General features: G+C 38.8%; 4 protein-coding genes across 9 annotated transcripts; 2 read left to right on the forward strand and 2 right to left on the reverse strand.

The window, feature by feature from the left end:
* Positions 1 to 216817: 216817 nt before the first annotated feature.
* Positions 216818 to 253915, reverse strand: LOC124510127 (torsin-1A-interacting protein 2-like). Of its 2 annotated transcripts, none has more exons than XM_047076850.1 (5): positions 253813 to 253915; positions 225723 to 225899; positions 222635 to 223156; positions 219575 to 219679; positions 216818 to 218807 (listed from the first exon to the last, which is right to left on the reverse strand). In XM_047076850.1, the coding sequence occupies exons 2-5, from the start codon at positions 225754 to 225756 to the stop codon at positions 218017 to 218019; spliced, it is 1452 nt and encodes a 483-aa protein (XP_046932806.1). In that variant the 5' UTR covers positions 225757 to 225899; positions 253813 to 253915; the 3' UTR covers positions 216818 to 218016. The 2 variants fall into 2 exon arrangements, with proteins under 2 accessions (XP_046932806.1, XP_046932807.1); XM_047076851.1 differs by lacking the exon at positions 253813 to 253915 and adding an exon at positions 248941 to 249017 and having other exon boundaries at positions 219575 to 219676.
* On the reverse strand, positions 233158 to 253899 carry LOC124510128 (torsin-1A-interacting protein 2). Of its 3 annotated transcripts, none has more exons than XM_047076854.1 (2): positions 253813 to 253899; positions 233158 to 235616 (listed from the first exon to the last, which is right to left on the reverse strand). In XM_047076854.1, the coding sequence occupies exon 2, from the start codon at positions 234955 to 234957 to the stop codon at positions 234562 to 234564; it is 396 nt and encodes a 131-aa protein (XP_046932810.1). In that variant the 5' UTR covers positions 234958 to 235616; positions 253813 to 253899; the 3' UTR covers positions 233158 to 234561. The 3 variants fall into 3 exon arrangements, with proteins under 3 accessions (XP_046932810.1, XP_046932809.1, XP_046932808.1); XM_047076853.1 differs by lacking the exon at positions 253813 to 253899 and adding an exon at positions 248945 to 249027; XM_047076852.1 differs by lacking the exon at positions 253813 to 253899 and adding an exon at positions 248941 to 249022.
* TOR1AIP1 (torsin 1A interacting protein 1) lies at positions 253484 to 297628 on the forward strand. 2 transcript variants are annotated; one of them, XM_047076848.1, is made up of 12 exons: positions 253484 to 253972; positions 255627 to 255704; positions 261527 to 261586; positions 262532 to 262576; positions 273126 to 273167; positions 273959 to 274045; positions 276844 to 276897; positions 280132 to 280173; positions 280714 to 280782; positions 292166 to 292210; positions 292577 to 292633; positions 295249 to 297628. In XM_047076848.1, exons 1-12 carry the CDS (start codon positions 253495 to 253497, stop codon positions 296034 to 296036), a joined length of 1845 nt encoding a protein of 614 aa, XP_046932804.1. In that variant the 5' UTR covers positions 253484 to 253494; the 3' UTR covers positions 296037 to 297628. The 2 variants fall into 2 exon arrangements, with proteins under 2 accessions (XP_046932804.1, XP_046932805.1); XM_047076849.1 differs by lacking the exon at positions 262532 to 262576.
* Positions 297629 to 317674: 20046 nt separating this feature from the next.
* Positions 317675 to 473651, forward strand: CEP350 (centrosomal protein 350). Of its 2 annotated transcripts, none has more exons than XM_047076855.1 (38): positions 317675 to 318001; positions 343417 to 343502; positions 344795 to 344841; positions 347317 to 347431; positions 348511 to 348670; positions 352040 to 352653; positions 358107 to 358220; positions 361920 to 362033; positions 365565 to 365711; positions 367190 to 367848; positions 368631 to 368752; positions 372564 to 373624; positions 375211 to 375361; positions 376933 to 377096; positions 381504 to 381690; positions 385224 to 385444; positions 386022 to 386185; positions 390422 to 390532; positions 390991 to 391131; positions 393396 to 393532; positions 394344 to 394466; positions 398821 to 398990; positions 406148 to 406344; positions 406943 to 407127; positions 407597 to 407684; positions 414944 to 415090; positions 419024 to 419181; positions 427984 to 428183; positions 434007 to 434218; positions 438217 to 438361; positions 444122 to 444282; positions 447330 to 447466; positions 450032 to 450114; positions 451113 to 453106; positions 453965 to 454372; positions 454475 to 454621; positions 457618 to 457740; positions 469781 to 473651. In XM_047076855.1, exons 2-38 carry the CDS (start codon positions 343430 to 343432, stop codon positions 469943 to 469945), a joined length of 9345 nt encoding a protein of 3114 aa, XP_046932811.1. In that variant the 5' UTR covers positions 317675 to 318001; positions 343417 to 343429; the 3' UTR covers positions 469946 to 473651. The 2 variants fall into 2 exon arrangements, with proteins under 2 accessions (XP_046932811.1, XP_046932812.1); XM_047076856.1 differs by having other exon boundaries at positions 344798 to 344841.
* Positions 473652 to 500411: the final 26760 nt, after the last annotated feature.

The raw sequence follows: 500411 nt of genomic DNA on the forward strand, positions 1-500411 counted from the left end.
AGCCATCTGTTTTATTTACATGCTAGCAGACTACCAAAGTAAGGTTTTCACTTTTTAGTCTTATTATTTCATGTAAAACTCTGCTCTAGTTGACAAGACTGGAATGGGGGAAGGGGACGAGACTCACACTTGTTTCACCACCAAATGTTCTGTGTCTTATTTCATCTTAAGATGAGGAAGAAGAGCACAAGTACCAACAAAACAGTGTTCCAATGACTTCTTCTCAGAAACAAAAGACTAAGGGGTGCCTGGGTGGCTCAGCTGGTTAAGCATCCAACTTCGGCTCAGGTCATGATCTCACAGCTCTTGAGTTCAAGCCCCACGTCAGGGCTCTGTGCTGACAGCTCAGAGCCTGGAGCCTTTTTCAGATTCTGTGTCTCCCTCTCTCTCTCCCCTCCCTCGCATGTGCTCTTTCTCTCTCTCTCAAAAATAAACATTAAAAAAAATTTTTTAAGGAAAGAAAAAGAAGACTGAAAAACATACCAGTTATATTTAGTGTTAGATGTTGAGTATATTTTGATTTGAAATGCACCATAAATCAAGGGTAGCTCTGTACTAGTTTATCAGGTTTCTAAGAATTACTAATCCTGTCCCCTTGAGTAAGAGATAATTCTTTAGACAATAATAATTAGACCCTCACTCTTCTGACTGGAGCCTGAGGAAAATAAAAAAATGATGAAAAAACCATTGGATGCTTCTTAGGAACAAAAAGGAGTGGGGGAACAAGCAGTGGTGCTAAGGAAGCAAGAAGAATGATCTTCATGCAGGCAGGCAATGAGTATTTTGCTTACTAAAATGTTTTAGCAACTTACTAGACATGTCTCTGGAGGCAAAGGAAACAAAAGCAAAAATGAACTATTGGGACCTCATCAAGACAAAAAAAAAAAAAAGCTTCTTCATAGCAAAGGAAACAATCAACAAAAAGGCAACTGACAGAATGGGATAAGATATTTGCAAATGACCTATCAGATAAAGGGTTAGTATCCAAAATCTATAAAGAACTTATGAAACTCAACACCCCCACAAAAAAATAATCCAGTGAATAAATGGTCAAAAGACATGAACAGAGATTTCTCCAAAGAAGACATCCAGATGGCTAACAGATACATGAAAAGATGCACAACATCACTCATCATCAGGGAAATACAAATCAAAACCACAATAAGATACCACCTCACACTTGTCAGAAAGGCTAAAATTAACAACTCAGGAAACAACAGGTGTTGGGGAGGATGCATAAAAAAGAGAACACTTTTTCACTGCTGGTGAGAATGCAGTCACTTTGGAAAACAGTATGGAGATTCCTCAAAAAACTATAATTAGATCTCTCCTACAACTCAGCACCTGCACTACTAGGTATTTATCCAAAGGATATAAAAATGCTGATTCAAAGGGATATATACACCCCAATGTTTATACCAGCTCTATCAATAATAGCCAAATTATAGAAAGAGCCCAAATGTCCATCGACTGACAAATGGATAAAGATGTGGTGTGTGCGTGTGTGTACACAACAACAGGAAGGAACAACGTAGATGGAACTAGACAATATTATGCTAAGCAAAATAAGTCAGTCAGAGAAAGATAACGATCATATGATTTTACTCATGTGGAATTTAAGAAACAAAACAGATGAACATAGGGGAAGGGAAACAAAAATAAGATAAAAACAGAGAGGGAAGCAAACCATAAGAGACTCTTAAATACAGAGAACAAACTGAGGGTTGCTGGAGGGATGCTGGATGGGGTGATGGGCTAAATAGGTGATGGGCATTAAGGAGGGCACTTGTTGGGATGAGCACTGGGTGTTATATGTAAGTGATGAGTCACTAAATCCTACTGCCGTAACCATTATCACACTATATATTAACGAACTTTGATTTAAATAAAATTTAAAAGATAATAATAATAAACAAGGAGAAATAAAGGGATATGGACATGGTAAATATGTGGATAATCTTAACAGATGATATTTTACACTTTCTATTAATTTCTTGAAAAACACAACTGACTGTATATATTTAACATCACTGAACTATAAATTTAAAAGTAATTAAGATTTTAAAAATGTTTTAAAAACCTAACTTCAGCTTCATAACTTCCCAAATAAGAGTAAGCCAAGAAAGCATAATATAGAAAGCTGGCAATGGTCAAGGGTTAGTCCTAGATGGGTCATGAAGATCATATCCATCATCAGCCATACCCACCCTAAGGGAAAGTACCTACACAATAAGGTTATCCAAAATTAGCAGCTGGAAACCAGGGGGGTGGATGCACCAAGACATTGGTAATTGGTATAATTATATTTTCTCTACTTTGTCCATAACATCCAGATTTTCCCTTTTTTTCTCTCCCACCTCTGTCTTTTCTTTTTCTTCCTTCTTTCTCTCTCTCTCTCCCTACCTCCCTTCCTCGCTTTCTTGCTTCCTTTTGTCCTCCTTCTCCTCCTCCTCTTCCTCCCTTCCTTCCTTTTCTTTCTCTCTCCTTTTCTTTCTTTCTTTCCTTTTTTTCTTTCTTCCTCTCTGCTTCCTTTCTTCTTTCCTTCCTTCTTTCATCCCTTCCTTCCTTCACCTCCTCCTCCTCTTTTCCTTTTTCTTCTTAGTATGACACTGGAAACATAATGTAGGCAGACTAGAGACAATTTGATGAGCTGGTCCTTATTTTTTTAATTGGCCCATAAGCTACTCCTCAATACCTCCATTAAAAAACTTATCTACATAGTTTCCACAACTTTGTATAAGATTATCATTTTTATCTTGTGGAAAATTCTTAAATATTATAATTTTGACAACAATGCAACCGTTTGTTCCCACTTTACCAATGCTGACAACTCCACAGACAGGGCTTATTTTAAGTAAAATAGATTATTATAATAGACCCAAATTATTCAGGTGACTCCATGTTTTATTTCCTGTTTAATTATTAAAGAAACTATTAAAATTAAGTCAGTACATTCGCTAAGAAAGCCTAACAGAAATACAAAGTGGTAAGATCAAATGAGCCAAAATAAAAGTCAACAATAGGAAAAATAAAGATAATGTGACAAAATAAAATAAAATTTAGAATGGCAAAGAGCAATGAAGTAAGAAAAATATTAAATAATATAAACTATTATTATACAAGATAAAAAAGCCAGAAAACTGCATTGTCGATAAAAAAGTCACCAGAACAATACAGATAGACTGAAAAACAATCTTATTAAAAATGACCAATAAAATTTAAGAATAAGTAAAACAAGGCAAAACTCCACTAATAAAAGATTTCATTTCTTTTTGTGGAGTAAAGTGATATTCCAAGGTGAGTAAACAAGGATGGGGCATTCAAATCCAACAAGTGGATTCCCTTGGCCTAACAGAAGCAGGTAAGAGGGTAAGTTTCTCATTTAATTTTAAAAGTATCTTTAGGATCTCTCTCAAGTGATTCCTGAGAATGAAACCCCCCAGTGGGAAGCTCCATCAAAGACAATAAACCTACTCCTATAGCCCATGCATTTCAACTTGAAGACATATTTTTATCTAAAGACAAGACAATCTCCAGTTGGTATGGATTCTCCAGATCTGTGCAAGAGGCACATCTAGAGAGACAGTTTGTGGACTATTTTTCTCACCAAAGTGATAGATGTCCTGTTGCTTGTTTCAAAATAAATGCATGAAAAACAATTTTTACAGAACCTTAAATCACCCACATTGTAAATGTACTGCAACACACTAGGCTCCTAAAAAACCTTGATTAGCACAAATCTTTTGGACTTCTGGTTCTTAAAAAAAAAAAAAAAAAAAAAGACACAGTCCTATTCCTTATCCAGAAATTCCTTATCATCAATTTCTCATATGCATTTTGAAATGTATACAATAGAAATGTCTATAGCTGTTCTTATTTAGGGGTCTCATATTGTACAGTTTTCCCGATGGCTAAAGTTGACTTCAATATATGCTTCCAATTGTAATTGATTATTAAACATTATAATAACATAACAGACATACACAGAATCAGTTATAGTGATTGACTTTACCGCCCATATTTAGTAATTTCCTATTATCCTGGTAAGCCAGTTACTTCTGTGTGATCACACTGACATGACAATATTTTCATGAAGATCTGTTCTCTATTGATATTTCTTTATTTTCAATAGGACAAGATCTTTTCTACTTCTGCTGTACTTTTTTCTCTCCTACATCATCAGAAAGCAATATCTTGATGAAATACATTAGAAAAAGGGAGTTGTCTAAGCACACAATCCAGTTTTTCTGAATTTAGCTAAAAACTGGTCAAGCTTCAGGAGTTACCTGGGGACAAGGAGGAGCTAGGACGGGGCAGATGGGGAAGCAGGGCTTCACTCTCCACTGTTTATATTTCTGGCCTTGAAATAAATATACATTAACTATTTATTTGTTAAATTAATTAAATATTTCAAGTGACTTAAATATAATCAAATAGCTCATTTTTAAAAACCTAAGATTTTCCTGATGGCTCAGAGCCTGGAGCCTGTTTCCCATTCTGTGTCTCCCTCTCTCTCTGCCCCTCCCCCGTTCATGCTCTGTCTCTCTCTGTCCCAAAAATAAATAAAAAACGTTGAAAAAAAATTAAAAAAAAAAAAAAAACCTAAGATTTTCTTTGAATTTTCTGAATTGTAGTAACAAAGAGCCGAAGTGACAACAGCCAGGACACATGGGCCATCTCTTAAGAGATCTTGGGTTTAATGTCCCACTGGAAAAGCCACCCAAGTGGCTCTACCTGTGAATGCTTGATGTAACTAGTTATTTGGCTTAGCTCAAATAAACGTTAAGAAATTTATTGCTGGATTAAACTCAACCTGTTTGGGAATTAGTTTTTGTTCTTGTTTGCAAATGATTTTGTCAGCATTTCTTTTCATTAATTGTCACCAGCTCAGTTTGTAATTGTCTTCTTGTATCAACCACATGAAGTGTATCAGTTCTATGTTCCCATTTTATAAAGAAAGATGGTACTGAAAGCTAAGAATATTTCGCTATACTTATAGGGTAAGTTGAGACTAATTTTAGGGATGTAATGGAGACGTTAGTATTTTTGTTCCCTGACAGTTCATTAGAGATGGCTCAAAGCCCATTAAAAGCAAGTATTTTTAAATAGAAACTTTTCGGGCCATGCCTGGCTGGCTCAGTCAGTTGGGTGTCCAACTTCAGCTCAGGTCACCATCTCGAGGTTTGTGTATTCAAGCCCCAAGTCGGGCTCTGTGCTGACAGCTCAGAGCCTGAAGCCTGCTTCGGATTCTGTGTCTCCCTCTCTCCTTACCTCCTTCCCCCTCATGCTCTGTCTCTCTCTCCCTTTATCTCAAAAACAAATAAACATTAAAAAAATTTTTAATTAAATAAATAAAATAAAAAGAAACTTTTACTGGGGCACCTGGGTGGCTCAGTCGGTTAAGCATCAGACTCTTGATTTCTACTCAGGTTGTGATCTCACGGTGTGTGAGATCAAGCCTCATGTGTGGCTCTGCACTGAACAGCGTGAAGCCTGCTTGGGATTCTCTTTCTCCCTCTCTCTCTCTGCCCCTCCCTCACTTGCTCTCTCTCTTTCTCTCTCGAAATAAACAAACTTAAAAAAAAAAAAGAAAGAAAACTTTACTAACATAGGGGTTTTTTCCAATCCCATTTCTACAACAGGAAGGCCTCAGGAAATGCAGAGCTACATCATTTTTTTTCCTTTCTCACTAGCGGTTTGTTTTGGTTCCCTATGCTACATTTTCCATACCAGTTGATCCACAATTACCACTGAGCTAAAAATAATGTTTCCTAAATTGCCATAATCAGTAATACCATTTTATGATGAATTCAGTTGCTTGAGAAAAACACTGTTTTACTTAAATATGTGTCTCAGAATACGAAAAAAAAACTGCAATTTTTCTTGATAACTATATGTCAGTTTTCAGGTAAGGCATATGATTCCAGCATGGAAGTTTATTTTTTAAATTGTGCTCGACTGTTTGAGCCTCTTCTTTATTATAACTATGACTCTATAAAGAGACATGTTAAATTTTCTCTAAATGAGAAAATTTGATGTGAGGCTAAATTTTCTCATTTAGAGAAAATTTCAAGGCCTTTCTGGGAACGTAGGTCCTGTCTTTCCAGATCTTCTGCTCCATCATGCACCCATAGGACACTATGGAAAATTGCAAATAATCTCTTCAAAACAAATAGGTTTCCTGCAAGTTTGTTTTCTGGGGGCTTTCTTGTTATCTAGAAAGATATAAAGTCATTGCCTTTTGTTTTTAATTTTTTAAGATTTATTTATTTTCAGAGAGACAGACAGCATGAGTAGGGGAGGGGCAGAGGGAGAGGGAAAGAAAGACAGAGAATCTCAAGCAAGCTCCACACCATCAGTGCACAGCCCAATGTGGGGCCTGAACCCACGAAATTGAGAGATCATGACCCGACCTGAAACAGAGTTGGACGCTTAACCGACTGAGACACCCAGGCGCCCCAGTCGTTGCCTTTTTAGATCTGGAACATCCCTTTAACATCATTAGTCCAAGTTTCCCATTTTACAACCCATGAGATCCCGAGACGTGAATGGACTTGCGTGGAGGCCATCAGCAGCACCACAAGAAAAGGCAGCAAGTGCCGAGTGCAGCTCAGGTTTCCCTCGGTGCTTTCTGTCCGCTGCTCCCTTCCGCCCCCAGGAAAAGGTTCTGTAATGAGGTCGGATACTGCCACTCGGAATCTGCTGGAGAAGAGACTGGCCCTAATTCGCAACAGTACCAGAGAGGGCATAGTCCAGGGCACCAAGTAAGCAACCTAAGAGGGCTGGAACCACTGCGTCGCAGAAGCCTCACATCAAAGCCACAATGACTTGCTCATTCATATTGAAAGCAGACAGGATGAGACCAGTAACCTTTCCAATTATAAGGGGTGCATTTTTGGTAGAGTAGCAAATGAGATCACTGGCGAGGAAGGAAAAGAAAGGAAAGGCTAGTTCTGGGGACAGACAGCCTCTAAACAATATTCAGAATAATTTCCTCCTAAATAAGAACATGCTCCACAGAAGCAGGTGAAAATGTAATTTTGGAGCAGTTGATAATGGTTCTGTCTCTGACATGTGTTCATTCCAAAAAGAACCGGGGCATCTGTTTGCTGATTTTGCAGGCAGTGTGTGATTGCAGTGAGGAGGACGCAGGGCTGCCGGAGCCCTGATGCTGGGGAGTGCAGTCTCTCCCCAAGGCAGCTAGAAGGGAAAACCATTACGGTGCTTGGAAAAGGGCAAGAAAATGAAAACTGATTGGGCTGTGAAATGAAGTCACCGTAACTGTGGCGTAAAAGTCAAGAATGATAGAAGAGTGTCATGCACAAGAAATGAGAGAGCCCTTTCTGCCTTAGAAACTTTCTTCTGTTTTTTCCAAATGACTAAGCAATGCCTGAAATATACCTCCAAGTTTGTATCTATCATTAATCTAATTCAGGAGAAATGTCTTCCCAGTCACAATGTCTATTTGATCTGATTTCTTATTGTTCCCCAACGTGTTCCATTCCACTGACACCTCATCTGCTGTGCAATGTGCCTCTATGCCTTCGTGCTTGAAATACCTCTACTTAGCCAAATAATGCCCCTCTTCTTCCCTAATTCATGCCCCTGACCTCTTCAAAGTAAGATCCACAGGCTGTCTCTACCAGCAAGTCTTTTTCTTACTAAATCTTTCTGATTCCAAGTAGGTATTTACTAGGAAGCCTCTTCATGTGCACCTACTTGGATTATACTGCATTGTTTTGATGTGTGAATATTTTGTTTTATAAAGTGCATAAGTTTTTGTTATGGATTCTAGATCTATTGCCTCAAGAAATCCAAAATTCCTTGAAGATTTTCCTTATTCGCTTTCTACTTTTACTGAAGAATTGAGCATATTGCCTGTGTGCCCTGGATACCATACTAATTTTCATGGACTGTTTCCAAAGGGAAATCAGTCCCATTCTCTAACTCCATTTTTTTTTTTTTTTGCGTCATTTCACCACCAGGAATGTCAATGAACCATATTGAGAAAGAAGGCACACTAGGGACAAAAACCGCTAATGCACTTTATCTGATTTACCTAATTTGTCAAACTCATAACTCTTCATAAACATACTCACCATGAGAGAAGAAGAAGTATCACCTGACTCCACTTAACTTAGAGAAAAACTGATACCATACCACACTATACCATACCATACCCTATCCTACCATTCCATACCATACATGAGAAAGAGTTACCTCCAGAGGGCATTTGACTGGCGGTCTCTGAATTGGCCTATTGTTTCCCAGGCTGGAAACATGGAAGACAGAAATGGAGATTGAGTTCTTGCTCTATCCTAGGTCTTCTGCAAAGGATACTCTGTCTTTTCATTCCTGTAGAAGCTCCAGTTTGTATAAAGCATGTAACCTGTAGGTAATGGGCAGGCAGAGCCAATATAGGCCCTTTTTAAATAGTCTCCTGTTCTTCAGATGCCATTAAGTTGAGGCTTTCGTGTAGCTGTTCCTCAGGGCTTTCTTTCTCAGACTAATGATAGCAAGCCAGCATTTTGACTAAATGCTTACATTTAGTCTTTCTGGATTTAAATTTTTTTTAACGTTTATTTATTTTTGACACAGAGAGAGACAGAGCATGAACAGGGGAGGGGCAGAGAGAGAGGGAGACACAGAATCTGAAACAGGCTCCAGGCTCTGAGCTGTCAGCACAGAGCCCGACGCGGGGCTCGAACTCACGGACCGTGAGATCATGACCTGAGAGGTCTTTCTGGATTTAGATCATTAATTCCTCTATAATAATATACCATAGGGACTATATATTTGAAATCTTAGTAATCTGTTTAGGAAAATCAGTCATACCACAGGTGAATTAAACATGAAAATGTACTTAAAAAAAAAAGCTCATTACGGTCATCATTTTGGTTTTAGTCAATCATTCATCATTTACTAATTCATGTAACAAACATACCTTACTTAAGTACTAGTTATGTGCCCAACACTGCTCTGAACATCTGGCAGAGGAGAAGAATAAATAAAATATGGCCCCCAACTCAAAGGACCTATAATATTTTTTTGAAACACAGACAAATAAATAAATGATGTATTCAGGGTTCTCTGGGAGCTCAGAGAAGATAACCTTTTGGTAGGAGAATTCTAATCACAGATTAAGTCAGTGTCATACCTCTGAATTGTAGGCAAGCTGCATCATAAACAGGGGTTTAGGTTGGGAAGACAGAAAGTGATGTATTTAAAATTACCCTCCAAGGTCATTAGGACGTTGCCATATTGAAAACCATCCTACCATTCTCTTGACAGGTCCAAAACATTTTGTCTCCTTAAGTTTTGAGTACCAGATGAAGTAGAACCATGTTGTATGGAAAAAAATGTATTTTAAAATTGTACAAACACTCCAAGCTTGGCAAAATGCTCACACTAAATAACCGACATCGAAAAACAGATCTGAAGAGATCATGCTTCCCTCTCAGGCTCACTTCAGGGCTTTTGCTCTTTGAGCTGAATGTAGGACTGAAATTTCCACACGATTCTTTTCTTCTTTTTTACACGAATGCATGTAGTTGAATTCTCATCAATTAAATATAAGATGATGCAATTTTGTCTTCTGGCTGTATCCACATGTCAGTCCTCCCCCCCTTCTTCTTCCTCTCTCTCTCTCCCTTCCCCTCCCCCATATATTGCATGGGCTTGCCATTCACTCTAATGTCCAAATACCAAGCTGTAAAAGTGCTTTGCCATCTTAAGAGTCCAGCTCATTTCAGCTCTTGCTCCTTTGCTGTAACTGTTGCTTGTCATTTTGCCTTTAATTCTGCAAATACGAGCTAAGCATTTTTGTTCTGTGCACTGCACAAGGACACAAAGATAAATAAGACTCCTGAGTTCACAGCATTTATAGTGGCACTATTTTCACTATTTTTTCTTGCTCTCTTTTATCTCTTCAAACTTTTCACAATTTGTATCTCACTATATTATTCTGAGCTCAACTCCCCCTCGTTCCATAAAGCTGCCATACTGGTTGCACTGAATTTATGCTTTCTCTCCCAAACAGTTCCCTCATCTCCTAGGCTCCTAGCATCTTTACCCTCCCCCATCATGAGAAGCCAACCACATGGCGGCAGCAGCAGTGACAACTTCGGTTTCTTCCTTTATAGTCACGTCATCATCACAACTTCTGACTGCTGTGTCAATGTTGGGTACATCATCAAAAAGACATGACTGCCAATTGCCCCATGATCTGGACCCAGGCACTTGGAGGCTCTTCACTGGAAGAGGCTCTCTCCTGTCCCAGGGATATGGATTCCCCTTGCCTTTCCCACTCCAGAAGCTGTTCCAGTGACATAGCCTTGAGTCAGTGATGTGGTGTTGAAAACAATTGCATAGTACCTGTGACTGAGTCCAGTTAGGGCCTCTTGATAAACTTTTAAGATTTGGCTGATGCGTGCATGAATCCATTAGTGTTGCTGCCTCCCCAAACAAGCCTTATAGGTAAGTTGCCTTTGCTTATTAAAACTGCCAACTCACCAAGCTGGGGTGTCCTGCCTCTCTCTCTTCTGTCTCTTCCTGCCTTCCAAGTACAAGGAGCAGTTTCAGATTATACCTGGGAAGTTCCCAAGAGGGTTTTGAACCAACAATCGAGTTGCTAGGTTCACCTTGCTTTTATAATGAGGTCATCCTGCTGCATGGTTTGCCTTCCTCGTAATAGACATGACTGTGTATTTCCATGGATATGATGAGTGAGGCAGGACTGGCTTTCTCACTGAGAGCCAGTAAGAAGACTAACCTCAAAAGAGGTTTTAAAACCCTGATTCTCAGATGCTTAATTTTCCCCATTTCTGTTTCAAAGCTTTGCCCTGCTCTAGCTAAGACACACCATGACTCTTCTTCAAAAGATGCCTGTTCGCATTTCACTGCAATGGTTCCAGAATTTTTTTTTTAAGTCTGCTAGCTATTTAACATTTTCTTGCCTCCTGCATATAAGTATAATTTAAAGTGATGCCACTTCTTGGAAAATTCCTTTGTGGAAATGAAATTTATTCCCCCCGAAAGACCTGACTGAATATTTGAAATTACACAAGTCAGCCTGAGTACATCTACTTTGATCCTTGGGCCTGTGGACTTACTGCCTCTGGATGGATGGAAGGCAACCTGACAGTGGCTCCTGTCCAGGCCTCACAAGGGAACACTGTTGCTTTTGTTTTTGTTTTTGTTTTTCTGATCAAGGAACAAAACTAAGTTTTCTGATTTCAAAAAGGGAAAAATAAAACATAAAATATTTAGGAGCAACTACTGAGGGATTTTTCTCAAGGCAGCTACAAAACATACAAACCCACTTAAAAACACTGCATATGTCAATCAAAGCATTAAATGAATAAGCAGAATGTAAGTGCTGCAAAGGATAATATTTTTTGTGTATTTTCTCCAGTGTTATATCCTCATCATCTAGAACAATACCTAGCACACAGTCAGCAATCATTAGATACTGGATGAATGAATGAAAACCTTTTTTTTTTTCAGCAAAGCGAAAAGCCATGCATGCCCAAACAAGGCAAAAACTATCTCTGAATGAGGTTCTAGGCTGAAGTGCAATGGTTGCCCCTGCACCTGTGCTAAGGATGTTAAAGGGGAAGAGCACCTGGCTGGCTCAGTTGGTGGAGCATGTGCCTCTTGATGTCAGGGTTGTGAGTGCAAGCTCTACATTGGATGTAGAGATTATTTAAAACCTTTAAAAAGGGGCGGGAGCAGGGAAATGCCTGGAAGGTGGAAAAGAATCATGTTACTGTGACTGGAAGAGGAGGTGGCTCTGGGGTGGACTTCTCCCAAAGTGGTAGAGAAGTAACTGTCCCCCGCAGCCCCGTAGGGCCTATTCAGATGCTGGAAATCTTCTAGTTTTGCTGTTTGGCAGAGAAGCATATTAGATCCTGTAAAATCAAGACAGGAACTCAGCTCTTCTCACGAGATTAAGACAAGCCCATTTTTATCCTTCCGTTTAAGGAATGAGTTGCTTATTCTTTCATTCCAAACCCTCACATTTTTGTGTTTCTTTTATTATCCTACCCTGGTGGCTCTCAGCCCTGGCAGCACATCAGAGTCACCTGCAAAACTTTAAAAAATGCCAGTGTCCAGATGCCAGACCCACCCCACCCCACTGTGACTCACCTAGGGGTAGGGCCGGGCCCAGGCATTGGTATTTTTTTAAAAGCTCTCAAGATCACTCTGATGTGTGCCTAGGGCTGGGAAATTTTGCCCCACCCCATGTTTTGACTGAGATCTATTTTGCTGCCTTATCATAAAGCACATATAATTTTTCTTACTTCAACAATTTGATGTATCTATTCCTTTCTCTTCACCCCATGTTGATTTCTGCACTCTTTACTGGTCTCCATGAATACACCATCTGATTACCAACTTGCCTTCATGACCATTCTGACTTCTTGCAAAACACTTAAAAACAGCCTTTTCAGAAAGACTCCAAAATGTTACTTACACACATAAGTGTATGCAATGTAGATCTCCAATTTTATTCTATTTTGGTTCAGAAAATGACTATCTCAACAAAGCAAAAATGTCAACAACAAGGGGTCTTTTAAACAATAAACAGTGCTGAGATCACTCTGTTGGAATGTTAGCAAATCTGGAAGAGGAGAGAAATCGCAGCTTTCAACCATCTTTTTTTTTTAATTCCTTTTTTAGAAATTACCTCCATAGACTCAAAACAGCTCTAAAGCCAAAGCAAGGTAGGAGCCTAATCCACTGATTATTAGGACACAGAGTTCTACTTTTCTTTTATTTTTAAGTTTATTTGAGACGGAGAGAGAGAGAGCAAGTGGGGGAGTGCCAAAGACAGAGGGAGAGGGAAAATCCCAAGCAGGCTCCACGCTATCAGAGCAGACCGCAAAATGGGGCTTGATCCCACAAACCATGAGATCATGACCTGAGATGAAATCAAGAGTCGAATGCTTAACTGACTGAGCCATCCAGGCGCCCCTAGAAAATTCTTTTAAAAAGTGTCCTCTTTAATACAAATCATTTAACTTGCTGCAGCTTACCTTTCCTATCTATGAAATGAAGAATATAGAATATTTTAGCCCTAATATTCCATGAAAATGTGACTGATCATCAAGACCCTGACAAAATACTTTTTTTTCCCAAAGAAGATGAAGAATGAAATAGAAATTTTCAAAGCCAAAAGTTGTTTCTAAACCAGCTACTCTGACTAAAATAAATCCACCTCCTACATTCTTTTGGGAATTCTACGGCTGGCTTCAGGGTGACATTTGTCTTTGGAAGGAAACTTTTGATCTTGAGCTCCTTAGTCTTCAGCTGTCACTCAAAGTATCAATTTAATAGGTGCACATTTATGAGCCATGAACTACTTCTTCCTTCATATTCTGAGGCAATGTGTGCTTTGAAAGAGTTATGGCAAATTTTCAGATCTATCAGCACACAGATTTTTTTTTAAGAAAATAATTTTCTGTCAATCTTCTATTAAAGTACAACTAAAATTAAAGTCTATGGAACAAAAGAAGCAGTTGGCAAAATTTCTGGGACTTGACTCGAGATGGAATTATTAATAGGTATGATGGGGAGAGAGCGCCATCCAAAAACCCACTGTAAGTTGAACTATATAAAATCCCAAAGTCTGGCAGCAGGATTTCTACCATTTTCAAGAGACAATAAATGTTTTGATGGCATGAGTTAGCTCCACGGTCCAGGACCAAGGAATAAAATTGTTCCTTATTTGGTTTTTTTGTTTGTTTGCTTGTTTGTTGTAAGCATTATCCATATCCATAAGAAGAAAATGTAAACAAGAGAAACCTGAAGAATGGCATCCTCCGAATGAGAAATGTAGTGGGGTTGTTGATGAATACCACGTGAGGACTAATTTGGTAAACTGAGTGCAGTGAACACTGACTACTTTCCACGAAGACACCTGACTATCTGGTAGCCATGGGAGGGAACCAGGATGAGCTCATACACCTACAACTGCAAACTACCTATCTTCTCCCTTTCATTCACTGAATATATTCACTAAGAATAACTCACTGTGGGGAATGGGAACTACAGAGATTAATTAAGAAGAATTTCTGTTCTCCAAGAACTTCTATCTACCAGAAAGTATAACATGAGTGTATGTCCCACAGGTAGAATGGCTTTCTTAGACAGTAAAATAAAAGGAGGGAAAAGCGAACTCTCTCCTTGGAGGTTTCGCTGTAGAACACTCGTTTTATTGTAATTAACGTGGTTCAAATGAAGCTTTAAGTTCTGCAGGTTTAGGAAGTTGAGAGCATTCTAAGGAGGGCTACATCTCTCAGGCCAGAGGAGGATGAATATAAAGCTGGTTTTTAAGACTGTGGTAAAAGGAGAATCTAAATTGACTCATTTATCATCTTTATTATATTACATATTATGTTTGTATATTATTATAATTTCAACTTATAAATTTGTAATTGTGTATGGGCTAGGTATTGCTTGTGTCCATTTAACCATAGAGGACATCTGGGGGAACTATGTATTTGCCAACAAGTTTCTTGGTAAACAAGGAGTACAATCAAGCAAAGTTAGAATATCTGATGCTTAATCAGGTCAAGCTAAGATAATAATATATTCATCACCATAGTATAAACTGCCTGCCAGTGAGACCAGACAACTCACGAGCCACGTCTTCTTCTACCTCAAGACCTAGCTTCTACTGACACTGCCAGTGTTTAACTTCTGAGCATCCATTCTGTAATGTGGATAAACTCACCTTCTGATCAAATCTTTATCTGTATGTATTCATTAGGCTATAACTGAATCTTATAGTTATTGGAGCTCTTTTATCTTTTTAATGTGACTTTGCACATCTCTGCCATGATCAGTATGAAGTAACCTTACTATTTAAATGTCAGTATGCAATTTTATATCACTTATATTGGAGGGAAATATGCCAAATGGATAATTTATATTCCTTAATTATCTGGCTAAGCCAGCAACTCTAGATAGTGGACCTACTAAAGTAGATGGGTGAAATAAATAATCATAAGCCATGAATAGATCAGAAATTCATTTATTTTTCTAGGATTTTTTATTTATTTTTAGAGAGAGAGCACAAGTGGTAGAGAGGGAAAGAAGGAGAGAGAGAGACAGAGAATCTTAAGCAGGCTCTACACTCAGTGCAGATCCCGACACAGGGCTCAATCCCACAACCTGGGATCATGACCTGAGCAGAAATCAAGAGTCAGACGCTCAGGGCGCCTGGGTGGCTCAGTCAGTTTAGTGTCCAAACCTTGGCTCAGGTCACGATCTCACGGTTTGTGAGTTTGAGCCCCATATTGGGCTGTATGCTGACAGCTCAGAACCTGGAGCCTATTTCATATTCTGTGTCTCCCTCTTTCTGTCCCTCCCCCATCTGTGCTCTCTCTCTCAAAAATAAATAAACATTAAAAAAAAAAAGTTACACAAACAAACAAACAAAAAAGTCAGACACTCACCTGACTAAGCCACCTAGGCACCCCAATCAGAAATTTACTTTATTACTCATGAAGTATATCTTAAATATTACATTTAAATTTGTATTTCTCGGGGCGCCTGGGTGGCTCAGTCGGTTAAGCGTCCGACTTTGGCTCAGGTCATGATCTCACGGTGTGTGAGTTCGAGCCCCGTGTCGGGCTCTGTGCTGACAGCTCAGAGCCTGGAGCCCATTTCAGATTCTGTGTCTCCCTCTCTCTCTGCCCCTCCCCTGTTCATGCTCTGTCTCTCTCTGTCTCAAAAATAAATAAACATTAAAAAAATTAAAAAAAAAATAAATTTGTATTTCTCTAATGTTTTAGAGTTGCACAAAATTCAAGTGAATCAAGATAATTTAACCAAACTCAATAGGCAGTTTAAAATGTTAGAAGCAAAGGTTCCTATGCCCAAACTTACAACATTTAAGTAAAGAAAAAGAGAATGAAATCACAAAGTAGTTGAAATTATCACATGGGTACAAAGATTTAGAGTAACAGTCCTATAAAACTGTCAGTCCTCCAACCCAAAAGACAGTTTGTGGCCTAAAGGCTCGTAGCACGCCACTGTAAGGCATTCTCTCAAATCTGATCAGAAGGTCCATTTCCCACTGGCCCTAATAACCGGCAATAATCTGACTACCAGTAATTTGGAGACAACACAGTATAAACTATTTTGACTTTATTCCTACATGAGAGCCTCTGCTTCTCAAGGGAATCAACCATCAGCTAGAGTCTGGCCTAGAACCAGAGAGGAATCTAGGTAACAATACAGACTTACATTTTTCTCCTTGTCTCCACTTTTTCCTCCACCCCTTAATTCTTCCTTTGACACCCCTCTGTCTTGTCCAATCTCAGTTTACTGTTTACCTTAGTATGCTTCATTAATATCTAAGCATAAGGCGCAAGGTCACCTAGAACCACCACCTCAGAATACAGATGCACATTTAGATTCCTTCTTGAAATTTCTGGATGGTCAATCATCGGACACTACAATTTTTCATCTGGCTATTGAGTGTGACCACCGATGCAGATCAATTTTCCCCTCTCGTGATACAGGTCCAAAACATCTGACTCACTTAGAAGTCCCCATATCAACTATTCCCTACTAAATATAGTGGGAAATTTGTATTTGTAATTTAGAGATATATTTAGTAGAAGAAACAGGATGCCCATGTAAGATGACTCAAAACTGAATGCCAACATCACAGTATGACTCCATCTACACTTAAGATTAATTTAAAAGAGGGGCGCCTGGGTGGCGCAGTCGGTTAAGCGTCCGACTTCAGCCAGGTCACGATCTCGCAGTCCGTGAGTTCAAGCCCCGCGTCGGGCTCTGGGCTGATGGCTCAGAGCCTGGAGCCTGTTTCCAGTTCTGTGTCTCCCTCTCTCTCTGCCCCTCCCCCGTTCATGCTCTGTCTCTCTCTGTCCCAAAAATAAATAAACGTTGAAAAAAAAAAAAATTAAAAAAAAAAAAATAAATAAAAAAAAAAGATTAATTTAAAAGACTCAATTGTTCATTCTAGAAAAAATTAATTCAATTTAATTAATCATATACTATGCTAAATTAAATCTTAATTCCACCAAGTTTTGATGTAGCAACAACACTACTTATTTATAAGTCCTTCTTTTCTTGACAGTCTGCTCAATGTCACAAAACTGTCAAAGTTTCTATCATTTCGGTCCAAATATTTAATAAATAATTTAAGATAATCTATCAAATAGGCTGTATTCTGTGATAGGTATAATCAAAATGTATTAAATATTGGCTTTCTTTTTCTTTTAGGAGTTACATTCCTTCCTTTTTTTTTCGTCTTTAATGCCTGCTTTGAAATGTTGGGATCCTGTAAGTTTCCCCCCATCATCCTCCCATAGTCTCATTTTTTTAAAAAAAAAATGTATTTTCACACTGCTTACTTCCTAACAAACATAGTCTGGTTTAATTACATTACTTTCTATTTTTATATCTTTTTTTTGTCCACCAGACCACGGGCCCTTTGGAGGCAAGAAGGGTATCTTCTTCACGGCTATCTCTCCAGTGTCTATCACAATATCTCAAATTTATCGGGGGCTCATAATTCTCCCAGGTATCAATTTTGTTGCAGTTGATATACATATATAAGTGTTGCAGTTGATATTACAAGTGTGAGTACGGTTTCAATTTCATGACTATATTTTCTTGTCTGACCCGGTGTATCGAACACACAATGCCTGAAGAAGAGTTCCTCTGAATTCTCATATTTTGATTTACATTAAACTACAAAAGTCCGAGATCTCTGAGTTTTTTAAACATTACCAGTAAAATATGTCTCTTATAACAAAAGCCTCTATCTTTCTAATGTTAACATTGCTATGCATGTTGAATAAAAGACTGAAAGGAAAGAGTTAAAAAAAGAAAGCTCTGATCTTTAGCCCAAGAGATCTGCAGAGATGGCCCTGAACAGTAATTAGCAAACCATAACAATGCTGTTCTACTAAAAACCTTAGCCAGTGAAAATCCCTTATGGAGAAGTGTCTAATGTTATTAGTTTCAAATCTAGTGCTGGCCTTTTGATATATATATATAGAATGTAATTTTCCTCTCTCTTATTTTAATAACATTGCTCTGGCTGTCTTCTATAAATTGCATTAAAAGTGAGTGTACTATTGATAAACATAATAAACCCCAATCACATTTCAGCATGTTAATATTAAGCCTATCATACTGCACTACAGACATGACAAGTTAATTTTTAAGTCTCTTTCTCACTCATGTTTATAATCAAAATAAGCTTCCACTTATTTGAAGTCACAAATTCTCGTTTATAATTTCACATATCCTCAATTATCTGGTTTTTATTGATTTTCCATTAGATTAATAAATTAACATACAGTGCAATTTTTAACAGAGTAATTAAGAAAAGTAATTTTATTGATTAGAAGAACTCAATATTCAAGGTAAAGCATACACCATTTTTCATTTATTCCATAGTATATGTCAAAAATGACATTAAAGTTTTAAATCACACTACCAAGTCGATTTAATTTTCAAAGAATATTAAATCAGACATACTTTTTAAACACCTCACGTTTAGACTATTTTAATGATGATATACATATTGCTTTAATGGATATAAAATTTATGCTTGGAGCTATCCTGTTGCAGAATGCTGGAAGTTTACAGGGTTGCTTGCTGACTAGGGGTAGGTGAGCTCTCTCACTGTGGGATATTTCTCCTTGGACATCCTGCAAAGTACTGGACCTCTGTCTGGAGGCGGTGCCTTTCCAACAGGCAGCTTAGTTTTCACCTTGTGGCTTAGTGGGTTCCAGGCACCCCCCTTTTTAAAACCTGCTCAAGCTGCCTGGAAGAATCAGAATAGAGCCCCAGCTCTTGGGTCTCAGAAGCCTCAATCTCAGTGATCTTCTTGCCTTCTGGGACTGGTCTTTAAAAAGGCCAATTTTAAACATTTCTATTTCTTTCTTCCATTAGCTACTTCTGGGTGTCTAATAAAATGCTTTCATTGCTATCTCTTGTTTATTTAATTTTAGATTATTCCTCAACTCTCTACTTTAAAAGATTTAGACCACTTAAAATAATATATCTTGTTCCATTCATTAAATAGTCACATCCCTTAAAGATTCATATAATCTTCCATAAGAAACTATTTCGGCTATTATACAAGACTTTCATTCAGGAGACTGAGACTCAGAGTGATTCAAATTAATCAGAATTATAATAGGGCAGAAGTTCAAAACGTAGGGTTCAGGTAGGGTCCATGTAATTATGAACAGCAAGTCCAACCTCTTTCGTCACTTGAGTGAGAGGAATTTAGCACATAAATACGTGTGTTTTCTTCTTCCCATACCCTCTGCTAACGTCAGCATCTGGCACACTGACACCTTTTATTTAGACGATTGCATACAGCTGTTAGTTACCCCAGCTAGTGACCCCAAAACACACTTCTGATTATGTCATTTTCCTACTTAAACCTTTCATTAAGGCTTAGCATGGCTTACAAGCTATTGTGCTTTTCCTTTTACAGATAAGGAAACTAGGAAGAACAGGTTAGGGGCACCTGGGTGACTCAGTCAGTTAAGCGTCTGACTCTTGGTGTCGGCTCCAGTCAAGATCTCATGACAGTGTGGAGCCCGCTTGGGATTCTCTCCCTCTCTCTTTGCCCCTCCCCTGCTCATGCTCTCTCTCTCTCTCTCAAAATAAATAAATAAACTTTAAAAAAAAAAAAAAAAGGAAGAAGAGGTTAAATAACTTTCTAAGAACAAATGATTAAGGAAAGACTACAGCCAGGACTCAGACTCAGCTCTGTCAGAGTTTACATGTTGAGGGCTGGCAGAGTGACCTGAGGCAGCTGAAGAAAAGGACCTGGAACTTTCACATTTTTATTTAGTACCTGCCACATCACAGGTGCTTTGTTAATTTCTGCTGCTACAAAAGTAAGAAAAATATCGGTCCCAGTGCAATGTAAGGAAGGTATAAAGAAAAGTATTAGTCTTATGTCATTTAATTTTCTTTCCTATTAATCGAGGAGACTATACCATGAATAATTTACGAAGTTTCCTATAAACTGATGGTGGTTCCTCTTAACTCCGTCAGCATAGCCACAGAGGAACACAGCAGTGAAGTATGTGGGCTCCCGATTCCAAAGACCCGCACTCTAGCTCCACTCCCTATAGTGTGGTTGTGAAGATTAGGTGATAATTCATGCCGAGTGCTTAGTCCAGTCCTGGTAAATAATATGTTCTCAGTCCACAATTGTTATCATTAAATGATTTTTTAAGTATCTGTCTTCCTACAGGGCAGCAGCATTCAGATGGGAAAGGGATTATATATCTTTAATATCAGAACCCTTAGTGTCTATCAATGCTGACATTACAGATTAATTAATAAGTACTACTTGGACAAATGGCATGAATTATGGTATATAATTCTTTGCATGTACAAAGACAAAGACTCAAAGAGGGGACAAGACTGTTTTGAGTCACATAGTATGGATGGGGGCAGCGGAAGAAGCCTAGGCTATAAAGGTGGGCAGATAGATCTTGAACAGCTTTATAAACCATGTAAACAAGATTGAACTTCATCCTGAACGGGGGAAATCATGAAGCATCTTATGCTTAAATAGCACAATCAGATTTGCAAATTTTGAGCATACACACTCCAAACAATATGGAGGCAATATTGGAGAGGAACCTGGTGGGAAGTGCATGGAAGAGTTGAGGAAACTTCTATGATCCAGGTAAGAAAGTAAGGAGAGTCTTATGCAAGGCAGTGACAATGCAGACATACTTGAGCGCCATCTGAAGGAAAAATACACTGAACTCTTTTGTGAATTCATGGGGTGCTCCCACACAGGACGAGGTCTACATAGTAATTGCTGAATACCAGTGTTCAGACTTGTAAAATCAAAAATCACCTTGGAGAGCTCTGTAAAAATATAGGGTCCTACGCTCATCCTCAGAAGTTCTAATTTAGTAGTTCAAAGGGAGGGCCCAGAATGCTGTATTACTCTAGTTCCCAACTGCAGCTTCCATGCATTGTTTAAGTTTGAATTGCACAATGTTCTACTTTCTTTTTTTTTTTTTTTTTTTTTTTGCCATAATCAATGAATGGCCAAATCATCTTCTTCTTGCAACCACTGGCTAGCATTGTTCTAGGGGAAGTGGTGCATACAAGAGAAACGCCAACACATTCAAGTCCCTAGTTCAAGTACCTTACAATTTGATTAAGATAAAGATAACACACATTAAACAACTAGAGAACAACTAACTGCTAACCCATAAGCTACTGGCGATAGATAGCATAAATGCTCCAGAGATGAGGTTCTCGTGGAAACTGGAGCAAATGTAATTTGGACCCATGATAGGGAGAGTCTTAGAAAATTAAAGGAGGGAACATAATAGCCCAACTATGATATGATGAGCACAGAATGAGCCATTCATGTGGAGAAGAGTGAGAAGAACATTATGAATGGAATAAAGAGTCAGAAAGTAAGTGGAAATCAGTGTAGTCTGATAGGCTCGATAACATAATGGAGAACTTCAGGGAAAAAATTGTTCTAGGAATATGACAATAGGATAAGAAAGGTAAACTGAAGAATGGAGAAACTTGGAAGCCTAGCTTAGGGTCAATGTGGGTCCGCTTCAATCATTTCAGGCATGAGGTTATAAGAGCATAGGTTTAAGGCAGATACATAAACAGGAACATGCGATGGTTAATTTTATGTGTTAACTTGGCAAGGCTACGATACCCAAAAATTTGGTCAAATATCAGTCTAGATGTTGCCATTAAGGTGTTTTCAGATGTGCTCAGTAGGCTTTGAGGAAAGCAGATCGCCCTCCAGAATGTGGGTGAGCCTCATCCAGTCAGTTGAAGGCCTTTAGAGCAAAAGCTGAGATTTCCAAAGAAGAAGGAATTCTCCTCAACAATGCTCCAAAGAAGACCTGCCTGAATTTCCAGCCTGGTGACCTGTGGAATTCAGACTCAGGACTGCAACCTGACCCAAATTTTCAGTCCGTTGGCCTGCCCTACAGATTTTGGATTACCAATCCCCACCATCATGTGAACCAATTTCTTAAAATCTCCCCCTCTCTCTCTCTCTGTATATATATCTTATTAATTCTGTTTCTCTGGAGAACCTGGACCAAACAAAGAGGATGAATACCAGAGATTTTATGAACAAAAAAAAAAAAAAAAAAAACAGAATAAAAGGAAGATTTAAAAAAAAAATCAAAGGTAACTTCAAAGCTTCTAGAAGACTGAAAGCAGCTGCAGTTTCAGGACTGGCTGTGATCTACTGTCTTCATGTGCTTCCCTCAAAGGAGTTTTGCTCCCCTGAGTATTTAATGGTGCTGGTAGACAGGCCGCATTATATCATTGTGCTGTCAGCAACCCCATTGACCTTTTAATGATCTGGTTTCTTTTACAGTCAGTACTACACAATTTAGACTTTTCTTTTAATTATTTGATGTTTTCTAATTTTAGCATGTTTCAAATAGCCCATTCAACTTAAATAGAGGCTTAATTGCCTTAGAATTGAAAACTTTGGTATGCCTTTTTGAATATCTAAAATAACTAGTGGGCACTCACCCTCTTGGATTATGGAACAGGGCAATGGACCAAAAGACAATCTAATTTCTCTGCTTTGATGTCAATGAGAGGATGAACACAATGTAACCCTGGAGTAGCCAATTATTCTTCTTACGGGAAATTGTGATTCCATTCTTCTCTAACACCCTTCTGCCTCAGATCTATCAAGTACGTTTTTTTAATTCTCTCCTGTTCACACTGACCTCTGATGAATAAGTTTCCCATGGTGGAAAGTGAGGGGGAGAAAAAAGTCTCAGAAGGTTTGCACGGTGCTGTAATTTTCCTTCCGTATGGCACTCTATGCCAACAAAGTATTCTGAATGCTTATTTCATCCAACTCACCACTCCTGATAATTTCAGTGAATTTCAGCTAACTACAGAGACACTCTATCCACCTTATTATTCCCAGTTTTGTTGAGAGAAGTCAACAAAATGTCTTTAATCACCTCAACTAAATCTTTGCAATTGACAACAAAATTATAACTTAGGCACCTGCAATAGATGTAGGAACCGTGATCTTTCACAGCTTAAGAGATGAGCCCAGCAGAGTGCTCTCTTTGTTAATCTACATGCAAACACTTATATTTTGTACTTTGCTGGCCGTATAAGTAAGCACGTGTAGCAGACACTATTTTCCTTGAAAGTCAAGCATGTATTCACTCCTATTTTCAGAACCCCAGTTTTACTCAGGAATCCAGTCCTAACTAAATCTCAGGGAAGGCAGATTGGTCTAAACCACTTCTGCCAAACAGAACATTCTATGATTATGAAAATGTTCTATGTCTGTGATATCTAAGATAGTAGCTTCATGCCACATGTGACTACTGAGCATTTGAAATGTGGCTAATGCACAGGCCTCGACAAGTACAAAAAGATCGCAATCATACCATGCGTATTTTCAGATTACAATGCTATAAAACTTGAAGTCAACCGCAAGAAAAAATCTGGAAAGCCCTCAAACACATGGAGATTAAAGAATATTCTATTAGTGCTCGCTTTGGCAGCACATATACTAAAAAAAAAAAAAAAAAAAAAAAAAAAAGAAGAATATCCTATTAAAGAATGAATGGGATAACCGGAAAATTCAAGAAGAAATTTAAAAAAATACATACAAGCAAATGAAAATGAAACACAACAATCCAAAACCTTTAGGATGCAGCAAAGACAATCCTAAGACAGTATATTGCAATTCAGGCCTATCTCAAGAAGCAAGAAAGGTTCCAAATATACAGCCTAACCTTACACCTAAAGGAGCTACAAAAGGAACAGCAAGTAAAGCCTAAAGCCAACAGAAGAGAAATAATAAAGATTAGAGCAGAAATAAATAATATAGAAACAAACAAAAACAGTGGAACAGATCAATGAAACTAAGGAGCTGGTTCACTGAAAGAATTAACAAAATAGACAGGGGCACCTGGGTGGCTCAGCTGGTTAAGGGTCTGACTTTGGCTCAGGTCATGATCTCACCGTTCAGGAGTTTGAGCCATGCATCGGGCTCTGTGCTGACAGCTCAGAGCCCAGATCCTGCTTCAATTCTCTGTCTCCCTCTCTCTCTCTCTGCCCCTCCTGTGCTTCCTCTCTCTCCTTCTCTTTCTCTCCCTCTCTCTCTCTCAAAAACAAACATTAAAAAAAAAAGGAAAAGAAATAAACCCCTAGCTAGATTTATCAAAAAGAAAAGAAAAAGGGCCCAAAAGATAAAATCATGAATAAAAGAGGAGAAATCACCACCAACATCACAGAAATACAAACAATTAGAAGAGAGGGGCACCTAGGTGGCTCAGTCAGTTAAATGTCTGACTTTGGCTCAGGTCATGATCTCACAGTTTGAGTTTGAGCTCCGTGTCGGGTTCTGGGCTGACAGTTCAGAGCCTGGAGCCTGCTTCAGATTCTGTGTCTCCCTCTTCCTCTACCCCTCCCTCACTTGCACTCTGTCTCTCTCTCTTTCTCTCTCTCTCTATCAAAAATAAATAAACATTAAAAAAACAATTATATTATAAAATATATATATATATATATATATATATATATATATATATATATACCCACAAACTGGGCAATCTGGAAGAAATGGACAAATTCCTCGAAACTCACAAACTACCAAAGCTGAAGCAGAAAGAAACAGAAAATTTGAACAGACCCATAACCAGTAAAGACACTGAATCGGTAATCAAAAATCTCCCAACAAATAAGAGTCCTGAGCCAAATGGCTCGCCAGGGGAATTCTACCAGACATTTAAAGAAGAGTTAATATCCATTCTTCTCAAACTGTTCCAGAAAATAGAAATGGAAGGAAAACTTCCAAACTCATTCTATGTAGCCAGCCTCACCTTGCTTCCAAAACCAGACAAACACTGCATTAAAAAGGAGAATTACAGGGGCGCCTGGGTGGCGCAGTCGGTTAAGCATCCGACTTCAGCCAGGTCACGATCTCGTGGTCGTGAGTTCAAGCCCCACGTCGGGCTCTGGGCTGATGGCTCAGAGCCTGGAGCCTGTTTCCGATTCTGTGTCTCCCTCTCTCTCTGCCCCTCGCCCGTTCATGCTCTGTCTCTCTCTGTCCCAAAAATAAATAAACATTGAAAAAAAATAAAAAAAAAAAAAGGAGAATTACAGGCCAATATTCCTGATGAATCTGGATGCAAAAATTCTCAACAAAATACTAGCAAATTTAATTCAACAGTACATTAAAGGAATTATTCACCATGATCAAGTGAAATTTAATCCTAGGCTGTCAGGCTGGTTCAGTATTTGCAAATCAATCAATGTGATATACCACATTAATAAAAGAAAAGAACCATATGATCCTCTCAATAGATGCAGAAAAAGCACTTGACAAAATACAGCATCCTTTCTTGACAAAAACCTTCAACAAAGTAGGGATAGATGGAACATACCTCAACATCATAAAGGCCATATATGAAAGACCCACAGCTAATATCATCCTCTGGAGAAAAACAGAGAGGCTTTCCCCTACGTCAGGAACAAGCTGAGGATGTCCACTCTTATCATTACTATTTAACAAAGTACTAGATGTCTTAGCCTCAGCAATCAGACAATCAGGCATCCAAACAGGCAAGGAGGAAGTCAAAGTTTCACTATTTGCTGATGACATGATACTCTATGTAGAAAACCCAAAAGCCTCCACCATAACACTGTTAGAACTAATACATGAATTCAGCAAAGTCACAGGATATAAAATTAATGTGCAGACATCAGCTGCATTTCCATACACCAAAATGAAGCAGCAGAAAAAGAAATCAAGGAATTTATCCCATTTGCAACTGCACCAAAAACAGTAAGATACTGTAGGAATAAACGTAACCAAAGAGGTAAAAAGATCTGTACTCTAAAAACTATAGAACACTTAATGAAAGTGACCGAAGAGGACATAAAGAAACGGAAAAACATTCCATGCTCATGGATTGGAAGAACAAACACTGTTAAAATGTCTATACTACCCAAAGCAATCTATACATTTAATGTAATCCCTATCAAAATACTACTAGCATATGTCATAGAGCTAGAACAAATGATTTTAAAATTTGTATGGAACCACAAAAGACCCCGAATAGCCAAAGCAATCCTGAAGAAGAAAAACAAAACTGGAGGCATCACAATTCTGGATTTCAAGCTATACCACAAAGCTGTAGTCATCAAGATAGTATGGTACTGGCACAAAAACAGACACAAAGATCAATGGAACAGAATAGAAAACCCAGAAATGAAGCCACAACTATATGGTCAACTAATCTTTGACAAAGCAGGAAAGAATATCCAATGGAAAAAAGACAGTCTCTTCAACAAATAGTTCTGGGAAAACTGGACGACAACACGCAGAAGAATAAAACTGGACCACTTTCTTACACCATACACCATATATTTTGAAAGAAATTCAAAATGGATGAAAGACCTAAATACGGGACAAGAAAACATCAGAATCCTAGAGGAGAACACATGCAGCAACCTCTTTGCTGAGCAACTTCTTAAAGACATGTCACTGAAGGCAAGGGAAACAAAAGCAAACATGAACTTTGGGGACTTCATCAAGAAGTTGGGTTGATGGAGGGAAGTGGGTGGGAGATGGGCTAAATGGGTGATGGGTATCAAGCAGGGCACTTGTGATGAGCACTAGGTGTTGTATATAAGTGATGAATCACTGAATTCTACTTCTTTTTTTTAATGTTTATTTATGAGACAGAGAAAGATAGAGCATGAACGGGGGAGGGTTAGAGAAAGGGAGACACGGAAACCGAAGCAGGCTCAAGGCTCCGAGCTGTCAGCACAGAGCCCGACGCGGGGCTCAAACTCAAGGACTGTGAGATCATGACCTGAGCTGAAGTCAGATGCTTAACCGACTGAGCCACCCAGGCGCCCCTGAATTCTACTTCTGAAACCAATATTGCACTGTACATTAACGAATTAATTTTTTTTTTAAATGAAATGTGGTTAGTGCAACTGAGAAAGTAAATAGTCACATGTGGATGGTAGTTACCATGCTAGACAACATAGAAAAATACAGATGCTGTTCTTACATTATCCTTGCAAGTGAGGGGTGTAAATGCATAAGGTTATAAGACAGTAATGACCAATGATATGAAACGGAAAGTCTGAAGGAAAATGTCCAAGAGCTTTAGCATGCCTACTAGAAATACAAACCAAAAATATCAAGTATGAATATGAATATGAAATATGAATTCTCATGTACTGAGGCTAGGAGATTAAACAAGTACAACCACTTTGGGGGGGGTGGTTTATCTTATAAAGCAGCACTTGTCCCTACCTAATGATCAAGCAAAAGTTTAGGTTTATAAAGAAATATTTGCACATGTGTATAATGAGACACACACACACACACACACACACACACACAGAAAAGAATATTCAAAGAAGCATTGTTCACAACTGCAAACATTTTTAAACAGTCATGTCAATCAAAAGAGAATCAAAGAGGAGGGTTGTGGAACACTACCTAACAGTGATATAAGTACAGAACAACCAAATATATTAACAGAGATAAACATTAGAATGACAATTTTGCCTGAGAAAAAAGACAGCTGCAGGTGACAATAAACATCATGACACCATTTTTATAAGGCAAAAAACTAAATAAAAGGTATATATTTTACAAATGCGTATGTATATGGCAAAACTAAAGAAAATCAAGAAAATTTTGTATATGATTGAAGCTACATGAAGGGTTAGGAATACACTGGGGTATCATCTGGGAGAAGTACACATGTAGGTTCAGCAGGATTAGAAACATCCTATTTAAGTTGTTACTATGCTCCACAAACTCCATATGTATTACATACATTATCTTGAATGTACGAAATCTTCATACCTAGAAGAAAAAGGATAATAAGCAAGAGACAATCATTTTACTGAATCAAAAATCAACACAGATAAAAACCCCAGAATCCAGATGATACGATATATTGCCTAAGATTTCCAGGTTTTAACAAAAATTATGAGTGAAGCAAAGAAACAGGAGAGGGTTACTGATACTGAGGGGGGAAAGCACTGAATAGAAATTAACTCCAAGTGGTTCCAGATCTTCCATGTAACAAAGATATCAAAGCAGATATTACAAATATATTTAAATTTTTTTTTCAACGTTTATTTATTTTTGGGACAGAGAGAGACAGAGCATGAACGGGGGAGGGGCAGAGAGAGAGGGAGACACAGAATCGGAAACAGGCTCCAGGCTCTGAGCCATCAGCGCAAGAGCCTGACGCGGGGCTCGAACTCACGGACCGCGAGATCGTGACCTGGCTGAAGTCGGACGCTTAACCGACTGCGCCACCCAGACGCCCCAAATATATTTAAAAGTTAAAGAAAATTATGTTTAAATAAAACATGATGACAATAATTCATCTCATCGTGGTAATCTTAAAAAAGAAACACAAACTATGCAAAAAGAACCAAATGAAAATTCAAAAGTCAAAAATTACAATAACTGAGCTCAACAGTAAATCTGAAATGGAAAATCAATCAGTAGGCTTGAAGCTGGATCACAGAAATAGTTGACCAGAGGAACAGAGAGAAAGACTGAAAAAAAAAAATGAAGTCAGTGGTCAGATGTATGGGACAATAACAAGCGTATCAACATACATTTAATGGGAGTTCCAGAGTAGAGGACATAGGACACAAAAAAAGTTTTTGAAGAAATAATGGCAGAAAACTTTCCAAATATTATGAAAAAAAAAAACATTACATCTTGAATACATACGTCCAAGAAAGTCCATGAAACCCAAGTAGGAGAAACACCAAGAAATTCACTCCTAGACACATCATAGTCAAACTTTGTAAAGTCAAAAACAAAGAAAAAGTCTTGGAAACATAAAGAAAAAACCAACTGAAAACTGACTTCTTATCAGAAATAATGGAGGTCAAAGACAGTGGAATGATATATTCAAAGTGCTGAGAGAGAGGCACACTTCCGGAATGTAGTCTGTAGTTCCTCAAAAAGCTAAGCATACAGTTTCCGTTAGACACAGCAATTCCAGTCCCAGGTAGATACCCGGGAAAAATGAAAACATACGTCCACACAAAAACTTTTACATGAATATTCAGAGCAGCATTGTCCATACTATTCAAAATCGAGAAACAACAAAATTTCCCTCAACAGATAAATGGATAAACAAAATGTCTTCTACTCAAACAGACTATTATTCAGCTATAAAAAGGAATAAAATTCTTATATATGCCATGAAATGGATAAAACTTGAAAACATAGCAAGGGAAAGAATGCAGTCACAAAAGGCCATACATTGTATTGTTGTATTTACATGAACTATCCAGAATAGGCAAATCTACAAATATAGAAAGTAGATTAATGGTTGCCAGAGAGGAGGGAAGGGGATAAGGGGCAGTGACTGCTGATGAGTATGGAGCTTCTTTTCAGGTGTTTAAAACTTTCTTTAATTAGATAGTGGTGATTAAGTCACAAATTTATGAATATACTAAAAACCACTGAATTGAAGATGATGCACTTTATGGTATGTGTATATCAATAAAATGATTATTTTTTTAAATGCTAAACAGGGAAAAACTGTCAAACAAGAATTCTATATAGCAAAACTACTCTCAAAAGTGAACGCAAAATAAAGATACTCCCAAATAAGCACACTAAGATAATTTGTTGCTAGCAAACCTGGTTTACGAGAAATACTAAAGTAAATCCTTACAGATGATGTAAGTGACATGAGATGGTAACTTACACAGGAAGAAATGAAGATACTAGAATCTTAAATATGTTGGTTGTAATGAAGGCCTCTACAAATAGATTTTTCTTATTTCTCTTAACTTCTTTAAAACATAAGAGATGTAATAAATGTGGAGCTATATTATTGGGTTTTTAATACATATTGATGATATTCTACATTTCACAACAATAGCTGAAAGGTGGGGGGAGGCATATATCTTGGAACTAAGTGTCCATTTTTTATCTGAATTAACTTAGTATTATTCTGTATTAGATTTTGATAAGTAATGATGCACACCACAGTCCCTAGAGCAATCAGTAAGCAGGTGAGTCAAAATAATATAGTAAAAAAATCAAGAGTAATTAGTAAAAACATTAAAAAAATATTTGCCTAACACGAAGAATACATAAAAGAAAGACTAGAACAACAACAGATCAATACAAAACAAATAACAAAATGGCAGACAGAAATCCAATCAAATCAATAATAACATTAAGTTTGAATAGATTAAACACCCTACTCAAAAGGCAGAGACTGTAAAACTGGATTAAGAGTAAGATCCAACATATGTTGTCTGTAAGTGACACACACTCAATTCAAAGATACAAACAGGTGGAGAGTAAAAGGTTGAAAAAAATGACATCATGCAAGCAGCAACCATAAGAGAGCTGGAGTAGCTACATGATTATCAGATAAAACATATTTCAAAATGAAACACTGAGGGGTACTTCATGATGAGAAAAGGGTCAATACGACAGCAAGATACATACATATAAATGAATGTATGCCTAACAACAGAAATTCTATCTAAATAAAGCAGATACTGACAGAACTGAAACAGAAATGGACATTTCAGGGGCACCTGAATAGTTCACTCAGTTAAAGCTTCTGACTCTTGATTTCAGCTCAGGTCATGATCTTATGGTTCATGGGATTGAGCCCCACATTGGGCTCTGTGCTGACAGTACAGAGCCTGTTTGGGATTCTCTCTCTCCCTCTCCCTCCCTCTGTCTCTCTCTCTCTCTCTCTCTCTCTCTGCCTCTCCCCAGCTCATGCACGTGCCCTCTCTCTCACTCTAAAAATAAATAAATAAACATGAAAATTTTTGAAGAAGAAAAGAAATAGACATTTCAAAAGTTAGAGGGGCACCTGAGTGGCTCAGTCAGTTAAGCGGACAACTCTTGGTTTTGGTTCAGGTCATGATTTCACAGTACGTTGAGTTTGAGCCCCACATTGGGCTCTGCACTGACAGCTTGCTTGGGATTCTGTCTCCCTCAGTCGCTGCCCCTCCCCTGCTTGCTTTCTCTCTCTTTCTCTCTCTCAAAAATAAATAAATAAATAAACATTTTTTTAAAAAAGTAGTAGAGATTCCAATATCTCAGTATCAATAACTAATAGAACAACTCAAAAAAATGCAGCAAGTATATATAAGACTCAAACAATTCTTTCAACCAATTAAATCTCATTGTAACATATAGGACACTGCAAATAAGGACTGCAGAATCTTTTTCAGTGCACAAGAAAAATTCTCCAGGAGAAACCACACACTGGACTACAAAACGAGGTTCAATATAATTTTTTTTAAAGATAATCATGTAAGTATACTAAGTATGTTTTCTGACCACAATTAAATGTAACTGGAAATCAATAACAGATACCTGGAAAACACTCCAAATACATGGAAACTTAAAAAAAAAAAAAAAAGCTTCTAAAGGAGCCAAAAAAGAAATTGAAAAAAAATTAGAAAGTATTTTAAACTAAGTTGAAATGAAAATATAACATATCACAATTTGTGGTTTGCAGCTATGTATTTTGTAGTTCTCAGTGCGCAAATCTTGCACATTTTTGTTAGAGATTTCACTAAAATGACTATAATCAATAAGACAAAAACTACTAAGTGTTGCTGTGGATATGGAGTAACTGGAATCTTCCTCTTACATTACTGGTGGGAATGTAAAATGATACAGCCACCTTGGAGAAGTTTGTTAGTTTCTGAAAATGTTAACTTATGAAACATCACAATTCTACTCTCTAGCAATCTACCCAAGTAAAATTAAAACATATGTCCATATAAACACTGTATTTTCATTGCAATATTATCCATATCAGCTAAAACTAATGCTTAATGCAAATATCTGTCAACTGCCGAATGGATAAATTGTGGTAGATCCATTCAATAGAATACTACCCAGCAATAAAAGGGAACAAAAAATTGATACATGCTGTAAATAGATGAATCACCAAAACATTACACTATGTGTAAGAAGCCAGATGCAAATAGCCACATATTGTATGATTTTATGAACATTTATTTTAAATGTTCAGAATCGACAAATTTAGAAATACAGAAAACAGATCAATGGTTGCCTGGGGTTGGGAATAGGGACTGATGAAAAACAAACTCAAAGACATTTTTTTGTATGGTAGAAATGCCATATAATTGGATTGTTGTGATGATTGTATACTTTTGTAAATTTACTAAATGTCATTGCATTGTAAACTTACAATGCTAATGGTTTGTAAAAATTATACTCCAATAAAGCCGTTAAAACACATGGAAAAGCATTCACCCAAATTCAGTATTTCTTTCATTTTAGTTTTAACTGTATATAGCCAACTGAAAAATTACCTACCTTTCAGCAAACTGCTAAGGGAGTTCAATCATACAAAATAAACAGGCTGCCTAAAAAATGTAAGGTTAATTAACTAATTATTCATTTTTAAATTAGGTTTTGTATTGACAAAAGCATTCTATGAAAGATCCGTCAGCACTGACAAATCGATTTAACATGAAATTGCCCGCATTGTACATATACAATGTATAGTTATCCTAGTATGTTTTCAAAATCAATGCAAGGATCATAACATGAAACCGTGTTTTAATTTACAAAATATAGTTTAAAAAACTAGTTATTACCTAGCTATCTTTCTGAATGGTTTCAATTAATTCCCTATTTTGGTGCAACCTGTCTCTGCCATCCACAGAGAATTTAATCTTAATTTCTTTATAAAATGACCTTTTCATATTAATCAACTACAATTGTTAATTGCTCCAACATCAGATCAGTATTACTGACTTCAAAGGATAATAAAATTTAAATATAATCAGAAATGTACTACTAGAGTTCCTTAATCCTACCTAGAATTTGGAGCTGGAAAGAGAGTATTAGGATACTCTGTGTGCAGTGGTTTGCTGGTAAATATTTAACAACAGGATTTTCAGAGGAAAAAATATTCTGATTTATAGTATTTCCCAATTTTCATAAATACTGTCACCAATGCCAAGCTCAGGTTGGTGATGTCAACCAGCATGCAAAATTCCTAAACATTTAATGATTAGTTCTTATAAACACTGGTACAAATGAAATCCAGCACACCACTTCCACAATGTCTTTTTTGGCTTCACTCAAATGTGAAATGTTTTGATCTGTACTTGTTTCCAGAATCCTTGATTTATGATGCTATACTATGCTTCTCCATTAGAGGGGTAAGTTCATTGAGGGCAGGAATTCACCGAGGATTCCTCACAGAGAGTACATTTTTCCTCTGACCACTTGCATTCCTGAAGGATATGTTTAAAAATGTAGATGGTTGGGTGCCGGGGTGGCTCAGTCGGTTGAGTGTCTGACTTCGGCTTAGGTCATGATCTCATGGTTCATGAGTTTGAGCCCTGCGTCGGGCTCTGTGCTGACAGCTCAGGGCCTGGAACCTGCTTCGGATTCTGTGTCTCCCTCTCTCTCTGCTCCTCCCCTGCTCACTCTGTCTCTCACTCAAAATAAATAAAGATTAAAAAAAATTTTTTTTTTTAATGTAGATGGTTGATAGAATCATCAAAGCCCTGGTCGAGTTCTCACTGTCAGGGTTTTTGTCCCAGCTCCCAGTAAGATTGGATTCTGAATTTGGAAGGCCTCTACAAAGAGAGGTCTAAAGACCTTGATACATCTCCAAAAGAAAAAATGAACTTCTTGGCAAGGTCATATAAGGGACTGTGAAGAGTGGCTCTCCACTTTTAGCTAAGTCTTATACTTAGGCTTCCTAGAATCACCTTGTTTGAATAGTTCCAGTTTAAAGTTTGATGACTTGGGGTGCCTGGGTGGCGCAGTCGGTTAAACGTCCGACTTCAGCCAGGTCACGATCTCGCGGTCCGTGAGTTCGAGCCCCGCGTCGGGCTCTGGGCTGATGGCTCAGAGGCTGGAGCCTGTTTCCGATTCTGTGTCTCCCTCTCTCTCTGCCCCTCCCCCGTTCATGCTCTGTCTCTCTCTGTCCCAAAAATAAATAAACGTTGAAAGAAAAAAAAAATTTAAAGTTTGATGACTTACCAGTGAGAGAAATTGGTAGAAGATTAAAACGAAGAAGGACAGTGAAAGCCATTATTCTTAGAAGACTATGGTGGTCTCTCATGTTGGCATCAGACATCATCACTGAGTGATGTGGCAGCTTTACAGATCTTCCTGCTACCTACCTAACTCCTACTAAATGGTCCCACTTTGGTGACCAAATACTCATGACTTCTCGGACATTCCCACCTCCTCTAGTACTTCAGGATGCAGTAACTGATGACTTTCTCTCATCCTCTGACTGCCTGTGCCAAATCACCAATTCCACAATCCCACCATATTTGCATAAACCCTACTCTCAATTAAACCCCTCATTCTTGTAATACTTGTATTATTGCTATTAATTACTGCTAGTTTACTGTTTCCTGGCTGAATCTAGACTGACATTGTCTTTAGTACCGCTAGCAGTTCTAGGAGAACAAAATCTGAAAGATGGGAATCTAGAATAGTTCTCTGCTATGATCAGATTTAAAGGCACTAGAAACAGAAGAGTGTCTATTCATTCCAGTGGCAAATCCAAACACTTGGGGTTATGTGTGTTGGTGGTATTAGGGTTAAATGACCAAGTTCTTGGTACAGTAGAACATTATAGTCGAAAAAAAGAATATAAGGCTGTGGGGTGTGGTAGCTACTCTTAACTGCAATGCAGAGTTTTGATGGGGGAAAAAAAACTCATGTCTTTCAGGACTTCCATATATGCCCAGAACTATCCCTTACATTTTGCATCTGCAGGATGAGATGGCTGAAAAACCCAAAATCTACTCCTGCAATTGGTTGAATTATAATACAAATTAAATTCAAATTCTTGAAGAGTCTCTTATGTAACATTTTTGGTATTGAATGAGAATGAGTGCAACACTGAAAATTACAACAGAGACATCTGGGTAGATTCCACTTGTGCTGAAGATTTTTAACCCCAAATTTTACTGAGCCTACCTTACTAGTAGAAATTTCTCCTCTTGTTCTAAAGAGTATCCACCTTCCTGGGGCGCCTGGGTGGCTCAGTTGGTTAAGTGTCTGATTTTGGCTCAGGTCGTGATCTCACAGTTCATGAGTTCGAGCCCCACATCAGGCTCTGTGCTGACAGCTCAGAGCCTGGAACCTGCTTCAGATTCTGTGTCTCCCTCTCTCTCTGCCCCTCCCCTGCTCATGCTCTGTCTCTCTCTGTCTCAAAAATAAATAAGACATTTTAAAAAAATTTTTTTAAGAAATAAATAAATAAAATAAAGAGTATCCATTTTCCTGGAAGGAAAAAAAAAAAAAAAAGCCTATAATGACCTGTCCTGAGAAACAAGCCTTGCTCTCCCAGAGGCAAACATTCTACTTTTAAACTCCTACTTTAAAACTCCAGCTATAAGCCCTGGTCACAAGAGCTCATGAAATCCAGCCCCTCTCACTTTCCAAGCCAATGGCTATTGGTATTAATTTTCCCTGAGCACTCCCCTGTGTGCTAGTCTGTATCTTGTCCTTCTCCACAACCACAGCTCCCTCCCCACCACAGTGGCCATGATGTTCCTCTCAAACTGCATCTCCACACTTCCTGCCTTCTTTGATGTGGCCTCTTCTCTGTCTTTAGGTGTAGACTTTGTTCTGCCAGTCTTCAGGCCAATTTCTGGGGTATTTAGGATAATTTGATAGTTATCTAGTTGTATTGGTGGGACAAGGTGAGCCTAGGGTCCTCCTACCCTGCTGCCATCTTCCTTCCTCCTCAAGATCTTTCTTTTTTCTTACTGTAGGCATTTATTGCCATAAACTTCCCTCTTAGAACTGCTTTTGCTGATTCCCATGTTTTGGTATGGTATGCTTCCATTTTCATTTGTGTCATGATAATTTTTTATTTCTTGATTTCTTCTTTGACCCATGGGTTTTTCAGAAATGTGTTTAAATTTCCACACACTTGTGAATTTTCCAGTTTTACTCCTGTTACTGATTTCTAGTTTCATACCATTGCAGTTGGAGAAAATACTTGATATGATTTCAATATTCTTATATTTATTAAGACTTATTTTGTGACTAAACATATGATCTATCCTACAGAATGTGCTATGTGGACTTGAGAAGAATATGTAACCTGTTGTTGTTGGATGGAATGTTCTACATATGTCTGTTAGGTCCATTTGGTCTAAAGTATGGGGCTCAAGTTGGTTTTCTGTTGATTCCTTGTTTATTTTCTGTCTGGATGGCATATCCATTGTTAAAAGTATTGAAGTTCTTTACTATTACTGTTTCACTGTGTATTTTTGCCTTCAGATCTATGAGTACTTTAAATAAGTACTATAACTCCTAAGGGCTCCAATGTTGGGTAAAATTATTACACCTTCTTGATGAATTGACTCCTTTAACATTATACAATGACTTTGTCTCTTGTTACAATTTTTGTCTGATATAAATGTAGCTACCCATGTTCTCTTTTGGTTTCTACTTGCATGAAATATCTTTTTCCATCCCTTCATTTTCAACCTGTGAGTGTCCTTTAAGCTGAAGTGAGTCTCTTATAGGCAATATACAGTTGGGTCTTGTTTTTTAACCCATTCAGCCACTCTATGTCTTTTAATTGGAGAATTTAAGCTATTTACATTTAAAGTTATGTGTAATGATACTGATAAGAACTTATTATTACCATTGTGTTCATTGTTTTCTGACTGTAGTTCCTTTATTGCTTTCTTCCTCTCTTTCCGTTTCTGAGTTGATGATCTTTTTGTAGTGGTGTGTTTTGATTCTTTTCTCTTTTTTATTTACGTATCTTTATAGATTTTTGCTTTGTGGTTACTGTGAGACTTTCATAATACATCTTATACTTATAACTCTCTATTTGAAGCTAACAACTTCACTTCAATGACACAAAAATGTTCTACAGATTTATTTGCCCCCCCATGCACAATTAATATTGATGCCCCAATTTATATGTTTTAATTATATGCCCATTAACAAAATATAGCTATACTTGCTAACACTTTTATCTTTTAACCTATGTGCTAGATTCAAAGCAATTTACACACTATTGTGGTATTAGAATATTTTGAATTTGACTATATATCTACCTTCATCAGTGAATTTTATACTTTCATAAATGTTGTCTCTCCATTTCTGAAGAACAGCTTTGCTGGGTAAACTATTCTTAGTTGAAGTTTTCTTCTTTGAGTATTTTGAATAAACCATCCCACTCTCCCCTGGCCTGTAAGCTTTCCACTGAGAAATCTATTGATTACCTTATTGGGATTCAATAATGCCTTTGAATGCCTTCTCTTGCTGCTTTGAAATTTTTCCTTTTGTTCTTGATTTTTGAGAGCTTGATTTAAAGTGTTTCAATGAAGATTCCTTCGGGTTGTATCTGGAGATCTCCGACCTTTGTATACCCAGATGGCCATCTCTCTCCCAGGATCTAGGAAGTTTTCAGTCATTATTTCTTTAGATAAGTTTTCTGCTTCTCTCTTTTACTTCTGGGAGTCCCATAATGTAAATATTGTTTCTCCTAAGGTTGTCCTATAATTCTCATAGGCTTTCTTCACTCTTTATCACTCCAACTTCTTTTTTCTCCTCTGCCTGCATAATATGTCTTCAAGTTCACAGATTCTTCTGCCTGACTGAGCCTGCCATTGAAGTTTTTTATCACATTTTTTATTTACTGTATTCTTCAGCTCCAGAATTTTTGTTTCTTTTCTATTATTTCTCTTAGTTGAACTTCACATTTTGTTCATGTGTTGTTTCCTAAGTTCACTGAGTTGTCTACCAGTGTTATCTTGAAACTCGTTAAGCTTCCTTAAAGTAATTATTTTGAATTATTTTTTCAAGTAATTAACAGATCTCCATTTCTTTAGGGTCAGTTACTAGGATATTATTTGGTAGTGTTACCTTCCCTTGCTTTTTCATTTTTCTGGTGAATTTGTACTGATGTCTGCATATTGAGGGTGCAGTCACCTCTTCCTGGGAAGACACAGCAGCACAGTCTCTGTGCAGCTCTCTAAAGTGAGGTCAGTATCAGCACAGGCTAAGGGGTCCTCAGTAGCCAAAAATGTGCTGGTCCTGTGGTGGCAAGTTTCACCACATTGGCAGATTTCACCAGCTCCAGAAAGTAGATGCAGTGGGGGGATCCCAAGCAGCTCCATCAGTTGGGATCAGCGTTGATGTAGATTCTGGGAAACTTCAGTAGCAAGTCTGCAAATGGCCACCATGGTGAGTCTTGCTGGGGTTCTCCTGCTCTCCTTTTTTCTATGGGGTGAAATCCTCCAAGAGGATCCCTCATGGAGTCAAGCTGCTCTGAACTGTGAGATGGGATAACTCAGATAAAGCGTTTCCTGCACTTTTTACGTGCCCATCTTCAGTTTTTGAGCTCTACAGGATTTTTGCTGTTGTAGTTATAGCCTAGGACTGTTGTAGTCTAGGACTTCCGCTGAGCTTTTTTATTGGGTTTTATTGTTTTTGTAATAGAAATCAATGTTAGGATTTTCTAGCCCTCCATCTTGCTGATGCCACTTCTTAATCACATTTTTAGTCTTTTCTGTGACTTGTATGATCATTAATTTTACACATTTTTTGATGATTTGAGTAACTTTTCATTGATTTAGAAGAAATCTAAGTATTGAAGATATTAACAATTATATTTGTTGCAAGTATATTTTTTCTCACCACCCTGAATACTAGCTATTGGTAACATTGCCCCAAACTTACATTTTTTATGTAAATTTCTGCCGGCATAGAATAAATACTTACCTGGGTTAACAACCACTTCTCTAAGTCCTGGCACAGTTTTCACCATTTACTTGCTAAGTATGACATTAAGCAAGTAAATTAACCTCTAATCTCTTTTCTCAATCATAAAATTAAATGTTTAACAGATAACCTAAAATACTTTCCAACTCTAAACTCCTAAGGCCTTCTGTGAACATTTACCATGTGTTCAATTTCCCAAGCACCTTGGAACACCCTCCCCATAATGTTCATATAATTAACAAAGCATTTTCTTCTCTCTAAAGATACTCAGATATATTCGTGGTATTCTAATAATAATAATCACATTATATAAGTTTCTACACTTTTCTAAAACACTTTAAAGTATCACAACTTATCAAAGCTGTAAGAATCTTAAAGGTCATATCCCCCAACCATCTCACTTGACAAACAAGAGAATGCTGGCTCAGAAAGAGTTAAGTGGATTGCTCCGTGTCACCTAGCATGGATATCAGATTCAAACCTGCATCCTGTAATTCTTATTCTAGTGTTTTCACTATACCGCACATGCCTCTGTTTTGGAGCTTCACCATTCTCTTGATTATTATAGTTGTCTTTAATATTTTAATCTTTATATTATCATATACCAAAAGTTACTATTAAAAACTGTTTCATGGGGCGCCTGGGTGGCGCAGTCGGTTAAGCGTCCGACTTCAGCCAGGTCACGATCTCGCGGTCCGTGAGTTCGAGCCCCGCGTCGGGCTCTGGGCTGATGGCTCAGAGCCTGGAGCCTGTTTCCGATTCTGTGTCTCCCTCTCTCTCTGCCCCTCCCCCGTTCATGCTCTGTCTCTCTCTGTCCCAAAAATAAATAAACGTTGAAAAAAAAAAAAACTGTTTCATATCTATTTCTGTGTAAGAATTTCCAAATACTGGGCAGTGTCAGTTTTAGAGATCTGACATACCTTTAAGCAGCTTATACTTTGAAATATACTGGCCCATTCTCTGCTTATTTATTGACCTTTAAGCCTCTTTCATAATTCTAACTTGATTCTGTGAGCAACCCCAAGTCAAACTTGTTCCTTCTGTTTAAACAGACATCTAGACACCTGACCATGTAATAGCTGAATCTAAGAGCTCTAGAACAGTTGTGGCCAGCTACAGATATGGATGTTCCCAGTTAGCCTAAGGGCCCCTATACGGCTATATCCGGTTCTATTTAAATTCTAATCACTAAGCAGCTTGTCAGAGTGAAGTCAGAGTGAAACCAAAGAAAGAAATAATTAGATAGATAGATAGATAGATAGATAGGCGACCCAAGGACAAATAGTACAAGGGGGCAATTGTGATAGGACTGTCTACTATCAATAGGACTATTGTGCGTGGAGTTAGGGATACAGAGATGAAGGATACATATCCTGTTCACAAAGAGATCAGTCTGATGGAAAGAACCCCCAAATAAAACTACAATCAAGTAACAATGTGATTACTCTAGGACAGAATAATAATAACACCATGTGCTAATCTGTTTAAATGTTTGGATAAAACATGAAGAAGATGAGTATTAAATTACAAATATTATTAAAGCATGAGAAAGCAAAAGCATGCTACAGTTAGGTGGAGTTCATCTATTAAGAGCTTCCCAGACGAAGCAAGCCTTTTTGAAGAAGGAAACAGACACGGATTGGTGAAGAAGACTGGATAAGGAAGACAGCATGTTCAAGACAGGATAACTTGACTGATTAGAGCCCATTTTGGCAAGGAACCATTAAGAAGGGAAGGATATGGTGGAGATCTAAAAGCATGGGAAAGGAGGGGCGCCTGGGCGGCTCAGTCGGTTGAGCGTCCGGCTTCGGCTCAGGTCATGATCTCACGGTTTTTGAGTTCGAGCCCCGTGTCGGGCCCTGTGCTGACAGCTCAGAGCCTGGAGCCTGTTTCGGATTCTGTGTCTCCCTCTCTCTCTGTTCCTCCCCAGCTCTGTCTCTCTCTGTCTCTCTCTCTCAAAAATAAATAAACATTAAAAAAAAAATTTTTAAATAAATAAAAATAAATAAAAGCATGGGAAAGGAGAGAAAAAACTTCCCTTTTCCCTGCAGTTTTATCTCAGAAAATGAAAGCATCTACCTAGATGAATTTAAATTCATCCAAAATCATTACTAAGATATTCAAATATTACTAAGGAGCATTTACTTAATTGGTGTACAGGTGTTGGAACTGATTCTGTCATCTGTGGCTTTCATTTATTTTGGAAGAAACATTTGCCCTAAGACTTGATTTTTTTTTTTTTAAACCTGTGAAGTAAAGCCAAGAGGCACTGTTTGGACTTCACTAAATATTTAGACTAGAAAATATTTCCTTTGGGAGATCTCTTGATCACAGACACAATTAACCTAGCATAGTAAACAGGAGAGTAAAAATCCTCCAGATTATTTAAAATAATAAATATTGTAAAAATCAAAATTTTGAAGCCTTACTATCTAATTTGAAACAATTTTTTTCAAAATTGTTAACTTCTACCTTCTTCCCAGTACTATGGTGACAACATGGACTTATTTATGACCATAGGAAATTGCAATGGCTAATAGGGAAGCTAGGAAACCAGAAACACTGAACTTCCAAGAATCATGAGAGAACATGTATTTTGGCATTCTATCACTGATAGAGGGTAGTCCATTTATAAAAATAAAATAATTATCCTCAACACAAATACACAGATCTATGTGTAAATCAACATAAATGAATAGGTGTATAAATTAAGAGGAAAACAGAATATAGTGAAATAATTTCATGTGCATTGTCAATGAAATAGCTTGTTATCATGAAATCCTAAGAAGCTTTTTCATATATACCCATATGTATCCATGTTTTTCTCATTCTCTATTGCCCTTTTCAGAACATTATTCTTCCATCTGAATGCTTCCTTGAAGTTCATGCCACTTATCTACCTAATCCTCTACCTCTGACTTTTTGTGTTATCTATCAGGTCTTTTTTCTCTACCAAGGCTCCAAGACCTGGATCAATATTGTCTTCTCCATCCCCAAGTCCGCCTGATTTCTACTTCCTCTTGACTACCCTACACCGTGGCCTCCCAGCCCATTCATGTTCACATTTCCAAGGACCTCCATCTGTTCTCTACTTTAAACACCCACAGAAATCTGCTGGCTGTGCCCTAGACTTGGTCATTAACTGGAATGCTCCACTTCTACAACTGTCATTAGAGATGCCACATTTTCTAGTCACACTTGTGTGTTTCATCCTCTCAGTGACATATTTTTGGCTCTTTGCACAGGGATCTGTAGTGATTTGGCCCCTCTAATTTCTCCTCTTGTCTTCATTTCTACTTAGTTTATACTTATTGGCTCATCATTATACCAGTCTCTTGTTAGTATTTCAAATCTGGATGAAGTATCCTTCTGTAAAGCAAACTCTGGAGTCTAAATGAATCAAATTAACTGCCTTTTCACATCTATGTGAAAAGGTGGCTGAAGGCTACTGTTTTTCTTAACAAACATAACTAGAAGACAAACAAACTAGTGTTACCATAGTTGATGACATACAGCCTAAACTGGGCTCTCAAGTGCTCCTGGAAATTCTTTTGTATCTTTTCAGCTCTCAATAATCTCATCCTCCACTATTTTCAATTTTCTCTATATAACTCAAGACTTAGATCCAACAAATTGTCTCCTCATTCATAGCCAACTGCTTTACCCACCACCCTTTCCAGAATAATAGAGGCCTACAGATGGGAACTCACCCAACTTCCAGATACCTTCAAACTTACTTCAATCCGTGTTCGTTCTGTTACATTACAAAAACTGTCCATGATCCTATCTAAAGTTTACCTTCCTGTTCTGTGGATCTTAGTCTTACCTATTCAGGCACAAAGAACCATTAGTCATTTCTTTGCATTCCTTGAATTTCCTCATATTTCAACCCCTGGATCTCCCTCTTGATCAAAAAAAATCTCTCAAATTCACATTCCCCTTTTGATTTCCAGACCATATATTGTCCCTCTAACAATTAAACTTCTGAAAAATTTTTTACACTTCATATCTTCACTTCCTTATTTTCAACTCAGCCATTACAATTCAACTTATCTTTATACCATTCCACAGAAACCGGCCTCAAAAATTCTCTTAGGAAGTCATCCTTATTGCTAAATTCAATGGACACATTTTATTAATTATTTAATATTTCAGCATTTCTTGTTGCTGGTCCCTTCTTTAAAACACTTCCTCCCCCTTCAAGATGTCCTATCTGTAGGATTTTCTTTCTATTTTCTCAAAGCTTCCTATCAGTTCCTTATTTGGATCTCTCCATCTTTGCCTGCCTTTAACAGCTCTTACCTCAATCCATATCTCTTTCATTCTGACTCTTTTTGAGTGGCTCAGCTACTCCCATAATTTCTGATAACTTATATATGATGTTATCCAAAATCTGCGATCTCCCCCTTCAGCTAAAAACCACATATCCAATTTTCCATTGGGTATCTCTACTCAACTCAGCAGTTTCATAGATGCTTCAAATTTCAACATATTACACATGAACACACCATCATTTGACCAAAAACTTCTGTTTCTCTGGTATCTCCTATCCCCATAAATTATTAGTTCTACTAGTTGCCGACACACGAAGTCTGAACATCTTAGTGGATTTTATGCCTCACTGACTACACCCATCCTATTATCAAATCCAGTTGATTCTACATCCTAAATATTTCTCAAATCTATTCACTGCCTCCATAACCACTGACACTACCCTAACTCAAGTCATATTCTTGTCTCTCCTGTACTACTCCATCAGACGCATATGAGAACTTCTCATTCTAGTCTTGGATCTCATCCAGCTATTTTCCATATAGCAACAAAAGTGAACTTTCTAAAATTCAAAACTGATCATACCATTTATCTTCTTAGAATTATTCAATGGTCCTGACTACTCTTGAACTAAAATTTCAACTCCTTAATACAGTGTTTAAGATTCTTCATAATGTTTAACTACTGATTATCTTTATATGATCACTGAAGTCTCTGTGCCTTATGATCTATACTCCAGCCAATAATAACCATTTTTATTTCCTCAAATCTGTCAATCTCCCATCTCCAAGTCATTATACATGTTATTTTCTCTACTAGGAAAACTCTCTCTCTTGCCTCTTCATCTAAGTGCAAATCATTCTTTAAGTATAAACTTAATGACACTTTTATAGAAAGCCCTTACTGATCCTACCAAATTTGACTTACATACTACGCCTTTGGGTTTCAGAACCTCTCAAGTACAGTTATCACATTTTTCTCACAAATGCATTTGTCACATTATAATTGTTTAGCTACATATCTATCTTACACCACTAGTTTCCAAGCTTCTTGAAACCAAGGAGTTTGTGAATCTCATTCACCAATAGCTAGCATTTGTGTAATTTTTGTACTTAATGGGTGAGTGAATGCATAAATATATAAATAAAATTTTTTAAAACTCTACTATTCTATTCTAGAATTGCTTGAGGCCCATTACCTATGCCAGCACCATTAGATTTCCTTATAGGTTGTAAATGATACTGTCAAAGAGAAGTTATGAACACAAATGTCAGCAAGAAGCAGGTAGAAAGCATAAACGAATGTAAGCAGATGGGTGGGAATATAGTAAGCAAAACAGTTTTTTTCACACGAAAAACAACCTAACTATGGGTAGTGATGGATGTCAACTACAACTTATGGTGGTATTCATTTCACAATATGTACATATATCAAATCATTATGTTATAAACCTAAAACTAATACTAACATGTCAATTATATCTCAGTTATAAAAAAAGAAAGAAGGATATTTTGAAAAAAATTTTTCTAGGTCTCTTTCATATAGAGATGGATTTTGAAGATGGTTAGATAGAAACATAATTTAACATTTTACTCTGTCTCAATTCCCTCACAATGGAATAAGGAATATATTTTCATCCATGTGCATGGGTATACTCATTTTTATGAGTATACATTTAATATGTGATAGGGAAAATAATGATGAAGGTGCTGCTTTTGAATACATAATGCTTTTGAAAACTTTCTCCTACGGTCTTTGCCTAGTCTGTTCCCCTCTTATCTTCTCTCTACTGTAGGCTCTTGCTAATTCCTAACGATTTTACTATTATCCCCCCATCTTTGTGTTGCTTTCTAGCCTCCTTGCCAGTTCTTTTTGTATAACGTGATTGCAAGCAATTAAGGATCTTGGTAGAATTGGGGCACCTGGCTGGCTCAGTCAGTGGAGCACACAACTCTTGATCTTGGGATTGTGAGTTCAAGCCCCACATTGGGTGTAGAGATTACTTAAAAAATAAAATCTTTAAAAAATAAAGAATTTCAGGGGCGCTGGGTGGCTCAGTCAGTTAAGCGTCTGACTTCGGCTCAGGTCATGATCTCACAGTTCATGAGTTCGAGCCCCACGTCAGGCTCTGTGCTGACAACTCAGAGCCCGGAGCCTGCTTTGGATTCTGTGTCTCCCTCTCTCTCTGCCCTCCCCCACTTGTGCTCTGTCTCTCTGTCTCTCTGTCTCTGTCTCTCAAAAATAAATAAACATCAAAAACATTTTAAAAAATAATAAGAAAGAAAGAAAAAATTTCAGGGGCACCTGGGTGGCTCAGTTGGTTAAGCATCCAACTCTTGATTTTGGCTCAGGTCAGGATCTCGTGGATTGTGAGATGGAGCCCTGCAGCGGGTTCCGTGCTGACAGTATGAAGCCTGGTTGGGACTCTCTCTCCCCCGCTCTCTCTGCCGCTCCCCTGCTTGTGCTTGTGCTCGCTCGCTCTCTCCCTCTCTCTCTCTCTCTCTCAAAATAAATAAGCAATTTTTTTTTAAACAATTTGGTAGTATGTATGTGTATGTATGGATGTAGATGTGCATACATGAGCATGTAAACATGAATACACAGAAAAGCCAGACAGCCTGTAACAGCGATCACAAGGGCTGCTGGGATATTCTAATACTGAGAAATACTCCACTACAGCAGTACTTTTCTTCCACTTAACCACTCCAATCTCATTATGCTAGGATACAATTCTAAATGAAAAACTCATGTTGGATGTCAAACCTGATCTCATTTTCTTTCTCTGACTTCTTTTTAGCTGAAGTATAGCAGGGCTTCCAGAGTAACATTTGGGCCAATTCTGCTATGTCCAGACTTGCTCTACTATAAGGCATAAAATAACAGGTAATTTAAGCAAGGCATTTTACGTCATTTTTAAAGTATTTTGGGGCGCCTGGGTGGCGCAGTCGGTTGAGCGTCCGACTTCAGCCAGGTCACGATCTCGCGGTCCGTGAGTTCGAGCCCCGCGTCGGGCTCTGGGCTGATGGCTCAGAGCCTGGAGCCTGTTTCCGATTCTGTGTCTCCCTCTCTCTCTGCCCCCTCCCCCGTTCATGCTCTGTCTCTCTCTGTCCCAAAAATAAATAAACGTTGAAAAAAAAAATTAAAAAAAAAAAAGTATTTTAAAGTATACTCTTGAAAAGTAAAAAGAAAAGCAGTCTCAGATTCATAAAGAATTAACACCAAATAAAATTTTGGCACACTCAAGCAAAAAATACTCAGTGCTAAATTGTTACATTTCATTAGCATTCATTCCAGAAATCACTGAAATTGGTTACTTGAACAAATCATTATATAGATAATAGATACATTAATCAATGAGTAGATGGATTCATTGCTTTATTATTATATCTCTGAACTGACGTTATTTAAGTGGAATTCGTACCATTCACTTAGTATGTAATATTACCCTGATCTTATGCCTTTGGCCTTGTAATTAGCAGAATCTACCACAGGCACATTTTTACATAAAATTTACCTTTAATGTTTTTCTCTGTTCAAGTTAATGTTAGTTAAAACTCATTCAATGCTTACTATTTGCCAGGCATGATGCTAAGTTTTTTATATATATTATTTGCATTCTTACACTAGCCCTCTTTTTGCTTTTCTTTTTTATAATTAAGGAAATTTAAAGAAACTAAAATATTTACCCAAGATTACAGAATAGTAAGTGGCAAAGCCCAAGATACAAATTTGTGTGGTTGTACTCATTTCTTATGCCTGCCATAACAAAACACCACAAAGTAAGTGGCTTAAAACAAGAAAGATACATTCTCACAGTCCCAGAGGCTAGAAGTCTGAAATCAAGGTGCCAGCAGGACCATGCCCTCTTTGAAGGCTCTAAGGAAGAATCTTCCCTTGCCTGGTCCTGGTTTCTGCTGGTGGATGCAGTCCTTAGTGTCTCTTGGCTGGGAGATTTATCATTCCAATCACTTGGCCATCTTCTGTGTGTGTCTTCTGTATTTCTCATAAGGACATCAGTCATATTGGATTAAGGGTCCACCCTACTCCAGTACTGACCTCATCTTAAGTCATTATATCTCCAAATACCCTATTTCTAAATAAGATCATATTTACAGGTAGCAGGGGCTAGGATTTCAACAGACCTCTTCAGGGGATATAATTCAACCCAAGACAGCAGTCGTGCTACAGAATCTTCTCTCTGGATCTCCCCTCCGCTGTTTCAAAGTCTTTCCCTCTCTGCCGTCTGTCCATCCTCCTGCTTCACAACCTCTGTCTGCTATGTTCTATTTGCTCAGAGTAAGATACGGTATGATCAAACTCTTCTGAACAAACTACTTGGGAATTCATGCTACAGAATACTCTACCCCAAACTCCAATTAACATGAAGTTTCAGTACTTTCTTCAGTGCTTTGTTAACTACAAAGGAGTAATAAAAATTTACCAAAGGTAAACTTGCCTGAGCTGCTGTTTTACACTCATGTTCTATAGGGATGTCCTTCACAGGTTACAAATAAATAAATAAAAATAGAAAATAAAGCACTGCCAGACATCAAATGTCTTTCCACACACACACAAAAAAATTGTTATAATGATGGGAATCCAAAAAGCTACATAGGCTGGCTGGAGGGTCTCATTCCATGCTATGCTAGTTGCCTTTCATTCAGCCAGTGTGAAAAGTGACCCCATAACTTGAGTCTATACCAGGCAACTAGCTCCTCATGATAATGGCGTAAATTTCTAAGAAAGTGGTGACTTCTTTTTCAGGTTTGAGAAATACTCCACACTCCTTGATATTGCAGGTAGAAAAATAATTTCTTTTTTTTTCTTTTTCCTTTTTTAGAGAGAGAGAGAGCACACATGTGAGTAGGGCAGGGGCAGAAGGAGAGAGAGAATCCCAAGCAGGCTCCGTGCCCAACACAGAGCCCGAGGCAGGGCTCAATCTCACAACTATGAGTTCATGACCTACGCAGAAATCAAGAGTGGGACACTTAACTGACTGAGCCACCCAGGTGTCCCAAAACTCCAGTTTCTTAATCCATTTTCAAAGTTTTAATCCATTTTTATAGACCAATGAATAGGTCAGTACTTCTAACAACATTGCACTGGTAAGGTCCCATGTCAAATTATAGTATTCTTACCCAAAATGTTAGAAAAATGGCAAATATGCATAAGCACATTAAGTCTCCAAGCTACTGCTATAATTCTACCTTGAAATTGAACCAAACCGACTTCTCCTTTTGGCCATCTGGATTTACCCTCCCTTCATGAACTAGATAACTAAGCAAAATATATAAACAACAATTTCACACATTAGACAACAGGCAGGAGAGGGCATGATCTCTGAGGAAAGTGAAATGGATGAGGCTGGCTTTATGACTGGCCTGACTTACTACCTGGAGGCACTTTTCAGGCAGTAACCCCCCAGGAGAAAGAACCCAAACAGAGCCTGAAGGTACTGTTGAGTTAAAGATACAGAGATTAGAATCCAGGGAGCCTGGACTACCAATCCAGGATGGCAGACTGCCAAAGACTATCTGCAGAGAGAGAAGACTATCTCCTTCAGAGATCTGGAGGATTCTTTCAAGTCTTAGCTGAGTACTGATCTGAGCACACATGAGAAGAAATTTCCCAAGGCAAGAGATAGAGCCAATGAAAAAACAACACAAGCTAATAAATTCCTGCAGCTCACAGAGGGCTGAAAATGGTTCATGTTCCCACCAGCCAAAGAGGAAAATCCATTGTTATACATGGGTCCTCAGTACAGTCCTCAGACAGTTATCTCTTTAGGAGTAGAAATTAAATCAACCCTGAATTAAACGAGAATCTGGAACAAACTAACCAAGTTTTTAAGAGTCTCAGCAAACTACAATTACAGATGAATTGTCTCAATCTCATACATGGAATCTACAAAAAACCTAGTTACCATCATTCGTCATTGTGAAAGAAAGACTAAATGTTGTCTCATTAAGGTTGGAAACAAATTAAGGATGTTCTCTGTCACCACTCCTATTAGAGTTGTACTAACCAGTGCTATAACACAAGAAAAAAATATGCATAAAGACTGTGAAAGAAAATAAAATTGCTTTTATACACAGATAATATGATAATATACGTAAAAAACAATACGAAATCTATTTAAAAAAGAGGCTAGAATAAATGAAAGTAGAAAATCCAAAGGATGCATGATCAATACCCAAAAATTTATTCTATTCTTTTTTTTTTTTTAATTTTTTTTTTCAATGTTTATTTATTTTTGGGACAGAGAGAGACAGAGCATGAATGGGCGAGGGGCAGAGAGAGAGGGAGACACAGAATCGGAAACAGGCTCCAGGCTCTGAGCCATCAGCCCAGAGCCTGACGCGGGGCTCGAACTCCCGGACCGCGAGATCGTGACCTGGCTGAAGTCGGACGCCTAACCGACTGCGCCACCCAGGCGCCCCATATTCTATTCTTATATGTAAACAATGAGCAGGAGGAAATTGTTATAAAAAACACCATTTAAAATAGCATCAAAAATAAGAAATAGTTATAAATTTAACAAAATATAAATAAGATCAATGCACTGAATATTTTAAAACTTTACTATAATAAATTAGAATGAACTAAAAGGAGAGATATACTATGTTTATAGATGAGAAAACTCAATATTGTTGGAAGTCAATCTTAAACTGATCTAAAGATTTAGTGCAATCTCCATCAAAATCCAAGCAGGCATTTTTTGTAGAAATTGACAAAGCTGATTGCTTAAAATGTTAAAATATATATACACACAACTGAACCTATTGACTTTTATTTCAAATGAAATTTAAAGACTTTTAGACTCTTGGTTTCAGCTCAGGTTGTGATCTCTTATTCATGAGATGGAGCCCTGGGTGGGGCTCCATGCGCAGCATGAAGCCTACTTAGGATTCTCAATCTCCCTCTTTCTCTGCCCCTCCCCCACTTGCACATGTGCTCTCTCTCAAAAAAAAAAAAAATGAGCACTTCTTGCACAAAACAAATGATTAGTAACATTTTTGGCTACAGCCTCCTCTTGAAGGAAAAAAAGAGAGAGAGAAAAAGGAAGAGGAAGAGAGGGAGAGAGTCAAGTTTCCTCAGTTTCCAAAAAACGGAAAACAATGTCTGTTTAGTAGAGTTGTATTTTATAGCAAGCAAGGGGAAGATTTGAGATTACAACATAACCTAGCAGACAAATTCAAAATGGAAGCTAAAATCTTTTCAGGTGTTTATTAGACTTACTGCCTCATTAAAATGAAAATTGAATCATTCAAAGAAGATCCTTGCACAACATGGGAAACAGGAGCTTTCTCAGTTCTCCTACCCACTGCAGGGAGGAGCCCTAGATGAAATCCAAATAGCTTCAAGGAATGAATTTCAACTCAAGAGTAGGAAATAATCAGCTAGCTACTGTTTTCTTACAAGAGGAAAACCTGCAAGAGATCCTTTTCACTGTAAAGTATGAAGTGCTAAATCCCACCCATCAAGGAGCATGGTACTGGCACTATTTCCAATCTAGCCCAGGAGACTGGATTGTGAATCCAGAGTAACAAGGAGAGAGATTAGATTACTTGGAATTCCTACACATGGCATTTCCACAAGCTTCCCATTTTGGATAGATACTCAGGAGGCACCCTTCATCCTTGCTGTGTTCCCTTCTACCCTTTATTTTATGAAGGCCAAACTAGGGAGAATACAAATCAAAGGAACAAAGCAGAAGATGCTAAGAATTTGTGCTATCAAAGTTCAAATGAAAAATCTTCAGGGGCACCTGGGTGGCTCAGTCGGTTAAACGTCTGACTTCGGCTCAGGTCATGATCTCACAGTTCATGAGTTCAAGTCCCACATTGGATGAGCTCATGCCCCGCTGTGGTGAACACGAGCCCCACTTCGGGTGAACATGAGTCCCCACTTCAGATAAAAAAAATAACAAGCCCCACTTCAGGTGAGCCCTGCTTCTCTCTCTTTCTCTCTCTCTGCCCCTCGCTCACTTGCGCCCTCTCTCTTCCTCTCTCAGAAGAAAGAAAGAAAGAAAGAAAGAAAGAAAGAAAGAAAGAAAGATGGAAAGAAAGAAAGAAAGATCTTCATGTATCAGAAGACTGAAAACTGAGAAGCAAGAGGAAGAGACTGGAAAAAAACAAAACAAAACAGAGAGCCCTCCTCTGGACATTTGATACTAAGTCAATAAAGAGAGAAGATACATAAAGTCTTTGTTGATTATAGGATCTAATGCCATGGGAAAAGGGTGTTATCTCTCATATCCTTCAAAATATTTATACAACAGTGCAGACACAAGATAAGGAAATGTAGTTGGTCTGGAAATGTTAACCTTTGGGAAGAATCTGAACGATTCTTCAAACTAGCCAACTTATCTAAGCTCTTCATTTTTCAGGTGAGAAAACCGAGACTCCCTGAAGTAAAATAAACTGTCCCAGGTAACACAGGCAATTATCAGATGAGCCAGGACTAGAAGCCTCATCTTCTGACGCCTAGGCTTCTACTCTGCTCTAATGCCACCGTAATGGCAATGATTAGTGTGTAGTAGCTGTGAGATGATGATACCAAAAAAATTTTCAAGTCACGTAAAATAAAAATTAATTTGAAGATGAGAATGATAACAGAGAAATTAAAAATGCACTAATATTTTTGCTTGTTTAAAAATATTGTACTTCAGGGGCGCCTGGGTGGCTCAGTCAGTTAAGTGTCCAACTTCAGTTCGGGTCATGATCTCACAGCCCATGAGTTCGAGCCCCGCGTCAGGCTCTGTACTAACAGCTCAGAGCCTGGAGCCTGCTTCTGATTCTGGGTCTCCCTCTCTCTCTGTGTCTCCCTCTCTCTCTGCCCCTCCCCTGCTCATGCTCTGTCTCTCCTGTCTCAAAAATAAACATTAAAAAAATATTTTTTTAATATTCACTTCAAATTCCAATGGAATCATACATTTAGAAAAATGTGGCCACAATTCAGAATTAATGATAGGGCTTCCTAACATTATTCCGCTTTCAGAGAAACACATTTTCCTCTTTGCTTCTCACAATGCAAAAGCTGCCTAGTCATCGTTTATGTTTCTGGAGATAGAAAAGGAATCCAACTGGCTGTAGTTCCATCCTTTGCTCTGCCTCTTTTTTTTTTTCTTAATTAACATTTCCTCACACTGATCAATGACCCTTGAGTAATAAACAACCAAAAGTTTATCTTCTGCAAATGAGTTACTCAGGAAATGAGGGTTTTGATCAAATGGTTTTACACACAATACTTTATGAGGACATGGCTCCAACTAGTCTTTATTGAGCACCTAAGAGATGCCAAGGACTGTGTTAGATGCTTTGTCTATTAGCCCATTTTACTTTCTGAGCTTCTGAACACATTCTGCACATTGAACAACAAGGTTAGGACTTCTACCTCTTAATATACTTTGTTGGTCTCTTTAGATTCTTTCAATCTCAAGTTCACAAATATAACAGACCTGTAGCTGCCTCAATTCGTCATTTTGTTTGGCAGATAGTCTGTTTGAAAAGGTTTAAAAAGCAAAGAAGCCCAGGTAGGCAAATGGTATAAGCAGAAAACAATGCATGTTTGAGACTCCGCCCTGTCTTACCAGCTATAGGACCTCAGGGAAATCACTTCCAGTCTGTCAGATTTAGTTTTCTCATCTCTGAAACTGACCTAGGAACTTTTCCTCCTGCATTACAGGCAGCACAAATGTGATCATGATAATAACTCACTATTCAATGGCAAGGCATAAAATATTCTCATTAGGAAGAATAAATAAATTTAATTATCATCAAGAGGTTTTATAAATCCGGAAAATTCTTTGTCTATTTATAACAACATTATAATTTGATCAAACTTTGGTCCTTACTGTTGAACTCAGATCTTATCACTAAACTTCATTTCTTTACCATTAATGATCTTTAAAGTTGATTCTATTATGCAAAAGACTTTTCAAATGACTTAATTTTTTTTTTTATTTTAGAGAGAGAGAGAAAAAAGAAAGAGCACAAGCAGGGGAGAGGGACAGAGGCAGGGTGGGGAAGAGGGAAAGAGGAAGGGGGGGATTGAGAGAGAGACAGAGAGAGAGAGAGAGAGAGAGAGAGAATATCCCAAGCAGGCTCCATGCTCAGCACAGAGCCCGATTCAGGGCTCAGTCCCATGACCCTGGATCACGATCTGAGCCAAAACCAAGAGTCAGGCACTCAACCAACTGAGCCACCCAGGCATCCCCAAAAGACCTAATTTTTAAAATTAAATACTGTCAAAGTGACCAGGAAAGCATGGCTGCCTAAAAAAATACCTCATGGGTCAAGGAGGCATGCTGACACCTAGACTATCTCCACTTTTTTCCATGACCTTAAAATAATACTCTTGAGAATTAATAAACACATTCCTCTTGTTCATAGAACATGTCCAGCTAAATACAAGCTCAGGCATGTTGAATTCTTTAAGAACAATTCTTTGAAAACACGTTATACCATTCTCATACTTAAATGTACATTCTATATTTTATGTATATAGAATATTTAAACATCATTCTATCATTGTTGACCTAAAATGTAACAGAAGCCCCAAAAGAGTCTGATAAAACCTGAGGGAAAACATCAAAATAAGGAATCAGTAAAGATGAATTATTTTTCCTAGTTACAATGATTTTCCTCTCATAGACTTACTCATGGATCTTACCTAGTTTGCTTATCCAGAATATTCATTTTCAGAATGTATTAATTAGGATAGCCTATTTGCTATAATGAGTAGGCCCAAAACACATAATGGCTCAAACACCATGTAAGTTACGTTTTGTTTCGTTCTTCATGTATGTCCACATAAAAGTACTCTACTGGTAAATACCTTGGTGGGGTTGTCCTTTTTCACATGGCTATTCACTGAACTAGATTGACAAAGTTCTGCTATTATCAAAACATGCCTTTCAAGGTCATGCTGGGATCATTTCCATTTAAGCTACCCGGAAAGAGGAAAGATTGTAAGTGAATACACGTGGAAGATTCTTAGGGGCCAGTTCCAGGAGTTGAAGACACCACCTCTACTTGCATTTCATTGACTAGAACTCAGTCATACAGCCACATATCACTGCAAGAGAGGCTAGGAAATACATTCTAGCTGTGTTACCAGAAAACAAAAAAAAAGGAAAACAGATTTATTGAGCAGCCAGTGCACAGTGACATTTCCTGATTATCTACATGCAGGTTTTACAGATTTTTGGCAAACAGGATAAGCCGCTTTTTTTCCTCCAGTGCTACATGTACAATAAATATTTACCAAGAATACACTAAATATGTTTTCTCTGCAAGCAATGACTTTGTGTATAGAAGTGTACTCCAGATTGGATGGAAAATCAAGCCCAACAAGTCAAATTCTTACTTACACCTCGAGTGACAAAATTGATGTTTCCACACTGACTTCATGTTTTCTGACCAAAAGAACTTCTCAGAACTTCAGTCTGTGAAAAATTAAAAAGATCCTTAACAGGATTCTTTTTCTATCAAAAATTGTATGACCTCTTGTAATGATCATATTCTTTGTCACAGGCTCAGCCAGGACATTTTGAAGGAGTACAGTGCTTTTGTTTGAGGGAGAGGGGACAGAAGATGAGGCCATCCTACATCATGGTTGATGCAGAAATACTTTATTCAGCTTGGAATAAAGCAATATATTTCAAATGCACAAAAGGGCTATATGTGTATCAATGAAGTACAAGTTTCAAGAAATATCATTTGTGAATCACTGAAACTTTCCATTTATTAACTTAAAAAACAGACCTTGAAAGGAAGATGGCAGAGTAGGAGGATCCTAAGCTCATCTCATCTCACAGATACAATCAGATAACATCCACGTCAGTGTAAATAACCCAGAAAATGACCCAAAGCCTGGCAGAACAGACTCTCAACAGCTAAATGTAGAGAAGAGGCCACATTATAGAGGGTAGGAAGGGCAGAGATGGGATTGGGAGTTAAATGGACCTATGAGACTGTCCACAGGAGAAAAAAACACTGGCAGAATAGAGAGGGGGTGAAAAACAGATCCTCACACCATGTATCCCAGATATGGTGAACCCGCACAGGGAAGATGAATCCCCATAACATTTGCCTTTGAAAACCAGAAAGGCCAAATTTCACAAGTTCTTACAATCCATGGGGGTTTAACATCTTTAACTTTAAAAATCTCAGAGGGAACAGTATAGCAATGTAGGCCTACCTCAAGAAGCCAGAAAAATCTCAAATAAAACAACCTAACCTTTGACCTAAGAAGCTAGAAAAAAGAACAACAAACAAAACCCAAAATCAGTAGGAGGAAGGAGATAATAAAGATTAGAGCAGAAATAAATGAAATAGAAATTTGAAGAAAAAAAATAGTACGTATCAATAAAACCAGGAGTTGTTTCTTTGAAAAGATCAACTAAATTGATAAACATTTAGCCAGATGCATAAAAAGGGGAGGGGGTGGCTCAAATAAACAAAATCACAAATAAAAGAGGAGAAATAACAACTGACACCACAAAAATACAAAAGATTATAAAAGAATATTAAGAAAAATTATATGCCAACAAATGGGACAACATAGAAAAAAATGGATAAATTCCTAGAAACATATAACCTATCAACACATAAGCAGGAAGAAATACAAAATTTGAATGGACAGATTACAAGCAATGAAATTGAATCAGATATCAAAAAACTTCCAGGGCGCCTGGGTGGCTCAGTTGGTTAAGCATCCAACTCGATTTCAGCTCAGGTCATAATCTCACAATCACGAGATCAAGCTCCACCTTGGGTTCAGCACTGGGCATGAAGCCTGCTAAAATTTCTCTCTCTCTTCCTCTGCCCTTCCCTCCAGGAAAAAACAAAAAACAAAACAATAACAACAACAAAAACCTCCCAAGAAACAAAGTCCAGGACCACATGGCTTCACAAGTGAATTCAACCAAACATTTAAAGAACAATTAATATCTATTCTTCTCAAACCATTCAATAAATAAAACAGGAAGGAAAACTCCCAAATTCATTCTATGAGGCCAGCATTTCCCTGATGCCAAAAACAGCTAAAGACACTATAAGAAAAGAGACCTACATGGCAATATCTCTTATAAACATTGATGCAAATATCCTCAACAAAATATTAGAAACTTATTCCAATAATACATTAAAAAAATCATTCACCATAATCAAGTGGGCTTTATACCTGGGATGTAAGACTGGTTCAATATTTGCAAATCAATCAATGTGATATATCACATCAATAATTGAAAGGATAAAAACCATATGATCATCTTAATTATTGCAGGAAAACATTTCACAAAGTACAACATCCATTCATGATAAAAAACCCTCAACAAAGTAAGTTTAGAGGAAACATACCTTAACATAATAAAGGCATAGATGACCCACAGCTAACATCATACTCATTGGTGAAAAAGTAAGAGCTTTTCCCCTAAGGTCAGGAACAAAACAAGGATGTCCGTTCTCAGAACTTTCACTCAACATAGTACTGAACTCCTGGCCACGGCAATTACACAACATAAAGAAATAAACAACACCCAGATTGGTAAGGAAGAAGTAAAACTTTTACTGTTTGCAGCTCACATGATACCATATATAGAAAACCCTAAAGACTCCACCAAAAAACAACTAGAACTAATAAATGAATTCAGTAAAGTCTTCAGATGCAAAATCAATATACAGAAATCCACTGCATTTCTATACACTGAAAATGAAGTAGCAGAAAGAGAAATTTTAAAAAACAGTCGCATTTACAACTGCATCTAAAATAATAAAATACCTAGGAATAAACATAACCAAGGAGAGGAAAGACCTGTGTTCTAAAAACTACAAAATATTGATTTAAAAAAACTGAAGAGAACACAAACAAATTGAAAGATATTCCATGCTCATGGATTAGAAAAACAAATATTGTTAAAATGTCCATGCTACCCAAAGCAACCTACAAATTTAATGCAATCCCTATCAAAATACCAACAGCGTTTTTCACAGAACTAGAACAAATAATCCTAAAATTTATATGGAACCACAAAAAACCCTGAGTAGACAAAGCAGTCCTGAAAAAGAAAAATACAACTGGAGGTATCGTAATCCCAGATTTCAAGAAACACTACACAAAACAGCAGTAATCAAAACAATACAGTACTGGCCCAAAAACAGACATAAATCGATGGAACAGGATAGAAAACCCAGAAATAAACCCATGATCATATTATGTGGGAAAACTGCATAGCTCTATGCAAATGAATGAAATTGGACCGCTTTCTTACACAACAATAGACTCAAAATGAATTAAGGACCGAAGTGTGACACCATGACAATCCTAGAAAAGAGCACAAGCAGTAATTTCTCTGACATTGGCTGTAACAATATTTTTCTAGAGATGCCTCCTGAGGCAAGGGAAACAAAAGCAAAAATAAACTATTGGGACTATATCAAAATAAAAAACTTCTGCACAGTGCAGAAGACAATCTTCAAAACTAAAAGGCAGCCTGTGGAATGGGAGAAAATATTTGCAAATGACATATCCAATAAAGGATTAGCATCCAAAACAGAGAAAGAACTTAGAGAACTCAACACACACACACATACACACACAAATCCAATTTAAAAATGGGAGAAGACATGAACAGACATTTCTCCAAAGACATATAGATGGCCAACAAACACATGGAGAGATGTTCAACATCACTCATCATCAGGGAAACGTGAATCAAAATCACAATGAGATACTACCTCACACCTCTCAGAACGGCTAAAATCAACAACACATATTAGCAAGGATATGGAGAAAAAAGAACCCTTGTGCACTGTTGATGGGAGTGCAAACTAGTGTAGCCAATGTGGAAAAAACACTACGAAGGCTCCTTCAAAAATTAAAAATAAAATTGCCATATGATCCTATAATTCCGATCCTACTGGGCATTTACCCAAAGAATGCACAAACACTAGTTTGAAAAGATATAGGCACCCCTATGTTTATTGCAGCATTATTTGCAACAGCCAAATTATGGAAGCAGCCCAAATGTCCATGGACAGATGTATGGATAAAGATGTGGTATACATATACAATGGAATATTACTCAGCCATTAAAAAAGAATGAAATCTTTGCAACAACATGAATGGATCTAGAGAGTATAATGCTAAGTAATAGAAATCAGTCAGAGAAAGACAAACAGCATATTATCTCACTCATATGCAGAACTTAAGAAACAAAACATATCGTAAAAAGAGACAAACCAAAAAACACATTCTTAACTATAAAGAATAAGCTGATGATTACCAGAGGGGAGGTGGGGGGTGGGTGATGCATGAAGTAGGTGAAGGGGATTAAGAGTACACTTATCAGGGCATCTGGGTGGCTCAGTCAGTTAAGCATCCAACTCTTGATTTTGGCTCAGGTCATGATCTCACCATTCACGGATCGAGCACCGCAGCAAACTCTGCATTGACAGCGCAGAACCTCCTTGGGACTCTCTCTCAACTCTCTCAATAAATAAATAAACAATAAAAACTTTTTTTAAAAAAAAGAGAGAATACACTTATAATGAGCACGAAGTAACATATAAAATTGTTGAATCACTATATTGTACACCGAAACTAATGTAACACTGTGTGTTTACTATACTTGAATTTAAAAAAACAGGGGCCACAATTTTATAACCCACTAATGGGTCACAAATGAAGATTTAAAAACCCATAGCATATTGGGGCACCTGGGTGGCTCAGACGGTTAAGCGTCTGACTTCAGCTCAGGTCATGATCTCGTGGTTCGTGGGTTCGAGCCCCGCATCAGGCTCTGTGATGACAGCTCAGAGCCTGGAGCCTGTTTCAGATTCTGTGTCTCCCTCTCTCTCTCTCTCTGACCCTCCCCTGTTCATGCTCTGCCTCTCTCTGTCTCAAAAATCAATAAACGTTAAAAAAAATTTTTTTTTAACCCATAGTATAAATAATGGAGCAAGGGCTTTGTACTGTATAGAGTTATACTCTCATCCTTGAGGCAAGTTGATATATTTTTAGTTTTTGGATTTTTTATTTTAAAATTATCTTATTATTTGGTGACATTATGAATTAAGAACTAATTTGTAATGCAACTGTTACACGTAAGCTATTCAGTAAGTGCTGGTCTCCCAATAAATATTAGACTTTTCTTATTCTCCCCTATTTTTACCATTTTCCCTTTGTTTTTACACTCTCTCACTGTGCTAGGGATATGATAAACTAGGATCGGAAACAAGGATTATCACCTTGATCTAAAAACTAGATACTATGGTTGGGCTTGTTGTCTGGATAATCATGGCAATTCCTAGCTCAACTTGTCCTGGTAGTTTTTCCCATGAACTTGTTCAAGTGTTTTGTTATTGTTTTCTGTGAAACACAGAATATGTTAAGTATCATAGTCATGATTGGTGTCATTCACTGATATTTCAGGTGGTCTTCCATCCAGGCACACAATAGGGTTTACAATCCCTTCTCACCCTCTTGGAAGTGAATTTGAGTAGAGGTGACATGAGCTACTTCCCAGTGGAAGCCTTTAAGACCTACCAACAATTTTCCCTTTCCTTCACATTATCACAATGACCAGCGACATTTCACGTATGGAGGCTCCATCAGCTCCCCTCTGAGTGAAAACAGCTAGGACCAGAGCCCCTGAAATGGGCATATAGCAAGTCCTTCAAAATAATTTTTTTCTAAGACACTGAGAGTTGGGCATTATTACCACAGTGTAGCCTAGTGTATTTACTGATTAAAAATCTAATGTTCCCTTACTGATATAAGTAATTGTATTCGTTTACTATGGTTGCTATAACAAAGTACCACAAACTGGGTGACTTTAAACAACAGAAATTCATTTTCTCATAAATCTGGTGGCTAGAAGTTGAAGATCAATGTGTTGCAGGATTGGTTTCTTCTGAGGTCTCTCTCCTTGGCTTACAGAGAGGCCATGTTTTCCCTGTGTCTTCATATGGTCTTCTTTCTGTACCTGTGTCCTAATCTCTTCTTAGAAGGACACCAGTTATGTTGGACTCAGGCTCACTCTAATGACCTCATTTTAATTCAATGACCTATTCGAAGACCCTGTCTGCCAATACAGTCACATAATGAGATACTGGAGATTAGGATCCCACCATGTGAATCTGGGGGGGACACAACTCAGCACATAACAGTAATGGTTCACTTGGCCTAAGGTGAATTATTTTGTATCACTTACCTTAAGGCCAAGCAAAAATGTAAACCTTCAGTGTCACCTCAAGTTTGACCAGGGTCTGATAGTTAATTTGACATGATACCCCATGAGTATCTCAACCAATTTACTTTATCAGTTTGGGTCATAAACACATGGGCATTTGTTACTCTTCTTCATGGACCATCAATAAATATCCAACACTTGCATACATCTAGATCCAAAACAACCATAGAAATATGAATAATTGGTCAAATAAAGAACTTTTTTCATTTCATTTAAAAGAATGTAACTTCTAGGAAAGCAAGGACCTCATTTTTTTTCTCATTAAACAAAGACTGTCTCATGGCAGGTACTCAAATGAATAAATAGATGAATTTATGAATGAGAATTAAAAACCCAAAAAGCTGCCACTGAATTGCTTTGCAGAGCCTAGTTATATTAAATATAACTTCCCCCAAATGAGACTTTTATCTGAGGATTTGGTATAAACACTAGAGATAGTATGTCTCAGAAGGAAACATCCTTGTAGAATGTTATACAAACACTTTCACAAATTCTTATCTAGTCTTCTTTATCACTCCTCTTCTATTGATAATGGATGGGTAGGGGAGCCTGGGTGGCTCAGTCAGTTAAGCATCCAACTCTAGCTCAGGTCATGATCTTGCAGTCTGTGGGTTCAAGCCCTGCATCAGTCTCTATGTTGACAGCCTAGAGCCTGGAGCCTGCTTCTGATTCTGTCTCTCTCTCTCTCTCTCTCTCTCTCTGCCCCTCCCCCGCTCGGCCTCACCCTCTCTCTCTCTCAAAAATAAAATAAACATTAAAAATTTTTTAAAGAAAGGATTGAAAGTGAAAAAGGTTTCTGGTGTTCTGAAAGGCAGCCAAATTTGAAATATAGAAAGAATGTCAAACAAAACAAAGCAACGGTCACTAGTAGAATGACACTATGTGGTAAGAATAGCAACAATACATGATGCAACATCTTTGGCCGCTCGCACCATCTCTGCAAGAGCAATGAATCATGGGCATTTCTCTGACCTAGTGGGTGGATGGAGGGAGGAAGGGCAGCTCTCTCTCCCGATGCTACCATGAGAATGTGTTTGATTTTTTTTTCATTTCAGGTCTTTTTTTTCCTTCATTTTAAAACTCCTGTTGTTTTATAAGTTTTAACTTGTCAATATGACTAGAATATGGAAGAGGCAGTACAGTCCAATTTAAGGAAGAACTGAACTGGAAGTCAGGAGCCTGGTTTTCTGGTTCATCTCTATGATAAATTAGCTAAATGCTCTTGAGTGAGCCACATAACTTCTCCGGGCCCAGTTTCTTCAGTTATAAAACCAGAAGCCCAACACAAGAGCTACCGATGCTCTTCTCTGGTTGAAGTAATGGGTGGGGGGAAGGCACAGTCTGGCTCCTTTGGCCCATTTGCCCCCAGATCTTCACTCAGCATCATCAGGGTTCCATGGGCCCTTTCTAGGAACCCAGTGCCCCTCACACCACTGAAAACAACTTAACTAGAAGCTCTAAATGGTCTTGGGCACCTGGCTGGCTCAGTAAGCTGAGTGTCCGACTCTTGGTTTCAGCTCAGGCCATGATCTCACGGTTCATGAATTCAAGCCCCACATAAGACTCTGTGCCGCCAGCACAGAGCCTGTTTGGGATTCTCTCTACCCCTCCCCCACTCATGCTGTGTCTTTCTCAAAATAAATAAACTTAAAAAAAAAAGTTCTATAGGGTCGTCTCACCAACTAAAATGCTGCCACTTATATGAGTTTTTCTCTTGTCATTAAGTTCTTGAGTATAAGCTGAAGTCCCTTTTATAAAGTTTACCTGGAAAATCAAATATGCCTAATTTTGGCACTACTGTATGCTTTTCCAAACATTGGGGCATCTACTCCTCCCTCTTCCTAAAATGTATTCTGTTCCCTTTTATTCTCCCTTTCTATAACACATTCACTACTGCTGCCAGGAAAACTCCTTTTCAACTTTAAAAATCCTGTTCAGGGTTTCCCACCTCCGGAGTAAGCCTTCCCTGAGGACTATTCAACTCTCTGGTTCTCGAACCAATTCCTCCATTTTACTACCCCTCTTCCATGTTCACCTCTAGTAATACATGGACTTCAGTGCCTTATGATTATTGATGTAACCACTGCCTTCCTCTGGCATGAGGAAGAAACTGTGTCCTGTTCATCTTTATACCTCTATTCCCCACACCTAACACTGCCCTTAGTGGTTATCAATATGCACTCGAAAGAGATTTATTGGACTAAAGAGATATTCTAGACATAAAGCAACTCTGTAACAGGAATACACTGAGGCTTGTTAAAGGTGACACTGAGTTCACGGAAGCCCCCATATGGAGTTGAGTTCCCTGATCTAACAACAACCAGATCTGACATTTTTTCCCTAACAGATTGAACATTAGGAGAGTGGGATGGGACTAAAGGTGGGTTAAAGAGAGATTTTTAGCATTGCTACATCACAAGTTAGAAAAACTTCCTTGTAAAAGTTTTGCTTTATTTATTCCCCTTTAGTTGTTTTATTTCCGGGAAATTGAGAATTCTTATTTGAAGGTCAATTTTTTCTTTCTGGAGGACCCACCATGGCCTTGAGCATGATGTCCTAGAACAAACTATTCCCTGGAGAGATGTGAATGAGGAGACAGAAACAAGGTCATTTTCAAAACAGCTTCAAAATTTAGCCTGCCTCCAAGTCTCTTCCCAGAAGCAAGACCCAAAGGCTAAAAAGAAGTGCTCTAGGTTAAACCACTAATTCCCTAAATGTAGTTGCACATCCTACCTAATCATTGCTCATTATTAAACTGTGGAATACGTTGACTTTTATCTGGGGGTGAGGTGGAATGGAACCAAAAAAGCATGCTATTAGTGCTAATTACACTTTGCCTTTCACCTCGTCAGCAGAGCAAAGCTAAAATTTAAAGTCCTTGACAGAAAGGCAGTTTGACTGCCCACGCTTTATTTTAGTAGCCTATGTTTTTTTCAGTTTTACTAGCAGAGAAAAGACTCAAGTGGTTGAGGATAGAATGTCAAAACGAAAATACTGCCATCGTTATAGTCTGCGGCAGCTGACTTAGCCATCATCTGAGAAGCGGCAACATCCTGGCGGGAGAATTTAGATCACTTAGTGAGAAAGTCCTGACTTGTCCTGGAAATTAGTGGTGATCTAACAACAACCAGATCTGTGATGAATGTGGTGACTTCACTTAAACAGGAAGCTCTGTGAAGAGCGGAGGGTGAAGCGGGCCCGGTGGACACTGTGAATTTTATTATTTTTTTAAATTTTTATTTAAATTCCAGTTAGTTAACATACAGTATTATTAGCTTCAGGTATACAATACAACGATTTAATGCTTCCAAACAATACCCGGTGCTCATCACAACAAGTGTACTCCTTAATGCCCATCACCTATTTTACCCATCCCCCATCCACCTCCCCTCTGGTAACCATCAGTTTGTTTCATAGTTAAGAGTCTGTCTCTTGGTTTACCTCTGTCTCTTTTTTATTCCCCTTTTTTCATTTGTTTTGTTTCTTAAATTCCACTTAGGAGTGAAATCACATGGTATTTGTCTTTCTCTGCTGTATTTCGCTTAGTATAATACTCTCTAGCTCCACCTATGTTTTGCTAATGGCAAGATTTCATTCTTTTGATGGCTCAGTAATATTCCAGTGTGTGTGTGTGTGTGTGTGTGTGTGTGTGTGTGTGTACACACACCATATTTTCTTTATTCATCAGTTGATGGACACGTGGGCTCTTTCCATAATTTGGCCATTGTAGATAATGCTGCTATATACATCATGGTGCATGTATCACTTTGAAAAAGTATTTTTGTATTTTTTCTGTAAATGCCTAGTAATACAATTGCTGGATCATAGGATAGTTCTATTTTCAACTTTTTGAGGAAACTCCACATTGTTTGCCAGAGTGGCTACACCAGTTCACATTCCCACCAACAGTGTAAGAGGGTTCCCCTTTCTCCACATCCTTGCCAACACCTGTTGTTTCTTGATTTTAGCCATTCTGACACGTGTGAGGTGACATCTCATGGTAGTTTTAATTTGTACTTCCCTGATGATGAGTGATCTTGAACACCTTTTCATGTGTCTGTTAGCCATGTGGATGTCTTCTTTGGAAAAATGTCTGTTTGTGTCTTCTGCCCATTTTTTATTGGTTAATTCATTTTTTGAGTGTTGAGTTTTATAAGCTCTTTATAGATTTTGGATACCAACCCTTTATGTGATATGTCATTTGTAGATATCTTCTCCCATTCCATAGATTAGCTTTTAGTTTTGTTGATTATTTCCTTTGCTGTGTATAACCTTTTATATTTTGATGAAATTCCAATCGTTTATTTTTTCTTTTATATCCCCTGCCTCAGGAGACATATCTAGAAAGAAGTTATGGCTAATGTCAAAGAAGTTACTGCCTGTGTTCTCTAGGATTTTGATGGTTTCCTATCCCACATTTAGATCTTTAATCCATTTTGGATTAATTATTGTGTACGGTATAAGCAAGTGGTCCAGTTTCATTCTTTTCCATGCTGCTGCCCAGTTTTCCCAACACCATTTGTTGAAGAAACTTTTTCCCATTAGATATTCTTTCCTACTTTGTCAACGATTAATTGAACATGGAGTTGCGGGTTTATTTCTGGGTTTTCTATTCTGTTCTATTGATCTATGTGTCTATTTTTGTGCTAGCACCATACTCTTTTTTTTTTAATTTTTTTTTAACGTTTATTTATTTTTTTTTAATTTTTTTTTCAACGCTTTTTATTTATTTTTGGGACAGAGAGAGACAGAGCATGAACGGGGGAGGGGCAGAGAGAGAGGGAGACACAGAATCGGAAACAGGCTCCAGGCTCCGAGCCATCAGCTCAGAGCCTGACGCGGGGCTCGAACCCATGGACCGCGAGATCGTGACCTGGCTGAAGTCGGACGCTTAACCGACTGCGCCACCCAGGCGCCCCCGTTTATTTATTTTTGAGACAGAGGGAGACAGAGCATGAATGGGGGAGGGTCAGAGAGAGGGAGACACAGAATCTGAAACAGGCTCCAGGCTCTGAGCTGTCAGCACAGAGCCTGACGCGGGGCTCGAACTCACGGACCGTGAGATCATGACCTGAGCCGAAGTCGGCCCCTTAACCGACTGAGCCACCCAGGCGCCCCTAGCACCATACTCTTTTGATTACTACCACTTTACAATATGACCTGAAGTCCAAAATTGTGATGTTTCCAGCTTTTCTTTGCGTTTTCAAGGATCCTTTGGCTATTCAGGGACTTTTGTGGTTCCATACAAATATTAGGATTGTTTGTTCTAGTTCTGAAAAAAAAAAAAAAATGCTGCTGGTATTTTGATAGGAATTGCATTAAATCTGTGGATTTCTTTGGGTGGTATAGACATTTTAACAATATTTGTCCTTCCAATCTATGAGCATGGAATGTCTTTCCTTTTCTTTGTGACACCTTCCATTTCATCAATGTTTTATAGTTTTCAGAGTACAAGTCTTTGACCTCTCTGATGAGGTTTATTCCTAGGTATCTTATTATTTTTTGGCACAATTGTACATGGGATTGATTCCTTGATTTCTCTTTCTGCTGCTTCATTATTGGTGTATAGATATGCAACAGATTTCTGTACATTGACTTTGTAATCCTACAACTTTACTGAATTAGTGTATCAGTTATAGCAGTTTATTCAGAGTCTTTTGGGTTTTCTACACAGAGTATCATGTCATCTGCAAATAGTGAAAGTCTGACTTCTTCCTTGCCTATTTGGATGCCTTTTATTCCTTTTTGTTATCTGACTGCTGAGGGTAGGACTTCCAATTCTATGTTAAATAACAGTGGTGAGAGTGGACATCTCTGTCTTGTTCCTGATCGTAGGGGAAAAGCTCTGTTTTTCCCCAGTGAGGATATCACCTGTAGGTTTTTCATATATGGACTTTATTGTTTTATGTTTCCTCTAAACCTACTTTCTTCAGGGTTTTATCATGTCGAACGCCTCCTCTGCACCCACTGAAAGGATCAAACGGTTTTTTTTTTACATTTATTTATTTTTGAGAGATAGAGTGAGACAGAACACAGTGGGGGAGGGGCAGAGAGAGAAGGAAAGAATCTGAAGCAGGCTCCAGGCTCTGAGCAAGCATTCGGCACAGAGCCCAATGCGGGCCTCGAACCCACAAACCGTGAGATCAGGACCTGAGCCAAAGTCAGTCACCCAACCAACTGAGCCACCCAGGCTCCCCAAGGATCAAATGGTTCTTATCCTTTCTGTTATTAAGTAGTATATAACATTGATTTGCAAATATTGAACCACCCTTGCAACCCAGGAATAAATCCCACTTCACTATGTGAGTTATTTCTTTTAATGTATTGTTGGATTCAGTTTACGAGTATTTTATTGAGAATTTTTGCATCCATGTTTGTGAGGGATACTGGCCTGTTAAATTGTAGAGTCACAAATAAACTGACAACAATATCTTGACCTCCTTATTCCTTGACCAGTGCAGACAAAGTTGCAGGTAAGAGGTCAAAGCAAGGTGACTTAGGAAAAAATATAGATCTTCCTATTGGAAATTGGAAATCCCCATGGATTGGGTAGGAGGAAAGCAGCTGATTAAGATGAAATGCAATAATACAGCATCAGGATATCAATTTGTCAATCTGGTTTCACTAAGTCTTATACCAATTTTTTTTAAACTTTCTTACTTAAAAAAAAGAGCATTTTAATCCATGCAAATGGTTTTGATTATGTCCTATATCTGTGTCCTTTATATTAGTGGTAAAGAGTGCCAGGCCCTTACTAAGCTTTGAACATCAATTACCTCATTGAATCATCACAAGATTAGCTCTGCTGTGCCAATAAGGCACAGAACTGTTAAGGAATTAATCCAATTTTCCTTGGATAAGTTGTTTTGGAGTAAATGAGTTTGGTAAATAAAATTTATTTGGAGTAAATAAATTAGACTCCAAACTCAATACTTTGCTGCTTTCATAGGAAAAACGGGAAAGATACAGACTTTGTATGAATCTCTGAGGACCATGTGAAATGAACATTAGGAAAAATACATTTTATTAGCGTGTGCCGAGCATCTTCAAAGAGGAAATAACATAATTGGTCATAGCCACCAAAAAAGGGGTTTTTTTTATTAACTCTCCCAGTGTCTTTTAAATATCCTAAGGAGACCCAAACCCTGAAAATGATGGCATTTGTCTCAGAACATCATAAAATAGGAATGTAGACATGGATGCCATTTAAAGTAGAAAAAAACTTTCCTCTCAGAAAATATACTTGCACTCTGTGTGTACATCCAAAGCTTTAGCAGGACAGACAGTAGATACATGTGAGGGGCTGAATGTTTTTGTCCCTTCAAAATCCACATATCGAAGCTCCAATGCCCAGCAGGCCTATATTTGCTTTTTTTAATATATATTTTATATTATACATTGCTACTTTACATACATTAAATATAATACTTATTCTAGGGAATTATCTTACATGATTATGGAATTGGCAGATCCAAAATCTGCAGGGCTGATTTCGAACATGGCTATATTTGGAGATGGAGCCACTGAGGAAGTAATTAAAGTTAAATGAGTTCATAAGGGTGGAGTCCTGATCCGGTAGAATTAGATTTCTCATAAGAAGAGGCACCTAAGAGGAGCGCCTGAGTGGCTCAGTCAGTGAAGCCTCCAGCTTTGGCTCAGGTCGTGATCTCAAGGTTTGAGAGTTCAAGTCCTGTGTTGGGCTCTGTGCTGACAGTGCAGAGCCTGGAGCCTGCTTAGGGTTCTGTGTCTCCCACTCTCTCTGCTCCCCCATTCAAAATTAAACATTAAAAGAAATTTCTTTTCTTTTTTTTTTTTTAAAGAAGAAGAGGCACCGGAGAGGTCAAGGAAAGGCCATGTGAGGACACGGCCAGGAAGCCAGCTGCCACCAGAAAACGAACCCGCTGGGCACTCGATCTTGGATTTTCCAGCTCCCAGAATTGTGAGAAGACGAATTTTTATTGTTTAAGCCACCCAGTTTGTGGCATTTCATTACGATGGCCTGAGCAGACAAACACAATGTAATATTTGGAGAAATCACATGTTCAAGTTTTTACTTTAATATTTTTGATTGTTAGTCATTCCTTTTGTTTGTTGCAAACAGAGGGAGACCTTGGTATTAAGTCTCGAAAATCTAAGAAAAACATCAAAGACCAAATAAATAATACTCAGCACTAATTCATTCCTTTCTATAATTTTAGAAAAGTACATCATATTTTATTTCATGTCAATAGCTTTATTCGGTTCCTGGAATACCACGATCTCCTAGGGGATGAGCAGGACCCACTGGACCGAGAAGAAAAGTCCTAAGCTTTGTTAGTTTGAGAACACCTTCTGCTATGAAAGCTTTCATGTTTTTAAGTTGTTGTTCATTTTGAAAATAATTTTATAAATAACCAATATTTACTGGAAACTTCTAGGGAATAAATTTACCCTTGATACCACTACCCACACATGTTGTGAACACTCTGGAAGAATTATAGTCAACAGATATGTATCCTGTTTATATTATCCTTCTTTACAGAGGATACAGACACTTCAGAGCATGGATATAGAGTCTGAGTCCGTGCTGGACTCTGTCACAAACTCTTTGTCAATTCAAGAAAAGACTGCTCTTCCTGGTGTCAAAAGAGAAATGATACGAATCCATACTGCCTACCAACTCTAGGATTTGTGATATGAAATGTATTTTTACATGATATTAGAGCGTGAGCTTTCTCAAAGACAGAGTAACATGAATGTCAGTACCAAGCAGCCCCTAGTGTAGGTGGAACAGTATGATCTGTGTGGAACTCAATTTATTTGTAGGTCTAAACTAAATTTTTTAAAAAGGGGGGTACCTGGGTGGCTCAGTTCGTTAAGCTCTGACTGTTGATTTCAGCTTAGGTCATAGTCTAACTGTTCATGGGTTCAAGCCCTGCATCGGGCTTTGCAATGTCAGTGCAGAGCCTGCTTGGATTCTCTGTCTCCCTCTCTCTCTCCCTTTCACCCCTTCAAAAATAAAATAAACATTTTTAATTAAATAAATAAATAAGTAAATAAATAAATAAATAAATAAGCAAGCAAACAAACTCAACAGGAATACTGGAAAATTTTCCAGAGCTGAACTCCTAACCCACAAATCAACAAGTTAGTCAACATGGATCTGGCACCAATTGTGCAATCAGAGCAACCATGATTTTACTCGGTACTATTTCTAGGAATGGAAGAAAAGGAAAAACTGAGAACCAGGTTTACTATGTGACCTACTGTTCTTGTATATTTTCTTCTGTTTACTCCCAGATCTTTGGAGTGAAAGATTAGCTTGAATCCTCCCCATTCCTTGGAGTCTTGGAACACACAAACAGAAAGAAAACAAAGTGTGAGATGGAAAACAGCTGCTCTTTACTATAAACCCAAATCTAGGAGTCTAGGGCTAATGCTGTAACACAGAGCAAACTTAAGAGCATAATTCTTCAGGTTTACTCACTGGCATTACAAAATAATAAAACCTGGTTGCTTCTCTGTAAGGTTACTTTTTAAGGTATTTTAAAAAGAGGTGGTAACAGGGGTGCTTGGGTGGCTCAGTCAGTTAAGTGTCTGACTTTGGCTCAGGTCATGATCTTGTGGTTCTTGGGTTCGAGTCCCACTTTGGGCTCTGTGCTAACAGCTCAGAGCCTGGAGCCTACTTTGGATTCTCTGTCTCCCTCTCTCTCTGTCCCTCTCCTGCTTGTAGTCTGTCCTCTCTCTCAAAAATAAATAAACATTAAAAAATTGTTAATAAGATAAACTAAATTAAATTAAATTAAATTAAATTAAATTAAATTAAAAGAAGTAGTAACAAATGCTTCTGGAGTACATCGTTTTTAGCTAGGTAACACGCTATGACAGAAAAACGATTGCAACCCCACCAGCAGCTCCTATTCCCCAAGTACTACAGGCCACAAAGAACATGTCACACTGTGGTTTCAAACTCTATATAAAACTGTAAATGAGGGGCGCCTGGGTGGCTCAAACAGTTAAGCATCCGACTTCGACTCGGGTCACGATCTCATGGCTTGTGAGTTTGAGCCCCGCGTCGGGCTCTGGGCTGATAGCTCAGAGCCTGGAGCCTGTTTCGCATTCTGTGTCTCCCTCTCTCTGCCCCTTCCCTGTTCACACTCAGTCTCTGTCTCTCTCAAAAATAAGTAAGCATTAAAAAAAATTTTTTTTAATAAAAAAAAAGCTGTAAATGAGACAGCTTCATACTAGAGTTTCATCATGGATTCTCTCATTGGGTTCCATACTTTGGGACAAATTACTTGACACCTGAGAGTCTTTGTTTCCTTGTTCTAAAATGGGAATAATAATGTCTTTCTCAGTACTGCTATAAGAATAACAGAAAGAACATTTGTAGGTATACAAAGTGAATGTTGAGGAAACAGAAACTACTGTACAGATTTCAAACAGAGAGGGCATGACTGCAGGGAGTTGGCTACAATGACATAAGTAAGGATGTAGGGCACAAGAGAGGTGTCGACAGTGCCACCATAAGCAAGCTGCTACCACCACTGCTGTCACCTCCTACTACTACCTCTTTCCCTAGTAGTAGGGAAAGAATCCAGGAGACCACACCCCCACTGAGGAGTCCACACACACTGTCACAGATGCTGCGAAAGGCACTGCTGCTTCTGCCATTGGAACTGATCTGCCACCACTTAGCGAGAACCCAGGCACTGACATCACCACTGAGGAGCCGGCTCTCCCACCGCAGCTCCTCTCCCAGGTGCTTCCAAAAGCATGGGGGTCAATGGCTTCCTTCTTCCTCCTCCCTACCAATCTCCTACCAAGACGCCATGCAGAACCATCCATAAACCGGGTCTCTATTTTTCTTCTTCTACCAATTGATCAGAGGAAGCAAGTCAGAAGCTATTTCTCAAAGGGACAGCGCTTGCTTGCAGCGAAGGCCATGACTTTGCTCCAAACTACCCATGACACGTTAGGTGTGGATTGAGAGAAGATGATAGCAATAAAGCAGAAGTAGGAGTTCTAGAAGTCTGAGCCACTGGTCATACAACTTACTCTGTATTTTTAGGATCTGATCAAGTCTAATCTCATACACCCTGCTTCCACTTAATAATAGAATACTACTGAAATGTCTGGGTGACTCCTTTAGTTAAGCATCCAACTCCTGATTTCAGCTCAGGTCATGATCTCATGGTTCATGAGATGGAGCCTCGCATCGGGCTCTGTGCTGACAGTGCAGAACCTGCTTGGGATTCTCTCTCTCCCTCTCCCTCTCTCCCCCTCCCAAAATAAATAAATAAACCTTAAAAAATGATAAGAATTCTGTTGCCATGCCCTTGTTTAATGCTTGGTGGATCAGATAATACCCAGTTTACAATGGGCGTTTGGGATACCCAATGATCTGATCAAGCATTGGCTTTTACCAGGGCCCAAAAAGCATACCAGGAACTCTTTCTAGAGGGACAGTGTAGTTTGTAGGCGAGGGCACAGCTTTTCCCCATGACCCTCAGGATCTGCCATTGAAGTTCATTTTAAAGCATAGAGCATCCTATGAGCTCTTCCTAATCAGTGACAAGCCACTTGGACCCAACCACTGAATCTACTGGTCATAAAATCCAAACGGCAGAGCCTTGATTTTCAAAAGCAGTAATTCTCAAACTTTAATGTTCATCAGAACTACCCTGAGGGATTGTTAAAACACAGATTAATCCACCCCTAATTTCTGATACAGTAGGCCTCGGATGGGGCTGAGGCTGGAGAACTTTCACACGTTCCCATGTGGCACTGATGTTGCCAGTCCAGGAAAAACGCCTTGTGAATCACGGTCTAGGTCACGGAAAGTAGCTGTTACTTAGCAAACACCAGGATCAGTCAGCATGGTATAATCTATGTAATGGATCATCATGTTATATAGAAAGTTGAGATAATCAAGGTCCTCACAGACTAGATGAGGATCAAGAGAACAGGAGAATTAACAAAGCCTTGAGTGAAGGTGTACTTCTGTCCTTACCAGATGGAAGCAAACTATTCCTTGCAAGTTGGTATAGAAAGGGGAAAAAAAAATTTTTGCCAGGTCAATAGCTATATAACTTCTTCCAAAGGCTATACTGGTTTCTCTAAATCTTGTATTTATAATTTGTAATCAGCATTTATAATTGGATTTATCACATGATCACATTTATAGAATTCTACATTCTCCAAGATCCATCTGCCTTTTTCTCAAAAGGCAGTATTAATTAGGTTGGTGATAAGAATTAATACTTTTACATTTTTCAAAAATTCGATGGTGAAATTAATTAATCTCTATGTCTCCCCGGATGGATGAGATAATGCTTTTAGTTTATATCTTGGTCAGGATGGGAAGTTTCAAGGGCTTCTGCTTGGTCCTTTCTATAATAATAGCCCTCAATCCACAGTTCGCAAATCCATAGTGAGGATTCTACCTATTCTATTACCAAAAATGTCATTTCAACATGCATTTGAGAATTGTGAAAATCACAATAACATGGTTTCATGGACCTTCTGGACCCACTGTGAGATCTAATCAGCTCCAAACTCCATATACTTTTATCAGACTACAATGGTATCTGACATCACCAGGGATTAGCAATTCGGAGCCACTGATTTATAATGCTCTAAAATCTGGGCATTTCCCTTTGCTCAGTACACAGTCATCCTGGAAGATGGAGTCATATCCCTTTGAGAAGGATTTGAAGAAGATTTACAGTATTTATTTACTAAAGTGTCCCAGGAAGCATCTTCAAGGATACTCAATTTCCCCTTCATTTAGGTGGGCCTGAGTCTTTGAACTGCCCCCTGTCTGAAAACTGAGTGAGAGAATGAGACTTCCTTTTGTGCAGACTCAAACCAGTATTTTCTCCTCAGTCCTAGAATTTTACCAATTATAAGGTAGGTTGCCAATATATTTTATACTATAAGGACTTTTTTTAAAAATTAGCAATTGCTAAAAATCCCTGCAAGCTAAAATTGATTGTCACTGTAGCCCCACACACAAATATACCCAGCAATTAGGCACTGCCGTATGGCCTCTGCCTCAGGCATTTGGGGCCATCATCCCCACTGAACAAGAGGGTCCATTAAATTCGGTCTTTTTTGAGCTACCCACTGAAGAGCCATTACCACAATATACTCTAGGTGTTTCCAATATAAACTGGCAAAATGTTGTCATTTTTAATGTTAATCCCTTGGAACGTTTTGAGATCTATTTCTAATTATGGGTAATAGAAACAAAGGTAAGTGTTAAGGACCATGAGGAGAAAAAGCAACTGTGTCGTGTAGGGTAATTGCTGGCTGTTCAAGAAAGGAAAAGGTAGGGGAGGAGGAACTGTTTCTGAAAGTAAAGGATACTCAGGTGGTTTTAGGCATTCCAGTTTCTTAGACTCATCTGAATACTCTCAGATGGCCCATTCCCATTCCAGTTCTCAAGGTCCCTTTCCTTACCAGCCAACACCTCAACTGTAAAACACCTAGTGATGTCGTGAATTTTAATTACATTGCAGATCTGCAGCCCACAGGACAAGTTCTGGGTCTGATTCCCAGATGTATCAGTCCTGAGTTTATAGGCTACAGAAGGGAAGAGATCTTTTCTGAGTTATCACTAACGATCTCTGGTTCTCTAAACATAGAGCTGAGAGTTTTAAATACTGAGCTTTTCATTTTCTTCCTCTAACTCTCCAGCGAAGTCAGAAGCAGCCAACAAACCCAGGAATCCTTGTCATCATCACTTCTAAACTAGTCACAATAGACAGTCATTCTCCTGAAGTCCTGCCTTTAGGAAACAATTTATCCCAGGCCACTACGAACTATAGATTCTGAGTATTTCATTTCCCCTCATGATTTCAGGATATTGCAATGTCTGAGCACACGCCAGTCAATAACAGATCCCAGATTCCATCATTGAGGTTTTGTCTTCTAGGATCACAGTTTTATACCATGTATTATATCCAGACTTGTCAGAAGATAAAACTCATGTTAGATGTACCAAATAGAAAAAAGATTTCGCGAAGGGTGCTGGTTACAAAAACATTTGAGGGGATGGAAGACCAAAAAGGAGAAAGAGGTAACCTCTCAAAGACCAGGATGCCGGGGCGCCTGGGTGGCTCGGTCGGTTAAGGTCCGACTTCGGCTCAGGTCATGATCTCACGGTCCGTGAGTTCGAGCCCCGCGTCGGGCTCTGTGCTGACAGCTCAGAGCCTGGAGCCTGTTTCAGATTCTGTGTCTCCCTCTCTCTCTGCCCCTCCCCTGTTCATGCTCTGTCTCTCTCTGTCTCAAAAATAAATAAATGTTTAAAAAAAAAAAAAAAGACCAGGATGCCACTATCACTCGTGGTACGACTTTCAGAGGAACCCACGTACTGGTGTCACAATTGTCAGTGCACGACCACAGCTGAGTAGGAAGCTAGGAGCCTACACTACTGCCCAGAAGCCACACTCTCCAGGCTGCTGCAGCTATTGCCTGAGCACCACCCAAAGCAGGGAATTTACAAAAAAAAAAAAAAAAAAGAAAAAGTGTTTGCTCTTCTTCCCATCTTCCAGCTTCTCATTCTACCTCCCATTGCAGAACCCACCTAAAAGCCAGCTTGCAAAGTAGTCTTGGGAGTAGAGGTATGCTGTTTTCAGGCTTCTGCATCATACCCCATGCCCATCGTAGGGAAAAGAGAGTTGGAAATGGAGCAGTTCAACAAGAAAATGACCGACAGCACAGGAATTCTACTCATATATGTTACTCATTTCCTTCCCCTACCCATATCTGTGACAGACACGCTCTATCTTCAACTTTCTGACAGTCCTCTTTGCCTGGAACACGGCAGGATGGAAGTTAAGAGAAGAGATGAGCAAGTTGTACGTAAGTATAAGATTCTTTGGTATTTTTCAGGTCATGAAATTTCTTTTTAAACGTATGCCTGTAAATAGCCAGGATACACTTTATCAATATCACTACAATGCCTTAAATACGGCGATAACGGAGTATTTCTTGAATATCCACTGAGGTATATTCTTCTATTACGTGGTGCTTTGTGACAGAAATAAAGCAAAATGGGTGGGTTACATTAACTTTCATAAAGCATAAGTCTCTGGTTCAAATTCTGGTCATTAAGGATGTCAGTCCTTAAGGATGGATGACATTCCATATCCTGACTGATTTGGCTAAACACAACAGCTGACGAAAATCGTGTCACTTTTTTTAATGCCCAAAGATGAATAATACCTTAATCAATCACATTATATAAATTCTTCCTTTCTTTATAGACATGAAAATATAATTTCTGTGCTGTGATTCAGTGAGCAAGTAACTTTATAGTTTAACAGGAAATCGTAGGTCTCTGACTCAGAGTTGCCAGAATTTGCAATCAGTTAGACTTCAGAGACATAAAAAGAGTCTGGTTCACCATATTAAAAGTGTATTCTGTTCTCATCAGATGAGATCAAATGGGCACAAAATCTTTATTCAAACATTATATGCAGGTTAATTTGTCAAAAATCCATTTAGAATCTGAAAAGCAAAAAATTTTTTTACTAAAAAATTCCAGCATCCAAAGCTAAAAACCCTGGTTCAAAGGCACTATTTCTTTCCCTCTCCCATTCTATTTGTCAGGTTTTTTATAAAACCCCTCTTACTTCAATCAAAAATATGTATTAAGTGCCTACTGTATATTTGGCTCAGATCTAGATACTTCAACTACATCATTAAATAAAACCAACATGGTGAAAAAAAAATTAAAAAAAAAAAAAAAGGAGGGCACCTGAGAGGCTTAGTCAGTTAAGTGTCTGACTTCCGCTCAAGTCATGATCTCATGGTTCAGTGGTTCAAGCCCCACATCGGGCTCTGTGCTGACAGCTCAGAGCCTGGAGCCTGCTTCAGATTCTGTGTCTCCCCCTCTCTCTGCCCCTCCCTCATTCATGCTCTGTCTCTCAAAAATTAATAAAACAGTAAAAAAAAAAATTTTTAAAACAACAACAACAACAAAGTTCCCTGAACTCTGCCCTTGTGGAATCTATATTCTAAAAGAAAGAGTAACAACAAAAATGCATAATAAATATATGGTTTATCAGAAGAGTATGAGTGGTGGGCCTGTGGCTCAGTCAGTTGACCATCTGACTTTGGTTCAGGTCATGATCTTGCAGTTCTAGAGTTTGAGCCCCACATAGGGGTTTCTGCTGTCAGCTCGGAGCTGGCTTCTGATCCTCTATCCTCCTATCTCTCTGCATCTCCCCCGCTTGTTCTCTCTCTCTCTCTCTCTCTCTCTGTCTCAAAAATAAATAAAACCTTTAAAAAAAGAAGAAGAAGATTACAACTAATGGGAGAAAGGAAAGGAAAGCAAGATAAGAGAGATTAGGAATATCAAATTTTAAAATTTACAATTTTAACTAGAATAGGTCAAAGAGGACTCAAGAAAAATTTTTAAATATTTTAACCAAATGAAAATGAAAATACAGCTTCCCCAGATTTGTGGGATGCAGTGAAAACAGTGCTTTCTGCAGTTTCTATTTGAAAACATATACAGGAAAGAAAGATCTAAAATCAATCATCTAAGTTTCCCCCTTAGGAAATTAGATAAAAAGAATACTTTAATCTTAAAGTAGCAGTAGAAAAGAAATAACAAAAATTAGAGCAGAAATCAATTAAATTAAAAACAGGAGAACAACAGAAAAGATCAGCAAAACCAAGAGCTGGTTCTTTAGGAAAAAAAATCAATGAAAATAATATGCCTATTGGCAGACTAACCAAGAAAAAAAAAGATGCAAATTGCCAATTTCAGAAATTGAAGAGGGGTCATCACTACTGATTCCAGGACATTAAAAGGATAACATGCACTTTAAATGTATACAATTATGTTTGTCAATTATTCCATAATAAAGCTTTTTAAAAAACAATATATAATTTTATAGAGGAATACTATGAAGAACTCTTATGCCACAAATTTGATAACTTAGATGAAGCGAACCAATTCCTTGAAAGACACAAATTACCAGAACTCAAACAAGGAGAAATGGACTATCTGAAGAGGCCTATATTTGTTAAAGAAATTGAACCAATAATTAATAACCTTCCAAAAAAAGAAAACATCAGGCTCAGATGATTTCAATGATAACTTCTGCCAAACATTTAAGGAGCAAATGATACTAATCCTTCACAGTCTCTTCCAGAAAATGGAAGCAAAGAGAATATTCCTTAATCCATTCTATGAGGCTAGCATTATCCTAACAGCAAACTAAACTATTAGGACTTGGTTTGCTACTCCTCCAAGAAGATTTTTAATTTGTAAATAAAGATTGGATCTCTACAAATGTGACTATCGTTGTCTGTGGTACCTGGATGCCTTTGGGCATTCTTAAACATGTCACAGAGGAGACCCTGGGCTAAAGGCTGATCTTTGAACTAAGGCTCAGGAAAACATGAAGAATCTTCAGTAACACAGGACAAAGTTGACGAAACTAGTTTCTAGACTTTCCCTTTGTTTAAAAGGTGTGAAAATCCTTTGTGCGTTTTTGATACATTAGAGGTATTGAGCCTGCATTTCGGCAAAGCAGAAACCGGATAGCAGCCTGACTAAACTGGCCTTACTCTGACCTTCAGCCCTACATATGCCCCACCTCTCATCTTTGACCTCCATATCCTGGGAACTTCCTGTGTATAGTCTGGTCTGCTCCCTCTCTCCTATTCCACCTTCTGTGGTTTCTCTTCAGTTCTCTTAGTCCTGGTTCTTCTCTTTCTCCTTACCTCTGCTGCCACCCACGGTCCTGGCACAAAGAGCACTACCCGGATGTGCTGTCTTCCCCATATCAAACATCCAGATATCTGGATATCATACAACGGACTGATTTTTTAATTTTCCTTCCAAGAGTTGGCCTATGATTGAGACAAATTCTCTGTATTGTCTGGTTCAGCTCTGGGTATTGTCAAATTATTTATAAAGGCAGACAGAGGGTGAGGGAATCCAGTGGGTTTGAAGAGATCAACCTAAACTTGGCCTTTGAAGTGAGTTTTACTGAGATAAGAAACATGTGCAAAATCTGTATCTCCCTACGTAAATGCTTTTTGTTCAGAAACCCAGCCTTTGAGGGGGTGAGGTCAGGGAACAGTCGGGAAATTGCTTCTTCCTTGTAATATGCTAAGAACTTCATCTCAGAGAGTGGTAGGAGGATAAACTTCCTCTTTAAAAGCCATTAAGCATATCCCTGGAAAAAGTAAAAACTTAGATAAATGAGACTATGCAATAGAATTCCATATTCTTTAATGGCCCAGGAAAACAATGATTCTGAATATAAGCAATGGATCATGTCATTTCCATTTGACTTTTCTAAAGATGTGGACACCATATTTGAAAATTGGACTTGAGACTTTAGAAAAATCTGATCTGGAAGTTATATATAAGAAGTCAGTCAAAAATTGAAAACAATCATAAAAATTTATATAAGTTTTGCAAACATCAGATAAATTCAGTTCCTTGAGATTTGTTAAAAATGTTTATCCCTATTCTCCCTCCAAAAATAAATTATACCACAAGCCTACAAACAACAACTCCACAAAACACTGAAATGACATGACATGTAAGATATGAATCTTAGGAGCACCTGGGTGGCTCAGTCGGTTAAGTGTCTGTCTTTGGTCATGATCTCACAGATCTGTGCTGCCAGCTCAGAGCCTGGAGCCTGCTTTGGATTCTGTGTCTCCCTCTCTCTCTGCCCCTTCCCTGCTTGCACTGTCTCTCTCAAAAATAAATAAACATTAAAAAAATAAATTTACAAAAAGATATGAATCGTAGAGGGATTTTGGGGTTAACTGGAGCTGGCTACAGATTGTAAGAATTACAGCCATTTTGCAATCTCCAGAAACTTTTTAATTTTATGTTTTAGGTACTTGGCAATTTTATACATAAAATAAGTATATAAATCCAAAAATCAAATATGCCCTTCTGATACATCCAGCCACTATGTTTTCTAAATCAATGCTATATCCAGTCATTGATTTTTTTAAATCAATGAAACTAAAAATGTAATATGTTTTAAATAGAACCCTAACTTCAGAAGGGAAACAGACATCCAAGTGCAAGAAACACAGAGAGTTCCAAACAAAATGAACCCAAGGAGATCCACACTGTAACACATAATAATTAAATGTCAAAGTTTAAAGATAACAAGAGAATCCTAAAAGCAGCAAGAGAGAAACAATAAGATACCTATAAGGGAAAACCTATAGAATGATCAGCTGATTTTTCAGCAGAAATTCTACAGAAGCAAATGGCATGGTATATTTAAAGTACTGAAAGGAAAAAACCTACAACAAAGAATACCCAGCAAGATTATCATTCAGATTTAAAGGAAGGATAGAGTTTCCCAGACAAACAAAAGATAAAGGAGTTTATCACCATTAAACCAGTGCTACAAGAAATGTTAAAGGGACTTCTTTAAGTGGAAAAGAAATGGCCATAATTAGACATAAGGAAAGTATAAACAAAAAGATGTAAAGTATGACAACATATACATAAAAGGTAGAAAAAGAGTCAAAAGGGGAGGGGGGCAAAGAAAAAAAAGTTATTTCCTTTTTCTGATTTTTTTTTTCATTTTTTTTGGAATGTGTTTCAACTTAAATGACTATGCAATCAATGCAGACTGCTATTCACTTAGGATGTTACTTACAAACCTCATGGTAACCACAAACCCAAAACCTATGATAGATACACAAAAAATAAAGAGAAAGAAAGCCAAGCAAAACACTATAGATACTCATCAATCACAAAGAGAGCAAGAGAAGAAGAAACAAAGAACTACAAAACAACCAGAAAACAAATTTTTTAAATGGCAATAAGTACATACCTATTAATAATTACTTTGAATGTAAGTGGCCTAAATGCTCCAATCAAAACACACAGAGTGGCAGAATGAATAACAAAAAAAAATGCAAGACCCATCTATATGCTGGAGGCAAAAGACTCACGTCAAACCAAGAGGCCTGCAAACTTCAAGCCTACAAAAAAGTAAAGGGATGGAACACATTTACCATGCAAATAGAAGTGAAAAAAATAGCAATACTTAACATCAGATAAAAATAGACTTTAAAACAAGAACTAACAAGAGACAAAGAAGGGCATTATATGATGATGAAGGGATCAATCCAACAAGAGAATGTAACAATCGTAAACATCTATGCACCCAACGTTGCACTTGATCTTAGCCAAAAGGCCAAGAAGTGATTTTGTACCCAACATTGGAGCACCTAAATGCATAAAGCAAGTATTAACAGACAAAAAGAGAGAAACTGATGGTAATACAATAATAGTAGGGGACTTTAACACTCCACTTACATCAATAGATAGATCATCCAGACAGAAAATCAATAAGGAAACAATGTCTGTGAATGACATATTGGACCAAATGGATATAACAGACATATACAGAACATTCCATCCAAAAATAAGAGAATACACATTCTTTTCAAGTGCACATGGAAACATTCTCCAGAATAGATCACACACTAAGCCATAACACAAACCTAAATAAATTTAGGAAGATTAAAATCATACCATGCATCTTTCCCAACCACAAGGGTATGAAACTAGAAATCACAAGAAAAAAAAAATGGAAAAAAACACTAATACATAGAGACTAAACAACATTATTAGAAATTATAAAGAGCAGAGCAGAAATAAATGGTATAGAGGATAAAAGAATAATATTTAAAAAATCAATGAAACCAAAAGCTGGTTATTTGAAAAGATAAACAAAATTGACAAGCCCTTAGCCAGACTCATCAGGAAAAAAAGGGAAAGGACCCCAATAAATAAAATAAAAAATGAGAGAGAAATAACAACTAATACCACAGAAATACAAAGGATTATAAGAGAATACTATGAAAAATTATATGCCAACAAACTGGACAACCTAGAAGAAATGTAAAAATTCCTAGAAATACTCAGTATTACAAAACTGAACCAGGAAGAATTAGAAAATCTGAATAGACCAATTACAAGTAACCAAATCGAATCAGTAATAATAAAAAAAAAAAAAAACACTAAAAAATAAAAGTCCAGGACCAGATGAATTCACAAGTGAATGCTACCAGGCATTTAAAGAAGATTTAATACCTATTCTCCTCAAACTATTCAAAAATAAATAAATAAATAAATAAAAATAGAAGAGGAAGGAAAGTTTTCAAATACATTCTATGAAGCCAGCATTACTCTGATACCAACACCAGACAAAGATACCACAAAAAAAGAAAACTACAGGACAATATCTCTGATGCACACAGATACAAAAATCCTCAACAAAATATTAGCAAACCACATATAGTAATACATTAAAAAGATCATTCACCACAATTAGATGGGATTTATTCCTGGGATGTCAGGATGATTCAATATTCACAAATCAATCATGTCATACACCACATCAACAAAACAAAGGATAAAAATCATACGGTCATCTCAATAGATGCAGAAAAAGCATATGACAAGATTCAGTAGCCATTCATGATGAAACCTCAAAACAACAGAATTAGAGAGACCATACCTCAACATAATTAAGGCCATATTATAAAAACCCATAGCTAACATCAGCCTCAATGGTGAAAAACAGAGTTTTCCCTCTAAGGTCAGGAACAAAACAAGGATGTCCACTCTTACCATTTTTATTCAACACAGTACTGGAAGTCCTAGCCACGGCTATTGAATAAGAAAAAAAAGAAGAGGCATCCATATTGGTAAAGAAGAAGTTAAACTGTCACCATTCACAGATGACATAATCTTATTCATAAAAAATCATAAAGATTCCACCAAAAAACTATCAGAATAAACAAATTCAATAAAGTGACAATATACAAAATTAATATCCGGTAGCATTTTTATACATAAAACAATGAAGAATCAGAAAGAGAAATTTGAAAAACAACGCCATTTACAACTGCACCAAAAAGAATAAAATACCTAGGAATAAACTTAACCGAAGAGGTGAAAGACCTGTACTCTGAAAACTATAAAATGCTGATGAAAAAATTAAGAATGACACAAACAAATGGGAAGATATTCCATGCTCATGAACTGGAAGAATTAATACCAACAAAATGTCCATATTACCTACAGATTCAATGCAATCCCTATCAAGATCCCAATAGCATTTTTCTCAAAACTAGAACAAATAATACCAAAATTTGTATGGAACTACAAAAGACCCTGAATAGCCAAATAAATCCTGAGAAACAACAAAGCTGGAGGTATCACAATTCCGTATTTCAAGATATACCTCAAAGATACAGTAATCAAAACAGTAGGAGACTGACATAAAAATAAACATAGAGCAGTGGAAGAGAATAGAGACCCCAGAAATAAACCGACATATATACGGTCAATTACCATATGACACAGGAGGCAAGAATACACAGCGGGGAAAAAACAGTCTTTTCAATAACTGGTGCAGAGAAAATCGGACAGTTACATGTAAAAGAATGAAACTGGACCACTTTTTAACACCATACACAAAAATAAACTCAAAATGGATTAAAAACCTAAATGTGAGACCCAAAACCATAAAAATCCTAGAAGAGAACACAGACAGTAATTTTTCTGACATTAGCCATAGCAACAATTTTCTTTTTTTTTTTTTTTTTTAATTTTTTTTTTTCAACGTTTATTTATTTTTGGGACAGAGAGAGACAGAGCATGAACGGGGGAGGGGCAGAGAGAGAGGGAGACACAGAATCGGAAACAGGCTCCAGGCTCTGAGCCATCAGCCCAGAGCCTGACGCGGGGCTCGAACTCACAGACCGCGAGATCGTGACCTGGCTGAAGTCGGACGCTTAACCGACTGCGCCACCCAGGCGCCCCCATAGCAACAATTTTCTAGATACATCTCCCAAGGCAAGGGGAAAAAAACAAAAATAAACTAGTGGGACTACATCAAAATTAAAAGCTCCTGCACAGCAAAGGAAACAATCAAAAAAACTAAAAGGCAACCTACTGAAGATATTTGCAAATGATATATGTATATGATAGGGGTTAATATCCGAAATATATTTCAAAAGTTCATACAACGCAACACCAAAAGTCAAACAATCCAATTTAAAAATGAGCAGACGAGGGGCACCTGGGTGGCGCAGTCGGTTAAGCGTCCGGCTTCAGCCAGGTCACGATCTCGCAGTCCGTGAGTTCGAGCCCCGCGTCGGGCTCTGGGCTGATGGCTCGGAGCCTGGAGCCTGTTTCCGATTCTGTGTCTCCCTCTCTCTCTGCCCCTCCCCTGTTCATGCTCTGTCTCTCTCTCTGTCCCAAAAATAAATAAACGTTGAAAAAATTAAAAAAAAAAAAAATGAGCAGACGAGGGACACCTGGGTGGCTCATTCAGTTAAGCATCCAACTTCGGCTCAGATCGTGATTTCATGATGAGTTCTCTCATGAGTTTGAGCCCCAAATCAGGCTCTCTGCTTTTAGTACAGACCCCCTTTGGATCTTCTCTCCCCTCTCTCTCTGCCCCTCCCCCATTCTCTCTCTCTCTCTCTCTCTCTCTCTCTCTCTCTCTCTCTCTCTCTCTCTCAAAAATAACATATATTTTTAAAAATGGGCACAAGACCTGAACAGGCATTTTTCCAAAGAAGACATACAGATGGCCAACAAACACATGAAAAGATGTTCAACATCACTCATCATCAGAGAAAGGCAAATCAAAACCACAGTGAGGTATCACCTCACACTGTCACAATAGCTAAAATCAAAAACACAAGCAACAAGTGTTGACGTGGATATGGAGAAAAAGGAACCCTTGTGTACTGTTGGCCGGCATGCAAACTGGTGCAGCCACTATGGAGGATAGTATGGAGTTTCCTCAAAAAATTCAAAATAGAAATACCATATGACCCAATAATTCCACTATTGGGTATTTACCAAAGGAAAATGCAAACACCAATTTGAAAAGCTACATGCAGCCCTGTATTTATCTCAGCATTATTTACAATAGCCAAGACATGGAAACAACCTAAGTGTCCACAACAGACAAATGAATAAGGAAATATATGTGTATGTATATGTGTGGACTATTACACAGCCATAAAAAAGGGTGAGATCATGCCATTTGAGACAACATGAATGGACCTAGAGGGCATTATGTTTATTGAAGAAAACCAGACTGAGAAAGACAAATACCATATGATTCTACTCATGTAGAAACTAAAAACAAAAAACAAAACAAACAAACAAAAAAACGGAGGGGAGGGAGGAGGGGGACAGACAACAAAGAGCAGAATCAGAACTATAAATACAGAGAACAAACTGATAGTTGCCAAAGGGGAAAGAGGTGGGAGACTGGGGAAAATGGGTGAAGGGAAGAGGAAGATACAGGATTTCAGTTATGAAATGAGTAAATCAGGAATAAAAAGCAAATGTAAGCAACATAGTCAATGGTATTATAATAGTGATGTAATGGGACAAGTGGTAGCTATACTTGTGGTGAACATAGCATGAGGTATAAACTTGTTAAGTCACCTAAGTTGTACACCTCAAACTAATGTAACACTGTACATCAACCATACTCAAATAAAAAGGGAAAAAAATCCAGTGATAACTTACAACCAAGGAAATTTTAATTTGAGAAAAAAACCATGCTTTGTCATTGTAAGTATTCCAAGAGATAAAATATCCTCACTAAAGAAAAATAAATCATTTGAAAGTAACAAAAATATAAATGCCTATGTAAATATGAAACACACTCTAATTCTGATGGACCTATTAAATGATTCAACTAATATAAAAAAGGATTATTGAAAAATAGCAAGTAGGGCACCTGGATGGTTCAGTTCAGCTGCCCGACTGCAGCTCAGGTCATGATCTCAGTTTGTGAGTTCAAGTCCTCTGTCAGGCTCTGTGCTGACAGCTCAGAGCCTGGAGCCTACTTCAGATTCTGTGTCTCCCTCTCTCTCTGCCCCTCCTCTGTTCACCCTCTGTCTCTCTCTCTCTCTCTCTCAAAAAAAATAAATAAACATTTTTTTTTTAAGTAGCAAGCTAAATACTAACATAAGCTAATGTAATAAATACTAAAAATCTTAAAATGAAACATTATTTCAGCTGTTTTTTTAAACAATGCACCCCTTAGGGGCTCCTAGGTGGCTCAGTCAGTTGAGCACCTGACTTCGGCTCAGGTCATGATCTCAAGGTTCATGGGTTCAAGCCCCAAGTCAGGCTCTGGGCTGATGGCTCAGAGCCTGGAGCCTGCTTCAGATTCTGTGTCTCCCTCTCTCTCTGCCCCTCCTCTGTTCACCCTCTGTCTCTCTCTCTCTCTCTCTCTCAAAAAAAATAAACATTTTTTTTTTAAGTAGCAAGCTAAATACTAACATAAGCTAATGTAATAAATACTAAAAATCTTAAAATGAAACATTATTTCAGCTGTTTTTTTAAACAATGCACCCCTTAGGGGCTCCTAGGTGGCTCAGTCAGTTGAGCACCTGACTTCGGCTCAGGTCATGATCTCAAGGTTCATGGGTTCAAGCCCCAAGTCAGGCTCTGGGCTGATGGCTCAGAGCCTGGAGCCTGCTTCAGATTCTGTGTCTCCCTCTCTCTCTGCCCCTCCTCTGTTCACCCTCTGTCTCTCTCTCTCTCTCTCTCTCTCTCAAAAAAAATAAATAAATAAACATTTTTTTTAAGTAGCAAGCTAAATACTAACATAAGCTAATGTAATAAATGTAATAAAAATAATGTAATAAAAATCTTAAAATGAAACATTATTTCAGCTGTTTTTTTAAACAATGCACCCCTTAGGGGCTCCTGGGTGGCTCAGTCAGTTGAGCACCTGACTTCAGCTCAGGTCATGATCTCAAGGTTCATGGGTTCAAGCCCCAAGTCAGGCTCTGTGCTGACAGCTTAGAGCCTGGAGCCTGCTTCAGATTCTGTGTCTCTGTCTCTCTCTGCCCCTCCCCTCCTTGCGCTCTCTCTCTCTCTCTCTCTCTCAAAAATAAACACTAAGAAAATTAATTAATTAAAATTAAAAACCTAACCTTAAAAGACAAAGTGCAACAAGTATGCAATTTCTGCTATTTTGTGCAAAATATTTTAGCTTCAGTTAAAAATTCTGATTCTTTGCCCTGTAAGTAAAATGCTGGGGAGACAGAGTTATGTCAATTCAAACATTTACCTCTCTTTCATCTTCAAATAATCCTATATCTTGTCATAGTTTTAAAGAAATCCTTTTGAAGACTTTTACCTGGCGGGGAAGGGAAATAGACTGAAATCTTTATACTGAGAGTCAAATGTTCTTGTTTAAAGAAAGCATTTCTAGGGGCGTCTGGGTGGCTCAGCTGGTTGAGTGTCTGACTCTTGATGTCAGATCAGGTCGTGATCTCATGGTTGGTGAGATCCAGCCCTGCATGGAGCTCTGTGCTGACAGCCAGAGATTGTCTCTTCCTCCCCCCCCACCCCCCCTTCCTTGCATTCTCTCAAAATAAATAAACATTTTTTTTAAAAAAGGATTTCCAGTTGGTCTTCCTCTTCTTTAGCAGCATTACATATAGATGGAGATTCTCACTTACAATTACCTGTATCAACTTTGATACTATGATATTTCATTTGTTTGAAAGGTTTTCTAAAATAAAACTTATCCTTCCTTTTTTCTTTTTTGTTTTTTTTTTTTTTTTTGGAGAAAGAGAGCACAACAGAGGGGCAGAGGAAGAGAGAGAAAATCTCAAGCAGACTCCACGCCCAGCAGAGCCCGGCGAGTGGCTCAATCTCACCAACTGTGACATCATGACCTGAGCCAAAATCAAAAGTTGGACACTCAACTAATGGAGCCACCCAGGCGCCCCCACTGCAACCACTTTTGTCTTCACACATGTCTCTTTTCATTCTTCTTTTTTTCCCCCTCTTGTTCCTGGGGGAAAAGCGCTTTTGCTTCTCACCTGCTTCCAACTCCTTTTCTTCTGCCTCCTGGAAGCATCATCCCATTAATGCTCCATCCCCCTTCCCAATTTCCCGTCATCTCTAATTTGTATTTCCAAATACGTTAGTTCTCATATTTTAAAAATTACCCCTGACTCTGTCGTTTCCTCTCCATCTTCTTTTTCTCTTCCAGAAGCAGTCCTGGTGGTCCTGAGTACATAGCCTGCTGCCCATCTCCCCAGGCTCGCAGCCCAGCTCCACTACCTACTAGCTGTGTGACCTCCGGCAGGTTCCTTAATCTGAGTGTAAAATGCTGTGACCCTGCTGTTTTTATTAGCTGTTTACATTATTCTTATGTTTAGAAAGATTAACCGTATTTCCTTTTCTTCTGTGGTCTCTCTTCCTTACCAAGTATAGAAAGTTTGAAATGTGAAGCCACAACACAGGCAAAAATGCGACTTGATTTTCTTGTAAGTGAATGTAACTTGCTCATGAGCCCCATCTTTACGCCACAGTAGATAACACTAAAATTATCCCGGGAGGAAAACCAGGCGCAGCTAATTTTAAAGGTTGTCTGATGCATCAAAGCTCAATTTAAGCCTCCTCCATTTTGTGTCTAATTATAGAACCTTCTTGGTGAAAAAGCGTGAAGCGGGCTTAGCCTTAGAATCAGAGACTGAAATCTTTATCCTACTGCTCAATTTCAATTTCACTGACAAAGGCAATGAGGTATAGGATGTGAGGGGATGGTTTTTTGACCATAGCATTATATCTGAGAAAATAATTTCCCTGTGCAACTACTGTGTCTATCTTCCCGAAGGGTGGAGAACAGGAAGAGTATTGGGAACAGTATTTCATTGTTTTAATTTTTTTAGCTGAATGACCATTCTGTAATATTCTCTACTATACATTACTGTAACATTCATCTAGAAAAAACACACACACACATATTGACTAAAACAAAAAGCTTAGAATTTTTCAATAAAAATTCTTCAGGGCATTGTGGTATTAAGGAAGCTTTAGTTATTAAATGCACTCTACACAGTAGATGCTAACTAAATTGACCCACACCAAAAGAACAGAAAAACAATCTTGGAGAGTTACTTCCCGATTGCCTGGCCTTTTCGAACAATGAGGTGTGAAGGGACCAAAGATTGCATTCCTCTGACCCTGCTTTTTCTGATGCATCAAGTCTTTCTCTTGCAACACTGGTGCAATGCCTATTTGAGCCTGAATTGCAGGAGGAAAAGTCACTTAAATTAGAGAGATCAGTCTGATTAGGTGAGACTTCTCACCAAATCCATCAAGTCTAAATTAGACTGAGGTTCTAGAGTGAACGGGGGAGGTAAGTAAGCAGACTGTGGATGGAAGATTATTTCTACTCCAAGGAAAAATGTACTTCAGAAATTTCTTCCCTCCTAAGGTTAGCCAAAACTCAACTCCCTTCCTCTTCACTTTTTCCTATTACTTTCTACAGAAAACAGTATTCACAACTACCAATTACATAATTATTTAATTATACGGATGGCCAACTTCCCTGAACAGAATAACAGTAGCAGGTGCTGAGTCAGAGTGCAGATTATGCATGATTATCGTGCATATCCAGATTATCCTCTGGGTCACTGTGACACAGAACTCAGATTCGGGAACTGTGCATACCTCGACACCAAGGCAAACTGATGCGTCAGCCAATAAACCACAACTGAGAAAAGACATCATTTTAGAATTGAGTTGTGATTATTGCATTTTCCTGTGGGCATCTGAAAAGAAACAAATGTGAAGTAACCTATTCCTGACAAAAGAATAGAAAATAAATGAACAATACACGTACTAAAAAAAAATTGCTCCCTTTATTATTGGAAAAAATATGTCCATTGCACTAAATAATTCACTACATTATCTCTCTGATGAATATTCTAATGAGATAAGATTTATTAGTATCTTAAAGTATGACACAAATTCTCAAATGCATTACCAATTCTCAATACATTAACAAAGTCCACTTGTTTATTTATACAAATGCTGAACATTTTTCATTACAAATAGAAATTAATAGGGCGGGGCACCTGGGTGACTCAGTCCGTTAAGTGTCCGAGTTCAGCTCAGGTCATGATCTCACTGCTTGTGAGTTCAAACCCCATGTCTGGGCTCTGTGCTGAGAGCTCAGAGCCTGAAGCCTGCTTCAGGTCTGTGTCTCCCTCTCCCTCTGCCACTCCCCCTCTCGCGCTCAGTCTCTCTCTCTCGAAAATAAACAAACATTTAAAAAAAATTTTAATAAAAAGAAAAGAAATTAATAGGGTAAGACTATCCTATGAGCATGGCTAACACGAGATGTTAGAAAGTATACCCTACTTATCTTTTTAAGTTTTTTTTTTTTTAAGTGTAACATAAATGCAGGGAAATGCACAGAGTACACAGCTCAAAAAGATTTTGCAGAAGGAAACACACCCAGCCAACTACTACACGGGTTAAGATATGGAATATTACCAGCATCCCAGGACTCTCCTTTGTGCTACATCCCAGTAACTATCACTCCAAAGGGATCTGCTTATCTGATTATAACTGTCATCGACTCGATTTCACTGTTTTAGAACTTGAAATAAGTAGGATCATACAAAGTGCACACACATGTGCTCCTAGGTGTTTTGAGTTCTTTCACTCAATAGTCTGTAAGATTTATCCACGGAATCACAGTTTTCATTGTTGAATAGCTCCCTTGTGGAAATAGATCCAAATTTATTCATCCATCCCATTTTTGGGCATGTGAGTTGCGTGGGGCTATTATGAACAGTGGTGCTCTGTACATTCTAGTACATGTCTTCTGGATCACATATTGGGATAAACACATACTGTGTTTATATTGGGAACAAACATAGGAGTAGAACTGAGTCATTGGTTAGGTGCACTGTCAGTTTTCCAAAGTGGATTTGTAAATTTAAATTCCCTCCAACAGTATACAAAAGTTCCAGGTGTTCTAACATCCCCACCAATCTTGGTATTGTCAGATTTTTAATTTTTGCCATTCTGGTAGATGTGTAGTAACATTTCATTATAGTTTCACTTACATTTCCCCGATGACTCTGAGCTTTCTCTCTGTCTTTTATTGTTTTTTTAACTGCTTTGGTCATTTAAATACACTCCTTTCAGAAGTTTTGGTCTAAGACTTTTCCTATCTATTAATTCAATTGTTCTTACTCTTATTGGTGTGTTAGACATGTTAAGTAATTTGTAGAAGCAATTTATTGTGTATACTATATACTGCAAAAATCTCCTATGGTTTTCTTTCATTCTCTTCATGGTAATTTTTATAAAGAGGAGTTCCTAATTTTAATTAAGTTTATTAAACTTATGGTTATTGTTACTTGTTTTCTGCTTATCAAACCTTTAACAAAACTTTGTCGTAAAAATATTCCCCCTCCTATACTACCTTCTAGAAACTTTATTGTTTTTAATTTTCTCAGTTTCACCTGAATTTGATTTTTGTGGCTGGTCTGAGGTAAGGATCAAGTTCTTTTTTTTTTTTTTTTTTCCACATGGACATCCAGTTGATCAAGCACCATCTGTATGAGACCATCTGCTGCAGTAATATTTTCCAATTATGTGTGGATTTGTTTCTGAATTACTCTGTTTTATTCACGTAGTTGTCTATCCTTGGGCCAGTATCATACCCTTGATCATTATAATTCTTAATAAGACTTAATATGTAGTAATCTAAGTCTTCCAGCTTTGTTCACATAGATTACCTTATCTATTCTCAATTCCTTGTTCTTTGATATAAATTTTAGGATCAGCTTTATATCTCCTCTAAAAAAAAAAAACTACTACTTGGCACAAAAACAGACACATAGACCAATGGAATAAAATGGAAACCCCAGAACTAGACCCACAAACGTATGGCCAACTAATCTTTGACAAAGCAGGAAAGAACATCCAATGGAAAAAAGACAGTCTCTTTAATAAATGGTGCTGGGAGAACTGGACAGCAACATGCAGAAGGTTGAAACTAGACCACTTTCTCACACCATTCACAAAAATAAACTCAAAATGGATAAAGGACCTGAATGTGAGACAGGAAACCATCAAAACCCTAGAGGAGAAAGCAGGAAAAGACCTCTCTGACCTCAACCGTAGCAATCTCTTACTCGACACATCCCCAAAGGCAAGGGAATTAAAAGCAAAAATGAATTACTGGGACCTTATGAAGATAAAAAGCTTCTGCACAGCAAAGGAAACAACCAACAAAACTAAAAGGCAACCAACGCAATGGGAAAAGATATTTGCAAATGACATATCGGACAAAGGGCTAGTATACAAAATCTATAAAGAGCTCACCAAACTCCACACCCGAAAAACAAATAACCCAGTGAAGAAATGGGCAGAAAACATGAATAGACACTTCTCTAAAGAAGACATCCGGATGGCCAACAGACACATGAAAAGATGCTCAACGTCGCTCATCAGGGAAATGTAAATCAAAACCACACTCAGCTATCACCTCACGCCAGTCAGAGTGGCCAAAATGAACAAATCAGGAGACTATAGATGCTGGAGAGGATGTGGAGAAACGGGAACCCTCTTGCACTGTTGGTGGGAATGCAAACTGGTGCAGCCACTCTGGAAAACAGTGTGGAGGTTCCTCAGAAAATTAAAAATAGACCTACCCTATGACCCAGCAATAGCACTGTTAGGAATTTACCCAAGGGATACAGGAGTACTGATGCATAGGGGCACTTGTACCCCAATGTTGATAGCAGCAGTCTCAACAATAGCCAAATTATGGAAAGAGCCTAAATGTCCGTCAACTGATGAATGGATAAAGAAATTGTGGTTTATATACACAATGGAGTACTACATGGCAATGAGAAAGAACGAAATATGGCCCTTTGTAGCAACGTGGATGGAACTGGAGAGTGTGATGCTAAGTGAAATAAGCCATACAGAGAAAGACAGATACCGTATGGTTTCACTCTTATGTGGATCCTGAGAAACTTAACAGAAACCCGTGGGGGAGGGGAAGGAAAAAAAAAAAAAAAAAAGAGGTTAGAGTGGGAGAGAGCCAAAGCATAAGAGACTCTTAAAAACTGAGAACAAACTGAGGGTTGATGGGGGGTGGGAGGGAGGGGAGGGTGGGTGATGGGTATTGAGGAGGGCACCTTTTGGGATGAGCTCTGGGTGTTGTATGGAAACCAATTTGACAATAAATTTCATATACTGAAAAAAATAAAAAATAAAATAAAATAAAATGCATATGTTCTCAGGCTCTAAAAAAAAAAACTACTACTTTAACTGGAATTTACAGAATACAGAGACAATATATTATTATATTTAATAATTTACAATGTTTAATAATTTTATCCATGAAGACAACATATTATTCCATATACTTAGGTCTTTAATTTCTCTAATATTTCAAGTCTTCCGTGTTCTTTTCAATATGAAATTCTTGTCAAACTGGTTTCTATACAACACCCAGTGCTCATCCCAACAGGTGCCCTCCTCAATGCCCATCACCCACTTTCCCCTCCCCCTACCCCCCCATCAACCCTCAGTTTGTTCTCAGTTTTTAAGAGTCTCTTATGGTTTGCCTCCCTCCCTAACTTTTTTTTCAAGTCTTCTGAGTTCTTGTTCTTTCATTAAATTTATTCCTCAGTCTTTAGTATTTAAATTTTTCATTTAAAAAATCAAATTTGTAATTTAAAAAATTTTTAACTTCATTACTAATATATAGACATATCACTGATTCTGAATATCAATTTTGTATCACTGACCTTTCTAAGTTCACTTAATAATTCCAATAACTCACTTATAAATTATTTTGAATTGTCTACATATATAATCCTAACAAAAAATGATAATGTATTTTATTTCTTTTTTTTACTTTACCTTTGATTTCCTTTTCTTACTTTATTCAACTATCCAGGACTTCCATTAAAATGTTGAATAGGAGGTATAGTAGCAAATATCCTTGTATTATAGATCTCATAGGAAAATCTTTTAATAAATGAATGTGAAGTTGCTGCATGTATTTGCAGATATCTTTTACCAGGTTGAAGAAGATATTTTCTATTCTTAATTTTCCAAGAATCTTATTTGTAATGAGTAACTGTTATGGGTAAATGTTATCAACTGTCTATATATATATGGTTGGATGACCATATGGTTTCCTTCTTTAGTCTCAATATAGCAAATGGCATTGATTGATTTTCATATGTTAAACCAACTTTGCATTCGTGGAATAAACCACCTGGATAATGATGTATTATCTTTATAATATGTCAGCAGATACTACTTGCTAATATTTGATTCAATATATTTTCATCCGTGTTCCTGAGATTTTCTTGTAATTTGATTTTCTTATCATTTTCTTATCAGATACTGGTATCAAGATTATGATAGCCTTGTTAAAACAAGCTGGGCATTGTTTCATATTTCTTTATTCTATTGTCTGGAGGAATTCGTACAAGATCAGTGCTATTTCTGTCTTAAGTGTTTGGGGTTATTTACCAGTAAAGCTTTCTGGGTTGAATGGTTTTTTTGTGGGAGGTTCTTACTCATGGGCTCGGATTCATTAATAGATATTAAATTATTCAGGCTTTAAATTTTTTCTTATGTAAACGTTTGTATATTATGTTTGCAAAGAATTTTGTCTACTTTAAGTAAATTGTCAAGTTTATTGGCAAGGTGTTGTTTAAAATAACTTTTATTTTAAAATTTTCTGTAGAATCCATAGTGATCTCCCCTTTACCACACCTGATATTGGTAATTTATACCTTTTCTCTTTTATTTCTGAATAATTGTCTAGGATTTATTATTTAAATTTTTTGAACTTTGTTGAAACGTATTTTGTGGGCACTTGAAAAATGTATATTCTGCAGTGGTTTTGGTTTTGGTTTTTGTTTAACTAGGCTCTATGCCCAATGTGGGGCTTGAACTCACAACGCTGAGATCGAGAGTCTCATGCTCCACCAACTGAGCCAGCCAGGTGCAGTTTTAGTACAACATTCCATATATGTCACTTACCATTAAGTTTTAACGGTTAGTTGTTTAAATCTTCAATCTCCTATGTTCATCTGACACTGTGGTGGGGGGAGGTTTATATATTTGTTACTGAGAAAAGTGTGTTAGCTCTCCAACTCTAATAAGTGGATTTGTATATTTCTATTTTTCTTCTTACCTCGATGTCATATACATATTCTTAGCTCTATATCTACACAGACAGAGAGAGAGAGACAGACAGGGAGAGAAGGGAGAGGAAAGCAATAAGCAACATGTTCTGGATACAAAGGTGAAGTTTGTTGTATCTTCTTGATAACTGACACTTTATCACTATCAAATGTTTTTCTTTGTCCTGAGTTAACACTTTCTGTCAATATTTACTTCATCTACATTTAGCATGCCTAAACCAAATTCATTTTTGCTAATGTTTGTATGATATATATTTTCCACCTGCTTTTCTTTCAACATTTCTGTGTCCTTATTTTAAAATGTGTCTCATAAGCAGTAAATACTTAAATTTTGTTCTTTAATCCAATCTGAACAGCTTTGCCGTTTTATTGCATTATTGACTCAATTTACATTTAATGGTGCAAGTGCTCTACTTGAGTTTGTATCTTACATTTTATTATTTGTTTTCTACTTGACCTACATGTTTTATGCTTCCTATTTGAAAAATGTCTTACATCTCTTAATGAAGTATTTCTTTTTTAATTGCTATTAACTTCGTAATGACCTATGTTTATGTTATTCTTTAGTGTTTACCTTAGAGATCATAAGAGGCATCCTCTACTTAATCTTCTTAAATTTTACTTTCACCCATTTTTCCCACTCTCAAACTGATGTTATAGTTTTCATATATTTAAATTTTACATATATTTGAAACCACATGAGACCAAGTTTAATCGTCTTAGAAAGTCAATATTCATATAGATTTACTAACATATTTACATTTCCCAGCGTTCTTCACTCCTTCCTGCACTGCCATGACTCCCTTGGGGGATCACTTTCCTTTAGTATTTCTTTTACTATGTTTCCTTTAGTATTTCTTTTACTATGTTTCTTTTACTATGTTTCTACTATTCCTTCAGGGTTATTTGTTTATTTCACCTTCATTTTTGAAAAATGTGTGTATGGGTCAACACTTTTTAAGGACTTTTAAAAGTTATTTCTGTTGACTTCAAGCTTTGATAATTTGTGCTGAGAAGACTTCTCTCAGTCTTATTATGTTCCTGTGACAATGTATCTTTGTTTTCTTTGGAATGGATGCTTTAAAATTTTTCTTTTCTTTTTTAGTGATGTGCTCTGGTGTGCTTCTCTTTGATTTCGTTCCCTGTGGAATCTGTACAGAGTTTTTTCAGTCTGTCTTGACATTTATATCAGGTTTAGAATCCTAAACCATTACCTATTCAAATTTGGGTATGTCTCATTTTTCTTTTGTGGGACTCTTGATATGTTAGATCTTTTCACCATATCCCATTTGTCCTTCATTTTTCCTGATGCTTCAATATGGATATTTTCTATAAACCTATTCTCCAATTCACTAATCATTTCTTTTGCTATGTCTACTAAATCCATCTACTAAATTTTTAATTTCAGTTATTATAAGTTCTAAAATTTTTATTGATTCTTTTTTTATAGTTTCCAGCTTTCTGGCTATAGTTTCAATATTTCCCCTATCTCTATGAACATACTGATTACCATTATTTAAAGACCATCAGGTAATTCCAATATCTGGATCACTTATGAGTCTATTTCTACTATATTTTTTCACTTGGCTTTCATTCATTTTGTCCTGTTTTCTGACGCACCTATCAATTTTGGATGGGGACACTTTATGTAAAACTTTCAGGCATTACTACCCCCAGCGAGGGTTTAATTTTCTTCTGGAAATCAAACAGATCATGGGTAGGTTACTTTGATCCAATCAGGAGTGAGATGATTCAAAGTGGTAGTTCAGATTTTGTGAGGGCTCTTCTATTTACGTTTTCCCTTACATTCCAGGGTCCAGCGCTTCAGACATCTCAACTGAATACCTGGGGTGCTTGTCAGGCTCTTCCTTCTCCAGCAGCCCTGAGGTCAGATGTCTCCTCAGCAACATGAGACTTCAACAATAACAACAAAACTCTGCTTAGAGGTTTTAGCCCCTTAGCAGTAACTGTGCTTGTTTCTTGACCTCTCACCTCACATGCACAACCTAAGAATTGGTACATTCCTTGAAGGGAGACTTTATGTAGAATATTGAGCTTACTGATCTACAGGTCCCTTACTTCAAGGCTTAGTTGCCTTGATAGCCTTAAACTCCAGTGATTGCCTTTCCAAACCAACTAGTTCATCACAAGCTCTAGGCCACCATTTCCTACTCTGCTTCTATATTCCTCAATATCAACTGGCAAATAATTTGATGACAGAAGCCCCTAGGGCTTAAAGGCTTATTTCAGTATCTTTTCCTTCTCTCCAAAATCTTCACTGCACAAGTTCTCTCTGTTCACTTGTTCTATAAGACATTTAAAGAGTTGGGATGTTGCTTATGATTTTGTATTCCTTTTATGAATTTTATCTATCTGTTGTAGTTATTCTAGGTGGGAGGCTTGGTCTTATCCAACCTATTCTCCGTAGTCAAAATCTATAATTAACTCAATATGCCCTCTTTCCCACAATATCTTTAATAGTAATAGATACTTACTGAGAAATAAATTCCATATTTATTTTTAGAGAATATTTTAGTACTGCACATGAAAACCCCTATGTTGTTCAAATCAAATAATCAAATATTTGGTTTTTCTATTGGATCACATAGCAGAGATAGAATATCAGTGGATCTGGAATGAGAGTCTATCTCATTTTTTTTTTTTTCCAACGTTTATTTATTTTTGGGACAGAGAGAGACAGAGCATGAACGGGGGAGGGGCAGAGAGAGAGGGAGACACAGAATCAGAAACAGGCTCCAGGCTCTGAGCCATCAGCCCAGAGCCTGATGCGGGGCTCGAACTCCCGGACCGCGAGATCGTGACCTGGCTGAAGCCGGACGCTTAACCGACTGCGCCACCCAGGCGCCCCGAGAGTCTATCTCATTTTGATATCAATGCAAGTAATAATTTTCTATTCATTTATAATATTAACTATTAAACAGAAATATTCTTAGGATGAAAATACAGTTAGGTTGAATATCTGCTGATGTGGAAATCATAAAAGGAAACCAATTAAATGATCACAAAAATCTCTGCCTTAAATTTTCTGTAACTTTCTTGGGGTGACAGGCACTAAAGAAAAACAAATGAATGAAATCTTCTATTGCTTATAATTTTCGTGGAGAAGAAGAAAAGTTGCACATGAAAAAAATCTCAAGCAAGTCTTAAAAGCAACATAAAATGTAGTAGAAATTAACATATTGCAAAAGGAATCTGAACACCATTAAGAAGAGTGAGTAATATGTAACATCTTTATGAAATGCAAACAATTTCACCTATACTATCTTCTCAGATTCTGGCAACAACCCTCAGAGCAAGGTATCCTCAACACTATTATAGATGAGGAAACTATCATTGACACAGTCAATGAGCAGAGAGACCTGGGTTCAAATACAGGTCGTTTTCTACATTCACTCAATCTCCCAATATTTAATGACTATTTACCAATGGTAGGTATTAGCTGTGACAGGAGGCATAATGAAGAAAATAAAACTGACGTAGGTGCTGCTTTCATGGAGCTTATGAATCATGACGGAGGCAGAAAACAAATCAAACAGTCACAATACACAGTGATAAAGTCTATAATGGGGGCAGCATGGGGCCAGATGAAAAATTAGGGAAACAAAAATCAGATCTGAAACACAGAGAGAAGGTCAGGGAAGTCTTTTCAGAGAAAGAAATTTCTAAGATGAATGAAATAAAACTTACAGATGGGAAAGGATAGCCTGTCTGAGCAGCTGAAAGGAGATCACCGTGGCTGCAATATAGAATGTAAGGGCCTGGTGGCCATGGATAAAGTCAGACATTTCCAAGTCTGTATTGTTCCTCTATACTACAGAGTTAGTAAAAATAAAAAATAAAAATAAAAAAACTACCAATCATTACAAGTGTTTAAAAGATCTGTAAGAATGCTAGTAAGTATATTAGATTGTATTAATCAGTTGTAGTTCTAAAGGAAGATCTACTTAATTTCTAAATACAAGCTTGTTGATAAAAATTCTAAAAAGGCTGCTTAACTCAGATGTGTTGGATGTCCTGCAGAGATTAGCAGAGATGTGGTGGGTTCTTGATATGTATTTGTGATGTTGAATTATCAGAGGTTTCAAATGAGCACAAGAGTAGGAGATGGAACATATGACACACCCTTGGACGATCGGGTGAGGCTCAGAATTGGCACAGTTGGAGCATGTAGCAAGCACATTTCTAGAACACTATCTCAATCCGTCAGTGGGAAGCTAACCATGCAAGCATCAAAACTCAAATTCCAGGAAGCAAGACTGAAGTTGAAAAAATTAAGACTCGGACAACAAAGAGAGGCAGATGTTGAAACAAGGACAGCTCTCTGCCTCTTTATAACAAAGCTGCACAATGCCCAAAATACCTGCAACCCCTTTAAGAGATTGCTTCGGATTCAAAGACAGTTTGCCCTCGGTATGTAGACCCTGTTTCTAAGGCACAAAATATCCAAAGCTTTTTTGCCCATTTTCAGTCATGTTGCCAGCCCAGAGAACTCTTCCGGTCAAAGCGTGCTCCTGGGAGCAGAAATGGTCCCTTTAAGTGGGCAGCTGTGGAAGTGCATAATGCTGGCCTACCTGGGCCACTTTAACCTGAATTTCATTAATAACCCCGAGTGAGCAAGCAGGGCCTTGTGGGAGGAAGACAGACTGTTCCCAAGGCAGAGAAAGAAAACCATCAGCCAAGCCCGTGTTTTAAATCCTGTTCATTTACTTTAAATTCATAATCTATTATCAGTTTCCATTGCTGAATAGAGCTCATTGTGATTTTTCAATTATCTTCCAGGAAATCTATACTGAACTTCTTCCATCATCATCCTTCCAGCTTCCCAGAATGGGTGCAAATGTCACTGGCAATATTCATTTTATTCCATTCCAAAGTCTTACTTTAAATGTTACTTCTGAAATTTACTATGAAATAATGCATGGCTTGGGTTTAGAAAATATAACCTATTAGAACAAATATAACTTTGGATCTACAATTTCAGACCCTGAAGGTGATCTTAATAAATCAAGATAATAAATGTTTTCCAAAACTTTAATTCAGCCTCAAATCCATGACTTGGTAAATCTCTCACTGTCATGCAATATATGCTTACATCCTCAAAGGAATCAGGATAGTTCCAAAAATGATAATTTAAGCAATGCAACTGCTCACACAGTGAAAGTTTCATATCACTTAATTCCCTCATCACTGGTTTTCACATCAGGGAGGCTGTACCTGAATGATACCTAAACAAACAACCATTCAAATCGCTTAATATCATGAACCCAGATTGTTAAAAACTGGTGAGTTGACTTCTCCATAACAGTTAGTTCACTGGCTCACTTGCTCCATTTTTAAACCTTGTTAAAACTCTTTTGGTGTCTATGTGAAGGTACTGAGTGCACATGCATTGACAGATTGCTATCACTGGACATAGGTAGTGTGACGTGAAGGGCACTGACAGGCAAGCTGATTTAAAGTCTCCAAGACAGCTGACGTGATTAAGTGCCTTAGGTCTCTCCCATCACATTACTCTAGTGTAGATCAGCATGGAGTCCAACAGATCAGATCTGAACCTGGTTCTGCCCCTTACTAGCTGTTCAACCTTGATAAATTACTTCACCTCTAGGAGTCTGCTACTTTATCTATGAAATAACAGTGATTTCAGTAAGTACTTGATAGAATACTGAGTGGATTAAATGAGACACTTGTGAGTGCTCCAACAAAGTATTTGGTTACAAGACAGACAATATATACTACTATTTTCTGTCAATGCCTAGAATCTCTATCCTAATCTCTCCTCTTGATGCTTTTTCCACCTCCCTTGCCTTAAATACAACAAGCATTCTCGCTTGAATGCTTATTCCTACTTATTCCCATATAATCAAATAAAGAGAAGAAACTATTTTCCCACCTTTTTTTAAGTTTATTTTGAGAGGGACAGAGAGAGAGCATGCAAGCCAGGGAGGGGCAGAGAGACAGGGGATAGAGAACTCCAGCACAAAGAGCACAAAGCGGGCTCGAACTCACAAACAGCAAAGCCAGGGAGCCAGCACAGAGAAGAAACCCTATAATATTTAGTTTTGAAAATGAGAGAGGCCTAATTTCATGAGTTCTTACAACCCACAGGTCTTAAAACCTGGAATTTTAAAAATCAGTGGGCTCAGCTCTAAGAGAGTTGGGAAGATAAGAGGAAACAGATTCCTTGCCCTTGAGGGAACAGCACACAGAGATACGACATAGAAGGAGCAGTTTGAAAATTGCCTGGGGCATATGGGAAGGAGTGTTGTGAGAGATCATTGGACAATTCCTCTAGAAACAAAGGATCTGACAGGCACTGTTTCCCTCCCCCCACCCACAGACCACCTGAGGGAACCAGCACAGCTCTGACACTCCTACATAACTGGTTAACACTGCGTCCTGCCACCCCAACCCCCTACTTGTTGGGAGATGTGCCGTCTCCAGCCAGACCTGCCTCAGTCCTGGCACTGCAGGTCTCCTCCGGCAAAAGACCAGAGCAAACCTTGCTAATACCTGGCCTCCCTCCACCCCACACCTTGTGGATCCACCACCTCCAACCCAACCAGCCTGAGTCATAGCAGCAGCAGGTCCCCTCTACAGGGAACAGATGCACAAAACTTGCTAACATTGCATGTTATGGGTCCATCCCATCCAATATGCTCTGAGCCAGAGCCCATCCAAAGCAATGCCATAAGACTAGCAGTGTGCGGGCAGACCTAACAGAAGCCAGGACCATTCCAAAGTGATTCCTGCTCCAGGGAGAGGGAAAGATAACGATAAACCCAGTCAGACTGTGGCCCCAGCAGTGGGCTCAGAGTAGACAGTATGACCAACTGCCGGCCTATAGTCTGGTGCTACTGCATCTCTGGCAAACACCTGGTCTGACTCAACTCAAGCCCAAGTTGGCCCCAGACTGGCCCACAACAACGCAGGGACCAAATACTGCCCACAAGAAGCAAAGAAAGCCACTGCAGATGACTTGAATGAAGGAAAAGTGACGCAGCCACAACAGTAGGACACACACAACCCATACAGGAGAAGCCTCTTAAGTACCAGGTTCCAATGAACAGTGACATTGCACTACAAGGCACTATAGGACCTCTTCTTCATAAGGCCACTACTTTCAAGAGCAGGATAAGTAGCTGACATTCTTAACACACAGAAACAGACACAGAGAGTTAGACAAAATGATAAGACAAAGGAATATGTCTCAAAGGAAGTAACAGGACAAAATCACAGAAAGAGACCTAAATGAAATGAAGATAAGTAATATGGCTGATAGAGAATTTAAAGTAATGGTCATAAAAATACTCACTGGACTTGAGAAAAGAGTGGAGGACATCAATGAGACCCTTAGCAAAGAAATAAAAAAGAACAAATCAGAGATGGAGAAAACAAAAAATGAAAATGAAAATACATGAAAAGAATAAACAGCAAACTAGAGGAAGCAGAATAAATCAGTGACCTAGAGGACAGAGTACTGGAAAGTAATCAAGCAGAGCAGGTAAGAGAAAAAAAAAAAAGTTACACAAAATGATAATAGACCTAGGGAACTCAGCAACATTATCAAGCTTAAGAACATTCATATTATAGGCATCCCAGAAGGAGAAGAGACAAAAGAGGGCAAAAAAATTATTTGAAGAAATAATAGCTGAAAACTTCCCAAATCTAAGGAAGAAAAAAGATATCCAGATCTAGAGGGCACAGAAATCTCCCAACAAAATCAACCCAATAAGGGACACACCAAGACACATACTAATTAAAATGGCAAAAATAGAGATAAAGAGAATTTTAAAAGCAGCAAAAAGGAAAAAAAATTACAACAAGGGAAACCCCATAAGGCTATCATCTGATTTATTAATAGAAACTTTACAGGCCTGAAGGGAATGGCACGATATATTCAAAGCTCTGAAAGGAAAAAAAAAAAAAAAAAAGATAAGAATACTCTACCCAGCATGGCTATCATTCAGAATAGAAGGAAAGATAGTTCCCCAAACAAAAGTTAAAGGAATTCATGACCACCAACCTAGCCCTCTAAGAAATGTTAAAGGGGAGTATTTGAGTGGAAAGGAAAGACCATAAGTAAGAGTAATAAAAGTAGGAAGCAGAAAAGCAGTAAATATATCTGCAAAAAATAGGCAAAGGGCTCACAAAATAAAAGGAAGTAAAGTATGACACCATGTATCTAAAACATAGGAAGGAAAAGGAAAGAAAAAGGAAGGGAAACAATGGGTTCAAACTTAAGTGACCATCAACTTAAGATAGACTGCTATATGCAGATATATAGCAGTGTATATGGTTATATACAAACCCAATGTAGCAACAAATCAAAACCAGTAATATATATACAAAAAAAGAGAAAGGAATCCAAGTACATAACTAAAGAAAGCCAACTAATCCTAAGAAAAGAAAGCAAGAGAAGAAAGGAACAGAGAAGAACTACAAAACAACTATAAACAAGTAACAAATGGCAATAAATACATAGCTATCAACAATTACTTTGAATGTAAATGGACTAAATGTTCCAAACAAAAGACAAAAGGTGGAAAAAAAAAAAAGACATAGGGTGACGGAATGGATGAAAAAGCAAGACCTATTTCTATGCTGCCTACAAGGGATTCATTTCAGACCTAAAGACACACCCAGATTGAAACTGAAGGGATGAAGAAGGATTTGTCATGAAAATTGAAGTGAAAAGAAATCCAGGATAGTAATACTTATATAAGACAAAATAGGCTTTTTTAAATTTTTATTTTTAATCAAGTTATCTCTACACCCAACATGGGGCTTGATCTTACAAACCTAAGATCAAGAGTCACATGCTCTACTGACTGAGACAGCCAAGTGTCCCTCAAACAAAATAGACTTTAAAACAAAGACTACAAAAAGAGACAAGGACATTATATGATCATAAACTAAACAATCTAACAAAAAGATATAACAATTATTTTTTTTATGTATTTATTTTGAGATAAAGAGAGAGTGCACATAAGCAGGGGAGGGACAGGGAGAGGGAGAGAGAGGATCCCAAGCAGGCTCCATGCTATCAGCACAGAGCCCAACACGGGGCTTGAAATTCACAATCCATGAGATCATGACCTGAGCTGAAACCAAGAGTCAGACACTTAACCAACTGAGCCCCTCAGGCACCCCAAAAATATATATAACAATTGTAACAAACAAAAAATATATATAACAATTATAACAAACAATTGTAACAAACACATCTAACATGGGAGTACCCAAATACATAAAGCATTTAATAACAAACATAAAGGAAGTAATCAATAGTAATACAATAATCATAGGGGATTTTTTAACAACCCACTTACATCAGTGGGTAGATTATACAGAAAATCAACCAGCCAACAGTGGCTTTGAATGACACACTGGACCAGATGGATCTAACAGATATATTCAGAACATTCCACCCAAAAACAGCAGATTACACATTCTTTCCAAGTGCACATTGAACGTTCTCCAGAACAGATTACATATTAGGCCACAAAACAAGTCTCAACAAATTCAAAAAGATCAAAGTCACACTATGAATTGTTTCTGACCACAACACTAGGAAACTAGAAATAAATGAAAAAATCTGGAAACAGCACAAAAAATATGGAGGTTAAATAACTTGCTACTAAACAATGAATGGGTCAATCAAGAAATCAAAGAGGAAATCAAAAAATACATGGAGACATATGAAAATGAAAACACAACTTTCCCAAACCTTTAGGATGCAGCAAATGCTCTGAGACCAGAGGTTACAGTAATACAGGCTTATCTCAAGAAGTAAGAAAAATCTCAGATAAATGACCTAACCATATACCTACAAGAGCTAGAAAAAGAACAACAAACAAAACCCAAAATCAGTAGAAGGAAAAACATAATAAACATTAGAGCAGAAATAAGCAAAATAGAAACTAAAAATAATTTTATATTTTTAGAGAACAGATCAATGAAACCAGGAGCTTGTTCTTTGAAAACATCAACAAAATTAACAAATATTAAGCCAGATTCATCAAAAAAAAGGGGGGAGGGGGCCTCAAATAAAATCAGAAATGAAAGAGGAGAAAAAAAACAACAAACAGTACAGAAACGCAAACAATTGCAAGAAAATATTATGAAAAATTAAATGCCAACAAACTGGACAATCACCTATAAGAAATGCATAAATTCCTAGAAACATATAAGTTCCCACAACTGAATCAGAAAGAAATAGGAAAAAAATTTATGTCTTACTTATTTTTTGAGAAACAGAGCATAAGCGGGCAAGGGGCAGAGCGAGGGGGGACAGAGGATCCAAAGCAGGCTCTGCACTGACAGGCTGACAAGCCCCGATGTGGGGCTTGAACTCACAAACTCATGATCTGAGCTAAAGTCGGACGCTCAACCGACTGAGTCACCCAGGTGCCCCAAGAAATAGAAAATCTAAATACACCAGTTACCAGCAACAATATTGAATCAGTAATCAAATCACTCCCAACAACAAAAGTCCAAGAGAAGACAGCTTCACAGGTGAATTCCACCAAACATTAAAGGGGACTTAATACCTATTTCTCTCAAACTATTCTAAATTATAAACAGAGGAAGGAAAACTGCTAAATTCATTCTATGAGACCAGCATTACCCAGATACCATAACCAGGTAAGACACTAAAAAATAGGGTACTATAAGCCAACATTTCTGATGAAAACATACGCAAAAATCCTCAAAAAAAAAATAAGCAAACCAAATCCAACAATACATTAAAAAATCATTCACCACAATCAAGTGGGATTTATTCCAGGGATGCAAGACTGGTTCAATATTTGCAAATCAATTGACGTGATACGTCTCGTCAACAAGAGAAAGGATAAAAAACATACGATCACTTCAATTATTGCAGAAAAGGCATTTCACAAAGTACATCCATTCACAATAAAAACCCTCAACAAAGTAGAGATAGAGTGAACATACCTTAACATTATAAAGGTTATATCTGATAAACCCACAGCTAACATCATACTCAATGGTGATAAACTGAGAGCTTTTCCCCTAAGGTCAAGAACAAGACAAGGATGTCCACTCTCGCCACTTTTATTTAACATAGTCCTGTAAGTCTTAGCCACAACAATGAGACAAGGAAAAGGAATAAAAGGCATCGAAATTGGTAAGGAAGAAGTTAAACTTTCACTATTTGCAGATCACACAGAAAACCCTGAGGACTCCACCAAAAAACTACTAGAAGTAATAAATGGAATCTGTAAGTTAACAGATATAAAATCAATGTACAGAGAAATCCACTGCATGTCTATACATTAATAATGAAGCAGTAGAAAGAGAAATTAAGAAAACAATCCCATTTACAATTGCATCAAAAATAATAAAGTACCTCAGGATAAACTTAACCAAGGAAGTGAAAGATCTGTGCCCTGAAAACTGTAAAATATGGATGAAAAAAGTGAAGATGACATAAACAAATGGGAAGATATTCCATGCTCATGGATTGGAAGGACAAATATTGTTAAGATGTCCATACCACCCAAAGCAATCTACACATCTAATGCAATCTCTATCAAAATGCCAATAGCATTTTTCACAGAATTGAAACAAAAAATCCTAAAACTTGTATAGAATCACAAAAGACCCCACATAGCCAAAGCAATCTTGAAAAAGAAAAACAAAGCTGGAGGTATCACAATTATGATTTCAAGTTATACTACATAGCTGAAGTAATCAAAACAGTATAGTACTGGCACAAAAAGAGACATATAAATCAGTGGGACAGAATAAAAAACCCAGAATTAAACCCATGATTAAAATGAAAACCCACAAGGAGCGCCTGAGTGGTTTAGTCAGTTAAGCGTCCAACTTTGGCTCAGGTCATGATATCACAGTTTGTATGTTTGAGCCCCGCACCCAGCTCTGTGCTGACAGCTCAGAGCCTGGAGCCTGCTTTAGATTCTGTGTCTCCCTCGTTCTCTCTGCCCCTCCCCTGCTCACACTCTGTCTGCCTGTCTCTCTCTCAAAAATAAACATTAATAAATTTTCTTAATATATATATGAGAAAACTGGACAGCTCTATGCAAAAGAATTAAACTGGACTTCCTAAATATGAGATCTGAAACCATAAAAATCCTAGGAGAGAGCACAGACAGTAATGGGTCTGGCATCAGCTGTAACAACTATCTAGATGTCTTCTGAGGCAAGGGAAACAAAAGCAAAAATGAACTATTGGGACTACATCAAAATAAAAAGCTTATGCACACTTAAGAAAACAATCAACAAAACTATAGGCAACCTACTGCATGGGAGAAGATATTTGCAAATGACATAGCTGATAAAGGGTTAGTATCCAAAATAGAGGAAGAATTATACAACTCAACATGCAAAAAAAAAAAAAAAAAAATTCCATTTTGAAATGGGCAGAAGACATAAACAGACATTTCTCCAAGGAAGACACAGATGGCCAACAGACACACGAAAAGATGTTCAACATCACTCAACATAAGAGAAATGCAAATCAAAACCACAATGGCTAAAATTTTAAAAAGAAACGAAAAGTGCTGGTGAGGATGTGGATAAAAAGGAAAACTCATGTACTGTTGGTGGCAAGCTGATGCAGCCACTGTGATTAACACTGTGGAGGTTCCTCCAAAAATTAAAAATAGAATTACCATATGATCTAGTAATTCCACTATTTGGTATTTACCCAAAGAATATGAAAACACTATATCAAAAGGATATATATTTACTGCAGCACCATTTACAATTGCCAAATTATGGAAGCAGTCCAACTGCCTGTCAATAGACAAATAAGCAAAGAAGAACTGGTATAAATATATATGATGGGATATTATTCAGCCATGAAAAAGAATGAAACCTTGCCATTTGCAACAATATGCATAGATCTAGAAGGTATGATGCTAAGCAAAATAAGTCAGTCAGAGAAACAGAAATACTATATGATTTCACTCACATGTGGTATTTAAGAAACAAACAAACAAACAAACAAACAACAAACCACAGGGAGGAAAAAAAAAGAGACAAACCAAAAACAGACTCTTAACTATAGAGAACTGATGGTTACCAGAGGGGAGGTGCCTAAGAGTATGGGTGAAATAGTTGAAGGGGATTAAGAGTACATTTATTGTGATGTAAGCACTGGATGTTGAAGAGAATTGTTGAATCACTATATTGTAACTCTGAAACTAATATACCTCTTGTTAACTATAGTGGAATTAAAATTGCTTAAAAGTGATGAGTGGACATCCTTGTCTTGTTTCTGCTCTTAGAAAAAAAGCTTTCACCTTTTCACTGTTGAGTATAATATTGGCTGTGGGTTTGTCATATATCCCCCTTATTATGTAGAGGTATGTTTTCTATATACTCACTTTTACTCACTTTGTTGAAAGTTTTTACCATAAATGCATGTTGAATTTTGTCAAAAGTTTTTTCTGCAACTATTTTTATCCTTCATGTGGTATATCACATTAATTGATTTGTAGATATTGAACCATCCTTGCATCCCTGGAATATATCCCACTTGCTATGGTCAGTGACTCATTTAATGTATTGTTCAATTTGGTTTCGTAATATTTTGTTGAGGATTTTTCCATCTATGTTATTGGCTTATAATTTGTGTGCACATGTGTGTGGTGTCCTTGTTTGGGTTTGCTATCAGGGTAAGGATACCCTCATAAAATGAGTCTGGGAGTATTTCCTGGTCTTCAGATTTTTAGAAGAATTTAAGAAAGATAGGTATTAAATCTTCTTTGAATGGTAGAATTCACCAGTGAAGCCATCTGGCCCTAGACTTTTGTTTGTTGGGAAGTTTTTTACTACTGATTCAATTTCCTTACTAGTAATCTGTTTATTCAGATTTTCTATTTTTTCATGATTCAGTCTTGGAAGATTAAAAGTTTCTAGGACTTGATCCATTTTCTAGATTGTCCAATTTTGTCATTGTATAATTGTTCGTGGTAGTCTCTTACAATCTTTTCTATATCTATGGTATCAGTTGTGACTTCTCTTTCCTATCTGAATTTTTAAATTTGAGCCCTCTTTTTTTCTTGAGTATAGCTGAAGCTTTGTCAATTTTTTTAATCTCTTCAAAAAAATTAGCTCTTCGTTGTATTGATCTTTTCCATTGTTTTTAAATCTTTATTCCTTTTCTAAGCTTTATTATTTCCTTTATTCCTCTTTTTCTAGTTCCTTTAGATGTAAACTTAAATTGTTTGAGATTTCTCATTTCTTGTTTCTTGAAGTAGGCCTACATTGCTATGAACCCTCTTAGAACTGCTTTTAATGCATCCTGTAATTTTGGGGATAAAATTTTTTGTTTTCTGTATGTATCTATTAAATCCATTTGGTCTAGGGGTACCTGGATGGCTCAGTCAGTTAGGCCTCTGAGTTTGGCTCAAGTCACGCTCTCGCAGTCCAGGAGATCAAGCCTCACGTTGGGCTCTGTGACAACAGCTTGGAGCCTGGAGCCTGCTTCAGATTCTGTATCACCCTCTCTGCCCCTCCCCCACTCATGCTCTCTCTCTCTCTCTCTCTCTCTCTCTCTCTCTCTATCTCTCTCTCTCTCAAAAATAAATAAACATTAAAAGAATAAAATTTAAATCCACTTGGTTTAATGTGTCATTTAAGACCTATGTTTCCTTACTGATTTGGATGATCTAGCCTTGATATAAGTAGGGTCTTAAAGTCCCTGTTATTATTTTGCTGTCAATTTTCCCTTTAGGTCTGTTAATATTTGCTTGGTACATGTTGGTGCTCCTATGTTTGGTGCCTATATATTTATAAATATTTTCTTGATTGTACCCTGTGCCCCTCTGTCTTTTATTATAGTCTTGTTTTAAACTCTTTTGTCTGATATGAGGATAGCTATACTAGCTTTCTTCTCATTTACATTTGCATGAACATCTTTTTCCATCCCTTCATTTTCAGTCTATATGTATCCTTTTGAAGTGAGTCTCTTATAGGCAGTATATAGATATGTTGTGTGTATTTTTAGCAGTTCAGCCACTCTTTAAATTTTTTTTTACATTTTATTTATTTTTGATAGACAGAGAGAGACACAGCACAAGTGGGGGAGGGGCAGAGAGAGACAGAGACACAGAATCCAAAGCAGACTCCAGGCTCCGAGCTGTCAGCACAGAGCCCGACTCGGGGCTCGAACTCACAAACCGTGAGATCATGACCTGAGCCCAAGTTGGACGCTTAACAGACTGAGGCACCCACGTGCCCCCAGCCATTCTTTTGATGAGAGAATTTAGTCCATTTATATTTAAAGTGAATATTGATAGGTATATATTGATTCTCATTTTGTTAATTGTTTTCTGGTTGTTTTTACTTTTTTTTTTTTTTTTCAACGTTTATTTATTTTTGGGACAGAGAGAGACAGAGCATGAACGGGCGAGGGCAGAGAGAGAGGGAGACACAGAATCGGAAACAGGCTCCAGGCTCTGAGCCATCAGCCCAGAGCCCGACGCGGGGCTCGAACTCACGGACCGCGAGATCGTGACCTGGCTGAAGTCGGACGCTTAACCGACTGCGCCACCCAGGCGCCCCTCTGGTTGTTTTTATAGTTGCTTTCTGTTCCTTTCTTCTACCCTTTCTCTCTCCCCTTATAGTTTGATGATTTTCTTTAACCTTATGGTTAGATACCTTTCTCACTCTCTTTGTGTATTTACCAGAAGTGTCTGTTTTGTGGTTACTGTGAGGTTTACATATATCATCCTGTGTAAATAACAGTCTTATTTTTAAGTTGGTAGTAACTTCAACTTGAACACATTCCAAAACTCTACATTTTTATTCCCCTCCCCCATATTTTTTGTTTTTGTTTTCACACTTTATATTTTATGTATCCTTTAATAATTATCTTAATTTTAGTTAATTTACTACTATTGCCTTTTAACTTTCATAGTAGCTTTATAGTGATTAATCTACCACTTTTACTTTAAATTTGCCTTTTCCAGTGAGATTTTTACTTTTGTATATTTTTGTGCTGTTAATTAGGGATTTATTTTCAGCTTAAAGATGTCCCTTTGGGGTGCCTGCCTGGCTCAGTCAGTTAAGCATCTGACTTTTGATTTCGGCTCAGGTCATGGTGTCATAGTTTGTGAAATTGAAACCCACATGGGGCTCTGTGCTGACAGCACAGAGCCTGCTTGGGATTCTCTCTCTCTCCCTCTCTCTCTGCCCCTCCTCTGCTCATGCTTGCTCTATCTCTCTCAAAATAAATAAATACTAAAAAAAAGTTTTTAAAGATGTCCCCTTAACACTTCCTTTAAGGCCAGTTTAGTGGTGATAAACTCCTTTAGCTTCTGCTTATCTGAAAAATTCTTTATCTCTCCTTCCATTCTGAATGATAATCTTGCTAGATAGAATATTTTTGTTTTTTGTTTTTATTTTTTTATTTGAGTATAGTTGGCACACAATGTTACATTAGTTTCAAGTATACAACATAATGATGCAACTTCTCTACATGTCATGCTATGGTCACAGCAAGTGTAGCTGCATCTGTCCCCATACAATGCTATCACAGTAACACTGTCCATATTCACTATGTTGTACCTTTTATTCCAATGCCTTATTCATTTCATAATTGGAAACTTATATGTCCCACTCCCCTTTACCCATTTTGCCCATCCCCACACCCCACCTTCCCTCTGGCAGCCATCAGTTTTTCCTCTGTATTTATAGGGAAATAAATTTTGTTTATTTATTCATTTGTTTTTTGAACTCCATATATGAGTGAAATCATATGTATTTGTTTTTTCAATCTGACTCATTTCACTTACCACACACACACACACACACACACACACACTCACAGTATCACATCAGGTAGAGTATTTGGGGTTGGAAGCTTTTTCCTTTACGCACTTTGTATTTATCATGTCATTCTCTTCTGCCATGCAAAGTTTCTGCTGAGAAATCTGCCGGTAGCCTTATGGAGTTTCCCCTGTATGTAACAATTTGTTGTATGTAACAATTTGTTTTTCTCTTGCTGCTTTTAAGAATTTTTCTTTAGGGGCACCTGGGTAGTTCAGTTGGTTAAGTGACTTCAGCTCAGGTCATGATCTCATGGCTCATGAGTTTAAGCCCCACATGAGGCTCTTTGCTGTCAGCACAAAGCTCACTCAGATCCTCTGTCTCCTCCTCTTCCCTCTCTCCCTCTCTCTCTCTCTCAAAAATAAATATTAAAAAAGGGATCTTTCTTTATATTTAACTTTTGACATCTTATTTATAATGTGTCTTGGGGTGGATTGCTTTGGGCTCATCTTATTTGGAACTCTGTACCCAATTGTCTATCTCCTTCCCTAGGTTAGAGAAGTTTTCAGCCATTATTTCTTCAAATACGCTTTCTGCCCTTTTCTCTCTCTTTGCTCCTGGGACCCCCTGTAACACAAATGATATTCCACTTGATGTTGTCCTACAGATCCTTTAAGTTATCTTTATTTTTTTAATTCATTTTTCTTTTTCCTGTTCTGTATAGGTGAGTTCCATTGCTTTGTCTTCCAGCTCACTGATCTATTTTTCTGTTTCATCTAGTGTGCTGTTGAAAACCACCCCCAACCTCAGCATTTTTTTCAGTTCAGTGAATTCATTCTTCAGTTCTGTGACTTCAGTTTGGTACTTTCTTATATTTCCTATTTCTTTGTTGAAGATTTCACAGTGCTTATCCATTCTTCTCCCAAGTTCAGTGAACATCTTTATGACTATTATTTTGAATTCGTTGTAAGATAGATTACTTATCTCCATATCATTAAGGTCTATTTCTGAGGTTTTATCCTTTTGTTTGTTTGGAATGAATTTCTCCGTTTCCTTATTTTGCTTTGCTCTGTGTTTGCTTCTATGTATTAGGTGAAACAGTTACCTCTCTCAGTCTTGAATGAGTGGTATTGAATAGATGATGAAACTTCTTTAAACCTCACCCTAGCTCTTGGTTGTCTCTCCAAACTTTGTATCATACAAACAGCCTGATTTATTCTATCAAGGATTCTTTTTTTTTTTCATTTTATTCAATGTTTATTTATTTTTGATAGACAGAACACAAGGAGGGGAGGAGAAGAGTGAGAGGGAGACACAGGATCCAAAGCAGGCTCCAGGCTCGGAGCTGTCAACACAGAGCCTGACGCAGGGCTAAAACCCACAGACCATCAGATCATGACCCTGAGCTAAAGTCAGTCGCCCAACCGACTGAGCCACCCAGGCACCCCAAGAGTTCTATTATCGATAGAATAAATCACTGTTGAGGATGTGCCAGGTTATGTCAGTGTTCCGATGTGAGGAATCTTATTTAGCACCCAGTTTCAGACTAACTGGAAAACTTACCCTCAGGCAGAAGCTTTTAAAATATGCAAATACAGTAAAACCCTGGATTGTAAGTAACTTATTCTGCAAGTGTTCCAAAATAGAAGCAAGCATTTCTAAAAATTTTAACTTGATAAACGAGCAATGTCTGTCTTACAATACGAGTAGTACATGATGCCAACTGTTATATATTCACAACTGAGCCAATGGTTCCTCTCTCTCTCTCTGTCTCTCTCTCTCTCACTTGCTGTGGCGTTGTGGGTGATCTTCTCTCAAGCCGTGGTGTTTGGCAGAAATCAGTGATTTTTCAGAATGTTGGAAGGTGCCCACAACTGGCGTGAGTGTATTTTTTGTCACTTCAAAGCACCTATGGACAGTCCTCTGCTTTTCCATACAAGGCTTAGGAATGCTTTGCTTCATCCTAGGTCAGGCTGCCTACAGATAGAGACCCTTTCCTCTGCTGCCTTATTGCCCGTTACATTCAATACAGTAAATGACAAGTTTATTAATACCGTACTGTAGTCAACATCTGTGCAAGCATATACAATGGCCCCCAAACAGAAAAAGGTTGAAAAGAAAGGCAGTAAGGAGGAGATGATTACAGAGGAAGTTAAGAAGGAAATCACTGAGAAGTATGAATGAGGTATGCAAGTGGCTGAAATTGCAAGATTTTATAAGAAGTCTATATCTGCATCTCATCTACAAAGGAGGAGGAGAAAAAGGCAGAGGAACCCCTCACTTCAAATGAGATTAGGGAGATGTGTAAGATGCGGGAAACAGTGCAGAATTTTGTAGAAAAACACCACCCAAATAAGGCTGTAGCAGTGTAAGTGATGAATCTGCTTAACGACCATGCAACGTCACATTTCCCCAAAATCCTCAAAAGGAGGCAGGAGCAAGTGTCATTGGATTGGTTCCTTGTTAAAGTTGCACAAAAAGAAAAAAATTCCATTGAGTCAATAGGTATCAGTGATTCCATTAGTGATAATGAAAGTTATCCTACCCAATAACTCTTCTTTCTCTTCTCTCCCTCACACCAGCCACAAAGGTTTTCAAAGGTAAGTGCAAGTTAATTTATTTTTCTTTATATTTTGTATTTTCTTTATTATTTTGTATTATATTACAGTATTGTAATCATTTTTACATGAATATTTTTGAGTTGTGGAATGAATCATCTGAGTTTCCATTATCTCTTATAGGGAAATTTGCTTTAATATACAAGTGCTTTGGATTACAAGCATGTTTCTGGAACGAATTATGCTTGCAAACCAAGGTTTTAGTGTATATTCAGGCCTGTGAGACCACAATTATGATCCCTACTAGCCTCCAGACGAGATCTGAGAGCATCCCCTTGCGTGGCAGTTTCAAAAATCAGGGCTCCTGACAAGTACATAAGCTCATTTCTGAGAGGTTTTGCTGAGCTGTGGCCAAGACGGTATCATGAATAGCGTTTTCCTGCTAACATTCCCTGGGGGTGCCTCTGTAGCCTCTAGTTGTGTGGAAAACCTGAAGCCTATCCCTCAAGCCAAAGTGCCAGGCTTAGTAAACAGGCCTTTTCCACAAGAAGACTGGGATGTGTTTCAGTCCACTTCTGTGCAGGGCCATATCGTGGCCTGTCAAGAACTGTCTTTCCAATTGTTACATTCCCATGGAACTCAGAAAGGCCTGCCCTAGTCTCTCTTGTTCCCATCCCTCTCGATGTGGTCTTTTTATCCTTTGTTTTGCAAAAGCAGTTCACCTAGTTCTCAGATATTTTTCAGAGGGAAATGACCATATGTAGCTGTAGATCTAGTGTGTCCAGGGACAGAGGTGAGTTCAGGATCTTCCTACACTACCATCTTGCCAAAATCCACCCCACTCCCCATCTTCCACATTTCTATACACCTTACAAGTGACTTGCTGTCTGCCCTTTATTCTAGACTATTATTTCAAGATCTTTGTCTAGCAAACAACCTTGGAAGGTAGAGATAATGTCTTCCTCCAGAGCTAAGCAAAGTTTTGCTCACAGCCTAATAAGATAGAGATAACGCTCTGAAGCAAAGGGCAGGCATGACTAATATTCAGCATTAATAAAGGTAGTATCTGGGGCGCCTGGGTAGACTGAGTCCGTTAAGCAACCAACATCGACCCAGGTCATGATCTCACAGTTTGTGGGTTCAAGCCCGGCGTTGGGCTCTGTGCTGACAGCTCAGAATCTGGAACCTGCTTCAAATTCTGTGTGTGTGTGTGTGTGTGTGTGTGTGTGTGTCTCTCTCTGCCCCTTCCCTGCTTGTGCTCTGTCTCTCTCTGTCTCTCAAAAATAAATAAAAGCATTTAAAAAAAATTTTAAAGGTAATATCTAACTTGAGATCAAAAGTGAAGCATCCTTACTGCCTTTTCTAAAAGATTCAAGGGCCTAAAGTTTAGGATTCCTCTCCTATAATGCAACCGACTGGATGTGTACGTGTCATTTGGCTCTCTTCACATTACTCTATGGGAATAGGGCCTCAGGAAATCAGCACAAAAATGCAGATACCTTGGCTACTGCTACTGCTATGAGTAATAAAGGGGATTTCATCTCTGACCCAGGAGTCTCATGTCTTCTGCCAGCATCCATGGAGCTGTACCAGGTCAATTTGTGAGCTTATAAGTAGAGTAAAATCTCAGACCCTTCACAGTTCTTGACAACTCTCTCCAGTAAAAATGTGCATTTTTGTTCTGTGTGCATTTTGCTGTTAGCTGCTTTGTTTTGCATGACCTTTGTACATAAAGCTAAAAATCCAGCTCCAAAAACAAAATGGTTTGCAAATCTCTGCTGTTCTTGATTCTTGTTTTGCAGATAACTATAAAAGCAGTTTCCTGTATTTATTTACCAAAAAATACCCATCTTGTTATTGATATAAAAAAATTGTCATGCTGCTGACAATTATATATTTTTGAGGTCTAGTAAAAGCTGTTGATGTCATTATTACCCTCTTGCTAAAGTTACAAAGGTTCCTGTTCACAAAAGGCATTAGCAGACATTCTGATTAGAATGATCTAACACACAAGAAGGTCTGTTATACATGGCATGGTCCAAGCAGTTTGGAATGTTTCAGAATGTCTTTCCGCCTCCCCTTTGTTCCGGTGAACAAAATCTTTGCTAGAGTGCAGGTGTGTTCCTGAGATGGTCGTCCTTGAAGTGAACAAGAACTGTGCCAGAAGCCAGTGGAAGCATTTTTCCAATTTCCCAAAGGAAAAATCAAATGGAATGGTAAATCGTTTCTAAAGCCAGATAAAAGTAATGCATTAATGCATGGACTTGTACCATTCCTTGTTCTCTTAGACGCCCACTAGTTTGTCTTTTACCACAAACTGCCCGCTGGAGCACTAGAGTCAAGACAATAAATACATATTTCTAAAGAATCAAATGAGTTTCCATTGGCTGACAATGATGAATAGTCAGTCTCTAAGGAGTTCTTCAAAACGAATTCTTCCACATTGATTCTCCCAGAACCTTATAGAGTAAAGTCTTTCTCTGCAGTCCTGGTAAAAATGGAAAGTTTCAAGCTGTTACCTGAGAAAGCAGAAGAGGGATGATGTTGTTCCCTCTGAGCCACTAGTGAGGAAGACTAAACAGTGATTTATGTTATAGTTATTTGTGTGTAATAGAAAAACAATTTCCTTCCGCTTAATGGAAGATTTTTAATGGATTCATCTACTTGTTAATTTCCAGCAATAGCAATGTTGTTTTCCTAAAGGAAATTGGATCGAAGTAGCCATAAAACCTAGGATTTGGAGGTTATAAAAAGCTTTTTTTCTTTTAATTTAAAATAGGAACATACATCTGTAATGTCCTAAAAGAGTCTCAGAAACAAACAAGTAGCTTAATTTTTCACAGGTTAAGTTTCTTAAGATGGTGTAAGAACTCATGTTTTTATCAACTGCTTTTGATGGTTCAAGGCACCAAAAAGTTTATAATACACAAATAATACAGACAAGCTATAGTGTTTGATCTCTGAGTTTACTCTTTGAAAACTAATCAAGATTAATCCATATGCATACGCATAAGCATACTGATCTTTCACAGCAAGAATCTTTTACAAGCTGAATACTATCTCCGTCATGTTCTTGCTCTGTGGTTTGGACCAGGATGCCAGCACGCCTGCCTGGTTCCTCACTTAACTACTGAAAGACAATCACATTGTTATATTACTCAAGGATGCTACTTAGTAAATAATTATAAAATTGTGTTAAGATGTCTAAGCAAAACGCTTGCTGCTTCCTGCATAGCGCTTCTTCTCTTCCAGGATGACCATCTGAGGAATACATGTGCATTCTAGCAAAGATTTTGTTCACTGGAACAAAGGGGAGGCAGAAAGACATTCTCAAACATTCCTTCCCACTCTCCTGTTTGCACAAGTGCACTCTCTGAGACCTGACTGGGAACAGCGTGTTGATATGTGACGGGGGATGGAGGGCAGGAAATAGGTCTTCACACATATTCTCCTAAGGCCCAGAAGATACAGAAAACCACTCACTGGTTCTTTGTGCTCTTTATAGCTACCACTCAGTACAAATTATTTTGGGGGTCATTTATTTACTTATATAACAAATACATACTTATTATACGACGTAAAAACACACAGAAGTAAAACTATCTGGCACCCTCCTCAGATCATTTGATTATTGTGTTGGCATAATAAGAGTAGTTATGGGGCGCCTGCATGACTCAGTCAGTTAAGCGTCCCAATTCAGCCCGGGTCATGAACTCACGGTTCGTGAGTTCGAGTCCCACATCAGGCTCTGAGCTGTCAGCCTGCTTCGGATTCTGCGTCTTTTTGTCTCTGCCCCTCTCCCACTCATGCTGTCTCTCAAAAATAAATAAATAAATAAATTACTAAATAAGTAAGAGCTCTATAGTTAGTTTGGGCTGCAGAACACCAAAGACTGGCTGGCTTATAAACAATAGAAACTGATTTCTCACCATTCTGGAGGCTAAAAGTCTGAGATTGGGATGCCAGCATAGTTGGGTTCTGGTAAGGGTCCTCTACTAAGGTTGCAAAAAGCCATTTCCTCACTGTATCCTCACATGACAGAAGGAGCAAGGGAGCTCTCTGGAATGTGTTTTATAAGGGCACTAATCCCATTCCTGAGGGCTCCACCCTCAACCTAATCACCTCCCAAAGGCCTTGCTTCTTAATACTCACACACTGCAGAGTAGGCTTCAGTTATGAATTCTGGAGGAACCCATTCGGTCCCTAGCAACGAGTAATCAAATCTTATGTGGTTACAGAGTGGCAACAGCCGCATACTCCAGAAAATTCCAGGCCCCACTGAAAACACACTTCTCTACTTACACATTCTTCCGATTTTCCTTTTTATTTCCACAACCCCTCAGGAACAAAGGGGGAAAATGTCAGGGAAATATCATCCTGCTGACCATGTTTAGGGAGAGCTGCATGGAGCAAAAGTCTGTCCTTTAATATGGATCCCACCTGGAGATGAGAGAACCAGGCTCCTCCTCTGTGGTTAAGTGAATGGACACTCCCCTGCCATTTTTATAAGTTCAAGATTTCCCTCTGTTCAGAGATTTGATAGAACAGAAGCCAGACTTAAATGCGTGACTGAAATTCAAGAATTTGCTTCCTGCCTCAAATTCCCTCCTGTTAGCTATGGACAGGTGAATACCAAATGATATACCAACCACTGTGCCCTACAGCATGTTTGGCTCAGAGCAGATGGTGGTGCCAGACAGGGGAGATGACTAGGTTGAACTAATCCCCTCTGGCTTCTGGGTTAGAGTCCAGTGAAGCTTCTCTTCCCATCATGACTCTCATTCTATGCCAGGTATATGTGCCTGATTCTAAAATACCTCTTTTATGAGCCCCTTCTTGCTACCCTTTCGATACACCCTCATTTCTCACCCCCTACTCCTTCCGGGGACATTGTTTCAGCTCATAGAACTAAACCAGGAGTTTCTCGCCAGCACACAGAGCCAGAAAATCAATTTGGTTTAGGACAAGCTGAGCTGGACTCAGCACCACCCTCCGCCACTCTGTGGCTCTGCATTTTCCATCAAAGCACAAATGACGATGGCCTTGCCTGTTTAAACAATGCTTCCTGGCCAGGCTGCCCAGCTTTCAACATCACTGACCTCTGACCAAAGACATGCACCCTCTCCATCTTTGCTTCTGTCTCTTTGGTTCCGTCTTCAGGTCCCAGAATCTCTTCCCCGGTGATGACATGTGTTGATTTTTCCTTACAAATTAGCAGCAGCAAAGGTAACACATCGCCCTGCTCCACCTCATCACAAGCTTTGTTTGGAGCAGCTCCCGTTACAGTGGCAAAGTTACTGTGCCAGGAAGGCAGGAGACGATGTCAGGGAGTCGGAGTCCTGGACTGAGCCATCTGCCACTTTGAGGCCAAAGTCACTGCGGGGGCAACATGCGGTTCTCTCCTGCTAGTATTCAACACAAGGTGTTCACACTCTAGGCCCGGTCGGGTATTATTCAAAGAAAAATGCATTCCAACATAAAAATTCTACCTATGGAACGTGGTCTTGTCTTTAGAAAACGTTACCTGTTCTTGTTGATGTCTCTAACAATGCCTCTAACAATGCATGCATCACCAACACGTCTGTCTACTATAATAATTGGTCTGAGTGAGGCATGTTTGTGCAACTCCACCTTAAATACAATCATCAAGACTGGTAGAATGCTCTGGCAGTTTAAACAGACCCCAAAATGTAGCTCTTTCACGTGAATACTAGAACAGATTTCGAAACAGACAAGCCCAGATTTGGATATCAGCTCTGCCACTTCGTTCCTGGACCTTGGGCGAGTTTCAGATTCAATGCGACATCTCTAAAATGGGGATGAGGAAAATAACCACAACTAATAAGCACAAAGTCCTACTGCATCCCAAATACAATGGTAAGTGTCTTAGACCCGTCATGCCATTTAATCCCCCTAGTAAGCCCGTTAGTTGGACAGCTATCCCACCCATTTTACAAAGGAGGACACAGAGGCTCAGAAACATTAAGTGTCCTCCCATAGTGAACGCGAGGATTAGGTGAAGTGAGCCATGTGATGTGCTTCACACACACTCTAATCCTTACTCCCTCACAGCTCAGCTCACTGAGTTTTTCATCTCTCTTTCTCTGCGAAACTTCCCTGAGTTGCTTGGGGGCAAGACAATCGATGTCTATAAAACAAAAATATAACATATATTCTTCAGCTTCACATTCTTCAAATAAAAGGCATCTTCTCTCTTAATTGAATATATGGTAGGTATGGAAACACTTAAGCGATTATGGAGACAATCACTGTTAATATAATGTAACATATTATATCCCTTCATCTTTTCTCTCTATATATACTAATCTATTATTGCTATTATTTATTTATACACAAACACACAAGTGTAAATGTACTTCATTCTTTTTAACAACTGTTTAGTGTTCTACGGTGTGACTACACCTAATAATACATGTAATTATCATGAGTTGCCTCTAAGGAGGCCAAGTATCTCTGGAACTCATGTGTACATGAGCGCACACGTGCACACACACACACACTCACTCACTCACTCACAGATGAAACCTGTCACCCCAGAAACCTGTGACTGCTGCTGGAGAACTCTACTGTCATTTCTTTGTTATGAAAATGCCTTATTTCTGGATGTATTCTATTCAAATGCTGGTACCCTACTTAGGTGCTCTGAATCAATAACTCAATAAATGACACCCTTAGAGCTTGATGCCTGGGTAAACTGAGAAAAAAGAAGCAGAAAATGGAAGTGGAATGTGCAAAAGAGAAAGCTTTGCCATTACAGTTTGTTTTCTGAGTGGTTGCCGTCACTGGTGTTATACTATCTCTTTTGTGTCATCAGCCCTAAAACACATCATATGGCACCTTCTACAACCATCTTAGTGCGTCACTCAGCAGTTGCTGCCACTCACTTACATGCTGTCTTGAGGAAAGTTTCCTTGGGTGTCACAGGGACCTCGCAACCCTGGTGAATATGTACTGCCTTTTGTAAATGAATGGATGCTACTTATATACCTAAAACACAGCCTGAGTATCCATCGTTCAGAAAGAAGCTCTAAAAGGTACTAGGGAATAAAGGCATTGCCTTGATCTCTGGAGCACTACTGTCTATGCAAATGTCTATGCTTGGCCCGAGCTCTTTAAAAGAAGTCCAGAGAACAAACTGAGGGTTGATGGGGGGTGGGAGGGACGGGAGGGTGGGTGATGGGTATTGAGGAGGGCACCTGTTGGGATGAGCACTGGGTGTTGTATGGAAACCAATTTGACAATAAACTTCATAAAAATAAAAATAAAAAAAAAATAATAATAAAAAAATAAAAGAAGTCCAGGTCTATTATTCTACACCCCTTGTCTCAGCAAGATAGGTTAATAGGAGAAATGTCTCTATTGCAGAAGATAAAAGGACAGACCAAAGCCAGGATGCTCACAATTTTCCAGACCTAAGAACCATGTAGGATGCTTTTAAAATTGGATTTCTAGATCCAATTTGGGAGTAGACCCCAAAAAGCTGCATTTAATAGGTTATTACTCAAGAGATAAAGATGTAGGTAATTTGTGGACCATACTTGGAGAATCACTACAGGGTATGTGCTCAAGAAAAAATAATTTTAATACCCTACATTACAAACCTGTGTTGCTCTCTGATTCTGCCAATGTGAAGTGACTATAATTATATTTAATCTTCCCCATGTAAACACTTGAAAAACTAGACAAAATATGTTAAACAACCTTTTTCTTTTTCATACAATGAACAATGTAGTACAGACAGCACAAGAACAAAGAAACCAGTGAGGCGAGCCCTATGATCATCCCAGCTTTCTTCCCGGAAGCTATTCCTGGATCACAATACCAGAAGAGGTACCCCATACAAAAAATAATTGTCTCGGGGCACCTAGGTGCCTCAGTCGGTTAAGCTTCCAACTTCAGCTCAGTTCATGATCTCGCGGTTTGTGAGTTCGAGCCCTGCATCGGGCTCTGTGCTGACAGCTCAGAGCCTGGAGCCTGCTTCAGATTCTGTGTCTCCCTCCCTCTTTGCCCCTTCTCTGCTCATATTCTGTCTCTCTCTCTCAAAAAAAATAAACATTAAAAAAATTTTAATAATAATAATTGTCTTAATGGGTTGAAAAGAAGAGATTGAAGTGACTGAATCTGCAGGGAGGAAGGCATCCTCAACAAAATGCTCCCTAAATCTGCACAGCATTCCCCTTGGGCCTGCTGCTAGAGCCCAAGTCATGGATGAGTAGAATAAAATTCAAGAAGGATGGGCAAAGCTCATCCCAGCTCAGGGCTGGGAGGAATTTGAGCAGAGGGGTTTTCAGTGAACCCTGAAACATTCAGTACAAACTCCAGAAGAGTTATGTCTTAGTAGGAAGACTAAACTAGCCCTAGAGGAAAAACCTATCCAAACAAAACATGAAAGTATCAAGCTGATCCACAATTAACTAAACTGCCTGAATAGTAAAGTCCAATATACTTTTAAGAAAGACAATGTATTATGCGGAGGGAAATAAGTCAGTCAGGGAAAGACAAACACCATATGATTTCACTCCTATGTGGAATTTAAGAAACAAAACAAACAAGCAAAGGGGAAAAAAGAGAGAAAGAGGCAAACCAAGAAACAGACTCTTAATTATAGAGAACTGATGGTTACCAGAGTGTAGGTGGGTCGGGGGCTGGGTGAGTGCACTTGTGATGAGAACCGGTTGTTGTATCAAAGTGTTGAGTCACTAAATTGTACACCTAAAACCAATGTTACACTATATGTCAACTGGAATTTAAATAAAAACTTATAAATAAAAAAAGACAACAAATTTCAGCTCTCAATAATGTAACATTTGCAGTGTCCAATATGCAATTTGAAAAAATGACTAGATAAGCTAAGAAATAAGAAATAGAAAATGTATCATCCACACCCAGGAGAAAAATCAATCAAGACAGACAGATCCAAGAATGATGGCAATGATAGAAATCGCAGACAAAAATATTAAATTAGCTATTATAAATACACTTAACTAGTAAAAGAAAACATGAACATAATACAGAGAGGTGTGAAAGATAAAAAAATAAAGCAGATGAAAATTCCAGGGATGAAAAAATACAATAAACAAGTTGGATGGGGAAAACAGATTAGACACTATGAAAAAAAAATTGGAGAACCTGAAGATACAGCAATAGAAAATACCCAAAATAAAGCACAAAGGAAAAATGACTGAATAAAAAGAACAGAGACTCATATGACACACTATCAAGCAGTCACAGAGATAGGTATCTGAAGTCCTAGAAAAGGGAGGGGATAAAAATCACTTTCAAAATGGATTCTCAAATTTATTTTTTTTTAATTTTTTTTAACGTTTTTTATTTATTTTTGAGACAGAGAGAGACAGAGCATGAACGGGGGAGGGGCAGAGAGAGAGGGAGACACAGAATTGGAAGCAGGCTCCAGGCTCTGAGCCATCAGCCCAGAGCCTGATGTGGGGCTCGAACTCACGGACCGCGAGATCATGACCTGAGCTGAAGTCGGACGCTCAACCGACTGAGCCACCCAGGCGCCCCTAAAATGGATTCTAAAACTTATATGAATATTCAAAAGACCTAGAATAGACAAAACAACTTTGAAAGAGGGAAAAAAGACTTAACCTACCTTATTCCAACACTTATTATAAAGCTATGTTAATCAGGACAGTATCATAGTAGTATAAGGGGACACATAAAGATCATTGAGTCCAGGAATTGACCGACACTTATGTTTTCAATTCATTTTCAACAAAGGTGCCAAAGTAATTCAATGAGGAATGAGGAGTAAAGAGGAGAATGCAAAACTGAACAAAATAGGGGAGGCTATCAAACTGCAACATACACCTGGAAGTCTCTGTCAACCCAGCACAGAAATCTGAGCAAAGGTTTTCATTGGTGGAGTCTTATGTTGAGTGGAAATACCTACATCACTTTGGTGAGTCATTGGCTAAGAGATCGTCTTAAGAGCATGGCCCTGACTCTCACTGCCTAACTCAATTATTGGCCAATAAATAGTTGGAGAATAAGATATTCTTGGAGGAAAAAAAATGAACTTCAATCCTTACCTCACACCATACACAAACATTAAAACAAATGACTCACAACTCTTAATATATAAACTGTAACTATAAAGTCTCTAGAAGAAAACATAAAAGAAAATCAAAACCTTGGAGAAAGGTTTCTTAGACCACAGAAACTACAAACCATAAAGGACAAGTAGAACTGACTTCATCAAAGTTAAACCTTTTACTCTCTGAGTGACACTGTTTTGTTTTTTGTTTTTTTTTAATTTTTTTTTTCAACGTTTATTTATTTTTGGGACAGAGAGAGACAGAGCATGAACGGGGGAGGGGCAGAGAGAGAGGGAGACACAGAATCGGAAACAGGCTCCAGGCTCTGAGCCATCAGCCCAGAGCCCGACGCGGGGCTCGAACTCCCGGACCGCGAGATCGTGACCTGGCTGAAGTCGGACGCTTAACCGACTGCGCCACCCAGGCGCCCCAGAGTGACACTGTTAAGACAATGAAAATATTGCATATGTGGCAAAAGACTTGATGCAGATTACATGAAAAACTATACCACTCAGTAATAAGAAAACAAATCAATTTTAAAATGGGCAAATGATTTGAACACTTCAGTAAAGAGACAAATGGCCAATAAAGCACATAAATAGCTGATTAATACCATCAGCCATTAGAGACATTCACATTAAAACCACAGTAAGATACCACTATACTCCCATTAGAATGGCTAAAAATAGAAAGACTGAAATATGATGTACTGTCAAAGATGTAGAATGTAAACTAGTAGAACCACTTTGAAAAACAGATGGCAGTTTCCTTTAAACTCAAACAAGTACTTACTAAGATCCAAGAATCCTACTCCTATGTATTTAACCAAGAGAAATGAAAGCATATGTCCACCCAAATACTTCTATGCAAATGTTCATAGCAGCCTTTTAAATAATATCCAAAATTTTTTAACAAACTAAATCAACAAGTGGGTGGATATAAATAGTGGCATATTGATATAGAATATTATTCAGCAATAAGTAGGAAAGAACAAATATTGCAAAAAATATGGATAACTCTCAAAATCATTATGCTATGGAAAGACATGAGATAAAAGGAATATATATTTTCATTAATCCATTTACATGAAATTCTGGAAAAGTAAAAACTAGTCTATAATTATACAAAGCATATCAATGGTTACCTCGGGTCAGGGTGCAAGAGAATGACTTCAAAGGGGTGTGAGGGAACTTTTTGGAGTGAGGAAAGTGCTATATACCTTGACTGGTGTAGTGGTTATAGGAGCAGTTATACATTTGTCAAAATTTATCTACTAGTATACTTAAAATGGATCTATTTAATTGCATGTAAATAATACTTTGATAAAAAAATTTTTTTGAGTGATGTGTTCTCTGTAATTTTCTCATCCATCCTGGGCTCATCTTGTCTTTGTCGTCTATAACTATGTAAGTCAGGGGCTGCTTTATAAACCTTTTTAAAAAGATATTTTTATAACTTCAAATGTTTGTCAATAATGACTTTTCTCCTCTGTGGGCCCACTCACCATTTCCATATACTTCTCTACGAACAAATTCACACACAGCATTTCTCTCTGTAATCAATCACCTAATGACCAGTAGTTCTTTACCTTAGAATGTGGTCTTAGGATTGATCTCTCCCCACGTCAGTCATGAGCATTAACATACTTGTCCTTGGCAATTAGGCAACATATCCTGTTTACAAGAAGTGAACATTTCTTTGTTTGACAGAGAAGCTGAATGTGCTTTCCCCTAGGCTTTCTGAATATTTGGAAACTGCTCTTTGTATATTAGTCCCCATGTGACTTTAATTGAGATTGCCTTAAATTTATCATTTTATTCAGGAAGGATTGCCAGCTTTTCAGTTTTAACATATTTAGGCTTCCCATCTGGGAATCTGGTTTGTCTTTCTCCTCAAGCTTTCTTTTATGTGACTTGGAAATTTTTCATTAGCTTTCTTAAGTACTTTCAGAAGTATTTCTAAGTACTGTATATTTCTTACTGCTATTGTACTTGAGGATTTTTTCTATTATACTTTTGAATTGAATGTTGCTAATATGGAAGAAACTATTGTTTTATGACAATATATTTCTTGTAATTATTGATGTTTTTGTTAGGATTAGTTTTCATATTATCTGCAAATAATATAATAATAATAATAAAATAATAAAATTTCCATTTACCCCTCCAGCATTTTTGCCTCTTATTTAATCTGCTTATAACATTAGCTAGAATTTCCAAAACAGTATTAAATAAAAGTGGTGATGTCATTGCCTTGCCTCTGACTATAATGGTAATCAATACCTAGAGTGTTTACCATTAAATAAATGTTAGCCATTGATTTGGAGTTATTTTCCTTACCAAAACAACTTAATGCCTTACAAAGCCATTTTATCATAACTGAGGTTTTAGAAATACTGTCAGCACTGAAGCAGATAACAGTTTCACCCGCGTGCCAAAACAGCTCTAGTACCTTCCCAGGATACTGAGAAGAAAATCCCAAATTATTTACCAGGGTCTATCCAACCTGAAGCATTCTAGTCCCTGATAAGCCCTCCAAACTTACCAATCCCTCTGACTCTGACTCATTACCTCTATCTTATTGACTTATTTCTGTTCATAGAACATGCCAAATTTGTTCTTACCTCAAGGCCTTTACACCTACTACTCTCTCTGCCTAAAGCAAATCACCTCCAGATTATTTCATCCCTGAATCTCCCTCTTCATTTAGATCTTGCCTCTAACACCCTCTCCTTGGAAACAACCAAATACAGCAACAAACCCTGGTCTCTTTAACACATTATCTAGTTTTATTTAAGTCACCTGACACAATCTGATATTATCTTATTTATCCACATTTTTTCTGCCCCAACAACTTCCCAACTCATCCCAACTAAAATATAAGTTCCGTGGTCTGGTCCAGGGTTTGGCAAATATTTTTTAGAAAAGGCCAGATAGATTTTGTAGTAGTGTGGGCCATGCGGTCTCTGTTGCAACTAGTTAACCCTGCCCTTGTAGAATGAAAGAAACCAACAAACAATACATAAATGAACAGTCATGGTAGTGTTCCAATAAAACTTTATTCAAAAAAACAGACGGTAGAACAGATATATCCCATGCACCACACACAGTTTGCCAACTCCTGTCCTGTCAGTCTTGTTCTCTGCTTCATTCCCAAAGCCTAGAAAAGTACCTGGCTTACAGCAGGTAATCAATAGCAGGTAACCATGAGAAGCATGAATGCTTCCCATAAATTTCTAATTTTATACAGTTACTTCATCTTGCAAAATCTGGTATGTTTACCATTTTTATTTTTAATTAATTTTTTTTATTTTGGAGAGAAAAAGCACGAGTGGGGGAGAGGCAAAGAGGGAGAGACAGAGAGAGACAGAATCTCAAGCAAGCTCTATACTCAGCACAGAGCCTGACACAAGGCTCAATTCCACAACCCTAAGTCAAAATCAAGAGTCAGAAGCTCAACCAACTGAGCCACCCAGGTTCCCCTAATTAATTTTATTTTTTAAAGTATAATTTTAACATTTTTTTACTTGAAAATTCTATTATTGTGAAAAAAATGTATTTTACATTTAATTTCAATAAAAATTTTTATTTATTCATTTAGTTTTTAATTTAAATTCAAGTCAGTTAAGATATGGTATAGTCTTGACTTCAGGAGTAGAACCTGTGACTCATCTCTTACATATGACACCCAGTGCTCATCCCAAAAAGTGCCCACCTTAATGCCCATTACCCATTTAACCCATCCCTCCACCCATCTCCCTTCCAGCCACCCTCAGTTTGTTCTCTGTATTTAAGAGTATCTTATGGTTTGGGGCTCCTGGGTGACTCAGTCGGTTAAGCGTCCAACTTCATGTCAGGTCATGATCTCGCAGTTAGTGAGTTCGAGCTCCGCGTTGGGCTCTTGCTGACTGCTCAGAGCCTGGAAACTGCTTCAGATTCCGTGTCTCCCTCTCTCTCTGCCCCTCCCCTGCTGGCACTCTCTCTCCCTCTCTCTCTCAAAAATAAGTAATAAACATTAAAAAAAATTTTAAGAGTCTCTTATGGTTTGCCTCCCTGTTTTAATCTTATTTTTCCTTCTCTTCCCCTATGTTCATCTGCTGAGTTTCTCCAACTCCACACAAGTTAAATCATATGATATCATCTTTCTCTGACTGCCTCACTTCGCTTAGCATAATACCCTCTAGTTCCATCTACATTGTTGCAAAAGGCAAAATTTCATTCTTTTTCATCACTGACTAGTATTCCATTGTGTGTATGTATGTATATATATATCACATCTTCTTTAATAAAAGTTTTTAAAAAACAATGCCACTGTGCTAAGAAAATTTGATAAAAGCAAAAGCATTTAAGCAGTGTTTAGTTGTTTACAGATTTAGCTGCTTACAGCTTATTTTGTACAGAATTGTGCAAAATCACTGATGGAATATTTTTGAATGAAGACAACAATAACTGTTATTAATATTAATTATAATAATTACAGCTCAAAATAGTTTATTGTGCTCATTGTGTTACACCCCGTACTAACCAATTACAAGTCTATCATTTTACTATAATTTGTTAAAAGCTCTTAAGAAATAAAAAATCAAATTTGATGAATATATCCCAGTGTGGATTTTATCTGTTAGGCTATCTTCTTTCAAGTATACCTGTTACAAATGTAGTTGAAATTGCCTCTACTCTAATAATTCTTGGAGGATAGAAAAAATAAAATATAAATCAATATAAATTTAGCTATCCTACTGTTACCATTTCATAAAAATTAAATACTAAAATAAGTTAAGTGGCCATTCTACTTAAGACAAACACTGAGTGTGCAGTTTGTGGATTATCCAGGTCCATTATCCCCTCCCTCCCTTCCTTTCTTCTTTCTACCTTCCTTCCCTCTTCCTTCTCTCTTTCTTTCTCTCTCTCTCCCTTTGCCCCAACCCTTCCCTTTTATTTCGCTGCTGGAATTGATCAGAAGATGTAAAACATGTGAAGAGAATACGAGATACTTGTCAATATGCAGGTAGTCCTGACAAGACAGTAGGTAGGCAGAGGCCTCAATAAGGCCTTAAATGAAATTTTATTTGCATGTATTCCCACTATCTAATGTGCATTTCCATTATCTCATCTGACTCTCCATTATGAGTTGATATGTGAGGCCACAAGGCAAGAAAACTATGTAATACCATATATATCAAAATAAATTTTTAAAATTAAGCATATTTTTTTCACATTTTAATCTTGAAATTTATCAAGAGAAAAAAATACTGTTAGAAAGTAAAACTAACCTGAGTAACCTTCATAATGTGACAAAGGAACAATGGGCATGAGTCAGATTAGCTACATTTGTTACTAATAAAAATTTTTTTTAATTTTTTTTTAGCATTTATTCATCTTTGAGAGAGAGAGAGAGACAGAGCACAAGCAGGGGAGGGGCAGAGAGAGAGGGAGACACAGAATCCGAAGCAGGCTCCAGGCTCTGAGCCGCCAGCACAGAGCCCAACACGGGGCTCGAATTCACAGACTGCGAGATCATGACCTGAGCCGAAGTCGGAAGCTTAACCGACTGAGCCACCCAGGTGCCCCACTAATGAAATACTTTTATTTTTATTTTTTTTTACTAATGAAATATTTTTAATTATATATTTAAAGTAACTAACTTAAGAGTATATAATATAGCCTCTTTTATAATGTATGTATATTTTGCAAAATTTTCTCCCTGAAATAATTTTTATATACTTGTATATGAACAGCAATCCTACTCCTAAATATTTACATAGGAAAAATAAAAACTTGCTTCCATTCAAAAACCTGTGTATGAATGTTTAGAGTGGCTTTATTCATAATCACCAAAAACTAAAAACAACGAAAATGTCTTTCAATGGGTGAATGAATGGCAAATAAACAACTGAGTTACATGCACATAATATTGCTTAGCAATTAAAATAAACAAATTGCTAATATACTTAACAACATAGATGAATCATTAATGTGTTTTGCTAAGTAAAAAAAAGCCAGATTCAAAAGGCTAAGTATTGCATGGTTCCACTTACATGACAAAAATATTTGGACATAGATTCAATGTCATCCTAACCAAAATCCTAGCATGTTTTTCCGTGGATATCAACAAATTGATTCTAAAGTTTCTATGGGGAGGCAAAAGACTCAGAATAGCCAACACAATACTGAAAAAGAAAAACAAAGTTGAAGAACAGACACTATCCAAGTTCGAGATTTATTATAATGCTACAGTAGTCAAGACAATATGGTACTGGTGACAAAGAGACAACTAAATCAATGGAACACAACAGACAGCTCAGAAATAGAGTCAATTGACCTTTGACAAAGGAGCAAAAGCAATATAATGAAGCAAAGACAGTCTTTTCAACGTATGATTCTGGAACATGTGGACAGCCACAGCACACACACATGCATGCAAAATCGATCAACCAATCTAAGCACAGACCTTACTCAAAGTGAATTACAGACCTAAATGCAAACATAAAACTGTAAAACTCCTACATGATAACATATGAGAAAGCCTAGATGACCTTGGATGGTGATGACTTTTAGATAAGACACCAAAGACTCAATCTATGAAAGAAATAATTGGTAAACAAGACTTCATTAAAATTCAAAACCTCCGTTCTGCAAAAGACAATGACAAGAGAATGAGAAGACAAGCCACAACCAGGAGAAAATATCTGCAAAAGCCACATCTGATAGAAGACTATTACCAAAAATATATGAAGAACTCTTAAAACTCAACAATCAGAAAACAAACAACGAGATTGAAAAATGGGCTACAGATCTTAATGGACACTTCACCAAAGAAGATACACAGATGGCAAATAAGCATATGAAAAGATGCTTCACATCATATGTCACCAATCAAATGCAAATTGAAACAGCAACAAAATACCACTATTAGAATGGCCAAAATCCAAAACACTGACAACACCATATGCTGGCAAAGACGCGGAGCAACAGTTACTCTCATTCACTGCTGGTGGGAATGCAAAATGGAACAGCCACTTTGCAAGACAGTTGGGCAGTTTCTCACAAAACGAAACCATTTGATCCAGCAATCGCACCCTTTGGTATTTACACAAAGGACCTGAAAACTTATGTCTGTGCAAAAACCTGCACATGGATATTTATAGCAGCTTTATTCATACTCACCCCAACTTGGAAGCAGCCAAGATGTCTTTCAGCAGATGAATACATCAATAAATGGCACATTCAGACAACAGAATATTATTCAGCACTAAAGAGAAAATAAGCTTTCAAGCCATGAAAAGACGTGGAAGAACCTTAAATGCATAGTACTAAGTTAAAGAAGCTAATCTGGAAAGGCTACAAAGTCTCTAATTCCCATTATATGACATTCTAGAAAAGGCCAAACTGTGGAGACAGTCAACAGATCAGGTGTTGAGGGGGAAGGGAGAGGGGTGAATTGGCAGAGCATAGAGGGTTATTTAGGGCAGTGAAAATATTCTGTACAATATCATAATGATGGATACAAATCATTATACATTTGTCTAAAACCACAGATACACCACACCAGCAGTGAACCATAATGTAAACTACGGACTTGGGTGGCTATGGCGGGTCAATGTAGGTTTGTCATGTGGTGCTCTGGTGAGGGATGTTGACAATGGAAGGCCATGCCTGTGTAGCAGCAGAAGGTAGATGGTAAATCTGTACCTTCCTTCAATTTTGCTGTGAAGCTAAAACTGCTCTAAGAAATTAATGTCTTAATTTAATACATACATATATACATATGTATACATATACATATACATATACATATATGTATACATGGACAGAAAACAAATCAGTGGTTGCCATGGGTTAGGAGTGGGGAGATGATGATTACAAAGAAGCAGAAGGGAATTTGGGGGTGTGATGGGATTGTTTGATACCTTGATTATGGTGGTAAATGTCTGTATGCTTTTGTCAGACTCAGAACCATCACTAAAAGAGCAAATTATACTGCATGTAAATTATACATAAAGCTAAGTAAAAAAGTCATCAGAAATTATTAATTAAATAATAGGAAAAAAAGAAATAAAAGTAAGGCTTAGTTTTCCTTCACATATTAGTTGTTTATAACTTTGAGAGTTATGTTTTGATTATAAAACATATTCATTTGCTTAATTTCTGGTTTTCATGAATATATTTCTGTAATTTCTAGACTGTTTAGAAAGCAACATCAAATATCTCTTCTCTACAAATATTAAACAAGCATAAAACCCAGAATAAGTCTATTTATCTGAGTAGTAAGTAGTGAAATGAGAAATTATTTCCACTACCAATTATAATACATAGGTGTTATTGGTTTGAGTCTTCAACCAAAGACGAATGGAGATTCTTCCCTTTGTGGACTGACATACCCCTACACTCAGCTGTGTATGAGTTCCTCAGTGCTTCTGGACCCACAAACAACTGATAGCAATTCTCCACTATTAAAAATTCCCTGAGGCGCCTGGGTGGCTCAGTCAGTTGAGCATATGACTCTCAATTTCAGCTCAGGTCATGATCCCGGGCTTGTGGAACCAAGCCCAGCACTGAGCTCTGCGCCAAGCGTAAAGTCTGCTTAAGATTCTCTTTCTCTCTCTCTCTCTGTCTCTCTCTCTCTCCTTCTGCCCCTCTCCCCTGCTCACACTCTCTGTCTACGATAAAATTAAAAAAAAAAAAAAATTCCCCAAAGACAGAGTTTAGTGGAAAGGAAAGCAAACTATTTCCAGCAGCACAAGTTACTCGCACTTTCCCAATGCCGTGCGTTTTTTTGCACCAATAATTCTAACTACAACTGTATGTTTTGGCCAAAAAAAAAAGTATTATTATTATCACAGCCACTGATATAATCAACTTTTACACTTTTATCACCCAATCTCAGTTGCTAAGAAAGATTGATTTCAATGGTTAAATTTGCTAATATTATAGGATTCATCTTTTAAGTCATAGAGACAACGTAAGACCAATTTAAGACTGACAATTTCACACTATCAAATAACTCTGGTGCCTAAATATTGTGGAGCCATGGTGCCCCCATGATATTTCTTTCCAGTCTTCTTTTTACTACTACTGTATTAGCCCTGTTCCTGTTTCACTGAGAAAAACTAAAGTGCCCTGACATTCTATTTGGAATGTTTGAATTAAACATATATCAAATGCATTATAAATTTCTTCAAACAGCACTAAAGAATTTCTGAATAATGTGTCCTCACCAAAATACATAAAGCTGTGATTTCGAGATAATGTTCTTAATTCTGTAGATATGTTTGCCTTTATTAGCACATTTAGATTATAATGTATGACAAACCGTCTGTTGTTTGGGGGGGGGGGTTGTTTTTAAGGAACACCAAAGCCAACTACGTCTTTAAGTCTTTAACACATGACACCAAAGCCAGCTTCATAAATGAACTGAACTAATTATCACTCGGATATGGAGCCATGCTTACAGGTTGATGGTGCATGTACAGCAGGAAAATGCCACCTGGCTCAAAGGAAGCACCCAGAGGACAAATAGGTATTATTCATCTACCAGGCAAGAACTAGGGCTCCAGCCAATGATAATTAATAGCAGCACAGGCATGGCTTAGACTAAAAATATGCACAATGCTGTGGCACACCAGTGCCTAAATGGATGTCTAAAAACATAAAACATGGACCCCAAGTCACGTTCAACAAGAGACTTATTTCTAAGTAGTTAACTTGAGATTCTTTTTGCTCTCAGTTTTGTGGCCATATTGTTCATGGCTTTGCAAGGTGATTTGCAGCAGCTCCTAGAAACCCAGAGATTCGCCGTCCTAAACTGCTCTCACGAAATGATGAGATGTTGAAACCAACTTGCAAAGAAACTCATATATTTATAAACTTAGCCCTGTTATGCTCCCAGTCTCATGCTGTGTGAGATAATAACTGAGGCCAATTTTTGCTCCCTGTTTCTAGTTGTTCAATGAGAGTTTCTTTATGATGACAATGAATAAATGAGAACAAATAGGAAACTTTCACATCTTACAGACATTTCACATACCCCAGGTGTTATAGTCAACAAAAAAAATTCTAGATTCAGGATGCATGTTATAATGCCAAAATTTTTGTTAACTTACTTTTGTAACTTTTTTCTAGTTACAAAAATAACTAGAAATAACGATCAGATTGGCTGAAAGGGCAGTCAAGATTTTAAAAAATATGTTAGTAACATATCAGTTTATAACTATCAGTATTTAAGAATATTCTGATGGAGGGGCACCTGCGTGGCTCAGTCGGTTAAGCTTCTGACTTCAGCTCAGGTCATGATCTCATGGCTCATGAGTTTGAGCCCCGTGTCAGGCTCCATGTTGACAGCTCAGAGCCTGGAGCCTACTTCAAATTCTGTCTTCCTCTCTTTCTGCCCCTCCCCATTTGTGCTCTTTCTCTCTCTCTTTTAAAATTAAATAAACATTAAAAATTTTTACAAAGAAGAATATACTGATGGAGACTTATTTTTCCTTCAGCTACTCCATAAACGTAGCCGATGATGTACATCTTCTACTAACATAAAGAAAGCCAGCAAAGATCATGGTGGGGCTACCTTGGAGGACAATAAAGCATTCACTTGGTGATCTGTTTAAGAGCTGGCATAATTTACATTCTGGCAAAGTTAAAATCAAACAGCTTTTCCAAACTCCATCTAAGGTCAGGTTTTCAGAGTTAGAATCCTCTTGTATTCTAGGACTTCCTACTATGTTACTAAAATATTTTTTTTTTAATTTTGGCTGCCTTTTCAGTTAATACAATGGTTATTTCTAGTTATTTTGCCATTTTTGTTTTTTGACATTATAACATGCATCCTGAATCACCTATAGAATTTTTTTACTGAGTGACTATTTTTAAGAATAGTGTAGTAAAAGGTCTAGCAAGGTCTAGCAGTTTATTCAAAACATAACACAGAAGGCGTGAAGAAGGACTAGAAACCTGTCCACTAGGGAAAGACTCAAATGGAGCCATGCCCACACCATGGTGGGTGAGGCTTATTTCCATATGGTCTTGGCAACCTCCTATCACAATTTGGGCAAAGAGTGACCTCCTAGGAGTCCATCTGGCTTCTGACGGGGGACAGCAATGAAGAACCTAAAATGGAGGCCAACAGAGAAACTTATCCTTGTGAACTTGGTTTAGGACAAGGCTCCAACTTCGGTCTTAGATGTAGGAGCATTGAAAATAAAATAGAAATATTGCATAGGTCTGGGGATTTGGGCAGTTGGAAGGGAGACTGGCAGTTATGTGCAGGGTGGGGAATGACAAAGGATGGCAATGATGAGCTCTGGGTCAGTCTCTCCGTGACAATTACCTCACTGGTAAGATTCAGTAAACAGCATTTATTCTGTACCAAAACTCATTTCTGATTTTTTTGGTCGGTAATAAAGGGCACGATGGTATAATGAAAGGAGCACAGACTTTGTAGGCAGAAAACTTGGGTTCAAATTCTGAGTCTTCTATTTACTCACTATGACAAAAAATGCTGGCAATTCACCAAAATCCTCTTTTACCTGGACACTCAGCTAGGTTGCATTTCCCAGCTTCTCTTATAGTCATACTACATACAACTGAGTTCTAGCTAACAGAACGACAACGGAAGCAATGTAAGGGGTGCCTGGGTGGCTCATTCGGTTGTGCGTCTGACTCTCGATTTCAGCTCAGGTCATGATCTCACAGTCATTGGGTCAAGCCCCATATCAGGCTCCAGGCTGAGCATGGAGCCTGCTTGAGATTCTCTCTCTCCCTTCCCCTTTGCCCTTCTCCTACGCATGCACACTCACTCTCTCTCTTTTTCAAAAAAAAAAAAAAGGCAATGCTGATGTGATTTTTGACCAAACAAAGATGCTTAAGAGTTGTCTCAGAGGACAACTAGGCATTTGTCACCCCCATTGTATTATAGGGCATGCACTGTGCCCCTAGTCAAAAAAATAAAAAAGGAGCAACCCTCACAGCTCTCCTGAATTCTAGGTTCTCAGCCAAAAACAAACTGAGCACATGCTGCTAATCTCTCCTCCCACCATTAACTACCTAGAAAGAGAGATTTTCTTTTTAATGTACAAATCCACAACAGGAAACAATAGGAGGGGGGTTTGCCCATTTTTAACTCACTGAAGGCACTCCTTGTCTGACGTATGGAACAGAATTAAAGAAAACCAGAATTTCAAGCCCTCATAGAAGATGATGACTACTAAGAAAGAGACAGGTTCAAGGGCTTTCTGGTGATTAAGGTGGGTACTTCAGTAGAAATAGCCAAGCAGTTCAACTTGCCATCATCATGTCTACTCGTGGGCAAAAGAGAGCCGCACAGGTGTCTTCCCCAAGGAGGAACCAAGAATATGCACGGAAGGCTCGGAGAGGCACGACAGTCTCCTAAGTGTCTGGAGTATCCACCACGTTCAAAAGATCACAGAGCCCAATGCTTAAAGTTTCTCCCTGAGGCCACAGCAATCAAAAGCCAATGATACAGCTATAAAACACCAACCTGGGGGCACCTGGGTGACTCAGTCGGTTAAGCCTCCGGCTTTACTCAGGTCATGATCTCACGGTTCGGGAGTTCAAGCTGCTTTGGATTCTGTGTCTGCCTCTCTCTCTGCTCTTCCCCCACTCACGCTTTCTCTCTCTCCCAAAAACATTAAAAAATGTAAAAAAAAAAAAAATTAAAACACCAACCTGAACAGATTATTATGAACCAAGTCAACAACAATTTCCAAGTTTTATTTTAGGAAAAGCTAAACATGAACTTCATTAACTAATTAAAGGTATCCACAAAATGCCAAAAGTAAACAGGACATAATATTTGATAAAAATAATAAATAAGGCAACAATGGTTTCTTTGCTATCACTTCTTAATTAAAACAGTGCAATGAAGTGTTTTGCCAGAGCAATGAGACAATGAATGAAAAGTAGTTTTAAAACTCTCTAAAATAGAAATGAACTGAAAATATGGAAAACTTTTTTAAGGAAGCCATAAAATTATCCCAAATGACAGAAATAATAATCTGAATAAAGAAATTCATTATAATTCTCTAGAAGTCAGTCTTAAATTTAATATAATCCAAATCCAAATTCCAGTAGGATTTTTTTAATTTTTTTTACGTTTTTTTTATTCATTTCAAGAGAGACAGAGAGACAGCAGGGGAGGGGCAGAGAGCAAGGGAGACAGAGAATCCCAAGCAGACTCCCCACCATCAGCGCAGAGGCCAATGTGGGGCCCGAACCCACAAAACATGAGATCATGATCTGAGTCAAGATCAAGAATCAGACACTTAACTCACTGAGCTCCTCCAGTGGGATCTTTGAAGGAATGTGACAGGCTGATTCAAAAATTAATCATAAGGATATCAAAAATATTTTTGAAAAAGAAGAACAAAGAGGATTATCAAAACATACTAACAACGTAAGGAAAATTAAACCTGACTATTAAAATAATGGGGCACCCAGGTGGCTCAGTCGGTTAAGTATCCAACTTCAGCTTAGGTCATGATCTCACAGTTCATGGGGCTAAGCCCCACATCAGGCTCTGTGCTGACAGCTCAGAGCCTGGAACCTGCTTCAGATCCTATGTCTCCCTCTCTCTCTGTCCCTTCCCCACTTGCGCTCTCTCTCTCTCTCTCTCTCTCTCTCAAAAATAAATAAACATACAATTTTTTTTAAATACCTCTCATGTATCATATTTGTATTCCTGCCGGGGAAATTTGCAGTGATATTATCTTGTTTCTGGTCATATTGTGGAAATTTCTTTTTTTAGTACTGTCTAGAATAAGCTCTCCTCAGTTCCAGCAGACATATATCTTACTTGCCAATTTGTTCATCTCTTTATCAGATATTGGTCTCACTGAGATTTACAGCGAACATTGTACAACCCCTCCACAGGACAGTATTTCAACCTTCTAGACAGGCTACTGACATACAAGGTTACAGTGCTTCCACATGGCAAGAGGGAAATGGTCCTCAGCAAACTTTCAGCCAACTGAAATCGTTCTCAGTTATTCCATCTTCTTCAATAACAAGAAAAAGAAAAGTATCGGGGCGCCTGGGTGGCGCAGTCGGTTAAGCGTCCGACTTCAGCCAGGTCACGATCTCATGGTCCGGGAGTTTGAGCCCCGCGTCGGGCTCTGGGCTGATGGCTCAGAGCCTGGAGCCTGTTTCCGATTCTGTGTCTCCATCTCTCTCTGCCCCTCACCCGTTCATGCTCTGTCTCTCTCTGTCCCAAAAATAAATAAATGTTGAAAAAAAAAATTTTTTTTTAAAAAAAGAAAAAGAAAAGTATAATTTTTAAATACTTTTTTAGAGCAATTTTACATTCACAGCAACATAAAGAGGAAGGTACAAAGGGGCGCCTGGGTGGCTCAGTCGGTTAAGCATCCAACTTTTGATTTCAGCTTAGGTCATGATCTCACAGTTCGTGAGTTTGAGCCCCGCATCTGGCTCTGCGCTGACTGTGTGGAGCCTGCTTGGGATTCTCTCTCCCTCTCTCTGAGACCCTCCTTGCTTGTGTTCTCTCTCACTCTCAAACAAATATAAATAAATGTAAAAAAAAAAGAGGAAGGTACAGAGAGTTCCCATAATATCCCCCCCCACACACACACACACATAGCCTCCCTCGTTATCAGCATCCCCCACCAGTGTATTTGTTATAACCTGTGAACCTACACAGACACATCATTATCCTCCTAAGTCCACTCTTAACGTTATACATTCTGTGGGTTTGGGCAAATGTATAATGACACGTACCCATCATTACAGCATCATACATCCAGTATTCTGCCCTAAAAATCTCTGCTCTGCCCAACGATTCCTCCCTCCCCTCCCGCCCCTGGCAACCACTGCTCTTTCTGCTGCCTCCACAGTTTTGCCAAGTATATCAGGAGAAAAAAAATTTAATGAAGAATGCCTTGAAAATCATGATTGATTTTAGCCTCTGTTAAAGTCAGACTGATCAACCAAATTCACCAGTTGTATTTTTTTCCACTGACAGTATTTTTCCATATCGTTATCTCATTTATTTTCCGTCATCAAAAAGCACTTAAAATACCAATGACCCCCTCCAGAACAAGTTCATGGATGAAAGCCCCTGACTGGCTACTAATGCATCAGGTTTATAACCTTTTTTTTTTTTTTTAAGCACCATTTTCAAGTCCAAGAGTTTCAAAAAGACTACTTTTTACAGAATAGTTTGGGAAGTCTGTAGGTGAGGGAAGCTATTTTTGAGAGAAGACTGAAGATAAGACGGTAGAAGTTTAAGATAAAACTTTTCCATCAAGGGTTTTAGTCTATTATCATGAAATTGAAACAGAAGATGAATCGTCCTCCTTTCCACTTATGCTATGAATGTCATCTTTTCAATTTATAGCGTCTTATGGTTCTTGAGAAAACTGCTCTGCTCATTGTCTCTCAGGCAGAAGTTGCCCCGAGCATGGAGAGAGCAGGGAGGTTATGAGGATACTAGAACAGAACAGCGGTCTGGAGAAACCAAGCCTTGAGGAAAGAATATTATTTTTTAAAAAATTTAAACGGTCCATATTATTTTCTATTCTCAAGATAATTAAATTTAATCATTGTGTTGAGCTCCCTAAATAGACAAGGTTTTTATTCACTCAGCCTCAGCATAAGCAGAAACGGAGAGCACACAGAGGCCAGGAAGACATAATTTGGAGTCAAGAGCATCAGATTTTGAATTCCATCTCTTCCAGGTCCTAGCTGATAACCTTGTACAGGTTTCATACCATTCTTTGTGACTACATTTCCACATCTGTTAAATGGGATTGCAAATACGTCCTTCATTGGCTGTCATGAGTCTTACGTGAGATAATGTCTTCTTTGCACTGTCAGGCACATACTAATAAGAACTCAACAGATGACAACTGTTGCTATGCACTTTGTATTTTTTAGATCACAATGAAGATTCGGAAAATGTATCCCTGGGACTAATAAAATCCACTCACTCAGTTTAGGCCAATTTCTTCTTGCTTCAATCTCTGCAGTCCTGGATGGAATACACACCATGACACCTATAAATTACCCCAATTAGGCAAGAAGTAATTTAACCCAGAAGGCCAGGTCAGTCCATTTATTGACAGAATTTACTGAAACAGTTATTTTGGATTAGATGATGAATCTGAAAAAGGTACCCTTTATATATCACATTTCTCCAATAATGAAACACCCAAACTGAATTTCTATCAAGACTATAGACTGAGAAGCTAACATTAAATTCTGTTACTTAAGCTACCCTCTGTTCACTGAGGCACTTATCCTCAAAGGAAGGCATGAATCAAAAGAGACAGTAGAGTAGCACACTCCAGGCTAAAGTATGGGTGTATGAATAATTAGCTCCTTTTATCATTCATTCATTTAATCAGTAAGTATTTTTTGAGCACCTACTACCTGTCAGGCATAGTTTTAGGAGCTAGAAACAGAGCAGAGACTGAAACAAAGCCCCTTCCATTAAACACACTAGAGATGGGCCATAAACAAATAAGCAAATATATGTATAGGTCATATAGGTCATAGGCCTCTAATATGTACTATTGTCCAAAATAACCCAAGATGGGGTTGATTAGGAATGCCAGCTTCAGAGTGGGGGTGGGAAGCCAGAGGCCTTTCTGAAACGATTACTGAGCAGAGATCTACAGTGGGTCATGCAGGCACCTAGAGACAGACAGCTCCTGGCTGAAATCCTTGGATGAACCACAACATCACAGCTAGTAGCTCAGTGATAATGACCCAGCTTCAACTAAAAATTTCCAGAGAAAGTAAAACAACATTCCGAATGTATACAATTCACGATTTTAAAAACACACTTCCAACGTCACAATTCAATGACAAAACCAAATCACCAAGAATGGAATCTCAGAACGTATATAATTCTCAGTACATTGCTGTAAAACCAATCTGCACTGAAGAGGGCAAAAAATCAGCTGCAGAGCAAGGCCCAATGAGCTGTTTTATTGTGGACCGAAGAGAAGTGATTCCAAGCTGGAGAACAGGGAATGCTTCACCATGGCGTGTGAAGAGATGACAAACTACAATGGGGACAGGACACTTGGTGGCAGCCTTGAGGAACCATATCGTCCCACTGGAGAAAAATCTTCAGGGCCAACCAAAAGGCAAAAAATCTTTTTCTTTTTTTAAGTTTATTTATTTCTTTTGAGAGAAAGAGAGAGAGTGCACGTGCACAAGTGGAATAAGGGCAGAGAGAAAGGGAGAAAGAGAATCCCAAGCAGGCTCCGCTCTCTGTCAGCACAGAGCCCGATGCAAGGCTCAAACTCACAAACCATGAGATCATGACCTGAGCTGAAATCAAGAGCTGGATGCTTAACCAACTGAGACACCCAGGTGCCCCAGTGCAAAAATCTTAGTCACAGCAGCTTTAGACAGGAGCCACAACTGGTCATCAAAAATGGACCTAACACGGATTCAATGAGAAAAGCCACAGCTGCACAATAATATACAAATACCCTTTCAAAATGCCCAAACACACAAATTTATTCCATCACATAGGTCCTGGTCATGCACATGACAGGCATTCAAATATTGATGATGTAAGACGCTGCATAATACGAAACATTATGTTTAAGTTAGAAAAACGTGGTCTTAATCGCCATGCAGTTTTGTGACGGTCAGGCTCATCTTGAATCAGAAACATCCTATCTTAATATTCTCCGCCATCATGTGGCTTGAGAAGACCTCCGTGTCAGGTCCACCTTGGGCTTAGATTTGTATTTTTATGGGCTGTATTTTCAAAGGAATGCACATGGTTGCCAACCTATCAGACACATGCTGATCAGATAACAACACCTTAAGCAATCTGCCAGTGCAAAATTTAATGATATGACTGTGAAACTCTCACATGTTCATATTAGAGAAGTTTTAGTTTTCTGGCTCTGTATTTTCTTTCCAGGACTAATAAAACATGTTGCCTCTTTATCCTGAGTTTCTTCCTATTTGTTTCCACAGAATTGTGGGCTTCCTGGGAAGGTTCTCTGGGCTCATTTTAACCACAGGAGCAATGCCAATTGTGTTGTGTTGGCTGTAGAGTGCCAGTTGTAGAAAGTGGTGCCGTATTTCTTAAGGTAGAAGTTACAAGGCAATCTATACATGACCAATCATACGTTAACTTGTAAAAGTCGCACCAACAAAGAGTCAGCCCTGGTGCTAGGTAAAGAACAGACAGAGAGGAAAAAAATTCCTAATCTTAGGTTGACTGTGTTGACTTAAACAGTTTAATAGATTCTAGCTTGTCAGTAACATCCTAGATGTAAGTTTAAATGTTCATATTTTAAAAAGCTAGGCCGTATTACAGGTTAGAATCTAATAAGGATACCAAATTGAAGACGAAGGGGAAAATCAACAGAATAAGGATCTTAGCTAACATACTGTGAGAATATAAGACAATCACCGACTTCAGATTATATTCCTCTATCAAGCTTCACAGCCATATTAAACAATGAAGAAAGGTTATCACTGAGGTCATCTTCCATCAAAAGCAATTTACTACAGATCTAAGCATTGTGTTTGAAATGACTGAGTTCCTACAAGTTGTTCTAGCATCACAGCCCTGAAATGGATAGTGAAATGATAGAAAGATGGGGCATAGGACATGTCATCAACTTTTAAAAGAGACAAACAAATTAGTGTTCTTAAAATACTAAGATTTCTCTTCAAACTTAAAGAACCTGAACCTGTGGACCAAACAGGATGAGGCATGTCTGAGTGATCAATTATGGAACACCTCAGACTGTCAGAGTCAAGATATCATTGCACCTGAGGAATTAATTGACCATTAAGACATGTCTGGCCAACCAATTTCAAAATGGATTTTTTTTTAATTCACTGAGGATCTTGGTATTGTAAAAGTCTTCAAGTAAAATCCAGTGTCTGTAAGTCCTACAGGATGGGATGATAATTAAATGTGGAACTTGAGAAAACATACTTCCAAACTAGCCTTTTTTCTGTCTGGCAAAAAAAGGAAAGTGAATTTTAAAACTACAAACACATACATACACCAACACCAGTCTTTATTTTTACTTACTCAACCCATTAGCTTGAATTATATTTTTTAATTTCAAAAATACGCTAGCCCATATTTAAAGAGACTTCACAACCCGGAAAGATTAGGATCATACCAGATTAGTAGTGTTGGGAACTTAATCCAAGGCATCTCATTAATCCTCACAATAAACTGTAAGACATTACCATACCAGTCCTGTCAGATGGGTCATTCAGTGAAAACATGCTTGACTTGAACAGCATGAGTACTAGTAAGTGTGGCAACGTGTGTCCAACTAGCAGATGGCCTCTTGTATCTAACAAGGAGCCCCTGCTAGATCGTAACCCAGATCGTATTTTTACAGTTCACAACTTGGTGAGGATGGTGTGTTCCAGCTGTCAATTACTTTCTAGGTTTCCTCTGGACATGTTTAATTTAAGCTCTAATATTCAAAACATTAGATTTAGACCAGGGAAGATCCAGCAATGTGAACAATAGACTGTAAGTCCGATGAAGACAGGGATTCACTCCTGTCTCCCAAATATCTAGGACAGTACCTGGTACAATGGAGTACGTACACTACAAATATTTGTCCCATGGATGAATAAATAACAATATACATTTAAAAGTAATGTTTGAATGGAAAGTGTTACAGTGCACATGTTTGGGACAAGAGTTCGTACTTTTCATCAGATTCTTGAAAGGGTCTTTGAGTTATGATCTGCTACTGGAAGAAATGAGGGAATCCCACGTTAAGTGGCAAGTGAAACCTCTTAGGACTGTCAAACTTTAATATTTGATCTCAGAAAACTTCTATTTTTATAATGCCACTACGTTTACACTTCAAAGTGCATCAGGCCTAAAAGCCCGACCTCTAACCATGAGACTGAAGGTTCTCTTCCTTATAAAGGAATTCTAAATTGTATTGAACCAGAAGGGAGTCAGATGCAATCCCCAAAACCTCTCATAGAGGGTAACTCCAGCTCTGCTAATAGAGGAACCCCACCCCACCCACCACCCCCGTCTGTTTTCTGTCAAGGTCAGGCCACCAAAACAGCCTCAGCAGCAATCCACCTGGTGTGAATTTCCAGGAGGGCAAGCGGATTTAATGTGTGGCAACCCCATTTTCTAGACTATTGTTTCCTGAGACCAGTTACATTATCATGTATGCTTTCTAAAAAACTAATTAATGCCTAGAGTCTATACTTTTCTGACTTATATTTATATCAAAAGTCATATATTTAACAAAACCTCCTTATTGTAAAAGGAGGATAGATTTGTGGTGACTGTAAATTCTAAATCCAAAATTTGGGATGCAAAACCTAAAAACAAATTTTGTTTTGTGAATTTACTATACTAGAAGTCATACTAAAGGGGCACATAGATGGCTCAGTCAATTAAGCATCTGGCTCTTGGTTTCAACTCAGGTCATGATCTCACAGTTTGTGAGTTCGAGCCCTGCCTCAGGCTCCTACTACTTCATCCTTCCCCCTTAGTTCTTAAGGAAATTCTCCTAGCCTAGCATAAAGGTCTGTATTCACAGTGCAAGCTCAGTACATGCTGTTCAACTAAACAAAGTGGACACCATTTTAATCCTATTATGCAGTCCTAGGCTCAGGTTGTTACAAAGCATGTATCATTCCCACAGTGTGAGAGGACTGTTATCCTTGAACTTGGAGCTGCATAAAAGAAAATCAGGTGAAACTATTATGTCTCTCTGAGTGCCTCATTATCTCAGCCAAGGAAATGAATGTTTTCTGATTATTCTCTACTGTTCTCCAGCATGAAGTCTGGGTTTCATATTTATTGACACTTTTATAGTTGACCTTCAAGCTGGTTGACAGATTTCAACAGTGATGTTTAACAATGAGAAATAAATCACCCTCCCTACCAACACTGTGCTGTTGATGGTTCCCACTCCTCACTTTCTTAGCTCCATTATTTATTCTCAGTCTCCCAATATAAATAAACTGAAAGTGGATTAATATAATGTTGGCCCACGAACTGTATTAGAAAAAGTGTAACTTACTCAACGTGACTGAAAAAAAAAAATAGGCCAAAACACTAAAGATAAGAAACTGCTTTTCTTAAAATAATAAAGTTTAAATCAGATGCTTCTGATTCTATATTTTGTGTTTACAGATCCGGGCATATATGGATCAACCTTACCAATAGAGGCTTTTCTAGGGCAATAGATTTTGTCATTTTTTTAAGAAAGCACATATACAGACAACAGGGTAAACTTCACTTTTCTTTTTTTAATATCCAGGTTCTCCCAATCTTGTATCTTCTGCATGTATATACTAAATATACATATATGTATATGTATCATTCTTAATTGCATGTGTATATCTAGTGTATATATAAATTTTACACGTGATTTTAGCATATTTGTTGTTAGAACATTTACAGAAATGTGGGTGCTTAAAAAGCTTAAAACTATATTGAAAACTACCAGATGTTACTTAAATATTTGAAGGAAGTGGTCTTTGAGAACAGAAAAAAGCTGGGGTATTTCAACTGCACATAATTTTGTGGAAATACTCATGAATTTGAGTCCTTTCCTATGGTCAGGATATCCTTATTGATAAATGTATTTGTGTGGAAGATAAAATCCACTAACCTGCCTTTATATGCCTATTATAAGGGGCAATTCTATTAAATTAAAATAATAATTAAAACATTTAATGAAAGCATAGTCTGTGGTTTCTGCGCATTTTGCCAGAAGAAGCAGAGAGTCGAGGAAAGTATCTGATTTGAAAATTCACCCAAAATAGTCTAAATGTTAAAAAGGAGGAATGTGAGAGACTTGAATGTCATGAAAGAGATTTAAAATTAACTAGAGCTATTATAGGTTTTAACTACACAGTTTCAATTTTAAAAATTCAAACCGTTGTTTGTTTTGTCTACCCAACTCCAGAGATGACATATATGAAAGCATTTTCAAAAACGTATTTGTGTGTCTATACAGAACTTTTCTGATCGTAAAAATTTTTAGACCTTGGGACAGGTTGCCAAGACAAAAACAGTGGAATTTCCTTCCCTGGATACTGTTTAAAGCAGAATAAAGAGCTGTCTGGACCCCTTCCTGAACAGAGGGTACTATTCTGCACAACTTTTGAGGTTCCTTTTCATTTCACCATTGTATAGAATTTTCTAAGGCTACAGGATTAATACTGACATTCTGCAAGCTCTCGTGACTTTGGACATTTATTTCCATTTTCTTCAGCCAGACAGGATTCAATCTAGGTAGTAAGTGATGACTTCAGGGCTTTAGTACTTAAAGATTTTTTCCTATTTCTTTACTGTCTATTGTAAGATGTGTAGCAATGCCTTATAATAGGAAGCTCTGAGCTTCCCTGGAACAAATGGATCTTGCATGCTGTCTTTAGTATTCCCTTGATTATCGCCCACTTCTCCAATTATGCTTCATTAAAGCACAACATCACAGTGCATGCCCGACCCTTCTAAATTCAGTATGACTGTGATAGACAACCATGTAACCCAAATGTTCATGGGTTCCCTGACCATGATGTAGCAAAGTCTAGCCATTGTGCCCTCCACAGAGACATAATCTGCAGATGTGGTCTCACTAGGTTAATCAACACAAGGCAATTTTCACACATCAACCATCATTTTAATTCGGGTGAGAAATACTTAGAGAATAATGACCTTATGTGGCTGTCTGTTCGGTCAGTTCCCATAGACCACAATGACCATATAATTTACTGTCCAATTTAGGACCCTTTTGAGAGTAAAATGGAGGATGGAAGTGTTGGTAGTACTAACCCTGGGACCACAGATATAGACAAATATAGACAGGGATACAGACAGGGGCTGTCCCAGGAAAATGGGAATGCATGGTTGCCCTACTTTGAACCCAAGCCCAGGTGCAGTAGCAGACAAGAAGGATTGCTGATGGAAGTACAATGTTAGAGATGTTTTATCACTCCTAGTTATTTACTGAAAAGGAAAACTACTAAGTAGGAAGACAAAGTTCAAGTACATCCATCGTTTTTCTTATGCTCTGTGACCCCTTCTCTATTTTCATTAGATATAATATATAGCATTCTTAAATGTTAATTTCAATAATGCATTCATTTTCTACAATTAAGGCACCTCCATTTATTTTAATGCTTTTGATTTGAGTGGATCCAAGTCTATCATCCTGCACAACAAACTACCCCAAACATAGTAGTATCAAAGAGTAACCATTACTTCTTATGTCTTCCAGTCCTGGGAGGTGACTGGACAACTAAGTTGACTAAGCTATCGAAGTCTTGCTCCATGGACTTCCCTCAAGTTGCGGTCAGACAGTGTCTGGTACCAATGCCATCTCAAAGGAGTCCCACTTCACGAGTGGTAGTCTTTGCCGACTGTCAGCCAAGACCGCAGCTAAGCGTGTGAGCCAGAACCACCTACGCAAGACTTGTGCGTGTGACCCAGGTGTCCTCATGACATGCAGTCTCATAGCATAGCTCTGGATTCCAAGGGCAGGTGTCCCAAGAGAAAGAGCCAGGAGGAAGCTATCTCTCCTTTTATGGCCTAGTCTTGGAAGTCCCACAGCATCACATTGACCCCCAGATTATAGGAACAAAGATCCACCCAGTCTCAAGGGGAAGGGACAGTGACACCACCTCCTGATGGGGAGTAACGAGGACATACTGTAGCAATAGCATGTGAACTGGGAGATATTTTCACAGCCACCATAGTGGAAAATACGCTATACCCAGAGGATATCCAAGGGATGCAGGAAGAAAACTTGAAAAGGCAAACATTTCTGAATAGACTAAACAATGAAGTGCATATTTTTCTTGACTCAAATTCATATCTTGTAACTTTCTCATTCTTTCTAAATGAGTTATTTGAGGTGAGACTGTTAATGGATTTTTTTCTGAAAACGAGAGAGAGGGAGAGCATGCATAAGTGGGGAAGGGGGAGAGACAGAACCTTAAGCAGGCTCCACACCCAGTGCCAAGTTCGATACAGGGCTCAATCTCACGACCATGAGATCATGACGTGAGTCGAAGTCAAGAGTCAAACACTTAATTGGCTGAGCCACTCAGGCCTCCCGGATTTTTGTTTGTTTGTTTGTTTAAGCAATGTAGTTCTCAGAAAAGGTGTACAACATCACACTAGCTCAAACTGCTATCCAAAAACCACAATACTGGCTACTCCACACCCTGTGTCCTTGATCGAATTCCTGCCGTTATCTCTTATAGGTTACCCTCACTTCAGTCTCTCTCTATAACCCATCTTTGACATTGAATGAGTTTTTTTCAAAACACAGAAAATTCAGGTCAGGAAATACAATAAATATTCCACCTAATGAAAGTTACTATTTAGCTTTTTGTATAACCAAAACAATAAATTAGAGACTGTTTCACTTCCCTTTAAGAGACATAAAACCCAAACAGAAGTTAAACTTGATTCCGCAGGCTTTTGCCATAACCTGTAATAACTTTATCTTCACACCTAAGGAGTTACCAACATAAGATCCAGTCTTTTTTTTTTTTTTTAATGTTTTATTTATCTTTGAGAAAGAGACACAGTACTAGCAGGGGAAGGGCAGAGAGAGAGAGAGAGGGAGACACAATCCGAAGCAGGCTCCAGGTTCTGAGCTGTCAGCACAAGAGCCCGATGCAGGGCTGAACCCACAAACTGTGAGGTCATGACCTGAGCCAAAGTCAGATGCTTAACCGACTGAGCCACCCAGGTGCCCTAACAAAGGATCCATTCTTAAGTTTTCTCATGCACCCAACCCATCAGATTTAATGATGCATTTGAAAAGAAGAGCTAAGGAGAATACCTAGAGAGATTATATGAATTGTAACATCACTGTGCTTTGAAGAAGATGCAGTTATAAGAGAGAGATTGCTGCAGGTGGTATATTTCATCTTGCTCAAGAAAGATCACAGAAACAATACAATAATGTATTGGAGTCAGAATTCATATTAATTGCTTTAGGGAAAACTTTGATTCTGGCAACTAGTTATAGATCTTGAAAAGCTCTATAATCTACACAAGTTTGTGTGTAACCATTAAGTTAGGAGTGCAAAATAACATCTTTAAATTTCTTAGAATTCATTTTTCAGTAATTGCTGTTAAACTGTACCCGAAATCATCAGAGTTTAATTTTTGAACAATAATTACCCAAAATTGTGGTACTTTAAAAGCATTTGTGCAAGCTTCCCAATACAGATCACACTACAAGTTAGGTTTAAAGCTCAGAGTGACAGGTGTCTGGGAGAAGGGCACAGTTGATGGGGGTGGTGATAATGGTGACCAAACTCTGGGGAAATGGCTTGCGCATTACACTGAAGGAGGTGCCCGAAGTCAGAGAAGGCTCTGGGGCAGCAAGGGTAGACTGGAAATCATAGACTCCTAACCCCAACAGGCTGAGTGAGAAAACATGGTCTGTAAACCTATGCTAATTCTGTCTAATCCTTGAGGATATATGAAAACAGTTTGAAAAATTTTGTCTTTAAACCAATTGTGCTGCTTCCTAAATTCTAATTTGATTTAAATTGTTCACTGATGTTATGAATTTCCCAATGCATCCTTCTCATTTGATGTCAGCTTGGAAAGAAACTATTTGGAAATTAAGTCATAGTGCACTTTTCCCTAATTATTTCATAATAATGGGAAGATCATCATTTAAATGTAACCAACCACCTTGTCAAAAATCTTTCCAGTCTACCAACATTAATATAGATAAATATCTGTTAAAACTTGTTTATTTTTTCCATTACTATTTTTAATGTAATATACAATTTTGTAATTGCAATTTTGTTAGAATTCTGAATTGACAACTCACTATATGTGTTACCTTAGATAAGTTACTTAAACCTTCAGAGTTTCAATGTTCTCATCTACAAAATCAGGATAGTGTAGTATGTAATCGTACTCAAAACTGTAACTATTAAAACTAGCTATTAGTGTGGTATCCTACCCTCGATCACGTAAGAATCAAAAGCTTAGAAAATCAAAAAGATTCAAAAGCATAGAACCATTTTCTACCCATAAGCGCTCAAGAGGTTTGTTCTCACAGTGATAAGCAAGAGCCACTTAAAGTCTGTTGTTGTTGTTGTTGTTGTTGTTGTTGTTGTTGTTGTTAGCCTACAAATACATAAACCTAAAGCTCGTGTTAACTAGGGCACCTGGTGGCTCAGTAAGTTAAGCCAGACTCTTGATTTCAGCTCAGGTCATCATCTCACTGCTCATGAGTTCGAGCCCTGCATCCGGCTCTGCACTGACAGCATGGAGCCTGCTTGGTATTCACTCTCTTCTCTCTACCCCTCCCCCCTTTCCTTTCTGTATCTTTCTCAAAAACAAATAAAAATAAACTTAAAAAACACTATCGTCTAATCAGTGAATACATCCACATTTAGATATTTTTGATACCACATGTATAACTTCTGAACTCCAATAACTAAAAGTGGAAAATGATTAGTTCTTCAAGTTGGCAGTTGCCAGAGGAGAAGGGTAAGGGGAGACGGGCAAAATAGGTGAAGGGGATTAAGAGGTACAAACTTTTGGTTATAAAATAAATAAGTCACAGAAAAGTACAGCATAGGGAATATAGTCAATAGCATTGTAATAACATATGGTGACTATGCTCACTGTGGTGAGCACTGAGTAACGTACAAAATTGTCAATTCACTACGCCTACATCTGAAACCAATGTAACACTGTACATCAACTACACTTCAATAATAAAAAAATATAAAGAAAATGACTAGTTCTTTGTTCTAAAGATAATCCTCCTTTTGAATGAAAGAGGAAGATCTAAATGTGAGAAGAAAGGCTTTCGTTTGCAGAAGTCTGTTTACTACGTGACAACAATGATTTGTAGGCCTTCCGTAAAGGAAAAGAGTAGACGCTTTCAATAATTCTTTGCTAGGATAATATTCAAGACCAGCAGGGGAGGATGAGCAAGTTGCCTGATTCTACTTTCCAGAGTGGCTTTCAGTTTTTCTGAGGCTGTTGAAGCTAATTGATTTCTGCTCTGGTACAATGACTTTTCCTTCAACATAATAGCTGCGAGTCATGAATCAATGCAGAATTACCTGAGGAAATGCTCATCAGGAATTTAGTGGATCAACTTTTCCAAGTTCTTCAAGACTAGATTTCTGAAACATATTTAGCCTGTGGCAAAGAATGATCAGATCAGAATTTGTTGGGACAAGGCAGGCTCAAGGTCTGAGAAAGGATACACAAGATAACAGAACGATTCTCATTCTTTTTCCAGAAAAATCCATCTGGAGTAATATAAAGGTAAGGGAGGAGTCAGGATGAGTGAGGAAAAAAGGAAATGGAGACAGAAAATAATCACTAGACAATTATTTTAAAAGGCTGGAAATTATGCATTTGTCATGAAATGTACCTGATTATCACCTCTTTAAAGGACATCCCTCCATTTCCTTTCCTTAACTGAAACTGGATTGAATCCTTTAAGGGTTTTGCTTTTCCCACAACCTTCATGTGAAGTTCTTCAATCTTAGGTCCTAGGAACGGTGTCCGAATGCATGGAAAGCACTCTGCCAGCTGCCCCACAACCTCATTCAACATCCTCCCCCTTCCTTTGATGGTCACAACACCTCACTACACCAGAGACTAGTTGGATTTGTGCTAATTATGCTCTACCTGACCTTGGGCCCTGAAGAAAGGCCCACATTCTCCTGGCTCCGCACTGTAGCTCCCAGGCCTCTGGCAATTTATCTTCTTTCAACAAGAGCTACTTCTTTTTGTCTCTTATGTTCTCCTATTTTCTTTTTTAAGTAATCTTATACACCCAACGTGGGGCTCGAACTCACAACCCCACAATTAAGAGTCACAGGCTCCACTGACTGAGCCAGCCAGACACCCAAGAGCTACTTCTTTGAACCTCATGCCTCCAGCTGATACCAATTTAGCTTCACTGTCCATTATTATTATGGGTTATTCCTCTAATTTTTGGAGAATTTTAGCACCTAGCTTATTGTCTTCCTAGGCCAACTTCTGTCATCCAGGGCATTCTGACTCGCTGTAGGTCTCTGGTCTCATAGCTCTTCAATCTGCTCTACCATAATGACAGTAATAATAAGTCAGTTTTTACCTAATCATAGTCCAATACAAAGCTTTTCAAGAACCCTGTAGGTAGATACTATCCTCCATGTATAGATGAGGAAACTGAGATGAAGAGGTGTTTTTTTTTTTTAATTTTTGAGTTTGCACAGGTGCTAGGGAGCTGAAATACACACCCAACTCTGGTCTTGAAAACAGAGTTTTTAACAACTAAGCTATGCTGCCTCCTAATTATCTTTGCCTCAGATGAAATTTGTGTCCCTGTTCCTAGGTCCCTGTAGCATCAATTCTGTCACTGTTCAATCCAGTTCACTGTGGAAATACTGAACTGTGAAATCTGTAATCCACCAACTTCTTCCCTTCCATCTGTCACTCATCCTGACTAAACCTCGCTTTCAAGCTCACAACTTTTAGTTTCTTGACAACCACCTGTTTTCTCAATTTTCTTTTCATTCCTGTCTTTCTCCTCCTGAACGTCACCAATAAAACAATCCAACTCTATGTTCAGTTGTTCCTCCCCCCTTACCTCGCCACAACCAGTTTGCCAATCTCAACTCGATTGTTCTTTTTCTCCACACCAGGCCCCAGGTGACAAGTATTATTGAAAGGGGTATCTACTAATTTAGCACATATTTGACAGGCATTTAATTAGTAGCTGCTATATAGCCGTTAATATGTTGGGATGAAGATACACAATCCCAACCTCAAGGGAGAACACGCGGTCTGGCAGAAAAAGGCTCACAGGTAGTTAAGTACAATAAGTGTTATGTAAACACTTCACATTCAGTGGAGGCAGATAAAGGTTCTGGACTTAAGTCCAGCAAATAAAAAACCATACTATCAAGTGGTCCTATATATGAAATGTCCTGGAATACCGGCAGAAGTTTGCACAGAAGTAATAAAAACAATAAATCCTTTGTCTAAGTCCTACATTGTCATGTTGTGAAAGAAAATGGGGCAGTTAGGAGGTGCAAGTTTAGGATGAGCAAACCTAAGAGTTACAGTGGAAATATTGGTGAAAATTATAAAAACCATCATTTTTCTTTTTCTGGCAACAATCTTGATTTTCCTTGGGGAATTCACCCTTCCACCATTCTTCTGTCCAAAGGTGGTCCAAATGCAGTGAATGAAAGAACTTTGACAAGAGCTGCTTTTCTTTTTCTTTTTTTTTTTTTTTTTAGGGAAAATGTGTTTTCTTTATTGTTCCAGTATGTCACCCCTGTGTTCAAGCCTCCTCTTTTGATTTTTTTTAATTTACATCCAAATTAGCACATAGTGCAACAATGATTTCAGGAGTAGATGCCTTAGTGCCCCTTACCCATTTAGCCCATCCCCCCTCCCACAACCCCTCCAGTAACCCTCTGTTTGTTCTCCATTTTTATGAGTCTCTTATGTTTTGTCCCCCTCCCTGTTTTTTTTTTATTAAGTTTTTTTTTTTATATATGAAGTTTATTGACAAATTGGTTTCCATACAACACCCAGTGCTCATCCCAAAAGGTGCCCTCCTCAATACCCATCACCCACCCGCCCCTCCCTCCCACCCCCCATCAACCCTCAGTTTGTTCTCAGTTTTTCACAGTCTTTTATGCTTTGGCTCTCTCCCACTCTAACGTCCTTTTTTTTTTTTTTTTTTTTTCTTCCCCTCCCCCATGGGTTCCTGTTAAGTTTCTCAGGATCCACATAAGAGTGAAACCATATGGTATCTGTCTTTCTCTGTATGGCTTATTTCACTTAGCATCACACTCTCCAGTTCCATCCACGTTGCTACAAAAGGCCATATTTCATTTTTTCTCATTGCCACGTAGTATTCCATTGTGTATATAAACCACAATTTCTTTATCCATTCATCAGTTGATGGACATTTAGGCTCTTTCCATAATTTGGCTATTGTTGACAGTGCTGCTATGAACATTGGGGTACAAGTGCCCCTATGCATCAGTACTCCTGTATCCCTTGGGTAAATTCCTAGCAGTGCTATTGCTGGGTCATAGGGTAGGTCTATTTTTAATTTTCTGAGGAACCTCCACACTGCTTTCCAGAGCGGCTGCACCAATTTGCATTCCCACCAACAGTGCAAGAGGGTTCCCGTTTCTCCACATCCTCTCCAGCATCTATAGTCTCCTGATTTGTTCATTTTGGCCACTCTGACTGGCGTGAGGTGATACCTGAGTGTGGTTTTGATTTGTATTTCCCTGATAAGGAGCGACGCTGAACATCTTTTCATGTGCCTGTTGGCCATCTGGATGTCTTCTTTAGAGAAGTGTCTATTCATGTTTTCTGCCCATTTCTTCACTGGGTTATTTGTTTTTCGGGTGTGGAGTTTGGTGAGCTCTTTATAGATTTTAGATACTAGCCCTTTGTCCGATATGTCATTTGCAAATATCTTTTCCCATTGCGTTGGTTGCCTTTTAGTTTTGTTGGTTGTTTCCTTTGCTGTGCAGAAGCTTTTTATCTTCATAAGGTCCCAGTAATTCACTTTTGCTTTTAATTCCCTTGCCTTTGGGGATGTGTCGAGTAAGAGATTGCTACGGCTGAGGTCAGAGAGGTCTTTTCCTGCTTTCTCCTCTAAGGTTTTGATGGTTTCCTGTCTCACATTTAGGTCCTTTATCCATTTTGAGTTTATTTTTGTAAATGGTGTGAGAAAGTGGTCTAGTTTCAACCTTCTGCATGTTGCTGTCCAGTTCTCCCAGCACCATTTGTTAAAGAGGCTGTCTTTTTTCCATTGGATGTTCTTTCCTGCTTTGTCAAAGATGAGTTGGCCATACGTTTGTGGGTCTAGTTCTGGGGTTTCTATTCTATTCCATTGGTCTGTGTGTCTGTTTTTGTGCCAATACCATGCTGTCTTGATGATTACAGCTTTGTAGTAGAGGCTAAAGTCTGGGATTGTGATGCCTCCTGCTTTGGTCTTCTTCTTCAAAATTCCTTTGGCTATTCGGGGCCTTTTGTGGTTCCAGATGAATTTTAGGATTGCTTGTTCTAGTTTCGAGAAGAATGCTGGTGCAATTTTGATTGGGATTGCATTGAATGTGTAGATAGCTTTGGGTAGTATTGACATTTTGACAATATTTATTTTTCCAATCCATGAGCAGGGAATGTCTTTCCATTTCTTTAAATCTTCTTCAATTACCTTCATAAGCTTTCTATAGTTTTCAGCATACAGATCCTTTACATCTTTGGTTAGATTTATTCCTAGGTATTTTATGCTTCTTGGTGCAATTGTGAATGGGATCAGTTTCTTTATTTGTCTTTCTGTGGCTTCATTGTTAGTGTATAAGAATGCAACTGATTTCTGTACATTGATTTTGTATCCTGCAACTTTGCTGAATTCATGTATCAGTTCTAGCAGACTTTTGGTGGAGTCTATCGGATTTTCCATGTATAATATCATGTCATCTGCAAAAAGCGAAAGCTTGACTTCATCTTTGCCAATTTTGATGCCTTTGATTTCCTTTTGTTGTCTGCCCCTCCCTGTTTTTATATTATTTTTGTTTCCCTTCCCTTATGTTCATGTTTTGTCTTTTAAAGTCCTTTAATTCTTTTTGATTTCCAAGTAATACTCCATTGTATGTGTGTATATGTGTGTGTGTGTGTGTATATATATATATACACAAACACTTTATTATATATTTATATATATACTTTATTATTTATATTTATATATATATACACACACACACACACACACACACACACACACACACACATCTTTAATATATATACACACACACACCACATCTTCTTTATCCATTCATCCATCGATGGACATTTAGGCTCTTTCCATACTTTGGCTATTGTTGACAGTGCTGCTATAAACATAAGAGCTGCCTCTCTTTCAAACTGAATTTGACCCTGAGCTACTGCAGTCGTCTGACCAGCACGTGAAGGCTTAGGATAAAGCCAGCATGCCAAAGACAAGCATAAGGTCGCAGAGACAGGGAGTCAGAGCTCTGATGAAACTGAGCCTAGAAATTAAACTGTACCTGAAACCTGGCCCACTTTTCAGGTTCACAAGCCATTAAATTTGTCTTCATCTTCATATAGTAGGAGTTATACTTTTCTATTACCTACAACTGAAAGAGAACTAATGTGACCAAGTCTAATAAGAAGGGTAGATGAAGCCAGATCTAAATGAATGGTGTGATTTTCTTGCATATACAAAAACTCAGAAAAGAGGTTAATAGCTTATACTCTTACAAGCAGACTGCCTGGATTCAAATTCCAGATATTTCACTTGTTACAAGTACAGCTTAGGGCGAGTTACTTCTAACTTTACTGGCAAAACATGAATCATAATCATTTCCACCTCATACATTTGCTATGAGGATTAAGCAAGTTAAGCTCTTACAACAATCTGGGTCTTATTTGCCTGATCAGGATAATCTAAGAAGCATTGAGGGTATAGGGGGCAGGAGAAATGGAGGTAGGGATTTGCACCAGAAAAAGTGAAGACATATTCTTAGAAAAAAGCAGCAGTGGCATACGGAAAGCAAAGCAAGAGAAAAAATAAGATCCCAGGCTGGCAGGTGTCAAGGAGGAGGAATGTGGAATGAAGCTTCAAGGTATGAGAGTTGAGTGAGAGGGATGGGGAAAGGCTTGAAGAAGTGTTGTTGTGTTTTCACAAATTGGTCAAAGAGTTAAAGCCAAAAAAGTTGGTCTATTCCTGTGATCCTGCTCTAAACGTAGGCCATGCAAAACTCCTGCTTATAGCTAGGTTATGTGTTTTTGGACACCACTGGTGTGCAGGCAAGGTAACGCAAGGACACAGGGATGAATGCAAAGTCAAGAAAAGAGAAGCAGGTAGCATGTTCAAGGGCTTTCTCATCTCTAGTGTGGGAGCAGATGACCAATTTTCATGATGAGAGAATTCTATTTCTTTAAAAGGAAGACTGAACTGCTTCCCTTGTTGGCTGCAGTGAAGTCTTCCACTTAGTTGACAGTGGGGAAGAGGAGATACTTATGCACATGTGCATGTGTGCGTCTGTGCGTGTTTGTGTGTGTGTGTGTGTGTGTGTATCAGCCGCTGAAACACTCTTCTCTGAATAATATTTGTACCAGCTCATTACTGATTTCAAACCTCATCTCCCTGTCATGACCAGGTACAAAAACAAGGGAGAAAAAAATATAGTCACTTTACCTGATACCAATGCATTGACAACATCAGGATTTATAATGTGATTAAAACACTTGAGGGAAGGGGTGCCTGGGTGGCTCAGTCAGTTAAGTGGCCAACTTCGGCTCAGGTCATGATTTCGCGGTCCGCGAGTTCTAGCCCCGCGTCGGGCTCTGTGCTGACAGTTCAGAAGCCTGGAGCCTGTTTCAGATTCTGTGTCTCCCTCTCTCTGACCCTCCCCCGTTCATGTTCTGTCTCTCTCTGTCTCAAAAATAAATAAACGTTAAAAGAAATTTTTTTTAATAAAAATAAAAAAATAAAAAAAACATTTGAGGGAAGATTATGCATAAGATAGTCAAGGTATGATCTGACTATATTTGAATATTAACATGAATTACTCATGATTTTCAAACTAATGAACTATTTACACAAGTATAACAACGCATATCAACAAAGATGTTCTCCATGGATACATTTTGTGACAGTAAAGACTGGGAGCACCTTAACTGTCCACCAATAGAGGAATGGTTAAATTGATTATGGCATAACAAGTACATTTTTAGCGTTGTTTAAGTGTGTTACAAGTATGAATTAATTTCAGAATTTAAAATTTTTAATGTAAAATTTTGTAAACACTATAACATACTGTGTAGACACTGGAAAGAGTGAAGTTGGTATGTACGCACTTACATGAAAAGACATTTCTGATGTAACATTTTAAAATTGTAAAAAGCTACAAATCATATAGAATTTAATTTTTTTTTTATTTTTTTAATGTTTATTTATTTTCAAGAGAGACAGAGCATGAGTGAGGGAGGAGCAGAGAGAGAGGGAGATACAGAGCCCAAAGCAGGCTCCAGGCTCTGAGCCATCAGCACAGAGCCCGACGCGGGGCTCAAACCCACGAACTGTGAGATCATGACCTGAGCCAAAGTCGGACACTCAACTGACGAGCCACCCAGTCACCCCAAGAATCTAATTTTTTAAATAAATGTTTAAAATTCTATTATATGTGTTATTTCTGTATCCTTAAAGAGAATTTTACAAAGTTACACACCAAACTGTTGTCAGGAGTTCTCTCTCAGGATTGGTAGTGGGTGTCAGCGGAGGACTGTTACTTTTTTAATACACACGTTTTACATTGTATGGGTTTTATTATGTATTTATTTCATTTAATGTAAAACAAAACAATAAACTGGTAGTAATCAAAAACTTAAAAGGATATTTATATAATTTCTTTTTTAATTTTTTTTTTCAACGTTTATTTATTTTTGGGACAGAGAGAGACAGAGCATGAACGGGGGAGGGGCAGAGAGAGAGGGAGACACAGAATCGGAAACAGGCTCCAGGCTCTGAGCCATCAGCCCAGAGCCCGACGCGGGGCTCGAACTCACAGACTGCGAGATCGTGACCTGGCTGAAGTCGGACGCTTAACCGACTGCGCCACCCAGGCGCCCCTATAATTTCTTTTTTAAAATACTGTATTTTAGAGGTACCTGGTTGGTTCAGGTGGTTCAATGTCTCAACTCTTGACTTCGGCTCAGGTCATGATCTCACAATGGTGGATCAAACCCCGCATCGGGCTCTACACTAGGCATGGGGCCTCCTTGGGATTCTCTCTTTCCTTCTCTCTCTGCTCCTCCCCTGTACACACATGTGCTCTCACTCTTTCTCTCTCTCTCAAAATGAAAAAATATTAAAAAATAATAAAATAAATTACTGTATTTTAAATCATGTGAAGAGCCAGTTTTCAAGCTAATGTGACTTGAAATGTCATTAGCTTGATGCTTTTTCCATGAATAAAATAAAATGAAATAGTTCATGTGTATGTCATAAGGTTATATGTTAAGATTCAGAGGAATATAATAGTATAAACCATGTAACTAAGAATCAGAATTCATGCATATTTACTGTCAAGAGCATTTTTTGATCTTTGATACAATTTAGAGACCCTTAAGAATGAACTAGGATGATTATATACCACTCTTCTTTTTAGGTGTCCACCACTTTCCTCTTCCCGTGCAACTGCTGTTTACAAAAACTAATCTGTTTTTCTTTGGGAAATCATAAGGCCAAAAATTAAAAATGGTGTCCATAACCAAAAAATCACAATAATAAAGTTTACAGACACGAATTCTCTAATAAGTTATTATTTTTAGGTTTACAAAAACAAACATTTTTATCTAAGTTTTTTTTGTTTTTTTTTTTTTTTTTTTTTGAGAAAGAGAGAGAACACGAGGGGTAGAGGGAAGGATCTCATGCCTCTGAGATCATGACCTGAGCCAAAATCAAGAGTCAGATGCTCAACTGACTAAGCCATCCAGGCGCCCCTATTTAAGCTTTTGTTTAAATTCCAGTTAACATCAGTGTAATATTAACTTCATATGTACAATACAGGATTCAACACCAGGGCGCTCATCACAGCAAGTGTACTCCTTAAATCCCATCACCTGTTTAACCCATTTCCCCCTCACGTCCCCCCAACTCCCCACCCAACCTCCCCCTCCCCGGCCCAGGTAACCTTCAGTTTGTTCTCTATAGTGAGGAGTCTCTTTCTTTGTTTGCCTCTCTCTTTCTTTATACTTCAATAATAAAAATTTAAGTTGACAATGTTACTTTCAAGCGTACAACATAGTGATTTGACACTTCTATATATTACACAACGCTCACCATAAGTATAGTTACCATCAGTCACCCTAATTCATTACCATATAGTGACTACATTCCCAATGCTGTACTTTTCATCAATAACTTTTAAAAGACTTTTCTTCTAAATGTACAAATGACTTGCCTTTGTACTATCTATCAAATATGGTAGCAGTGGTAAGTATTCTTCCAGCAATGATTAAGAAATGCATCAGTACCGATAAAATCTCTATCTTCTTATCAAATCAGTATAGATCAAATCAGTATAGAAAGTCTAAATGACTATGATCATATTATAATTAAAAAATAAATTTCTCTTTCTGATTGCAGATTTAGCTGGATATCTGTTTCATTATTAGAATACTGCCTTTTTTCCAACTCTCCTTCTACAGGGCTTAACCCTGAATACATAAGATATATAAATTAAAAATATAAGAATTTTATAAACAAAATAAAATAATTTTGCCAACTACATACTTTATTCTCTTTGACTCTAGTGGGAATTTGTTGGAAACATTTTAAGGAGAATTATAAGGAAACTTATTTTGTTCTAAGCTACTAATAGTTTGCACATCCAAAATTACCTCTTTCTATAGACATATCAGAAGAGCTTTATAAATATTCTTAATCAGAGACACTAAAATACAGAGCAGTGGATGATACATAGTGAACTTTTTTTTTAAGTTTATTTATTAATTTTGAGAGAGACAGAGCATGAGCGGGGAAGGGACAGAGAGAGAGAGAGATAGAATCCCAAACAGGCTCTGCATTGTCAGTGCAGAGTCCCACGCGGGGCTCAAATTCATGAACCTTGAGATCATGACATGAGCCTAACCCATGAGTCAGTCACTTAACTGACTGAGACACCCAGGCGCCCCTATAGTAAACTTTTTATGACACAGATTTCTTGACCTACATCTCAGCTTGCAAAACGTTACATATTTGTACATAGGTGGAGTGGTCTACCACAATGAAATTTCCTCCTCAGAATTGGGAATGAGAGTTCCATTTATTATTGAAAAAGAAGATTTATGTTTAAATAAAAGCTGAATCCAAGGTAGAAAAAAAAGCATGCAATCCAGGGGCACCTGGCTGGCTAAGTCAGTAGAGCATGCAACTCTTGACCTTGGGGTTGCAAGTTCAAGCCCCACATTGGGTGTGGAGATTGCTTAAAAATAAAATATTAAAAAAAAAAAGAAATAAAAGCATGCTATCCAAAACCTCACTCAAATTAGTAGGAAAATTAAATTAGTTGCTATAAAACACAGGCCAGGAGGACTGGGAAAAAAGAAATCTGGTTATAGGTGGAGTTTTGGTTTAATGCCAAAAAGTACTTTCTCCCCCAATGCAAAATTATTGTGCTGTGACTACATGGAAAAATGTTAGAAGGGACCACAGTGGATATTATTCCTGTTTCTTCTCAACAGAGAACCTTATCCTATGTTTTGAAAATTGTCCATCATATGAATCTTTGTTTGCTCCTGAATATAGAAACTAAGAAGGTGATAGGGTTGCCAGCAAATAAAAATACAAAGTACCAGCTAAATTTAAATTTCACATAGAGAATAAAATTTTAGTAGAAGTACATCCCCCAAGTTTTGCGAATGTTGAGACTCTTGTATTCTGTTCAGCAACCCTGGAAGGCAGAACACTTGATACTTGATTTCCCAGCTAGGATGTAACACAGGATACACTTGTGACCTAAGGTTGACCAATTCTTTCTTCTACTGACCCAGACCTTGAATCAGAAAAAGCAGAAACAGGGGCGCCTGGGTGGCTCAGTCGGTTAAGTGGCCGACTTTGGCTCAGGTCATGATCTCACAGTTTGTGAGTTCAAGCCCCGCATGGGGCTCTGTGCTGACAGTTCAGAGCCTGGAGCCTGCTCCAGATTCTGTGTCTCCCTCTCTCTCTGACTCTCCCCCGCTCGCTCTCCCTCTCTCTCTCTCTCTCCAAAAAAAAAAAAAGAAAAGAAAAGAAATAAAACCATTAAAGAAAAGAAGAAAGAGAAAGCAGGAAAAGGAGAGAATCCATTTAGTTAGTGGCAGCCATAGCCGCAGCAACAGCATCGCGTTTCCATGGCAACAGTGATGCTCACGTCTTCGTGGTGCCCAGTAGTGCAGCTTTGATTTCCTGTATCCAATAGCAGCATCTCCACAGACTGATTCTGGGGTGTGATTCTGCTGCTGTGTCTCTTCTTCCTGCTTCATTTCCAAGTTCAGTTCTTTAGAATTTTTGATGATTATTTGAGCTACCCAACAACCTCTCAGCAATTTCCTTTTTTCTGTTGAAATGGCCCAGAATCACTTTTTATTCTTATTCAAGCATTCCGCAGATATACTGAGGGTTCTGTCCCTGACTACAAGAAGGTAAATATCACAACAAAGTGAAATGCATTAAAAACTTACATTTACACAGTATTGTAGTCTATCAAGGGCACAAAAGCATTATGTCTTAAAAAAAAACATAAACCTTAATTTAAAAACTTTATTGCCAAAGATGTTATCACCTGAGCTTGAAGAGAGTCACAATCTTTTTGCTGGTGGAGGGTCTTGCCTCAACGCTGACAGCTGCTGACTGGTCAGGGTGGTGGTTGCTGAAGGTGGGATGGCTGCAGCCATTTCTTAAAATAGGACAACAGTGAAGTTTGCTACACCCACTGACTCCTCCTTTCATGAATGATTTCTCTGTAGCATGTGATGCTGTTTGGCAGCATTTTAGCCACAGCAGAACCTCTTTCAAAACTGGAGTCAATCCTCTCAAACCCTGCCACTGCTTACTCGGTTACGTTTATGTAGTATTCTAGATCCTTGGTTGTCATGTCAACAATCTTCACAGCATCCTCACCAGGAGGAGATTCCATCTCAAGAAGCCACTCTCTTTGCTCATCCACAAGAAGCAACTCGTCACCCATTCAGGTTTTATCAAAAGATTGTAGCAATTCACTCACATCTTCAGGCTCTCTGCTTCCAATTCTAGTACTCTTGCTGTTTCCACCATATCTGCAGTGACTTCCTCCCCTGGAGTCTTGAACTCTTCAAAGTCATCCATGAGAGTCGAAATCAACTTCTTCCACTCACCCTCAGCGCATGAATCACAAATGTTCTCCGTGGCATCTAGAATGTTGAAAACTTTCCAAAAGGTTTTAAATTTACTCTGCCCAGATCCATCAGAGGCAGCACTATCTATGGCAGTGACAGCCTTATGAAACGTTATTTCTTAAATAATAAGACTTGTGAATGCCTGGATGGCTCAGTTGGTTAAGCATCCCACTTCAGCTCAGGTCAAGATCTTGAGGTTCATGAGTTTGAGCCCTGTGTCAGGGCTGTGCTGACAGCTCAGAGCCTGGAGCCTGCTTTGGATTCTGTGTCTCCCTCTCTCTCCATCCCTCCCCCACTCTCTCTTTCTCTCTCTGCCCCTCCCCCTATATCTCTCTCTCCCTCTCTCTCTCAGAAATAAATAAAACATTTAAACATTTAAAAAAATAATAATAAGCCTTGAAAGCTGAAATTACTCCTTAATCCACGGGCTGCAGAACGGATGTTGTGTTAGCAGGCATGAAAACAACATTAATCTCATTGTACATCCCCATCAGAGCTCTGAGTGACCCCGTGCATTGTCAATGAGCAGTAATATTTTGAAAGGAATCTTTTAATCTGAGCAGTAGGTCTCAACATTGGGTTTAAAATATTCAATAAATCATGTTTACTGAAACAGATGTGCTGCCATCCAGGCTTTGTTGTTCCATTTCCAGAGCACAAGCAGAGTACATTTAGCATAATTTTTAAGGCCCTGGAATTTTCACAATAGTAAATGAGCATTGGCTTCAACCTAAAGTCACCAGCTGCATTAGCCCCTAACAAGACAGTCGGCCTGTCCTTTGAAGCTTTGAAGCCAGGCATGGACCTCTCCTCTCTAGCTGTGAAAGTCCTAGATGGCATGTTCTTCCAATAGAAGTCTATTTGGTTGGGGTGCCTGGATGGCACAGTGAGTTAAGCATCAGCTTGATTTCAGCTCAGGTCATGATCTGACCTTGATTTCAGCTCAGGTCATGATCTGACAGTCATGAGATGGAGCCCCACATGAGGCTCCACACTAGGCATGGAGTCTGCTTAAGATTCTCTCTCCCTCTCCCTCTGTCCCTCCCCCACGTTAAAAAAAAAAGGCTATTTGGTCTACATTGAAAATCTACTGTTTAATTTTTTGGATAACTTGCCGTCTCCCTATGTACTTTAAGGTTATGAAAACAGCTTCTTTCCTCCAACCTCATGAGCTAACCTTTGTTAGCATTAAACGTTTTTTTCTGCAGCTTCTTCACCTCTCTCAGCCTTCACAGAAATGAAGAGGGAGAAAGATGGGAGAATGGCCTCTCAGTGGGACAGTCAGAACACACACATTTATCAATTAAGTTCACAGTCTTACATGGGCACACAGCACGCTGAAACAATTATAATAGTAACCTCAAAGATCACTGATCACAGATCACCATGACAAATGATAGTGACAACGTTTGAAATGTGAGCACTGCCAAAATGTGACACGGAGACACAAACTGAGCAAACGCTGTTGGAAAATGGTGCCCACAGACTTGCTCAATGCAAGGTTGCCACAAACCCTTCAGTTTGTAGAAAATGCGGTATCTGCAAAGAGCAATTAAAGCGAAGTGCAATAAAATAAGGTGTGCCTGTATAATATCAGGAGAGAATGATTTGGAGAGGGAGAAAAAAGAATGGGAGCTTTCAAACAATAAATTTACAGGCATCCTCTCGAGAACAATAAAATGTTCGCTTCCTCTTAAGAGCAGCGGAGACCCATGGACTCTGGAGTCATGGCCCCTGGGTCCAGAGCCCAACTCCACCACTCACTACCTAAGTGACCTTGAGCAAGTTATTTAATTTTTCTGCAGACCAGAAAAGTTTCTATTTCCATATCTGTAAAATGAGAATAATAAGGTTTATCTCATAGAAGTATTTTGAATTTCAAATGAGCTAATATTTATAACAGGGACCGGCGCATAGAAAGTACTATATACATGTTTAAAAAACAAAAATCAATCCTCATGCACAATCCCAGGTTGTATTCAGAGGCAAAAACAGTCAGGGTAATTACCATATTGATTCTCTCCTCCAGGGGCTGGAAAAGGGCTTCAAAGGAGACTTTTGTGTGTAATAAACCATTCCATGAGTAGGACATGTTAGAACCAGCCAAACATTCTTAATATTAGCACTCAGACCTCCAGCACTATATTATCAAGCTAGTGAACTTGGAGGGTCTTATTTGAAAGTGAAGCAGATGAGATTTGGGAGCCTATGTACCATAAAGCATCACTCACCAAGCTTGTTATGGTCTTAAAGAGTGATTTCTTAACGGACTAGGCAGCAAAGGTGCCTATGGAGTCATCACCTAGCTAAAACACCATTAGCAGGGGCACCTGGGTGGCTCAGTTGGTTAAGCTGCCAACTTTGGCTCAGGTCATGATCTCACGGTTCATGGGTTCAAGCACCACATGGGGCTCTGTGCTGACAGCTCAGAGCCTGGAGCCTGCTTTGAATTCTGTGTCTGCCTCTCTCTCTGCCCCTCCCCCTGCTCATGCTCTGTCTCTCTCTGTCTCTCAAATATGAATAAGAACATTAAAAAAAAAAAAGTTTAAACACCATTAGCAGAATATAAAGGAGACTTCATTTGATCAATTAATTGGTATTACAGGTCCTATAGCAACACCAAACAGGATTTGGTATTTTTAGTAGACTCCATGATGGGAAACAAGAGAGAGAATTTCACCATCTCTTGATGAAAAGAGAGGAAAGTATGAAGTTGAGGTCAAGAGCAAGATAGGAGAACAGACCAAATGTCAGGAGCTAGAATGAGAATAAAGAAGAGCATAGGGAGGGGGCGCCTGGGTGGCTCAGTTGGTTAAACATCCGACTTCAGCTCAGGTCACGATCTCATGGTTTGTGAGTTTGAGCCCCAGGTCAGGCTCTGTGCTGACAGCTCGGAGCCTGGAGCCTGTCTCAGATTCTGTGCCTCCCTCCCTCTCTGCCCCAACCCACTCGCATTCTGTCTCTGTCTCTCTCAAAAATAAATAAACATTGGGGCGCCTGGGTGGCTCAGTCGGTTAAACATCTGACTTCGGCTCAGGTCATGATACCACAGTACGTGAGTTCAAGCCCCGCGTCGGGCTCTGTGCTGACAGCTCAGAGCTTGGAGCCTGCTTCAGATTCTGTGTCTCCCTCTCTCTGACCCTCCCCCGTTCATGCCCTGTCTCTCTCTGTCTCAAAAATAAATAATAAAACATTAAGAAAAATTTTTTTAAATAAATAAATAAACATTAAAAATTTTAAAAAAGATTCAATAAATCCTTTTATTCTAATGTGCATTTGGACACCCTTTTTAAAATCCAATGTTAATGAGAAAGTGCTGTGTAAAATACTGTGTAAGTCCAGCAGGAAAATGTTACCCATGCCTCTGTTTACCCCTCCATCTGCCAGCATGATTCATAGTTCACCTCTTCTCTATTCCTCACTCTGCTAAAATCTATACAAAGACATACTTGTGTGGATTATGTAAACACTTCTACTCAGTCATTACAGAGTTAGAACCACATACACTAGTAAAAGAAATCCTCTATTAGCTTATCCACAAAAACTAGTCTGTACTGACTATACCTCTAACCCAAGGGTCCTCAACCAAGTGTGATCCTGACCCCTAATGGGCACTTGGCAATGTCTTGAAACGTTTCAGTCGCCACAACTAGGGGGCACTTCTGGCATCTAGTGGGTAGAGGCCAAGCATGCTGCTAAACCTCCTACAAGACACCGAAGAGCCCCTCACAGCAAGAATAATTCAACCTGGAAGGTCAGCAGCACCAAAGTTGAGAAAGCCTCCATCTAGTGCCCACACCACTCACAGAAGGTCGCTTCCCCCAGGAAAGAATTAACGCAAATCTAGAGACAGAGTAGGAGTCGGGAGCAAAGGTAGTACTCTAGGGGCACCTGGGTGGCTCAGTCAGTTAAGCAACACACTCTTGGTTTCGGCTCACGTCATGATCTCATGGTTGTGAGATCAAACCCTACATCGGGCTCTGTGCTCATGGCACAGAGCCTGCTTGAGATTCCTTCTCGCTCTCTCTCTCTCTGCCCCTCCCCTGCATGCGCTCTCTCTCTCACTTTCTCAAAATAAATAAATAAATACACATTAAAAAAAAAAAAAGCAGCACTCTAAAAACTAGACTTAGAACTGAAAGCCACATCAGATGTTGTGGAATAGTCATATCCTACTTAAAAACAGATTTGTGAATGCTATTGTTTTTGTACTTACAGCACATTTATACAAGAAAATGCAGACTCAAGAACCAGACTCCCTTGGTTTGAATTCAAATTCTGCCACTTACTAGATTTGTAATACTGAGCAACTTGTTTTCTATTCATCTGTTCCTACACCTGTAAAATAAAAATAATAATAATAATATATCTACCTCTCCCGGTGGCCATGAGGAGGATATCTGTTCATATTTGCAAAGTACTTAAAAATAGCATCAAGTATATACCAAGTGCTAGGACATGTGAACAGATATCACTTATACAACTCATCTTTCTGGAACCTGGAATATGAAAGTCTACAATGCGGGACACCTTCCTGGTATCAAAGTCCACAAGAAAAAGACTAGATTCTTCAGCAAGCAAAGTAAATTATACACATGCAAGAAATGCTCAGTCTGCAATAGCCTGATACACTATCTTTTCACTTTCTGCATTTCACCATTGGGAAGGTATGCTTTTTTCAGATGTTACCATCTCTAAAACTGGCTTCTATCATCACTGGGGTCCCACTATCCCTGTCGGCTGTGTTACAATCGTGCTGGAGTGATCGCTGATCGTGCATCCACACATGTGGTTGTCACTCCTGGCAAGAGGACTGAGGAACTGCTACTCCCTTAATGTTTCAGTCATTAAACCAATTAAGAGCCTTTTGAGGACACTGTAAACTCCAACTGGCATCTAAAAACTTTCCTTTGACACCTTCTGGTAAGATCAAAAAGCTTCAGTACCAATATTTGTGGCAGTAGCTTGGAAGAAAATCCTAGTGACAACAGTGAAACACTCTTTTAAGAAGTGTGTGTTCTGGGGTGCTTGGGTGGCTCAGTCGGTTAAGCATCTAACTTTGTCTCAGGTCATAATCTCACAGCTGGGGAGTTTGAGCCCTACATTGGGATCTCTGCTGTCAGCACAGAGCTTGCTTCAGACCCTCTGCCCCCCCCAAAAATAAACAAATATTTTTTTTAAAAAAAAGTGTGTGTATCACCAAAGTCTTCATGGAATTATATACTGCATGAGAAATACAGATCTCAGGGGCGCCTGGGTGGCGCAGTCGGTTAAGCGTCCGACTTCAGCCAGGTCACGATCTCACGGTCCGTGAGTTCGAGCCCCGCGTCGGGCTCTGGGCTGATGGCTCAGAGCCTGGAGCCTGTTTCCGATTCTGTGTCTCCCTCTCTCTCTGCCCCTCCCCCGTTCATGCTCTGTCTCTCTCTGTCCCAAAAATAAAATAAAATAAATAAACGTTGAAAAAAAAAATTTTAAAAAGAAATACAGATCTCAGTGACTGAGACCAAAAACATTGGTAAAAATGGACTCCAATGTGAAGATGTTTCAGGAATGCCCTAATTCACATAAACCTTTCTCCTTAAACAAGTACAACAATGATACATAATAAAAATCTACATTAATTAAATTAAAAGACTTCTTTCATCAATGTGAAATAATTTTAAGTAGGCTCCACACCCAGTGCAAAGCCCAACTGTGGGGCTCAAACTCATGACCCTCAGATCAAGACCCGAGTCAAGATTGAGAGTCGGAGGCTTACCTGACGGAGCCACTCAGGCACCCCATAAAATTCTGTTTTTTAAAAGCATTTATTTGCACTGCTCTTCTTTTCTAATGCAACAGAAATACTAGCACATCTTACAGATGATGGCATATTAGAGTTGAGTTACTGTAATTAGCGTGACAATCTTTCTCAGCACCTGGAATAATTATGCCTAACAAATCCAACGGCCTTCTCAATGGTCAGTGTCAGATAATCAAAGAGAAAATGTGTTCCTAACACCTATGAAAAGTGAGTTACCAGAAATATCAATTACATATTTAGTAGAATTGACACTATAATTAAGAATATTAATTCTTGGGGCGCCTGGGTGGCGCAGTCGGTTGAGCGTCCGACTTCAGCCAGGTCACGATCTCGCGGTCCGTGAGTTCGAGCCCCGCGTCAGGCTCTGGGCTGATGGCTCAGAGCCTGGAGCCTGTTTCTGATTCTGTGTCTCCCTCTCTCTCTGCCCCTCCCCCGTTCATGCTCTGTCTCTCTCTGCCCCAAAAATAAATAAACGTTGAAAAAAAAAATTAAAAAAAAAAAAAGAATATTAATTCTTAAGAATATTATGAGGATCTAATGTGCAGTGCGGTCACTATAGTTAAAAATACTGCATTAAGGTGCACCTGGGTGGCTCAGTCAGTTAAGTATCTGAATCTTGACTTCAACTCCAGTCATGATCTCACAGTTCATGAGATCAAACCCTACGTGGGGCTCTGTGCTGACAGCACGAAGAAAGCCTGCTTGGGATTCTTTCTCTCCCCTCTCTCTCTCTCTGCCCCTTCCCCGCTCTCTCTCAAAATAAATAATCTTTTTAAAAAAATAAATAATAGGGGTGCCTGGGTGGCTCAGCTGGTTATGCGTCTGACTTCGGCTCACATCATGATCTCGAGGTTTGTGAGTTTGAGCCCCGTGTCAGGCTCTGTGCTGACGGCTCGGAGCCTAGAGCCTGCTTCGGATTCTGTGTCTCCTTCTCTCTCTGCCCCTCACCTGCTCATGCTCTGTCTCTCTCTGTCTCTCAATAATAAATAAACATTAAAAAAAAATTTTTAATAAATAATATGAACATAATCTTAACACTAAAAAAATACTGCATTAAGTATTTAAAATTTTCTAAAAGAATAGATCCTGGGGCACCTGGGTGGCTCAGTCGGTTGAGCGCCTGACTTCGGCTCAGGTCATGATCTCACAGTTCGTGAGTTCGAGCCCCGCATCGGGCTCTGTGCTGACAGCTCAGAGCCTGGAGCCTACTTCGGATTCTGTGTCTCCCTCTCTCTGCCCCTTCCCCACTCATGCTCTGTCTCTGTCTCTCAAAAATGAATAAACATTAAAAAAAATTTATAAAAAAAATAAAAGAATAGATCCTAAATACACTCACCAAAAAAAGGGGGGAAAAAAGGTAATTGTGAGGTGATAGGTAACATTTCAATGTTTACATTTATTAAATCATAGTATTGCACATTTTAAATACACTTACATTTTATTTGTCAATTACACCTCAATAAATTGGGTGAGAGGGTCCTCATTTAACCTGCATCTGTCTTCATGGTCTGGTATCTGATCCTAGAATCTGAGTTGCATCCTGCGTCCATCTGCTCCAGCTAATATACACCTTATATTCTGGGCCTCAAACATGCTGAACTCATGTCAGCTCCAGGCCTTGATAGCAGTTATTCGCCCTGCATAGAATTTTATCCCCCACAAATTCCCACAACTGGCTTCTTTTTTTAATTTTTTTAATGTTTGTTTATTTTTGAGAATGAGAAAGAGACAGCACGCAAGCAGGGGAGAGGCAGAGAGAGAGGGAGACAAGAAGCATAAGCAGGCTCCAGGCTCTGAGCAGCACAGACCCGACATGGGTCTCGAACTCACGAACTGCGAGATCATGACCTGAGCTGAAATCAAACCAAATGAGCCACCCAGGCACCCCATAACTGGCTCCTTCTACTCCTCAGGTGCCTGGTTGAAATTCTATTTCCTCTGAGAAAATACACATTATCCAAAATAATCCTCATCCCACTTCTCTATCTCATGCTTGTCTTCATGCTACTGTGTCACTTGCTTTTGTTTGAATTTATTTGTAATATGTCTGCTTCCCCCACCCCACGTATGTACTCAAATTGAGTAGAATTCCGAGTGGGCAGGGTTCTTACCCATCTCTGCAGCTGGAACTTAGTTCTAAAATTGTTCCTGGCATCCAATGGGACCTTTAATTTGAATAAATGAATGCTCACAGCCACTTAATGAGGTGGGTGATGGCATACTTGTTTTACAATTGGAAATTCAGACTTCGAACTCTTGGCTCAAACACTCAACTGTTAAGTAAACAGGATTTCAAATCCCAGTCTGTTGTCCGTAAAATTTTACTCTCTTCCTAGGTCAGGAAATGACTCCTTAAGCAATGGAAAATTGAGAAGACATACCACTCAAATACATCAAATGTATCTGTTAAGACATTTTTCAATTCAAGATCCTTGGTTAGTAGTAAAAACAAAAAATAATTTTTAGAAGAATACGATATTTAGAAGAATGTGATTTCAGTTTGGAACGACTTGCCTTTATACAGGTTTGCAGTACTTTTCCCTCTCCTCTTTGCTTGGCTAACTTCTACTTGTCCTTCATAGCTCAGCTTTGACGCCATTCTTCTTGGCTACATATTCTGATTTCTTGGACCTGGGCTAGGTGCCCATCTTATGCTCACCTAGAGCACCTTGGAAACGAATCCTCTTATTACTCTGTACTGTGGTACCTGTTTATGTGCCTCAAGTCCTTGAAGGGACATAATCGTGATCACTGCTGTTGTGCCATCACCTACTACTGTGTCTAGTATGTATGAATATATATATTCGTAATACATAACATATATATTATGAATAAAATAGATATATTAAGTGCTCAAAACTTGCGTGTTTAGCCTAATACACCATGGTCCTCTAACGGAAATGTTAAAAAAAAAAAAAAAACCTGTCCACACTATTAGCAAAATAATCACAGTATCATTCCATCAACAAGTATTTATTATTCTGAGCACTGAAGTTACAAAAGTGAACAAGGCAAGGAAATTCTCTGGCATCTCTGGACATCGCAACAATCACACAAATACACAGATATGTAGTGCATTATGTTAGATGGCGGTAAGTTTTCTGGAGAAAAATATAGTAGCCTAAGGGGGCAGGTAGTGTATGGTTGTTACTTTACACGGGGTGGTCACCCTCACTAATGAATGTCACCTGAAGAGAGTGGAGACCCTGGCCAAACAGGTGTCTGAATAAGAAATATACTAGACAGACAGAAAGGCATGACGTGGAGGAGAAAACTTAATAGACTTCCAGATTATGTGGCTGGAGCAGAGCATTCAAGGGGCAAAATGCTAGGAAATGAGGTTTAAAAAGTAGCCTGGTCATGTGAAGGCTTTAAGCCATTAAGTGTTATTTAGAATATGACAGAAACTATTGGAGAAGCAACTTTTGGGGTGAGTCACTTCTGTTGACGTTGTGTCACCTGTCATATATTGGCTTCTTGCCTCACTAAAGCTCTACTGGCTTTGTTGTCATGTTGTGTAGACTCCACTGCTCTCACCAAGTACAGAGTCATTAACAATATATTACAACAAATAAAATCCTCAGGGAATGAATGAATTGTTGGGGGTAGCCCAAAATAGGAGACCTGGGTCAGTGTTAGTGTTTCTTTAATTAATTAATACTAATGATTAGAGGGGCACCTGGATGGCTCAGTCGGTTGAGCATCCAACTTGATTTTGGCTCAGGTCATGATCTCAGGGTTGTGGGATCAAGCCCAGCATCGGGCTCCACAATGAGCGTGGAGCCTACTTGGGATTTCTCTCTCTCTCTGCCTCTGCCCTTCTCCCCCACTCACACTATCTCTCTAATATGATAGATAGATAGATAGATAGATAGATAGATAGATAGATAGATAAATGTAATGGTTAGAAGAAAGTCTCACGAACTGTATTGTTCATCGTGCCATTGCCCGGACCACTCCTTTCATCCTAATGTGCCTGCGCTAGCTGTGTCCCTTTCTCCCGCCACTGGAAGCAAAGTAATCTATTTTATTCAGTGATCCTTTCGCCCTTTGGGTACTGAAAATATCCCTGAAGTTGGAGTCACAATGCTGGAACTGTAGTTCCAAAGCAGGAATTCTAGAATCAGACCTCTGTTGGTGACAAATCAATCAATCTTACTTTTTAACTTGTAAAATAGGGATAAAAATATCTACGCTTGAGAAGTTCTGTCAGAATTAGGATTATTTGTATAAAGAATTTATCATGACCCCTAGCATGTAGCAAAGGATAATAATATGATTTTTTAAATTCATAACATAAGCTAGAACATCTGATAAAATAACTTCACAATCATCAGGTATTTATTACGGTCTATCAAGAAACTTTCCTCAGATGGGTTTACATTCTGTTCATCTGTGCCCATGTCTATTCTTACACTAGTGTGTGTGTTCCTGGAAATTAAACTGCAAGCAAGTGGTTTTGATGCCCCATGCTCGACCGCCTGTGTTTGAAAAGCTAGATGCTCAATAAAAATGTGTGTTGAGAGTGTGAGTCTTCCAGATTTCAGCAGAAAAATGCAGGTGGTCTTCCCCCATCCTTTCCTTACGCACAAAGTGGGACACAGTGAGCTGTTTCACCTCCTCTACCTCCCTCGGGTGTCTCCAGGCTGGACTTCCTAAGAAAGTCAGTCTTCTAGATGCTTCACCCTCTAGCAAGCCCATGTGTCATCCTGTGCAGTGCCTATTCCTCTTTCAAGAAATTCATTCAGAGTCTCTCATGGGAAAAAAAAAATTTGAACTACTTCTAAGCAAGATCTCATTGATGGCAACTTGTGGGTCCCATCCAGATTTCACGGATTCCATTCACTTGACTATAATAAGGCCTTCGGTTAGTATTATTGGTTGCTTGGGTTCATCTCTTCTCAGTGAAGGCTAGCATTTTGTTTCTGTTCCTGGTAAATCATACAGTCAATGGCTCAAGTTATAGCTATGAGGGCAATGCACCTCTGGGAACAAAGGTAGCTGGTTGATGAGCACATGCCTTGTAACAAGTATTATTTAAGTGGTTTGCTGAACTCTGCTATTTTGCACTTTCATCCCTAAGTCGCCTTGTGCACATACCCACGCACGCAAACACACACACACACTATCACACCATCAAAAGCAAGAAGCTACAGTGTTTTCTGAATTTGAGATTTCAATGTTTTTTTTTTTTTACTTTTAATTATTTGGGATTACTACATTGCTATTTATGAAACTCTGCAGTAAGTTACTAATATGCTGAAGAACATGTAAGAAAACAATGAATTCCCTACAAATAGTACGGTATTGCATTTCATAAAGCACAATTTGCTGAGAAAATTTGAATGAAAAGTCTTACGTAAGTAAGGAGTGCCACAGTGTGGCTATCGTAGCAAATTTCATACAAACTTCTGTCCAGAGATTTTTTTTTTTAAGTTAAGATAAAATTCAGTTACGGCTCTTAATGTTTCTCCTCTACACTGCAAATTTAAGTAAATTGTTAAAATCTGTTCATTGTCTAAAGATTCCCCTAAAATAGACATATATAATAACTAATGTTATCATTAATATCTGGCCAAATGTCACACTACTGGTAAATGGCTGAGCAGTATTAAAATTTATTTTTATCTGACTTCAGGTCCCATGTTTTAACAATCTGTAATCTGAGCTGAGCCCTGTATAACCTAAAAGACATCCCCTCTCCCAACAATTAATGATCCTGGCTTCACAGGTCTATAGGATCAATTCTATTACACACATACATTTCCAAGAGATCACAGTAATACCTCATACAAGACTTAACAGCTTTGATGTACTTCACAGTGACCTTCTCACATAGAAGAGACAGATATTAACATTCATGCTCCAAACAAGGAAAATGAAACTCAAAATATTTAGGTGCTAACGTTTATACAGCACTTCAGGGACAGAAACGGGACTAAACCCCTCAGCTTCTGGATGATTATGAAAACACGTGGGGTGGGGCGCCTGGGTGGCGCAGTCGGTTAAGCGTCCGACTTCAGCCAGGTCACGATCTCGCGGTCTGTGAGTTCGAGCCCCGCGTCAGGCTCTGGGCTGATGGCTCGGAGCCTGGAGCCTGTTTCCGATTCTGTGTCTGCCTCTCTCTCTGCCCCTCCCCCGTTCATGCTCTGTCTCTCTCTGTCCCAAAAATAAAATAAAATAAAAAAAAAAAAACACGTGGGGTTAGAGGTCAAGAGGTCAGGAGACCAGGGCTGCAGGCGAAAGGCTGTCACGCTATTAGCTGTATAACATCAATCAAATTACTTAAATCCATGAGTTTCTAGTTCCTTTTTTCTAAATAAATTATATTCACCTTGCCTGTCTTTGCAGACTGTTGTCTCAGTCAAACGAAATACAGTACGTAAAAGCGCTTTCTACAGACAGTGAAATACTATAAATGTTAGTTGGTTTGTTTCTGAGTTTTCTTGTTACCGTTGCAACAAAAAGTCTAACTTTATAATTTAACTTAAGCTAAAATGTCTACTTAAATTATTCATTCAAACTTAGGGTTTGGGGGCACTGGCTGGCTCAGTCAGTTAAGCGTCCAACTTCAGCTCAGGTCATGGTCTCATGGTTTGTGGGTTTGAGCCCCGCGTCGGGCTCTGTGCTGACAGCTCAGAACCTGGAGCCTGCTTCAGATTCTGTGTCTCCTTCTCTTTCTGCCCCTCTCCCGCTCGCACTCAGTCTCTCACTCTCAAAAACAAACACTAAAAAAAAAAATTAGGATTTTTAGGTCTGAAAATACTTAATCATCAAATCCTTACTGATATCCTCTCACTTAGGGCCCTAGGGAAGACTCTCCACTACATTCTCTGTATTATAAACAGTAAAACAGAATCCGTAGTTATAAGAGCTTTAAATACAATTTTATAGTCATTCTGATCTTAGATAAACCTCCAAAAAATCCAAGTGCAATACACAAATGCGATCAGGGGCGCCTGGGTGGCTCCGTCGGTTGAGCGCCTGACTTCGGCTCAGGTCATGATCTCACAGTCCGTGAGTTCAAGCCCCGCATCGGGCTCTGTGCTGACAGCTCAGAGCCTGGAGCCTGCTTCCAATTCTGTGTCTCCCTCTCTCTCTGACCCTCCCCCGTTCATCCTCTATCTCTGTCTCAAAAATAAATAAACGTTAAAAAAAATTATAAAAAAAAATGCGATCAACATAGCTCTCTTCTCGCAGGACCTAACATAATAGTTTGGATTAGTTTCCTTTTTTGAGTGGCTAAAAGAAGCCTGTATCCTCGGGAATGGGTAACAACATTAATTTCCTAAAAGGTTCCTAGTAGTATTGCAAGGGGTATATTTTCTATACATTGTACAGACCCCCTTCAAATTCTTTAACAACCAGTATTTGGTTTTATTCATAACATTAGTTATTTATTATAAAATAGGTTCAACAAAGTCCACAATAAGATACATATTTTTGTATTACATCATGGCCATAAAATTAATACAGTGACTTTAAACTAAAGAGGTTTTCCACATTCACAAAAAAAATGTAAGAAACTCTGGGAGTTTCAAACTCTGTCACTAAATTCTGCTTCAGCTCTCCAATCCGTATGTATAGGCATGGCTACTATTGGAAATGTATGGAGGAGAAGGTAAGAAGACCATTTGACTTGCTGGATTTTTGGCCAAATAATGTCTCGTACGATGGATAGCAAAGTTTACACACGGCTAGGTAAGGCCGGCATTCGTTCAGCAAACAATCATTGGATTCCAGCACATAACAGGTACCTCAGCCAGACTCACACCCTAGTTCCAGTGCTCAGAAGTTCACAGTGAGAGGCACATGGGAGGCTCAGTTCGTTGAGCAACCAACTCTTGATTTCGGCTCAGTTCATGATCTCCCGGTTCTTGAGTTCAAACCCCGCAATGGTCTCCATGCTGACAACAAGGAGTCTGCTTGGGATTCTCTCTCTCCCTCTCTCTCTGACCCTCCCCCAATCCCTCTCTCTCTCTCAAAATAATAAACATTAAAAACATTAAAAAAAAAAAGCTCACGGTGAAAGGAGAGACAGATAAATAGATGAATAAATAAACCACTGGACAAGGGGAGGGTGTTACACTGGAAATACAGGGAAGTATTTCTGTAGGAAGGAAGTATTCTGTCCTCAGGATGAAGGGAAGAGTGAAGTATGACAGCAGGTAACACCTGAAAAAGTTAGGATTTTGAAGACGTTCCAGGCCCAGGACAACATGTATAAAGGCATGGTTGAGAAAATATTAGAAATTAAAAGGTGACTCTAGTGTGGTAGGTAGACCATTCACTTCTAGGTTTTCCTTATATCTTTCTCATGACTCCAGTTTATTCCCGTGTATATTTAAATTGTTTTGTGCCAAAAAACAAAAGAATGCCTAAATCGCTTTTTCAAAAATATGTGTTACATTACTATAATACAATTACATATTACACATGTGTTCCTAAGTGCAAAACATGTCCTGAAGCTATCTCATTAGAAAAATAGAACTATAGGGGCGCCTGGGTGGCGCAGTCGGTTAAGCGTCCGACTTCAGCCAGGTCACGATCTCGCGGTCCGTGAGTTCGAGCCCCGCGTCAGGCTCTGGGCTGATGGCTCAGAGCCTGGAGCCTGTTTCCGATTCTGTGTCTCCCTCTCTCTCTGCCCCTCCCCTGTTCATGCTCTGTCTCTCTCTGTCCCAAAAATAAATAAACGTTGAAAAAAAAAATTTAAAAAAAAAAAAAAAAGAAAAATAGAACTATATTTGGGGCGCCTGGGTGGCTCTGTCAGTTAAGCACCGACTTTGGCTCAGGTCATGATCTCGCGGTCCGTGAGTTCAAGCCCCACATCTGGCTCTGTGCTGACATCTCAGAGCCTGGAGCCTGCTTCAGATTCTGTGTCTCCCTCTCTCTCTGCTCCTTCCCCATTTGTGCTCTGTCTCTCAAAAATAAATAAACATTTTAAAAAATGTTTTTGAAGAAAAGTAAAATAGAACTATATTTGCATTAAAAGACCCACTGGGGGGGCACCTGGGAGGCCCAGTTAGTTAAGCATCCGACTTTGGCTCAGGTCATACCACGGTTCACGAGTTCAAGCCCCGAGTCAGGCTCTGTGCTGACAGCCTGGAGCCTGCTTCAGATTCTGTGTCTCCCTCTCTTTCTGTCTTGCCTCACTCACGCTCTGTCTCTCAAAAATAAATAAACATTTAAAAAAAAATTTGTTTAATTAAATTTAAAAAAACCCACTGAGAAGTGCTGAACAATTTTTGAGAGAATGCTTCCATCTAGTGGTCAAATTGAGAAATTCACTAACATATGAATACATATATTCATCAGTATAGTATATAATATTGGGGAAATTACAGCACCTGCCACTGATACACCTATTGGGTGGGTGAAGGAAACATCATATTATATCAAATTAAATAAAATAATTTGATTCCTCTATAAAAATTTCAGACATGAAGAACAACACCATCAACATGCCTCATCTTTAACCTAGCCTAGCTTGGTGCAGAGTGGTCATGCTTAGGGGAATACTGGCAGTAACGGCCACAGTAACAACAGATTTTCTTGAGTACCAAGAACAACAAGAAAGAATTAAACATTTATAGGACATTGGGGTGCCCGGGTGGCTCAGTCGGTTACACATCTGACTTTAGCCTGGAGTTATGATCTCATGGTTCGTGAGTTCAAGCCCCACATCAGCTCTCTGCTGTCAGTGCAGAGACCGCGTTGGATCCTCTGTCTCCCCGCGCTCTCTCTCTCAAAAGTAAATAAACATTTAAATAAAGAATGTAAGCTAAGTAGATTAATTATTTTAAAAATCTCAGACATTATCTTTATTTTGCAGGCAAAAATCTGCTGTGTATCTTTAACCCCATCGAGACCCACAAAGCGGGTCAGTGCCGTGTACTGCCTGCTGGCCATAGTGCTGCCTACTGCTCACTATTGGTTACCACACTTATCGCTGCTATGGATATTCTGCCGCCAGCAATAGCACTGCACCACTGTTCCAAAGTGCAACGCCACCTTCTGGTCCAGATAATAAGTGCACTGTCTGTGACATCCTCTACTTCCTTCACAGATCACCATCCTGGTCACCTTACCGCAAAACGAGGACTCACCAGCATCACCCACATCCCAGGCATCACCAAGCCCCACCTCTCCATACCACCCTTCATTATCAGCACCATCTACTCACGGGAAACCTTCAGCCAAATACTTTGGGACGCTGATGAAGCGGTAGAAACCTCCATTTCAATCTCCACAAGAATCAACAAGGATCATGAAAAACACTCCCTTCGAGAGACTGACTTGGAGGATGAAGATTGGCCTGAACTGCTAACTGGATTTTGGTATTACAACCCAGCACATACACCAAGACTAGGTACTGACTTCTGTACTTTTCCTTTATCTTACTGAATTGAGTGCAGCATTGGACACATGGCAGGGTCTCTGTGAAAATAACCTCAGTTAAATTCCTGATTCACTTTGTGTGCTAGCATTTTATGACAAAAGGGCATCTGATGAATATGCAAAATGGGCAATTATTTCTTTAAATAGAAATCAGCAAAAAAAAAAAAACCTGTTCATTACTATACTCCCAACTTACTGTTTAATCCATATTCACCTATAAGAAAAATAACAGATCCACAGACACTATGTCCAGACTTTAAAAACAGGGACACCTTGTCATGTGTATAGAAGACACACAGGAAACTTAGCATAGTACATATTACCTATCATGGTATATACATCAGGCTTCTATCTCACACCACAGATTTCTACCCCAAGAATATGGGCAACTATGTTAATAACCTCTCCCAGTCATTGTAACCCACAATAGTAGCCTATGTCTTGAAATTTGACACACAGGACTTTCAAGCCAGATACACATCCCCAAATTCTGCTCAATTTACAACCTATGCCAAAAACAGATTCACTAAAAGTAAGGAAATCCTTACAGTTCCTTGTTGGACTGGTAAGAGGTTTCCTTGGTAGAACAATGGCAGTCACTTTTTCTCAATTCTAAATCAATCGAATCACATTAAATTTTAGAAGTTTTGGAACAAAACAATCTTAATTTAACACACAAGCAATGGCAGCTCTAGCATTATGGTATACACAGATGGATAAAATTAGTAATTTATTACTAAACATATTTCACACGGAAGTAAATAGAGCAATGGAAATTTGACAGAAGTAAGTTGGATAAAACACTAAACACAATGACATCTAAAAATGCCATAGGAGACGTTCCTGAAGGCACCTGGGTGGCTCAGGTGGTTAAGCTGCCAACCTCGGCTCAGGTCATGATCTCACGGTTTGTGAGTTCGAGCCCCGCGCCGGGCTCTTTGCTGACAGCTCAGAGCCTGGAACCTGCTTTGGATTCTGTGTCTTCCTCTGCCCCTCCCTCGCTCATACTCTGTCTCCCTCTCTCAAAAATAAAGATTAAAAATTTTTGTAAAAATAGAGATGTTTCTCCAACTGTGCACTGTCAATCGTTGCAGTTAAGACTGGTTGATATATGGAATTATCTCAGAACAGCTACCATCTCAGGGCAATACTGGTCATCTGAGATAACAGACGATCCAAGCAGAAGTAAGAGTAGATGGCCACACTAGCAGACCCTAATGGCTGTGATTCCTGCAGCAACTGTGAAACTAGAATGCTGGCACTTAAAGAAGAAAACAGGACATTAGGTGCCGCACTTTTGCGGTTCCCAATGTCAAAAGAGAGGATGGAGCCTACAGGCCACAGAAAGCCCCCTTCTGACAGATGGAAAACACGTTCCTAAGGATATGTTGTTGGAATGGAACCAATCTTTATTACCGCTAGACCTCTGGCTATACCTAGTACACATACCTATGATGATAGCCTTGATGCCTCTTCAACCAGTTATGTATAATATGGAAAACTGGACCAGGATAGCATGCTCTAAGGCAAACCTCACCCTAACCTACCGGAGTCGAGAGAAAAATACAGTAAAAATACAGTAGGATGGAATGTGTAAAACCACAACAGGGAATTAATCCGACAATACAAGGAAAAAGATGTTATTCAAGGTCAATAGAAAAAAAGATTGAAGTAAACAGAGACATAGTTCACGTTGAAAATATTCAAATTAATCTAATAAATGTAAATCGTACATTACAAAACTTAAAACACATAAAGGCACATTTGGAAGACGAGGCTACTGAAGTGAAAATAACTTTGCAAAAATTGAAAAGAGAACAAAAACTTGCATCCCTAAAATTTTGACAGCCTCGAATTCTGATGTTACAGTACGAGGTTATGCAGGCTCACAGCCCCGGGAGCTTCATAAAACCTATCTTTTTGGAAACCTAATTGTCAAAGAAGTTAAACTAGGTGGTTCAAGAAGCTTAACTTTTGGTCATCTGGCAACTGGCCATGGTACCATATTAAAGAGTTCTTGGTCATCCTCATATTTGGACTATGGTTACTTGAACTGGTCATTAAACTATGGTGTAAAAGAATGGGTGTCCAAGGAAAAATACAAAATATGATTGTGATTAACATTGCAAGTGATATTGGGGCGCCTGGGTGGCTCAGTCAGTTAAGCCTCCAACTTCAGCTCAGGTCATGATCTCATGGCTGACATCACAGTTCGAGCCTGACATTAGGCTCTGTGCTGACAGGTCATTAAACATTTAAACATTCAAACATTAAAAGAAAAACATTTTTAATTTTAAAAAAAAAGATTGCAGGGGCACCTGGGTGGCTCAGTTGGTTGAGCGTCCGACTTCAGCTCAGGTCATGATCTCACAGTTTGTGTGTTCAAGCCCCATGTCGGGCTCTGTGATGACAGCTCGGAGCCTGGAGCCTGCTTCTGATTCTGTGTCTCCCTCTCTCAATCTGCCCCTCCCCTGCTCACGCTGTCTCTCTGTCTCTCAAAAACAAATAAATGTAAAAAAAATTTTTTTTAAATAAAAAAAGATTACAAGTGATACACAATCATGGGTGGATAGATATTTTTGTGAGCTTAAAGAAATTTTTTTAACTTTTTTAATACTCATTTATTTTTAAGAGAGACAGAGACAGCGTGATCAGGGGAGGGGCAGAGAGAGGGGGAGACACAGAAGCTAAAGCAGCCTCCAGGCTCTGAGCTGTCAGCACAGAACAACGCGGGGTATGAACTCACGAACCGTGAATCATGACCTGAACTGAGGTCGGACGCTTAACCGACTGAGCCCCCCAGGCGCCCCATTTTTTGTGAGCTTAGATTTGTGCAGGACATCAGACCCTTAGTATGAACTAGTGTGTGAGTGGCTGGAATCACAGGGTGGATGGATTGTTGTGTATTTGGTATGATTTCAAATCCACTCGTTTATGACAAAGGCTTAAAAAAGTTTATTTTAGGAATATAACTGTTTCAATACCAGAATAAAGTAAGTTGTGTCAGGGTGTCACCATCTGCTCAACCAGTCACTCAGCTGCTGAGGGACCTCAGTTAGGGCTTATCAGTAAGAACATACCAAGAAGCAACTACAGGGGCTCCTGACTGGCTCAGTCCAACTAACAGGCCATTCTTGATCTTAGGGCTATGAGTTTGAGCCCCACCTTGAGTGTAGAAATTACTTACAAATAAAATCCTAAAAAAAAAAAAAAAAAGAAACTATGGCAAGGGACATTTGGACTATAAACACTGAGCATTTGTAAGGACTGACAGTGTTCCTTCTGGGCAAAGCTACAACTTGCTGATCTGAAAGAGCCCTTGAAGACCGTGGGGCTATTCCGTCCTGGGAGTAAAGCCAACTTTTTCACTGGTGACCATGTCTCCCAACAATGTGCTCTAGCAACACAGGACTTTTATTTTTCAGCTGGCACCTGGACTTCAGCTCCCAGTCAGCTGGGCCACCTCTCCCAAGTACCAACTCTTATGAAGGTACAACTTCAACTATATTTGGACTTTAGTCCTTTCATCTCCCCTTGCCCAGAACAATACTATGATTAATCTAACACTGGTTTGGAATATGTTACTCCTTTATTGGCTAATTAGAAGACATTATCCTATATGCAACTTGCATGTGAAATTCACAGACTGAACCAGTGTTACAATACGTTGTTGCAAAGCCAAAATCTCTGCCTTTACTTGCCTTCCTAAACAAAATAGCCATCAGAAATGATCAGCACTTTTGTGTAAATTAAGCCTTGGAATTAGGCAGATACTAGGTACGACCAACAGCAGGCTCCTATGTCCTGGCCTTACCCAAACCACCCTGTTCCAGGTCCCTGGCTACCCTGACCTGCACCACCTGGCATTAACAGTCTGCACCCTGTCAGGCACCCTTGGCCAGTACCGACTTTCCAGGCCTGTGGAGCTAAGTAAAGTTCATCCCCAACCACCTGTATTGCCTGGAGGGTTGGAGGAACCCCACCAACCCCATGATGGCTGAGAAGGCCACTGAAATGGGTGACAGTCAGTCCCCATGAGTACTTACCGTTTGCTGGTGTCCCAGGCTTCTGCAGCAATCAAGGCTCCCAAGTGTCTCTTCCTGGAAGATCTATCAGCCAGCTCGTGAAATCCAGCCCTAGCGAATAGGGAAAGGGTTAACATTAGAGAGGGAGAGAGATAAGGGACCTTCAGGGAGGCAGACTGCAGCTGCAAGTGGGAGGCTGACCAAGCTACAATGGCAGCGGAGTTGACGGGAAAAAAGAGGATGAGACGAACCTGCTCCCGATCTGCCTGAGCTGGGTGCCGTGCATGAAATCTCACAAACCTTCTTCTGATAAGGCCCCAGTAAAAAGTCAGGGACAAAAATCCTTGGCAGGAACCCAGTCGGGACCCCCTCTCACTCTTGAGAGCTTTATACTTTCTCTCAAGAAACTCTATCGCTTTCCTCACTCTCTGTGGTCCCCGAGATTTTCGACTCCGTGGGACAAGGACCAATGTCTCTCCCACCCTCCTGTAACACAAGCAAGGCACCACAGCCTCCTCCAGCTCTGCCTGCGAGGGGAGACGGTCTACGCGCAGGTTAGGGGTTCGAATTAGGCAGACCCCAGGGACCTCCAACACCCTCACCCTGTGATCTGGCCTCACGGGCATGACCCTGTTCCAGGTCCCCGGCTACGCTGACCCCGGTCTCTCGAGCATGCGCAGTTACACCTCCGCAGCTGGCTTTTGGCTGCGCGGGTCCTGCAAGCCCGCGGAGCTCAGGCTGTTCCCAGCCACCTGCTTAGCCTCCAGGGTGGGGGCAGCCCATCACCTGAAAATCTTTCTGAGGTGGTAATCAGCCCCCACTCACCCAGGCTGCCTGCCTGATAGGGGTCTGGGCTTCTCTGGCCATCAAGGTTCCCACGTGTCCGTCAGCCAAGGCTACCCCAGCCAATCCCCAGCCCTGCCGGGCATGGTAGTCCAGATTCTTCTAGCATTACTTTCCACAAAAGTATGTGCAGTAATGTAGGTTAGAATTGGAATTAGTTTGATGCCATGGACATCAAGAGTCCACTATCGAGACCTGGATTCTCGCGACTTCGCCCATTTCCAGGTCTCTGGCGTCCCTGAAGTGTGCGGCCTGCGCATGTGCATTAAGCACCCGTCAGCTGCCCTTGAGCTACCTGGATCGTCCATGCCCGTGGAGCTCACACAGGTCCCCTACTGCACAGCCTCCGGGGCGGAGGGAGCCCAACCGCGAAAATCATTCTGAGGCGGCAGCTTTTACCAGAAACACAGTCCAAATTTAGACTGGCTGCTTGACGGGGTCTCAGCTTACCAGTTCAAGGCTCCCGGGCGTCTTTAGGGGAAGGGCACTCCAGCCAGTCTGCCTGGCCCAATCCTGGCAAGGCAATCCAGAATCCCCCAGTTTTACCTTCAGGGGGAATATGCATGTCGGAGTAGGTTAGGGCTTGGAATTAGGCACATGCTATGGCCCTCCAAGAGCCCACCCCGTGACCCAGGCTTTCCCAATATTTGCCCTGTTTCAGGTCCCTGCCTAGTCGGACCTGTAGGGCACACACATTTGCAGTTTCCCTCATCAGCTAGCCTTGGGCCATAGGGGGCGCTCCAGGCCTACAGAGCTCCAGCTGACTCCAACCAACCTGAGTAACCTCAGGCTGGAGGGAGCCCTCTCCAGGAAACCTTTCTCAGACAGCAGCTTTAAACTGTCAATAGTCAGTCCCCATTTACAGCAGCTGCCTGATGGGGTCCCAGGCTTCTCCAGCAACCGGGGCTGCAAGGTATCTGTTACTGGAGGACTCCCCAGCCAGCTCACCCTGCTCCCTCGGACAAGCCAGTGCAGCGTCCTCCAGCTCTGTTTTCAGGAGGAAGATACACATTTGTGTAGGTTAAGGCTTACAGTTTGGCAGTTGCCATGGAACCCCAATAGGGTGTTTCTGTGGCCTGGCTATCCGACACTTGCCTTTCCAAATCCCTCGCTACCCTGACCCGCACGGCCTACACATGTGCATATACACCCTTAGGCTGACATTTGGTAGACCTGTCCCTCCAAGCTTGTTAAACTCCGAGCAGACCCCAACTACCTGCACAGCCTCCGGCATGGAGGGAGCCTACCTTCCAAAATTTGCTGAGGCAGCAACTGCAAATGTATGACAGCCAGTCCCCATGTGGACTTGCTGTCTGCAGGTGTCCCAAGCGGCTCCCGGAACCAGGACTTCTGGTGTCTTCTAACAGAGGATACCCTGTCCTGCCCACCTGGCCCCTGCCTGTAAAGGCAGTTAAAACACCTACAGCACTTCTGTAGGAAGAATATCCCTAGCAGGTCGGCAGACCTTGGGATTAGGCTGACACTTGGTACCCCCAAGAGCTCCCTCCTGTGACCCAGCCTTTCCTGATACTCAACCTTGTGAAAGAAGATTCCAAAGCTAAGTAAGCATTGCTAAGAGAGTCATTCAAAATAGGATCTGGAGGATACTGAGGAAGAAAGGCTTAGGCACATCTCCTGTTTCAATTCTCAGAACACAGTGCACTTTTGACTTTTGTCAGTTGCCACTCCACTACCTTCTGGAGGGAAAGAAGAGGGAAACCTTTTGGAGGGAAAGAGAGACAATGTAACACCTGTTAGCTAAACAGCCAATTGTGTATTAGATAGTTTAAGTCGGCCCACACCAATCATTCTTTCAAAACAAGCTATATAACCTTGTGGATTTGTCTTGCTCGCCGTTCTTGCAATTCAGAGCAGGTTTTCCATAAGGGTCAACTCAGTGCCTCCCAGACTGCACTCCATAAAACCACAAATAAACGTTTTGGCTGTTTTACATCCTCTTCCTGAACACCCTGTTCTAGGAACCTGGATACCCATGTCTCTGCTCATTCTCGGGCAGTGCGCATCCCTGCAGCAGCCCTTGGCTGCCGGGGACCTCCAGGCTTTTGAAGCTAAGGCCCACCCCCACCAACCTACATTGCCTTAAGGGTGGAAGGAGCCCAACCTTGAGAATCAAAATTCACTCTGAGGAAGCAGCTGGATGGGCAACAGTCTGTATCCATATGGAGTTGCTGTCTGGGGATCCCAGGCTTCTGGGGTAACTGGAGGCTCCCGGGTGTCTTTCTTATTGGAGGATAGGCCAGCCAGCCCACCTGGCCCAGTCCTGCAAGGCATTCAGATTACTCTGGCTTTGTCTTCGTAGTAATATGTGCACTGCTATAGGCTAGGGCTTGGAATTGGGCAGACGCCAAGTACTTCTATAAAAATGAGTAAAGGAAACCTCGTTAAAAACAGTCAGGGGGCGCCTGGGTGGCTCAGTCCATTAAGCGTCCAACTTCAGCTCAGGTCATGATCTCACGGTTCAGAATTTGAGCCCTACATCCAGCTCTCTGCTGTCAGCATGGAACCTGCTTGGGATCCTCTTGTCTCCCTCTCTCTCCCTCTCTCTGCCCCTCTCCCTGCTCGTGCTCTCTCTCTCTCTCAAAAATAAAATAAACATTAAGAAAAAAAAAAGAGAATCAGGAGCCCTGAAGAGGGAGCTGCCATGTTCTTACAGGCAAAGGGAAGATAATTCACAAATAAATGTATCTCCTACTTTGAAGAAAAGATCTCCCCCTGCCCCAGCAACAAGGCACTGCCCACCATTTGCAGTCAATGGGACATCACCGCCTCGAACCCTTCTCCAATGAACTGTTTGTTATTCAAAACAGCTTGCACAGTTTCCTCCTAAAACCTAACAAAAGCTGACCTTCCAGTTGTCTCTTCATACTTGCCTATGGTTTGCCATAGTTTGCTTGTCCCGAATTGCGATCCCTCTGCTATTCCCAAATGAACTCAGCTTGCTAGGAAAATAACTGGCCGTTTTATATTTAAGGTTGACATTAAATGGTGTCTTAGAAATGAGATCCAGAGAAAACCCCCAACAACTCTGAGGCTGGTGAACAACAGGCACCCACAGAGACAGATACCCACGGAGCCTCTTTGGCTCACTGCTTTCTTGCTGACCCTGGACTTTGAGGGAAAGTCTCTCATGGGCTTCTAGCTCAGCTCCTTTTGTTTTTGGGGCTCTCAGGCTTTATTCGAGATCCACTTTTTATGAATTCATCACCCTTCCTGGTGAGGACTCTTTTGTTGCTGTTGGTTGAAGCTTACTAGTATTTACCCATCCTGTTCAAAAAGGGGGTAAATGCATAATTTGCAGTGTTTTAGCACAGCTGTTGGGAAATGGGGCCCCTCATAATTAAAATATTTTGAGGACTCCAAAGGCAAAGTAGGTTCCACCTGTTCCCTGGACCAGGCTCTTGTGCTTTTTTGGAAAAGTGGGTGAACTTTTGGATATTTAGAAATTATAATCACTATTCTGGGGAAGGCTTGTTTTAGGTAAGTCCATTTTAAGGGGCAACCTTAACAGAGATTATTCCCAGCCTCTCAGAGACAAGGGAATGATTTGATTCATATGTAGAATCTTCTAAAAGACAAAATTGATGAGGAAAACAAAGGCAAGAGAAATGTAGCTAAAATCTCCTTACCACTTGCAGCCCACTGTTAGATATACCTGAAACATACAGAGTGTGACTTTCCTCAAGGAACTCATGGCTGCCTTACTTCCTTAATGTTTTGTTGTATTAAATACTAAAAGTAACTTTACCTTAACAGCTCCTCAAGGTCCTGAAAGCCTTGCTTTCAAATTCCTTAGAGACTTATGCTGTCCCTAACCCCCACTGACTTAACAGTACATAATCAGTCACTCTTCATAACCCCAGTGCAGCTCTTTCTGCCCACGGGTCCTGTCTCTGTACTTCAATAAAATCACCTTTTTGCACCAAAGACATCTCAAGAATTCTTTCTTATCCATTTGCTCAAGAACCCCATCAAAAATGGCTCCAACAGGGGTGCCTGGGTGACTCAGTCAAGTAAGCGTCCAACTTCAGCTCAGGTCATGATCTCGTGGTCCATGAGTTCAACACCGCGTCAGGCTCAGAGCCCAGAGCCTACTTCAGATTCTGTGTCTTACCTCTCTTCTCTGCCCTCCTTGGCTTGCACTCCATCTCTCTGTCTCTCTGTCTCTATCTCTCTGTCTCTCTCTCAAAAATAAATATACATTAAAAAAATTATTTTTTAAATGACTCCAAGAACAGTTCTAAAAGAATGGTTACAGCATGCAAACTTGGGCCATAGAGCTCATAACCTTAACTTAGTCTACCTGCCAGAAACACAATTCGGATCCAATTATTTTCTTTTGACTTATATACCTGACACATGGTTAACATTTCTAAACAAAAGCTATAAAATATCTAGGTCTATCTACATGTTATGTATGTCTATGCTATGTATGTTATAGGTACATAATATTTTTCTACCTCTAGATGATATGACATTTAATTCTTTAATTAATTTAATAAATTAATATTAATTAATAAATTAAATTATAATTTATAATTATAAAATGTTCATTAATAAATTAAATTAATTTGTAAAGAGTTCTAAGTAATTGGCTTAAAGAAAACTAAGAACTTATAGAAGTCAAATATATTCTAAAGAAATATAAAAACTAACCCAAGTGTTTTTCAAGTTCATATGATCCTAGATAATCTTTCATAAATAAACCTAAATTTAACATTGTTGGTTTAGGGGCATTTAGGTGGCTCAGCCACTTGGGCATCTGACTCTTGATTTTAGCTCAGGTCATGATCCCAGGGTTGTGGGTTCGAGCTCTGTGTTGGGCTCCAAGCTGAGTATGGATCCTGCTTGAGATTCTCTTTCCCTCTCTCTCTCTCTCTCTCTCTTTTCCCCTCTCACACCCTACAAATAAGTAAATGAACATAAATAAGATCACAGTTTATACTAAATTAAGCCAAATAATTGATATTCATTGAATGCCTAAATTATTTCCAAATAAGACAAACATTAAAGGCTAAACATAAGTTTATCTATTTTTGTCTTTGTCATGAGCACACGATGAAGGCACACACAAGTTGTGTCTTTCCACAATGTCAGTTTTATTCAATCATAATGATGGGATCTAAAGTTTGGGTTCCAGAGCGTATGGCCAAGAAAGAATTCTTGAGACATTTTTGGTGCAAACAGGTGATTTTATTATAGTAGAGGGACAGGATCCATGGGCAGAAAGAGTTGCACTGGGGCTGTGAAGAATGATTCATTATATACTTTTTAGTTAGTGGGGGTTAGGGACAGCATAAGTCTCTTAAGGACTTTGGAACCGGGGCTTTCAGTACCTTGAGGGGCTAGCTGCTGTTAAGATAAGGTTACAGTTAGTCTTTAATAAAACATAAACATCAAGTCTTTAAGGCAGGCATGAGCTCCTTTAGGAAGGTCACACTCTGTGTGTTTCAGGTGTCTATTAAGGGGCTGCAAGCTGGAAGGAGATTTAATTTAAGTTACATTTCTCTTGCCTTTGTTTTCCTCATCAATAAAGCCAAGTGAGTCACAATCATAAAGCAGGTCCCGGATTCCAAACTCAGTGACATTTCACCATGTGATTAACTCGGCTTCTTAGAAGGCACTTGGAGCAGAACATAAGATAAGCCACACAATAAACAAGGTAACAGAAGGATGTAAGAAGTTAACTAACCAAATGCAAAGTCAGTCTGTGGGCCTACAGTTAAGATGAGGCCTCGGTCCGGTCCGAGTCAGCTCTGGGCACTTACTTACTTATGTTCAAGAAGTGAAGGACCTGGGTTCTGTTCAGAGATCAACTGGCCAGAGCCTTCGGTGGAAGCTGCCTTTTTTTTTTTTTTTAAGTTTTATTTATTTTTTTTTTATTTATTTATTGTTTAAATTACCCATTTTTCAAATCTTCGTTCTGCCTTCTCGACTTTATAGAGACAGAGAGAGAGAGAGAGACAGTAGAGGAGGGGCAGAGAGAGGGGGAGAGAGAGAATCTCAAGCAGGCCTACATTATCAGTGTGGAGCCAACACAGGGCTCCATCCCTCAAACTGTGAGATGGTGACCTGAGCCAAAGTCTGACCCTTAACCAACTGAGCCACTCAGGTGCCCCAGCAGCTGCCTTTTTCATGGGGTCAGACATAGAGGGCACATGTCTGAAGAGTCTGACAGTTTGCTACAAAAATCCTCCCCTTTTCAAAGGGAATTCATCGGTCTTGGGCCCCTGCCGACCTCCTTTGCTTCTGCCTGTTATCAGTTCTCGGTCAGCTGATGCAGGTCCTGGTGATATCTTGTAGCTACAACATCTTTGACTGCTTGCATCATTGCTTGACATAGTCTCCTGCTTGACATGAGAGACTCCATTTTGCTCTCTACAGGCTTTTTAACTTTTACAGAGAGACAAAAAATTTTTGCATTAATACATGTTTTATGCCATACTGAGAAAAAATTGTTATAAGGAAAAATATGCTTCAAAAAAATTTTAAAGGTCTTTGTAAGTTTGCTAACCTTCTACAGGATGCTAATATATGATAATTCATATTTGCCTGCTTCCAAATTTTCACCTGAAAATAAAGATTACAAATTTTTTTTATTAGAACAGCTGAGAATACAAAATGAACCTTAAAATAATTGTCAGAACACTTTTTTTTTTTTGACATTTATTCATTTTTAAGAGACAGAGACAGTGCATGAGCGGGTGAGGGGCAAAGAGAGAGAGAGAGAGAGAGTCACAGAAAGAATCTGAAGCAGGCTCCAGGCTCTGAGCTATCAGCACAGAGCCCCATGCAGGGCTCCAACTCATGAACCGTAGATCATGACCTGAGCCAAAGTCAGAGGCTTAACCAACTGAGCCACCGAGATGCCCCAGAACACTTAGAGTAATAAGCATAAGTTAACCCTTCCTTCCTCCCTCCCTCCCTCTCTTCTTCCCTCTTTCTCTTTTTCTTTCTTTCTTCCTTTCTTTCTTCCTCTCTTTCTTTCTTATACCCTCTCTCTGCCTTTAAAAAAACTCTATATTTTGTTTAACTTGATGGAACATCTCTCTACTTACCAAATGGGATACTGCCCAAGTCGTGAATCGATTAATAAAACCAATTAGATCTTCAATTTCACTCTGTTGAATTTTTGTTATTTAACAACTGGAAACTCACCCTGATCTAAAATCCTCTAAAGAGGATAGATGTTTAAACAATGTCCCAATTAGCCTCTGGGCTAAACACGCAAATGAAGTGGGGCCGCTTCTAAGTGCAGAGCCTGTGTGATTTCTTGGAAAACGAATAAACCATGTCCATCCTTAGCTCAATATACCCTGTCTCCAGAGATGCAAAGAATTAACCCTATAATAGATTCTCTCCTGAAACAGGGCATCCTTGTCTTTGCTATTTCATCTTGTAACACCCCAATCTTGCCAGTAAAGAATGAACGCAAATTTGACTTCAGCAGGAAACCAAATTTATCAATTTATACAGGATCTAAGGACCATAGACTCTTTCGTAATTCCCTGGCACCCTGTGGTCCCAAGTCTGGCTGGTCTTCCCAAGTCCTGCAATGCAGCCTGCTTTACAGTAATTGACCTCTGTTCTGCTTTCTTTTCAGTCCCATTGCACCCTGACTCACACTTTACATTTGCATTTAAAGGGAGAAAATTAACACGGACTGGAATACCTCAAAGTTTTGGTGTCTCCCTCGATATTTCCCCAAGTCCTAGAAGCCAGCTTACACTCTATAATCTTGATCCAAGCTTCCATGCTGGTGCAATATGTTGATGACCTTCTGCTCTGTTACCAAACTAAGGGAGGAGCTCTTATACACTCCCTCATTCTCTTAACGGCACTAGGTAAACAAGGCCATAAAAGCTCCAGATCTAGGGGCGCCTGGGTGGCTCAGTCAGTTAAGCGTCCAACTCTTGATTTCAGCTTAGGTCATGATCTCACAGCTCATGAGATCAAGCCCCACATCCAGCTCTGTGCTGACAGTTCAGAGTCTGCTTGGGATTCTCTCTCTCCCTCTCTCTCTGCCCTTTTCCCACTCACACTCTCTCTTTCTCAAAATAAATAAATAAACTTAAAAAAAAAAAAAAAAAGCTCCAGGTCTAAACGTCAATGGGTGCAAACAACTGTTAACTACTTAGGACATGAGATACCTCCGGGCGTTCAAAACCTGACTGCAAAACACCTTGAGTCAATCCTTGTCTATCCCTTTTCCCAAAACAAACAAAAAATTGTTACTTAAATTTGTAGGGGCCGCTGACTATTGTGGCCAATGGATTCCCAGATGTCACTCCAAAGCTATTTCCTGGCCTGAGAGGCATTAACCTCCTTTGAAGCCTTAAAATGAGCTCTGTCAACACCCCAGCTCTTGGCTTACCTAATTTTGATAAACCATTTCATCTATAGTGACCTTCTGCCTCTCAGCTATGACCTATGGCATATGTTTCTCATGCCAATTAGACCCTGTGGCATCGAGCATGTCCCCATGCTTATGTGTTGTGACCACAGCTGCTGATGAAGGGTAGAAGGACAAAAGTGTTCACCTTTAGCCCAGAAGGTTGACCTACAGCCTGCATAGTTCCAATAAGGATCAAGCAGGCACTGGCTGCTACATTTTTACGGGATCTCCTGACTGCCTGTACATCTCACCCATAGTTAATGTTGAGCTAAATGATAAGCAGCAGAGAAATCTTGTGAAAGTAGTTTTATGAGTAGAAATATGAAGAAGACATTTATGATCTAATACCCCCAGCATGTCCCGTCCCCCTTGAACACTAAGCATATAACCACCAGCTTTATACAGGTAAAGTGCAGCTTTCTGCCCACAGGTCCTGACCCCATTCTATAATAAATGCACGTTTGTGCAAGAAAAACATCTCAAGAATTCTTTCTTGACCATCAGCTCCTGGCCTCACATCAGCTGCCACCTTGATTAACAAAGCCAGTATTCTTACTCTAAGCAACCTCATTCACATGTGAGTTCCCCATGCTGTCTCTGCTCGTTTCTAGGACACAGCACCCCTCTACACAGTATTAAAAAGAAAACAACAATCCCAAAATGGCATCTCTTAGGCCAAGTCCCCAAACCAGAGGACTCGCATAATCTAATTGCAGTTTCAATCTCCCCCAGAAACGTAGTCTTAACAGGTCAGGAACTTTTCCATTAGCATCAGTGAGTCTGCCACATAAGCCCTCCCTGTCCCCTAGAGGAAGATGAAGTACTCTGCTGGAAACCCCTTGCTCCTCTCCCTAAGGGAAAGCAACCTTGCCTAGAACATTTCTTTTCTTTTAATAACTTTCTTGTCCCACCCTTTTTCTATAAAAACCTCCCATTTTGTACAACTCCTCAGAGCTCCCTTCTGCTTGCTAGATGGGATGCTGATCAATTCATAAATCACATAATAAAGACAATTAGATCTTCAAATTCACTCCGTTGAATTTTGTCCTTCTAACAGGACAATGCTATTTCCAAAGCGAACTTCTGATGGCATGTGGGGATAACAGGAGACACAGGAGTGGTACCCCAAGAACCCTTCAGAGGTCACTGTCTTTCTCACCATTTCTGAGGGCTGTTGGTAAGCCCCTCTCGATTTCAGCTCTGGTTTCTTGCATTCAAGCTACAAATCTAATTGGCTTTCCAGTCCGAAGTTAATGGGTCAGTCGAGATTGACGGGAGGCTGTAACAGATCATCAGTCCTTAGCCCTTGGTTCAGTCTACCATCTCACCTTTCCCCTGCAATTCTTTCCCATCTAACCTCCCCCTGAAGGGAGTCTGCTGGTTTAATCCACACTGGGGATTGCTGGCAGGGCACATGGCCTCCTTTTGGCCAGTCCATAGTCGATGAGGTTTTTGGGGTGATAGTGGGGTTCATGGGGTCCGGAGCCGACGGCCAAAAAAGAATTCTTGAAGACGTCTTTGGTGCAAAAAGGTGGTTTTATCGGAACATGGGGACAGGACCCATGGGCAGGAAGAGCTGCTCCGGGACCATGAGGAGATACTGGTTTTATACTATGGAGTTGGGGGACAGGGGAAAGCCTAGGGGAAGTTTCCAGTGAGATTTTCATATGCTAAAGACTTACAGGATATTGGAGAACTAGCTATTGTCAAGCTAGGGTTGTTTTTCCCCCTAGCAAAGCATTAGCATTAGACAGTAGGGAGTTCCTGGAGAAATATTTTACTCTGCTGGCCTCAAGTATTCATCAATGGGCTGCAAATTGTAAGGAAATTTAGTTCTATCTGCCATTTCCTTCTGCCTTTGTTTCCCACATCACTATCGAGGGGTGATGGAGACTTAGGTCCTTCATGACAGTGATCTCTATCAGTTAAGCATTGGTTTAAGTGCCAGAGGAATATCACACATATCCCACCTGGGGGTGGGGTGGGGGGATGTTTGCAGCAGCCAGTCAGCTTGCCTTATGCTCCCTCATCAATAGTGACAGATTTTTTTTTTATTTTTTTTTAATGTTTATTTATTTTTGAGAGAGAGAGAGCATTAGTGGGGGAGGAGCAAAGAGAGAGAGGGAGACACAGATTCCAAAGTGGGCTCCAGGCTCCAAGCCTGTCAGCACAGAGCCCAACATGGGGCTTGAACCCACAAACTGTGAGATCATGACCTGAGCCAAAGTCAGATGTTTAACTGACTGAGCCATCCAGGTGCCCCAGTAGTGACAGATTTTGATTATTGCTAGTATGTTGAGGTGCACTTGCTTGTGCTGTTTTGTGTAAATAAAACTCAGCTATTGCTAGCTGGGATCTCAGAGGCCAAAAAGTTGCAAGAGTTGGTGGGCACATGTTGGGCATTCAGGACCTGTTAGAGAGCTTGCCACCTCAAGTAAACTCCCATGTTAGATTAAGTCTGTCACAGAATGGATTAAACTGACACCAGGTCACTCACCAAACTCAAGAAAATTCCATACAATGAGGCACACCATAAGACACGCACAATCACCAGCCCCACAGCAGCTCTCTTGTAGGTATTATTTTGGCTCTGAGAATCCCAAAGACCTAGCTAAAAGAAATGGGATTGTTCAGATCCAGAACTGAGCAAACTACCTTCTGGTGTTATGGAAACCGGTCTGGGTCACCTGGCAGAATAACCAAGCAGCACTCGGAGATCTTGGAAGGCGGGAGGTTTGTTTTACACCGGTGGGCTCACAGGAGACCATTCTCCAGAGATCTGAGCCCCGAGCATCAGCAGAGGGGCCAATTTATAGTCTCTGTTACTTCCGCATTGCTCATTAGTAGTAATGTGGCGCCAGTGGCAAGCAGGGTGGGAAGAAGAACCAGGAAGGGGAGTCTTCAGGCAGGGACTGAAATTCCCCTATCAGTCCTGTCGGCCATCTTGTAACAGATGTTTCCCTATCACTGGCACACCTGCTTATCTTATGTCTAAAAACTACCATCCCAGAAGTTGCAGATAACTAGCAAAATAGAAAAAATTTACCGAAAACAACGTGGAATTACAATGGCCATTATGGGGAATGTTTCCATTAGATGAGATCATCCATTTAAAAAGTGCACTCAAAAGCAAGGATTCCCAAGGTAAGCAGAATGGGATAACTGCTTTAACTGGCAAGCAGAGGCTCCGAAAGGTTTCAAAATTCCAAAATAGTTTCATTAAAAGATTTATTGCAGGGGCACCCGGGTACCTCAGTCGGTTGAGCATCTGATTCTTGATTTCCGCTCAGGTCATGATCCCGGGGTCATGGGATGGAGCCCTGCTTAAGATTTTCTGTCTCCCCCACTCAAGCTCTCTCTCTCTCTCTCTCTCAAAATTAAAAAAAAAAAAAAAAAAAAGGTTCATTGCAAAAAGCATTTGAAAACGTGTACCTAAACAGGCCACAAGACTGACATAACTCCTACCACTTCCCTCTGTCTTTGGAATACTCCTCCTAGTGATCCTGTCTGAATTGCTTTTCTACTCTGAAAACACTGTTAAAGTTACCTTTTAAAATAAGATCACATGAGGAAAAAAAAAGACAAAAGAGAAAATTAGCCAATTAACTAATTAATTAATTAATTAAAATTTAAAAAGACCACTTAAGCTATAGGTGATTTTCAGGTCTCTGTCACTCCTTGGTCAAGTTAAAGAATTTCTTAAACCTCAGAAGGCTTCTCAAGAGTATTTTTTTAAGATTTTTTTTCTTAATTTTTAAGTAATCTACACACCCAACATGGGGCTCAATTCTACAACCCCAAGATCGAAAGTCAAATGCTCTTACCCACTGAGCCAGCCAGGCACTCCTTAAAAGTGTTTGTGAAAAGATTACTTTCTGAGCCCAGAGGGGAATAAAATTTCATCTTCTCTCTTCCTTTCCAAATCCAGATCCAATGGTTATTGTCTTTTTAATATGGTTTTGGAGTGGTGGTGGGGGTTCAAAGCCAACTGCCAAGAAAGAATTCTTGAGATATCGGGTGCAAAAAGGTGGTTTTATTAAAGCACAGGGACAGGACCCCTGTGCAGCAAGAGCTGCACTGGGGTTGTGAGGATTGACTGATTATATACCTGGGAGTTGGGGGAGGTAAAGGCAAGGGGAAACTTCCAAAAGGACGTTCATATGCTAAAGAGGACTCATAAGATACTGGAGGCCTAGCTATTGCCAACCTAAGGTTGTTTTTCCCCCTAGCAAAGTATTAACATTAAGACAGTAGGGAGTTCCCGGAGAAATGTTACACTCTATCTCAAGTATTTGCCAATGGGCTGCAGGTTATAAAGATTTAATTTAATTTACATTTTCTTCTTGCCTTTGTTCCCCACATCACTATGGAGGGGAAGGTGATGTTAGGGCTCCAGGAAACTGAGCCTATACGTTTCTGCAGATTGCCTTTTTTCTTGTAAATCATTGAGACAGTTGCAAAATGATAGAGACTCATGTCCTGCATGACTGTGATCTCTATCAGTTAACCATTTGTTTTTCTCCTTCCCGTGTTCTTGGGCAGCCTTAAGTTCCTGAGGAATGTCACACATGTCCTACCCAATGTGGGAGGGGGTGTGCAGGTTGTCAGCTTGCCTTCTGCTCTCTCCTTACTTTCACTCCTGGGAGTAACTATTTCCTTCTTCTGCTTCTTCTTCTTTTTTTTTTTTAAAGTAAACTCTGCCTCCAAGGGGCTCGAACTCATGACTCCGAGATCAAGACTCCCATGCTCTACTGACTGAGCCAGCCAGATGCTGCTAGCTCTTTCCTTCTTGTTTATCTCATTTTACATCCTTATGACAGTGGCTTGGCTTTCTGCCTGCCTGGGACATGCAGGTTGTGGGCTCCATCTTCAGCTATCTTTGAGAATGAGCCCACCCACCCCATCAAAGGAGGGATGCAGAAACTCGGAGCACAGTGAAGCGAGGCTTTAATCAACATTCTTGCAAGAGTGGGTGTCTGATGAACAGGCACACTCGGGGCAGTTACAGCAGACAACTTATCTCTTAGTATGCATGTCCCTCCCCTGATTCCTCATTGGCTGAGTGCTACAGAGCTTTACAGCCTTACCCAGTGTAGCCTATGCCCACGTAAGGCAAAAACTAGTCAGATTGGAACAAATGTACATTTCCTAAGGTGACAGCAGAGACTTTCAGTCCCTCCTTCGTTCTTTGGCACATGCTCATTGCAAAGCCTGAGAAAATAAGCCTGTGAAATGGAGAGGGGAAGAAGAACCAGGAAGTGAAGTGTCCAAGAGTTTGGGACTCCATTCTGGGAGAGAGGGGTGTCATATATATTTCCAAAAGTTGTAAACCTACTGTTAACTAGACAGCACAGCTTTTATTTGGCATTTCTGAAAATGAATCATCTCCCTTACTTTTCACACTCTAGATCTTTTGAAGATAGTATTTTTTACACTGTCTTTAAGGACACCTCTTTGGTCTATGAGGTTGTTAATACTGCCAGAAATAGTTACTATTTGTTCTGGCTGAAGCCTGATAAGGTATTTTAAAGGATTTAATAATTCTATAATCAGAAATCTGGCCAGACTGGAAGCTGATATTCAGAGACTTATAGGAAATTTTTTTTTTTTTAGGTTTTCTCCCATAAGCTGTATGAACCCAGACAGAGGGAAGGTATTTTCCTGGGTGGATGAGTATGTCCGTCCTTTGATACCTTTTAGGTGGCAACTCCATTCTTTGAGGAATTAAAAAGTAGCTGTCCTTTGTTTTACAAATCTAGTCTTCCCAGGCTCCAGAAACGATTCAAACACCACAAATATCCTTTTTATCAATTCAAAAACCTCCCCTTTTTTAACCTCAAAAGGTCTGTAAGTATAAAAATTCTGGTCCTAAGGAAACACAAGTCCTTCTGGAAAAACTTGCATTTATTTTTCCTTGTGCCTTTAAAATGTAAATGTTCAATACTGTACCTGGTATTCTCCAGGAACTCTATCTAGTCTGTCTCTTTTAAATGCAAATTACAGGGAGGTAATTCTTACCAAGAAAAAACAAACAAAGGGAAAAAGTCATTTGGAATTTGAATTGCCAAGGACAAATACAAATCTTAAGTATCTTCTCCACAAATGGAAAAAAAAAAAAGCTTTAGCCACCTAAACAGATAACCTTAACTTATTCCATCTACCAGAAAAACAAACTCAGATCCAACTTTTATAACTAGTAAATTTTGTATATATTTCCATATGGCAGTAATTTTATTTTATTTTAAAAAAAAATTTTTTTTTCAACGTTTATTTATTTTTGGGACAGAGAGAGACAGAGCATGAACAGGGGAGGGGCAGAGAGAGAGGGAGACACAGAATCGGAAACAGGCTCCAGGCTCTGAGCCATCAGCCCAGAGCCTGACGCGGGGCTCGAACTCACGGACCGCGAGATCGTGACCTGGCTGAAGTCGGACGCTTAACCAACTGCGCCACCCAGGCGCCCCTTTATGGAAGTAATTTTAAAACAGAAGCTATAACTTCTCTGTATCTGTTCACCTATGTCTATAAACATGCATTGCAGGTATGTGGTGTTTTCTACCTTTAGATGGTATTGCTAAAATTAATTTGTAAAAGAGCTCTACTTAGTTGGTTTGGAGGCAAATGCTTGTAAGGATTGGACATTCTAAAAGTCTCAAAAAATAGAAACTAACCCAAACGTTTTTCAAGTTCATGTGATTTGGAAAACTATTTGATATAAAAGCTAGTTTAAGGTTGACAATTTAATTAAAACAAACACGTCTGTAGAGTCATCAAGGTTAAATATAAAACTTTGATCATCAAGATTAAATATAAGACTTTGATTCTACCTGAGTTTACAAGCCAAATAAAATAAATACATGGTATCTCTTACAAGATCTGTCCACAAATAAAAATAATAGCCTGGGATAATGGCCGACTTTGTTTAATGAAGTTTTTTTTTTTAATTTTTTAGTTTATTTGTTTATTTTGTGAGAGAGAGGGCACAAGCAAGTGTAAGCAGGGGAGGGGCAGAGAGAGGGAGAGAGAGAGAGAATCCCAAGCGTCCCTGGACTGTCAGCACAGAGCCTGATGTGGGGCTCAAACTCACAAACCGTGAGACCATAACCTGAGCCAAAACCAAGAGTCAATTGCTTAACTGACTGAGCCACCCACGTGCCCGTGCCGCTCCTTTTGATCAGGAGACCAGGTATACGTCAAGGTCTTGAGAAGAAAATAGATGCTGCAATTCAATGGAAAGTAACACTCACCACCTACACTGCCATCAAAATGAAAGAAAGATTCTCCTGGATGGGTGCAAGCCACATCAAAATAGATCCAGACCATTGCTGTCAAGACAATTGGGAATTCACCGCTACAGGTGATCTTAAATTAAGGATTTCCAGGGCCATCCAGGCCCTAGAAACACAAGGCATCATGAAGTAGACAGCTTTCCCCAAGATCACAGATCAAGAAATTTCTCTTTCACCTACCCTCACTTTTTAAAATCCCCTCTATACATATTAAAAAAGCTCCCCCCCAAATAAATAAATGAATAAATAAATAAATAAATAAATAATAAAAAGGCCCAAACCTTTCTTATTAATACTTTTTAATTAGTATTACTTTTTAATGTGTTAATACTAGTATTAATACATTAATAATAAAAATTTTGCATTAAAGAATTTAATGTAAAGTATTTTACATTAAAGCACATTAATACTTTAGTAATAAAGTATTAATTATTAATACTTTTTAATGTATTAATACTTATTAATACATTTATTAATCATTCATTAAAAAGCTGACTAGAGAGTGCTTGTCCCTATCTGTCCTACTTCCCTTAAGTTTCCTCTGTGGACTCTTTTTTAACCTGTGTCTTACTCTTACTGACCCTCTCTTTTTCAAAAGGTCAGGTACATGGGAATGCAAGGTGGTGTAGCCACTCTGGAAAACAGTATGGAGGTTCCTCAAAAAACTGAAAATAGAACTACCCTACGACCCAGCAATTGCACTACTAGGCATTTATTCACGGGATACAGGTGTGCTGTTTTGAAGGGACACATGTACCCCCATGTTTACAGCAGCACTATCAATAATAGCCAAGTATGGAAAGAGCCCAAATGTCCATCGATGGATGAATGGATAAAGATGTGGTGTATATATATATATATATATATATATATATATATATATATATATAATGGAGTATTACTCGGCTATCAAAAACAATGAAATCTTGCCGTTTGCAACTACGTGGATGGGACTGGAGGGTATTATGCTAAGTGAAATTCGTCAGAGAAAGACAAAAATCATTTGACTTCACTCATTTGAGGACTTTAAGAGACAAAACAGATGAACATAAGGGAAGGGAAACAAAAATAATATAAAAACAGGGAGGGGGACAAAACAGAAGAGACTCACATTTATGGAGAACAAACAGAGGGTTACTGGAGGGATTGTGGGAGAGGGGATGGGCTAAATGGGTAAGGGGCACTAAGGAATCTACTCCTGAAATCACTGTTGCACTATATGCTAACTAATTTGGATGTAAATTTTTTAAAAAATTAAAAATAAAATTTAAAAAAATAAATTAAATAAAATATAGAAATACAGCTAAAATATAAATGTCCTTCAGATAACAGTAACAAAAAAATTAAGGGAAAACAGCCATATTCATTAATTTGGCATGAAATGAATTAAATATTTATATGACCAATGTGTTTATTTAATTGGCTAATTTTTTCAGATCTCAGGTGCAAATTTGAATAAAGCGTATTGTTAGTTTCTTGAGAATAAAAAAAAAAGGGTCAGGTACAGGCCAAACACCCTCTTATGCCAGCTTAGCAAATCCTGGCCACAATAACTGATCCGTCTGACTGTTGGCTCTGTCAACATCTAGATAGTGCAAAAGAACTTGAACTGGTCTTCATTTCTGCAGATGTGAATATCTGGTAGATGCAGTATGGAAGATGGGAAAAACAACAAGGTATAGTGTCCATGACCAGAAAATACTCCAGTCAGAAATTAACATCTTAGCCTGAGTGGTACTCCAAAATTGTCATGTCCTAGCTACATGGACTACCCAACAAGGAGTTTGTGCAATCGTCAGTGAAAACTGTTGCTTCTATGTAAACTAAATGGGACAATATCTAACTTAAGTCTGTTAAAGGAAAGAATTCTTATTTTTCATCAGACAAATGAAGCACAGACATTCTGTTGGACTGATCTATTTCCAGCGTTGGGGGGACTGATTTAATGGTGTGTGGGGACATGTGCTTCAATTTGTTCTTTTCTGTTTGTTCATCTTCATTCTAATCTATGATCTTTTCTCTCTTTGCAGATCTCTTACCACTCAATTACTAGCTCAATTTCTTTCTCTACAGTGACTAGCTCTGCTTTCAGTGTGTGAAACTTCCAGGAAAGTTTCAGAGGAGGGAACTGTAAAGTCCCAAGGCAGGTTGCCCCATGATGTGCCACAATGGCATATTGTCTATGTGGAGTTAAAGTTACTTAAGAAATGGCCAGTGCAGGGGCGCCTGGGTGGCTCAGTCGGTTGAGCGGCCGACTTCGGCTCAGGTCGTGATCTCGCGGTCCGTGAGTTCGAGCCCCGCATCGGGCTCTGTGCTGACGGCTCAGAGCCTGGAGCCTGTTTCGGATTCTGTGTCTCCCTCTCTCTGACCCTCCCCCGTTCATGCTCTGTCTCTCTCTGTCTCAAAAATAAATAACGTTTAAAAAAATTATGCAAATTGATTATATAGGATCCATGCCTACATCAGACAATAAACTGTACATGTGCATGATTGTAGACACATGGTCAGGAATAGGATTACTCTATCCTTACAGGAAAAATCATCAAAAGTGTGCCATCAGAGCATTAGAAATAGAGATGCTTGCTATGGTATCCCAGCCTTCATAAAATCAGCAGAGCACCCACTTCACAGAAAGAGGAATATCAGAATGGGTTATGGAACAAGGCACGATGTGGAATTTCCTCTTGTCCTGTAACCCAACTGCCTCTGGGTCAATTGAAAGATATAATGGCTTACTCCAGCAGAAGTTTAGGTTGCTTACTAACGATCCAGATATGAAAGCTTGGACTAAAACAGTCTGGGAGGTGGCAAGATCTCTAAACCATAGATAGAGATAGGACGGAATAATTGGGGCACCTGGGTGGCTCGGTCAGTGAAGCCTCCGACTTCAGCTCAGGTCATGATCTCATGGTTCGTGAGTTCAAGCCCTGCACAGGGCTCTCTGTTGTCATTGCAGAGCCTGTTTTGGATCCTCTGTCTCCCTTTCTCTCTGCCCCTCCCCTGCTCACACTCTCTCTCACTCACTCTCAAAAATAAATAACATTTAAAAATACATAAATAAATAGGGGTGCCTGGCTGGCTTGTCCGTTAAGCGTCCAACTGTGGCTCAGGTCATGATCTTGTGGGTTTGTGAGTTCAAGCTGCACGTTGGGCTCTGTGCTGATAGCTCAGAGCCTGGAGCCTGCTTCAGGTTCTGTGTCTCCCTCTATCTCTGCCCCTCCCCTGCTTGCACTCTGTCTCTCTTGCTCTCAAAAATAAACATAATAAACATTTAAAAAATTTTTTTAATAAATAAAAATGCAGAAAAACACCCATTTAAAAAATGATGGAAAAATTCCTATTGAATTAGTACTGTAGACACCCACAGAGATAAGAATTAGCACTAACTAATTAATCCAAATCAAAAACCCCCGAATCTAAATTAAAAGGAAAAGTATTGATCATTATTTATTAGTAGACCTACTGCCAATAAAACCTACTGGGGAACCAAAGGAAAAAGCATATTACATCAATTAAAGAAAATAATATGGTGCTTCTATAAAAATTTCAGGCATGACGAACACCATCTTTTATAGTAGGTGTCTAATATTTAGCCTAGCATGGTGCAGTACAATCATGCTTTGGGCCATGATAACAGGGTTTCTTGAGTGGCAAGAACAACATCAAGAAAGAATTAAAAATGTATAGGACACTACCTTTATTTTGCAGGCATGAATTTGCTATGCATCTTCAACTATTTAAAAAAAAATTTTTTTTAGCGTTTTATTTATTTTTGAGACAGAGAGAGACAGAGCATGAACGGGGGAGGGTCAGAGAGAGGGAGACACAGAATCTGAAACAGGCTCCAGGCTCTGAGCTGTCAGCACAGAGCCCGACGCGGGGCTCAAACTCACGGACCGCGAGATCATGACCTGAGCCGAAGTCGGCCGCTTAACCGACTGAGCCACCCAGGCGCCCCGCATCTTTAACTATTAATATTCCTAAGCGGGCAATACAGCACCCGGCCTATTGCCATTGTCAGATACCATACCCACTATGGTAGCAACGGTTGCTCCTCCCACAGCACCAGCAATTTCCAATTGAAATGCCACCTTCTGGTCCAGATACAAGTCCACTGTCTGTGACATGCTCCACTCCCTCCACTCACCTTATTGCAACTGAGGACTCACCAGCATCACCAAGCCCCACCTGTCTCTGCCACCCTTCATTATTGGCACCATCTGTTTTCTGGGAAACCTTCAATCCACGAGAAACCAAATACTTAGGGAAGCCGATAACGCAGTCGCAACCTCCACTTTAATTTCTGCAAGAATCAACAAGGATCCTGAACAAGGGAAAATTCCTATTAAATTAGTATTGCAGGCATCCACGGAGATAAGGATTAGCACTAATTAGTTCATCTAAATTAATCCCCCAGTATCTAAATGAAAAGGAAAAGTATTGATTTAAAAACATAATGATATATATAGTACTGGGGAAATTATAGCACCTGCTGCTATAGCACCCCTAAGAGATATTGATGTGGAGAATGAAGATTGGCCTGAACTGCTAACTGGTTTTTGGTATTACAACCCAGAGTATATACCAAGACAACCAGGCGGTGACTTTCATACTTATCTTACCGAATCAAATGCAGCATTGCACACATGGCAAGAGACTCCATAAACATGAACCCAATTTAATTCCTGATTTACTTTGTGTGCTAGCATTTCTTTGGGGAAAAAAAAGCAGCTGCTGATTATGCAGAATGGGCAATTAGGTCTTTAAATATAAATAGACAAAAAAAATGGATCATTTACTACACTCCCAATTTATACTCTTTAATCCCTATTCACCTATTACAAAAATAAGGGTAGGGGAGGCTGGGTGGCTCAGTCGGTTAAGTGTCTGACTCTTGGTTTTGGCTTAGGTCATGATCTCAGGGTTCTTGAGTTGGAGCCCCGCATTGGGCTCCTTGCCATCAGCACGGAGCCTGCTTAGGATTCTTTTTCTCTCCCTCTCTCTCTGCTCCTCCCCTGCTCATGTTTGCTCACTCTCTCTCTCAAAATAAATAAGCTTAAAAAAATAAAATAAAAATAAGAATAGAAACTGGGGTGCGTGGGTGGCTCACTCGGTTAAGCATCTGACTCTTGATCTCAGCTCAGGTTTTGATATTAGGGTCATGAGTTCAAGCCCTGCATTGGGCTCCACACTGGGCATGGGGACTTAAAAAAAAAAAACAAAAAAAGGAATAGATCCTTAGTCACTATGTCCAGACTTTAAAAGAACAAGGACACCCTGTAAGGTATATGGAGGACACATAGGAAATTTAGCATAGTATACGTATCATTATCTGTCATGGTATATACATCAGGCTTCTATCTCACATCACAGATTTCTACCCCAAGAATATGGGAACCTATGTTAATAAAACCTCTCCCAGTTGTATCGGGACCTATAGTAGTAGCCTATACCCTGAAATTTAATATAGACAACTTTCAAGCCAGACATCGATCCCCAAATTCTGCTCAGTTTTATCCACCTTCACTTATGCCCAGTTTACAACTTATGCCCAAAACAGATTTGCTAAAAAGGGAAGAAACAGTTACAGTTCCTTATGGGACTCATACGAGGTTTAATGGGAAGAACAGTGACAGCCACTTTTTCTCAATTTCAGATCGATCTAATCACATTAGATTTTTAAAATTTTGAAAGCAAACAATCTCAATTGAACACACACACGGCAGTTTTGTCAACATTGTGTATGTGGATGGATAAAATTAGCAATATATTACAAAACATAAATGAATTTCATATGGAAGTAAACAGAGCAATGGGAATTTGACATAAAGCAGTTGGAGAAAATGCTAAAAATAATGAAACACTTAAAAAAGTGCCATAACATATGTTTCTCTAACTGTAGATTGTCAATGTTGAAGATTGAAATCTTAGAAAAGCTATAATCTCAGGGCAATATTGGTCACCTGAGACAATAGACAACCCAACCAGAAGTAAAGTAGATACCGCACATCCTAAGTGGTTGTGATTCCTTGGATAGCTGGGAAATCATGAAATCAGATATTGACACCTGAAGGGTGAAACATGACATTGGGTACCACACTTTTTCAGTTCCCTGATATCAAAAGGGAGAATGGAGTCTACAGGCCACAGAAAGTTCCCTTATGATGGAAGGAAAACATGTTTGTAAGGATATGTTGTTGGAATGGAACCAAAATACCTTTATAACTGCTGGACCTTTGAATATACCTACCTATGATTACAAGGACCTTTGACTAGGGCCTTGATGCCTTCTTTCCCAGTTACATATAACATGGGAAACTGAACCAGGATAGTATGCCCTAAGCCAAATCTCATGTTAGCCTATTGGAGTCAAGGGAAAAATAAGGAACATGACAAGATAGGATGTGTAAAAATAGAATAGGTAATAAATATGTCAATGGAAGGTAAAAAGGTATTTAGGTCAATGGAAGATAAAGAAACTATTAAATGAAAGACAGATACCCTATGTTTTCACTCTTATGTGGATCCTGAGAAACTTAACAGAAACCCATGGGGGAGGGGAAGGAAAAAAAAAAGAGGTTAGAGTGGGAGAGAGCCAAAGCATAAGAGACTCTTAAAAACTGAGAACAAACTGAGGGTTGATGGGGGGTGGGAGGGAGGGGAGGGTGGGTGATGGGTATTGAGGAGGACACCTTTTGGGATGAGCACTGGGTGTTGTATGGAAACCAATTTGACAATAAATTTCATATATTGAAAAAAAAACTATTAAAATAACCAGAGACATATTAGATGTCCTGAAATTACTCTAATAAATGTAGAGGACGCCTGGCTGGCTCAGTTGGTGGAGCATGTGACTCTAGATATTGGGATCATGAGTTCGAGCCCCACATTGAGTGTGGAGATGAAGGAAGGAAGGGAGGGAGGAAGGAAGGGAGGAAAAGAAGGAAGGGAAGGAGGGAAGGAAGGTACTTTAAAAAAAAATCTAACAAATGTAAATCATACATTAGAAGTGAAATTGTTTTGGGGCGCCTGGGTGACTCAGTCAGTTAAGCATCCGACCTTGGCTCAGGTCATGATCTCACGGTTCGTGAGTTTGAGCCCCTTGTCAGGTTCTGTGCTAACAGCTCAGAGCCTGGAGCCTACTTCGAGTTCTGTGTCTTCCTCTTTCTCTGCCCCTTCCCCGCTTGTACTCTGTCTCTCAAAAATGAATAAATACTTTTAAAAATTTTTTTAAAGAAGTAAAATTGTTTTGATACTGATTACGGAAACTTTCAACTTTTAAGGCTTGTGGGCCCTGCTCCTGGGCTCCTAGGGAAGCTATACTTCAACAGTTAACAAGGTCAAAATGACTCAGCAAAACCTCAAAGCATGGGCTCTATTTCTGCCCCGAGCACACATTGTGCATCTACTTCATTAAAGAAAGTAACCAAAATGGAGCATTCTGAACACAAAAGATAAGAAGGAAGAAACTTCCCTGGTTTCCGTAAGCTTAAAGTCAGTCAGCCCTGCATATACTAGAAACTTAAGGTCTGCAACTTTATGAAATGTCCTTTGTCTAATAATCTGTAACTTTTTCTGTAAAAAATGTATATAAGCCTACACCAAATGTTCCTTTCCCAGATCTTTGCGAAGATTGTGTATCCTGGGCAGATGTTCTACCTTGGGCTCTAATAAAACTCTTTTCCTTTTTTTTTTTTTTTTTTTTTTTTTTTTTAGGAATTCTGAAAGGTTTGTTCATTTTGCATCAAAACAAAGTGATACAAAACGAAGTAAGTTGTGTCAGGATGTCATCATCTCATCTGTCCTTGCAGATAAGAGCTCAGTCACTCAGCTGCTGAGGGGCTCCACTAGGGCTTGTCAATAAAAACATGTGAAGAAACAACTATGGCAAGCAGACATTTAGAATTGCAAATACAGAGAGGGTTTTTTTTTTAATACTTTGCCAATTTTTTTTAATGTTTACTTCTTTTTTAGAGACAGAGTGAACAGGGGAGGGGCAGAGAAAGGGGGACAGAGGATCTGAAGCCGGCTCTACGCTGAACGCCCGGTGTGGGGCTGGAACTCACAAACCATGAGATCTCGACCTGAGCTGAAGTCCATCACTTAACCAACTGAGCCACCCAGGCGCCCGTCCCATGGAGAGTTTGTGAGGACTATTGGACCGTGTTTGGTCTGGGGGAGACTACAATTGGCTGAAATAGCAACCTGAAAACCATGGGGCAGTTAGTTCCAGCAAAGGAGGCTCTTTTACCAGCAGTGGCAAAAACCATGCAGCAGCTCCTGGAGGATTATCTTGCCCATCAACACCATCACCCTTGTTCCCTAGCAACGTGCTCGGGGCTCCATCAACGCAGGACTTTTACTTTTGCACTGGCAACTGGAAGTCAGCTCCCAGTTGGCTAAGCTGGCTCTCCCAATACCAGCTCATATAAAGGTGCATCTCCTTTATATAAGGTCCAACTAAATTTGGACTTTTTTTTTTTTCATCTCCCCTTTACTGGAATGATAGTGTGATTCTTCTATCGTTGGTTTGGATTATGTCTTCATGGTTTATTAAAACACATTATCTTGTATGCTATTGGCTTGTGAAATTTCCAAATGCATTGTGTTAAATACATTGTTGACAAAGACAAACTCAGTCTCTGAGCATTAATTTGCCTCCCCGAAGAAAACAGTCTTCAGGAGGAATACGCACATTTGTTATGAGGGCCTGTCATTCCTCAGACGCCCTGTACCGCCAACTTACCTTGGTGGCCTGGTCTAACTCAACACTTTTCCTGTAGTAGGTTTCTGGCCACTATGAACAGCAAGGCCCATTCATGTACCATATATGCTCCCTCAGTTGACCAAGGACAGCCAGATCCTCCAAGCCTATGAAGCTTGGGCCATCCCCAACCATGAGCATAACCTCCAGGGCAGGGGAACCCACCTCCCAAAAACATCCTTCTGAGGCCCGCACCTTGAAACCGGCGACAGTCCCCATTTGGGCTGGCTGCCTGATGGAGTCCCAGCCTTACCAGTAATCAAGATTCCCAGGTGTCTTTTAGTGAAGGACACCCAGCCCAGCCCATGAGGTTCCACCTTGACCAGGCAGTCCAGATTCTTCCAGCACAAGCTTCAGAAGACAAATACGAACACCTGTGTAGGTTAGGGCTTGGAATTGGGCAGATGTCACGGACAACCAAGAGCCCATTTGTGTTCTAGTCTCTCCTCACACTTCCCCGGTTCCCAAATCCTGCCTTCCCTGCCCTACACATCCTATATGTGCAATACACATCCCATTAACCAGATTTGGGCAGCCAGGGCCTTGCAAGCCTGTGGAACTCAGGCAGTCCACAGCCATCCTCATAGCTTCCATTGGCAGAGTAGCTGACCCACTGAAGATCTTTCTAAAGCAGCAGCTTTAAAGCGGTGACAATAAGGCTCCGTGTGGCCTGAATGCCTAATGGGGGTCCTGGGATTCTGCTGCGATCAAGGTTTCTAGGTATCTCTTATTAGATACCCAGCCCAGCCCTCAGGAAGCAAGTCCTGGCCAGGCAGGCCAGATTCCCCCAGCTCTGCCTCCAGGGGGAGTATGCACATTTGCGTAGACTGAAGATTTGGGACTAAACAGATGCCACATACCCCAAAGTCGCGTCCTGTTAATCTGCCTCACCAGACATTGCCCTATTCCAGATCCTTGGCTATCCTGACCTCTGCAAACTGAATACACACTGTCCACCCTATGTCATCCAGCCTTGGGCTGCACCTGGACCCCAACCACCTGATCAGCCTCACAGCAGAGGGAACCCACCTCCCAAAAATCTTGTTGAGATGACAGCTTGAAACCGGTTAACAGTCCCAATACGAAGTGGCGACTTGACGGGTCCCAGGCTTTTCCATCAAGCAAGTCTCCCGGGTGTCTCTTATTGGAGGTACCCCAGCCATCCTGTCCGGCCTCACCCTAGCAAGGCAGTCCACATTCCTCCAGCACTGCCTCAGAGGAATATGCACATTTGTGTAGGTTAAGACTTGGAATTAATCAGATGCCATGTATTCCTACCACCGTCTCTTCTCACCCAACACTGCCCTGTCCTGGGTCACTGGCTATCCGGACTTGCACTGCCCACTCATGTGCAATCCACACTCGGTCAGCATTTCTTCGGCTGCCAAGGCCCTCCGGCCTCTGGAGCTCAGGCAGGATGTCCACCATCTGAATAGATTCCAGGGTGGAGGAAGCCCACCGTCAGAAAACTGCTCCGAGCCCCCAGCTGTGAAAGGGTGCCAGTGACTCTCCACACGGACTTGCTGCCTGATGGTCCCAGGCTTCACAAGGCACCAGGACCCCCAACTGCCTCCCAATCAAGAGATACTCTGTCCCGCCTGCCCAGCCTCTCCCTCACAAAGGAGCTGAAAAACCTCCAGATCGGCCTTTGGAGGAATATCACACAATGGGAGGTAGACCTTGTGATCAGGCCAACGTTCTGGCCTTCTCCTAGACCTCGGCCTCTCCTGATGCTTGCTCTCTTCCAGGTCCCCGGCAAGCCTAACGTGCACGTCCCTTCACCCAACATTGGGCAGCCAAGCCCTCCAGGCCTGTGAGGCTAGGGCCCAGGCCCAACCACCTGCATTGCCTCAAAGGTAGATGTAGATCCCCGGCTGAAAATCAGACTGAGACACCGCTGAAGTGGGCTACTGTCCTGCCCCTGGAGGACTGGCTGCCTGATGTGGACTGGGCTACAGTGGTAATTAGGCTCCCAGGTATCTCTTATTGGTGGATACCCCAGCCAGCCCCCAGGGTCCAGCCCTGGCAAGGCAGCCCTGAGGACTACAGCTCTGCTTTCAGGGGAATGTACCCATGTGTGTATGTTAGGGATTAGAACTAGGCAGATGACAGTTATCCCCCACAGTCCTGCCTGTCCAGGCGTCTCCCAACTTTGCCCTCTTCCAGACACCTGGCTATCCTGATATCTCTCAGCCAGCCTTGGCCTGCAGGGGCACTCCAGGCCTGTGGAGTTCCAGCCTGACCTCAACCGCCTGATTGGTCTCACTCAGGGTGCAGAAAGCCTACCCCCTACGCCCTGAAAATCTTTGTGAGGTAGCAGCTTCAAACTGGCCACAGTCAGTACCCATTGAGACCGGCTAGCTGATAGGTGAGGCTCCAACAGCAAGTGGGGCTCCCAACTGGCTCTTTTTGGAAAATCCCCTGGCCTGACTTCAAAATCCAGCCTTGACAAGGCAATTTACATTCCTCCAGTTTTGCCTTCAGGGGGAACATTTCCATTTATATAGATTAGTTAGAGGCCATGGATCCCTGCAAGAGCCCTCTTGTGATCTCCTAACATTGCCCAGTTCCAGGTCCTTGGCTCCCCTCATCAGTGCAAACAGCGCACGAGCAGTACGCACCGCACCGTAACAGCAGTTCTTCCCGACCAACTGCATAGCCTCTGGGGCAGAGGCAGCGCCCCTCGAAATCTTTCTGAGGTGACGGCTTTAAACTGGCGACAGTCAGTCCCCATTTGGACCGGATGCCTAATGGCATCCTGGGCTTCTCTTGCAGTCAAAGCTCCCAGGTGTCTCTTGGTGAAGGATATGCCACCAGTTTGCCCATCCCACCTTGGCAAGGCAGTACAAATTCGCCCAGCTTTTCCTTCAGGGGAAATATAGGTAATTGTGTAGGTTAGGACTTGGAATTAGGCAGATGCCATGGTGCCCCAGGAGCCTGCTTTGAGACCTTGCCTCTCTTGCCACTTGCCAGTTCCACGTTCCATGGCTTCCTTGACCTGCACAGCCCATATGTGCACAGTACACACTGCCAGCCAGACTTGGGCAGCTAGAGCTCACAGGCCTGTGGAGTTCAAGCCCATCCCCGACCACCTGCGTGGCTTCCAGGACAGAGGGAGCCACCCCTCGAAAATCTAATGGGCGGCTTTAAACCGGTACTATTAAGTCCACATTTGGACCGTCTGCTTGATGGGATCCAGGGCTTATCAGGAATCTAGGCCCAAATGTCCACTGACTGATGAATAGATAAAGGAGATGTGTTAGAGGAGTGACTGGGTGGCTCAGTCAGTTAAGCGCTGGACTCTTGATTTCAACTCAGGTCATGATCTGGCGGTTTATGAGTTTGAGCCCCCACTCGGGGGGGCTCTTTCTCTCGCTTTCTCTCTGCCCCTCCCCCATCCGTGCACTTGCACACACACACTCTCTCTCAAAATGAATAAACTTAAAAAGAAGATGTGGCATATATATATGTACATACACACACACTCACACACACGCAATGGAATACTACTCAGCAATCAAAAAAGAATGAAATCTTGCCATTTGCATCAATGTGCTTGGAGCTACAGTGTATTATGCGAAGTGGAACAAGTCAGTTAGAGAAAGACAAATACCACATGATTTCACTCATATGTGGCCTTTAAGATACAAAATAGGTGAACATAGGGGAAGGGAGAAAAGAGGGAAGCAAACCATAAGAGACTCTTCAGTATAGAGAACAAACTGAGGGTTGTGGAGGGAGGGAGACGGGGGTTGGGCTGAATAGGTGATGGGTATTAAAGAGGGCACTTGTGTTGAGTACTGGGTATTATATGTAAGTGATGAATCACTAAGTTCCACTCCTGAAACCAATATTACACTATATGTTAACTAGAATTTAATTTTTAAGTTTATTTTGAGAGAGAGCACACACACAAGCAGAGGATTGCTGAGAGAGAGGGAGAGAATCCCAAGCAGCTTCCACACCATCAGCACAGAGCCCAATGAGGGGCCCAAACCCATGAACCATGGGATCATCACCTGAGCCAAGGTCAAGAGTCGGATGCTTTACCAACTGCATCATCCAAGCATCCCCAACTAACTATATAAAAATTTGAGGGAAAAAAAAAAAAAGTCTAGGCTCTCAGGAGTCTCTTAGTGGAGGATATCCCAGCTAGCCTGCCTGGCCCTGCCCTTATAAGGCAGTCTAGATTCCTCCAGCTTTGCCTTCAGGGGGAATATGCATATTTGTCAAGGTTAGGGCTTGAAATGCTGTAAATGCCACTGACCCCAATGGCCCATTCATGAGATCTGGCCCCTGCCTACCATGATCGGCATGGCCCACATATGGGCCCGGTCGCATACTCACCTGGTCAGCTGGCCTTTGGCAGCCACAGCCGTGGTCTCACAGACCTAGAGCTTAGGCTGGTCCCCAACCACCTGTGTAGCCTTGTGTGGTGGAAGGCCACCCACGGAAATCGTTGAAGCTACAGCTTGAAACTGGCAACAGTCGGGGCACCTGGGTGGCTCAGTCAGTTAAGCGTCTAACTTCGGCTCAGGTGATGATCTCACAGTTTGAGTTTGAGCCCCACATCCGGCTCTGTACTGACAGCTCAGATCCTGGAGCCTGCTTCAGATTCTGTGTCTCCCCCTCTCTCTGCCCCTTCCCTGCTCATTCTCAGTGTCTGTCTCTCAATAACAAATAAATGTTAAAAAAAAAAAAAGTCTAAAAAAAACCTGGCAATAGTCAATCCCTGTTTTGATGTGGCTGATGTGGTCCCAAGCTTCTACAGCAATCAAGCCCCTCGGTGTCTGTAACTGGAACATACTCACTCCAGCTTTGCCCTGGCAATGAAGTCCAGATTTATCCAGCTCTGCTGTAAGGGAAAATATGTGCATTTGTGCGGGTTAAGGTCTGAATTAGGCAGATATACCCCTAATAGCCTGCTTCTGTGATGTGGCCTCTGGACCCTTGCCCTGTCCCAGGTCTCTGGCCACCATAAATTGCACAGTCCGTTCATATGCAGTACCACTCAGCACCCTCTCAGGCCTTGGGATATTGTGTCTTCAGAGCCTGTGGTGCAGCCTCCAGGGTGAAGGGAGCCTACCCTCCAAAAATCTTAAGGCAGTAGCTTCAAACTGGGAACAGTTCCTATTTGGACTGGCTTCTTGATGGAACCCAGGCTTCTCCACCAATGAAGCCTCCTAGGTGTCTCTTACTGTAGGATATCTGGGCCAGCTAGCCTCGCCCTGCCATGACAAGACACTTCAGATTCCTCTAGCTCTGTCTTCAGGGCAACATGTGCATTTGTGTAGGTTAAAGTTTGGGACTTGGCAGATGCCCAAGAGCCTGCTCCTCTGACACAGATGCTTCAGACACTTGTTCTGTTCCAGGTCTCTGGCTGCCCTGACTTGCGTGGCCTATGCACGTCATCAAGGGATGTGGTGCCAGGGCTCTCAAGGCCTGCGGGGCTTGCACCCATCCCAAACAGTTGCACAGCCTCCACTGTGGAAGCCCCACCCCTGGAAATTCTGTGGCGGTGGCTTCTCATGGGTGCCAGTCAGTCCTTATTTGGACTGGCTGCATGATGGGCTAGCAGGCTTTTCTGGCAATCAAGGCCACCAAGTGACTCTTACTGGTAAGTGGTGATATAAAAGAAATGATAGAAGACACTAAAAAATGGTTTCTTCATGTTGCTATTTTTAAATACTTCTCTACAAATAAACTGCATGGACATAAGCTTCATTTCCATTTAAAGATAACCCTAATGGGATATGTTTTCTATTTAACATTAGATTTTGAAATGTTCAACACCTATGTAAGCTACACATAAAAATTCTGGTCAGATGCATGCAAAAAACAGTCCCAGTGAAGATCACCTTGATGAATGATCACTTTCACGTTTGTTTTATTTTAACATCAATGCTCATTATGCTTATTGTTTTAACAGATAAAAGTATAACTCCAACAATTAAAAATTGTGAAAGGCTCCAAAGCACCACAGTAGCTAGCACTGTTCAACTGGGTCACTGGCTGGACGATGATAGGTCACAGGTCTGCTGAGCCTTACCACCTGAAGTTTGGAGGCTTTCAAATGAACTACATTGAAACTGTTTTATTAATTTAAAAAACAGAAACAACAGCATTACTACCTTCAGTGATAGGAATTTCCTGGAACTTCTCTGCCAACTTGGAAGCTAGCTGGGAAACTTAAAGTTACCTCACAGGGGAAAAAACTCCAAAGTCCAGAGACAGTGTCTGATTCTACATCAGTTTCTTCTAGAACTCTGGTACCACTCAAGAAGCAATTTATATTAACATAGAATGTAGTCATTAGAATTGTTCTGTGATAATAATTAAACAATGATGTATGGTATCATAGGTCCACAAGTCACTGTTCTAAGTCAAAATAAACAAACAAACAAACAAACAAACTGTAAAAGTAATGAAAGGTGAACTACTAGATATGCAAAAGAAAATCTGGAAACTTAAAAAAAGAAGAACTGAATAGAAATGAACTTAAGAGTACATTAGATAATTGATTTTAATTGGTACATTAAAAAAATATAAAGTTTTATGCTTTAAAAATAATCCTTTTATTCATGAATAGATCCAGAGCTAATATACTGCTTTTTAAAATAAGTTTTGAAATAGCGAACAGAAAACTGACAATAGCTTCAGATGATTGCACTTACACATGGAAGGAAAAGTGTTTTTTAATACAGGCTAAACATTAAAAAAAAAAGTGCCATTTTAAAACCTTTTTCTTAATCGTATGAAAAGGAAATGATGAAAAACCATATTCAACTGAATGAAGAAACTAAAATTTTTGTTTCATCTGTGTTCCGAATCACTGATATATATGCACATTTTATACTGGTTCTTCATAGATCTGAGGTAGCACAGGTCAGCAGACCAACAGAACAATTCTACAAGGCACCATTGGTTTTGTGTGACAGAATGCTAGCTGACACCTGAGATCTAGAAATACAGAAAAAAAAATTCAAACATTAGTATATAGATTTTTCTTCAATTTTCTCTGATTTTATATTGGATTGATATTGATACTATATTCACTATGGTTTATCTTCTTGTTCAAGCAGGTTTTTCCTCAAATCTATTTGAAAGATTCCTTCACAGAGTCACAAATGAAAATAGTTCCTTTAGGTGTGCCCCTACACTCAACTGAACACCACTTAAGACCGTGGTTAGAACAGATTTATGTGTTTTTCCTGTGACAGGTATTTTCCAATAGATTCTTCCCCTATGTCTTTGTGATCTCTTTTTAGGTATCAATAAAGATCCCTGTATCTTCCTAGTGTTTCTGAAAATCCTTACATGCTTTAATCATGTGACTTCTTTCATGCTTTAATTGGCAATATGATTAATGTACAAAAGAAATCACATGATTAAAACCTGGAAGGATTTTTGGAAACACTAGGAAGATACACACACACACACACACACACACATTATATATACATATTCTTCTCTCACAGCAGCAGAGAGGCCGAAACCTAGTTGAAATATTACAGGATCATGGTGATAGTTCCTATAGCCATGCCATGCCATGCCATGCCATGGAACAGACCCTTCGCTAGGTCAAGATAATTTTACTAGAGTTCTGCTTTCAGAGCTGCAAGGCAAACCAACAATTATTGTCTCCATAAACACTGTTCTCAATCTTACTTGCAATCACAGAACACGGTCCAACAATTAATACTGGTCATTAAAACCTCTTAGAATCAGGGGCGCCTGGGTGGCTCAGTTGGTTAAGCGGCTGACTTTGGCTCAGGTCACGATCTCTCGCGGTCCGTGGGTTCGAGCCCCGGTCCGTGGGTTCGAGCCCCGCGTTGGGCTCTGTGCTGACAGTTCGGAGCCTGGAGCCTGTTTTAGATTCTTTGTCTCCCTCTCTCTGACCCTCCCCTGTTCATGCTCTGTCTCTGTCTCAAAAATAAATAAACGTTAAAAAAAATAAAAAAATAAAACCTCTTAGAATCTATTTTCCATGTCTGCTTCCTTTTACTAAGTATAGTATCTCTTGCATTTCTAACCATCTAGTTAAGAAATGGGCTGCATTATATAATATGCCATCACTGCGCAGCAAGTAAACCAGCATGGTAAAGTTATGCTACCACACCCATATAAAACCTATTCAATTAGTTACTAAACTCTATCCTGCTTAAATTGTACTCAAACTGTCATCCTAGACAATTATAAAACTCCCTTCAGGGGAGACAGAAATGATGATTAAGAGAAATTAACAAAATCATCAGAGAGATGCTTAGCAAACACTGAGGTGTCTGGGTGGCTCAATAGGTTAAGCATCCCACGCTTTTTTTTTTTTAACGTTTATTTATTTTTGAGAGACAGAGAACGAGTGGGGGAGGGGCAGAGAGAGAGGGAGACACAGAATCCGAAGCAGGCTTCAGGCTCTGAGCTGTCAGCACAGAGCCCGACGCGGGGCTCAAACCCACGAACGCGAGATCATAACCTGAGCTGAAGTCAGTTGCTTAACCGACTGAGCCATCCAGGCGCCTCAAGCATCCAACTCTTGATTTCGGCTCGGGTCATGATCTCACAGTCACAAGACTGAGCTCTGCGTCAGGCTCTGCTCTGAGTGTGGAGCCTGCCTGAGATTCTCTCCCTGCCTCTTTCTCTATCCTCTCCTGCCCCTTCACTCTCCTGCACACACGCTCCTGTGCACACACTCGCTTAAAATATATATATATGTGTGTATATATATATATATATATATATATATATATATATACATATATATGTGCTTAGTAAATACTAGTTTATACATTCTGCTGTTCATCTATAGGTCTTTATCTTTCATAAACAGCATGTCTATACAATAAACCTGTATTTCATCCTCTTCCAACTCATGAGTTCTAATACATTCATCATTTTCCTACCCATTTTCCTATCTTCTAAGATTTTTTTTTCACTTAATCAGCAATTTTCAAATTTCATTATCAGTGGAACTCTTTGTTCCAATTATATCTTATGGAGAATCCCACTACCTGAAGCAATCAAATGCAGAACCTCCCTGATAAAAAGAATAGGGTTGCCAGTAGACATACCTTGGAAATCATGGTTCTAAAACATTCAAGAAAGCGAAGTAAAGATACAGCCAATTGGAATTTCTTCATTTCCAATGGTTATAGTTAATTCCTTCCCTTGTTTCCAATTTTCAAGAACATTTCTTAAGAACAGTTGCTTTTACCTTAGCCCATTAATGGAATAAAAGCACAGTGCCTTACATACAGTTAAGTACTTGAATTCATATTTCTTTTCAAACTATTCAAAAATGCAAATTAGTAGAAGATGTAATCCCATGACTAGGTTATTAAAATCAGTTTTTAAAATATTTTAATATGTGATAGAAAAAACATTTTTTAAATTATCCTTGCTTCATAACTGTAACTGCTGTAGTTCAGTCCAAACACTACCCAAAAGACTCCTTAGACTCTCAAGAAAACAAAAATCATTTTAGTCATTCTGAGAAGATTATCTTCCCATGCAATCATTCTGTTGCTCTATTTCTGGATTAAAAAAAAAAAAAAAAAGCCTCAGTTATATATTCTATGCAGATTTCAAACCTGATTTCCTTCAAAGGCCAGGGAAAAAAGTTAAGTTTTGTCAAGCTTAGAAAGATTTTACAAAAGGTAAAAAATGAGAATTTTTTTCTAAAATAAGCTCATTTGTGTTCTCCAGGCTTTTCATAACCTCCTTCCACAGAAACAGAAGGCTCTTCAACTAACTTTTTAATAAATCTAGGCCTCAAAAACCAACTCCGTGCTTAAGTATAAAAGGCACCCCTGTTCTTCGATGTCCCTCACAGGCTGGACGGGCAGCACCAGGTGTGAAATCCGGCTCCAGAGGCCACTCAATTTGTCAGAGTCCATGTGGTTGAAGGAGCTGGGAGTGTCTGAGTTGGTAAACCTGGCCCAGAGGAAATCTCTCACTTTTTCTTCAGTTTCCCTTGGGCCGACACTTGCTTCTAATGTTTCCTCCTCTAGGAGAACAGTCAGGACCAGGGCCACATCTTTAAAGGCAGCATTCTCATGGTCACAATACTTGTAGAAGATTAAGGTAGAGCCTGCGGGAAGGGATTCAAAGTGGTGCACCACAGCAGCCTTCTGGCCATTCTCAAATCCTGAGCTCAGCTCCGTGTCAACCAACTGCTTGACCACGTCACTGTCCTGCAAGGTTCTTGAAGCCCCGTCAATCTGAATGGCAGAGACTTTCTGGGAAGAGGTATAGGCATCCGCAACGAGGTGGCTCAGGCACTTCAGGGTCTCTCTTCCCTCCTGAGCTGCTGTAAATATGATGGTGGCTGGCTCAGTGGGGTTTGAAGCATTGAGGTGTTTCTGGAGAAATTTACGTCCTCTCTGCCACAAAAAGGAACTCTGGCCTGGGAATTTATCCTTCAGTTGGCTGAAATGAACCAAAAAGGCCTCCAAAGCTGGATTTTTGGGCACTTGCTGGGCTGAAGAGGAATAGTAGCTATTACCCCAATTTAGCAAAACAAGAGTCGTGACCACAGAGCCAAAAAAGATGGAGCCTGTCAGAGAATGGGAAAATAAAACACAAAATTAGAGAGAAGGTGGATCAGAAATAAAATCTGTGGTAAACTGAAATGAGTTAGAGACACTGCCAGATTTTACTAATTGTGGTGAGTTTCTTTCGCCTGAATCCTTTAAACTTTGAGCTAATTTAGGTCTACCAGAAACACTTCTCTAATTTCTTAGATTTAATTATTTGATGATACAGTATTTTTGTTAAAAGTTAAGTTTATGTATTTGTTGCTATAACTAATGATGCGATTTAGAAATGATCAGGATAGTCCTCCTCCCTCTCAAAGTACCTATTACTTCTAATGGGCCATTTTTTCCTAAAGGGTCAAAATGTAAAAATGCCACGTGGAAAGTTATTACTCTATAAAAAGTATTTTAGTTTCTTATTTACGAAAAGTCCTTCCTCCTATGGGAATTCTCATTTTGTTCAGGATGCCAAAATACCACGGTTACCAGATAACCAGGATGGTAACAGCATGGTTACCAGAGGGGAAGCGGGTGAAATGGGTGATGCGGATTAAAGAATTCACTTGTTGTGATGAGCACCAGGTGTTGTATGGAATTGCGAATCACTATACTGCACACTGGAAACTAACAGAACACTGTATGTTAAGTACACTGGAATTAAAACAAAGTAAAATAAAAACAAAAATACTAAAACAATGAAATTGTTTAAATGCTAGTCTTCTAGGTGTTTTCTCTGAGGATTTCTGAATGTGAATCGACACTGCAGTAGGACCAATTTTGTTCTCACCATAACGCAAATAATCCTTTTTATTCATCTTTCTTCTGGTATCCAGTGCACTCTCTTTCTTTTCTTCCAACCTTTGTGTTTCCTGTTGATGACTTTCAGCCTCTGCTGGGGAAAAGGAACGTTCTCTTTAGACAATATGCTAACGGGGTATCATACACTCTAGGCCTCTTACCAAATCAAAGAATTATTAGGCTGAGAGGATTTCTATACTTTCTTATACAAAGCTAACTTCTTTCCTGTCTTTTCCTTAAGGCTATTACTTTTATTCTACGTAGAACAATAAAATGAAGTCCTCACTGGCCCTTACATCAAGGACAAGAAACAAGCGCCCTAATATTGCGGCCAAACCTATCTACAATGTATTTCGACAAAATGTTTAAAATTAAAAAGGGATTTTATGGGGCGCCTGGGTGGCTCAGTCAGTTGGGCGTCTGACTTCGGCTCAGGTCATGATCTCATGGTCCGTGGGTTTGAGCCCCGCATCGGGCTCTGTGCTGACAGCTCAGAGCCTGGAGACTGTTTCGGATTCTGTGTCTCCCTTTCTCTCTGACCCTCCCCTGTTCATGCTCTGTCTCTGTCTCAAAAATACATAAACGTTAAAAAAAGAAAAATTAATAATAAAATAAATAAGTAAAAAGGGATTTTAGAAGTGTTAGCTGGGGGCACCTGGCTGGCTCAGTCAGTAGAGCATGAGACTCTTGATCTCAGGGTTGTGTGTTCAAACCCTACACTGGGAGCAGAGTTTACTTTAAATAAATAAATATGTGGCAGCTATTAAAAGATAAAGCATACATAATAAAACATTTTTTTAAGAAAGAAGCATTAGCTGTACGCAAGACTCAACATCACAGGGCAAGGACACTCTAATTCCAGGGTTCAAGTCACATGGCTCAAGACCCCAAGCATACACATAACGAAGGCCCTAAGTTTTGAGACAGGAGAGATTACTGTACAGGTACAAAATAGTTCACAAAAGTAGGTTTGGAACTCTTGATGGAATCATGAAAAGTAAGGAATACAAGATTAAGAAAATTTATGAACTACGTAAAAATGTAGGTGTGGGGTGAGACACCAATCTTAAAATGTGTGGCTGAAAAAAAAGGAGGGCACTATTGTGTAGCACTCGAAGGCACTCTACGGTATAGGTGTGTGCTTACGGGAAAAAGAACTCAAACGGTACACTCTATTAACATAAAGAAACAGGTGGCTAGGTGGGTCAGTTGGTTGAGCATCTATGGCTCAAGTCACGGTCTCATGGTTTGTGAGACTGTGGGATCGGGCTTGCTGCTGTCAGCCCAGAGCCTGTTTCAGATCCTATCTCCCTCTCTCTGTCCCTCCCCTGCTCATGGCTCTCTCTCTCAAAAATAAATTAACATTAAAAAAAAATAAATGAAACAGTTTAAAAAAAGAAAAGAATCATCTTCACCTATGAAGGATAGTGTATTTATTCACATAATACTAAAATATAGGAACTTAAGGTATCATAGCATAGAATATGAAAGGATCTTTAATGATCACCTACTGTAACCCCACCTTACTTATCCTGACAAAAGGCCCAGGGATGGGAAGGGCTTTGCCCAAGGTCACATAAAGAGATGTGGCTAAGTGGGGCACCTGGGTGGCTCAGCCGGTTAAGTGTCTGACTCTTGGTTTCAGCTCAGGTCATGAACTTGGGTTTGTGAGTTCAAGCCCCGCATCGGGCTCTGTGCTGACAGTGTGGAGCCTGTTTGGAATTCTTTCTCCCCCACCCCCACCCCAGCCCTTCCTCCCTCCCTCCCTCTCTCTCTCTCTCTCTCTCAAATAAACCTTAAGAAAAAAAAAAAAAAAGAGATGTGGCTGAGTTTAGAACAAGATTTCTCATCTGCTAGATTAGTTCATTCCATTGTATTAAGCTGCTCTGCATACACAGACTGCATTTTTAAAACAATATTTTCTTCCTCCACTCAGTGAACCTGCATATGATGAAATCTGTTGGGACATAATAGTTCATACAAGTCACATTCATTCATTCATGTAACAGCTATTCATAAAGTTGCTTCTCTGTGCCAGGTGCCACAGAGACATAGTGGATGAGAGAGAGAGAGTTCTTGACTTCCCTGAAGTTACAGACTATACTAATGACTAATGAACAAAACATGTATTTGAGGTAGGTCACTGATTTATAGTGAAACATGAATTTCCAGCCCTTAGTCAAGCCCCTGATGAACAGAATGTGTAATATTTTATGTTCGTTTGCATTGGCCAATAGGCATTTTAGACTGAGCTCTTCTAAGTACTTATAAAATACATATCCACACATTGAATTATAGACAGTGAGAGCTGGATATCTCTTGTCCAAATTCTTCATTCTACAAATAGGAAACTGAAGTACCAGGAAGTTAAGAGACTTGCTCAAGGTCACCCAAGCTAGCAAGTGGCAGGGCCACAACTAGAATCTGTGTCTCTTTTGAGTTCCAGCTAAGGACTTAGCCACTAGGAAGACAATATCTTCGTAAGAAAAGATATGATGGTTATTCTCCTTAATATACAAGAGGAGAAAATCATATAGAGAGAAATTAACAGATTTGCTCAAAGTCTTATAAAACTAAAATATGACTGAGTTAAGGGCACTGTACCACTGATGCTGGTTTTTAAATATATCCATCTCTTGATTTACGTAGTGTTTAGTTCCCCAAAAATTAAAAGCTTTAAAAAAATTGTAAATAAAAAATACGCTCCTAAGAATTAAAGAAAAAGCTAGTAAAGTTTTAAAAAGTCAGGCCTTCCCCCACCACCCCCCCCTTTTTAAATCTTACTACATTACTACAAACAGTAAGTAAATAAAAATACTGTTTAAAAATGCAGTTTATGTATTGGAAGCTACGTAAGTAGTGTAGTGAGCTGGTCTAGGAGATGAGAAACCTCATTCTAAGTTCAGTCATATGTCTTTAAGTGACCTTGGGCAAGGCCCAAAGGCCTTGGTCCTATGAAGGAAAGAGAAGCTGACAAAAAGGCCCCTGACCTATGCGGTGTCCTCAGTGACAGAGCAATACGAAACAGAAGTCCAGTGGGCTCCCTTACCTGGCGCCAGCAGTCGCCTCCGCACTGTGCCCTGGTTCTCTGGCCCTGCATGGGAATGATCAGGGCTTGGGGCATCCTGAGGGTCCATGGCAGGTGGCTCCTGTGCAACTCCAGGTCCGCTGCTCACTTCCTCAGGGAGGGCTGCAGAGTCGCTTCGTAAGAGCACATCATCTCTTCCCACCTTGTCACTTGGAGAACAGCTGGGTTCTGGATCCAAGGGTTTTTCACCTGGACTTTCTGAATCAGGGAGTTGATGGCCTTGCTCTTCATCCTGAAAGCTCTGGTTGTTCTCATGTTCTGTTTTATCCTTTGGATAGTTCCCATTATTTGTTTCATCTGAATCTTCTGATTGATCACCTGCGTCTGCACTTCCTGGACCTATATTTTCTACCTCTTGGTGGACTTTGTTAAGACCACAGACAGGGTCTGGGGTCTGAGCTTCTTCAGTGGTACTTGCTGTGACTATGGTCTCCTGTGCCTGAGAACTTACTGATGGGTCATTTTTCAAATCCTCTTGAGAGGCTATTGAGATAAAAATTTATAATTTTAATTGAAAACAACATCCCTATTTTTTTGTATTTTAACAAGGTCCCTAACTGAATAATAAGTAAAATGTATATAGATTTTTATGGTTAGCAAGGCACTCTTCCTAAACATTATTTCTCTTGATTTCCACTAAAGACAAATTTATTATGTGTTAACAAATCTAACAAATAATACTAATGTAAAACTATTTTGAATAACAGAACCAATTTTTGTGTATTAAACACATCCTCTTCCCTGATGAAATAATGTATCTAGGCAATAATCATCAGTAGCAACTAAAACCATTATGCAAAAGGCTTATGAGAAGTTTTATAATGGATGAACCAGACTCACAACTGCTAAACCAGCTGATCAATCTTTAACATCACAAAACCAGGGAAAACCAGACATCATTAACCTCCTAATTCAATGCAGTAGGAAGTACACTATACCACGTATAGTATTCTTTTTAAAAAAAAATTTTTTTTTAATGTTTATTTTTGAGAGAGAGAGACAAGCAGACTGTGAGTGGGGGAGGGGCAGGGAGAGAGGGAGACAGAATCAGAAGCAGGCTCCGGGCTCTGAGCCATCAGCACAGAGCCCTACGCGGGGCTCGAACTCACAGACCGCGAGATCATGACCTGAGCCGAAGTCAGACGCTCCACCGACTGAGCCACCCGGGCGCCCCTCACGTATAGTATTCTTGCCAAACAAACGAACTGATATATGATCAAGATTCTAGAGCTACCTACCAGTTTCCATGAAATACAGGGATAGAGGAATATATTAAATCATGCCTCAGAACGTAATTGGTAAAACCCAGGATGGGAAAATTCAAAGGGACAAAAGACTTCTGTTACTTTAATAACAGCAAGAGACAAAAATAAATGGCAAGGAAAGAAAAAAAGGAGGGATGCCCTACTGATTTAGAGAAATGAAAGAGACCAAATGCACCAATCAAAGGCAATGTGTGACCTGTTTGCATCTAGTGGCAAACAATTATTGAAAAGTATTTATGAGATAATCAGGAAAATTTGAATGCCAGATATTCCTTCTTACTAAGGAATTACTGGTCATCCTTTAAGTACAATATATTGTGATAATTTTTTAAAGCATCCTTTTAGAGGTAAGTATTCACATATTCATGGCTAAAATTACACGATGTCAACAACTTGCCTCAAGAATATGGGTGATAAAGGAGAGTGAGAAACTACAGATGAAACAATATGTTGGCAGCAGATGGAGCCATTTGATGGGAACATGGGATTCATTTCATCTCTCTCTCTCTCCTCTTATGTATGTGTGGTATTTTTTATAGTAAAGCCTAAAAAAAAAAAAAAAAAAAAAAAAGCAACCTAAAAGATAAATCAATCAAATACAGAGAGTGGCCCATTATAAAGAAAAAAAAAAACAAAAAAAACACCAGCTGTGGAGAAAAAAGATTAAGGAGGCAAAAAAAAAAAAAAAAAAAAAAGATGTTGAGACAACTGGAGAAGTGTACATACTGATTAAATTTGTGATAATATTAAGGAACAATTATTAATGTATTTTCCATGTATGATGCTATTTTAGTTACTTTAAAAAATCTATCTTTAAGAGATATAAACTAAATGATATAATGCCTTGGATTCGTATTTAAATATTCCATGGCAGGCAACAAGATCAACATTATACAGGTTATAACTGAAATTTAGATGATGAGGGGGCCCTGGGTGGCTCAGTCGGTTGAGTGTCCGACTTCGGCTCAGGTCACGATCTCGAGGTTGATGGGTTCAAGCCCCATCTTGGGCTCTGTGCAGACAGCTCAGAACCTGGAGCCTGCTTGGGATTCTGTGTCTCTCTCTCTCTCTCTGTCCCTCTCTGGCTTGCACTCTGTCTCTATCTCTCTCACAAAAAATTGAATTAATATAAATGTAAAAAAATATTAAAAAAAATTTAGGTGTTGAAATAACTATATTATACACCTGAAACTAATTATTACACTGTAAATTATTAACTGGTATAAATGAACTGGAATTTAAATAGACTTAAAAAAAAAGGAACTAAATGTTGAATTCATGGGAATTCATTATAGTATTCTACTTTTATATATTTTAAAATATCCTCAATAAAAGGCCTAAGTAAATATGCCCTTCTCTTCTGAAATATCTACTTCATAATTTGCCTGTTTGATAGCTCTTACATATATATACACAAGCAGGATGAAGACTTTAAATTTCATCTTTCCCTAGAATTGAAAGATCTCTAAACAGATGGCACATCTGTTTTCTTGATATAAAAAAAAAATACAGCTCTAAAAACTGGTCTGCCATCCCCTTCTAAGATGCATGCATTTTTCTAACACTATGGGTTCCTACTACTGGAGTCTCTAAAACATTAACCTTCCTTATAATTCAGGTCTGATGTTATGGTGGACTTCAGCAAATAAAAAAGAATCATCATCATAACAAATTAATCCACTAAGCTAACTTCTTTACTTCCAAACTTCAGGTTTCAGTCACCTGAGATCTTAGTACAGGTCTAGATTCCTACAGCATGAACCTGCTGTACAGACTAGTCTTACCCTCTGCAGGATCCCTAAGTCCTCTGTCGGCCATGTTTGTGTTCTAGCTCTTCAGACTTTGGGATACTTTTTGTTAATGTCTGTTTTTTCTTGTGAAGATGTCTTGTTTTCTTCTTGTCCCAAGTCCCAACAGACTCATGCTTCCCGTGGACCCAGGAAACAAGGCATATATAGTGACTAAAATAAAATGAAAAGAATTAAATGACTTTTTATTCATACATGGGAGAAATGCCGATTTCAGCTTCATTTATTCAATCTGTTTACTCTGAGTAGTAGCTCCTCTTCGAAACTTTTCTGGTGAAGAAGAAATGTTTTCTGGTTTTAGTGAGGATCACCAAATCCTTAACTACAAGTAGAAAAAAAAGTTTCAGATTATTAACCTTGCATGGATGCCATAATCTCCTAATATGTTCCATTGTGTTGAAAGGATCAGAAAGGCCAAGTGGCCAGAATCTTAAAGAGAAGTTCTTTGAAAATGGAATGAAGAGTAATTCTAAGAGTAGAAATTTAAGTCACTGCTCAGTTAATCATTGCAGGTTTCCTTTACGTCTTCAGTTTCTGCCCCATATCAATCTCTCAGCCTATTAGAAGCTTTCACTTATCATTATTAAGTAACAATGCACAGGGAGTACCTACAAACTAAGGTGGCTGACTTGGTGTCAGGTGTAGGAAATAAACACGGGAGTTATGTCACTGCCTTTTTAGTGGTTTTCTCGCAGTATTCTTTTTAGATCGCTTTATACAATGCCTTTCCATGCAGTGCTCAAAGACGACTCATGTAGAAGTTACTATGAACTATATACAAAAGGAATCAAAATCAGAGGCAACTCATAATAAAATGTTCTATCATTTTATAGTTAAATCATTTTTTGTCAGGAACAATACTTTCCTTATCTGTAAAAGTGACTAAGGACTGCTATGAGGACTAAATATAAAAATATATGTGAAAAAGAGGTTTAGAAAGTGTTACATTGATAGCCTAGTTGCAAGGCTACCCAACTAACTTTATGTCTTTTTCACAGCACTCTTTTGTAAAATTTAATTTTACAAAATAACATTTTAATTCCACATGTATGGTATTAGCCTAGTGTAGAGTAAGAACTCCGTATTTTAATTAAAAATAATACGAATAAATAAATGGATACATGAATGTATACAGTGGTACCAATTATAAACTTGAAGGGAAGGGAGGAGTTAGAGGCAGGCTTCCTTTCTGCTGGTGTGAACATTTAGGAACACGTCTAAGATTTGGAGAGTTCCTTGTCACCCTTTTATCTTCTTCAATCGCCTGAGGCTGGGCTTCCAGCTCTCCTTTTCACATTACCATCATATGCTGCAAGGAGGGTTTCTCTCCTATCCTAGTTCATGAAAGAAAATAAAAGGTCCTCAGTCTTTTTCAGATTTCTTAAGACAATTTTTTCCTGCCAGCCCAAACCGAGAAAACAACGGGTAAAACTTTCCTATGCACCAGGACAAAAATTTTAGAAAGCAAACAGGCTATCACACAATAACCATAAGGTATCTCAAAATAAAAATTAAAAGGTACCTGGTAAAAAAACCTAACAACATATATGCAAGAACTTTATAGAGTGGGGTGAGTTTTATGCTATGTAAATTATACCTCAATAAAAATGTACTAAAAAAAAAACTTTAGAAAGAAAAGCATAAAACTTTATTAAAGGACATAAAAAAGACCTAAGTAGAGAAATATATTACATGCATAGACAGTAACACTCTAAACCAATAATGTCAATTCTCTCCAAACTAATCTACGGATTCATTGTAAATTAAAACAAAATCTTAAGACAAGTTTTTGATTGTTGTTTTGTTTCTTACAGAATGGACAAGCTGACCCTAAAATTCACAAAGAGCAGTAAAGGATTAGGAAGAGTTAAGGTAATTCCGAAGGAGGGGGGCTGGCTATCTTTATCAGATATATCAAGACTTATTATAAACCTATAGGAAATAAGAACATTAAGGGCATTGGTGCAAGAACAGACAAAGAGAATATACAGAATATAGAGCCAGGAAATACATGCATACATACATAAAGGAAATTGGCTAAGTGACAAAAGAGAAAGAACGCATTAATGAGTAGTTTGAGGACAAGTGACAACTCAAATGGGAAAAAAAGTTAAGATTTCTACATACCACCTGACACAAAAGTCAATTTCAGATTAAAGACCTAAGTATAAAGAGCAAAACTTTGAATTTTCAGAAGAAAATACCAAATATCTTTATAACCTCAAGGTTTTCTTAAACAAGATATAAAATACACAAGCCATAAAGGGAAAATCTGACAAATGTGATCACATTTTTAAAATGTTAATTTCTATACAAATCATCAAAATCAAAGTTAAAACATAAATTCACTGACCAGAAAAATATCAGCCAACACATAAAATCAGCAAGGGATTAATATCCAGAATACATAGACTCCCCCAAATCAGTAAGAGACAGATAATGCTATGAAAAAATAAATGGGGAAAAGAGGTGAACAAACTGTTAAATGAAGAGGAAACCTAGCAGTCTAATGAATCAATAAGAGTGGTTAAGGAAATGCAAAATAAATAAACAATGACATACAATACCGTTTTACAAGCACCGACTGGCAAACAAGTCGGGCAACACCAGGTGTTGGTGAGGATATGGATACACTGAGAGTTTTAAACCCTATTGGCAATGAGGTAAACTGCTATTCAATTCTGGAGAGCAATATGGCAATTATCTGGTAAAGACAAGACACACAGATTCTACAAACTGGCAATTGCACTTTTAGACACATGCCGTAGACAAACTCTCCCTCAAGTGCCCACTGATATTTGTGGCAGCATTGTTTAAAATGAGGGAAAAAATGAGACCACCTAAATGTCCATGAATAAGGAAGAGGATTAAAAAAAAAAAACTGTGGCATATTCTTACAATGTAACATTATATATGGCAATTAAACCAATGAATTACCTATCTCAAAAATTTGTAAAAGTGCAGTATTATAACTTTTACATACAAGTTAAGAAACAAACTTATACTATACAGAGTGATTCAAAAGAAGAACAAATGGCATAAATATGAACTGATACAAGCCACGACATGGATATATCTTAAGAAATGTGAATGAAAAAAGACCCACACATAGGAGTATCTGCCAAATGATTCCATTTATATGAAGTCCTAAAATAGGCAAATGGTTATTTACCGTAGTCTATAGTGACAGAAAACATAGAAGTGGTTACTGGGGGAAGGAGTACTCACTGGAAAAGGGCATGAGGAAAGCTTCTGGGTTTAGTAAAGTGTTTCGTATCTTTATTAAGGTAGTTAACGTTTGTCATCAAAATTAAAATTTGTACATTTTATTGCATGTAGGATACCCTCAATTAATTTGGTTTCCAACAGACAGAACTGAACGCTTTCAAAAATGTATTACTTGCTAACTAGGATGCAGCCAATAAACACTCTGCAAAAGGAACCATTACAGGGATTTCTCTAATCTTAAAACTGCTCAGTAAATACCTTTCTTGTCACAAGGCACACATTCCTGTAGCCCATTTCATTTAGGCCCTTTGTAACAAACATATCACACTGTTCATAGCTGAAATGGTATTCCCTCAATGCTACAAGAAGTGGTACAAACACAGGGGTTCTTGACACATCCTCACAAGAAGTCACATGGTGGGAGATCTGGAGACCAATATTCCAGAGGCAGGTCAACTTTTTGAGCATTATCCAATCCATGCCATGAAATGTGTACATTAAGAAACTCTGGACTGCATAATGGAAGTGAGGCAGGGCCTCATCCTGATGGAAAATGGGGATGTTGGAGATTTTGCAGCTGTGGGAAAAACCATTCCATCATTGTGTCCATGATTATACCATCATTTCCATTTGATGGATCTCTGGCAAAAAGGAACTGATGAAGACCTGTGTGCTTCACGTGGCACAAAAGATTTACTTTCAGTGAATCCCTGAAAAGTTCCATTGTAAAATGTTGTTTTTCAATGTCCCACATATGTGGAGGTTATGATCCATTTTTCCACTTTTTGCACTTCCCTGTGACCCTGAAACCTGCAGCAAGACTTGTATCAATTTGCGTTAACAGTCTCAATGCGGGCTTGCAACAGGTTAAACAGATTAGTCTCCATTTATGGAAAATGCTCCAGATGGTAGGCTGAGGGATGCCTTCCTTAATTTCCACATCCTGGGACTTTTGTAAACAAGGACACGAATTTGCCTCACTGCTTCCTCTGCAGATGTGGCCGCCTTGTGTTCTTTTAAGATGTATCCTTTCTGTTCCATCTCATTGCACCAATGGTAATGGTGACTGATGGGTATGTATTCATTGTCTGGTAACGCATGACCTTTGCACTGCAGCAATACAACCAACTTCAGCAGACTCCAACATACAAAATTAAGTGTCGAAGAGAAACTCTACAAATTGGTGCACATCACATTTATGTATAAATGTTACTGTTACTGAATAATAAAATTTTGAAAGCAGTCAATTCTTTTATTGTTCTGTACACTGCTTAAACAGATATAAAATAATTAAACACATGAACAGAAAGGATACACATAAGCTTCCATTTGGTGCTTGCTTCTGCTGAGGGAAGGGCAGGAATAGGAGGAGGACAAGAATGGGTCTCAACTGTGTCAACTGTATCTTGAAAAAAAAAACAAAACAATGGACGCAAATGTGGCAAAATGTTAACGTATTTTAGATCTGAGTACCTAGTGAGTGTTATTTTCTGGATTTTTCTATATGTTCGATGTAGTTAATACTTTTGTTAAATGAGTAATAAAATGGATCAGCTCTGTGAGGAAAAAAATCAAAAGGCAAAGCCTGTAATGGTAACTCTTTGAGCTCACAAGCAATGAATTTGTGTTACAGAGGTATACTTCAACGACAGCCTCCCATGCACTTTGTCATAACCAGTTGAAAGGAGACAGGACAAGAAAAAGCTGCCGTTGAGAAGAAAATCAGGGCTGGGAGAGCAGCAAGACCTCACCCAACCTCTATTCATCCTGTAACCTCTATGGGAACCAGTGAGGGGAGGGGACGGAGACCTAGAGACCTGGGGAAGAAGGAAGAGGCAAGTACCAGGAAGCACTGGCATCTGCAACACTAAGTGGTAAATAAGGGGGGGGGGGAGGAGGAGGGAGAGAGAATATGAATTAGAAGCCTAGCAGCCAAGATACAAGAGTTATCAGTCAGTCAATCTAGGATGGTAATTTAGACATAAATGCCATCATGACAAATGTATGGTAGTCCGGGCCCAATTAAGTATATGTACCTTTTTCTGCCTTTAAACACTTTTATTTTAATGAATCCTGTCATTTTAGGCTCTAGGGATAAAAATCAGGTTCTCTTGGCCCTCAAGTAATATATACTTCTGCCATGGCTACAACATATGAAACATCTACAACAGAAATATATAGCTAACATTTATTGAGTGTCTTCTTTATGCCGAGCAGCATCCAAAGCATTTCATGTATTAATTCATTTAATCTTCACAACAGTCTTATGATGTATGGATTAATAGTCTTATTACCATTTTACAGACAAGGAAATGGACATACAGAGAGGTTAAGAACCTTACCCAAGAACACACAACTAGTAAAGGCAGAGTCAGGATTTGAACTCAATCTGACGGTGGGACCCAAGCTTTTAACCGTGACACTAAAAAAAAAAACTTGTAGTGAACATACTGCAAAGTACCCTGAATCTAGGTCTGAATTGTGACTCTAGCACATATGACCTGGGTGATTCTGCACATACCCTTCAAATTTTCTCAAACTGCTTATTTTAGTGTTGTGGAAAGTCTCAGGTGATAGAACAAATCACACAGCAATTACATCTACCACAATTATGACTGTAAACGGGCCTAAAAAATGTGACAAGGATTTCCTTGAGAGCATCCATCCCCGTAGGCTTCTTAATCTTTATACCTAACACCACTGGACTCAACTACAACATCAACCTCAGTACCAAGATCAAGGGAGTCCTTCATTGGAAGGGACTTAAGAAGTTTTTGGTAATTCAGGATTGAGCTCTAACAATTGGATTTAATCCCAGTTCTAAAATTAAGACTCTATCCTTATCCCTACACTTTTGAGTTCTACCTGTTCTCCTATACTTTTTCTAGTCCTAAAGACTTACTATGTGCCGTATGATTGGCATATATTATCACATTCAACCCCAGAACACTATGAGGTAGGTTATTACTGCACTATTTGACAGATGAAGAAACTGAAGAGAGAGGTTAAAATGCCCAAAGTCATTTAACAGTGCCAGAATTCGAAGATGAACACAGGTCAACTGGCTGAAAAGGCCATTGTTTTTCCTCCGTAATAAGCAATTTTCAAGTTGTGTTAAGATTCCATGGAGAATCAAGGGCTGTCAAAGACCGAAGAGACGGAAGGGCATATGGCTCATCTCACTCTTACAGATATATGTAGCATGCTGATTGCCACATACTCTGGATTCCACGCAATTCTTTTATGCCTTCCTGCCTGCCTGGGCTTCCTTCTCCTATCACTTAGAGATCTTAACTCAGTCACCCACAACCCAAGATACCCCCCTCTTCAGTAGATATTTCTTTCCCAGGCTACCCCAGCATGTTTCTTTTAACTTTCCACTCCTAAGTCTGCCATCAAATAACAGGAAGTACTCATAAAAGTCATTTTTAAAATGGCCACCATTATATAGAAGTAGCAGTATCAACTCTGCCACAGTATGGAAGTAGATTAATTCGGCTCACATAATCTAAAATGTTGGATAACCCTCTAGATCATTTGTCTTGAGAATTAATTTTAGAACATATTTGTACTTCGAGAAAAATGTGACTGACTTATAACCAGAAATATCAACAGCAACCTTCAGTCTGACACGAAACCTCTTTAAATGTCACTAGCAAAATACAATAATTATCACTACCATGCAGTATTGTGAGTACTCAGTTTCCTTCCTTTTAAAGCCAGATAACTAAACACCACAGAGGTGCTGCCACTGTAATTCTCAAAGTATCCATACAGCACCTGCATAAGAATCTCCTGCAGCACTATTTATAAATGCAGATTCCTGGGCCCCAAGAGCAACCTAAGGAATCAAAATTTCTGTGAGATCAAGAAATGTGCATATCTTCACAAGCTCATCTAGGTATTAGTCTGAAAATCAACAGTACATATCCATTTCATTTTTTTCTACTATTTAAAGGAGACATTAGTTAAAACCATCTTTGGTTAAAACATTTTGCCGATACTTAAAATTGCACATATGTAAAGTGTTTGTCAGTATGTGTCTGAAAACATTTAGGCGACAATAATATTGATCAAAAGCAATACCTCTAAATAAAACTTCACTTTTTAGAAAGAGCTTTAGGATAGTGAAGGGAGTTATTAACCAAGGGTTAATGATAAACTAACTAGTCTTCACTCAATATAGCAGTCCACACACTTTATTCAGCAATGTAACAAGAGAGAAGTTCCATTTTGATAGACATAAGGCAGATACAGGGTAGATCTCCAGGGTACATCCTTTATACAGAATAACAACTTCAGGTTGCACAACATGTGGTAGGCATTTGTCGCATACCAATAGCCATTCCTTGCTTATCCCTTCCTAAAAGAGCCCTGATTTTATTAGGGGACACAATATATCTTACCCAGGCATTGCTCACCCCATTCCCCTTTGCCAGGCCTCTCAGGCTCTCTTGTGAACCAGTACCTTCTAATGAGATTTAAGATGAAAATCTGCAAGGGACTTTGGAGAAATATTTTTTTCCCCAAATAAAAAAAACTTGAAAGGAAAAAGCATTCTGTATCCTACTTCCGGCCTTTGATTGGGAATGAAATGTCTGTAACAGCAACAGCCACACTGTACTCACTGGGGAAACAACTATAAGGACAAAAAGCTTCCATAAGGATCCCAGGGGGGAAGAACAGAAAGAGCCTGGGACCTTACGAACATTGTTGAGCCGCTACACAAGCACTGAATTATCTAGTATCTCGAGAGGGATTTTACAATTGTTCAGTGGCCTCTGAGATGTTTTCAACAGATTTTTCTACGTTTCTCCCATACTATGGTTCCATGATTCTCATAAACAAGTGAAGACCAGAATGTGGTCAATGTCCAGCAAAACATTCTTAGTTCTGAGAGAGATGCTTCCCCTAGACTGTTCATAGTATCTATGGAGTCAAGCTTGATACCGCCTTTCATCATCTATCTCATATCATAGTATAAGTACTTTTCCATTTCCAGGGGAAGACATTCTAAGTTCAGTCACCACAAAGACAGGATAGTCTTTGCTTATGCAGAGCCAAGTGAATATAGATAATGGTATTTCTGCACGTTTTTGTATAACCTATGTAAGTGTTACCATGGGTTAATGTATAAGAGATGGAATTTAGAACAATGTAGTTTCTTATCAAAATATCTAGCTGTTTTACTGGAATAATCTACAATCCAGCTATTAGGGATGCTTTCCCACAAAAGTTATCACGAGAAGTATCATTATGGTACATACAGTATAGGGCCTCTCCTCCAGGACTACCCTGTCATATGTCCACAATAAGGCTGTGGAGCTTTCTAGGAGGGGTAAGCGAATTCCAAAACATAGGGAACATGGATTAGACTGGTTCTAGATGAACGGTCTGGCTGGAATACTGACTAAATTCATGCTGAACAAAATATGTGTAGACCATGGGAGCAGATCCAACAATTTAATAAACAGGTCCCCAAGGTAGTGACGGTCTATATCATATTTAGAAAGGAGTCTTTTTTCCATCTTCCTTGGGCTACGAGTACAAAACTCTAGAGTCTCCATGATTTTGAATGTTTAAGAAGTTATTTGTTTTGGCCAAGTTTTTTGTTCAAGGTTTTATCTGTTCTGGTCAAGATTAACTGCAATGCAGGGTTAAAACCAGCTACTCTAGAGTCATGGATCCTTTTTCTAACCAGTGGAGGACCCAGAAGAAATGGGTGGCAAGCTTTTTCAAAGGTCCATCTGGTAAGATTTTGGGGAGCCCACTCAAGTGGGAAAGACCAAGGAAGAACAAGACTTCTATTAGCAGGGTTATCAGGGTAACACTCAGGGCAATAATCAGCTCTGTTAATACGGTCTAAGAATACTTGGTAACATTCATTTTCAACAAGTTCAGTCTGGTACAACCAATGGCCTAGTTCTAAACTAGGGAACCACTGTTGTCCACAGTCAGGGCAATGTGAATTATCTGAGAACATCTGGGCCTAGAAAAACAACACAGAAAGCAATGTAACAGTAAGAGGCAACAATGACACAGATACCCAAATAACCAGTCCTATTACAGGTCTGGTTTAGCAATTTCTCAGTCTGAAAATACTTGGCAACCAGAGTTAAATTTGGCTTGCACCTCCGTGCAATTCTTCAAGATTTCGTCGTCTGTTTTTCACTCAATTGCAACTCAGTCTCTGAACCCAGGGACCGATTTCGTCTATAACGTTGTCAGTCGCTTATTAGCAGCACAGATCTCAGAATAGTTCCTTGAAATCCCAGCTTCTCAAGAAAAGATGGGGCTCTAGTCTAAATTAGTTATTTCTCCTTGTGTGTTATCAGCTGGTGGTATCATGCAGAGGCACTTGGCTTACTCTGCTTTGCTGGTAAATTATTACGTCTGCTTGGTGAAACAGAGGAGCTGACAGGTCCAATGGGTCTTTTGTGGGCGCTGGCACTTGTTGTTGTAACACAGGTACCCAAGTCTTAATGCCTTGGCACTTTACAGTGATGGAGGGGGGTCAGGAAAACCTGGTAGAGTCCTCTTGAGCGTGGATCCAATGAAGTCTTTCTTGGGAGGACCTTAATCAGGACACAGAGAAGTAGCTGATGTTGAGTTGGTTGGAGGGTCTGGAAATGCTTCACATACCTGTAAATGATAAAACTTCAGACGACTCATATGGGCTTTGAGTTGCTCACAATATTATTAGAAACATGCATTTGGAAATCATTTGAGCCAGTCAAGGTGGATGAGAATTGTCTTGTGGGTTTCTCCATGACAATTTTATATGGGTTCAAACCAATGTATCTGTTGGGAGTTATGCTTATTTTGGGCACTAGGAAGGGTTTTGGCTCATTTAAGATTTGTATTAGCTTAGTATTCTTAGGACTAGATTTCTTTTTGCTAACTCCTTTTGCATTTTAGTAATAATAAAGTCTGTATAATCATGTTTAATCTGGTAAAACTTTGAGATTTCTTGTGTATCTCTTCTGTGAAATGGGTGACATATATGATATTCCTGTAATGTGTGGGATAACATTAACAATGGTGACAGCCTTTCTACAAAAGACTTCAATCCATCCAGGAAAATGCTTACAAAATCATCAGGAAATATTGTTAAAAGCTAACTATAGGAAGTTGGAGGCAATCCTTTTGAAGACTGAAAAAGAAACCACGAGGGACAGGTTTTATTACCCACATCTATCTTTATAGGTTTATGCGCATTATAATGTTTAATAAGGCAAGTCAGGTATAGTCCTGAGCAATAGTCCTGAGCAATTCTTGGAAAATATTTAGAAAATAAGTTGGAATTTATAGATACTATCATCATTTTTATACTCCTTCATGACACTGAATGCAACAAATAAATAAGGTCGGGTACTAGGATGTATGGAACAACTGCATAGCCACCTAGAAAGTACTATGTGCCAGAGTACAACATATACCTTGTTTTTCTGCAGTGTTTTGTGAGTTCTGAGGCTTGATCCTGTGAGAGCAGTAAGAGACACAGGGAAAGGTGTGAGTGCTAAGACTATATAAAGATTTGGCCTGAAAAGCAGAGGCGTGAAAGCCTTAGTTGTGGTTTGGCCGAAGCATCTTCCTTACAGACTATCAACGGTAGCTGTGATACTCAGATTTTAAAATGGCAAGTTTAAGAGGTAACTGAAGAGTTTCTGACAGTGCTGCAATACAGGGCTCCTATTCTGATGGGAGCCCCAGATGAGGTGAGAAAGTCAGTAAATATACTGATGTACTTTTTGAGGTTAGGTAACAATGCATGGGTGCGGGCTACCAATTCAGCTCCTCATTCGAAGTGAACAGAAGGGACGCAGGGATCCTGACTTAACCTTTATGGTGACAACACTGAACACCTGAGGGTCCACTGACAAGAGCACCAGAGTAAGTTTCAGTTATTGAATTGGGAAACCTTGCAGTCTAGTACATGGAACAAATGAATAAAGCCACACAATCGTGGGGCTCAACATAAAAGTCACTAGTAGAGTTATATGGCTAAGTCTAACACTAAAAAGATAAGAAATTGTGGATTTTTGGCACGAAACGGGAATATGCAATTGAAAGCACAAGACAGTATTCCACATCCACCAGACTGGCAAAAATCAACAAGTCTGACAATGGGGACTGCACACTCTCGGTAAAACCACCCCTCCCCCAGGACTCCATGTCTCCACTGGCAGTGTCAAGAGCCAGACCTAAAGCTCCAAGTACTCAAAATAAACCCACCCTTCCCCCAACCTTCATTTCTCAACTTCAAGAGTCCACAAAGCACTAGAGACCCAAGTATTCCTGATTTCAAGAACTCTAGTTTTCCTCATGTTTCAGACAAGACAGCCCCTCCTCTGATCCTCTAAACCACTATGGGCCAAGAGTCAAAAAGGGACCCCAAAGCACTAAGTGCTCAGAGTAAGATTACTTATCACCAGCCTCTTCCCTCATTCCTAAGCCTTACCACTGATAGGTGAAGAGGGCCTCCTGAAATGCTCCTGGCAAGATTCTCAAACTCCACTCCCACCCCCCACCCACAGCTTCACTGACATTATCAGCTTGAAAGCATCAGGCCCAACCAAGCTCATCATACCTGTATCTCTGTTTATGCTGACCACTAAATAAAGCCCAGGGCCTCGGAGTGGTACTTCATCCCCTGAGTCTCGAATCCCCATATAGATCCAAGAGCAGACGAGATAACGTCCCCTCTCCTTGCTTTGTTGTTTCCATTTTGATATAGTAAACATTTTAGCCATTTGTCTGTACTGAAACATAAAATCCCTGAGAATAGGGCTTTTTGGCTTTTTATTTACCCAAGTAAATAAGGTTGTATGGAACAACTACACAGCCACCTACAAAGTACTATGTGTCAGAGAAGTACTCATGTTTATGTGCCCAATAAACATAAATAGTAAATACAAATAACTTGAATCCTTACACTCTAACAATAGGAGCATAAATTAGTACAACCACTTTTGGAATTAATTTGGCATTATCTAATAAGGCTGAAGGTGTGCATTTCCTAGAACTCTGTAATTCCACTCTTAGGTATATAACCCAGAAAATTTGCACATCTGCATTTGAAAACATGAATGTAAATATTCACGGTAGTACTGCGTGTAACAGCCAAACAGCCAAAATGACAATGAATGGTAAAATGGATAAACAAATCGAGGTAGGCATATCTTGTTTTATTGCACTTTCCTTTACTGTGCTTCTCACATACTGCATTTCTTAAAAATTGAAGGTTTGCAGCAACCCTGCATCAAGCAAGTCTATCACTATCATTTTTCCAACAGCATTTGCTCACTTCATGTCTCTGTGTCACATTTTGGAAATCCTCACAATATTTCAAACTTTCTCATTATTATCATATGTGTAACAGTGATCTATGATCAGTGATCTTTTATGTCACCGCTGTAAGTGTTTCGAGGTGCCAGAAACCACACCCATGTAAGACACTGAACTTAATAAATGTTGTGTGTGTTCTGACTGCTTCATTGACTGGCTGTTTCCCCATCTCTCTTCCTCTCCTCAGGCCTCCCTATTCCCTAAGACACAACAATATTGAAATTAGGCCAATTAATAATCATACAATGATCCCTAAATGTTCAAGTGAGAGGAAGAGTTGCACATCTCTCATTTAAATCAAAAGCTAGAAATGAGTAAGCTCACTGAGAAAGGCATGTAGAAAGCTGAGACAGGCTGAAAATCAGGCCTCTTGCACCAAACAGCAGAGTTGTGAAAGTGAAGAAAGTTCTGGAAGAAAATGAAAAATGCTGCTCCAGTGAACATACAAGAGCTATGAAAGTGACACAGCCTTACTGCTGATACGGAGACAGTCTGAGTGCTCTGGAGGGAAGATCAAACCAGCCACAACATTCCCTCCAGCCAAAGCCCAGTCCAGAGCAAAATCCTCACTGTCTAATTCTATGCAGGCTGAGAGAGGTGAGGAAGCTGCACGAGGAAAGTCTGAAGCTAGCAGAGGTTGGCTCAAGAGGTTTAAGGAAAGAGGCCGTCTCCGCAAGATCAAAGTGCAACGTGAAGCAGCGGGTGCTGGTGTAGGTGCTGCAGCAAGTGAACCCGAAGATCCAGCTAACTTACTTAATGAAGATCCAGCTAACTTACTTAGTGGTCACACTAACAACAGGTTTGCAATGTAGATTAAAACAGCCTTCTATTGGAAGATGATGCCATCTGTGACTTGCACAGCTAGAGAGGAAATATCAATGCCTGGCTTCAAACCTTCAAAGGACAGGCTGACTCTCTTGTTAGGGACTAATGCAGCTGGTAACTTGAAGTTGAAGCAAAAGGCTTCTTTTTCCCCCATTCCAAAAATCCTAGGGCCCTTAAGAATTATGCTAGCTACTCTGTCTTTCCTATATAAATGGAACAAAGTCTGGATGACAGCACATCTGTTTACAATATGGCTTACTGAATATTTTAAGCCCGCTGTTGAGACCTACTGCTCAAAGAGATTTCTTTCAAAATATTACTGGCCATTAACGATGCACCTGGTCACCCAAGAGCTCTGAGGAATATGTACAATGAGATTAACGTTACTTTCATGCTTGCTAACACAATGTCAATTCTGCAGTCCATGAATCAAGGAGTAACTTAGACTTTCAAGTCTTATTATTACTATTATTTTTCAAGTCTTTTTATTTCAAAAGTATGTTTTGTAAGGCCATGGCTGCCACAGAGAGTGATTCCTCTGATGGATCTGGGCAAAGTAAAATGAAAACCTTCTGGAAATGATTCACCATTTTAGATGCTATTAACAACATTCCTGATTGATGAGAAGAGGCCAAAATATCAACATTAACAAGATTCTGGAAGTGGGTCCCAATCCTCACAGATGACTGAAAGTTCAAGACTTCAGTGGAGGAAGTAACTGTAGATGTGGTAGAAAACAGCAAGAGAACTAGAATTAGGAGTAAAGCCTGAAGATGTGAGTGAACTGCTGTAATTTCATAATAAAACTTTAATGGATGAAGGAGTTGCTTCTTATGGATGAGCAAAGCAATCCATAGAGATGCTTTCTTGAGATGCAATCTACTCCTGCGAAGATTGTTGAAATGACAACAAAAGATATAGAATATTACATAAACTTTGCTGATAAAGCAGTGGCCCAGTTTAAGAGGATTCACTACAGTGCTGAAAAGAAGTTCTAGTGTGGGTAACATGCTACCAAACAGCATCACATGCTACCAAGAAATCATTCATGAAAGGAAGAATCAATGGATGCATCAAACTTCACTGTTGTTTTTTAAGAAATTGCCATAGCCATCCCAACTTTGAGTAACCACCACCCTGATCAGTCAGCAGCCATCAACATCAAGGTAAGACCCTCCTGGCACTTGTTGGGATGAGCACTAGGTGTTGTATGTAAGCCAATTTGACAATCAATTATATTAAAAAAATAAAGGTAAGACCCTCCACCAGCAAAACGATTATGACTCACTAAAAGCTCAAATAATGGTTAGCATTTTTTAGCAATAAAGGTATGTACACTTAAAGAAAACATAATGCTATTGCATCATTAACGTACTAAGGTATAAACATAACTTTTATATGGACTGGAACCAAAAATCTGATTTGACTTACATTATTGAGATATATGCTTTACTGCAGTGGTAGGTAAAAAATCTTCACTAGTCTCCAAAGTATGCCTGTATTACGTACATATACACACACAGATGAAACTCAAGAATATTAACCTAAAAAAACTGAAAGTAGTAGAACCCTCCCACACACAAACTTATACATTTTCATTTACATCAAGTTTCAATATATTATTTAGGAATAAATATTCAATAAAGCTAAAAAGAAAACAACAAGCACAAGGAGAATTGTTACTTTTGATGGGAGAGAAAAGGAGATGGGATTGGGAAGGGTATACAGAACATTTCAAATATTGTCACAAATATTTTTTTAACTCTTTGGAGGCACAAGGTTCACTGTATCATAAAACCTAATTGCTTACAGAATCTCTATTCAATGTTATAATTTTTAAAAAGATTAGAGTGGAAATACTAATGGGCTAGAAAAAGAGACTAATAGGCAGAACCAAAATTTCACATTGTGGACCAGAAGAGCGCAGCAGTTACTTTGCCCAGAGGGTGGCTAATATACTGAGGACCAAAAAAAGCCTTACAGAAGGATACAGATCTTAGTTTTTCTTATAAAATTGTAAACAACTCTCTCTTCACAGAAATGAGACCTACCTAATACTGATATGGAAAAGAAAGTTTACCTAGGAATACTCCCATAAAGACATGCATCGTTTTGCAGGGACATTATTTCATATGGTGCTTTTGTACTAAATTAGAAAAAGGAACCCTTCTTCTAAGTAAGTTGTAGCCCAGAGAACCTCACTTGGCCAGGTATTCAATAGTAATCCTCTGTAAGATAATAATGCTTACTAACAATATCTAACGCCGAGTGCCATTGTCTCTTCTGAGCATTTTACGTGTATTAACTCATGTAATCCTTAGAATAATCAATTTTATGGTAAGGAAACAGAAAGGTTGAGCAACTTGCAAAGGTCACACAGGTCACTGCAGAAAAATAAGTATTTGAATCCAGGAAGACTGGTTCCACAGCCTGTACTCCTAGCTACTATAAGACACAGCCTTTTTGAAGTAGGAACAGTTAAGCTTTAAGAAGCCTCTTCTTACATATGAGCTGTTTGCTGCTCTTCAACAGTGTGTATATACTGAGGTAGGGGTGGAGAAAATCACCTATCGCAATTTTCCACTTTCACACAGTAAGATCTAGGATACGTTTAGGGGGTCCTGCATCCACTGAAATTACATACAAATGTTTTATGTACACATGTGTTTTTTTCCTAGAAAGAGGTATTTTTAGACTCCCAAAAGAATCTGACGTAGTTCAAAACCATTACGTGTTAATGGTTCCCAATCATTTTACTACCAAATGCAATTTTTATTCCTAGCACACCCTTCCTCAGATCTCATTTTGGAAGGATGTCTAAACAATCAGCATTCCTGTAATAATTTCATTTTCTCATTTTTATTAATTAGACATCTGGGGCTTCTGGGTGGCTCAGTCAGTTAAGTGTCTGATTTCAGCTCAGGTCATGGTCTCACAGTTCCGGAGTTCAAGCCCTACGTTGGGTTCTGTGGTGACAGCTCAGCACCTGGAGCCTGCTTCGGATTCTGTCTCCCTCTCTTTTTGCCCCTTGCCTGCTCACACTCTCTCTCTCTCTCTCAAAAATAAAATAAACATTAAAAAAATTTATTAGACATCTGCCAATGTCAATCTGCCAATCAGAACTTCTAACAAAGAAAGAAGATAGTGTTACTGGCCCTGGTTAAGAAACTTTCAGTATTTTAAATTACAGATAAATAGTCAAAATTCCTCTATCATCAAGTTGGAAAGATTTAGATATTCTGGATTTGTTTCCTTCCTCAATTCCATTATTAGCTTAAGTTAAAAGTAGCTGATTTAGGGGCGCCTGGGTGGCACAGTCGGTTAAGCGTCCGACTTCAGCCAGGTCACGATCTCGCGGTCCGTGAGTTCGAGCCCCGCGTCGGGCTCTGGGCTGATGGCTCGGAGCCTGGAGCCTGCTTCCGGTTCTGTGTCTCCCTCTCTCTCTGCCCCTCCCCCATTCATGCTCTGTCTCTCTCTGTCACAAAAATAAATAAACGTTGAAAAAAAAAATTTAAAAAAGTAGCTGATTTAAAGTAAATATGATTACTATTAGGCTTGTAGAAATACTGAAAATACCTTGAGAACCACCATTAATTACTCTGATTAAACGTAATTTTTTAAGTTCCTGAGGAAAACAACCATGTACTAGACCCAAAGCCACGAACTATGGATACATAGAGAAAATCTTACAGGACTTCTATGTGTCTAGGGAATCCAGAAAGGAAACCATACTTTGGGTAAAGGCTAAATGCCTTCAGAGAGATATAAAAAGATTGCATGTAGAGTTCCTAGGAAATTCTGGAAGGCCCACAGAAAAAGCAAGGTTTTCAAACAAATCTTTTAACCAACAACAGTTTTAAAAGCCAAAGTTTAAAGTTTCTCCACTGCATAAATGTCATACAAATGAAAAACACAAATCAGGTTTTTTGGTAAGAACTAAAGTAAATTTATAATTCTTCCTGAAACTTTATTGGAAGAAAATTTAGAAAACAGCACTTTAACTGAAAAATGAAAATGCAACTCTATTTAATCCACTGAAATGTATATCTACTAATAATGGCAGCTTAATACATACTAATTACCTTCATTAAATATTTTGATTATATTTTATTCTTCACTATTTCCTGAATAGATGTTAGGAAGCAAGCTCAAATCTGCCTTTGACAGATAAGAAGTGTCTCATTCTTTTTATCATATGATAATCTAAGTCTCAGACTGAGTCAGGATTGGGGTGACTTCTCCAGGAAAACATATCCCTCAGACTACAGCCTTAGCTAACTCTCCACATGATACATAAAATCAAAAGACAGAAACACAAGGGCACCTGGGTGGCCCAGTCGGTTAAGTGTCCGACTTTGGCTCAGGGCATGATCTCAAGGTTCGTGGGTTTGGGCCCTGTGTCGGGTTCTGTGCTGACAGCTCAGAGTCTAGAGCCTACTTCAGACTGTCTCCCTAGCTTTCTGCCCCTCCCCCACTCATGCTCAGGATGTCTCTCTCTCTCAAACATTAAAAAAAAAAACAAAACAAAAAATGTAAATGCTTTAAACCCTGAATTCCTATTTTGAATATTTTTTCCCATGGAATATTATATTCTAAGGCTAACCAATAATCAAAAATGTCTATTTTTTATAGAAGACAATATCTCTGATACATTTCACACATAAACTCAAATCTTTTGAGTTTCATATTTTGTAACTAGTTTAGAATTTAGATGACAGGAGATTAAGGAGTATGGGCATAAAAAGGAACTTCTTTTTAAGTTCACATAATCTAAACTAATTCTGTTCAAAATTTATTATGAAAATAAATGCTCCTTAAAGAAGTCTTCAGATTGTTTTGTGAGGAACTAGCTCTAATCTAGTTAGAAAAAAAAATTCGATCCTGAGTTAGAAAACAGCTGCAGAGTGTTCTCCTCTCACCCCAGGAACTGACAGATAAAACAGGTGTATGTATGGATTGCTAGCATACCTTAAAGGGGAACAACTGCTTTAGGCATTTATTGGTACATTTCAACTGACCTTGCCCTAATGGACCAAAATCCATCCTTCAAATTGTTACAGTTTCAATTTCAAACACCAGCAGTCAAACCTTTAAGGTTAACATGAGTCATTCAATAGTGAGACTCAGTGCCAAGCTTAGGTATTTCTATACTTATACCAGCCATTTGTCTCTATTTCAAACTAAATTTCTAAGGCTTTCTAAGTCTTGCCCACTCCTCTGTACCATATTTGTTGTCATAATATGTTAGTATTATCTTCACAATTTCCCACAACTTCCCAGTATTTCTATTAATTGGTACTTTCATATATTTGAAAGGGAATTTGAAAAAGTACTAAAGAAAGAAAAAAAAAAGTACTCCAATTACTTCCTAAGGTAACTGTTTCTTAACTAAGGACTAAATGCCTGGAACAGTTCAAATATCATACATATTTTCTGAGTAAAGAAACTTCCTTTCCTTCTTATCCTTTTTACCCTTCTTAGTCCCTCCCAACTCCTCTGACTTGTAGTTCAGATTTGGGTGGACTAAGCACAGGCAGTAAGCAAAGCACAAAGGATCAAAGAGTTTGCTAATATTTGGGTACACTAATGGATTCCCAGTTTTAGCTCAACTCCGCTAATCACCTTTACTATCTACACTAAGTCAACACATTTGTATTAAACTTTTTATTTTGAATACATTTTATTTTTTTTAAAGAGGTGTAAGTAATCTCTACACCCAACATGGAGCCTGAACTCAAAACCCCAAGATCAAGAGTCACATGCTCTAATGACTGAGCCAGCCAGGCACCCTAATGATATATATTTTTTAAGATTTTATTTTTAAATAATCTCTATATCCAATGTGGGGCTCAAACTCACAACTCCAAGATCAACAGTTGTACACTCTACCAACTGACAGACAGCTAAGCACCCCCTGAACTAATTTTAAACTTACAGAAAAGTTGCAAAAATATTGCAGAGTTCTCTTACATCCTTTATCTAGTTTCTCCCAAAGTCAACATCTCATAAAATTGAAGTACAATTATAAAAACCAAGAATCATTGGTTTTTATCCGCTAAACTACAGACTGTTCAAATTTCACCAGTTTCTCTATTAATGTTGTTTTTCTGTTCCAGGTACAACCTGGGATCTCATATTGCATTTAATTGTTAGTTCTCTTGCGTCTCCAAACTGAGACAGTTCCTCAATCTGTAATTTATAGTTTCTTGTCTTTTGTGACCTTTTAGTCTTTGTGACCTTGACACTTTTTTGAAAAGTAATGGTCACTTATTCTGTCTGATGATCCTCAATTTGGGTTTATATAATGTTTTTGCATTCATTTTGTTGCTCCAACTTTGGCCATTAGGAGCTCCTTCAAGTTGGCTCCTGTGTGCCTTCAACCAGGACCCTCAACTTTTTTGATCATTTCCTGAATTTCAAGCACTACAAGATGTTCCAGGCTCCCTGTCCCAGCCCTGGAGTCAACTATGTCTCCAAAAATCCTAGTTCTTTTTATCAAAAGATAGTGTTCAAAAACCAGTTTCACTTCAAGCCAACAATCTGGACAGCCACCACTAGTATTTGTTTCCTTACTAAACTTATTAACTGGAAATCATCAGTGTCATGTTGGAGCATGTTAGAAATGCACATTTTTGGGCCCCACCCCAGACCTACTTAACCCAGAATCTCTGAGAGGCTGGTGCAGGAGTTTGTGTTTTAAGAGGTTCACCAGATCATTCTAATGTTTCACCACAAAGTCTGAGAAACACCACTTTAAAGAATAGTTTTCCGGCACTATAAACCCTATGTTTATCTCTTAAAAAGTTTATTCTTATTAAACTTATCTCTTATTAAAAGCTTACTCTTAATAATTCATCTTGTATATAAATCATACTTTCATTGATACAATTAATAAAACTATAGGTGAATGCCTCTTCTGTTCAGGCACTCAACACTTCCCTATTCATCATTTTCCTATAAAAACTGTTTTTAATGTGGTCACAGTAGTTACAAATACTGTTACTTTTATATACAGAGAAATTGTAGGTCAGCCTCCAGGATCAATTCCTGTCTACATAAAGGACCTAAAATCCACACACTGAAGCTGCAAAAATAAACCCCTTGCAGCACTCTCCTCTGAAGTAAGACTGCCTAGGCCTGACCGACTGCTCCAGTACCTGGCTTGAACTCTTCTCTATGCCTTCGTTTTCTTAACCACAAAAAGGAGTAACACTACCTAGAAGAAAGAGGCACTGTAAGAGTTAACGAGCAGCATTTGCCATAATGAGGGCACACAACAAGCCCTCAAAAACTATTAAATGAAAGTGTCACTAGAGGTTTTTATTAATTATTTTAATATTTATTTTTGAGACACACACACACACACACACACACACACACACACACACACACACACACAGCACAAGTGAGCAGGGCAGGGGAAGAGAAGGAGACACAGAATCCAAAGTAGCAGGCTCCAGGCTCTGAGGTATCACCACAGAAGCCGGTGTGGAGTTGGAATTCACGGATCAGGAGATCGTGACCTGAGCTGAAGTTGGACACCTAATCAACTGAGCCACCCAGGTGCCTAGAGATTGTATTTTTTGAAATGAGGAGAGCAAATGGAAACCGTGTTAAAAGAAAATTATGCTGTTTCTTCACTAGATCAGAATAAAGGCAGACCCAGACAGCTTTATTTACAGAACTAAAAACTCTCAGAAGTTAACCAATCTTTTAAATTTGACTTTCTGCAAAAAAGGTTATTACATTCACATTACACATGCCCACGATCAAGGGCTAAACGAGAGGGTGTGTGTGTGTGTGTGATCTTTTGAAAAAATTTTTTAATGTTTATTCATTTTCGAGAGACAGACCGTGAGCAGGGGAGAGGCAGAGAAAGAGTGAGACACAGAATATGAAGCAGGCTCCAGGCTCTGAGCTGTCAACAGAGACCCATGAGGGACTTGAACTCATGAACCAGGGATCATGACCTGAGCCGGACAGATGCTTAACCCACTGAACCACCCAGGCGCCCCACAATTTAATCTTTTGAAGTATTATAATTATAGGTGGATTTTCTTCCTATTTTGATTACCAAAATCATGGTGTTAGTAAAGAGGAAAACAGCCCAATTTCCCATCTGCTGGGTCCTTAAACTATCCCATTTAATACTCCAAATAACCCTATGAATCTCTAACTTTGCAGACAAGGAAAGGCGATCAGAGCAATACAGTAACCTGCCCAAGTCACACAGTGACAGAACAGGAATTCAAACACAGCTCTCACTCCAAACTCTATACTTATAACCAATGTTGGGGACACTGTTCTTAATTCACAAAATGCCTGATTTGCTGTACAAAACTTGTGATAAAGTATAGTCACTCTATGGAATTATCTCTTGTGGGACACAATAGTAGTCATAAGATGTAGAATACTAATTAAATTGTAACACAATTAAAATTCTAAATGCGAAATGAGTAACAGCAGAAGCAGATAGGGAGTCTCTGAGCAAACTTCCCCTTAGGAAATTCAAGAGGCATTTCAGAGAAACGTAGATTTCCATGGTATAATTTAAAATAACTTCTTAGGCAAAAACAAATTATATACAAGACACAACACCTTATTAAAATACTCAATAATCCTCAAATATTATTAACTAAGTTCATAAGTTACTCTATTCATGAGTTATAGGAGCTCTCAGGCTTGTATTATCTCTATGCTAGTAAGAAAAACAAATGAAATAGAGCTTAAATGAGTCATTCATGGTTATGTGATAAACCAGCAACAAAACTGGTAATCAAGTTGTGGACTCTGCCTTCAGCATAATAAACATTACTGAGAAGAGGTGCTCACTTAAAAGTTTCCATAGCAAACGTCAGATTTAAGCCATTCTAATCCATACAGACTCCTGAGATTTTTAGTTCTTGTATCATGAAATTCCTTTTCTCATTAAATGATTTTCCACTGACCATTTATATGCTAATCATGTGCTTAAAAAATAAAACTGGTAAATATGGATAGATTCCATGGCCCTAATTCTTAAAAAAAAAAAAAAAAAAAGACAAAGATTTCTCATACAGATCTAAAATAAAATGTTTTAAAGTCTAAAAACCGGTAAAACTAAAAGTGGTATATAGAATCAGATTAAGATAACTCATTCCTGTAACCGTGTATAAAGTCTAACAAGCACTACTAATAAAGTAGAGAATACTACACACTTTCTTCTTTTCCTCTCACTCCCTGCCCCACTTTTTTAGGGAGTACTATACACTTTCTTGAAGAAAGAAAAGAGTAAACTTTCTCAAGAGGTATGAAATACAACTGAGAATACGTACATAATACATAAACAAATGAATAATTGTAGCGTCTAACTAAACTTCAACCTTGGCCCTTTTTAGCACCATTAAGGCTAAAAAAGGTGGGGCGCGGAGGTGGCACTACTTTATAAGGATTGAGATGACGTAGGATGAGATCCTGCTAATAAGCACGCAGGTAAAGGGAGTAATCACCCACAGCGGTAGTCAGATATCCCGTTTACATTTTGAGCCTTATAGAAATTCTGCTTCTCGTCTCAAAGTCCAACCCAAACATTTATTCCCACCTTAATCTGTTTAACGTTTACAAGACTCTGCTTTTCTTCTTTTACTACCAAAAAAAAAAAAAAAAAAAAAAAATACGCCCCCAACCTTCCCCGTGTAAGGTTTTTGCTGTAGGGAGGTGGGGGCGGGGAGGGATCGTTTTGGAAAAATCTTTCTAAAGAAGCTTTCAGATCAAATATTAACACATGTAAAAGTTGTATATACATTTTACTTACTTACAAATTCTAGCAGGGTCTTAAATCGTCGACTGTCAACGTCTGGAGAGCCCTTCGGTGTTCTTTTTGCCCCACAACGCCGGGCTGCACCCCACCTCGGACGCGGAGGATCAGAACGTCGTCCCGGTCCCAGTCCACGTGACGAAGACCTTCGTGGGGAGGGGAGGGGAGGGACGCACGGAATGCTGGGACTGGTAGTCGGCCCGCCCCTCCTCCTCCCATGTCTGCACGCCCCTCTCTCCACTCCCCACCCGCTGGCCAATGCCAGGGTGAGAGGCGTGGCGAATGCGCACCACAGAACTGCCTGGGACCATATCCCTGCAATCCTACAGGAAAGCGCGCTTCTCTGCAAGACACCGGGGAACAACCCATGGAACCAGTACTGTGAGGGCACTACCCAATAATGCCCAGTACCAGTTAGACGTGGCTTGGAACTTGGCCTCTACCTTTACAAGGTGAGTGTCCTCAAACGAGTTGCTTAATCTAACCCTCAGTCTGCTCCTGTCAAACGGGGACAAGGCTACTTACAAACCTCATTTGTCCGTAAACATGCTAATGTACCTAACAGTACCTGCTAAGTTATAGTAATAAATGATGAAAAATAGCTATTATTTTGGTCAATCCCATAAATGTGCAGATTGAGAGATGGCAAGGAATTTAGCGAAGAACACACGATTGGTTAGGGGCAAGTAAGTCTAAAACACCTGTACCTGACGTACACTAACTCAAAACAACACAGAAGAAACCTACTCTCCTAAAGCTCAGTTTCCCTTTCCTCTTTTTTTCTGTAACACTTCTAACCAAAACACTATTTTACTTTGATTTTTATCTGACCCCTGTGGAATATAAACTCCAAGGCAGGGAGGGTTGTCTTTGGTCTACTCTTTCACTACCATATCCCCAGTACCTAGAAGAGGGATTGTGTAGTACATTTCAGAAGATAAATATTTATTCGATTAATGATTCTTTATGTGGTGGTGATTTTTGGTGGCTTCATTTCTCAATCATTCTCTTTCAGCAAAAGTCACAGGATTCCTAAATACTGTTTAATAATTGACTGCAATTTCTAAATCAATAAAGAATAAGTGGAACAGTATTTACTACATCCCACTCATTTCATTGAATTTAACTTCACTTAATTTCAGTATAACACTTCCAGCTAGACATTTTCATTTGCAGTAACTGTCTAAAATACTTTCCATTTACTTGTGAGAATGGGAAATAAATGGAGTTGGCTTGCTTTAATATTTTAATTTTTTCCTTATTAGAAAAGAACAGTGTTGGGGCCCCTGGGTGGCTCAGTAGGTTAAGTGTCTGACTTCGGCTCAGGTCATGATCTCACAGTTCATGGGTTCAAGCCCCTCGTCGGGCTCTGTGCTGACAACTCAGAGCCTGGAGCCTGCTTCAGATTCTGTGTCTCCCTCTCTCTCTGCCCCTCCCCTGCTCATACTCGGTCTCTCTTCAAAAATAAATAAAATGTTAAAAAAAAAAAAAAAAGGAACAGTGTTGCCTTTCTGCTAAGATAATAGAGTTATTTTCCTATCTGACCAGATAGGTGATGATGCACAATGAATTGATAAATGCTTTCTAAGTAACTAGATTTCTGCTTACCCTAAAAACAAAAACAAACTTCATATACAAAAATCACATTTTAAAATAAACTGTGTCCTTTAAAATAGCTGCTTTAAGGGTGCTCGGGTAGCTCAGTCACTTAAGCGTCCAATTGGGTTCAGGTCATGATCTCACGGTTCATGGGTTCGAGCCTGCATTGGGCTCCAAGCTGCCAGCGCAGAGCCTGCTTGGAATTATAGCTCTCTTCCTCTCTGCCTTTTCCCAACTCACACTTTCTCTCAAAATAAATCCATAAACTTAAAAAAATAAAAGAGCTGTTTTAGAAATCCAGCGTCAACAACACTAGATTTCTAGACTCAGGCATAACAGCTAGGTATACAAATTGATGCCATTTAATCTGAATTATAATTTTTAATAGAGATCTTCCCTCATATATGGCAAATACCCTAAGGCTAAAGAATACACTCATTAATTTTTCATATATTTATCAAACATCTACGTTGGTACAGAATAGTTTGATAAATATATGAATTAAATGAGTGTATTCTTTGTTATAATCATTTCTTCTCTAACCTGTCTTCTCTTTCGAGCCACTGAATTCCTCCACATCTCTCACGTTCCCAAAGTAATTGTTTAACAACCAGAGCTCATGCCCCCTCTTGGTAATGGTGACCCAGCAAACCCCTTCCACTACTGGCTATGAATCTACTGCCTCTAACGTCAAGTCTTTTGGGGCCACTCTTACAGTTTGGAAAACACCTACAGCAGAATATCTGGTTTCATAAGAGTTTAGCCTCACTTCACAGTTAGTGATGAAAGTTGGTATTTGTAAGATTGCTAGGAGTGGGAGACAATCCTAGCCTACGCCAGGGCGAGGATTATGGATTATTATCTAGACCAAAGAGGGAAAACCCTAAGCAAATATATGTGTTAATGTTAAAGCTACCATGCCTCTGACTTTACTTAATGTTCTCATGATTTGTTTCTTTGGAAAGTGAAAGCCATTAGTTTCTTTCCTAAGCTTTTACAAGCATTTTAAAATTTCAAAACACCACCATACTGATTATTCAACAGGTAGAACCTCTCATCTTCTCTGATTATTCAGCAACATGTAGAACCTCTTGTCCTTTGTTTTTAAATATGTCCCCAAACCTAAGTTTTAAAGTTTGTATCCAAAGTGTCTATGTAGAGACTATACTGGTAAATGTTTTAAAGACGTACTTAATATGCACTGATGTTCATAATATAAACTTTGTATATTAACACTATTAAAGTTTTATATCCTTTAAAAATTACATGAAAGAATTTTTACAATTATATGTTAATGAGCACTATAATAGGCACCTTACAGAGAAAGGGTTACTTAAATCGTGAATAAAAGCCAGGTATTACCAAGTATCAGTACTTTTCAGCATTTTATCGGAAAAGAATTAAGACTCACAAATTTTCCACATACAATACCACTTATCCCAAGCGGACAAAGGAGAATACTAGAGTTTTAATTTTCCCATAAAAAGTTAAAAAAAAAAAAAGCAGCATCTCCTTTGATACTGTTCCTCCAGCTTCTTTGGCTATATTGTATATTGTAAACAGAACTAAACTACTGATCCTAACAGTCTAAAACCTAGGTGACTCTCTAAAGCATGTAACTATCTAGCCAAATGTATGGACAATTAGTGAAAATACAATACACCTGAGGCTTTCATTAAATTGAAATTTGTGCCCAGTTTAAGCAAGCGAGTCACTGAAAAACATTCTAAGGTGATTTAAAATACCTGAAATAAACATCTTCCAAAATTTCAGAATGACTCAGTAATTGGTTTCCAAAATTACAATTTCTTAAACCTATTCACTAAAATAAGTTCTAGAAAGTCTTCCAAGACAAGTGTATATGTTTGAGGGAACAATCTTTTCTCTCAATTATTGACTTTCTATATGTCTAAATTTGGCTAGTTACTGCAGATTATCCACATCTGTAAATATGAAGAGTTGAAACAAACAGCTTTTATCATGCTTTCTTATTCAATAAACTAAACGCAAGAAACCCTAAATCAAAGTCAGTAGATCAAGTCATGCCCAGAATCAAAATAAGAATGGGCCATAAGTTAGAATTACAGCGCTCTTATTTAATCAGTTATTTGTTCATCGCTCAACGTCCATAACACAGCACTAATAAGGTTTCCGAACAGTGCTGCTGGAATACAGCTTTAACACGAAAGCCAGGAATAAGACTGCATACATTCTGCAAATGGAAATCTACCCGAGCGTATACCTGCAGATACGACTTTGCACTCTCAACAGGTGACTTAAAATTTAAAACTGGCTGCCTTCACAAGGGGCTTAAAAACTAAGAAATTTCCAAGAAAAGATAGCCCTTGCAAAAGGATCTTTATATCATCACTCCAGTAATAAGTTTGGAAAGGCATGGCTAAGGTAGGCGTCGATCAAAAAGGTTCCAGGAAAACTGCGCAACAGCCTGGGGGCGAGGACCGAAACTTCTCCCCCCGCCACGACTTTCGTTCGGCCTTCCCCCAGAAACTCGGAACAGGGGGCCAGGACCGGCGTCTCCTGCGTGCGGGCAACAGTTGCCACGAGCAGCTGGGCTCAGGAAAGGCAATTTGCCCAGCCAGTTGTCCCTTCTCCGTCGTCCCCTCCCACCTTCCCCCAAGGCCAAGGACAGCGACGTCGTCCTCCCTCTTCTCCTCCTCTTTGGTGCCTTCAGCCAGGAGGCGGGAGTGACCCGCAGCAGCTGACCCAGCATAGGCACTGCCTCTCCCACAGCCCTCAGGACACACCATGGGCCCAGAGGCGGGTTTGCAGCACAGCAGCGACGACGCAGGCGGAGGCCCCGGCGACTCTCAACTGCCTCCCTGACCGCCACGAGCACCGCCCGACACCCCGAAAAGTCGTCGCCACCCACGGCAGGAGAATCTAGGGACCCCAAATCCACCTTCGCGATCGACTCAAGCTACGTCAACAACTATGGCGGGCGACGGGAGGCGGGAGGAGCCGGGGAGGGAAGGATGGGGGCTATACGTCACACCCCGGCCCCCCTTGCGGGAGGGTAGGCGCCGGCTCGCCCCTCAAAATGGCGGCGGCAGTGACGCGCCTGCGTACGGAATTCCTTCGCCGTCGCGCCCCGGCCGGCGGGAAGTGAGGTTCTCGGAAGAGCCGCCAGAAGTGTACGGCGACTTCGAGCCCCGGGTAGCCAAGGAAAAGTCCCCGGCGAGAAGACGAGTCCCGCTAGAAGAGTTCCGGCCTGATTCTGAGAAAGAGGAAGTGAGAGAAAGCGCCTACTACCTTCGTTCTCGGCAGAGGAGGCAGCCGCGACTCCAGGAAGCCGAGGAGATGAAGACGCGAAGGACTACCCGTCTACAGCAGCAGCAGTCACAGCAGCCTCTGCTAGAGCCGTCTCCGGTTACGACCAGGAGAGGGTTACGGGACTCTCATTCCTCTGAAGGTGAGACCGACGGAGGTAACAGTCTCCGCCGCGAGCCGGGGAGCGAGCGCAGGCGCGCGGGCGCGAGCGGTGTGTGCGCGTGTCGGGCGGGCGTAAGCTCCCGCCCAGCTCATCCCCGCCGGGGCTCCAGTGGCTCCGCGGCGCGGATAGACGGGCGCCCCCACGCGGGGTCCGCCCCGACCGCAGGCGGGCAAGAGGTGCAGGCGGCTGAGGGTTGGGTAGGCAGTCGTGCTGAGCGACCTGATCCGGGAGCTCTGCGCATCCCTGTGCGTCGAGCAGGGGCGTCCCGAATTGCCTTTATCTGCAGGCCGTCACGGAGGGTGGACGAGTTAGGTGGCAGGCGCGACATCAAAACACTTGGGACTCCGTTTCACTTCAGTTTCCTCTGTCCTGCGGATGTTGCTACCAAAGCCACTTCCATTTCCTCCTTTAACTCTGAAAAGCCAGAAGTCCCTAGCTGAGAGTTATGGTTCTAATGTAACCTTCCAGTCTTTTTCCAACGCTACCCAGGTCAGGGGAGAGGGAAGGGAAATTTGGGGAGTGGGCGTTTCAAGGGATAGAGTGGTTGATGAATTGATTGAGACCCCTCCCAGGTACTTACACCGAGGTGGGCTAAGTCAATTATCCTGAACTTTGAGCTGATCGCTCTGTCTCACGTGTGGTGATCTCTGCAAAAATTCGCCACTTGAGGTTCCTCAGTGTAACCTCATTGGTTAAGTAGCTTGACGAAACAGGACTCTTAGTTTTTATCTAAATGGGCCAAAAGGATGTTGACAAAGTGAGCGTATAGTTTTAGGTAAGTCACAGGTGAATCAACTCCCTTAAGCCATCCTCTCCCACCCACCTCCCTCTTCCCCTTCTAATCCTGAGTCACAGGTGAAGTTTTGTTTTAGCCCCACGTAAGGCACCTATGAGGTAAAAATCCGAGGGTTTGAATCACAATGGAATTACATAATTAGCGGTAAACCATTGATGGCCAGGAAAAGGAGGTGGATTTTCAGCTCAGAGCAGTCAGAGGCAGCACATACCTATTGACACCTGAAGTGCTGACACGTTTGAAGATGCGTTGATGTGGAAAACTTTATGTTAAAGATGTGTAAGTTACTACTGAGTGTAGGTACTCAAGACAGTTTAGCTCATATATAGGTTAGTGTGTGTTTCTTTTAAGGTTAGAAACCTGAAGACAAAGATCCCATCATTGAAGTTAGGTTGTACCTCCTTCAGTATCTGAGGAATGCTTTGCACAAGTAGGCAATAAATGTTACATTATATGGACTCTGCCACAGAACCTGGTGCAGTGTTATCAGCTTTTTTAACACATGAAGGATTTACCTCTATTTTAGTAAAAAAAATCTATAAGAGTCTAAACATTTTTCACTCCTCTGCTTTCTCCCACATCATTTCTGAAACTGTAGCCCATCTTTTAAATTTCTAAAGTAGTAGACTTTTATAGTAAAGCATCAAAGGTAAATAATTTGTTTTTATATTGCCTCAAGAGTAGTTAGACCCAAATTCCTAAGTTTTGGTAGGCTTAATTACACATTGCTAAAGAAACGAATTATGTGCATTTTTGCTTTTATATTACCGTTAAGGTGCATAATCTGTACCAGATCATATATTCTGAATTTTGACAGTTGTCATTTCTGTTCTTTAGAGGATGAACCATCTTCACAAACTATTTTAAGCCAAACAGTCTCAAAGAAAACTATCCAGAGAACACAAGAAATTCCAGGTAAGAAGAGTGATTTTATTTTTTGCCTTACCTGCCATCTTTTTCATTTCTTTTTTTTAATGTACACACTATAGCCTGGTTCATCAAGGGTCCCAAATCATAACTTATTCAGAATTACAGTGAATCTTCTCTATAGTTTATTGAGTTAAACCATATAGGTATATGTCAAGAAAAGATGGAATGGATACTTGAGTATCTACTAATTACGAGCCACTTTGGATATGGTCATTCATTCACATAACTCTGCAGGATAGATGTGCCCATTTTATAGGTGAGAAAACTGAAGCTCAGAGAAGCTAAGACCCTTCTCTATGTTTACATGATAATGTGACAGCCAAAATTGGCTCCAGATTTGTCTTCTTCAAAACCCTTTCATTTTCCCCAAGTACTCATTGTCACTCTCCCATGTAATAATCAGCCACTCAGTGAAATTCATTAAGTGTGGTGTGAGTGAATGTGTCTCACTACCTTCCATTTAAAATGGATTAAGTGGGGGCACCTGGCTGGCTTAGTCAGTGAATCGTGTGACTCTCGATCTCAGGGTGGTGAGTTCAAGCCCTACATTGGGCATGGGACCTACTTAAAATAAATAAGAAACTAAAAATAAAATGGATTGAGTGATCTGTATAGTAAAATCATGGCATGATATGGTCAATATTTCATCAAATCTAAAATGTCATCAGTTGTAAGATCCATCATCGTTTTATGTACCACCTAGAAGGAAGAAATGCTGCCAGTTAAACTGTAACATCCCATAGATTGTATGATGCATCCCAATTTCAGAGATGTTAAAGACTTTTTTTTTTAAAGTTTATTTATTTTGAGAGAGAGTGAGCGCATGTGGGAGGGGCAGAGAGAGAGGGAGTGAGAGAATCCCAAGCAGGCTTCACACTGTCAGCACAGAGCCCGATATGGGGCTCGAACTAATGAATCGTGACATGATGACCTGAGCCAAAACCAAGAGTCGGATGTTTAACGGACTGAGCCACCCAGGCACCCCGCCCCCCTCAGTTTCAGAGATGTTAAAGTGTAAAAACATTTGCATTTTATTATCAATGTAACATAGACTTAGGCTATGTTGACAGTCTACTTAAGTTTTAAAAGCTGTTAAAACTCTTTTGGAAAGCAAGGAAATGGATTTAGTTCAGTTGCTAATGCTTAGTTCCTTTGGTTTTTAGTTCCGTTTATTTTCAGTCTGCTGTTTTTGATATTAAGAAAGTCCCACAACAGTAAAACTCCTATCTTGACTTGTTTCCTTAGCCATTGCTTCTAATAAGATTATGCTTTATGATTTGACCTATTCTGTCCTCAATTTAGAATAAGGTACATCTAGTTCAAGTTTAGTTCTAAGTAAACACGCCCTTTATATTTAATTCCTTGAATTGCCTATGTTACTGGGTTAAGATTATAAACTATCTTAGAAAAATGCTTTGAGTAATAAATGCTATAGATTTTCCCAGCCATGTGGAAAAATCATATTCTTGAAATTTTATCATAGTATATTTATTTGCTTATCTCTTACACCTAGAGAAGCAAACTTTTCTAAAATTTAGAGTAAACGTATACAAATTATGGTGTTAATTTAAGTAAATTGATAGAATGAAGACTGTTGAACACCAGCCTATAGACCATTATAAAACTGTTATATAATAAAATACCTTGAACAGTCTTTTGGAGTTCACATTAGGTCTATGTTTAAGGACCACTAACGAGGTACACAGCTGCATAATGTTGTGCAAAGCACACTGGATTTTGCTTGTGTTACCCACCCACCTTGAGACACGGGCCTTTATCCTGTCATTTCCCCTGCCTAACCCGCAAGGCCACTGAGGAAATGATACAGTGCATGCATATTTTATACACAGTAAAACACAGATACAAGGAGTCCCTCCCCCTCCCTGCCCCTTATGGCACTTTACAAGGGGTGTGAAGTTCATAAAGTTTTGCTTAAGCATTTCCTTTTCTCAAGAAGCTTATGTTATAATTAGAAATGGAAAAGAAAAAACATTTCTCAGTATAGATGATAAATTGATGGAACCTATGCATAAATTACCTGGAATGTATCAGTAGTGTAGCGTGCATATAAGTAGAAATGAGGATATTTACATCTTTGGGAGATTTGAGATATTAAGAATTCAGTGGCACATTTATTTATTTCTTTATTTATAAAAGAGCTTTTTTTAAGTTTGTTTATTTTGAGGGAAAGAGTGAACAGGGGAAGGACAGACAGAGATGGAGGAGAATCCCAAGCAGGCTCCATGCTGACAGCATGGAGCCAGGCGTGGGGCTCGAGCTCACGAACGGTGAGATCATTACCTGAGCTGAAATCAGGAGTCGATGTTCAACCAACTTAGCCACCCAGGCGCCCCAAGAATTCAGTGGTACTTTTAAAAATCATTCTGCAAGGGCGCCTGGGTGGCTTGGTCGCTTAAGCGTCCGACTTCGGCTCAGGTCATGATCTCACGGTCTGTGAGTTCAAGCCCCGCGTCGGGCTCTGTGCTGACAGCTCAGAGCCTGGAGCCTGTTTCAGATTCTGTGTCTCCGTCTCTCTCTGCCCCTCCCCTGTTCATGCTCTGTCTCTCTCTGTCTCAAAAATAAGTAAACGTTAAAAAAAAAAAATTTAAAAAAAAACATCCTGCATCTAGCACTTGGCATGCTTCAAGGAAAGAGTTTAGGGAATTATTGAACAAATGCTTATAATGTGTGTCTAGCGGAGGAATTATGTAAATAGTAGTCACTCTTTGATGGAGTACTACTTTAAGTAGGCCTTTCCCCTTATAGAATCATAGACTTTCTGTTTAACTTTCATGTTGAAAAATAGTTCTGTAATTGTATATAGGACCACTGGTGTGGACTGAGAGAAATCTATCCAAAGATACCCTTAAGAATAAAGACCAAAGTCAACGGGCCACCTTCTAAAACAACCTACTAAAGACAACTACGTCATCTGCCTTCCTTTTTTTCTAAGCCATGAGAAATACTGATTAGTTTAGAACAGGGATACAGATTGAACTCTTATTGTTTGAAGTTCCAGAATTGAAATGTTTTCACATTAAAATAGTCATTGAGTTGTTCATTCAGTTCAGTCCATGTATGTATGTATGTATGTATGTATTTATTTTAATGTTTATTCTTGAAAGAGAGGAAATTCTTGAGTGAGGGAGGAGCAGAGACAGAGAGAGGGAGATATAGAATCTGAAACAGGCTCCAGGCTTCAAGCTGTCAGCACAGAGCCTGATGCAGGGTTTGAACTCACAAACTGTGAGATCATGACCTGAGCCAAAGTTGAACACTTAACAGACTGAGTCACCCAGGTGCCCCAGTCCATGTATTCTTACATAACTGTTCTGTGGTCAGATTCATTCCTTTCTGGAAATCATGGAACTAATTTTACAATATAAAATTATATTGGGAGAACTTCATTTACTTTTCCTAAAGTTAAATAGGTATTTTTGTTCCAACAGTTGTGGTTTCTAGTTAAATAATCATAGATAATTATTTTTGAGTATCTACCATTTTGTCATGAACATTTGATTCTCTGGCTGCTGAACATTTGATTTTTTTGGAGTATTCATTCTCTAGATCTTTACTGAGTACCTACTTTATGCCAGTCCCCATGCTAGATGCTGGGGGGTGCAGCGGTGAGCAAAAGCAGACAAGGGAAGAAGATAGCTACAAAATAAGGGTACTTGCTCTTTTATTCTTTTTTTTTTTTTTTTAATTTTTTTTTTTTCAACGTTTTTTATTTATTTTTGGGACAGAGAGAGACAGAGCATGAACGGGGGAGGGGCAGAGACAGAGGGAGACACAGAATCGGAAACAGGCTCCAGGCTCTGAGCCATCAGCCCAGAGCCCGACGCGGGGCTCGAACTCACGGACCGCGAGATCGTGACCTGGCTGAAGTTGGACGCTTAACCGACTGCGCCACCCAGGCGCCCCGCTCTTTTATTCTTTAATAATATCTCTCTTTGGTACTCTGTCTCCTTGAAGCATCTTCTCTAAGGATATGTACATAATAGAGCGTACAGGAAATACTTCTTTTTTTTTTAATTTTTTTTTTAACGTTTATTTATTTTTGAGACAGAGACAGAGCATGAACGGGGGAGGGTCAGAGAGGGAGACACAGAATCTGAAACAGGCTCCAGGCTCTGAGCTGTCAGCACAGAGCCCGATGTGGGGCTCGAACTCACAGACCGCGAGATCATGACCTGAGCCAAAGTCGGCTGCTTAACTGACTGAGCCACTCAGGCGCCCCCAGGAAATACTTCTTAAAAGATAGGGGAGAAAAATAGTAATTGATGTCTATAGATTAAGTTGAGTTTTAGGTTTTAATTAAGCCTGATAAAGGTGAGAATGCAGAAGAGAAAAAGAGGAAAGTATTTGTAATAATGGGATTATGAACATGTACAAAATTTATTTTAAAAGCTATTTTTATAAGTTTTAAATACCTGATGTTTGAAATACTAGCAACTGAGATAGATATTTCATAGAATCTTACAGCTGGAAGATTTAGGGAATTCATCTACCCAAAGTCTCTATCAATGCAAGTATCCCTTTGTTAGCATCCATTCATATACTCCCTGATCATTTTCAGTGAGGTGAAAATCATTCCCTCACTATCTGTTCTGTTTTGGAGACAACATTAATAACTTAAGTAATTAAAAGCTAACTTTTCTCTTACTTTCTGTGTGTTGATCTTAGTTCTGCCTTTTTGAGCTACAGAAGTTTAATTGCTTTTCTACATCTCTGTCTTTAAGATATATAGAAACATGTTCAATAAGTGTTTTTCGAACAAACAAGTGCCTGGCCCATTACAATATCTCTTCTGGATACTCTTAATGGGGAAATTGCATGAAGTCAGTTTTGTAAAAACAAACATAGGCAGTCAGTGTAATGGCGGGGACCAGTGATAACCAGTTCAGAATGGTTTTCACTGTTCTCCTACAGCGCCAAACACAATGTTGTTGTTGTTGTTGTTTTTAAGTTTCATTTATTTTGAGAGAGAGAGCATGTGCACATGTGCAGGGGAGGGACAGAGAAAGGGAGAGAGAGAGAATCCCAAGCAGGCTTCACACTGTCAGTGCAGAGCCTCATGTGGTGCTCAAACTCACAAATCATGAGATCATGACCTGAGCCAAAATCAGGAGTCTGATGCTTAACCAACCGAGCCACTCAGGGGCTCCATGATGTTTTTTATAAAGACAAATGAAACAAACACAATATAATCCAAATTCAGATATATATTGGACTTTAGATAATGTTGTTTGATTTTTTTGAGAACACATCTTGGCTTTCTAGGTTAACATTTTATATGATGGGATTGGCTTCCCCATTAGCCCTATACCATTGAACCATAGACAGTCTGAAACCCTGGCTAATGGTAACACTTTATTTAAGTTAGAGTTTACATTTCCTGAACACACACACAGGGTTAAATAGTTGGAGGTACTATATTAACTCTCAGGAAGTTAACCCCTAAATTAAAGTATGCCATGAATAATCCATAATGAGGATAAGCCTCAAATGGAATAATTGAGTTGGTGCTACAGTACAAATTTGGTTCTCATATGAGAAATTTAGAAGAGTTTTATTTAGTATTCCTTTCTTATATAAATGTGATCTGCTGAGAAAAATTGCATATTTTTTCTATCATGTTCATAAATTTTTTATGGCAGGAAATTGGTAGTTCAGTTTTACATTCCCATACTTAAAATAATGAAGGGTTCAGAAAAACCTTTGTTGAATAAATAGATAATTGTATAATAAATCTAGTATGTTTGACATTTTATATATTTTTTAATGTTCTTTCTTCCTATATTTAGTGCTGAGTGAAGATCCTGTAATCAGCCTGTGTAGACGCCCCCTAAGAAGCCCAAGACCTGGTAAGAGATTGTTTTGTCTGTTGGTTTAAATGTTTTATAAATATAGCTTTATTTTTAAATAGGTTAGTACATGTATTCATATGGTTAGAAATTTAAAAGTTATTATAAATACATGGTGAAAAATCTCCCTGTCCCTCTGTCCTTTACCCACCTAGCCTCCTCATTAGAGGGAACCAGTGTTTTCAGTTTCTTAGGTCTTTTTTTAGGGATATTTAATGGAGCTACAAAGAAATTCATGCATAAATGATATTTTCCTTCCTTTTATCACAAATGTTAGCCCAATAAACACTCTTTTCTGTACCTTCTTATTGTGTTTTTATTTTTACTTAATCTATTGAGACATCTTTCCATACATATGTGTATGTGTGTATATATGTGTATATATACATATATATATATACATATATATAAAGGCCTTCCTCATTGTTTTTAAGAGGTTTCTATGATTCTTTTTGTTAGTATGATGATTTTCAACTAGGATCAGGGGCTTTTTATTCTTCCCAGCATAATGCTAATAAAAAAATCAAGACCGAGGCTTTATAGCTCAGTGCTATCAAATTTTTCTGCCTCACTTACATTTCTTTTTGATGAAAACCTCTAACAAGTATTGCCCTTAAGTTGATTTCATGACTGTGAGAGATAACCAGTAAAGGCATCCAAGCAGTCTACTTCTGCTTCCTTGTCAGAGTTCATTAGCACATAAGGGTGCTTTATCATGGGAACTAAAGAAGAACCTTATTTATCTTCACATTAGGTTTCTACTTCTTGATCCTTCTCTTTAAGAAAGAATTAGGATGGGTTTTTTTTTTTTTTGATAGATAACTGTCGTTTTAAGTATTATAATGACAAAGATCTGTTAAGGTTTTGATGATGAACCTGTGGTAAAGGACCACATGATGCATTTCCTCTTAAGCTCTAATCATTTTCTTGCTATCTCTCTTGCAGATTCGGCATACAAAACAAATGGAAATACTAAAATGAGTGAATTAGGTTTGTTTATCTCTAATTCTTACAGGTTCTTTTCAAGGGTTCTGAGGATCAGAACACAGGAGTATACACAGTTGGTCACTGGCTTGAGAATATTTCTTTGTTCATTTTCTCAGCTTGTGGGACACTGTGCCTACGGCTATGACCTTTCTTATTGCCCTGATTCTTATTCTGTCTGAAATTATGTCTTTTGTTATTTAAGTTCATATAGGAACATGTAATACAAACACATTTTAATTTTTATTAGACTTTGTTAAATTCACATTTCTATGAGAAAAAGGAATATCAGCTTACCAATTCATAGTTTTTCTTGAGTTAGAAAGTGAATTAGAGATTCACTTTCCAGTGTTTGCTTTGGTGTAGGACATGAGATACCCAGATCCACAGCGTTAAGAGAACCTACATTGATTGTGGTTAGACTTAGTTTTAAGTTACAGTATTTTTCTAAATTTAGAGATGAGTCAAAACGAAGGAAACTTCCCCTTTTTTAAAAAAAATAGCTGCAACTTTTTTAAAATTTATCTTTCAGTTAAACTCGGGTTGACTTCTTGGAGACTTCAGGATAGTGTCTGAAAGTGATCCTTACAGTATGCAGTTCATCATGTGTACTGGTACCCAGTAGAGTTTCTCAAGTGCTTTATTTAAAAACTTAAAAAAAAATTTTTAAGTCATAGTTTCTTAATTGGTAAAGAACTTGAAGTTGAAATAATCCACTTTTACTCTTTATGCTAGAGTTAGAAATGATTTTTATAAGTACTTTATAGTGAGAAGTAACTTTTAAAAGTGCTTTCCAGTTTAAAGAACGTTTCTGTGGGATTAACAGAAAATGGCCTCCTCTGATTCTTTTTTATAGTAATGTTGGTACCTCTTAGAATATCAAAAATGACTGTTCGTGGAGCTTGAATACTAGCAATATCCCCAGACTGTTCTTTATACTCCTTCCTGCTGCCCCACTCTGCCTCTGTTCTCAAAAGCATATTGGCATTGAATAATCTTAAAGGTACCACTCTTAAAGGTGTCTATGCTGTGGGTCAGCCTCTAGTTAAAATCTGACCTACAATCCTGTTTTTGCACAGCCTGTGAGCTAAGAAAAGAGACCTTGTGTGGCTAGCAAAGCCTCAAATATGTTTACTATTTGACCCTTTATGGAAAAAGCTTACCGCTCCCTGGTTTATACCGGTGGCAGGAATAAAGACAGCAAATCACCCAAACAGTCATTTGTTTGTTCTAAGGGTAAATTCAGAGAGTTACATACTTGCCTCAACGTAGATTTTTTTTTTATAGCACTCCACCCTAGCCTGTACTGACAGCGTAAGAAGACGGGAGACACACGAACTCTTGTGTTCTGTCTAGTCTTCTCTTTGAGAAAGCATCAGAGTCTCATTTGTGAAATCTTCATGTCTTTGTCCCCAGACAAAATACAAAGTATGAGTTCCTTGAGTATCCTTCACTTCACTGCTCACACCAACACATTCAATAAGTCTCTAGGAATAGAAAACCTTAGAGTACAGATATACCTGGAACTTTGTGTTTTCCTTTAAAACTGTAGCTGAGGAAAGGAAAGTGGTATAATTAGTGGTTTGTCTCTGCCTGAAGAGATGGTTGTATGTGATCTATTCTTACAACAAACACGTGCCCTAGGTCTTCTGAAAGTCCTTTTATTAGTTGGTTGAGATCATTGGAGAAGTGGTACCTCCTTAACAGCTCCTTTATTTATTGCCATTTGTCTACTAAATGCCACAGCCTTTATAATTTTGTTTTCCTTTTGGGCCCACTTTATTTGGGAGCCGGGTGGCGAGGGCTCTAGGCCTCCTGGGCCCATAGCAGTGCTCACTGGCGTGTGCCGTGCCACCCAGAGCAGCATACCGCTCCATGTTGTGGCCTGAGTACCACAGGCGGCTCACACCGCCAGAGAACAGCGGGCTGACGGTCCGTAGCTCCTTCGGCCACAGCTGGTTGAGGGCGACCCCCTTGGTCTAGGCCGTGAAGACGGCTTTCTCAGAGGTCTTGTGGGCCCGGTGAAATCGCATCCCTTTGTGGACCAGGTGTAGGCGAGGTCAGTGGCCAGTATGTCAGAACTAAGAGCCAGTGCCATGTTCTCACCGTGAATCTGGGGGACACCAGTTGGGGGAGTGGTGGGTCCTGGGGACCCTAGGTGGTGAAGCTGCCACCCCAGGCCCAAGGCTAAACCCCCCCGCAACCCCACCAACCTTAGCCAGGATGTCCCCAGCTTTGGGAAGATCTACTGTGACCCAGCCTATTCTCTCTCTGTTTTGCCACAACTTTTATAATATTTTAACTTTTTTTTAATTGAAGGTATTATTACTCCAAATAAGAGTTGAATTTCTCAAAGCTTCTGCATAAGCATAGAGAAGAATAATACCTTTTTAAAAAAAAAAGTATTTTAACCTTCTACACGTAGAAGCCAAGAGGTTTAAAATAAAGGAAGATGAATGCAAAACAGGGAAATAACATGAAAACTTCTCATGTGGTACTAAATGCTACTGATTCATCATCAGATTGTATTTAAATATTTATGCATTCTTTGTAGCTTGGGTTAAAAAGGTGAAAATGTAGAATGTTTAAAACCTTGCATGAAACCTCATTATTAAGCACTAGTTTCACACTATTTTCTTGAGTTGTTAAGTCATGTTTTTTTTGTCATGGTATGAACAATTTTAGCAAAAGTCTTAAAGGTTTTTATTCTGTGATACAAAAGTCTATTCATTTATTAAACAAACATTTATTTTTAACCACCTTCTGTATGTATCAGTGACTGGCCTAAATGCTGGAACCATAAAAAGCCATGATAATTTTTTCCCCTAGCTCTTAGAGTACATGATAATGGAAAAAAAAAGAAAAAAAAACAAGTTAGATAAATTAATGTTGTAAGTGTTAAAATGGTGGTATATGTATTTGATACCCTAGAAGAGAAGTGCCTTATTCTGCAGGAGAGGTTGGGAAGGTTTCATGGAGGAAATGGCATTTAGGAGGACTTGAAATTCCTGACCTTCATGTACCAGAATGAAAACCACAGTTAAAAAGTCTATAGCCAAGACAACGAGTAGACTGATAACAATGATGATTATTGTCAAATGTATAGAACATGTAATTCATGAGATATTATTGGATTATGCATAAGGCACAATATTAGTAATAATATTGAAGACAGCCTTGTTTAACAAGTTATTGTTCACCCTTTGAATACTATTGATATTGTTAGCAACATAAAATTCTTTAAAAAAAATTTTTTTTAAGTTTATTTATTTATTTTGAGAGAGAGACAGCATGAGTGGGGAAGGGGAAGAGAGAGAGGGAGAGAGAGAATTCCAAGCAGGCTCCATGCCACCAGTACAGAGCCTGATGTGGGGCTTGAACTCACAAAGCCACGAGATCATGACCGGAGCTGAAACCAAGAGTCAGATGCTTAACCAACTGAACTACTTAGGCACCCCAGAAACATAAAATTCTAAAGAAAAGACCTTTGGACACTAGATTAAAGTGTTCAGAAATCCACGATATATTAAATACTTGAAATATAATGATATAAAAAATAAATGGGGAGCTCCCTTATATAAGTTGGTTAAAAAAAATTCTTAAATTCTCCCCATGCTAATTGGACAACACATACATAAACAATAAAGGAGATTTAATTTTACTTTTATATGCGTGATTAATTACTAGGTGATTTGGCTCTGAACAAATTGACCTGGAGTTTAAAAAGTACATGGAAATAAATTATATCAGGATCAAAAAGGGAGGGATTACTGCACTATTCATTTTCTTTCTGGTGACTCAGTGAAGAAACACACAGATTCTAAAATCAATTTAGCCTAAAATTTTGCTATACCAAATAATTTTTAAACTATATAAAACATAATGTTCAAATATAGTTGTAACTTTAGCAAAGCTACTGTTACATCTTATTTTTTAAGTTTATTTATTATTTTGAGAAAAAGAACATGTGTATGCTCAAGTGAGGGAGGAGCAGAGGGGAAGAAAGAGGGACCCCCAGATGGGCTCAGACTCACAAACTGCGAGATCATGACCTGAGCCGAAATCAGATGCATAACTGACTGAGCCACCCAGGCTCCCTGCAAAGCTCTATTTTAAACGAGTTACACTTAGAAGTTATTGGAACCTCTTGTATTAGAAGAGTTCAGCCCTCAGCCTTTTCTTTGTCATTAATTCAAAAAATTATTGAGAGAGACTTTTGGTTTTCCTCCTGTTCCACGTGTAAGAAGCTAACCTAGCAACGAATAAACACAGCTAAAAATTCAAAAGCTCTTTTTTGGATCTGTGAGAAAGGAGAGAACACAGGGCAAACCCCTGCCCTCAAAATTGGAGAGAGATGCAAATACAGGAAATTGTGGCTTATCAAGAGCTCAGGCTCAAAAGTGGAGATGTCTCCAGGAACCAGTTCTGGGGTAGCAAAATCTGAACTGTAACTGATGAACTGCAGGAGGCTTGGTGTGCAGAAGTCTGAGTTAAATATTCCAAGGGGACCCAGTCATGGGGAGTACCCCACTAGATTTTGAGGTATACCTCCAGGGGCTCGACCAAATTCCCATAGTAAATATCAGAGAAAAGTCCCCTCATGCTTCAGCGGGGGGGGGGGGGGGGGAAGAATCATTTTGAAATATGCCAGAGCACTCTGTTCTTAATAAGGCCTGCCTTCAGGGCAATCTAGTTACCCAGAACCTGACCTACTGGGGTATTATCAGCCCAACTGACCTGGGGAAAGGAAAATACTCTATTCCAGGCCACCGTAGACAACATGTCCCACCTAAGGAGAAAAGAAAACCATTGAGAGCCATTTGTGGCATAAATTCACTAAGAGACTAAGACCTAATTATAGGACTATGAAGCCCTTTCCCTTTCTCTCTGGACCTCATCATCACATTACTAGAGACCTAGTTACAGAAGTTCCTTTTACCCAGTACATCATGTCCACCATCAAGACAAAATCTTAACATTAAGATATGGTATCAAGACATAATGAAAGGCAAAAAAACAATTTGAAGAGACAAAGCCAACATCCGAACCAGTATGGCCAGGGTGTTGGAAATATCAGACCAGAAATTTAAAACGACTATGATTAGTATGCTAGGGATTCTAATGGATAAAGTAGACAGCATGCACAAACAGATGGACAATGTAAGCAGAGATGGAAATCCTAGGAAGCAAAAAGAAATGCAAGGGATTCAAAATCACTGTAATAGAAATGAATGCCTTTGATAGACATATTAGACTGGACTTGGCTGAGGAAAAAATTTCTGTGCTAGAGGGCATATTGATAGAATCCTCAAATAAATGATAATGTGATAGAGGTGTTAACCAGTGCTATGGTGGTAATCAATATATAAATGTATCAAGTTAACATCTACACATACTTACACAGTGTCATATGTCAATTCTCAAAATACAGTTCTCAACCAAAAAGCAGAGGAAACGACTCAACAAAATGGAACATCCAAGGACTATACAACTATAAAATATTGTATATAACATACACATAATGGGAGTGCCAGAAGGAGGAGAAAAAAGGAACAGAAGAAATACTTGAGACAATGATCTAGAATTTCTCCAAATTAACGTCAGACACCAAACCACAGATTCAGGAAGCTCTGAGAACATCAAGCAGAACAAATGCACAAAAAATACACCTGGGTGTTTATCATTTTCAAACTACAGAAAATCAAAGATGAAGAAAACCTGAAAGAAGTTATAGGAAGAGAAGACACCTGACCCATAAAGGAACAAAGATAAGAATTACATCCAACTTCTCTTCAGAAACCATGCAAGTGAGAAGAGAGTGTGGAATGAATGATTTTAAGTGTGAGAGGAAAAAACCACCAAACTAGAATTCTGTATCTTGCAGAATTATCATTCAAAGGGAAAGCCTTTAACCAGGCTAAGGATAAAAAAAGAAAAGAGGTAAACTAAGGTAAAAGGACACAAATTAGTATAGATTTCATGAAAATTAAAAGGATAATATAGAAATACTATGAACATGTTGAAGCCCACAAATTTGATAATCTAGATGAAATGGACCCTTTCCATGAAAGACACAATTGGCTAAAACACACAAGAAGAAATAGATAATCTGTTATCTATTTAAATACATCTATATCTATTTAAATACATTGACTCAATATTTAATAAATTTCCGAAACAGAAAGCACCAGGCCTAAATGAGTTCACTGGTGAATACTATCAAATATTTAAAGAAATGAATTATACCAGTTCTCTAAGGTACCTTTCAGAGGATAAAAGTAGAGGAAATACTTCCTAACTCATTTTGTAAGGCCAGCATTCCCCTAATACTAAAACCAAACAAACACAAGAAAAGAAAACTATAGATCAATATCTCATGAACAGATGCAGTATTTCACAAAACATTAGCAAAATGAATTTTAAAAAACTACAAAAAGAATTAGGGGCACCTGGCTGGCTCACTTGGTAAAGAACATAACTCTTAATCTTGGGGTTGTGGGTTCAAGCTCCACATTGACTATACAGATTACTTTAAAACTGAAAAAAAAAAAAAATACGCTACAACCAAACAGGATTTGTCATAGGTATGAAAGACTGGCTCAACATTTGAGAATCTATCATATTAACAGACTAAAAAAGAAAAAAACACATAGTATTAATAGATGCAGAAAAAGTGTTTGGCAGAATCCAACACCCATTCATGATAAAAACTCTCAGTAAACTGGGAATAGAGGGAATCTTTCTCAACTTGATAAACACTATCTACAAAAAAAAACCTTACAGGTAACATAATGGTGAGACACTGGAAGCTTTTGTATTAATATCAGTGCTAAAAAGGAATAAGCCATCAAGGTATGATATGAAGGAACCTAAATGGATATTTAGGCATAGATGCCCCTGCTCACCACTTCTTTTCAACATTGTGCTGGAGCAACGTAGCTAATGCAGTAAGACAAAGGGAAGCAAAAGGTATACAGGTTGGGAAGGAAGAAGTGTCTTGGTTCACAGGTAACGTGATCATCTGTGTAGGAAATCCAAAAGAATGGACAAAAAATAGGAACTAATGAGCAATTATAGCAAGGTTGCAGAATGTAAAGTTAATATAAAAAAGCCAATCACTGTCCTACATACCAGCAATGAACAAGAAAAATTTGAAATTAAAAACAACACAATTTACATTAGCACCCTTCTCCCCACCAAAATGCTTACAGGTATATATCTAAGAAGATATGTACAAGATCTATGTGAGAAAAATTATAAAACTCATAAATGAAATCAAAGAATTTACTTAAAACCAACGGAGAGATATTCCATGTTCATGGATAGGAAGACTCAGTATTGTCAAGAAGTCAGTTCTTTTCAACTTAATCTGTAAATTCAGTGCATTCCCAATCAAAATCCCAACAACTTATTTTGAGAAAATGATTAAGTTCATATAGAGTCAAAAGACCCAGCATAGCCGATACAGAATTGAAGAATAAAGTAGGAGGACTTAACCTCAAGACTGACGGTGAAGCTTCAGTAATCTAGACAGTGTGGTATTGGTAGAAGAATAGATGAATAGAGAACCCATAAACAGATCCACGTGTAGTCTACTGGTCTTTAACAAAGTCAATACAATGGAGGGCAGAATCTTTTCAACAAATGGCTAGAACAACTGGATATCTACATGCAAAAAAAAAAAAAATCTAGACACAGACCTTAAACCCTTTGCAAATATTAACTAAAAATGTATCACAGGCCTAAATGTAAGTTTTTTAAAAAAAATGTACAAAACTCCCAGAAGAAAATCTAAAGGACTTTGGGTATGCTGATGCTTCTTTAGATGCAAACACAGAGCACAACCCATGAAAGAATTGATAAGCTGAACTTCAGTGAAGTTACAAACTTCTGCTCTGCAAAAGAATGACAAGAGAATAAAAACATAAGACACTGAGAGCAAATACTTGCAAATGACACATCTAATAAAGGACAATTATCCAAAGTATACAAAGAACTCTTAGAACTCAACAATAAAAAAAAAAACCTGATTTAAAAAATGAGCTAAAGACTTAACAGACACCCCAACAACAGATATACAGATGGCAAATGAGCATATGAAAAGATGTCCTACATTGTATGTCATCATGACATTATGTCATTCTTACCATATGATCCAGCAATTACACTCTTTGATATTTACCCAAATGAGTTGAAAACTTAATGTTTACACAAAAGCCTGCACACATGTTTATAGCAGAATTATTCATAATTGGAATAATTATTGGAATTATTCTACTTGGAAGCAACCAATGTGTCTTTCAGTAGGTGAATGATTAAACTGGCGCATCCAGACGGTGGAGTGTTATTCAGTGCTATAAAGCACTGAGCTATCAAGCCATGGAAAGACATGGAGGAACCTATATGACTGTTCTGGAAAAGGCAAAACTATTGAGACAGTAAAAAGATCAGCGGTCATTGGGGCACCTGGGTGGCTCGGTCGGTTAAGCACCCAACTTCGCTCAGGTCATGATCTCACAGTTTGTGGGTTCGAGCCCCGTGTCAGGCTCTGTGCTGACAGCTCAGAACCTGGAGTCTGCTTTGGATTCTGTGTCTCCCTGTCTCTGCCCCTCATCTGCTCACGTTCTGTCTCTTTCTCAAAAATAAATAAACATTAAAACAGAAACAAAAAGATTAATGGTCATCAAGGGTGTGGTGGTGGTGGTAGGGGAAGGATGAATAGGTGGAACACAGAGGGTTTTTAGAGCATGAAAATACTCTGTATGATATCATAATGATGGATACATGTCATTATATGTTTGTCTAAACCCATAGAATGCACAACACCAAGAGTGAACTGTAATGTAAATTAGGGTCTTTGGGTGAACATGATGTGTAAATGTAGATCCATCAATTTTACCACTATTCAACAAATATACCACTCTGGTGGGGGATGTTGATAATGGTGGAAGCTATGCATGTATGGGGCAGGAAACATAAAGGAAATCTATCTACCTTCCCCTCAGTTTTGCTGCTCTTTCTTAAGCTGCTCTTTAAAAGAAAATTAATAAAACAAAATAATTATCATTAAGTGCTGAATACATGCCATTATAAATAAGACTGATGCAGTGGTAGATGGGTGGTAGACTAGAAATCAGAAGAGCCTGTATTCAATTCCTTTTTTATCACTTGTTCATCCTGACACCCTTAGACACGTCACTTAATCCCATAAACCTTACCTATGAGAGTCCTCTTGTGACATTAGGGAATCAGATAGGAGATATGAAGGGTTTTTTTGAAAACTAACTGGCAGCATGCAAATATCAAGGAAGTAACTATTATTAAGATAATGACTAAGATGTAACTATTGGCTCTTAAGAAAACATCTTTTGTTTGCATGCTATGTGAATAGTTATATAAATGAAAATAAACTCTACAAAAGGGATAATATGTGTGTTATGGAACGATATCTTTTTGTATGAGTGGAAATATTAATGAAAAAATTTTAAGAGAATAGCACTAAGGCAAGTTTGATTTTCCATTTTTCTGCTTGAAAAAGAAAATTGAAAAGACAGTTTCACTTATGACCCTAGATTAAAATGGAATATAATATACCAGGTCCTAGCTTTATAAGAGTGACATAGTATTTGCTGTTTTGGTTAGTTTTTTCCTATACCAAAAATATTGGCAAATGTATTTCACATAGTGATTTACACTTGCCCCTGTCATAGTGGTAGTTTGACCAGTGTTATATTAATATAATTAAACTGATCTGAAGAAAATATTTCCAAGTTCACCGTATAATGTGTTGGCACTTGCCTTCCACGGTATTGTTTTCCCCTTTTGAAAAGCAAAAGGGGTTAAAAGCAACAGAGGGAAAGCTGAAAAGAAAGATTTCAGCTTTGTGAGCAGTCTGATTCATGCCACTTCTCAAAAGATCACTCAGCAATATTTTAGCCCAGTTGTACAATGCCGCCTTTGGGTTTATCTCCCTTAAATTTTTTTTTTTCAGTATAGCCTATATAAAAATACTGTATTTGATACACGTTGCTCATTTATCTTTGTCCAAATTCTCTGGCTCTGAAAAAAAATAGTGTACGTGGATGTGCTGGAGCTAGGGTTTCTCTCCCTTTCTTCTTCTGGACATACTAGTGCAGTAAAGAACTGATTTGTCTTTTCCACCAGTATGATGGGTTTCTCAAGACGGCATGGGGAGTGTGGCAAATAGAATGAGAATTCAGTAAACCTATAGGGACTGGAATATTTATCAATGGAGAATCTCATGCTTTCTACAAACAGGTTACAGTTTTAGAGTACAAACGGACCTGCGGCTGAAAGAAAAATAAACTCTTCCTGATTCTAGGTTATATCGTACTTATTTCTGAAATAACCTAAAGGGAAATAACATATTTTTTAACATTTAACAGAAGAAAAATTTTAGTTGGTCTGTCTTTATGTTCACTTCCCTAAATTGTATGTTATAGATTACATATTATATATTATATAGTTATATATTGTTTATTCCTAAGCTTTAGCTTTTGATGTCATGTATGATGTGTTTGCTTTTCTTTTCTAGAAGCCACCAGCAGCCAACAGAAGGTCAATTTTTCTGAAGGAGGTATTTTCTTTTAAAATATTCTAAATTTTTTTTCATTAACATGAACAATTTTGATAGTTACTTAAGGAGGAAAATTTTTCTTCAGGAAAAAAGTTCATGCTTATCTAAATTCATAATTGGGTCTTAGATAAAATGGGATAGGGTAAGTGATGATAGCCTTTATATGCATTTTAAACATCTTTTGTCTGAGTTAATAATTTTAAGTAAAGCCAATGAAAACAGACTTTGTCATATGCTGGCCTTTGATTATGGTATTAATATAATCATTTTTTCTAAATTCTCATAATCAGTCTATGAATAGGACAGTAAAACTTAGTCCATTTTAAACCCCACCATAATCTTAATTACCTGCATACTGAAATGCTTGTATGAGTGTGTGTGTACATCCCCCCTTTACAACCACAGATACTCATGTAAACACACATGTACATATACTAATTTTGGCTGAATTTACACACTATATGTAGTCCCCCCCCAAAAAGGTAAAATTTCTCCACTATTAATGCTCCTTTGTTTCCTTTTTGACTTTACATTAAAGCCTCAGAATATAATCTTGTAGATATTACTCAGAATATTTGCTTGAGATATAATTATATGCCTCAGATAACATTAATGAGCTCAATTTTAGCTCATATAAAACTTTGTGATCCAGAATAGTAAGTGTAATAAATAGTGATTCTATGTCTGATAATTAAAGAGGCTTCATTGTAATGTTGAATTACTTGTTTTAATCTAGATCTTTAGAACATTAGAAGAAAGACTATACTAGTGTATTATTTCTTTCTTTTTAGAAGAAACTGAACAAGACGATCAAGACAGCTCTGACAGTGATATTACTATTCTTAAGGTCAGATCCGGGGATTCTCTTGATTCTGGAGGTAACATATCTTCATATTCATATGACTTTATCTTAGGAGCTGTGTTTTTAGTAAAAATCTAAAGGTATTTTGTGAATTTACTTTTTTAAAAAATATTTCCATAAGATATTTTATTAAAACTAGTTTTTTAGAAAGTATACTTTTTAATATTTATTAAAATTACTGACTCCATGTGTGCATCTGATTAGTAACATGTAATGTCTATATAATATCTAAACAAGTCACTTTAAAAAAAATTTTTTTTTAATCTTTATTTTAGAGAGAGAGAGAGACAGAGCACAAGCGGGGGAGGGGCAGAGAGAGAGAGACACACACAGATTCCAAAGCAGGCTCCGGGTTCTGAGCTGTCAGCACTGAGCCCGACCCGGGGCTCAAACTCAACGAAAGCGAGTTCATGACCTGATTTGAAGTTGGACACTTAATTGACTGATCCACCCAGGCACCCCACAAATAAGTCACTTTTTAGCCTGCTTTGATATTTATGGAATATAAGATATTTTTGTGCTCAAAAGAAGTTATTTGTAGTTTGTTTAAAATGTTATAGAGAAGCGGATCTCATTGGTAGTGGTATTCCTTATATTATCAGGGATGTCAGCTCTTAGGAAGTTTTAATATCCCTAGGTAATCACTTTTATTTCTGGATTGTTCAAATTCACACCAAGTTAGTAGCAACAGTTTATGGCTGTTCATGTGAATTTGTGTTTAAGTTTATTCAAGGAAAGTATTGACCGTGGGGAGAAAATACTAATTGAGGCTTGAGAGGGTGCTGAACCAATTTGAAACTCTGTAAATAATGAATAATATTATATTTTAGTCCCATGAAAGAGTAATTCTCTATTTTCCCCTCACCATCTTTTGAGAATTTCCATAATTCTGTGTTTTACTTTATCATTCCATTTAAAAAATAGGCTCATAGGCTGGTTTATGGGCATTTGGTATTCTATATATTTCCCACCCTTCCTCATTGTTCCCCATTCTTTCTTGATACAGAAATCCCAAAGGAGATATGCACCATTCTAGCATAGTGGTTAAGAACATGGGCTCTGGAGCCAGAATCCCTGGGTTTCACTCCTCCACTACTAGGTTTGTGCCCTCAGGCAATTGCTTAATGTCTGTGTTCCTCAGTATCCTCATCTGGGTTGGTAAGAGGTTAATTCATATGTGCAAGCACCTAGAAGGTACCTGTCACATATTAAACACTAAACTAAGTGTTCTTATTAGTTTTGGTATATGTATACATGAAGCTCTAAAAATTAAAAACTAATTTAGCCATTCCTATAGCCAATAGTTTGATGCTATTGCTAGCAGCATATAGCTCTTTGAAACTTCATACACTGAAGGGTCTGTGATCCCTTTAAGAATTCTAATAAATTCTTAATGAAGCACACATACCCACGTGCAGAAGAAAACTCTAGCTAAAGAAGAAAAAAGGGAGCATATTAAGAATACTGATCTTCTTAGATTATTTTCTGAGCCAGTTATCCCTTGAAGAGGTTCAAGAAGAAACAAGCATAGAGAAAAAAAGAAAGGCGAGCCAAGAAACAGACTCAACTGTAGAGAACGAATTGATGGCGACCAAAGGGGAGGAGGGAATGGGGGGGTGAGTGAAATAGGTGATGGGAATTAAGGAGTGCACTTGTGATAAGCACCAGATGTTGTATAGAAGTGTTGAATCACTAAATTGTACATCTGACACTAATATTGCACTGTATGTTAACTAACTGGAATTTAAATAAAAACTTAAAAAAAAAAAGATCTGTTGGAATGCAAGAAGAGAATATTAGAATTTCATGTATATTTATATTTTATTTCATCCAATTAAAATGTCTTTTTGTTTTATAATAGATACAACACATTAGTTAATACATTATTTCAATAACACACGTATTTAATGTTAGAAATATGTTTTGGAGGGGCACGTGGGTGGCTCAGTCAGTTAAGTGTCAGACTTCGGCTCAGGTCATGATCTCATGGTTCATGAGTTTGAGCCCCACATCGGGCTCTGTGCTGACAGTACAGAGCCCGCTTCGGATCCTCTGTCTCCCTTTCTCTCTGCCCTTCCCCACTCATGCTCACTCGCTCTCTCTCTCTCTCTCTTTCTCTCAAAAATAAATAAGCATTTTTTTAATTAAAAAGAAATATGTTTTAGAAATCAGTGCTCAAATTTTTTTTAATAATAGGAGTACACTAACAAAAATATTTAGCTACCACACCTGGATGTGTCAAATGCTTTTACTTCCGAGTTAACAATCTGATCACTTTTGAACAAAGTTAGTTATAAATTCCACTTTTATATGAAAATAAGTTTTTAAAGAATAGGCTAAAATATGTAACATATTAACCATTTACAAGAAAAATTTGAGGCAAAATGGGTATTAATGATTTCAAGAAGATCCATTATAAACTTTCAAAGTGTTCCCCAACTCAAAGGTTTCATTATCTTCCTTACCTCACGTCATGTTCTACATCTTCTATTTTTTTTCTTTAGAAAGTCGTTAGGGAAAAGATAATTATTTAGTTAAGTTTTTAGATACAACATGGCTCTTTAGAAACTTAAAAAAAATAAAATGTGTTCCTGGGACACCTGGGTGGTTGGGCTCTGCGTTGCACTCCACACTGAGCATGAAGCCTACTTAAAATAAAAAAATTAAATATTCAACACTGCCCCAAGTGTTGAATTCCCTGGGGTTTTACTGAATATTTTTGTTCTTTTGATTACTTACTGTTCTCTTGGTAAAATATGCGTTTAAAAAGTACAATATGCTTTATAGTGCACTTTATTTCTTTTGTTCTTTCAGATCAAACTACGAAATTAAGTCAATATCCAGAATCACTTTGGCGGTCATCACAAAGTAAGTAAAACCATGTTTTAAACTCTTGAAATTCTACCTGTGTGTGTGTGGTCAAATGCCGTTTTTATTTTTGAAGATTCTCTTTTAATGTAAAGTGTTGAAAAAGAGGTATAGTGAATGCTAAAAAACTCATCCTGCATCTTGAATTTGCTTCATCTCTGTACTCAACCTTGAATTCGAATTTAAAAACAGAAATCTGCTTTCTGTGACTTGTTGAATGTCCTTGTTTGCCATATAAATTTGTTGACTATTCTTAGTTTAATTAACTAACGTAGTTTGAGCCTACTTACATGGACATATTCTAATAAGGATATAAAATTTTATATGCAGTATGATTTGAGCTCTGTTGCAAAAGTTTGGAAGGATGAATAAACAAGTGATAAAGCAAAGTATAATAAGAAGTTAATGGAAAGCTAGGTGGTGTGTATATCAAAATCTTATAGCCTTGCTTACAATTTTGAAAATTTTCACAATACGTTGAAAAAATATAACAAAAGAAAGGATTGGAAAGTAATATACTAAAGTGCTGATAACAATCATTTGTTTAGAATGGTAGAATAATTGGTGATATTTTTCTTTTCCTTTTTTTTCTGTACTTTGCAGATTATCTAAAGTAGATATGTATTTTCTTAGGTTAAGCAGAAATGATGCTGTTTCTTTCCCATGTTTATTTATTTTTTTAATTTTTTTTTAACATTTATTTATTATTGAGAGACAGAGAGACACAGAGCATGAGCAGGGGAGGGGCAGAGAGAGGGGGAGACACAGAATCCGAAGCAGGCTCCAGGCTCCAAGCCATCAGCACAGAGCCTGACGCAGGGCTCGAACCCATGAACCGTGAGATCATGACCTGAGCCAAAGTCGGTCACCCAACCAACTGAGCCACCCAGGTGCCCCTCTTTCCCATGTTTAATTAAGTCCCAGAATTTGAGTTAATTATTAATCAATCTAAAATATCCTTGTATGTAAAATCTTCAAGGACTTTTTTTTTTCCTTCCACATCACCTTTCTTGAAACATGAAACTGTTTTTAAAGAAAAAGTCTTTGTAAATCTGTTTTATTAATCATTGTATTTATATAATTCCACATATTTCACATTATATATATTTAGTTTTTAGCAGGTTCTGGGATAAAACTGAGATAAAATAAAAGCCACTGAGACACAAAAATAAGTCCTTTGTGGGGTACCTGGGTGGCTCAGTCGATTGAGCATCCCACTTTGTCTCAGGTCATGAGCTCACGTTCATGGGTTCGAGCCCTGCTTTGGGCTCTGTGCTGGCAGCCTGGAGCCTGCTGTTTTGGATTCTGTCTCCCTCTCTCTCTGCCCCTCCCCTGCTCACTCTCTGTCTCTCAACAAAGAGAATAAAACATAAAAACAAAAAATTAAAAAATCATTTGTGGAAAATTACTTGCTGAATCTTATATGTTTGCCCTTTGTTATTCTAAATCTTTGATATTTGGAAGCTCTTAAATGTATCTCTCTATATAAATTATGCTACATGCATACAATTATGAAAAGTGAATACTTTGTATACTAATGAATAGGTGATCGAGGTATATATCCTTGAATTTAAGATGCCATTATTTTTTGTATAACTGAAAAAGAAAAATCATCCAGTTAAACTATGATATACCCTCGATTATAAGATACAGCCCTACATCAGAGGTGTTTTTTTAAAACTACTCCTTGGGGCTCCTGGGTGGCTCCGTCAGTTAAGCGTCTGACTCTTTTTTTTTTTTTTTTTTTTAAATTTTTTCAACGTTTATTTATTTTTGGGACAGAGAGAGACAGAGCATGAACGGGGGAGGGGCAGAGAGAGAGGGAGACACAGAATCGGAAACAGGCTCCAGGCTCCGAGCCATCCGCCCAGAGCCCGACGCGGGGCTCGAACTCACGGACCGCGAGATCGTGACCTGGTTGAAGTCGGACGCTTAACCGACTGCGCCACCCAGGTGCCCCTAAGCGTCTGACTCTTGATTTCAGCTCAGGTCTTTATCTCAGGGTTGTGGATTCAAGCCCCAGGTTTGCTTCCACACTGGGCATGAAGCCTACTTTTTCAAATCAATGAAAGACATGTTAAAAAAACAGGTCTACTGTTTTTCTTTTGTTGGGATAGACTGAAAACAAATCTGGAAGAATATTCATATGTCTTATTCAACATGGTATTCCTGTGTGTAGTAGTCACTTAGTAGATATTTATGAATTTTTAAGTTACACATTTCTAGAATGTTCTATTTCTTGGGGCACCTGGGTGGCTCAGTCGGTTAAGTGTCCAACTTCAGCTCAGGTTATGATCTCGCGGTCTGTGAGTTCGAGCCCACATCAGGCTTTATGCTGAGAGCTCAGAGCCTGGAGCCTTCTTTGGATTTTGTGTCTCCCTCTCTCCCTCTGCCCCTGCTTACTTCATGCTCTGTCTCTCTCTCTCTCAAAAATAAATAAACATTAAAAAAATTCAGAATGTTATGTTTCTTTTACAGTTAGCATGTATATATTACATTTTTATTTAGAAAAAATAAATTTGAAAAATTTACAATAATACTTGTATCATTGGGTAGAAATAACTCATTTCTTCAGAACAGATTTAGAAATTTCCCTTGTTATAATTGTTTGAAATATCATTTCTAATCATCCCATTTGTCCTTAAATACCATCCCAAAACAAAAAAGTAACTACTTTTTTTACTTCATAACTTTCACTTCATAACTACTTTGCAATGTCCACAAAATTGCTTATATAGTATATGCCATATACACCAGTATATAGCATAACATATATGGACTGCGTGGGTTTGTATCTGAGCTTTACTACTTCCATATTACATATATATATATATATACTCTTTCTATATATTATGTATATACATATGTATGTATATATATGTATATATATATTCCATATATTTGTAAAATGGGAATAATGGTGCTGACCACATAAAGTGTGAGAATTAAGTAAAATTATACTTGATACCTGACATTTAGTATGTGCTGCCATTATTTTGATGGTATTGATTTTAAAGTTGACTTATTATCCAATTCCTGAACACTTTGATGCTTAGAAAAAGGGAAAACAATGAATATAGTATATACGTTTGGGACTGATGAAAGAAAGGTTTGATTTTTGTGGTGATTTTTTGGTTTATAGTATCCATAGTATACAAGCATAATGTCTATGCAGTATTTTCATTGTTCTTATTTCCAAGTATTCCATGACCTTATCTCTGTTTTCTGTTATAGGTCGAGACTTCATAACTCTTGATAAGCAACCTTCAGTGCTAAGTAAGTGGTTGGTTGTCTGTTCTTTTATCAGTCAAGCAATTCTGACCTTGTCTTATTCTGCCAACAAAATGTTTGAATAGGATTTTAAGTCATTTTAGCCTCTTTGCCTTTTAATCCATCACACATTAGTATCAAATGTGTATAATTACTCTGTGATGTGGAAATGTGTTCAGGATTATTTTACCTAAAGTAACTTATTTGCAAGAGTAAATGGTTAACTTTTTTCTTCTTAAATACATTGAAACCAAGTTCATGTACTATTGAACTCAGTCATTCTCATAGACGAGAACAAAGGATTGGTACCTAGTTTTGCTATTAGGTGATTATATATTTATTTGCTGTCTATTTTGCTATATAGGAAGTGGTTCATCCTTCACTGGTGTGATCCTTTAACATTATCTTTTACTTCTGAACCTATTGCTTTTATTGTTTTCTTCCCCAACTTTGTTTTACCTTTCTGATAAATTTACCTTCTAACAGGAGTATGGTATACGTTTTCAAAATATTGAAATGATATCTTGGTATATGCATTTGCTTTAGGCTCGGGATATCAAAAAAAACCTCAGGAATGGTTTGAACAATCCACAAGAATAAGGACTAAGATGCAAAGTAAGTTGCTAAATCTTTACCTATTACTGAAGTAATTTCACGTATATTTGCTGTTTTTCTTTATTACTCAGTATACAAAAATATTTAGTTCTTCAGATAGGCATTTATTTTTTTCTTTTTTTTTTTTTCAACGTTTTTTATTTATTTTGGGACAGAGAGAGACAGAGCATGAACGGGGGAGGGGCAGAGAGAGAGGGAGACACAGAATCAGAAACAGGCTCCAGGCTCCGAGCCATCAGCCCAGAGCCTGACGCGGGGCTCGAACTCACGGACCGCGAGATCGTGACCTGGCTGAAGTCGGACGGCTTAACCGACTGCGCCACCCAGGCGCCCCTCTTCAGATAGGCATTTAGATTGTGATTTCATTACTGAAGCAGAGCTATGACTACAAGATATTTCCATCTGCTTGGAATGTCAGGAGATGGTCTGGTGTTAAGTGTAAATAGTGGTGGGAGAAAACCAGTGGATGAAGTTTTCAGTTCTATCTAGCTGCAGCCCAATCTGTACATGATAATGAAATTCGACTCTTTTGACAATACCTGTTTTTTTTAAATATTTTTTTTTCAACGTTTATTTATTTTTGGGACAGAGAGAGACAGAGCATGAACGGGGGAGGGGCAGAGAGAGAGGGAGACACAGAATCGGAAACAGGCTCCAGGCTCTGAGCCATCAGCCCAGAGCCTGACGCGGGGCTCGAACTCCCGGACCGCGAGATCGTGACCTGGCTAAAGTCGGACGCTTAACCGACTGCGCCACCCAGCGCCCCCCTGACAATACCTGTTTTTTATTTGTAGCAGACATTATTTACTTTTATGTAAATAATCAGAGAAATTCTGCATACCCATTATATTAAGTAATAAAGGATGAAATCTACAAATAGTATTTTCTTGTTTAGGTTGAGGATGGATTAAGTGTCACAGAATCTGAAAAATACCATATATAGATGTGATGAAATAATCATGCTTTGAATTCAGTGTCTATCGTAATTTCTATGGCAGTTTCCACATTAAACCTTGACCGTGTAAAAAAAAATTAAGTTACCCTTCACCTTTATCCCTTCTTTATACTCTAACCACAATAATCTCAAGGTCATTTGGTATTCCTTTGCTTTTATTTAAAAAAATTTCTTTTAATGTTTTATTTATTTTAGAGAGAGAGAGAGAGATAGATCATGAGCGGGGGAGGGGCAGAAAGAGAGGGAGACACGGAATCGGAAGCAGGCTCCAGGCTCTGAGCTGTCAGCACAGAGCCTGACACGGGGCTCGAACTCACAAACCGGGAGATCATGACCCGAGCCAAAGTCGGACGCTCAACCAACTGAGCCAGCCAGGTGCCCCATCCTTTTCTTTTATTTAGATAATATAAGGGGCTCCTGGGTGGCTCAGTCAGTTAAGCATCTGACTTCAGCTTAGGTCATGATCTTACGATCCGTGAGTTCAAGTCCCACATTGGGCTCTGTGCTGACAGTTCAGAGCCTGGAGCCTGCTTTGGATTCTCTGTTTCCCTCTCTCTCTGCCCCTCCCCTGCTCACTCTCAGACTTTCTCTCTCTCAAAAATAAATAAACATTAAAAAAAAAAATAAAGCTCCATCTCTTGCTCAAAAAATGACTATAATTGACAAAGTTAGCTTGTGTAAACAAACCTCTGTGGCTTTGTTTTACCATCAGTGAAGTAGTGGTGGTCATAATTCATTGTTCCCAACAGTTGAAGTTTTACCCCACATGTGAGTTCTTCAGTCTAAAACTGAAAAAACTTTCTGTCCTTGCCTTATTGTTGGCTGTCATTCCTTATTGTTTTATGTACCTGGTGTTAGAAAACTATTTCTTCTTACAGTTTGCTCTTCCTGACCTATTATAGTTAGGAAAGCAAATATTATTTAGCTTACTAGGATTTTGTTTGTGACCAGTATCAAAATTAAAACTTACTTTGAAGATCTAAGAAATAAACTGTTGGAAGTAAAAATGGATGAGTTTAAGTATATTTTCTATGAAAAACTCAGTTCTTATTTTATTTCTTAGTTCTTCACTATACATTCCGGGTAATTGATAACAGATATATTTCTTCCAGGTAACTATAGTACACTTTGTTACCAAAAATATATAATTTTTGTTTCCTCTGATAAGACATTGTGCAAATGCAATGGAGAAGGGAAAATAATTATACTGAACGTCTGATTAGAATGCAGAAATAGATTTTTTTAGTTGCTAAATTAATAGGTAAGGCTTAGTCTGTTTGCGTCCCTGCTTTGTCTTAGTGTATTTATTATGGCTTAAATATCTGCATACTGATTGATAGCCATCTACTACATATACAGAGCTTTGAGAATTATATAGAAATTATATGCGAGAAGTTTGCACACTGAGGTGCAGATAACAGAATTTTTTAGACCTTTAGCTACATAAGAACTTTAAGAACAGTGAACGTGAAAATATTTTTAGTGAAAGTAGAGGCCTGCAGTGATTTTCATATGGACTGACAGATTCCTCTTTAATCCAAGATCATTTAAAATGGTTTTTGCTTAGCATTCTAATAATTTCATTATTTCATTAAGTTTATATTTCCATCTTCTTTAGTGAGAAAAAAATTAATTTTTAGATTTAGGCGTTCACGAACCTGGGACTTTCACATCCTTATTGTCAACCCATGATAGCACAGTTCCTTAGGTAGACAGGTCCCAGTTTGGGTTTCTGCCTGTTTTCTAATCTTTTGGAGAAGATAGAATCACTGTCTTTATTTTTCCTATTTCCCAGGTAATAAAACAGTGAGAATAGGGAAGAGTATCTAGGGAGAGGTCAGGCCTCTATGAGTCTGTACCTCATTGATATACATGTTTTGGAACCTGTCTCTGAAAGTAGCACAGAGGAATGCCTGGGTAGCTCAGTTAGTTAAGCAGCCAACTTCAGCTCAGATCATGATCTCACAGTTTGTGAGTTTGAGCCCCACATTGGGCTCTATGCTGACAGTTCAGAGCCTGAAGCCTGCTTCAGATTCTGTGTCTCCCCCTCTCTCTGCCCCACCCTGCGCATGCTCTGTCTCTCTCTCAAAAATAAACATTAAAAAATAAAAATAAAATAAATAAATAAAATAAAAGTAATGCAGAGATACAAAGGAGAGTTTGGAGTTAGAGCTGCAGTACCAGCTCTTCTATTTACTAATTGAGTGACCTTGGTAAAGCCACTTAACCTTTGTTAAGGTTTTCTTACCTTTTCTTACCTTTAACGTGGGGACAATAGTGCCTATGACTGGTTATTCTAATTATCTTGTTATATATGTGAACACAACTTTTTAAGTCTGAATACCAAATGAATAATTACTAATTAGTAAATAATTACTAAATGATTAGTTATTTATTGTTAACAATATATTGTGTAATAATCAGTAATAACAACTATGAAAGATTCATGTCCTCTGCACTTGACTTTTATAGAGTGATTGTTACCATACTCTTCTGACTGGAAAACCTTAAGCTTTATCTTTTAAAAAGGGGTGTGTGTGTGTGTGTGTGTGTGTGTGTGTGTGTATGTATGTGGTGTGTTTTTTGGTTTTTGGTTTTTTTTAGGAATTTCTGTCACTATTTCTGATCATATTTTTAATAAGAAGAGGGATAGAGATTACCTCTTAGAGAATGCTGTCTGCCTGAACAGTATATACCCTGCTTACAAGTTTGTGTTCTATGAATTTTATATATATTACATATGTTAGATAGTAACTGTTATTTAGCTATTCTTTATCATTAAAATCATCATAGAAGAGCACTTAACAGAATTTTCTTACATTATCTCATTTGATCTTAGCAACCATGGATTAAGATATACAAGATAAACATTTTCTTGATGGATTTTTTTCTAAGACAATTGTATTATGTTTCACATGCTCTTTCACTGTTGGTTCCTCTACTTGGTGTCCTCATATAGTAACTTTTTAAAACATTTTATTGAGGTATAATTGGCATACATTTAATGTATTACAGGCTTGATATGCTTGGGGATGAGTATACATCCGCAAAACTATAACCACAGTCTATACTGTTAGCGTATCTGTCACCTCCAAAAGTTTCCTCTCATCCTCTTTATTTATTACTATGTGTGTGTATGATAAGAGCACTTAACATAAGATCTACCCTCTTAGCAAATTTTTAAACATATGGTACAGTATTGTTAACTATAGGTACTATGCTTTGCAGTAGATTGCTAGCACTTAGGCATCTTGTATACCTGAAACTGTGTACCTTTAACTAAAATCTCTTCATTTTCCCTTTCCCCTCCCTCCTACAACCACCATTCCGCCTCTCTGCTTCTGTGAACTAGACTATTTTAGATTCCTCACAAAATGAATTTTCAGAACTTACAGCTATATTGTCTTTTATGATGCAAAACACTGTAGATTTATACATATTATTAACACTAGGCATTAAAAATGAAAATGCAGTGTAAAAAAGCAATTTGTATTTATTTGCAAGTGTAATGAGTCACGAGTTGATAATGAAGAAGCAGCAGTATGATTGTTTTATGGTGGCCTCGTGTAATCGATACGATTGCCTCATAGTAGCCTAATCGATACACTAATAAATGAATCATTATAAAATTTTTATGGCAGACACTATTACAGTCAGATTCATAATACAGTATTTGGAAACATAATGTTACTTTAAAGAACAAAACAAAACATTCACCTGTGATGATAGGCTGACAGGTAGTTTCTCCAATGACTTAGAGAGAGAGGTATATGGTATCATAATTCCTTGAAAACAAAGTTAATAAACAGTAAGAAAACTAACCTTATTAATTTTGTATTGATTATCACTCCTGTTATGCCTGGGTAAGGATAGGCTATCCTCTTCTGTACAAGCCTTGCACACAGTGTTCTACACAGTGAACACTTAGGAGAAGATGATGACGCAAAAACACTTCGTACAATTCTTGCCATACAGTTTATTAGATTTTCACACCAAGACACTCATACACACGCAACAGATCAGTTCATTGTGCTGCGTGATGGTTATTTACTAGTCATTAAGTGGAAGTGCATCATCATAAAGGTCTTCAACCTTGTCATTTTGTGTTGAGTAGGCTGAGGAGGAGGAGGAAGGGTTGGTCTTGCTGTCTTAAGCATGGCAGAGGCCAAAAAGGTGGAGAACATGGAACAGGAAGCAGGCATGCTCCAAAATACTTAAATTCTGTCTCACTTTTTTTTTTTTTTTTTGCCTTCTCATTTCTCTAAAAGTGTGTCTATATGGTTCCAGTTTTTCTTCCACCATTTCCTTTAGTTTCAGTACCTCTATCATAAAAGGGTCCTTGTCGTCGAGTCAAAAGCAGTCTTGAATAACTGGCCACATTATCTAATGTCAGTTTGTTTTCTGCCGCTGCTGCTTCTACATCTTCTTCCTCATCGGCTGGCATCAGATGATGCCACATCTCCGTCAAGGAGAATCACACCTTCTCCGTCAAGTTGTCTTCTGTTAATTCCTCTGGCATGTTTGTTAGCTTTTGAATTTCTCCAAGACCCATATCTTTTTTTAAATTCCAGTGTAATTAACACGCAGTCTAGTTATGTTAGTTTCAGGTGTACAGTATAGAATGACTCTGCAGTTATTCAGAGCTCATCACAGCAGGTGCACTCCTTAATCCCCTTCACCTATGTCACTCACCACCCCCACCCCCACCTCCCCTCTGGTAACCATGAGTTCTCAACAGTTAAGGGTCTCTTTTGGGGCAGGGGGGCACCTGAGTGGCTCAGTTGGTTAAGCTGTGGACTCTTGATTTCAGCTCAGGTCGTGATCTCACAGTTCATGAGATTGAGCCCCACATAGGGCTCCGTCCGCACTGACAGTGCACTCAGCCTACTTCTGATTCTCTTTCTCCCTTTCTCACTGCCCCTCCCCTGCTTACATTTACTCTCTCTCAAAATAAATAAACAAACTTAAAAAAATTCTTTAAAAAAATTACAGAAAGAACAAAAACAAACAAAAAAAATCTTTTTGTTTGGCTCTTTTTTTCTTTGCTTTCTTTGTTAAATTCCACATATGAGTGAAGTCATGTGGTACTTGTCTTTCTCTGACTTATTTATTTGACTTAGCATTACATTCTCTAGATCTATCCATGTTGTTGAAAATGGCACGATTTTATTCTTTTACACACACACATATATGCCACTTTTTTTTTTTATACCACATCTTCATTATCCATTCATCTATTGATGTATACTTAAGCTGCTTCCATAATTTGGCTATTGTAAATAATGCTGCAATAAATATAGGGTGCATATATCTTTTCAAATTAGTGTTTTCATATTCTTTGGGTAAATAACCAGTAGCGGAATTACTGGATCATATGGTAGTTCTATTTTTAATTTTTGGAGGAACCTCCCTACTGTTTTCCACAGTGACTGTACCAGTTTGCTTTCCCACCACAGTACAACAAGGGTTCTTTTTTCTTCACGTCCATGCCAACATTTGTTTCTTGTTTTTTTTCTTTAAGTTTATTTATTTTGAGAGAGAAGGTACTTGCATGTGGGGGAGGGGCACAGAGTGGGGTGGGGGAGGGGCACAGAGTGGGGTGGGGGTGGGGCCAGGGGAGAGAGAATCCCAAGCAGGCTCCCCTCTGGTGGCACAAAGCCTGCACAGGGCTCTGTCCCACGAACCACAAGATCATGACCTGAGTTGGAGCCAAGAGTTAGACGCTTAACCAACTGAACCACCTGGGCACCCCTCTTGTGTTTTTGATTTTAGCCATTCTGACAGTGTAAAGTGATATCTCCTGGTGGTTTTGATTTGCATTTTCCTAATGATGAGTGATGTTAAGCGTGTTTTCCTGTGTCTGTTGGCCATCTGTATGTCATCTTTGTAGAAATGTCTTCCTTGTTCATGTCTTCTGCCCATTTTTAATTGAATTATTTTTGTGTGTGTTGAGTTGTATAAGTTCTTTCTATATTTTGGATACTAACTCTTTATCAGATATGTCATTTGCAAGTATTTTCTCCTGATCAGTAAGTTGTCCTTTAGTTTTATTGATGGTTTCCTTTGCTGTGCAGAAGCTTTTTATTTTGGTGTAGTTCCAACAGTTTATTTTTGCTGTTGTTTCCCTTGCCTCAGGAAATATATCTAGAAACAATGTTGCCTGGACAATGTCAGAGACATGTGCTCTTTTCTAGGATTTTTATGGTGTCAGGTCTCACATTTAGGTCCTTAATTCATTTTGAGTTTATTTATGTGTATGGTGTAAGAAGGTGATGTGGTTTCAGTCTTTTGCTGTCCAGTTTTCCCAACACTATTTATTGAAGAGATGGTCTTTTTTCCTATTTTATATTCTCACCTCCTTTGTCGAAGATTAATTGGCCATATAATCATGAATTTATTTCTGGGCTCTTTATTCTGTTCCATTGATCTATGTGTCTGCTTTTGTGTGAGTACCATACTATTTTGCTTATTCTAGCTTTTTAGTATATCGTGAAATCTAAAATCCATATCTTGATACCCTTCACCCCCCACCTTTCTGCCATATTCATGATCTCTCTCATGATTTCCTTGATCAGCTGTGTTGTAAATCCTATAAGATAACACACATCTGGACACAGTTTTCTCCAGCAGGAATTTATTGTTCTGGGTTTGATGGTTTCTTCTATAACAATTATGGCATTATTAAAGTATATACATATGTTAATTTTATGCAATTATGATTTAATACTGTATATTTAGGGGCACCTGGGTGGCTCAGTGAGTTAAGTGTCCAACTTCAGCTCAGGTCATGATCTTGCGGTCTGTGAGTTCGAGCCCCACTTCAGGTTCTACGCTGACAGCTCAGAGCCTCGAGCCTGCTTCTGATTCTGTGTCTCCCTCTGTCTCTGACCCTCAGCTGCTCATGTTCTGTCTCCCAAAAATAAACATTAAAAAAATTTTAATACTGCATATTTATGTTTGTTTATATTTCCCTCAGCTTCAAATGGCACCATGTACAGTCTGGGTGCATAAATTTTGATAAATTTTAACTCTACTGTAATTTGTGTGTATTTTATGGTAGTCAATGATAAAGTAGTATCTACATATATTTTATGTATTCATGAAATACTTAACTTTTTCTTAATTTTTAAAAATATTTCTAGGCTATGCATTTCGACTGTTTTTTCAAATTGTTATAAATCTTCAAAAAATTGTTCAGTGTGTTAAAAGTCCACATATAAGTGGACCTGCACAGTTGTTCAAGGGTTAACTGGATATACCACATTTTTTATTTTTTTTTTATTTTTTTTTTCAACGTTTATTTATTTTTGGGACAGAGAGAGACAGAGCATGAACGGGGGAGGGGCAGAGAGAGAGGGAGACACAGAATCGGAAACAGTCTCCAGGCTCTGAGCCATCAGCCCAGAGCCTGACGCGGGGCTCGAACTCCCGGACCGCGAGATCGTGACCTGGCTGAAGTCGGACGCTTAACCGACTGCGCCACCCAGGCGCCCCATACCACATTTTCTTTATCCACTCATCCATCAGTGGACTTTTAGGTTACTTCCATGTCTTGGCTATCATGAATGTTACTGCAGTGAACATAGGCGTACAGATATCCCTTCAAGATCCTAATTTCTGTTCCTTTCGGTATATATCCAATAGAGCGATTGCTGGATCGTATTGGTAGTTTCATTCTTCAGTTTCTGAGGAGCATGACGTATTGGTAGTTTCATCCTTCAGTTTCTGAGGAGCCTTCATGTTCTTTTTCCATACTGGCTGCAGCAATTTGTATTCCCACCTACAGTGCACAAGGGTTCTCATTTCTCTACATCCTCTGTCCATATACCTCACTCTTGACTTTTGTATAATACTCATCCTAACAGGTGCAAGGTAAAACTTACTGTGATTTTGATCACATAACTCATCACATGTTTCAAGTGTGCTGTAATCACATGGTCTGTTTTTGCTTCTGTTGCCTGTGTTGTTGGTGTCATATACAGGAAATCATTGCCAAAGCCAGTGTCAGGATGCTTTTTCCCTGCATTTTTTCTGGGAGTTTTATGGTTTGGGTTCTTATGTTTAAGTATTTAATCCATTTTGCATTGATTTTTTGTGTGTGTGTATGGTATAAGAGTCCCAGTTTCATTCTTTTGCTTGTGGATATCCAGTTTTCCCAACACCGTTTATTCAAGAGACTGTCCTTTCCCCATTGTGTATTCTTGGTATCCTTGTGAAAGATCAGTTGACCATATCTGCATGGATTTATTTCTGTATTCTCTATTCTCTTCTAGTGGTCTGTATGTCTGTTTTTATGCCAGTACCATACTGTTTTGATTACTCTAGCTTTGTAAGGTACTTTGAAGTCAGGAAGTGTGATGCACCCAGCTTTGTTCTTCTTACTCAGAATTTCTCTATTTGGAGTCTCTTGTGTTTCCTTGTGAATTTTAGGATTGTTTTGTATTTCTGTAAAAAATGCCGTTGGAATTTTTATAAGGATTATACTGAATCTATAGATTGCTTTAATGTGTATTGAGTGGGATACTGTGTGTTGGCGGAGGGGAGGGCAGAGAGAGAGGGAGACACAGAATCCAAAGCAGGCTCCAGGCTCCAAACTGTCAGGACAGAGTCGAACGTGGGGCTTGAACTCACGAACTATGAGATCATGACCTGAGCTGAAGTTGGTCGCTTAACCGAGTGAGCCACCCAGGCTCCCCTAGACATTATTAGAATATTAATTCTCCAATCCATGAACATGGGGTACCTTTCCATCTATTTGTGTCAGCTTTAATTTCTTTTATTAGTATTTCGTAGTTTCCAGTGTACAAGTCTTTTACCTTCTTTGCTAATAAGTTAATTCCTTATATTTAGTTCTTTTTGATATTTAAAAAAAAAATTTTTTTTTTCAACGTTTTTATTTATTTTTGGGACAGAGAGAGACAGAGCATGAACGGGGGAGGGGCAGAGAGAGAGGGAGACACAGAATCGGAAACAGGCTCCAGGCTCTGAGCCATCAGCCCAGAGCCTGACGCGGGGCTCGAACTCACGGACCGCGAGATCGTGACCTGGCTGAAGTCAGATGCTTAACCGACTGCGCCACCCAGGCGCCCCCTTTTTGATATTATTATAAAGGGGATTATTAATTTTAAAAAAATTTTAAGTTTGGGGCACCTGCATGGTTCAGTTGGTTGGGCGGCCGACTTCAGCTCAGGTCTTGATTTCACGGTCCATGAGTCCGTGAGTTTGAGCCCCGTGTCAGGCTCTGTACTGACAGCTCAGAGCCTGGAGCCTGCTTTGAGTTCTGTGTCTCCCTTTCTCTCTGCACCTCCCCACTTACACTCTGTCTCCCTCTCTCTCTCTCTCTTAAAAATAAATAAACTTAAAAAAATTTTTTTTTTAAATTTAAGATGTTCTCTGAGTTATGTAAATATTACATGTTATGTAATAACTGTATAATGTTTTATATTATAATCAGTATAATATATATTGTAGCTATATGTTATATGTGTTACATAAAATGTCTCATTTGATTCTTTTATATAATAATATGTATTATAATTTAATGATTTCAGGAATAGAATTTAGTGATTCAGTATTATAGTTTTATATTATTATAGTTATGTATTACTATAATATTATATACTATCTCATTTGATCTTTGTAACCATAGAGTAAGGTATTCAAGATAAATATCACTTGATGGAATTTACTTGTTTGTTTTAGTAATTCAGTTGTTAACTTTGGTGACCTAAGTTACAAGTTTCTAAATGATGTTATTTCCTAGGCTACACTAGTAATTGTGAAACAGTATGCCTTAAGGTTGATGTCATTTTGTTTCATTTGAGATTTTTTGTCATATAAGCAAAAATAAGGCTATTTCTATACCTTAGCAGTGCTAATTTTATACCTCTAGGTTAGTCCTGTGTTTCTCAAATGAAAGCTCTTGGTAAATACCAGGAAGGTCATTTATATATACGTAAGTTATAAAATCCCAGGCAAGTGATAGATGGCAGTGTTAGCAAATGTAGGTCATATGAATTAGTAACTCTCTCCCTTCTGAGAGTTGCCCTTCCATTTCTTCTCTCTCTTATGTTAAAATCTGTGGTCATGCCAAGAAGCACTGAGGGAAAAAGGAAAAATTTAGGATAATTTTGTTTGCTAAAATAATGATAGAAGTAGAGATTTGATGGAGTCATGAGAAAATTATTTTTGAAATCTGACCACAAACCTAAATAAAACAGAATTGTCTATTAATAGAAATGGTGAAAAGTTTGTACTATAATTTAAAAAATATTACTGATGTTTGAAATGATCAGAAGCACCAGAGTAAATATTTGAATCATTTTGAGGTAGAAAGTAGGATTAAGATTGAGCTTTACCTTAAAACCCCTTATCCAGTAGCTCAATAATCCATAATCCATATTTTGTCCTTTTTTCCCCTTCTTACAGCATCATCACCAGACAGGAGTTCAATATATGGCAGTTTTTCAGATGGTATAATACGTTTTATTTTCTTTTAGTTGTACTTATTTTCTTTGTTCTATTAACTTTGTGCTATACGTTTCACCACTTCCATTAAAAAATTTGGATCAAATACTTTAAGGCTTTCTCACAAAACAAATGTATTAAAAGTATGCTTTATACTAGACCATGGCATGCTGTGAATAATTATGAAAGAAATAACTTTTGAGTCTCAAGGAGCTGTCATTCTAATGGGTGCTTAGATCTTCCACTTTTTCTTCTATTTCTGGCTGATTTCTGCCTCATATTCTCATGGTAGAATTTGTATTTTCTTTCTCTGTTGGAAATACTTATATTATGAACCATAAATTGATAAGTCTTTATTACTTCTATCATTAGATGACAGCATTCAGAAATCAGAACTTGGAAACCAGTTTCCATCAACTTCCAGCCAAAGTAAGTTTTTCTGTTCAGTTTTTATAAGCAAGTTTCTGAAACCGGTCATTCATAATTGTTTTAATTTTTTTTTGATAGCAAACAATGCTATTTGAAGAATTGTATTTTAAACACTTAAGAGGAAAAAGTATATATTTTACTAGCAGTGAAATTCTTTAAGGACAAACTATATGAAATAACATCTATAAGACTAAGAACAATTATCCATAAGACTATCCATAAGACTAAGAGCAAAAGTTAATAAGCAGCACTACTAATAATAACCAAGTGAACCTTGCTGAATCAAAAGAAAGATGGCACATAGCATGACATAAAAGGATTACCATGGGTTTTAGAGTCTACAGACTCGACCACTTTAGCCTTCTGTGTAGCCTTGGGGCAAGTTTCTTTAATTCTCTAAGCCTCCTTATTGTCCTGAATAAGTACTAAGAAAAATCTTCACAGTGACTCTCAGGCTTTGGTCTCATATCGCTTTCTACTAGCAAAATTAATAAATACCTAAAGAATATATATACATATATGTGTATATATATGTATATATGTATACATACATGTGTGTATATATATATTTATGTATATATGTATATGTGTGTGTGTGTTATACCTGTCTGTATTTACCTCGAAATTAAAATTGAAAAATTTTTAAAGTGCCTATTTATTTTGAAATAATTTAGTAAGAATAGTGACCAGTTGCTTGTATTTTCTAGTCTCTTTAATGCCTGGCTTAATAAAATAGAGCTGGATTCTCATATCTCCTTCTTCATTCAGTGTGTTACAACATGTTGTTTTGGTTGCAGTATACGCCACATTCCAGCTTTATACTGATAATATAGATTTTTAATAGTCTTCAGGTAATTGTGGATATTCTGATAAACTCAACAAGGTACTTGAAATGTGAAACCTGAGACCATATTAATGAACTTTTTATGTTGTTACCTTAAAATCCATTGGTCTTTCTTATACTTTGAATGGAATATCATGTAGTGATCATTCGGAAAATACTGGTTCACTAAGTTTTGTAGATCTTTCAAATGTTGACACATTTTTAATACAGTATAAAAAGATAACATTTGTTGATATCGCCACCAATCTCAAGACAAAAGTTCTTAAGTATTCAGGAGCTGTCAAGCTTAGAGTGGCAGATACAGTATTTCTACAATCCTAATTTTCACTTTAAACCATGAATTCTGTAATTGGCAACAAATATTGTCAGCTGTTTTTCTAGAAAACAAGAAAATGTCTGCCAAAATGTCTGCCAAATACTCAAGTCTGACTAACCATTCTTTGTCACTTGTTCTTAAAAGTACTAGTTCAGTTCAACTCAGCTGCACAGAGTTCTTTTCCTCGAGACAACTACTGTGCTGTGCTGGGTAGCAGAAGTACTTTAGGTATATTTCCCAGTTTGTCACATAAAATACTAAGATTTGTGCTCAAGAGTTGAGTATTAATTGAATGAAAAATTTTGCTTTATGAAGCAGTTTCACTGATACCCTTAAATGAATGGGTGTCAATACAAAAACTGTATTAGCACTACCCTGATTCATGCTAAGGCATCAGTTGTTTTTCCCACCATTGCTTTCTTTGCACCATCAATGCAAATGTCCACATGGCAGGAAATGTCGGATAACATCTTAATGTTGTGAGAATAGCTTTAACCTCAAGGACCTCCTTGGAATGATCTCAAGGTACCCACCAGTCACACTTTGAGAACTATTTCTCTAAAAACTCTGTAGTATAAATAAATAGAAGGTATAAAAGTATTATTGTTGTTTTCCTGTTAAATGAAGTGGTATATGAGAAAGTCCTTTATTAAGCTGGAAAGTGCTAGGTAAATGTAATTGGTATCATTATTGCCAATAATAATTAAGGATGAGTTGCAAACTCAACTTTTTTAATGTTTATTATTTATTTTTGAGAGAGAGAGAGAGAAAGAGACAGCACATGCAGGAACGGAGGAGGGGCAGAAAAAGAGGGAGACACAGAATCCAAAGCAGGCTCCAGGCTCTGAACTGTTAGTACAAAACTCGACTTGGAGCTTGAACTCAAGAACCGTGAGATCACGACCTGAGCCAAAGTGGGCCACTTAACCCACTGAGCCACCCAGGCACTCCATGAGTTGCAAACTCAATTTTACTGGTGTTAACTTGCATTCCACAAAAGATAGGCATCTGCAATTAAAGGGACAGCTACCTATTATAATATATGGAAGATATTCACTTACAGTGCATCCTTTTTTAATCCCTTTGTATACTTCAGAAACATTCCACCTTGGATGATCAGCTACATGAATTCTGAGCATCTAAATTTAAAAATCTATTTTGTATTTTAGTATTATTAACCTTTTAGTATTGTTTATCTCTTTATTAGTATTGTTTATCTCTCAAATATTAATAGTAGTAATAATAGTTTTGCTTTAGAAATTAGGGGTGTGAGATTTTCTTGAATACATGTGATAAACCTTTCTTTAAGAAAATAAATTATCCTCTCCGTTCTTTAAATTCCTTCCACTTTTAATGTCTATGGAAATTAATATTGGTCTTACAAGTTGTTTGTCCTTGAATCTAAGAAAATGATCACTGGCATTTCTTTTTCTTTTTTTTTTTTTTCCTGAGCAGAAGCAGCTGGACAACCCAAAAGTGCATCTTTTGTCAAGATGAAGTGGTGGTGCCTGCTCGTTCTAGTAGCTTCTTTCGCCATCGGGAGTTTTCTCTTCGTTCGTACTCCTGAGGTAAAAACCACTCCTGTTCAAGAGTTCCAGAACCAGATGAAACAACTTATGAATAAGTACCAAGGTCAAGATGAGAAGCTGTGGAAAAGGAGCCTTACATTCCTAGAAAGACATCTGAATAGCTCCCAGCCTCGGCCTCAGCCTGCTATCTTGCTGCTCACTGCTGCTCGAGATGCTGAAGAAGCACTGAAGTGTCTGAGTGAACAAATTGCTGATGCCTACTCTTCTTTCCACAGTGTCCGTGCCATCCGGATTGATGGGGCGGACAAAGCTACTCAAGACAGTGATACTGTCAAAGAAGAGGTAGACTGGGAACTGAGCAATGGGTTCACGAATGGCCAGAACGCAGCGGTGGTACATCGCTTTGAGTCACTGCCTGCAGGCTCCACTTTGATCTTCTATAAGTATTGTGACCATGAAAATGCAGCCTTCAAAGATGTAGCCTTAGTCCTGACTGTCTTGTTGGAGGAGGAGACGCTTGGAACCAGTCTAGGCCTAAAGGAGATTGAAGAAAAAGTGAGAGATTTCCTCAAAGTCAAGTTCACCAACGCTGACACACCCAACTCCCACAAACATATGGACCCGGATAAATTGAGTGGGCTCTGGAGCCGTATTTCTCACTTGGTCCTGCCTGTCCAACCTGAAAATGCCCTGAAAAGTGGCATCTGCTTATAAAGGGTGACAGAAGACAAAATCATGTCTCAAATTCGGAGAATTTTTCAGCCTTTGTAACCAGAGACAGAATTCAGAGCTCTTTATGAAAGAACTGGTTTCTTTTTAAAGGATGTTAAATTCTTAGGTAAACATGGAACATCTAACTCATTTGTTCACCCTAATTATCTGTTATTTGAGAGAATCATTTCCCTGTTTCCATTAAGATCTGCGTTAATGATCTCTGAGGACTACAACTTACACGCAGTCCCCTAGTCTGTTTAGACTCGGGGTTGAATCATTACTGCCGTGTTATGACCAGACCAGGTTGGGGGGGATTGGGCTCCTTCCTATGAATCCTCCCAAGTTTATAAGTTAGATTTTTCACAGAGTTTGCTATTAGTAAGGCAGCTCTATAAATGCAACTGTGGGTTTTCCCATTATTCTCTTTTACCATCATTTAGGTGCGAGTTCCTTAGTCAGTTTCCACTTTTAGGAGCAAGAGTAATGAAAGGTCATCTGAGTGTGTTTGGATTGTTTTCTTTGTTTTTGGAGGGCAGGAGAAGGAGGCAAGGAAAAGGAGAAATTGTGGAATGAGGAAGGTAAGGGGGAAAATCTTCAAGATGAAATTTAAAATAAGCCACTGAGACTTAGGTCATTCAGGTATAGCCATATGAACTCTATTCTCAGTGAATTCTGCTGGGGTTTGTTTTTCACGTGTCCTTTTCCTTTAAGAAATTTTTGGTCCTCCCAAGGATTTTAAAGCATGTATATAATAAGATTTAGCATATTTGTTCATTTGACTCTTAAGGGTGTGGTCAGTTCAGAGCAGTTTATTTTGGACATATCCTGAAGCCTTTGTTTTGAATTAAGAAATATAATCACAGGAATTGGTAAATCACTGGTTAACCGGCTTTCCTGGGCTATCGAAGAAGGATTTGATTTTCTGCGTGCAGTTCTACAAATATAAAGATGTACTATGCACGTGATAAATTTTATTAAGAGTGCCTCGAGCCAAAGAGAAAGCGAACTTTACCATATGTGGAGAATGTTGAGATGTACTACTGTGCATTCCTGTACCGCTGTTGTATTTCAGTTGTAACCTGGCATCTATAACTGACCTTTCTCATCTGTTGACTGCTTTGTTATTCTTAAAATCGTAAGATTCTAGATACACCTTTTTTTTTTTTTTAATTTCTACAAACCTTAAATGAAAATACTGTTTTTAGAATACTAGAGGCAGTCATTGGCTTTATCATTCACCTGTTGAGGATCCTCCCATGCCTGGTAGTAGAGTGTGGTCCGGTTCCTTCCAACTAGGACAACCCGTATTCATAAATTTATACCCTTTATTGAAAATTGTTCCTGACTGTCAGAAGTCAGGTCATCTGATTTATAGAGGATTCTAAAAACAAGAGTTTTTGAAAAGGCTTATTTTATACACATATATTATATGGAGAAACAAATGTTTTTATTAAATGTTTCGCTGACCAAAATAATTTTAAAGAAATTAATGTTACTTATGTCTTTCAGGAGAAATAATTGTAGCAGCTGATCTGTAAATGACTTTAGAAGCTATTTTAGTAATTTAAATAAATTTACTTTCTTGGTTTGTACTCTGTGTGTCGTAAACTTAATGATGATTCACGAACCTTTTTTTTTTTCTAGTTAATCCTAGAGTTTTCTTTACACTTGAACAATTTTAGTAATTTCTGCTAGGAGAAACAAAGGCCAGAGAATTGTAGCCATTTACAAGTACATTGGTTAAAAATATAATCACCACGCTCTTCTGTTTCATCCAGGGATTTTTGAATTATCACTATATTGGAATTAATTTAGGTTTTCCTGACTTGGCAGAAGAATCTACAGCAGTGTTTCTCAAATTTGTCCTTCTCCCCTCCCTAAAGAGTGTTTTCAGATTTTTTTTTCCCTAACCATCTACCCCCTTGAAATTTTAATACCATGCATATACTGTATATCTATCTATGGACTATATACATTTTTGTCCCTTATACATATGAAGGGAAAATTTAATAACTCATCAGCTTGAACATAGGATTAGGGTTTCTAGAAATGAGGCACAGTGTGACTTTGGGTGGCAAGGTCGGCTCAGGGAAAACCACAGTACAGTACTGGTCTTACAGATTTCTAGAAACTTAATTTGCTTCCCTTCTTTTAATGACCGTCTTGTATTTAAGGAAGTTTTCTAAAGCTCCAGTTCTCAAGACAAAGATTGGAAGTAAACTTGATTTTCATTCTATAAAGAGAACTGTCATTTAGAAATGAGTTTGCATAGTTCATGCCATTAGTTAATGCCTAAAGATATAAAAATCCAGTTTCCCTTTGATCTTGGGTCTTTGGAAAGTGGACTTTATGTTGGCAACGTAAGGAAGCATTTCTCTTGAGTAGATCATGAACTATTCTATATTGTCCTTATCAAAGTCATAGAGTAACATCTTACAGTAGGAGGATTCTACTTGCCTTAGCCACCTGGGATGAAGATGTGGGTTCCGAGTCGGAAAACAAGCTGAGGTTGCTGTTGACTGAAAGGAAACTCCTGCCTTGAATACCTCTCTCTCTTTGGCGCAGATTCAGAGAAGTCCTGGTGTGCTTGCAGCCTCTTCTGGATTGTAGGGAAGATAGAGTCTGTCACCTGAGCATAAATAGGGTGAAACCCCTCACATTTTCATATTGTACCCTTGTCTTTTGCACTTTCTTAGACTTTCAAGGCCCTCTCCCTTCCCCCAATTTCATGCTTTGCTAATTCTTATTTGTTCTTCAAGGCTGAGTTTTTTAGGCAGAACTTCACTGAAATCTTCACTACTTTCCTTCCCCCAATACTATTTAGGTGCTTCTTTTTCATGCTCTCATTCATCACGTATTACCCCTGACACCACAATTAGCACGCTTGTACTACCATATGCCTCTTGAGAGCGGGAGAGATCCTAAATATATGCACAGTGATAACGACAGAGACTGCTCAATCATATTGGTTGAATAAAAACTGCACGCCCTACCTAGTTAGCTAAAAATAGGTAAGTTACATCTTAGTATATTCTTTGCTTTTTCCTGTTATTCTGAGCCTTTTTCTAAAGCGATATAACTACTTCAGCCTCAATTCAATAGTGCTGTGAGTAATTTAAAGAAGGGGACCAATGCCCTAGGAAACTAGTTCTTTTCTGGTGGAAGCAAGGATTATTAGGGAGGGGTTTTCAAGGGGAAGGTGAATGTTAAAAGAGAAAACTGGGAAGACATGAGGTCTTTATGTTGAGATGTGGAGTTTGAGTTTTCTATAAAAAGCAAGTTTCCTGGGACACTTGGGTGGCTCAGTTGGTTAAGCATCCAACTCTTAATTTCAGATCTCATGGTTCGTGGGGTTGAGCCCTATGTCAGGCTCTGCACTGACAGCACAGAGCCTGCTTGGGATTTTTCTCCCTCTTTCTCTGTCCCTACCCCCACTTTTTCTCTCTCTAAAAAATAAACATTAAAAAAATAAAAAATAATAAAAAAGCAAGTTTCCTTACACCTTTTTATAATGCCTAAGAGGGTAGTATAATCCAAATAAGTGATGGCTATGAGTGTGGAGAGAAAATGGATAAAAAATATTTAGGTAGAAATGACAAGGCTTGGTTAATTGAATGTCATATTAGGGAAAATACCTCACAGAGGACTCTTCAAAGTGCTGTACTACTAAAAATAACTCTTCATTCAATGTAGCTCATGTATCTTTTCTCCCCAAATACAAAATACACAGTGGTAGACTCAGCTTTTATCTCTGTATGTCATTGTTGACTTTTAGCCGTTTGAAGTAGAGAGAGACACATAATAAGTCAGGGATTATTTGATTGTAAAAAAACAAAAAACAAAAAACAAAACAAAAACAAAAAAACAGCGCTGTCTAACAAGCAGAAGAGAAAAAGAGGGGTGGGGTGGGTATTGTAAGAATGCATTTCAGACTCTTACGACAGGAGACTGGGAACCAGAGGACTTCCGATGGAGAGCTCAGCCACCATCCCCCCTGCCTCTGCTTCTGGCTTACTTCACCTTAGTAACTTCCCCTTTGTGACTTAAACGCACAAAGAGAATAAACTTGCTTGGCTCAACCCAGTGTATGGATGATCCCTGAAAAGAATATATAATGAAGCATGGCTGTCTAGGTCACTCCTTTAACAGGGACCATGGGGTGGGGATGGGGAACGGCATTTTCCTGAGGTCAGGCCAACAAGTGGGCAGATACGGTTAAGGGACAACTGAATACATCTTCCAATTTATAAAGACCTTTATATGACATGATGCTATACTGGTTAATTAATTTCATTTTCACTTTTTTTTTTTTAATTTTTTTTTTTCAATGTTTATTTATTTTTTTTGGGACAGAGAGAGACAGAGCATGAATGGGGGAGGGGCAGAGAGAGAGGGAGACACAGAATCGGAAACAGGCTCCAGGCCCTGAGCCATCAGCCCAGAGCCTGATGCGGGGCTCGAACTCACGGACCGCAAGATCGTGACCCGGCTGAAGTCGGACGCTTAACCGACTGCGCCACCCAGGCGGCCCTCATTTTCACTTTAAAAAATGAAATAAAGGGTGATGGAAACACTTAAAATTTTAAAATCTGCATCTCTTGTCTAGGCAAACTTGTCCTTTTTGTAGCTCTGCTACAAATGTGTTCTGATTTCTTCCCATTGCGTTGATATTTTTTATGCTGAAGAAATAACAGTTATTAACACTTCAGGTACTATCTTAATATATAATAGCTATTACTAATTTGTTATAAGTCCCTCAAAAGAACACTGAGAACCTTCTTTAGTTTTCAGACTGTTTCTTGGGCAAGTGTAATGGTAGGAGACTATGTACCTGATTCAAACTTGATTCTTTAAGTCCCTCCCTGCCCCCCAATTGTAGACAGTACCATTCTTAGGCTAAACTTGAGAATCTACTCCATGCTATATACTCCTTTATAGAGAACATTCACTCAGTATTTATTCTGGATGGGCAATTTTCATTCAATCTCTCCTAGTTTAAGTGGCCTTCTCTCATTGTGTCACAAAATAGATGGAACAGATCTACATAAAGGTCTTTATATTTGAATACGTGTTAAGTTGTCTGTCACTCTTTTTACTTTTTGTCAGCTATTTGCCTAAGTGTTTATTCATGCTCCAAACACCGTTTCAAGTGCTTCATGTGTATTAACAGATTCAAGTCTCATAATAACACTGTGAGGTAGTACTGTTACTCCCATTTAATAGGAAACGGAAGCACAGAAAGGTACAGTGACACTTAAGAATACCCAAGTAAAAAGTAACAAAGCAGAGATTTGAATTTGGGCAGTCTGGTTTGAAAACATCTATTGTCAACCACTAAGCGCCTAGTCTCTAGAAACGCGATATGCAGTACTTTCCCCCCAATCTATTCAGGCTCTATACAGGTTGGAGTATTTTTCCAATTTGTAGGTTCTTATTCGTGGCTCTCCTTTAAACCCTTTTCTTTCTTTCCTCCTTGCTCAGCTTGTGGAATCCAAGTACTACCCGCACCAAAAGTCTGAAGACCGTCGTCACACAGTCCTGTTGACTCATACTCGCCTACACTGGCATCGTGCTGTTGTAACTAAAGACCTGCAGTGTGGATTCACAGTTCATCTTTTTTGAAACACCTATATGTAACCCAGGTCTTAGCTGTCCCTGCATACCGCACAGCCTCTGTTTTCGTCCTCTCTCAGCCTAGATGCAAAATGGCACTTCTTTGACTTGCTGAGAAAGAGTCCGTTTGCATCAAAAACATTGGTAATTGAACAGAAACAGAAGGGAATGTATGACTAAGAGCACAAGTCCCACTGTCTGGAGTCTGGAGTCTGACCTCCTGGGTCCAAATCCCAGCTCCATACCTTTCTTGCTCAACGACATCGGCAAATCACTTAACTTCTCTCTGCCTCAGTTCCCTCATCTCTAAAATGGGGGAAATAATGTAAATAAATCTTACAGTGTTATTGTGAGGATGCAGTCAGTTGCTATATGCGAAGCACTTTGAAAGTGCTGAGGACATCAAAGGGTACAATGTCAGTTATTTTTGTTCACTTAAATTCTTATTATCAATTCTTTTCTGTGTGACATCAGCTGGCTGGCTTCTATTTCCACCCTCTTAAGTGACCCTTATGATGCAGAGTATTTGGACTTTCTCCTAGCTTACACCTCCGTTACAAACCCCAACCCATCGCAGTTCTAGTCACCAGAAACCCCGTCTGTAAAAATCTGGGGATTTTATAAAGAACGAGAAAGCTTTTTGTCACATATATAGACTTTTCTCCCATCTTTCCATGGCTTGTTCGACCTCACTATCCTACTTTTATTTTTAAAGACTTCACTTTTATTCAAACAATTATAACTGGTTGAGATTATTTCCCAAGTGCTGCACAGACTACCCGGTGTTGAACACAAAGATGTGCCACCTAGATCACCTTAAAGGAAGGATGTGTTGCACCGAATACGGGGCATGTGGTCAGTGAAGAGCCTTCACTGTCAGCCACTTCATGGATTACTTCAGCTGCAGAGAGTCATTTTGCCCAAGGTCATGCCAGGTTAGGGGGAGAGTGGTACACATCCAATGACTGATTAAGGGAATATAAGGGCCAGGCCTTCTCAGTCCATCATAGTACAATTTGGACGGACCATTTGCACTCTAGAGCTTTCCCATGGGATTAGATGAGGCTATGGTACCTGTATTATAATGTGACTCCCCCCTCAACCCCATCCTTCTTCCTTCACCTCTTTTCCATAGGTGTTCACGCCAAAGGCATTCCCTAGTAAACATCTAGCACATTAAATTTTGTCAGAGTCTGCTTCTCAGAGATCCCAAACTGTCACACTTCAAGGTTAGTGTAGTCTATAAATGGAGTGAATGATAGCTAACATTTTTTGAGCACTTATCGTGTGCCAAGCACCATGATTTGCACCATACATATAGTATCTAATTTAATTTTCATAATCCTTTGAAGTAAATACAATTACTCTCTCCCTATTATAGTTGAGAAAACAAAGACACAAAGCTATACTTTGAAGATAGAATTTGAACTCAGACCATGTGACTCCAGAACTTACATTGTACTTACATTGTTAACCATCACACTACATTCTATCCCATCATAATATCCATTTCTTTTTTTTTTATGCATATAATAATGGGTACAGTTTAGGGAAACATAGTGCTTGACCTATGGGATCACTTCATTACCTGATGAAATTTACACCTCTCTGTAGAGATAAAATCCGGCAAAAATGTTTAGAACTCTGTTCGAAAGAGTACCTTTCCAATAACAAAGGCAGACTATGGTTCTGATTTCCCAACTTGAGCGTACATTGAACTAGATATTTAAAATCTCTGTCAATGCTGATTCTATAAAACTGGCAAAGTTTGTAATACCTGAAAATACTGTAAACCCCAAAGTATTTCACTTGATGTCTCCTCTGAAAGAGTCTTTATCTCTAGGAGGTCATACTCTGTCTATAGTTCAACAGATGGCTCCCACTGTGGTTGTATAGTGTAATACTTGCTGTATGAAATATAACATCTTCATGGGTACGTTCCAATGAAGTCTTTCTCTTTGGGAATAGTCTCAGAGAATTAGATTTTCTATCATTAGCTGGTAGGTCCCCCAAACCGAAGGTCTGTTCATCTAAGTGTTAATTGTTATTGAATTAGCAGCTCTGCTTTTTGAGTCATGTGGTTGTTCTTTTAAATTTTTTTTTTTTCAACGTTTATTTATTTTTGGGACAGAGAGAGACAGAGCATGAACGGGGGAGGGGCAGAGAGAGAGGGAGACACAGAATCGGAAACAGGCTCCAGGCTCCGAGCCATCAGCCTAGAGCCCGACGCGGGGCTCGAACTCACGGACCGCGAGATCGTGACCTGGCTGAAGTCGGACGCTTAACCGACTGCGCCACCCAGGCGCCCCTCATGTGGTTGTTCTTGAAGTAACTATTTGACCCTTACCATTTTCCCCAAGGAGATCAATGTGTATTAGATGATTGGACTATAGGTTATGCTCAGATTTAGTCCTAAGCAACTACTCTTTTGCCTTTTTATCATGTTATCTCATTCCCCTAGGAAAGTGACACAAACGTCAAACTTTACAATAGTCTCAACATCTGCCTTAAATCTTGCACACAGTGTTCAGGGAGGAATATAAATCTATATGTGCATGCTAAAAATGACCTTTTAATATGAAATGAAATATAAAGAACACAAACAGGGGCGCCTGGGTGGCTCAGTCGGTTGAGCGTCCGACTTCGGCTCAGGTCACGATCTCGTGGCCCGTGAGTTCGAGCCCCACGTCGGGCTCTGGGCTGATGGCTCGGAGCCTGGAGCCTGCTTCCGGTTCTGTGTCTCCCTCTCTCTCTGCCCCTCCCCCGTTCATGCTCTGTCTCTCTCTGTCTCAAAAATAAATAAATGTTAAAAAAAAATTAAAAAAAAAAAAGAACACAAACAAGAGCAGTGAATGGATAAGGCTAATATGATTTGCATAGCTATAGTTGTCTCCTATGATTAGAAAGTTGTTTAAGTGCTCTGTGTTTGTTTCAAACCTTAAACATAGGCATATGAGTTTAAACAAACAAACAAACAACCCAAACCAAACAAATTGAAGCATGGTCTCATGGTTTCCTCAAAGAACCAAATTTCCTCAAAACAATACACACAGCGCAACGAAGTTAAAATATGTAAAGAGTATAAACAGAAATGAGTAAAGCCAGAAAGCAGTTGAACGGGAAAAGTTTAGAATTAAGGTGCTGGGATAATCAACAAGCCTGGTAATGTTCATTCTTCAGACAGTATGAGGTCATGCTTAAGATAGCAAAATACTTGTGGTGCCTTTCTTCTGAGGTGCTCCAAGTGCTTTGTTGACATTATCTAATAGCAAATATTATTACCCCAATTTTATAGGTGGAGAAACTAAGATACCAAGAGATTAAATAACTTCCTTAAGCATGCACAACGAGTCGGTGATGGAACCAGAAATTTATGTCAGGAATCTAATCTTTTCTGTTCATATCACTAGGTCAGCTTTCCAGATTCAAAAGGCATTTATTGGTGTAAATTTGTTTAAATGTATTTTTAAAACTGATACTATCTTCTGTAAACAATTAAATGAAAATGCTTTTGTTGTAAGTCACAGTTGCTTTTCATGGGAGACATTTAACAGGTAATTCAAAAATAAATGATCCCAGATTCTAAAAAGTATCCACATTAGGTTTAGGTCATTTAGTACAACCTCTTTTAGGTATCTAATATAGAACCCTATGAAATTATATCAGTTAGTATCCGATGTCCTAATGGTTACTCTGTGCTTGTGTCATACATTATTTTTGGTAAGGTGGGCATGAATAGGAAAGGTCTAGGGATTATTCTATACTTTCTACTCCCACTCAACTCAGAATTGTCCCTGAAGGGGTGCCTGGGTGGCTCAGTTGGTTAGGCGTCCAACTCTTGATCTCAGCTCAGGTCTTGATCGCAGCAGTGTGAGTTCAGGGTCATGGAGCCTACTTAAGAAAAAAAAAGAAAGAATTATCCCTGAAAATTCTGTAATTTTTATGAGAACAAATTATGAGAGGAGGGAGTGGTTCTTGGTTGTTGCCCTTTCAAAAATGTTATTTTGACTTTAGTCCCCATCTCCAAGCTCCTATAAATCTGTTATAGTCTGCTCCATAAACAGACACTGGCAAAAATCACAAACACAAATATATGTTTATATACTAATAGCAAGTACTTGTGCTAGAAGCAAACTAATCACAGGACAAAAATAAAGTTTGAGAATATTAACTGCATGTAAACTGTATATTTCAAAATGGAGAAATAATACATTTCTCCTTCATTTTGGCCTGAATTTGGGATTAAGGTTACTGATGGGAGATCAGGTTAATTTAGGGCAGAGAGCTGCATATAAACATCCACAGTTATACCCATCCCACCTGTGTGGGCTGGTGACCTTAGAGTTGGGGAAACAGAGAAATCATGAACCCAGCAAACAGAACGATTTGTCACTAGGTAACTCCTATCTTTTTGGTTCAGCCAAAGCACAGAAATCCACATGCCAGTCTTCTCTCTAAAGAGAATCCAACTGCTTTGAGCACCTTTGAACAGGCATGCCTTCTGGATTCAAATGATGGAGGTTCCATGGGTAGCCCTACCACTCTTCAACCTGTGACCAAAAGCAAGCCATGTCATGACGCCATGCTTCAACTTCCCCTCTCTGAGAGACGGATTATGGTGATACACCACAGGAGTTGGTGAGAATTAAACAAGACAATGTGTGTGAATAACTGAGGTTATTAAAGTTTGTGCAAGAGTTATTTATACATACATGTTATCTAAAATTAGTTACATAAAATACATATGTATTAGTTATAACCACTTATATATGTAAAACAACTATCAGCATGTATTAGAATAGTATTTATGTTTGGACAAATTTTTATTTTTCTTTCTTCCTTCCTTTCTTCCTCCCTTTCTCTCTCTCTCTCTTTTCTTTCTTTCTTTCTTTCTTTCTTTCTTTCTTTCTTTCTCTCTTTCTTTTGAGACCATGCATATACACACATGCAACATGCAAGCAGGGGAGGGACAGGGCGAGAGGGAGAAAGAATCTTAAGCAGTTCTATGCACAGCCCGCCACCAGGGGGCTTGATCCCATGAACCTGTGAGATCATGACCGGAGCAGAAATCAAAAGTTGGGTGCTTAACCGACTGAGCTATTCAGGTGCCCTCTCCAACCTCCTTTTTTTTGTGTGTGAGAGTGGACAAATTTTTCAGTTCATGCTTAATGTATGCAATCACTTATATTTCCAAAACCAGCTCTCTCTTCGCCATCAATCTTATTCCTGCCTGTCAGTTTTTCTGTAAGGCAGTTCCAGCTGCTCTTGGCCCCTTATAATATTTTGTTAATGCAGTAGGATTTGTAACCAAATGCTCACATGTTCTCATTTCTTGTCCAACAGGTGGGGAGAACCCAATCCTGGGATTCCAGGAGTGGTTTTAGTGGCTGATAAGCCTCATTTAAATCTGTGGGTCTTCTTCCAGGCTGGGCACCCAGCTGCCTTTTTCTATTTTTGGAAGGGCCACAGAAAATCTCCTGTCAAGAGTTTAAAACTTTCCACAGCCTGCAAATAGGTGGTTCACCCCTTTCAAAATATAACCTGGTTTGGTTACATGTAACCTTATTCTGACTTCTATTCTTTAGCGTTTTTTTTTTTAATTTTTAAAATTTTTTTAAGTTGCAGCTGTCTTGCTATGAGATGTTCCACTGCATATTTCATTTGTATTATTGGTCCATAAAACAGCATCGAAACAGAGAGATGCCCTAAAAAGAGATACCCTTCTCTTTAGAGTGTTCTGAGAAAAAAGAGGTTGTCTTTGTACAGTAAAGGGATTTCCATGTCTGTTAGCTAAGCTGTTTAAAAGAAATGCCAATAGGGAAAATACCAAAAAGAAGGTGCTGAACATGAGAAGAGACTACTCTTTGAAGGTTCATGGAGATAAAAATAGGAAAATATAATTTTTTAAAGCTTAAAAACATTTCAAAATCACCCATTCAGAAGTATTCTTCCTCTTAAGTATAAAACTCAATTTGGGGAAAATAGGAAAGACGTGGGGCTGAGATGTAAATATATTGTTTGTCCACTCACAAATCTTGTTGAGGAAACCTGAGAAGATGGAAGCAAATCTTGGAAATAAAATGACCAGCCTCACCTAATCCTAATCCATTCCCCAACACCAGAGTTTATCTTTTTTATATGCTGTGGATATGCACAGAATATGTATAGAATTATTTTGATTTTATTTACATAAAAGTCAGACTACAGATGTTGTTTAAGCAAGTTGCTTTATTACACTCAAGAAATTTTTTTAAGTTTATTTATTTATTTTGAGAGAGAGAGAGAGAGAGCACAGGCAGGGGAGGGGCAGAGAGAGAGAGGGAGAGAATCCCAAGCAGGCTCTGCGAGCTGTCGGTGTGGAACTCAGTTCAGGGCTCAAACCTATGAACCGTGAGACCATGAGCCAAAATCAAGAGTCAGACATTTAACCAACTGAGACACCCAGGTGCCCCAACAATGTTTTTATTAAAAAAATTTTTTTTTGGTGCACACTCCCTCTCCCTCCCTTTCTCTATCTGAAAATAAACAAATAAAAGTAAAAAGAAATTTTCTTTAATGTTTTTTAAAAATTTTTAATTAATTAATTTTTAATATGAAATTTATTGGCAAATTGGTTTCCATACAACACCCAGTGCTCATCCCAACAGGTGCCCTCCTCAATGCCCATCACCCACCCTCCCTTCCCTCCCACCCCCTATCAATCCTCAGTTTGTTCTCAGTTTTTAAGAGTCTGTTTTCGTTTGGCTCCTTCCCTCTCTAACTTTTTTTTCAAGCCCAGCTAGCATCCTTATGAAAAACAAAAAACCAAGGGGCGCATGGGTGGCTCAGTCAGTTAAGGAACTGACTTCAGCTCAGGTCATGATCTCACAGTTCGTGGATTCAAGCCCTGTGTCAGGTTCTGTGCTGATAGCTCGGAGCCTGGAGCCTGCTTTGGATTCTGTGTCTCCCTCTCTCTCTCTGCTCCTCCCCCCACCTCTGCTCACTCTTTCTCTCTCAAAAACAAATTAAAAAAAGAAAAACACTCAAAAACAAATGTTTTTGAGATGTACCCATTGTTTCCAATGTCTCACAATTACTACAATAAATTAGTTTATGATTTTAAGCCTCTATATTTAAAAAAAAAAAGTCAGTGTCAGGTTTGTCTTAAATCCTAGTTTGCTTTTGACCTTATCAGAAATAGAAAGAGGAAGAAATTCACTAACCCCATTGCTGGGCTCTGTTCCAACAGCACTTCATTACTCATTTTAAGGGGGGATTAGCCATCAAAAATGAAATGTGGATTTGAAGCAATCTTCCAGATAATCCAATCCCAAAAAGCTACTTTGAGCTCAATAGCCACATGTTTAAGGAGTGGACTTTGTTCTTCCTTAAATTTCCACCTAGTTCTCCTGGTCTACTTTATTGATGTAATGTATTCATCCATCTATCCATTCAATGAGTTTTTTTGTTAACTGTTAGAGCTAAATGCATAGCACTAGGTTAAACGGTTATATTTATTTATATTATTTTTTATTTAAAAAATTCTAGTGTAAAACATACAGTGCTATATTAGTTTCAGGTGTACAATACAGTTATTCAACAATTCTATACGTGACTCAGTGCTCACATCACAATAAGGGTACTCTTAATCCTCTGCCTATTTTACCCATACTCCCACCCACCTTTTCTCTGGTAACTACCAGTTTGTTCTCTACATTCAAGAGTCTGTTTTTTTTTTTTAATTAATTTATTTATTTTGAGAGAGAGAGAGAGAGAAGAAGAAAGAGAGAGAGAGAGAAAGTGTGAGAGAGGGACAGAGAGAGAATCCCAAGCAGGCTCCATACTGTCAGCGTGGAGCCCGACAGAGGGCTCAAACCCAAGAACAATGAGATCATGACCTGAGCCTAAGTCGGACGCTAAACCGACTGAGTCACCCAGGCGCCCCTGAGTCTGGTTTTTAAAAACAGGTTTGTTTTATTTGTGGTCATGAGGAAGGGCATGCTCTTTGTCAAGGACATGTTTATCCTTTTCATGTTAACTTTACGCAAGATATACTTCCTAAATTCCAGCTACCTTTACCAACCAGTATGAATGAGTAACTCAAAAACAGGGTGGGAGAAAGTGTAGATCCCACCACTGATTTAACTGTTTGCCCTACAGTTCCATTAAATCTTCAAACCATATCCTATACATCAAAAAAAAAAAAAAAAGATACGTACCATAAAAGCAGAATCTCTGCTAAGGTTAAGTCCATCCAGGTTAAATTCCTTGTTCTGGAGTCATAGGGCAAGTCATAGGGCAAGTCAGTGTGAGTAGAGGCTTTGGAATCAGATCTAGGTTGGATCAGTAATGTCCTGCTAACTCAATATGAAAGTTTCAAGCCCTTAAAACCCTGTGGTGCTTTATCGCAAAGTTTTCATTCTCAGCAACTGGTTTGTGCAAAATCAATGTTAACTGCATTTATAGATTATTTGGAGTGGGGTTAAGATCTTTTTTCATGTTGGAAAATAATTTCCCAGACCATCTAAATATAATTCTGTGCTTATTTAGTCTTGTTTGCTGCTAAATTCATTGAAAGTCTCTCTGATTTCTTTCTTACAAGTGATGTCTTGACCTTCCCAGATAAGGATAAACGTTTTACCTAGCAATAAAGCAGAACCAATCTGTTTTAATATTTACTCAAGAGGTTGTAAGTAAAGTAAGTGAAGTAAATGGCTCTGTTTTAACTTTACTAGAACTTATTTGTTAGAATTTCTTTCCTTTCAAGCTATGGATTTTTGCAATGGTCAGGTAACTTTCTACATTTAAGAAGAATGTGATCCTGAGTCACGAATGAGCTCAAATCCCGAGTTCCTCTTTTTCAAGGAGGTAGACAAATACTGCTTGCTCCCTTCTTTCTTTCTTTATTTTTTAAAAATCTGTGACTACGAATGGCTGAATCCTCAGAGAACTTTCAGGTACATTCCACATTATGTATTTCTGGCAGCAATAGGCTTCCTCATGTGCCCTCTCACAGAATCTCAAAATCTCAGGGCAATTCTGCTGAACTGAGTCATAGTCTCAGGACTGAATGGCATCGAGCATGAGAAACACAGTGTTGTTAACAATACACTTATACTGACAGGTTTGTCCAGTAAAAAATAGACTCTGCTAGGATGGTCCAGCGTGTTCTTACCAAAGGCAAATCTTTGCCATGGTTTTCTTATAGGGCTGTAATGATGATTAAATTAGTGGGCCAAAGTTCACTGCAAATCCTGCAATAACATCATACCTAATTCTAAACTGACATCTGGTTTGGTTGTTTAAATATTAAAATAGTTCTGCACTAAATGATATATCTGATAAAGGATTAGCATCCAAAATATATATATAAAGAACTAATAAAACTCAACACCCCAGAAAACCCAAATAATCCAATTAAAAAATGGGCAAAAGACATAGACATTTTCCCAAAGAAAACATACAGATGGCCAACAGACATATGAAAAGATGTTCAACATAGCTCATCATCAAAGATACACAAATCAAAAGTACAGTGAGTATCACCTCACACCTGTCAGAATGGCTAAACTCAAAAACATAAGAAACAACAGGTGTTGGCAAGGGTGTGGAGAAAGGGGAACCCTCCTGCACCGTTGGTGGGAATGCAAACTGGTACAGCCACTGTGGAAAGCAGTATGAAGTTTCCTCAAAAAGTTAAAAATAGAACTACCCTACAATCCATCAATTGTACTACTAGGTATTTACCCAAAGAGTACAAAAATACTAATTCAAAGGGATACATGCACCCTAATGTTTATAGCGGCAGTATCTATAATAGCCTAATTATGGAAAAGCCCAAATGTCCATCAACTGATGAATGGATGAAGAAGATGTGGTATATACGCACAATGGAATATTATTCAGTCATCAAAGAAAAATGACGTCTTGCTATTTGCAATGATGTGGATGGAAGCTAGAGAGTATTATGCTAAGTGACATAAATCAGTCAGAGCAAGACAAATACCATATGATTTCACTCATATGTGGAATTTAAGAAACCAAACAAATGACCATAGGTAAAAAAAAGAGAGAGGCAAACCAAGAAACAGGCTCTTTTATTATTTATTTTTGAGAGAGAGAGAGAGAGAGAGAGAGAGAGAGAGAAAACACGCACATGTGAGCTGGGGAGGGGCAGAGGGAGAGGGAGAGAGAGAATCTCAAGCAGGGTCCATGCTCAGCATGGAGCCCAACCAACATCATGACCTGAGCCAAAATCAAGAGTCAGCCACTTAACTGACTGAGCCACCCAGGTGCCCCATCGGATTCTTAACTATAGAGAACAAACTGATGGTGGCCAGAAGAGAGGTGGGTGGGAGGATGGGTAAAATAGGTGATGAGGATTATGGAGTATACTTGTGATGAACACCGGGTGTTGTATGTTAAATGTTGAGTCACTACATTGTACACCAGAAACTAACATTGCCCCGCATGTTAACTAACTGTAATTTAAATAAAAACTTAAAAAACATAGTTCTGTACTGGTTGCTAAATAGCTGTTGGCCTTCAGCAACCTGATTGGCAAGATCTAACAACTAAGGTGTTTATACCCGCCAAAAAGGGAAACCTCTAACCCTGCTCCATTCTGATTGGCTCCCCACCTTACTGGTTGTTGTAAAGTTGTAGTAACACTCCTGCCTGAAACAAATGTGACAATAAAAGTGAATGACGTGTGTGTGTGACATAACATGTGTGTGTGTGTGTGTGTGTGTGTGTGTGTGTAAAGAGAGAGACACAGAGGGAGAGAAGATGGAGGTTGGATCGACAATGCCCTGCTACTCAAATATGGAAGTTTCTTTTCTGTTTTATCACAAGTTTTCCATTGTCAGCAACTGGTTTATGCAAAATCAATGTTAATTGTATTTATAGAGTATTCGGAATGGGAATTTTAAGATTTTTTAAAAGTTAGACTTTTTAATTTAAAAAAAAAATTTTTTTTCAACGTTTATTTATTTGTGGGACAGAGAGAGACAGGGCATGAACGGGGGAGGGGCAGAGAGAGAGGGAGACACAGAATCGCAAACAGGCTCCAGGCTCTGAGCCATCAGCCCAGAGCCCGACGCGGGGCTCGAACTCACGGACCGCGAGATCGTGACCTGGCTGAAGTCAGATGCTTAACCGACTGCGCCACCCAGGCGCCCCGACTTTTTAATTTTTTTAAAGTATATATGTAAAAACATACTTCTGTATGTTACAGTATATATAATATTAACATTAAATTAAATATACTACATATTATATTACACACATATTATAATATTACATTTGTACATATTTTGTTACATATTTTAATGTATATATATATACATATTTACACATCCTGTTGGTTCTATTAGACCTGACTAATACAGATAGGATCCAGAACCATCTGGAATTATCAATCCCTCATTTGTCTGGTAGTTAATGCTGGAAAGACTTAGACAGTTGGGAGGAGGAATACCTAGGGTTCTTTGTGCATTTCTATCTCTATATGGTCTTCCAGTATGGAGCTTCAACGGGGCTTTTTTCATGTTAGACAGGATTTCCAAGGCATGTGTCCCTGGAGACAAAACACTAAGCAGAATTATATTGCTTCTTATGACCTAACCTCTGAAATCACATTTTATCATTTCAGTTGTATTCCCTTGGTTGAGACAGTTAAAAATTCCATCCAGGCTCAAAAAGAGGGGACACAGGGGCGCCTGGGTGGTTCACTTCGATGTGTCCATGATTCTTGGTTTCAGCTCAGGTCATGATCTCACGGTTTGTGAGTTTGAGCCCAGGATCGGGCTTGGTGCTATCAGTGGAGGCTGCATGGGATTCTCCCTCTCCCTCTCTGCCCTTCCCCCACTCACGCTGTCTCAAAATAAACTTAAAAAAAAAAAAAAAGAAAATAATTTGTTTGACTTGAATTAATCAAAAATTGAACAATGTTAGCATTAACTTTGAGTTTCTTTTTACTTAGAACCAGCTGTACTGCGTTTTCACTGATCTATCTTCCTCTCCCAGGAATGTGCATAGTGGAGGGCTGGGCTGAGGAGAGGAGATGACCTCTCTTTGCTGATCTGGAAGAGTGGCTTGGAGGCAGGACACAGGTTGGAGTTGATTCTGCACAAACTTCCCCTTGGTGGTGGTTGCCCTTTATGTGAACTGTGGCTAATTTACCTCCAAGGAAGTTGCTGCAGCTTTTTCTTGGATATACACTCTTGTCTTGGCTTAAACTCTGATAAAAAGAGTGTACTTTTCTGTTCAGTGCTACAAAGTTCAAAAGTTTCTTGAACCCCAAATCAGTAAGATATCATTTCTACTGTTCGAAATTACATTCTTGTGTTCTTTTACTTTTCTCTCTGGGGTGTTCTTCCTCCTATTCCCTACATGTATTTTAAAATTCTCACTTATTTTTATGTTTAAAATATATTATTTAATATTTTGGAAATACAAAAACTATGAAGAATAACAATACAAACACCCACACCTAGCTTGAGAAATAAAACATTACCACCAACACCATCGAAGCTTCTTGAGTTCATCTGGACTACATATAACTTCCCCTTCTGCTCCCTCAGAGGTAATCACATTTCTGAATGTACTCTTTCTTATTCTTTGGCATTTAAAAATATTTTGCTACAGGGTTACCTGGGTGGCTCAGTGGGTTAAGGGTCTGACTTCAGCCCAGGTCATGATCTCACGGTTTGGTATTTCAAACCCCTGGTCGGGCTCTGTGCTAACAGCTCAGAGTCTGGAGCTTGCTTCTGATTCTGTGTCTGCCTCTCTCTCTCTCTCTGTCCCTCCCCCCATTGAGCGCTCTCTCTCTCTCTCTCTCTCTCTCTCTCTCTGTCTCAAAATAAACATTTAAAAGAAATTGAATCTCCTCCTCTTTTCCCCCATTTTTGACCACTCTATTCTTACCTGCGGAATGTTATTGATGCCTGTGACTCTCCTTCAGCTGGCCACTCCCAATGTCCCCTCATCTTCTGCCCCCTGCCAAATTCTTGTCTTTCTCTGGGTTCCACTCACCCTGGCAGGCCACCATTTCAGGAGGATTCCTTCAATTTTAATTTCTTTTTTTTTTTTTTAAGGAAAATACCTAATCTCTATTTTAAAATACTTATTTTTTTTAACCTTTATTTATTTTTTGAGAGACAGAAAGAGACAGAGAACGAGTGGGGGAGAGGCAGAGGGAGAGGGAGACACAGAATCTAAGCAGGCTCCAGGCTCCGAGCTGTCAGCAGAGCCCGACGCGGGGCTCGAACTCACAAACTGTGAGATCATGACCTGAGCCAGAGTAGGACGCTCAACCGACTGAGCCACCCAGGCGCCCCTAAAATACTTATTTTTAAATGGTTAGTATAGTGACATGATTCAAAATTGTTAAAGTACGAAAGAGTACAACTGATAAATCTCCCTCTTACTCTTAGTCATCCGTTTCCTTCCACACAGACAGCCAGTGATAGCAGTGTCCTCTGTATCCATGTAGAGATAATTTATACATGTACAAGCAAGTATTATATTTCTCCCCACCTTTCCTTAACTCGAATAGTAGAATACTATTTACGTGGGTTCTGACTTCAGGTTCAGTTATCTCTGACTCCTCTTTTGGAGCAGGAACACTCAACCTGGGCAGGCACCATTCTCTACCTGACTGCTGAGGCTGCTGTACCTTTTCAAGGCTGAATCCAGCCTCAGGCTACTCTGGCTTCCAGATTCTGGTGCACACATCAAGCTTTCCATGTTGTCTCCTCAAAGCCCTTCTCTCTAGCTTGAGGAAAGGAAGAAGCCACCTCTGCACCTCTCTGCCTATTCTCTCCAAAAATCTTCCTCTCAAATCCTGTGAATCTACAATCCCTTAATCCTTTTTCTCTTTAAGTTGATTTATTTATTTTGGGAAAGAGAGAGAGAGTACGAGCTGGGGAGGGGTGGGAGAGGTGGGGGGACAGAGGATCCGAAGCGGGCTCTGTGTCGATAGCAGAGAGCCATACTCGGGGCTTGAACTCATGAGCTGTAAGATCATGACCTGAGCAGAAGTTGGACGCTCAACTTACTGAGCCACCCAGAAGCCTCTCTCAATCCTTTCATATCACTGACCGGGTTGAAGGGTCTTGAGAGAGGGGCCCAAGAATTGCATTACTGGTATCATATTACTCCTTTGAAAATGTGCTTCTTGGACGCCTGTCTCATAATTTACCTGCTGCTATCAGTTTGTCTCAGGACCTCACGCAACAATTGCAATTTCATATTCATTATAGTCAAATATGGTAAAATGCTGCAAGAGCCAATCTGTAGGGTATAAATAATAAGAGCTATGGCACGTCAAAAAGAAGAGAGGTTGGTGTGTTTGAGGTATTTGGGAGGTGAAGGAGAGGCAGGGGTCAGCGTGCAGTATGAGAGATGGAAACTGTGCATAGGCTGATATGAGGATAACATTGCTCCCCACACAGTGACAGAAACTTTTGGTGTTTTCTCTGTTACCCAGGAGGCAGCATGGGGGTGGAGAAGTATAAATAGGCTTTAGAGTAAGGGAGACCTCAAATCTTACATTTGCTTTTTACTGATGGCATAATATTGGGCAAATTACTTAACTTTTCACAACGCATTTCCACTTCTAAAGATTTTATTTTTAAGTAATGTCTACATCTAAAGTGAGGTTCCAACTCACAACCTCGAGATAAAGAGCCCCACGCTCCACCCACTGAGCCAGTCAGGCTCCCCCTTCCCATTTCCTCTTTTTAAAAACGTGAGTATAATATTTAATAAGGTGGTTGTATAAATTCAGGAAAATAACATATGAAAAACATCTATCCCACAGCTTTACACAGAAAGGATGAGGAAAATAACTTTGTCCTTATGTTGTTTTCTCACTACCCCTGGCACCACTGGGATACCCACATTTCCTGTTCTTCCCTCCGGTACAGCCTCCTGGAGACACAGTACAGATTTTACATATGTGCAGGACCATTTTTGCACATCCACATACGTCCTATTCAGGCACAGTTAAAAGCCCTACAGAGAAGGAGCGGTTACTGCCTTCTGCTTTTTCTGATGAGGTCTTCCCAATAAGCAGTTATGTCCTAGTTACACCTAGCAGTTAGCAGTTATCCAGCACCTAAAATGAGCTAGGCCCTACTGGGGTACAGAGAGACAAGCGTCTTCAAGATACTTAAAGATGAGAAATAGTCTCTGGGTAAACAGTTGTGGGAGTTCAGAAGGTGCAGGAAAGTGATGGGCAGAGAGCTTGTGCGAAGTGAGCACCTAGCGGAAGGTGGCATTATTTGCAGAAGACATGTCATTTAAGCTAAGTCCTGACACACATTAGAATTCACCATTCGGAGACTGGGGAAAGAGGATAAAGATATTAGAAGATATGTTGATCACACAAAGTCTCTCAAAGCACAGTTCTACCAATACCTATACCTAAACGGGAGGAAACTCCGTTTTCCTTGCTCTGGAGTCTCTAGCCATTGGACAGACTGCATGCTGAACACAATCGTTAACCCTCGCGAACAAAACGGCCAGTGACAGCAGTGGGTAACTGCAGCAGCCGCAGCGCTGCAATTGCTCTGAAACTGATTGGGGTAAAGAAGATTTACTTGGACGACAATTGGTGAAACATCGTAAACTCTGAGAAGCTGTAATTTCGACTTCTGAGCGCACCCTGGTCAAACCCCCAGCTTGTTTTTTTGGCCCGGGGTGAAATGCGCAGCCAAAAGGCCCAATTAGCGTCCGAGGAAGGAGGGTGGGGGGTGGGGGTGGAGAGAGGTCTCCGCTGCGGATCTACTTTGGCTCCTCCCGAGTCCTGCAAGGCACAAACTCGCCACACTAAACATGGCGCTCTCGAGTGTCATTTCTTCGTTCTCTCTCCCGCACCTTTCGGCCACACTCAACATGGCCCGAACCGAAGGTTGTATTCCTGTAGAACCGTGTCGGGACAGTTCTCGCGAGGTTTGCCTGGGCCCCGACTGCTCCCGCCCTGCCTCGCGCGACCGCCACTGCCACTGCCGCCGGCGCCGCTCCTCCTCCGTGTCAGTTGTTGGGCTGTAATGGCGACTGGGCCGCCGCTGCCGAAGTGACTCCCGGGCGGGGGAGCGGGGCCGGACCTGCGCCAGAGGGAACTGCAGAGAGCCGCAGCTCAGGGGGAGGCTTGCTGTGGGGGAGGGGAGGCAGCCTTTCTGCCTCTCCTTCCTTCTCTGCAGCCCGGCGGATCCCGGGAGCCGGTGCGAGGCGGGCACCCGGTGCGTCCCCGGAGCGGGGAGGCCAGGCCCGGCAGCCCTGGGGCCGGTCGGGGCGGCATCACTGCACCCTCCGCCAGGCCCCGCGGGATGCACCGTGGGAGCCGAGGGCGGAGGCGACACTCTCAGGTGAGCCGCGGGAGGACGTGGCTGGGACCGCGGACGCTCGCTTAGCTTCTGCTGCCTCTGTCCGCGGTCCCGGGTCCCCGGTGGCGGCGAGAGAGGCGGGGCGGGGCGCCGGGAGTCCTGGCCCAGCCTGGCGTCCCCCTCGGGGAACCTCCCCGTGTCCTGAGCCTTTGCGGGGAGGGCCATCCTGAGACCTGGATTTCAGGTCCCACCGGTGCCTGCCGAAGACGGATTTCCTTCCTTACCTGCTAGTGCTCTCCCTGTTCCCGCCCCTCCTCTCGTCTGCAAAAGATGTAAGATACCTCTCGCCTTTGGTCTCCGGAGAAGTGCTCCTCCTTCGCTTGCAGATCAGGCATATTTTAGGAAATTCCGGGCAACTGGCTCCAGTGGCAAGGATGACTGGTTTCTGTTCCTTTTTGGTGGGGATAAGCATTCTCAAGTATAGGGAAAACTTTGATCTTCTGCTCCAGTCTAGCAGCTGCTGAATGTAGTCTACCGATTTATTCACAAATGATTTAGTGGGAGATTTAAAAAGCTTTACGCTTTCAAAGTTGTCAGTATTTTTCCCCGCCCTCTTTTTAAATGTAACCCAACATGGTAAACAATACTTAACTGATGTCCCAAATACGGTTTGGAATTTCGCTGGATTTTTAGTTTTCAGATAGGAAGTTGCCCATAGGTATAAAATTTTAATGTGGTTTTAGTGTAGTAGCAAGTGTTTCATAAAAGAAAAAGATCCTTCATATAGGACAGGTTGTCAGGAGTAGTAATCAGTATCCATGCACTCCGCCTGATTGTTTGATATTTTTGTTTTGATGGCGATCCTTGTTTTGAATTTGGAAAAGTCGTTAATGGTTATGTTGCCATGTTAACGATACCTCCTCCTCTTGCATTTAAAGGTTTTAAAGGAAAGGCTATGTTAGGTGGACCTAGCAACAGCCTGAAACGGTTTGTAGAAGCAATGATAAAATACTGAGAGCTGCTCTCCACTTTAAAAATTTTTTGGTTTAAAACACAGTTTTTAAACAAGGCCGTGTGCTGCCAGTAACATGAGATTTTGGTTTTAGACCCATGGTAGAAGTTGCTTCAAACCCATGGGTGTGTAACATGAAATTAGTTTTGGTGTGCTAAATTGACCAACTCCATTCAGTGTAATAAAATAAATCTGAACCATTGGAGCGTCATTGCATTGAAGATGCTTTAATCAGAAAATAAACATCAAGCTAAAATACATTGTATGTGTGGATAAATACATGTATCTCATTTTTTCATAGTAGCAGGACTTGTGTTTGTGATGATGGTGACATCTAGTCAGTAAACAATTTCATACATATGTGAGACAATTTCCCTGATTCTCTGAGATATATTGTTATGTAAGAGTGTTACTACTTAAACAACCAGCCTCCTGTGGGGGTAATCAATTTAGGAATTATGAAGTTTTGAATTTTTTCTTACTGCTTTTTTTTGATTGCCAGTTTTTTGCCCCTTTTAAAATACTTATGGACAGACGAAAGGAGATGGAGTCCTTATCTAACCAATTTTGTTATTTTTTAAATTGCTGTGTTATAGTGGCGGCAAAAAAGAAGCAACTGTTTAAAATAACTGACATCATTTTTCAGTGTATCACCACATACATTATTTTATTTAATCTTCGTAGCAATGTGAGGTAGGTTTGGCAAATATTTTTGTTTTGCAGTTGTGGAAATTGACACAAGGAAGTGTGATGAATGATGCTCTTATTCCTGAACAAGTGTTTTTTGTTTTTATTGAGGTATAATTGACACAACATTATATTAGTTTCAGGTGTACAACATAATGATTCATATGTTTGTATTGTGAAATGATCACAAGTCTAGTTAACATTGTAGAATTAGTTTTATTTTAAAATTGGATATTAATATAGATACTCTGGGACTTGGTTTTATAAAATCTAAAAAAAAATCTATTTTTGTTCCTTTTGACATACCACTAACTCCTTAATGCTTAATGATTGTTGTTCTTTAAAAATAGTATTTTCAATAATTTTGTTAATTATGAACAAGTGATGAATTATTATAATGAATGGCTTTACCGCTGTATGTACTTTTTGCTTGAACAGTACTCCTAAGAAATTGTAGTTGATTTGTCATCTTTCATTTTGTTTGGATACTCATAGTTATGTCGTCTTTGAAATTCAAAGCATTTATAGTCTTGGTTATGATAAACCAATATTTGGGCCACATAGTAGCATAACTGAAAACCAGTGACATCTTGGTGACTTTATTCTAGTACTGGTGATTTAAAAAGTTAACTTGTCATCTACACTTGTGATTGCTAGTTTTTGCAGTGCAGGAGAGGTTGTGAAATAATTTCTTTATTGACATTTTCTTCTCATGTCAAACAATTTCTAGTGTTGCAAATAGTCCAAAAAAAACCCCACAAATAATCAAAAGATTGCATAGTGGGTTTTTTTTTCCTTCTTCTGCACTAATAGCTTTTTGTTTATTGTTACCAGAAGTGTAACTTTACATTTACTAGTGGTTATTTTGGTTTGTTATTTGCCTTTCTTGTCTAGTCTGTAAGTTCCATGATGGCAGAGTTACTCTGTTAACTATTGTGCACCCGGTCCTTAGTACATAGTAAACCAGTCAATAAATATTAGTTGAATAAATTGACTTAAGAGTGGTCTTGGCATAATATTTAAAAAAACACAACACTGGTTCATGTTCCTAGGCACATATCAACTCTTATTAGAAATATACTCTAGAGATATGTTCAAGTTTGCTAGGTTGCAGGGAATTACAGCCCGGGATTAAAAAACCACTGAGAATAAGCCACAGGTGGATCCTGAAAACTTTATTGGCTATTTTAATGATTTGCCTAGGTCTTCTGGCAATAGTTATTATAATTTAAAGAAAATAGAAGGTTTAAGGCCCTGGCCTAATTAGTACTATAATTATAGGCTTTTAATAACTTGAAGTCACTTCTTAATTACAACATTGAGAGTTTTAAATCTGAAAGGCCAGGTAGTCCAATTCCCACGTTTTATACATAAGTGAACAGTATCGTATAGGGGAAATATCTCACCCATAGGTGGTTTCATAACTGGATGAAGAATTCACTATACAGTCTACACCTCTTTAAAGTCAGATAATTATCAAATTAGAGGATGATTGTGAACAACCTGGCAGTCTGTTCATTCTGCGTCAGAGTGAAAAACTCAAAATAGACCTCTCCATGAATCAAAAATATTTGTTGACTTAAAAATGAACCTCAACCCTCCCCTCTGTCATTGGGACTATAAGTTGGTACAAGTAGGACAGTGTTCTGGAAGGAAATTTGGTATTATCAATCAAAATTAAAAGTGCGCATATTTGATAGAGATACTTCATTTTTAGGGAGTTTATCTTACAGAAATTTTAACACAAAAGCATAAGAGTAAATCTATAGGGAGTTCATTTTAACATTATTGCAAGTAAATGCCAATAGTATTAAAAAATTAAAAAATGTCAGGAATAGTCCTAAATGTAGAGGAATAGTTAAAATTCTAGTGTACTTATGCTGTGAAGTGCTATGCACTTGTTAACAGGTTGAGGGATAGCTAGATTTACTTCATGAGAAGCAGCTGAGTGTATCATTGAGTGCAAGGACCATGCAACTAACTTTCTGGGTTCAAATCCCAAATGCATCATTTATTAGACGCAGCCATTAGCAAATTACTTAAACTCATCTGTAAACTGGATATAATTATAGTTTCTCACCTGACAGGGCTGTTGTGTGAATTAAATGAGTTACTATTTAAGCCTCAAGCAAGCACAGTAAACACCACATAAATGTTTGAGTGTTTGCAATTACTGTTATGTCCTGACATGGAAGAATGTTCATGATGTAATCCTGAGTGAAAGAAAAAAGTTGCATTACACTGTAGAATATGATTCAGTTTTGAAAAAACAAACACGGACAAAGAAATGTAGTTTGATTTTGTTATGATTTTGTATGTCCGTAGGAAAGGGTCTGTGAGGATATATGTTAAACTATCAGCTATGTTACCCCTGAGGGAGTGGATGACTTTCCTTTTTTTACTTTAGACACTTTTGTACTGTTTATTATAACTTCCACTTTTATAATTTTTGAAGCTTTTTTTCTAAAAAATATCAAAACAATTTCCTTTTATTATACAATCATATAAATGTATTTTTGAAAAAAAATTTTTTTAATGTTTATTTATTTTTTAAGAGAGACCGAGCACGAGCGGGGGCAGAGCAGAGACAGAGAGGGAGACATAGAATCTGAAAAAGGCTCCAGGCTCTGAGCTGTCAGCACAGAGCCCAAAGTGGGGTTCGAACTCTGGAACAGTGAGATCATGACCTGAGCCGAAGTCAGACACCCAACGGACTGAGCCACCTAGGCGCCCCTAAATGTATTTTTGAATTTAGTTGTTTTTCAGAGATCTGTAGGTTTCATCAACATGCTATCACATGATTAGATTCTGTTTCAAAACTTTTGTTGATGCAGTTAACCCTTAAGTGTTCTTATTTTCTACTAGCTTTGTGACCTTAAGTGTCATTTCTTAATTTGCAAAGTAAGCATACAGGCTAGATCAGTTGTTTCTTAAACCCAGGATTCCCAAACTCTGCCGTCAGGTACCTTTGAGCACTATAGTGAGCTCACACAGGCACTGTGGAATATTTAAAAATTTTTGAGGGAAACACGGTAATATTTCACAGCTGTGGGGTATCTGTGTGATATTTGACATCTGTGGGACACTGCTCAAACTATTAGTTTCAGGTAGTGTCTGTGACATTGTGCTGTATTCCTTTTGATGACAGGAAGTCTTCAAAAAACTAGGTTTGGGGGCTACTGTGATTAAAAAAAAGTACTGTGCAAAAATCCATATGAACGGTAAATGAAGGTGGCAGTGTCCAAAGTGTTTTCAAGGTTTGAGAAGTTGTGTGTAGTAGGTGCATCCATTCCATTAATAAGCAACTGTGGTTATTTAGTAATAAAATATTTCTTTCAATTTATATGTATTTTTCAAACTGCTACTAAGTTGTTAGGACATAAATACTTAATAGATTGTATGGATCTAATAAATGGAAATAGAAGGCATTTTTTGGTGCCGAGGGGGAACCTTGAAAAAATTACTGAGACACTGAGAGTTCTGTGAAATGAAAAAGCTTGGGAACCTCTCAAACTCTTTTGACTAGGGCACTTACAATAAGAAATTTATTTTTTCATAGGGATATAATTTACATATATGTATAAATATAAATGAATTGTAAGTTCCACTAAATAATATCCTACTACTTTTTTTTTTTTTAATTTTTTTTTCAACGTTTATTTATTTTTTTTGGCACAGAGAGAGACAGAGCATGAACGGGGGAGGGGCAGAGAGAGAGGGAGACACAGAAACGGAAACAGGCTCCAGGCTCCGAGCCATCAGCCCAGAGCCTGACGCGGGGCTCAAACTCCCGGACCGCGAGATCGTGACCTGGCTGAAGTCGGACGCTTAACCGACTGCGCCACCCAGGCGCCCCTATCCTACTACTTTTAACACACCCTGTTATTTTTAATTCAGTCCCGTTTGATTTTATTAAAAGATGCTAGCTCCAATCTATCAGATTTTTTTTTTTTTTTTGACCTACTAATGGGTTGTTAACTACAAATTTGAAGAGCATGAGGCTGGATGACCTCTAATTTCTAGCTTTAATGTGCTTTGTTTTCTGATTGGTTATAAATGAAATCGGACTACACTTATTCAATTGATGCATCTCTGAAAATTTGTATAGATGCTACATTTGTGTATTGTGAATTATTTTTTTTTTAATTTATTTATTTTGAGAGAGAGAGAGAACCCAAGTGGGGGAGGAACAGAGAGAAAGAGAGAGAGAATACCAAGCAGGCTCCGCACCATCAGTGCAGAGCCCAGTGTGGGGCTCGAACCCACACACTGAGATCATGACCTGAGCTGAAATTAAGAGTTGGATGCTTAACCAACTGAGCCACCCAGGTGCCCCTATAACAGTATTTTATTAAAGAATTTCTCTGTAGTTCCAGGCTTGTTTGGAATTATAAATGCATATATGTATGCATGTAACTATTATTTAGTTAGTTATTTTACATGTTGTCAAAATAAATTACCTGCTTAGGAATGGTTAACCTCTTCATATTGCATGAGGCTCCTGTATTTTTTTTTGCCTGTTTGCATGTAAGAATTGGATCCTGAGACTTATCAATGGGAGCATCCATCAGTCAGCAAGTAGGTCTGGAGCACCTAGTGTGTACTCTGCATGGACTAGGGATATATAGGGGACTAAAACATCTTCACAGTTCCATGTAAGCGACAGATATGTAAATAATAGCACAAGGCGGTAAGAGGAATGGTAAAGTACTGTGGATCCACAAAGTGGGAGCAACTACACTGCCTTAAGGAGTCAATAAACGCTTCCAATGAAAGAAAAAGTAGTTGTCTTTCTTTCCTTTACAGCCTTAGCTTAAATTAGTAAGTTATTGAATATGGAAGGAAACTTTTCAAAATTGTTTGTTTTTTCTTGTTTTTTTTTCCTTCCTCAAAAAGTGACACGTGCCTCTGCTTTAACAAAATTCAAAAACATATTCATAGAAAAATCTGCTTTTTCTTCTTGATCCTCACTCAGAGTTAACCAGGTTTAGCAATTTCTTAGGTGTCAGGGAAGGTTTTGTCATGAAAATTTCATACTTAGGCCAAAAAATAATCCTGACTCGCAAGCTATAAAACACTTTTATAGGGATGTATTCCTTGAAATTAATTTGGAAGAATAAGTATTCAGGATAACCAGATGGTGGGTAAGCAAAGCTTAAGTTCCCATTCCTAGGGCTTTTTTTTTTTTTTTTTCCTCATTATTCCCAGTCTTATTCGTTGTCTTCTGTTCTCCTTAAGTGAAAGATTAGGACCACCTCTAGTCAAGCTCTAGTTTAGCTCTTCATTTCTTATCAGTGGGAGACATTATGTTCTTTGAGATCCTCACCCTGCCTCATATTCCAGGGGCCAAACTGGTACCAAATGTTACATAGTTCCTTCTGGATTTCATAGATGACAGATCTGCCTTATATTTGTAAAAGTAGTTGTTGGGGTTTTAAAATTTTATTTATTTATATATTTTCTTAATGTTTATTTATTTTTTTTTTGAGAGAGAGAGAATGAGAATGAATGGGGAAGGGGCAGAGAGCCAGAGACACAGAATCCACAGCAGGCTCCAGGCTCCGAGCTGTCAGCACAGAGCCCAACATGGGGCTTGAACTCACCAACAGTGAGATCATGACCTGAACTGAAGTTGGCTGCTCAACCGACTGAGCCACCCAGGCACCCCGGGTTTTGTATTTTAAACGTGAAAAGAGTTGAGGCTGAATCTGCAGGTCACTTGTATTTGTGTGTTATACTATATTATGGGGGTGTTGGTTATTCTGGAAGTTTACTTGGAACAGTGTAATGGGTCTGACCTAGAGCTGGAAGGTTTTCTCCTTTTTTTCTAGCCTGGTCCCTACTAAATTTGTCCATTTTATATTTAGACTAGATAGTATGACTATTGCAGGCTTGTTTTTTCTCATTCTTTCAGGCAGCCATGATGGTTACATAGGATCTGATAGAGATGAGAGAACTGAAATGTAGCAAAGGTATGGAAAATATTCTCTGTGAGAGCCAAAACAATATAATTTCATTTTATCCCTAGTGCCAGGCACATAGTGGGAGCCCAGTGAATAATGGAACCAAATCTATGTGACTGAATGAGAGCCCTGTCATTTGCTTCTAGAGGATACTTGAGAATTGGCCATTTAAAAATATCATCTTGTATCTTATTTGTGTATATACCGTAAGTACAGATTAGCATTTCTCAAACTTTTTGGTGTCAAGAGCACTTCATGAGTTTTTAAAAACTTAAAGAGCTCTTGTTTATGTGGGCTACGTCTATTGATATTTACTGTATTAGAAGATTTAAATATATATATTAGTTTAAAACATTTTAACGTTTATTTATTTTTGAGAGTGAGAGAGAGAGAGAGAGAAAGACAGAGTGCAAGCAGGGGAGGGGTGGAGAGAGAGGGAGACACAGAATCCAAAGCAGGCTCCAGGCTCTGAGCTGTCAGCACAGAGCCAGACACGGGGCTTGAACCCATGAAGCGTGAGATCATGACCTGAGCCTAAGTCAGAGGCTTAACTGACTGAGCCACCTAGGCGCCCCTTAAAAAAAAATTAATTCCAGTATAGTTAACATACAGTGTTACATTACTATCAGGTGTACAATATAGTGAGTGATTCAGCAGTTCTGTGCATTACTCAGTGTTCCTCATGGTAAGTGTACTCTTAATCCCCGTCACCTATTTTACCCATCCATCTTTTTGTTCTCTATAGTTGAGGGTCTCTTTTTCTCTGTTTGTTTTGTTTCTTAAATTCCACATGTGAGTGAAATCTAATGGTATTTGTCTTTCTATGATTTATTTCACTTAGCATTCTACTCTGTAGATCCATTCATGTTGTTGCAAATGACAAGATTTCATTCTTTTTTATGGCTGAGTAATATTCTATTGTATATACATAAATATATATATGTACATATACACATACACACACACACACACATACCGCCTCTTCTTTATCCATTCATCTATCAGTGGACACTTGGGCTGCTTCCATAATTTGGCTATTGTACATAATACTGCAGTAAACATCAGAGTGCCTGTATCTTTTCAGATTAGTGTTTTCGTATTCTTTCGGTAAATAACCAGTAGTAGAATTACTGGATCATATGGTCGTTCTATTTTTAATGTTTGGAAGAACCTCCCTACTGTTTTCCACAGTGGCTGTACCAGTTTGCTTTCCCACCAACAGTACAACAAGGGTTCTTTTTTCTTCACATCCGTGCCAATACTTGTTTCTTATGTTTTTGATTTTAACCATTCTGACGGTGTGAGGTGACATCTCATTGTTTTGTTTTGCATTCTCCTGATGATGAGTCATGTTGAGCATCTTTTCATGTGTCTGTTGGCCATATGTGAGACTTCTTTGGAGAAATGTCTGATTCATGTCTTCTGCCCATTTTTTAATTGATTATTTGTTTTTGTGTATGTGCTGAGTTGTAGAAGTTCTTTCTATATTTTGGATACTAACCCTTTATTGGATATGTCATTTGCAATATCTTCTCCCATTTAGTAGTTTATCTTTTAGTTTTGATGGTCATTTCCTTAGCTGCCAATAGTTTATTTTTGCTTTTGTTTCTCTTGCCTCAGAAGACGTATCTAGTAAAATGTTGCTTCAGTTGATGTCAGAGACATTACTGCTTGTGCTGTCTTGTATGATTTTATGGTTCAGGTCTCACATTTAAGTCTTTAATCCATTTTGAGTTTTTATTTTTGTGTATGTTGTAAGAGAGGTTCAATTTTATTTTTTTGCATGTAGCTGTCCAATTTTCCCAGTACCAGTTTTTGAAGAGACTGTCTTTTACCATTCTTCTTTGTTGAAGATTAATTGACCATGTAATTGTGGGTTTGGATCTAGGTTTTCTATTTTGTTCTATTGATCTATATGTTGGTTTTTGTGCTATTCCCATGCTGTTTTGATTACTACAGCTCGCTAGTATATCTAGAAATCTGGGATTGTGATACCTCTGTTCTGTTTTGTTCTTTTTTTTCAAGATTGTTTTGGCTATTTGGGTTTTTTGATTCTGGTTCTGTGAAAAATGTTCTTGGTATTTCGATAGGGATTGCATTAAATCTGTAGATTGCTTTGGGTAGTACGGACATTGTAACAATATTTGTTCTTCCAATCCGTGAGCATGGACTATCTTTCTATTTGTGTCATCTTCAATCTCTTTCATCAGTGTTTTATGGTTTTTAGAAGACAGATCTTTCACCTCCTTGGTTAAGTTTATTCCTAGGTATTTTATTATATTTGGTGCAATTGTAAATGGAATTGTTTTCTTTTTTTTTTTTTTTTTTAATTTTTTTTTTTTCAACGTTTATTTATTTTTGGGACAGAGAGAGACAGAGCATGAACGGGGGAGGGGCAGAGAGAGAGGGAGACACAGAATCAGAAACAGGCTCCAGGCTCTGAGCCATCAGCCCAGAGCCCGACGCGGGGCTCGAACTCACGGACCGCGAGATCGTGACCTGGCTGAAGTCGGATGCTTAACCGACTGCGCCACCCAGGCGCCCCTGGAATTGTTTTCTTAATGTATCCTTCTGCTGCTTCATTATTAGTGCATAGGTGCAACACATTGATTTTGTGTCTTGTGTCTTTGTGTCTTGTGACACATTACTGAATTCATTTATCAGTTGTAGTCATTTTTTGGTGGTCTTTGGGATTTTTTTATATATAACATCATGTGATCTGCAAATAGTGAAAGTTTTACTTTTTCCTCACCAATTTGTGTGCCTTTTATTTCTTTTTCTTGTATGACTGTTATGGCTTGGACTTCCAGTACTTTGTGGAATAAAAGGGGTGAGAGTGGACCTCCTTGTTTTGTTACTGATCTTAAAGGAAGAGCTTTTGGTTTTTCACCATTGAGTATGATGTTAGCTGTGGGTTTTTTTTTTTTTTTTTTATTATATGGCCTTTATTATGTTGAGGTATGTTCTAGACTTACTTTGTTGAGGGTTTTTATCATGAATGGATGTTGTACTTTGTCAAATGCTTTTTCTGCATCTCTTGAAATCATATGGTTTTATCTTTTGTTGATGTGATGTATCACGTTGATTAGTTTGTGAATATTAAACCACATTTGCATCCCAGGAATGCATCCCACTTGATACGGTGAATGATTTTTTTAATGTATTGTTGGATTCAGTTTGCCAATATTTTGTTGAGGCTTTTTGCATCTGTGTTCATCAGAAATATTGACCTGTAGTTCTCTTTTTTTGGTAATGTCTTTATCTGGTTTTGGTATCAGAGTAATGCTAGCTTCATAGAATGTATTTGGAAGCTTTCCTTCCTCTTCTTTTTCTATTAACTCTTCTTTAAATGTCTGGTAGAATTCTCCTGTGAATCCATCTGGTACTGGACTTTTGTTTGTTGAGAGTGTTTGATTACTGATTCAGTTTCATTGCTAGTAATCAAATTCAAATTTTTTGGTTCTTCCTGATTCAGTTTTGGGAAGTGATACAGTTCTAGGAATTTATTTCTTCTAGGTTGTCCAGTTTGTTGGTGTATAATTGTTCATACTGTTCTCTCATAATCCTTTATAGTTTTGTGGTGTTGGTTGTCATTTCTCCTGTTTCATTTGTGATTTTATTTGCTCGCTCACTCTCTCTGTCACTCTCTCTCTCTCATGAGTCTGGCTAAAGGTTTATCAGTTTTGTTGATCTTTTCAAAGAACTAGCTCCTGGGTTTATTGGTATGTTACATTGTGTTGTTGTTGTTGTTGTTGTTTTAGTTTTAGTTTTAGTTTCTATTTCTTTCTTTTTTTTTTTTTTTTTTTTTTTTTTTTAGTTTCTATTTCATTTACTTCTGGTCTGTTCTTTTTTATTTCCTTCTTTCTATTGATTTTGGGTTTTGTTTGTTGTTCTTTTTGTAGCTCATTTACATGTCAGGTTACTTGTTTATTTGAAATTTTTCTCAACTTCTTGCAGCAGACCTGTATTATGCTATAATCTTTCTTCTGAGAACAGCTTTTGCTGCATTCCAAAAATTTTAGACTGTTGTGTTTTCATTTTCATTTGTTTCTGTATTTTTTGATTTCCTCTTTGATTTCTTGGTTCACCCATTTATTTTTTAGTAGCATGTTATTTCACTTCCATGTATTTGTGTTTTTTCCAGATTTTTTCTTGCAGTTGATTTCTAGTTTCATAGCATTCTGGTTGGAAAACATGCATGACATGGAAGTTTTAAACATTTATTAATTTATTTAAAATAACAATAAACCTGTATTAAAATAAATAACATTTTTAAGTTAAAAGTAACTGTATTTTCCAAAACACAAAACACAAAAGCATTTAGTGAAAAGAATAACATTGTTTGACATTTTCAAATCTTTTTAATATCTAGCTTAATAGAAGACATCTGGATTCTCCTATCTCCTTCTGCATTCAACCTGTTGTGATACCATATGTCATGTAGCCTTTGGAAGACTGCACTATATATACTCAAAAGAGAATGAAAGTGAAAAAGAGAATTAATATCTTAATATTATTATGGAAATAGTTTTGATTTCAAAGACTCCCCCTGATAGGTAGACCCTCAGAGATCCTTGGACCACATTTGGAACTGGTGGTATAGATTATAAATTTAGAGTAGAATAGGACCTTAGAGGTCATGTAGTTTTAATCACCTCTTGTGGATATTTCTGGCTTATGCATCTGGACTGAGATAGGGAATACCTCAAGCTCGTGTTTTTGGGAATAATCATGAGTTGACTTTTGGAGATGTTGAGTTTGATGTGCCTTTGAGGTTTCTGAATAAGCAGTTGGATATATGGGTTAGCATAGCAGAGATAAGATCGGGACTAGAGTTTTGGCATATATGTACATGGTATTTGAAGCCTTGGACATGGTGACGTTGCCCAGAGTATAATGTTAGAAAAGAGCCAATGTTCAAACCCTCTTGAACCTCTAGATTTAAAAGAGAAGGGCTAGCTAGCAGAGGATACTAAGAAAGAACTAGAGAGGAAGTGGAAAATCAGAGTGTGGTATATGGAAGCCAAAGGAAATGAGTGTTTCAAGAGAGTAGTCAACTGTGATAAATGCTGCCAAGAGGCCAAGCATGATGAGGACTTTTTATTTGAAAATGCGCAGCAGATTGAGAGATCTTTGGTGATTTTAATGAGCGCTGTTGGGGAGAATTGGAGGGTGCGAAGCACCCAGGAATTGCTTGAAGAGTGAGTGTATTCAATTAACTTTTATGAGAAGTTTGTAAAGGAAAAAGAGCAGTAGTAGAGGAGGGTGCTGGGTTGAGAGACTTTTGTGTTTGTTTTAAGTAAGAAGACTTGATTAAGTATAAGTGCTGATAGGAACAATCTTGGAGAGAGGACGCTAGAGATACACATGAGGGAAAATGTAATTGATGGTTGAAGTTTCTTGTAAGAACCTGGAGGTGGGGAGATCTTAAAACAGACGTATTCTTATGGCTCCTTTCCCCTAAAAGTTACTTTTTGTGTTCTTTTCCTATTCCCCCTCTTTATGAATTCTTAGCCTGTACAGTAAGTGGGGAAGTTAAATGGTAAATATAATTCTTTAAAATTTCTTGGCTATTGTTAGTTTTCTTTGAGCCTTGCGCCTCTCTTATGAGATGAGTATTTGGGTGATACTTTGAAGTGTGGATCCCTTGTTTGCTATCAAGTAATTTATTTTAAGTTGCATGCTTACTTGAGATAAGGTGCTTCTGCCTTTTATATGTATCGTACTTTTTTTTAAAAGATGGTTCTCCATAGAGTTCTTTTTAAAGTTTTTATTTATTCATTTTGAGAGAGAGAAAGGGAGAGTACGAGCACGTGCGAGAGAGTGTGCAAGTTGGGGAGGGGCAGAGAGAGACATGGGGCTTAAACTCACGAACTGAACTGAACTGGAACTGAACCGTGAGATCGTGATCTGAAGTCAAGAGTTGGGGTGCTCAACCCACTGAGACACCCAGGTACCCCTTTATATGTATCATCTTAACCAGATACTTTTATATTATTTTCATAGCTTTAATGAAGTTTTATTTCTGTTTTCTGTTGGCAAGTTAGAGTCATCCTTAGCTAACTTTTGGAGGCTTTTTATATTTTATGTGATGTAAATAGAACCATGTCAAATATAGTTTCTTTTTTAGTCCTCATGATATTTGACTTTAGTCTGAACAAAGCAGTATTCATTTATGCTTTGACTTTTGCATGAAACAACTTGTTTCTCTAAAAGGTGCCAGTTAAACTCACTATAAAATGGACACTAGAATGAAACTCTTGAGTCACTTAAATGAGTAATAAAAGTATTCTTTTTTTTAATTTTATTTTTTATTTTTTAAAAATTTACATCCAAATTAGTTAGCATATAGTGCAACAATGATTTCAGGAGTAGATTCCTTTGTGCCCCTTACCCATTTAGCCCATCTCCCCTCCCACAACCCCTCCCGTAACCCTCAGTTTGATCTCCATATTTATGAGTCTCTTCTGTCTTGTCCCCCATGTTCATCTGTTTTGTCTCTTAAAGTCCTCAAATGAGTGAAGTCATACGATTTTTGTCTTTCTCTGACTAATTTCACTAAGCATAATACCCTCTAGTTCCATCCATGTAGTTGCAAATGGCAAGATTTCATTCTTTTTGATTGCCAAGTAATACTCCATTGTGTGTGTGTGTGTGTGTGTGTGTGTGTGTGTGTGTGTGTGTGTGTGTACATATATATATACCACATCTTCTTTATCCATTCATCCATCGATGGACATTTGGGCTCTTTCCATACTTTGGCTATTGTTGATAGTGCTGCTCTAAACATGGGAGTGCATGTGTCCCTTTGAAACAGCACACCTGTATCCCATGGATAAATGCCTAGTAGTGCAATTGCTGGGTTGTAGGGTAGTTCTATTTTTAGTTTTTTGAGGAACCTTCATACTGTTTTCCAGATTGGCTGCACCAGCTTGCATTCCCAGTAATAAAAGTATTCTTAAAGTTTTCTGAAAAGTGCAATAGAGTGGTATAGTTTCTATGTTATTGGTTTCTCAAAACTGTGGTCAGGGAGAGGAGTGGCCAATAATTGATCCTTTATTTTATTTTATTTTATTTTATTTTATTTTATTTTATTTTTAAAAAAAATTTTTTTTTTCAACGTTTATTTATTTTTGGGACAGAGAGAGACAGAGCATGAACGGGCGAGGGGCAGAGAGAGAGGGAGACACAGAATCGGAAACAGGCTCCAGGCTCTGAGCCATCAGCCCAGAGCCCGACGCGGGGCTCGAACTCACGGACCGTGAGATCGTGACCTGGCTGAAGTCGGACGCTTAACCGACTGCGCCACCCAGGCGCCCCTATCCTTTAAAAACAAATCGTGTTGAAGACCTCACATGATCTTGTTCCTTTTCTTCTTCAGATTTATTTCTTGCCATTTGTCCTTTTCAACACATGGGGCTTTTTGGTTTCTTAAACTGTGTCATGTCTTTTTTGTCTCAGGACTGTTCCATGTACTGTTCTTACTGCCTGGAAAGCTCTTCCATGCTGCCCTATATTCATCCTTTAGGTCTTAGATTTAATGACACTTTCCTTTTCACTTCCCAGATTAGATGAATTTCTTTCTGTTATATGCTTCTGTGGCATTTCTATTTTTCCCCTTAATTATTTTCATCTCATTTGTAATCTTTATGAATATCAACTTTCTGAGTAAATCTTTAGATTTCTTTAATTGGTGAGTATGTTCCTTGTCACTGCTGTCTCCCCACTGCTTAGTACTTTTCATTTCTACTACATACATGGCACTCAGCAAACAATAAATGAGTGGAGGACATGGGTCAATTTGAGGAAAAGATCTTTCTTCAGTGTGGAAGAGCACAGTCTGATGCAACACCAGAGAATTTGCTGAAACCTCTTACCTGTGTAGAAGAGAGGGTGGAATAAAACGTTTCATCCATAGACATTTGTGAGCAAGCCCTGTCCTTTGGTGTGAGTTTGATAAGAGTCAAGACATATAGGTTCAATGAGTATTCTCTAAAGAAGTTAAAGTGCATTGAAGTTTATGGAGCAGAGATTCCATTAGAGGTGGGAATTGAGGATAGAATTGAGGTGGGAAAGCCAAGTGCCTTGTGATGAAATTTTGAGAGAGTATAGGGGATTATGTTATGGATGGTAGCTGAGTTTGAATATTATGAGAGGCATTATGTGAATGGCCTGTTAGAGGCTTTCAGAGGTTTGAGAGAGAGAGTGAGCTCTAGATTTAATTTTCAGATCTGTCACTGAATGACCTTGGACTATTTCCATAGCCTGTCTGATACTGTTTTTTCATCAGTGAAATGGATATATGAATAGTTTTTTCCATACTTTAAAAACTTTATTTATATAAAAAAACTCATTCATTTTTAAAAACATTAACAAGAGAGAAAGAAAAACAGAAAAGGTATGGAGCAGAAGACCTGCCCCTTAGTAGTGTTCGGTGGGGAGGTGGGATTTTTGGATCTCTGGGATTGAATGCTTAAGTGTTTTTATAAACAAGAGTGAAAAAAAATAAAATAAATGTCCCCCAAAGCCCATGTCTGTTCTATTATGCATACCGTACTGAGAAAAAGAACACCAGGAAGAGAACAGAAGAGGACAAGAGAAACCCGAGTGGAGTCAGGTTCAGATGGGGGCAATTTCCCCTGCGCAGTATGTTCCTAGGGTCACAAAGAAGAAAAGGCTCCTTTTTGCTAGGAGTGGGAAGAAATGGGAGGGGAGAAAAAGGGTAAATAAGGGATCTTAATACATAGGGGAAAGGAAAGGGTGATGCGTTGTGTACTTTTCTCCTCAGTATAGCCTGAGTATATAAGAAGAGAGTATATAAGGGGAGAGAGAAGGATACAGATTTCCAGCTGCATTGAACAGAGATTTTAGATTAAGGGGAGGAGTAAAAGGCAAATAAGGAAAAGGATTGTGGGTTGTGATGGAGACTTAGTTCTTGGCCCACATAGAAGGAACACAGAAAATGGTAGCTACGATTATTAACTATTAACTGCCTTCATGGTCACCCCCCATAGAGGTCTGTAATTTTAGCTTCTGGTTTAAAGGTATTTTTTTGTTCTTAAGTGTTCTGGATCTTCGCAAGAGAGATGGTCTCAGGTGGTTGGGGAATAGGATTAGTTCTCTCCACTGATGCTCATCTTTATGGAAATCAACAGTGGTTTTGGAGGCCTCGGGCTTCAAAGAGTAGAACTGAAAATAGTCTTTAGAGCTGTAGTTCTCAAAGCTGACATGGTATTGGGATTCCTGTGGACCTTTAAAAATACAGATTTTTGGCCTCTTCACAGACCCACTGATTCAGAAGCTCTTGGGGGTGGAGCCTCAGCATCTCAGTTTCTAATATGTCATCCAGGTGATTCTCCTAGAGCTGCTTGAGAAAGCAGGTTCAGGAGACAGGAACTCTGCAGCTGCTTGGAGGAGGGCGTTATGTGGCTCCTCTGAAACTCTCTTGCAGCAGGAATGATTGGGAATGTATGTATGGATTATTTGGGAGAGAGTTACCTTTAAAAAAAATTTTTTTTAATGTTTATTTATTTTTGAGAGAGACAGAGCATGAATAGGGGAGGGGCAGAGAGAGAAGGAGACACAGAATCCGAAGCAGGCTCCAGGCTCCAAGCTGTCAGCCCAGAGCCCGACGCAGGGCTCGAACCTACGAGCCCTGAGATCATAACCTGAGCCAAAGTTGGATGCTTGACTGACTGACCCACCCAGGTGCTTTTTGGGTTTTGAGAGGAATTTTATTATGTTGTAGGTTTATTCATGGAGGTAATACCTTTTTTAGATATAGAAAATTAGCCATAAACATGTATGATATAAATATGAACAGTAGATATAAAAATAAGGAAACTAAAAATAACGGAGGAGAGGAAGTCAGATATGTGATTAAAACAGAAAACAGAAGAGGGAAAAATATCATAGAAAATGGGAGGTAAATAGGGAAAAAAAGGAAAATATAATATTTGAAGAGATTATAACAAATTTGTTTTTTAGGGAATGAATATAAATGTTTCTTTAATTTTAAGCGGACTTTCTTAAGTAAGAATGTACTAGTGAATGAAAGAACCAGAGATGATAACAAAGTATCAGGAAACCCACCTTTGCCTTTCAGCTCACTTTAGCCTGTAGGATTTTAGAAGAAGGAATGGTATGGTATGGGTTTTAGGAGAAAGAATGCATTGTTTACTGATGGACTTAATTGAATAAGATCTAGGATAGTGTGCCTAGATCTAATTCCAGTTATTTCAATTTTTACCTTAGGATTCTGGCTTCTTACTGTCTGTTAGAGACTCTTGGCAGCTTGGAATCTTTGTTACTGGGTTTCACTGGAAGTCAGGTAGAGTTAAGTTCTCTTGAGGATGGCACTCCGCGATATCACCATACGTCCAAAATCAGGGAACTTGATTGCTAACAGTGTATTGTCAACAAGACAGATTTTTTTGTCAGGTTGTAGCCTGGGAGTTAGTGGTACACCTCTGTTAATTACCACAAATAATCTGTTCAGATGGGGCCACCCCATTCCCCTCTGAGAAACACTCAGACTTTATATGAGGTTGAAAGCCATATGTCTAGTAGTTAATCTTTGCTCTGGGTGAGTAGCTGGGAGAAATGTCTTCTCTTTCTGAGTAGTTTCTGCTGTTCACTGACTCTAGATGGTAATGTTTTACTGCTCCACTTTACCTGCTCATTACATTATGTCCAGAGTGAATAGATGAACCTCCAGTGCAGTTTATACATAGTTGTTGAACTTTTTTTTTGAACTATACAAAACTTTCTGAACTTTTTTTTTTTTTTTGGCCTAATCATAGCAAGGCTTTTACTTGAGCAAGTAAATACAGAGGATAAGCGTTATCTTTTGCTCCAGCCATCTGATTCATTGCACATTAATGATGGTATGCTTTTATCAAATGACTCCCATTATTTCCATGGCATCATACATTTAGTTTATTATATGGTCACCTGTAGCCCTCTTCTTGACACTGTTATCAGCAAGGTCAATTATGCTTTTTGTGTATGTGGTTTGTAGTTTATTTTACCAGTTATTCTTTTTTTTTTTTAAGTTTTTTTTTTTTTCAACGTTTATTTATTTTTGGGACAGAGAGAGACAGAGCATGAACGGGGGAGGGGCAGAGAGAGAGGGAGACACAGAATCAGAAACAGGCTCCAGGCTCCGAGCCATCAGCCCAGAGCCTGACGCGGGGCTTGAACTCACGGACCGCGAGATCGTGAGCTGGCTGAAGTCGGCCGCTTAACCGACTGCGCCATCCAGGCGCCCCTTTACCAGTTATTCTTATAGGCTACTTGCAAAATAGTATATGAATTTCACTCCCTTGTTCTCTCTTTTGTTTCCAGCTTACTAGCCTAGTGATGTATTTTAATTGTGTTCCTCTTTCTTTCTTAAGTGTTTTCCAGCCTGGCTTTTTAAACCATCTCTTCTGCTTCTGTGATCATGTTTATTGTTACTGCTATTGATTTACCCCCCCTCCCTTCCCTGTTTGTCCTTTCACTGGCAGCCTTGCCTTTGATCCCTCTATTATTTTCTGTTTAAGTTGAGATCATAACAGCTTTCAACATTGCCATTTGCTTTTTTGTTCATGGACGGTCTCTGTTGATAGGAAGGTAAATAAGACGTAGTCCTTAAAATCCATACAACCTTGTGGAGAGACTGATACACATGCTATTTGTAACTTTATTATATAATTTAGCACATTGTATACTATTTGTTTATATGTGTGCCTTCACTAGATTGTGAGCATTAAGTGCTTAAGGAATGTTCATTGAATGAATGAATGAATGAATGAATGAAGTGTGTGTGTGTGTGCGCGCGCGCAATGATAAAGGCTCTAAAAAGTTAACAGAGTGCTATTGCGGAAATAGATGAAGTAGTAATAGTTCTGTTAAGGAACAGTTGGGGAAAGATTTGTACTAGATGACATTAACGTTGGACTTGAAGGATATTACTGCCCCCAAAAATTTAGGAAATAAGATGTGGAGGTAAAGAAATTTCTGGATGTTTAGAGAATGCATTCTAGATACGGCTTTTTGACAGGAACAGTTGGTGTACAGTGAAGATAGCAAAGAGGCTAAGACTATAAATTAAGTTTATCATGCTAAGGAATCTGGAATTTTATCCCATAGGTGATAGCTATTGAAGAGCTTTAGAAGCAGAGTTGCTAGGTTCTTTTTTTAGAAAGATAATTGTGGTTGCAGTATAGAGAATAGGTTAGGAACAGAATAATTTAGGAAGCTTTTACCATAATTTGGGCTAAAGATAATTCTCTGAACAGAGGCAAGGGGAAGAGAGAGAGAGGGAGAGAGAAGTTAGAAATATCTTAAGTTTTTTCAACAGCTTTATGGAGGCATATTTTATATATCATAACAGAAATGTCTTAAAAGATAGTATTGACTTGGTAACTCAGTAAATGATGGTGAAGGAGAGGCAGAAATGTCAAGGATTAACTGGATGCATGACAACCCCATTCGCTATGAGAAAAAGAAACTATTTTGAAGATCAACAATAATGAATTTGGTTCTGAACTTGATAAATTTGAAATTCCAGTGGGATTTGGAGGTGGCCTGTCTAATAGACTGAAAACTTGGGTCTAGAGATCAGACAAAGACCTAGGACAGAAATATGACATTTAGGAAGTGGTTGAAACCATGAAAATGTGTGAGATTGCCTGGGAAGAAGGAGCTAGGAAAGAAGAGACTTACGAATGGAACCTTTTGAAATGTTACCATTGATGAATTGGGCAAAAGTAGAGAAGCCATCAGTTAAGGGGGAAAAAAAATCAAGAAGATAAGGAAAATAGACAGATGTGTTTTACTGATTCCAAGAGTAGTGAGTATTTCAAGATGAAAGCTTAAAAACCCAATGTGATAGTGTTATAATACCTTACTGGAAAATTGTGTTATACGGATTATATACATACACATATATATGTATATACTTAGTTTTAATTATTTTTCCTGTTTTATCTTCATAAAAACTAACTTGTGGGTCAGGAAAAAATGATTTTTTAGACTTTAGAAAGTATGGACTTTTTAGTCGAAGGATTGTTTATAAGAAAATGAATTTGAAGAACAAAGCCTAAATTTTATCAATGGATTGAAAAAAGTGTTTTCTGGTGACCAGAGATAACTCTCTCTCAAAAGAATTGTCATAGAAATTGTCATTGAAATTTTCTGTATTTTCTCTCTCTCTCTCTTGAATGTTTATTTATTTTGTAAGAGTGACAGAGCACAAGTGGGGGAGGGGCAGAGAGAGAGGGAGACACAGAATCCGAAGCAGGCTCCAGGCTCCAAGCTGTCAGCACAGAACCCGACACGGGGCTCGAACTGACGAACTGTGTGAGATCATGACCTGAGCTGAATTCGGAAGCTTAACCGACTGAGCCACCCAGGCACTCCTCTTTTTTTTTTTTATTTTTTTTATTTTTATTTAAAAAAAATTTTTTTTTTCAACGTTTTTTTAGTTTTGGGACAGACAGAGACAGAGCATGAACGGGGGAGGGGCAGAGAGAGAGGGAGACACAGAATCAGAAACAGGCTCCAGGCTCCAAGCCATCAGCCCAGAGCCTGACGCGGGGCTTGAACTCACGGACCGCGAGATCGTGACCTGGCTGAAGTCGGACGCTTAACCGACTGCGCCACCCAGGCGCCCCGGCACTCCTCTTTTTTTAAGCAATATATGTAACATATTTTATCTATAATAACTTACTTCTCCTAATAACCTAAGCACTAAATAATCATATCAAGCTATATAAACATTAGTTTATAGAAATATGAAGAGGAAACAAAAAGTTACAGTACATTTTTACTTACCTTAATTCTTAATTCTTGACAGATTAAGTAGGCAAAAGAGAATACACAAGTGTTCAGTAAATAATTCCAAAATTTCCATATGGCTGTAGAATAAAGCCATGTTCATTGAACTGAGAAGGTTAGTTTCATTACTGCCCAATAAATCATCTTGAATAAGTTTGATCTGTTTGACTTGGTAACCTTAAAATAATTGGAAAAGGCATTTTGCGGATTGAGATTTATACTTTAAAGATAGTAAGAGTTTTGATAGATTAGATTCTCTCCTTTCTATGAAGGTTTTTTTCATTGTACTTTTTCCTCATTTTTTTCTATTTTTATAAAAAATGGTGATATTTTACGTATATATTCTTACAGAAAGAACAGACCTACTTAAATAGATTCTATTAATAACATCCACTTACTGGTATGGGATAACCAGGGATTTTGAAGGGTGGATTATTGAAAAACTGACATTCATGAGACTAGACATATAGAACTGAATTAAAACTGTAATTATAAACTTCAACTAGGCATGTTATCTGAAAATACTTTTTGATGTGTAATATACATTGAAAAAGAATGTAAGTGCACAGCTTGATGGAAATCCTTTAAACAGAATACGTGCGTGTAATCAGCACCCATATCAATAAACAATATTATCAGTACCTCAAAAGCTGTTCCTTGCTCTAGTTCCCGTCATCACCCCCCTGCCCAAACCTACATAACCACTGTCTTTTTAACACCATAGAAGTTTGATACTTTAAAAAAAGTTTTTTTAATGTTTTATTTATTCTTGAGAGAGAGAGAGAGAGAGCATGAGCAGGGAAGGAGCAGAGAGAGAGAGGGACACAAAATCCGAAGCAGACTCCAGGCTCTGAGCTGCCAGCACAGAGCCCAACACGGGGCTCGAACTTACAAGCTGGGAGATCATGACCTGAGCTGAAGTCAGATGCTCAACCGACTGAGCCACCCAGGCTCTCCCCACCCCTTTAAAAAAATTTTTTTATAAAGTTTGATACTTTATAAAATGGAATTATACAACACGTACTCTTGTTTCTGGCATTCTTCACTTAACATGTTGGTGATGTTCAACTATCTTGTTACATGTTGTTGTAATTAGTTCATTCTCACTGTTAAATGGTGAATATACTAGCATTTCTTTACAAGATGAAATTTTACATAAATGTCACACTCGAAACATTTAGTCCTTTGCATTTGAAGATGAGTAACTCTTATGAAGGTTTTTATTTGGGAGTAGATTTAAATGCTTTTCATTTTATTTATCTACCTTGTCTCAGCCTATCAGCATTAGCCCTTAAACAGAGATGATGGACATAAATGCAGTTTTGATTATTTAATCTATTCTTCCTTCTCATTGGAAAATGGATGATCACTGTGTATATAAGCATTTATTTTAGTTTTAAAGAAAAGAGAAGTCTGCCCAAAGAAAACTTTTGTCAAATTGTTGACATATTATTTACTAATATACAATAACTCAGGTTTGTTATCATTTTATTTTATTAAAACTTTTTAAAATGTTTTTATTTATTTTTGAGAGACAGACACAGAGCATGAGTGGGGAGGGGCAGAGAGAGAGGGAGACACAGAATCCGAAGCAGGCTCCAGGCTCTGAGCTGTCAGCACAGAGCCCGACCTGGGGCTAGAACCCAAGAACTATGAGATCATGACCTGAGCCTAAGTCGGACGCTAACCGACTGAAACATGCAGTTGGTTAAGTATCTTTATGAGAAGGAAAGTATCTTTATGAGAAGGAAAGTAAAGTGAGTTAATGTTTTGAACTACATTGGCATCTCTGATGGGAGTTTTTATGGTTGGAAAAATTTTAAACTACTTGCATATGTGTTAATTTTAGTTTTTCTATCTGTTTTCTATTTTTAGTTTTATTATTTTATTTTATTATTATTTTCTAATGTTTTATTTATTTTTGAGAGAGAGACAGAGCGCAAGCAGGGGATGGGCAGAGAGAAAGGGAAACACAGAATCCAAAGCAGGCTGCAGGCTCTGAGCTGTTAGCACAGAGCCCGATGTAGGGTTTGAACCCAGGAACCATGAGATCATGGCCTGAACCGAAGTCAGATGCGTAACCGGCTGAGCCACCCATTTATTTTTATTTTTATTTATTTTTATTTTTTTTAATGTTTTATTTATCTCTTTGGAGAGAGAGAGTGCAAATGGGGAAGGGGCAGAGAGAGAGAGGGGGACAGAGGATGAGAAATGGGCTCCAGGCCCTGAGCTGTCAGTACAGAGCCCGAGGTGGGCTTGAACTCACAAACTGCGAGATCATGACCTGAGCCACCCAGGTGCCCCACAAAATAATTCTACTATATTGATAAGAAAATATGACTATTATCAAGCTGTTTAGTCAGCATAAGCAGATCGTGATCTTTCTCTTTGAGTCATGATATAATTTTTTTCTTTCAGTATTTTTTATTGTGCTAAAATAGATAATATAGGTGTACCTGGGTGGCTCAGTCGGTCTTTGGCTCAGGTTTTGATCTCATGGCTCATGAGTTCGAGCCCTGTGTCGTGCTCTGTGCTGACAGTTCAGAGCTGGGAGCCTGCTTCAGATTCTGTGTCTCCCTCTCCGTCTGGTCCTACCTGACTTGAGCCCTGTCTCTCTAAATAAATAAATAAATAAATAAATAATAAATAAATAAATAAATAAATAAACAAACATTAAAATACATAATATAAAATGTACCATCTTAACCATTTTTAGTGTGTAATTTAGTAATATTAAATACATTTATAGCATTGTGCATCATCACCATCCATGTCCAAAACTTTTTCCATCTTGCAAAACTGAAATTCTTTACCCATTAAACAATAGCTCCGTGTTCCCCCCTTCCCTGGCTTCTGGTAACCACTGTTTTACTTTTTGTCCCTATGATTTTGACTACTATAGGTACCTTATATGAGTGGAATCATACAGTATTCTTCTTTGTAACTGGCCCATTTCACTTAGCTGATGTACTCGAAGTTCATCTCTACTATAGAATATGTCAGAGTTGCCCTCCCTTTTAAAATTTTTTTGTAATGTTTATTCATTTTTGAGAGAGAGACAGAGTGTGAGCGGGCAAGGGGCAGAGAGAGAGGGAGACACGGAATCCTAAGCAGGCTCCAGGCTCTGAGCTGTCAGTACAGAGCCCGATGAGGGGCTCAGACTCACAAACCATGAGATGATGACCTGAGCCGAAGTCAGATGCTTAACCGACTAAGCTGCCCAGGCTCCGTCCTGCCCCATTTTTTTGTGTTTTTTGTTTTTTGTTTTTTTTTTTTAAGTAGGCTTCACACCCAATGTGGAGCCTAACATGGGGTTTGAACTCATGACTCTGAGATCAAGAGTCAGATGTTTAACTGGCAGAGCCACTCAGGTATTCCAAAATTGTCCTCTTTCTTTTTCTTTTTTTAAGTTTATTTTAAGAGGGGGAGAGAGAGAGAGAGAGGGCAAGCACGTGAGCAGGGGAGGGGCAGAGAGAGGAAGAGGGAGAATCCCAAGCAGGCTCTTTGTGGAGCCCAACACCGGGCTTAAACTCACAAATTGTGAGGTGATGACCTGAGCTGAAATCAAGAGTCAGATGCTTAACTGACTGAGCCACCCAGGCACCCCTCTATTGTTAATTTTTTGAGGAACTGCCATACTGTTTTCCACAGAGGCTATATTATTTGACATTCCCACAAACAGGCCACAGGAGTTCCAGTTTCTTCGCATCAACACTTAGTATTTGTTGTTGTTGGCATTTTGATATTGCCATCCTAGTTGGTGTGAGGTAGTCACGATAGACTTTTTAATGGTTTAGTTTTCCAAAGAAAAATAAAGTTATCAGATTATCAGGGACTCTTAACAGGGCATGAAGGTAACTTAGAGTTGACAAAATCCCTTGCTGACTTTCATGAACGTTAAGATAAATGATAGCATTTTCCTTTGCTAATATGATAGTATTGATGTTCAATGAATGCTGGTGGTATGATTGCAGGTAAATTGGCAGGATGAAGAGCAGCAAATCAAAAGAGGTGCCTTTACCAAATCCAAGGAACTCGCAAAGCAAGGATACTGTCCAAGGTATGATCTGTTTCCTTTAAATTGAACTTAATGCCTTGTTTAGGTCGTGTGTATAAAATTCTGGGCTGATCAGTAAATGAAAATTACATGTATACTTTGGTTTGTAAAAGGCAGATAAATTAAAAAAAATTTTTTTTTTAACCTTTATTTATTTTTGAGACAGAGAGAGACAGAGCATGAACGGGGGAGGGTCAGAGAGAGGGAGACACAGAATCTGAAATAGGCTCCAGGCTCTGAGCGGTCAGCACAGAGCCCGACGCGGGGCTCGAACTCACAGGCTGAGAGATCATGACCTGAGCCGAAGTCGGACACTTAACCGACTGAGCCACCCAGGCGCCCCCTTTTTTTTTTTTTTTTTTTTTAACCTTTATTTTTGAGAAGGCAGATAAATTTTTAAATGAAATTTCTTTTAAATATACAAGGGATCTCACCTTCAAAGGTGTCCTATGGTAAACTTTTATAAAGAAAACATTCTTTTTAAAAAAGAAGCAGTGCATGCAAAATTAACTTTTACACAGTTTCTTAGAAATTCTGAAAAATTCTGGTAATGTCAATAAGTGGTATAATATAGGTCCTAATATAGTCTTAGACTCTGTAGTGCACAGATAAGAAAAGGAAAAGTCTCACTGAACTCTTTTTTTTTTTGTTTTAAATGATGCATTGGGGGTAACTTTAATTTAGGGCATGATGTATTTTGAGGTACATTGACAAGCTAGAGTACGTCTGAAGGAAGATTATTGGGTTTGTGAGGGATCTGGAAATCATGTCACATAAGGAACATTTGGCAGAAATGAAATTTCCTAGAGAAGGATGACTCAAGGAACTATGTGGCCTTACGTTATTTGTAGGGCTATTATCTGAAAGACTAGATTTTATCTTTGTTTCTGTTGGTAGATTAAAGTCTGGAGTACTTTTCTAATCTTTTCAGCATCATAATGTGAAATATATCACAATATAAAACTTTGTATGTGTGTAGGTCATTGGGGCAAATTGAGGATACTGCTTATTGTTGGAGACGTCTGATGGAGCTGCGGGTGGGGGTGTTGGTCCAGCTGTCCCAAGAACTAATAGGATCAGTGTCTAATACAACTGTAAAACATAAACTAGGAAACTTGGCGTTATAGGATGGGAAAAGAACCACGTTTTGGTTCAATATAATAAAGCAGTTGCTGAGGAATAGTTCTGCCTAATAAAATGGTCCTCAAAATCAAGTGCATTTAGAAGCTTATTAAAATGCAGATTTTGAAGACTTTTTCAGAGATTCTGATTCAGTAAATATCACTGTTTCCTAGCAGATATAACCACATCGTGGAATGCACTTTCTCAGACCAAGGCTGCTGTAAGTAATTATAGCTTCCATTTATTTCTTTCTGGTTTAAAATTGACTTCCTGTTATGATTGGATAGATTACATTTTTTTTTTTTCTATAGTGCTTTTGTGATAGGAAAATAAAGTCAAAGATTTTGGTTGGAAATTAAGTACCATATATTACAAAATGAACATTAATGACAGCTATTAAATAATAAAGGGATAATCAAGACACTATTTTAGGTGTCAGGAACATTAACACTATGGCATATAAAATATTAAAATAATTTGTGCTATTTGTTCTCCTTTAATAAATTTGTTCATCTGGTATGTTGAAATGAAGATACAAAACAAAATGAATTTGGGAATATAGGGCTATGTCTATGTAGAAGGCTCAGAGTCAGAGAGGAAATGAAAGGAACAAATTTTTATTTAAATTCTATTTGGTTAACGTATAGTGTAGTATTGGTTTTAGGAGTAGAATTTGGTGACTCACCATTTACACAGCTTCTTTAATGGACTGTGAGTTGCCTCTTTTGTGGCAATAGCAGGCTGTTTTCTGTCAGTAGTGTTGAAGAATGTCTATAGGCAACCTGTTTTCATTTGTGTTCTGTCCAGTCTTGTCTGCAGTTTAGGAACCCAAATTTGGCAAGTGGTGCATAGTCCCTTCAAAGGGAGCCTTTTTCCTTTTTCTTTTTTCATTTGCTGTCCAGGAAAATTACTCTCCTAATCTGTCCTTTCTTTGTTTTCTTTTGTATCCCACCTGAATTTGAGTCACTTATTTCTTTACTGTGTGAATATGGTATTTTCTGTACCCTAATCTTCAGAACTGGTTTGAAAATGCATCTGGAAAAGGTACTATAACCTAGATTTGGTCATAATGTAGGGTCAAATGCAGCATTATATATATTCTCTCTCTTCCATATGAGCATTATATATCTACAATGTAGGAATAGTTTTTATCCCCAGTTTAACTTAACCTAATTTAGAGCTGAACTGTCAATTGTCGTTTTTCAAAACTATTGTGTTTTTAAAAATAACTTTTTTTTAAGTTTATTTATTTTTGAGAGAGAGAGAGAGAGAGAGCATGAGGGTGTGCAAGCAGAGGAGGGACAGAGAGAGAATCCCAAGCAGGCTCTGCACTGTCAGCACAGAGCACGATGTGGGGCTTGAATGCACAAACCATGAGATCATGACCTGAGCTGAAACCAAGAGTTGGGTGCTTAACCGACTGAGTCCTCCAAGTGCCCCTAAAAATAACTTTCAAGGATGACAGGGGGCTTATAATATAAATGGGAGAAAAAGCCTGATAACAGAATATCAATGATTATTCCAGTTTTGTGAGTACATTGTACCACAAAAATCTGAATGAAGATAAATCAGAATTTTACACAGTGTTTATCTCTGTGTGGTGGAATTTTGATGATTTTAATTTCATTTTTTTATACCTTTTCTGTGCTTTACAAGCTTTCTCCTGTAAGCATATAATTAGGGGAAAATGGTTTTTAAATCATTGAGAACATTGGTGGTTATACCAGAAGTTGACTTCTGTAAAGTGTATGGAAACCTGAGTTCTATCTCGTGAATTTTGTTTTTATTGTGAAACTTATTTTATAGACATAAGACTTAAAAAGTTGTAGCTGTTTGAACAATTCTAAAATTTGAGTCCATCTGAGTTGTTCTTTTCTAATTTTTGCCTGTAAATTGCACAGGCTATATAATGATGATGTGCAACATATAATGTTAGAAAATGTAATGTTTCGGGGCGCCTGGGTGGCGCAGTCGGTTAAGCGTCCGACTTCAGCCAGGTCACGATCTCGCGGTCTGTGAGTTCGAGCCCCGCGTCGGGCTCTGGGCTGATGGCTCAGAGCCTGGAGCCTGTTTCCGATTCTGTGTCTCCTTCTCTCTCTGCCCCTCCCCCGTTCATGCTCTGTCTCTCTCTGTCCCAAAAATAAATAAAAAAATGTTAAAAAAAAAAAAGTAATGTTTCGAAAAATAATAAAAAAAGGTCAACAAAACAAATAGAAAATCTTTGATATTCTTCAGTATCTTTTTTTTAAAATTTTAAAATATGTGTATTTATTTTTGAGAGAGATAGGGAGAGAGAGAAGAAGGAACTGGGGGAGAGGCAGAAAGAGAGAGGGAGAGAGAGAATCCCAAGCAGGCTCCGTGCTGTCAGCACAAAATCCCCACAAGGCGTTCGATCTCACAAACTGAGATCATGACCTGAGCTGAAACCAAGAGTCAGGTGCTCAACTGACTGAGCCACCCAGGTTCCCCTCTTGCGAATCTTTCTGATTTTCTTGTCCAAATGTGGGCAGCACTGTACTACTTGTTACTATAGCTGAAGTAACAAACAATGAAAAAGCTAATACTACAAAAAGTCCTGAATTTTTCCTACTTTAGAGAAAGGTGTCGGACAATATAATTTGTGACTGTGTAAATCAGTAGTAGCTGATTTATATACAGAATTAACCTATTTGTTGTGATGGTGTTTGAACTTCAGCTGAGACACATTGAAAACAAATTAGAAGTTGTCCCTACAAGTACAGCTGTGTTTGATTCTGTCATGGATACCAAGAAATCTTCTGCAAGTGCTACCAGAAAAATAAGTAGAAAAGGTATGTGTGTTGTTGCTTCCAGAATTACAGATGTATTACATTTTTGATGTTTTGTTTCAATTTAATTTCCTTTTATAGTCTGGTATATTTGCTTGCTCTTTTGTCAGAGACCATACCTCATCCACATTTAGGTGTTTTGTCTTCGGTGCTGAGTAGTTTTGAAACAGCCTCATATTCAGTGACTACTGATGATGCTTTCACTATCTTTTGATGAGGGACTTTAGCATCATTGCATCATCTTTGACAGTGACTTTTCATTTGTTTTTCGTGATAAGAATTTGATTTTAAGCCTTTGGGATTATGTCTGTATTTTATTTTTAAATTTTTTTTTTTCAACGTTTGTTTATTTTTGGGACAGAGAGAGACAGAGCATGAACGGGGGAGGGGCAGAGAGAGAGGGAGACACAGAATCAGAAACAGGCTCCAGGCTCCGAGCCGTCAGCACAGAGCCCGACAAGGGGCTCGAACTCACGGACCGCGAGATCGTGACCTGGCTGAAGTCGGACGCTTAACCGACTGCGCCACCCAGGCGCCCTATGTCTGTATTTTAAATTCACAGATATATCACTTTGAGATTTAGTCGATTTAATAAGATTTACATATTTTTTAGGGGGTTAAATCATAATTGGAATTATGTATCTCATAGGTAAATTGACACAATGCCATTACTTTCTCTGGTTACCTTTCATATATGTAATTGTGTGGTTTCTTACTTAATTAGTGGACTAGAACCTGGAGGTTAGTACTTTCCATTAAAACTGTGATTTTTTTTTTTTTAAACCTGTGAGTCTGTTGGATTTTATTCGATAATTCCTTGTTTGAGTGAGAGCCTTTGACCAAAAGGAATTTTGTATGTAGAATTTGTTTTGCATTTTTTTTTTTTTTTGTTCAGAATGCAGTTTTTTCCTCTATAGATTGAGTGGTTTGTAATAGTTTAATTTGAATGTTTTCTGTACACGTATATGATATCCAACTAGAGATGCCAGAAATAATAGATACTTATTTTCATAAACCCTACCCAAATTCAGAGGCAATTGTAGATTATATCATATGTTCTTACAGACTTTCTTTTCCTTCAGATGGTAGATTCCTGGATGACTCTTGGATTAATGCTCCAACCTCCAAATCTTCAAAATCACGAAAAGAGAAATCTCGCAGCCCTCTCAGAGTTACCACCCTGGAGAGTAACATAAGGAAAAATAACCGCGTGGAGTTTCGTGAACCTTTGGTTTCTTACAGGTTAGTGTTTAATAGTAGATTATCAACTAGGATGAGCCTGTAATATTTACATTAAGATTATGGTTTATTTTCTGAGTTTTTCATAGCACTGTGGCTCTAGTATTATTGCCTTTTTCATTTCCCAAAAATGTAGAGCAGAAGTCTTGTATATGATGAAATATTGACTTTCTACTCTTTCACAGATAAAATATTTGGGAGGAAGAAATAGTGACTCCAGGCTACCACCATTGTAATATATGTTTCCTACAGACAGATTATTCAGTCTCTGGAAGTGTGGCTTTTTTTTTTTTTTTCTTCATTAATATCTCAGATTAAGTGTTCTACATAATGAACTTTGTATAGCTTAGTTTTCTCCTTCTTCTTCCCCTCCTCCTCCTTCCTCTTCTTCTTCCTCTTCTTCTTCTTCTTCTTCTTCTTCTTCTTCTCCTTCTCCTTCTCCTTCTTTTCCCTTTCCCCTTCCCTTTCCCCCTTCCCCCTTCCCCCTTCCCCCTTCTCCCTTCTCCTTCTCCCTTCTCCTTCTCCTTCTCCTTCTTCTCCTTCTCCTTCTCCTTCTCCTTCTCCTTCTCCTTCTCCTTCTCCTTCTCCTTCTTCTATCAATTACCTGAAATTTCTTTCCTACTGAGAATGTGAATTGGTTTCTTATTTTAATTTGTTGCCAGTGGCTCCTTTCAGCAACTTATTGTCAGATGTTCAGGATTGATGTATGAATTTTGATAGAATGGATAATATAAAATGTGTATTTTTGTTAGCTGATAATTTAGGATTTCAGTAGATAAAATTAGAGAATTTTATATTTGAGGAATATTTTATTAATGATATAAAAGTATTAATGCTCTTAGTATAGCAAATGGTAATAGGTGATAAACACTGGGCCTTATATTTCTTTGTTTCATTAACATTTTTAGTGTTGTAAAATGTCAACCAGTAAATCAAGGAGTTTCATGATGGTGCTAGATACTACTGGGTATATGTTTGTGCTCTTAAATTTGAGAAAGAATTTGGGAGATAGAGGTAGATCATGAGTTTATATCAGTCTATAACATCAATATTTGATTTGATGCAGTTTTGAAATATCTAAGTGAAAATTTTCAGTAGGCATTTGAACATTTGGGTAGGAATGTGTGTGGAAAGAGGGCTGGGAATGTAAATTTGTGAGTTGTCACTAGTGTTGAAGCGATAAAAATGGTGAAGAAAATATAGGGGAGAAGGCCAGGGAATTAATCTGTGTAAAAGTTCATAGTTTAGTAAAAGGAGAAAGAAAAATGTGGAAAATAGTCGGAGTTCAGAAATCTTTAACCACACAAAAACAACTTGCCTAGAAAAATAATCACTATCGGAATTGAAACTAAATTACTCTTTATTCATATTCTAATACTCTTCCTGCAAAGAATACTACTTGAAAAAAAAAAGAATACTACTTGATATTTAAAATTTTATAAATTATGTATCTTCTAAGATAAGAAAAAGTACCTATAGGGAAGCTGTGAATAGAATGCCCTTCACCTGGCTGACTCCATTCATCAGTCAAAACTTCGGTTTTGGCACCTTCTATCTGAAACATTGCCAGATGTGTTTCTATCCTATTCCATTCCCACAGCCTATTTAGCCCTTCCTGTATGCTCTAATAATACAATATAACTTCTTCTGTTATATATATTTTCGTGTTGCTTTATATTTTGATTCCATATCTAACCATTATATTAGTTATGTAAGGCTGTAAATCTGTCTTATTCTCAAAACATCAGCTTAATGCCTGTCATTTACTAAGTATTCCATAAATATTTTTCCCTAACATTTATTATGAAAATTTTTATATTTACAGAAAAGTTGAGAGAATTGTACAATAAACACCCTTCTATGTATTCAGTAAATATTTAATGAATGAGTAAATGAAAACTAAAAATACAATTTTCTTTTTCTGGTGGGGAGGGAAGATCAACTGTCCTTCCCTTTTTAAGATTGTGACATGATATGCAAACTACCGTTTTATGCTTTCTTTTATTCTTTACATTTGCTAATTTTATACCTAAATCCTTCTAACTATGAATTGTTCTGGTCTGGTAAAGGTAGTGCAAATAACTGAATTTAGTCTTGATCTCTAGTGGAAGCTACATGAGTCATTTCTCAGTCCCCATCTTATTTAATAATCAACCACTCAGAACGGGGTCTGATGTTTTTTGGGTCATGGATTCCAGTGAGAATTTGATGAAAGCTGCAGACTATCTCCTTAGAAAAATGCATATACTCATAGACTGACAATAGATATAATTACCATATTATACTGCAACAGTTATGGCTTTAAGAATTTTTGCGATATTTAGAGTTTTGTGCCTTTCCATGAAACATCTAGATCCGTACTGTATAATAGAACCAGTAATGTGAGCCATACGTACAATTTAAACAGTTTTACTAGTCACATACACAGACACATGAAGATGTTTTACATTCTTTTTCTGTTGTCATCCTGAGTCTTTAGAATCTGGTATGTAATTTACATTGTAGCACATCTCCCATTGGGCTAACCGTATTTCAAGGGCTCAGTAGCTACATGTGGCTAATGTCTACTCTTTGAGACATTGCAGATCCAAATTTTATAATTTTGTTGGCTATTTTTTCATAAATCATGTGCTGTTGTTACTGCTGAGGCTTGTCTTCATTAACTTCGCTTTTAATAAACTACTTCTGTTCCTAAAATATAACTTATTAGAATGATGTATAAAATAAAAATAATCTCTGGAGGAAGACTTTTGTTAATGTTTTTATGAATAAAGAATATGGACTTTGTGATACGTACTTTGGCTATGCCTAGTTGTCTTTGCTTACTCCACAATTTCCAGATGTGCTATACAGAGTTTGAAGCTACCAAAAAAAGTGATCTATGGTTTAGAGAGGTTTAACTTTACTTAACTACATTTATTTGGAGGAAAGTATTTATTATACCTCCACTTTATTTGTACCCCCATCTATTTGTTAATTTGGTACATTATTTAGAAGTTACACAGAATTTGAGAACTTTTTTCCCATACTTAAGATTTCATAGAGGAGTAAAATGCATATTTTGGTAATAGGTATCAAGTGAATTTCTAAAGTCAGATTGTAATCCTATTTTCTGGAGTTCTTAAGGAAATCTCTCCATGTTTTGCATATTTCTTATTTTACATATGCACATTATGATTTAGATTGTTTGCTATCTAACTTGATAGAGGGGGCACTGAGCATTGAATCTTAATGTTAGTGATGAGCATTTTGTTTTTTAACCTACTGGAATTTCTAGATTTTTAAAAAATCTCTAATATTAGAATTCTTTCAGTTTGGTTTCAGTTTGTTTTTTGTGCTCTTTATTTAAAGCTTATTATTTTTTAATAATAGGGAAATCCATGGGACACCTTCCAATGTAAGTCCTAGCCATCTAGAGTCAAAGCATGTATATTGTGTGGATGTTAATGAAGAAAAGCCTGAGAGTGGGAACCGGATGATCTGCAATCGAGAAGAAAGGAACATACATTGCTGTGATTTTGAGAGCTCCCAATCATCTGTCATCAATGATACAGTGGTTAGGTTTTTAAATGATCGACCAGCAATTGATGCGTTGCAAAATTCTGAATGTTTGATTAAGATGGCAGGTCCTGTGAGAACTGAGGAAGAAAAGCCTAGTAGAGCAAAAGGAAATGAGAAGGCTTCTGTAAGTAACATGGGCCATGATGTTGATCTAAAAGTGTTACGGATAACGGACTCTTCTCCCTCCTCTACGAGTACTTGTAATTCCCAAAGATTAGATATTTTAAAGCAGCGACAACATGATGTCAAACTGGAAAAACTCAAGGAGCGAATTAGGAAACAGTGGGAACACTCAGAAGAAACAAATGGCCGGGGCCAGAATCTGGGTCATATTGACCATCCAGTAATGGTTGTTAATGTTGATAACTCAGTGACAGCAAAAGTCAGGAAAGTGGCAACAGCACCACCTGCTCCAACATATAAAGGTTTGTAGTCAGTCTTTGTATCTTTCTCTCTTCCTGCCTTCTTGTCCCCCTTTCTTCCTAGGGTGCATTTGAATAGAGAAGGTCATCTTTAGAACAGGGTGTGATTCTCAAATCAAATGCTTAAGAAATTAATTCAAGGTGCAGGTTAAAAATACAGATTCCTGGATGCTACACTGGATCTAAATCAGAATTTCTCGGTATAGAGTCCAGAATTAGATTTTTTAACAAGTCCCTCAGGAGATGAAGAACCCCATCTGAATAGTTAATAAACTGAAAAAAAGAAAATACGAATTAGTGTCGTTTTTAGAGAACTGCCAGAATTTTACTCTTATTCCACCATTGTATTTGGATTGTTATTAGGAATTCTTTCAAAAGTAAATATTTAAAATTATAATTGAGTTAATTCCAGTTACAGTTGGTTACAGAATATTTTGGCACTGATATTTTGATCCTGTTATTTGAAGCTCTTAAGTTTTGACAGTAAGGGATTCCCCCCCCCGCCCCCATGTTTGAGAAAACAAATATTTAAATCAGATTTATACCAACATAGATAGATTTTCATTGAGAAAATCCTTTTCTAAGAGAATCTCTGCTTTGTAGCCAACTCAAGTTTTTATATATGGTGGTTTTAAGGAGATTGTATTTTTATGTTCCTGAAATTATTTTCACAGAGTTATTCATGTAAAGTTTTTAATTAAAGAGTTGATTCATTGATCAGATCAGTCTGTGTTAGATTTTTGTCATTAAAACTTCTGCTACCATAGCCTTTCTTTTGTCAAAGTTCAGTTTTTCTAGATAAGTGTATGAAGATCAAAAATTGTCAAGATTCATTTTTTTCTGTTAATTTTAAGTTATTAATAAACTAGGACAGTTTTTGCTATAGTTAATTTTGTTTTGTATTTGTCTACCAAGTCTAACTTTTCTCTGACCAGCTTTGCAGTTTTTTTGTAGTCCTAAGGTCTTCTTCTCCAGAATGAATTTTATATGTGCAGTTAGAGCAATTATCGGTTTTATTATTTTTTTATTTTTTTAATGTTTATTATTTATTTTTGAGAGAAAGAGAGAATGAGAGACAGAGAGCAGGTGGGGATGGGCAGAGAGAGAGGGAGACACAGAATCCGAAGCAGGCTCTGAGCTGTCAGCACAGAGTCTGTCGCGGGGCTTGAACCCACGAACCGTGAGATCACGACCTGAGCCTAAGTCGGACACTCAACCAACTGAGTCATCTAGGTGCCCCAGAGCAATTATCAGTTTTATTTTATGTTGGTTATTATATTTTGATAATGATAATTAATTGTGAATTAGATAAAAGGTGGATAATTTGCATTTTATTCTTGCTAATTTGTGATAAAATTGTGAGCAGTTCCCTTTAGAATACTGAAAACTTGTTATTCAGGATTGGTCTAATGTATTATTAATTAAATTATTTCATATCCTTCTAGTCATTTGTGTACAATATAGTAATTGTCCACACTGTTGACAGAGCAAATAGCAAATGTTCTTATTGGTTGTGAGATAGTGATTATCCAAAACTTTTGCTATATTAATGTCAGATCCATTAAATAAAGATTGTACATTTAAGGTGTGTTTATTCTAGAAATCAAAGTTCTGAAATTCCAAAAGTTATTCCAGTAAGGCAAAGCTAAGATGATCGACCTAAATCCATATTTTATTTAATAATTTACAAAAATCTAAAAATTAAAAATAGGACGGAACAAAACAAACACAACCCGAACGAACCTGAGTGAAAATCTTAAAATCTTAACTTCCTCTGAGTTGGTGATTGGATTTCGCACTTACCTTTTATTTAATAATTTTTTAACCTGTTAGTTTTCATATTAAAATGTTTTATAGGGACACCTGGGTGGCTCAGTCAGTTAAGCATCTGACTCTTGATCTAGGCTTGAATCTTGTCTTGGGGTTGTGGGTTTGAGCCCCACGTTGGGCTCCCTGCTGGGAGTGAAGCCTACTTAAAAAAAATTTATAAATAGAACTTTTGGGGGCTAATTTATGAACTATAGCATACATTTGTGAAATTATAACAGAATATGGTTTCCAACGTCCTGAGCAATGGATTTATTTTTCCCAACACTGAAAAACTATGTTTGTCAACTTTTTGCCAATGTAAATGAAAAGGATCGTAATATACTATATTCTAAAGTGACATTTTACTTTCATGTGTTCAAATACGTAATAAATTCACTTGGTTCACAATTCAAAAGATGAAAAGGATGTACCAGGAAAATCTCTTGTTCTGCAGCTCCCTGGTCCCCTTTCAGGTTATTACTTGTGTTAACAGTTCGTATATTCTTCCAGATAATTTTTGCGTACACAAATAGTATGTGTGTGTTTAATTATTTTCTTTCTCTTTTTATGCAGTTGTTAGTATACTAAACCCATTCTAAACCTTGGTTTTCCATTTATGTTTTTTATGTTATTCATTCATTCATTCATTCATTTAAAGTTTATATACTTATTTTGAGAGAGATACACAAAGTGAGTGGAGGAGGGGCAGAGAGCGAGGGGAGAGAGAGTATCCCAAGCAGGCTCCACACTGTCAGTGCAGAGCCTGATGGCGGGGCTCAAACTCAAAAACTGTGAGGTTATGACCTGAGCTGAAATCAAGAGTCGGACACTTAAATGACTGAGCCACCCAGGTGCCCCTGGTTTTTTTTTTTTTTTTAAATTTAAAGACATGAAAAGTGTTCTATGATTCTGCTTTAAAATTTCAATTTAAAAGTAGTGAGCACAAACAGTGTTTATGTGATTTTTGTCTTATACTTAGTTGTTTGCATACATTTTTCTCCCTGGTGTAAATGCCCATGAAGTTTAAGACCTTATATTGATCATCCTTATTTTATTTCAGAGCCTAGTACACTGTCTTGAGCATAAGTGCACAGTAGCTTTTTTATTCTAGTCAATAAATCCAACTAGTAACGAAAAAAGGGGACAAAGAATAGAAATACGGTAGTCCCCCCTATCCTCAGGGGATACATCCAAGCCTCCCAGTGGATGTCTCAAACTGTATAGTGCCAAACCCTATAAATATTATTTTTTCCCCTATACATACATACATACCTATGATAAAGTTTAATTTATAAATCAGATACAGTAACATATTAACGAAAATAACTAGACCAATTATAACAGTACACTGTAATAAAAGTTAAGCGAATGTGGTCTCTCAAAATATTTAAATTTTTTTTAAGTTTTCCTTTAAGTTAAAAAAACATTTTTTTTAAGTTAATTTACTTACTGTAAGCTAAGGAGGGGCAGAGAGAGGGAGAGAGAGAATCCCAAGCAGGCTCCATACTGGCAATGCAGAGCCCGATGCATGGCTTGAACTCACGAACTGTTAGATCATGACCTGAGACAGAATCTAGAGTCGGACGCTTAACTAACTGAGCCACCCAGACACCCCTCTCAAAATCTTATTGTACTGTCCTCACTCACCCTTCTTCTTGTGATGCTGTGAGATGATAAAATCCCTGTGTGATGAGATGAAATGAATGACGTAGGCACTGTGACATAGCATGAGGCTACTATTGGCCTTCTGATCATCTGATCCTGGGCCATGGTTGACAGTGTGTAATGGAAACTGCAGAAAGTGAAACAGCGGATAAGGGGGGACTAATGTAAAATTGGGGGACAGAAAAGGGAACTGGTGTAGATATTGAAAGCTTCTTAAACTTAACTTATAAATAAAAATGCAGATATAATGAAAGGCTCCCATGGAGATAAATGTTTCCTGAAGAGGAGAGGAGAAAAAATGATAGAGTTGAATGCAGAGAGATGGGGTGGGGATGATGGTGGTGAAAAGTTGAGACAGCGAGAGATTTGCATGGGATTGCCACACTTTCTTATTACAAACTGTAGCTTGCAATAGCCTGGACACTACGTTTACAAATTTTTTGTTGCATAGGCATAATTGCATGCCCCTTGCCACAAATGTCAGGTGAAATTAAACTTCTGCTCTTGTGCTAAAAGCTGAATAGATTCATTTCTATTAGACATGCAATTAGTTTACCGGTGCATTTTATTTAACACTTCTAGAGTGCTTTTATCAGTTTTTGACTCCAGTCTGTTCTTTATATTGATTTAATTTTACAAACATTTATTGGGTGCCAATTCTTTGATAAGTTGAGACCATCTGAAAAGAGAAATCTTTATACTACTCTAGTCATCGTCCATATTCATCATTTTTATGATTTTTTAAAATAGCCTTCCAAGATAAATTCGAAGTAGGAAATCAGACTGTTAATCCCTAGGAAATAGCACATGTGTAATGTTTGTTGCAAGATTGAACAAGTATGTTTTAAAGACCTGTTTTCTGCACCTTGGGTGCATTTTGCTTGTGTAGTAGATAGCAGCTTGTCGGTTTGTTCAGCCATAGGCAAAATCAGACAGATGGTAGCAATTAATGCCTGTCTTCAAAGGAAGTAGTATTGTCTCTCTCTTACTCCTGAGAACAGTAGTTCTTTCTCTGAAATCCGTAATTTACAATTGACGTTCTTTTATCATTTAATTGAGTGCTTCTCCATTTCTAGTCCTTTTGAAGAAATGGATATTGCTTCATCTCACTGAAGCTTACTTTTTCCCAACAGTATTTGTCAGCACATTATGTGGTAGCTAATTATGCATCCTTCTTTTAAAAGCGTATAAAGCTGCTCACCAGCATTTGTTTTTAGGGAAACACGAATCAAAACCACAGTGAGATACCATTCACAACCACTAGGATGGCTGTAATAAAAAAGACAGAAACAAACAAAAACACAATAACAAGTGCTGGTGAGGCTGTGGAGAAATCGGAACCCTCATGCATTGCTGGTGAAAATGTAAAATGGTAGAGCTCCTTTAGAAAATGGTTTGGCAGTCCTCAGAAGTTAAACATGGAGTTACCATATGACCCAGCAATTCAAACTCCTAGGTATGATACCCAAGGAAATTGAAAACATATGTCCACACAAAAACTTGTACATGAATGTTCATGGCAACATTGTTAATACTAGCCAAAAAGTAGAAACTGTTCAGGTACCTATCAACTGATAAATATATAAATAAATGTTGCTATATTCATGCAATGGAATATCATTCAACAATAAAAAAGAAGAAAGCTTTGATACATGTTACATGGTGACTGAAAACATTATGTTAATTGAAAGACGCCAAACACAAAAGGTCACACACATATTGTAGGATTCTATTTATATGACACTTCCAGGATGAGCAAATCCATGAAGGTGGAAGGGAGGTTAGTAGTTCCCAGGGAATAGCATGATGGAGGAGTGGCTGCTAATGGGTACAGGAAATTAGTGTTGATAGGTCCATAACTTTGTGAGTATACTGAAAACCATTGAACTGTGTTCTTTAAAACAGTGAATTTTATGGTTAATTATATCTCAATTTATAAAGCAACTTTGATAAGACTGTTTTGTATTGTTGGTATATATTAGGCTTCAATCCTTCAGAGACCAAGATTCGAACGCCTGATGGGAAAGTGTGGCAGGAGGCTGAATTTCAAAACATGAGTCGAGAGCTGTATCGAGACTTAGCACTTCACTTTGCAGGTGAGAGTGGAGCGTTCTTAGATTTTGCATGTTTTATCATGTATGCTATCTGACATCATATTTAAACCTAAAATTGTCACCAAAATAAAGGTATTTCCCTTTTTTAACTGCATGGTATACCAAAGTAGTTGTGGTTTCAGTCATAAGGCTCTCTTAGCGTCTAGGCTCTGCTCCAGGATTAAAATTAGCATACATGGCTGATGAGACAGAAACTAGGTTATTTTTAACCTCAGAGACTCTCTGAGTCAGGCCTGTCTGATTTGAAGGAAACATAGCAGAGTCTAGTTGAAGTTTACTTCTACTAGACTGAGATCTTTGAGATGGTCAGTAATTTGGTAGGCAGCAGATAAGATGATACTACCATGAGGGCAAAATGCAGAAAGAAAAATCAACGTTATAGGAACAGAGTACATTTAGAGAATTGGAAATAGGAGGAATTTACGGAAGGTTGAAGAGGGAAATGGGAAGGTGATACTGTAATGTTATGGAATGCTTAGTGCAATTTGGGGTAAGGTGATGCATTCGTAGTCTTCTGTACTTTTGTTTTACAGTTGTGGAAATGGAGGCTTACTGAGTAATTTCCCCCAAGTTTGTATCTATAGATAGAGTAGTTGAGAATGGAAGCCAAAATTCAAAGCCAACTCTGTCTGACTCTACAGCCTGAGATTTTTCTACTAAGCCCCCATAGAGATTTTGCTAATATATTTTGTGGTATTAAGTGTCCAGTCCAGTTTTCCTAGTATTATTATTGGGACAGTGTATTCAGGTTTTTTTTCTTTTTTTCCTGAGATGGAAAAGGAGTATAATATAATCGTTAAGAGTAAAGATTTTGGAATTAGCTTACAAGGGTTCAAATTCTTGCTCTGCCTCTTATTACTTATATATATACTACCTGTGTTTTTCTCATCTGTAAAAGAGGGATAATAATAATATACCTCTATAGGTCAGTATCTTTACAGACCAGTAGAATGATGTATGTCAATGAATTCTTTAAGAAGTCTGCCTGGGGGTGCCTGGGTAGCTCAGTTGGTTGTTATCCAACTCTTGATTTCAGCTCAAGTCATGATCTTGTGGTTTTATGACTTTGAGCCCCATGTCAGGCTCTGTGCTGACCACGCGGAGCCTGCTTAGAATTCTCCCTCTCTTTCTGCCCCTACCCTGCTCGTGCTTTCTCTGTCCCTCTCAAAATAAATAAATACACTTAAAAAAAAAAAAAGGGTCTGTCTGTTGGGGCACCTGGGTGGATCAGTTGTTTGAGCGTCCAGCTTTGGCTCAGGTCGTGATCTCGTTTGAGCGTCCAGCTTTGGCTCAGGTCGTGATCTCAGCATTTGTAAGTTCAAGCCCCATGTGGGGCTTGCTGCTGTGAGCACAGAGCCCACTTTGGATCCTCTGTCCTCCTCTCTTTCTGCCCCTCCCTCTGCTCATGCTATCTCTCTCTCTTAAAACTAAACATTAAAAAAAAAAGTCTGTCTAGTAAGACTGCTTTTTCTTTCATGGTGGTTGAACTCTGTCCATTAGCTTCTAGCTAGGACTGACCCATCTACTTGTGTTTTAGGTTCCATTTACTCTTGTAAAAGTTTAAAGACATCATTTTGTCCTTATTTCCTTTCTTTGGCATCATCAAATTTTCCCTCTCCTCAAGGTCATGCCCATCAACAGACTGTTTGCTAACATGCTGTTATCTCAGCCATCATAAAAGAATGCTGCTTTTGGCCCTACTCTCTTCAGTTATTGCCTTGTTTCTCTCCTATTTGTGGCACAACTTCAGAAAGTTGCCTTATACTCATTGTCTCCGGTTTTTCTCCTCCCTTTCACTCTTGAACCCTTTTCTATTTGGGTTTTGCTCCGCCTTCTCTGTGGACTGCTAATGTCAAGGTCATCAGTGACTTCCACATTGCTCAATCCAGTGTTTGATTCTCAGTTGTCATCTTGATCTCCCTGCGACATTAGACATGATAGATTACTTCTTTCTTGAAACGCTTCACTTGACATCTAGGGTTCCTTAAGTGTTTGGTTTTCCTCCTGAGTCTAGCTACTCTTTTTCAGATTTTTTTTTTTTTACCTAATTAACTCCCTGATATCTGAACATAGTCATGCCCAGGGCTCAGTACTTGGGTCTGTCTATCCTTTTTTTTCCCTTTCTTTTCTCTTCTCTTCCTCTCTCTCTCTTTTTTCTTTTTCTTCCCTTACTACTACTGCTACTACTACTGTTTATTTATGTACACTCTAGGCAGGCTCGTCTAGTCTCAGGACTTCAAATATTTTCTGTTGCCGTTGATTCCCAAATTTATGTCTCTGGCCCAGACTTTTCCTCTGCACTCAGACTTGTATCCAACTGCTAACTCTACCTCTCCCTTTGGATATATAATGGATTTCTCAAACTTAATAAATCCAAAATGGAGCTAACTAAATGGGGTCATGATACCCCCTTAAACCTACTCCTTTGGTAGTCCCTCTATCTCTGTTAATTCTATCTTTCTACTTCAGGCCCCAGATCTTGAGTCATCCTTGACTCCTCTATTTCTCTCAGACCTTATGTTTCATGTTGTTCAAAATATATCTAAAATATAACCACTTTCTCCACCTCACCACCTTTCTCCAGAGAAAGAGCAGAGCTCTATATGTATTTTAAAGTTTACATTTCACTACTACCTAGGTCCAAGCCACCATCAGTCTCTTGTGTGGATTATTGCAATAGCCCTCTCATTGGTCTTCCTGCTTCTGCCCTTCTAGTAAGCCGGTTATCATCACAACTGCTAGAGTAAGCTTGTTAAGATTTAGTTTAGATCATATCACTCCTTTGCCCTAAAACTTCCAAAAACCTCTCGATCTCATTCTTAAGTAAAACCTGAAGCTCTTTCAGTGACTCGTAAAGCCCCACACAATCTGGCCCTCAGTTATGTCTCTGACCGTGGTTCTCTCTACTCTGTGTTCATTTCACGGACACTGGCCTGCTTGCTGTTTCTCAGGTATGTTCCTACTTTAGGACCTTTGACTCACACTTCCACTCTGTTCAGAGTGCAGAGCTCTGTATGTGTTTTAAAGTTTACATTTCTTCAGATCTGTAATTGAGGTTGATTTTCAAGTTTATATGTATAGCTAGTCTATTTCCCCAGATTGGAATTTAAAAAAATCAGTGAGTAGTAATTTATATGTGAAATGGCTTGACATATTTCACGAGCATAACCATAAAAGGGTTAATATTTGGGAATATTATTTTATGAAGTTTTATTCTGGAAGTTCATGAATATCTCAGATATGTAGGAATTTTTAAATGAAATAAGAATCTGTGAAAGTACTCACCTGTGAGATTCTATAAATGATCCAACCCTGGCTTGGAAAGCATTACTTTTGTAACTTCTTCCAGTTTGTGAAATTGTGAAAATGAGGAAAATTTTTCGAGGGTTTTCTGGAAAACAACAACAACAGCAAAACAACACAACAACAAAACAAAGCAAAAATGAAAAACAAAAAATGAAAACTTAGAACTCAAACTGTAGGGGTAGTTAGTGGTAATCTTTAGACCTTTCCATAAGAGGAGTTGGCATTGGTAGCTTATGGGTCACAGAAGTAGCCTCAGCGAAGATTTTTTCCCCCCTACCTGAATCATGCTTTATGCTGATTTTTCTTACTGGGAAGAGGACGAATGGGTGGGTAGGAATCATTATAATGTTTGCTATAAGTGTTTCTGCTTTTCAGATGATATCTCTATGAAAGAGAAACCTGCTGAAAAAAGTAAAGAGAAAAAAGTGGTCAAGCCAGTGCGAAAAGTCCAAAAGGTAACACAGTTATCAAGTCCAGAAGGCAAAACAGGTTGGTTTTCTCAATATCATGCCCATCCCCATTACATAATACTGAAGTGGCATTCTATATGGAAATAAGTGGTTTTTTTTTCTTAAGTTTATTTATTTTGAGAAAGAGAGAAAGAGCGCATGCATGGGGGAGGGACAGAAAGAGAGGGAGAGAATCCCAAGCAGGCTCCACTGTCAGCAGGAGCCTGACATGGGGCTCGAACTCACGAACTGTGAGATCATTACCTGAGCCAAAATCAAGAGTTGGATGCCTAACCGACTGAGCCATCCAGGTGCGCTGGAAATAAATACTTGTTAACCAGATGTTTTCATTGTTTGGCACATAGAAAAATTTAGTACATTTTACATATCATTATTTTGTATACATGTTTTATTGAGGTATAGTTGATATAGAATAAGCTGTACATATTTAGAAAGTTTGATGAGTTTTCACATATGTATGTACTCATGAAACCTTATGTTCACCATAATAGTAAACATATCTCCCCAGCCCAATTGTTTAATCATTATTTTTAATAGAAATTAACCAGATTACAGGTAATGATTTTTATGTAGTAAACTTTTATATATAAAGGGATTGCCTATGACTGTCACTACATCCCTTCACTTACTCTCAAAAGAGAATAAATGTTGCATGAGAAAAATGTAGCAGTCCATGCCAATACTGGTCAGGCCAGACTCTAAATAGATCAGGACTGAGAAAAAGAGAATTCCCTAGTTTTGTAGTTATTAACACTTCAGGCCTAGTCTAGGTTGCCTGCATTTATAACCTGTTCTGTTCTGTTATGTCTAGCTTTGTTCTTTTGGTGAGTGAGTTAATTTTAGTGTCCCTTGGTTTCCCCGTATGTAAAATGGGAAAGCAGTAGTATTTTTCTCACAGGGTTGTTGTGAAAACTAAAATAATTAATACCTAAAAGCATTCAGTATGTAGTATTTGGCACATGGTAAGCACTCAAATGTTAGGTATGATTCCATTAATAATAATTATTATTTCTGGTATATTGAAAATGGTTATTTAGCTGTCATATTTATGTTAGTGAGTAATTTGGCCTGAGAGAGTGGAGGAGGTTGAGAATTTGTCACTTTCAGTTTGGAGACATTCAGAATCAATCATTCATTCATTCATTATGCAGATATTTTTGAGCACTTTATACATGTGACGCCCTGTGCTATACTAAGCTTAGGCAATACAGTGATAAGCAGGATACACATGGCCCCTACCCTCTTGGAATTTATAATCTGTCAGGAAAACAGTAGATAGTAGATACACAGTTATAATAGAATGTGACTAATGTATGATAGGGAATTATAGGAACATGGAGCAGGAGTGATGAGGCACTGGTATTTTTTTTTAATATATGTATTTTAAGTTTATTTATTTATTTTAAGAGAGAGAGAGAGTACAAATGGAGGAGGAGCAGAGAGAGAGAGAGAGAGAGAGAGAGAGAGAATCCCAAGGGGCTCGATGTCACGAACCATGAGATCATGACTTGAGTTGAAATCAAGAGTTGGACGCTCAACCGACTGAGCCACCCAGGTGCCCCAGAGGCACTGGTTTTTAACCAGACACTTGTTTTTCTGATCATAGACTAATCTATGGGATGTGAAGTAACAGATTTTGTGACACCCATTGTTAACCTCTAGATGTCAGAATGACCCTGACTATATACAAATCAAAATTTTATAAGAACGTGAATTATCTGAACACAAACGAAGCTAATTTTTACATTAAAAAATATGTCAAAGTGTTATTTTTATGTGGTATTATGTAATACTCTTGCCAGGGGCATAGTTTGAAATGAAGCACTGGGACCATTGTAACTTGTAAACACTGATCTTGGATTGTGTTTTTCCAGTTTTGTGGTAGACTAATTCCCATGTATGCACTGTGCAGTGACTGACAGAGAATCATTAAATGTGCTAAAGCTGTGTTAATAGTTTATCAATAACTGAAAGTCCCCTTGTACCACCAGCGACTGCAGTGAGACTATTCTAGAAAGCCAGAATTTAGAAATAACCACACAGCATATTCAGAAGCCAACATTTATAAATAACTACCCAGTATATTCATGGTTGCTTGCTTTTGATTCAGAAATCAAGAGAAGCTGAACTCCAAGAGAAGCCTGTTCTTTCATTTTGCCTAAGAACATAGTTTCTTATAAATAGATTGAACAGTAGACTTAAAGCCTTTTAAATATTTTAGATCGCTTAAGGTTAATAACAAGGTGCAAAAACACTTAAAAAGTAAACACTGATTCATAATTCATGTTTCTTAATACTAGATGTTTTATTAAAACTGCGGTTTAATTGAAACTTTTAAATTGAAGCCTTTTTAAAAGAACTCTAAATTGGATGTCCTTTATTACAAATGCAATAAAATAGCATTACAGAAAGCTTGAAAAATGAAGAAAACAGAAAACCACTACCCTCACTTAAAGTACTAGTGTTTTGTTTTTTTCCTTACAGTAGTTTAAAAATCATAATAGTAGGTGATGTAATCATTGCATACATAACATTTTGTCTTTTTCTCTTAGCATTGTACCACCAGAACTTTTTTCTTATTTCTTATGGAAATTATAATTTGCAATAGCCACACAGTACTCCACCTGTGTTGGTGTATGATGATCTAATTTTAATTTTTTTATAGTCTGAAAGTAGTAAATGAAGAGTTTTTCTCTTAATCAACAGCTGTGTTTATTGGACCATACTTTCATGAACTTTTATAACGAGGGCAGTTTATACTGTTGGCGATGTTTGCTTTTTGAGTGTCATTGTTTTATGCATAGAAAAGTAATGTACAGTTCTATGTATCTATAAAATATAATGTGAAATTCCTTATAATACCATTCCCTTAACAGTAATCACTGGTAACTGTGACATGTTTCTTGGGATTTTTTTCCTACGCTTAGCTGAAGTCATTTGTTCATTCAGCAGACATACACTTTACTATGTGCCAGGTACCTTTGGTAAACCAAACACTTACTATACTTAAGATATGTTTTTTGTTGTGTGCCCAAACTGTTGAATTCAGTGCTCTGCTTCTTGAGGATTCAAGAATCATTAATGTTTGGTACTTAACGTCCAAAGCATTTTTTTTTTCAATTTTTTTTTTAATCTTTATTTATTTTTGAGAGAGAGACAGCGTGTGAGCAGGGGAGGAGCAGAGGGAGAGGGAGACACAGAATCCGAAGCAGGCTCCAGGCTCTGAGCTGTCAGCACAGAGCCTGACGTGGGGCTCGAACTCACAAACTATGAGCTCATGACCTGAGCCGAAGTCGGATACTCAACTGATGGAGAGCCACCCAGGTGCCCCATGTCCATAGCATTTTATACTTATTTGAGATGTGTGGATAAATCAAGACTTAAACAAACTGCTAATTAATTTTGGGGACATTGGGTTAAAAATTAGGTTGTAAACCCTCTGACTTTGGCATAAGATCAGCATAAGATTAATTACAAAACCTGTATGGTTGAGTAGATATACTTGAAGTTTTAAATTCAACCCGGTATGTGTATGTATATATTTTTTTAGGTAGCAGTCGTCTGATAAGTACATCTTCTTGGCGAGATGGACAAAAATTAGTAAAGAAGATTCTGGGGCCTGCACCCAGATTGGAGCAAAAAGAGCGAAGAACAGCATCAAGTGACAGAAGTGGAAGAGAAAGAACTACTAAATCTGGTGAGTAATTAAATTGTTAAATTAAATTGTTTCAGTAATTAAAATTGTTGAGAAAAGCAATTAAAGATTGCTTGTATAAGTACGTAGAGAAGGTGAAAGTACTCTTGAGAATGCTTTCAGAATTTGGTTTATAATTGTGAATGTAGCTCAAAAAAGAACTGTTCTATTGGACTTGTCTGTGGATAATTCCATATATAGATGTTATGATGACTTTTATTAAGGATTCTATTTGTTATGTTAATTACATTTAGCTGCCAGCTGCATAGAAAAGCATCATTTAATTAGGTTTTATTAGACTTTTAGGGACCTTAAGAGACTAAGTCCGATTTGTCTTTCTCTACACAAACATAGGCAGACATTCATAATATTGGCTTTTTTTATTTGACAGATTAGGAAACAGGCCCTGAGAGAGAAGTGATTTTTTTTCTCAGGGTATATATTCAGTGGGTGGCAAAATTTGATCTAGAATCTAAAACTCTTTGGTTTGACCCTCAAGTCCATTACTTTTCTCTTTGTGAAGTATCTTAAATGCTCTTTGAGATAACTAGTTACTTGTTTCATGAACACTAATTTTGGGAAATGAAATATAAGTTAACTACAGGCCAGCTTTCCTTTTCAGGAACAAAATTTGCTTTAATTAATTTGAGCTTCTGGAATGGATTCAGTAAGAAATGCAATCACAACTATAATTTGGGATATAGAAATCAATATATACTTTGTATTTACTCCTCTTTACTTTCACTAGCTTATAAATAAACTCATATGCATTCTTGGTTTAAAATCAAGCCATGTCAGTAAGCATTTAGATTTTAAAATGATTGTTTTTCTATCTATTTAATTTTTTTTCTGTTATTCATTGGAGAGTTGTGGCAGCTAAACATTGTTGGGTTTTGAACTCCTGATTTGATGGTTTGGGGATGGAGAGAGATAGTAATATTAAATATGTACATGGGAGAGAAATAATAATTCTCTATTAATACTTAAATATTCACATCAACAATAGATTTGTCTTTATTTTAGAAATATTAAAAATGCGTTGTTTAAATGCCAAGGAAGTATAGTTGTTGTCTTTTTTTTTAAGTTTATTTATTTATTTTTGAGAGAAAGAGAGTAAGCAGGGGAGAGGCGGAGAGAGGGAGAGAGAGAGAATCTCAAGCAGGCTCCACACTGTCAGTGCAAAGCCCGACTTGGGGCTTGAATTCACGAACTATGAGGTCATGACCTGAGCTGAAATCACAAGTCGGACACTTAACTGTGCCACCCAGGCACACTGGAAGTCTAGTTTTTTAAAAGATTGAAATTATTCGCCTCTAAAAAAGGTGTTTTTCTTTCCTTCTATTATAGTCTTTAAACAACTTTATCGGATACTTGAATTTGAGTTTAGAATAAAGGAACATTCCCTAATTTTGTCCTTACTGCAGTAAATCTTAGGAATGAATTTAGGTTTTCATACATTGCTAACAGTTCATATTTTGCAGGGGGTCATATTGGAAGAGCAGAATCTGATCCTAGATTGGATGTTTCGCATAGACATCTTCCACGAAACTCAGAACGTTCGAGAAGTAGAGCTCGGTCTGAGACTAATACAAAGAAATTAGCTCCATCTCTTCCAGATAATAAACAGGAGGACAGTACTGCCTTAAATAAGGACTTTTTACCTCTTGAAATTCGTGGAATTCTTGATGACCTACAGCTGGATTCTACAGTTCAGGCTGCAAGGCAAGAAATAGGAGAGTTACAGAATCCGAAGTCATCAGCACCAGTACAAGCTCCTAGGAGTCACAGCCCAGTAAAAAGAAAACCTGACAAAATAACAGCTAATGAAGATCCCCCTGTTATTTCCAAAAAGCGCCACTATGACACAGATGAGGTACGGCAGTACATTGTCAGACAGCAGGAGGAAAGGAAGAGGAAGCAAAATGAAGAGAAGAAGGCTCAAAAGGAGGCCACCGAGCAAAAGAACAAACGATTACAGGAGCTCTATCGGAAACAGAAAGAAGCCTTTACTAAAGTCAAAAATGTGCCTCCTTCTGAGCCATCAGTAACCAGGCGACTGCAGGAAACTTACTCCAAATTGCTACTAGAAAAGACCTTGCTTGAAGAGCCGCCTCACCAACATGTCACACAGGAAACGCAGGTAATAGTAGTGTCAGAAATACAGAGGGAAGTAAGTCATGATTGGAAAAACCTTATTCACCACTTTGTTGCCATCATTTCAAATATTCAGACAGACGCCCAGACGGTATTTAATAATGATGATCTTTTCATGAAACTTATTGTGTGTGAAGAGTGATTTGATAAATATGATTAGAAAGAAGTACTCAGTTTAGCGTTTCCTAGAGTGAGTGTTCCTGATCTCTGTTCAGCTCGTCATTGTTGTTAGTTCCATCCTTGCCTAGTTTTCACTGTGTTACTGAGCATAAAGTTAGATGATGTTCATAAAAGCCTAGTTTTGTGATCTGTGCGGAACCTAGAGAATATCCTATTGTATGTGATGATTTTACGAGTATTGCTCTTGTTTTAAGAATAACATTCAGTACGTGCCATGTACCTACCACAGACTGTGTTAAAGTCTTTACCTTTATAGGGTAAAGCTTCACTAAATCCTTACAACTCTGAGAAGGTAAGTACTATTAGTATTTCTAGACAAAAAACTGAGGTTTAGGAAGAGTATTATTTCCTTCAAATTACACAGTTAGTATTAGGTGCCCTTCTTGGATTTCAGATGCAATTTTGCTGTTAATTGTAATGGCTGCTTTTTAAGACAAACTGAATTTGGATTGGTTTTATTTTAGGAGAAAAAAGCCCTCACATTTCATGAATCTTTGTAAATTGAAGTGAATTAATATTAGTCTTATGTATTCCCTGAATATTTCTTTGGGATGGGGGTCAGATGAATTTGCTGTCCTTTTCTCCTAGACCAGACCAGGGTATCAACCTTCTGGAGAATCTGACAAAGAAAACAAAGTCCAGGAACGTCCCCTAAGTGCATCTTCCAGTAGTGACATGTCTCTGTCAGAACCTCCACAGCCTCTTGCAAGGTAAAAAGGGGAGAATGAAGTATGATTAAGATTCTTTCCATGAAATTTAGTATAGTGGCCTAAGCTCAGTGAATTCTGTTGACTGACCTTCCTGTGTGAGCAAGAAGTTTATTTAGAAATTGGTTAGTATCTTCTGGTGGATACTTCAGCATGGTGTACGTCTGTACTTGCTGCATACCCGATTCTGTTGTTCACTTTTACCTGTCCTTTAATATCCAACCGAAATGTCAGTTTCTCCCAGGGATCCTGCGATTGGAAGCACTCTTGCTTTCTCTGAACTAAACACGCAATAAACGTTTGCTGGATGAATGAATCACAGTGAAGTTAATATTTTAAAGGGTTTGTGGTGAATAATTTTCAAAAGGCACATCTGTGTCCATTACTATTCAGAATTTCTTTAGATGACTCATTCCATTTTATCCATCATCCCTTTCAAAAGTTGTATTTGGATATGCATATGAACGCGTGAACAAGGGCTGGATTGCTGATCAAGGACTATTTTACTTGTTTGCTTAAAATATTTTTTCTTGCTGTAATATATTGTTTGCAATGAAGTAAAAAAAAGTATGCATGGAATTTGAGGGGATTTTGAGTTTATATCGTTTTAAACAATTTAAAGTAACCATTTTGAGAAGAGAAGCATTTGGAACTCTTTTGTGAGAATGCACAAATAAAGATCAAATCACATCCCAATTTGGGTCAGTATACATGGTCCTTTCACCCCATTGCCCCCCCAAAGAATAAAAATGCTGATAAGAATAGCTAACATTTATTGAGTACTTGTTAGTTTCCAGGCACCGATCTACATACTTTGCATGTATTAGCTTATTTCTTCTTGTAATTCCTTGAGTTGGGCATTATTGTTATTCCCATTTTAAGGAAGAGCTAATTGAGGCCTAGAATTTAATTAATTTTCTGCAAGATCAAAACAGTGGTGGAGAGGGATTTGAACTTCAGTCTGATTCCAGAAACTCTGTGCTTTTAACCACTCTACACACTGCCTCCCAATAAGTTTCATATGATTTATTTAAAGTTGTAAATAACCTTTCAAATTTCAAGCATAAATAAACTTTAAAGTTTTTTTTTTTTTCTTTGAATTTGAATACCTTTAGTAGGTGTACTCTTCAGTTCATCTCAGCCCCGTTATTATTGTCAGACATAGTCTTCTGGCTTCATGTCTTCTGTTTTACCTTTCCTGAGTTTCCTTCTAACTCTAAACAAGTTAGCCAGTATTAAAAACAAATCAAACATAAACAGATCGATTATTGTTAGCTTGCACATGTTCCTTTCCTTTTTTTTTTTTTTTAAGGTTTATTTATTTTGAGAGAGAGCGAGTGTGCACGAGCAGGGGAGGGGCAGAGAGAGAAGAGAGGCTGTACTGTCAGTGCAGAGCCTGACGTGGGGCTGGATCCCACGAACTATGAGATTGTGACCTGAGCTGAAGTCAAGAGTTGGATGCCTAACCAGCTGAGCCACCCAGGCACCCCTTTCCTTTTTTTTAATATCAAATTTCTTCACCTTGAGATATGTAATCTTTTGCCTCCACCATCCCTCTACCCATTTCTTAGGTTCACCATTTCTGTTAGTAGTCTCACCATATCTCAGTTATTTTATGCTTGGAAGCATGGCATTACTTTTCCATGCCCTTTTTGCCCCATGTTCTTCATTAGCTATGTGGAAAACTCCAAATTACATACCTGACCCTGAAGACCTTGAAGATCTAGCTCAAAAGTCACTTCCCTTGGCTAGCAGAGTTTATTGTTTTCTCTCCACACTCTATTGAACTTTATATGTCTTTATATTAGTACTTATGACATTGTAGTTTAGCTATTTATTAGTGTCTCATCCCTGCTAGATCTTAGAAACTAAAGAGTAAGGATTTAGTCTTAACTGGATTAAGTCTTTCCATTTTTGTCTCCCCTGTGCCTCTATCATCAGCATAATGCCTGGCACATAATTGGCATTGAAATACTTGAATTTAAAGATCTTGGATTTTTACTTAGCAATATCTTTTATGTTTATAACTTCATTTTTTGGTTGTTCATTTGTTTTTAAAGTTTATTCATTTATATTGAGAGAGAGACACACACAGAGAGAGGGAGGGAGGGAATCCCAAGCAGGCTCCTCCCGATCAGTACAGATCCCAATGTGGGGCTCAAACTCATGAACTGTGAGATCATAACCTGAGCTGAAATCAAGAGTCAGATGCTTAACTGACTGAGCCACCCAGGTGCCCCATAACCTCCTTTGTATTCCCATTACTGCCAGCTTAGTTTGAGGCCTAATAACCTCACACTTCATATTTTGTGGCATAGAATCTATGCATGAGTCTTCCTTCATTCCCTTTTTATAGCAGCCCTTCAACACCAAAGATTGCTATTATACAACCTCTAACTAAACCTTGCTGACATGCTTTCCATGCTTTTCAGTTCTCTTTTCACTCTGCTTCCCCTCCTCCAGGTAATTCTTTTCTATTTACTTTGTAAGGCTTCCCATTTCTCCATACTAGTTTGGTTGCAGCCTGTCCAGATAACTTTGAATCATAATTTGATTTGTTGGGTTAGCCATGCATCCTAGCTTTCTGTCATCTGTAAATTTTATAAGAATATCTTTATGTCATCATCTAAAAATAATGGACAAGACCAAGGACAAAACTTCAAGTTATTTTTTATAAGCATCTTCTTAATAGTTCACATTGAGCTTTAATTGTTTTTTATAATATCTCTAAATATACAGAATGTCCGTGGTCTGGAAATGTAGGTGAATTATATAATGTCATCTAGGACATCTTTGTTTGGTTTCTCTATTTTATGGACAACCTTCTCTGTATTGTATATTCATAATGGGTATTCATAGTTTTGCATTGGTATTCATGGTTTGATGTTCATTAATTTTTTTTTTTTTTTTAGAATGAAATTATAGGGGTGCCTGGCTGGCTCAGTTGGTGGAGAGTGTGACTCTTGATCTTGGGGTCATGAGTTCTAGCCCTATGATGTAGACATTGCTTAAAAATAAAATCTTGAAATAAAAGACATCGTAATAATCTCCTTATTTCTTCAGTATGTACAATGTTAAACATAAACATTTATTAAATATTTGTTGATTAGAATAATGACTCATGCCTGTGTTAGTAGTTAGCAACCTTAAGCATTTCTCTTTTATATAACATTATTTAAAAAAAATTTTTTTTAATGTTTATTTATTTTTGAGAGAGACAAAGCCAGAATGTGAGTGGGTTAGGGGCAGAGAGAGACACACACACACACAGAGTCCCAAGCAGGCTCCAGGCTCTGAGCTGTCAGCACAGAGCCCGACGCGGGGCTCGAACTCACGAGCCGTGAGATCATGACCTGAGCCGAAGTCGGACGCTCAACTGACTGAGCCACCCAGGCGCCCCATATATAACATTATTTTTAAAGGAAGGGGTAGAGCCAATGTTGTAAAGAATTTTGTTCACAGAATTTTAAAGGTTATAAAACCTTCTCTTTAATTAATAGTTTAAAAAATATGTCTTAGTTGAAGAAAGCAGTTTGCATGATGACATTCCATTTTTATGAAAATAACAATGCCAGAACACAACACACACGTAGAAAAATGTTTGGAAAAGATATAATTCTAAATGAAGTATTAATAGTGCCTATTTCTCATTGCTTAGCTATGAGAGATCGCTGTCTTTTTTATCCTCTTTGCCTGTCCTTTTTTTTTTTGGTGGTATGTGTTACTCTTACGAGAAAAAAAAAGAAGTTAAAAAAACTGGTGGCTTAGTCATGAGTTACTGTCTTAACTAACATACTGTGACTTTCATTTCTAGAAAGGACCTGATGGAACCTACTTGGATGCAGCCTGACAGATTGAGCCCACGAGTCCACAATTCTCAACCACAGCCTCTTGCTGGAACAGCTGGAAATTTACTCTCCCATCTCTTGAGTCTAGAGCATGTAGGAATTTTGAATAAGGATTTTGAATCTATTTTACCACCCAGGAAGAATCATAATATGGCCTCAGGGCCATTAACTTTTACACCTCAACCATATCTGACCTCACCAGCTGCTCATCCAGATGCCTTGTTAAAACCTAGTGCCAGCCAGTATAAAAGTAAACTGGATCGTATTGAAGCCTTGAAAGCAACAGCTGCTTCTCTGTCCAGCAGGATTGAAAGTGAAGCCAAGAAATTAGCTGGGGCTAACATTAACTATGGGTCAGCATGGAGCACTGAGTATGATGTACAGCGAACACCCCAAGAGGATGGATCTTGGACGAAGGCTCCAAGTCCACCTATGAAAGAGGATACTGAAGATGTTTTCTCTGCCCGAATTCAAAAGATGATGGGAACCTGTGTATCTCATGCAACTTTTGATGACGATCTTCCTGGTGTAGGCAACCTTAGTGAATTTAAAAAGCTTCCTGAGATGATAAGACCTCACAGCGCCATATCAAGGTTTAGAATGCGATCCCCCGGTCCCAAACCAGAAGGGCTGCTGGCACAATTGTGTAAGAGGCAGACTGACTCTTCTAGCTCTGATATGCAAGCTTGTTCTCAAGATAAAGCCAAATTGTCTCTTGGCTCCAGCACAGATTCAGTCAGTGAAGGGCCTCTTCTTAGTGAAGGGAGTCTCTCTGAAGAAGAGGGAGGCCATGATGGACAGCCCCCATTGAAGGTAGCAGAAATCTTAAAGGAAAAGGAATTTTGTGCTGGTGAAAGAAATGGTTATGAACCCATCAAAGAATTTCAGAGGGAAGCTGAAAAATTCTTGCCACTTTTTGGGCACATAGGTGGTACACAAAGCAAAGGACCGTGGGAAGAATTGGCAAAGGGAAGTCCACATAGTGTCATTAATATTTTTACAAAATCCTATCAGTTGTATGGAAAAGGTGAGAAAAATAACTAAGCCTTGTGCTATTTGTATGTTAAGATAAATCATTTAATAATTCTGTACAAGATAATACTTAAGTACAAATTTTCATTATTCATTATGAGGATAGTGGGGACTTATTGTCTAAATTAGTCTAAGTTAATCTAAATTATCTGCAAGGTTCCACTAGAGTATTACAATTTAATCTTTAAAATTTCATTTTTTAGTTGTTACTGTCATGAACCATAGTTGATAGGTAGTTGTAGAAATTTTGGTCTACTTCATAGGTGGTGTTTAGGATAGGTATGTATCAAATATACACTAGGTTTTCTGTGACCATGGGTATGTATTTAGATAGAAAATAACTGTATTTCCTAATACAGTGATTGGTGAGTCATTGGGAATATAGTGGTCAAGAACTGAGGGGCAACTGTAGTAACATTTCTAATACGGAAACTATTACTGCTTGTTAAACCTAATTTTAAAAATATTCAGACTTCGAACAGTAATGTGGCTATATATTGGGGTTGTGAAACAATTAACTTCTAAAGTTTCTTTCTTCTCCCTGATAGACTCAATTCCTTCAAATCGCTTTCTCTGTTCTTCTACTGTAGGTGGATGCTACTCATTTTATGCTAACATAACCTTAGAATTTCCAGTTCAGAGAATGAGGCTGAGCCTTAAGTCAGCTATTGATATCTGTGGGTTTTTTATTTCCATTCTACACAGTGAGCAACTTATTTGATAAGTGAATTGATTTCATCTGTTCATTTAGGCTTAACTGGGTATTGCAGTGCATTTTTCTAGAATTCGTATTTAGCTACTTTGTTATGATCTTGCGCAGGCCTATTACATGCTGTTGGTCTCTTTTGTTTAACACTTATTTCTATATTAACACTATTTCTGTATGGGGTATTTTTAAAGTATTTTTGATGAAAGCAAAATGCTTTTTATTTTTTAATTTTTTAAAAATCTATTTATTTATTGGGGGGGCGGGGCAGAGTGTGAGTTGGGGAGGGACAGAGAGAGAGGGAGACACAGAATCTGAAGCAGGCTCTAGGCTCTGAGTTATCAGCACAGAGCCTGACACGGGGCTCAAACCCACGAACTGTGAGATCATGACCTGAGTTGAAGTCAGATGCTCAAGCGACTGAGCCCCCCACACACCCCTCAAAATGCTTTTTAAACAATACCCGCATTTTTTTGTAAGAAAATTGTGTTTTTTCGTAAATCCTTTTAGATTTTCATTAAGATTTTATAATTAAACTGAAATACTTAGAGTTGAAATGATATCTTAGGATTTGCTTCCAAATAGTCTGGGGAGGGGAGTGAGAAATGAAGGGAATAGGAAGTAATTCTTGAAGCTGCGTGATGGATTCCTTGGTTTCATTATGCTATTTTTCTCTACTTGTATGTTGGCAAATTTCATTAATAAAATGTTTAAAATGTATTGTTAGATATAAAGATAAATTGAAAAGAAGCACTAATAAAAGCAAACTAAAACGTTCCCTAAATCCATGTTGTTAATCCCCATCTTGTGGAATGCTTTGCTCGTAGTTGTTTTGTTTTTGTTTTAAAGCATATTTCAACTACTACTTTTGACAGGGTTTGAAGACAGGTTGGAAAGAGGAACCTCAGCCTCGCGGCCTTTAAATGCCGTCACGACCCCTGTGAGCAGTGTTTCATATGAAGATGACTTTGTCTCCTCTCCAGGGAGTGGGACTTTGACAGAAAGAAAATCAGCTCTTGAACCTAAGTAAGAAAATGTTGACAATATGGACTAAAATCCAAAGAGTGAGAAAACTTTACAAATGAGAACTGTGGTGTGACTCTTACTTTCCTTTGTTTGAAGACACAGTGTAGAGGCTGCATAGCATAGTACTTATTAAGAGCATGGGCTCTGGACCCAGACTGTCTGGGTTGAAATCCTGGCTCTCCTGATATTAGTTGTTTGTCTTCAGGCATACTGTTTAACCCTCTCTGCTTTGGTTTCCTTCTCTGTAAAATAGGGAAAATAAATCGTTCCTGCCTCATAGCATGTTATGAATATTCAGTGAAAAAAAAAGTACTTAGAACACGGCCTGGCACATAGTAAGCAGAATGTAAGTTGTTAAATCAATCTGCGAACCCCTGGTAGAGGAGGATGTTGGGAAACTATCCCATGGTGTACTAATGTAAGGGGATTAAGAAATGGTTTTCTGTGATAGAATTGAGGATGACCCGTTAGATCCTTGACTCCATGATCCCAAATAAATCAGTATTTATTTTTTCCTAATTGGGAGAACGTCTAAACTCTTGCAAGCCTTTGAAAAATTATATTAATCATATTAATATAGTATTAATTATTAATCAATTAATTAAATTAATTCTTAATTGATACAATAGATACTATAGTATATAATATATTATAATATAGTATACAACTATACTATAAAGTTATAATGTTAATATTTATTAGACACAATGTACAAGGCACTGAGAGGACTGAGGGGACTTTGCTTGTATTAACTCGTTCTTACAATAGCCTGATGTTGTAAGTATTATTGCTACTATTCCTGCTATAGAGAGAAAACTGAAGCATCCAGGTTATGTTACTTGTACACAGTCCTATAGTGAGTGAATCAGACTTTGCCAGGGAGAATTTCCTTCCTAAATCTTGCTACCATGTAAAGTAGTCTGTAATTACTCACATTCAATACCATTTTCTTCACAAATCACATATTGTAATCCACATAAAATTATTGGATGATGTTTTGAAAATTAGTTCTATCTGGTTAGACTAATGAAAATAAGTATTATTAAAATTAAAGTGGGCAAAGTCTAGTTTTAAATTTTGAACTCTAAAGAAAAGATTAAACTACTTTTAAAGTTTATTTACTTAGAGAAAGAGAGCACATGCGAGTGGGGGAAGGACAAAGAGAGGGAGAGAGAATTCCAAGCAGGCTCCATGCTGTCAGTGGGGAACCCAGTGCGAGACTCGATCCCACAAACCACGAGATCATGACCTAAGCCAAAACGAAGAGTCGGACGCTCAACTGACTGAGCCACCTAGGCACCCCTGTATTTTTACTTTTAAGTGTCTGAATTATCCATTTTTATTGGTTTCACTTCAGTAGATAACTCCCTTAGATTTTTTTCAGTAATAAGTTAAGCCACAGGGAACAATCTAAACTTATGGTAGTAAGAAGCCAAAACAGGAAAGTGGAAGGTCATCTTTGATTATGGTTATATTCTCCTTGTGATTAATAGATTTTAAAATATCTACAGTTTTAGTGGTTTTAGGGTTTTTTAGTCATTCTTTAACCACTATCGCTTGTTCTTTGGCAGTATCGCAGCTGGCAGTGTGGGCCTTCAAGAGGACCATTGTAGCAGAAAATCTGCCTATGACCTGTCCTCTGTGGACATTACCTCCCAGCGTTCGTCAGGGGCCCAGTCTGCTGCATCATCTCGCTCATCTGCGTCTTCTAAAGGGAAGAAAGGAAAAAAAGAATGTAAGTGGAATTCTACATGGTGATGTTTTCTCTTACCAGTCATTTTGTGGTAGCGATCTAAAGGTATAATTTAATTCCATAAGAAGTTAGATGCATTTCTTTGTGATAAAACATAATTAGTTTTCATATTTTTTTGTCATTACAACAATGCCTTTTGATATATAACATTATAAATCCTTTGTTTAATACAAAAGGAATACATTTGCAATGATAAAAAATCAAGAATTATAGATGGATGAATAGTTGTAAAAGAAGTTAAGATTTTTAGTAAGATTCCTTCCAGACAATTTGTAGGCATATGTAAATAGGAGATGTTACATATATGGGATCACATTTTTTTTACATGCTGTTTTGTTCTGTCAGTGGGTTACAGATACCTTTCTCTGTCAGTTAATATGGATCACCCTTTGTAATGACTATCTAATGTTTTATTGTTTTAATATGTTGTAATTTATTTAGCAGATTCCCTGTTCCTGGACATTTAGGTTATTCTCTATTTCTTTTTTCCATTATGAACACTGCTGCATTGAATATCCTTATAAATGTATTTTTATGCATTAATCTGGTTCTTTCCCGTAAGGTAAAATCCTAGAAGTGAGATAATGGGGCAAGAAGTATGTCATGTTTAGAACTTGGATATATTTTGTGGCGCCTGGGTGGCTCAGTTGGTTTAGTGTCCAACTCTTGATCTCTGTTCAGGTCATGATCTCAGAGTTTCTGAGTTTGAGCCCTGCATCGGGCTTTTGCACTGACATTGCAGAGCCTGCTTGGGATTCTGTCTCTCCCTCTCTCTGCCCTTCGCTTGCTTTTGCACTCTCTCTCTCTCTCTCTCTCTCTCTCTCTCTCTCTCTGTCTCTCCAAAAATAAATAAACTTAAAAAAAAAAGGAATTTGGATACATTTTGCCAAATAGCCCTTCAGAAAGTTAATGCCACTTTATACCCCTAATATGAGAGCGCTAGGAGATATTATTTCTTAATCATTAACCTAGCGTAACTCTCTTATAGATTGTTCTGAAAGTTTTTGGTGGGAACATTCGACATCATTTTACCAACACTTGCCAGTGTCTGTCTTTTCTTATGAAATACTGATGCAGTCGGATAGGCTGCTTCAGAAGTGTTCTGATATAAAAGAGCTCCATGGCTCCATAAATTTGGGAATGCTTTTAGAGTGAAGTAAGCTTCTTTCCTACAGGATTTATCAACACATTTAATATGCCAACATGCGCTATTTATTTTAGGATGAGGCTTGAGGCAGCAGTATGAAGTATTTTCCAAATTTATTTGTTCACAGAATCGTTTCTTCCATCAACATGTTAGGTCATTTGGATTCAGCTGGACACATTTTGGGATGTGCTGAACTTGCTCAGTTCTTTTATTTTGCAATTGTTTTGTTTTGTTTTTGTTTTTATTTATTTGAGAGAGAACATGCATGTGCATGCTTGTGCGGGAGAGGGGCAGAAGGAGAGGGAGAGAGAAAGTATCTTGAGTAGGCTCTATGCCCAGCACAGAGCCTGACACCACAGAGCCCGATGTGGGGCTTGATTTCATGACCATGAGATCAAGACCTGAGCCAAAATTAAGAGTTGGACAAATAACCGACTGAGCCACACAGGCGCTCCTGCTTTCTTAGTGTCTCACCTAAGGTTACTAGCTAGTTGTTGGTAAAGCCTGGATAATGACTTCTCACTCCCAAATCCACCTTACCTTCTACTATAATGTACTATACAACTTAAAATATTATGATATATTAGATATGAGTATAAGCAATACTCATAAGTTTTTAAACATGAACAACTAGATGAAATATAGGTAGTGTTTTGTGGAATTCATTTACCCCGATCCCCTCTTACAATGCCTTTAAAAAAAAGCAAACCCTATATAATGTACTTTATACTGCATCATGTAAAACTTAGTTTCTCCTGAATACCCAAGTTCTAAAATCAGTGTAATTTTTGTTGTATATGCTCCATCTAGTGGTGAAAAAGAGTGTCTGCCTGCTCATACAAAAATAATCTCAATAATGGTTGAAAGTCCTCGGTAGATTAAAGTGATAATCATAAGAAAATATTTTTATCTTAATTTAACTTTAAAATATATAAATATACTCTCATTTGGCAACCTTTTAAAGTAGGGACAAATATTTTCTGTGTATATGGGCTGGAGTTTAGATCTTTCTTGCAAAGACTGTTGTATACAGTTTCTAGTTGGTTGAAATCAAGAGCAATTTTTAAATCGTGTGCTTTTTTCAAAGAATAAAGAATTAAATTAATGAATAAAGAGTAATGAATGAATTAAATTATAATTAAATTTATAAATTTAAATGCAAAAAGAAATTCATTTTTATTATGGAAAAATTAGAGATACCCAGTATAGCAGCTTGCTTTTAGCCTAGGTATCATAAATAGGTTTTAGATTAGAGTCCATTCTGATTGATAATTCCTTAGATCATTTGTGTGTTTTTAGCCCCCCCTTGTGATAATGTGATCAGCATATCTAATTCATGGTACACATCTTTACATAGCATCCTAGAATGAATTACCACAAATGAGGTGAAATTTTGGAGTCAAAGGGGAACAAAAATTATTTTTATGCATTTTTAAGTTGTCCTCCAGAAAGGATGTATCAGTTTGCACTCCCATGAAAACAATGAGTATCCTTTTCTGTATGTACTGAATAACACTCGGGGCTTAAAAATATTTGCTAATCTAATAATGAAGAAATGGCATCTTATTTGAGGTGGTTTGCATTTCTTTGATTGCTTGTTGGGCTTAATACTTTTCATATGCTATGGTTGTTTTCACTTTTTATTTGTTTATGTATTTATGTAATTAATTAATTAATTAATGTTTATTTTTGAGAGAGAGAGAGAGAGACAGAGCACAAGCAGGGTAGGGGCAGAGAGAGAGGGAGACCCAGAATCTGAAGAAAGCTCCAGGCTCTGAGCTGTCAACACAGGGCCTGATGTGGGGCTCAAACTCATGAAGCTTGAGATCATGACCAGAGCCGAAGTCAAGACACTTAACCAGCTGAGCCACCCGGGTGCCCCTCATTTTTCCCCTTATTCCCCCCACCCTTTCTTTAATGTTTATTTATTTTTCAGAGAAAGAGAGTGCAGCAGGGGAAGGGGGAGAGAGAGAGAGAGACAGAATCCGAAGAAGCAGGCTCTAGGCTCTAAGCTGTCAGCACAGGGCCTGATGCAGGGCTCGAACTCATGAACTGTGAGATCGTGACCGGAGCCAAAGTCAGATGGTTAACCGACTGAGCCACCCAGGCGCCCCATTTCCCTGCTTTTTTAAATGTAACAAATACTTCTCCATGTTGCTGTTGATACACACATCACATGCACTGGACTTAAAGTCATGAGGCCTATGTTTATGTCCTATTTCTGGTCTTTGATCATGTATCCTCCGGCAAGTTATTTAGCTTCACAGATTTCTAGTTACCTCGTTAGTAAGTTGAGCAGATGGTATTCAGTTCATAACATGTTTACAAGAGCGATAAAGTAACATATGAGGAATGCATTTTAAATTACAAATTGTTATTTAAATGTTCAAGTTACTATTATCTATGTAATTTAGACAACTCTGCAGTTGTTGGAGGTTTAGGTTGAAATTTAAAAAATTTTAAAGTTGTACATTGAATATCATGCATAATTTGTGTTTATTTCAATAATCTATTTAAGATACTCCTAGAAGTAAGATTATTCTGAGTTAGAAAATAAGACCAGTTTTATGAATCTGGTCTGTGGTTCTTCGTAAATTCTTCAAAATGGTTGTGTAGTTCAGTGGCATTTGATACCATTTTTCTCCCACTCCTGGGTTTTATCCTTGAAAAACTTCTCCTTGGTTACTTTTTCATAGAGATAGGGTAGTACTTCATTCTTGCTTAATATGCTTGTCTTTTTTTACCATTTGGTTTAAGAACAATTTATTTTTTAACAGCAAGTGGAGGATATTAATGGAAGAAACTTCAGTCTCCTTAAATGGAAGCAGAAGGATGGACTACTTTATTTTATATATGAAAAATAACTTTTATTTTTTAATTTTTATTTTTTTTTAATTTTTAACGTTTTTTATTTATTTTTGAGACAGAGAGAGAACATGAACGGGGGAGGGGCAGAGAGAGAGGGAGACACAGAATCGGAAACAGGCTCCAGGCTCTGAGCCATCAGCCCAGAGCCCGACGCGGGGCTCGAACTCACGGACCGCGAGATCGTGACCTGAGCTGAAGTCGGACGCTTAACCGACTGAGCCACCCAGGCACCCCGAAAAATAACTTTTAAAAATAAGCCAGTTTTTAAATACTCTGACCTGTACATTTCATTACTTTGTTGAAATCGAGGTATCAGTTACTTCTCAGGAGCTTCTAACATTGGGAATCAGCTTTATAAGAAATTTGCTTTACAGGGCTGGATTCACTCACTGGAAATGTTCAGAACTCACTTCTTGATGAGGAGAAAGTACACTCTGGCTCAGAACGTGGCTCTCATCAAGGAAAGAAATCTGGGACCAGTAGCAAAGTTTCTGTTAAAGACTTTGAGCAGACTCTTGACACTGATAGCGTTTTAGAGGATCTTTCTGGGCATTCTGTGAGGTAAAGTAATACGTATTTTATCCGGTAATTCATATTTAATTAAAGTTACAATATCTTTGATGTTCAGAGAATCCATTCAATAAATTGCTGTATTTTCTGAATAGCCTTTGTGGTTTGGTTCATAGTTTGAGTCTTTATATTTTAATATATGGTCATCTCTCACCTAAACTATTATAGCCTCTCTTGGGAGTATTCTTCCTCTAGCACAATCCACCTTTCTATTCTAAATGCCATTGCCACAGTTGTTATGTTGACTCATCCTTTGACCAAGCAATTGCCCTCCTTAGGGTACTCTGCGAGCTCACAGCTACTCTGCAGATGAACTCTCAAGAACTTAACTTTACTTGAAGTGTTTCACTAGGCTGTCACAAACTATCTCATTCCCTTGGTCCATACATTCTTCTCATCTGTGTTCTTCCACTCTTTTAACACAACTACTTAGCATCCTTTTGTCTCATTGTTTATTTCTTCCTCAAACTTTTCTCTCCTGTTCAACTTACTTGATAACTCAAACAGATTTTGACATCTCACTCTTCTATTGATTACAGGGCTTAAATACTCTTTTTTTCTTCTTTTTAATATTCTATAGTATACATTTAACCTGTTGCTTACAAATGATCTTCAGTTATTCATGTACAGTTTCTATTCCTTTGCCCACATGGCTTTTCTTTTCTTTTTTTTTTTTTTTTTTTGTTTCGAGAGAAAGAGTGGATACATGGACATGTGTGAGCAGGGGAGGGGCAGAGGGAGAGGGAATCTTTTTTTTTTTTTTTTACTCTTAAAAAAAAATTTTTTTTTAACGTTTCTTAAGAGACAGAACAGAGTATGGGCAGGGGAGGAGCAGATAGAGGGGGGGACACAGAATCCGAAGCAGGCTCCAGGCTCTGAGCTATCAGCACAGAACCCAACGTGGGGCTCGAACCCACAAACCGCGAGATCATGACCTGAGCCGAAGTCAGATGCTTAACTGACTGAGCCACCCAGGTGCCCCAAGAATGTGGAATCTTAAACAGACTCCACACTCAGCGTGGAGCCTGGCACTGGGCTCAATCTCACAACTCTGAGATCATGACCTGAGCTGAAATCAAGAATCCACACTCAACCAACTGAGCCACCCAGGTGCCCCTGTTCACATGGCTTTTTATCTATTGCACTGATTTTGTCCTTCTGGAAATTTAAATTTTTTTTTTTTTTTTCAACGTTTATTTATTTTTGGGACAGAGAGAGACAGAGCATGAACGGGGGAGGGGCAGAGAGAGAGGGAGACACAGAATCGGAAACAGGCTCCAGGCTCCGAGCCATCAGCCCAGAGCCCGACGCGGGGCTCGAACTCACGGACCGCGAGATCGTGACCTGGCTGAAGTCGGACGCCCAACCGACTGCGCCACCCAGGCGCCCCTGTCCTTCTGGAAATTTAAACTAACTGTATGCTTTTTCTAGTACAGTAGTGCAGTGTCACATACAGATAATCATTTTTAATGCTTTTGTGCTACATATCTTATATTGTTAATACCATCATTGCTGTATTTAAAATAGAATCTTAATTTCTTTTTCATTGATTTTGGAATTCAGACAACTACCTTTCTTTAGAGATATTCTGATGATTTATTTACCAAAATCTGTAAAGTTAAACATTTCTGAAACAGAATCCATAGCCAAATAAGTTTGATAAATGGTCCATACCATAGACTAGAACTCTTCTCCCCATGGAGATTCACAGTGGATAAAATGATTTGAAGCTTTGATGAAGAGTCCAGATTTTTAAAAAATGTTTATTTATTTTTGAGAGAGATAATGGGTGCAGGAGAGGTGCAGAGAGAGAGGGGGACAGAGGATCTGAAGTGGGCTCTGTGCTGACAGCAGAGAGCCTTATGCGGGGCTCTAACTCAGGAACCGTGAGATTACGACCTGAGCCAAAGTCAGACGCTCAACCAACTGAGTCACCCAGGCACCCCAGAAGTGTCAGATTTTTAAAAAATTATTTCACCCATTTTTTTCTTAGCTCATTTGGCTTAGTCACTCTCTGTCCCCAGCTCTTTAGCTTTCTGTTCTTTTTATTTTTGGGGAAACTTGTTAGTATCACTGGAACCATAGTTTTGGAAATACTAGTCTAGGTAAATCTTCTGGGCAGAGCAATAAAAATTCAGCTTATAAAACTGTAAGGTGAGGTTCAGGCAGAGTACTTGGTTTTGATATTGTGTTGTAATTCGTTCTTGGAAATCTATTAGACAGAAGTAATAAAATTCTTTTTATGTTCCATAAATGAAGTTGTCAGACTATTAGAAATAGTATTTCTATAAACCATGAATAGTAAATTAAAGGTCACGGTAAACAAGCGAGTGCCTCTTAAGACTACTTTAATTCAAATATTTATATGCTGGGTGTAGGAGAAATGTCTACCTTTGAAAACTATCTCCTGGTTTTATTAAAGCTAAAAGTAAACTTGTTTTTACTGTGTTAGAAATATGTTAACTGGGCTAACATGCTTTATGGAGTACCTTAAGTAATTTATTCAATAAATAAATGTTTAGTGCTTGACAACATCTTCTTTTTTTAATTTTTTTTTTTTTCAACGTTTATTTATTTTTGGGACAGAGAGAGACAGAGCATGAACGGGGGAGGGGCAGAGAGAGAGGGAGACACAGAATCGGAAACAGGCTCCAGGCTCCGAGCCATCAGCCCAGAGCCTGACGCGGGGCTCGAACTCCCGGACCGCGAGATCGTGACCTGGCTGAAGTCGGACGCTTAACCGACTGCGCCACCCAGGCGCCCCTGACAACATCTTCTTGTTATGATAAATAGTAACTTTAATATGAGCCAGATCTCTCAGAGAGGGACTAGACCTGTGCCTTCTGTTGAAATAAATACCTTAAGAGTTATTCCAGTCAGACTGCTTCTGAGGGATTACTTCATATTAGAAAGTTCAGGAAAGAACTCTAGCATTAAAAGGCGGATGGAAACAAATGAATATATACAAAGTACTTAAATATGGTTAATATGAAAGTAACTTTTTGCTGTGGCTCTGGGTTAAGACAGATAACAAAAGAGAAGTTTTGTCATTTGATTTTTAATACAAAATTATACTTTATTCTCTTTCAGAGATATTTTAAGACATTTTTTATAAGATAGGCTTGACTGACTTTACCGTTTATAAATAGCTATAATTTTATTGCTGTACAAGGTCTAAGTATATTAGAAGGTTTTGCCTCCACTACAATAAGTGATTTATTATATATGTACATTGTAGAGGAAAGAGTTAAGTGCCAATTTAATTGAGACTCCTTTTCTATTTTATTATTTTGGGCAGGGTTTGTGCCTTGCTCATTCACCACTGCAGATCTGGCAGTTAGAGACCTACTCCTAGTCATTCACTCAACATGGCGACTGTGTTCAATGATTGAAAGCCTGAATCACAGCCTTTAAAAGCTAGCGTTTAAATACAGAATGTAATGCGTGCTGTTCTTATGAAATGTTTAGCTGGTTCTTGAAGTAGTTTTCCTTTCTCTAACATCTTTATAAAACAAAACTTCTAGTGCCTCATCAGACAAGGGAAGATCTCAGAAAACTCCAACTTCTCCCCTATCTCCAAGTTCCCAGAAATTGTTGCAGTTTGACCTTCCAGGAACTTCACTGGAAAGATCTAAATCCTCGGTAATGATGCCTCCATCTGTGACAGGATTTAAGCCTAATGCACCTTTTACCGACATGAACCCTCCTGCCAGCAGAACGCCCTCAGAGATGGCCTCGGCACCAGGCAAGTAGATCCATGTAGTTGTAATTTCAAGTACTATTTTTTTCCCTTAAAATCCTTTTTCTTTCAGTCGACCTGTAGGGAAATGTTATCTCAAGTGAATGTGATTACTTTTTGAAGTATTAAAAACTATGCAGGAAAAGAAGTACAGATTCAGCAGTGGTGATTTTCCCCGTTTTGTCAGCATTAGTCAAACACACCTGAAAAATGTACATTGTACTATTAATTAAGTCACTGTCTTTTCCCACAATGGAAAACAAACTCTTCTGGCTCTTAATTAATTAATTAATTAATTAATTTAATTTTAGAGTGAGAAAGAGAGAGTGTGAGGCAGGAAGAGGCGCAGAGAGTGAGAGAGAGAATCCTAAGTAGCCTCCATGCTCAGTGTGGAGCCCCACCTGGGGCTTGATCCCACGACTCTGAGATCACAACCTGAGCCGAAATCAAGAGTCTGCAGCTCAACTGACCCAGCCACCCAGGCGCCCGCGTTTTGGGTCTTAAGACAAGAAATGAATATCAGAAATCTGAGATGTTGCTTCACGTGAGCTTTTTTACATTTGACAGTTATTATGCCTTCCAGGTTCTAAGCGCTTTTCTCCTGCTGGCCTCCAGCATCGAATGGCGGCAGAACTCAGTTACTTGAGTGCCATTGAGGAGTCCGTGCGCCAGCTCTCAGATGTGGAGAGAGTTAGGGGCATATCGCTGGCTCAGCAGGAGAGCGTGTCTCTGGCTCAGATCATAAAGGTATTTGTGGAGTTTTCTTCTTTAGCTTTCTGGGTTTTTTCTCTTTTCTATTTAAAATCGTTTCAATGATGAGGTAGACAACAAAAACAGTAACAACAGCAACACACAAAACTTTATCCTGCCAAGTAGAAAAAAATAGCGTGACATACAGCACCTATAAATAACTGTGGGAAAGCTATCACACAGAGTACTAAAAAGAAAATGAAACATCTGACATTTGGCAGCAAAACAGTAATTCGGTCATTCTCTCTCAAATCCTTTATTTTCCTTGTTCTCTGCTTTTTAAAATGACTGTGAACATCAGCTAATCGGACAGCTCTCAGTTATTGTCTTTTTCACTGACAAGTCAGAGATGACCTTTTATTTCTGTTTTTGCTTTTAATGTTTTATTTGTACCAGAAAGAAAAGTCTCTGAGATCCAGGTATTTGGTAAAGCCAGGATAATGTGCACTTTTCCTTAGCAAATAAACATCTAATAAAGGTCTATGTAGTGTTCCTACATAAAAGTTCTGTTGGTTATCTTTAAAAAAAACCAAAAACAATAAAACTTAGTGTTTACAATATACTAAAATATACAGATTTTAAGTGTTCCATAGTTTGATTGGTTTTGATCAGTATAACCACCACCCTAATCAAAATATAGAATACTTCTGTCACTTCAGAAAGTTCACCCATGGTCCTTTTTTAGTTAATCCTCTCTCCTAGAGAGTTACTGTTCTGATTCCTAATCACTGTGGTTTTATTTTTGCCTGGTCTAAAACTTCATATAAATGGTTATATACTTTGTTGTGTTTCGCTTATTTTATGTGGCATAATGTTTTTAAGATTCATCCTTGCAGTATCCATTGTTTTGTTTGTGTTGATTTTTGTCTGAGTAATATTCCATTGATCAGTGTAATGTAGTTTGTTTATCCCTCCTCCTGTTGATGTACATTTGTATTATTTCCAGTTTGGGGCTATTATAAATATTCCTGTTATGAATATTTTTTACAACTCTGTATTCAACATATGCTTTCATTTTTCTTGCTTTAATACCCAGGAGCGTAATTGCTTGGGTCAAGTAAAAGTGTATGTTTAACTTCGTATGAAACTGTTACACTGTTTTCCAAAGTAGTTGTAACATCTGACTCTCATGTGAGAGTCCCAGTTGCTCCCTGTCCTTGCTGTCATTTGCTATTCTAGGCATCCTAGTGAGAGTGAAGTAGTGGCCCATTGTGGTTTTAATTTGTGTTTCTTTTATGACTGATAGGTTGATAATCTTTTTGTGTATTTATTGACCATTCTCACATTGTCTTTTGTGAATATTCAGATTTTTTGCCTATTTCATAATAAGGTTGTTGTTGAATTGTAGGAGTTCTTTATATATTCTAGACACAGGTCCTTTTCAGATATATTTCAAGTACTGTTTCTCTGTCCTTGGCTTGCCTTTTAATTAAAAAATTTTTTTCTTTTTTGCCCTTTTATTTTTAAACTGTATCTTTTGAAGTGCAGAATATTTTAATTTTAATGAAATCTAGTTTTTAATTTTTTTCTTTTATGGTAGTCCCTTTTGTTTTCTAAGAAATCTTTGCCTATCCTAAGATATTAAGGTACTGTAACAAAAATATTCTTTTATGTTTTTCCAAAAAGTGTTATAGTTTTGGCTTTTATATTTAAGTGTGTGAACCATCTCAAGTTAGTTATGGGGTGTGAAGAAGGGACCAAAGTTTATCTTTTCCTCCATGTAGATTTTCAGTTGTTTCATCACTATTTTCTTAAAAAGACTTAAATTACCTAGGCACCTTTATCAACAATTAAGTAGTCACTTATGTGTCGATCTGTTTCTGGACTCTGTCCTTTTCCATTGATCTGTTTGTCTATCCTTAACTCCAGCACCATACTGTTTTAACATGCCTTTAGAGTGAGTCATGAAATCAGAGTGTAATTACTTCAACTTTGTTCTTTCTCAAGGTGGTTTTGGCCATTGTAGGTTTTTTTTTTTTTTTTACATTTCTACATAACTTTTACAATCAGTTTATCAGTTCATACAAAAAAAAAAAAAAAAAGGAAAGGAAAAAAAATGCCTGGTATAATTTTGATTTGAATGGCATTGAATCTATAGATGATTTCCAAGAAAATCTAGAAATCTCAATTAAGTGTAATGCCCAAGTTATGAAATCTTATTTAAAAAAATTATTAAAAAAAAAAGAATCAGATCAATTTGGGGGTAGACTTTATAGTTTTTTTTTTCTGTGCTATATAACATTAAAAATTTTTTTTTAATTTAATTTAATTTTTTAAATTTACATCCAAATTAGTTAGCATATAGTGCAACAATGATTTCAGGAGTAGATGCCTTAGTGCCCTTTACCCATTTAGCCTGTCCCCCCCCCACACCTCCTCCAGTAACCCTCTGTTTGTTTTCCATATTGAAGAGCCTCTTATGTTTTGTCCCCCTCCCTGTTTTTATATGATTTTTGCTTCCCTTCCTTTATGTTCATCTGTTTTGTCTCTTAAAGTCCTCATATGAGTGAAGTCATATGATACTTGTCTTGCCCTACTTTCACTTAGCATAATACCCTCCAGTTCCATCCACGTAGTTGCAAATGGCAAGATTCCATTCTTTTTGATTGCCGAGTAATACTCCTTTGTGTGTGTGTGTGTGTGTGTGTGTGTGTGTGTGTGTATACACACACACATATATATACCAATACCACATCTTCTTTATCCATTCATCTGTTGATGGACATTTGGGCTCTTTCCATACTTGGGCTATTGTTGATAGTGCTGCTATAAACATGGGGGTGCACGTGTCCTTTTGAAACAGCACACCTGTATCCCTTGGATAAATACCTAGTAGTGCAATTGCTAGGCTGTAGTTCTATTTTTAGTTTTCTGAGGAACCTCTATACCGTTTTCCAGAGTGGCTGCACCAGCTTACATTCTCAAAACTTTATATCTTAACAGTGGCATTTTCTAATTCATGAATGTGGTATCTGTGTCTACTTAGGTTTTAAAAATATTTCAGCAACGTAATTTTCAGTGTAAAGATCTTACACATTTAAAAAATGTTTTTAAAAGTTTATTTTACTTATTTTGAGAGAGAGAGAGAGAGAGAGAGAGAGAGAGAGAGAACATAGGAGGGGCAGAGAGAGGAGAGAGGGAGAATCCCAAGCAGGCTCTGCACCATCAGCACAGAGCCTGATGTGGGGCTCAAACTCACGAACTGCGAAATCATGACTTGAGCCAAAATCAAGAGTTGGTCACTTATCCTACTGGGCCACCCAGATGCCCCAAGATCTTACACATTTTTAAATTTCTTCCCAAATATTTTATGTCTTTTGGTGCTGTTGTAAATAGTTTTTTTTTCCCGATTTTATTTTGTAGTTGTTCCTTCCCAAATATCTAAAGAGTGTTCTTTGTGTGGAATTGTCCCATACTTTGCAAGAAGTTCAGCATTCCTGCACCTCTCCCAACAAATGACAGTAGTACTGTCCAGTCATGACAGCAAAAATTTCCCAGACATTTCCAAGTGTTCCCTTCAGGAGAAGGGGGGGGGGACTTATAACGACTATGGTGGTTATGTCACTGGAATGGAGAAATGACCCCAGAGCCATGTTTACCTAGGAATCCAAAAAAGCACTGAGTTTTTCTACCATTTTATGAATATAATTATAATTCTGGGCTTTCGTATTTGTGCAGGGCATTGTATAACTTTATATACAGCCTCACCACCTTTAGAAAACCTACATTTAGCATTATTCCAGAACCAATGAAAAAAATATAAATTTATAGGTAGCATTGTATGGAATAATGGAAACAAAGGGTCCTGGTGAGAAGGAGACCTTCTTTGGGGCAGCATTTTTATGAAACTGCTCCTTCACAGCCAAAATAAAGGAATCATAAAATTCTGAGATGTGAGGTGTTATCTTTATGTTCACACATAGGACATTTTAATCTCTTCTAAAGAGTTAGGTACTATCGATTTTGCTTTGAATCCAGCTTTTTAGTATGAGTTCTTAGTCCTGTGTGCCTTGGAAATTTTTTATATTACTACATTATTTGACACATAGTAGGTGGTCGTTAAGTCTTTGATAAATGATTTGTGTCCATCCTATTTGCTGTCTTTCCTTTAAGCTCTCATTGGTTGCTTCAAAAAATTTGTGTTAGGAAAATAGCATTACGTGTAATACAGTCATTGTGTTAAAATAGTTTAGCGTCTTAGAATTAATAGTTGATCATTTTTTTCTTTTGAAGGCACAGCAGCAACGCCATGAAAGAGACTTGGCCCTTTTGAAATTGAAGGCTGAACAAGAGGCTCTGGAGTGTCAGAGACAATTAGAAGAAACCCGAAACAAAGCAGCTCAGGTACTTATTTTTGCAACAGGTACTGGTTATTTGTACCTAAATTTGTATCTTTGAAATGGTGTTAGTATTCTTTTAATTATATAGGAGTATAAAAGAAAAGATGTAAATAATAGTGCTTTCATACGTTATGCCATATGGGGTAATTTCCTGTCATTTGATTCCTGTGAAATAAATTAGTCAGGATTTATCCCCAATTTAGAGAAGCGGCAACTGAGGTACATAGCAGTTACTTGTTTAAAGAAACCTCAACTCACGAACACTGGAGTTAAAAATTAAACTCCAGCAGTGATTTTAAGACTCTAGATTTTAAGACAAGAAACCCAGATAATAGTCTAATGTTTTATTTTACAAGGCATTTGATCCATGAAACAATTTTACAGATTAAAGCTAATTTGGGGTAGGGAGAGACTGTGACATAACATAACATAAGCTCTCTTTTTACTCCTTTTTATTTTCAGGTCCATGCAGAATCATTACAGCAGGTGGTCAAATCACAGCGGGAAGTCACTGAAGTCCTGCAGGAAGCAACTTGTAAAATAGCTGCTCAGCAAACAGAGACTGCTCGCCTCACCACAGATGCAGCTCGCCAAATCTGTGAAGTAAGAGCCATTGAGAGCCCTTTTCTTTTTAGTCATGCTGAGTAAATTTGGTCTTCACCGTAATGGGTTTCTAACATCTAGCAAATACATACTTTCTTTTTTTCAAAGATTTATTTTATTTATTTATTTAAATTTTTTTTTTAATGTTTACTTTTGAGAGAGAGAGAGAGACAGAGTGCAACCAGGGGAGGGGCAGAGAGAGAGAGGGAGACACAGAATCCGAAGCTTCAGGCTCCAGGCTCCGAGCTGTCAGCACAAAGCCCGACGTGGGGCTCGAACTCATGAACCACGAGATCATGACCTGACCCGAAGTCAGATGCTCAACCGACTGAGCCACCAAGGTGCCCCGCAAATACATACTTTTAATCAGTGACTTTCAGTGGGAGCCATACACTATTGAATTAAGAGGCACCATTTATTGTAGTATATTATACTTGTGAGTGATACAGACGCTGGAAAAAAAGATGGAGAAACTCTAAATGTCTGTCCTAGAGTAAGCTTTTAAAAAATATATTGACTTTATGAGGCATGGGTGGCTCATTTGGTTAAGTGTCTGACTCTTGATTTCAGCTCAGGTCCCAATCTCATGGGGGTGAGATGGTGCCCTGTGTCAGGCTCCGTGCTGGACGTGGGGCTGCTTAAGATCCTTTCTCTCTCCCTCTTCCATTGCCTGTCCCCTGCTCTCTCTTTCTCTCTCAAATACATACATACATACAAAAATAAAATCTTTCAAATATATATACTGATTTTATGATGTATAATTTACTAATAATAAAATATATCCATTATAAGTATACTGTTTGATGAGTTTTGATACATATGTAAGATATATTTGTCAAATAGATGTAGCTACCATATCTATATATATATCTGTGTCTTTTTTATCTATCCATCCCTATAAATGCCACCATAATCAAGAAATAGATTACAGCTGACTCTTAGGACGCCGGGTTGACCCAGTGGGTTAGGCGTCTGACTCTCAATTTTGGGTCAGGTCATGATCTTATGGGTGGGATGAAGTCCTGTGTCAGGCTCTGCACTATTGCGGAGCCTGCTTGGGATGCTCCCCCCCCCCCCCTCTCTCCCTCTCCTCCTCCTCCTCTCTCTCTCTCTCAATAAATAAACTTTAAAAAATAAAGAATACAGTTGACTCTTGAAAAACATGCATTTGAACTGTAAAGGTCAATTACAAATTTTTTTGACAAATACCTTACGGTACTATAAATGTAATTTTTCTTCCTTAGGATTTTCTTCATAACATTTTCTTTCCTGTAGCTTACTGTATTGTAAGAATTATACATATATACCCAATTATACATATATACAATGTAGTGTATAATGTATATAATGTCCCAAATATGTGTGAATCACCTTTATGTTAGTGGTAAGGCTTCTAGTCAACAGTAGACTATTAGTAGTTCAATTCTGGGGAAGTCAAAAGTTATGCATGGATTTTTGGCTGCATGTGGATGTTACTAAAAAGCCACAAACCTACTGTGTTGGGTACAGTGGGATTGTGCAAATAAGTTTGAATTATTTTAAGAAAATTTTAGACAACACTAACAAAGATTTCAAAAACGCTTCAAGTTGTCAAGGCAGTGACTGAATAAATACCAGATGAGTAATACATGGAGCCTTCGCAGAAGTGCCTAATAATAGGGAAAACACTTGACATTGTAGGTCAGAAAACAGATAGGAAGTAGTAATTGAATTGATTCTTGAAGGAAGATTTAATTTTTGGTTTACTGTGGCCTATTATATGACTTGAAGGTTTTGTCTTAATTCATAGTGCTGTAACTGGATGAACCCTTAGAAATCATGTGCTCCATCCAACTCTTTGTTTTTATAAGGAAGCTATTGAGACTAAAAGAGTCTAAATGACTTGCCCACGGCACTTTACCTATTATGGCAGAATTAACTTGCTCTCAATCCAGTGACCTTTCTTTTTTTTTTTTTAATTTTTTTTTTTAATGTTTATTTATTTTTGAGGGAGAGAGAGAGAGTGTGAGTGGCGGAGGGGCAGAGAGAGAGGGAGACACGGAATCCAAAGCAGGCTCCAGGCTCTGAGCTGTCAGCACAGAGTCTGACGCGGGGCTCAAACTCACAAACTGTGAGATCATGACCTGAGCCGGATGCTCAACCGACTGAGCCACCTAAGCGCCCCTCAATCCAGTGACCTTTCAAAGACACTATGCTCCTTCTCAGTTTCTGTGATGTTACCATTTTTTAATGTCTGCTTTTGCCTTGTGTGTGTTCTTATTTAGATGGCAGAGTTGACTCGGACTCATATCTCAGATGCCATTACTGCTTCAGGAGCTCCCCTAGCAACGCTGTATGACCACCAGCGGCAGCATGCTCCCGACTTCGTGAAACAGCTGAGGACCAGAGCTGAAGCAGATAGGTTAATATTCAGTCATTCGCCAAATGTGCAATGAGTGTCTACTATGTCCCAGGCACTGTTGTGCGTACTGGGAATATAGTTACAGACATACAGTTTGGGGGGGAGATAGATATTGTAATCAAATATTCACTTAAGTGAAGTCACACTTACAAACAGGTTAAGTGTTACAAGAGAAAAGAACATATGTCCCTGAGATATGTGACAAAGGAATTTGAATAGCTTGGGGATGCAGGGACATCAGAGAAGATTTTCCTGAGGAAGTAAAGTTATGGGGAGATCTAGTGGGTGAGAAGGAGTGGGTGATGTAAAGGAGATAAAGAATAGACAGGTCAGTACACGCAAAGGTAGGAAGAGAAAATGAGGGAAGACTAATGGGACTGGAGGCAGAGAGCAAAGGGGAGAATGGTAGGAGATAGTGCAGGGACCGGAGTATGGTAAGGCATTGCAGACCCAGAGGATTTTGGAGTTTATTCTAGGAACAATGAAAAGTCATTTGAGAATTTTTAGGCAGCCTGGGTGATGTGATCATGCTTGTGTGTTTTTTTTTTTCACATCACATTTTGACCGTCTCTGATTCATCAATTTTAAGGCTATTTATATTTATTGATACCTGGGGTGATTTGGGTTTATTTGTCATAAAGCAGAAGATACTATTTTCTATGCATGAATGCCTTTCTCAGATACTTTGTAATAGCTGTTTCAGAATTTCTGTTTATTCAAGATTTTATCTCGTATTGATGTTAAATGGTTTTTAAAGCCCTTCTCTTATTAGAGGCTTTAAATATTTAATCAGGTTTTTTTGTCTTTGTAGGAAAAGTCCATCTGTTTCACTCTCCCAGAGTAAAGAAGGGACCCTTGACTCAAAGCATCAGAAGTATTCCCCTTCATATGATAGTTATTCTGAGTCATCAAGATATAAGAATCATGATCGAAGGTAAAAACAGTATGATTTAGTAAAATCTGATAAATGGCTTAGACATTGCTTTTTCTTTTTTACTTTTAATCTCATTTCTTTATATGAAATAGTTTTTTCCCCTTCAAAGTTCGGACTTCCCCATTTGATTAGCTGATTTATAAAATAGTTGCTCCTTGTAGTAATGTAACTACCATTCCTTGGGAGTCTGCATTGTACAAGCACTATGTAAGTTTGTTTTTCCTACGTTTAATTTTAACCACCTTCCAAAACAGATACTGCCCTCATTTTATAGTAGGGAACAGAGGCTCATGGAGCTGTTAGAAACTCACCCAAGGTCACATAGATAGTGGCACACCAAGGAATTGAACCTTGGTTTATCTGGCTCCAAGGTCTATGTTTATTGTCCATTGCTTTGCTAACATCCATATTTCTTGACATTACTGCATCTACTAATTTTTATCATCATAAAAGAAGATCGAATACTTAGTCATTGGTTCTTGCGTGGTATTAATATCTGTAGTTTTCAATTCTGTCCTTGGGTTAGAAGATTTTCAAAGCCACTTTTCTAGCATTCCTCCAGGTAGGATACCCACATTGTCAAAGTAAAACGTCAATTAAAAAAATTAAGTCATGACGGGTGCGTGGGTAGCTCAGTTGGTTAAGCGTCCTACTTCGGCTCAGGTCATGTTCTCACAGTTTGTGGGTTCTAGCCCCGCGTTGGGCTCTGTGCTGACAGCTCAGAGCCTGGAGCCTGCTTCAGATTCTGTGTATCCCTCTCTCTCTGACCCTCCCCTGCTTGTGCTCTCTGTCTCTCAAAAATAAATAATACCAAAAAATAAAGTCATGAGACTAAAAAGCATTATTGTTGGGTATTAAGTATCTGCTATATCTCTGGAGCTGTATGATTTTCATTTAAGCTTCACTGATACTTTGTTCATTAGGCTGTCCACTGTCCACTGGGTTACTGCAGGGGATCCCTAATAGGTTTCCCTGTTCTCTTACCTTTCCCCAGTCTCTGTACAACCACATGGTAACTAGGTGATTTTTCTAAAATTTTCAGTCAATTTGCTTTTTTTTTTTTCAAGTTTATTCATTTTTGAGAGAGAGAGACAGAGACAAAGCGTGAGCAGGAGAGGAGCAGAGTGAGTGATTACTGGTACATACTGCTGAATGGAATAACCGAGGTTAATCCCATATCCTTCTGACTTTAAAGCACTTGCTGGCTCCTGCATTATATCTTTTACCTTATAGCTATATTATAGGATTTATACTTTCAAAAACATTATTAAACTGGACATATAATTGCACAATATTCTGATAAATACTATTTTAGAAACCTACACAAAAAAACCCAGTATAAATACAGATACAGGGGCGCCTGGGTGGCGCAGTCGGTTAGGCGTCCGACTTCAGCCAGGTCACGATCTCGCGGTCCGGGAGTTCGAGCCCCGCGTCGGGCTCTGGGCTGATGGCTCGGAGCCTGGAGCCTGTTTCCGATTCTGTGTCTCCCTCTCTCTCTGCCCCTCCCCCGTTCATGCTCTGTCTCTCTCTGTCCCAAAAATAAATAAACGTTGAAAAAAAAAAATTAAAAAAAAAAAATACAGATACAGAGGTGACCAAATCTTCCTTGGGAGTGGGAGAAGGTATCCACAAGCACTTTGCAGAAATGATACTTGAACTGAGTCTTAAATTAGCAGTTTATTAGGCAGAGAGGGAAGGAAGGGCATTTCAGAAAAGGAGAGAACTCACGCAGAGGCTCTCAAAACACAGCTTGTGATTGGCTATGTCTATCCATGTATATTTAAATGAATGAATAAACTTAGGAAAGCAAAGGGGAAGAAAGGAAAACACTGACTTCGAAAACAAGTTTGCTGAGCATTTGGAAATTTAAGGCTTAAAGTCAGGGGAAGGACAAAGCTAGCTGATACAGATATGAGGCTCAATCTAAATGACCATAGTTAAAATTATAGAGATGCATAATCCCTATCAAAATAACACCAGCATTCTTCACAGAGCTAGAACAAATAATCCTACAATTTGTATGGAACCAGAAAAGTTCCTAATAGCCAAAGCAATCTTGAAAAAGAAAACCAAATCAGGAGGCATCACAATCCCAGACTTCAAGCTGTATTACAAAGCTGTAATCATCAAGACAGTATGGTACTGGCACAAGAACAGACACTCAGATCAATGGAACAGAATAGAGAACCCAGAAATGGACCCACAAACGTATGGCCAACTAATCTTTGACAAAGCAAGAAAGAATATCCAATGGAATCAAGACAGTCTCTTCAGCAAGTGGTGCTGGGAAATCTGGACAGTGACATGCACAAGAATGCACCTGGACCACTTTCTTACACCATACAGAAAAATAAACTCAAAATGGATGAAAGACCTAAATGTAAGACAGGAAGCCATCAAAATCCTCGAGGAGAAAGCAGGCAAAAACCTCTTTGATCTTGGCCACAGCAGCTTCTTACTCAACACGTCTCTGGAGGCAAGGGAAACAAAAGCAAAATTGAACTATTGGGACCTCATCAAAATAAAAAGCTTCTGCACAGTGAGGGAAACAATCAGCAAAGCTAAAAGACAACTGACAGAATGGGAGAAGATATTTGCAAGTGACATATCAGATAAAGGCTTAGTATCCAAAATCTATAAAGAACTTCTCAAACTCAACACCGAAAAAAAAATAATCCAGTGAAGAAATGGGCAAAAGACATGAATAGACACTTCTCCAAAGAAGGCATCCAGATGGCCAACTGACACATGAAAAAATGCTCATCACTCATCATCAGGGAAATACAAATCAAAACCACAATGAGATACCACCTTACCACCTGTCAGAATGGCTAAATTAACAACTCAGGCAACAACAGATGTTGGCGAGGATATGGAGAAAGAGGATCTCTTTTGCATTGTTGGTGGAAATGCAAGCTGGTACAACCACTCTGGAAAACAGTTTGGAGGTTCCTCAAGAAACTAAAAATAGAACTACCCTACGACCCAGCAATTGCACTACTAGGCGTTTATCCACGGGATATATGTGTGCTGTTTCGAAGGGACACATGCACCCCCATGTTTAGAGCAGCACTATCAACAATAGCCGAAGTGTGGAAAGAGCCCAAATGTCCATCAATGGATGAATGGCTAAAGAAGATGTGGTATATATACACACTGGAGTATTAATTGGCAATCAGAAAGAATGAAATCTTGCCATTTGCAACTATGTGGATGGAACTGGAGGGTATTATGCTAAATGAAATTAGTCAGAGAAAAACAAAAATCATATGACTTCACTCATATGAGGACTTTAAGAGACAAAACAGATGAACATAAGGGAAGGGAAACAAAAATAATATAAAAACAGGGAGGGGGACAAAACAGAAGAGACTCATAAATATGGAGAACAAACAGAGGGTTACTGGAGGGGGTGTGTGAGGGGGGATGGGCTAAATGGGTAAGGGGCGCTAAGGCATCTACTCCTGAAATCATTGTTGCACTATATGCTTACTAATTTGGATGTAATTAGATAAAAAATAAAACAAGTTAAAAGAAGATTATAGAGATACATAAGATTGCCAAAGAGAGTATGTAGCATAAAACACAAAGGGACCAAAAACAAAACACTGGGAGTCACCATCATTTTAAGGAAAGCCAGGAAAATTTAAAAGGAAGTGAAAGAAGCAGAAAAACTTGTTCGGAAGAAAGGAAGAAAAGCTGGTGAGAATAGAATCAGAGAGTGTAACAAAGGAGAGTCTTTTATTTGACATTTAGTTTTGATATAATTTTGAGCTTACAGAAATGTTGCAAGAATAATACAGAGTTAATATCTTTTATCCACATTGCACCGATGTTAACATTTTACTACATTTGCTTTTGCAAGTGGAGGTTATAAAGAAGGAGGTAGAGATCAACACCATATACTGTTGCAGAAGAATTATCTATTAGATTTGGCAATTGAAGTTCAGGTAGAGATTACAAAACAGTTCTAGTAGAGTAGTTGGGATTGAAGCAGATTGTGATTAATTGTGATGTTGTGGAAAAGTTGAAATAGCCAAGCAGAAGCCCCTTTTCCCAGTAGCTTGATTTTACAATGAAGGGGGAAGAAAAGTGATAGCCTGAGAATTGTGGTTGCCTCCCATGACTATTTAACAGTCAAACCTTCCTCTCCCCTACTCATCTTTCCTAAAACAGTTTCTTCTCGGACTTTTCTCTATTTAGCATTTTATGTTTTGTGTTACATCTTTCATCATTCATATCTTGATCATAAGACACACTCCCTTAGTCAAATAAGTTTACTTTGAAGTAATGAACCTTACTTTCTCACCCCCCCTTTTTTTTGGTTTGTTTCCATAATATCTATAAACAGAAGTAGCAGTGGTAGCAGCCGTCAAGAAAGTCCCTCAGTTCTATCTTCTAAGGAAAATGAGAGGAAGCTTCATGGTGAAAAGATGGAGAGTTCTATTGATGAACAGGTTCAGACCGCTGCAGATGATTCTCTACGAAGTGACAGTGCACCCTCTCTTCCTGATGAGAAAGGTAACATTCCTTGCACGTGTGTGTGTAGTTATTTGTTTGGGGAAGCTTCCAGAGCCCTTGGAGATGTTTGTGGCTGAGCTAGTTGATATGCTTAGAACATGATAGCGTGTGTGTGTGTGTGTGTATCTGATATTAAATGTATCCAGGTGAAACGATTTCAAGGTTACATGTTATGTCAGTTACCCTTGCCAGTATTTTATTTTTTATTTTATTTTATTTTATTTTATTTTATTTTATTTTATTTTATTTTATTTTATTTTATTTTATTTTATTTTATTTTATTTTATTTTATTTTAATGTTTATTTATTTTTGAAAAAGAGAGAGAAAGACAGAGTGCAAGCCGGGGAGGGGCAGAGAGAGAGGGAAACACAGAATCCAAAGCAGGCTCCAGGCTCTGAGCTGTCAGCACAGAGCCTGACACAGGCCTCAAACTCACAAACTGTGAGATTATGACCTGAGCCGAAGTAGGATGCTTAACCGACTGAGCCACCCAGGCGCCCCCCGCTTGCCAGTATTTTAAACACGATTGTGTGTGCCAATACCATGCTGTCTTGATGATTACAGCTTTGTAGTAGAGAATAAGTCTGGGATTGTGATGCCTCCTGCTTTGGTCTTCTTCAATATTACTTTGGCTATTTGGGGTCTTTTGTGGTTCCATACAAATTTTAGGATTGCTTGCTCTAGCTTTGAGAAGAATGCTGGTGCAATTTTGGTTGGGATTGCACTGAATGTGTAGATAGCTTTGGGTAGTATTGACATTTTAACAATATTTATTCTACCAATCCATGAGTATGGAATATTTTTCCATTTCTTTATATTTTCTTCAAGTTCCTTCATAAGCTTTCTATAGTTTTCAGCATACAGATCTTTTATATGTTTGGTTAGGTTTATTCATAGGTATTTTATGATTCTTGGTGCAATTGTGAATGGGATCAGTTTCTTTATTTGTCTTTCTGTTGCTTCATTATTAGTGTATAAGAATACAACTGATTTCTGTACATTGATTTTGTATCCTGTGACTTTGCTGAGTTCATGGATCAGTTCTAGTAGACTTTTGGTTAGTCTATCGGGTTTTCCATGTATAATATCATGTCATCTGCAAAAAGTGAAAGTTTGACTTCATCTTTGCCAATTTTGATGCCTTTGATTTCCTTATGTTGTCTGATTGCTGATGCTATAACTTCCAACACTATGTTAAACAACAGCAGTGGAATTTACCCAAGGGATACAGGAGTACTGATGCCTAGGGGCACTTGTACCCCAATGTTTATAGCAGCACTCCCAACAATAGCCAAATTATGGAAAGAGCCTAAATGTCCATCAACTGATGAATGGATAAAGAAATTGTGGTTTATATACACAACGGAATACTTCGTGGCAATGAGAAAGAATGAAATCTGGCCTTTTGTAGCAATGTGGATGGAATTGGAGAGTGTTACGCTAAGTGAATAAGTCATACAGAGAAAGACAGATACCATATGTTTTCACTATGTGGAACCTGAGAAATTTAACAGAAGACCATGGGGGAGGGGAAGGAAAAAAAAAGTTAGAGAGGGAGGGAGCCAAACCATAAGAGACTCTTACAAACTGAGAACAAACTGAGGGTTGATGGGGGGTGGGAGGGAGGAGAGGGTGGGTGAGGGGTATTGAGGAGGGCACCTGTTGAGATGAGCACTGGGTGTTGTATGGAAACCAATTTGACAATAAATTTCATATAAAAAAAGAAAACACGAATGTGTGTCATAATCCTAAGGGTGGAGGCAAAGTAAATCTAGGACAGCATGCATGTGAATGGAAAATAGATATTAAAAAAAATTTCTTATATCCTATTATCAATATATAATATAATCATAAAAACAGAATACATTATTAGAACTTTACATTTTAGATAATATAATAAGGATACAATTTCTTATAGATAATGATAATGTCAGATATAGTAACTAAATTAAAACTCATTAGTTACGTCTTCCTGGATCATAAACAAGAGGTGTATCCCTATCAAATCATGGGTAGTAAACAACATAATGAAGAAAACAGAATTTGGCAACAGATGACACCTTTAAGGATCTTTTTTTTTAATGACTGGCTCTCAAGCAGTGTATTTGATTAATGGTCTAGAACTGTTGTCTTCAGAGCAGGATGGGCAAGGCAGTCTTGAGAGTACAAGAAGATTTTTCAATTTTGATTTTTCTCATCCCTTAAATTTTTTTTGGTAATTTTATAATGAATATAATTTATGCATAAGCAGTCTATAATTAATGGTTAACAATTAATGCAGATCTTGTTACCCAGAAGTACAAATACAATCTAGCTAATGAATATAGCTCTTATTACCCAGAAATGGGGTGCTGCTGTAACAAGTATCAAAAATGTGGAAGTGGCTTTAGAACTGGGTAATGATTAGAGGCAAGAAGAGTGTTGAGGTGCATGTGAGAAAAAGCCCGCGTTGCCTTGCAGAGACTATTGGCAGGAATATGGATGTTAAAAATGATTCTGATGAAGTCTGATGAAGATGGAAATTAGGAATTTGGTATTGGAAACTGGCAGAAAAGCAGTCCTTGTTATAAACTGGCAAAGAACTTGGCTGAACCGTGTTCTAGCTTTTTGTGGAAAGCAAAAGTTAAAAGAGATGAACGTGGATAGTTAGCGGAGGGAATTTCTAAGTAAGGTGTTGAAGGCATGGCCTAGTTTCTCCTTACTGCTTATAGTAAAATGTGAGAGGAGAGATAAATTGAAGGAATTGTTAAAAAAGGAACCAGAACTTGAAGATTTGGAAAATTCTCAGACTATCCCTATTGTGAAAAATGAGAAAGCATGTTCTGGAGAGAACACCAAGGATGTGACTGGATAATCACTCCATAAAGAGATTACCCCTGGATTTAAGCAGCCATCTCAGCAGAAGCCAGGAATAGAGATGGGATTATATGAGTAGAGAGACTGCCAGTTAGGACTAAAGAGCACAGAGATGGGATGAAATTGTAGGAAGGCTTTCAGAGTTCTGGGATTCTACCAGATGAGACGGTAGAGCTAGGTTGTAAACATGCCTTATCCTTTAAAACAAGGAAAGAATGACCCTGAGGGTGATTCAGAGATCAGCAGGGCAGCCATTGCCACCACAGGCCCAGGCCATACAACCCACATGGCAAGGCTGTCTCCTCATTGATTTGAGTATGGGGCCACCTCCTTGGTTTCAGTTGTCCAGGCTGCCCTTGCTCTCAGCCTCAGGAGCAAACTATTTCCAGTGGCCGAGGAGATGCTTCTGCCCACAGAGGTAAGAAGGCAAGGCCACCCCAGTGGGCTTGAGGGCAGAGCATCTGGCCAAAGAGGGTCATTCTTGAGCCTTAAGATCTAATGGAATTTGCTCCACTGGAGTCTTGGACTAGCCTGAGACCCATCACCCTTCTTTCTCATTTATCCCTTTTGGAATGGGATTGTCTATTTTATGCCTTTCCCACCATTGTATTTTGGAAGCACATAACTGGGTCTTGTATCAAAGGTCCGCAACTAAAAAGGAATTTTACCTCAGGATGAATCATACCTTGAGTCTCATGGATACCTGATTTAGATGATATTTAGATGAGACTTTAGACTTGTAGTTGGTGTTGGAATGGGTTAAGACTCTGAGGGCTCTTAGGATGGGTGAGTGTGTTTTGAGTGCAAGAAGGAATTAATTTGGGGGAACCAGAGGATGGGATGTTATGGACTGAACTGTATCCTCTCAAAATTCATATGTTGAAGTTCTAACTTCCAATGTGACTTTATTTGAAGATAGGGCCTTTAAGGAAGTAATTAAAGTTAAGTGAGGTCAGAAGAGTGGGCACTTATGTTCTGGTAAGAAGAAGACCCCAGGCATGCACATGCACAGAGAAAAGGCCTTGTGAGGACACAGAAGGCATCAAGCTGCAAGTTAAGAACGGTTTTATCAGAAACCAAGCCAGTTGGCACCTTGATCTTGGATTCCACCCTCCAGAACTGTGAGGAAATAAATTTCTGTTGTTTGTTTAAGCCAGAGGTCTGTGGTGTTCTATTATAGTAATCCAAGCAGACTAATATAATAGTATTAAATATCAAGAGGCATGCTCATATTTTTACACTGATCGATGAATGTTTTTCAGAATGTTTTCGAAAATGTTTTATGGATTACTGAATTAAAGAGTAACGAAATTCATTTTAGGATCAGACTTCATAATGACACCTTCCACATAAAGAGAGAAATAAAGGATAGAGGAAAACAATAAAGAAATTATTTGTTAAGTTCCTCCTATAGGATGAATTTAACCCCAGCAAAATTTTATCTTAATAACAGTTGTTTGTGATTATAGTGGCGAAGACCGATTTATTTATTGAAAGTGTCCATGAGCCTCAGAAGGAGTAGATGTAACCATCTGTGACTTGTTTAATGTTGTTCTCAAGTGTTTGCCATGGTGCCAGTACCTGCAAATGTAGAATTGTCAAGTGACTAATTTGAAATGTGTTGAACCATGACTTCTTGATAGATTTAACTTGTTTAAACAGTATAAAATTAAATTACTTGGACTTCTACTTCTGGCCACAAGGGAGGAATAGGACCAGGTTTACCCTCCCTCCTAAAACAAGTATCAGACAAAACATGTGAAGTAAGTATTTTTAAGACATTGAATATCAGGCAGTGAATGCTGTCAATTCATGAGAGATGGAAAGCAGGTGAGAGGAGCACTGAGATTGTCTGGGCTTACTGCCTGAGGGGAGTCTCCCGGCTGCACAGCGTGAAGCCCAGCAGCCTTTCTGAATTGAAGAAGTAGAGTTAGGAGTGTGGAGAGACTGAGGCAACTAGAATTCACAGGACAGCCAAGATCCAAAGAAACTAAACCCTATTGAAAACCAGTATGTAGAAGAAACCAGGAGAAAATCCAGGTCACCTTTTATTTGGCAGTGATTTCTTAGATACGACACCAAAAATACAATCCATGAGAGAAAAAATTGGTATACTTTATCAAAATTAAAAAACTGCTCTGTGAAAGACACTGTTAAGAGAATTAAAAAGATAAGCCGCAGACTGTTAGAAATATTTGTAAATCACATGTTGGATAAAGGACTTAACATCCAGACTTATATAAAGGACTCTTAAAACTCAACAACAAGAAAATCAACAACCCTATTAAGCAATGTGCATAAGATCTGAACAGACACTTCATTGAAGAAATTCTACAAATGGCAAATAGACTTAGGAAAGGTATTCAATATCATGTGTCATCAGGGAGTGGAAAATTAAAATCACAACAAGAATGTACACATGCCTTTTAGAATGGTTAAAATCCAAAAACCTGACAACAAAATATGCAAGGATGCAGAGCAACAGGAACTTGAATTCATTGCTGGTGAGAATGCCAAATGGTATGGCTATTTTGTAAGACATTTTCACATATCTTATAGTGACCCAGCAATCAATATGCCTAGGCAAGCATATTGAAAACTTAGGTCCTCACAAGAGCCTATACACTAATGTTCATAGCACCATTTTTCATAATTGCTAACAATTGGAAGATGTCTTATGAGGAGAATAAGCAAACTGGTGTAACACTATTTAGCAATTAAAAGGAACAGGCAACATCATGAATGAATTTTAAGTGAAGTGAAAGAAGCAAGCCCCAAAAGGCTACATATCATATGATTCCATTTATATGACATTCTGGAATAGGCAAAACTTTAGGGATGGAAAACAGATTAATGGTTCCCAGGTGTTAGATAGAAGAGGAAGTGGTTAACTACAAAGAGGTTGCATGGGAGAACTTTTAGTGTGAAGCAAATGTCATATAAGGGATGTCCTGTATGGTTCTTTTATTTATTGACTGATACTGTGCATTTGTCAAAACCCTAGAGCTGTATGTACATCACAAAGAGCAAACTTTAGTGTGTGCATACTAAATACACACACATCAACCAGGATGTTGGGGGATCTAGGATGGAATGCAGTCTGTGACTAATGAATCTTAACTTTATTAGAAATGTATAGCATGACCACATTGAAGAGAGTGGAAGGAAGAGGAGCTGACCTAAGTAAATTTGGAAAACGGAATTTTTGAGTAGAAATTGTAAGCCTATTAAATATAAAAGGAACAGTATATAAAGTATATTCTGATTGGTAAATGAGCTTTTCACAGGGGTACAAGTTCACAGTTCTTTACATATGTATTAGGATTGAACGAATAAGGAAACGGACGTTGGATGATGGTAGGGGTCAAGTTTCTTCATGTTGGAAAAGGATGTTAGATACACAAGAAAAGAAGACTAGAATGAATCCTGTGGTGCTGGACTCAGTAACATCAGTGTGAATCCGTCTTTAGATGGGTGGATAGATACAAGAACAATTTGTGTGTGTGTGTGTGAGAGAGAGAGAGAGAGAGAGAGAGAGAGAGAGAGAGAGATTATGTGTGTGCACGGGCTAGTATACATGCGTATATTACCTAGCTCTGTTCATTGACAGGGTGAAGAAACCGTGATACTCTAGCAGTAACAAGAGTAACCAGTGCCCATAATTATGGTTTCTAGATATTGTCCAATAAAAGAAAGTAGAGCTCTTTGGAGAAATGAGACTGGTTCTAGGACTGGGCAGGGAAAATGCAAAATGAACCTGGAGCATCTTGTAGTACCAATAAGTAATGGTGCCCAAAAACAAAAAAGAAGGGGAGTGCATGTCAGAGGCAAACGAGAACCAACCTAAAAAGAGCTGTTGTGTTTTAAGTTAAGCATGGAATTGATGAGTTCTAAAAAACTTTTAATTTGCATTTCTTTGCTAGCAATATTAAATGTTGTTTTTTTGTTTTTTTGTTTCTTTACTTAGTTTGGCCATTTGTATTTTTTAAGGATCTGATCATGACCATTTCTCATTTTTCTGTAGGAATCTTAGTAGTTTCCTAACTGGTTTGTAAGAGCTCTTTATATATAAAGTATATTACACTTTTGCCATATTTCTTGTACTAGTGTTTTTAGATAGTTTAGAGACTTTTTTCCTTGTTTGTAAGGTAAGTGAACTATTCCAGGCCTACAATTATTAGTGATCAGCTCTATGAATTTATGTTAGATCATCCCATAAAGAGACAGCAAGGGCTACTAAATTGAATACTTACTGAAAACTGTTACAATGATAAAATCCACGTGTTCTAAATTCTTTTAGATTCAACTTCTATTGCAACAGAATATTCACTGAAATTTGATGAATCTATGACAGAAGATGAAATAGAAGAAAAATCATTTCGATCTTTACTACCTTCTGAGAGCCATCGCAGATTTAACATGGAAAAGAAAAGAGGCCATCATGATGACTCTGATGATGAAACTTCTCCAGAAAAGACAACACTGTCTTCTGCTAAGGTATGCTTCAGTTTACCTGTGGAGATTACTTCATAAAGAGTTGTGGATGTGTTCTCTCGTAGATATGAGGATACATTTTGTACTTGAATTCAGTTGTCATCTCCAGGAATGATTTTCCTAAGATAGCAATTTTATATTATACTTTTGCTATAGAATCTGGCTTTGCTTTCCTTACGAAGTACAACACAGGACTTATTATTCCTTGGAATGATATAGAAAGGCCTTCGAGGATCTGAGCCAGTGTTATGTCTCTAGCATTTCACTTGCTTTACTCTTACTTCATTCCATTTAAAAATTTATGTTTCTATCATTCTTACTAAATCGTTAGCCTTTTGGGTAACAGGGATAATTCTTACCCTGCTTTATATCCCTGGGACAGTACCTGACTTACAGTAGTTGTTTGTTAAAATGTTATTGGTTGAATAAATTAGCAGATGAATGTTCTTCCCTCTTATGTGCCTTTTTTGAAGAATGTTCTCTGACACGGTCGGCAGCCTTTCTGTATACATAGTTTATAAGTGCATGCCTCTTTTAACAGCGTTAATTAAGTTCCAGAGGCTTAGATGATGATAAACTTGAAATAAAATCTTCACTTTAGGAGCTGAGCATGCCATTCTCAGGAGGACAAGATAGTTTTTCTAAGTTTACGATGGAGATGGTTCGACAGTATATGAAAGAAGAGGAAATGAGGGCAGCTCACCAGTCTTCACTCCTGCGTCTCCGTGAGAAGGCCTTGAAGGAGAAAACTAAGGCTGAATTAGCCTGGTTAGAGCATCAGAAAAAGTAAGTTGTTTCAGTGAATATAGTTTTCACTTTCTAATTTCTTCTTTCATTAAAAGAAAGCGCTTTGATTTTTAAAGATGTTTTTGTTTCCTCATTTAATTTGATCAACCCAGTTTCTCAACCTAGAAATATGGCAGTCGTCCCTAAATCCTGTTGCTTTCGAGACCTCCTACTCATAACATTTTCTTTGCATTTCTCTTTTATCACTTGACTGATTGTTATTTTATACTGAATTCCTTTACTGTGTTGTAAACTCCTTAAAGCAATTTTATCTTTAAAGGACCCAGTCTAGTGTTTGTATATTTATATGTGCAGTAAAATATTTACTTGGTGGGATGGCCATTGCTGCGTACAGCAGTTGTTTTCCACATTTGAAAATGTTAGTTTAGAGACTTTGCAGTGGTCAAGAATTCTTGACATTAGATTAGAAATTTAATCTACTCTTTGTCTCAATGTGAAATATTTGCAGACATCTACGAGACAAAGGAGAAGATGATAAAATGCCCCCACTTCGGAAGAAACAGCGTGGTTTGCTTTTAAGGTTGCAGCAAGAGAAGGTATGTCAGGAAAAACACTGTTTAAGAGGATTTACAGCAAGTTATGTTGTGGGATCTATTATTTTGCCTAATCTCTTTTTCATATTATTACTTTAAGTGAGATTTAGTTGATACGTACCACCGTTTTGCCTATGCTACTATAATTACAGAAATTGCTTCGTAGTCTGCTGTGTTTCTCTTAAATTAGGATTGTGTGTCACTGCTAACTTAATACAATGTAGAGTCAAACCTGCCTTCATTTGTTAAATAGTCTTCTGAAATGCATATTTTAAAAATTAAGATATTTGTTGAGTCTATTTGGATTAATTTTTTGGTCTGTATTTTCCCAAATAGACTTTTAAGACATACTCATTACAAATTGACTAATATTTTGGCCCAGTGAATTCAGAAACACCTAGGATTTGAATCCTGGAGAGGTAGCATGGTATAGTGGTTAAAAATTCAAGCTCCAGAGTCCGATTGCCTGGGTTAAAATTCCAAATCTACCAATTATTAGTTTCATAACCTTGGACAAGTTACCTAACTTTCTTTGTGCCTCAGTTTCCTTATTTATAAACTGAGGATAATAATGGTAACATACTTTGTAGGGTTGTTGGGAGGAATAAACTAATACAAATAATAAACTTACAACAACAGACCATGGCGCAGTGGTAAGTGCCAATAAATGTTAACTGTTATTATCTGTGAAAAATGTGTTTCAGAGTGTCTGGTAAGTATTCAGTAGATTCTAGTTCTTTTCCCTTATTGACCTGTTGCAAGGTACTAGCCACCATATTGGATCATCTGTGAAATTAATCATTTAAGTTATATATTGGATTATTACTCAACTAGTTGTTTTTTTTTTTAAGTTCACGCAGGAAACATCATTGATCATATGAACTTTAAAAATTTGGTAATTTTTAAAAAAAAGAAGTTATGTGTTTTTAATACGGAAAAATTGGTGTCAGAATAACTTAAAATGCTTAGTTAAAATAAGGAAATAACTGTTTACAAGGTTACGGTAGCTTTCTGTTTATAAAGTAGAATAAAAGCTAGATTTACAAATATTTTCTCTCATTCTGTGGGGTTGTTTTCCCCTTTTTTTTTTTTTAAATATTTGTTTATTTTTGAGACAGAGTGCACAAGCAGGGGAGGGGCAGAGAGGGGATGACAGGATCCAAAGTGGGCTCTATGCTGATAGCAGCCAGCCTGATGTGGGGCTTGAACTCACAAACTGCAAGATCATGACCTCGGCTGAAGTCGGACGCTCAGCCGACTAAACCACCCAGGCGCTCCTTCACTTACTTAATAGTGTGCTTTGGAGCCCACGTCTTTGGATTTTGATGAATCTAATGTTTTACTGCATGCCTGCTGATAGCACATTCAGTTTTTGTTAGTTTAAAAATGTACTTGTTTCACCTTCGTTTTTGAAAGATATTTTTACTAGGCATGGAATTATTTTCTGTCAGCACTTTAAAAGATATTGTCCATTGTCTACTAGTTTCTATTGTTTTTATGAAGAGGTCAGTTGTCTTAATAGTTTTTTTTAATTACTTTTTTGAGTTTAATTACTTTTTTGAGAAAATTTATTTATTTTGAAAGAGAGAGAGAAAAGAAGGAAGGGGCAGGGAGAGAGAGAGGGAAAGAGAGAATCCCAAGCAGGCTCCTCATTGTCAGCACAGAGCCCAACACAGGGCTCGATCCCCTGAACCGTGAAATCATGACCTGAGCTGAGATCAAGAGTCAGACACTTAGCCAAATGAGCCACCCAGGCGCCCTGTCTTAATGTTTTTTTTTTTTGTTTGTTTGTTTTTTTTAAATTTTTTTTTTCAACGTTTATTTATTTTTGGGACAGAGAGAGACAGAGCATGAACGGGGGAGGGGCAGAGAGAGAGGGAGACACAGAATCGGAAACAGGCTCCAGGCTCTGAGCCATCAGCCCAGAGCCTGACGCGGGGCTCGAACTCACGGACCGCGAGATCGTGACCTGGCTGAAGTCGGACGCTTAACCGACTGCGCCACCCAGGCGCCCCTCTTAATGTTTTTTTAAAGACTGCTTTAAACATTTTTCAAAATTTGTCTTAGATTTTTTCATTAGTTTTACTAAGATGTGCTTAGGTGTGGTTTCTTTTCTCTTTATACTGTTTATGATTTGCTGAGCTTCTTGAATTTGTTGTTTGTTGTATTTCAGTTTTTGAAAATTACCTCTTCATGTGTTGCTTCTGCTCCCCTCTCTCCCTCATTCTCTTCAGAGTCTCCAAGTAGAAATATGTTAGACCTTTTGACCATTTACCACATCTTTCTTCTACTCTGTTTTTTTATATCACCCTCTTTAGAAACAATAAAATAAAAAAACACTATGCTTCAATTTGGAAAGTTTCTATTGATCTGTCTTTGAATTCATTAGTTGTATCTTCTCTCCTGTCATGTGTTCTGTTAAATCAGCTGATGAGTTCTTCATGTGATTTTTCTTAGTTCTGTAACATCTGTTTTCTTCTTTTTTTAAAATAGATTTTACCTTTTCATCAGTTTCTCTATGTTTTCCCACATTTTTTTGAACACGTTATTCATAGTCATTTTAACTTTCTTGTCTGCTAACTAGATTTTGGACATATGTGTGTGTGTGTGCTACTGTTTTTATATTTTATATTATCATATGATTCTTTTTCTTTGCATGTCTAGTAAATTTTTATTCAATGCTGGACAATGTGTAAGTAACTGCAAAGGCTCCAAATGATGCTATCTTCTCACAGAGAGGGCTTATTTTTCCCTCTGCCCTGCAGTTAGAGTGCTCAGCTATTCACTTTAATCCGTTCAGGGACTGAGCTGGGCTAGTGTTGGGTTGCAGAGTTAGTAGGCCTCAGTCTACTGGGCCTCTGCTTTTTCATTCACCCTAGGTTGTAACCCCTAGGCATTTCAGTAGAAAGTTAGGTAAACTTATTTTACCAGTATAAGAGACTGCTGTTGAGAGGTTTCTGGCTCCTTAGTCTTCTGTCTATACTGCTTAAGAAAGGCAAATGCTTTGAAGGAGATACTGCATTGGAAGCCTCTTAAGTCTCCAGTTCTGTCACATCAGGTCTGTGTACCTGTGAGAGTGGTGACTGGTGTAACCGTTTTGAGAGCGGTTTCACTATATCTAGTTATATTGATAGCACATATAATCTAGAACTCAGCAGTTCTGTGTCTTAGTATAAATCCTAGAAATGCTTTCACATGCGTACAGAGGAAAATGGAAGCAGCTTAATTTTTTCATGAAGAGAATGGATAAAATGAAGCATGTTCCTGCCAGAAAGTACAATACTGCAGGAAAACGAATGCATTACATCTCAGTAATGTTCAATAGAGATTTCTGAAATGACATTGATGTTCTATATCTGTGCTGTCTGATACAGTAGCTACTAGCCACGTGTAATTTTTAAGTATTTAAAACATGGCTAGTGCAACTGAGAAACTGAAATTTTAATATTATTTAATTTTAATTTAAATAGCTACATGTAACTGTGGCTATCATGTTGGATAGTGATAGCAGTAGATCTTTATCAAAAATCGTAATATTGGCTTTTATACAAAAGCAGGATGCAAAAGAATACATACAGTATGATACCATTCTTATAAATTTTTTAAGTCACGAATCAGAAATGTATGTTTTATGGGCTCACTCCTGTACGTATGGACTCTTACATGTACAAAAGTACATATAAAAATGATAAATTCCTGGGGAGGGAATGGGAGAAGGGATTGGGGTGTTCAGTTTTATCTATAATGATATATTTTTGAAACAGAAAGATTTGAAACATATATGGGCAAACTTTCAATCCCATTGGTTGGTGTTTGAGTGACAAATTTTTCTACATATCATGTTTATAGTACTTCATAATGTTTTTTAAGTAAATGTGCAAAAAATACTCTGAACCAACTGTCTACTCCTGGAAAGTTGCCCTACAGAAATAAAAATACCAGCTTGGAAAGACGTATGTACTAAGTTATTTATTACAGTTGTATCAATTTTAGTATATGTGCTGCTGAAGTAAGCATATTAGAGTTGTATCAGTAAGAATTATTTTGACTGGTAGTGAGATGGCTATAACCAATTTGGCCACATATCTTTGTACAACTGTATCCAAAAAAGAGAGAACATATTTTCCTATGTTATGTTCTTGTTTTTTTTTTTTTTGAGATAAAATTCACATAGCTTAGAATAACCATTTTAAAGAGTATTTCACTTATACCATTAACCATTTTAAAGTGAGCAGTTTGCTTGTACAACCTTATGGCTTATTCTGAAAAGAAGAGCAAACCTTTTCCTCCAAGAACCGCCTTCAGACAGTTTCTTCGCTCTTCTAGATTTGGATTGGGTGAATTTATATATTAATTGGTTCAGAAACCCAGGCCTAACCTATAATAGCAGTTTTTCAAAAGGTACTCTATGGAACTCTCAGGTCCCTGGTACCCTTTCATGGATCAAGGAGGTCAAAACTATTTTCCCAAAAGTGGGATATGAATTCACCCTTTCCATGTGTTGACATTTGTGCTAAGTGGTACAAAAACAATGGTGTAAATCTGCTAGTGCCTTAGCACAAATCAGGGCAGTGGCACCAAACTGTCTAGTAATCGTCATAGTTTTCACCGCTTCACGCTTGAAGCTAAAAAAAAAAAAAAAAAAAAAAGCTAGTTTCACTGGAGTATGTCTTAAGTAGTAAAAATTGCTAATTTTACTCAGTGTTGACATTTGAGTACTCGTCGTTTTCGTACTCTGTGTGACAAAAATAGGAAGCCCAGAAGTAAGCACTTTTGTTAGATACCAAAAGACAGTGATTAACTCAAGGAAAGGTATTTGTGTAGTTGTTTAAATTGCAAGCTAAACTAGCTACTTTTTTTTTTTTATGAATATCATTTTTCCTTGAAAGAATTATTCAGAGGCAATCTGTTTATTCAGATTTGGGTATTTGACAGTCATTTTCTCAAAAATGAACAAAATGTGCCTGTCACTTTAGAGAAAGCAGCAGTGACAGTATTTGTTGGCGATGACAAAATTCAGACTTTCAAGTAGAAGTCATTATTTTGGGGGCAACTGGGTGGCTCGGTCAGTGAAGTGTCCCACTTTGGCTCAGGTCATGATCTTGTAGTTTGTGAGTTCGAGCCCCACTTTGGGCTTTGGGCTGATAGCTCAGAGCCTAGAGTCTGCTTCAGATTCTGTGTCTCCCTGTCTCTCTGCCCCTCCCTGTTCTCACTCTGCCTCTCTCTCAAAAATAAACAAACATTAAAAAAAAATTTAAGAAAAAAAAGAAGTCATTATTTTGGACAATTTCTATCCACCACCTAATACTAAAGAACTTTTGAGATCTGTGGTGATAAGAAAGAATGTGATTTTTTGATACCGTATAATGAAATGCGTCAACATTAGGAAGATCTGCATAACTGATTGAACCGACATTTTCCAAATGACCAATGCATGATGTCAAAAAAAAAAAAAAATCAAGCCAGACAATTAAAGAGATTTGGAAAAATCTAAATACTACTCTTCTCACAATTTTTTTTTTTTGAAAATATAGTTATTTTCTTTAAAATGCAGTGTTATTGTATGTTCACGAGAGAGCAAGAGTAAACAAGGGCAAGTAATGTCTTAGTATTATGAAGAGAGTTTGACCCTGAGAGTCCCCTGAAAGGACCTTGGGAACCCTCTAGAGTCCATGGACCTTAGTTCAAGAACTTCAGCTCCAGAGAAATCCGTACATGTGCCCAAGGAGACAGACAATGTAAGCCTCTTCATTGTAGCATTGTTGTAATAGTAAACAACAACTTTATCCAAACATAGAGGTAATGGACACATGAAATATTATATGCCTCCAATGTTATGCAGCACTTAGGTATAAGTCAACACAGAGAGCTATCAAAAGTAATGACTAGCAAATAAAGCAAGATTGAAAATATGAATATGTGATATTATTTCTAAAATATTTAAAAACATAAACCAAACAATGTAATGTTTTTTGCAGGTAAGTGGAAATATTTGTGGAAGAATTTTAAAAGAATGTGTTGGAAGGATATATACCATGGTAGTGATTACCTGTAAGGACTTAGGGCAGAGGACATACACTGATTTTATCTGTAATGTTTTATTGCTTCACAAAATAAAGACTATGATAAAATATGATAGAATATTAACAGTTATTAATATGAGATTTTAGAAATTAGATATTTTTATGCACTTCTCTACATGTTCAGTGTTTCCAAAAATCAAATATGATTAAAAGAAATTATAAGTTGCAAATTATTCCTGTCTTTATTATGCGATAGGAACACAGATTAAAACACATTTATGATAAAACCATGACAATCTCTTAAATTTTAACTATTATTAACAGTGAAGTGAATCGCCTTTTGCCCACTTTTTAAATGGCCAACAGAAAACTTAATACCCTGGTTGGAGAGTTTGGTGCAATGAAGTCTTAAATGTTTCTGGTGGCAATTTAAGTAGAAACAGTTCTTTTTTGAAAGCAATCTTTAAATGATTTTGAGGGCCGTAATATGATTCATCCTCCCTGACTTGTTTCTCCTACCTTTTGGAATCTCTCCATAAATCCATAGTATGAAACAGTTATGGCATGAAAGCATTCTTTGGGATGATAAAAAAATTACAAGCGGCCCGAGTTTAGCAGTAGAATAATGGTTCCATTAACTACTTTATCTGTTATGCAGCTATTAAACAAGTGTAAAGACCGTATGGAAAAATGTGGAGGGTATCTTACGTTTAAAAGGGGGACAGGAGGGTGCCTGGGTGGCTCAGTCGGTTAAGCATCTGACTTTGGCTCAGGTCATGATCTCACAGTTCGTGAGTTTGAGCCCTGCGTTGGGCTGTGTGCTGACAGCTGAGAGCCTGGAGCTTGCTTTGGATTCTAGGTCTCCCTCTTTCTCTGCCCCTCCTTTGCTCATGCTCCATCTCTCTCTTTCTCTCTCTCTCTCTCCTCTCTTTCTCTTTCTCTCTCTCTCCCACAAATACTTTAAAAAAATTAAAAGGAGGACAGGAAATTATTAGTCTGTTGTAGTAATAGTTATTTAAAATTAAGGGATAATGTTAAATTATTTTAGCACGTTATGGGGTTATCTGACTCTTTTTTTTTCTCCTTCACGATTTAAAATTTTTTCAATATTATTACTTTTATCTTGAAATACTGTATGTTTTTATTTTTGATATATGTGATGATTGGGCTTTCTTAAAATATTACTGTGGACTTGTGTCCTCCAAATCTCAATCCCTCTCCTAACTCTTTAAACCTTAGGCGGAAATTAAACGTCTTCAAGAAGCCAATAAGGCAGCTCGAAAGGAAAGACAACTAATTCTTAAACAGCAGGAGGAGATAGAGAGGATCCGACAGACCACCATGAAATTACAGGAGAAGCTGAAGTCAGCAGGGGAGAATAAATTGGTAAATTACATAAAATTACTATTTGTTTTCTGTCTCATGTTGCTTGCTAATAATCCCTAACCCTGCCTCAGTTTCTCATATGATGGACATGTTCCTTCTAGCACCGTGATACCATAAGGTACTGGAATAAAGTTCTATGTCTGTGCCCTTATATATAATGACAGTTTTAATTTTTTTCCCATGGAGTATTCAAGTTTTGAAAGGGACACATGGTTCATATAATAGTTGAAAAGTGTTTTCCATTCATAAACTCAGTTTGAACAGAGTACCTTGCTTTTGCTTATCAATCCAAATATATTCCTCAGAATTAATGAGAGAGATTATTTTTGCTCATTTTACTTATGTTAGCTATCCTATGTTAATACAATGATACAGGAGTGAAAGGAGGTATTCAGACAAAAGCAAAATGTGGATCTATTCTGAGATACTGTGAGATGTCGATATAGTGTTGGAGAACCCAGACTTATAGCTGTATAAATAGTTATATATTTTATATATTTATATATATTTATATTTATATATATGTTTTATGTATATATAAACAGTTGTATAGTTTATAAATAGTTAAATAAAGTCCCTCGTATTTTCTGCTTTGATTTTTAAAATACACCTTAAGGGGCGCCTGGGTGGCGCAGTCGGTTAAGCGTCCGACTTCAGCCAGGTCACGATCTCGTGGTCCGTGAGTTCGAGCCCCGCGTCGGGCTCTGGGCTGATGGCTCAGAGCCTGGAGCCTGTTTCCGATTCTGTGTCTCCCTCTCTCTCTGCCCCTCCCCCGTTCATGCTCTGTCTCTCTCTGTCCCAAAAATAAATAAAAACGTTGAAAAAAAAAAAATAAAATAAAATACACCTTAAATTTTGAAACAATTCCAAATTTATAGAAAATTTCAAACACGGTACAAAGAACTCTGTCTTCCTGAGTTGAAAGTATGACAGTTCTCCAGCTGTCACAATAATGTGCTTTATATCAAAAGGTAAGTTCAGAATCACATATTGCATTAAGTTCTCATGTCTATGTTGTCTCCTTAGTCTGGAAAAGTTACTTGACTCTTATAACCTTCACACTTTGGAAGATCACATGCCAGTTATTTTGTAGCATGTTTCTCAACTTGGATTTGTCTGATACTTCCTCATAATTAGGTTCAGGTTGTGCATCTTTGGCTGGAATATCACAGACATGATGCTGTGTTCTCCTTGCATTCAGTCAGTTGGTATCTGATATTGATTTATCCCATTACTGATGATGTTGACTTGACTTGATCACTTGATTAAGGTGGTGGCTATCAGACTCTACTAAAAAGTTACTTTCTTTCTCGTTATAGTTAATAAATACTTTCCATGAGTTATTTTTTAGTTTTTATTAAATATATTTAAAAAAATTTTTTTAATGTTTATTTTTGAGAGAGAGAGAGAGAGAGAGACTCACACACAGAGTCTGAAGCAGGCTCCAGGCTCTGAGCTGTCAGCCCAGAGCCCGATGTGGGGCCTGAACTCAAAAACTGTGAGATCATTACCTGAGCCGAGGTTGTCACTCAACCAACTGAGCCACCCAGTCTCCCCTGCATAAGTTACTTTGAGACTACATAAATTCTTGTTTTTCATTAAACTTACTATTTTATTTGTATCAGTATGGACTGACAGATTCCTACTTTACTCAAAGGTAAATCTGTTACTGTCATTTGTTTTGATGCTCACTTTGCCCCAAATCAGACTATTTCAAGTTTCTTTTCCAGTTTCTGTGTCCTTGTGACATGTCCCAGTCAGTCTTTGAGCACTTCCATGTTTCCTGCAACAAGATGTCTCTGGGTCGTTTTGTACCTTCTGTCCCCCAGACTTGGAATCAGCTGTTTGTCCAAGGAGGAAAGTTCTTTAAAAACCAGTAGGCATGCTCATTGCTATTCAGGTTTTGGCCTTCTAAAAGCAAGAAATCTAGAGAATATATAGTTTTATGTAGATATAATAAAAATATACATTTTACATGTATATTTCTGTATGTACATATACATGTTATATATATGTGTGTGTGTGTGTGTGTATACACACACACACACACACACACACACACACACACACACACACACACATATATATATATATACATAATGAGTTCATGCTGATTCTTTGATTTCTAATCCAGCACCATACGGTTCCATTCTAGTTTTCTCTCTTCTGAAACTTCCTTCTCTGACAGACAGCTGGTTAACATTTTCCTTAATATAGATCATTATTTGATCATTCTTCTGTGTAACCCGTCTCCATAACCTCCTCCCCTTTCCTCATGTGGATAGCCTTCTCGCCGCCCCTGGAACCTGACTCCCAAGTCAAGCTGTTCCCCCCCCGCCCCCCAATCTCCTTGCCCTTTCTCTGTTCTCTTCTTACCCTCTTTGCACTCTGTTCTCTGTGGGAATGCCACCTCACTCTGTTTGGGCTTGTGACATGCCACGTAGGGCTGCTTCCATGTGGACATCCGCATTGTTCCACTTGGGCTCGGACTTGGCACACAGGCCACCCTCCTGTGTTAGAGGCCCTCTTCATCTCGCTCCATTCAGCACACCTTATTCTGCTGTGTGTATTGTTCACAGAATAAAAACAGCCATGATTGTCCCTACTCATCTTCCTGAAAAGTTATGAACATAAATGAGTATTTGTGGGAAAGACTTACTTAAGCATATAAAGTTATTTTTTGTTCAGAGAAATAACGTATCAAGCTAATAGCTCTAGGGATGCCTGGATGGCTCAATCCGTTGAGCATCCGACTCTTGATTTTGGTTCAGGTCATGATCTCAGGGTTTGTGGGATCAAGTTCCTCGTTGAAATCTGCACTCATAGCACAGAGGCTGCTTGGGATTCTCTCTCTTTCCCTCTCTCTCTGGCCCTCCCCCACTTGCTCATGCACTCTCTCTCTCTCTCTCCCCCTCTCAGAATAAATACACTTTTTTTAAAAAGCCCAATTGTTCTAAATCCTTTCATTGTAATTTTTAAGTTGAGAAAATATTGCTTTTTTCGTTAGAAATGAAAAGAAAAAAGATCCATCCCTCAGTATTATTAAAATTAATTATGTGTTCCCTTCATTCTTTTTTAAAAAAGTTTTTTAGTGTTTGTTTATTTTTGAGAGAGAGACAGAGTGCAAGTGGGGGAGAGGAAGAGAGAGAGGGAGGCACACAATCTGAAGCTCACACAATCTGAGCTGTCAGCACAGAGCCCGATGCGGGGCTTGAACTCACAAACTGCAAGATCACAACCTGAGCTGAAGTCGGACACTCAACCGACTGAGCCACCCAGGCGCCCTGCTCTTCATTCTTTTGTCTGTATGTATAAGCGTTACAGTGTCTGTAGTTTTGTATTTCTTTTGAGTGGTTCAATTTAAAAGAAATTAGGACGGGGCGCCTAGGTGGCTCAGTTGGTTAAATGTCTGACTTCGGCTCAGGTCATGATCTCGCGGTTCATGGGTTTGAGCCCTGGGTCAGGCTCTGTGCTGACAGCTCAGAGCCTGGAGCCTGCTTCTGATTCTGTGTGTGTCTCTCTCTCTCAGCATTACCCCCCCCACCCTCCCCTCCCTCCACCGCCCCACCCCACTCATGCTCTGTCTCTGTCTCTGTCAAAAATAAACATTAAAAAATTAAAAAATAAATAAAAGAAATTAGGACAGGTACTAGTTTGCTAGCAACAGAAGATTTTGGATTTTTTTCACATCTTATAAGAAATTATTACACTTTGTGATTATATATAAATATATGTAAGATACACATAACAAAATCTGTATTTTAGCCATTTTCAAATATGTGATATAATCTTGTCTTTTAAGTAATTCCTTTATTTCTACTTTCTTATAAATATGATTTTGATAAACATAATTTTGAAATAACAGTGTTTAAGATCACTTTGAGATCTTAAATTCCAGTAAAATTGTAAAACTTTACCCTCCTTTGTTTACAGGACTCTCATAGTGACGATGATACAAAGGATAATAAGGCAACCAGTCCTGGTCCAACTGACTTGGAGACCCGCAGTCCTTCCCCCATTTCAATCTCCAGCAGTGAAACTAGCAGCATTATGCAGAAACTGAAAAAAATGAGAAGCCGCATGGATGAAAAGTAATTCATTTTTATAAATATCTCCTGTTCACATTGAAAATGATAGCAACAAATATCTTTAATGTACTTCATTAGATTAGGTTGATAAAACATAATATTTTATGAATTCAGTAGCATTTTAGCAGAATTATTAAATCAACCTAGAAGTCAGTTGACTATAGATCTTATTATAAAACAAATTTTCTTGTTTTTAATACAGTCAGATTTCTTATTTTAAAAACCAGCATAGTGGGGCGCCTGGGTGGCTCAGTCGGTTGAGCGTCCGACTTCGGCTCAGGTCATGATCTCGCGGTCTGAGTGTGAGCCTCGTGTCGGGCTCTGGGCTGACAGCTCAGAGCCTGGAGCCTGTTTCAGGTTCTGTGTCTCCCTCTCTCTCTGCCCCTCCCCTGCTCATGCTCTGTCTCTCTCTCTCTCTGTCAAAAATAAATAAACATTAAAAAAGAATTAGGGGCGCCTGGGTGGCGCAGTCGGTTAAGCGTCCGACTTCAGCCAGGTCACGATCTCGCGGTCCGTGAGTTCGAGCCCCGCGTCAGGCTCTGGGCTGATGGCTCAGAGCCTGGAGCCTGTTTCCGATTCTGTGTCTCCCTCTCTCTCTGCCCCTCCCCCGTTCATGCTCTGTCTCTCTCTGTCCCAAAAATAAATAAACGTTGAAAAAAAAAAATTTATAAAAAAAAAAAAAAAGAATTAAAAAAAATAATAAAAACCAGCATAGTGATTGCACATATACCCATGACAATGTTTCCATCTTTCTTTCATTGAAAGCTAAAAGTAAGTGGGAAATTTATACTTCTCTGAAATCGGTGGATATGTCTACTGACTTAGGGAAGCAGTTAATGGTGTATCCTGAGATCTCATGCTGTGGCTCGCTGACCACTCCGGGCTTAGGTCAGATAGAAATTTTAATCTGTGAGTAGGTGTGGATTGTTCAGTTGAAACCAGAAAAACTGAAATTCTCCTGGGATGTTGAATGCTTTGGCAGTCTACCATTCTTCTAAAACATTACTAAGTATTATTTTTTTGGAAGCTCTTTTAAAGAACGCTACTTCTACTTAAATGTAGCTCAGTTGTGTGTTGACATAGACCATATGAAGTTACATGTATGTGAGAGTCTACTCTTCTGGGTGTAATTAAATATGCTTGTCAAGTTGCTGTTTGTGGACTCTATCCTTGACTTTATAACAATTTCTACCTTCTTTAAACACAAAAGACAGACCCATTAAAACGTTTGACCTTTATTTTATTTTGTTAACAGTTTGAACCACAGATTGAACTTCAGTTGTGCTGATATCTTTTGTCAGTGTACCACACATCACCAAATTTAATAATGCTCTGTATTTATATGTGACATCAACCTATGAGTTAAATAGCTTTTGAATAGTCAGACAGTTGTAAATCAAACCTGATTACCATAGGTGTAGTGTTATATGTTGGCACCTATTGCTTAGTTAAATTGTATTTCATAACTTTAAAATACCTAAGTTGGTTATGAAGATAAGTTTAAAAAATAAATACAGATTTTTAAAATAAATAAAAAGAGGTGAAACCAAATATTTACAAATGTGTAAGTATTCCTTTTGGATAATTCCATGGGATAGACTAAATAAGGCTTTTTTAAAAATATAGGAATTTATTGAAATGTAGACTAAAGATGCTTTCTTTCTTTCCTAATAAAATTTCCCAAAGCCTGTGTAGGCATACTGTTTTACTTCAGAGATTTTTGAATTCAGAATTATCAGTCTCGTGAATTTTTATATTATAGCTGACCTGACATTTTATATATACCTCCAAATGTCTTTGGTAAATGTTGGAAGAAAGACAGCTTCAGGAATAATTTCTTCATTGATCCCTTGCTCATCTATATTAGTAAGATACTCATTGCTGGTCTTTATGAATAATATTCTGATAATTTTGATCACATAGAACAAGAAACTGCTAATCCTAGTCTGTTTATGAGATGAGTTAGTTCATGTAGCTGCTTATTTCAGATTTGGTTAAAGCTTTAAAAATTCTAAATAACAAATTCAAGGTTGAACTTATTGGTTTTGTTCCAAGTTTTATTAATTATTTTCTCAGAATCCAAAATATGAAACACATAGAAGTTTTGTATTATTGTTCTACCTTTGTCAACTGCTGCAAGAACCATTTGAGAAATTCAAAGAAATAGGTCTCAAAAGATTCAGTGACCTGATGTGTGTTTGAAGCAGTGCGGTTGTGTTTGTGGGTAGGATGAGGGAAGGACAGCGGTGGCAAAGGAATTAGTTTTAATGTTTAATGATGGTGCCGAAATTTGAGGATGAACTGGAGTATTTTTCAAAAATAGCGATGCCCTATAAAGGAAGATTATTGTTCCAATTTTAGTATATGTGCTGCCGAAGCGAGCACAGGAAGATTATTGTTAATGCAATGCTTTTTGATCTCTAGAACAAAATAATGTGAAAACTGGTTTTTATATACCATCCAGATCACCAGAACTTTATCATGAGATCTCTTTTAACAATATTGAGCCCCCCAGGCACCCCAACAATATTGGAATGTCAGTAGAAATGCCATTAAATAGAATGAGTTCATTTTATAGTCAACAAAATCATTTGAGCCTTTGCTGCTAGGCACTATTATTTGTTCTGTAGATTTACAAAGGCAGTCTCCCAAGAGATTACTATTTTATTGATATGAAACACCTGTCAAAAACTATTCCTCCCTCAGTAAGTTTAGCTAACTATTGAGAAGAACTTTTTCACTATATACTATTGCTTATTGTTAACGCTCTGAACTCTGATTCTATGACAGATATTTCTCTAAAGCAATCAAACTGTTCTCGGCTATCGTGAAAGATTTCCTTCTTTAATGTGTCATTGAGACAGCAGTGCCTTTGTTAAAACTTGTATGTCTAATTTATGGCTTTTCCCGACCTTTTTATTGATCTGACATTATATAAATAATTTCCATTTCTCAGTGTAGTGAAAAGCAAAAGAAACTTAAGTTGTGAAAAAGATTTGTAATAATATATGTTTCAGGAGCCACAGAGTGAATAGCCCTCAGTCTTTTTGGTACTGTTGCAAGTGAAATCTGAGTTTTGGTTATCATTGTGAGGGGCATTGTTTACAATATAAGTGCATTGCCTGTAATCCTGAAACATATATTCATGAAGAAAACACAATGCAGTTGACTTCTTCTGTTAATTTGCCAATTCCATTTCAGGGAAATTTTTTACTGAGCAAATAAAACAGAAAGAATGGGTTTATCTTCAAGTGTTAAAATAGGATACAGTGCGTTTTCTCTTTCATTTAGTAGCCACTATTCTTTTATATTATTTACTAAATATATACTTATTCTTAGCAATTATTTATTGGGGAATGTATGAGTGTGCTAGGTCTGAGAGATACGAAGGTGAATCAAACAGAAACCTTGACCTTAAAGAGTATATGGTCTAGGTGGAAAAAACAAATGTTGGTTCCTTTAGAGAAGTGTATATAAATTAATTGCTCAGAAATTCAGAGGAAGAAATTCCTACTGAAAAAATATATCAAAGCAATTTTCATGGGTGAGTGTTCTGAGTTAAATATACTTTTGAATAAGTAAGTACCTTAATAGCATAAGAAGAAGCGAAAAAAATCCCACAAACATATAGTTATATTTTGGTTTGATCATTGCAGACCAAGTTAGCATGGAAAAATGAAGTCAGAACTTCTGAAACATTCATTTTAAATATTTTAAAATATTCCCAGTTAGCTTAGAAACCATTAAAGGAGCAAATTAACTTACTTGGTTTTAAATAATCATAAAGTTAAACAGATAAATATTGTATGACATAGATGTGTCTAAAAATATTTGTGGTAGAGTCCGATAAATATTAAAATCTTCACCATTAATCTACTGAGTTAAAAAGTTAAGGATTTGCGGGGCTCCTGGGTGGCTCAGTGGGTTAAGTGTCTGACTTTGGCTCAGGTCATGATCTCATGGTTTGTGAGTTTGAGCCCCATGTCGGGCTCTGTGCTGACAGCTCAGAGCCTGGAGCCTGCTTCAGATTGTGTGTCTCCCTCTCTCTCTGCCCCTCCCCTGTTCGCACTTTGTCTCTCTCTCTCTCTCAAAAATAAATAAACATTAAAATTTTTTTTAAAAAATTAAAAAAAATAAAAAAAATTAAGGATTTGCAAGGGAAGACTTTTGATATTCCATTAAAGAAGACATTTTCATTAGAATTTTAAAAAGTGTGTTGGGGCGCCTGGGTGGCTTGGTTGGTTAAGCGTCCAACTTCAGCTCAGGTCATGATCTCACAGTCTGTGAGTTCGAGCCCCGCATCGGGCTCTGTGCTAACAGCTCAGAGCCTGGAGCCTGTTTCAGATTCTGTGTCTCCCTCTCTCTCTGCCCCTCCCCTGTTCATGCTCTGTCTCTCTCTGTCTCAAAAATAAATAAACGTTAAAAAATAAAAAATAAAAAAAAAGTGTGTTAAATATCATTGCCTTAAATTAGAAATAGAATTTTCTTGGAGAAGGTTCTAGACTGAATGAATCCTGATAGTCTGGATGAAACCTTTACTTTCTAGGTTAGGAATAATATACCTGCATTTTGTTTATTTAAGTATATGCAAATTATTAGACACTTTTAAGTAATAGAATAAATTTTGCTTGAGAAAAAATACAAGACTTCATTTTCTTTTGTCAGTACTATCCATATCCTCATATTCCTCATATCATTAAAAATGCTTAAAGACTAGAAGAATTAATTCATTTTAAAATTTAAAACACTGTGTTTCATTTTTACTTATTTACAGTATAGAATTAATTTTTGGTCCAGAAACAATTTTAAAATGATTTAAAGTATTAGATTTTTGCACTTGATCTTAGCCAAAAGGCCGAGAAGCGATTAAAGTATTAGATTTTTGTTTGTTTTATTTAATATTTTTCAGAGTCAAATGATTTTACAACTCACAATTTCATTTAAAATTTACATTGTAATTTTACTCTTTCAAATTATAGCATGGTTTTATAATATGTTGGAACATAATCTACAATTATATTAGCTCAGTGGGAAAAAAGATTCTCATTTATGTCACATGACCTAGCAGTATGTTGAGGTAGTAGTATGTTGAGGTATTTTAAAAAATGTGAGGAGGTACTTGGAGAAAGAGTTGGAAACTGCTGGAACTAAAAGGTCTCTTAGGGACGTCATCTAGTATAGTCCTTTGGTTTCACAGGAAGAAATTGGGGCCATGGACATAAGTGATTCATCCCACATCTCACACGTTGCATAGTCGCAGGGCTAGAACTCAGACCCTGCTTTCTGGATGCCAGCCAGCCAGAGTTAACGTTGAGTTAAGTTAGCATATCTGCTTTCAACCTCCTAGCTTAAAAAAAGAAAAACTACAGTGATGACTTAGAGTTATTTCCGTAGAAATTGACCCTTCTAAATAAATAGGATTTCTTTAAATTGGAAGAGTGCTCAGTGGCTGTTTATCTGTATATGTGTAGAGTTTAGAGTGTGAAAGTGTGACTTTAAAAGAGAACTAATTACTCATGAATTTCTTAAGATTAAATAAGAACATAATGATTTACATACTAGATTAAATCTATTTTGTGTCTAATTGTCCCCAGTCCAGTGTTCTGTTAAGCATCCTTGCTGCGGGATGCCTTGACACCAACCATAACGCATATTAGCAGCATTTTCTATTAGTAGGCATTTATGTCTCCATCATTTACAAATTTCTTTCTTATTTGTGCAGCATCTTGGAGGATTGTTAACTGTAGTGTGAAGTACTGCCTTTTTTATTTCAACTTTATTTTATTTAACTTGTAAAGGACACTACTACTAGAATACACATATATTAAATCAAGAACATGTGTTTCTGGGAAGAAGTTTTAACTTTAAGTTAAACTTTTCTCATACTGCATCTTAAACTATTTTCTTCTCTTTTTCTATTAGCTATTTTTTTTTGTTGTTGTTCATTCCCAACCTAGAGCTTTTGACTATGCTTAATCCTTATAAATGAAAAATAAATGGTCAGTACTTGTTCTAATAGAGAAAATTGTTATTCTCTATATTGGGTTAGACAAATTTAAATTGTATCTTTTTTACAGTTTATTTTACATGTTTCAATATCATTCTACTTTTTATACTAGGTCATGCATGCATTTAGCAGTTATGTACTTAAGAGGGTGGGTGATATTTGAATATTATGAATAGATTTTTTGGACCATTTGCTGAGTAATTTGTTTTTTCATATTTTGATAATTAGCATCAAAATAAGTTTATTATACATTCATAAAGAATGGCAAGGAAGATTGCAGTGTCTTACTAAAATTTGACAAAATTGTTTTTCCTTGAACTTCAGTGCAGAAAATCCAGGCAATCCAGATACGAATGTGTATGTATGTGTGTGTGTATATATATATATATATAAGTATATGAAGGGGAGGAGAAATATTAAGTTGTATGTGGGGAAACAGACATTGAAATAGTCTGTTATCTAAAGATACATGTGTAAGCAAGATTCTACATACTTTTAAAATCCAAATGAGCGGCTGGATTTATACCTAGATTTTCTCACTTCTGTGACATACTGATATTATTCCTTGCCCTTCCAAGGCAAAAAGCGTTGCCTTGATCTACAGGTTATTGTTGTGTGCATGTGAACAGGAGCATGCTCTGTCAAAGAGAATTAACCTTTCAAACTATTACTAGACTTAGTTATCCTTTCGAATATATATATATATGTATATATATATATATGATTTATTTACTATTTAAATAGTAAAGAAGAGAAACTAGTGGGTTTTTTCTACTTTTATAACTCTAACACATGAAATTTTCTTCTTACCTTTAACCTTATGATTGAGCTGTCCACAGCATGATTTATTTTTTATTTATTTTTTGCTGCTGGGAGTATTTATTGCAACAAGCTTACGTTATTCTTAATTATGCATCCTCATATTTTATAGAATGGCTATGGTATTTCAATCTTATTAAAGTGGGCCTTTGTTAAATATAAAGCACGATACCTCCAGTAGGTCCTGTGAGCAGTAAGTTTTATGTGGGAGAGGTGAATAAGACATTTTTACTATAAATTTAATTTCCAAATTATTTTCAAGCTAGATCATGATGGTAAGGTCAAATAAGGCAAATGCAGTGGTTTTTATTTATTTAATTTTAATCTTAAAATAGATGACAAGGTACAGATACAAAAATCATTTGCTCAGGGTTACATATGTTTGTATAATTGCTGATGTACTAGGTTCGCAGCCATAGTTGTTGTACTCTGTGTTAAAGCTTATGGGAAAACTTACTTAGCTCCACACCATACTTTACTCACAAACAAGTAAATTTACCTGAAACTATAAGTAATGGTTAAGCAACATCTGAGGAGAAAGGCATGTTTATTCAGAAATCACTGGTAAGATCTATAATAGCACATGTTTTATATGTCACACAGAGTATAACACTTGCTTTGACGGAGTAGCTTATAATGTTATTCAGGAAGCATATTAAAAGTTCTCCACTCAGCTCTTATGCTTTCCCTTTCTCACTCTTCTGCCTCTTGATCCCTTGGTTTTAAAATCTTCCTCCTTATTTTGTAGACACTGCTCTCCTGTTCACTACTTCTTCTCTGTCTTTACGTCTCACCACTGGGCCTCTCTCAGTGTCTGTTTTCCCAACCTTCATCCCAAATTCCAGCTGTATATCTACAACCAGTTGGTCAGGTAACTTTGCACCTTTTTCAGTGCACTCTTTGATAGAGCATGCTCTGTTCTTTTTGTTTGTTTTGTTTGCTTTTTTTTTCTTTTTCTTTTTTTTCATAACAGCCTGGAGCCTTCTTGTCAAATGTCCCATAGATGGTACCTTTTTGTTTCCACATTAATTTGACATGCTGATTGTTCAAGAAGCGGAATGACAGTTTTTGTGCTTTTTATTAAGTGTTCGTTGGATGTGTGAACGCATTTTTGTTGATTAGCTACCAATACAGATCTAACACCAATAACACGAGCAGCCCACCTTTTATTTGGCTGTGGCATCTACATTTGAGGAGAGTTTAATAGTAGCTTTTTAAACTACTCAGATAACTTTTCCTAAATCAGAAATTTCTCTAAATCCTTTGGAGCTAAGATATATTGAGCAATTGAATTTCAGAGATCAGGTTAAATTGAGAAATTTGAGGCATTTGGTGCATCCTTTTACTCAAGTAAATAAAGTTATGTTTATATGCATAAGGCATCTGACTGTGGTGCTGTGTTCTCTCCATAATTATCACCCGACTTTGCATCTCTTAGGCAATAGGAACCAAAGAGGGGTATAGTGAGTGATACCTGAAATAAAACCAGACTGAATTTGAAAATAAAAGTCAAAAAGGGACATGGACACGTTTTTTTGTTTGCTTGCTTGTTTGGGGGCTTTGAGATTTGTTTTTTGTTGTTGTTTTGGTCTTTGTTGTTTTGGTTTTGTGTGTTTTCTGGTCTGAGCCTTCAGAATAAGTTCTTCATCTGTTATGAAAAAGAATCACCTATGAGAAGTGAATATGTAATTTCAGGATTATCAGTCCTGGTTGTCCAGAAATTCTGAAGATTTTCTTTTCTGAATTTGCCACCATTTTTCCTTTGCTAATCTTTCCAAACAATTAGAAGTAAAACATAAATTCTCTCCTTTTCTGAATGATTCACCAAAGCTTCTGTTACTTCAAGCCTTTTTCAAAGGAATAGTATGAGTGTGTTGTTTTTATGCAGCTTGTTGCGAAGGCAGTGAGTGGTAATAGAGCTCTAAGTGCTTTCTGCCTGTAGATTTGTTCTCTGACCGTCCCTCATGGTGTGACCGTAGGTTTCTGACAAAGCGAGAGCAGAAACTAATGCAACGGCGACAACACGCAGAGGAGCTGCTGGAGTGGAAGCGACGTTTGGATGCAGAGGAAGCAGAAATTCGTCAAATGGAGAAGCAAGCTTTGGCTGCCTGGGACAAAGAATTAATAAAACCTAAAACTCCGAAGAAAGAAATTGAGGACCAGAGAACAGAACAGAAAGGTAATAAATGTTAATAACTCCATTCACTCTGCAAACCCAAGCCTAATGTATCCGAAAGATTGACTTCATTATTTTTAAAAAAGGTGGATGATTAAATGTGAAGAATGCGATATAACTGCAAATGCCACAGACCTTGGAATTATGAGACTGTTGTGAATAACTTTATGCTAACATATCTGAGAACTGAGAAGAAATGGGTGAATTCTGTGAAATGGAAATGGGCTATTCCACGACCAAGTGGGGTTTAACACATCCTAAAAAATCAACAGGGCAGATTACTTAAACGGATCAAAGGAGAAAAATTACATGACATCTGAATGGATTTGGAAAAGGTACTTGATAAAATCCAAAAAGCATTTCTAATAAAACAAATTTCAGATCAAAGTAGCAATAGAAGGGAGCTTTCTTTATGTGATCTAGGATATCTATGAACAAAAATGAAAAACCAAACCTACTACAAGATACTGCTATTAGTGATAAAACATAGAAAACTTTCCCTTTAAATTTGGAAAGAAGATAAAGATGCTTTTATTTCACCTAAGCAGTGAAAGGAGGAAGCAAAACTTATTATTATAGAAAATCCAGTATCTAACAAGTGAATCTAGCATGGTTGCTAAGTTCATAAACAAAATTCAATTACACGTCTATAGACCAGCAGAAATTGGTTAGAAAAATCTAATTTAAAAAATGTTTAGGGGCGCCTGGGTGGCGCAGTCGGTTAAGCGTCCGACTTCAGCCAGGTCATGATCTCGCGGTCCGTGAGTTCGAGCCCCGCGTCGGGCTCTGGGCTGATGGCTCAGAGCCTGGAGCCTGTTTCCAATTCTGTGTCTCCCTCTCTCTCTGCCCCTCGCCCGTTCATGCTCTGTCTCTCTCTGTCCCAAAAATAAATAAACGTTGAAAAAAAAAAATTAAAAAAAAAAATGTTTATTTATTTTGAGAGAGACAGAGTGCAAGTGAGGAAGGGGCAGAGAGAAAGGGAGAGAAAGAATCCCAAGGAAGCTCCACGCTCAGCGCGGAGCCTGATGCAGGGCTCAATCCAACGACTGTGAGATCATGACGTGAGCTGAAATCAAGAGTCAGATGCTTCACTGACTGAGCCACTCAGGCGCCCCCAGAAAAATTAATTTTTTTTTTAATTTTTTTTTTAAACGTTTATTTATTTTTGAGACAGAGACAGAGCATGAACGGGGGAGGGGCAGAGAGAGAGGGAGACACAGAATCGGAAGCAGGCTCCAGGCTCTGAGCCATCAGCCCAGAGCCCGACGCGGGGCTCGAACTCACGGACCATGAGATCGTGACCTGGCTGAAGTCGGACGCTTAACCGACTGTGCCACCCAGGCGCCCCAAAAATTAATTTTTAAAAGAGATGCCATTTATCATAGAAATAAAAAAACATGAAGTACTAGGAATAAATTTAACAAAAAATATGTAAGATCTTTATGGAGAAAACTTTAGAATGTTATTAGGAGACATTACAGAAGACCAAAATAAATAGAAAGCTTTTCCGTTCTCACAGATTCAGTGTCATTAAAGATGTTAATTCTCCCTGAACTTATTTGTAGATTCAAGGCAGTTTAAATCAGAAACTCAGCAAGATTTCTTCATAGGGTTTGATAAGCTCGTTTTACAATGTGTATGAAAGAACAAAGGACCAAAAAGCAAAGACACTGCTAAAGACGAACCACAAAATGGAGAACTTACATTACCAGATACCAAAACTTGTAAAAGTATAATGATTAAAACGGGATTATTTGTACAGAGATACACAAATAGACTATGAAACAGCCCAGAAAAAGACCCATGCATATGTGGAAAGTTGACTTCTGACACAGGTAACTTTGCAGAGCAGTGAAGGAAGGAGGGACTCTCCACTAAATTTGGAGGGCAGGAAAAAATGAAATTGGATCCCTACATTGACAATAGAGAAAGATCCAGCTGAAGGGTTTAAAAAAAAAAAAAAAGGCTTAACTGTGAAAATTAGAATTATGACACTTTTAGACCATAGAAGAGAATGTCTATATGACATCAAGGGGAGGGAGAGATTTCTTTAATAGGTTATACAAAGCAAAACCACAAAGGGAAATACCAATACCTTTGATTTCAATAAATTAAGAATTTGTATTCATTAATACACCATAGAGAAAGTAAAACAACAAAATAAAAAAAGATATTTGCAACACATATGACTGACAAAGGAATAGTAGAAGAACATGCAAGCAGCTCCTGTGAATCAAAAATAAAACGACAACCACATTTTAAAAATAAGGGAAAGAGCAGATAATTCACAATGAAGAACTCCAAATCATCAATAAACATCTGAAAAGATGTCACATGTATTGGTAATCAGGGCATAAAAACCATAAAGAAATACTGCTTCCCTTCCTAGGGCTACTGGAACAAATTATCACAAATTTAGTAGCTTAAAAAAAAGTTTTATTCACTCACTTCCGGGGGCCAGAAGTATAGGAGCAAGGTGTTGGCAGTGCTGTGCTCCCTCTGAAGGATCCAGGGAACAGCTCTTCCCTTCCTTCTTCCAGCTTGTGGCTATGCTGTCGGCATCTCTTGTGTCTGCCTAACTCCAGTCTCACACTCTTCTCCATGCCTGTCTGCTCCTCTTTTGTCTCGTAAGGAAACTTTCAGTGGATTTAGGGCCTACCCAGATAATTCAGGGTGATCCCATCATGAGATCCTTAATTACATCTGCAAGGACCCTTTTTTCCAAAAAGAATTGCATTCACAGGTCCAGGGGGTTAAGACATGGACATACCTTTTCCGGGACCATCATTCAGCCCATTCACAGTACCCATCAAGCCCGTAGGTATGTAGGTGGAACACGGAACTGCTGGTGTATTAATTGTTAAACCTAGTTTGGAAAACAGGTTGAAAAAAAGAGGCATTAAAAATAATAAAATCATAAAAGTGAGGTACACGTATTTTACGATTCAGCGGTTCCATTCCCAGGTATGAATCCTAGAGCAGTGGTTCTTAAAATATGGCCCAGGAAACTCTGGGGGAGTCTCTAAGATCCTTTCAGAGGATGTGGGGGTCAAAATTATTTTTATAATGATACTAACATGTTGTTTGCCTTTTTCACTGTGTTGACATTACGCTGATGTAGCAAAAATAAGGGTGAGTAAAATTGCTGACGTCTTAGCATGAGTCAAGGCAGTGGCACCAAACTGTGTTATTAGTAGCCATTGTATTCTTTGCCACTTTGTACTAACGATAACATGCCAGTTTTATGTAAGAATGCCCGGAAATAAGCACTTACAAATACTAATTTTGTTGAATCTCAACCTTTGGGTACATATCTTTTTAATACTTTGTGTGACAAAATAGGAAATATGCACAAAGCACTTGCATGTGCCGAAGGTTGGTGGCAGCTTTGAAGAAAAGCACATAATGAAGTGGTTTGAATTGCAAGCTGAACTAGCCATTTTTTTTTTTTCATGGAGTACCATTTTTACTTAAGTGTCTAAAAAACTGGTTATTCATACTTGTGTATTTGGCAGTTTCTCAGAAATAAATGAAGCAACTTTGTTCAGAGAAAACAGGGGCTACATTTATTGCCAGTGATAAAATTTAAGCTTTCAAGCAAAAATTTAGGATTTTAGAAATGCCGTTTTCCCCATCTTGAGCTGGACAGCTTTCCAATACTTAAAAGACTTTCCTGATATGATGGGTGATGATACTAATCAGGGTCATTTTTTCATATTGTGCGATAAAATGTGTCAACATTGGGAAGATCTTCAGAACTCAGTGAACCAGTGTTTTCCAAATGACCAGTGATGATTTAGAGAATCATGCATGGGTAGAAAACCCATTTAAAGTACAGAGTTGACCAAAGGATTTTAGTGTAACATCACAAAAAGTTTATTGATATGGTTTTAGATTCTACATTCCAGCTAAAATACAAGGAACTACCAATGGTCAAATTTCAGTGTAGCATCAAAAAAGAATATCCACAATTATCTGTACAGACTGTTACAATACTCTTCCCTTTTCTAATTACATATATTCTTTGAGAGGCCAGATTTTCTGCATATGCTTAAGCCAAAACAACAGATAGTCACAGATTGCAGACAGAAGCAGATAGGAGATTCCAACTGCCTTCTGTTAAGCCAGACATTACAGATATTTTAAAAAATGTAAAACAATCCCTCTCCTTTCAACTAAGCCCTTTTTTGGAAAAATGTAGTTATTTTAAAATTTAGTAAATGTCATTTATGTTAACATGTAGATTTATTACTGTTTTTAAATATTTTAATTTTTTTTCCATTTTAACTTCTAGTATGGTTAATATTGATAGATATAACCATATCTGTAACCACAGAAAAAGCTTTTTGTGGTCTTCAATGATTTTTCAGAGTATAAAGATGTCCTGAGACCAAAATGTTTAACTGCTGTCTTAGAGCAATGTTTTTCCTGTTCAACTCTCTAATTTATTAGAACTGTTGGCTTCCTTAATCATGGAAAAAGTGTTATTGGGTAAATGTGATAAGCCAAAGGCAATTTTAATGCAATTTTAATCTCATCAAATACAGCCTATGAATAGTTTAACGGTTTAATAAAGTAAAGTAACCTAAAAGAAAAAATTGAGTTGACCCTTAAACAACACAGGGATTAGGGATGCCAACCCACACACAGTCAAAAATTCATGTATAACTTTTGACTCCCCCAAAACTTTAGCAATAGCTTACTGCTAACCAGAAGGCTTACTGATAACATAAATAGCTGATTAGCCCGTATTATGTATGTTATATGTATTATATGGTACATAATATATTACAGTATCGTATTATTCTTATAATAAAATAGGATAAAGAATATGTTTTAAAAAATCATAAGGAAGAGAAAATACATTTATAGTATTGAATTGAATTGTATTTATTTTTAAAAATGCACATATAAATGGACTTGTGCAGTTCAAACCCATGTTATTCAAGGTATTGCTTATGTTAAATAAGCTTATTTTGCAGATTTCAGACCCAGAATCTTAAATGAGACTTTTAGAATTGAGTATATCAAATGTTAGCAGTACTGATGCAAAATATGATATCATCTAATTCTTGTGGGGCATTATACCTACAAAGACAAAGAAGGAAAACAATGTAAATTCTTAACATTATACAAGTATAATGTCAAGGTTTTTCTGTTTAGTGTCAAACATATTTGTTTTCTTGGAAAGAGCAAGGGTTATAACGGACAGGAAATTCCAGAGACAGGATAGTGCTAAAAATTCTGGAAGCACTAAATGAAATTCACTGTATATCTCCCATCGATCATGCAGCTCTAGTTCATTCATTATTGTTGCTATGTTACATATTATTGGCTAAATATACCACAATTTATTCATTTTACTATCTGCAGATATTTGTGTTTTTTAAACCGTGTAAATGTCTCCTACTGTATATATGCAAGATTTCTCTAGGGTGTATACCTAGGAGTGGAATTGATAGATAATGGAGTATTGTCATCTTTTCCAAGTATTGCCACATTGTTTTTCAAAGTGGTTGGACCAACTTACACTCATATATGAGAATATGAGTTGTCATTGCTCTGTAGCTTCCCAATCAGTTAGGTTGTCAGTCACTGTCATTGCTGATTATATGTTTACAGATCTCTCCTTCAGTTTGCTGTCAGCCAAAATTCTTACTTAGACTAACAGACTTTACAGTAATGTGATTCCTTAAGTGGTGGGATTAAAATTGTATCTAAATGCAATTGGTGAAATTATGCAAAAGCAAATGCAAAGTGTAGCTGTGGAAAATTTCTTTTGACCAAGACTGTGGTCTTTTTCTTGTTTTTACTCTCTCTTTGTAGAAATAGCAAGTGAAGCAGAATCTCCAGTACCTTCTTACTCTCACCTCCACAGTGAAAGCTCTATTCCAGAAGAATTGGGCAGTCCTGCTGTTGGATATATACCCTCCGAATCTATAGTTCAGGAGCAGTCAGGGAGTCCAGATCATAGTGTACTTACTGAAGAAATGGTTTTTTCACAAGAACTGGAATCTTCTACCTCTCCTAGTAAACATGTAAGTTAATGTATATTTATTCCTTAAAGCTTCTTTAGACCAAAGTCTTCTGAAAGTTATATTATTAACAGTTAACATCCTTGCAGTTAATGACAGTGTTGACTATTGCCCATACCTGTAACATACAGCATATGACATTTGAACAGGAATAAAGCTTTTCATAGATTCCTAAAGATTAATAAATATATAAATTTTAGTTTTAGTGGCAGTCGTAAAATTATATATTATTAAGTCTATTAATATTGAGGGGATAGGAAGTTCTAAAATCTTTAAAAGATAATTCAAGTTTAAATTAAACTTAAAGATAATTATAGAGGGACAATACAAGTGCTTATTAAAATCTGTATTCTGACCTATAATAGAAACAGTAAGATCTTAAACCATATCATTGTGCCTTTTCTATAATTTAGTTAATAGTTGCCCTTATAACTCATAAATCAGAATAAAGGTAATGGTTGCATTTCTTTAAGGCAGATCTGAAATGGTTATTGACTCTGAATTAGAATAATGGTCACTTCTAGAATAAGATTTTCCACATTGTCCTTAATTCTGTATTTCATTTAAAAAAAAAAATCTATCTGATGAGGGGGCCTGAGTGACTCAGTCTGTTAAGTGTCCAGCTCTTGATTTTGGCTCAGGTCACGATCTCACAGTTTGTGGGATCAAGCCCTGCGTCGAGCTCTGTCCTGACAGCTCAGAGCCTGCTTGGGATTCTCTCTCTCCCTGTCTCCAGCCCCTCCTCCCCCGCCCCTCTCAAACTAAATAAATAAAACTAAAAAAAACCCAAAACCTATCTGATAAAAACTTAAGCTTAGAAACTTAACTGTGTTTCTTTTTAAAATTGATTTTTTAAAGCCTACAAAGGAATTAGCATAATATTATTAAATATTAAGTGAACATAAACTTTGTTAAAGTCTCTGTCTAAAAAAAGGAACCCATTTAATTTCAAAATGGAGTATCTTTTGATAGAGTCTTCATTTCACTGTGGATGTGAAGAATGAATTGCATTTCCTCTATTGAAAAATCAGATTTATGTGTGTTATAGCACCTGAAAGATTTGGGGGAAAACATTTTTTATCCAGTGATCCAATGAAGAACCTATTCTGTGCTGTGTAGCAAAATATTCCAATGCCTTGGGCACATACTTGAAAGCAGAGTTTTTAGATTATAAAAGGCTTCTAATTAAATTAGCAAATTCTGGGGCGCCTGGGTGGCGCAGTCGGTTGAGCCTCCGACTTCAGCCAGGTCACGATCTCGCGGTCCGTGAGTTCGAGCCCCGCGTCAGGCTCTGGGCTGATGGCTCAGAGCCTGGAGCCTGTTTCCGATTCTGTGTCTCCCTCTCTCTCTGCCCGTCCCCCGTTCATGCTCTGTCTCTCTCTGTCCCAAAAATAAATAAACGTTGAAAAAAAAAAATTAAATAAATAAATAAATAAATAAATTAGCAAATTCTTAGTTATTATGTGAAAATAGGCTTGTATACATAAACGTAGCATGGAATTTACAACCAAACTATGCTTTTTGACACAATCTTAATATTACTTCCTGTGAATTGGTTAAATCCCACCTAGCATTGTTATTGACATTCAAAATAGGCTGATCAAACACTAAAAATTAGTTTTTTTCCTGACAAGCGAATATGGCAAAGAAATAAAACTAGTGTGTCTTAAAGTGATTTTTTATAACTGGGGCACCTGGGTGGCTCAGTTGGTTGAGTGTCCGACTTCAGCTCAGGTCATGATCTTGCAGTTCGTGGGTTTGGACCCTGGGTCAGGCTCTGTGCTGACAGCTCGGAGCCTGGAGCCTGCTTCAGATTCTGTGTTTCCCTCTTACTCTGCCCCTCCCCTGGTCGGCCTCTCTCTTTCTCTCTCAAAAATAAACATTAAAAAATGTTTAAGTTATTTTTATTTTTATTAAAAAAAATTTTTTTTAACGTTTATTATTGAGAGACAGAGAGAGACAGAGTGGGAGCAGGGGAGGGACAGAGAGAGGATGAGACACAGACTCTGAGGCAGGGTCCAGGCTCTGAGCTGTCAGCATAGTGCCCGACGCGGCGCTCGAACTCACAAACTGTGAGACCATGACCTGAGCCGAAGTCGGACCCCCAATCGACTGAGCCACCCAGGCGCCCCTAGTGATTTTTATAATAAAAAACTAATACTTACTCGTGCTTACTTACCAAGTGCCAGCTAATATGCCAATGCCTTATGTGGATTATCCTCACAAGAAATCTAGAGGTACTGTTTTAAGCCCCACTCTGAAGCTCAGTGGGCTAGGAAGCCTGCCCAAATTCACAGATACAGGAAGTGATGATAGCCAGGAATCAAATTAGATATTCCCACTTCCTCCTGGTGGCAGGATAGAAATGATGTCCTTTATAATCTCTTGTAGACAGTCTTCTTACACTTTGTTTTCTTCCCTTCCTCCTTCCCTCCCTTCTTTCCTTCCTTCTTCAAAATAGTACATATTTAGTATTTAAAAAAAATTTTTTTTAATTTTATTTTAGAGAAAGAGAGTGTGTGAGCAAGGGAGAAGGGCAGAAGGAAAGAGAGAGAAAATGAGAGAGAGAGAGAGAGAGAGAGAGAGAGAGAATATCTCAAGCAGGCTCCACTCTCAGCACAGAGCCTGATGTGGGGCTCAATCCCATGATGCTGGATTCATGACCTGAGCTGAAGTCAGGTCATGAGCATTGGGACGCTCAACTGACCGAACCCCCCAGGCACCCCCGTATTTAGTATGTTTAAAGTTTTTTTTTTCAGTTTTATTGAGATATAATTGATACACAACACTGTATAAGTTTAAAGTGTACAGCATAATGGCTTGGCATACATACATTGGGAAATGATTGCCACAATAAGTTTGGTTAACATCTCTCACCTCATAAAATTAAAAAAAATTTTCCCTTGTAACAAGAACTTTTATGCTCCTCCCTTAGCAACTTTCACATATACCACACAGCAATGTTTAACTCTAGTCATCCCATTTTACATTACATTCCCTAGGACTTATGTATTTTATAACTGGAAGTTTGTACCCTTCCCACCTTCACCCAATTTCCCCACAACCCCCACGTCTGGTAACCACAAATCTGATCTCTTTTTCTATGAGTTGAGTTTTTTTGTTTTTTTTTTTTTAGATTCTACACATAAGTGAGATCGTACAGTATTTATCTTTCTCTGTCTAACTTATTCCCCTTAGCATAATGCCCTCATGGTTCATCCATGTTGCAAATGGCAGGATTTCCTTCTTTCTTTACAGCTGAATAGTGTGTTCCTGTGTGTGTGTGTGTGCGCGTCCATGCGTGCACATGCACGTGCACTTGTGCACACATGCACCACATTTTCTTTATCATTTATCTGTCAATGGAGAATTCCCATATGATCCAGCAACTCCACTTCTGGGTGGAGTCTTCTGAAGGAAATGAAATCACTATGTCGAAAAGATATCTGCACTCCCGTGTTTAGAATTTTTTTAATTAAAAAAAATAAATGAATAAGGGGGTAACTATCACTTATACAATAGCCACTCCTACTTTATTTGTTTTTTAATTTTTTTTTTAACGTTTATTTATTTTTGAGACAGAGAGAGACAGAGCATGAACGGGGGAGGGTCAGAGAGAGGGAGACACAGAATCTGAAACAGGCTCCAGGCTCTGAGCTGTCAGCACAGAGCCCGACGCAGGGCTCGAACTCACGGACCGCGACATCATGACCTGAGCCGAAGTCGGCCGCTTAACCGACTGAGCCACCCAGGCTCCCCCTCCTCCTACTTTATTTTAAACCTCTCTAAAAAGCATGCTTCTCTGTAACTTTTTTGTATAACTTAAAAAAAATTGAGGTCGATTTATCCTTTGTATAATTTGTAAACTGTTTTTACTTTTTATGTCATAGAATTACTTAACACTCTTTGTATATATTATTAACTGCTTGGTATGTCAAATGCTAACTGGATTTTACAACTGTATCACAAAACACTTCCCATTTGGTTTTCTGTTTGAACAGTCACCTCCCAAAAGCTGCACATCAGTATCAAAGCAGGAGTCTAGCAAAGGAAGTCATAGGACTGGAGGACAGTATCGTCTACCTATCAAGTCCCATCAACACTGTTCTAGTTGGTCAGATGAGTCATTATCTATGACACAGTCAGGTAAGAGTAATAACAAGGAGTTTTCTTTGTATTATATTTGAATACCTCTTTAATAAGCTTTGTCTGTCCATATGTTAGTGTAATGTTATCCTTTCTCTCATTTGTAAAGGCTTTTTTCTTGCCAAGAGTAAATCACATAATTCAGTGCTTTTCATTGATAATTAATTATTTCCCTAATTACACAAAATGTGACAAACTGTTATATTCTTGGGTTGTTAATGGGCAAGTCATTTATTCATCAGACATTTGTTGAATATTTTTTTCTATGTGCCAGACACTGCTTATGTGTTCCCATAGTGCTCTGTGCATCAGCTTATACCAGACAGCATATAAATTGTAACCAGACTTTACCCAGCAGGTCTCCCCTACTAGCATATAGACTTCTGGAAAGGAGAGTCTAATTTATTAATAATTGGTGGCACCAGGACCTACCAGGTACTTTGCATTGCACATGGCAGGTATTTATTAAATGCTCCTTTCTTTTTTTTTTTTTTTTTTTAATGTTTATTCATTTTTGAGAGAGACAGAGACAGAATGCGAGTGGGTTAGGGGTAGAGAGAGAGGGAGACACAGAAGCCAAAGCGGGCTCCAGGCTCTGAGCCGTCAGCTCAGAGCCCGACGCGGGGCTCGAACTCACAAGCTGTGAGATCATGACCTGAGCCAAAGTCGGATGCTCAACCGACTGAGCCACCCAGGAGCCCCTTAAGTGTTTCTTGAATGAATTAATGATGACCATGGAGAGAGAGAGGAGGAGGTAGGGCAGGATAGCCTAAGTTTCAAAGGAGGGAAGGTAGAGAATCAACTGCACATGGCAGTGGGGAACATTGTCTATTCTCCTATAGTCTCTGTTCTGCTTTAAAACTCTGTGCTATTAGATTATGAAACCATGAACAGCCTCTATTCTGTAAGACTTCAGTGTACACAAGATCTGATCTTGGGAAGCATGTCTATACAGGCAACGCTCAGTTTATGAGAATTCCAAGGAAGGTTAACGCTATATTGAGTGTATGCCTTTTGAGCTCATTTTTAGTTTTCATTTGAGAGTAGACATTTAATAAAGAAAAAGTGAAAAATATTATTCTGTTTTTGGTCTTTGATCCTATTCTGTACCCCCTGTTTTCAGTGTTTCAAATGATAATAAATCATTGGAGGTTCCCACACCCATATTTTTAAATCACCCTTGTTTTTGAATAACAGCATAATATTTCAAAGAGTAGATATACCATAACTTATTTAAATATTTCCCTAGTGATGATCATTTAGATTTTGTCAAAATTGCCAATAATGTTTTTTTTAAATTTAATTTTATTTTTTTTTTTAATTTACATCCAAATTAGTTAGCATATAGTGCAACAATGATTTCAGGAGTAGATGCCTTAGTGCCCCTTACCCATTTAGCCCATCCCCCCTCCCACAACCCCTCCAGCAACCCTCAATTTGTTCTCCCTATTTATGAGTCTCTTCTATTTTGTCCCCCTCCCTGTTTTTATATTATCTTTGTTTCCGTTCTCTTATGTTCATCTGTTTTGTCCCTTAAAGTCCTCATATGAGTGAAGTCATATGATATTTGTCTTTCTCTGACTAATTTCACTTAGTATAATACCCTCTGGTTCCGTACACATAGTTGCAAATGGCAAGGTTTCATTCTTTTTGATTGCTGAGTAATACTCCATTGTATATATATACCACAACTTCTTTATCCATTCATCCATCGATGGACATTTGGGCTCTTTCCATACTTTGGCTATTGTTGATAGTGCTGCTCTAAACATGGGGGTGCATGTGTCCCTTCAAAATAGCACACCTGTATCCCGTGGATAAATGCCTAGTAGTGCAATTGCTGGGTTGTAGGGTAGTTCTATTTTCAGTTTTTTGAGGAAGTGTTTTCCAGAGTATCTGCACCAGCTTACATTCCCAGCCAGTAAAGTTGTAATGAACATCTTCTTGTGGAATATTTCAGTAAGAATAAATTCTTAGAAATGAGATTACTAGCTCAAGCCAGTTGAAGAATGTTGTATATCATATTTGTTGAATATTATTATTTTTATGTATTTGCTTTGAGGTACTCTGGCAAAAAGTTACTACCAGTGTAGTAACATGTCAGTAGACATAAACTTGATACTTGAAAACATGGATTTAGGGGTGCCTGAGTGGCTCAGTCGGTTAAGTGTCTGACTTTGGCTCAGGGCATGATCTCATGGCTTCTGAGTTCAAGCCCTGCATTGGGCTCTATGCTGACAGCTCAGAGCCTGGAGCCTGCTTTCTGATTCTGTGTTTCCCTCTCTCTCTGCCCCTCCCCGACTCATTCTCTGTCTCTCTCTCTCAGAAATAAATAAACATTAAAAAATAAAAAAAAAAAAAACAACTCTGAATTCATATCTTAGCTCTACTACTTACTGGTGACTTTCTTCAGCTTTCTTTCCCATATTGGATAGTCTTTTCCATCTGTTCAGTGGAATAATACTGTAACCAGCCTTGCATGAGTTACAGACTAAGGATTAATAATGTTAATAAGATACTGTTTTATTGGTAAAACATACTCAAGTGAGAATAGTTTTAGAAAAATAGCTCTGAGATTTCTAAACTCCAGATGCCATCTGCCTATTGATGATGACATCATTAAATGCAATGTTTATGGAAGTGGTCAGTTTTAATGTAGTGGAGTTATATAAGCCTTTCTCAAGTGATAAAGAATTTATCAGCCAAATTATTAGAGGCTGCCTGTGTGAAATAATCAGAAACTTAATTTTTTCTATTAGATCATTCTGTCCATCAGGTTATTCTGTCTTGACGTTAGTTTAAACAAACCGAAATATCATTTACCTGTCCCCTCCTCTCTCCGTCACCACCCAAAAAAACCTTGTAGGAGATAATTCCATAAAGGCAATAAATTCATTCAGTGAGTTGTTTGGGTTAAAAAAAAAATTCTAGAGATTTTTAGATGTTACTAATGATGAATTTTTTAAAATGTTTATTTTAGAGAGAGAGAGAGCGAGCACGAGCACATGCAAGTGGGGGAGGCGCAGAGAGATAGGGAGACGTAGAATCCAAAGCAGGCTCCAGGCTCCAAGCTGTTAGCACAGAGCCCCACACGGGCTCTAACTCACAAACCACGAGATCATGACTTGAGCCAAAGTCAGATGCTTAACCGACTGAGCCACACAGGCACCCCGTTACTAATGATGAATATTATGCAGTAATACTATATTTGGGCAGGTATATAATGTATTCCCACTCATTCTCATAGACTTTTATTTATTTAATTTCTACCTTTCATTTGTACACTTTTGGCTTCTTTAGTACTTAAAAATAGAAACATTTCCCAAGGTCTTTCATCTAAAAACTCCCAAGTTTCTCATCAACTACTTTTAAATCTTCACAAGCATAGATGATACATATTTTTATTAGAAAAGTCACTGCTGGCAGGGCACCTGGGTGGCTGAGTCAGTTAAGCGTCTGACTTCGGCTCAGGTTATGATCTCACAGTTTGTGGGTTTGAGTCCCGCATCGGGCTCTGTGCTGACAGCTCAGAGCCTAGAGCCTGCTTCAGATTCTGTCTCCCTCCCCCTGCTCATGCTCTTTTTCTCAAAAATAAATAAACATTAAAAAAATTACAAAAAGAAAAAGAAAAATCACTGCTGGCATGTGCAATTTTTAAAATATATTAATTTGAAGGCAAGACTACACTGTATGTTAGCTAACTTGACAATAAATTATTAAATATGTATATGCTAATTTAAAATAATCATTTTGGGAGAGGGGCAAGGTTGAAACTAAGTATGTGGGAGTATAGTGATTCCCCCCCACAATTTTATCAAAGTCTTCAAATTTTATCCCTGTCTTGAGGTTTGGAAGCACATAAAAGCTTATCCAGCTAAAAGAAGCTCAGTTTTTAGAAGATGCAAGGATATGGGTTTATACTTCATTTTAGAAACATTTTAACTTTTAGGTCAACCTGCAGTCCTACCCCAAATTATTACACTAGAATCATCAATTGAATCTCTGCAAAGGGCTCAGAACCTTTTAACCCTGAAAGCAATTGATTCTTTTCTTCAGCAATTAGAAGAAAACATAAGGGAGATACTCAGTGGCTCTCTTCTCACCACCAGCATTTTTAGTTTTAGATTGGAAAATCTGTTACCTAAAATATAGCTGCATAAAATGTTTGTTTTATATGAGTATTACTCTTACCACCATTTTTTGAGCTTTTATGGTAGTTCAGTTGCTGTGCTGTGTGCTTTGTACACCTTATTTAATCTACACATCAATTCTAGAAGTCAGCAGGGGTCAAACTTACCTTACCAATTACCAGTAACAGATCCAGAGTTGAAAATGGCCTTTATTATTATGCTATTTTATGAGTGTTGATCGATAAATAGTGAGCTTTGCCCATGCTAAGGACTCACGATGATGCCACCAGTGGTATAAGATGGGTATTACTTTCCTGAGGTACCTAAAGTTAGCAACATAGAAGTGACAGGAACTTAGATTTCATTATTTCTAATCCAGATATTGGGATCATTCTATTAAAAAAGACTATAATCCTTTTTCATTTAAATAAGTTCCATAACTAGTTCTTACGCAATTTAATCTGAAGTACCTGAAAAAAAACCTGGTTATTTATGGTTTAATGTTGTAGCATACATTTGAGTCTTCAGATTTTATACAATAGTATTTCTATTGTAATAGTATTTCTATGGCTATTAAATGTCTCACTCGACATTAGTGTGTGGAAATGATATTATTACTTGATTTGGGGAGGAGGTGTGAGGAATAATCATTTTTATTCTGCGCAATTTCCATGTGTAGTGAAATAAGCAGCATCTTTTTTTTTTAATTTTTTTTTAACATTTATTCATTTTTGAGAGACAGAGAGAGACAGAGCATGAGTGGGGAAGGGGCAGAGAGAGGGAGACACAGAATCGGAAGCAGGCTCCAGGCTCTGAGCCATCAGCCCAGAGCCTGACGCGGGGCTCGAACTCACGGACCGTGAGATCATGACCTGAGCCGAAGTCGGCCGCTCAGCCGACTGAGCCACCCAGGCGCCCCAAGCAGCATCTTTAAATGACAGTATTTTCATAGCATGTATGTGACACTTATTATAATGAAATGTCTTTTTCATGATTTTGCTGTGACTGGACATCTACTTTGTATGTGCGTGTATATGTGTAGGGAACTGTTGGGAAGAAAATAAGATTTAACTAGCTTCATTTTAGCTATTTTAAATATTTTAAGAGCTTCTAAAGAAAGGTTATAGCAGAGTATATTTCTTTATAATTTCTTTCTTTCCTTTTATATGGTATTAAGACATCAACTGATGATTCACAGTCAGTGTAAAATGGCAAAGTTTCATTTTTATTTTAATAGGACTTAAAAACTATTAATAGCTAAGGGGAAGGAAAGATAAATATGTTTCTCTTGTCACCAGGAAATAATTCCTCACAATGCCCAAATTTCACTAGCTTAAAAGTTCTCAATTTCCGGTTGTTTATCTCATCAAGATAGGGTATCTTAAGATTTATTTGAGGTTTCAAATAGTACAATTAGAAAGTGAAAATAAGTAGGAAGGACCAACCGCCCAGTATATTTCAGGGAAAGGAGAGATGCAAATCACTAATAAATTTTTTTTCAAAAGCTCCAATTCCTTAATTTTAAATGTTAGATTGACTGTAAGTGTAGTATCACCTTGCTGCTTTCATTAGTAGTTATTAAGTTAACTTCATTCTCAAGTTAAAATGAAAGATTTTATTTCCCTTTCAGAAACAACATCTGACCAAAGTGACATTGAAGGTAGGATCAGAGCCCTAAAGGATGAGCTGCGGAAAAGAAAATCAGTTGTGGACCAGCTGAAGAAGGAACAGAGAAAACGGCAGAAGGAAAGACTGAAAGCCCAAGAAGCCAGTCTGATCAAACAGTTAGAGGTTAGACATAGGAAGGGGTTCAGTATCAAGGCTAATGTATATTGAAGCCTAAAATGTTTTTTAAATGTTGTTAATAAAGTAATGGCGTAGAATTTTTCATTATTAGTTTGGTGCCACATTTTAACCTCTTTTTAAAAGAAATCCAAGGTTATCTAAACAAACTCTTGCTTAAAGCGTTAAATATTAAAATAATAAATCTTGGGGTGCCTGGGTGGCTCAGTCGGTTGGGCATCTGACTTTGGCTCAGGTCATGATCTCGTGGTTCATGAGTTCGATCCCCACATCAGGCTCTGTGCTGACAGCTCGGAGCCTGGAGCCTGCTTTGGATTCTGTGTCTTTCTCTCTCTCTCCCCCTCCCCTGCTCATGCTCTGTCTCTGTCTGTCTCAAAAATAAATAAAACATTAAATAAAAAAATAAATCTTATAGCATCAAGTATTAAGTAAATATTCTTAAAATCAAATTAAAATAAGAGGTTTTTTTCTTAAATAAGAAAGATTAGGCCTGTGAAAGATTGAAATTCACGCCCTCTTAAGCAAAGAATCATTAGATGAATAATTCTGTAAAAAAAGATAAATAATTCTAGCTATTGAAACTGTTACTGCCTTTTTAAAAACAATTTGTTTTTTTTTAAGCAGAATGATGTTTCATGCCACATTGTCCTATTTGAATGGCTCAGAAGTGATAATTCTAAACTAGACTTCTCCCATGCTCTAGCAGCCTTCCCTGATTCTGCCCCAGCTGGAAACCTGGTTTTGATATTTCCTCATTCTGTTTTCTCTTATCCTTTTGGTTACCAGATCTCACTGGTACTTTTTTTTTTTTTTTTATGAGTCTGCTTGCTTTTTCCATTCCAGCTGCCATCGAGCCGACTGGGGCCTCATGACCCCTTATCTCTGCTCTCTGCATGGCCTCTTAAATGCCCCTGTCTCTGTTGCTTCCCTAATACTTGCATACCTTCTGCCAGCCTAGTGTTCCTAAAATGCCACATTCATCATAGAATCAATCTGAACGTCCTGCTCCTCGCAAGAATCCCTTCTCACGGCATCACCAGAGAAGACCATTCAGCTTCTACCTGAACACTTCCAATAATAGGAAGTCTCAAAATTTCAAGGCAGTTGATTTCATTGTAGGATTCTAGGTTCTGTAAATGTTAAAAATCTTTTGGTTCTGTTAGTCAGTATTTCTGTCCTTTCAATGGTCCTTGTTGTGGTAACACCAAATATGTATTCCTCCTACATCTATTAATTTAGTCATCAAATATTTAAGTGCCTATTTGTATGCCAGAATTCAGCTAATGACTTTACATGTATTCATTTTATCCTCAAGCAACAGTGGCTTTACTGTCTACAGTTTTACGGATGAGGAAATTGAGTTTCAGGGAGAGTAATGCTATTCAGGGACACACCACTCAGAAGTGGTAAAGCTAGATTTTAATAGATCTCTAATTCTAAATTTTGTGTCCTATCTTCCACATAGAAAACAGGGCTGCTGACAGATGTGGAGAAAATAGACATTCACACAGGTACACAATACAGAGATGGGAACAGGGACTGTAACTTGCACAGATGTTTAGAAGTAAGGGAAGTGCTTAAGGTAGAATAGCCATACTGGCAAGTTCCTGGTGGAAAATAGTGGGAAACAAAATTTCAAAAATAAAGATCATGTTCAGGGTCTTAGAATCAGACGGATGAGTTTGGACTTCAAGTCAGTAGTCTTCAACGTGACCACACGTTAGAATTAACTGGGGAGCTCTTTGAAAAATACAAATATCCAGTCTCCCTCCCAGAGGGATTAATAATCTAGGGTGGGACCCAGAATTTAAAAGCACTAGTGTAAGGTAATGGAGAGCCATTGAAAATTAAATGAAATACTATTAGATTGAATAGCATTGCTCAAAATTCTTCATTAATGGATATGCCAGCCAGAAGGGTCTCTAGAGAAGTGCCATAGGATCCATCTCATTCAACATTTTACTAGATGGTTTACAGACAAAAGAAAGTTGTGTATTTAGGTTTTAGAATTATAGTATATGGTGGAGAAAAACATAATATATATAGCATTTCATATAAAAAATCTTTGGGAGTTTATTTAATCACAGATGTGATAAGTCAACTACATCCATGTAAGTATAGCTTTCAGGTCTGAGAAGTTATAGTCCTCATATATACCTAGCTAGCTAGACCATCTAGCTTTGGTGTGTGTTTAATACCAGAAGTTACTTTACCAAAACATTGAAAATTTAGAGGATATGGATAGTGAAAGTTGTAAAAGTAGGGATTTCAGCCCAAGTTTTAGGGATCTGTAGCAACTGAGTAGCATCCATATGGTCATTCATTCATTCTATGATGTTGACTGGCAGCCTGTTTGGGGCCAAACACTGAGTAGGTACTGGATATACAGTGTTAAACAAAACAGCTATAGTCTCAAATAGAGATATAAAAGTAGGGATTTTAGCCCAGAAATCTAAGAAATATAATAGATAAAGGACTTCCCTTAGATTTCACCCAAATCAGAATTATACATTAGTGTTTATAGAATGGCTGATAACATTTTTTGTAATTCTGAACTATCATGTTCTCTAATCACAGCCTTCCTTCTTCAGGATTTGTATTCCCAAGGATTTGTATTCCCAAGAAGCTGCCATTGAACTCTGCGTAATGCCTAAACTTCTTAAAAATAACATGGAAGTATTAGGACACCCTTAAAAGAATAATTACATAGTCAGCTAAAGAAGTTTTGTAATGGGGCAGGACCCAAATTATTGCTTCATAGGTATTAAATTTTTGTAAAATGAGACTTTGTCATTTTCTAACTCATATTAGGATTATGGTTCCACATGTATGCTTATACATAGTCTGTTTCAAGAAGGATCTACAAGTAAATGTTGATAGCACTCTGGGGAATGACATGGATACTGGGAGAAAGATTTTTACATTACATCTTCTTTCCTGTTTGAATATTTTACCATAAAATATACTATTTTCTAATTTAAAATAGTTTTTTTAAAAAATTCTGTATAGTGACTCCTCTGATTTTTCTAAACTAGTCATATGATGAATTCATTAAGAAAACTGAAGCAGAGCTTAGCCGAGATTTGGAAACATCACCAACAGCCAAGCCTCAAATTAAAACGCTCTCCTCAGCTTCTGAAAAACCCAAGATCAAGCCCCTTCCACTACACAGGTAGAAATTTTTGATAACTTCTCTATATTCTGCCTTGTTTGAGAAAAGAATTAAGGGAAGACTTTTAGTAGAAGCTATCTTTTAAGTAACTGTGAAGTTAATTTTAACCAATATTTTTACTTTCACTAGAGTTATGTATGATGTAATCACAAATCGAATTTATCATAAGGTACAGGTTTAAAAATATATTCTGAATCCTGAAATCTGGTGGGCACAATGAAAATAGTATCCTCCAGTATTGCTAGTCGCAATAGACTTTTGCAAAGCAGTTTGCCAGTGTTTCAGAAGTAAAAAACAACCTGTAACTTTTGACTCCGTAATTTCACTCTTGGAAACCTGGTTTGAGAAAATATGCAATATCTTTATGTCCAGAAATAGGTGAATAGCCCAGTAACTTAAGGGTCTTCCCAGGGATGGAATATTATGCAGCCAGTGAGTGCAAATACAGAATACTGAGAGGCAGCATTGGAGATTGTATATAAAAAAGTGAGGTTGCAATACTTAAACTGAATTTTGAGCAATGAGTAGGGGGTAAGCAGTCAGTGGGACTGAGAAATAGGGGTCATTTCAGAGAAGGACATCGATGAATGACCAAAAGCAGCAGGGAGCTTGGCATGTTACAGAAACTGAACATTATAGAATGTTGCTAATGTTAGAAGAGACTGGAAAAATAAAAACTGAATTGTGAAAACCTTGTACTCACTCATTCATAATATAATTTCTACTTTACTTGTCAGAAGATGGGAAGCCTTTGAAGGCTTTCCCAAAAAATACTTAGGGATTTTTAAGTCTGTTACAAAAATAATAGAGACTCATGATAATTAATTTCTCATTACCTCAGTTTGAATCATGGCTTCAGTACCAGCTAGCTATTTAACTTTGTTGGGCAAGTTATTTAATCTCTCTGTGCTTATTTTTTTAATAGGGATTTATATCCCTATAATAATACCTAACTAATTAACTTGTTATGAGAATTAAAAGACTTAACTTAGATCAGAGCTTAGCATACAATTAGCACTGCGTATTAGTAGTTACTGTTATTATTTTAATTAGAATATTGAGGGAAGCAGTAAAAAGAAGAAAAGTTTAAATCATATACTGAACTATCCCAGAATTGCAAATGTCAACAATTAGATGTATTTCCTTTTAGGATTTCTTACGCTTAGATTTTATATATATATTTTTTGTAATATATACATTTTTCCATTATATTACAAAACTGTAAATTTTATTCTTAGATTTCTACATAATACACTAATGAATTGCTTTACGGTTTTATTAACCAGACTCTTGGAGGATTTTAACTAGAGAATGATGTAATCACATTTGTGTTCAGAGAGCTCTTTCTGACTAGTATATGAAGGAGAAATAGAAAAGAGTAAACTCGGAAGCAGGGAGAACAGGAGTCTAGACCAGGCTTCAGATAATCAGTGTAAATAAGAACAGAGATAGGAAATAAACTTAGAAATATTTAAGAAGCAGGGGTGCCTGGCTGGCTCAGTTGGTAGAACATGTGACTCTTGATCTTGGGATAGAGTTTAGTTTAAAAAAAAAAAAAAGAATTTATTCTTAAAAACACTTAAAAGAAAATATTTGAGAAGTAGACTTCACTGAAGTGCTAGATAGGGGAACAAGAGAAATCTAGAATGACTCCCAGGTTTCTCTTAAATGGTTGGGTCAACATTCCATTAACCTGAATGGAAAGTCAGATGTTCTTTTGTGGGTAGCTTATGACTTTGGTTTTAGAATACAAATTTTGAGGTGTACATGGTTCACCTAAGGAGAATTATCCAGGAAAGATGTCAGTGTAAGATATATATGGGATGAGGAGCATATAGATGGTGGTTGAAAGCATATATATAGCAACATCACGCAAGGAAGATACGCATTCAGAGAGAATAAAAGGGAGCCAAGTACTAATTATGATAAAATAGCATTTAAAGGCATTATAAAGAGAAGCGGAAGCCAAATACTATGACTTAGCAAATAAAGAGAAGGCAAGAAAATGAAGAATGTAGCTCTTTCTGTTAACTTAAAGAATAAGAGAGGACAGCAGCCAGGAGGTGGAAGAATGAAGAATTGAGAGGTAAAATTTTGAGGCTCATGGCGTACTTACAAGCGAAGGGGAAAAATCTCCAGGGTGAAGGACTGAAGGTTCTAGGAAAGCGAACGTGTGACTGAAGAGTACCATTAATGAGGCTGAGGCAGTGTGTGAGATTTTCGGCAGGAGGTTCAAACAATCAGCTTTGAATAAGTGTGAAAGACACACCTCTTTCTTTCCTGCAGACAGAAGGAAAGGCAGTTGGGATGGCTATGAATATGGATACATTTGTAGGTAGAAAGGCTCAGGGTAAGAAAGGTCATGCTGATGGCCTCTGTTTTTCTCATTAAAAGAGGCAAGATTGTCTACTGAGAGTGATGAAGGCCAGAAACAGGCTTGGTGAAAGTGACAGGTTGGAATACCTCCTGTGAAGAAGTAGTTTTCTGAGAGTTGACTGCTTGTTGTTACCAGTTATTACAATATCAGCAGTACATTTATTTCTACTCTTTATTTTTTTGTTTCAGATCTGAAACAGCAAAGAACTGGAAATCACTAACAGAATCAGAGCGTGCCAGAGGGTCGTTGGAGTCCATTGCTGAACATGTTGGTATGTAACTAGGGAAAATAATGACGCTGTATCCACTAGACTTAAGAATTTATGCAAGGGCGTGTATAATTCTGCCTCTACAGCGTTTCGATTAAAAAATGAATTTCTTAAAGATAATAATTATTGAAATTTTAAGTTACTTTTATATAAAAGTGATTTATTGGTTATATATAAATTTAAAAACTGAAGCATAAATACATTAATCTAAAATGGTTGAGTGTATCATCGGCATCCCTAAATTCTCCCTTAATCAAATTTTATAACTGATTATATATTTTTTTCAGCCTGTACTATTTCTCAGGGTTAAGTGGTTATATACATGTATATTTTTCAACTTAATCCAAAGAAAGATAAGAATTATTGAAAATAAAGTGTAATTCAATGAGGAAATAAAACTGAGGCATAAAAAAGCCTATGTAGAAACAATGACAAAATAGAGATTTGAATTCAGAACTTTTACTTCTTGGTTTGTTAGCTCATCAAATATTTTTTTTTCTTATTCTGCAGTTTTAGCTCTTAAAAAATACTGTATTTGCAGAAATTGTTATTTTTTCTCTTGCATTTGCATTTGAGAGCTTAGTTGAAGTCCCCAGGAAAATTCATTCTTTTCAAAGTATCTTTGTCTCTCCTTCATTGTTTTCCTATATGAAATAATGTGTATGTAATATCTATCTGGTTTCACATGATTTGAGGAATTGATCACGCAAATCAGTGTCTCCATAAACTTAGAGCCATTTTTCTTCACTTTCTAAGTTAAGACAGCCCTTAAGAAATATTTCAAACTTTAAATTTCCAGTCATTCTAAATGTTCTGGTTATTGCTGGGGCAATATATTCTCTTAAAGGAAAAACTTAGCTTATATGGTAACCAAAAGAGGTTATATTTATTGACCAGAGTTTTTCCTCATGAAGATTTGGCTTTTATTTAACCTTTGGTTCCAGCAGTTAAAAGGTTGTGATTAAATAATTTTGATAAGATTTTTTTTCTTTTCCTTAAAGATGCTGCATTGGCAGGTTCTGAGAGATCAGTATCGGAAAGGTCTTTATCTGCATATGCGAAGAGAGTCATTGAATTGGATAGACAAACAGAAGAGCATTTTCAGACTTCATCCCCAATTCTTAGATCATCAAGGAAAGCCAGAGCAGAATCTGGCGATTCTTTAGAAAATGTACCTTCATTATCTCTTCTCAAAGAATTGAATGCCCCTAATAGAATTCTGGATGTGTTAGATGCCAAGGTTGAAGAAGCTAGTCAAAAATCAGAAATACAAGAAGTGGACTATGCAAAATTGGAAGAGAGTGTGATTGAAGAGGCCTATTCAAAACAATGTAGGAAGTCTGATGTCTTACTGAAACTAGACCTGGAACAGGGAGATTCATCTGAAATTCTTTCAAGGAAGGATCTTCCTTTAGATTCTGTAAATGTTCAGAAAGACTTAGTTAGATTAGCCATTGAAAATCTTCATAAAAAACAGTTGAAAGAGAGAGAGTCAGATCAAGGTACTGATCACAGTACAAGCACCCAATCAGAAAAAGAAGTTCATGAACAAAGGAACATAAAGGAAAGGGACTCGTCTTTGTCAGAGCATCTTTTTGCTCCTAAGGAGACATCATACTCTGAAGATTTTGAAGTGTCTTCTCTCAAGAAAGACATTTCAGCTGAACTGTACAAAGATGACTTTGAGGTGTCATCTTTGTTGTCACTCAGGAAAGACTCTCAATCTTGCAGAGATGAGTCACGGCCAACAAAGAACTCTGCAAGTAGAGCCACTAGCTTGGGCAGTGATGATGAAATCAGTGAGTGCCTCAGTGAGAAAAGCCTTTCTGTTCATAGCAGTGTCCACTCTGAGAGGCTATTAGAACTCAAGTCCCCCACTGAGCTTATGAAAAGTAAGGAGCGCAGTGATGTAGAACATGAACAGGGAGTTACGGAACCCCCTTCCTTGGTTTCAGTTTCTGTTGCAGATGAGTTACATGATTTCCACATTGGTGATAGGGTGTTGATTGGCAATGTTCAGCCAGGAACTCTTCGATTCAAAGGCGTGACCAGTTTTGCCAAAGGATTTTGGGCTGGAGTGGAGTTGGATAAAGCTGAAGGAAATAACAATGGGACATATGATGGCATTGTATACTTTGTGTGCAGAGAGAAGCATGGTATTTTTGCTCCCCCTCAAAAAATATCTCACATTCCAGAAAACTTTGATGACTATGTAGACATAAATGAAGATGAAGAGTCTTACTCAGATGGACGATATCAATACTATAATCAAGAACAAAAAGATACAGCAGATTCCAAATTTGATAGAGAAAAGGATGCAGTTGAATATTTTTATGAGAACTCTCTACCTAGTATGCATGATATAGAAGCCTCACTTGATAGAAGCCTTAAAATAGAAACAGACAAGGTACAGGACGTTTCTGGGGTACTTGAAGCCCATGTTCACCAGCAATCTTCAGTGGATTCACTGATCTCTTCAAAGGAAAACAAAGACGTTCCTGGTGCCATAGAAAAGGTTTCCATTGCTGTAGAAGGCGATACTTTAGACAATGCCTTTTCTGAAGAATTAAAGCAGCAGCAGCAGTTGACAGAAAAGGAAGAGGACCTATGTCCTGAGGTGTCAGAAAAGCTCTCTACTCCACTTCTAGATCTTTTAACAAGAGAAAAGAACCAACTGGAAGCCCAGCTGAGGTCCTCACTAAATGAGGAAAAGTCAAAGCAGCAGCTAGAAAAAGTCAGCTTACTGACAGACAGTTTGCTAACAGTCTTTGTGAAGGACACAGTCAATCAACTACAAGAAATCAAAAAAGCTAGGAATGAGAAAATCCAGCTTAGCAATCAAGGGCTTCTTGATGATGATCGACAGAATATGCCACCCCAAGGCCTATCCCAAAATCTTGAGGAACAGTCAGCAAGTGTTCCAGATTGCTTCTTAAGGCCTGACTTAGAAGATGAAAAAGAAGAGATTTCTTCACCAGATATATGCCCCAGGCCTGTAAGTATTTTGTCTAGAAAGAATGTCAATTTACCTTCTGTAGTGCGTTTTAATTCTGTAGTTCCTCATAGATTTTTTGTGACATGTTATTTATTAGATAAAGATCACTGTATTAGTTTTTAAAGACCTTGTGGCTGTTTTTCTGTCTGAAGTATGATTGTCCTCTATTATGTCATGAGTGGTCACTGTAGGATTGTCACAAACACTGGCAGTTTTGTGCTGGATTGATGACCCCTGTGTGCTGTCTGGAGGTTAGATTCTCTTCCAGATCCACTGAACAGATTTACTCCATGGAGCTTTCCAGTGGTTCTCAATGCAGTTCTTTTTTGCCTATGAAATTATGTGTCTACCTATCTACTCAGTCATAATTGCTCTGCAGATATTGCCAGTTGTGATGTTGATTCTGGGAAAACTGAAATACATCCACTATGACATATACTCAGACAGACCATCAACTTAACTCGGGTTGCCCGTAGACAGTTGAACAAAAGTAATGATTTTGAGTAATTTGAGCCAGATAATCACCAGAGGTGAGAAATTTCATATATTGTTTCCATATCCCAGAGACAAGAGAGTCCTTCAGGAACAAAATAATGATGATTCAAAAAGAAAAAACAACTAATCAATAAACAGTTTATAAAAATTCAGTTATAAGGCTTATGTAAGCAGAATTATGGGAAGCAGGATACTTTCTTCTTAAATTATTAATTAGTAGCCACCATGTTGTTTTTGTTTTGCTTATAGAGAAAGAGTAAACATACAAATAATATATTTGCTTTGTCTTTAAAAACAAAAAGCCCAAATGAATGATCTGAGGTTACTAAACGGTGCTCTGTTTGATTGGTTCCATTTCCATAGGAGAGTCCAGTATTTGGTGCCAGTGGACAGGAGGAGCTCGCTAAAAGACTTGCTGAACTTGAGATCAGCCGGGAGTTCCTGAGCGTGTTAGGAGATGATCAAGACTGGTTTGATGAAGACTTTGGTTTGAGCTCTTCTCACAAGATCCCCAAAAACAAGGCAGAAGAAACAATTGTACCTCTAATGGCAGAACCTAAAAGAGCTCCCCAGAAGCCATGTGAGACACTGTTGGCAGTCCCCCATACCACAGAGGAAGTAGAAACTCTTGTACATAATGCAGTGGAAGAACTCTGGAAATGGAAAGAACTAGGTCACGATCTCCACAGCATCAGTGTTCCTGCAAAACTGCTTGGTTGTGCCAGTAAGGGTCTAGATATAGAAAGCACTAGTAAAAGAGTCTACAAACAGGTATGTAACCTGGAAGGATAATTTTAATTTTTAGACTAATCTCTGTTGTTTGAAATTTGGATTTGTAGCCATTTTATTTTTGTTTCATTTTTCTCTGTCAAGGCGGTTTTTGATTTAACAAAAGAGATTTTTGAGGAAATATTCGCAGAGGATCCCAACTTGAATCAACCCGTCTGGATGAAGCCATGTAGAATCAACTCCAGTTATTTCCGACGAGTGAAAAACCCAAATAACCTTGATGAAATCAAGGTAAACTGCAAACTAGAGAGTATCTCCTTTTTTGACTTGCTGTTCATTTATGTAGATCTTTAAATGCCGTAAAAGCAGGTACTCTTCTGTATGATTCTCCTTCTGTCCTCAAGGCCTTTTGCATAGTGGGTTTTCAGTACATGTTTGTTGATTCATGAAGTCCATGAGCAGTGGAGGGATGAGGTGAGAGGGAGTCCTGAATCCTCAAGTTTTTGCAAGTATAACTTTTTAACATTTCCTATGTGTACATAATTTATAATATTTAAGAAAAAATTAGGAAATACCCTGGGAGATAAATGATTGGACTTCCAGGTAAATTTTTGGCAATTTAGAGATCATGGTACAGTATTCTAGAAGTATACCTGAAAACATGTCTTCTATCAAATATGCCAGCCCTAGACAGGTGTTACCTTTTCATCTTTGATTTTGGAGGTCTCAAATTAGTTAGGTGGTTTTGAAATATGTGGGATAGTAATATGATATATAAAAAATATTGTTTGTTATCTAAGAAGCCCCTGAAAAGGTTAAGTGCCTTGAAGCTACAGTGACTCCCAGCAAAACTTCAAAGTCACATTGGTGGAAATTTCTGCCCGTTCACATGTTTCCTTAATATAGCAAAGGTTGTATTCCCAGTGTAGTGCCTCTTGAACTGTAATGTGCATATGAATCACTGGGGATTTGGTTAAAATGGAGATTCTTGCTCAGCAGGTCAGGAGTACAATTTCTAACAGACTCCCAAGTGATGTGGACGCTGTTGACCCTAGAACCCACCCTGAGGAACAAGGCTCTGGAATTGTGTTTTCCAGACTTATTTGATCACAGAAAGCCTGCCCCCTGCATCCTGCCCCTATAGCATACCTCCAACTACAGTTGATCCTTGAACATCTTTGGGGGTTAGAGCTGCCAACCCCCTACTCAGTTGAAAATCTTTAACTACTAACAGTCTACCAGAAACCTTACTGATAATATAAATAGTCAATTAACACATATTTTGTATGTTACATGTTTTGTATACTGTATTCTTATAATAAATTAAGCTAGAGAAAAGAAATGTCACTAAGAAAATCTTAAGGAAAAGAAAATACGTTTATGGTACTGTTATGTATTTCTTGAAAAAACTCTGTGTATAAGTGGGTCAACACAGTTCAAACCCATGTTGTTCAAGGGTCACCTGTGCTCATCTTACTGGTGTATTTTCTTACATCATCCAGAAGTGTATGTGGACTATTAAAATATAGTAAAGAACATATACATTATTCTGGTATGTCATGTGGAGGCATTGCCTAAACAATTTAGTCAGTTTCTTTAATTGAGATATAATTAACATAATTATATTTGTTTTAGGTATACAACATAATGATTCTGTATTTGTCTATATTATTAAAAAAAAAAGGTCACCACAAGTCTAGTTAGCATCCATCATTACATATGGTTACAAATTGTTTTGTGTGATGAAAAAATTTTAAGATCTCTCTTAGTGACTTTCAAATGTACAATACAGTATTATTTAACTACAGAAAGCTTTTGAAAATATTTTGTACTCATAGAACACCAACAGATATTTATGGGATGTCATGTATGCCTACATTGAAGTTAGGCAAACTGTGGCTCACAGTCCAAATCCAGCCTACCACCCGTTTTTATAAATGAAGGTGTATTGGACCACAGCCACACCCATTTGTTTAAATATTGTGTATGACTGCCATTCTGCTACAACAGCAGACTTCAGTAGTTGCGACAGAGACCAAATGGCCCACAAAGCCTTAAATATTTACAGGCTGACCCCCGCTTAAATTAAAGTAAGGAAGAAATAAAAAGCTTCCAAAGATTACTTTTGATTCATTAAAAAAAGAAAACTTCTAAAATGATTTTCAGCTTTGAGGAATAAAGTATCAGAACTGCCTGGGGAGCTTTTTCAAAACACAGGTGTACTCCATTGCTTTCAGCCCTCCAGTGTTGATACATCCTTGAAAGAGAGAGAGCTAGAAAATGTGTGTGGATTGGTGGAGTTTGGGGGCACATCGGTAGTTTGAGAATCTTTTCAAATGATTCTGATTCATAAATGTGTCTTTTCCCCCCATTGACATTTTTTTAATGGAACAACCATAAAAAGTTGTAAACGCCAATTGTTTTATTAATAACAAAGGACAAATAAGTTGAAATAAGACAAGATACATAATGGGACACCTGGGTGGCTCAGTTGGTTGAATGTCCAACTCTTGATTTCCACTCAGGTCATGATCCCAGGGTCGTGGGATCAAGCTCTACGTGGAGCCTGCTTAAGATTCTCTCTTTCCCTCTGCCCCTCTTCCCCACTCATGCTCTCTCTCTCTCTCTCTCTCTCTCAAATAAATTTTTTAAAAAGACAAGATGCATAATATATATCAACAATCATCAAAATGCATATATCAGTATAACACACAGTGATGCTGCCCAGCGATTTTAATATTGAAATAACATTTTGTAAGGTGTTTTTAAGGATGATAGTTTAAATACTGTTAGTAAAATTATCATGCTTCTTATATTGAAGCACTGATTAATATTTTTACAATTCAATGTATTCAGTCATGGTGCTTCAAAATAAACTATCCCAGCCAAAGCCTGTACTTTGCTCCCATGGCACTGCTTCGAACCTTTATGTGGGATTCTTTAAGTGCAGAGATTTATTTAATGCTTTCTCTAATAGTTTTGCCCGCTTGAAGTTAGCTAATGGCGGTTCTTAGATAGAGGGGACTCTAAAGTGATTTTTCTTTGCAGATTCATCAGTGGGTTTTACTTTTGTATGTTGTGTAAAAAGAAAAATTCTTTAAGTGAGTAAGCAAAGTCAGAGCATTTGGAATGCTTTTGTCTTCAAATTGCTAAGTGGAACTGTTAAGTGGAAGAAATTTGTATGATCTTTTATTATAAATGCTATGTTCTTAGCATGCACCTGCATTATAAGCACTGACTCTCAGAAACTTGGCTGTTTGGTTCATTACTTCCTCTTATTTTCACAGAACTTCATAGCCACCGAAGTGCTCAAGTTGTTTAGTCTTAAAAAGGAGCCAAACCACAAAACAGATTGGCAGAAAATGATGAAATTTGGAAGAAAGAAAAGAGACCGAGTGGATCATATCCTGGTCAGTGTATATAACTGCAATATGTTTATTTTGACTGTCTCTTCTAAAATCAGAATGTAGTCACATTCTAAAAAGAAAAGGAATGTAACTGACCCTAAGTCTATGATAGTGAAGCCGTAAGGCCTTCATTTGCTGCATTTCTGCCCCTCAGTTTTGGAACTTGCTTTCTTTTGAACTTGACAGATGAATATTTAACTGAACAGTATTTTGTGGGTGTGGAAAACTTGAGAAATAAAAAGCCGAGTGGATGAGGTACGGCATTAAGAAGAGATCAGTGTAGACTCTGGGGCCAGCCTGCCTGCCTTTAAATCCCTTTTCTGCCACATACCTGGTGTGTAATCTTGGACAAATTGTCTAATCCCCTTGTGTCTCATCTCCCTATCTGTAATCTACCAAGACAGTTATTAAGAGAATTAAAAGTATGTTTACGTATGTATGTATACAAGAGTTCCCTGGCTACATATAACTCAGTAAATACTAGCTGTTATGATTTCCTCCTCGTTATTATTATCCAGAGCTTTTAGCTGGGTAGGATTTATTCCATTTGGCAATAGATTTCCCTAGCACTAGAAAAACATTTCTCAAACAAAAAAAAAGAAAGAAAAAGGAAAGAAAAAAATAAAGTCATTCTTTTCTTTGTTCCCTAAAAGAATGTTAAGCAGTAGCAAACTTCGGGGAACTCATTACTTGATTCACGTTTATCTCTAAACATTTTGATTCTGAACTATTTTATCTTGTCTGTATTTATATTCATATAACGAAAAACAAATGTAAGGCTTAAATTAATGAGTTTTCCCCAAGTATGCGCCTTTCCATTGCTTCATTTACTCAGTAATGACTACACTAGATAAACATTTATTTAGAGTTTTATACTTTGCCATTCTTTTTCATGCCTTATTTGATCCTCACAGTAATTATATGAGGCAGGAAGGACTCACGTTATTCTGTGTTACAAATGAGAAAGTTTGGGGGCACCTGGCTGGCTTAGCAGAGTGTGTGACCCTTGATCTCAGAGTTCGAGTTCAAGCCCCACGTTGATTGTACAGATTACTTAAAAATAAAAAATCTTGGGGCACCTGGATGACTCAGTCAGTTGAGCTTCCGACTCCTGATTTCAGCTCAGGCCATGATCCCAGCGTCGTGAGATCGAGCCCCATGTGAGGCTCTGCCCTGAGGGTGGAGAGTGCTTAAGATTCTCTCTGTCTCCCTCTGCCCCTCTGCCGCGTTCGTGCTCTCTCCCTGTCTCTCTAAAAATGAGTGAAATTAAAAAAAAAAAAAAAATCTTCACAGAAAGTTTAGACTCAGAGATATTAAGTGACTTGCCCAGCAAATAAGAGCCAAGATTTTAAGCAACTTTTTCATAGCTCTTTGCCTCTTAAGAACGTGAACTTGTTCTCATAGTTCTAAAGCAGCTTAAAGTTTGAGTTCTTGTTAATTTCTAAGTCGTTACTTCCTCCACTTCTTTAGGAGTTAAAGAAGAGAGCATGTCAAGAAACATCCATGTACCCCTTCTATCAGTTAAATTGATCATATCCTCTATAAATCATCTCAGGGCACACACTGAGTCAAGAATTGTGCTAATTAACGACTAATGTTACAGTGGTAAGCAAGAGAGACCTAGACCCTGCCTTCATGGATTTATCCTTGGCTGGAAAAACTAGCCATTAATATATAATTTACATAAGTAAATTAGAAATTTTATAAATTATAAATTAAGTGATAAAAATAGAGGAACAGAGAGCTTTATACAAGCATAACCCAGAGGAAACTGATCTGATGAAGATGGTCAGGGAAGACTTCCCTGAGGAAGTGACATCTGAGCTGAGACCTTAAAGACGAGTAAGCATTAACTGGGTTCTAAGATAGAAGAACAATTCACGGAAAGCAAACCATGTTTGCAAAGACCTGAAATGAGCATGGGTCTGAACTGAAATGTTAGCACGGCTGGAGGTGGCATAAACTGGAGAGGTAGAGTCTGTATCCTGCAGTGCCTTGTAAGCCACGTCAGGGATTTTGGATTTTATTGTAAAAGCAAGGAGTTTAAGCAAGAGAGATTACAAGACCAGATCTGCAGTTTTAAAAGTCCTGGAAATGGGACACCTGGGTGGCTCAGTCAGTTAAACATCTGACTCTGATTTCAGCTCAGGTCACTGATGGCGCAGAGCTTGCTTGGGATTCTCTCTCTCCCTGTCTCTCTGCCCCTCCCCTGCTCACACTTTCTCTCTCTCTCAAAAAAAAAAAAAAAAAAAAAAAAGAATTAAAAAAAATTAAATTAAAATGCTGGAAGAATCCTTCAAAAGAAATGTGTGGAGGAAAAAAGACCAGTGAGAAGGATGTAGCCTGTAGGTCAAAGGTGACTTTAGGTTTATTGAAGCAAAACTTCTTAGGTAAGTTTATCTTGAGCGCATGTCAAGTAAATGAGGAAACCAGCATAGTGTCGCAGTTCAAAATGAACAGAGAGTGAAGGCTTAATGCATGCGGCTTCCAGCTAGTTACAGACAGCTCTCACTTCACATGGTTATAAAAATGTCATCTTCACAGTGAAAGGATTAAATACGTTGGCGGGGGAGCAACAATTTGGAGGCATCTGCAGACTGGCATTATTAGTCAGAAATGACAAGTAATACATCTCACAAGTGAACAATAAATGAATTGATTTGTAGCTCTTTATTAGACGTACCACAAAACAAGATCTTGTCCTTGGAAGGCATAGGCTTCCAGGTGCCAGATAGGATCACTTACACAGGAAAACATTGGTCTCTCCAGCAGTTTTCAGAAAATTCTTAAATAGCAAACAAAAATTCCTTTTGCTAGTATGAGATTATTATAGCTTGGGTGAGGGTAATGTCAATGTACAACAATTCAGGAGATTTGGGAGTTGGGAAAATAGTAACAACATATATTTTGTGAATATTCCCTTTGTTGGTCATAAACTGTTTTTCACCTTCCTACAGAGAGACCTGGGCCTATGTAACTTGTTTCATGAGTTCACTCTTAATGTATAGCAAAATGATACTGTTAGTTCCTTGAGTTAATGATTAAAAATGCTAAATAAACTCCTCTCCCACTGTTAGATTTAGCCAACCTAGCACCTGGAAATTCTAATGCTCTTGCATAGAGAGATTGAGATTCAAAACAACAATTTTTTTATATCACATGAACCAAAATTTTTCCCATAGTACAAAAGAAAAATCATGTTTATTATAAAACAACCATGCTCATTTTAGGAAATTTAGAAAATATTGGTAAATCAAAAGAAAATCATGATAATCTCATCACCTAGACAGCTCTTAATATTGTGATGTATAGACTTAGAGTCTTTATACAGAGGATTTTTTTAAACAGTTGAGATCATGGTCTCTTTTTTGTAAACTGATTGTTTTTAGTCAATAAAATGTGAACTTTTTTCTTGTCACTAAATGTTCCTCTATTTTATATCACATTCAATAACTTTATCCCATTTTATTGTTGTGGAAATATAGTAATCTGTTGTACGGATGTACCATCATTTATTTAACCAGGCAGTAATTTTTTTGCTCTTTTGAACAGCAGTGTTGTAATAAACATCTTGTGATATGGTAGATCTTTGTACTTATTTCCATTGGTTTCCTTAGGATAAACTCCTAGAAATAGAATCGCTGATTAAAAGCATATGCAGAATGTTAAGGCTTACGTATGTGTTGTCAAATTGTTCTCCAAAAAGGTTGTAGCAATTATACATCCTTACCAGCACGGTACAAGAGTGGAGGTTCCCACCTTTGCCAATACTAGCTACTACCAATTTGTAAGTCTTTACCAAAAGAATGAGCTCATTTTGCTCTATTTAATTTTATTATCAATGTGGTTAATATTTTTACCTGTTCATTGGTAAATCTTTTGCATGTTTAATCCTTACGTATTTCAGAATGACAAAAAAGAATGAAAATAATACAGAAACCATTGTTTCCACCTTTCTAACGTCCATACTTTAGTATTTCGTTAATCCCACAAACATCATGTCAGCTCTCAGCCTTTGTCTGGAGGTCTGTCTGTCTGCTCTGATCTCAGCCCCTGCTCCTGAATTCCGGCTTACTTACATATTGAATTCTAGGACGATCGTTCTTTCACTTCAGCAGCTTGAAGATACTATTTTCCTGTAATCTGACCTCTCTTGTTGGTCTTGAGACATCTGCTGATAGTTCTTTTTGGGGAATCTGTCTTATCTTTTTGTTTCTGTGGAAGACCGTGTGTGTGTTTGTGATTTCGTGTGTTTGTTTCAGTTTCTCTGGATGTGTCTAGATGTGGATTTGGCTTGGTTTTTGTTTTTTCCTGCTTTGGACTCACTATGCTTATTAAATCTATGGATTCATATCTTTACTCAATTCTGGAAAATTCTCAGCTATTGTCTCAGAATATTGCCTCTCCCCAAGTCTCCAGTTCCCTGTGGCGCCTCTCTGGACATCCCTTTGGCCCTGTTCTCTCTTCCACGGTGCTTGATTCTTCCCCTAAATAGTTGCAGCTCTTGCCACTCTTTTAAATCCCTATTTGTTCTGGTAGTCAGGATTTTCCTCTTTTCTCAAGATTTCCCTATGCATTACAAATATTTTTTGTTGTATTTTATCCAATATATCTGTCTTTATATGAGAACTTTTTCGCACCACTTTACTCTTATGTTACCATTTTTACTCTGACGGGCTTGCCAGCTAGTTGTGGTGTTGGGGGTGGTGGTGTTTTAACGTACGCCAGGAGTTTTTCAAATTTTATTTCTAAGTCATATTTGGGTATTATCATTTAAAAGAGCAGAAGAAGTCAGTGATTAACATTTTGGTCAGCTCAATACTATAGATAAAATGAAGCCAGCTTTTCTTATAAAATTGATGAGTTTTATTGTTTTTCTAGAGTTTTGACTGTTGGTAATTTTGCTTAGGATCTTTAGATTTTAGAGGTCCTGAAATATCCTGAGCCTCATTTAATATTCTTGGATGTATGATCCCCAGAATGCTCCCACGGATGTTAGTGCCACTAAAATGAGAAAATAGGGCATAGCAGTTAAGAGCCAGATCTGTGGAATCAGACTCCTTGAAGGTTCCAAACTTGTCTCCTACCACTTATTAACAACGTGACTTTGGGCAGGTTACCTCTCTGTCTCTCAGTCTCCCCCTCTGTAGAGTGACAGCCTCATAGAGTTGCAGTGATGACAAAATGAGGTGCTGCATGTCTTAAGTGGCATATAGAAAGCTCTCAAAAGTAGTAGATATTATTAGTGTAAACATTTTTATTGATTTACAATCATTTTCTTATTTGATCCCTACCCTCCCTGTCTATAAATAGCCAGAGTCTAAATTATGTCACTTAGAACTTGGGTCAGAAATTTGACTTGGTGCTATGAGATACATTATGAAAATTTTTGTTTTCTTGTATTGTGAAAGTAAAAATTTCATCTTTTTATTAAAAATACACATGCTGGGGCACTTGGGTGGCTCAGTCGGTTAAACGTCCGACTTTTGGTTTCAGCTCAGGTCATGATCTCACGGTTCGTGAGTTCGAGCCCCGCGTCAGGACAGTGCAGAGCCTGCTCCGAATTCTCTCTCTCCCCCTCTCTCTGCCCCTCCCATGCACACGCGCTCTGTCTCAAATAAGTAGACTTGAAAAAAAATAAGAATAAAAACGTACATGCCTCTCAGCTATAGTAGTTTTAATCTGTTACCTATGCCTGATAGATGAAAGCACTTGGACTCAGAACAAGCAGATGCTGTCACCTCTGCCTAAAGATCCTAACACTACTAGCTAGATTTAATCCCAGAATGTTGTGACTCCATCTTCCTATAAGATCATATAATATGTCAGCCATATCGCCAAGTTTTTCAATATACTTTTTGACCAGTTCCAGTATTTTCTTTCATCACACTGCTTCATCACCACACAGTCCAGTGTGATGGAAGAAAAGATTAACACAGAATTAAATCATGTGAAAAGTTTAATTGGAGAAGGGACTCTGATGTATGTATACATAAATACCATGCTTTACAACGATAAGGAAGAACTAGAGAAAACTATTCACATATTTCCCTGTTACAGCATTAGATCCACTGAGCTCCCAGGAGCATCTGTGGCCAGTTCAAATTAACCCAATCAGTCAATCAATCAACCAATCAATCATTTCTTATTGGCCTGCTATGTGCTAAGTAGTATTCTAGGCCCTGGGAATACATTAGTGAACAAACCAGACAAAATGCAAGGAGCTTTCATTCTAGTAAGGGAGACAGATACATAAGAAAAATAAATCTATGGAGGCAATAAGGGAATATTGGGGGTTGCAGTTCTAGATAGGATGGCTGGGAAAGATTTTACTGAGAAGATGACATTTGTTTAAAGGACTGAGGGAAATGAAGTGAGCCAAACACTCATCCAGGGGAAGAACATTCTGGAAAAGATACATCGGGCCTTGATTATTAGGGAAAAATCACTGGGTATGGAGCAGAGTGAGGAGTCAGAAAAAGTAGTAGGAGATGATGTCCCAGAAGTACCGGGGTGGGTGGGTGTGTGTGTGTGTGTGTGTGTGTGTGTGTGTGTGTGTACACGCACAGAGAGCCGAATCATACAGGGTCTAATAGGCCCTTGTAAAAACTAGGTTTTACGCTGAATAAGATCAGCAGACATTTAAGGTTTGAGCAGAAGAGTGATGTGATCTGACTTAATTTATTTAACAGGATCACTGTGACTGCTGTGTTGAGAATAGACTGAGGGAATGGTAGTAAAGGCAGGAGCAAGGAGACCAGCAGGATATTGTCATAATCCGGACAAGCAATAATAGTGGCTAGCACCAGTGTGGTGGTGTTGAGGTGGTAAGAAGTGGTCAGATTCTAGACAGATTTGCAAAGCAGAATGGAATTGCTGATAAATTGTGCCATATGAGAGAGGGGAAAAGTATTAAGAATAACTCCATCGGGTTGGCCTGAACAACTCGAAGGATGGAACTTCCCTTTGCCGATTTGAGGAAGACTGAGAGGAGCAGGTTGGGAAGCAATATCAAGAGTTCTGTTCTGAACCTGTTAAATTGGAGGTGTCTGATAAACATCCAAATGGAGATACTGAAGAGGCAAGTGGACATACGAGTCTAGATCTCAGGCACGAGTCCTAGGCTGGAGGTAGGACTTTGGGAGTGGTGGACACATAGATGGCAGTCAGAGCCCTGAGACCAAGAGTGTAGATGCAAAGGGAGGAGGTCCAAGGACTTAATTCCTGACACACTAATGTTTCATGTATTCAGAAGATGAGGAGGAACAAACAAACGAAACTAAAAAGGAGCAGCCAATGAAGTAGAAGCAAGCCAGGAGAGGGTGGGGTCCTGGAAGCCAGGTAAGAGTGTTTTAAGGAGGAGGCAAGAATCAACTGCATGGGATACAGCTAATTGGTCAAGTAAAATGAGAACTAAGGATTTGCCATGGGATTTAGCAACGTGGCGGTCTTTACTGATCTTAACATTAATACAAAGACTTTGGGTGGCGTGCATGAGGTAAACGTTTGATTTGCAGTAGGTTTCAAGAGAGAACAAGAGATTAGTGAGAGCAAAAATGGACATGTCAAAGGAGTTTTTTTGTGAAGCGAAAGATGGAGGGGGACATGGTGACAAGAGAGCATTCTTGTAGCTTGAAAGAAATATGCTGACAGGAAAAAGGAGAAATTGTGATGGCGCAGAGGAGAGAGCACGGCAGGAACATGTCCCTGAGTCGGCGCGGTGGCATCCACACTGTGGATGGGTGCCCTCCCGCTGAACGTGAGCACTTGTGACAGGATGATCTGTTATAGTAAATATTCCAGAATGAACAGTAGCTTCCTCCAAAAGTTGCTTTCCAAAAGGAAATGTGTAATTTAGCTGTCATCGCTCAGACTAGGAAGGTCCCTAATCAGTCTAACTCTCCCTATGTTAGTAGGCATTATTTGAGGTGAGTAAAATACAAAGAAAGTTTTTTTGTTTTTTTTTTTTAGACAGAAGGGCCTCCATTAGCCAGAAATAAGAACAGAAATATTTCTTTCAGCTCCAGGTCTCATTCACTCTGTCTCTTTACCACTCCAGAAGGACATTAAGTTTTCTCTTAGGTTAGCTAAGAATATGATGAGCTATTTTTAGCAATGCATTCTCAAAGTGTATGTGATGTGGGATGAACGACAAGAAATTAGACCAACTCTTGCATATCCTTTACACATAGTAGCCTTGGAAATTGCCTCTACTGTAGGTACAATTGCACTAAGGACAAATCCTGTAGTGAAACCACCTAGCTTATGATTGAATCTCCTTTACAAGTTAAGGTCTGTTAAGGTACGAGATAGCTCCTGAGGGTCTACCTATTGTTGATAAGTTCTTTCTCATAGTAAGCCTAAAAGGGTTTTCTTTCATATAATTAATTATAATTTACTTCTCCAGCTTTGGGGTTTTATCTAACAATTTGAATTCTTCCTGCATGCCTTTGAGGCAGCTGTCGTGTTGCACCTGAGTCTTTCTCTCCCCTTTAAATTTTTTTTTTTTCTTTCAACGTTTATTTATTTTTGGGACAGAGAGAGACAGAGCATGAACGGGGGAGGGGCAGAGAGAGAGGGAGACACAGAATCGGAAACAGGCTCCAGGCTCTGAGCCATCAGCCCAGAGCCTGACGCGGGGCTCGAACTCACGGACCGCGAGATCGTGACCTGGCTGAAGTCGGACGTTTAACCGACTGCGCCACCCAGGCGCCCCTTTCTCTCCCCTTTAAATGGTATTCTCTCCTCTTGTCTGATAGTGTTTTTAAGTCCCCTCAACATCTTTTCACTTTACCTCTTTTTTCAGTGTCCCTCTTTAAATACTGTGCACAGAACTGACCATATAATATTTCGTGTATTTAATTAGTACAGACATGCAACCCTTCGTTTTTTAGATATTACACTTGGACTAATGCAGTTTATAATTACATTTGTTTTATTTTTAGCTACATCATTCTCACAGGACTCACAAAAACTTAGGAAACCCCCAAGACCAAAGTTTCAACCTGTCCCTCTGTTGTTATTTTGGGGACCCAAATATAGGACCTTATTCTTTTATTGCTTCATTTTGTTAAGTTTGGCTCTTCATTCCAAGCTACCCATACATTTTTGAGTTCGTTTTTCCAACGTAGTTCTGTTCTCAACTTCTTGTTACCTCTGAAATTCATCCGGGTCATTGCTGCAAACGATGAACTGGACAGAGCCAAAGACAGCCTTTTAGCACTCAGTAAAAAATCCATGTGCGAGATGCTTAGCACATTCTATTCGCACCATCCTTGTCACTGAGAAATTAAAATTATTAGACTGATTTTTTAATGTAATGGTTTTTTTTTAATTTTTTTTAACGTTTATTTATTTTTGAGACAGAGAGAGACAGAGCATGAACGGGGGAAGGGCAGAGAGAGAGGGAGACACAGAATCGGAAGCAGGCTCCAGGCTCTGAGCCATCAGCCCAGAGCCCGACGCGGGGCTCGAACTCACAGACCGCGAGATCATGACCTGAGCTGAAGTCGGACGCTTAACCGACTGAGCCACCCAGGCGCCCCTAATGTAATTTAATTTATATAATACATATTAATTTACCATACATGCATAACACATCTTCAGGAACAGAGGAAAATGTGTAAGAAAATAGAATAGGCTCCAAAAGCCAGAAGAAAAAAACACGGAGGCAGATCTGCAGGCTACGAGATCCCTCAGTTGCCATAGTTGAAGTTCTGAGTTGGGCTTTGTGCTTTTTAATGGCTAAAGCAAAATGGAAAACATGATATTAGTCCTCACCAGCCAAAAGGGAGATGGTTCCTGCTCTTAAGGAGGAGCAAAGCTTTTGCTAAATCTGATGAGGGCACTGTGGGGGCTCATCGTCTGTGCACTGAGATAACAGATGAAGTCCCAAGCATATATTCTACTCTAAGGCCACAATTGGTTGCATTAGGACAGTGCTTCCTAAATTTTGTTACTGGGGAGGAGAAAAGATTTAACCTTAAAGGTTGAGAAAACTTATAAAAAGGAAAGCTGTGCAACTTTGTTTGGACAAAATTCATGAGCAATATGAAATCTTTTGTGGGGACACACCTCTTAGCTTTCCCAGAACATGGTTCTCCCTCAACACCAGTTCGAGAAGTGTCGCATTAGGCTGTTGCATACAGCATCCTTCATGAGAGGAACACCAGTTCCTTGGGAGGTTAATTGTGTTTCTTACACATCCATACAAAATGATTCTTTGATCAAATAAATATGGGAAACCCTGGATTAAATGTTTCTTGGGGTGCCTGGGTGGCTCAGTCGGTTAAGCGTCCGACTTTGGCTCAGGTCATGATCTCGTGGTTTGTGAGTTCGAGCCCCGCATCGGGCTCTGTGCTGACAGCTCAGAGGCTGGAGCCTGCTTCAAATTATGTGTCTCCCTCTCTCTCTGCCCTTCCCATGCTCATACTCTGTCTCTCTCTCTCTCAATAATAAATGTTAAAAAATTTTTTAATAAGTTTCTTTACTGGTGGACTTCTTTTCAATAGGCTAATTTACATTGTGAAACTCCCAGAGGGAGCTTTCTAAAACTTATTTGACCTTGGAGCCCTTTCTGGTGGCATATGTGTTCACGGATCATGAATTAGGGAACAGAGGAAATGGATGTTTTGTAAACCCTTCAAAAAACTCTCCTCAAAGAGAAAGAATGTGGCAGCCACCGTGTCATAGATCTGTCAGCCCTGGCCAAGGGCACCTGTCAGGCAAAGCTGTTCTTTCTTCTTGTGCTCTCAAACTCCAGGGCAGTGGAGTCTTCTCATTTCCTCCTAACAGGAACCAGAGTACAAGTGCCCACCTTCACTTCCTCTGCCTCTTTCTAGATGAAACTCTGATCAGGGCAAGTCAGGTATTTGTGGTTGTATGGCTTTTTCACCAAGTTAGATTTCTGGTTAGACACTCTGGTCACTGAATTTCTCACTAGATTGGGGTTTACAATCCACTTTCTCCGCCTGACCTCCAACCCACATACAGTATCATTACATACTGTTAAGTCTCATATGTTTGTTTGTTTGTTTGTTTTTAAGAGTAGTCTTTAAAAATTGTAAACAAGCAAAAAAATCTTGGACAGTTAGTTCTAACTTGATTGGTTTTAGTTTACCTTGGGAACCCCAAACCTTAAAACGCAACTAATACTGTAATAACATTGTATGATGACAGATGGTAAGTACACTTACCGTGGTGAGTATGGCATAATGTATGGAGTTGTTGAATCACTGTGTCAAACTAATTAACATTGGGTGTCAACTATACTTCAGTTAAAAAAAAAAGAGCAAGTATTACATGACTGATTTTTAAAATAAACTTAAGCAATAATACATTTTAAAAATACTGTAATGAAGGGGCGCCTGGGTGGCTCAGTCGGTTCAGCATCTGACTTTGGCTCAGGTCATGATCTCACAGTTTGTGAGTTTGAGCCCCGCATTAGGCTCTGTACTGACAGCTCAAAGCTCTGTCTCTCTCTCAAAAAATAAATAAACATAAAAAATAAAATAAAAATACTGTAATGAATATTAAACTTCATTTATTTATAATATTCTAAAGTCGCATTCAGTATTTTCTTTGGATATATACATTTTATAATTGTAAATCCATACATCTAAGAGTTTACATTCTTCTCTCCCCCTTAAATCCTTATACACATTTGCTTATGTTGTCATAGACAACAACACACTTGTAATCCTTAATATCTATAATACCTTAATATCTAATATAAATCCTTAATATCTAAAATATCTTAGTAAAATACTGGAATATCGTCAAATTCTACTCTGACAGTTTTGAAGCCACTTTTATTTGGCAGTTGAGTTTTTTCAAATCTCTTGCAACTTGAAAAGGGATCTTGATACCATCATATAAACTACCTTTTGTCTGACTTATTTCCTTGGTCTGTGTTCTCATGGACGGGCATGTAATACACATTGATATATAATAATGCCTACTATCAGGCATTGCATTAATATGATTAGTTTTGTAGCTTTTGTGCGACAGTAATTTTTTCGCCTTGTTGTTCCCTAAATTCCAGGTGCAGGAGCTGCACGAAGAGGAGGCGCAGTGGGTGAACTATGACGAGGATGAGCTGTGCGTGAAGATGCAGCTCGCCGAGGGGATCTTCGAGACCTTGATCAGAGATACTATCGATGTTCTGAATCAGATCAGTGAAAAACAGGGGAGAATGCTACTTGTGTGACATCTTGCAAATAAATCGAACACTGAGTGTAATATGAGTCCTGGGCCTTTCTGCCTCCTGATACACACCCCATCTCCATCATAGCAAGAGTGCTCCTGGACTTGGTACCTTTCCTTAAAGACTACTGGTTTGGAGTTCATGGGACCATGCGGTATATCTGGTATGACAGCCTTTGCCTTTAGAGACCGTCCACTGGATCCATTGGTTATTTTCGGTGGGCAGGGCCGCACTCCTGATGTTGACACGCGGTATAATCCTACACCTCTTGTTAGCGCCCCTACCAGGTCCCAGATGTGGGCTGAAAACACCAGACTCACCTCTTAGCTTAGACGAGGCTGTCTCTTCGTTGAATCTGAAGTCAGGCGGGGTGAGGTGTATAGCTAACGTGCGTCCTACCATTTTGGAGACGTAATCCTGGTCTATACCATGAAAGTCATAAATGGACACGATAGTCTCTCAACAGTATTAAACCCTTAACCACTTCTAAATAGGCAAGTTTAATCATGTGTGCCTATTTCACACTTTGGAATTCCTTTTGCTTCTTTTTGAAGACCGTTTTCTTCCATTCTTGCAGTTGAGCAGCACCGAGTGGACCTGTCGAGTTAACAAATCAGTGGTAGCCTTGCTTTCTGAGCACCATCTACAGAATTTTAAACCTTTGCATTATTTTTAGTTTTCTCTGTGTGGGCATGAAAATGAGGAATGCCCCCACTGAAGACCGGGCTCAAAGGACGGATGTGGGGCCGGCTCTTCAACCCCTTCTTCTGTCCCTGCACTTTGCTTACTCCTTCTAAACCTCTGCCAGCTGCTCCCAGAATCCCAGATCCTCAGGACCATCTCAGGCATCCAGGCATGGCAAAAGTGGAAATGATTCATTTTGGCCTTCAAACGTTCAACTCCCCCCCCACCCCCCATCTCTCCCCCAAGAAGTCAGAGACGCTGTTACTTGAATGATTTAGGAAATGAGTGTGTGCACCAAAGACAAAAAGATATTGTCTGTTGTTCGTGTGCTTGTGTTGCGCTATGGAACATTTTTTTTTTTAATTTATTTTCAGATAAATTATTAAGTTGGAAACGTGTGTCCCTATTCAGAAGTGAAAGATTCTTCTTGTAATAGTTAAGCTTCCGTCTTGAAGCTTCTGTGGTTCATAGTCTTTGCACAGGAAATCTACGGTTTAAACAGACCCGTACACATATCGAAGAAGGCAGTTTGATTCGGTGAAAAGAAGATGAGCTTTTCCGAGATCACCTGCAGTAGCAGGAATGGAATAAGGTGATTTAAAGACACTGCACAATTCAGTTCTGCCTCTCCTGCAGCATTGCTTCTCACAACTCTTACCTGTACCTGAAAAGAAATACATAGACTCCAGCTGCTACGTTAGAGCACACATGATGCTCTCCGGGACCTCAATACACTGCCTTCTCGACTGGTTTCTCTTAATCGGTCCCATCCTTCTTCAAGTAATCTAGAAGAATGTGGATAATCTTAGGCGTGAATGTAAATGCCTTAATATTGGAAGGTCCTGACTAGAAGCATGATATAAGACATCCACTGGATTCCTATTTACAAATATCCTGGAATGTTAGAGCTTCACAATATGTTAGAAAAACCCCAAAGATGGTATAATCTTTAAGTGTGCACGTTCGTTCATTTCTGCATCTTCCCTGTCAACTTGCCTTTGCGTCTCAAGTGTTTCACTATGCACACTTCCATTCCTCCTTGGTTTCATCTTGTCATCATGAGACACTTACTGAAATGATCATTGGAATATTTGCATTTTGCACAATGACTGGTCTGATAGCTCTTGACAAATAAGGAAAGCACTGAAATGTGGTGACTGGGTCTTGGGAAATGCGCAGTTTGATGCATCGCCAGCATTTCTTCTGGGCTTTTGATGTTGAGCTCTAGTCTTGTAGCCATAACGAGCAGATTGACTAAGAGAAGCTAGGGTTTCTTGGGGTTATTAACCAGTAGTGTGGAGATATTGTTCTCACGCGGCCAAGGAAAAGCAAAGGCCTTTGTTTTTAGTCTGTGTTACTTGGAAGACAGAAAAACATCTTGTCTACACCCTTTGGCTGTTTGTAGGATTACATTGTCCTTATGATACTGAAACTTTACAGCTGCTATAAATTTTTTATAAGTGAATATAAAAATAATATAATAGGAATATAGGTTGTTTTTCTACATTCTCATTATTTGGATCTAAATCAATTTTTAATAAGAAAGTTAATCTTTACTCTTTATGACATTATGATTCCAGAAAAGGAAAAGAGTAGATCAGAGTGCGGAGCCCGTAGAGTTCCGTGGTGAGGGCGCTGCTGGGGCTGCGCGGTCCTCAGAAATCCGGGCTCCACCGGGGAGGCAGCAGTCGGTCCATCTTGCCCCTGCTTAGAAATGGTTGTCCATAGTTTGGTAGCAGAAAACAGAGGAATCTATAATTAGCAGATTTCTTATTATTTTAACTATTGGATATAATGGAAAAGGTGTTTCTTGTTAGCATTAGGATTGATGACTGTGGATATGCAGCCACTCGTTCCATATTGGGATCTTTTTAATCAAGCTCTGCCTCTTCAAGAATCTAAATAGTCCCTCTTTCTAATCTTTGTTCCTTCTCCCCACGCTCCCATCCTCTTTCGCTCTTTCTTTGTAATTCCTCTAAGAAAAAGATCTTTGCATCAGCAGTAATATCTTTTAGAATAGCACTATCAGAATTTAGTAGTAAACCAACATAGAGGCTTCAGATTTATTTCTGAGTCCAAAATAATTTGTGCTATCCAGGGTACTTGACTCTGGGTTAAATAAGTACAGGGTATAGATTCCCTCTTCAGGTCTAAACAGGAATTTTTATTCTAGGGAAAAGTGGGAAGAGCTCAAAAGTAGTTAATAAGGAAGGCAATTTGTTTTTCTTTTACCCGAAAGAAAAGAAAATTCCTTCTGTGACTACAGGTCTCTGAGAAATTATCTTTCAGAAGAGATTTCATTGCTCATAAGAGTGTTGTGGCCTATTGATAAAAACAATTTTGTTCACTTTCTTGTCTTGAAAAAAAGTGGCCTTAGCTTTTTGCAATACTTGAATAAAGTGTGTACTCGCACAGCGTTAGAGACTCATAACTTTTCTGCAAGAAGTTCAAACTTACATCTTCTTTTACTACCTTAAGAATACTAGTGAATAAAAACATTAATTCAAAGAGCAAATGATAGAAACTACAATGATGTTTAATGCAAATTGTAGGAACTTACATGTTTACAAATCATCTTAAACTGGTTGTGCAGCAATTCAATAAAATATCTTTGTATTATAAAAATGTGAAGAAAACAATGTAAACTGATGTAAAGGAGGTACTGTCATTTTAATTAACCTGTATGTTTAATAGCTTTTCCTTCCGGACTTTGCAAAGCCTTCTTGGGAAACACGTTGCAAAGCGTTCTCTGGGAGGCCTGGCCTCCGTGTGTGTACTGTACTGTGCAGACATGAAAAAACAAACCCGTTTACTGTGTATGTGTAAATAGCCTGGTCACCAGGCCATTTTCAGCCAATAGTCACATCCGGTGCAGCTCGCACACGACACTTGGGGTGTGGTTTGTAAGTATGACCTGTAAAATAACTGGGATGGATTCCCATGTATACCTGTGTAAATAGATTTGTTAACTGAAATGTACTTTAAGAAAAGAGAAAATCTGTAAATAAACTGATTTATAAATTAATACCGTGTCAGGTGTTTGCGTCCTCACCTTTGGAGACAAGTGTAGAAAGCCACAGTCCCCGTGAAGTTCACTGACTTCTGGTTGCCCGCGGGACAGCCGACTAGGCTGAGCTGTGTGGAGGACCTGTTTGCCGTGCTCACAGACGCACACATCTGAGCAGCCTGGGCTCTGACGTTCGTCACTCGTTTGTCCAGTCATTGGGCACAGCTTCGTGTCCTGAGCACTGGGCAGAGGGCTGGAGAGGTAGCGGAGGCAACGGACGTGGTCCCTGATCTCATGGAGCTTAAAGTCTACTGAAGGCGTCATCAAAAAAGAACTTCCAAAACAATGTCTAACAGATTGCAGGAGGTGCTGAGATGAAGCACTCAACGGGGGTTTGAGAATCTATTGACAAAAGGACCAGCAAGGGTGGGGATGGGCCAGAGAAGAGCTCTCTGACAAATGATAACTGAGCTCTATATTGATGGGTTTCTTCCCTGTAATTCATGGGAAAACTCTTCTCTCCCAGGTGACTTGAGTTCTGATCATCCTCGCAAAATAACACACAGAAAAGTCACACACAATTAAGTGGGCCATAAAAAAGCAACCATCCAATGACTAGGTGTGGAGGCTCTAATTTATTTCTAGAAATACAAGCTTGGAGAAGAATGGAGCTAGCGATCTAGAAGAATAAAAGAATTTCAAAGGTTGCAACGTATGGCCCTCAGGATCATGAATCCTCTCTGGTCCAACAGACTGGAAGTAACCACCATCATCACGCCTGAATTCCTCTAGTAGCTTCCTGATGGCCAACCCTGCTGTACCTTTAGTCCCTACACAACCGTGAACCTTAATGGAATTCTCGGAAGAGGACTAACCCCAAATTGTTGCAGGTTCTAAAATATTTCTTGTGATTCCCAGAACAGACGTGTGAGTGAACGCCCATGATGTGCCAGATACTGTGTTTGGTGCTCAGGGCACAATAGGAATGACAGGTTGAATCTTGGGCGGGGGGGGGGGGGGGAACCCAAATATCCATATCCTTGAATCAAAATACGTGAAAGTAGTAGGTAGGTAGATGGCAGAGCTAAGAATGGTGACACCCAAAGTGATGTGATCTACAGGGGCGAGTGCTGGAGAACCAGCCAGTGCCCTACGAAAAAGCTCAGGAATGGGAGATAGTGACTGCCACAGGCAAAGGTGGGAAGCAGGGGGATTGTCCCTCCCTTCACTGGGAGGCCAGGCTATGTGGCCAAGGTTAGAAGGCAGGTAAGTGGCACCCAGGGAAGAGACCAATGCTGTGGTACGAGGTTGCTGAGAACAGACAACAGCTCTCAGGCTCACGAAGTACAGCGTTTCCATACGGAGAGGAAAGACTGCACGAGACCCAGCCTCTTGCAGTGCCTGGGTCTCCCGTGGCCAGCAGGTCCACTCCGAAGCCAAAGGGGGAGACGGGACTGCACGCACACCGTGTTGTGCTGCCGAGGAAGGACCAGAGCCCTCCCTGTGGGGTCTGAAATACAGAAAGCTGGGGGTGTGCCTGCGGGCCACTGACACACGCCCTTCAGCAGAACAAAGGCGCACATGTTGAGTCTGAACGGGGGAAGTGCCTTCCCACACAAGGCGATAAGCTCAGCACAGGCTGTGAGGACTCTATCTCTTGGTTAAGGAAGTGTGTCAGGGCCAAGGCCCATTTTTATGAGACTGTGCAGGAGGCGAGAAGCTGTGGATGACTGCCTTTCCCGACAATCCACCCCACCTCCCCTGCTCAGCCACTGAACTAGCAGATAAAGCACACCAGATCCGGTAGGACGACTGTTTGCCACAAATGGGTAGGCGGAGCTGGGTCCAGGAGCCCCTGAACAATGCATATGGCTACAGTTCACAGAGCCTTCCTGTCATTTTGAGACATTTACCAGAGTCACTGGAAGAACCAGACCCAGCACGATGATCAGGCCTCTCTGGAGGATGGTCCTCGACCAGAAACCTCCAGTGCCTGGCCTAAGCCAACTGAAGAGGTCAAAAGATGAGTCTGATAACCATCCAACTGGAGCACGGGGCTTCCCCCTCCCCTGCATCGTTGATGTGTCCCAGCAAGAGATGTTGACAATGACACAACAGCTACCCTATTCTGCCAGCAGATAACTGGAGGCTAGTCAGGTGTCCGTCTCTAGTGATTCTTGTTGGTCTAGAGGAAAGTCCAAGTTGTTGTGTACCAGGCAGGACATTAAAATGGGAATGTGGGACAAAAGGAACTTTATTCTGGGATGACAAATTCAGCATTGTTCGAGTTCGCCTCCTCTCCCCACGGCTGTGCTGTCGTGTGTTGTCGTGCCAGGCACAGCGGAGGCCCCTGTCGGAGTGAAGAGAAGACAGGTGAAAGTTCCCACCTCGCTTCCACACCAAAAACCTCCTGGGGCCAGAGGCGCTCTTGTCCCCTACTTCCTCGGGATCCACTGCCCATGGCTTGACCCAAATCTTTTGGCCCAATCATCCAACCTGGAGAGGGAAGTCACAGTCTGAATGAACTTGACGTATCTCATAATAATGTCACCCACTTGAGTTGGAGGTCCCAGCACAGCCAGGGGAACCCTACGGCTCCGATGCTCTTTCGCCCCTTCCCCCATCTCCCTGGGGTCCCTCAAGAGTGAGGCACCTGCAGGTAGTGTTGCTTCCACGTTTGGCCTGGGGGGTCCTACTGTGCTGCCGCTGTGATCCCAAGGACAAGTCACACCTAGGAAGTATGTCACAAGGGAGAAAGGAGAACGAATGGTTGGGTACACCGAGGTTGGGGTTCTGTTGGTGCAGCCTAATCGGTCTGGCCTTCCACCCACTCCAAGTATGGCCCGCCATGGGTGGAGCCTCCTGTTAAATGTTCAACGACTTTTCTTAAGCGGAGGTACCTCTGGTAAGTTGGCTTTTTCTCTTTTTTTATGGTCTTTGTATAGTTATTGCCTAAGCCACCCACTACAGTGTTTCCTCCCCACCCCCAATCTGTCTGGGGGTGATAGGGGGCATGAAAGCTCCACCTTATGTCACAGGAACATGTCCATCACTTTGTTTTTTGGGCTGTGAATGTGGTGTCTTGATCAGATGGGAATTTTGTTGAATATCTGAACATACGGCAATGGTGTTTTTTTAAGCCACAATAGTGATCTCTGTGTCTCTATGGCCCACTGTGTCCACACGGTGACCATTGCTGGCTTCCACATCTGGGGACGAGTGGCCCAAAGTGGTCGATTTGCCACATTTGTGTCGGGCCTAAGGCCACCTGATGTGATGTGTTCATTATATTGCGTGGTCTGCATTAGAAGGCAGGACTCACACAATAGTGACAACTGTGTTACCTTTGGCTTTCGGTTTTGGGGGGTGAGCCATTGAGATTCGGTCCATTTTTGTGTCGAGGTGGACTTTGATGTTCCATTCTGTAGTGGACCCAACAGGTGCCCACGGTGGTTTGCTGAGTGCATGTTAGGTCAGCTTGTGAGTTCCATTTGGGTTTGTTTTTTAATGGTTCTTTGTCATAGACATTAATATGAGTGGTGAATCAACTTTTTTTTTTTTTCCGGTCCACAAGCTGTTGTCACCATCCCTGTCCCTACACCGGGGGAGCTAGACGGTTTGTAATAGCCTGTGGGTCTATAAATAAGTAGCAGAGAGTTGCTCGTGGAAGGGCTTCAGCATCCTTATCGGATACACTTTGGCCCACTGGGCACAGTATTCTTGTCCAGCCTCAGTTAAAAGGTGGTCATCCTTGGGGAAGATGGCATGGCGACCCAAGTGACTCTGCCGGCTTTGGGCTTGGCAGCTGGACATCTCTGAGCTGTGGCCCCACTTCATAAAGGGAGGGGCAGGAGCAGCCGCTACAGCTGTTTAGCCTCCTATGGCCAAGCAGCTACTGGGGCCTAAGTGGGCTTGACCTTGGCTGTACTATTTTTATTTAAAGATAGAGCTTTGCTGAACCTGTCCTATTTTATTAGTGGCATCAGCGGGTACCCACATGAGGATGGGCAGCTGAGGTCTTATGGTCACACAAGCTGTCAGGCTCTAGCAGTCAGGCACTCTCCTTTCAGTAAGGCCCAAAGGCAGAACGGAAGTTGCCATTTGAGTGGAGTATGTCTGGCACCTCCCTCGAGTAATTTATGCGTTCAGAACCCAAGGGACCAATGCACCTTGATAGCGGTCTCTTGTTATCACAGGCCCTAATCCACATGGCTAGGAGTCAATGAAACCTGTAGTTTCATAAGCCTGGTGGGCTCCATTGGCCCAGTGGCAGGGCCTCGCATGTTGCACGGCCTGTGGGACCCGCTGTTGTCAGAGGTCCCATCCAAAGGAGCCGCCACGTGGGTAACCTTGACAAAAAAGGACCAAAAGAATACCCAGATGTGATGTATGTGTTTTAGTCGCCACGTGGGCCTGCCAGTTGTTGAGTCTCCTTTTTGTTGGTAGGAACTGTCTAGGACAGGAACTTTTGTTTAATCTCGTCCAGAATATTTTGTTGACTCCTGGCCCATGTGGGTCCCCGGAACTGCCGCTGTTGAGCGGGTCCTGGACCTTCCCGGGGTGGACGGCCCAACCTGCATGTGTCGTGGTATCCGTGACCTTAGGCGGGGCCTGGCCAACTTGTTTCCCAGGCCAGCAGTGAGGCTGTCCTCAGTAAAGTGGATGCCAAGCCCTCCTGGGAGTCACTGGGCTTGCTACAGACCTAGCCCTACCCACTCTGGCATATGGCGAGGGGGCAAAGTGAAAGTACACTATAGGCCGTTGCATGTAATGCAAGTCGGTCTTGGCCCTTATCCCACAAGGGACTGAAAAGAAGACACTGGCCAGATCAGTAACTGCACACCGGTCTCCCACGTGCACCGTCACCACCCAGGTGACTCGGTGTCTGGTTCTGAGAACCAAAGAGGGTCCACTGTTGGCCTCCAGACTCCTGAGGCCTTTTTTATGGGCCACACTGAGTTGTTAGATTGCACCAGAGCGGTGCCGGCATCAAGACTTGAATTAATAATGGTTTCTGGTTTTCACGCGGCATGTGGTACTGTGTTTACTGACTATTCCGCTGGGGTTCGGCTGACTCGGGCGGCGGGAGCGGCTGTCCTGCTGTCATGGCGGGAGCTCCGTGTTGTGAGGGGACATCCACCCTCAGGTGGCGGTGATGTTGTACGTCGAAAGTGGCCCAAACGTCAATGCCTGTAACAGCCAGGACTCGTGGGTTTCAATGCTCCTTTACCAAACAGACGTACTAACCTGGCTGCATGTGACTCCCTGGCTTTTGTCCACACCTGTGCTTCAGTTTCTGTATTTTATTTTCAGAGAAGGACCTCACTTGAACAGTTTCGTTTCAGCAACGCCATCGGTTTTTGTGTTGAGAGAAAACAGGTCTTACCTGAGGCCCACAAGTGACCCAGGCCTGGCACAGCTCCCTGAACGGGGGCCCCAGACATCCCGGGGATGTGGTCTGTGCCCCTGAAAGGCCGGGCAGTGGGCAGGTGGCACGGGAGCCAGGAGCCCCGGCATGGTTCTCCTGCCCCTCCTAGGGCTCCTTTCTTTTACTTCTACTCCAATCCATCAACTCGGCCAAGTTCACGGGGAGACTGTTAGACAACGTTTGCCTGCTGGCAGGCCAGCGTGTTCCTCACCCTCCTCGAGAGCTTCAGCATCCCCAGGGGAGCCAGCGTCACTCTGGGATGGGGTCCTGGGGGACACGTTCAGGACGTATCTTCAGCAACCCTGCTCAGGGCACCAAATCTGTCTCACCGTCTGCCCGCTGGCCAGGCTGTGCAGCCAAAGTTAAAAGGCAGATAAGTGGCATCCAGGGAAAAGATCGACACAGGATATGAGGTCACTGAGAACAGGCAACATGCACCCCAGGCTCCAGTGGTGCCTCATTTCCTGGTCCGGAGAGGAAAGAAAGTGCGCAAGATCCAGCCCCTTGCCATGCATGGGTCTCCCGTGGCAAGTCCCCCACGGCAAGCACATCCACCTTAGAGAAGAGGAGGAGACGGGACTGCACCCCGTGTTGTGCTGCAGAGGAAGGACCAGGGCCCTCCCCATGGGTCTGAAATACAGAAAGTTGGAGGTGTGCCCAGGGGCCACCGAGGCACGCCCTTCAGGAGAACGAAGGCGCACACGCTGAGTCTGAAGCGGGGAAATGCCTTCCCACACAAGGTGACAGGCCCGGCATAGGCCGCGAGGACTCCATCTCCTGGTGAAGGAGGTGTGCCAGGCCAAGGCCCATTCGTATGTGACCGCGCAGGAAGCAAGAAGCTGTGCCTGACTGCCTTTCCCGACAGGGATGAAAGAGCGAACTTGATTGAATTCTGAAAGGAACGGCTAGACCCCCTGGGTACCCGTGCCTCTCTGGTGGATGTGGGTCACTGCCAGTCCCCTCACTAATGCCCTCAGGAGACCATTTACTCTCTGGAGAAACCCAACCAGAGAATTCCCGAATGTGAGGACTCCCGGCACAACCAAGCACAAAGATGAGGCAACAAACCGAAAACGAAAGTGAAGTTAAAGTCTGTGGATTGAAATGGAAGGATCTAGTCAGGCTTATCCAGGACTCCCTTCTCCAGCAAGAAGACTGGAGGACCCTCCTCTGGAAAAATGGATGGCTTTGGAGGAAAGACCTAGAGGTCCTGACATGTGGGGAGATTGCTCTAGAGGAAAAGTGGGTTTGCTACCTGATCTCTGTCCAGGAAACTGACCAGTCAAAAGTCTCACACACGCCCACTGAGCTATGCATCACATTAAAAAAAAATTTTTTTAATGTTTTTATTTATTTTTGAGACAGAGAGAGCCAGAGCACGAGCAGGGGAGGGGCAGAGAGAAAGGGAGACACAGAATCTGAAGCAGACTCCAGGCTGTGAGCTGTTAGTACACAGCCCAATGCGGGGATCCAACTCACAGATTGTGAGATCATGACCTGAGCTGAAGTAGGACGCTCAACTGACTGAGCCACCCAGGCGCCCTTATTCATCGTATTTTAGTGCATCGCCCAGAGGTGAACAAACAGCCAGCCACCGCCAGACGTTCAAGGAAAGCCAGCAGTATGAGCTAGATCAACCCAAAAAGAAGAAAACACAAAGGAATCCTGGAGAAACAAGGCACGGCACTGAAGAAAACATCACAAGCCAAAAAACCACAATTAAAATGAAAGCCCTCTCAGACAGCTGCTGTAACACAGCTCTATGAAACGGGCACAGGACGCTCTGAAAGAGCAATGAACCAGAGAAACAAGATGAAGCTCTTGAAAAGTAAATGGATAGCAGCCATCATATAAAACTCAGTAGGAAGTTGGGAGGCCAAGTGGAGGAAACCTCCTAAACAGTAAAACGAAAAGGTAGATAAAAACAGGAAACAGATGAAGTTAGAGAACCAACCCAGGAAATCCAACATTAATTGGAATCTAACAAAAACAGAGAAAACAGGAGGGAATGGGGACACGAAAAGAATTCAGAACTTACCTCTGTGAGTTTCCTGTTGAAACTCTGCTAAGTGCCCCGCGCAAGAAATACGCACCCCCCCCCAAACCTGTCGCCGCCCCAGCAAGGCGTATCGGGGGATACATCAGGACACTGTGGGAAGAGGGTGAGGAATAAAAACGTCATCACTCTCCTGAACAGAAACATTGGAGACCATACAAAAATACAACAAAATTTTCAAAAATCACGAGAACCACTTTCATGCAAAAGTCTACACTCAGCCAAATCGTGACTCGAGTGTTAGGGTAGAATGTGGATGTGTTTGGGGAGGCCCTAACTTCTCACGCATTCTTTCACCGGAGGCATAAACCCTGAAGGATGAAACCATGGGATCCAGAAACAGCGGCTCCACCAGGAAGACTGTGGAGGAAAATCCCCAGGATGACTTGGAAGGGCAGTCCCAGGATGACGGCCGCCTGGTACGCCTTAGGGGCCATCAGTCCAGATCAGGGCAGGGGGACAGACTCCAGAGGGAATGTCCCCAGGTGACAGGGAAGGGAAAGAGAGAGGAATAAATAATGTATGTTTTTAACAACGTGAAATTTTTCATTGAGAAGCTGTTGGAAGGTGAGGAAAGATTGAGTAATAGGTTCAAAGAGTGAGTAATGAAATATGAGGAAAAGCAAAGCATTGTGTGAGTAAGAAACAATCATAATACACTTCTTGGCTCAGCTATGAACAATATTTATAGTTACAATAATGTGAATACTGGAATATCACTAAATTGAAAGGGTGAGGAAAGGGAAGGGAGGTATCAGAGCGCTAAACCGACATCTAACCATAAAAGGATGTGGGATGGTTAATTTTATGTGTCAACTTAGCCAGGCCACGGTACCCAGATATTTGATCAAACATTGGTCTAGATGTTTCTATGAAGGTATTTTTTGATATGAGATTAACATTTAAACCAGTAGGTTTTGAATAAAGCAGGTTACCTTTCATAGCTTTCATAGTGTGGTGGGCCTCATCCAATCAGGTGAAGGTCTTAAAGACTGAAGTCCCACAGGGAAGGGAATATTCTGCCTCCAGACTGCCTTTGGACTTGAGCTACAACGTGAACTCTTCCCTTGGTCTCCAACCTGCTCCATATATTTTGTACTTGCCACCTCCTACAGTCACAGGAGCCAATTCCTTCTATGTCTGTCTCTCTGCCCCTGCCCTTTCTCCCTTATTTTCTCTCTCCATACACAACCCATTAGTTCTGTTTCTCCAGAGAGCCTAAGGAATACGGGAAGTCAATAACTAAAGTATAAAACCAGTGATTTAAGATATAGCAGATTCTCTTCGATACAGAGGTGAAGACCAGAACAAAGATGCTGGAATGAAATGACTAACAACAGGTGCCTCTGGATGACGATGAGGAGAAGAATGGGGCTGAAGACTACTCATGTGTTCCACGAGTGTGTGTGTGTTTAATTAATAACCTTTTTTGTTTTTACTACATACAAGTATCATCTTGATAATAAAAATTAATATTCCCTCCACCAAAAAATAAAGCAGCACCAAAAAAGGACAAATGCAGCTTCTCTTCATTGACTTCTCTGCTAAATGTAAAGAGGGCATATTTAGATGGGATTCTATCCCCCTTCCTCTTATAACTTTAAAACTATTCCAGTACTACTGTCTGTAGAAGCTAAATTTGGGTCACAGCTTTGCAATCTAAATATTTTTCTGTTCCAACTAAGAACTAGATTCAAAGTAATTGAAACGTGTTGCTGTCATGCACAATTTAAGTGATGCATTTAATGTAATAAAAAAATATTTTAGGGGAGCCTGGGTGGCTCAGTCGGTTGAGTGTCTGACTCTTGATTTTGGCTCAGGTCACCATCCCAGGGTGGTGGGATCGAGCCCCACATCGGGCTCTGTGCTGAGCATGGAGCCTGCTTGGGATTCTCTCTCTCTCTCTCTCTCTCTCTCTCTCTCTCTCTCTCCCCTCCCCTCCCTTCCTTTCCCTCCCTCCTTCTGCCCCTCCCCCGCCCACACTCTCTCTCTAAAATAAAAAACTTCTAACATTTTAGTAGTGCATACTAAAAAAGGTTAAACACGCACATTTGATGGTAGGTAGGTGGTGTAGGGAAAGGAATCATCGTGTCTTAGCACTAACTAGTGGCCTCAGCGTGTCAACTTGCATGGAACTGGAGGCCAAGGTTTCTCTTGGGTCTGTAACTCTATTACCTATTCAAATTTATTTTGTCACGATACTGGCACCTTTTACAAGCAGATATCCAACTTTCTTGTGCTTTTGTTTCGAACAAGCACACCATTGAAAAATACATTTTATGTAACTAATCTTCCCACCTGAAGAATGCAGGTCAGGAAACTCAAAACCACTCTTTTAGCTCCAAACACATTCCAGGATTCTGAGTTCCCACAACACAGACAGGCATGCGTGATGACCCATTTTAAGTACGGCCAAAATATTCTTTTAAATAATAATCACCTAAATAACTTCCCTGACTGGTCTGTCAGTATGATTGCTACTATTTTGAGAAAACTCATTCAAACAATTAGATGAGCAAAATGGAGTTATAACTCCAAATTCCTACCACGAGTCTCAAGGTTGAGTTTCCTTGGAGAAAAGGGGCAGAAAAAGCATTTAGTCAAGAATTCCTTGGGAGCTGCAATATTGATTAATCCCTGCTTCTGGCCTTTGAGATCATTACCTTGTTAATTCTACTTTCTGAAAGTAGCACTGCCCAGAATATACAAAACAAGGGTGTTTGTCTTAAGAAGCTTTTGTGTGATTTTTATCACTCTGGAGGCCCGGAATAGAAGAGAGGAGAATCTGCTGGTTTCTGGGGAAGAAGTTGAACCATTTAAGAGTTTTGTTCTTCTGAGACGAGCCAGTGAATGGAAACAAAATCATTTTGGTTTCTACATCCTTACTTATAAAAAGAGCTAAAAATCTCAATGTGGGAAATAACCAACGTGAAAAGTAAATTTTACTAAAAACTGTAGCAGCCAAGATGCACTTGACTGCAAGGAACAGAACACTTGACTAAAAGTAGGTCGACAATCGGGGCTTATCTTATACTTGTCACGTCACAAGGAATCCAGAAGCAGACCAGGTCAGGGTTGGTCAATGCCTCAGAGCTTTCGGTCAGCTCCCCTTGACCCTCTTGATCAGGATGGCCAGGTGGCTGGGGCAGCTCCAAGTACCCTGTAAATTTTAACTATTTTAAAATTTAACATTTTAATATGTTGATTTTAAAAATACTTGAAAAATTATTTCCATAAGTCTTCAGCGAACTTTCCTTTATGTGTCGTTGGCAAGAATGCCCTCCTCGAGTTGTAAGAGAAACTCAGAAAGCAAGCATCTAGAATTTTCAGCTTCTGAAGGCAGGTCCCACAAATAAAGAAGGAGAGTGAGAATATGGCTGTTTATTTCACAACCAGCAGTGCCTGCGAATGTATTTATCCTGAGCTGCTGACTTCCCTGGAAAAAATTCTGAGAACAGGCGGCTGGGCTGTTCCATCATCATGCCAACGCCCTTCCGTGCGCTCTATTATGACCAGCAGTGCGTGAACACTCATCTTCTCCGTCCCTCCACCCTTGGGCACAACCACGTGCCCAGCAGCCTTCAAATGGAACTATGTCTCCAGCTTTCAAAACCCTAGAGGAGCCATCATTCTTGATCCCACGCATTAGCTAGAAGGTCTTCAAATGTCCCTTGCATGAATTAGGATGAGGAGACAAAACACACACGTGTGAATAAGTAAAGGGCACCAGTAGGCGATACCCATTCATTCATTCGTTCATTCACAAATATCTACTTTCAACCACGTTAGCAAATGATTCCTCTTGCCAGTTCCTGGGCTGCCGCAGGGCGCAGGGTGGCAGTTACGGGGCAGGTGTGAGTGGGGAGGACCCAGCCAGAGACCTCGCTGGGAGGCAGTCACACTTGGGGTAACTTACCACAACCAGGGCTCTGTTCCCCAGCCTGAGAGACTGAGCAACGGGGAGGTGTCAGGTCTCCCAGAGGTGTGCGGGCACTCTGGAGGTCAGAGTAAGTCTCATAGATTGGAAGAAAAAACCAGAAAACCTTCTGACTAACTTAGAGTGGAGGCATCATTTTCTCAAGACCCACATGCCCCTGTTTTCTATCTACAGCCACGTCCCCCCTTCCCCTTCCCTTTCCCCAGAGTTTGTTTCGTTAATGGAAAGCAAGTTTGGTGAACATGTTGAGGAGCCTGAGTCTTTCTTTTCCCCCAGATGCTTCACATACATTATTGTATTTCACTGTTCTAAAAAATCGGTGAAGTAAGCATTTTATTTCGCGATTGAGAAGCAGAGACTCAGACGTGGTATAATTCAGGTGAGTTGCGGACAAAACTCTTGTATCCTATTTCTTTTTTTTTTTTAATTTTTTTTTCAACGTTTATTTTATTTTTGGGACAGAGAGAGACAGAGCATGAACGGGGGAGGGGCAGAGAGAGAGGGAGACACAGAATCGGAAACAGGCTCCAGGCTCTGAGCCATCAGCCCAGAGCCCGACGCGGGGCTCGAACTCACGGACCGCGAGATCGTGACCTGGCTGAAGTTGGACGCTTAACCGACTGCGCCACCCAGGCGCCCCTCTTGTATCCTATTTCTGACCCAACCCTTCCTCTCTTGTTTCCCTGTTTCTTTTTTACTGAGGTATGATTGAAATACAACGTTCTATTAGTGTCAGGTGTATAACACGATGACTTGACATTTGTGTATGTTGGGAAGTGACCACCACAGGAAGTCTTGTCACCACACAAAGTTACAAAAACTGTGGGGTTTTTGTGTGTGTGTGTGTGTGATGAGAACTTTTAAGCATCTTCTTAGCATCTTTCAAATTTGCAATACAAGATTATCAACTCTAGTCACCATGCTGTCCCTTGCATCCCGTGACTTAACTGGAAGTTTGTGTCTCTTCGCCCCCTTCACTCATGCTGCCCACCCTCCACTCGTCCTCCCCTCTGGCAACCACAAATCTGTTCTTGGTATCTGTGGGTCTTGTTTTGTCTGTTCATTTGTTTTTTGAATTCCACATAGAAGTGAAATCAGACAGTATTTTACTTTCTTTATCTGACTTGTTTCCCTTGGCATAATACCTTCAAGGTCCATCCACGTTGCTGCAAATGGTAAGATTTCATTCTTTTTTATGGCTGAGTAGTATTCCATCGTGTATATATACCACGCCTTGCATTCCACCCAAGCATGGTGGGCCCAGAAAATGCTCTCTCTTCTCTCTCATGCCTGCAGTGCTCCTGTCTCCATTCAGAATGCCTCTCTCCTTCCCGGACAATCCTGACCCTCACGACCACCTTTTGCTTCTCAGACTCTCCCACAAAAGCCCTAACAATAAATGCGACGGCTCACTGAGCACAAACTTACTTACTATGTGCTGAGGACTTGGCTTGCATCATCGGATTTGGTCCTCACAACTACTTTATGAGGCGGGCCCCATTTCACAGGTGAGGAAACTGAGGTTTCGAAGGTTAAGGACCTTGCCTGAAAACACAGAGCTTGTGAGTGACACGAGCTGGACTCACCTGGGTCTGTCTGGTTCCCAAAACCATGCCTTTTATCCTGTGTTTATTTCTGGTCATTGTCGCTTCACCTGGACATTATCCTTTCCTGGGCAGGCAACCTCAGGCTCCCAGGTCACCAAGTTCTAGATGAGACTGTAAGGCCTGCCTACAGCAAAATTAACAATTTTAAATACCTCCCCATTTGTTCAGAATAGAACCAAACCCCTTGGCAAGGCTGCAAAGTCCCCGCAGGCTGGGCTCATGTCCTCACCACACACCTATGCTCAGGGCAGCATCGCGATCACTGGAGGGGGTTATTAAAAACGTCATGTGGTGGCACCATTTCTTAAGCCTCTGGCCTGCTCCCCTTGGATGAAATAATGGTAAACAACATGACTATTTAGTCTTGTTAGTTGCCATTCTGAACGTTCTGCCTCTAAGTGTTTATATGTATTAATGCACACTAATTCACTTAATCTGAAAATTACCCTATGAAACAGATACTATTAGTAGAGCCATCTAATAGATGAGATGATTGAGGCATAGGTTGGGTAATTAACTTGCCCAATTTCATTCAGCCAGCCAGTGGTGGGGCTGGCCTGGAATCCCAATAATTGAATTAAGAGCTCTATGCTGTCTGTCTGTAGATGCCCACCACCATTAGCTTCAGATCCTGAATGTGGGTGCTTAGTTTCTTCTGAAAACAGGCTGCTGCAGCCTGACTTCTGGGTATCGGTGCAGAAAAGAGAGAAAACCACCTGGGTATGCAGCCAGCACTTTGACCAGGCCCTTCCGAGAGTCTGGGTCCCAGTTAGGACCACCCAGGTTCAATTTCTATGAATTCGGATGCCACATTTGCCCAAACAGGGCAAAGGAAGGAATGTCAGCTTTAACATCCTATTCTGTAGAAACCCCTCCTGTTTTCCCCCCAACCCCCTTCCCTAGGAACATCTATCTTACTTGCGGAGGGTTTCATAATGAGTTAAAAGGAAGCCTTCATTTCTCAATAAGAACATTAAACTTTTGTCAAACGATGATCTATATTTAGCCACTAAGAAGTACTTCACCTAAACCAATTTGCAAGTCTATGGATGTGTGTGTGTGTGTGTGCACGCGTGAGTGTGTTTGGTTTAATCATTATTAGCAATGGGGAAGGCCATAGGCCTTCACAGCTCATAGGTAAAGAACATTAAAGGAAAAAAGAGAGTTCTGAAGGTGGAGGGTAGGCCCACCCTGTTCCAAGACTGCACTGGCTCCTGAGAGACCCACAGAATCCTGCTTTGGAGCACTGCAGGAGGACCTATCCCACACCGCTTCCAGCTCAGCTATGCCAGGGCCCAGCACTTAACCATCAGGGGTCTCTGTGGCCCGTTACTTTGGCTCCTTGCCACCTCAGTGCTTGGGATCGGTTTGGGGCAGCTTCCCAGGGGGGCAGCTGAGCCATATCCCTTGGGCCTCAGAGCAAAGGGTAAGAGGGGATGACGATGATGAGAAATGTTACCAAGTGTGTAGACTTTCCCATTGGGCGACATAATTTGCCCAAGGTCACACAGCTTATTAATGGCAGAGCTGGGATTTGAACCCAAGGCATATGTACAACTAGGACAACAACCAGCCCCAGCCTCCCTAAGCCTTCAGCCTCTGGGCACCAGTGAGAGTATTACAAGTTTTGTGGATACAGTAATGGCCAATATTGGAGCCCCCACGGGAGGAGCAGCTGGAGGACAGGACTGGACAAACGGGGCCAAGCCTTCCCGGGAGCTGAGGGTCCAGACCTCTGGAAGGTGCACAGCTCAGAGCGCAGAGGCTTCCCAGTTACGGCTTGGGACGTCAGCCCTGAGCCAGGCTGCCTGGGGTCCGCTCAGACCCACCCCCGACGTTTGTGGGGCCAGGGCAGGAGGACACGTGGACGCATGGACCACATGTCTAAATACTTCAGTTATTTTAAAGTTATCTGTCCAGGGGCGCCTGGGTGGCTCAGTCGGTTAAGCGGCCGACTTCGGCTCAGGTCATGATCTCGCAGTCTGTGAGTTCGAGCCCCGCGTCGGGCCCTGTGCTGACAGCTCAGAGCCTGGAGCCTGTTTCAGATTCTGTGTCTCCCTCTCTCTGACCCTCCCCCGTTCATGCTCTGTCTCTCTGTCTCAAAAATAAATAAATATTAAAAAAAAATTTTTTTTTTTAAATAAAGTTATCCGTCCAGCTAACAAACTGTTAAGTAAAATACGCTCTCTCCTCCCATCTTGACACAGGAACCTTCACGAAGACCTGGGAGGCGGGTTTGGATCTCGCACACTTGAAGTCCACAGAGTCCTCTGACTGGGTGAAGAGCTGTGGGGAAAGTGGCCCCTTCTCTTCCAGGCCCTGCTCTGCTACACCTCCTCAGGGCCCCTCCCCAAAGCGTGTGAACACTGGGCCTGCACGTTTGAGCTCTGCCCGTGCCTTTTGCAACAAGCCACCTCTTGGCCACCGTTTGGGCCTTCTCAGGGGCACCGTCCACCCTCAGGAAGATGAAGCCAGAGAAGAGGCCATTTGGGCCGGGATTCCACAGTCCCAGGTGCCCAAGCGTGGTGTACAAGGTGGGGGGTGGGCTCTCCCCTTGGCCCCCTGGATTCTGTGCCCTGGGGGGCAGGGATGGCTCCAGAGCAGGGCCTTCTAAAGCATGAGGCCCAAGGAAGAGGTCCCTCCAGTCTGGGTCAAAGGATGTTGTGGCTGCCAGTCCCTTATTGTGAAACTTTGAGCATGTTAATTAATCTCTCTGCACCTTGTTTTCCATGTCTGGAGAATGGAGATAATGTCAGTACGGAGTAACAGGAATGAGTGAGCTTATTCAGGGGTAAAGTGCTTAGAACAGTGCTTGGCAAACAGTAAGTGTTAATTAGGTACTGCCCATTACGTGTAATTATTATTTGGGCTCGGGCATCCTCAAAGTTGTTACCAGATTGAATGCTGCAAAAAAAACCTCATTTCCTGACTGGTGATGGGCAAAAGCTATTTCTGGAGACCTGGAGAATTCCAAGAACAGGTACTCTGGCTGCCTGATCTGTCCTCAGGCCAGAGCCTGTGACTGGAACAGAAACTGTGGAAAGAGGGGAACAGAAGAGAATGGGCCAGAAAGAAGGGCAGAGTATTTGCTGGCAGTTCATTCAGAAAGAGTTTCTTGGGCAGATACTTTTCCAGGCACTAGATAGCAGGAGTGAGCAAGACAGGGTCCCTGCCTCCGTTCATCCTACCTTCTTGGGGTAGGGTGGGCAGGGGGGATAGAAGGAAGATGTGTAACAAGAAAACAAAGAAATAAATGTAAGCCTTACAGAGATAAGGGTGTGTGTGTGTGTGTGTGTGTGTGTGTAAGAAATCAAATAGGATAAATTGAGTGAACGGCCGGTGAAGAGAGTTGGGGGAGGGTGAATCAAATGAGGTAGGGTGCTCCCTGATGGCGTCTGAGGAGGTGATGTTAAAACTGAGACCTGAATAATTAGGAGGAACCAGCGGTATAAAGAATCAGGAAAAGGATGTGCCAAGAAACAAAATCGGCTAGTGCAAGGGCCCTGAGGTGGTTGTGTGCTTGACATAATATGAGAAACAGAAGATCTATGTCACTTAAAGGTAGTCAGCAAAGGAAGAGTGACAGGAAACAAGTCAGAAAAGTAGAGAGAGACCCAGTCAAGTGCTTCTCAAAGTTTAAGATGCCCACAAGCCATCTGGGCATCCTGTCTGTTAAAGTACAGATTCAGGTTCAGAAGGTCCAAGGTGGGGGCCTGAAATTCTGCATTCCTAACATGCTCCTAGGCTGGGCCAGTGCCGCTGGTCTGTGGACCACACTTTGAGTGGCCGGGCTTTAGGCAACAGATAGTAAGCAGAGATGTGACTCAGTCTGGTTATATTTTTAGAGCTTGCTCCCGCTGCAGTGTGGAGAGTGGGTTAGGGGGTAAGAGAAAAGGCTGGACACCAGCAGGAGGGCAATTACAGTGGCCCAGGTGAAAAGTAGAAGCAGCCTGCATTGGCTGGGGGTAGTGAGCTGGACAGAAGTAGGTGGAGAGCAAGTCAATAAGCCTGGCTAATTGACTGCATGAAGGGGTAGAGTTAAACACAGAAATCCAGGGTTGCCTGGGTGGCTCAGTGGGTTAAGCTTCCAGCTCCTGATTTCAATTCAGGTCATGATCTCACCGTTGGTGAGTTCAAACCCTGCATTAGGCTTTGCACTGACAGTGTGGAGTCTGCTTGGGATTCTCTCTCTCCCTATCCTCTCCCCCTCCCCCCCCATTAGTACTCTCTCTCTCCCTCTTTCTCTCTCTCTCTCAAAAAAAAAAAAAATCACACACACACAAATCCAGCATGACTCCTAGGTTTGGGGCCTGAGCTAGAGGCTGAATCAATGCCTTCAGTGGTGTGGCCAAGGCTAGGGGGAAATGGGGTTTGTAAAAAAAAGAAACAAACAAACAAAACAAAACAAACCAGAGTTTCAGTTTGAGATGGTAGTCACATATTCAACGGAAAATGTTGAGTCAGATAGATGAATCTTTATTTTTAATTTCCCTTTTTAATGTTTGTTCAGACTTTAATGTCTGTTCACAGAGACAGAGCATGAGCAGGGCAGGGGCAGAGAGAGAGGGAGACACAGAATCCCAAGCAGGCTCCAGGCTGAACTGTCAGCACAGAGTCCGACGTGGGGCTTGAACCCACAAACCACGAGATCATGACCTGAGCCAAAGTCAGATGCTCAACTGAGCCACCCAGGTGCCCCCAGAGAGATGAATCTTGGGCTCAAGAGTGATTCTGGGGTTGAAAATAAGCATTTAGGATCACTGGTTTTCGGATGGTATTTTAAAGCCACAAGACTGGATGGACTTGCTTATGGAGAACATGTAGCAGATAAGAAGATCTGAGAGTTGAAGCTGCAGATTTCTAACATTTAGGGGTGACAGGGTGAGGAGGAGCCAGGAAAGGAGAGTGAGAAAGTACTGGTGAAGTAGGAGAACTGGTGAGTGGCCTGGTGGGCTTAACAGCGGACTCCAAAGATATCCCCTCCCTAATCCTCGGAACCTGTGAATATATTATCTTATGTGGCAAAAGGCACTATGCAGAGCAATTAAGGTTAAAGACTTTAAGGTCAGAGATGATCCTGGATTATCTGCATGGGCCCAATCTAACCACCACAGCCTTTAAAAACAAAATGGAAGGTAGGAGAGGGCGTCAGAGATATGTGGCGATGGAAGAAGACGCACAAGAGATTTGAAACACAAGAAAAACTTGACCCACGACAGCAGGCTTTGAAGAGGGAGAAGCCAATTCCAGAACATAGGAATGGCCCTCAGAGGGAGGCTAGCTAAGACCTAGAACCCGAGTCCCACAACAGCAAGGAATGAATTCGCCAATGACCTGAATGAGCAAGGAAAGACTCTCCTCTAGAACCCCCCAGCAGGGAACACAGCTCTGCCAACACCTCCATGTCAGCCAGCGAGACCTGTGTTGGGCTTCTGACCTACAGAACGGTGAGATAAATTTACATCGTCTTGAGACACTCAGTTTGTGATCATTTGTTACTGCAGCAATAGAAAATGAACCCATGTGGTTTAGAAGCCTAGGAAGAAATCATTTCGAAGAAGAGGGAGCCATCAGCTGTGTCACAGGTCGTGTGAGGCTGAGTAAGAGGAAGACAGGTGCGAGCTTTGGAGGGGGTGACACAGAGCTTGCTCTCAACCTTGACAAGCAGTTTCGGCGGAGTGGCGGGGTCAGAGACCAGGCTGGAGTGGGTTGAGGAATAAAGGGCAGGGTGAGGAAGCGGAGGCAGTGAACACAGACAACTCTGTTGTAAAGTTTGGTTGCAAAGAGAAGGAAGGAAATAGGGCAGTATCTGGAGAAGGGTGTGTTCATCCAGGAGTTTTATTTTCTTGGTCTTAGTGGGAGCCAGAGAACGTGTGTGTTTGCTGAAGGAATCGACCGAGCAGAGAGTAGTTAGGTTTGCGGAGGGTGTGGGTGGGAATCAAGAGTGCGCGAGAAGGGCCTGGCCCCGGGTACATGTGGCAGGAAGAAACAGCTGGAAGGAAAACAAAGAAGGCGAGCACAGGTGCAAGGCGATTTGTAGTTTGGTGGTGGGGGGAAGGAGTTCCAGTCTGATGGCTTCTACTTTGTCACCAACGGGACTGAAGTGAGGTCTCCTGGGAGGGTGTGTGGAGAGGGAGGCATGCTGGAGGGTTGAGGAGAGAAAGAAAAGATATGAAATGGTGTCTCTTGAAATGTGGGAAGCCACCTGATGACAAACTGGAGGAGCACGGCCCCAGGAAGGAAGTGGCCTTTGTCATCTCTCTTCGGGCCCTGATGCTGGGACTGGAGGGGGCGGGGGGACTGTTGGATCCAGGTTGGGCCCCAGAGGAGGTTACTTACTAGACAAATAACCCTCAGCAACTTTCTTAGCTCTTCAGCTTTCATGCTCGCCCCGCCTACTTTCATCAAAGGAAACAGCAGGTGCCGAAGTGTTTCATGGCCTGTCAAGCCCTGTCTTTCTTTATGGGTGGGGTCCATCTTATACTCTCCGGCCACTGCAGGTGGAGATGCCCTGAAGGCTGGAGATGAGTGTAGGGGAGGGTGTCTGCCCAGCAGCAGCTCTGATTCTGAGATCATCCTCTTCCAAAGCATGAGCAATTCCTTCCACCTCCACCCAGTCCCAGGAAAAACTCGGGCTTGAGTGTGCTGTCCTGTACCCGGAACAAAGGGAGCACAATAACCTGTGTTGGGGCTTGCTCTCCTTGGGGAGCTCCTCCAGCTATAATGTCTGCAGCTGTCACCTGGCTGGTCCTGCCCTGCCACTGGCTCAATGTCTGCTCCGTGGAATTGCCCCAGCGTGGCAATGTGTATTCTAACAAAGTTCCCTGTGAAAGCTCTCTGGCAGATTAGGACTTGTTGTGTGGGTGGTTTGGAGAAGGGATACTTTATAAAAGTTAAATAAACCTCACCGATGAAAGAGACAGCGGATTCTCCCAGCGGAAAGCAGGGATCACAGAGCAAGAGGACACCATCCAGGGTCAGACACAGCTCAGGTGGGGACCTGTGAGTCCAGATGAGGTCTATTTGACTCCAAGCTCATGTTTTCTCCCCCACCGTATAACACTGCCTTCCTGGAGCCAACAAACCTGCCTACTTCCAGGGAAGGGAGGTGGAGGGAAAGCACCAGCGTTTACAGAGTGCTTGCCTATCAGGGGTCATGCTTCTGTTCTGGCCCTTTTTGCAGGAGGGGAGGCAGAAGGCACACCTCCGGGTGGCTGAGAGTCTCTCTGTGTAATACAGACAGAGGTTGTTTTGTGACTACCCTGGCAACTGGAGCTCTATGGGAAACGGGTATGCTCTGGCACAGAAGCCATTCTGAGTTCAACATTTGATCCTGGTCACCTAAGACGGGAGAGCCAGGAACAACAACAGGGCACCATGTTCTTTTCGGCAACCACCTTCTCTACTCCTCCTGCCCGTCCTCCTAATGCCATAAAATTCACCCATTTCTTCCCCCTCCAAAGTAGGAGGAAGTAGACAAAAGAAAATTTTTCAGGGGAATGAAGATGGAATGGAATGCCTTCAAAACTCAGAAACATTCTGTGGGAGAGATGAACATAAAACTGGCTTTGAGCTGATTCTGAAGAGAAAGTGTTTACAGTTTGTGTCTGGCCAAATTGATGACTTGCAAAAACCCAAACAAGTCAAATAAAAAAATCAGCTCTTTGGAAAAATACATCAGAATCCAGAGTCTCTAAAGCATGATATTCACAATGTCCAGAAGATAATCCAAAACTTTTGACATATGAAGAGACAGGGAAATGTAGCCTATTCTCAATAGAAAACAGCCACAAAGGACTCAGATGCTGGAATCAGGAAACGGGACTTCGAAACAGCTATATGTCTGTATTCAATGATGTAAGGAAAAACATGCTTATAGTGAATAGAAAGGTAGGGAGTCTCAGAAAAAAAAATCATAAAATGTAGTGAAATGGCAATTCTCGAACAAAAAATTGCAATCTATGAAATAAACTAAAATTACAATATCTGAAATAAAAAACAAATTATGGAATGGGCTTAACAGCAGAATGGAGAGGACTAAATTTAGAAAAATTCAGTGAACTCAAAGCTAGATCAACAAAAGTTAATCTAAGAACAGTGAAGAAAAACAAAAAAAAATCAGAAAAGACTTTCAGAGACCTATGGAACTCATGGAACACGTGTCTAACATCCTTATAAGTGGAGTCACAGCCAGAGAAGAATGAGAGTGGGGCAGAAAAAGCTATTTGAAGAAATATGACTGAACCTTCCCCAAATATGGTGAAAGACATACATTTAAAGACTCAGGAAGCTCAGCAAATCTGAGGCAAGGTAAACATGAAGAAACTATGCCTGGGCACATCAAACTGTTGAAAAGCAAAGAGAAAGAGAAAGCAGTCAAGGAAAACCAACATGTTACATACAGAGAAACGGTGATATGAATGACTGCTAACTTCTCACCAGAAGCCATAGAAACATCTTTAAGTGCTGAAAAGAAAAACAAAACAAAACAACAACAACAAAACATGCCAATTCTCTTGGCATGCTACTGAAAATATCCTACAAGAATGAGGGCAAAGACAATTTCAGATAAAATTAAGAGGGGCACCTGGGTGGCTTGGTCAGTTAAGTGTCCCATTCTTGATCTCAGCTCAGGTCTTGATTTCAAGGTCGTGAGTTCAAGCCCCACATTGGGCTCTGCACTAGATGTGAAGCCTACTTTAAAAAAAATAATAAAATGAAATAAAAAATAAAAATAAATTAAAAAATAAAATTAAGAAGGCTCATTGACAGCAGAGCTCCACTCTAAGAGATGATAAAATTCTTCATGCTAAAGGAAAACAATACCAGATTGACATTCAGATCTTCTAGAAGGAATGAGGTGCTTTGGAAGTGTAACTATCTAGATAAATAGAAAAGTCTATTTTTTCCTCTTAATTTCTTTAACATATGTATGACTATTTGAAGCATAGAAATATTTTCTTGTGGGTTTTATAATATAAGTAGATATAATTAATACCCATGACAATACAACAAGAAGCAGGAGATAGCACACTTTGCCTGTAAAGGGCAAGAGAGTAAATATCATGGATTTGAGGGCCACAGGATCTCTGTCACAAGTACTCAACTCTGCACTGTAGTGTGAAAGCAGCTGCAGATAAACATAAGCGAATGGGTGTGGCTATGTTCCCATAAAACTTTATGTACAAAATAGGCAGCAGGCTGGATCTGGCTCACTAACTACAGGTTTGTCAACTCCTGTAAAGGAAAATGGCAGTAGGATGGTAAAAAGACTTATGCAGTGGCAAAGTTTCTGCATTTAAATGAAGTGGTACAATATTAATCCTAAGTGAACAGTGAAAAGTCAAGTGTTTCTCAACAGTGGCAATTCTGACCTTTCTGGACAAGCGCCCAACTCTTGATCTCAGCTTAGGTCTTGATCTCAGGGTCATGAGTTCAAGCCCTACGTTGGCCTCCATGCTGGGCATGGAGCCTACTTAAAAAAATAAAGACTACAAAAAAATAATAAAAGGAAGATGAAAGACCTGTACCACCAAAACTGTAAAATATTGATGAAAGAAACTAAAGAAGACACAAACAAATGGAAAGATATTCCATGCTCATCACTGAAAGAACCAATATTGTTAAAATGTCCATACAACCCAAAGCAAAACATAGAATTAATGCAATCCCTATCAAAATGTCAACATTTTTGGGGTACCTGAGTGGCTCAGTTGGGTAAGTGTCTGACTCTTGGTTTTGATTCAGGTCATGATCTTACGGTTTTGAGTTTGAGCCCCTTATCGGGTTCTGTGCTGGCAGCACAGAGCTTGCTGGGGATTCTCTCTCTCCCTTTCTCTTTGCCCCTCCCCCCCGTCTCTGTCTCTGTCTCTGTCTCTCTCTCAAAATAAATAAATAAACTTAAAAAAAGAAAAGATATTAAAAATATATCAACATTTCTCACAGAATGAGACCAAATAGTACTAAAATTTTTATGTAGCCACAAAAGACCACAAATAGCCAAAGCAATCTTGAGAAAGAACAAAGCCGGAGGCATCACAATTCCAGATTTCAAGATATACTACAAAGATGTAGTAATCAAAGCAGTATGCTATTGGCACAGAAAATCGACACGTAGGTCAACAGAATAGGATAGAGAGCCCAGAAATAAACCCATGCATGTATGGTCAATTAATCTATGACAACGAGGCAAGAATATACAATAAGGAAAACACAGTCTGTTCAACAAACAGTGTTGGGAAAACTGGACAGCTACGTGCAAAAGAATGAAACTTCAGTACTTTCTCGCACCATATACAAAAATAAAACAGAGTAAAGACCTAAATGTGAGACCTGAAACCATAAAACTCCTAGAAGGCAGAAATTTCCTTGAGATCAGCCATAGAAACATTGTCCTAGATATGTTTCCTCAGGCAAGGGAAACAAAAACAAAATTAAACTGTTGGGACTACACCAAAATAAAAAGCCTTTGTACAGTGAAGGAAACCATCAGCAAACAACAAGGCAACCTACTAAATGGGAGAAGATATTTGCAAATGATATATCCGATAAGGGGTTAATAACCAAAATATATAAAGAACTTCTACAACTCAACACCAAAAACCCAAACAACTCAGTTAGAAAATGGACAGGGGACCCGAATAGACATTTTTTTCCAAAGAAGACATTTAAATGACCGACATACACATGAAAAGATGTTCAATATCACTCATCAAGGAAATGCAAATCAAAATCTCAAGAAGATATTACCTCACACCTGTCAGAATGGCTAAAATAAAAAAGACAAAAAATAACAAATGTTGGTGAGGATGTGGAGAAAAAGGAACCCTGTGCACTGTTGATGGGAATGTAAATTGAGGCCGCTGCTGTGGAAAACAATATGGAGGTTCCTTAAAAAAAATAAAAAATAGAATTACCATATGATCCAGTAATTCTGTTTCTGGGTATTTACCCAAAGAAAACGAAAACACTAACTTGAAAAGGTATGTGCACCCCTATATTTACTGCAGCATTATTTACAGTAGCCAAGAGATGGCAGCAACCCAAGTGTCCACTGACTGATGAATAGATAAAGAAGATATGGTGTGCATACACAATGGAGTATTACTCAGCCCTAAAAAGAATGAGATCTTACTATTTGCAACAGTATGGATGGCCCTACAGAATATAATGCTAAGTGAAGAAATCAGAGAAAGACAAATACCATATCATTTCACTCATATGTGGAATTTAAGAAATAAAACAAATGAACAAAGGGAAGAAAACCCCGAATCAACCAAAAAGCACTCTTAACTATAGAGAACAAACCGATAGTCACCAGAGGGGAGGTGGGGGGCGGAGAGGATGGGTGAAATAGGTGAAGGGGATCAAGAGAACACTTACCATGATGAGCTCTGAGTAACTACAGAATTGTTGAATCAAGTATTGTACACTTGAAACGAATAGAACACTGTGTGTTAACTATGCTGTATTTAAAATTAAAAAAGAAAACCGCATCAGTGAGCACAGGCTTGTGGCATGGTCAGTGAGGGGCAGAGCAGCAGGGGTGGGAGATGGGGTCTGAGCCGCAGGTAGCACCTTTAGGCCGAGGTACAGATGTGGATTTCCTAAGTGGATGGGAAGCCACCGGAAGGTGTCAAGCAGGGAATGAGGCGCTGTGGTCCAGAGGACAGTCTGGGAAGAAGTCTAAAACTGCCTCTCTGCCTCTGTCCAGGGTGTTTGCGGACAGCAAGGCCATCGTAAAATAAGAATGCATAAAATAACATCTGGATGCTGATACGGTCACCTGAGAACATACGAACACTCAATATTTCATGTGGGCAATTCACACAACACGTTCTGAGAGCTTCCTGTGGGTGAGGCAAATTCTTGCAAGATATTCTTTCTTCTTTACATAAGTTTCTCCCCATTTCTGCACCCAAATGGCTTGAGCCAAGCTTATCTGGACGTCTGAAAATCCCTGGTACATTCATGACACATGTCGACATAGGTATTGTGACTTCCAGGTGTACTCAGACCTCAGCCTTCCCGACTATTTTTAAAAACAACGATTAGTTGAGCCTTACTGTCCCAGGCACTGTGTTAGACCCTCACATTCTCCCAGTGGATCCTTACACTCACACCTCTTTGTGGTGGCCATCTGCACCTTTTGCCTTGGTCCGCACAGCCCCATCTGACCTCTTTCCCAGATGGCAGTAGTCCTTTTTCTCTGGAAAACTCCTTTCTTACTCCAGACATGTAGTTCTGGTTGGGGCTGCCAATACTGTGCTCACCCCGCTACCTATAGGAATGGATACACTGCCTGGGATGAGCCAGTGGTGATACCCCATCTCCCCGATCACAGGGATTGATCAGGGAATGAACACATAACCCAAGCCTGGCCAGAGTTTTCCTCCAGTATTTCTCAAACTAGGGTCAGGAGAGAAGTTTGGTCTTTTCCTCCTGACCTCAAAGATGAAAGCATATGACTACGGTTCTAGACTTTTGGAAGCAGCCAGGCTTAGAGACTAAAGCCAATGTGGAGACTAGAAGTGCAGAGAGAAAGATGGAACCATGGTTTCTCCGAGGCCAGATAGGCCTTTGCCCTATTCTCGAATTGGTCCCTCCTGGCAATCGATTCCCCTTTCCTGCTTTAGCCAGTTCAGTTAAGGATTTCATCCAGTGTAACCAAGAGTCTTCTGAAGGTGTTCTTTGTTCAGACAAATCCCAGAATCTCAGGCAGCCCCTGCAGCTGACCAAGAGTCTCAGATCTTGTTCCTGTTGAGTTCTGACATGCTTCTGAAATTCTCTTGCTTCCTTTATAGCTATCCCCACCACAATGGCTAGAGCTCACAGCCCTGGCTTCAGCTCATAGCACTGCTAAGATAGGCTGGAATTTTCAAAGACTTGAGTAAAATTCTGAGAGGTCACAGCAAGCAAATGAATAACATGAGGTAATAAATGCACAAAACAGACATGATTACAGAGCAGTCTGCAGCTAGCTTGCTTCAGGGCCTATAGACCTATTCTATTGCATGAGCTATATCGAGATTGCTTCATTCTAACCCTCATGATGTGGCGAAAGGTTTTAGCAATCTAGCCTGGGATCCCTGCTTCCTGGTCTGATTACACATAGAGCGTTGCTTAAAACATTAGCTAATTTAAAAAATTAAAATGTGGCAAACCAAATTGACTTACAGATGCGATGCAATCCCAATAAAAATCCCAGCAGGTTTTTTTAAAATTTTAGAATTGACAAGCTGATCCTAAAATTCCTATAGAAATGTAAAGAACTAGAATGCCCAAAATAATTTTGGAAAAAAAAAAAGACACAAAATCAGAGAACTTCTCCTGATTAAAGAATTCCTCAAAAAGTTAAGCATATGTAAACAAATGTAAAAGCTAAAACTATAAAACTTCTAGAAGAAATCCAGAAGAAAACATTAGAAAATCTTTGTGACTCTGAGGTAGGCAAAGACTTCTTAGGACATAAAAAATACAAACCTTAAGAGAAAAAAAAAAAAAGATAAATTAGACTTCATGAAAATGAAAAACTTCTCAAGAGACACCATCAAGAAAATGAATAGGTGAGCTTTTGGCTGAGAGAAAATGTGTGTAAAGCATATATCTGCAAGGATTTGCATCTAGCAAATATATATATATATATATATATATATATATATAGCACTTACGACTCAGTAATAAGTCAACCCAATCTTTAAAAAGGTCCACAACACTTCAATACTTCATACACACAAAAAGATTTAAGAAG

Source organism: Lynx rufus, unplaced genomic scaffold (genome assembly GCF_022079265.1).
Source record: "Lynx rufus isolate CCGP_SWC_20201006 ecotype Redwood Valley unplaced genomic scaffold, mLynRuf1.p SCAF_15, whole genome shotgun sequence".
Taxonomy (NCBI): Eukaryota; Metazoa; Chordata; class Mammalia; order Carnivora; family Felidae; genus Lynx; species Lynx rufus.

Bases quoted from the DNA above. Each gene is read 5' to 3' on its own strand.
- CEP350 (XM_047076855.1), top strand. From the start codon at position 343,430: ATGAAGAGCAGCAAATCAAAAGAGGTGCCTTTACCAAATCCAAGGAAC. The intron at 375,362-376,932 runs GTAAGAAAATGT...GTTCTTTGGCAG, and splicing joins AAATCAGCTCTTGAACCTAA to TATCGCAGCTGGCAGTGTGG. The intron at 428,184-434,006 runs GTAATAAATGTT...CTCTCTTTGTAG, and splicing joins CCAGAGAACAGAACAGAAAG to AAATAGCAAGTGAAGCAGAA.
- LOC124510127 (XM_047076850.1), bottom strand. From the start codon at position 225,756: ATGGCCGACAGAGGACTTAGGGATCCTGCAGAGG. The intron at 223,157-225,722 runs GTAAGACTAGTC...TTATCTCAATAG, and splicing joins ACTTAGGGATCCTGCAGAGG to CCTCTCAAGAGGATTTGAAA. The intron at 219,680-222,634 runs GTAAGGGAGCCC...CCTTTTCCCCAG, and splicing joins GAGGCGACTGCTGGCGCCAG to CAGAGGCTGAAAGTCATCAA.
- TOR1AIP1 (XM_047076848.1), top strand. From the start codon at position 253,495: ATGGCGGGCGACGGGAGGCGGGAGGAGCCGGGGAGGGAAGGATGGGGG. The intron at 273,168-273,958 runs GTATTTTCTTTT...CTTTCTTTTTAG, and splicing joins GGTCAATTTTTCTGAAGGAG to AAGAAACTGAACAAGACGAT. The intron at 274,046-276,843 runs GTAACATATCTT...TTGTTCTTTCAG, and splicing joins GGATTCTCTTGATTCTGGAG to ATCAAACTACGAAATTAAGT.
- LOC124510128 (XM_047076854.1), bottom strand. From the start codon at position 234,957: ATGTTCTCAGATAATTCACATTGCCCTGACTGTGGACAACAGTGGTTC.